General features: G+C 40.9%; 35 protein-coding genes, 1 non-coding gene and 1 pseudogene across 70 annotated transcripts; 17 read left to right on the top strand and 20 right to left on the bottom strand.

The window, feature by feature from the left end:
* Window positions 1–18,304: 18,304 nt before the first annotated feature.
* tle3a (TLE family member 3, transcriptional corepressor a) lies at window positions 18,305–36,200 on the top strand. 2 transcript variants are annotated; one of them, XM_030731118.1, is made up of 21 exons: window positions 18,305–18,694; window positions 19,244–19,409; window positions 19,955–20,055; window positions 20,265–20,328; window positions 21,625–21,669; window positions 25,804–25,866; window positions 26,100–26,174; window positions 29,676–29,880; window positions 30,285–30,292; window positions 31,840–31,962; window positions 32,162–32,212; window positions 32,299–32,451; window positions 32,922–33,054; window positions 33,162–33,337; window positions 33,465–33,538; window positions 33,627–33,876; window positions 34,161–34,408; window positions 34,517–34,664; window positions 34,759–34,909; window positions 35,124–35,200; window positions 35,505–36,200. In XM_030731118.1, exons 2-21 carry the CDS (start codon window positions 19,386–19,388, stop codon window positions 35,610–35,612), a joined length of 2,277 nt encoding a protein of 758 aa, XP_030586978.1. In that variant the 5' UTR covers window positions 18,305–18,694; window positions 19,244–19,385; the 3' UTR covers window positions 35,613–36,200. The 2 variants fall into 2 exon arrangements, with proteins under 2 accessions (XP_030586978.1, XP_030586977.1); XM_030731117.1 differs by having other exon boundaries at window positions 26,100–26,204.
* Window positions 36,201–107,714: 71,514 nt separating this feature from the next.
* Window positions 107,715–120,936, bottom strand: kif23 (kinesin family member 23). 2 transcript variants are annotated; one of them, XM_030731942.1, is made up of 24 exons: window positions 120,812–120,936; window positions 120,499–120,565; window positions 119,069–119,197; window positions 117,962–118,067; window positions 117,617–117,753; window positions 117,399–117,511; window positions 116,703–116,873; window positions 116,467–116,511; window positions 115,810–115,922; window positions 115,428–115,549; window positions 115,223–115,325; window positions 114,305–114,384; window positions 114,105–114,224; window positions 113,841–114,000; window positions 113,358–113,519; window positions 113,087–113,253; window positions 112,832–113,005; window positions 112,412–112,657; window positions 111,449–111,778; window positions 111,006–111,239; window positions 110,456–110,544; window positions 109,689–109,758; window positions 108,166–108,236; window positions 107,715–108,067 (listed from the first exon to the last, which is right to left on the bottom strand). In XM_030731942.1, the coding sequence occupies exons 1-24, from the start codon at window positions 120,823–120,825 to the stop codon at window positions 108,052–108,054; spliced, it is 3,039 nt and encodes a 1,012-aa protein (XP_030587802.1). In that variant the 5' UTR covers window positions 120,826–120,936; the 3' UTR covers window positions 107,715–108,051. The 2 variants fall into 2 exon arrangements, with proteins under 2 accessions (XP_030587802.1, XP_030587803.1); XM_030731943.1 differs by lacking the exon at window positions 111,449–111,778.
* Window positions 115,669–115,765, bottom strand: LOC115782407 (Z30 small nucleolar RNA). Its single transcript, XR_004020145.1, has one exon. It is a non-coding gene; the product is annotated as a Z30 small nucleolar RNA (small nucleolar RNA).
* Window positions 120,937–121,778: 842 nt separating the features above from the next.
* Window positions 121,779–127,003, top strand: ddb2 (damage-specific DNA binding protein 2). Of its 2 annotated transcripts, none has more exons than XM_030731945.1 (11): window positions 121,779–121,975; window positions 122,060–122,198; window positions 122,292–122,401; window positions 122,625–122,816; window positions 122,984–123,129; window positions 124,285–124,384; window positions 124,764–124,941; window positions 125,357–125,502; window positions 126,231–126,386; window positions 126,477–126,522; window positions 126,604–127,003. In XM_030731945.1, the coding sequence occupies exons 2-11, from the start codon at window positions 122,066–122,068 to the stop codon at window positions 126,846–126,848; spliced, it is 1,452 nt and encodes a 483-aa protein (XP_030587805.1). In that variant the 5' UTR covers window positions 121,779–121,975; window positions 122,060–122,065; the 3' UTR covers window positions 126,849–127,003. The 2 variants fall into 2 exon arrangements, with proteins under 2 accessions (XP_030587805.1, XP_030587804.1); XM_030731944.1 differs by lacking the exon at window positions 122,984–123,129 and adding an exon at window positions 123,345–123,511 and having other exon boundaries at window positions 126,604–127,002.
* A 105-nt stretch (window positions 127,004–127,108) lies between these two features.
* LOC115781983 (protein FAM180A) lies at window positions 127,109–127,930 on the bottom strand. The gene is made up of 3 exons (XM_030731946.1): window positions 127,817–127,930; window positions 127,565–127,623; window positions 127,109–127,476 (listed from the first exon to the last, which is right to left on the bottom strand). Exons 1-3 carry the CDS (start codon window positions 127,926–127,928, stop codon window positions 127,129–127,131), a joined length of 519 nt encoding a protein of 172 aa, XP_030587806.1. The 5' UTR covers window positions 127,929–127,930; the 3' UTR covers window positions 127,109–127,128.
* Window positions 127,931–129,614: 1,684 nt separating this feature from the next.
* On the top strand, window positions 129,615–136,996 carry kbtbd4 (kelch repeat and BTB (POZ) domain containing 4). Its single transcript, XM_030730572.1, has 5 exons — window positions 129,615–129,733; window positions 130,821–131,295; window positions 131,378–131,519; window positions 133,562–133,668; window positions 133,771–136,996. The coding sequence occupies exons 2-5, from the start codon at window positions 130,834–130,836 to the stop codon at window positions 134,629–134,631; spliced, it is 1,572 nt and encodes a 523-aa protein (XP_030586432.1). The 5' UTR covers window positions 129,615–129,733; window positions 130,821–130,833; the 3' UTR covers window positions 134,632–136,996.
* Window positions 136,997–137,896: 900 nt separating this feature from the next.
* On the top strand, window positions 137,897–144,086 carry rapsn (receptor-associated protein of the synapse, 43kD). The gene is made up of 8 exons (XM_030732244.1): window positions 137,897–138,507; window positions 139,193–139,531; window positions 140,231–140,389; window positions 140,980–141,078; window positions 141,216–141,338; window positions 141,448–141,501; window positions 141,733–141,932; window positions 142,209–144,086. The coding sequence occupies exons 1-8, from the start codon at window positions 138,283–138,285 to the stop codon at window positions 142,279–142,281; spliced, it is 1,272 nt and encodes a 423-aa protein (XP_030588104.1). The 5' UTR covers window positions 137,897–138,282; the 3' UTR covers window positions 142,282–144,086.
* A 254-nt stretch (window positions 144,087–144,340) lies between these two features.
* Window positions 144,341–148,137, top strand: LOC115782314 (zinc-binding protein A33-like). Its single transcript, XM_030732425.1, has 6 exons — window positions 144,341–144,733; window positions 144,955–145,050; window positions 145,238–145,468; window positions 147,204–147,226; window positions 147,308–147,426; window positions 147,517–148,137. The coding sequence occupies exons 1-6, from the start codon at window positions 144,341–144,343 to the stop codon at window positions 148,065–148,067; spliced, it is 1,413 nt and encodes a 470-aa protein (XP_030588285.1). The 3' UTR covers window positions 148,068–148,137.
* A 4,838-nt stretch (window positions 148,138–152,975) lies between these two features.
* On the top strand, window positions 152,976–156,784 carry LOC115781778 (zinc-binding protein A33-like). The gene is made up of 6 exons (XM_030731633.1): window positions 152,976–153,189; window positions 153,476–153,571; window positions 153,761–153,991; window positions 155,913–155,935; window positions 156,017–156,135; window positions 156,214–156,784. The coding sequence occupies exons 1-6, from the start codon at window positions 153,013–153,015 to the stop codon at window positions 156,762–156,764; spliced, it is 1,197 nt and encodes a 398-aa protein (XP_030587493.1). The 5' UTR covers window positions 152,976–153,012; the 3' UTR covers window positions 156,765–156,784.
* Window positions 156,785–156,903: 119 nt separating this feature from the next.
* ighmbp2 (immunoglobulin mu DNA binding protein 2) lies at window positions 156,904–163,932 on the bottom strand. Of its 3 annotated transcripts, none has more exons than XM_030731631.1 (16): window positions 163,807–163,932; window positions 162,861–162,943; window positions 162,265–162,434; window positions 161,981–162,176; window positions 161,797–161,894; window positions 161,482–161,645; window positions 161,194–161,394; window positions 160,970–161,111; window positions 160,710–160,884; window positions 159,276–159,458; window positions 159,064–159,182; window positions 158,878–158,972; window positions 158,568–158,691; window positions 157,668–158,462; window positions 157,364–157,563; window positions 156,904–157,235 (listed from the first exon to the last, which is right to left on the bottom strand). In XM_030731631.1, exons 2-16 carry the CDS (start codon window positions 162,935–162,937, stop codon window positions 157,038–157,040), a joined length of 2,937 nt encoding a protein of 978 aa, XP_030587491.1. In that variant the 5' UTR covers window positions 162,938–162,943; window positions 163,807–163,932; the 3' UTR covers window positions 156,904–157,037. The 3 variants fall into 3 exon arrangements, with proteins under 3 accessions (XP_030587491.1, XP_030587490.1, XP_030587492.1); XM_030731630.1 differs by having other exon boundaries at window positions 163,711–163,840; XM_030731632.1 differs by lacking the exons at window positions 162,265–162,434; window positions 162,861–162,943; window positions 163,807–163,932 and having other exon boundaries at window positions 161,482–161,574; window positions 161,981–162,119.
* A 43-nt stretch (window positions 163,933–163,975) lies between these two features.
* chid1 (chitinase domain containing 1) lies at window positions 163,976–168,074 on the top strand. The gene is made up of 12 exons (XM_030731203.1): window positions 163,976–164,356; window positions 164,524–164,667; window positions 165,739–165,871; window positions 165,987–166,031; window positions 166,130–166,236; window positions 166,368–166,429; window positions 166,529–166,618; window positions 166,708–166,809; window positions 166,897–167,046; window positions 167,367–167,447; window positions 167,545–167,587; window positions 167,697–168,074. Exons 1-12 carry the CDS (start codon window positions 164,252–164,254, stop codon window positions 167,793–167,795), a joined length of 1,161 nt encoding a protein of 386 aa, XP_030587063.1. The 5' UTR covers window positions 163,976–164,251; the 3' UTR covers window positions 167,796–168,074.
* Window positions 168,016–171,681, bottom strand: gatd1 (glutamine amidotransferase class 1 domain containing 1). The gene is made up of 7 exons (XM_030731206.1): window positions 171,525–171,681; window positions 171,296–171,372; window positions 169,269–169,374; window positions 169,078–169,185; window positions 168,905–168,996; window positions 168,704–168,797; window positions 168,016–168,614 (listed from the first exon to the last, which is right to left on the bottom strand). Exons 1-7 carry the CDS (start codon window positions 171,571–171,573, stop codon window positions 168,499–168,501), a joined length of 642 nt encoding a protein of 213 aa, XP_030587066.1. The 5' UTR covers window positions 171,574–171,681; the 3' UTR covers window positions 168,016–168,498.
* Window positions 171,682–171,729: 48 nt separating this feature from the next.
* On the bottom strand, window positions 171,730–176,460 carry cd151 (CD151 molecule). Of its 2 annotated transcripts, XM_030731204.1 has the most exons (9): window positions 176,315–176,460; window positions 175,353–175,437; window positions 174,703–174,894; window positions 173,936–174,010; window positions 173,538–173,558; window positions 173,144–173,248; window positions 172,808–172,963; window positions 172,644–172,730; window positions 171,730–172,546 (listed from the first exon to the last, which is right to left on the bottom strand). In XM_030731204.1, the coding sequence occupies exons 2-9, from the start codon at window positions 175,434–175,436 to the stop codon at window positions 172,487–172,489; spliced, it is 780 nt and encodes a 259-aa protein (XP_030587064.1). In that variant the 5' UTR covers window position 175,437; window positions 176,315–176,460; the 3' UTR covers window positions 171,730–172,486. The 2 variants fall into 2 exon arrangements, with proteins under 2 accessions (XP_030587064.1, XP_030587065.1); XM_030731205.1 differs by lacking the exon at window positions 173,538–173,558.
* Window positions 176,461–176,698: 238 nt separating this feature from the next.
* On the bottom strand, window positions 176,699–191,529 carry cracr2b (calcium release activated channel regulator 2B). Of its 4 annotated transcripts, none has more exons than XM_030731693.1 (19): window positions 191,163–191,529; window positions 190,895–190,976; window positions 189,202–189,458; window positions 188,791–188,902; window positions 188,555–188,693; window positions 187,119–187,265; window positions 186,926–187,016; window positions 186,741–186,836; window positions 186,474–186,661; window positions 184,943–185,014; window positions 182,944–182,998; window positions 179,979–180,058; window positions 179,762–179,882; window positions 179,417–179,543; window positions 179,212–179,293; window positions 178,998–179,112; window positions 178,655–178,762; window positions 178,483–178,559; window positions 176,699–176,917 (listed from the first exon to the last, which is right to left on the bottom strand). In XM_030731693.1, exons 3-19 carry the CDS (start codon window positions 189,454–189,456, stop codon window positions 176,833–176,835), a joined length of 1,950 nt encoding a protein of 649 aa, XP_030587553.1. In that variant the 5' UTR covers window positions 189,457–189,458; window positions 190,895–190,976; window positions 191,163–191,529; the 3' UTR covers window positions 176,699–176,832. The 4 variants fall into 4 exon arrangements, with proteins under 4 accessions (XP_030587553.1, XP_030587554.1, XP_030587555.1 ...); XM_030731694.1 differs by lacking the exon at window positions 191,163–191,529 and adding an exon at window positions 191,087–191,146; XM_030731695.1 differs by lacking the exon at window positions 190,895–190,976 and having other exon boundaries at window positions 191,199–191,529.
* Window positions 191,490–194,688, top strand: tmem138 (transmembrane protein 138). 3 transcript variants are annotated; one of them, XM_030731697.1, is made up of 6 exons: window positions 191,490–191,630; window positions 191,770–191,892; window positions 192,140–192,649; window positions 193,492–193,663; window positions 193,750–193,825; window positions 193,912–194,688. In XM_030731697.1, exons 3-6 carry the CDS (start codon window positions 192,522–192,524, stop codon window positions 194,022–194,024), a joined length of 489 nt encoding a protein of 162 aa, XP_030587557.1. In that variant the 5' UTR covers window positions 191,490–191,630; window positions 191,770–191,892; window positions 192,140–192,521; the 3' UTR covers window positions 194,025–194,688. The 3 variants fall into 3 exon arrangements, with proteins under 3 accessions (XP_030587557.1, XP_030587558.1, XP_030587556.1); XM_030731698.1 differs by lacking the exon at window positions 191,770–191,892 and having other exon boundaries at window positions 191,498–191,630; XM_030731696.1 differs by having other exon boundaries at window positions 191,505–191,892.
* A 451-nt stretch (window positions 194,689–195,139) lies between these two features.
* tmem258 (transmembrane protein 258) lies at window positions 195,140–197,167 on the bottom strand. The gene is made up of 4 exons (XM_030731700.1): window positions 197,011–197,167; window positions 196,632–196,741; window positions 195,278–195,406; window positions 195,140–195,188 (listed from the first exon to the last, which is right to left on the bottom strand). The coding sequence occupies exons 1-3, from the start codon at window positions 197,011–197,013 to the stop codon at window positions 195,280–195,282; spliced, it is 240 nt and encodes a 79-aa protein (XP_030587560.1). The 5' UTR covers window positions 197,014–197,167; the 3' UTR covers window positions 195,140–195,188; window positions 195,278–195,279.
* A 398-nt stretch (window positions 197,168–197,565) lies between these two features.
* Window positions 197,566–218,465, bottom strand: myrf (myelin regulatory factor). Of its 5 annotated transcripts, none has more exons than XM_030732165.1 (27): window positions 217,953–218,465; window positions 209,860–209,950; window positions 209,455–209,724; window positions 208,946–209,007; window positions 208,212–208,434; window positions 207,997–208,097; window positions 207,716–207,830; window positions 206,844–207,039; window positions 206,668–206,744; window positions 206,469–206,579; window positions 206,282–206,387; window positions 203,937–204,137; window positions 203,655–203,763; window positions 203,359–203,468; window positions 203,107–203,267; window positions 202,921–202,993; window positions 202,741–202,823; window positions 201,903–201,971; window positions 201,715–201,798; window positions 201,429–201,496; window positions 201,236–201,310; window positions 200,922–201,152; window positions 200,659–200,752; window positions 200,500–200,562; window positions 199,982–200,087; window positions 199,719–199,793; window positions 197,566–199,571 (listed from the first exon to the last, which is right to left on the bottom strand). In XM_030732165.1, exons 1-27 carry the CDS (start codon window positions 218,002–218,004, stop codon window positions 199,491–199,493), a joined length of 3,087 nt encoding a protein of 1,028 aa, XP_030588025.1. In that variant the 5' UTR covers window positions 218,005–218,465; the 3' UTR covers window positions 197,566–199,490. The 5 variants fall into 5 exon arrangements, with proteins under 5 accessions (XP_030588025.1, XP_030588027.1, XP_030588029.1 ...); XM_030732167.1 differs by having other exon boundaries at window positions 206,297–206,387; XM_030732169.1 differs by having other exon boundaries at window positions 208,018–208,097.
* Window positions 218,466–221,624: 3,159 nt separating this feature from the next.
* On the top strand, window positions 221,625–226,478 carry LOC115782172 (transmembrane protein 80). Its single transcript, XM_030732224.1, has 6 exons — window positions 221,625–221,661; window positions 221,803–221,819; window positions 221,912–222,005; window positions 222,094–222,186; window positions 225,134–225,335; window positions 226,078–226,478. The coding sequence occupies exons 1-6, from the start codon at window positions 221,643–221,645 to the stop codon at window positions 226,088–226,090; spliced, it is 438 nt and encodes a 145-aa protein (XP_030588084.1). The 5' UTR covers window positions 221,625–221,642; the 3' UTR covers window positions 226,091–226,478.
* Window positions 226,479–227,650: 1,172 nt separating this feature from the next.
* eps8l2 (EPS8 signaling adaptor L2) lies at window positions 227,651–256,414 on the top strand. Of its 4 annotated transcripts, none has more exons than XM_030732446.1 (21): window positions 227,651–227,943; window positions 232,694–232,744; window positions 233,188–233,234; window positions 237,964–238,028; window positions 239,702–239,863; window positions 240,031–240,180; window positions 243,017–243,096; window positions 243,232–243,341; window positions 243,425–243,495; window positions 243,607–243,733; window positions 244,576–244,664; window positions 244,765–244,839; window positions 245,446–245,594; window positions 246,220–246,388; window positions 246,481–246,515; window positions 246,602–246,707; window positions 246,911–247,033; window positions 248,527–248,599; window positions 248,707–248,857; window positions 251,868–252,000; window positions 255,469–256,414. In XM_030732446.1, the coding sequence occupies exons 2-21, from the start codon at window positions 232,710–232,712 to the stop codon at window positions 255,544–255,546; spliced, it is 2,028 nt and encodes a 675-aa protein (XP_030588306.1). In that variant the 5' UTR covers window positions 227,651–227,943; window positions 232,694–232,709; the 3' UTR covers window positions 255,547–256,414. The 4 variants fall into 4 exon arrangements, with proteins under 4 accessions (XP_030588306.1, XP_030588308.1, XP_030588305.1 ...); XM_030732448.1 differs by having other exon boundaries at window positions 227,710–227,806; XM_030732445.1 differs by lacking the exons at window positions 227,651–227,943; window positions 232,694–232,744 and having other exon boundaries at window positions 233,041–233,234.
* Window positions 256,415–256,464: 50 nt separating this feature from the next.
* Window positions 256,465–263,295, bottom strand: LOC115782329 (fatty acid desaturase 2-like). The gene is made up of 13 exons (XM_030732450.1): window positions 263,140–263,295; window positions 262,396–262,663; window positions 261,124–261,234; window positions 260,636–260,833; window positions 260,258–260,359; window positions 260,061–260,186; window positions 259,911–259,971; window positions 259,750–259,826; window positions 258,861–258,958; window positions 258,408–258,504; window positions 257,552–257,631; window positions 257,222–257,347; window positions 256,465–257,102 (listed from the first exon to the last, which is right to left on the bottom strand). The coding sequence occupies exons 2-13, from the start codon at window positions 262,603–262,605 to the stop codon at window positions 257,051–257,053; spliced, it is 1,338 nt and encodes a 445-aa protein (XP_030588310.1). The 5' UTR covers window positions 262,606–262,663; window positions 263,140–263,295; the 3' UTR covers window positions 256,465–257,050.
* Window positions 263,296–264,815: 1,520 nt separating this feature from the next.
* Window positions 264,816–279,788, bottom strand: LOC115782002 (fatty acid desaturase 2-like). Its single transcript, XM_030731973.1, has 13 exons — window positions 279,639–279,788; window positions 278,858–279,135; window positions 273,634–273,744; window positions 272,543–272,740; window positions 270,882–270,983; window positions 270,681–270,806; window positions 270,531–270,591; window positions 270,355–270,431; window positions 270,113–270,210; window positions 269,658–269,754; window positions 269,467–269,546; window positions 265,418–265,543; window positions 264,816–265,314 (listed from the first exon to the last, which is right to left on the bottom strand). The coding sequence occupies exons 2-13, from the start codon at window positions 279,065–279,067 to the stop codon at window positions 265,263–265,265; spliced, it is 1,338 nt and encodes a 445-aa protein (XP_030587833.1). The 5' UTR covers window positions 279,068–279,135; window positions 279,639–279,788; the 3' UTR covers window positions 264,816–265,262.
* A 6,641-nt stretch (window positions 279,789–286,429) lies between these two features.
* On the bottom strand, window positions 286,430–292,210 carry LOC115782001 (fatty acid desaturase 2-like; annotated as a pseudogene).
* Window positions 292,211–297,288: 5,078 nt separating this feature from the next.
* On the top strand, window positions 297,289–298,965 carry lrrc10b (leucine rich repeat containing 10B). The gene is made up of 2 exons (XM_030732486.1): window positions 297,289–297,330; window positions 297,519–298,965. The coding sequence occupies exon 2, from the start codon at window positions 297,733–297,735 to the stop codon at window positions 298,963–298,965; it is 1,233 nt and encodes a 410-aa protein (XP_030588346.1). The 5' UTR covers window positions 297,289–297,330; window positions 297,519–297,732.
* Window positions 298,966–301,375: 2,410 nt separating this feature from the next.
* saxo4 (stabilizer of axonemal microtubules 4) lies at window positions 301,376–306,255 on the bottom strand. Of its 5 annotated transcripts, none has more exons than XM_030732402.1 (12): window positions 306,211–306,255; window positions 305,782–305,962; window positions 305,550–305,670; window positions 304,280–304,439; window positions 304,135–304,180; window positions 303,934–304,019; window positions 302,614–302,679; window positions 302,441–302,527; window positions 302,290–302,361; window positions 302,110–302,204; window positions 301,730–301,834; window positions 301,376–301,449 (listed from the first exon to the last, which is right to left on the bottom strand). In XM_030732402.1, exons 2-12 carry the CDS (start codon window positions 305,888–305,890, stop codon window positions 301,407–301,409), a joined length of 990 nt encoding a protein of 329 aa, XP_030588262.1. In that variant the 5' UTR covers window positions 305,891–305,962; window positions 306,211–306,255; the 3' UTR covers window positions 301,376–301,406. The 5 variants fall into 5 exon arrangements, with proteins under 5 accessions (XP_030588262.1, XP_030588263.1, XP_030588265.1 ...); XM_030732403.1 differs by having other exon boundaries at window positions 305,782–305,959; window positions 306,211–306,233; XM_030732404.1 differs by lacking the exon at window positions 301,376–301,449 and adding an exon at window positions 301,526–301,652.
* Window positions 306,256–313,841: 7,586 nt separating this feature from the next.
* On the bottom strand, window positions 313,842–408,950 carry syt7a (synaptotagmin VIIa). Its single transcript, XM_030731471.1, has 14 exons — window positions 408,837–408,950; window positions 367,782–367,885; window positions 354,762–354,841; window positions 353,223–353,357; window positions 347,263–347,465; window positions 347,049–347,211; window positions 342,017–342,154; window positions 329,981–330,083; window positions 328,186–328,453; window positions 326,874–327,043; window positions 326,351–326,465; window positions 325,489–325,688; window positions 324,411–324,637; window positions 313,842–315,460 (listed from the first exon to the last, which is right to left on the bottom strand). Exons 1-13 carry the CDS (start codon window positions 408,868–408,870, stop codon window positions 324,533–324,535), a joined length of 1,818 nt encoding a protein of 605 aa, XP_030587331.1. The 5' UTR covers window positions 408,871–408,950; the 3' UTR covers window positions 313,842–315,460; window positions 324,411–324,532.
* Window positions 408,951–412,327: 3,377 nt separating this feature from the next.
* slc25a22a (solute carrier family 25 member 22a) lies at window positions 412,328–428,871 on the bottom strand. 4 transcript variants are annotated; one of them, XM_030731472.1, is made up of 11 exons: window positions 428,590–428,871; window positions 420,055–420,224; window positions 419,821–419,946; window positions 419,629–419,684; window positions 418,513–418,603; window positions 417,842–417,896; window positions 417,094–417,154; window positions 416,753–416,897; window positions 416,500–416,654; window positions 416,333–416,408; window positions 412,328–416,211 (listed from the first exon to the last, which is right to left on the bottom strand). In XM_030731472.1, exons 2-11 carry the CDS (start codon window positions 420,072–420,074, stop codon window positions 416,058–416,060), a joined length of 939 nt encoding a protein of 312 aa, XP_030587332.1. In that variant the 5' UTR covers window positions 420,075–420,224; window positions 428,590–428,871; the 3' UTR covers window positions 412,328–416,057. The 4 variants fall into 4 exon arrangements, with proteins under 4 accessions (XP_030587332.1, XP_030587334.1, XP_030587333.1 ...); XM_030731474.1 differs by having other exon boundaries at window positions 428,689–428,871; XM_030731473.1 differs by having other exon boundaries at window positions 428,693–428,871.
* A 228-nt stretch (window positions 428,872–429,099) lies between these two features.
* On the bottom strand, window positions 429,100–440,014 carry pidd1 (p53-induced death domain protein 1). The gene is made up of 15 exons (XM_030731470.1): window positions 439,061–440,014; window positions 438,511–438,924; window positions 438,245–438,397; window positions 438,078–438,129; window positions 437,764–437,965; window positions 436,843–436,992; window positions 436,568–436,741; window positions 436,343–436,490; window positions 436,122–436,257; window positions 435,881–436,031; window positions 435,537–435,660; window positions 434,559–434,674; window positions 431,602–431,709; window positions 431,212–431,408; window positions 429,100–430,067 (listed from the first exon to the last, which is right to left on the bottom strand). The coding sequence occupies exons 1-15, from the start codon at window positions 439,626–439,628 to the stop codon at window positions 429,848–429,850; spliced, it is 2,913 nt and encodes a 970-aa protein (XP_030587330.1). The 5' UTR covers window positions 439,629–440,014; the 3' UTR covers window positions 429,100–429,847.
* A 4,567-nt stretch (window positions 440,015–444,581) lies between these two features.
* pnpla2 (patatin-like phospholipase domain containing 2) lies at window positions 444,582–451,411 on the top strand. Its single transcript, XM_030732059.1, has 9 exons — window positions 444,582–445,052; window positions 445,684–445,916; window positions 446,357–446,422; window positions 447,205–447,414; window positions 447,557–447,617; window positions 448,028–448,231; window positions 449,163–449,295; window positions 449,500–449,622; window positions 450,164–451,411. Exons 1-9 carry the CDS (start codon window positions 444,866–444,868, stop codon window positions 450,477–450,479), a joined length of 1,533 nt encoding a protein of 510 aa, XP_030587919.1. The 5' UTR covers window positions 444,582–444,865; the 3' UTR covers window positions 450,480–451,411.
* A 1,816-nt stretch (window positions 451,412–453,227) lies between these two features.
* LOC115782063 (protein phosphatase 1 regulatory subunit 12A) lies at window positions 453,228–476,618 on the top strand. 3 transcript variants are annotated; one of them, XM_030732052.1, is made up of 25 exons: window positions 453,304–453,735; window positions 458,543–458,673; window positions 459,045–459,163; window positions 460,765–460,921; window positions 461,067–461,208; window positions 461,303–461,377; window positions 461,502–461,581; window positions 462,846–463,039; window positions 463,154–463,263; window positions 463,345–463,542; window positions 463,703–463,785; window positions 463,876–463,965; window positions 464,121–464,222; window positions 464,332–464,433; window positions 464,519–464,609; window positions 464,692–464,829; window positions 464,918–465,020; window positions 465,144–465,247; window positions 467,409–467,465; window positions 467,556–467,578; window positions 467,676–467,739; window positions 467,820–467,924; window positions 468,770–468,820; window positions 469,024–469,074; window positions 475,327–476,618. In XM_030732052.1, exons 1-25 carry the CDS (start codon window positions 453,460–453,462, stop codon window positions 475,411–475,413), a joined length of 2,733 nt encoding a protein of 910 aa, XP_030587912.1. In that variant the 5' UTR covers window positions 453,304–453,459; the 3' UTR covers window positions 475,414–476,618. The 3 variants fall into 3 exon arrangements, with proteins under 3 accessions (XP_030587914.1, XP_030587912.1, XP_030587913.1); XM_030732053.1 differs by having other exon boundaries at window positions 453,460–453,735; window positions 463,348–463,542; XM_030732054.1 differs by lacking the exon at window positions 463,876–463,965 and having other exon boundaries at window positions 453,228–453,735.
* A 3,167-nt stretch (window positions 476,619–479,785) lies between these two features.
* pgghg (protein-glucosylgalactosylhydroxylysine glucosidase) lies at window positions 479,786–486,697 on the top strand. 2 transcript variants are annotated; one of them, XM_030732058.1, is made up of 14 exons: window positions 479,786–479,833; window positions 480,447–480,752; window positions 480,832–481,042; window positions 481,120–481,555; window positions 481,629–481,748; window positions 482,812–482,943; window positions 483,027–483,138; window positions 483,242–483,314; window positions 483,407–483,543; window positions 483,632–483,765; window positions 484,916–485,011; window positions 485,090–485,187; window positions 485,274–485,497; window positions 485,902–486,697. In XM_030732058.1, the coding sequence occupies exons 2-14, from the start codon at window positions 480,509–480,511 to the stop codon at window positions 485,976–485,978; spliced, it is 2,094 nt and encodes a 697-aa protein (XP_030587918.1). In that variant the 5' UTR covers window positions 479,786–479,833; window positions 480,447–480,508; the 3' UTR covers window positions 485,979–486,697. The 2 variants fall into 2 exon arrangements, with proteins under 2 accessions (XP_030587918.1, XP_030587917.1); XM_030732057.1 differs by having other exon boundaries at window positions 479,819–480,041.
* A 1,664-nt stretch (window positions 486,698–488,361) lies between these two features.
* On the top strand, window positions 488,362–501,357 carry incenp (inner centromere protein). Of its 2 annotated transcripts, XM_030732055.1 has the most exons (21): window positions 488,362–488,540; window positions 491,038–491,183; window positions 491,291–491,401; window positions 491,521–492,131; window positions 492,228–492,291; window positions 493,974–494,016; window positions 494,095–494,209; window positions 494,315–494,354; window positions 494,461–494,548; window positions 494,645–494,785; window positions 495,151–495,168; window positions 496,246–496,355; window positions 496,438–496,558; window positions 496,647–496,751; window positions 496,946–497,055; window positions 497,470–497,590; window positions 498,514–498,612; window positions 498,863–498,898; window positions 499,181–499,243; window positions 499,350–499,506; window positions 501,096–501,268. In XM_030732055.1, exons 2-21 carry the CDS (start codon window positions 491,047–491,049, stop codon window positions 501,266–501,268), a joined length of 2,463 nt encoding a protein of 820 aa, XP_030587915.1. In that variant the 5' UTR covers window positions 488,362–488,540; window positions 491,038–491,046. The 2 variants fall into 2 exon arrangements, with proteins under 2 accessions (XP_030587915.1, XP_030587916.1); XM_030732056.1 differs by lacking the exon at window positions 495,151–495,168 and having other exon boundaries at window positions 501,096–501,357.
* Window positions 501,358–502,372: 1,015 nt separating this feature from the next.
* On the top strand, window positions 502,373–506,385 carry fth1b (ferritin, heavy polypeptide 1b). 2 transcript variants are annotated; one of them, XM_030732555.1, is made up of 5 exons: window positions 502,373–502,655; window positions 503,850–503,953; window positions 504,061–504,207; window positions 504,434–504,559; window positions 504,654–506,385. In XM_030732555.1, the coding sequence occupies exons 2-5, from the start codon at window positions 503,852–503,854 to the stop codon at window positions 504,810–504,812; spliced, it is 534 nt and encodes a 177-aa protein (XP_030588415.1). In that variant the 5' UTR covers window positions 502,373–502,655; window positions 503,850–503,851; the 3' UTR covers window positions 504,813–506,385. The 2 variants fall into 2 exon arrangements, with proteins under 2 accessions (XP_030588415.1, XP_030588416.1); XM_030732556.1 differs by lacking the exon at window positions 502,373–502,655 and adding an exon at window positions 502,693–503,307.
* A 134-nt stretch (window positions 506,386–506,519) lies between these two features.
* best1 (bestrophin 1) lies at window positions 506,520–511,020 on the bottom strand. Its single transcript, XM_030732549.1, has 9 exons — window positions 510,781–511,020; window positions 510,002–510,096; window positions 509,689–509,922; window positions 509,290–509,444; window positions 509,125–509,202; window positions 508,658–508,810; window positions 508,139–508,219; window positions 507,889–508,040; window positions 506,520–507,810 (listed from the first exon to the last, which is right to left on the bottom strand). Exons 1-9 carry the CDS (start codon window positions 510,930–510,932, stop codon window positions 506,745–506,747), a joined length of 2,166 nt encoding a protein of 721 aa, XP_030588409.1. The 5' UTR covers window positions 510,933–511,020; the 3' UTR covers window positions 506,520–506,744.
* rab3il1 (RAB3A interacting protein (rabin3)-like 1) lies at window positions 506,814–526,752 on the top strand. Of its 4 annotated transcripts, none has more exons than XM_030732551.1 (12): window positions 506,814–506,842; window positions 512,157–512,401; window positions 519,842–520,010; window positions 520,143–520,238; window positions 521,027–521,104; window positions 521,226–521,453; window positions 523,903–524,031; window positions 524,121–524,233; window positions 524,432–524,455; window positions 524,821–524,920; window positions 525,455–525,521; window positions 525,612–526,752. In XM_030732551.1, exons 2-12 carry the CDS (start codon window positions 512,193–512,195, stop codon window positions 525,695–525,697), a joined length of 1,299 nt encoding a protein of 432 aa, XP_030588411.1. In that variant the 5' UTR covers window positions 506,814–506,842; window positions 512,157–512,192; the 3' UTR covers window positions 525,698–526,752. The 4 variants fall into 4 exon arrangements, with proteins under 4 accessions (XP_030588411.1, XP_030588412.1, XP_030588410.1 ...); XM_030732550.1 differs by lacking the exon at window positions 506,814–506,842 and adding an exon at window positions 511,813–511,869 and having other exon boundaries at window positions 512,076–512,401; XM_030732552.1 differs by lacking the exons at window positions 506,814–506,842; window positions 524,432–524,455 and adding an exon at window positions 511,805–511,869 and having other exon boundaries at window positions 512,076–512,401.
* Window positions 526,753–526,966: 214 nt separating this feature from the next.
* On the bottom strand, window positions 526,967–535,180 carry epx (eosinophil peroxidase). The gene is made up of 17 exons (XM_030731135.1): window positions 535,163–535,180; window positions 534,992–535,084; window positions 534,828–534,910; window positions 534,529–534,704; window positions 533,506–533,638; window positions 533,274–533,403; window positions 532,982–533,188; window positions 531,323–531,689; window positions 531,084–531,244; window positions 530,752–531,010; window positions 530,496–530,666; window positions 529,310–529,547; window positions 529,024–529,235; window positions 528,786–528,950; window positions 527,881–527,964; window positions 527,679–527,775; window positions 526,967–527,465 (listed from the first exon to the last, which is right to left on the bottom strand). Exons 1-17 carry the CDS (start codon window positions 535,178–535,180, stop codon window positions 527,408–527,410), a joined length of 2,652 nt encoding a protein of 883 aa, XP_030586995.1. The 3' UTR covers window positions 526,967–527,407.
* A 2,239-nt stretch (window positions 535,181–537,419) lies between these two features.
* Window positions 537,420–550,973, bottom strand: hps5 (HPS5 biogenesis of lysosomal organelles complex 2 subunit 2). The gene is made up of 23 exons (XM_030731128.1): window positions 550,799–550,973; window positions 548,183–548,312; window positions 547,676–547,786; window positions 547,460–547,524; window positions 546,868–547,060; window positions 546,443–546,573; window positions 545,919–546,137; window positions 545,770–545,841; window positions 545,592–545,680; window positions 545,138–545,316; window positions 544,284–544,442; window positions 544,035–544,194; window positions 542,979–543,096; window positions 542,478–542,624; window positions 542,285–542,353; window positions 541,614–542,197; window positions 540,956–541,076; window positions 540,717–540,866; window positions 540,501–540,620; window positions 539,417–539,530; window positions 539,194–539,300; window positions 538,322–538,613; window positions 537,420–537,809 (listed from the first exon to the last, which is right to left on the bottom strand). The coding sequence occupies exons 2-23, from the start codon at window positions 548,288–548,290 to the stop codon at window positions 537,749–537,751; spliced, it is 3,369 nt and encodes a 1,122-aa protein (XP_030586988.1). The 5' UTR covers window positions 548,291–548,312; window positions 550,799–550,973; the 3' UTR covers window positions 537,420–537,748.
* A 140-nt stretch (window positions 550,974–551,113) lies between these two features.
* Window positions 551,114–564,093, bottom strand: gtf2h1 (general transcription factor IIH, polypeptide 1). Of its 2 annotated transcripts, none has more exons than XM_030731151.1 (15): window positions 563,982–564,093; window positions 563,321–563,489; window positions 563,032–563,224; window positions 558,433–558,598; window positions 558,220–558,313; window positions 557,127–557,276; window positions 556,961–557,040; window positions 556,718–556,851; window positions 556,548–556,635; window positions 556,369–556,457; window positions 554,844–554,961; window positions 553,621–553,711; window positions 553,273–553,388; window positions 552,032–552,124; window positions 551,114–551,948 (listed from the first exon to the last, which is right to left on the bottom strand). In XM_030731151.1, exons 2-15 carry the CDS (start codon window positions 563,472–563,474, stop codon window positions 551,862–551,864), a joined length of 1,653 nt encoding a protein of 550 aa, XP_030587011.1. In that variant the 5' UTR covers window positions 563,475–563,489; window positions 563,982–564,093; the 3' UTR covers window positions 551,114–551,861. The 2 variants fall into 2 exon arrangements, with proteins under 2 accessions (XP_030587011.1, XP_030587010.1); XM_030731150.1 differs by having other exon boundaries at window positions 563,878–564,046.
* Window positions 564,094–566,022: the final 1,929 nt, after the last annotated feature.

Raw genomic sequence — 566,022 nt, 5'->3', positions numbered from 1 at the left:
TTCACAGACTGTGTGATATTGAACCATGTTTAAAATGTTATGGATGAAGATAGCAAGAGGTGGTTTTGTTCTGTTTGCTCTCTACAGGATAAAAGTCAGCGGTTGTCTGTGGTGGCAAATCCTCTAGGAAAGCTGGGTATGAATATTTGATGCAAATCCTCCTTTTTATAACTGACACGACTCAGAGCAGGGGGTCCTCATTGATCTTATGTTATAAACAGATTAAAAGAACTCTCCCCAAACAATTCCCTGATTATAGCACTGTTTATGTGTTCTGTTCATGACCAAGTGAGATTCACATGCAAGTCCTGAAGAACGCCCCTACGCTGTCTTTAACGTGGCTCCCACTGGCTATTGTGAACACCAAGTTTCTTTATCGGCTTCAACTCATGAGCTCCCACACTTGGACTGAATCTAATATGTCATTCTCATGAATCAAATCCACAGAGAGATGAGCATATACAACAGAAATACAAACTGAGAGATACGTTTACCCAGATATTCAACAGTTTTTTTTCCTGTGGATCTTTATGTTGTTTTTTGTTCACGTAGTAGTTTTCATCAGGCAGAAGATACATTGCGTAAATGAGTTTCTCTTTCATGCACAGAGAAATAAGACAGGCTCTTATCTTGCACAAACCAGATTAATATGCATCTAATTACAGTATACATGTTGTCTGCTTTCTCTGAAAGTCCCATTTGACCTTCACTCAGAGTTCTACTGGAATCCCAATCCTGAATGCTGATTGAAGAAACTCGAACACTGCCTGTTCCATTCTGCAAAGACAGATGAATTTCTAAACCGCATGCCAATGGTATTTCAATAGGCTCTTGGCCTTCTGTCAAACGTCCATTTGTGAGTTTAAATGACTGGTGAATTTCATCTTAATTACAACAAAGTTAAGCCAAGCCCAGAGTTCATTTTCATTTTGTTCAGTTTGCCAATTATGGATGTCGCTGGCAACGCGGTGGCTTCCACCTCCCATTTCTCAAACTCGTATTGTCCCTGGAGCAGAGAAGATTGGTACGTGCCTGACGTCCCGCCGCTCTGCTCAAAATGAAGCAGATGAGATTACTCTGTGTGCATGAAGACGGTTTCACCTAATATCAACTATGAGCCTGCCCCATGCATACTAATCATATGGATATGCTGTTTGATATGAACCAGCTCTCACCTTCATTAGTGTATAAAATGAAACATACTTTTTTCACATATTTGATATTCTGGGGAAGTGAGGGACTTCTGAGACCGATAACTGTGACAAAGACTCACTATCTTCTCCTGCTCAGTTCAGTCTGCACTGAAAAAAAAAGAGCTCACTATAGAGCATATTAATACATGAGAAATCAGGACAGAGAGGTATTTTTGCTTGCATTCAGCTGCTTTAAGAGGGACTGCTAATTCATATTTTCCCATATCAGATTAAATTTGCTTTCTTCATGCATGTGCTAAAGATAATCTGTTCCAGAGCTCAGAATTATGATTATCCTGGTGGCAAGGACAGAAACATAGAGAGGCCATAGCAGCCCTAAGTAATTAAATTAGCCCTGAATGGCTAATTGGATCAATTTGGAAGGCAGACACTGTCAAGGATAAGAGTAATCATCTATGCAGTAGCAATCTTTTATTGCTCAGACATGTCTTGTAAAAAGACAAGGTGTGATCCAGAAGGTTAATGTAATTACTGTCCAATTCTCTCACTCACTGTGCACAATAATGCTAATTAATCTAAGATCTCTGGACTATAATGAAGCGCGACAAGCCAGGTAATGCTGATTATAGTTTTAAGGACATGACTAAATGTTCTCTGTTATTTCCTCATCCCAGACTCTGTGATGCTGCTGCAATTACAACCCTTATTTCTCCCACTTTTACAAGACTATTGCCTTCACAAAGAATTTGATCCACTGCAAAAGGAGTATATTTTGTTCTCACCTGGATGGTGTTTAGTATGATAGTCATGCATTTTAGCCCAATAAAGCACTGATTTACATTTCATCCAAGGCAAGCTTTCCCGGCTCAGTGAGGTGTAAAGCAATGTAATGAGAGAAAGACTTGGCTTATGAGCAGAGCATTCATATTCATTAGCAGCTGACATTAACATATGATGCCCGTGACTGATCTGTGATGCATGTTTTATGAATGCAGTTAATAGCATGCTGACAGCACGGTGAGCCATAAAGGACCAGAGCAATCCACCAAATGAAAGCCACAGAGCAGCGGGACGATTATTGATTCTCCCCTGTGTCCTATTGATCTCTGACGTTTTCATCTGGCACAGAGCTGCTAATCTGCTGTGTATCAGAGAGACACCCACAGTGCAGCCCATTGACTCTGCTATCAATAGCCACAAAGCTGGATATCATTAAATCCTCATCACTTTGTTTCCCCCGGCCAGCCGCCACAGACCACTGAGCGCTCTGCGTGACCTCTGAATAACCACTGTCCACTGGCTTGTTTATGGCCTCAGTTTCTGGTGCCTGACATTTACTGCCTCCTTTTTAATAGGCCAGTGTAACAGCTTTGTTGTACACCAAACTGATATTGACCATTGCTGCAGAGTCTGTGACTGGTTTATCCCATCAAGTGAGTACATATACACCTACTAGGTAACCCACAGTTAATGGAAAATAAACTCCGGCTTTGTCAGCAAACAAGGACAATATGTCCCTAAAAGCCATCAAGGCAAGTGTTAAAAACAGCTTACAAGCTTACTGAAAACTAAATACCACATGCTGCAGAACACTGGGTAAATTTACACATTTATAATCCCATACAGCAGTAAAAACAGCTGGATAATGTCTTAAAACTGTTCTCCCGAGAAAATCAGCAGCATCATTTTTCTGACCCAAAATGTGTTTGCTCTCAGTTGTTTCCAGCAGTTGTACAGTTCTCAGTATGGGGAAGAAAAGAGTAAATTTGGTGACACTGTTGTAGGTCCAACGTAGTCTTTGACATGAATTGGTAAATTATAAGTGACAGACTTTAATCATAGACTGTAGATAAAAGAAGGACATAGCATAGCATAACCTGGGACCACTCACTGGTTTGTGGACTCTCTTTTTGAGGCCTCAGTTTTGGCATCTTGGCCATCACCATCTTGGTTTTTGAAATGGATGCTGCACATTCACTCTGTAGGGATTTTTGAGTCTCAAAACATACCCTACTTTATTTTCAATTTTACACCAAGTGTGACCATAATTTATAACATGAACATCATGCTGTTTTAAGTAAGACTTGAAAATAACCGCTGAGATCATAAAATAATCAGGAACGTGTTTACTGAGGTCATAAATGAAGTGAGAAGTTTAGTCACTTTGTCATTGCTTTCTGTACAATCTGGCCTCTTTTTACAACCAGAGGAGGCCAGCCCCCTGCTGGCCTTTAAAAAGAATGCAGGTTTATAGCACTTCCACATTAGCTTCTTTTCAGGCTTAGGGGATCCTGCCATTTTTTATCAACAGTCTATCACTTTTACATAGGAGATAGGTGTTTGTTTCCACTTTCCAACTGGCAGACAGTTTAGTTTCTTTTAATCCCACTCCATAACCCCATGTGTCCATGCAGAGCTTTATTCTGTAGCACACACTCACATGCCAATGGATACACTAGATGACCCAACCAATTATATGTGTGCTGCTGCTGTTTAATTTGGAAGCCTTGTTAGTCTTCCCCAGTATGTGAAAATAACTCTTATGATGTCACAATGACGTCATCACAATCATTAGTTTCTCACAAATTCTCCCTGGATTAGCCATTTAGCTACTAAGATATAAAGAGTAGAATTATGACTCTTTCTTGTTTATGACTCTTACCAGAGGAAGAATATATGATAGGTCTGAGCATGATAATATGCTCATTATTGTTTCCACAGTGCACTATGACAAAATACAGAGTCATCAGCAGGACAACACCAATGAGAAACATTGCAGAGCTGATGGTACAGGAGGAGCCACTCTCCTACAGAGAGTGGGGCAGTAGTGGGACAAGGACGGGTGACATGGGATCGATGATGCCCAAGGTGTAGGGGTGACAAGGACAGGTGCTGAGGAGTGCCCTACCAGGGTCCATTAGAGACGGAGCCTGCCTGCTGAGAGCAGACAGCGTGATAAACAGCTTCAGCTCTGATAATACTCTGGCTGATCAATAGCCTGTCTACGTGCCCTCCCTGAGGGACAAGCAGGAGCAGCAGCCATGACAGCTGACCTCCAGGTCATGTGTCTGTGTGTGTGTTCCTGTGTGTGTGTCAAGGCTCGCACAAGGGAGGTTTGGGATGGTGAATGGAGAAAACTATCACTGAATCAGATGGAGCATCATATTGGCCTCTTGACCTTTCTGCCTAACCTTATCTTCATTGTGTAATAGAATCAACCAAGCATATCCAATTAGGATCTACGTGTCCTTCACTGAAGCTCTAATGGTTTATTCATGGTAGTACATAGAAGACATTTTCACATTCTCCCCTGCCATTCTCACACAGAATACTTTGTTCCAACTGCACTCCTCTTTCCTTTGGAGTATTCATCCTAATGAGGGTGTGCATGCAGGTAGTAGTTACTGTCATCTTTTATAGCTACGTCTGATCTGGTAAGTTGAACCACTAATTAGTTGGTTAAAAAATGATTTTAATTCTTTTTTTTAGGCAAAAATGCCAAACACTCACCAAACATAGCTCCTCGGTTGTGAGGTTTTCCCACTTTTCATTCTTTCATGAATGTAAAATGAAAACTTTACATTTTGTGCTGCTGACTAAAACAAGAAAACAAGAGCTGAAGTTGCTATCTGAGTTCTGTGAAACTTTAATAAATATTTTTTCACAATTTCTTGGTATTTTATAGATAAGATAATCCTTAGGTCACTTTATAGTGAAATAACAGCTGCAGCCCTAATCATAACTGATACATGAAATTGTAGAAGCACTGATGCTAATATTGAGGTGAACTGTAAATAGCACTGCTGTGCTGGCAATATTAAATGATAATTTCTGCACCTGTGAAAACTCATGAGTGTTACAGTTCCTGTACATACTCATATTTATTTCCTGCAGCTTGACATTCTAAATGTTGCACTTTTACTCCACACATTTGCTCAACGGTCATCAGTTTTTATGCAAACAAATTTTTCTGGCTTGCCTAACGTTTCTGTTGTCACAATGAAAAATACCATAAATTGTTCACAAGTGTATAAAGTCATAAAAATCTGCCTGTTTTGGATAAAAGTAGTTAAATGAAAGCAGAAAGAAGAGGAAGTAATAGTGTTTGAGCAAGTAGTTGCTGTGTTGCATCAGTGGGTGGATGTGGAAAAACAACATGAAGTGAGACACACGCACACACATGCACACGCACACGCACACGCACACACACACACACACACACACACACACACACACACACACTGAGGCAAGACCACATATCTGCTCTGAAGTCCTTTCTTCTCAACGTGCCTGTGTTATCGCACAGCTACAGTTGTGGCTTCAATGGCGGTGAGACATCCTGACTTGGAAAGTGAGACTCCATATCTTGAGCAACCCCACAAGCCATAAACCACAGGCAGCAGCTTCTGCAGCCCAGCTTGCTGTGACTTCAAACACTAACAAGCTGGAATAACATTTTGCTTGGGGTGGCTTCCCTTGACAGCTCCCAGCTGCTGGCAAGCTGATGGAAGTAAGACAAGATTTATTACAGGCCTCGTCGCATTTGGATAAAACCTAACCACATCGTATAGAATCTGTGGGATCACAGAATGTGTCATTACAGCTTCTTTCTCTGAAGATCCACACAAGATCCGGGCTGGAATCAATTCACTGGAAAATCAATTTCTGTGTCTGAGCTTGCATCCCGCTGTCAGTGGTTCTTGAAAGCAATGTGTGGAATTAAACTGACATTTTAGGTTAACAGCGAAATGCTTTAAGATTAGCTTCAGTTTGAACAATACACCAAAATCAGAATAAAATACTTCATCATCATTATCATCATCATAAGAAGCTGAAAAAAAATCTTTTCACTGTGAGAAAAACTTTCACCCTACATAGTTTCTACTCTCCTGGTTTGTTAAGGTCTTCTTTTTTTCTGGATTTTGTGTGTCATATTATTTCACAACAGGAAATGTGAGGTGATGATGCATCAGCCGCCCCCCCATAAGCCAGCCCAAAAAAAACCCCAAAACAAATCAAAACTCTCTGTAGGACCACAGGACGGAATTATAAAGTGCACATATTTGGGAGTCTATTTGAAAAATCCATACAGTACATATTGGTCAGAGGACAGCGATGAATCCTCTGCTGAATCACCCACTTAGCAATGACTATCAAATACACAAAAGCAATACTTACTTAACAAGTCTCAGCAGATAGTGCTGTCACAGTTCACAGTGTTACTTCATACCTGTGAGACAAGGAAGTGAAAGCACAATTGAGCAATGCAAGTTTCACCATTAAAAAAAAACAAGAAGTGGGTGGAAAGTATATGAGTAAATTTGCACTCACAAAAGGAGTTTGTGAGCTGTCAGCACTGTTGTTGAAAGGTCAAGTACTGTGTGTGTGTGTCTGTGTGTGTGTGTGAGAGAGAGAGAGAGAGAGAGAGAGTATGCTGTGTCTGCATATGGTAAGACATCAGCGCTGTGAGGCTGCAGAACAAATCTATCACAGATGCTCCGACAGACAAGCTGCTCAGAGCTGGGAGATGACATGTCACTATAACCCTGCTTCTATCTTGCCATATTGTTTTCTAAACTGTTTTGCCTCCTCTCACCTTGACTTCAGTGTGTATTTCAATACTGCAGTGAATCAAATTACATTAGAAGCTGTAGCTGCACATGTCTGGTTTATACAGAGCACGGCTTGTTTGATTTGAGTGAAATTATAATTGGGTGGTTTGTTTAAAACAAAACAATGAGAGCAGATCGTCACAGGATGCGTGCTGTTTGTACTCCTGAGAAATGGACATGAGAAGACGCTGAGACCACCCACCTTGACCTGAATATGAGGCAGGCGGGCCTGTGGCCGCAAAAGCAACGAGCCCTGTCTAACCAGATAAATCTCTGCTTTCATGAACCACATGAGAAGGGTCTACATCTGCAGAACATTTCAGACTACATTTGGACTTAGTGCAACATACAATTTAAACATCAGAGAGCTGTGAAGAGGTGGAAATTAGGGATTTGGGTTTGTATGATGGAAATTTCTGTGGTTACAAAAAACAGGATGAGTGAAGGGTGGCTATTCATCTGAGCTGGGTGGATTACACAGTACACCTGTCTGCCTCAGCAGCTTGCCTTTCCTCTGCATGTCTGCCTGGCTCTGTGCTAGGCTGCAACAATCTTAACAGCTCTGCAGACATATTGTGATGTATGATTTTAGACAGAGCATGTCTTCGCCATCAATAACACGCACCTATGCAGAGTTTGTTGCTGGTGAATCATCATCCGTGTGTCTCCCAGACAGGCTAAATGAAGTTAAGAAATGAAAGTTGATGTCGGTGATATTTTTTCCCACCCTTTCCCACATTATTTTGATTTATAACAGCAAGTCAGATTGTATTGCACTAAAAATAACAAAGGAGCAGAAGACGCACTCGTGGTTCTGTGATTGTATTGATTTTGATAGCTGGCCATTGTGTTTGTGTGGCTTGGGGCGTATTTTATCGAAGGCAGTGAAATAACAAAGGAGATGGGCTGGAAGTTTTCTATGTATACCAATCAGAATTTATAAATTGCTCCATTACCTTTATTTCCCTTGGTTACTCTGGGAACATTAGCAATCATTCTCTCATGGGCTTGGCTCATAAAACTAATAATCTGGTGATTTAGTGCCTCGTGGCACAGCGCACCCAGTCTAGCCCACTCTAATCCATTCATCTTGCCACCTATTAGTTTTATTTTGGAGGGACAAATTGCTTTCCGAGAGAAAATGGGTCAATAGGTGTCCTCTATTAGAAATTGCTAACAATGTAACTGCTTTTTTTTTTTTTTTTTGTCCATGTGTTTGCTATAGTGAGGCTGATTATCATTCTATTTGCATACTGGGAGGTTGCTTCAATTATCTTTCTTGGGCTGCATGACAAATTGCAAATAGCCAAGGTTATATATGCAGTACTTAATTTATTCTGCATTTGCTTCTGTGAACGTGTGTGTGTGTGTATATTGGTCTGTGTGTGGGAAGTGGACTTGTTTTGCTGTATTTGTGGGGCTCAAAAACAAGGCGCTCGCTACACATGCATTTATACGTGTACAGCTGGCCATGCTGCAATATGAAATCAGCATTTTGCTATTTCTTTTGTGATCATAGAGATGGATGTCAGTGCTGTGAGCTGAAAGGACTTCTGCTGCATGGTGGCTCCATCCCACCGTCCCATTAGTAGCTCCCCAGGGAGAGAAAGACCTGGAATCTGGGGAGACAGACCCAGATTAGCTCACAAATCACTGCCCTGGGGACCACTGCAAAACAGTGACTTCATCACTCTGAGACTTTCTGTCCTGTGATCTGGCTGACGATGCATTCCAGCAACAGTCGCTTTCAGCTGATATGAGTTGGCAGCAGACTGTGGTACAACACAGTCCACCCAAAACTGCCAGGGTTGTTCACCATCTGTGTGACTGTAGTAAGTTTGTCATTTCACTTACTTATTCTGCTTATTTAGTCTGCAAACCAGCAGAGTTAAACTTTACTTCATACAGTGAAGTATACACTAAAACATTAGCTACTAGTTATGCTTGTTTGTAACTGAAAGTAGCACTAATTCTTATACTGTCACAGTACAAATCCTGCAGTCCTGTTTCTGCTGCTTGGTGGCTGCCACTGGCTGTGAAGTAGTTGTTTGTGAGGCCCAGTGTGTAGCTGGGTCTGTAATAAGGCCTCTGGATCCCTCCCTTCATCCCTCCCTCAGAGGTCTGTGGTCACACAGCTGGCCCCATCTGGCCAACCACTGCAACCTTGCCACTTCCCCTCTCTGGGTGGGATGACAGTCACAGGGAGCAAGGAGAGAAGGATGGGGGATGGCCTTCCATTGGTCGTCCCCAGATGCGGCCTGTCTGGCTGGCTGGCTGGAATTTGCTGTACATACAGTATACGAATAGAGAGGCTTTTAGACAAACAGGGAGGGTGTGTTTATATATCCTAAAATGAACCCCACACAGTCACATGGCACCTTTGTGGCCTCTGGACCACGGCAGCCCGTCCCACGTCAGCGGTGTGTTCTTCCTCTGTCAGGACACACACCTCCACACAGCTGTAACACAGACGTTTATGAAAAGTGAGGTGTGCTGTCCACTAATATCATTATCACTGCACGCAGTGTGCAGCTGACAGTGAAAACAAAGGCCACAGGGTGAATTTTTGGACCAAAATTGAAGATGACAGTTTTAATTCTGGTTCCTCTGGGGACTCACTTTAACTGGCTGAGAGGAGCCATCTCCCACAGTACACCCTGGTCTTGCTTTGTTAGTCCATGAAGGGTGGAGGGGATGCATTTGTCGCATGAGGGGAGTCATCATGGTCCCCTGGCGGCCGGTCTCTGTCCCCAGCAGGCTCTGCTGATGTAATCTGCCAGACTAAAACTTACATTTACACAGGATGCACAGATGAGATAAGAGGCCCCAAGGCCGACTTATCTGCTGCTATCAGAGGAGAGGAGCCGAGCCAACTTAGATTCTCCTTCTCCCACTGTGTCCTACAGCCCTGTTGCTCTGTCAGACTGCAGCAGATTTGTGTAATGACATCAGAGGGAGACTGAGGCCTGGCGACAGTGGCCCAAAGGCGCCCGAATCATAAACCTAATTGGTGGCTGTCGCAAGTTAACTACATAGCAAATTTCCACATTTTCCCTGCGCTGCTTTATTATTTGAATTGCTGCAAGCTGGGAATAGCTGTCTTAAACAGCTTGTATCATTTGTAAGCAGCTTTTGTATAGAGGTATTTAAGGTTATTTAAGTGTTTTGGTTCAGAAATATCGCTATACCTTTATTTGATTTACAGCCTTTACTCAGCTTGTTTTCTATGGTTAGCTTAGCCTTTTAGTAGGGAAGTTTGGGGAACACGAGGGCAGGTAAGTAGGACATAATGAGGGAAGTGATGTGCACTTTTTTGAAGAATCTTTAGCCTTTTTGCCTAAGGAGCCATTATAATGATGTGTAGGATGTCTTGGTTACACAGCTATAGCCACTGCACGCAAGCATAGTACCTCTGCCGGAGGCATACACTACACCACCACATTCAAAAATACTGTGTTTGGCCCAGCCAATCGGCTGGCTCCAGAGGCCAGGGTTAAGCGGCTTCCCGAACTTAAAGCAGTAGGTCAATGTGGAGAAAAAACATCACACAAGAGCCACAATTGCAGCCCTCAAACATGAAAAGTCTCTTTTTATTTTTGACAGGCTTCCCACTTTTAATGGCCGGGTCTACGTGCTGCATAAACAAACAGTGGAGCTTGGTCTGCACAAGCAGCCAACAGCAGTGGCTTTGGTGGTGAGCTGGATTACAGGCTACGATGGAGCTGTGGTTAAGATGGCACACACTGAGCTCCACTCCGACTCTGCGACAGTCAATCGAGCTTCTCTGCCACTTTCTAACTGCTCAGTGGTGACTGCAACATTTCCAGATGTCAGAGTTGTGGCTTCTGCACTAGCCAGTCCACACTGTAGGTTCTATTGGGTGTAAATTATTTCCTGCATCTGCTGATGATTATAAACACAATTGATTTCTTCAGACATTTTTTTGACTACTGTATATTATGTCTAAATGCTCACAACCTAATATCAGTGTTTTCCTGCAGGAGTAGACATTTTGCTTTTAAAGAAAGAAGCCTCAGTTGAGTTTGAGTCAAAGAGGATTTATTTCATCATATAAAACTTAATGGAAAGTCAGGAGTTCACTATGTGCAACACACTTCTATCAAATCCACCCTGTCACATACTGTATCTGTAGCTACTCTCGGTGTCTGTGTGCATGCTGCTGCTGCTGTGATGGATATGCCAGTGTTTGCTCCTCCTGTTTCTGCTGCAGCACCTCCTTTTTCCAACACTGCTAATGACAGCAAGTTTAATTAGTGCCAGCAGATCCCCCCACTAACTGTAACTTCATTATCCATTGTCAGCAGGCCAAGCAACACTGCACATAAACACAGCTCATTATGACTGTGCTCGATCTTTTGTCTACTCCCTGCTCCAGAATCTCACACTATTCATCTGGATCTATCTCTCTGTGCATATACATACATAAATCTCACAGCATAATGAGGGTCCTCCAGTTGGGATGGATGGGAAGCCATAAGGTCATTTTTCTCTCCCTGCAGAGACTGAAGCCAAAAATAAGCCAAACCCAGGCTTTTGTTTTCCGCTTCCTATTAAAAGCTAGAGACAACTGTGATGTGATGTCTGTTTCATGTACAAAATTGAGTTTGGCAGTTTTTATCCAAACAGTAAATGTGAAGATTAATATCAAATGAGTCTTAATCACGACACTGTTAATTGGAGTCAGTCAGGCTTTTAAACAGATGGTGAAACCATTGTGAACTCTACCTCATCTTGATTTATTCCCTGACCCATAAATCAAATGCATATTGCTGTTACCTTCACCGCTTGCATCAAAATGCAATGATTGACCCAAGATCAATTTTCTAAAATAAAGACCTGCAATGCTCTGTGGAGGTTTATGCATCCCTAACAGTGGTTCTGGCAGCGTAGATGTAACACTGTGCCAGTAAATCCAATCTCAGCCCACAGAGGAGTGATTTATGAGACTGCAGAGGGTAAGCGTTCATGACTTCACTTTCTTTTCTGGAGAGCTTTTGTATGACATGTAAATGTGATCATTTGCCTGGTCAATTATCCTCCATCTTTACTCTATTTGACTGGCTCTGCGCTGCATTTCAGCACTGTTTGGCTGCTGATAGAGAGATAACCTCAAGCCTTGTTAGATTCCTGACAGGCGTGGCTTGTCAGTCTGTGGTACTGAAACCTCCCTAATCAAAAAATCTCTTGGCGTGAGCCAGTGGATTCTGCAGGGGTGAGCGTCATCAAAGCCTTTCATGTTCTCTGACTATAGGGAGTGAGAGGGAAGAGGAGAAAGCTTTAGCAGGTACACTGTGCTCTTTGTTTACCCTTTCTCTTACCAATCTGGTGCACAGATGGCCAACAATTATTTCTCTGTGTGCGTATAGCCGCTGGCGAACCACCAGCTTTTTAGATTGGTGTAATCCTTTATTATTTATGATTGTCTGGGATTTTTTTGGATCAAGATTGAACACAATCTGTTGAATAACTGAGAGGAGCAGAGACAGCAGAGCGAAATGAAATCCAAACAAAGAGTGGGAATGGAGAAGTCCGGGCATCCATAATGAAGATGTGATGCTCACTGTTAGCAGAACTGTTCCTGAATCCAGCACACTTTAATCCCATTAACACTGACTAAATATACCATTTGTTTTAAGCTTGCCAGTGGTGGTGTTTATGCTAATAGCCTGCCTGCTCCAGGCGATTTCAGAAGACTTTTGGAGGGCACTGGCTAATAATTAGATTTAATAAGGAAGTCAATTTCTATCCTCATTTGAAATAAAAATAAGAGGCTTAGCCTCTCATAGGACAGGCATTAATTTGTTGATTTGGTCTCGCTTTGTCTCTCAGGGCTTCTGTCTCCATAATTCTTTAACCCTTTTTTGTCCTTGTTTAGAGGACAAGTTGGAAATAAATAGGCAGACAGGAGTGAAAATCACCCATATCTTTTCTCAACTGGGCAGCTGGAGCCTATCCCAGCTGACACTGGGAGAGAGGAGGGGTACATCCTGGAGACGTTTGCCAGTTCACAGGGCTGACACAGAGAGACAGACAACCATTCACACTCACATCCCCACCTACATCCAGATCAGAATTACTGATCAACCTAACAAGCATACCTTTAGACTTTGACAGGATGCAAGAGCAACCATGAAGACACAGGGAGAACATGCAAGCTTCACACATAAATGCCCAAACTGTCCAGGATGTTTAACCCCAGGACCTTCTTGTTAGGAGGACACAATGCTAACCACTGCCCTACAGGTGTGTTTTGGGAGCCAAAAACATCCAAATCAATGCTTCTTGTTACAAACTATGCAATGATTTGAAAGCTGCTGAAAATATGAACATTAGATAGCATAATGATAGAAATTCTCAAGTAAAGTTCAAAGGCCCTCAGGATTTTTATTATTATTATTGTTTTATTTTTTGCCACCACTAACTGTGATATAGGCTGTATAGGTGCTACTGTTCTGACCTGTCCTGCACTGCAGACCTCATCATCCTGGTCGACTGCTGGGTGCTGCTCTGCTGGACTCATGAGCAGGGGTTCCAGCTGGAGGAGCTCTCTGATCTGCTGTCAGACAGCAGCCTTACTCTCCTCTGTCCTGATAACTTCCTCAGCTCTCTATTATTCTTCTAGACCCAGTTGAGCTTTTTTTTTTCCCTCCCTATCCCCGCACTCGGTCTCCCTTTTTCAACTTAATAATGGAATCAAGCGCCCCTCCAGAGCAAGCAGCAATGCTGGCCCCCGGTGAAGGAATCATTTTCAGCGAGCATGTGTCAGTCAGCAGGTATAGGAGCACTTGTGGAGTCAATTTGGCATGGAGGAGTAGAGCTATAATACTGTGTGCCAGAGAATATGAAAAGCTCCTCAGTGAAGCAGAAGTGGTGAAATGCAGTGTATTATGACAGAAGCTTGCGGTCTCATAAGAAGATTTCTGAGATACTACACAGCTCACATTGTCATTATGGAGCTAGTTAAAGCGGTCTGCTTACTATTCATTACACTCGGTGATAAATTCAGCTCTTCTTCATCCCGTTTCTCACTGCTGAGGTGCTGCCCTGTCTACATCACTGTTTCGTGTAAGTGAATATAATGTTCAGCCCCTTTATGCATGGGCTGTTACCTTGACAACAAATTTTCTTTCAAGACAGTCATGTGAAGTCATTCCCATGCCATGTGAATGTAATCATGAACCATAACTGAATTTAGGCAGTCTCCCCCCCCAAAAAATCTTTTTAATCTCATTAACCATTTAGCAAACTGGATTAGAGTAACAAAATCTTTGTTGCACAGCTCAAGGTCCTCTCAATCAACTGGTACAGCTTGATCCTCTGATCAGTTTAATGTTGACTTTGCCAAGTATGCATGTCTGGATCGTGGTTCACATACAGAAGCAGATTGTCAGTTGGGAATAATTCAATACGTAGACTGGCTCCCTGCAACTAGCTGTAATGTGCAGTTGGTTATGAAAATAGAAATGATGCAGCTAAAAATTTCCTCCGCTCGCTTCAGTCATTCTGATTCTTGATTACACTGAGTCAAGAGTGGGAGTGGGGAAAAAAAAAACTGGTTTAGGAAGGCCACTGTCTGCAAACAGCACCTCTCTGTGAATAGGCCGCTGTGTTTAAGTGGATAAAAATACAGCTGGCAGCCCACCAGCTCCATTCTATGTTGTGGACATAACAACAGGAAAACAACAGCACTGCATACAAGAGGCTGTGAGAGGAAGGAGGTTTCATGTATCAGTGCAGGTTGAACATAGAGTAGGACTTCTGAGGCTTTCCTCTGCTTCAATTCAGGTCCCAGACACACCCAGTGAACGATTGGTGTCCTCTACTTAAACAACATATGACACAACTTTGAAAACTAGCGAGTCATGGTTGCAACTGAGATGAATAGATTAACAAACACCAATAAATTCTCAATACAGACATATTGTTTCCCTCAGGCCTTTTTTTTTAAAAATGCCTTGTGGCTGTCTGGGTGTGAACAATGTGCCATCAATTCACTCAATTAGTTTTCTGACTGTTTGACAAAGCCAAATGAAAACACATAGCTGTGGTTCGGGTTCACTTACTTTTTTTTTTTTTTTTTAATTTAATATGCAGGCTTTAAGCAGTTCAAAACATTAAGGTGTTGTCTAGAGAACAGGTGTCTAGAGCCACGGTAAAATTCAAGGCTCATGTTATGACATCATAATCTTGGCAGATGAACTGCATACATATCATTTAATAATGATAATTATTTGCTCTGCACTATGTCTAATTTTAGCGCGTTAATAACGTGTGACTTTTAAAGAGATTTTCATTAAGTCGTGTTAAAGGAAAAAAAAAAACCTCCAACTGTAAAATATGTTTGGCAATTTCTTTTGAGTTGTCTGCTCCATTAGGAAATTAGTGTGAACCTTATCCTCCAGGAAAAGAGCAATGGTCTTCATGCTACATGGGGATTTGTTATGTTGACCTATCTTTACAGAATATAAGAAAAGCTAGGAGACACATTTACGTTTCCCTAATTACTGAAAAACTTAATTCATTTGTTCACAGATTTGAAAACCCAACAGAAATGAAAGGATACCCTAAAAAGAAAGTGTGTCCTCAGCATTAGTGGGTCCACAGGATAAAACATTTGCTCAGAGACTTTTTAAACAGAGAGTTATGCGTGCATTGTTATTGCTTTGTGTTTATCATTGAGGGTTGTTGATTGCAGGGAATCTTCATTTTAAGAGTATCAGCTGGCTATGTGCCCCTGAGCCGGGGGCTATGTACAGCTCCGGATTCCCGGCAAAAGCCTCTTTTTATTTTGAGACACATTTCATGTCTGCATTTTTCTCCTTTGATAAGGCTTTCATCCTGTTTTCATTGATTACTGTCTGATGAGTCATCCTGACAATATAGTACAGGCAATTCATCTCTCCACCACATACTGTAGGCTCTTTGTTGCATGGAATGCATGTGTGTGTGTTTTTGCGAGTTTCTGCCTCCTGCCTGTGAATGACATAGCTGCGATACACAGCGCGCGTGTTTGTTTGTGAACGTGCGGTATGTAAGTCTGCGTATCTCCATACAAACAGCACGCCAGTACCAAGAAGTGTAAGTCATTGTAATACACACCCACCCTTTGCAGTATCAGGGCCCTCATTTTCTGCTCCATGAACAGGAAAGCGAGCCTCTGTGAGAGAGAAAAATGGCCAAGTCACTTATTAACTGCAAGTCACATTAATGAGCCAAGACTGTGTAATCTACAAATACATCCAATATAGGTTTATGATAAATAGTTCCACCATATTGTCGATCTTTGCCTCATTCTCTGGCTGCAAAAAAAGTGTGATTTCAAACTCTCTGCTCAACCACATTTTCCACAAAAAAAACTACAAGCAGAGTGTGACAGGCATAGCTACCTTTGAACAATATGACCCCAAGGAAATTGTTCTGTGGAAGAAGCATAATATTTGCTCACTGGCTGTATCTGAGCTATGTGGAAAGTGAGTCGCTAGTAAGTTCAAAGTGGCAGAAGCGGGGACAATCACTGCTCTGTCAAGAATTAGAGCCACCTTTGCAAATAGGCCCGTGTGTAATGCCTGAGGGTGGGAGTTTCGCCGAGGCTGGGGTTTCCATGTAAATAAACAGTGTGGGGGTCTCAGTGGGCGCACCCACCCCACGACCCCCTCCCTCCCCCCTTCTCCCTGGGGTTTGAGCCCAGCCTTTTGTTGCCTTTAATCCAAGCACTCTCTATTGAAAAGCATGAGGGGGTGCCTGGCTGAGATTAGCCCGCCAGCTCTTGTGTGTGCTTGAGTTTCTCACAGACTGCCCCCATACTTTTGGAAATAACACAGTTATCCCACATCCTCAAGGAGGCTGACAAGAATGACAAGTAAGACCACTGCTGGGCAATCTCAGACCTTAAGGTGACATAATGACCTCAGCTTTCCCCAATGTGAACCGTGGCTGGTTTTATTTAAGTCACTTTCTGCAGGCCTTACCAGACTTGTTAAAACCATAATTTGAACTCCACTATTATCCATAATTACATCTTGAATATGTGTAAAGATTGCACATGTATCTGTTGCTAATTTAGCAGCTTTGAATGTGGCACTTTAAAAGATCAGAGATAATGCGATTTATTTGCGTCTGTATGCATGTGGTGTGGTTTTATTTTTTGTTTCACAACTGAGAAACACAAACAGTTAGTAGCTCCTTGTGCATCAATTATATACAAAAGCAGTCAAGTGTCATATTTCTGTCTTTTTTTCTTGGTTGTGAAGGCAAAATACATATCTATACAACACAACATTAATATCATGTCTAATGTTAGAACAAGTCGACTGGCCTCTGCGATAAAGGTAAACAAGAGTCTTTTGTCTGCTAGTTACATAGGCCCGTATGTAAAGGAAAACTACAGGTTGTAATGTTACAACTGTTTGCATGCTTCCTTTCTTCCTTTGTTTAATGTAGGCTCTCATTACCACGTGGTGGTAACAGATTGTTTGAACTGGAGAGAAAAGCCATTCGAAGCTAATTAAGCAGCCATTCCAGGCTCTATTCACAGGCAGAGGACCGAGGAGCACAGGCATTTGTCAGCGCTTGACCCCGCGTGGTATTGATTGACAACGGTGCTGCGTGAATGACAGGCTCGACGCCAGCGGGCCAATAGGAAGCCAGTGAGTAAGTGCGCCGCGCAGCCATTGGACGAGAGGCCTTAAAGCCGCAGAGGAGTCCCACGTGGGGGAAGAGCCGAACCTTCAAAACAAGGCGCAGAGGCAGCGCTCAGACATGGCTGATGTTCATATCACACAAAGGCAATCATCTCCTCTTCCCCCGCTGAGCAACTATCACCCAAATACTGCTAGGTAGACGAGCGGGTACGCTGTTCAACAATCACGAAACACTTAAAAAATATATACCGAGACGCTCCTGTGGCTTCAATTTGGTGGATGTCGTCGATCGATTGGTCATTATATTGTGCCCTTCACGCTATGTGTGTGGGTGGTGGTGGGGTTAAACCCGGATATTTCTGGGTTTTGGCCGCTACTTTGTGTATTTCATATTAGTATTTCTTCGTGTTTTGTAGCCATGCTTAGCAAGAAACGCTTCCCTGATCTATTTTTCCTAGTGTGGGGATAAAAATTCAAGAAGGCTTGTTGCACCGTACACCTCCCTCCCTCTCCACCCCTTCCGCCGGTCCCGCTGGTGGTCTTACCCCAAAAAATTCATCATCTTATTTTGGAGGCACATAAAAAAGGAAATACCCTAATGAAGCGCGGATGTGGAATTTGTGCTGTCTCTGTCAAATTTGGATATCATCGTCGGCACATCAATGCCTGCTGTTGTTGTTGTACACGGTGGGACGGACGGATGATGCCTTGTGGATCCGCGGGATGATGTCATGTATCGTTGCACCCCACGTGGGGGCCGTCGCTCTCCGATAGGCAGATGTGGCCGTATTCCTTCCGAGTAATGCGATTGGACAGATAGGCGCTTTCACGGCAGTTCAGCCCTGCTGCCTGTGTGTGGCAACCGGGGTAAGCTGGACAACTGGGGGAAATGCGAGATTGTGGAGAGTACCATGTTACGCTTTTAAAGAATCTCCAACCTCTTCGAGTCGGAAGACAGATTTTGGAAGCATATTAATTTTTTTTCTTTGTGGGATTAACCAGCCGCAGAAGGCGCACATTCCTCGGAGGTTCGCTGCTGAAGAATAAAGTAGTTTAATCGAGCCCGACCGCACTAAAATTTTCTCCCAACTGCTCCCCCAGCCTGGCTGGGTGCGTTCTGGAGAGAGAGAGGACGAGAGAGAGGATGCTTGTCGAAAACTGCGTCCACCAGGCTTACATTAGGAGGGGATTAAACGCATGAATTATAGCCTTCTCAGTATTTTCTTCGGGAGCAGAAGTCGGACGGACGCTTCGGACGGACGCACGGGTACGTATTTACCAGAGCTGTTGATTTCTTTTTCAGTTTTTTTTTTTTTTTTTTTCTTGGGCGTACGCTCAACCCCGCTTCCACGGCTCCGAGCAGGAGTCAAACAGTAGGTGGAAGCCAGCTGCTGTCGGCTGTGGCCTGCCTACAGACGTCCTAGAGAGGGGTTTTGGTCATTTCACGAACCAGTCAGGGTCTTTTTGTTATTTGTTTTTTCTTTAGAAACAAACTGATTAAAATTGCACGGCGGATAAGTGGATTCTCCAATCCATGTGTTTGCATCAGTTTAAATTACACGTTGAGATTTCTTAGGATACGGTGTCTGACCACTGACCGAATAAGGTCATCAAGAAGACAGAAGCGCTCGACTGTTGTGCTGCTTTTTGACACGGCTCGAACTGCTGCGGTCACTGGGACTAGTTTGGTGTTGTGACTACTTACTGATAAACAGTGTGAACTGTCTTTTTTGTTTGTTTGCTTCTTTGGTTGGTTGTTTGCTTGTTTTTGTGTTTTTTACGGTTATAGATTAAACCGCGTCATTTCTCACCACAGGATTTTCACGACCTCCCCCACCTCCCCCCCTCACCCCCCCCCTAGCCCTGTCTGCTGAGACTGGTGTGGCTGTGAGCAAATTTTCAACCATTTTGCCAAAGGACCTGTACACTGGAGGGATAAACAAAGGATACGTTTCAAGATGTATCCACAAGGCCGACATCCGGTAAGACGCGCTTCACCTATACTTAGAGAAGATTACATATTTATTACAAAACAGTGCTGATATATGGTTCCTGCCTGTGCTCATCCACCTTCTGAAACATGCCCCGCAGAGCGTTTTCCGCTCATAATGCAGGTCATCAAATTTCTGTATGGTTTTCATTACAATGCATTTATGCTTCACCGGAATATGCAGTCAGTACTAAATTGATGCAGATTGTTTGTATGCCTGGAGATATTTACTCAGGCAGACACTTACATATGACCGTGCTGAATGTGAAGACAGGTGGTGGTGATTTAAATTTCTTTTTTAAAATTACATTTCATATTTAGTGTGAAAGCTAATGTGTTATTACCCTCTGGAGGTGTGAAGTAGACCCCACCTTGCTTGTGTGGTAATGTCTTAACGGCGGAGGAAATGTTAGCCTGAAAGCCTGAGTCTAATGTGAGAACTATTTTACCTCTTCTCAGCAGGTCAGGACACAATGCAGAAAATGCAGAATAAAACTTTCTACACCCCCCCGCCCCCCCTTCCTTTTTTTTTTTCAGGCTCCACATCAGCCTGGCCAGCCTGGCTTCAAATTCACCGTAGCAGAGTCTTGTGACAGGATTAAAGATGAATTTCAGTTCCTGCAAGCCCAGTATCACAGGTAATGATTATCCTGAAAGAATGACAGTGTCAACATTTACTGCCTATTGGACTGTTGAGGTTGAGGCTAATATTTGGCCGTTGACTTCTGCAGGAATATAAAAACGGCCTCGTTTTTATCCTCTGTACATCTCTGTTAAGTGGTTAAGTGTGAGTAAGTGATTGAAGTGGCAGAGATGCTTGAAAATGACACTTGGTCTTCTATTTTAGTCTTAAGGTGGAGTATGACAAACTGGCCAATGAGAAGACAGAGATGCAGCGCCACTATGTCATGGTAAGATTGTGTTACAATACAAAGCAATTATGGCTCCAAATTGCACGGCTTGTTGAAGATCTAGTTGGGGTGGAGTGAGCCGGGCTATTGTAATCACCTATGTGGTGGTTAGGGCGGGTTGAGTGGCAGGTACAGGCCTGTGAAAGCCCCCAGGGGGGGTTTGATGTAGCAGGTTGTTACAGAGGAGCGCTTCCTGACAGGCCGGCAGCAGTGGGCTGCGGCTCCATTATAGCACGCCCCTGATCTCCAAGGGTCGGCTGCAGTGTTGCCCTCTGTGTGTGCTGATCTGATTATTCTCCTAGGAGACTACACACTCAGACATATGCATGGCCATAAATTAGGTGTGAGCCGAGGGCGGAGGCCCAGAGCAGTGTGTGGGAAAATACACCACAGTAAACAAAATGGAGGACGTGGAGCACTCTGCAGTCTCCTTTATACTCAGTTTCTTTGTAAACCTTAATCATTAGCTTTTATTTTAGCAGCCTTTTAGAAAAACATAGGTGTGCCCCTGACGCGCAAATTAGCTCAGACATGACGCAGTAAGAAGGTTGTCCCAGGTAAACACACCAGGGATGATTTAAACCAATGCATGCAGCCTTAAATTAAACTTCTTTTTTTCTCACAGGAAAACAGCATGTCAGCCTGACAAGGAGGAGGTTAGGTAAACATGTAGGGAAGTATCCCACAGCCAGCGCTGGGTGTCAGGTTACGCTATGGCTGTGGGGCTCTGATCTCAGACAGAATGGCTCTCTTGTTTGAGAGTAATTTTCGAAGAAGCTAATGGACTGAATAATGCATTGGCCTCATCAAATAGACGCTGACTGGAAAGCCATTTCTGCCCTGCCTGCCACTTGTGGGCTCCACGGATTACATTTCAGCCAGACAGACTGACCTGGCTGGAAATAAGAGTGTTGAGCAATCGCGTTACTCTAAGTAAACAAACATCATAGGGATCTGAGGGCTTAAGCTGATCAATAACTAACCCTCTCTTTTCTGCCCACACTGCAAACAGCAAAACATTGATTTATTGGCTATTCACTCTCAGCTGCTCAGAGAAATCCTTTTGTTATCTGATCTCAACTTATCAGCTTTTTCCTGTAAAAAATTTTATGTAGGCTTTATACCGTTCAAACCCTGACCATGATATAATCAGTGTAGTGATAATTACATTGAGGTTACACTGGTTTCATGAGTGTGAGCATAAAAATACTCTGCTCTTTTTACATGTAATAAATATCACATTTTGTAACCGTGCTGATGTCATTAACCCCAATTAAATCTCTGCTTTCATTTCAGTATTACGAGATGTCCTACGGGCTGAACATAGAAATGCACAAGCAGGTACGTATCATAGTGCTGCTCATATTTTTCAGCTCATTGGTTTTTTACAGTGTCAGGGGATGTCAGATCCAGGAGGAGCCACTTACAGGCTGTGAGCTGAACTGAGCATCAGTAATGGGCTGCAAACAGGCAGATCCACTGCACACAAACAAAACAACACAACTGCAAGCTTGTACCACAGCTTGTACAAGTGCTGTGAGCTGTTATTGGATATTTGCATGCGGTGTAAATCCGTGATTTGACTCAGCTTTCTGATAAGATTAAAGGTAGACTTTGGCAGGCTTAGCCTTTTGACTTAATGATTAAACAGAGAGGACTTCTGATAGGTCAGTATTTCTTTTTCAGATGAAGTCATTACAAGAGCAGAGCAAAAGTCCCTTTAGTCCCTTTATTGTGGTCTTATCTTTATCAAAAGATCCTATCTTGTATTGCTTCAAAGATAAAGCACGCTGAAGTGATAAAGATTGTGTGAATGAGTGACATTGCATTGCATGCTGTTCTTAAACCACCAATGTCCCTCCCCCTGCAACTGCCTAGCTTGGTTAATGACAGCTTTGGCGGCATGGCGGGTTGGCGTGGTAGGGCGATCCATCAGTGTCTGTGCTGCGTGTCACACTTCCACATGTCTCTCAGGGCTCAGGCCGCTCTGATAGCTTCTGTCAGGCACTTATCGCCAACCAGAGGAGAGAGGTGGGGGGATGGGATCAGGAGACAAGTTGGAGAATAGAGCTGGAGGCGGGGCAACAGCCCAGCTCTGTGTAAACAGGTTAATCGACTGATCCATTTTAGCGCCTGACTTTTATCAGGAACCTCAACAGAGCTGATGGAAGCGCTTGAATAATTCATCAGTGGGGCCCTAACCTGCTGAACGGCGTGTTTGTGAGCAAACAGTGTGGGCCCCGGCCAGGCAGCTCCCCCAGCTTACATCTCAGGCAGAGGAGGAGGAGAAGGAGGGGAGCGGTTAACAGGCAGGGCTGGGATGGATTATTGGATGCACACAGGCATATTATTTTCCTGCCAGGAGATTTATTCCATGGTGAGGAAATTCATTCCTCTAACTGTGCCTTTTTCATTACAGTGCAGGGACATAATTCACATTTCAGAATGCACACACCGGCACAGCTAAGACTGACGTGGTGGCGTTATCTGATCCCTCTCCATCAGCCATGTCAGTATGTCGATGCAAATGGCTAATTTCTGCTGCATGATGTCAGCCAGTAATTATCTTCATATGGTGCTTGTTTCCAAGAACTGCATGGGGTTTGGGGCTTGTATGATGCTAAGATTCAATCAGATTAGGCTGTTACCTATAGTCATAACGCAGTCATGTCTGCAGGAATCATTTGCTAAGTAGCAAAGTATCTGCCATGCTGAGTGCCAAAGCAAACTTGGTCAGCCAACAGACTGTCTGCAGTCTTCATACAAAAGAGGCGTGCAGTGAAAAGTGGTTGGAGAAACTGTGGCTCTCCAAGCCATCAGTGCTTCCATATCCCCAATCTGTCATGTGGGACTGGACTGCGCTGTAATAATGTCAGGGTGTGAACTGTTGGGTGTCAGTTTCACTTACATAAGCAGAAAAGTTACTGGACCGTGTTTAAGACGTGGCGAAACGAGGAAGGTTATGTTCTTCTGTTGTTTTTGTTAGAATAAGTTTATTGTTTTTAAGACAAGGGTAATCACAGTAATGAGTCATGTATTCATTTATGCAGCCTTTCGGCATTATTCAGATCAATACCAATAACTTTAAGTGCCAATTAGAAATTTATTCTGGACTCACTACACCTCCTTAACAAAGACTCTGAGGCTTTGTGCAACATTTTGGTTTTGTGGAAACATCATTTTGTGCCTAAACAAGCTGCTAGTGCTGGTCTGATTTTTCTTCTTACTCTAAAAATCCGACATCGGGCGGTGCTGTCAAATTGCTGCGCCTCTAAATGTGACTAGTCAAGTATTGTTTATAGATGGATCATGTGACCAGAGCCACCACTTGTTTTCCCTCTACATTTAATACTCATCAGTGTCTCGAGTCCATTTTCCCATTGCTGATAGCAACAGGCGAATACCTCTCTGCACACCATTGACAAGCCAGCCCGAGAGTGCTCTTAAAGTGGTGCTACACAGGTCCGAGTACCTGTAATTGTGTAGCGGCAGTGCAAAGCCGGCCTCTCAAGGGCCAAGCTGTCATCTGCTTAAAGTGACAACAGCCCAATTTTTATCTGCCGGCAGAATAAAAAGAAGAAGAAAAAAAAAAAGAATCCTGCCAGCTCTGCACCGTATCTATTTTGACAGCGCTGCCGAGCTGAGTTGGTGCCTTTTCAATGTATTTGCGTGTTGTGTTGTGAGTGTGTAGAGGCTGCCAGTTGTTTAGGGCAGAGTGGATCATCCACCTCCTGACCTCTCCCAGCCAGCTGTCACAATGACACTAAGCTACAGAGGAATGGGCTGTGCACTCAAGGCCTTTCTACAAATCCTGTCAAATGTCCAACTGCTATTTACATGGCTTATCTGAACAAACATGGATTATACAGGCCCTGTCGCTTTTCAACCCTTTCTGTGGGTCTCCTTCAGCTCTTTCTAGAACATTTACTACATTGCATTAATACTAATGCTCATAAATCATTTATCTTTATTACCTGTAGGTTGCATTTATTGTGTGTCAAAAGAGGCCGCAGTTCAATTTCTTTTTTGTCTGCGGGCAGTAATCAAGTTATAGTCAGTGTTATCTTTTGGACTATTGTACTTCCTGTGACACATGCTGCCCTATATTTGCTTGACATTATTGCGTCTGATCCCAGGCTTCACTTTGCTTCATCTGATATTGCATCTTCAGCTTGTTTGTCCTGCTGGCTTGCCTGGCTAAGTGGCTATCCATGTTGCAGCTTGGGTCAGCAGGTCTCGTTCTGTTGGACATTACTCTCCAATCTCTCTGGCTCTGCACAGAGGTAATATGTCTGGCTGCCAAAACTGCCTGGCATTTCTGCCATGTGTAATAAATAAGCTAGCGGTCTGCAAAGTACATTGTGTGTGCTGCTCCAAATGAAAAATCAGAGAAAATCCCTGTGATGTGTTTGTGTTCTGCAGTGGCCCTGGGTTGAACTGCAGCTCATAAATTCCAAAGATGATGTAGCTTTGGCACTGTTATTTTTCTGCTCCCAGTGCAGAGCTCGAACCTGAAAGTCTCATCTCCTCTCCCTGGAAGGAGAAAGAGGCGGAATGGCTGGCTGTGCAGTGTTTTTACAGGAGGGGGAGGTGGTGGTGGTGGTGGGGTGGATCACAGCCCCCTCTGCACACCTCCTCCCACTGCTCTTTTTATCCACCATTCATTTGGTACGTTCATGTGATCGACAGGCTGAAAATTCAATTTAATGACCTGCCTCCAAGCACGTAATATGATTTTAAAGCCTGTTACGGTCAAGCAGAGGTGCCATTTGCATAATGATCCCAGCAAGATAGGGCTGCAGCCGTTGCCATGGCACTTGGTAGACAAGCAGAAGAATGGAGGCAGGGCGTCGTGGATATTGGGAGGCTATGAGGGTGGTGGGTTGGGCACTTGGTTGCAGTGAGAAACGGCTTGGGCTTTATTCCTGGAAAGCCTCAGCTTTAGCAAACTGCACTTGCAACACAGGCTGGTTGCTTAATGGTATTGATCATAGATTTAAGGTGTCTTCCCTACAATGTTATTATGGTTTCTCTTTGCTCACTCTGCAGTTATGATTGTTAATGTAAATTCCCCACACTGTTACATGTAAGTAAGCAATGCAGTGGGCCTTCCTTCCTGGGGTGTGGTGGTGTGGTTTAACTCTGAGGTTAACTGCAGGACAGTGCATTTGCAGATGAGGGGAAGGAGGGCAGAGTGAGAGAGGATCCTCTCAACACAGCAGCACTCTGCCTGCTCATATCCGTTTAGCATGGAGTGCACTCTTAGCACAGCTGTGCTCCATCCCCCTGGGCTCTCCTAATGTTTTAAATATTTCAAATGTCAATATCACGCTGTTTAGAGGATGTTGAGTCAAGCAGTTCTGATTGCCGCAGTAATTGACTTAATCGGTGTAAACATTAAAGGCGGGGTTATATGAAGTCACTGTCTGTTTCATACTTTACCGTCTCATTTTGCTCCCCTTCTTTGTTTTCCAGACGGAGATTGCCAAACGGCTCAACGCAATTTTAGCTCAAATTATGCCTTTCCTGTCACAAGAGGTGAGTTTTGAACCTGGTTTTCAAATGGTGTCACAGTTTGTTACTCAAGCAGAGTCACTTATTGTTGCCTGTACTCTTAAGATAATACTACTCACATTTTTGAATAATTGTGGTTTAGAGCATTTTCCCTCATGTTTATAATTCCAGTGTTGCTTTGAGAAAAACTGTGTGAAATTCACAGATGAGCAAGTGTGGATGTGTGATAAATGTCTTTTGTAAATGTCTTTCCACAGCACCAACAGCAGGTTGCTCAGGCAGTGGAGAGGGCTAAGCAGGTGACTATGACTGAGCTGAATGCCATCATCGGGGTACGTGGACTTCCCAATCTGCCTCTCACCGTGTGTATACCCCCTTTTATTCCTTTATTTGACCGTGGGTAGGGGCAAACCTTCACATAAAATGTTGTGACTAGTACTTGTTCGTGTACCAAGTAATTTGAACTGTTAAGCGAACACATTGTATATACCACCCAATAAACTTATAGTGCAGATTTGCCACTTTTTAAATCAAATGTGTTAATACCTTTTTTTCAATTTTATAACTTATTTTTCACCATTAAATTCAAACTATATTTGCAAGTGTACCCCTAAAAAAAAACTGATGTATTGCTTTAGCTTTGGCCTTGGTGGCATCTTCAGTGCCTTGTTGTGTGTTGATAAATGCGTGCCTGAGAGCTCTTGAGAGCCCCTTCGCAGCCCGTATTGCTTTAATTGGCTAAGGTTTTAATGAGGAGCCTCATCTCTCACTGTTGACCTGGATTGCTGTGGGAATTAAAAGGCTGAGGGTGAACTAAACACAGCCAGCACTGCAAGCTGAGACAGTACAGACAGTTGTCAGCCATCGCAGCTCCGCTGCACAGTTCTCTTCACACCACAGCAGTGAGCAGTAATCTGTGGTGTTCATCACTGCTTAGAACGCCATCTGCTCCTCGTTGATCAGCTGTACTGACCCTACCAGCTAAAAACTAAAGTGATTGGTTTCACCCCCCATGCAAACTATGCTATCTGTGATCTCATGACTACAGTTGACTGTATAGCATGCACAGAAGACAAACCTAAAGGCTGACTTTATGACTGGAGGCACATATTGGAATTCAATTAAAACGCCCCTTGGTGACCTTTTGTTCCTGGATAATTGCTCCCTAGAATTTGTCTGAGTGGGTGTCTTGAGGTGATGGAGAGCTGTTTGTTTTTCCTCTGTTAGACCAAAGCAGATGCTTTATTAGACTTTCACTCTGGCAGGGCAGCTGCAGTTGTAGCAGCAGTAGTTCCTAAGAAGAGGAGTTTTCATTTGTGTCTTTTTTCTGGTATATATGATTTCATATTTAGAGCAACATAATACTGTACATTTGAATTTGTATTTTTGAGCGTCTGACTGTGCCCTGCTGTTGGGCTTTCTCTAAAAAGCAATATATCATAGCATTAAGAAAACATTTTTGTGAAGTATTTGATGAGCCTACAGTTTTAGGACATGGTCTTATGTGGAACCAGGACTATTTTATGAAACAGTAAGGCTTCCACCCAGGTCACTCGGGTTGCTCACGTCAGAGGAGGTGGAAATGTTGCCACTGGATGTTTTACGAATACCTTTCCATTAGTTATTCATTAAGGAGAAGCTCTGTAGGCATGCCAAAAATCCTCATGTATTTTGTAAAGCAAGGTGAAAGAGCGTGCCAGGTAGACAGGCAGCATCCAGGAGCCAGCTGCATGTCTTATTGATGGAGCTGAGGGCCATTAATAGAATGAAACTAGGGCAGCTGCGTTTGTTCAGATGAACCTGACAAGCAGTGTTTCCTGGTTGATTAGAAAATGTCCACAATATTCAAGTCAAAAGGAGCCAGTTCAAACAAGTCCATATTTCCCCTTGGATAATATCCCAAAAAGTGTTAAATGTTTCTTTTGTTTGAAGGACCATTAACTGTATTATACAGTAATAGCAGAGGCATCTGTGGCAGCTTGAGCCATGACCGCTCTGTTGCCCTTTACGGCAGCAGCAAGCTGCCTATCCTGGTCTCATCCTCAGTGGCATCCACAAATATCTGTCTGTGCTATGCTGCTGTTAATGGATTTGGTGTTTGCACACATCTGGGACTGAAGCGTTTGTGCATGTTGCATGGCACTTTTTCAACCCAAGTGCAATGTGCTTCTATAGTTAGTTTGTTAGCACACCAGAGACTGCTATAATACATTTGCTCAGTTTTGCCTGTATTTTTTTCCTCTTTAGCTACAGTCAGTTAGAGGAAGAAGAGGCAAAGAGTAGGTCTTTATCTTGGAATATTAAATTAGAGGAAATAGGCCAGACTCCTTTCTTTATTTATTATTGTCTTCATTTATGGCCCCTCTAATGAGGGCTGTTGCTGATCAGCCATGCTTATTACCCATCAGTGCCTCATTAAACACAATGAGCAAGGATGGCTCTCCCCTGCCAATGAACTGGCTCCTTAATTTCCCTCATGGACAAGTATTATAACACACTCGCTCTCTTAGGCTCCTTGTTCTCTCTCGCTGTCTGTCCGGGGTACATTTTGTAATTGGATTGACATCTGCCCCATGTAGCAAAGCTCAAGGTTGCAAGTTAAAAAGCAAACTATTAGTCATTCTAGGCCTCTCTACTTCCACAACAGAGAATCCAAAAGGCAAGAAACAATCAAAAAGACCCTCTGAGTTATATTTCTAAGGACATATTTAAGTAGTAATTGTATTCCTGCTACAGAATTTAGAAGGAGTTCCTGCTGAGTTAATGTATTTTTAATTATGTGTTAGGCCTGCCCACCACCACCTATGTGTTGTACTACCTCCCCAGTCATTACAAAGATCCTAATATTCCTGAAATGGCCATAAATGGCCACTGATTGAAATCCATCTTGTAAAAGAGAGAGGAGTATGCTGTAACAGCATCTGAATTATTCAGCTGGCTCGTATACGGGTAATAAATTGCTGATGTTTTTATTGGTGTCTCGGCTAAGTATTATTTAACCTTGCTTTAAACTGCTTACTTCCATGCTGAGTGCCTTTTAACTCCCATCCATTTCCCTGTGCCTTTCAAATATTGATGCTGAATATTGGAGGGTTGACTGAGTGCCAGCATGGGACCCCTGGTCCTGGCTCCCACAGCAGCCTTCCAGACGCACACTCAGAAACACACTCAAAGCCTCAGAGTGAGAGGGATGGCGTGCCAGCTTCTAGCACTTGGTGTTCCCGCAGTCTCTTAAAGTTTGTGTGTGCAAATGATTCATGTTCTGTCAATCCAGGAATGTGACTGTGAGATCAGTTAAAACAGATACTGGTTGTGTTTGAAAAGCAGGTATTGTTTAGCCCACAGACAGAGTTCCACAGAGCTTCATATTCTGTAAGATAATTGCTTAAATCACAGAGGCACAAGAGTTCTGTGGTGCTGCACTAGAATATGTGCTAGTTTACCTTTAAGCATCTCTTAAGATGTGGTTGAATCAGACTTTTTTTTAACATAAAGTAGAATAAAAGTATTTCTGTTGTTTTGTTTCCAGTAATGCACTGCCATCACTGGGTTATTTGGATAGCTTCAGCACTTGTGTCTCATGTGTTAGACGTGCTGAGAAGATAGTCAGTTATAAGTTTTACTCTCCTCAGCACAGATCTAGGGCTTATGCCACCCTGGCCTGGTATGGAAATAGCACTGAGGGGGATTGCTGTGTGTTCCTGACAGTAATAGACGTGTGAATGTGCTAATATCATCTGGGGTTTAGCCTCGTGTTTAGTTTGCGGTTTCTCCTTGCCCTTTCCCTCCAACCCATTTGTTGTCTGTCTGTCTATCTCCCTGTCACCTTGCAGCAGCAGCAGCTCCAGGCACAACACCTCTCCCATGCTGCCCATGGGCCTCCAGTCCAGCTGCCACCTCACCCCTCAGGCCTGCAGCCCCCTGGCATCCCCCCTGTGACAGGCTCTGGATCAGGGCTGCTGGCATTAGGAGCTCTGGGGAGCCAAGCCCACCTCCCAGTAAAGGATGAAAAGAACCACCATGATCTTGAACACCGAGGTGAGAAGAAAAACTCAGTCACATAGCTTTCTTAATCTTTCTTTTTTTTTTGACAATCAAAAAGTTATTAATTTTAGCAGTTTTGAAAAGATGTTAAATGGGCATAAAACAAGATAGTGCTGAGTGTTTTTCACTCCTAGTATCATAGGGCCTTTAAGTGAGGAGCACATCCTGTCTGTTCACATTCTGTCTGGGTAATGAGCTGAGTACATTCCCAGCCCATGACTGCATAAGCTATTCAGCAGCTCCAATACATGACGATAAGAGAGGCCTTGTGCCCTGCAGGTGATTCTCACACGTTCAGCTAGAAGCATCTGTTATGATGTGCTAACTGACTTGTTTTTCTCTTTGCTCCACTTGGTTTCATCTTTACCTCGATTGCCATCGTGATGTCTGCGATACAGAGAGCACGGTAAGTGTCCCAAGCTGCACTTGTTTTTGTTGCAGGGTTTGTTGGTCTTGTAATTCATCACATTTTCATCTCCAGTGCAAGTGTCAAGTAAAGGTTCTCCATAACTGCATGCATGCACTGATTTCATGCACTGTAATCTTTCAATAAAATGATTAATGGAAAATGAGGTCTGGAATATAAGTCTTGTGCGTTTAATCCGGAAGGGAAATGACTGGTATCATGCTGGAGAGATTAGAAGCCTTGTAATTTCATCACAATTAAAGAAGGACTTGGACTTCCCCTTCTTAAAGGATTTATTTGATCCCTTCTACTGTCTCCCTTGTTTACAGCTCTCTCTTTCTTCTCCTTGGCATGTGATGAATATTTATGAACACAAATGGAGTGTTGTTTTGTTTTCTTTTTTCTTTTTTTTTTTTTTTTGCTCCTCCACCTCGTCTGGCAGGGCCCGCTAAAGCGTTATATTTGAAATGCTGTGATCTATGATGGCTTGTGATGGGCCTGTGAGATTGTGTTTCTGTAGGCTGGGCCAGCTGAATGGGTGCAGTCATGTCTGAAGAAATGGAAGTCCTGGGGCGATTAGTGGGCCTGTTTTGTTTCTGTGCTCTCGTCCCTGGTCATCTGATAGTAGAATGGTGACTTTGGTTAATGAGTCACGCTAAGCATCTCTTTAAAGGTCAACCATTATGCAGACAGTGGCTCTTTGCCCAGACTGCTAGTCCATCAGCCATTGTTCACTTCTCTGGGTTGCCGCTGACTTAGTCCATGTTGTTGCTTTGGTCCTCAGATGAGGGACAGAGAGAATCAGGAGAACTTGGCAGTTTACAGGCAAATGGCAAACTCCTGTGAAAGCTGCTGGACACCTGCCTAAAGCCTCCCATTCTTTTGGCGTTTAGAGTGAGCTGTCCCAGCTTGTGTGGGCAGGCTCCATGAAGAAGCACCAGTCAGTCCCACGCTGCCGTGCCCACTGGCAGGATATAGATTCTCTTTCTTTATCTGAGCTCAAAGCCTCAGCTGACATGGTGCCCAAGCGCGCTACGGCAATCAGTGCCCAGCGCCCACAACATATAGTTTCTCTCTCTTTCTCATTCTCTCTCTCTCTCGCTTTCCCTTCATTTTTCTGTCTTCCCCTCTCTCTCTCTCTCACGCTCAGCCTGACTGACTCTGGAGAAAAGGCCCTCTGTTCAGCTACAACACACTGCTCATGTCCCTGTGAGGCTGTTTGTTGTCCAGTTATGAGGAGGAGGGAGCCCAGCTCGGAAAACAAGCCCTCCTCCATTCAGTTCAGATAACAGCCCATTCTGTTATGTGGCCAGGGACAGGCTTGTGTGCGAGATTGGGCTTGGCTGGTGTCAGGGTACTGTTTGGAGCTGGCCTACAGCTGCATTTTAAGAGTCCGCTGTATCCATCATTGTGTGAATAAGGCATTTTTAGTGTTTGGATTGGCACAGTGTGTTCTCTGTGAATTTATAATGGATGAATGACTCGCTGCACTCTCTTACAAAAGAAGACAAAATGGTAATAAAGCATGTTTGGTTTTCCCTTTGCAGAATAACTCAATATCCCCATCAGAAAGCTTACGCACAGCCAGTGAGAAGCATCGCAGCTCCTCTGACTACAGTTTGGATTCTAAGAAACGCAAAGTGGAGGAGAAGGACAGCATGAGTAGATATGTAAGTCACTGAAGGAGTGGTTCAGCATGTCAGAAAAGATGCTTATAAATAGCTATTTTAAAAAATGTCCTCTTAAGTTTACCATTTACCATTTAAAAAAAAATAATGAAATTTAGAATAGCAACATGGAGTCGCTGCTTTTTTGGCTGAAAGTTGCCTTTTTTGATTGCTAATTGCTGATTACTAATTATGATTACAGGACAGTGACGGAGAGAAGAGTGATGACTTGGTGGTGGATGTGTCCAATGAGGTGAGCTGCATAGTAATTGTTCATAGCTCATGTACTGAGATGTGGCTGTTATATAAATATTAAAATCTACTGCTGTGTTACTCCAGGATCCTGCCACTCCACGGGCAAGCCCAGCCCACTCACCACCTGAAAATGGTATTGACAAGCCCCGGCCCCCAAAGAAAGACACACCCAACAGCCCTGCATCAGTGGCATCCTCTGGAAGCACCCCATCCTCCAAGGCCAAGGAGCTCAGTCATGTAAGACATCAAAAGAGTTGTGGACAAACTAGGACAGAAAGGGTTTTAAATGAGAATTGCAGAGAGAGCAAAGGGATATGTGCAAATAGATCTAGGACGTTTTCTGCAGTGGATTAGGAATGGCTGTCTGTGCTTTAAGTGCATGACTAAACGTCAGGGATAATATTGTCCCGCATCAGGATCAGTCAGGTCTTCTCTGTTAATAGCTCAATGTATTTAACTATTCCAGGATTTTTTTTTCCTCTGCCTCACTAAAAGATTAAAGCCAAAGCAGTAAGGGGATAAAAACGGCCCCATCTCCATTGTAACCATAATAGGTTTTAGAATAAATAGCAGTTTATGGCTCTGCAGGACTATGAGGGTTGTCAGAATTAGATTGGATTAAGTTCAGTTTGCTTTCAAATTGTCAGTCTGCACAGTGCCTGGTTTCCGGGATTGTGATTGTGCTTGCTCTCTCGTTCCCTTGACAGAATGACAAATCCTCCACGCCTGGTCTCAAATCCAACACCCCTACCCCCCGAAACGATGCCCCCACCCCTGGCACCAGCTCCACTCCTGGGCTCAGACCCATCCTGGGCAAGCCACCAGGCATGGAAGCTCTCGGTTGGTACCATTCTCGTCACTTCACAGAAACTGAGATAATCTTTTTCCATTCTTTCCCAGAGCTGTTATGTCACAAACCAATCTCCATTTCCTGTCTTTGTCTACAGCAGCGCCAGCTTTGCGCACACCTCTATCCATTGCAGGTTCCTATCCTACCCCCTTTGCTATGATGGGTCATCATGAAATGAACGGAGGCCTGACTAGTCCCGGGGTGTATGCTGGTCTTCACATCTCCCCTCAGATGAGTGCTGCAGCAGCTGCAGCCTATGGACGCACTTCCATGGTAACAACTTTTCCTAACCCTTTTACGTAGCTTTATTTGGGATCACCTAAAAGTCCTGTACAGGGGGATTTTTCTGTGATCACAGGTCAGTCTGTTGGACAAACATTCCCATATTGTTGTCTTTTAGGGATTTGACCCTCACACCCACATGAGAGCCCCGGGCCTCCCAGCGAGCCTCACATCAATTTCTGGCGGCAAACCGTAAGTGTCTCACCAAATATGTTACAGCTTTATTTATATAAAACACAGCTGATATCAAACACTTACAGGCATCTGTCTTTTCCTTCAGAGCTTACTCCTTCCATGTCAGTGCAGACGGACAAATGCAGCCCGTGCCCTTCCCACCCGACGCCCTGATTGGCCCCGGTATTCCCCGCCACGCCCGTCAGATCAACACACTCAGCCACGGCGAGGTGGTCTGTGCTGTTACCATTAGCAACCCCACGCGTCATGTTTACACTGGTGGCAAAGGCTGTGTAAAAATCTGGGATATGAGCCAACCTGGCAGCAAGAGCCCCGTGTCCCAACTGGACTGTTTGGTGAGGACTGCTGAAGATTGACATTTTCACTCATCAGTGTTTTTTTGGTTTGTTTGTTTTACACTAGATGTTTACACGCATCTTATTCCATTAACAGTATAAAACAATTAACAGGCCAAAAACATATTCACTCAGTGCAGATTGGGTTTGAGCTTTAACCCTGGGTTGATTTATTATGACGGGACATTTTTATCCGTTTTTCCCATGATTCTAAACATTTGAAACCTCTCTCTAGCTCCACTGCCTTGAACATGTATTGATTTGCTTTGTCCTGTGTGCAACAGAACAGGGATAACTACATCCGCTCCTGTAAGCTACTGCCTGACGGTCGCACATTGATTGTCGGAGGCGAGGCCAGCACACTGACCATCTGGGATCTGGCCTCTCAGACACCACGCATCAAAGCTGAGCTCACCTCCTCAGCCCCGGCGTGCTATGCCTTGGCCATCAGCCCCGATGCCAAAGTCTGTTTCTCCTGCTGCAGCGATGGAAACATTGCCGTTTGGGACTTGCATAACCAGACTCTCGTTAGGTTGGAAGAAAAAAAACCTTTATTGCTTTGGCCCCCACTTCAGAATTGCAAGTCAATTTAAAAGAGGCTGTCAATACATGTTTGTATGCCTTCTTACTTTGATTTTAGGCAGTTCCAGGGTCATACGGATGGTGCTAGCTGTATTGACATATCCCACGATGGCACTAAGCTGTGGACGGGTGGTCTCGATAACACTGTTCGCTCCTGGGATTTGAGAGAGGGTCGACAGCTGCAGCAGCATGACTTCACTTCACAGGTAAAACCCTGCAGTATGTAGGGGATTAGATGCGAAGGCTAATTTCCTTGTAGCCCAAGAACCGTCTGTAACTATTGTTTTGTTCGATCTCCAGATCTTTTCTTTGGGCTACTGTCCGACTGGCGAGTGGCTTGCTGTGGGAATGGAGAGCAGCAATGTGGAGGTGCTCCACCATTCAAAGCCTGACAAGTATCAGCTCCACCTGCACGAAAGCTGTGTCCTCTCCCTCAAGTTTGCCTACTGTGGTATGAACAAACACATAAAAAGAGCATCAGATAAAGCTGACTGTATTTAACTGCAAAGAAGCCTCTGCTTGTCCTTATTAGTGGCTTTTTTTATAGTTTAAATGCTTGTTGTCATCTCAAGGTTACAGATATATAGCAACTCTTCATTTTTTAGGTACTTTTCTTGCCACTTGTAGTAAAAGGTGTCCTAATGGCACTTTCGTTTTCTTTGCAGGTAAATGGTTTGTAAGCACTGGGAAGGACAATCTGTTGAATGCTTGGAGGACTCCTTATGGTGCCAGCATATTCCAGGTATGCAGATCAATAGATTCTGTCTGTAGCCCGGCCAAACGTATGCACAGGTTTTTCTGAGAGGAAGGGCAAAGAGACCGCTGTCTTACAGGACTACCCTATCAGTGAAAACTGAGCTTGAATTATTGACCTGACAAAGACATATTTTTGAGAGCCATCAGGCCAGAAATTGATGTCAGTGCAATCTAATCTTGCTATGAAGTCAGCTAATTTTTGCCACTTCACTTTAAATATTGCTGAGTATGTCAACTGCCTCCAAGATTAAAATGTTTTTGTTTTTTTTTATTTGCTTTTCTTTAAACAGTCCAAGGAGTCCTCATCTGTCCTTAGCTGTGACATTTCAGCAGACGACAAGTACATTGTGACAGGCTCTGGTGACAAGAAGGCCACTGTGTATGAAGTGATCTATTAGAACAGACTGCTTTGGATCAGAGCATGCTCGTGCTCAGGAACAGTAGACACTTCCTCCATCCTCCTTCCCTCACACAGACAGCATGGATGTTGCCTGCAGCCCTGAGGTGGATGGGCAGGAAGTTTGACAGCACCAGTCTGAAGTGGACGGTGGTGCTGTTGTGGCACTGGATGCTGTGTCCTCCGGCTCTGCCCTTCCTCACTCATACAACTAACACTTGTACAGCGAGTGCAGTCTCCCAAGGCACCGAGAAGAAAATAATGTCTTGCTGTTTTTCTGTTTGTTGGATATTTCTTTTTTTATTCGTCCTTTTTAATGTGGAGATAAAGTTCCGTGACACAAGTAGAAGCGGCGCTTCGCTCTGGAGCTTCTCCTTGGAGGTCCTGTGAAAAGTGTACATAATGGAGTAATAAAAGGCCTTTTATAGATTTATATTTTGGTGTCCAGTTACGCTTGTGATGGTTCTTTCTTGTTCTCTCCGTGATTTTCTGTCCCCTCCGGGGATGGAAATTAGATTAGGACTTTGTAAGAGGATATTCTATTTCAGTTTTTTCCCTCCTTGGCTTTTTTTTTTTTTTTTTTTTTTTTTTTTTTTCATGTTCGTTGTCCAAAATGACCTTTACGGAAATCTAATTTGTATTTTTTTTTTTTTTCTCTCTGACAAAGGCTTTTTTTTTTTCTTCGCTATTTGCTGTATCACAGACATTTGTCCCATGGATTTTTGCAGTCGAGAATTTTGGAAAGGCTTTTTTTTTTTTTTTTTTTCAGATTATAGGAAGAGGAAAATCATGGTTTCCAGTTATGTTTACCCTTTTGGCCCCAATCAGCCGAAATTCTACTTTGAAATGAAGACCTTTCACCAAACCCTGGCTCATCTCTATAACATCAAAATGGATTTATATCAGCTGATGGATTGATGGATTTTATAGAGAAGCAGCTGTGACCTGAGCTCAGTCTGTTGACTCAACCACTGTATGAAAACTTTGCTCCACTCTGCAAAGTTTAGCCATCAGTCTGTAAGAGTTAGCTATTGCCTCTTGTGTTTGCCAGCCTGTGACTGATATGCAAGACTTGGTTATTCATAAAGGAGGCAGGCAAAGCCATTACCACGTTCAACATTTTGGGTGTATTCTTTGCTTTCTCCAGCATTTCCTAATATTCACTACAATCTTCTCATAGACAGGAATGATCTCATCATAAACACAAGTTAGACTGTGTAGCATACATGTGGCATCATCCATAAGGATTGTACAGCTGACAGTTGTTGATAAATCAATAAACTGTTTTATATAAAATTTATCTTGACTGGATTTTTGTAGCGCTGTTGCCTTGCTGCAGTAGGTTTTTAAGGATTAGGTGGAGATTTTGGGGTAATCATTATCTTTCTTGTAAAGAGTTAAAGCAGTGTGTGCCTGAAGATGAAGCTACCATCAGAATCCACCTTAGCATTAAGACTGAACATGAGGAAACGGCTTAACTACCACCAAAAGTAAAGCTCATATTTTATTTAATCTCAACAGGTGTATGTGCCCAAATGTTATTACTGTTATTTGTTTGGTTTGGCTCAGTAATTTCCTTCCTTTTTGCAGTTTTCCCGGCCAAAAATTACATGTGATGACAAGCCTCCAGAAAGTTACTGAGTCCATCCAAGAAATGTTCCAGAACAGTGCCTGGCATAAAACCACGTGTCGTTTTTGCACTTTGGGTTTTGGATTAAACAAACATGGCATAATGTGTTAATTGGTGAGCTTTAAAGGAACTGGTAAACAGATTTTGTTATTGCTAGACTGACTAAGGCTACCTGTTTCTCCCTTGTCTTTGTGCTAAGATAAGCTCACTAGTGGCCTGCTGCCGGTTCAAATTTACCAAACAACCATACAACTCTGGGCGAGAAAGATGTCAAAGTATTTGTTTAAGGCAGGCAGCTTAAAGCCACTGATTTATATTTGTGTTTGCAGTGCAGCCAGCAGTGGGTGTGGTAAAACACCTAAAGCAGTTTCAGCATGTTGAGTGCACCACTAACAGAAGGAAATGCACTGATGTGCCGAATGTCTCTTGGGTTTGCTTTTCTCTTCTGAAAACTAGAAATGTGCCCTCAAAGTCCCCCTTGTCCCGTGTGTTGCAAGTGAGGGATCTCCCTTGCTCTAGCTTGCATCTACACTACATACAAACTTATTCACGAGCTCTTCCTGACAGTAAATGGAAATACATCAGCAAATTGCTGTAAATGCATTCAGATAGGAGCTGACGACTGTCTCAGGAGAACCACAGACATGAGAGAAAAACATTCTGGGTGCTGTTAGAGAGGCTTGCTCGGGACCTTTAGCATTGGTTTTAAATCAGAAAATTACAGAGCTTGCATTAATATTTGAGGGATGAACTTGATGTAACTTTCAAAGTCACTGCGTGCTGCACCAACTGTGGTCACTGCCACGACTAGTACCTTTTTTTAGGTTTGGATTCATGCATGGTGGCAGCGATGAAATCACGCAGCCATCACAGAGTGACACAATAAGGCAGAAGTTTTATGCTGTGCCACTTTAGAAATATGACGTAAACACTGCTCTTGAGTTCCCTTGAGTGGTCTTTTGGTAGTTGAATACTTTTGGGCAGGATGGGGTGAATGGCCCAATCCCTCCACTCCAGAGCAACGCTCTCCTAGGACTCTGTGCTTGAAGCTGTGAGCCCTTCATATGTCTGCCACTTCAAAGATGTTGTTGTTAGATTATAAAAGCGGGGCCGGATGCTTTCAGCATGGAGCCAGCCGCCATGCTCCGCTCTCACGGGCTCATTTGTTAAAGGCTATAGTCTTTCTTTTCCCACATTGCTGAAGTGTGTACTTCCTGTATGCATTTGTAGCTTAAGCTTCTTGCTCAAGTACAGTTTTCTTCCTCACTTAATCAAACAGTGGAATATCTGCAGATGAAAGGTTGTACCTTTGAGTGGCTATTGCTGGACATTGAAGGGGTCATTGTCTCGCCTTCCGCTGATCTACCTCTCAATGGAAGGCTTTCAAGCAGGTTCTCATTCAAGAGCCCATGGTGCTCTGTTCTATTTAGAGAAGGACAACAGTGCAGACTAAGAAACTAGAGTGGCCTAAGTGTTTTACAGCAGCTCCAAACATAAGAACATGGTCCAATTCCCTTCTTCTTGTCAGAGCCAAGACCATACAGAAATTCAAGGGTGGTCTGTAATGCCAATATGTGGATTGTGTGAATGTCTTTTTTTTTTTTTTGTTGTTGCTGTTGTTGTTTTGTTTTTTTACCTTTAACTCCCAGGCACTGATCACAGTCCACCAGATTTCTGGCTGGCTCTTTTGGCTGGCATTCTGTTTTCTACCCTCCCCCATCCATCACACAGAGAATCATGATTTTTTTTTTTTTTCTCAACAGCGAGGGACTGGCACCGTGCTGAAATGCAGAATAATAATCCCCTAATCACCTGAGTATTGCCAGTCCTAGGTTTTATCTGCAATGGACGTGAAAGCCCCCAGTGCCTAGTGATTACAGCATTTGATCTGGGTAATAATGTCTTCACTGTTGCCCTGCCTAGGGCCCGAAGGCAGCACAGCTCTAATCCACAGTGCATTCTAGTGGAATCGCATTACACAAAGACCACCAGGGTTCTCCTCTAGAAGAGGGTGGGGGGGTTAAAGGAGGAGGTTGCCATGGAAACAGACTTCTCTCTCTTTCTCTCACTCTCTCTCTCGCTCTCACAGACACACATGCACACACATAGAGCACGCACACACACACAAACACTCTCCTGGGACAGATAAGCAAAGGACAGGTTCTGTGTTTACTTTCCGCAGACCCTCCAATCCCTGAGCAGGCTGAGCCCTGATAACATGAAGCCTGTACAGCCACCGACCACTGACAGCAGATAAGCACTCCAGCAGAGCAGAGCAGTCATCACCCTCCAACCAGGATGAACAAACCTGGGAGACCCGGATTCATTTGGATTAGTCTGGATTGCTGCTGCCACCGCCGCCACTGCTGCTGCTGCTTTTGCTGTCGCTGGTGTGTTCAGACTACTGATGTTCACAGGACTTTCTACATGAGAACTTGATGCTGCACTTTATCCTGTGGCGTCCCAGAATTTAGTCAGAGGACACAGCCATAGCAGTGGACTGGAAGCTATTTTAGACACTGAGGTCAAAGGACTGTCTGCACTGGGCAGGTTTATGTGCAGCCAGAGGACCCTAGAAAAACCAAATTTCTCCTAATACAACCTGGGGCCAAACATTACACATTATCAGTATTCTACTTCACCATCTTCTCATATCTGCTGTTTTTGTAATGGAGAATGTTGGAGATCTGTGAGGACATTCCTTTAAATTTGTATCCACTAAAATCCAGTAATTCGATACCAGGAGTAATTAGATTTGTATGATAGTAATGCTTCAAGAAAGAAACAACATGCTCTTTGATGTTGTGATCAAGATGGCTACAAGTACTTCTTGATTATGTGCATTATGCTAACATGCTAATTATTTTTCCACACACATTCTTTGATTAAAGCAGAGCTGGAGGTGTATAAGCAACATGACTAATTACAGAGGAAATGGAGGTACTAAGCTAAAGTAGCTGGATTTCCATTTGGCCCCTTCTTCTGACTGTTTACTTCTAATGCATTCTTAATTATTTTGAGAAAACCAGTTACCAGTTTTGACCACTCACTCTGAAGTAATTGAGGGGGGCTGTGAACAAATATAAGGTTCATAGGCCTATATTTCACAAGTAGTTAATATTGATTCAACTCTATGAAATATATGCCGACTGTGGATAGCAGCTTCTGTTTGTTGTTCTCTGTGGGATATGATATAATTGCTTCCAGTAACAGATAACCATGAAATACATTCATGTATTGTAGGAAATATTTATGTAGATAGTATTATTGACGGCTTTGTAGAAAACAAGCAACAAGCAGTCTTTTCTCTAAACTATACAGAACCCTGTGGGCACGGTTGAATTGCACAAGTTCAAATTCTGCAACTTCAAAGTAACGTAGTCCTTTAACCCTTTTACAAAACATCATGTTTTAAATATATTTTTAAAAATATATATTTATAGATAATTAAATCCATATTTAATTAATGTGTGTACATAGCTAAAAGGTCAGTATTTTTTCCAAAACTCCAACAATTTTCACTTAATTTTCACTTCACACGTTTTTTTTTTTTTTTAGAGACACAGCTCTTTGAGATAGGTCGGTGGTATAACTTTGATCAAATCACCTAAGAAGTACGGGTGAACATTCACCAGACACTTTATTAGGTACACCTTGCTAGTTTGATCACTTTTTGGCAGCAGGTGGACCTCATATTGCCTTCAGAATTGCCTGAATTATTCATGGCATAGATTCTGTGCTGGAAACGCCAAATTCTGACCCTACTGTCCAAATGTTGCAGGAGAAAGAGCCTCATCAGACCAGGCAAAGTTCTTCCAATTTTCTTTTGTCCCATTTTGGTAAGCCTGTGATGAGCCTGTTCTTAGCTGAGAGGCATGGCCATCTAAATGTGGTCTTCTGCTGCTTCGCCTGCTTCAAGGTTCAAGTTGTTGTGCTTTCAGGGATGCTCTTCTGCATATCTTGGTTGTAATGAGTAGTTATTTGAGTTACTGTTGCCTTCCTATCGGCTCAAAGCAGTCTGGCCAGTTATCTCTGATATAAGCAAGGCAATTTTACCCAGAGAACTGCCACTCACTGGATATTTTCTCTTTTTTAGATATTCTCTATAATCACTAGTAGACATATTATTTTTGCAGGAAAGAATTTGATTATTTGTTACAAAACTGATAAATAACAGCAAAAATATATTCATTAAATTTTAAAAAATGAGCAGCAGGAATAGTTTATATAGACGCGTTTAGGGAAACCTAATGCAGCTAGCAACATTGTATAGTTGAAGGAAGCAGAATGTGATTTGATTCATTTCTATGTTTGTCCTTCCATCATGAAATGTTGTCACCACTGGTATCATGCAGGACTTTGAGCTGCTGCAAGTAGTGGTGGGCTGATCGATCCAAATATCGATAATATCGATACCAGTGTTGGTACTGATATTGATCAATACCAGTGTAAAGAGATCGATACTTTAGCTTCAGTTTCTCTCCTGTATGCAGTGCTGCGGTTGCATCAAAGATGCGAGCTGACTGTCTGTTTAAGTGCCGCTCCTGTCACAGCACAGTGCAGGCACACTTTGCTCCTCCCCTCCCCACAGTGTTTCGACGTTATACCTTCACGTGACACGTAACATAATTTACTTGGGAAAAAGAGGAATTTGCTTTAAATGTTTTATAATGTTGTGGAGTGATAATTTTGTATAACTTGTTTATTTAAGAAAAAATCCAGAAAATTAGTGAATGAAGGGATATTTTTTATTACATTTTTGTATTATACTTTCTGAACACTCTACCTGAAAAAAAAGTTTTAATTTGTTCTTGAGTAATCATTTTGTGCACTTTATGTAAGAAAAAAAAAAATCCAGACATCAAAATGTATGGGGAAGGGGCACCCAGGTGGCTTAGTGGTGAAGCCAGCAACCACATACAAATGCCGCGTTGCGGCGCAGGTTCAAGTTCTGGTTCAATTTGCCCGTGTGTCTTTGCCTGTATCTTTTCCCCATTTCCTGTCTCTCTCCACTGCTGATAAAAGCCACTGTGGCAAAAAAAAAAGTATGGGGAAAATAGTTTTGTTACTGTTCTATTGTTTCAGAACAAAAACTTTTGCCCAATTCTATCCTGGATTTTAACTAATTAATATTTCAAAGGAAAAAATCGCAAAACATTTAAACTTCATGAAAATTCTTCATAGTTATTAAAAAGTATCAGTATCTGCGATACTGGCCCTGTCTTTACTTGTATCGGATCGATACCAAATCTTGCAGTATCGCACACCACTAGCTGCAAGGATTCAAGCTAACACCAACTGCACCACTATGAAGACAAAACCAAGCCTGTTGAGGGTAAGTGTTCAACAGCTGATGATTTGGTGATACAGTTACATCTCCAAATGTACAATGTAAACTCAAGAGACATGACTGTAACCAGGCAACAATCAAATTAAGTTAATTGGCTAAGGTAACTTAGCCAGTTAACTTAACTTAATAGGGAGTACCTATTTTCTACTGAAAATAGGTACTCCCTATTTTCAGTAGAGTCTGTCAAACAGGTCAGTAACTTATCAGAACTGTTGGACTCAGCAAAGATTTTCAACTTGAATACTTCATTCATCAAGAGCCAAGTGTTAATTGTTTTAATAGGTGGTGGGCCTTAAAATCCAGCATCAATCAAAATCAAGGAAAGCATTAAGGAAAATTATAAAGCCAATGGAAAAACAAAAAAAAAAAGAGCAGTTTATTGAGCTGGAAAGATCTAAAAATAAAAAAAGAGTGAAACTCAAAAAAATGTTATGTAAATGGGACTTTCCACTATCCATCCATTACATTTATTCAATTCATAGTGACAGGGGATAGGCTCCAGGCTATCCCAGCTGCCATGGGGCAAAGCGTGGGGTACACCCTGGACAGGTCACCAGTCTACCACAGGGCTAACACAAAGAGACAAACGACCATTCACACTCACATTCACACCTACATTAACCCAACAAGCCAGTTCATTGAGGTCTGCGAATATTCATTTATGCACAACAAAATCTAACAAAAGCTATTCATGCGGGATGTACCTATGTGTCAGCCAAATATCAGTATTGGTAAACTATTTGAAACATTTGAACTGAAGAATTGTTAATCAGTAAACGTCATCATCAGGAGACAAATCCTGATGATGACTAAGAGTAGTAGATTGACTAGTATGTGGGGACGGAGGGGACTGTATGCAGTCTACGGGTCTTATGTGCTCCAGCACACTACAGTCATCGTCAGAAAGATGCAGGCTTTTTGGAAAGTCACATTTAAAGAGTGAAGTGGCCACAGGATGTCTATGCTGGACATCCAAATGAGACCTGTCCTAATACTTGTAAAGCCCAAGGTGATCTTTCGCTGACAAAGTGGTGCATTTGCTAGTGGATTAAACACAACAACCGGGCCTCAGAAAGGATTAGTATTTTTAAAAAAATCTGAAGTACTGTACAAAATCAATTATCTTTCAGGCTTTTTTGGGTTTCAACTAATTGCTCATTTAGTTGTGAAATGAGAAAAATATTCAGATTAATTTAGCATATGACAGGAAATAAAATCCTTACATTTGAGTAGCTGAAAGCAGGGAATGTCTGTCACCGTTACTTGAAAAAGAACTATAGAGACTGCTTCAAGACCAGAATAATTACTGACAGATTATTATTCACTCTAAGATATAATTAATGGTGATGTGGTGGTGACAGTTTATAAGTTATGAATAAAAGAGAAGGCATGCTTGGTTTTACTCACACATCTGTCTTATTTGCAAACCTCCTGCAGGATATTATCTTTACGCAAACCTAGGGAAAGTTTGACACGGGACTAATGAGATTCACATGATGAAATTGTTAGGGAAACTGAATTTTCTTGTCTTTGCTTCCGGTCTCTGGTGAGATTTTTTTTTTTCTTCCTGGGTAAAACACTTTATTTTTATTCCTGTTTGGTTCATTGAAGCATCTGTCATTCCCAGTGCTCCCACTGTGCCTGACAAAAGCAGAGCCATGTTAGATTGAAAAGACAGAGGGGCAATCTTTCAAATGGATCTCTTTTTGAAAATATATTATGACATAATCATGTTTTCCCCCCTAAAAGCCTGGGGGAGGCCCGTCTGTCAGATTGCAGTCCTCTCTTGGCTGCCTGGCCTGAACAGAAACAGCAGTTGTGTGTTAATAGAACCCAGAGGCACTCTGAAACCTTACCCATTCTGCTTTACGCTCTCAGCCAGGAGATTAAAGTCAGGGAAACATTACAGGAGGCTGGATAATTGCCCCTGTGTCTCCAGCAGACAAAAGGCAACGCTCCGGCAATTCCCTCGGTAAATTGTCAAGAGAGACTCAAGGATCCTTCAAGGCTGCAGCAAATTGTACAGTGCTGTCTAACAAACTACCAATCTCTGGATATTATGAGGCTTCCATATATCCTTGGCCATAATGACAGCTTGCACTGTTATAATGGAGTGCAGGCACAAGATAGCTTTTGTGAGTACACTTCCAATAGAAAAATTACTACTTTGGTTCCCAGTCTGTGCTTTTCTTTTTTCTTTTTTTTTTTCTTTTGTTCCCATTTGAATTTTGATTTATTCTGCTATCATTTTTATTTTTGCTTTCATTCAGGGCTGAGTGCTGGCTGCAGCCACCAACAGATGATTGCAACCTTTACTCCTGAGGACCACTTGATCCCCAGACAGGGGGGGAAAAAAATCTGCAAGCAGTTAATGAGTTGCCATCCTTGCCTAGTGTTAAGGGTATCTACAAATTAACGGAGGCTTTTGTCAGGGCTCTCCTTTGCTCTCTCTCTCTCTCTCTCTCACCCGTTCTTCCTCTTGCCACCACCTTCTCTCCTCATCCTTGTGCCCTCCCCTCCATCACGCCCTTCCTCCTGCTCTTCAATTTTCTCTCTCTACCTGCCTGCTTCACGCTCCAATAGCTCAGTGGCAGGAGCAGCGCTGTCTGGCTTTGGCTTTGAGCAGCATTCATTGTCAGCGCGGTTCATGTTTAGAATTAGCCATTTAATGAGAACAAAAGAAATTAATTGGTGGTTTAAGCCTAATGAGACGTCTGTGAAATTAACAGGCCTCATCAATTGAAACAAATAAAATCCTCCAGCTTGTTGTTGGGGAGCATTATTCTGACAAAGCTTTTGACACAATGATGAATAGCGGGTCAGGAGAGACCATCTGTGCTTTTTTAAACCCCTGCAGGAGGGGGATGGAATGTGGGCTGGCTCTAAGAGATGGTGATAAAAGAGGGAGCGAGGCAAAAAGGGGGAGGGATGAGAGAGAAAAAAAGAGGAGAGGAAAAAAAAAAGCTGAGAAAAAAACAAATTCACCAGCTTTATTCATCGCCCTTTAGCATGATACCGCTGTCTAACCATGGTTACAAAGGAAATAAAAAACACGGGCATTAGCATGTGAAAGGCACTGGGTCTCTGACTATGCGTCCAGAAAGCCAAAGAGCTCTGATTTCGAGGGATATTTAACCTCCATTCAGACAGCAACAAAGGCCTGGCTGTCGCGCTGAGAGCAGTGGTTCAGCCTGATTGGGGCTCAGGGGGAAGGGGGGGGGAGCGGGAGGGGGGGGGACAGACAGGATCACAGACCTCATTTGTTCCCCCTCTTTACTTTAGCCTGTCTCTATTCCCACTGAAGAGCAGCATTTCCTCTCTACGCCCCCTCCTCCTCCGCCTCCTCCTCCTCCTGCTCTCAAAGTTGTAAATGTATGACCTGAGGAATAAATTGGATGGGAAGGAGCTGAGGAGGCAGCACAGAGAGCAGTAATACATCTCTATCATGTTCGGTGACCTTTATTTACTGCGCGTTGAGCAGCATCGTTGCCTGTGTTATGTGTCTTCCTGACTTCCTCTTCTTTTAATGGCCCAGTATGGAAGTTGCGGACGTGATGGAGGTGGTTATCTGCATGTCTTCAGGCCAGCCAGTGTCTCTGCCCTACCCTCATTCCCTGACCACCCAGTGGGGCTGGCCCAGCCCTGGCTGTTTGTGTATCATGGAGAAACTGTTTGCTTTCCTGCGCTGATCAAATAAACAGGCCATGTCTTTTGGGGGCGGGAGGTTGGAGGAGTGGTGTTGTTTAGCTCTCTGGGTGAAGATAAGGAATTGTTTGATGGGGTAGAGAGAAACGAGAGCGATTTAGGTCAGCTAATCTGATTTACACAGAGATGGTCTGGCCATTGCAGGGAGCAGTAATTACATAGAGGGATTAGATGTCCCCCCCCACCCCAGAGCTCCCAACCTAAAGAGAGGAGAGAGGGGTGGAGGCTTAAAGGCCTGAGAACTGCTCGAGTATGGTGCTGCAACAACAACAGCTTGAGCAGTTCTCCGTGCAGATTAAAAATGGCCGAGATTGTGTTCAAAACAAAGGGGGCATTTGGCCAAAATAGTAATACTTGGCTTGTTTACATGCATTTACATCTGCTGCTTTTGATCCCACAATTATCAGAATTTGTTTTCTGTGGCCAAATATCACAGCTGCTTCAGCCAGGGAATCCGGCTATCAGTTCAATCATTCTTCAAAACCTGGAAGGAACCTGTTAACAAAACACACACAACATTAAATCACATGTTACATTCCCCTCATGCTGGATCACCCTCCATTACTACTGCTGCTGTTTTGCATTTCATTGTGCATTTTTGTGTGATGCATAATTTGTGGATTGATCACTTTCAGCCTTGACATTCTGTTCATGTTTAGCTATTTTTCCATCTACGCGGAGCAGATATTCCGAGCCTCTCTCGTTGCCATTTGTCTGTGTATTTAAAATGCACAGCTGAATAATTGCACTGCCAGAGCCATCACTTCATCCACAGGAATGACTTGCACGCTTGGCTGCTGTTTCTAAAGTGTGCTTGGCTAATCCACTCATTGCTTTGTGCATTCAGTGCTGTGAACCATAGGGCACCCGCTTGGATGCCCGTGCATAAATTACTGCCATGGAACATAAAGTGCTGGGAGGATTTTCCTTAACGATCGCCAACGCTTTAAATGCTTCTGCTTCAACAGTCGATACTGCTCAGCCCATTCAATTATTCAGCGGTCCGTCCCTCATTAACAAAATCCTGACCTTGACATGTCTGCCCTATTTCTCTCCCCTGACAGAATCAGCTCTCCAAACGACTCTGTTTGCTCTGATATTGGCTGGGAAATCCATGCATATTGATAAGTTGTTTGCAGTGTAATTGAAAATGTCAGTTATGAGGCCCATGCATACAAAGGTCAGCACCAAGAATAGAAGCTGACAGGCTGCTATTTGCAGAGAATATATAGTATAGGAATGGATGGTGTGGGGGATGTAAGATCACAATAGAATATGTTCTGTGTTACAAACTGTTGAGAAATATATCTTAGTCCTTGTAAGCTCACAATGTGCCAAAAAGACTTGTAGAAAAATGTAAAGTCTTTTTAAGCCTTAGGTAATTACAAGACTCCATTCTTCATTTCATTTTCGTATAGTTTTTTTGAAGTGGTTTGTGGTCACTTGATTGAAATTATAATCAGTTTCCAAAGGTCAAATTGTTCATCATTCATATCTCATGGTCTGGGTAAATAAGATTTATGAATATCAAATTGGTAAGCCATCATCTCTTTAGGAGTGGCAGGTGTCCTGCGGGTGCTGCCTTATCTCAGGGAGATGTTGTACCTTGTGCATCAGTGATGTGATGTGTCAATCAAAAGCTGCCATGCTCTGCATCCCAGAGCACTACCCGCTCACAGTACGACAGTCCTAATCTGCACCACAGGAGTGGAATCCAAGGTTAAAGTGCTGGCCACTATTTCTACATAAACAAAGATTTGAACCTCAATCCCCAGGAGCCTCGGCTGGCTGACAGGCCCCCACCCATGCCAGACGCTGTCCTCCCCACAGGCAGAGAGGCGACTGCCTGCTGGTTCTTTAATCGATTGCTAATGGGTTCAATTCCATCGTTGAGGAGCTGCTTGGAACCTGGCCCTGAGACTGAATGAAGTGGAAATACCATTTGCGGCTTTATGAGCCGTTATACTGCAGTGAGAGACCTCTATTCGGCATGCTTCATAGCACTGCAGAGAGTTTTGCACCACCGCTTGATGGTTTTTCTTATGCCTGCTCCTACTGCTTTCGTCTCAGTGCTTCCCATTTACAGCGTGCCCTAAAGCATTTACATCCACTCAATCTACAACAAAATAGCTTTGCTTTGCTGCTTTTTCACAAGGCTTGATGTGTAGGGTAATTACCATAGTATATTTCTCATATGCACACCGGGGCCCAACATATTCACTCCACCTTTAAGCGATGATATTCATCAGTTTTTATCAGCAGCAGCATGGCCCCGTGTAACTCACAGGCTTTTGGCATCACAGTGTCTTATCACACACAGCGGTGCATGTGCAGGTCAGAAAGTATCGGCAGAGGGTAACTCATGAAGCTGCAGTTGTTTTATATCGCAGTAGCATGTTTTCACCTTCTGCGGATGTTGCAGTGCAAGCGGTTGTGCCTCATGCTCCCTGTTTTACAGATCTGCCCAGGTTTCTGCAGTGCTCTTATGAGCTTGCTCTGGCTGAAATGCAAAGCTAAGCAGCCAACACTGTTCTGCATTTCATAGCCAGTCCCAGCAGACATGTGCTCTTTGAAGCATTCTGGGGCAGGGATACAAGTCTTGTTTGTTCTGTACTTCTAGAGAAAGAGAGAGAGAGAGAGAGGAAAAAAAATGCAAGCTATTTTTTTTCTTTCTTTCACTGCCGTAGAGAGTAACATTCTTTGACGTCTCAACAGCAAGCCTTGTATTACAGCACTTGCTGCCAGATGCCTTGATAGAATCACCCATGTCAAACAGGAAGAGAAATAAATGCTTCATTGAACTAGAGCTTAGCTCAGTGATGGTGGGAGTGAGGGAGAGAAAAGGAGGGGCGAGCAGGCTGCTACGTGGGTGTCTGTTGGTGTCAGTTCACATGGGGAGGGTTATTCTCAACCCCTCCGTATAAGCACTTTCTTAGATGTGGTGTGAATAATTAGTGTGCGTGGCCTAGATAGTCTCATCAATGGCCATTTAATCTTCTGAAGAATGGGGGGAAAAAAGAAAGCCTTAACCAAGGAAGCCGATGATTTTAGCAGGAGACCCGCTGCCAGCAGTTGCAGCAGGATACAGAGCACATGTTTGTATTTGTTCTTTCAGGCTCATCTTCCAGCGCCAAGTAGAGTATGACAGGATTTACATGCAGGCTCCTAATCTCTGTAAGCGAACCTGTTTCGGGATGTAATTCACATGGTATGTCTTTTGATTCGGATTAGTCTAGGCAATCCTCTTACCAGTGGCTCAGTATAACTTATCACTGACAAGGCCGTCTCGTGGAGCAGTGCAAATCCTCATATCCACCCCTCCCAGACTTCGAACTCGTAATTCTAATCTGTCCAAATCTGATCTGAGACTTTAACTTCCAAATACCTCTTGAAAGCCAGAGCTCAAACTGAAGTTCATGCAAGGGCTTTGGATTACATAAATTGAGGTTAGGGATTTCCAGTATGGTCTAATGTTTGAGAATAGAGCACAACTTGGATGTAGGTTGTAGTGACATTTTATCATTTTTTTTTCTCTCTTTAATGTTGAATCTTAAATTAAAGGATCATTACTGAAGTTCTGCCTGACATCCTCTGGTAATTAATATTGAAGCACCAGCATGAATTTCCATAAAGGAAGTTGTGTTCTGTTCCTTTAAGTATGGCATTTATAGCCGTTTTGATATGCAGATCATTTATATTTCAAAATGAATAAATAAATAAATGGATGCAAAAAGTTTTCTAAACATTGCATCCTTTCCTTGACGATGTGCTTTAATGTGAAAATAACGTCAAATATTTAAATGTATGAGTCGCATTCTTGATCCTTTAAGGTTCTTTATAATTCAATAAACAGGATTTAAAGTAGAGCAAGCATGCTCCACTTTTTCTGCCTCAGCCGGAAGGCCACAAACGGGTTCTTATTAAATGTTGCAAGATTATGCCTTAATCTCACTGAACACATGTTGGGTGGAATAAAAGCAATTTTATTTCTGAAACATTACGCCACACAGCTCTCTCTCTCTCTCTCTCTCTCTCTATAATCTTATCCTAGCTACTGCTACAGAATGAAAAGTCTTGTTAGTGTGCCAGAGCTGCTGTGCTTTTTTTTGAAGAAGCTCAGAGATCAAGGTGCTAATTGGGAGTTGTAGCCCATTAACAAAACTGTGTCCAACTTGGACTGCACCTACAGCCCAAAGACAAACTTGGTTCCCAGTCAGAGAGGATTTGGGTGCCGTGTTCTCTGCTCTTGGTGAGACAGTGGTGTGAAGATGACGATAAGCCAAAGCTCTAAATCCCAGACTCAGCTGTCTTATCTGGAGCTGCTGGGCTGTGTGGCATGCTTTAATGGAGGCGGCTCACTGTCTGAGCTTTAGCTACAATCGCATTAAGATTCCCCTTCACCTCAACTAGGCTTGCTTGTTGTCAGTTTTTGATTGAATCTTGTGAATTAAGGTTTCGTCTCAGTTAAAGTCAACCCGCGGTTTAATTCTTCTGACTTCCCAGGAAGAAACAGTCTAATTTAATCTCTTATCATGGATGAAAATGACAGGGATTCTACAACTAATAATGCAACAATATGCTGAAAAATAATCAAACTTTTAATCTAGTGTTAGATGAAAGATTTGCTTTTTTGCCCTCTTTGTTAGCTGCGAAGGAGCAAAACCTTAACTACGAGTACAAAGAAATTATCACACGTTTATTCGCATGAAAGAAAATCACGTTTCAGTTCAAACAATATGCCAGTGCTTTTAGTGTCTGATGGTGGAGAAAAAAATGACAAGTTAAAAGAAAGCTGTTTGAAAATGATGCTGTGCAGTGCAGTCATTTGAGTATTTTCACCTGCAAGAAAGACCAGAAAAAACTTTGCTGTCCAATGTAAGACATTAAAAAGTTCTTTAATGTGGCTCAAAAAGAAAAACTTGATTTGATTTAGTTAGTTTATTATTATTGTCATATACAGGTAACAATGGAACATCACTACCTGCAATGAAATTCTTAGATTTACTCATATATACAGAACTGTGCAAAAGTCTTGGGCCACCAGTCATTTCTATATATTTTGCTTGGAAAATGGGAACTGGGTGCAGTGATTTATCGACACAAGTGCAAACAGGTGTGGAAATAATACAGCACATAAAGCAAAAACAGAGTTTGTACAGTTTTAATGAGCTTGAAAGTCAGTATTTGGCCTGACCACCTTCATTCCTCAACACAGCCTGAATTCTCTTATGTAAGCTTTCTTGTAATTGCTTTCATTTCAGGAATGGTTCTCCAGGCTTCTTGAAGGACATTCAGAGCTTTTCTTTGGATGTTGGCTGCCTTTTGTTCTCTTCTGTTGAGATGATCCCACACTGCTTCAATGATGGTGAGGTTTGTGCTCTGGGGAGGTCAGACCATGTGTGTTTTACTCTCCAGGTATACTTTTTCTGCATTGGCAGTATGTGTGCATGTTTGTTTTCATACTGAAAAATGAAACCGTAGCCAGTCAGAAGCTTTCTAAATGGTATTGCATGGTTCATCAAAATCGAGTGGTACTTTTCTGTGTTCATGATTCCATAAATTTTTGACACTGTTTTACAGATGGCTGCAGAGACTCCCCTGACCTGCTCCATATTTACTGACAATTTGAACCAAAAATGTCTAATTTAGATCACTCCATAAGACCTGTTGCCACTAATTTTCAGTCTTTTCTCCCTCTTTCCCTTCTTTAAGAATGGCTTCTTGACAGCCACCCTTCCACTGAGACTGTTTCTACAGTTTTACAGTTTAAAATTGATTCTTTGCATGTTGTAGATACAACATTGGTTCATCCCTTGAGTTAGGTACCAGGTTAGGTTTATGCTTAAGTAGCTTAGCAAACACACAAAAAAACATTCCTCTGAAAATGGTCCAGTACAAGCACTGGACTGAAACTGAGTGAAAAAGCAGCCAATGTCCAAAGAAAAACTTTGAAAAACCATCAGAAAGTCTAAAGAACTATTACTCAAAACCAGTTTAAAAATAATTAAGAAACTCTGGCTGCTTGAAAACAAAATACAAAAAATTAAGAGGTGGCTCAAGACTTTTCCAAAGTACTCCATAAAGTCTGTATGAATAAAATTTGAGCAATCACAATAAAGTAAAGTTAGATTTAATCAACCATTTAAAAATCATTTGGGAATCAAAGTAATACGGGAAAGGGAAAAGAAACAGTTGGTCACCAAAAAAATGAATTAACAGCTTTAATAAGTGGTTAATGTTATTAATTACAGAAGCATATTTCAAATACGGAGAATATGTTGCTGTTTTTCTCTTAGTGAATAATTGAACTGCCGCACAAACAATTTGTAGGTGTCACTTTGAAAGTGTAATGGAAGTTGCTCAGTAGCATCAGAATAGATGCTGTGTAAAGTTTCTCAGTTGTACAGGGACCAGGTTGGATTGACCTTGATTGTTTAAAATCCTGCTCTGGCAGCACTGCTGGCATTGTTATTCTCACCTCTGTTTACCCCCCCCCCCCCCCCCCCCCCCCCCCCAACCACCATCACCACCACCACCACCCTCCCCCCACCAACACGCGTACACGTGCATGCCGCACACCCATACCCCCGGTGAGTCCCGCTCTGTTTACTCAGGTGCCTGCTCTCTCAGTGCAGTGATGAACTCCTGTGCAGACTTTAACACTCTGCTGCCTCTCAGGCAAATGCCAAAACAAATCTTGTCATAATTAGCAGTAATCCTGCTCATTACCATCTGCTTAATTATCCTATTAATAGCACTTCCTGGGAGAGCTTGTTTGCTACGCAGGCAAATGTTTGTTCCTAAATTAGCAGACAAGAAGACAGCTCCATTGTTCAAACAGCAGCTTTGACAAAGCAGAACAGGCAGGATTAACAGCAGACAGAACAGGCCACGAGCTCATCTCCGCTTGGAGCTGACAGGCAGGGAGGAGGCAGCCTGGGCCAACAACAGCACTCTTATCCTGCAAGCTGCTGTGTAATCTACATAGTCAAGTACGCACAATCAGCACAAGCAACTTGTCATATCAGAGCTGCAGTGTACTATGAAATAAGCATGAGTGACAAGAATAGAACAAGCCACAGGTGCATTAGGGATAATGATAATTGTGCCATTAATATACAGTGAATTTAAATGGATGCAATGACTCTTATTAAATTCCTTATTGCTGTAAATAGGAATAAAGCTGGCATTGTTCTTGACAAAATCCGGTCAGATTCCTCCAAACTAAAAGTCAAAAGCCTCACTAAAGAACCAACCAACCATACTCACTGCACTGCATCTAAAAATGCACTAATGTAGTGCCTACTCTCATTTTTGTAAGGCAATAGGATCATCGTAAAAATGAAGTGGATCTGTCTTATCCATCAAACCTCCCAAGTTTCCAAGACTCCAGAGGAAAGCTTTTAAAGTAAATAAGGCAAGTGCTCAGAGCAAGGTGAAGACCAGCCACACAGAGCTGTGTGCACTAACCTAAGCAGACCCAACACCTCACGCACCAGCAGGCCTATACATTATAAATGATCCTCTCTCTTCCCCCCATGCACCAATCCCCTATACATACACCTCGTGCCATAGCTGGAGTAAGCAGAGCCAGTCTGTGCAGCCTGCAGCACTGTCAGTCCATTGATGTACAACACTCTGCCCTTTGTTCCTTGTACACAAACACACTTTCCACATTAATATTTCACAGGAAATGTACTCCGTGCTTGTGATTTAAAGCCTTTTCTTGTTAACAATGCTGTTTTCTCTATTCTGTTGTGCTGAATTATGAAGGCAACTTGTCAGAATGAAGACATGCCCATGAGATGATAATACATCTGGAGATAAATGATTACTGGCAAGGCACATGTGACTTTATCCGCTGTGCCTCGCTGTGTTCCAGTTTAAACATTTTTCCTGAGGTTGCACTTGCAGCTATTAGTTAAGAGCAGGGAGATGTGTTTAATGTGGTGTGCATCCAGTACGTGTGAATGAGCACCGGTAATGTGTTTACACATTATGCACATATGCAGATTATACATAGCCTTATTGCAAATGCATTTTTCTCAGATCTATTTGTTAGGATGTACAGCCATGTGATGTCGCTTGTTTGTTCTTGTTGTCAGAGAAAAGGCAAGGATCAATGGATTTTCCTTGCAAGAGTGAAACATGACAGACATAACGAAAGCCTTTCATGAGAAATGAATGAATAATTCATAAGCGCTCTCTCGCTGTGCTTTGTTGTGTCTCATACAGATGGGATTACAGAAGGCTAGATCTTGGAAACATATGAAAGATTAATTTGTGATCTGGGACACTGCTTGCTTACAAAAGGACTAAATAATGATTTTACTGAGAGTGGCAGGGATCTGGAGATGGGGTGTGATGTGCACAGGGGGCTGGACACAAAGAGCCTACAGAGAACACAGCACACGGCACTCAGAAAAATGTGGCCTGACAGATTTTCCAAAACTTTGTGCAAAAAGTGAACTTAAGTTCTCAAATTTTTCTCATTACATTGACTGATTTATGTTGTGGTGCATGTCAGAGAAAGCTAAAGCACAAGTTTGTTGCATTGTTAATCTTTTTTTTTTTAATATTTGTATTTAATTTATCCTTTCTCACAGGCAGTTCAGACACTTTGCAGCCATAAAACATCTTCAACAGCTATCAGGGATTTGCTGACTTGCTCAAGACCACATTTCTGTGCAGATGCCTGCTTTTTCTTAAATTTAAGCTTTCCTGCTGAAGGGCCGGCTTCAAAATTAGCAGCACATTGCCCAAAATTTAGCAAAGGTATACCAGGGTCTTCTGTCTTCAGAGTTGCTGAAAACAGTGGTATGGGGTTGCCTGAAAATAACTCGTATCGTTTCAAAAGAGTCCTCCAGTAATTCACTGGGGAATGCAAGAAGCTGTTGTCTGGTTTCCCACAGATGGCATAGACTCCAGGGTGGCACTGCTTGTTGTTTTTGATGAGCTGTGCATATACAAAAGCAAAACATCTGGAGCTGCCATGTGGCCTCTCCATTTGGCCAACCCCATACCTCCCTGTGCCAGATGCACCCAAACAACTGTGAGCTAAACAGCATGAATGATTCATAGAGGAGTGAGAAGCACAGCTCACACCAGAGACCTGCTAGCTACTTTGATTGGGAATCTGAAAAAGCAATGAATATGCAAGAGACATTAAGGCTGGTGGGAGGTGTGGGGGTGTCAAATGGTCTGTGTGGCAAATGTGACCAGTGTGGTGAAAGCTCCTGTGGTTCTTATAATTAGAAAATAAGAATTATAACATCCAATTGCTATGATCATTAAAGGTTTAAGACCTGTAAAGTGCTTAGCAAGGTGTTATGGAAATGTGGATGTGGCTTGGTGTTTGATTGCCTGTGTCATCGATAAGGAGAAGGATTCACACCTGCTCCATAACTCGGTTAAGTCTAACCTAATCAGATCATAAATTGGAGACACTTCTGGTATTAAACCATTTATGCAGGAATTTGTCCGTGGAAATCAAATCAGTCAGAAAAGCGGTTGTGGTGAAATTACATGTGGTCATTAGGCTCAGTACTCAAATGACTAAGCAATTAAAAAATGTAAAGCTATGGCAAATTATGGTGTGTACTTTTCTCATTGGCATCTCTTTTCTGCTTGATATCTAGTGCAAACCATTTTTTTTATTTCATGTCAAATATTTAACTTACTGTCCTGTTTTTCTAAATGCAAGCATAAATATAAAGACTTTCACTGTACATAAAATCTGTACATAAAAGATGGACACAGGCACTGTGATGTCACCAGCTGGTTTGTGTACTACCATTTTGAACACTGACATTTGGCACTTTTACAATCGGCATCTTGGTTCTGTACACAGCCATGTTGGCATGAAAGAGTAGAGCTGGAGAGTTATCAGATAATGCTGGCTATTACTAGTTAGCTTGATAAGCAGGGCGCATTTATAATTTACAGTGTAGCTAACTGGGACACTAATTTTAGCTAGCAAAAGGTATAAAACAAAAATTGAAAAAAAATGTAGTTTTTGCCCCAAAACTGAGCAGCTGATCTCATACTGTGCCTTTGAGTATAATCAAAGAGTGAAGAAGATGAAACGGAGAGTCTTTGGGAATAGTCTGACTTTTGCCAGCCTCGAGTGGCCATTTGAAGCTCTGCAGTTCTAAAGGTTGCTGTTGGGTACAAATCAGTAGCCGTTTACTCGGAGATTAGACTTTAATTTACTATACTGCTGAATGAAGCGGAAAGTTAAAATGCAAGAAGTCTGGTTTAAAAGTCACTGTAAGTGCCCAGCAAAGCACACTAGAGTGAGAACAATGGCTCAGATCAAAAAAAAAAAAAAATCTGCTGTATGAATGTGATACAGGGGTTAAAGTGGGATTTGGCAGGTGGGGGAACACTAAGATGGGGTGCAGTGTTGCAGCGTGAGAGAAAGAATCACATATAAATGAGTCATAATAATTTATATTGTGAGCTTCAGTAGATTTTACTTTGTGTACAGGTTGTGATCAGCTGACCTGACTTCTACTCAGATATTCATTGCTCTTTGTGGATTTAGCCAACTGAATTCAACAAGATATAAGCAGATGTTTCATGCAGTATCACGGCTAATGTCCAACCTTTAGACAGTATAAAGTTAGTATAAAAGTTAAAATTTATTGTGTAAATTTAATCAGCATCATCACCTTAAATATATACATGTCTGCTACCCTTGATACAACCCAACATTAACCACACACACCACAGCCTGCTCTGCATCAGTCCCACATAGTGCATTACCACAATCCTGCAAACGAACCACTTTAGCCTCAATTAAACTGTCCAGTTTTTCATCCTTTGAATGACATACAATTATTATACTTCAGTTTGTTTTGCAAGACTTTTAACAAAAGCACAATTCAGCAACACATCGATCCAATATCCAATTTAAAAACTCTAAAATGTATTAGGATTTTACAAGTAACCAAAATTACTGGTTTATCAGACATCTCTTGCTGAGCAGTTACCTTTGAAGAAGAAAAAAAAAATCACTTATCGTCCTCTCTTGTCTTGTCTTTCTTGCATCTTTGTCCATGTCTGAGAGTGTCACACATTAACATTTTTTTTTCTCTCTGGGAAATACAGCAATTGTACATTTGGCTACTAAGACACAATGTGTTACAAAATGCACAGAAAAAAGTTTATGTTTGCTGAGGTCTGTGAGCAGGTTGAAAAGATGAAAAGATGTTATATCTATGCTGTCAGTTGGAAGCAATGCCAGGCTACAGCAGATGAAAAATAAACTCTCTTTTTATAGTATTATATATTAACCTGCCTATCAGATTAATTACTCACTGACTGGTTCCAGAATGCTCTTCCAGATCATTGCAGCCCACTTTAACCCCAGGGATTATAGTATAAAAGTGCTTTAAGCAGTTAGTAGCACCACTCTAAGGATAATAAGACCAGTTGCTGCTCAGGGAATAAAAGTATCATCTATATGTTTTAAATATCTATATGCCAAGCCCAGCAAAATTACACTGTCAGGTAAAAAGAAAATCACTCAGGTTTCTGTTTTTTGTTTTTGGTTTTTTTACTGTGGACAGAAGGCCTCATGCATACCTTCCCTTGAGAAAAATAAGCTTCTTTCAAAGCTTTGGCTGTTTTGTCCTTGTAAGTGTGCCACAGATGTTTTTATGTCTTCCTGCTGAATCATGACCTATAAAGATTTTGCAGCTCTGACTCCTTTTTTGCTTTGCTCAAAGCATTCACTCCCATCAATAATCTGCTTTTGTAACTGACAGTCTGCTTTACAGATGAGAAAAAATGTAGATCATCCCACATTCAGCTGTATAAAAAGACTGCCTTATTCATTTGACCCCCATTTTGTGATATTTTTTAAATTTATAATGAATATGTGGGCAAAGGTGCCCTTTGAAGCAAAAAAATTACATTTAGACACATCACATGGACCTACTGTAAATCAAACAACACAATCAAGTATCAAGGAGTCAGAGTCAAGCATCAAGGACACGAGCCTCTTAAAAGTGGCCCTCTACAAACCAGTATGATCTTTTTTTATTCTTCTGCATAAGCCGAGTAGTACGGATAGAAGCAAAGACAGTTACAGATGTTTCAAACCTAAGTTCCATGAATTATGGCTGGATATATGCTGCATTATATTTTATTATGTGGTTCCAAACATTTAGAATCCAAAATGAAGAGCTAAAATAAAATTAGGAGCAAAGAAACATGCAGCATCACAGAAAATGTGCCAAAAATGAGACGTCACTTCATTTTGTAAGCTTAGACTTAGAGTAGTGTAGTGTGAAAAGGGGAGGGCTATAATGATGCGTGTCACTGTCTATAAACAGAGCATATAAACACGGAGAGCTGCTGAAGCAGCTATGTGGAGGAATGTGTTATCAGAGCTCTGACAGCATGTTGTAGGCTCAGCACTGATGTCATTCACTGTCTAATTAGATGAGCTCTCGCTGCTAATTAACGTATCCATAAACCGTATTCATCACCACACAAAGCTGAGTGAAAACAGAAGCCGATAAGGACAACAATGTTTAGCACTCCTCAAATTCTCACAGAGGTTTTGCACATATTTCAGATTAGGTATTTGTTAAGCAGTGAAATTATCACTGGGAAGATTTGACACATTCAGTGTTCTGCCTCAGTCACAGTGACGGGATTTATGCTTAAATCTACACTGTAGGTAAATCATAACCACAAACCCCTCTGAAACCCTACACCCTAACCTATGCTGTAACCTGATGCGCACTTTCCTGGAAATGTAACTACACATTGCGCTGACGCAGCCCACAACTATTGTGTTGGCCTCTTCAGTACGGCTGATTCCTCCTATACATTTCAGGCTACTTTTTCAGCAAGAGAATAACAATTATAGCCTCAACATAAGGAATAATAATTGATATAAGGACTCACAGATGTCAGCAAATTCCTGGAGGGAGATAAATGGTTGTGAGAGAATTTACAACGAAGCAGACTTGAGGGACATCTATGTTTGCCTCTGGAAAAACAAGAAAGAAACTAACCACAACAAAGAGTGGGGAACCCAGGAGGGAAAACAAGTCCCAGGATTTTATTTGTTTCTTTTGTGGCTGGCACTACATATAAAACACTGGGACATGACCACAAGGTAATTAACACGTGAAACATCACGCAAAAGCACAAATGCCGGTAACACAATCGGCCACTTAAGTCTACAAAGATTCCCCAAAGAAGTCTAAATGTCTAAATCAACTGTGACACTGACAGTATATGTCAGTATAGGGGCATGAAGTTTATTTTTTATTCTTTTTTTTTTTTTTATTCTCAGTTTCATCTGGGGTTTGTAATACAATGCAAGTTCAAAATACCCAGGATATATTTCCCTCATCTGCATTCACTTACCCTAACATCGACAATCAGGTTAACGGTCACACAAAGGTGCTTATCAGCTTGACAAGTGAGCCAAGGGTTTCCCAATCTAGTTATGAACATGTTCATGTGAAAGAGACGGAGTTGGCAGCATATGACCAATCACCACAAACATGGACAGCATGTACTGACAGCAGAGTGATGATTTTCAAAAGCAATAAACAGGTTAAACAATCAGTAAAAGTCAAATTAAGTGAGGATTTAATAGAAATAAGACTTCTGAACTCGATGTCAGGAAGGTTGTTTGGTAGCAAACACACTAATCGAGCCAAATGTGAGTATTCAGTGGTTCTGTAAAACCACAAAACATGCCCAGTGCTGACTTTTTTTTTTTTTTTTTTCTTTTCAAGTACAGTTGTTGGTGAAATTCTCTCTTGGGGTGCACGGCAGCTCCAGTATGGTTTATATTTAGGGGATTCTAGCCACAGCAAATCAAGTCTTGTTTCTTTTAGGCAGCAAAAACAGCCCCTTGTTAAGGTTGGGGAAAGATTGCGGTTACAGTAACTATGAAAGGATGCAAACTCCAGTCTCTATTAACCTGACCTCCACACCTTCACTCTGAGCCACGCTCATAAATTCTGCCCCCACACGTAAAAGATCAAAAGATCCAGAATTGTTGAGTTGTATGAGCACAACTCTGCGGATATATGTCCTAATGAAGAAACAGAGTTGGTGTTTATTGTTTTTGACGTTTAATTGCATCACAGTTCCTTGACACAAGCACTTACATAACAACCATTGCTTCAGATTCAGTTAATGATGCTCTTCTGATGGCTTTAATGCAATTAAGTTTATCTGGCTGTGGTGTTGACATGACAGTTGCTTTATAATAATTGGATTGTAGTGCACATAAACTAATTGTATGATACAATGTCTTCTGGTACAGTGGTCTGAATTTATTACACAAAGAAGCAACGTTGGACGGTTAACTCATTCAGGATCCCACAGAATCGAGTTTTCTAAAGCAGAGATTTTTTTTCAGCTTGTACAACACTATGCTGCTTTGCAGTGAGGGACGCAGACAAACAGCATTAGTGCCCTTGTATGAGAATTAGATTGTGCCCTTTTGGTTGTATTTGACTGTGGTTTATTGCGCTGATGGCAGCTTTCAATTTTCCTCCATTCCCTTTGGTTTCACAACTAAGCTGCGTAAAAAAGGATTAAGATTATGCTTTGAATGAGTCATCACTTTAAACTACAGATGGAGTTTACAGTTCAAAAGGGATTATAAATATTAAAGAGGGCATTTTTTTTTTCCTTTTCAAATGATTGGGTTTTGCTCCAGTGCATTGCTGAATCACACAGCATACACAAATTCAAAGGATTACGCAAACATAAAACTTCAAGGTCTTTCTTATGATTTGGTCTGCATTTGAATTAGCTCTGAATAATATCCAATTAAATAATGCATTGTTTTTAAGACAAGAAGGCCTGCCTCAGAGGCTCAGTGAAAGCACAGGAGGTGAAAGTCCACAGATGATCTCTTTGCATCGATCAGCAGAAGGCATTATGTGACGAGATGCCGCAGGAGCGTTCTGCAAAGTTTATAAAGACAACCTTGTTTTCTGAAAGAGCAGCACAAGCTCTTTCGTTATTTATACTAAATACTCCTTCAGTACTTTTTAAAGTGTCCATGTAGTGTAAAAAAAAAAAAGGCTCCGACCATCACAGCAGCATCAAAGTGTGAGTACAGTGAGACATGATGAATCTAATTTCTCTAGAATGCACAGGAGCTAGCAGCTCACTCTGAGACTTGCAGTGTACGACTGGCCCCTCATTTGTGTCAAGCCGAAAATAATAAAAGGCTACTTTTGGCTGCTCCCTTATTCACAAAGGGTAGCGCCACATGTTTGATTTGACAGATTTTTATGCCAGACACCCTTCCTGATGCAACCCCAACGGGATTTGTTTCCCTTCACAGGATCAAACCTGGGATCTCTCATTTGTTAGGTAAATGCGTGAACCACTGTACTATGGAGCCACCAGGCAACTTTTTTTCAAGGTTTGCCTGTGTTTAAAAATGCTTTTATGTAAAAAGAGTATTGAGCTGTTTTCTACCATTAAAATGTTTTGTTGCTGTAGAAGCATAGAGTACTTAGCAAAAGCCTGGAGCCACCCCAAGGAGCCAGACTTTCTTGTAATTTTTTTCAAGTTGTTCTTTAGATTTTCTGAAGATCTTTTTTTTTTTTTTTTGGACACTGGCTGCCTTTTCACATATTTTTAGTCCAGATCTTTGACCTGATCATTTTCAGGGGAATATTTTTTGTTTGTTAATCCAACTAATAGTGACCTATGAATCACTAAAGCATTAAAAAGGCACCTAACTCAAGGAATGAACCGGTGTTATGTCATCACATAACAGACAACTTAGCAAAGAATCTGTTGGCACTTTGTCACTGGCAGCCTGTCACACAAAAACATAGTATTTGTTCCCATTTCTTTAATTGAATCTGTGAAAAATGCAAAAGATAATACAGGTCAACAGGCATAAAATTGTATTTTTACACCAACAAGGTGATTCCCAAAGAGCTGAAAATTCTGCATAGTATGGTATGCAATGTGTCCTGAAAAAAATCAGAGGAAAATGGATAGGTGGAGGCTCATAGAAGAAGTGACAGGCCTTAAAAACAATCAACAGCAGATGAACAGTATCTGAAAGTCATGTCCTTAAGAAATAGGGGAAAAAATCCAGAGAAGGCCTGACGCAGGACCTGAGAGATGCATCTGGTCCTTCAGCTGATCAATCTTTGCCAAAGCCTCATCAGAAATGGTCTCATTGGAACTGTGACTGTCAACACAGCCGTGACCTCAACATTATCGAAGCAGTGTGATCGTGGCTTAAATGAATTAAAAGAAAGCTTGTCTAAGAGAGTTCAAACTATGTTGAAGAACAAAACTAGCCAAATATTGACTTTCAAGCTTGTTCGAATTGTATAAACTCATTTTGTCTCATATACTGTATTTCTATGTTTGTTTGCACATATTTCAATAAATCACTGCACCTATTTCCCATTTTTCTAGTAATTAGGGGCGACTCAAAACCTTTGCAAGGTTCTGTAGAATATGTCTTAGTAAATCACTGTACCTTGCAAAATATGAATAACTGTCTTGCAAGTACTGTTTTTTTGTCTTAATAAGTAGACTATTGGTTGAAACCATTTCATTGTAGAAGCTTTAGCTCTGTGACATACAGGTCACCATGAATAGAAGCCTCATATCTCCAATCTGTTTGGCAGCATATCACTGGCCAGGTCGATGACCAGTAAGCACACGAATGGATCAATGACTGAGGGAACAATCTTCACTTAGAATCACAATATATTGACTTTTTCATAACTGCTCATGTTTCAGCAGCACTAATCATTTTACCTACCCTGAAAATGGATCTTTAACTCGCTCTGTGCGCGCGTGTGTGTGTGTGTGTGTGTGTGTGTGTGTGTGTGTGTGTGTGTGTGTGTGTGTGTGTGTGTGTGTGTGTGTGAATTTGTAGTGTGTGTTTGTTGTGCTCCACGTAAAACATGAGCAGTCAAAACAATCAAACAAGACAACCAATTTTCACAGCATTGCTCATAAATAACCGCAGCAGGTCTTTTCTTTAAAATGGTTTTAGATGAAAAATGGGAGCAATGTGACAGGACACTTTGTCTTGTTGGGTCGTATTACCCTTTAAACCTGCCCACCGTTTGCCTGTCCTGATTTACAAGTCTGGAGGTAGAGTGGCCAATACGAGCCATCCTGTACTAACAGACTGCACCCTATGATACAGAATTCATTGCATGTTGTAAAATCTAACATCTTTTTCACACTGAAATTCAGCTGCTGGTCATTTCAGCCATGCTAACGTGTAGCTCTCAGTCAGTCTGACTGGCTCAGACTGAAATAGCAAGAATTAGAAGGACTGAGGTTTTGTACTAGTATTCACAGGGCCTTCACTGAGCAATGCTAATGATGTTGGGGACTTCACTTTTCCACTAGTTCTAACAGCTGTTCATTTTTTTTTTCACTTATCCTGTGTTATTGTCACCAGATGCTTACATTTTTGGCTTTGAATAAAATATTTATGTTGGAACATTTGGAATGATCGCCATAAATTTGAATTCAATTTAATTCACTTTTATTTATATAGTGCCAAATCACAACAAGGCACTTTTTACTGTAGGTAAGGTAAAGACCCTACAATATATTCATGTCACCCTCTGCATGAATAAAAAACACATAGGTTACACCTTGATTTTTTTTCTTAATTAACAGGGTGCCAGCAGCTAAATTTGACCAAATTTATCTATGTGGTGACTTAAGCTCAAATACCTGCAGAGCCATGATACCGTTATCAGCTTCAGCTGTTATTTCTGTTTGGCGGTAATTGGCAAGAGTTCACTAGCTATGACAGTAATCATTACATGACACCTGCTAAACCTGCTAAACATCAGCATTTAATATTGTCACTGTGAGCATGTATGGCGACATTAGCATTTAGCTTAAAGTGTCACTCTGCCTATGAGAACAGCCACTTGTGTGACTGTACGTTCTTTCTGTTGTTTCTAAGTGTATTGCTTTCAGCTTGGCCTTGATTATTCTGGAGAAATGTTTCCAACGTGCACTATTTTTCATAGATAAACTGTCTATCTAGAAATGCTTTTGCACAAAAACCTGATTTAATGAGTTACCATAATCTTTTAGCAGTTCTCTTTTCAGCTGATACCGCTGTTTGTCATTGAGGTTGGCTACATTTTGCGGCTTCACAGTTACCACTAGGATGCTATACCAACAAAAATTGTACGCACGGTTGCTTTGGGTGTTTTTAATTTTTCAACACCCGCACTGATTATTTTTATACTCATGGCTTTCTGCGTGTTATGCTTACAGTTCAATAATTGCAAGCTGTTATTGAAAGCTTTGACATCATTATGTGATGTCAAATTGAGGAAAAAAAAGGCAAATAGATTCACAAAGACAGCTGTATGTTTGAAAAGGTGAATCACTGAATTCAGTTGATTTTGCACTTTTTGCGTGTAACTTGAGGCAACGGTTGTATATGTATGTGAAAAATCTAAACATTTAAATTTCGAATGGGTTACCTCTGTTAGTCTATTCACTTGTTACTGATGGTGTCTCAGCTCAGACGATTAGTGCAACTGATGCAGGTTATTGCAGCGATAAGTCTTTATATTTCATTATGGCAACAACTAAGCCAAATTTAGGCTTTTGGATGAGAAGCTCTTTTCATTTTCTAGACATTAAATTAAATGTTGGCATAAAGTCACGCGTAGGTTTGAAAATACACCATCTAATCTCAATTGCAAATTTGGAGAGTCCTTTTTTTTTCCCCTTTTTGAAAAACCTAATTTCCCTTTCTGTGTTTATCTATAGTGAAAGCATACAACCTTTGTGATATAGAAGGTGTTACACCACTCTACATATTATCTTCTAAATGTCACCCGAATGACAGGCAGATCTGTACATATGGGTGAAAAGCAAATATAACTCTGAGTGCAATTTTCCCTCGGCTACTTGTGTCTGCCTCACTGCAGTATTCAGAGAGAGAAGAGGAGCAAGAGGCCCTATGTTAAGTGTCTTATTAGTGGGAAATGACTGCAGTGTCAGACGAGCCCAAGCTGTCACAGTGCAGCCATCATTAGAATAAGCATGAGAAGCTCTTGTCGTGGATGGAATCACATTTTAATCCCCACCACATTATTACTGTGGTGAGGAAGGTCAGCACTCAGGCACATTTAAGCAGGAATAAACCCCCTTGAGAGCTTATGATAATGTCTTCCCTCAATGGGAGATATTGGTCATATTTTAGTTTCAAGCTTTTTGTAGAATACGGCACGGCTAATGAAGAGCCTAATGTAATGCAGCTGTGCGAGCCGCCATGGTAACCATGAATAATTCAGCCTACTTGTTCTTTGGTTTCCTGGTCTCAGGAGGGTTCTGCCTATATTGTCCATTATGACAGGCCATTATCCAGCCTTCAGCCTGCTAGCTCTCAGATGGTGCGCAGAGCCCATTTGTTACCCCTCTTGCCCCTGGTAACCTTCAACCAGCTGGAGAGAATGATTGAGACTATACTGTTATATAAACATGAGAGCAAGAGGTGCAAGAGGCAAGAAAACGAAGAGACCCCTCCACACCGGGGAATTCAAGGAGGACCTTCCATTTCATTACAAGTGCATATTACATTTCCCTCCAAAGCCATCAGTTACTCTTTGAATACAAATTGCACACCACTGTGACATACTGTATTAATGTGCAATGTGCATGTCCTGTTTTGATGCATGCATATGTTTTACATAAGTATATATATACTCAGTACAAGCAAGTTGAAAGTACAAGTTTCAATACTGCATTTGCAAAACTAAAAGTACTCCCATTATTTGTGATAAAACAGCTCCTGTCAGTGTTAAAGTTATTATATATTACTGATTTCTTAAAAGAATGCTGTAAAGGCAAACAATACAGCACTGTGTATGGGTCTTAGAAAGTAAGTAAATTCCCTCAGGTGATGTCATTTGGGTCACTGTTGGTTGGTCTGAACTTAATCTGGAAGTGTGGAATAAGAAGGAAGCTGCTAGACCTCTGCAGGTTGTTTCTTATCTGACTTCAGGTCAGATAAGCTACGTGCCTAATACACCAGAATTTCTGACCAAACAGTGGGTGGTCAAGTTGGGTAATGTGGGCGACAAATTTTGAGTTGAAATAAGTATCCAGTGACTATAAAAAAAAAAAAAAAGATATAATTTCTGCTTTTCCAGCTTGATTTTATTTTATTTTTATGGTTGCTGAAACAGTGTTTTGTAGGGGAGTCAAATCAGAGTGTTTGTCTAGTTACAGTTCAAGTTGGTATTACAGGGTTTGCTCATATGTTGTGTATATAAAATCTTAATTGGTTTAGCAACAAATATGTATATTTTAATAAAAAGTGCAATAGAGCCAAATTGACTATTTGAATTGTAAATCAGAAAAAAAATTTTTTTTTAAATAATCAGAAACTATTTTGATAATAATTTTTCAAACTTTTCAAGCAAAAATGCAACATTTATCTACTTCTCATTCATGGTAAATTATCAGTCAAATCGCTTTCTTTGGATTAAAGTAAATAAGACACAAATAATACATTTGAGAGTCCAAAAGGGAATTGGTTGTGTGATTGTATTTGATCTGGAACGTAGTTAGTATTGGACCGGCCAGTTGAGGAGGTGTGATGCATTTGATCTAGTCATTAGAACGGGCAGGAAGCTCTGGTCCGTGGTACCTCAGCCATTTCAAATCAATGCCTGTGGCGGGTCTTAAATCAATGAGCGTGTTGCATCTCAGAGGCTCATCAGTGGACAGTCCCCCGAGAGGCTGGATAGCGTTGAAGAATGAGAGAAAGGCCGAGAGAGGGAGATAGACATTGGTAAGAGGAGGAGGAGGAGCCGCACTCTTACCTACTGGCCTCCGTAATTACCCCGTGCGACTGCCTGAATCCAAATGTGATCCGATTGAGATAACTGGCTATTGGAAACACCACTGAACCATACTCCACAGCTCTCAGTGATTTCAACCTGGGCAATCCTGAACCCATGTCTGGCTGTGGCAGAGTTGCTGCTGTAAAGCCCTAATATTTTGCAGAAGAGTGAATTGAGCCTGATGTTTCTGTTTTTGTGATTCCAGCCCAGCTATTGTCCCAAGGGCAGGGCAGTGTAATCAGGGCTGTGATAGCATCTCTTGGGGGGGATGGAAGGGGGGGAGCAGGGCCTGTGGGCTGATCCAGAGGGCAGATATATTTATCTAGGTAATGAGAGCCCAAACACTGTGGCTCTGTTGGGAGGGCTAGGGACATGGCCTAGTGTGCTAAGAGACGCGCTGGTGCCATGGCAGCGCAGTCCCCATGCTGCTCATTAAACTTCCATCAGTGTGTGGTCACCATGTTCCTGCCAGGCCTCCAAAGTGCCCGTTATTAATTCATGAAAGCACACCGCACATGTGATTGAGTCTGGCGAGCAGTGAAGCATTGAGGCACGAGAGATGGGGGAAATATTGTCTGTGTCTGAACACCCAACCATCCACCGAACCCCTCCCACACTTTCCCTCTGGCGGTGTGCCCTTGAAAAAAAAAAACTAAGACAGAGACACAGATACACTATGTTGTGAAACATTAATAGCCATTGCTGCAGTTTGCCTGCAGCTGGAAAAAGAGCAACGCAGGTCATGTGAGCGTGGATGTGTGCGTGGGAGTGTGAGCACATTTATGAATGTATATGCATCTTGATGCGCATGCATGTTTAGAGCCCGTTTGCTTTAGTGTTTTGTAAATGTGGAGGAGGTGGTTGTGCATTGTCAAGACATTCTGTGCGCATATATTATCAACAAATGTGGCGTTGTTTAGGGATGGGATGCTTGTGGTGAGCCAGCCACTTTTATCTTCACTCCACAGACGTGCTCTGTAAAGCTTGTGTTGGGAGGGCTGCCTTTAAAAAGGAGACAGTAAATTGGCCTGGATATGGATTGTTGCAATTGAATTTAAAACATTAGCTTCAGGATAATAAGGGTTGCTATAGAGAAAATCTAGGAAATGCATTTGGTCATTAGAGCATAGAGGGATGGGACTAATGGTGTATGGGGGTGGGCTGGGGAGGAGGCAGAAAACGATGAAAACCATTTTTAGGATGAATGGGTTATTTCGGGGAGAGAGCAAGAGAGAGGGGAAGTGAAATAGAAAGGGGGAGACGAGGGAGACGGCGAGAGAGAGGAGTGCTACATGATTTCAAATTAACCATTATTGTAGGCTGTGACATGTATTATGTCTCCCGAGGCTCCGAATCTTGAGCTCATTTTCACGGAGATGAGGAGAATAGTCCACTGTCACAATTTGAACGTGTACAGCTGGCTTGAGCTCCTCATCTTAGGGCCAATTATAACTCCTCTTCTTCCAAATCCTTAGCCCAGCTCTCCAAAGCAAATCTCACCATGCATAGCTTATTGTTCGCCTCACTCGATGTCCAATTAACAGAATGTTCTTCTCACTTCCTTCCCTTCCCCCTGCTGTGGAAAATAGGACTCTGACCAGTAAAACTGTGTTAAACTGCAGCAGTCCTTATCAATAAGATAACAGCAGTGGGGATATTTAGTTATGATTGCATCTATGCAAGGAAGACCATACGATTATGATACCATAATCGTTTCCCCGATGCATTTTGATCTCAGCTAAGATGTTATTAGCACTCTCCTGCTATATTTGTATCGTAATTAAAACTGCAGATCAGGTGCTATATAATAAATCCATATCTTGTGTCAGCTGAAGCAGTATGTGTGTGCAAATGGCATAGCACCACTTTTGTGTGACTTCTCATAAATCATCAGTTTATATCTGCAGAAGCTGAGCTGTTCTCTGAGGCATGAGCCTCAAGTTATTATTCTACTGTTAAAAGTCATTTCATAATTAGCATTGTGAACTACTAAAGATTACACAGAAAATTAAGTTGACCTCATAGACAGGGGAGACCAAAGACAAATACCCGAAGTAACTGTTATGAGAAAGAGAGGAGGTCTAATATGTTGATTTACTCATCAACGCTCCCCCTTTTGCTTTTTCACATGCGCAATAATCACAAGAATGAAGTACACAAGTATTTTGTATGGGACAAAAAGCTAAAGGGGAAACTTTCATGAGTAAATCATTGTGTGAGACACAGACTTCTCGGACTTTTGAAGGAAGTAGGAATTTTTTTTTTCCCCCAATTTTTTAATTTTTCCATCTGCAGCGGTGGTAACATAATGCTCTCCAGGCCAGGAGCATCTCTGTCAGATTTCATCAGTGTTTAATTAATAAGACAGGCTGAACGAGCGCCTCTCGTATTAATAGCCACATTAAACTGCAGTGTTAATGATATCATTAGGTCAGTATGTGGTGTCACTGTGAGATGGGTGGATAATGTGGCACTAAAATGATACAGAGAGGTTTACGTCTGATGTGAAACAAGCTATAATTATCACATGAAATTCATTAGACCTGATTATCTAGTTCTTGTTGTTCTTGTTGTTGTTTTTTCTGGCATATTAATTAAATTAGGGCGTTTTGTCTCCTGGCTGTTGCAAGCAACATACTACAGGCCTTGATCTTTTTTTTGTCTCGTCAGACATTTATAAGATAATAGGACAATAGGGATGCCAACTGCACTGTGAGTGCAGTTAAATGCCCATATCTCCTGTTTTAGGGCTCATATGACCTTTAAATGTGGAAAAACATATAAAAAGATACCTGGAATAACAAGGGTCACAGTTCTGATGGTCTCTATAAATTTGACAGTGATATATGCTGTAATATCTGGGTGTAAAATCATAGACTGACGTTCTTAGCGGCCATGACATCATCATACATGGTTAGTGATGTTGTCCTCATGACTACAAATGTGTCACAAGCATGTTGGTATTTTACAGTGAAGTGTAAGTGACAGTCATGCGATGGAAGGTATTGTGAATCAGTATCTACAAGCTTTATTATAGTCTTACTAAACTTTTATTGGCAAATTGATCCTCCCTCTCTCAGAGCCATTGACCACACAGCAATCAGAAGCTGCTGCTGTGTGGAAACTGAACACTGCCATGTGGGAAATGTATATTAACCTCCTTTCCACAGTTATTGACCAGTGCATTACTGCGTTAGCTATTTTGAGGTCTTATCCATTCAGTTTTTAGCAGGATTTCCAAAAACTGTGATTTTAAAGCCACCTTGAGGTGACATCATGATATATCCTTTATAAACAAACACTGCTCATAGTTATTAAAAAATGCAAAGTGGCTACAGATAAATAGTCAAAGGTCCGTGTAAGTTGTGTATGAGGTGAAGAAAGGTGGATTTAATTTATACCATTTACTAGCCTTGAAGTGGCAAGATAATTTTCACAAGGTACTGGTCTGGAGCACAGTATATAACATGAAAGAATACATTGAATTTAGGTTTGTGCATATTTCAGTCAGTATTTTCCCTTTAAATGGTCTTTACGTTGCCTTCTCCCAAGTACAAGTCCCTTTAATGGTCAGTTGTGAAAATTAAATAGGTAATTATCCAGATAATTCACAGAGTGCGAGTCAGTGTCCTGCCTTGTACATGCTTGACTCTAAAGCAGTCAGAGTATATACCACTAATAAGAATGCATCGGATACAGAGAACCTCCCTTAACATGGTGCATCTAAGCAAGTGTGACTTTAGTCAAAGTCCCAGCCTCATTCTCCCAACATTATCATAGTGAGAGATGTGCAGTATTAGTTTACATTCACCATATTAGCTGTGCTTGCTGAGAAGCATGGTCTGTGCCAGAAGAGAGAGATTTACCTCAGCCAAATGTGTGCCACCTGTCTGACCTGTCTGTCTGCCACCAGGCCTACAGGCCAAGAAGAGTCATGGTTGACTTCTCTGCCTCTGTCTCAGCTGTCACTGGGCAGCACAGTTAACATTTGCCTGGTCATGTAACACTTCATTTCGCGCACTTTTCCTTTTAGGTTAACAATCATTATGCAGTATAATAAATGATATATGGTATGTTATGATGTATTTGAATAATCTGGGAAAAAACAGAGGTGCCTGAGAGCTTTATATCGGTATTTAAGCTTACCACTAGCCGCCCCAAACACACTGCTAAGACTTTAGGATGCAAGACTTCCAGGGGCAGAAGGACATCTGTGTTATATGTGTCATAAATGTGTTAGCAGTGTAGTTCCATAGTCACGAGGGGCGCTGTGGAGGAACAAGTCCCACTGGGAGACAGATGGCAGTGGCCACAGAAGTACAAGGCGTGTGCTGGCTCTGCACATTCACTGTAGGGCCAGATCTCAACACCTCACCCCTTCCGATTAATCAAGCCTGCCGTGGTTATTTAAGGCCTCCGATTAATCATGCAGGAAAACTGAGATGATAGATTAGGGTTAAAGGAAAGTTTTGGGATTTGAAGATAAAAGGATTTAGTCAGGAGTTAGTCTATTTCTACAACCAAAAACCTGCAGAGTTTTAAGACCTTTTCATTATTTTTGCTTATCTAACACCAAAATAAATTCTTCTTAGTCATCATTAGTAATGTGATATTTCTGCTTACTGTGCTGCATCCATGCTAGCGGTTCACAAACAGAGAGACAAAATTCACTTAGGTAGCTTGTCTTTATGGGTAAAATCAGAATGATAAATGTGATGAGGTCCGAAGGTGTAAATATGAAAAAACACGACGTCTTAAAACTTCCTTAATTTTATTTAAAATCAGATGTAATGTGAGTGTAACTGGTGCAGGGAGAGCTGGAGATCAGTGCTCTTCAGGCTCCTTCACGGGTTATTAAGCTGCTCTATATGAGAGGATATGCATACATCAACACTCAACATGTCAACACTTCTCACTGGCACGGACTGGGGGAATGTGTGAGTGTATGTGTCTTTCTGCAGCTCAGCAGAACCTTGGCATTAAATCTGCGCGAGAAGTCGTCAGAATAATATTTCAGCCCTTTGTGTACAAAATGACTGAGTTAATGGCAAGAGCTGAAAAATCAAGACAGGCAATTACTTGTGTTTTTGAAAACGTGTTTCATGCCTCGTTGTGTGTCAATAAGAGGCTCCTTTCAACAGCAGGTCTATCAGTGTAAGCACAGCATTAGAGTGCACTGAATAAAGTACCTAGTTTTTCCCTCTGCGCTGCAATAACAAGTCCTTGGTCTGCTAATGAGCATCTAAAGTAAGACAGTCTGGTGTGCTGTTAAATGGCAGGGAGAGTTGTGAGGATCTTATTCTAATACTTAAAGCTGACTTGATCTTCCGTCTGTACTCCTGCCAGCTGCTCTTTGCTCCGACAGACACGGGCACATTCCTTGGGAAAGAAGATTCTGTTTGAGCCATTTACCTGCCAATCAAAAGCAAAAGGGTCATGCCCCCACCCCCCCACAGGGATGGCATGCTTTCAAAGCCTCAACTTGTCATGCACTGTGGGTCTTCTAGATGAACCCGGCCGCATGTGTGTTGATGTAGGATCATTTGAGCATGTCAGCATGTAGGCCAGTGACCAGCAGGTACATCATGTCTATAAGGGGCTGCAGTTAAGTTTAAACTAATTAATGGGGCTGAACTTTTCAAGGCAACACATAGCTTTCCGGGCAGCAGGACCCAATTCTATATATAAATCTTAGATGCAGCAGGGTTATTTAGAGCAGGGAACATTATCCAACACCTCATTTTGCTGAATCCAAATGAAAACTGCCACCTGAGTGCAGAGATTAGGAGACTTCAGGGGTGCTTGTTCCCTCCCTTTAGCCAAAATGATTATCACGTAAAAATACAGGAGTGTTGTCAGCATAATACACAGCTGTTAAAAAACACACACAAAAAAACTGAAATAATAAATGATAATAAAAATATAAAGCTGTTTGCTTTGTTTTTAAACAAAATATAAACTGTATTTTAAGGTTGCGGTTATTAATTTTACTTGCGTCCTAATGTTAAGCTGTTGAATCTATTAAATTATTTTTATATTATAACAGAAAAACTGGCAAAAACTGACAAAAACTTTTGACAGCCAGATTATCAACCAATATTAGCATATGTCAGAAGTATTTGTTATTAAGTAACAAGAAACTACCAAACATATGTTTATTTATAAAGAGCGGTATCATTACATAGTGTGTCCATCCCAGCACGTGGGCCGGTCCTTAAGAACCAAATCTGTAATTGTAAAGATGCATTTTATTATTTATCAATTTAAAAGTTATCCAAACTACACATATGGAATTATTTTGTAAACAAAAAAGTGTTAAACCAGAATGTTTTATATTTTAGATCCTTCACAGTAAGCACCTCCTGCTTAGATGACAGTTTTTGCACATCTTGGCATTTTCTCAATAGTCACTTGGAATGGCTTTCAGTTAACAGCTGTGCCTTGTCAAGAGTTAATTTCTTGAATTTCTTGCCCTCTTAATGTGTTCAAGATCATCAGTTGTGTTGTGAAGATGTAGAGTTAGTATACAGTGAATAGCCCTATTTGAGTAATGTTCTAATCCATATTATGGCAAGAACTCCTCAACTAAATAAAGAAAAACAACAGTCCATCATTACTTTACGAAATCAAGGGGTGCCTGGGTGGCTTACCGCATTGCGGCGCGGGTTTGCGTCCCGGCCCGTCGCCATTTTGCCCGTGTCCTCCCCTGTATCTTTCCCCCATTTCCTGTCTCTCTCCACTGTCGATAAAAGTTGCTGTGGCCAAAAATGCAAAAAAAAGAAAAAAAAGAAATGAAGGTCAGTCAATCTGAAAAATTTCAAGAACTTTGAAAGTATCCTCAAGTGCAGTTTCAAAGATCATCAAACATTATGATGAAACTGGCTCTCATCAGGACCTCCCCAGGAAAGGAAGACCAAGAGTTCCCTCTGTTGCACAAGATCAGTTCATCAGAGTTACCAGCCTCAGAAACTGCAAATTAACAGCACCCCAGATAAGAGCCCACCTAAAGTAGCAGACACATCTCATCATCAACTGTTCAGAGAAGACTGCTTTTCAACAGAACAATGACCCCAAACGCACCTCCGGGGTATTTAAGGGCTATTTGACCAAGAAAGAGGGTGATGGAGTGTTGCGTCAGATGACCTGGCTTCCACAATCTTCCTGATGGTTTGGGATGAGCTGGATCTCAGAGTGAAGGCAAAGCAGCCAACAGGTGCTCAGCACCTCTGGGAACTCCTTCAAGACTGTTGGAAAACCATTTCAGGTGATTACCTCATGAAGCTGGTTGAGAGAATGCCTGAGAGAGAATGGTTGAGAGAGTGTGCAAAGCTGTAATCAAATCAAAAGGTGCCTACTTTGAAAAATCTAAAATCTAAGACATATTTTGGTTTGTTTAACACTTTTAGGTTTACTACATGATTCCTTATGTGTTCTTTCATAGTCTTCAATATTAATTTACAATGTAGGGAAAAAAAAGCAACATAAAGCAAAAATAATCCAGTGAAGTGCTACTTTTCTTTTAGGGTATCTTAAAATGTGAAAATGTATTGTTTATATTTGCCTTACTGCTGTTTTAAGGTCATATTTAGGTCTACGAGACAGTTTTTCTTTCTTTTTTTCTCGGTTAAGAAGCGGTTACATTTTGTACAGTACAAGAATAAATGTACTTTGTTATATGTATAAATACGCACATATTTACTCTGTACATACTCTATATGTGCATGAAAACAGAAGGCACATGCATAGAAGGCTACTGTGGCATTTCACAATAGCGCTCTGATCCGAGTTAATGCTCCTAAACAATGTAGCACCTGATTGTTGGCTTATTGTGCGACCTGTGGTGACTGAGGCCTGTCGTCCAGCCTGTACCCTGCTCTTTTGGGACTTCAGTGAAGCACTTCAGCTGGGAGAGGGAAGAGGGAAGTGCCTGCTGAGAGGGGTGGAGTGCACAGCAATGTAGGGGTGCTGAAATTTGTGCTCTCATAATACTCTCTCCCTCTTCTCAGCAGGGCCCTGTTGCCACCTTCTGCTCGGCCTGTCCCCCTCCCCTGTTCCTCCCACATGACAGAGGAGCCGTTGGAGCAGCTGGGGTTAGGGATACTTGTCAGCAGGACGATCATGTGTCCTCCGAGTCTGTCCCCTGACCGTCCCACAGTCATGCCGACTGACAGCCAGCATCAGCTGATTATCGCCACTGTGGCAGTAAAAGAAACCCACTTTGGCAGTGACAGGCTTATGACCTGCAAGACCTGCTTATATTGAATAACCAACACTTCATCCAGGGGCTCAGGCTGTGTTACCCTAGCCTTGAGAACACACTACTGGACAGATAATCTGACACATTAGCAATCTGTTTAAGGTTAAAGGATCAAATCATAGCCACGGTCATAAATTGCATCTGTTACCCGTACAAGATGTTTATGTGTTTGTACGCTGTAATTGAATTTTATTGCTTCTTTGAGCGATTGCACTAGGCTAGATGCAATGCTGGTCATATCTACAAAAACGCGTCTAATAGATCATTAATCCAAACTGTTTACTCATTAAACTGGTACTTTGCTGTGTTTGAATAAGTTATATTGCTGACCGAAGGCAAGTGTGGAAACGACGGTATATGAGCATGACACTCATAAAAGTTATTTTAATCCCTCCTGGCCAGCCGTGCTTGGTGTTTGTGTATTTTGAGAATCTCTGAGAGGTTAACACCCCCTGTGCACAGAGGCTCAGACAGACTACTGGTGTCTGGTATCAAGCTGAATTAAAGCTATGTCAACACATTCAGTCATCCAGGCTTACATTACAGAGGCCCTAGTCGTCTCTTATCTGAGGCACAGACATACAGTCAGCTATGTTACACACACACAAATGATATTCCACTGTTCTCTTATTTTGTGTTAAAATTTAAATGAGTCTTATTGTTGTGTGCCATGAGGACATGTTTGCCTTGTTTACAATTTCTGAAGATTAGAACGCACTGGGTGATTTTATTTGTTGATGGAGTCAAATTAAAAGTGTCTTACTTGTAGAGGAAAAACATCAGGACTGAAAAATAATCGAGAGCATTTTTCAGGGGTTGTGGTGGTGGATGAAGTATTGTTCTGGAGTGGCTAACCTTGTAACTCCTTCCTGACTGAGTATGTTATTGTGTCAACAGCCTCAGGTCCTCATGCTGCAGAATAACAGTAATTGACTAGCTGTTATGTAGAAAAGTCCAGTCTGATGGGAGAGGCGGACTGCTGCCAACCAGCCTGGTAAAATTCAGCATGAATGAGGCAACGTTGATGTTGTCTTCAGACTTCAGTTGTCTGATTGTCTGTGTATGTCGCTTGTTAGGCTGCTGAAAGCTTGTGTTTAGCCCCAGAAATTGTGGCTTGAAGGTGACATCTGTCTGGGAGGCGGAGGGGAGAGGAGAGTGCAGTGCAGCGCCATGCAGCTATAAATACGCAGAGGCCGTGACAGCTCATAGAGGAAACAGCTGAGAAGTGGAGCTTTGCTATGCTGCATACCTCCTAGTGACCCTGTCACTTCCACAGAGGTCTTAATTATTCTGCACTGGCAGCTCACCTCTACTCACTGCTGAAGCTATGACACCCAGGGACCTGTCAGAGGAAAGGGCTGTACGCTGTTCCCTCTAACATACTACATTCACACAACATGTAAACAGCAGCCTGCTTCGGTGTGTATTCACAGCACTCTCTATGCTGTCATTTAGGTTTTAAACTAGTCGACCCTTGTGTAGTCCACCACACATTTTTGCAGTCTGATGCCGTTTATCCTGCAATTACTTTTACTTGCTCTTGAGTCTGGATGTGATTGTGTTATCTTTGTCTCTGCAAATTCAGTAGATCATTTAATATTACAATTTCACATGCAATGCACTCTCTTTTTATTTATACAAAATAAATAATTTATGGTTACACCCATTTCATTTTCTCCTACTGAACTGTGTTTTGCCTCTAGAAATGTCACTGCAGAAATGATTTAGTTAGCACCACAGTTTCTAATCTTATACTCAGGGGTGCAGACCATAAAACAAGTCATATTTTAGCATAGTGTAAATGACCTCTGTTACCCTATGAATGACATTAGTGGCTTTAACAGCCGACACTGGTATGGAGGTACATCTTTATCACCTTTGCAGGCTTAATGGCAACTTATAAATGGGTCTAGAGTTTCTAGGCTCAGATTTCAGTGTGGTCAAGGTCACCGGCTAGTTCCTGTTACATATACAAAAACGCACAAGTGTTATATTGTCTAATATTTTAGGCTCTATTTGTCTGTCTAAAAGCATTTCATAATTGCACTGTTTACATCTTTATATATCACGTAATACCAGCATCTTTGCTGCATTCTCAGTATTGCTTCACAGTGCTGGCAAGATAAGTGCCCACTACTCACCCTGAAATAATTCCTCATGTTGTTCCTGCAGAGCCTTAACTAGCACTCTGCCCTGACAATGACTGATACTGTTGTGTTGCCTTTATCTGGGCCCAATTGTGTACTTATGTGTGAGTGTGCGACACTAACTGGCACTAGTGGATAGATTACCTAATACAGTCCAAGCACGTTATTAGACCCCAGGGCGCTGGCTAAGTCACTCTGAGTTCTGTTTCTGGCCTTTTAATTATTCATCAAGGTATTGCCTGGGATGTAACCTCAATTACTGTGGGCTGCGGGGCCAGGTCACGTGTTGTTAACACTGTGCTGTGATCAGAGCCACCGCAGGGAAGGCTGCCAACGGGAAGAAGTGCTCCGTGGCTTGGCACTCCACCCACCACCACTGATTGGCTCACATTTAGCAGGATGCTGGATGCACTGAGGGCAGGAGGGAGGGGAGGGGCATTCCTCAGATTCCCCATAGCCACAATGGGGACAGGAGGATGGTGTAAATACTGTAAATCAAAGCTTGATGAGTGTGATCGGTGTGGTGCAAGTATAAGGCTGAAGGAGGGAGAGGAGGAAGGAGGGGGAGGAACAGCTAAACCCTTTAATGAGCCCAGAGAAGGGTGAGATGTGAGCTCTCTCTCTTGGGCCCACCTGTAGTGGGCAGGCAGGCTGTGCACCTGCAGTCCTGGAGCCCTCAGCCAACCGAGCAGTTGGGGAGAGAGGAACTGGCAACCCAGCAACACTTGACAGAAGGACACAAGGATGAGAGGCTGGACTGATTTGAGTTGCACTAAGGTGCCAAAACAAAGCCCATTGTCCATCAAATGTCCCCTTGCTTTTAATGTTGTCATGTTGACATGCTAGTATCACCCCACCTTTACTTGTGGTTAAAGAGAAACAAGAAAATAAACTCACTTGAACATTTCTGCCTCTCAATTTGCACCTTAATAAGGCATCTGCATGTCCATTCCTCACTGAAATGAATTTCTGTACTTCTGTCAGATTTGGTGAGAGTGATCAGACAACCCATTACTCGGCTGATTTGTGGCAATCACGTGCGGCTGTCCCCTGTGCCGGCATCGCTCTGACAACCATGCCATGCATATCCAGGTAGCGATAATGAGAGCCGCTGTCATGGCGATCCATGACTAACAGCAGTTTCATGCTGTGTTAAATCAGGGCTGCTGCCTTGTTAGAGTCTACTCCCTCAGGCCACACCTACCCTTACAGTTTCAGACCGAAATTTAGGCTGAAGTACTGCAAAGATAATATATCAAACACATTTTCTAAAAATGTTAGTATAGGCCACATTTGCTACTCTGTTGCACGGCAACAGAAAACAATTGCTATAGTTTTGAAAGCAAGATATTCTCCCATTCTTGCTTGATGTAGGATTCTCAACAGTTGTTTAGCATTAATGGTGCCTTCACTGATGTGCCATGTGCATTAAAGCAAACATGTACAATTCTGGGTGCTGGCTTTTGGACTGTGTGCTGATATGAAATAATATATGGCAGCAGTGACGTGCAGTCAGGGGAGGCAGGTGAGGCACGGCCTCACCTGTCATCGTGGAAATATAAAATTAAAAAATAAATTAAATGGTTATATTCATTCAGTGATTTGTATTTTAAAGTTCTTTTCCATTTAACTACACCATTTTTAGATTAGTTTTTTCAAAATCGCTGAATTTTTGCATTTGCCGGTCAAATACTAAGAGACGAACGGTGAGGCACCAGCCCGGCGAGCCGCACCACGGATTGCGCAATCCGTGGTGCGGCTCAGTATAGTCATTGCCAATGACTACTAACTGTGCTGGCATGCTATGCAGTGAGACCGGATTACTTTCCCTTTGCATGTGGCTATTAAAATGTTCTAACACTTTTACTATATGAACTAAATTTCTATATTTTAGCTGGTGTATATAATGCACATTTTTTTTTGTTGTTTTTTTCATTAACAACTGTATGTGTGTAATGCATTCTTGTGTTGAGCGATCATGAAACTGCTGCGAAGAGACACTAGGTGAGGCACGCAGTTCTCGTGCCTCATGGTAGGGGGCGCTGGTGATCCCAGGGACTCTACGACTCCTCGGCGGCAAGCTACCATAAACAGTTAGCAAGGCCAGTTAGTTTTTCCTGTTGCTTGGCCTTATGTTCAACATGGAAGATTACATAACTCAACTGAAAGAATTTTCTAAACTGGACTTTCAATCGAAGCAGAAGATAATAATTAAAGGAAGACCAACACCGGAGCTAAAAGGTTTGCTTCAGACTATGTTAATGTTAAACAAAACAACTGTTGCCAATCAAATGGTGAATAAGCTATATGTTTGTAAATCTGATGTGATGACGTCAGTGCCTCACCAGTCACGACCCTCACCGCACGTCACTGTATGGCAGTATTTATGTGTTGTTCAGCACAGTTTTCCACATCGCCTCAGGCAGTCTTAAATGAGCTGCGGGCCAAAGTGAGGGCATTGGTATTTCTGGATCTCGTCTATGTGTGTTTTGCTGCTGTTGTTTTACAAAGTGGATCTCGCTTCACTGACAATACCTTTCAAAAATGTTGCTGAGCCCATGCAGTAATCGTGTCTGTTTACAAAGCAGTGCGACCCGAGAGCCATGACAGTTTTTCAGTACTGGATTTTTTTGACTTGTTCCCAGATTAAGCAAATGTGACTGATTTACTGGTTCCAGTTTCCCAAATATGAACTGCTGCTGTCTGTTTCAAATCATTGTAAAATCAGTGCATTTTGTGTCTCAGCAAGAGCATTTCAAGACCTCGTACTAAGCTTTTCTAAGTTGCGATAATCATTTTCACTATTTTTTAACATCTTTCTAAATTAATTCTGTAACACGTGAGCAGTTTGTCACTTGGTATCGATTAGCTTAATTCACTTTCAAGTGATAAACAGCACCACCAACTTTTAGGGTGTTGATTCTAGTGAAGTTAAAGGGAAGCAAATGGACTGTTTTTACACTACAGTCTTTTTTTTTTATGGATTTAAGAAAACAGATGTATTGATTGTCAAGTTTTACAGGAGCTGTTAACGCAGTTACCTTTGAACAGAGCTTTCTGTATGTGAAGCTGGCAAATAAACTTTTTTTTTTCCTGTTGTTTTATTGTTTGGTGTATAAATGTCAAAAAATAGTTTGGAACAAGCCATGTGAAATTTTAATATCTTGCTTCCTCAGATGGCACTGAAAACTGTGAAATAAGACGTAGAGAAAGGCAGCAAATGCTTACAATTAAGGAGCTTGCTCAAAATCAAAAAATTAATTGATTTTTAAAAATGACTAATCCTTTCATCCTGTGATTTAATCATCAATCATGGGTTGTCTCAGCCCTAAATATCATATCAGCATTTCTAAAATAGGCTGCTTTGACTAAACTGTTTAACTCTGCTGTGTGTTTGCGGCTGTGTTGGATTACACTCAGAGGAGAAGAGCAGATGTCACAGAGAAGTGCTGCTACCTTCAGCCGGGCCTCTCTCAGGGGGGCCAGAAGAAAGGAAGCGGCTCCAGATGGGACATCCTCTGTCATAAATTTTATGTGAATTGCACTGACAATAATGGCACATGCCAGTTTCTGCAGTGCTTGCAAGTAACCTTGACCGTGGGTTTACAAGTATGGACATAAATTGTGGTGAGTGATTTAGAGTCAGCAGAAGTATTCAGTGAAATAGGTGGACAATGGTTGGAGTTATGTCCCGTGAGTGACATATTTCATTTTCTTTTCTGGGGCCAATGCTTGCTACAAGACTGTATATTATATGGTAGTATTTGTCAAATTTTCATTATGTTACATGGCTACTTTAAAAACTAGTGTCTATATAAAACAAGGACAAACATATTGATTTACTACCTGACAGTTTTTTCCTCCTTATCAGCTTTTATCTGGTTATCAGGTTTAATTACATCATCTCTCTAAAGGTTTCGATATGTTATAGATTGTAATTAACCAGCTTGCTCTCCCACTTGTGTCTTAGGTCACAATATTGCTTTCTTTGTGTTGATCCAGCAGCTAAGCCAAAGCTCTCTGCTTTCCATTATACTTAAAACCAGAGAATGCTGACGTAAACCTGCAAAATGAATTCGGGGGCAAGAAATGCAGACGCTATGTGAGCCATGTGAGTTGTGTGGATTATCTATTGCTGCAGTCCTGCTGCCTCTCTGGGATAGTGGCTTTTATTATGGAGTGTTTTATTGCTGTTGGAGTAAAGCTGACATGGAAGAGGCAGCTATAAAATGAAGCCTCCCATTCTTGGTCGTCTGCCACCTCCTGTGAAAACTCTGCAGTCTGAATGCGTGAATGTTCCTGTGCACTATATGTGCATACAGGGGGGTTTAAATGAGCTTGTTTGTTTGCACAGTTGGTATAAGATGAGAGGCTGACTCTCTAGAGTGAATAACTCATCAGTGATTACTCATGTGTTACTTTAATCTATGTGGCTCTGATAACTAATCTGCCCTGTACTCCAACTCCAGAGTGCAAACAGTTTATGTGTAAAACAACATTAGGAGGAAGTTTGAGATGTGATTCATTTTAATGTGCTGCCACATCTCTTGCGGGGTTGACAGAGTTTTGGCTAAAATTAAATGTCAAAAAGACTTTTCTACAACTCATTATCAGCTAATGGTTCATAAAACAGCATTTGAGCAGCCCTTAGTGTGTTTGGTTTTAACCTTATATTACTGTTGGTGGAAAACTTCAGCATCAGTACATGCAAATTCCCCAGTGGGCAGCGGGACACACCCAGAGCTTTGCGAGTGTGTCGCAGTGTGTGGATGACCAGGTTCACATGCTTTGCAGCTGGGAGCAGCAGGGATCAGAAGAAGCAAAGCGCTGACAGTTTGACCCATGCCAAAGCCCTCTGTCATTACAGGGATCAAACTGTTCAAGGCCACAGACTTTCACTTTTGCTCCTCCCACAGAAAACATGTCACGCCCGCCTTCCCCATTTACACAAGTACAGTTACACGATCAGGGGGTTTAAGGGCTATATTGGTATAATTTTGGCTTGTTGCCATTATTGTAGATGGTCCATGTCTGTAGCAAATTGTATGTGATGCACTGCCATTCATGTGGAAAACACTCTGTGAGGCTTGGAAGTTGCCCAACATCTACAATTTTACTCTTGTGAAAATTATGTAGATGCCTACTTTTGATGAAATTACTGTATTTTCTCTGCAAAACCCCACTAAGGTTTAGCACATAGATGATAAATCTCTTCCATTTTATGCTTCCAAGAAATGAATATTTTTCCTAACTTTCTCTGGCCAGCTCCCACTGGATGAAAATAAAGATGCACAGTAGTGCACAGTGAAGAGACACAGGAAAGTGGGGAAAGAGATGCCGTGGAAAACACACAGGAAAGGGCCACAAGCTGGATGTGACCCTGGCCCGCCCACACCACAGGCATGTGGCATACATGGATGCCTGCTCATCCACTGAGCCACCCTGGCACACTGTCTTGTAGTTTTTTTTGTTTGTTTGTTTTGTTTTGTTTTTAATGTTTACAATTTTGCCAAACTTACTTAAAAGGAGACATAACGCTACCAGAATAAACCACACCATGACACTGGCTCACAGCAGTTAAGGAAGTGTTGCATTTTTGTAGCGTACAGGTCAGTGAACACTGAGGACTGGGCTTCACCTCTTGCCTTAAGCAGAGCATGTCACTGATTTTAGGCTGCTAAAAAAATGAGGTTTGGTTGAAAACTGCAAAATTATACAGCATGGATCAGATGCTTCATTCTAGACTTGACTTATATATATATATATATTACCGCAGATTGTAAGCCTTTTCAAACCATAGTCAAGTTCTTTGAGTGCCAAAAAATATGCAGTATTTCTCTATAATTGCAGATATTTTGAGGGAAAATGTTTTGGTGGACTTGGCTGATATATCTATTAAAGATGTCTGCTAGTGTTGTAAATTCAGTATACCCTTAATGTCTACCAATCAGCGTGTTTTCACTTAGATGTTTACTTACTAGCTGTCTTTATCTTTGCTTCTTTTGCTTGCATACTGTTGTGTTTCTTGTTGTGTTACTGCCAATTTTGGGTGTAATGCATGCCTAAGAAACACATTACTGTAATTACATTACATTTTTCTGTAACACAGTACATTATTATACTAAATTCAGTCACATTACAGTTACTAATCAAGCAAGCTAGTGTGCTTGTGCAGAACAGTGGTGGAAATTTAGTAATGCTGGGAGTTGGCTTGAAATTCTGATATAGCTAACTTAAGGAAACTATTAAGGTTAGCGGTTTGGCATCAATCATGTGAGAGACAGTATTTTATCTAACAATCATCATAAATAGAAGCTAAAGCTTCTACCCATCCTAGTATTGTGTTACCTTAGGATTCAAACGCACAACAACGTGATTTTAATACATTACCTTACATGTACAGTTATGTGAAAAAAAAAAAAGTCTTGTGAAAAACTAAGTGCACCCCATGATTCTGTAGCTTGTAGAACCACCTTTAGCAGCAACAACTTGAAGTAATGATTTTCTCTATGACTTCATCATTCTCTCACATCATTGTGAATTTTATCCCACTCATCTTTACAACACTGCTGCACAGCTCTCTTGGGGTTCCAACATGGCATTTCAGTTGCGTTGAGGTCTTGACCAGGTCATTGCAACATCTTGCTTCTTTTCTTTTTCAGCCATTCTTTTGTAGATTTGCTGCTGTTCTTGGTATCATTGTCCTGTTGCATGATCCAATTTGGGCCAAGGTTTAGCTGTCAGACAGATGGCCTCACATTTGACTCTAGAATACTTTGGTATACAGAGGAGTTCATGGTGGACTTAATGACTGCAAGGTGCCTAGGTCCTGTAGCTGTGAAACAAGCCCAAATCATCATCCCTCCACTGCTTTGTTTAACATTTGGTATGAGGTGTTTGTGCTGATATGCAGTGTTTGGGTTTCTCCAAACATGGTGCTCTGCATTATGGCTAAATATCTCCACTATGGACAAGTTTTGTGTTTATTTGTTTTGTTTTGTTTTTTCAGATGCAACTTTACAAACCTAAGCCATGCTGTCATGTTCTTTTTACAGAGAAGATGCTTTCTCCTGCAAACCCCCCCGAACAAGTCATACTTGTTCAATCTTTTTCTAATTGTGCTGCCATAAACTTTAATATTTAACATGCTAACCGAGACCTGTAGAGTCTGGCATGTAGTTCTTTTGAGGGTTTTTTTTTTTTTTTCCCACTATCTCTGAGCATTACACAATCTGACCTTGGGGTAAATTTAAGGGACCTCCACTCCTGAGAAGACTGGAATTTTTTTTTTACATACACCTGAATGCTCCAGACCAGCAAACTGCCAAAATGTCCACTTTTATAGGTGCTCACACTTGCTGATGATCAATTATTCAAGTGCATTTGATTATCAGCACCTGACTGGTACTTACAGTACATTCTTAATGCCTGTGCTTAGTTTTTCACAGGACTGCATGGAGTCCTATAAAAAAAAAAAATCTTTTACATATGACTGTACACTAGTAGGATACAAATATAAACTTTTGAATGGGATTTATTGAAGCTGAAGTTTACTTGAGGTGTTTGGGGAGTATATCTGGTGGAGTATATCTGGTGGATGAAAAAAAATGTGAGTTATATGTGTATGTACATGTTTGTGTGTTTACATTTTGTAACAGTAGGGGAAAAGGAAGCTGCTGGTGGTGAGAGAGTGGCTTTTTTTCTCCGTTCCCCTTCTCTGATTACTGCTGTTTTGGCAGCTGACACCCAGTAATGGAGACCTGGCTGTCAGGGAAATTTGTAGCTGTCTGCCGTAGCGCAGCTCTTCATTCCAATCAGCAGCTGTCAGACCAGCCTAGGCTGTTATTAATGACGGCCACTAACTGCCTCACAAATTCTCGGCACTATTTGAGAGCCAGCGTGAAATAAGGTTACACTCTCCCAGTGCGCTGCTGTGGGTTAATGGAGAGATCTCAAATATCAAACAAACTACTTCTAAGCCTTCTCTTTTATTTTAAGGACCGCATGCATCATGCGGAAGGCAAGTTTGTGATTTCTGAACGTGAGCAATGACCAAACAACAAATTAAAGTTTTGTCCTTGAGAATGGTTTAGCTGTCATCACGCTGACGCCTGCCTCATAGCTGGCAGCGTGAGCATTGCTCAAGTAGCCACCCTGTTTGATTGACTTGGATAACTGCATCATAAAAACTTCTTTATATCCTTGTATGGTTGAGGTTGCACTAATAGAATTGTGTGTGACGCCATAAATGCGGCGTGACAGAAAAAGCATGTGTTTGTCAGCTGTTAAACATGGAGCACGGGCATTCAGAACACCACACTGGGGAACAGCTGCCATATAAATCACTCACCTTTGAAATGCTGCAGTGAGCTTTCCACTCTCACCATCACTCCACGGCTGAACACAGAAGCTATTCAGCAGGGAACAACTGACACCCGGGATATGACATCACCTCTAATCTGCCTGGCCAACCATATCTCCTAGAAATTATGTTTATATGCAGCTAATTTGCAACAGTAAACATGTTTTGTAGGAATGTTTTTAATGAACCAATTTGGCAAGTTGCCAAAATGTTGATAACAGAATGTATTTGTTAAATTGTTACACAAACATCATTATTATAATTCACTAAAATTAAAATCAAAACTAATGGAAAACTTTTTTTTTAAAATTACAGTAACTATTATGTCCATCTGATCCTACAGCGCAATATCAGCTTGTAGTGACTGTCTACAGCCTTGATTTTGCTTCTAAACTTAATCTGATCAGCAATTAGGTTTCATCACCACGCCATGCTTAAAAAAAACAATGCAGTAGATAAAAATATATTTTCTCAGAGACGCAGCTCATCTGGCAGGAATGCAGTAGAGAAAACCACTGGTTACCGCTCATCAAGTTTCCTGTTGCTTAAGATTGCTACGCCCTTGCTTTCCGTTCGCTCAAGGCAAAACGGATTGGTGCAGCACCACCCAGAGAAACATAAAGAATTTTACCACAAGCTACCCTGCTGCACTGACTCCCATAGTTTCCCTATCTTTCATCTGCCTGATTACTTATCCACCCTTTTAAGTTGATGAGTTTACACCACAAAGATGACTGGTGCACTCGGCTATTAAAGGCCTTGTAAAAGAGAGAAGATTCCTGCTCTGTGATAGGTAGCAATTAACTCTTAAAAAGGTGTAACAAGGTTCTGGATTATCCTTGTCAGAGGTCATATCAAAAAACAGCACGCCTGCTGTTTGTGAGTTGCTACAAAGGTTTAAGAAGATGCAATAGAGATTGTTGGTTCTTTGTGTGTGTGTGTGTGTGTGTGTGTGTGTGTGTGTGTGTGTGTGTGTGTGTGTGTGTGTGTGTGTGTGTGTGTGTTTGTCTGTGCATGACCTTCACAGGTTCACAGGTAATCCTTATCTCAGAAATCTTGAGCCCATTTCCTACCCTCATTCGCCAGGCTATCTTTCCATCCCTCCCCGCTCTGCACAGGAATGCTCACACCTGTAGCTCTTGACCCAAATGTGAAGCCTGTTGTGGGAATTCAATGGGGCAAACCTTTTGTGAGCACATGCTGATCAGTCCTCTGATAACAAGCTGTTGTTTTGGCAACAGCCAGACATCTGAGAAATGATAGAGAAAAAGGAGGAATGATAATAAGAATAATAGTCACTGTTGTGCGAGGTGCTGGCGCCCTGCAGTCTTGTGGCGGTTTGTGGTTCATTAAGACCTGTACTCCCTCCACTTCAGTGTTCAGCCACATTCCACAGTGTGTTAAGTTGTTTGTTAGTGGCTGTGTTGTGTAGTGAAGGGTGGAGAAGTGTGTGAGTCAACTAACCCCAGTGATCTGGGATCGAGGCTGCATGGCATGTGGCTAACCTCTCCACCACCTGTCAATCCGCACACTATTACCGCCCCACCCTGTAGGCACATCACAGGGAAACTACTGACAAAACAGGATGCTGAAGATACGGTTTCTCTAGTAGGAGGAGCGAAAGGTTTTCTGTGGTGTCAGTGTCAGGTTAATAATTTAAGGGCAGTTGTGTTGGGCTGATGCTCCTCTGTAGAGTCATCTTGCTTTGGTTAAAAAGTGACAAGACAAGAAGTGGCTAGAAGCACAACCGGCAGCTCTAGATTTGAAACAATTTCTCATAGAAACGATTGCAGCAGCTTTGTGGTTTTAGCAACCCTCCCATGTACAAGCCAAGGCAAAATGTTCAAACACCCTGAAGGCATAGTCCACCCACAAAGCAGAAAAAAGTCTTGCATCTAGTTTCAAATACAGCATCAGTTCAACTAGTGCATAAAGTCAGGCCCATAAGTTTTTGGACAATGATAATTTTTTGTGGTTTTGCCTTTATTTACCAGCCTTTCAAGTATTACATCCATTTTTTATACACAGCCCCCAGTCTCAAAAGTAACTGGACTAAGATAATTTTAAATATAATGACTGTTTTTAATGAGTGGACTGTAGGAAGTCTAGAAACCATCAACTTCCCCAAATATTTCTTCTGTCATTAGGTGTCAAACAAATACATGTCAAGTTTTATATATGCCTCTTCCTTTTTGTTTATTTGTAATTACAGTCAGACCTGTGACCTGATGACATGTATGAAAAAAGATGAAAGAGGGACAAAGAGCCTGAGGCAGCAACAGTGGACTTTTTTCCTTTGCTTGTCTTCTCACCTGCATGAGCTGAATTGTAAATTTCTGTTGCACATATTCAAAATAGGCTAAAAAATGTCTTCATAACAATAATATATAATTCTAACTTGTTTAATGTTGAATTTATTTAAACATACTGCAAAGAATCAAACTATGACCACACTGGCTCTGTGAGCCTAATATATTCACTTTATTTTAGCATGTTGGCAGACTGTCTTGTAGATATTTCATAATCAGCCCAAAAAAAAATTAGACAAGGTGTAATTTTGTGGTTGATGAAAGCTTAATGGCCAACTTAGCTTTTTGTGATTGTAGATAAAATGTACGAAGCTGCCGTTTCTCACAACAGAAAATGATTTGTTTATTACATATTCAAACTAGTGGAAGTTCTCTGGTTTAGGTGAGGGAGCTGCCTGGAAAGAGCCTGCAGGAGGCCCAGGCGTAGAATGACTACCTGCACACTGTAAATTTACTGGACTATCACCTACGCTGATCTTGCATAGATGTAATCCATTAAAATCTCACACGCGCCACCATCAGGTAAAACCTCTTCTCCTCGAAGAGGTTGATGCTGCTGAAAATATCAAAAGTAATTCAGCTTTACTGGAAGTAGTAAGTGTAATGAAATGACTGAATTTCAAATTATAATAACTTTACTACTTAACCATAAAAAGTACAGGCATGTGATGACTTGCTGCTTTTTTCTTGTGTTATGCTAAGCTGCCACTGGCACCACATGTATTTTAAAGCAGTAATGTTAAAATAGAGACATTTCCTGCATTTTTTATTTTATTTTTTTTACACTTTTACACACCACAAAGACAAAAGAAAAATAATGAAAAGACGAATCAAATTCATTTTTCATGCACTAAATTATGTCAAAATTGGGCAAAACTATTTCTTCATATATATTGTACTATGGAAAATTATCTCACATGTGTAAGTAAGGCGATATGACCGGATTCACAGACACCCCCGCAGTCCAAGTGATGCTAGGATCTGCTAAATCCATCAGCCTTTGTTAGTGTAACACCAGACTGGGTAAACCTCACTTTTGTGCATGTCACAAAGCTTGATGAACAGCCATAAAACCGCGCAACATTAAAACTTCACTTTTCCCATGATGCACTGCCACGGAGCACAGCGCGTCTGCAGAGCCACAAGACTATAACTCTTGCACGCTCTATAAACTAATCACTTCCAGGGTTTCCTGATTCTCAGGCAAGACTGTTTCATCTGTGTGGCAATGACAAAGCTTGAGGTTGTCAAATTTACTCTCACTGACGTATCAGCTCATTCCAAAACACTCAGTGGGCAGAGAAACATAAAAACGGTTTCATAAAGAGCCGTTACATTCACAGAGTCTCTGTGCTCTGTGCACTTTTATGAATCCAGTTTCAGACCCATGAAATAAGATGCCTCTGTGTGGATAAGATCTAGACGCTGGTACCAGTGGGTGTCAAAATTGAACGTCTGAGTGGGAAGTTGTTTTAGCTCTGGTCTCTGGAGGAAAAGAACCAGTTAAAGTGTCCTTTCTAAAAATAATTAAAAAAAAGACTGGTCTGAATAACAGCTACTTCAATCCTGAGTGGATTTCACATTTCCATGCACTCGCATTTAAATTCTTTGTTTGGATCACTCTGGATGAGAATGTCACAAATTGAAGCTCATAGGCTCATAAGGATGTTTCCGCTGACATCTTTAAGTGGATATATTTGACCATTTCCTAGGGAAAAAAAAAAACTGCAGTATGTTAAATTAGGATAAACAGCACAGTGATTTTGAAAAGTGTGAAGTGGGTGGACTATCTGGTTGTGCATTCACAAGCACAAAGCGGAGGTTATTGATTTATTCAGTCAGGCATTGGATTGTTCACAGCCCATGCATTACATGGATGTGGAAAGTTTGGCATCATAGGGTTCAGTTTCTCATGCTGGTGCACTATTCATGTTCCATTTAGTCCCTTCTGGAGCTTTTCATCATATTCTGACATCGTGGTGAAGCCTGGAACATTTCAAACTGAACTGAGTCACCATGTACAAGAAGAAAAAAATGAAAAAAATGATGGCAATGTGACAGCTGAATCCCTGCCATAGACTGACTGCCACTCAGCCTTAAGCTGAGCAACCAGGGGGCTGACCTGACTCAGAAACCAACAGGGAGCAACTTGTCAATCACAATAGGCTCTGCATAAAGTGCACAATAATTTCTGTGTCCATTTTGACTCCAGATGGAATCATTACTAACCAAATGAGCATAATGTTGCATTTAAGAAGTGAACCTAGCAATTGAGACCATAAACTCATCAGGAAAATGTTGACTTATGGAGAAAATCAGCCAAATTCCCAAAGTTTTCCCATAGACTTCTATACAGTTTGACTTATGCTTGCAGCCCCTGCTGGCCCTTAGAAAGAATGCAGGTTTAAGGGCTTTCTGCACTGGCCTCGCTTTACAAACGTGCAAGATATATATTCATCCTTTTGACCCTTGTGTGATTCACAAGATCGCCTGAAATTGTGCCAGGCTTGTGTTTGAATTCTGCTGGTGTTCATTGATCTGATCAATGGGCATAGATAGTTGTTTCATCCAATCACCTGCCACTTGATTTTTTTGAAAGTTCAGTCTATGCCTTTTGACCACAGCTGGCAAACATTAAAGTGATTTTCAATTACTAATCCACAAACATCAAAAATGTGCGCTTTGTAAGCAGTGTATTACCCTTGCCATATTCCTAATGTTGAAATGCTCTTTCCCCCTCAGATCTTCAGTGGGCTATGGAGCCTGAATTGGCTAATGGATAACTGCCAGATCTTAAAGCCTGTTGTAAAATTAACAGCAATCTGGACTGACGATAATATGGCAGCTAATATGTCTCCTAATCCTCGTTAAAAGTGTGGTTGTGATTAACGTGTTACAGCCAAGTTGTTTCATGGATTAAATCACATTATTACAACCCACATTCCACAGGATGGGTTCCTAAAATGCACTCCGGTTTTAAGAGTCACAGATGCATTTATCATGGCGGGGGGATTTTACGCTGCTTGTAGGCTTTCATGACAGCGTACATGATGGAGTGTCGTGTAGAAACCGGCTTTGTGAAGAGGCACCCGCAAATATAGTGGCTTGTTTCCCTGATGAAGTGCTTTGTGGTGGGTTAAAAAAAAATGGATTGTGTGCATCACAGCAGGCTGACAGAGTGATACCACGGAGCCAAAGAGGAATATCTGCCTCACTGCATCTGTTATACACCGAGAGCGAACACTCAAACTGGGAAAGAAAACCATGGAAATTAACAATTTTGTGGCTAAGCTATTAGTGGCTTTTTGGCTGGCAATGCTAAAGATGGATAGCTTATCTGACTTTAATAGCTGGCACAGCAGCATTAGTGCTGAGCTGGAGCGAGGAGAGGAACAATACGGCACATTAGAGGAACAGCCAGCACACGCCAGAAAACTGCTCCAGACTTCTAATTAGCATTCATTAACAGTAGGGGAAAGAGCGATTATGGTCTTTAAGTAGTGCATTAGCTAATGTTGCTTTTTCTCATGTCAGCAGATTTAAATAGTAGTGTTCTGCCACATCAGAGCTACTGCTTTGTGCTGAGCACAAGGTTTTGGTTGATGTTTGTGATGACCTTAAAGTACACTGCTGCTGTTTGTTTACACTAGTTACTGCCACTAACAAGGCCACAGGCTCGCTCAGACATGACTGACAGTTTGCTACTATCACAGCTGTTCAGCTGAATGTGCGACAGCCGTCACATCATTTTCATGTTGCTGCTTTACACCGGAAATGTTGATTTCTGTGTGATGTATTAGTCTGAATCTGACCATCGGAAATGCTGCTCACGTCTCAGTTTTAAATAATAAGACAGTAGCAGTTGAATTATCAGCACTGTGGTCAGAGGACGCTATTAATCCTGACTTCTTTCTTGAAGATTTTTTGGGGTCATTTAAAGCTACCTTGCAAATTAAGTGTACCTGTTTCAAGTTCAAAAGAAGCATTAATTGTTTTTTTTTTTAAACCACTTAGAGCAGCTGTAAACACAAAAACAAACAGATTATTATGAAAGTGTTTTATCAAATAAAGGCTTAGTTCAGTTTTCACTCTTCTGTAATGGCTCATTCACACTAGAGTAAAAATAGGACAGTAACCTCCTTCCAACAAGGAATTGATTTTTTTTTTTTTTTTTTTTTTTTGCTATCAGAAACCAATTGTGAACAGTTGTAGCGACCGGCTAGTCGCCCAAAGGTTGAACGTGCAAAACCCTCAACCTCTGGTCGACACTTTCAATTGCAAAGCAATTGCATAGGTCGCCTGGTGGGAGGCAATCTGTCTCCAAGCAACTGCGGTCCAGACAGATTGTTGAAGGTCTGCAAATAAATGTTTTATTTATAGAAACAGACAGATAAATAAATTCCAATAAATTGGAATCAATCCGAGTCAGTCTGTGCCAGCTGTAATGCATATCGTTGCAATAGGGGACTTGACTCAACTGGTTGTATTCATATATAAAGATGCTGATTATGCTGATTATTTATGCTGACAGTCACAAACTGATAGCAGACTGACAGCATGCTGGCTCCACCTTATTGGTGTTTTATCATTTTGATGCACCAAAGTTCCTTTGAAGACAGCAGCTGCCAACAGGTGGTCGCACTTTTGTTCCTCGTCTTCAAAGCAACCATTGCACCTGCAAGTTCACTGCAGACAGTAACACTAATTTTGGTCATGCCGCGGTCTCCAAACACTGTTTTCCCTGTTGTGACAGTAACATTAGCTCTGTTTTAATTGGCAGCTAAATGCTCCACCATGTTCACAAGCTAGTTTCCAACTAACTGTACTGAAGTTTACAAAAAGAGTGATTACATGATTATTTCCATTACTGATACAATATTGATATTTAATTTATAATTATTGCTATTATCATTAATACACATTTACCATGACACCTTTACTGCTATATGATGTAATTAGGATCATGTTAAAACATTTCCTGTTTGCAGTGTAATTGACAGAGTCGATGACTCAAAATACTACCCGTGAAACTCTGTGTTAAGTGGAGAAGACCACAGAGGCATGAATCACTGAGGTTTTAAATCAAGTGCTTCATTGTTGTGGTGAAGTCAAAGCTGACCCTATACTGAGATGATATAAGCTGTATACCTGAAATCAGTTTGTTCAGTGCTGTAATCTTTAATTGCTTGAATTTTAATCACTGTATGTTGTTAAATTGGTGAAGATGCTTTCTCAGGAGGCTTGTTTTTTTTTTTTTGTTTTTTTTTTTTTATCTTGTTAAGATGAAAAGCACTGAGCAGAAAAGCATTATTTCAGCTTATTGCTGCAAAAGGTGGTACCAGAAACAATTGAATCATGGGATATTTCACAGTTCTGCTTCTGCATTTAGACATAGTTTCATAGTTTTAAATAAATAATAACATATTGGAATATTTCGTGCTCTGTTGTTTGTCTGAGACTGTGTTTACATCATTTTAGAACCTAATTTATATATGGTAAGCATCAAATAATCTTTTATTATTGTCCTGATATGTGAAACTTTAGAACTGAAAAAGAGTGTACTTTCCTTTTACCGTGACTGTAGGTTACACTTTTTAATATAATGCGATCCAGTTTACTGATTCCAACCCCAAATTCTCAAATAACACCTTTCTGATGTGGATAGCAGTGCTGTTGGCCTCCAGATTGAGAGCAACTGACTCGGTGTAAGACACTGTTATGAAAATTAATGTATTCACTTTACAAATGCATTTAGAATAGAAAAGAGAAATTAACAGGCAGTAATCGGAGTATGTGGCAGATGCAGAAGCTTGATTTTTTTTTTTTTCGCACGTTCTCCTGCTGAATGAATCCTGAACAAACAGAAGGTGCTGATAGCTGATGGGTTTATAATTTCCTCTCACTAAATAACTGCAAATGAGGCACAACTCAAACATTATTTAGCTGCCCTCTGTAATTAAAACTTCTTTCAGCCACAGATATGTTTTATGCCACAACTTGTTTTATGTTGTGAAATGATAGCAATTGGGCATTAGTACTGACTTCACTTAAAGTTTACTCATCCACACCACATTTGTTGAGTGGAAGAATTAATGTGGTAGTTGTGCAATCTGACGCTGACAATATCATAATAAGGCTGTTGATATTGGCATCTGTTTGACCTGAAATAAACTCCAACAAAATCTCTTTCAAGAGTGAGCCAAAGTGCTGATATGTTCATGTAGGTCTGTCAGCAAGTCCAGGCTCGACTAGCTCGAGTGAGGACTGACTGAGGAAGGCTCAGCGCAGGAGCTCTGACGTCTAACAATAACATCGACAAAAGGGTGATAAAAGAAATGTCACTCTTGTCAAACACGGAAGCCACTGATGCAAAAGTAAGCAGAAGTTTACCTTCTTCCTGTTTCTTATTACCTTTATTATTATTGCTGCACCGTGTGGTCAAGGTTCACTGATAGAGCGTGCTTAACAACGTATCCTGTCACATACACACCCACCAGTGTACACACACACACACACACACACACACACACAGACACACACACACACCCCTCCTGTCTCTCCTAACACCGGCCCTGCTCTGTGTGCTCTGCTAATATTGACTCTCCTGACTAACACTGCCTCTATTGAGTCAAACACAGAACTGTTTGACTAGAATTAGAACATCATTGAGATAACAGCCGTGGACCTGTCCAGGCTGGAGCTGCAGTGCTAATGCAAAGCAGAGCAGGAGAGCCACAGCCGAATGAGGTGCAGAGGTGGAGCTCGCAATCTGGTCCCTACGCAAATGTTTTCTCACTCTGACTTTTTTCACCAGTGCACAATAACAGCCACTTGTGAAATGTCTTCCTGTGAAATCACACGCTGCATTTGCACTCCATGTGGGCAGAGCTGTGTTTATGTGTGTGGCACTTCTGTCATTAAGCTCATTGAGTCCATGAAGTTGTAAAACTGGCTCGTCACTGGGGCCATTGTGTGGTTTTTGCATCTCTGAGATGAAAACAAAGTCCTGTCAAACTTGTTGGCAGCAGGAATAAAAGCCTGTATTATGTGCCAAAGCACGTTTTTTTTAATCTGAATGCAGGTATTAAATTCTTATCTTCGGTTACACAATGCAGTCATAATGTTAACAGCTCTACCCAACCATAAAACACACATACACACAAAACACATAGATAAGCAAACCTACTCGACTATTCAGCGCATGCAGGCCTACTCACTTTATCGCTCTCTATCTCTGTCTCTCACATTTCACAGACTTAGGCTGTGTCCGAAATCACTCTCTATTTACTAACTATATTTACACCTTATCATTTTTTTTGTGTCTGTCTGAAGAGACTGTGTGCATTTGTTCACTATAGTGCCCTGAAAAATGTTTACACAACCACGAAAACAGTAGCATTCATGTCACACAATCAATAATGCTGCATTTACAGAAGGGAACTTATGTAGGCTGTTGTATATGGCTGCATATATGATTTTATGCTAAAACGCTGAGGCAAAAATCCCAAAGTCCTAACCAGTCAGCATCTTCATCAAGTAATATTTAATGTCAAACACACAGAAACAGTACTAGTCATGTATTGCAAGGTAGAGCTACAGTAGTCAGTCATAGAATTATAAGTATGAAGAGAAAAGAGTGTTATTTGAGCTTAACATAACCCTGCGAAGCATTATGTCTTATATATACTATTGTATTTTGAAATATTGATGTTATAATAAAGGCTTGACAGCGGATGAACTGTGGCACTGCACCAAGGCCCAGTATAGAAGTTTCTTGTGTGTTGTCATGTGCACATTGCTCAGGAGTTGTGTGCAAAACAACCACTGGATGTGTGGGGAAAAAGTGTATTCCCAGAAGGGTTGGGGATCTTAAAGATCTGGGTCAGAAAAATTAAGCCAATGTTGACGTGCCTTAAACCTGCATTCTATCTGAAAGCCACCAAATGGTGATGGTTGTGGTTGCAAAAAGACTTCCAGTCCTATAGAACCGTGGTCCCCAACCTTTTTTGAGCCGCGGACCGGTTTAGTGTTAGAAAATATTTCCACGGACCGGCTTTTAAGGTGTGGCGAATAAATACGTCAAAATAAATGATACGACCATAACCAAGTGTGATATTTTCTACGTATAATAATAAAAAACGTGAATCCACTTTGTATTCGTATGCAACTCTATCAGCAGCGTTCTTGTAACATCCCGCCTCAACATGAATAACAGGCTCTCTGCCCACAGCGCTCCCTGGTCAGCTGCCTTCAAAATAAGATACACCGCAAAAACAAATACAGTAGAAATCACCTCAGTCGGATTCAAATGGCCCAGTTTGGGGTCTATTATCGAATTTCGCTGCAATGGCTTCTGCTTCATCTATGAATTTGCTTCTGCAAATTTTATAATCTGAAATTTTACTCGTAAGTGCAAGTTTGTAGCTTACACTTGCCACGATTGTCCCCGGTGAAATGAACTGATATAAACACTAAAACAATTTCCAGGCGTTGTTAGTGTGTGTGTAGTTGTGCATGAACGAGCCGATGCATGGAAGTGGGCGGACAGGAGCTGAGGAGGGTTTTAGCGCTAAACTCATCCAGTTTATGCGATCACATTTAACTGGAAATTTATTACAATGGGACCAGATTTTTCATCCGAGGTAGGTGAATATCCGACGGATTTATGTGATGATTTTATTGGAATTAATGTTAGGAAAAATCAGGACCTGCAGATGCCATCCAACTAGAGCGAAAACCCGATTTGTGCGACTTCGACTTAGGTGATTTTTACTGTATAAAGCGCATGAAAAATACAACTCACCATAACACTGAATCAGTGTAAGCCCCCTGAGCTTGTTTCTCTGATACTCATTTTTGCTGGCTTCTGGTTTGACTGGGTTCGGCCGATTTCACATGGAGCGTGGCTGCAGAGCCGCGGTGTCAAGCGCTGGAGAGTCAGTTTGATGGCTGGGTCTACCTCACTGCTATCCCCGGTGTTGATAAATAAAAATGGTAAATGGACTAGTTCTTACATAGCGCTTTTCTACTCTTGTTGAGCACTCAAAAATTTAAAGAAGCGTTCTGTAGGTCAACCAACCGATTTCGTTAGACAGGCCTGAAGCTTCTGGGTTTAATTTTAGCGGTGACGTATCATGTGAGCAGAAACGTCTTGACACGTCAAGAGGAAGTCATGGAGGGAAGTAACGGAGCGAATCCGCCCATTTTTCAAAATAAAATGTAGTTTAGGCGCAGATAACAAGTAAAACGGAAATAATTTAAGTTATTTATTCTTTATGTGCGGCCCGGTACCAAATGTCCCACGGCCCGGTACCGGTCCACGGCCCGGGGGTTGGGGACCTCTGCTATAGAAGACTATGTGAAAACAACTTTCTCTCTTGACTTGTGTAAACACTTTCCTGAAAAGTTTATGCGCTCACTCACTCGTTCTGGGTCACGTTTAATAAATAAAAAAAAAATGAAGTCTATTTTGAAAATCTCGGTCATACTTTGTTTTAAAACTGAAGATTATCTGTGGTATGAAACCACACCATTGGCTAATGACTTGTCAGTCAGTCAGTCAGTAGCAAATAAGTGTGTGTTTTATAGTCAGATGTGTCATCATTACATCTGTTTTTTGCAACTATGATAAGGATGGCAGAAATGCTTATCTTGAGGCTTCAAAATAGGACTTCGGAAACCAGTGGGCAACTTAATGGTAGCTACGTACATCTTTTATACCATCTAAGGTGAAATCAGTCACAAAGAGCATGCTACACACAAAAAAATGTCCTTATGATTGCTTTGGTCACTAGCAGGTTGCTGCAGTTCCCCATTTACACGGAAGACACGACTTCACAGCAAACAATCTCTATTAGCCAAGTGGTAGTAAAACTTTTACTTTTACAAATAAAACTTGAAAGAGAAACTTTTCAAAGGTATTACTTATACATACACCTGCAGGTTTGTTTGGGTTTTTTTTTTATACCAAATCGGTAATGAAGAATGTCCTACAAAATAAAAGTTGTATTCCACATTCTACAGTTTCACTACCGCTCAAAGAGCAATTGGCGAGTGTCTGCAGACAAGCTGGCATCTTCCATATTATGTGCAACTGCAGCAATCTGCCAGTGACCAAAGTCATTACAAGGAGGTTTTCAGCAAACTGGGAATACACATTTTTTCCTAATGAGTGATGGTTGCCAGATGGTTGCCAACCAGTCTCTAAGCCTGTGTGTCTGGGGCCTTATTCACTTCACCCTACAGTGTCACATGTTCAAAATATCAGACACATTAACTTCACCTGGTTAGTGGTCATGTGACTGCAAAATGTCTGTCAATAGGATAAACTGGGATTATTTTGTACTCATGCTAATCTACTCTAATACAGTCCAAGAATAAAAATATAGCATTAAAATGAGCGTAATAGGTACTCTTTAACTGTCTGAAATAAGCATTTTTAGCTCTCTCCCTTTAAGGAACGTTGTGGCTTCTGTAAACAGAAACTGTAGCTTACCACCAACTCTGCTTGCTATTTTTTTTTTGTTTTTATGTCTATGAAAAATGCCTTTAAATAGTGAATTAAGTGGAAAACTCTTAAAAATACTGAAGGCAACATGTAAAATATGCTATCATATGTGACTATAATATCTCGCTTTGCTACACATAAGAGCAGCTCACAGGAGTTGATGTAATGAAAATAATAATAGCTTAGCCAAATTTAGAGCGAAACTTTGGTCACAAGCTCACCATTCTGAGTAGTGAGGCAAACATTTTAGTGATGTAATGTTATTGAAAGTGTGCAGTTCAGACTCCTCAACACTGCCCTTTATAGACAGGCCTATAACAGCTTTAGCCTAGCTGAAAACCCAGGTTCATACTGGGCTCCTTTTGTTGTAGACACTGCTTACTTAAAACATGACCTGTAATCCCTCAAACTACTGCAGTTACGCTAGTAACATCAAGTTACCACGGGAGGTGAGCTAATGGAAATGGACTGGTATTTTCAACGCACTTTCCTAGTCTTAGATACCACTCAAACCCTTAACACTAAAAACCACATTTAGCACTTAAAGCACTTTACCAATCTCCCTTCCACACCTTTCACCAGTTTAGACTCACCAGTTAACCCAACAATATGTTTGCCTTTGCAACATGGGAGAAAACTGGGGCACCCAGAGAAATCTCACACAATCACACAGAGAAGATGTAAAACCAACACAGAAAGGAAACAGCCAAAATATTCTTGCTGTGAGGAGACAGTGCTAGCCACTGCAACAGCTACAGCTTTTATGCACTTGGTTTTTACTCATGCAAACTCATTAAATATCAATATCTCTCCCATAGTCATATGCACACTTCATCAATATGAAGAATCATGACTGGCCAGGCACTAATTTAAGTTGGGCAGTCGCTGCTAGGGGATGTTTAGCAAATGGTCAATTCAGCAATAAATCACCATTCCATAAATCATCGCTTACTGTATTTAACTGATACACATTATTAGTCCAGCCATCTGGGCGAGGGGCAGGCCGTGTTTGTCAACCACATGAAAGGGGAAGAGCTGAATAGCAAGTTGCTGCAGATGGCAATGGAGCAGTGTTTTTTTTTTTTTTTTTTTTTGCTTATGTGGTTTCATTTTATCCCTACAGGCTCTCATGGTATTTTGAATTGCCCTGGGTTATGTATTCACTCGGTCATGTAAGCTAAATGAACCATCCATAATGTAAATGAGAAAGAAAGTGCAGACTGAGAGGGAGACAGGGATGTAAATGCAGTGGTGCCCCTGGTGTTAGGAAGGAAGAGAAAGAGATGTCAGCATTTTCCCACATTTGACTTTCAAATGAGCCTCACATGACTGGAGAGTCAAACCTTCCCATTGCATATTACCAAAAAGCACAATTACTTAACAAAAGATGCAACAATTTAGTCAAAGCCTCACAAATATGTTTTATTCTGCAATTCATAGCAAAGAGCTTCTTATCCTTGTCTTGAATTGCATGGAGAGAGAGAGATGATTCATCACTCTCTGGTCCATCATTGAAAGAGCTGCTGACTCTGAATAGCTGGCACGAGCTGTGTGCTTGTGTTTATTGTGGTTGAACCTCCCCCTCCCTGCTTCTTTTATACCCACAACGTCCCAAATGTACTGTTTTCCCATTTAAGAGAGGCACTTTGTAAATAGTTAATAGCTTCCTGGGGACACAGGTCATGTTTTGAGTGCAGAATAATCACTGTTGGAAATTCTTGTCTGGTGTTTCAAGGCACAACACAAGGTATGCACATTACAACACTGCTGCTGTCTGCACTCTATTTCAATCAGCAATTACCCGACATATTTGCACTTGGCACTGCAAAACATGATGCAAGTTATTTTGTGTCCTCGATGAGAAATATTTCCTGGCATTTCACTGCTTCCAAAATGTTACAGCCAATTTGATATTAGATAAATATTTGAGCTGGCATGCAATGAAGCGTATGTCAGATGAGCAAAAAGCACTGGCACTATGGATGCATTTAGCTGCTCAAAGGGAGAAAAAGACAAGGGAGAGGCCTTGTCTGTTCTCCATTAGAATCCACTCAGTTCTTCTCCAAACAGAGAGGATGCTAGCCAAACAAGCTTATTCAAGGGGGTTCTGTGTGGACGGTGTTAGCTCAGCAAATCCAGCTCCACAAACATGCTTCAAAGAATCCTGCTATCTCCGCAGAGCCTTTGATGTGGGTATTGATCATGCAGCGGTCTGTGAGAAAGCGGGATGCAGTAGAGGTTTAGTATTCTGTTCTGGCTCAGATTGAATAGATAATAGCAAAAACATGCACTCCCATCACGCCGCCCTGTGCTTCAGTTATGACAGCTGCACAACCATCTTCTAGCTCTGAGATGGATGTGATTAAGAGTAAAAGACAAGGGAAGAGCAAATCAGATCATTTGCCCTGAGGACAGGTCACGGCGCATTATGTTTACCACAGAGGAAGGGCCCCAGCAGAATCTGAATAAAGCCAGAACATCATTTGACAGAGAAGAGCGCCATACCTCCAGGTGACAGTAGAAACAGTGAGAGATTTGTCTGTTCACTTCTAAAAACACCCAACACATTCCCATATTGTAAGGTCACCTTATTCTCTGAGGATAAGCAAATACAACAACATTTTTCTTTTTCTCCCCCCCCCCCCTTTTTTTTTATAGGTTTGCTTGTTGCACTAGAGCAGCAAGGAAAGCAGAGCAAACAAAAACAAAACTAACATTTCCAGAATCACACAGTCACGCTGTATGCTATAGAAAGGCAAACAAAGTCTGTTCTTCTTAGCATGGTAAAACAACCACCCACAGCCCTGCTCCTGTCTCACACTGAGACCATTAGTCACAATGATTTCTCTGCCAGCTGTCCTGGTGTTTGCTTAAGCTAGCCTCACAGGCAGTTTGGGCCTCATTTGAATTCTCACTTCACTTTATTAGGCGTGCACTGAATCATTAGCATCCAGTAAGGCCGATGCAGATGCGTTCCTCAGGTAAGGTCTAAATGCAAAGCTGAGTAGCTATTAATCATGTGGCTAAACATACCATGAAAATATCATGGTTTATACAAACCCACAGTCCATCCAGTGTTTTTGCTTTTTACAGCAACTTTCTTGATCCCCTTTGTCAACAGCAGTCATTTCCTGCACTCTAATCTTATTCATGCCCTTGGATGCTATAATCTCAGCCTTTATACTCATTCCTGGCCTTGTGTGATAAAAGTTGGCGCTCTATTAGAATGAATGAACTTTGCAACTTAGCCGTATCCAATGAATTAAATAACAATTCCTTAATGCCTATGTGTAATTGCCTAGCATTTACAAAGTGCAATGTGCAAGGTACTGGATAAGAGCAGCAGTGCGGCAGACTATTTTAAGATAAACAGCTGATGTGTGTGTTCAAAGAGGCTTTTGTGTTTGCTTTTGCGTAGGAGTTTGTGTGGAGGGACCTGACTGAGCTTTATGCAGATATGAAAATCATGTGATGCCATTTCACCCTCCTCCAAATGCCACCTATGATTGTTCACAGATAAGCTAGCTCCAGTGTGAGTAATTTGCATGAAAGCCCAACAAAGGTACGAAATACCGTTCTCCTCTTTTCTGTAGCAAACAAGGACTACAGATATCAGTTAAGTGGGTTAATGCTCATTTATTCTTTCTCCTTACAGAACAGAAGCTGGTTGAATCAGTCTCAAGCGCATCCAAATACCATTTAGTCATCATACATCATCCTGCATTGTACCATTGTCAGTACAACCATTTCTGGCATCTCCTCTCATTTCATCAGCAAACTGCTTGGAGCGCTGCTTAAATAATCAGCCAACTGCACATAAAGCTCGGTTACGCCACGACGTTAACTAGATGAGATCAACCACTTGTAAAAAAGCTTTCTGACTTTTCTGTGAAGGACACGTTGTGGTAATAGTGAAAGTAAGTCAACGGAAATCAGTCATGGCGTACTGTCACCACAGTAAGGACGCAGCCAGCTAAAAATGCAGCCAAGCCACATATACTGGGCAAGGAGAGTACACTCAACTGACAGCTGCAAGCACTTAGTCGGCCGCCAAGAACAAAGACAGAGAGGGAAAAAACTCTGTTCACTCCAATTTCCTATAGTGAGCCAACACAACAATAGCTTCCAATATTTTCAGTAAGAATTCAGTCATGGCTTGAATTATGTTTGTCAGAGGTCAGCTCTCGCTGTGCTCATGTGTAACCACTACAACAAGCACGAGGACAAATAGATTCCTCATAACAACTTGAGCTCTTAATGATAACTCAGACATGGGGAAATATGATAGACAGTGGCAGACATCTGTTCTACTCATCTTTGGAAAACTCGTCAACTGCATAAACTAAGAAATGGGATCAGAGAGATGGCTCATAGTCTGAACAGAGTGGCTAGAAGAGCTAAAAAGCAGAGCTGGAAGAGGAGATGGCAGATGGGATGAGGTGTTCTGAACCACTAACCACATGCACTTAAGGGTCAGAGCAATTCTCAGCCAGTACGACTCTAAACAGCTGAAAAACCAAACTTTACCACCGGGAGTCTCTGTGAGCTTGTGACTCTTAAAGCCATCTGTTTGTCACAGCCGCACCAGCAGAAAAGAGAGCGTGGGAGCTTTTACCTCTTATTAACACCGAGCACGGTGCCTCGTGCCTCCACGGTGCATGTTAGTATGCATTAAGGCAGATGAGTGTGAGGTGAGCAAGCAGTGAAGAGGAGCCCCGTTAAAAAAGCCAGATGAGTCCCGAGTGCCGGGGTGATGGGCTGAATGACAATTGACTGGCTGTCAACACTCATCTGAATTCACGTATCTTTCTGGCCCAACTCATTTAGCTGGCAGACAGCCACGGCCTTGACATATGAAGATGTAGTGTGCCGACCCCGCTCAGAGCTTTGGTTTGCAAACTCTGCTCTCATGAAGTATTTACGTGTGTTTCCCACTAATTGACTTTAATTGTCAGGGATTGTTATCCTTGCCACTAAAAGAAAGCAGAAAGCCGTGTAATGGGTTCTGGTTTGAAGGACAGCTGTGGCTCTGATTGAGTCACTTGCCTCGACATGCCCTTGAAATTAGTAACCGATGGTACATACAGCTTTGGAGGTAAATGTAAACGGCCTTACTTCAGGTGCTCCACACAGTAGGTTACACTTTCATCACACCTATTTAAACTCATGCTCACTTTTCAGTGCCTGATTCAGCACAGCGTGTTAACCATGTAAGCAGAAAGAGGTCATATAAAGAACCCGCTGCTCAAGTCAAGTCACACAAAATAAACTTTACAGCACTGTAAATTATATTTTTATATGACAAACTGGATAAAATGGCAGTGTAAAAAGCGATTCTCATAGTTTTGAACCACAAGTAATGAACTGATTCTGCAGTACTCCTTAGCTTTATGCAACCTTTTGGTTTTCAGGCCAGCAGTGTTGTTGTGCTTTCTGACAGATTCAAAGTCTTTGTTGTTTACTGATTCCTGATCAGGTTTCCATGAAGAAGGACATGGAAACAACACAGCATCAATACAACCGTTTTATTTCTTCTGAGTCTGCACACCAGAAAAAAGGCTTGCACGTGATTCAGGTGCGCAAACGTGCCACTGCCAGGAGTTTATCTGGTTTTGTAGTGCTCAACTGTCAAAAAATACAGTCCAACATTGACAAGAAGCAATGATAATCCCGTTGGATTGGAAAATTTGTTACTGCTTCTCGAATACTGTTCCTTACATTGTGCAGCCTGTTCCATGTCAAACAGCAGTTCAACGCAGTGACCAGAGGCAGGTTTCCATGGAAAAAGACCAAGAACAGAAGAAGAAGAGAGGATTTTTGAACTAATGTGTCATCTGGATGCAAACATGAGTGCTCACGTGTACTGAACACATTAGCATTGTACTGGATGCGTAAACAGGGAACTGTTTGCCAACAAGTTCATCACACAAATGTAAAAGTTGAAACTATGTCACTGTTGTGTTAGCAGCTTGTTTTCTGGCCACAGGTGACCAAAGGCAGGCTCTTGATCTATTAGCCAGTACAATAACATATAATGAAAGTAGAAATTATACACTGATGAACCAAAACATTATGACTAATCTGTCTAACATGGTGTTGGTCTTTCATATGCCACCAAAACAGCTCAGCAAGGCATGCATTCTAAGCAACTGGGGTTTCTGTACCAGGACATTAGCAAGCAGATCCTAATAGTTGGAGTCACCACAGGTCTAGTGATTTACTACTGGTGACTGTAAGCACAAGCCAGAACTGAATATGCACCAAATATCCTATCTCTCTCTCTCTCTCTCTCTCTCTCTCTCTCTCTCTCTCTCTCTCTCTATATATATATATATATATATATATATATATATATATATATATATATATATATATATATATATATATATATATACATCCTAGACTTTGAAATGTCTGTTGTTACAGTCTAATTAACTCCATTTGCTTCATCAGTCATAATGTTTTGGCTCTGCGATGTAGTTTCAATCATATAGGACTTTGGAGGAAATTATTACATGACAGGTAATATAGTGGGCGATGCTATTTTGAATAACTGAAATATGAATAGCCCTCATCAGCATCCTAGATGGCTGTGAAAATTACTTCATCCTCCCTGTGCCAAAAGGCAGCTTAAGACCTCTTTATCAGAGTCATTCAAGCAAAGAGTCAATAAAACACTGCAATTAGGCCTGCTCTTTTAAAATCTGAGACAGTCTAATTGACTGTGTATTCAAGTAGAACACCAGAATTCCCTTCAGCAAGTTTAATAACATTGATAAGCAGCATAATGCATAATCATAAGCTTGAAGCTCTGAAATGCAGAAAGATGGACTCTTACAGTACAGTTGGATGAGGAGCTTTGTCTTTGACAGTCAGTCTGTGTTTATTGCAGGTCTCCGTTTGCAGTTTCATTTATTTCCCTCAAGAGTCTCTTTGAAAACTGGCAATGTTGATCAGGGGCTCAACAGGAGCTTCATAATAACATCTTTATAATGCTCACACCACTTGGTGGTGGAGGGCATGTAGTGTCAGGAGCTGGGGATAATAATGCAGTACAGCACATCAAACAGAGGCTGGTCAAAAAGCAAAGCACTCAGTATCTCATAGGAGTGAATTTAATGGCCACTGGTTGCTCTGGGCTCTTGACCCTCTCCAAGAGGCTCCATGTTAGTCACTCTCCAGCGCTTTCCAATTGAAACACAGCCAGACTGGTAGTAGATGAGTTTTCAACTGTCTACTCAATGCCTGGATGACTGTACCACTAACTTCAGCTGGTCATTACACCAGTGATGCTTGGCTGATAGGAGAGTGAATATATATATATATATATATATATATATATATATATATTTATATGCACTCACACACTCCTGAATGCTTATCATTTATCATTTATATCATATGCTGCCTTTCAGTCACAGCCAAAAGCAGCAAATAGATATATTTACTCAAGTACTGTAATTCAGGAAAGCTTTGAGGTACTTATACTTCACTTGAGTACTGAGGTTTTGTTTCCTGAAGTTCTGCTCTACCACATTTACAGATGTAGTCTAGATATTGCACTTCACCTGCACTGGGCAGATATTTTTCTATTTACCTTCAAGCCATTTTCTCACATTAACTTAAGACAATTTCAGGAAAATCAAACTGGGAATATTTCAACAGTTGCTATTTCTCATACGTGGCACAAAGCAGGAAATCGTCTGCTTTAAAAGCATTCACGCTGCTGGGAATACTGATTGTGGTGAGGAGGCTGCTTGAGTGAAATGTACAGATGGTATAGTGGAAAATTTGTTTTGCCTGATTTAACCTCTATGACTGCTAAGAATTTATTTCCTTGTATAAAGCAAGTGTGATAGAAAGCATCTCATTGTAAGCTACGTTTGAGGTCATGAGGCACGTTGTGTGTCTGTTATCAGGCAGGTCCTGTATAGCCACGGGAAGAAAACTCCCCACAGCTGGAATGCAATCGGTATCAATGCCAATATGAAGACTGTTCATGCTGTATTGATCCCTTTGCAACAGTTTTTTTCAATAAATTTCAGACAGATCAGTTTGGTTTAATTTTTTTTTTCTCTTCCACAACAATGGAAGCACACGATGCACACTCACTAGCAGTGAATGCACCAGAATATTACCTGCATTTGGGCATCAGTTTTTATTAGGGAGGCAGCAGGTTAAAGACCAGCTAGTGTTTGACACAAGTGACATTTGTGTTCGCACAAGCATCCTTCAGGTAAGTCCTAGAAAAATGGTTCAGGCTGCAATGTATATGTGAAAATATATTTAAAATCTATTTGATAATTTACTACTTTTGATATTTAAGGCACATTCAGCTGCTAATTGTATCTACTTAGGTGATATTATGAATGCAGAACTTGCAAATCAGTATTTTAATCGAGTCAAAGGATGTCAGTATCATTTGCACAAACACCAGCATTGTTTCTTCCATTTCCAAACAAATGTACTAACAGTGATAAATAAGCCACCAGACACATTTTCATTCAACTCAGGAGATACTCTGGCTTTTATGAAACCTGGGACAACTAATTTAATGTGAATTTATATCCACAGTGCCTTATTTAACATAATAAATGACTAATTAAGCACAGGAAAGCAAACTGAAATCTGAGTTTATTTATATGACTATTGCACTACTCTGGGCACCCAGCACACTCACTCAACATTAAATCTCTTTTCACGTTTACTGTGAAATGTATGGGTTGTTTCTCCATATGTGACTGTGAGGGATTCTGACAAAAGCTCTGAAATATGATCAGACAAGAACTCTGTTCCTCCGAGTGTATTGTTCTCATGCCTACAGAATAGTGCAATAGGAGAGGGGCCTGCTTGTAGTTGTCCACCCAGTGACTAAAGACTTATAATTGTCTTGCGTTCCTGTGCTGCCATCTAGTGAAGAAAAGTGAGAAAGGTGCAAAAGTGAAGAAAGAAACTCCAAATGAACTTGGTCAAACTCGACTCAGTTTAATTCAGATAAACTGTATACAGGAGACAAAAACCATTATGGCAGGTTCACAATAACATGTGTGCAGAGTAACAAATGTGCAAACAGACTTTTTTTTTTAGCTGTAGGGTCACAGTAACTAAACATGTATGTATCCAAGTAAACAAGGAAAAAAAAGCTTTGGTGACCTATGTATAGTCTCTGTTGCATATATATATATATAAACAAGCATGGAAAGTGTTTAAATATCATCACTAGAATTAAATATAAAAAGACAGACTATTGCACAACAGCCAGATGAGGATAGAGGGGAGTGGTCACTGTTGATCTGCCACCAACTTTTAGGGTTTTCTGCGCCTGTGACAGAAAATACAGTGAATCATAATCTCTAGTTATGTACTCTGCATGAAAACAAAATGCTTTTTCTCAGAGGTGATGCAAAAAAGTTCACTTACTTGGTGACACCATGATGCTCATATCCAGGTCCCATGTTTGACCCAGCCCTCATCTCCACAGCCACAGAGCACTGCAAACAAAGGGCAAAAACACATTAAAAAAGATAAGTTTGTTGGATAAAATCAAAGATTTATTTCAGTACATTTCTCTGTACATAATTTTGATCTCTTACATACATGTTCTGTAAGCCACTTTTGGTTCCAGTTGATTGGTTTTAGTCAATGACAGGATTGTTAATTTGTTTGACAAATACAAATGAACTCTGGTTGAATTTGTATTCTCAAACTCATAACACACAAACGGTTTATGCACAACTGCTACAGCTTTGCATGTCCATAAGAACACAATGTATGATCTGATAGCTCTTGTTGGAAATCTGTTTAGACATTAAGACGTATTTGGCTGTGTTTAGGAACTTTGTCCAAATGTGTTTATTAATGTGAAAAGACAACAACTGAACAACTGTCCTAAACCCAGCCTCAGGGTGTCACAAGCTCCTAGTACTGTTCCCAAACCCCGATAAACGGGAGGGTTGCATCAGTGGCGAAGCTGCAGCACAATGGCTCTCTGTACACAGCAGATGGTGATGGTGGAGAGATTCACTAGTCGCTGTGATAATGTACCTGCTAACATAATTTCCTTAACTTCCTCGTGAGAATTAATCTGATGTTCGACATTTGTTCCACATGACTTTTTTCCCAGGTCGTTCGCTTCCCACCTGTCATGACCCTGTGCGCCACAGGTTGAGAAATGCTGCACTGTTCCGAGTAGTAAACTGGCCTCGATAGAGTAGATTAAACTGGTAGAGACCATCACAGAAGTCTGTGCTTCAGTTTTGGTGAGGGAAATTTTATTGTTTTGTTAATCTGTTACTTAGCATTCATGTGCTTTGCACCCATACAGTTTATGAATCCAGCCTGGTAACCAAGCATGTAAGCTTTAGCCAATAAAATAGCACTCCACCCTTTCATCCATATAAAATAACTTCTGGCTGCAAAAAACAACATGCCAGTAGCCACAATACTAACACTGAAGCTTGGATAAAACAGTACAAGATATTGTGTGACAGACATTTTTTTCCAGATACAAGTGAAACCTAAAAAATACACTCAGCTCTCTGAAACATTAAGGATTAACTATGCATTTATTCATGTCAGGCTAATTTATCCTAAATAATTATGCGAGTCAACATTCAGTGTAGACAGTTTTTAATGAGGGAATTCGAAGCCTGTTTCAAAACTGACTGGGACCAAACTGTGAAAGCCCTTTGGGTTTGCATCAGGAGGGACTTCCAGCATAAAACTCTGCCAAATCAAACACAGAGCTGCCCACTGTGGCAACTCCTTGTGACAAGGGGACAGCCTAAAATATACAGTTACATGTTGAGGACCCACACTCAACACCTTTGTGCAGAAAGAACACTGAAGCTGTTCAGACTTCATCTCCTGTGTTAAACTGGTTTATATACAATTGCAGCCTCAATCGATTGTTTACAGGATAATTTTTTTTTTTATTAGCTTACCTTTTTCGCCACATCAGTCAAATCTCCATCTCCACTGCCTGGGATGCCTTCTGAAGACTTCCTTTTACGTCTTCAGACACCGATTAATAAAAAAAAAAAAAAAAAAAAAAAAAAATCATGAGTAGATCTTCATAAGTTTAGAATCAAATTTAACAACTTAAAGAAAATGTAAGGCTCAGAAGGTAATGTGAGTAAAATTATTAGCAATAAGCTCCAGTCCCCCTGTGACCCTGATTTGGATAAGTGGAAAAAAAATGGATGGATGGATATTAATATGTATATTTTTCCAATACTGGATGTAAAAATTATAGTAGTAGTGAAATATAATAATCAAAATGTCTGATGCCATGTCCTGCTGTTACAAATTACATGTAAGAAAACAAAAAACAAACATCATAAAACCGTACAAATAATATTGGAATGTAGCTGAAATTCTTAATTTGAACAACAGAGTTGTGTAAAATGATAAATATGCTATTCAGTTATTACTGCTCAACTGAGCACCTCAAATTCACCTCAAAGAAAGCAAACCACACATTTTAGGCATCTTTCAATCCTGTTATTACAAAGTTAAATATAATTAAACCTAAGCAACACACTGATTTTCACATTCAATAATAGAAACTTTATTTTTAAGGCTTAGTCTCTATTAGTGCCATAGAAAGTATATAAAAGTATTGGGGTTTTTTTTATAATGCAGCTGCATCCACAAACAAAGTCTCTCAAAACAATGCTAATCTATCATTTTAATAATTACAGTTTGGTACCTTGGGACTGCAGTGAGCTCCTGTTTCAGTGTCTCAATGTCAGTGAACTGCACAGCTTGACCTCCTCCTCTCGTTTTAATGACATCGCCCTAAAAAATTTTTAAAAATATAATAAAGACCCACCATCAGACAACTTTATTATAATTAATATTCAATACAGTCTGAAACCCTTCTCAGCTATAGATGCAGTTTGATAAAGCAAAATATTCAAAAATATAGTTTGAAACAAAATGTAATTCATAACATCACCAGGAGTTTCTCTCTAACAGCAAGCATGGATGGTACTGCAATCACTGAACAGAATCTTGAGCACCAACAGAAATAATCTGAACTCAGTGCTTAAAATTGACAGATTCACTCGAGCAAAGTGAAAAACAAACGGCTACAAAAGAACTTCAACTGAAACTCAAGTGGGCAAATATGATGCTTGTTTGCTGGTGAGTGCATAACTGACAGCTGTTAATATAAATGTAAATGTCAGAGTGAGTAACATCAGGCCATCAGATGAACATTTTTAAATGTGTGTAATATGTACTGCAGCATACTTGACCTTTATAAGTTGTGTCTGTATCTCGCCATCGGAGGCAACTTCTTGGTGTGTTAGCACGTATCTGTCACACTTGGACAGAGCCTTCTCGCTGGGTGCAGACACCTGGATGGCATTGGGGATGACCGGCTGTAAAACTGTGCCCAAGTCCAGGTTTGATGATGGCTTGTGGTCCACCCACTTCTCCCCACCAGCAGAACGGGAACGACGGTGCAGCGGGCGTACCGGTGTGGTCGTCTGAACAGATCAACAGGAAAGCAGTTTAAAAAGGTGAGAAAAAGCCCCAGAGTGACAGAGAAAACATAGCACTTGACAAAGCATTACAAAGCTTGACGAAAGAAATCATGAAATTGATAAACAGGTGGGGATTTATTCCCCCACTTGTAGGGACCAATATTCCTGACACTTTACAACCTCATGCTGCTGCCTTTATCTAACTCACTGACCCTGTAGTTTCTCTCATTAAGGGCTACATCAAATGTAGGGGAGGGGAAGCAGTCTCTCGCCTCCTCACTACTCAAGCATACAGCTCTCCTCCTGGCCCGGCTGACTGAAGACTGGGGTCTTGTGGGTGTACAAGGGGAATTGTAAGCCTGCCTGTTGTCCTGAGTAACCTGCTCCTCATATGCAGAGCTAGAGTTAGCCACAGGCAAAGAGGTACTGCTGCTGGGGAGGGGGCAAATGGGTCTTGGGTTCATCTCATCCTCCTCATCACTAGCGGCACTGCCTGACTGTGACTCTGGCACTGGACTGACTTGAGGGGAATCAACTGGGCACTGGGGAGCGTTAGACAGTTACAGTTAGACAGGAAATGCAAAAATTAGATGTTATAGTGCATTTTATAGGAACTGGAACAGCAACAGACACATTCACAGTCTAATGTAATCAAATACAGCAACAACTATACGTACTTATATAAAGTACATTATGTCTGGTACAAAGAATTTTTTTTTTAATCTCTACCTGTTGAAAAAAATCTACACTGAAATGTGCATTTTACCAAAGCTAAAATGATCAGTTGATGCAAATTTATCTGCAACATAGCTGACAACTGCATCTGCAAACTTTAGTTTGTCTTATTTGTTGTAAATTTAGTATCTTTGATTTTTAAACTGTAGATTTACAAAACAAATTTAGACTAAACTACCAAGCAAACTACAGCATCAAAACAGCTCTTTTATACATTCACCAGAAATATTTCAGAGTGGTAATTAACTGCTGCAGGACTACATTATAATGTGCATGAGGTGTTTATGATAACCTGTCTACTGCTGTGGCACTGGGATTAGTGATGTTAGTAGATTAAGAGAGATGAGCACAGTAGAATTTAACTTTGAATGGACAGAACACCATTTCGCTGTCATAGCCTTTAACAATACACATCAATAAGATTTTTGAACACAACATACGGGGATAGGTGAGGGTGAAATCGATCTCTGTGGCGGTAGGCGATCCTCTTTGGAGGGTCGCTGAGAACGAGGGTTAGGCTGAAGCTGAGGCTGCGGCTGAGGCCGAGTCTGCGCCTGACGTGGTGGAGGGTCAGGACGAAGTGGAGATTTGCTTTCTGTCACGATGGCTTTGAGCTGCTTCAGCTTTTCGTCTTTCACCCACAGCTTATTTTGCATCTCAAGCTGCAGTGCATTAACACGTCTCTCCTGTACAATAAGAGCATTAATGTTCAAATGTGGTAACGCAATCTGAACAAGAAATTATATCAAAGTTTCCACTGGGGGGGGGGGGGGGGGGGGGGCAAAAGTGTTTGGAAAACTATAAAATATAGTTATTGGTTTTTATTAAAAACTAATGTTGAAAAAAGATTTTAAACTCACACATTCTTTCTCCCACTTGAACTGGGTGTCCGAGATCACACCATTCATGCGCTGCTCCATGCGTCTCTTCTCTGACAGCTCCCTCTGCAGCCTCTGCTCTCTGGTTTCCAGCTCCTGCTGCAGTGAGCGCTTGTCATCTTCAAAGATTTTAGTTGTTTTCTGCAGGATGTCAATCTGAAACAGAAGCATGTGAGCCATTTAAAAACAACCCATGGCTACCTTCAGAACTGCAGCTTGAATGCATATGTTTCACACCTTGTGCTCTTGCATCTTTGCTTTCTTCTCCAAACGTTCAATCTCCGCCTTGTTGCTCTGGATGATTTTGTCTTTCTCTAACAGTTTGCCATTTTGTTCCTGAATAAAGTTCTCTTTGGAAATTAGGTTGCCGTCCAGTTCCTGAAGCATGGACTTCATCATGTTCACTGAAATGACATCAAAAGAAATGTGAGGCAAGAGAAAGAAAACGTCAATAAACTGAACTGTCAAAGCCAAAAAGCATCAGCTGAGCTAAAACGAGAGCAGACACCTGTTTTGTTGCATTCCTCAGTCATCATCTGCTTGATCCTCTGCCTGTTCTGCAGGGCTTCAATCAGCCTGGGCAGGGTGAGGTCATCGTGTGGGTCAGTCAGCTCGCAGGAGGGTAGAGGTGGGAGGCTGAGTATCAGGGGGTTTACAGCAGCAGGCATGCCTACAGAAGCAGAAGAACCACAACTCTTTAAAGCTGGAAAAAATGGAAATTATGTTTGCAAGAGTTGAGCTGTCTGACTAAATTTAATGTCTGTTAATTTCCATGTTTTGTGTGTCCAAGGATCTTCTTTGAAAAATGGGAGAATGCCTATAATTAAGGTTTATTTTCCAATTAAATTCAAATTATGCCTTTATATACAGTAAGTTGATGCTGGTAAGAGTTTTATAAAAGTGGGAGTACCTGGCTGAATAATAAAATTGATTTAATTTGGCATAAAAAAAAATAAAATCCTCAAAATTAAGCACAGTCTTTGATCATTACCAGGATCTATGGGGCCGCCGCGTTCCTCCAGCTTGCGAGACAGCTCGTCTTTGAATGCCTGGTTTCTGTAACGACGGCCTGGCGTGAAGCCATAGATTGGTCTGTCCACTGGCCGGGCCACTTCCACCTCTTGGGTCATCTCCGCAAACCGCATCACCAGCTGCACAAACAGAGTGTATGCTTTAAAAAAAATTTTTTTTAAAAAAAAAAGCAACTTACGGGTTCATTAAAAAGTCACAAAGTAAGAATGTGGGGTAAAATTACCAGGGTTTCTTCATAGTCATCAGCCTTTGGATTGACACAGACAACCATTCTGACTTTTCCTTCTCCGTCAAAGTAGTTTTTAAACAGATGGGTTATTTTGGAGTCTCTGTAGGGGACCATCTGTATGAGAAAATGCGCATTACCTACATGCTTCATCAGGAAATGCAATCAGAGTCCAGCTTCAGTTTGCCACAACATACCTTGTTTGTGCCAAACATTTGGTTTTCTCGAAGTACCTCGATGCATGTTCTCAGATTCAGCAAAGACTGATTAATGTTACCTGAAAGGCAAAATGTGGTTAATCTCACATGAGCCTCAACTAAACACAAGTCCATAGACTGTATATAAAAGATGGAGGTGCCTTAAAACTGAATTACAACAGCAAGCAGGCGGTCCCTCATGTGCCTAAATAAATAAGTTCGATTCTCTAAAGCCTATGAGAAAATTGCCACCGTACAGTAATCCCTCACTTATCGCGGGTGTTATGTTCCAGGACCACCCGCGATAAGTGAAAATCCGCGAAGTAGGGACGCTATATTTATTTTAATACTTATACATTATTTTAGTAGTTATACACTATTTTAAGTTTTTATAAACCCTCCCCACACACTTATACACCAAATATATACATTACTGTACAACACGTACTACGCATGTGAAGAACGAGTACCGCAAAACCCCGTGAAACAGCGAAAATATGCGATAAATATTTTAAACTAATATCGATTGAAAACCCGCGAAACAGCGAGTCCGCGAGAAGCGAACCGCAAAGTAGCGAGGGATTACTGTACTACTACTACTACAATTACTACTACTAGATAATGGGCTAATTTGCTAGTTTTAATGTTTTCTTCAATAATTTATTTTGTAACATATCTCCTCCTCTGGATTAATACTGGTGATAAAAGTTAGACACTTTAGGACGCGACTAAGTTGTAACTGACAAAGTCCTTTAAGCAAGTCTCGCCAATCAGTAGCCACCTTTGTAATGTCTACTTGCCGTAAGGTATTTTGAAGTATTACCAGCGCATTGGAAACTTAAGCATACAATCACCAGACATTTCTGATTTAAAATAAGTTTGCCAACATTGCCCCAAATAAGGATTTAAATGTTAAACCTGCTTCACGTATTCGAGTGCCTTCTGCTCCTGTCCTGCCAGTTCGCTCACTTCCTGCCAAGTCCACCAGGCACAGCTGGCTGACACTTATCTGGTTCTTATCCTGACAAACAATATGGGGAGAAGAGAGCTTGACTGTCAATTACAGTTTATCCAAGTAGGTATTACAAAAATCCAGCTTAGCTTGGTTCAACTTTCAGCTGACCTGGAGAACGGTGTCACCATCTGCATCAAGAGGTGCCTGAGCCAGTTTAATAATAAACACACTGTGGGAGCGACTGGACTCTCTGTTCAGTCGAGTGTTCGCAACCTTCCTCTTTTTTTGACCTGGAAAAACATAGAGGCCATTTCTAAAACCAAATTTGTTTACAGACATTTTCATGTACAATTTAAACAAACTAATGCAGGCACAAATCTCATACTGAGCATTCAGATTCAAATGCAACATGCTCAGAGAGAAGATTAACGGAGGTCATCTCCTGGCTAGAGCCGACCCCGAGGCCAGCAATTCCAGGTCAGTCACATCTATGATCATCAGTGCAGCGTACTTTATTTTTTCCCTTTACATTTAAATGAGGACAGCTCACCTCTCCAAAACACTTGAAAAGCCTCCTCAGCAGATTTGACTTCAACCTCCAGACAACCTGCCACATACATGATGTGATTCTGATCCTCTCTGAGGATTTTAGACTGAGGTGGTCTGCATTCAGAAAATAATCACATTAGGGAACTGCATTTCCTTCACTCTGCAAAATGTAAGGTATCAAGAATTTGCAGGAGGTTGAAGGTATTAATGTTGGTCACTTCCAGCCACAGAAAGCAATCAGTTACAGTCAGCAACAAAGCAACAAAAACAGGTATAAGACCATTCAGCTTTGCCATAACAAAGACTAAAAACAGCAAAGGTAATGTAAGGATTTTCAGGGATAAAGTAACACTCATCAGCACTGGAGACATTACCTGACATAGCCTGTTATCAGCAGCTCTGATTTTACATGTTTTACATGTCTTCATATTGAGCCCTATGTTTTGCATAGCTTCTTTGTAAGAACTGATTTTCAATTTGAATTTCTGTACCAAAGCACTCATCTGACTGACAGCAGAAACATCTGTGCAACTTTGGAAATGTCTCCAAATTTGACAAGGTTACATTTGCTGGACGCTACATTTGTGTGCAATAGTTGAAGCTCGGCTAATTCAGGTTGCTACTCTGATATATGTACGAGTATTTACTGGTCACATACATCAACTCAGTGTTCTGGCGCACTGGTGTGCCTCCACCATTCCACCTAGTAAAAAGAAAAGACAACAGTTTTGTCTCCTGGCTACTCTACCATAAAAAATTAATTCTAAACTACTAAACTTGATATTTTACTCTATTAAAGAGATACAACATGATGGGAACTATGCCATCATCTTATCCACATGCATACTGTATATATGAATTGTGCTCCTTTCATTTTACATTTTCTTAACTCACTTTGGCTTGATCACATCTTCCTGAGTTTCTTCCAGGAGATCATAGATGTAGTTGTTGTAGATTTCTACATAGGAGACAAAGACGCTGTAGCTGCTGTCATCGTCCACGCCCTCTAATTTACAGGCCTCTTCCGGCTTAATCATGTCAGCAATTTCAGGATCAACCTTCAGTCTAAAAATCAAAGCAGAAATTTACATGCAGTTGCAGCGCCAATATCTCACCAGACTCAGACCTGAGGCCTGTGCCACGAAGCAAGTTCAACATACCCAGGAGGATATCTTTAAATTATTAACTGGCTCACAGTCTGACTTGGACCGACTGCAATCACTCTCAGAGATTGTTGAAGGTTTGTAAATTTTTGCTATCTAATTTATAAATACAGACAGATTGCCAGCATGTTGTCATCAGTCTGAATGAGTCTATCAATGAACACAACTCGACTTAACTGGCTGCCAGCTGGTTGCGTTCTGGATGTATTCCTATAGAACAGGAAGGTTGCTGAGTGTAAAATAGTTAAATGAGTTTCTGTTAAATGTGAATTTCTGCCTATGTAGACAGCAACATATGTCATTTTCAATGATTTATCACAGTTAAATGCTCTATCACCAGAAACAGATTGCTGACCACTGTTTTCTCAGTAATATCAACTTACATTTCTAGACGGTGCAGAGCTGAACAGTATAAAGGGGCCTTTACCTTGTGGAGGGTGTTTTAGGAACAGATGAATTGTTTTCCCGCCTTTGGCGCTCCAACAAAGCATCAACTTCACTCTGAACCTCCATACCATTTTTATCATCAGTCTTAAAAACCTGAACAAAGAGAGAATGAAATTAGATTAATAACTATAGAGATTGGGCAGAGGATTTAATTAATTCGGTGCCAAACAATTAGCAATTTTTGTGTGCGACTCTTACATATCTTTTGGCCTGGTAAGGACTTATAGTGTTAAAGATCATGTCGAGGGAGCGAGGCAGAAGCCCACCCTGGCCTGGAGAGCCAGTCATGGTGAAAGTCTTTCCACTTCCTGTCACCCCATATGTGAAGAGCAGACCTGATACAAACGGAGAAGAAATCAACTGCTAATCATGAACTCAAAGCTAAACTGCCCTTTGTTCCCAAGCATGTTCAAATGCAGCTGTTAAAAAGGCAAATAGGCCAGTGGCTGTGATTTAGCTGTTTCTGTACATTAAAATAATCATGGCTTATTTATAATGTTGGCCTTTGTCTTTTTTTTTTTTCTTTCTTTTTTTTTTTTTTACCATTTTTTCCCTGGATGAGGTCATCAACAAGAGGTTTAGCCACATGCTCAAAGAGCTCCATCTGTGATACTGAAACGCCGAAGACGTTTTTGAAGGTGTACTGTGTCTGTGAACCAAAAGAGATCGATATTTAAAAAACAACAAAAAACAAACAACTATGCAACCTATAAACCCGTTTCATTACACACAAAAAAGGCCCCTCCCAACACACACACACACACACACACACACACACACACACACACACACACACACACACACACACACACACACACACACACACACACACACACACACACACACACACACACACACACACACACTTTGCTTGCTTGTTCCCAAATCACAAAGACTAAAACCAAAAGCATGTTATTTTGTTTCCAGTACTTTCTAAATTCTTTTCTGGGGCTGCACCTCCACACTGGAGTGTCTGAAAAGAAGCTTTCTACCACTTCATCTAATTCCTTTTGTTGCAGAGGAGGAGAAGTTCTATTTATAGCTCCAGCTCAATATCTAACGTCCACTCTTCAAGGATTGCATCTGGTCTGAAAACAACTCAACTCAACAACCCCACAGCTACAAAAGTTCAGTAGCTTCATAAACAATTCATTGCAGATTTTAGCACAAATTCAAACCGTGCACTTAGGAGATGTGGAGATGCAGCAGGATGATGTGAACTGACAAAGCCAGGATGTAAAATTGAGCATTTCTGGTAGAAGCTGTTTTTATACATGACAATAAGTAAATCAGTCTGCGATATTTTATACAGTAGCCGTTTCCCTACATGTTGTGCACAAAAGGAGAGATTCCACTTTAGATGCATTCTCACTGCTTGAAATACTCTGGATAGGGTGTGCAGGTGGCAAGACATGCAACACCCACTCACCTGCTGTGAATTAATCTGAAGATGCCACATTACTAACCAGTGTTTTTAACAGTCATGGACTTTCATGACACAGGAATAAACTATACTGGAATCCGTCAACTCAGTGTTTGATTGGTTTTGGTTATTGTTGGGTTTTTTGCAGCTTTTCTTGACAATAACAGAAAAACATGGTCTCACCAGCCTTTATTCCATAACTACAACTAGTTTATTAGATTTCCTACCTCTTTGTACTCTCCATTGCGGTTTGTTTTGAACCCCTCAGGGATGTGCATCTGGATGGTGGTACTGCTGATCACCTCAATGCAGCACTCCTCATCCTCAGCACCCAGGGGCCGCACGCGACAGTATACCTGAGAAACAAAATAACACAGTGAACACAGTGAGCTCTTTACTATTGCATAGGGCCTAAAGCAGCTATGAAAAACGGAACCAAAAAATATTTAATGCATGATTTAAAAAAAACAAAACAAAACAAAACACTAGACTATGCAATTTCTGGATGCCGTGGGATTGTTGCTACTGACGTACATCATTTGTTGCACTGCCTATTGTTACTTGGAGTTTAAAGTTTGACATTCTAAAGTGTGCTAAAAAGTGACTGATGTTTCTGTGCATTTTTATGTCTAATATCCTTGTTTATGTTGGTAAATAGGCTGTAGTCAACAGGATGTTATGTCATATTTGTTACAATTTCTGCTGCCCACTTGGTCAGATCTGTGTTAAAAAAAAAAAAAGAAGGCATTTTTTATCTGAATGAATCTTTTTACCTGGATAAATAAAAGACATAACAGTCACTGTGCAAAAAAATAATTGCAGCTTCTACCTTGTGACAGGAGTGTTCTTTCTGGCTCAAAATGACTTGATATCATTCATGAGCAATATTGTTTGAGATGTGTTTCACAGATTATCAGCCATTTACAGCTTTTTGGGTTTTTTTCTCTCTTTTTTTTTTTTGGCACAACACTTAAACATACTTCCATTAAGAAAATGAGGTTTATTGTTGGTCACTGCTAGGGTCTCTATACAGCTGTTGCTAAAAAGTTAGAGGTAAATAGACTGGTGAAAAAAGCTGAGGGGAGACAGCAACCACAGCGGGTCATCTTCATGTCCTTCTTCACTATATCCATGTGGTCTTCCTCTTTTCCTTCTGCCTGGCAGCTCAATATTCAGCACCCTCTGTCAACCCTTTGCCTCTCTAACTTTGTTTCCAAACTGCTCAACCTGAGCTTTCCCTATGCTTATCTTGTCCCAGTCAAAATTGGGAGTGACCAGAATCTTAGAATTTTCAACTCTGCCATGATTTCCAAACCATACATCATAATTCTCACTACCGTCTTAAAGTTGAAAACAGACAACTAAATTAGATGGTACTAATTAGTTAGATGGTAGTTATGGCACTGCTCTCAATAAAATGCCTCCAGATCAAAAAGTCTAAATCTGTTACCTTTTGAGAAAGAAAAAAAATCAAGGCTGTGGAGCGAAAACTGTGGGCTCACTAGAAGTTGAAGCGAAATTTTACTGAGCTATTTTTCTGCCACTGTCGGTTAATTAGTCCTATCCATCTTATAAGACTCCGCCTACTGAAACGAATGTGATTTGCATCTGTGCTGTTTGCCAAGTTGACCTTCTTTAACAATCCAGAAACACTCACCCCAACCGGGTCCGTCTGGGTGCTGGAGGGCTTTTTTGGAGGGGGCCTACGGGGGGTTTTCCCCTTCCTGTATAAGTAAATGAATACAGAGTCATTCACATTTCAAGACACCGTTAGCGTTAGCCATTTATGACGACATGATCACTTAAAGCCACTGGCAAAGCGGCCAATTAGCCCCCGGCTAACGTTAAGGCAGAGCTAGTCAACGCCCGTGGAAAACTACGTAAACTTACATTCAGCATTTAGTGACAGTGTAATAAGCATAAAAAAATGCAGTCTGACTGGAATACATAGAATATAAAACTGTACTTACGCTTGTCTCGTCATCGTAGCGTGCCACCTGTACTGGTTTCACCGTTTTTTGTTTGTCTAATTTTGAATCTTCCCTCCGCCTCAACGCCTCAAATCAACGACCCGCAGCAACCAATAAGATCGCCCAACAACAAACACGTGTTTCCGCCTTCACTTCCGAGTCTTTCCGTGTAAAAAATGTAAAAGTGGGCAAATGCCGTTAATATAAAATATAATATAGAACCTTGTTTTTGTAACTAATTTATTTTATTTTATTTGTTTTTATATTTTTGCAGAACTAAGTCTAAAAATTTGGGTCATTATCTCAAAATTTCGGGTTACTGAGTTATTTCAAAATTTCGACTTAGTAACTCCAAATTCTGATTCTCTAAATTTTTTGATAACTATTTTTTATAATTATGAATAGCAAACAAAAAAATACAATAAGACAATAAATATAGGAGTCTAAGTACCCGAGAAAAAAAATTCACAACGACAATAATAATTCGAAACTTTTCATAATCTTAGCCTTTCATTTTTGCAGTTTTTTTAACATGTTGGTTAGGAAATATATGTCTGTGTAGATTCTCAGTCATCCAGGTCATAGTAGTCTCTGGAGCTTGAAAAAGGCGACTGGACTTCTTTTTGTTTCTTGAAGACGTTTCACCTCTCATCCGAAAGGCTTCTTCAGTTCTCAACCAAATGGTGGAGAGACCCAGGTATTTAAAGAAGTCCAGTCGCCTTTTTCAAGCTCCAGAGGTTAGGAAATATAGCTTCTAAGAAATATGTCCTAACAATAACGCTCACGTCACACATAAAATTATAAGATGATAATAAAATTGTCCTATTTGATCTTTCTTTAAAACACTACTCAAATATTTTTTTTTTTTTACCAGAATGCGTTTAGTTTAATAGTTTATGTGGCAGTTATTTATGTAATGAATTACTTTTTCATTTATATCGCTTGGTGCCGTTACGTCTCTTTGTAGTCCTGCCTGAACACCAAACATGGCGCCCACCGAGTTTCGTGGTGGATCTACAGTGCCACATACCGTTCACCAGCTGTAACACAAACAAGTTACAAAACACGGGCATTTTCAGCATTCACAGTCACGTGTACTGTCCTGTTATGCAAACGGCGAAGTTCCTGTTGTTGAGCTGCATCGTTGAGCACTGAACGTGACAGGTAAGCATCAATATGAGCCTTAGAGGTGCAGACAGGTCGATCATCGTCCGTGTTCCGGAGAGTAACTGTTGCTTTTTTTACAAGGGAGAAATGAAAAGCAAGCCCACTAAGTCAGCTGCAGCTGGATCAAAGAGTAAAGTGAAGAAAAGACCTGAGGGGGACTCCAGTCCAACTCTCTCCAGAAAACTACGAGACAAAAAAAATGTCGAAACGTCCAACTCAGGTGTGAAGCACTGACAACACCGTCAGTTCAATGACAGTACTGCACGGGAAATGTTGTCTTCCTGACATTTGAATGGGTTCGTGTATCTTTCAGGGCCTCCTCTCAAGTCTGCAGGAGTCCAGAAGAGAGTTTGGGATGGGAGCATCCTGCACTATATCTACAAGAGCACTCTGGGCCAGAGTCTGCACTCACAGATGAGACAGGTGAGAGAGCTGGGGCATAAAAGTGCTGCTGGCCCCGGCACTGGCAAAATACTCACACACTGTTGCATCAGTAGTTAAAAAAAAAAAAAAAAAAAAGCTAATACAGGACCATGTATAAGTCCACAAGTCATAGTCCATCTGTAATCTCCTGTTGTTTGCTCTTACTGGATTTATTCCTGCAGTTTGTCAGCTGGTCTGACTCCAGCTCTTTTGTCTCTTTCAGTGTCTCCAGGTGCCTTTTGTCCGCTCTCTGTCGTCCTATCATTTCCACGGTGCCAGCAGCCCCTTTGACCGCAGGATCACCTGCCTGGAGTGGCATCCCACACATCCCACCACTCTGGCTGTGGGGTCCAAGGGTGGAGACATTTATCTGTGGGACTTTGAGGTGTCTGCAAAGAAGACCTTTATTCAAGGGGTGAGTTCCTGTTTTATGGTCTTGGTTTGTTTTATTGTTTTGCTCAACAGTATGAGGTATTCAGCATACTGATTTTAGAGTATGCAGCCTTATTTTACCAGAGGACAGATGTATTTCAGAGTGTAGCTGTAACTGATGAGACACACTGTTATTGGTTCTCTGGTTAGATGGGGGCTGGAGACTCAGTGACAGACATGAAGTTTAACCAGTTAAATCCCACTCAGCTGTTCACCTCATCTATGGGGGGTACGACAGCACTTCGAGATTTCAGTGGGACAACGCTAACAGTGTTTACCAGCACAGACGAACTGAAGTAAGACCAAGTGTCCACTTTTTTTTCCCGTGAGCTAAAATCAAATAGGGTTCGAGGTTTCAGGCCTAGTCTAGCATCAGTCTTCTTACAGAGAGTTTAGTGATCCCTCGAGGGATCACTAATCAGGTGGCCTTTACTGGTTTGAACATTTGTGTAGTAGTTGTAGTAATAACTGCTGCCCGATGATAGGCCTGCATTTGCATTTGTGTGCGCAGAACGGAGCAGGAGACTCTATCGGAGGGATGAAGTTTTGCCCCACGGACTTTTCCAGAGTCTATGTGGCCTCTGGCGAGGGCACACTGACCATGCAGAGCTTTGAGGGCTGCGCACCCACCGTTTTGTCCAGAACTCAAGACTGTGGCCATGATCACCACAATGTTTGGTGAGAAAACTGCAAAGAAGACTGATGCTCGGCATTATAATAAAATAAAATAAAGGTTTTTCACTTGCCTCTACTGTTTCTGCAGGTAGTTTTGGCCATATATAGTTATGGCACTGTTAGTAGTATTCCTGCTGCCACACCGTAGCCACAGGGGGGACAGAGTTTTGTGGTGCTCACAGTATTGAATAAATTCAGTAATGTCTGCATTACTCTGGATAGCTTTGGAACATTCAGTCACCTTCTTGGTAGTTTTTCCAAAATCTTGTCGGCAGACAGAGAAGTGACGCTGAAGGCAGACCCCCACCTTTCTTCTCAGGGAAGAGATGCCGTTTTCTAAATCTAGCTTCTTGTCGCTGTTTTGGGAAAAACGGTCCTACGTGACTTCAGTAGAGAGTTCAATAATCAGTAGATTTCAGATGAAGAGTAACTGGAGCAGGTTCTGCATTTAAATTTTTTTCTTTAATTCTAAATGTAATTAGTCAAAGTTGTGAGCAGCACAAACCAAACTGAATTCCTCTCCACAGAGATGATCTCTCTGCACTCAGGTTTCAAAAAGCATGGCTGTGTGCATAGGTAGACATCAGTAGAGGTGAATGAAAATTTAGAGATAGTGAGAGCACTGTGCAAATAAAATGTCTTTTGTTGATGTGTCATATTAGATTACATCTTATTTTGAATTAAAGCCACATGGAATATATTATTTTGGGTATTATTTTTTTAAAAATCATTCATGTGCCATTTTCCATTTTCAGTATCTTCTTTTTCTTTCGTAGTTTTTGGTACTGCTGCGTTGACGTGTCTGTAAGCCGACAGATGCTCGTGACAGGAGACAACGTGGGACAGCTTTTACTTCTGGGTTTGGATGGCCAAAAGGTGCGTGTGCTTCTTCCTTAATGAAGAGGATCACTTTAGTGCACAAAGAGATATTAATAATTTGACTTTCAATGTTGTTGATTAATTAAAGGATCCGTCATCTTTCTTGTGCGAAGCACAGCATGTTTTTAAAGACCCTTCTTCTTTCAGCTGCTCCCTTTAGGGGTCACCAAACCGGATCATCTGCCTCCATCTCACCCTGTCCCTAGCAACATCCTCCCCTGTCACACCATCCCTATGCATGTCCTCCTTCACTACATCCACGAACCTTCTCTTAAGCTACTCTTTAAGCTTCTGGAAGCTACTCTATTCCAGAAGCTTTGGTAACATCTCCTGAGAAATTTAATGTTAATTGCTTTACTCTGTTTTGATGTTTCAGATTTTCAGCGACAAATTGCACAAAGCCAAAGTGACCCACGCAGAGTTCAACTCCAGATGCGACTGGCTGCTGGCGACGGCCTCGGTTGACCACACGGTAAAGCTTTGGGACCTGAGGAGCATCAAGGACAAGAAAAGCTTCCTCTATGAAATGCCTCACGAGAGAGCCGTCAACTCAGGTAACACTTTCTTATAGACAAACCTCTCATTCTTACTACTTTAAATGTTTTACATTTTTAAAGATTTTCCTAAACAAAATGCAGCAGTGTGCAGGCTTTGGGTCATTTTTATTTGCAACTTGTCCTGACTGTTGATCTTACGTTTTATAACGCTGCTTTTGGCTGCTCCCTGATTCATTAGGGGTCACCACAGAAGGTGGATCCGCATATTTGATTTGGCAGATTTTTTTTTATTTTTTTTATGCTGGATCTCCTCTCTCTTAACCCTCCCAGGGACTCTTACGGGGAATGTTCAGAATGTTAAGTCTGTTCAGTTTTCTAAATGTATATAATGGTTTTTTTTGATAGACTTCTAAGTTCCAAACCTAAAAGATCTGCAAGACATTTTGATGGAGATGTTCTTGTCTCCTCGCAGCCTATTTCAACCCTCTGGACTGCTCCAAGCTGCTCACGACAGATCAGCACGACGAGATCCGCGTCTACTCGTCTTCCGACTGGTCGAAGCCTCAACACATCATTCAGCACCCGCACAGGCAGTTTCAGCACCTCACACCCATCAAGGTTTGGTTTGTCTCTAAGTGTGCGTATCTACAGACATATGCAGTTGTGCTCAAAAGTTTGCATACATTCATCATAGGCGGAAATGTCATGATTGTACAGCATACATCTTTAATGACTTTAGAAAGCAAAGCATTGGTTGCGCGAGTTTGAATTTATTTTGGATTTTCTGTGATTCACACAAGCTCAAAAGTATACATATAGGCTCAAATATATACATACACCTCCACTAATATTTGGTTAAATGTCAATTTGCACCTCCAGACACGTTTAGTAACCATCAACAAACTTCTGCCGTGATTCTGGTTGGATATTTGACCAATTTTCTTGGCAGAATTGGCAGAGTTAATTTAAATTGGTTGGTTTCCTGGTGTGGAACAGACTTTTAAGCATAGCACACAAATTTTCAGTGGAGTTGAGGTCGGGGCTTTGGGAAGGCTATTCCAGAAGCTTTGGTAACATCTCCTGAGAGACTGCAGAAGAAGATGGATAGAAACCTCAATTCATGATTGAACAGGCATCCACTTTACTGCCATTTAATTACCAATCAATAACACTGAAAAATTTCATGACCACGATTTTTCAAAGATCTCTGTAAAAATCAAATGATACATTTAGACCAGCTAAATTCCTAAAAGCGTTTGCCATCTATATCCAAATGGGTGTAAGAATTAGTTTGAGAAATGTTCACATTTTCATGCATAGATTTTTCTGTTTTAATTGTGCTGCAGGCCACATGGCATCCTGTGTATGACTTAATTGTGGCCGGGCGTTACCCCGATGACCGCATCAGCACCGGTGATCTGAGGACCATCGACATCTTTGACTCCAACACAGCAGAGCTCGTGTGTCAGCTGTACGATCCCTCCGCTTCAGGGATCAAATCTGTGAGTATTATTTCATCATAAACATCATAAATGTGAACTTTTTTTTTTTTTATTATTAATTTTTAAAGACCGTGGCTTCTGTTTTTACAGGTCAACAAATTCAACCCGATGGGCGATGCAATTGGATCTGGCATGGGTGAGCGCTCTGAGAAGTACTGTGCATTATTAATAGGAATTTATTTACTTCTCACTAAAGGTGTATCCTGCTCATTCCCAGGTATAACGGTGCTGGTCTGGGACCGGGATGAGTCACTGATGAGTGATCGGCACATGCCGCAGGAGGGAACTTCAACCTCAGTTTTGAGAGGGCTGCGGAGGAGTCAGCCGCACTCCAGCAGGGGCCGGAGGGGTCCTGCTGCGGATGCAAAGCTTAAGAAAAAACTAGCTTCACTGGAAGAAACGGAGAGTAAAACCAAGAGCGGCTGCCCTAAGCAAAAACAATCACAGATGAGGAAGAAGTAAAGTGTAAAAGAGTCAGGGTCTTAAAAATCCTTGTTTATATACTGTATATTCCTTTGATACTGTGTCACCATGTTCAGGGATTGTCTGCATGTTTAAAAATGTCTTATTTTTGTTTTATAAACCTGTTCAAGAGCAGTTTTTTTTTACTCTATGAAAATAAAGATGCTTATTTCATATATGGCTGAGTCAATCTTTGACCACAAATTAATTATGAATACACATTGCAGCAAGATTTAAGGCAAGTGATTAATTGCATGCAACTTTGTTTTATACATGAGCATTAAGTATACATGAAGAAGTAATTCCCTCGCAGTTCATGTACCGTGATGTTTGCCAGCTTAAGGAGAACTCCACCCCAGGCCTCTTGTTCCTCCTTCCTCTCCTGATGCGAAACCTGGTGCGCAGAGTACACCATGCTCAGCACAAGATTTTCAAACTGAAGCTGTGCCAGCGGTCTGCTCCTCTGGCCCTCCAGTGCGTCCACCATCTGCTCCATGGAGCTCAGACTTCTTGGAACGTTGTCATTGATCTGAGACAGAAAAGCTCGCCCCTGCCTCATTGACGCCATTTCTTTGTCGAGCAGGACGATGTTGTTGTCCCGATCGAACTCCACCCCACCCAGCAAAAGCTGCATGGGGGAGAAAACAAATATTCATCGGTTATTCCCAGTGTTCAGGTTACTGAAGTGTAGCCTTAAGAAAAGGAAAGAAAAGTACCTCATACAACAGGTTCGATGAGTCAGTTGTCTCAGTTGGATTTATGCCTGCAGCCACATCTAAACAAGGAAACACTAAAGTTTAACAACAATGTGAACAAAATGAGTCAGTGCTGACAAAAGGTCAGGGTTCACATTAACTCCTGTGATGCCATTTTGATACATACTGCACTGCATGCAGCTTTTAATGGCAACATTAAATTTTTTCTCTTTTCATCGCGGCCATGTCAGCTGACCTTCTGTTTTTACTCACCTCGCAGCACCTGCTCAAAGCAAAGCCACAAAATGACCCGGAGGACGATATTCAGCTGGGAACCCTCGGTCATTCTTCTTTTGATTATTATCGGCAGATAATACACCATCATCTCCTCACCTCCACTCTTCCTACTACTCTTCTGTGACTCCAGACAGACACAGCTTAGACTGAATACCTTGCATTTTTCCAACTTGGAAAAAAGGACCAAAAGCCAGTTGGCTGTGATGCAGAGCAGACAGAAATGGTTAGAAATGCTGGTCCTCCAAAAAGCTTTCAGTTAGCAGAGCTCAGAGAGGCAACTCGTTTTATTGTGCAAATTTTCAGCATAAACATCAAAAAAGGCAATACTTTAACACACAATATTAAAGTATTGCATGGAAAAAGACAAAATATAAAGAAACTGCAATGAAATCAACGCAAGTCAACTCTGTGCATGTAACCAGAATTAATGCACTCATTCACAATCTTTTATGCAGGAATTCACTGGGTGGATGATCTTCATTCAAGATGTCAGAGCTCACCACTTTGTTAAAAAATGCAACTGGATGAAATACACATGCACTGAAAACCTCACCAGTTTGGTAAGCTTAGGCATGATTTAATATTGAGTATATGTGCAAACTCCTCGCAGTAAAACAAACACAGAATACATGTGTGAATGAGAGGGAGATGCGTGTAACAGTGAAACTGCAAGGAGTAGATGTAGTCAGAGTAGATGACTTTAAATACCCGGGGTCAACCATTCAAAACAATGGACCGTGGACAACAGAGGTGAAGAAGAGAGTACAGGCAGGGTGGAGTGGATGGAGATGAGTGTCAGGGGTGATTTGTGAGAGAAGGATAGCAGCAAGAGTGAAAAAGGTTTACAAGATGGTAGTGATACTGACCAGGATGGACAGGATTGGAAATGAGTACATCAGAGGCACAGCTCAGGTTTGGAGATAAAGTTAGCGAGGCATAGCTGATACGGTTTGGACATGTGCAGAAGAGGGAGAGTGGATATACTGGACAAGAGATGTTGAAAATGAAGCTGCCAGGCAGGAGGAAAAGAGGAAGACCATGGAGAAGATTCATGGATGTTGTGAGGGAGAACAGGCAGAAGGTTGGTGTGACAAAGGAGAATGCTAGGGATGGGCTGAGATGGAGGCAGATGACCCACTGTGGCAACCCCTAAAGGGAAGAGGAAGAAGAAAAAGAAGAAATGGACAAACTTCCAAGCTTTGATTCGAGAAGCGTGCCACCCATACGAAGCCAACAGACAGATTCACATCCGGTCCCCTACTCCATGCTGGTGAGAGAGATCTTTATCTCTCACCAGACACAAATTTAAATCCCCAGCAGCATTAACAAAAAAATTATCAGACAAATGAAGAGAAACACATAAACTACACTCACCTGACATTTTATCACGTACACCTTGCTAGTCCCAGGCTGGACACACTTCAGAACTGCCTTATTTCTTCATGGCATAGATTCAACAAGGTCGAGAAAGGCTGTGTGGGAAAATCCCAGCAGATCATCAGTTTCTGGAATACTCGGATCAGCCTGTTTTGGCACCAACAACATACCACCTTCAAAGCCACTTAAATCACCTTTCTTCCTCATTCTGATGCTCAGCAAGATTTGTGTCAACAAGCAGTTGAACAGGTGTAAATCCTGTGGCTTTGTTTTATTAGTTTTAAATACTTTTGAGTCTAAATATTTAATTTGAGTTTTTTTTTTTAATGTTTTGTAACTTGTCTCGCAGGCGTTGGGAAACATCTGATTGGGAGTTGCAGAAACCGCAGTAACACAGCTTCACCACATGGGCGCAGTAGCACCACTTGGTGCCGGTGAATGTGTTACATTTGCTCGCTGAAAAAGTTTATTTACTTCCGGTGAGCAGTTTAGTTGAGTTGAGTAGTGGAGCAAAAGGTAACCGTACGTGTTTATTTGTCACCTTTCAAGCATTGCGTTTATTTTGCCTCACTGCCAGTCATAGTAATAACTCAGCCGACACAATTTTACAGTTGAATTTGTGCTCCAGGCGACAGTAGCCTGCTAGCTACTGTACGTGCTAATGCTAGCTAATCATAATCGTGAACTCAACACAGCTAATATGATTAACGCTGTAACTCAGTAATCTTAGCATCCTGCCATGTGAATGAACTTAAAAATAATGTACCTGAAGCGTTTTATTAGTGCATCATAATAGAGCTTTTGAGCAGCTGGCATGTTATTGGCACTCGTTGATTTTGCTTGTTTGTGAATTAACTCGCTAAATTAATGATGTTCGAGACATTTTAGAAACATTTATCAAATGACGCTTAGTAGTTTGGCGAAAAAGATTTACAGTACAAGCTGGGGGATACAGAAATTAAGGGTAGAGTGCATTTAATGGTTGTGTAAATGCACGGTCGATCTCAAGTGACTGGCAAAATGATTATTACACGCAGGAAAAAATGGTACACAATAAAACAGTCGCGTAATAAACAGCACAATAGATTAAGGCATGAAACATTAAAAAAAAAAGCAAAGACTGAGAGAAAGATGTGTAAATTTTGTTTGTGCCCCTCATTTATTTTTTCCTACATATGACAGCTGCTTAAAATAGTTGGCAAGATTATGTGTAAACACACTGAAAGACTTTTTATTTGTAAGTGTGTATATGGTATTTGTTAAAATAGTTATACATTAAATGTGTTAGAATCATTTACATTCATGTTATCATAAGATTCCTAATAACCAGTCTTGAATTTTATGCCAAAATAATTAAGAGTGCAAGAGTTTTCCCACCAAAATATTCTGCTAATTTTTTATCTATAAATTAGAATTAAAAAAAAAAAGATTGTTGATCTTATCTGTTATATACTCATATAGATTCATTCTCCAGTAACATTCACTGAAAATTGAAGCTTATGGAAGAGAAGATTTATCACACAGTCATATTAGTTTTACCTAGATGTACTAAACATATACTGACATCTGTGTATACATGTTGATCGTTGTTACTTTCAAAAAGGCGAGCAGCAAAGATGGAGTCCAGTGAGGAGGGTGGCCTCAGTGTCGGGGGATCTGTGGGTGAGGAAAACTACTTCCTGGGATACACCTTCACGGACCGCTCCCACTCGAGTCGAGTGGTGAAGAGCATCATGGATCTGTGCCTGGAGGACGGCCTGTTTGCTGATGTCACCATTAACGTTGACGGCAAAGAGTTTAACCTGCACCGCTTGGTGCTCTCGGCGCAGAGCAGCTACTTCCGCTCCATGTTTACCTCCAACCTTAAAGAGTCCCACAACCGCACTATTGAGCTTAAGGATGTCAGCGCTACTGTCTTCCAGCTGCTGATTGACTACATCTACCATGGTACCATTAAATTGAGGGTGGAGGACCTGCAGGACACCTATGAGATGGCAGACATGTACCAACTGACTGCTCTGTTTGAAGAATGCTCACGCTTCCTCTCCCGCACAGTGGAAGTCAAGAACTGCTTACAGGTGACTTGCTGATTTGTTTTATTTTGTTTTAACACAGTGTCTCACAGTTCTTGGAATGCGAGTAATCCCTTTTTTTGTCCAGGTGATGTGGCTTGCAGACAGACACAGTGATCAGGAGTTGTATACTGCAGCGAAGCACTGTGCTAAAATCCACCTGGCACAACTGCACCAGACTGAAGAGTTTCTAAATCTGCCTCTTTGTCTGCTGTTGGACATCATAAAAGGTATCACACTTGGCTTCTCTGTCACCAGGTGCCAGACTAACCAGCATTTTGCACATTTTTAAAAAAATATATAATTAGGATTCTTTTGTTGCACTTCACAAAAAAAAAAAAGATGAATGCATAATAACAAAGGCAAACTAATCAAATAAAAATATGAATAACAGCTGTTGAGAAGGGCTAATTATTTTAAACACAGGTATTAGTATTGGCTTTCAGTTTCACAATTGATAGATCCATATGTAAGATATTCTTGAAGGTAGGTTGTCTTTAATAATAAGTATGTATACACTGTGTCTGATGAACTAATTTTAAAAAAATTCCCCTTGATATTCTTTGGATTAAGGCTGCAGTGATTCATGGAATAACTCAAATAATCTGATTGTGAAAAATCCTGGATTTTTCTGCGGCCGTATGTTCTAGACACTCGGGTGAAGAGAGGAGCTGAGCTGTCAACTGATCACCACCTGGTGGTGAGGTGGTGGGGAGGATGCTGGACAGGCCTGGCGCACTAAACGTATAGTGAGGGAAAGCGCTGGGAAAGCCTGGCAGAAGCCCCAGCCTGGGAGATCTTCAACTCCCACCTCCGGCAGAACTATAGACAGCATTCCGAGGGAGGCTGAGGACATTGAGTCTGAATGGACCATATTCTACACCTCCATTGTTGAGGCTGCTGCTCAGAGCTGTGGCTGCAAGGTGGTTGGTGCCTGATGTAGTGGTAATCCCTGAACCCAGTGGTGGTCACCAGACGTAAAGGGAGCCATCAAGCTTAAGGAGGAGTCCTATCGGGCTTGGTTGGCCTTTGGCCAGTGGGAGGAGTTCGGTGAGGCCATGGAAAAAGATTGTTGGATGGCTTTGAGGTGATTCTAGCAAACCAGCAGGTGACTCAGGAGAGGAGAGCAGTGCTCTACTCACACGGTCTATAGTGTGGGTTGGGCGCTGCTGACTTCTACTGAGGCTATTGTTGGGTGGTGGAAGGAATACTTTGAGGACCTCCTTAATCCCACTGACACCTTCTGTAGTGGAAGCAGAGTCTGGGGATGAGGGGGGCGACTCGCCCATCACTGGGGGTGAGGTCACTGAGGTGGTTAAACATTTCCTTGATGTCAGGGCCCCTGGGGTGGACGAGATTCACGATGAGTTCCTGAAAGGCTCTGGATTTTGTAGGGTTGTCTTGGTTGACACGCCTCTGCAACATCGCGTGGCGATATGGGGGTGCCACTAGATTGGCAGACAGGGGAGGCGGTCCCCATATTTAAGAAGAGGGACCAGAGGGAGTGCTCCACATTGGGAGGAGTCAGTTGAGGTGGTTCAGGCACCTGACTAGGATGCCTCCTTGGCGCCTCTTGGGTGAGGTGTTCCAAGCATGTCCTACCAGGAGGAAGCCCCAGGGCAGAGCCAAGACACGCTGGAGAGATTATATTTCTCGGCTGGCTTGGGAACACCTTGGGGTCGCCCCTGGATGATTGGATGATCTGGAGGTGGGGAGTTCTGGGCTTCTCTGCTTAGGCTGCTGCCCCCGCGACCCGGTTAAGTGGAAGAAAATGGATGGATGGATTTTTTTTTTCCATAGGCCAGTAAAAATATACATGGAGCCAGTAAAACTCTGAGCCATTGACCTGGGGCTGTTATTGAGGTATTATTATCATTAATTATTAACATGAATCGTTAACATGTACACCATCACAATTTTAGGCAGCAGGAAACAGATTTTCTTGTCTTAAGCAGGAAAACCCCAGAGAATGTTGATATGCTCGCTTTTCTTCATGCTTCTTTAAAGGCTTATAAAAACACACCGGCTCTTTCACTAGCACACTTAAACATGCAGATATGTGCACAAAAATACACATGAGCACACCAAATTTATTCATATTTTGCTTCCTACTGATGTAAGAAAGCCTTTTAAGAAGACAGAGTAAAGGCTATTTTATTTTATGCCTTAGTTTAGGTTGTATGAATACCTCATTTTATTTGCGATTACTGTGCTCATGATTATTTATTTTTGCATGTTTAAATTTTTTTTAAAATCCCTTGTTTGTATTCAGATGGCGTTCCAAGCTCTCAGAATCCAACAGTAGCCATTGAGTCATGGATAAATCACAATAAAGTTGAGCGAGAGGAGTTTGCTTGCATCCTCCAAGAAAATCTTAAGGTAATTTTCTCTTATATGGAGTTTTTTGAAACATTTTTTTGCTAATTTTTTTTTTTTTAAAGATTTGTATTGCTGATGTTCCCTTTTCTTCTCCATGTCCAGGAAATTGGTGAGAATGTCCATATTTACCTGATTGGGAAAGAGGAAACGAGGACTCACTCTCTGGCCGTGTCGCTGCACTGTGATGAGGACGATGCGATCAGTGTGAGTGGCCAAAACAGTTTATGTCATCAAATCACCGCAGCCTGCAAACATGGAGGAGACCTATATGTGGTCGGGGGTTCTATCCCCCGACGCATGTGGAAGTGCAATATGCACACTATGGACTGGGAGCGCTGTGCACCACTGCCTAGAGACCGCCTCCACCACACCATGGTCTCTGTCTCCACCGAGGATGCCATCTACTCACTGGGAGGTAAAACGCTGCAGGACACACTCTCTAATGCCGTCATCTATTACACAGTTAGGGACAACATGTGGACAGAGACCAGCCAGCTGGACACCGCAGTGTCAGGGGCTGCTGGGGTTAACCTGGGAGGTACCATCTACCTGCTGGGAGGGGAGGAGAACGACATGGACTTTTTCACAAAGCCTTCCCGTCTTATTCAGTGCTTCGACACCTCCTCCCAAAAGTGCCAGATCAAACCGTACATGCTGCCGTTCGCAGGCTGCATGCATGCAGCGGTCCATATGGATGTGATCTTTATCGTAGGAGAAGGAGACTCACTGGTGTGCTACAACCCTCTGCTGGAGAGCTTCACTCGCCTGCGATTCCCTGAAGTGTGGAGCTGCGTTCCTTCACTGTGGAAGGTGGCCAGTTGTAACGGCTGTATATATGTCTTCAGGGACAAATGTAAGAAAGGAGACGCAAATACGTTAAAGTTTAACCCGGCCACATCTGTTGTCTCCGTAATCAGAGGTATAAAAATCCTCCTCACAAACTGGCAGTTTGTTTTGGCCTAACCTCTCCTCTGGATGTTCACACTGTGGTCAACACACCTGCCACAGAGAATCAGGGAAGACTATTGGTTGACTTACCAAAACTTCACTCATGGAGGCGTCCTGTGAGGAGACCTGTCCCCTAGATGTATTTACTCAGCTGGGACACTTATTCCATTCAGACTTTACCACTGGCCCAGCAACAACAGTTCAGCAGTGTGTCGCTTGTATTACAACGTGTCTTATTGTCGGTCCCTTAGCCGAGAAGTCAATTTGTGGTGATGCTGTAAACAGTGATGAACGAATCTATCGTTTTCTGTGCATTCCTCATTTATTGACATGCATGAAAAGCTTCAGTGTAAAAATGTTAATGAAGAAAAAACGTCCTTCACTATATTGTGATTAAGTGTGTCATGATATTGTAGGTCAAATATCATAAAATGTTTTTAAAGTGCCCAAATTATACTTGTTTCCAGGCTCTACTAGGGCCTAAAGCTCTACTCGAATAAGTTTACATGCTTTAATGTTGAGAAACACATTTTTTTTTTAATATTGCCACTCCACTATCTGAAATGCTCCATTTTAGCACCCTGTCTTTTTAAGGTCCAAAGCCTCTGATTGGCTGGTTAGAATGATGAAAGTGAGGCAAAGTTGGATATGTACATAACCAGTGTGGCCCTTCAAAGGGCTGTCGACTGCTAATGAAAAGCTTAAGAAAATGAAAAGCAAAAGACATTTTGTGACTTCTGACTTTTTTTGAATGACCATTTTTACATGTAAATATGAATTAAACAATAGCTCTGACTTATGTGAATGGTAATTTTGTCACGCAGTGTTGATGTTATCAGGATTTTAGCAGTGAAGAGCAGCAGGCTGCAGAGTGACTTGAAAAGTTTACATTAGTCTCACCGGCTTTTGTGAGAACAGATTTATTGGGAATCTGCTGTGTTACAAAGAAACACAGGAGAGATGCAAACGTGAGCTTGGGCTGATAAGGGTGGGATAAAATATTATTAATACAGCATATATTGTGATTTCCTCTTGTACTACAGTTATTGAAACTCGAGTCCATCTATCTATTTGTTCATTTTCCTAACAGCTTATCCTATTCAGGGTGCCCTGGAACCTTTCCCAGGTGTCATGCAACATAAGGCAGGGGACACAGGCAGAGGGCTGAGACGTAGAGTTAGGCAACCATTCACGTTCACATTCACACCTATGGCCAGGTTAGAATCATCAGTTAACTCACTTATCCAGGGCGGGGGCAGCAGCCTAAGCAGAGAAGCCCAGACCTCCCTCTCCCCAGCTCATCTGGGGGCTCATCAGTTAACCTAATTTGCATATCTTTGGACTGTGGGAGGAAACCAGAGTAGCTAGAGAGAGCCTACACAGACCCAGGGAAAGCATACACACTCCACACAGAAAGAAAGGGAGATTTGAACCATGGAACTTCTCGCATCACTGCATTTTACATTTTATATTTTAACTTTGTGCTGGAGCTAATTTAAGTGTAAGTTACAGAAACTCACAGGGAGCTAAATCATGACATTGAATTATGACATTACTTACTATAATGATCATAGCTTATGTATCTGTGTATGTCTGTAGGTACTCTATCCCCTCCTTAACGGGTGGGCCAATCTCAACAAAACTTTGCATGAACATGATCACATACTGTGATCATTAACAGCTATACATTTTTCAAAAATATTTATTATAAATCCCAATTCTATTGATTTTCCAATCTTCATTCTGAATGTGAGGTTATGTTCTCCATCTGGGTTTGTTTCACGTCACATTCAACGTACCCTATCTTTAAGTAATTTAACAATCACCAAAATTTGTATCTGCAACAGAATTTTGTTTGAGTCACCACTAAATACGGAACAAAGACTTTGAAAAAGCACCACAGGCTAGTAATAATAATAAGATATGCACTGACACCACAGTGCTTAAATACATAATCCATACTCCTTTTTTTTTTTTAACCCCTTTTTAGGTGTTTTTTGTTTTGTTTTTTTAATTATACAGATATTGTAATACTTCAGAGGATTGTCTCACAGTCACTGCATTGTGGGACCATCGTTATAGTATCGTACCAGGAGTTATTCTGTGATTTCCCATGAAATGATGGTGGACTATGGGTGTAATTAAGTCAGCTCCAATAACTTTTTTGAAGGCTAAATTACCCATCAGGCAGGTAATCATGCCTGTGTGTTACATAGTGACATAGATAAGTCACAGAAGAAAAGCCTACGTTACAAATGAGGCATTTCTGGTAGTTTAACCGCCACGTTTTCTGAAGGAGAGAAAAAAACCTCTTTAGGTTTGCAAACCATTTACATGCACTAAATCTGATTAATTGAAGGATAGTGGAAACCATAAAGTATAATAGAGACACTTTAACTTGGTGTGCACTTAGAAATGATGACAAAGGATGTTTTCTAACTTTTCAGATTTTCTTGTCTTAAGATTGTATTTTTTGATGTACACCGTACATGTTCAAGTTAACTGTTATCTGAAATGTTAAATATATTGCTGTAGCTACAAGCTGTGAGTGATTGGTTTGATCTTTATTGCCTTTAATGAATTAACAATCTATTATCATTGATCCATGTGTTTAGATACAGTGATGCACTTACAAATTGTGCCGTGTGGGTACTGGAAACTTTTTTGAGGAAAAGTTTCCAGCCCGTTGGCCCGTTTCTGTCCTTGTGAGAGAAAAGGGGCATCGAAGGAGAGAAAGCTACTACACAGACGCCAAAACTTTGATCCCATTGATGTTTTGCAGGGGGCTATGCAGCTGAAACCCAAGCCCAGTAACATGTCAGACTTTGTGAACTATTCTAAGCATCAGTTGCTGACGATGAGATGAGGGGTGGGGGGTTCTGGGGCCACATGTGAGTCTCCATAAGGACTCCCAATAGGAATTGAAACTAAGAGCACCATAAGACAGACGCTTCTTTAATGTTTGGATAGAAGCTGCTCACAAAACGGTGCTGCAGTTCATAGCTGCATGTGTGAGACTCCCTTAGGATGTTTTTAACTCTACAGAAGTTTGTGATGTCACACTTGTAGTTGGTCCTTGAGTGAGGTTTAGTGTAAAGGTAGATTGCTAGGAGCTGTAGTGACCTTGGGACGGTTTGCCTAGGGCAGAACATAATTCCTGAAGGGACACATGGTCTAGAGTGACAGGGCCATCTGCTGTAGCGCCAGCAGTAGGAGGAAGGTGGAGGGGGTTGGACACAGGGGTGCTGAGAATTCCTCTTGCTGGGGTGTGGAGGGACTAGATATTCTGGGATATCACTGCTATCACACTGCTTGGGAAACATTTTTCTTTGACGTGTTTCAAAAGGAAATCTGAGAGAGAATTTTGCAAACACTTAATGGTGAAGGGGAAACATTGCTCGGGTAAATGGGGATGATATTTCCTTGGTGCTCCAGCTCTCCGTAAAGCGCTTGATAATAATGGTCTTGGTGTGTCGCCGTTTTACTTTGGTGGATCCAGTTTCCTTTCCATCTCAGCACAGCCGGAGCTGATAGAGCGGGATCTGGTAGGCCTTCTGGCACAAACCTCTCAGAGGATCATCTTCAAGGGATCTTCTTTGGAGTTGTACTGTTCATGGCACGGATCTACTTTCTTGCTGCCTCACTGAAATTGCATGGCCTAAACGAATGAATATTTTTATGAGGCGCCTTGCACCAGAGATGGGCCAGGACCAAACCAAGCAGCAGATAGAAAAAGGTCTAAGGTTGTATCAGTCCAATCAGACAGACAAAGCTCTGCATGTGTGGACAAAAGTGTTGGAAAAGACCTCGGATCCCGGAGGAAAGTTTCGGGTGCTGGGGTGCCTGATCACAGCTCACTCAGAAATGGGAAAATACAAAGATATGCTCAAGGTAGGCTACCAAAACCACAACAAGCCACATATAATAGTGTAGGGTAGTATTTCTGTAAAGTAATGTAGTAGAAAGTAGTAAAATATCTCTCAGTGATTGTGGCTTATACTTGTATAGCTCATATTCCAAGTCTAAACAGCTATGCTTTATTTGTATTACTTTTGATAAGAAATTAGTCTTTTTTTCATACTGTATGATTATATTTTCTGTTAAGCAACCAGCAGTAGGTGTGTGTATGCGTGGTTCCTGTTGCAGTTATTGAATGTCACTGAATATCTCATAATTTTAAATGTCATCATGTCTGCTGTGGAGTGCAACAGTTGCAGTTGTAGCATGTTAACATTTCCACAATGTGTCAGTGATTATTTAATGAGAACAGGTCAAAGGTTACCTTCTTGTACCCACAGCGATCTTGAGAAGCATGGGTTAATTTGTGGCTTCCACATGATGCGGAGTAAATAAGTGCCCTGCAACCTAAGTATCAGTGTGGGGTGTCTTGTTGACATAATCATCCTTCCTGAAGCAGCGCCCACTCTCACTAACTCAGCCTTAATGAGGACTTTAAAAAATAGGGTCCTTATATCAGAATGGATTTAACAGATACTTTTTATTTTGTATTTGTGTCTAAGTTAAGTTAAGACTGTGCATGCTCCCTGCAACATTTATCCTCTTACTTCCTCTGCAGTACGCCCTTGAACAAATTGACACAGCCAGAGAAATGGAGGACCCAGACTACCTGACAGAGGGCTACCTGAATTTGGCACGCAGCAACGAAAAGCTGTGCGACTTCCAGAAAACAGTGTCCTACTGTAAGACCTGCTTAAACATGCAGGGTACCACTGTCAGCCTGCAACTCAATGGCCAGGTATGTCTTAGCATGGGCAACGCCTTCCTGGGTCTCAGTGTCTTCCAGAAGGCCCTGGAGAGCTACGAGAAGGCCCTGCGCTATGCACACAACAACGATGACAAGATGCTGGAGTGCAGAGTCTGCTGCAGTCTGGGAAACATCTATGTCCAGCTTAAGGTACTCAAAAAGTTGCTTTTTACTCAACTGATGGGAATTTGGCTGAGTTGAAGTGAACCTTGTTTGATCTGATTCTCTTCTCAGTGTTACTTTTTTACTTAATTTCTCTACAAATGAGACATTACTGACATGAGCACTGAATAAGAAATGTTACATACTTTGGCCGTTCCAAACGTCTCCACTGTGTTATTTGAGTAAATCATTCACTGCACTGCACGTGTGATTGCACAATCAACAATGATTTTGCCAGCGTATTCACAGAGTATGACAACACTGCAGAGCATCTGAACCAACATCATCAATGGCTAGCCTGTGTAGAGCTGGGCATTGTAAAACAAGAGCTGAGTGAGTTGGCTGGCTTGTGTGGAGGTTTTTTTTTGTAGTACCCTTGACATCTGAGATTTGTATATGTAATCCCCTGGCTTCCCAGGGAGGATTGGTTTCAATGGGATAGTGATGAAGTTCTGTTTGAAGAATGCACTCATGTGTCACACTATTTTGTGACACAACAAAAAAATTACATCCTGCATCGCAAAACGGGGACACACACAGGCTAAGAGGCACTAAATCTCTGGTCTTTTTCTAAATACTTTCTCATGTTAAGATAAATATAAACCAAAATGCTAATGTTAGTAATATCTAAAAGGATGCGGCGCCATTTCTGGTGTCACCTAAGTTATCATTCACATCTGCCAACAGGACTTTGAGAAAGCCCTGTTCTTCCCCTGCAAAGCGGCCGAGCTTGTCAATGACTACGGCAAAGGTTGGAGCCTCAAGTATCGAGCCATGAGCCAGTACCACATGTCTGTAGCCTACAGGAAACTGGAGCGCCTGCAAGATGCCATGGAGTGCTGTGAGGTATTGTTTTATAACACATCATTATTGTCTTCCCTCGGAGACAAACTTACATAACTCAGAGCCTCTCACACTTTTTGGCTTCCTCGCTCTCTTCTCCCCCCCCCAATGCCTTTGGTTGCTCCGAGGTTGGAGCTGCACAGACAGTAGATGCTGCACTGCTGACAGGTGCAAGTGGCAGTTGTTCTTTTGCACAAGGCCTTAGACCCTGACAAAAATATGCTCACAGAGGCGCGGTTTAAAGTGTTAATGAAGAGGGTGGCTTTAGTCTTCGCTCTGTTCTAATTATGTACTGGGGTGAAAAATAGCTCGATGTCATTGCCTTGGAGTGTAGAAGTATAGTAACAAGAAAGCAGGATGCATTTCAGATTTATTACATTTAGCCAAACAATTTACATAAATGACATATTCAGAATACCAGGGATAACATCTTTTATTTATCCCATCACTTCTCATGCATAAAATGGATACTGCAATACTGAATAAATCTGTGTAATTGTAGTTTAAGAAGATGCAGCTTAGAGTTTACATTTAGAACTGGTTCAGGATCAGACCTCTGATACCGGTAAATAATCTGTCTTGTGCTCCAACAGGAATCCATGAAGATTGCTCTGCAGCATGGTGATCGGCCTCTTCAGGCTCTGTGCTTGCTAAACTTTGCAGACATTCATCGCTGCAGACACGATGTTGATGTAAGGTGCCGATATCGCATCCATATCAATGTAAAGTTTCAAAATTGGTCACTGAGGATAAAGTTCCGTCTATTATACTTAGATGTGTTTACCAGTGCAGTTAACTTTATTTGGATTTTGACTCTTCATATATTTAGAAAGCATTCCCTCGTTATGAGTCTGCACTGGGTATTATGACTGAGATTGGAAACCGTCTTGGACAAGCACACGTCCATCTGGGAGTCGCAAAGAGTTTTCTTCTGCAGAAAGAATTCGATAAGGTGCCTGCAATTACATACAAGTCCAAATTCTGATATTAAACAGACACAATGTTTTATTAGTACTCAAAATAAATGTGGTATTTATTAAGTGTCCCTGTTTATGTGCCAGGCTCTTGATTCTCTGCAGCGAGCACAGGAATTGGCAGATGGAATGGGAAACAAGGTAACTGAATAGGACAAAAGCTGCAGTGATAGCTAATCCATCACTTAGATGAATTTAGCCATTTCTTATTCTAGAGTCTTTCATTCATCGTTGTAAACCTAACCTTTTGAGTTTGTTGCTGTTGTTTGGACAAAACAAGAAATCCCAATACTTTAAAGACTTTATCACTAGTTTCTGATGTTTTTAAGCTATAAAGCAATGACATTATGATTTTTTTTTGCCTTATGAAAGCTGTGCACACTGAAGGTTCACTGCCTGAGCGAAGGGATTTACCGGAGCCAGGGGCAGCTGAACGAGGTCAGAGAGCAGGTGGTGAAGTTCCTCCAGTGTGTCGAGGAGCTAGAGCTCTACTGTGGCATGTGTGGAGAGTCCATCGGGGACAGGGACCAAAAGCTGCAGGCCTTACCCTGTTCCCACATTTTCCATCTCAAGTGGGTGTCTGCTCAAATCTTGCCTGTTATTAGTCACATGTCATTGCTGAAATAATCCCAGAAAGTTGATTCTTTTTATCTGGATGCAGTGTTTTCAGTGGGAGAAATGCTCCTTTAGTCTCCAGGAGACAAATGATGAAATGTTTCTCGCACTGTTGCAACAAGACTTTGCAGAAAAAGTGTTGATTGTGATTTGGATTTTTTCATATTATATTTCATACACAAATTTAGACATAATTTAATGTGTATGTTACTTTGGGTTTTTTTTCCCTTCAGGTGTCTGCAGACAAATGGGACAAAGGGTTGTCCCAAATGTTTCAAGTCCTCCATGAAGCCGGGATTTGTGTGATTGTGAGACTGCGTTTGTGCGTCGGATCTGCAGACACAGCGTGGTGCCTCACAGGCTCCTGACTGATCTGAGAGAAGCAGGCAGCCTCAGGATGTGCTGAGGAGTAATTTCACTGCTCTGTGCAGAGGATGCTGAAGTGAACCCAGAGGGTCATAGAGTTTGGCTCAGAAGACACGATCGAGGCATCCGTCTTATTTAGACATCAGTCTGAAGCTGACAGAGGAAGTATAACTGACACAGTGTTACAATTCATGATAAGCTGAAGAGCCTACGTCGTCTCAGATGACCGGCCATTTGTTGCAGCATTTAAACAGGAGATGGACCGTCAAAAGAACATTTGCAGCTTAGTGCGTTTGTTATTTTACACGCTGGACTTGTTTAGTAAAAAGTGGGATGAAACGACGTCTCCCCAGACACGGCTTGTTGTTCAGCTTCACTACTGACTTTTTACAGCGCAACACATTGTTCTTTACTCAACGGTCGAGCCTTATTTATTATTGTATCCATGTACATACTATTCTCGTGTTCATTTGTTTTAAAAGTTTGATTTATTTGACGTGTTTTGTAAATCCTGAAACTAACTAAGATCTCTTAACCATTCAAAAACTAGTATGTCTTTACGAAACAGGTACATGCAGCTGTTTTCTTTTGTCCTTATTCACAGAGATCAAGGAGCCAGCCAGATACCTTTTCCTTTCATTTTTGGGAATGTTTTACATTCATTGATTCAAAAGTCATTGAGAGAAAAACCTGCTTGGAAAGGATCTTTGACCAATCACACACTTACACACAGTTATTCGGGGCAAATGCATTCAGTATATTTTAATCTAATGTATTTGTAATATGGCTGAAATGGTAAAATCTCTGTGGTTATATTAAGATAATTTACTTGCAAAGGTATTGAGTAGAGCAGCTGAGATATCATATCAGTGAGTGGTTGCATGTTTTTTTATTTACGATGCTGACACATCAAAATATGCATCCATGTAACTGCCTATGTACCTATTTCTTTACTTTTTTCTTATTTAGTGGTTTTTCTTATTCATATTCCCTAAAAATCATTTCTAAGGAATGATATGGAAAAAGCTGTCATGGCTTGGTGTTTTTCGTATACAGTAGTATTTTTTTTTCTCAAAAACTGATGCTCCTTTTACTAAATTTCCTACTTCATACTTTAGAGCCCTCTCTCTGTACGGTGTTTAAGTATGTTGACAGAGAAGGGTGAGAGCGACACATTAACAGAACTTTTACTGCACAAGCACTTATATTTCTGACTATAAGAGCACCACTTGACCTTGCTTCTAAACAGCATCTGGTTCTTATTTGAGCGCTCTGCATTCAAAATAATGCTGATTCACTGTTTACCTATAGCCAGTCGGTGTAATGCACAGTTATTATCTGCAGTTTATTCTTGTTGTTTTGTCTGGAGTATTAAAAACAACTTTATTGACAGTACAGCCACTCATCTTTAACAATTTAAACTACCTCTGTTTTTGCCTTTGAGGATAAACGCAGTAATACCGCAACATTTAAATACATGTACATTTGTTATGTTTTTTTCTAGACGTCATGTCGATATAACCTTGATTTATTTGATCATGTGTCAGTTATCCAGACATGGATCGAGCCCGGTTCATGGACATCTTTGCTAAAATTTTCTTTCTGTCTGAGATGAGGCTTAATCCATGTCTGAGACGCTAGCTGTTAGAGTCTGACTACGATGCATTGTTAATATATTTATGCATTTAGTCAAACCTCATTATTGTGTTTAATATGGAAACATTTTATGGAGGTAAATAAAACACCCTGAAAGTGACTGTAAGTGTAACTATTTTGTGATAGTTTGCATTTTTGTTGGTAATTTGGTTATTTTCCACAACCACAGCTTCAGTAAGTGCTGTATTTTGTGGTTGACATTCATAATTAACCAGAAATACCAGTTGGGCGGCTTTTACTGAAACTTGGAAGAGTTCTGAGTTACACCGCCTACGGTCACAATACCCGAAGTCTATAAAGGAAGATTTCCTGTAAGCTCACTTGACAGAAACACTTCAACCAGATGGCTGCAAAAAACTCTTCGTCTTACGAGGACATAACTTGCCCTCAATGTACGGACATTTATTGCCTTCCTGTTCTTTTAAAATGTGGCCACAATATTTGTAGAGTTTGCTTATTTAAATTCTGGGAATGGAAAGGATTGCGAGAATGTCCTGTGTGTGGCCATGTGTCTGACACCGGGAGGCCTCCTATTAACCTGGCACTGCACAATGTTGCAAAGGAACACAAAGTGCTTATTATGACCAAGAATCGAGACAAATGTTTTCAACACAGCGAGAATTTGCAGATCTTTTGTCACAATGACGAAGAACTCATCTGTGTTATCTGCCAGCTTTCAAACGAGCATAAAATCCATGACTGCAGCCCAGTAGAAGAAGCTGCCCAACAGAAAAAGGTATGTAAAAATGGAAATGGGTGGAGGGGGAGTTGGATACATACACAACAACAAATCCATTATGCCATTTACTGTATCGTAATAATTCAGTTTGCTAAATCTAAGAAAATAAAAATGTCCACATTTTTTTGTGATATTAAAAAGAAGCACATAAAAAAAAATTATCAGAACTACTCGTGTTTGTTTGAGCTCTAGATTTTTAATTTCTTTGTACATTTCAGGCAGAAATTTCAGCCAGCCTCGAGTCCTTGAAGAGAAAACTCAAATTACTGATTGATACAAAGGAGCAATGGGAGGAAATAAAAACCTATATCCAGGTAAAGGTTTTGGTGTGTTTCACAAGTCTACCTGTGCTTCTCCTTCTAATGCTGGCATTTTAACACTGACTCTTAGTGTGACATTTTCATTTTGCCTCCAGCTTAGATGGAAAAAAAAGAATCACTCAGCATGACAACCACTCAATATGTTTATAAAAAAAATCCCCTACATTACTTAACATTACAGACACAGGCATGTGAAACTGAAACAGCCATTAAGGAAGAGTTTAAGAAGCTCCACCGGTTCCTTCAGGAGGAGGAAAACACCAGACTGCAGGCGCTCAGACTGGAAGAGGAAACCAAGACCCACATCATGTGTAAGAAGCTGGAAAACATCAAAGACCAGATCAACGCTCTCTCCTCCACCATCAGTGATATTGAAACATCCCTCAAAGTACATGATATGCAGCTTTTACAGGTATATGCATTACCATGATTTATTGAAAATTTCCAGGGATGGCAACAAAAAGACACAATAAATATTTTAAAAAAAAATCCATCCATTCAACATCTTATCCCGTTCAGGTTCGAGGGGGGGCTGGAGCCTATCCCAGCTGTCATAGGGCAAGAGTCAGGGTACAGCCTGTACAGGTCGCCGGCCTGTCGCAGGGCTAACACAGAGAGACAGACAACCATCCACACTCACGGGCAATTTAGAGTCACCAATTAACTTAACCCCAGTAACTGCATGCCTTTGGACTTTGGGAAGTAACCGAAGTACCTGGAGAAAACCCACGCAGACACAGGGAGAGCATGCAAACTCCACAAGAATGGCCAAGGTGGAATTGTACCCAGTCCTTCTGGCTGTGAGGCAATACGCCACCGTGCTGCTTTAAAAAATTAGTAAGTAGACAGGTGCTAAATGCTATGCATGGCAAATAAACATTTTTATGAGACATAGCTGTGCACAGTCCTGACGGTAACATTGTACTTTGTTTGTACTGCGTTAATAGAAAAGACTGTATATAAAAGATGGCTAAATCAACGATAATGTAACACATTATTTTGTGAAGTCCTCTTTTGAAGTCTCAGGTTTTTCTCTACAGTTTAAATCATGTTCTTTTGAAACTAGAAGCATCACCTCTAGCTGCCTGCATATGCATTCACCTATCACTCAAAGCAGCTATATTGGTGGTAACATGGGGGTTGCTCATGTGGCTCAAAAGCCTGCTGAGTGGAGAGTTGTTCAAAATGGTTCCTGTCATAGTTCTACTTAACGTGTATGCAATGTTTTGCACTTCTATATTTCAAGTCCTTTGGTCTATATATGTGTCAGAGCTTTCACTATATACTTGTAAAATTGAGGGTCAGAAGGTTTACAGCTCCTGTGTGGTGTCTGATCGATCTTTGTGTTAAACTGTGTGTTAAACTGCATTTATGTATAGGTTTTCTCCTTTAGGATTATGGCCTTGAGTTCAGGGCTGCTTTGATCAGTAAATGGTATGAGAGAGTTTAATCTCTTGTTGCTCTCTCCAAAAAAGAGAATGACCTCACATACATGCAGGAAACAAGCTATACCTGATTTTTCAGAAAATACTATATATGGTGTTTGTACTGCTATGCTAAAATTCTATGTATGCATATGTGGTCTCTTTCCTTAAAGCCTTTGTTGGTTTGTGCAGAAGGGTAACTTGAGATGCAGCACAAAGGAATGCATAGAATGTCTTTGTAGGATCTCTGGCTTGCCATATAAGGTAATGTCCAGATGTCCAGCTATAGGTTAGGAGGCTGGAGCTGTTTTCATAACCATATATGGAAAGGCAGGATGTGGGGGTTTGCCAACATTATGGTATATAACCTCTGTCTCTTCTTTTGTTTAGTGGAGTTAGGAAGATTGGGCCTCCTGTCCCCCGATGGCTTTACAAAGCATCGGTTTTAACATTGTCTTTTTTGTAAATAAAGTCTATGTTATACATTAAGACTGTCGGCGAAGGATTTCTTCAATACACAACATTATGACATCAAGATCAAGAAACTACACCTGTCATCATAGAGGCTATTGCTGATTGCACATATACAGTATGTGTGGTTTTCAACAACTGCACAAGTTTTATACCTTTTATCCATTTCCAATAATGCAACACTACTATAGATGTGATTTTGCAATGCAATGTGTTCCTAATGTACTCTTTCTTCACTTTTTTCAACTCAAGGACTATAAGAAGACAAAGAAAAGGTATGCATAACCCACTATCTGCTAAAATTGACATCACCCTTTTCCATAAGAGAATGCTCTAATAATTTTAGTATGTTTCAGGCTCCAGTGCAACATTCGAGAGCCAGAGGTTGTCAGAGATATCCTGATAAACTCTGCAAAACATCTGGGATTGCTTAGTTTTGGAATTTGGAAGAAGATGGAAGACATTGTCAGATGTGGTGGGTTAATGATAAGTTTCCTGCAAGTTCAAGTCCTGGAAGCCCTAAGTTTTATCATATTTTAATTGAAACAAACTTTATGTTTTCCAGTTCCTGTTGTTCTGGATCCAAACACAGCCCATGCTAACTTAAAGTTCTCTCAAGAACTGACCTGTGTGCACTACAACAGTAAACAGTTCCTACCTGACAACCTTGAACGCCTCACCAACCGTGTTTCTGTGCTGGGAGCCAATGGCTTTACATCTGGAAAGCACAGGTGGATCGTAGATGTAGGAAATGGCCAAGATTGGTACATCGGAGTGGCCCTGGAGTCAATCCAAAGAAAGAATACCATCTTCCTCAGCCCTGCTGAGGGCGTCTGGGTAATTGGCCTGAGCAACGGAAACTCACTGTGGGCTCAGACCACAACTCGCTCCAAGCTCCCGATAAAAGAGAAGCCCCAGAGGATTACTGTTGAGCTGGACTATGAAAAAGGAAAAGTCACTTTCATCAATGCTGCTGATTCTACAAAGATTTACTCGTTCAAAGACAGATTTTCTGAGAGGATTTTCCCCTACTTCGCCCCTGGATTGTGTGAGGACACAAAAAACTCAAGCGTGCTGACAATCTGTCCCCAGATAATCAAAGTTGAAGTAGAATAGATACAGCAGATAGAGGTAAAAGAGAGGTTGCATTATGTTGACCAGGTTTTGCAGATACAGTGATTGACAAGAGAAGATTTAATGAAATAAGACAGTAAACATTTTTAGACACCATTTTCTTTTTTTATGTTGCACAGGTATAGCCACAGAAAAAATGAGGCTCTCTGTCTTCAGGCGCAAAGTGATTTTTTTTGGCTTAGTCTTCAAATATGTTGGCAAAAAAAAAAAAAAAAAAGTCTTAAGTCTTCTCGGTCTGAGAAATATAAATCAGGCTGAATTAAATACCGGGTGGCAATCTGCTAACAACTGTGGCATAGAATATAATCCATAAAGGGGGCTAAAAAATAAAGGCATAACCCCCAACCATGTCAAAAGAATGCACTGAAAAAAATGACAACAGCGCTGGTTCGAGTCCCTGCCCGTCACCAATTTACCCGCGTGTCTTCCCCTGTATCTTTCCCCCATTTCCTGTCTCTCTCCACTGCCCATAAAAGCTGCTGTGGTTAAAAAAAAAAAAAAGTTTTTGCTAATCATGAAGATAATTAGAGCCTGCCCAGTTTATTGGTGGACCTATATTATTGGCCAGTTTTAGCTATTTGTTACTCTATTGATATTGGCATTTATAACAGCTGATAAATTTCAGAATTTTTAAAAGTAAAGAAGAGATGGGATAGACTCCCTTGAGTGTTAATCTTGCATAGTTTGTCCAATAGGGGGCACTCTGCAACTGTTGCCAAAAGGTATTTGAAAATACCACAAACACAACCAGCTGATCTGAGCAGAGTCGGGCAGAGAGTAAACAAGGAAATAAATAAATACACATACCAAATCTTAGAGAAATCTCCTTATGTTTCAGCTGTCTGAAAGGAAATCAAATATTGGCTGACAGAATGTTTTTAACCAAATATCGGTATCAGTATTAGTCACAATAATCCTAAAAATCGGTTGGGGTCCTAAAGATATTAGTACTCAATAAAAGAGAAGCAGGAAAAAACAATTGCTATAAGATAATTCATATTAGCAAAACAAAAAATAAACCTTTAGAAAAAACAAATAACGTCATTACTTTTACTTTTTTCAGCGTTAGACTCGGCTCAAAACATGACTCTCAGATTTAGGGAAAAAATGTTTTCCATACATTTTTAAAAGGAAATGTATTTTTGTGTTAAACACCTTTACGGCCTAAAAGCAAACAAACTGGATACTGCGTGGTTGAGGTGCGCCACCACCCCTGAGATTGTTTGAGCACTCAAAGCACTTTCTGCTACAAGCTTCATTCACCACAGCACTGAGACTGCCCTCGTCAAAGTGTTCAATGATATCCACACAAATACAGACTGCGGAAAAACCACAGTGCTGGTTCTACTGGACCTTAGCACAGCATTTGACACTGTTGACCATGATATATTACTAAAGCGACTGGAGAACTGGGTCGGACCCTCAGACACAGTACTTAACTGGTTCAAATTGTACCTAAAGAACAAGAACTTCTTTGTGTCAATAGGCAACTTCTTTTCAGAGCAGACAGGAGTCACATGTGGAGTACCCCAAGGTTCAATCCTGGGACCCTTTCTATTTAATATCTACATGTTCCCACTAGCTCAGATTATAACAAGTAATAAGATTATTTATCATAACTATGCAGATGATATACAGCTCTATATCACGTTATCACCAGGTGACTCAGAACCTATCCAAGCACTGAACAAATGCTTAGAACAAATCAATGTGTGGATGTGCCAAAACTTTCTTCAGCTGAACAAAAACAAAACTGAAGTTATTATCTTTGGACCTAAAGAGGAACGATCAAGAGTCAGCACGCAGCTTCAGCTACTACAATTAGAAACCTGTGAACAGGCCCGAAATCGGGGTGTAGTAATGGACTCAGACCTAACAGTTACAAAAACAGTTACAAAGTCAGCTTTCTACCACCTGAAGAACATTTCTAGAATTAAAGGACTAATGTCTCTACAAGATCTAGAGAAACTCATCCATGCATTTATCTTTAATCGCATTGATTATTCTAACAGTAGCTTCGCAGGTCTGCCAAAAAAATCAGACAGCTGCTGGTAATCCAAAATGCTGCTGCTCGTGTTCTCGAGACTTTCTCAAGACTAGAAAATAGAGCACATCACCCCAGTTTTAAAGTCCTTACACTGGCTACCTGTAGCTCAGAGAATAGACTTTAAATACTTGTATTAGTTTATAAATCGCTGAACGTTTTAGCACCACAATACATACAGATTTACTATCGTGGTATAACCTTCCAGAACACTCAGGTCTTCTGGTTCCAGTCTACTTGTATCCCCAGAACCAGAACCAAATATGGAGAAGCAGCTTTCAGTTTTTATGCACCTTTAATCTGGAACAAACTCCCAGAAAACTGCAAAACAGCTGAAACACTAAATTCCTTTAAATCAAGACTGAAAACCCACCTGTTTAGAGCTGCCTTTAATTAGTAGTCCACAAACAAATCCGGGTGAAAGCTGCTCTAAACAAAATCTCTTATTACACATTGACCATCTCCCTATAATTGATTGATGTTTTTAATGCTTTTAATGATTTTACTGTACATTTGTTTGATGCTCTTATGATGTAAAGCACTTTGAATTGCCTTGCTGCTGAAATGTGCTATACAAATACATTTTTACTTACTTACTTTACCCATTCACACACATTCATACAAGCACCGAAGCACTTTTAACCTAACACTCACTCACACTGCAATGGATGCACTGGGGGCAACTCAGGGTTGTGAATCTTGCCCAGGGATACTTCAACATGCAGACTAGAGCCGCCAGGGATCAATCCACCAACCTACTGATTAGTAGCTAACCCACTTTACCAAGTGTTAGCACAGACACTTTGAATGGTGTCAGCCTTTGTGGCAGCACTGATGAACGTGTCAGCATCATCATGTGAGGCACCGGCTGCAATGATGTCGCAGGTGCCTGCTGACGCTGACTGTAGACAGGTCAAACAAAACACTTTTATTTGTTTAGGTGTTTCTGACTCAAATTAAGTATTTTACTTGTATTTTGTTTGTTTGTTTTATTTTTAATTGTGTGAGTTTTATTATTATGATTTAGTATTTTGCATACTTTTACTTCCCATATTTAGTTACTTTTACTTCCACTGAGGGTGGCATTAACTAAATGAGACCAATTGTAGCAGTTTTAATGCTGTTATTTAGTTTTGAGTTATACAATTATTCAACTGCCAAACAATTATTATTTGTTGTTATTATTATTATATTTGATTTCTTATTTCTTATGTTTTGGGGAATTTGGGGAAGTTTATTTATTCTCTACTTTTGGTCAGTCTGTGTTGTTCTACTCTGTGTTGAGTATATGAATAACATGACTAGTGTGTGTAGAAGTGGGAATTATAAAATAAGGGCAAAGTATGTCAGCTGGCTCTTTTTTTAACCCCCTTGCTTGGTTTGGTAGATTTGGTTTGTATCATGTTATTTTTCGAAACATGAAACATTACATCCTTCAAAGTACTACAGGGACACACAGGCTAACTAAATTTCTGGTGGTCTGAATATCATTTAACTCATGTACTGTTTTCAGTTTTGGGACTCTCTGGTATCCCTCAGGTCAAATTGACCTGGGACATATTTGGGGTTTTAAAAACTAAAAGAAAATTTTACTTCACTGACCATTAACACCTGTTGTCTCTATCTCAATTTAAAATAGAGAGACCACATACGTTTAATGAATGCAATCAGTCTCTAGAACACAATTAACAATGGAAGTGTGATTTGTTTTTTTGTCATAAGCATAGAACTGATGATAAAAATCCACTACACTCAAGATTCTGGTAGCCACTGAGGCCGTTTTACATATCTAGCATCAATTTTGTCCCCTAGTTTCTTTCAGCAGCTCCTCCTTCTGGCTTCCCTGCAAAAATTAGCCTGTTCCATGCAAAATATTAAATGGCATCACATGCAGCCCAGATTTTGATGCTCGATTTTGAGCACACATGTTATTGAGTTTCAGGCAGAAAAAATTATGCCTATACCATTTTTGTTCTTGTAAAAATTTGAAATTGGTCGATTTGACCTGAATACCATACAAGGGTTAAGTTTGAGTACTCATACAAAGACAATTGCAAACCCAAATGCTAATGTTAGTAATATCTAACAGGATATAGCGCCATGTCTGGTGTCACCAAAGTCATTATTCACATTGGCCAACAGGATTATAAGACACATCATTACTATCCTCTGAGACAAACATACAAAAGACTCTCATGGCTTCCTCACTATCTTGGAGGAGAAGTCTGTCTGGGAGTCAGAAAGTGCTGGGTACTCCAAAACAAATTTGACAAGGTTCCTGTAGGCTAATTATATAGAAAGCTACATTTTTGCATAAACTTGACACTATTGTTTCCTATATTTTGAAGCAGCCCTGTTACCTGGGAATTGGTAGATGGAATGAGGAAGAAGCTACAGTAACTTACCAGGACAAGAGCTGCAATGATTATCAGTAGCTGATCCATTTATAAGATTAATTTAGCCATTTCTCAATCACGATTTTAAATCAACAAACTAAACAGGTACATGCGGCAGTATGGAAATAGAATATGGAAAATTAAGCTCACTGGAAGTAAATGTGATTTTTCTGTGAACCTTAAATTTTTTTTAACTCAAAATAACTGCCATGGTCCACCGCTGCATCTTCAACATCTTTGTTTCTCTCTGGATGACGTGCATGATTACCTAGAAATACTAGCTGGCCAAGTTCTACAGGAAGTTGGAAGCCTTCCCAGTTGCGCCATCAGCAGTCACAACACTTGCATAAAAGGAGTTTTCCTGCAGTCTGAGTTGACAGAAACAGTTTAACCTTCACCCAGTAAAGTGCACCAACATTTGTTGCATTTCTGTTGCTTTGTAATCAGGCCACAATATTTGCAGTGTGGGGCTATTTAAATACTGGGAATGGAAAGGGTCTCGCCAATGCCCATCAAGAGTCAAGGCAAATGTTTTCACCACAATGAGAAGTGGACTATTTTTTGTCACAATGATGAAGAGCTCATTTGTGTTACCTGCCAACTATCAAAGGAGCACAAAATCCATGACTGCCACCCAGTAGAAGAAGCAGCCCAGCAGAAAAAGGTATGTAAAATTAGAGAGAAAAAAATATTGGGGTGAAGTTGTTGGTATACTTAACCCACAAGAAATGGGACTTTAATTAATGATTTCAATTATGAATTCTTAATTATGTTTGTAAAATGTACAATAATAGTAAAATGAGTGGGCCTAATATATGTCAAATAAAAGCCTCAAATACTCAATCTTCATTCACAGTAATATTAAACAACAACACAGAAAACTGATTATCAGGGCTAATCACGTGTTTGCTTGCTGTCTGGATTTTTAAATTCTTCTTTGTACATTTCAGGCAGAAATTTCAGCCAGCCTCGAATCCTTGAGGAAAAAACTCAAAGTACTGATCGAGACAAAGGAGCATTGGGAGGAAATAAAAGCCTATATCCAGGTGAAGGTTTTGGTGTGTTTTTCTATTGCCTCTGATTATGGCCTTTTAATGCTGACTCTTACTGTGACATTTTAATTTTGCTTTCAGCCTAGACAGGAAAAAAAATTTAAAAAAATCACTCAGCATGACAACCATTCTTTCTGTTTGTTTGCATAAAAAAAAAATCCCCCATATTACTCAACATTACAGACACAGGCATGTGAAACTGAGACAGCAATCAAGGAAGAGTTTAAGAAGCTCCACCGGTTCCTTCAGGAGGAGGAAAACACCAGACTGCAGGCGCTCAGACTGGAAGAGGAAACCAAGACCCACATCATGTGTAAGAAGCTGGAAAACATCGAAGACCAGATTGACACTCTCTCCTCCACCATCAGTGATATTGAAACAGCCCTCAAAGTACACAATATGAAGCTTTTACAGGTACATGCTTTACCATTATTTACAGACAGCTGTCATAAAAACAGTCGAGACAGACACAAGTCAAAAACAGTAAAGTCAAAAAGAGTCAGATATTATACATGGAAAAAAATAACCAAAAACACATTAACCAAAATCATATTTTGCACAAAATTTGTTTACATATTTTATTTCATACTCTTTCCAAAATTTCTTGGTTAAACTAAAAATGTGAGACAAACATTTCTGTTAAACCGACTTGTCCACTTGTCAGTATAAAATATAAATGTAACTTCCTGGTCTGAAAAGCCAATGCAGATGTTTTTTTGTTTGTTTGTTTTGTTTTGTTTTTTTATTTAGGAAATAATTTGTTAACAAACACAAAGAGAAAATGAGGAACAGAGCACAGGAAGTGAAATAAAATATGCCAGGCTTCTACAGTAAATACATTGGTACAAAAACAAAAAGCAGATATTACAGAAATTATGATAAATTAAAAACATTCAGTGACTTGCAACATTCATAAGTGTTTACAGCTTGTTTTTTTGTACTCTTATAGTGGATAAGGATGGTTCTATTTCCTTAACCAAAACTGTAAAAAAGGGTGAAGATGATGAAAACTTACATTTGTGGATATGAAATGTGTCAAACATAATTAGATTAATTGTCAGTCTTTTGTTTGCATTTGTATTCTTTCCACAAAAACCAAAAATAATATGCTCACACCTTAGTGAAAATTTAGTATCAATATTATTATTATTACATTCTTTCCAAAATTTTCTTGTGATACAATTCCAGAATAAATGGCCGATTGTTTCTGAATGTTCTTTACAGAACTTACAGTTGGGGTCAATTGTTTTAATATATTTCATCATGTATTGATTAGTGGGATAAATTCTATGTAACAATTTCTCATTTTGTTGTTTATCAAAAGCTTCTGGTGAAGTGTCCATACTTTTTTCCACAGTGTCAATGCAGAAGTGCCTTGAACCTGCATTTTTTTTAATGGTCCCTGTGAGACTTGTGGTGCTGTAGAAGTTGATGTAAACATTGCTTTCTAACTTGACCTCTGTAAACGCTTTCCTGCTGAGTTTGTGGTCTCGGTTGCCTATTTGGATTATACTGAATAAAAAATTGAGTCCCATTCATAAATGTTGCTCATACTATATTTAAGAGGATCACCGGCAAACAATTTGCCATAGAAAAGTTGTGCGTGTAGTTTTACAGTCAGTCTCTGCCCCTCACTCATTACATCCGGTCACAAAAACAGCTTCAAAGACTTCAAAATGGGACTTCAGAAATGACTGGATGGTGTCACTACATCCATCGCTTGCAGTGTCTATGGATGTAGACCATTAGTTTGTGTCCTGTTTTGAAGCCTCAACATTTTCTTTGTGGCTTTTATGTTGTTCTTTTGGAACAAGAAGTGAACACAAGTCTTAACAACATTGTTATCAAATTATGCTTTGTCACACTTACATGTTTCATAGGATCAGGAAGGTTTGGATAACCTTCTCGCATAATAAGTGAGATCACCATTTAAAAACTGCATTTTGGATTTGTCCTCCAAGCCAAAATTCAGGGGATTATGATGCCATTAGGTATCATTGGTGTTACAAGTCTTTAGCAATTATCATGGTGTCACACAAAGTTTCATGGTAATCCTCAGTCCGTGGTAATTGTTTACATTTTCCAGACAGGATCAAAATTGTGGCCATTCATGTGGCTTGATGTATTGCGTCTCTGTATTTCTGGTCCTTGTATCTGTCAGTTTTCACTGTGTACTTCTTAAATTGAGGTTCAGGAGGTTTATGACACCTCATCATAGAGGCTGTTGTTTATACAGCATGTATTATGTTCCAATAATGCAACACTACTATAGATGTGATTTTGTAATGCAATGTGTTCCTAATGTACTCTTTCTTCACTTTTTCTTCAACTCAAGGACTATAAGAAGACAAAGAAAAGGTATGCATAACCCACTATCTGCTAAAATCAGCATCAACCTTTTCCATAAGAGAATGCTCTAATAATTTTAGTATGTTTCAGGCTCCAGTGCAACATTCGAGAGCCAGAGGTTGTCAGAGATATCCTGATAAACTCTGCAAAACATCTGGGATTGCTTAGTTTTGGAATTTGGAAGAAGATGGAAGACATAGTCAGATGTGGTGGGTTAATGAAAAAGTTCAAGTCTGCAAGCTCTAAGGCTATAATATTTTAATTGAACCAAACTTTGTGTTTTCCAGTTCCTGTTGTTCTGGATCCAAACACAGCTCATGCTAACTTAAAGTTCTCTCAAGAACTGACCTGCGTGCAATGTGACAGTAAACAGCTCCTACCTGACAACCTTGAACGCCTCACCAACCGTGTTTCTGTGCTGGGAGCCAATGGCTTTACATCTGGAAAGCACAGGTGGACCGTAGATGTAGGAAACAGCCAAGATTGGTACATTGGAGTGGCCCTGGAGTCAATCCAAAGAAAGAATACCATCTTCCTCAGCCCTGCTGAGGGCGTCTGGGTAATTGGCCTGAGCAACGGAGACTCACTGTGGGCTCAGACCACAACTCGCTCCAAGCTCCCGATTAAAGAGAAGCCCCAGAGGATTACTGTTGAGCTGGACTACGAAAAAGGAAAAGTCACTTTCATCAATGCTGCTCATTCTACAAAGATTTACTCTTTCAAAGACAGATTTTCTGAGAGGATTTTCCCCTACTTCGCCCCTGGATTGTGTGAGGACACACAAAACTCAAGCGTGCTGACAATCTGTCCCCAGATAATCAAAGTTGAAGTAAAATAGTCTCATGTACAGTAAACAAACACATCTCTCCAGGGGTAAAAGACAGGCTCCATTATGTGTCATAGTAGTACCACTAATGTGTTCCTTTAATATTGTGACTGAAAAACAGTGAACAAGTTGTGTAATTAAAACGATTTATTAAATAAATGTTTCACACATGAAACTGAGCGGGAAATTGTAGTGAACCACCAGACTAGTGAGACAAACAATTTCAAACACTCTTTAACCTCTTTGAGAACAAAGTGTTCAGATTTATTTAAATTTAGTTTGACATTAACTATCCTTCTCTTTGGTTTTTGGTTTCCTCTGTGATGCCATGTCCTTTAGTTTAGAGTCCAGTTTTCTTTGCAGATAGGCCTTCTTATTGGCGTCCATAGATTTGTCTTTCTTCCCGCTCCCAGCATAAAGAACGCCCTCTTTACTTATCCTCATTCGGGCATGAGACTTGGCTTTATCTCCACAGCCGTGAACCTAAAAGGTATTTACAAGATGGGAATCAGACTTTTAGGGGAAAAAAAAAAAAATTCCACAGATACTTGGCAGGTGTCATCTTTACACTTAAATTCTCAACAGCTGCTTAGTTAAGGTGTGCCTCTTACCTCTGGTATATGATGACTGAGACAATACTGCCTGTTGCAGAACAGGCAGAGCTGCCCAAGTGTTAGCACAGATGCTTTGCACTTGACAAAACTACAAACACCGTCAGCTTTCATGACAGCACTGATGAGTGTATCAAAGTCATCATCTGGAGCAGAGGCAGCAGCGATGTCGCAGGCCCCTTCCTTGGTTCGATTTTTTCCTGGGGGAGAAAAAAAAAAAAAAGATGCAGAGTTGAACTGTTAAGCAGCTGCTGGGTAAGAAAACATTTTTTAGATCCTTTAATTAGGTGCTTCTGATGCAAACCTTTGGCTTTCTTTGATGACTGGCTCTGAGCTGGGGGAATGTTGTTCTGTTGCTTTTTTTGTTGAGCATTTTCTTCCCTTTTCTGCTGCTCCCTCTTCATCCTCTCCAAATGTAAACTTTTCAGGTCTAAGGAAGGTTGACACAGTGGCTCACTTTGTAAATCTGGGACAGTTTCCTGCTTTCGTGCTTCTTCTTTGGCTGGTGTTGACACCAGAGGCCTTGAGATAGAGATGGACCTCTCACTCCCTTCCCCTTTGCTCTCATGAACGAGCCCCAGCTCCTCAGCGATCTGATGGACCAGGAGGCGATCATGAGAGTTAAACGATGATGGAAACCGTAGCTCACTCTGGTTTAGGTTCTTCATAAAGTTCTCCACCTGCTCTCTGATCTCAGCATATCGGCCTTTATTCTGTTCATGCTCTGCTGATGTGCTGGACTTTGTATGATTCACTAAACCAGCCATATTTTCCTTCCTGCTACTACCAGTGGATTTCTTTTGTCCTTGCTTTGCTTTATTGGAGGGCTGATCCTTGACCTTGTGTTTGATAGATGTTGAGGTGCTGGCAGGAGCAGGCTTCGCATCTTTGTGGTCACGGGTGTAGTTTTGTGGCACAATGTCTTGAATGTACTCGAATGCTGTTCTGACCTCACCAAACTCAGTTATATGATTGATCAGGGACTTCAGAAAAGCGTGATTCTGAACCGTTTGTGTGTCACACACTACAGCGATGTGGCGTCTTGCACGAGTAACTGCAACATTTATCCTTCTGTCCTCTGCTAGAAATCCAACTTCGCCTGAAATAAATGGAATCAGAGCACATTTTTGTGAGCAAACGGATAAACTATTAATGCAGAAAATATCTACAGTGTGGCAGAATTAAAAGGAATGTTAGAAATGACCTTTTCTGTTGGACCGAACTAATGACAACACAACAGCTTCTTTTTCTCTGCCCTGAAATCCATCCACTGACTTTATCTCAAGCTCTGGATGCTTCGCAGAAAGCTTCTGACGTAGGAGATCAACCTGTATGGAGAGAAAAATGTTCAAACTGCATGTCAGTCAGTTGTTTTCAAACAAGTTATATCATGGGCAAGCGGCTGTGGCTCAGGTGGGTTGAGTGGGACGTCTACAAATTGGAAGGTTCATGTGTCAAAGTATCCTTGGGCAAGATGCTGAACCCAAGTTGCCTTTCTCACATTTGTGACTTACTTGCAGATTGTAAGGAGCAATAACAGCTATGTCTTTAGCTTTGAGTCCCGCCTCAGTCAGAGCTTTAATGTGTAAATCGACAATGTCGACCTCACCTGAGAAAACAGTGAACGTGCTGTTAAAATATCATTCCACGCAAACAGTAAAAATAAACGGTTTCTTTACAAGTTAAAAAAAATATATAACCTTGGTTGCCTTTGGACTGCTCATCTGCAACCTCCATTTCACTCAGACCACACCCTGCTGTGTCAATAAGAAGCAGCGGCGTGCTGGTCTCTTCAACACAGGTGACTCCTGCCAGATCTCTGTTTGTAGCAACATTTTTAAATTAATCCAAAGAGTCATCCTTCACTGGAATACAAATATGAGATGCTTTCCATTAATAAGTGGAGTCTCACTTCAGTAAATGTCTCTCCACAGAGGTGTGAGCAGTCAGTCTTCCCTGGTACATTTCCTTGGAGGCCCACTCCATAATGGCACTGTTCATGCGGTACTGAACTGTCAGCATACGAACCACCGAGTCTCCGTACATCTGGATAAGTCTCTCCATAAGACTCAGAGATAAGCCTTTTGATGCAGCCCTGTATGCAAAAGAATATTATCTAGTGCAGTGGTTCCAAAAGTGCCTCCTGGTGGGCCACGAAGGTACTGCAGGGGCCCCGCAATAATAACAGAAATTCAGTTTGAAATTACTCACAAGTATGCATAGTTACATATTTATATAAGTGAATTAAAACTGGTAATAGGAGGTCGTTAGTTTGTAATATTTGTCATTACTCTGACCTAAATATACCGGTCTTATACATATAGCATTAGCACTTTACATATGACTGGCTAGCAGTTAGCAATTTATAGCCAACAGCCTGTGTTATGTTTTTTTTAAATCAAATTTTCAAGGAAAGATGTCACTTTCTCTAGTATTTTGATGAGCGTGCAGACAGGCTTCCACCCAGGACAATTTCACAGGCTGGTGCTATCAAATGACCAGGGGGAGGGTGGGGGGCCCATGGGATTTGCTGGGTTTTAAGCGGGAAGCAGCACTCTTGACTTTGTGAACCACTGATCTAGTGCAACAAAAATTATTTCACAAAGTGACATTTTAGGTCCTGAAAATCGTCTTTTCCACCCAGTTAACTTCTTTGTGTGACTGGTGATTTTATAAATTGATTAAAAGCACATTAGGAAGGGCTCTCTTAAACATGAGCACAGACAGAACAGATGGTTAGAGCGAGTAAAGCCCATTTTAGTATTCCTAAATGCAACAGACTGGAAAACTGTTTAATCTCTCCTTTAACTATGATTGTTGTTTCTGTGATCATAAATCTGCATTTTTCAGAAAATGCTTTAGAAGAATTTCTCAAAGGCAAAGTTAAAATTCTCAGAACTGTTATTAGTAAAACCTAACTAATGTGCAGCCAACTCAGTTTTTGATTTTTTGCCTTTATACTTTGTGTTGGAGTCTATGTTAAACTGGAAAACTGTATTTTTTTGTTTGTTTTTTTTTACCTTATTGATTACTAAAGTCCATTTATTAGCTTATGGGAGCTAGTGTTGCTCACTGTTGAGGAAAGTCGTACTGACACAAGGCTGTCAGGTGTGTGCATAAACATTACACCCATGGGATTTTGTCCTTCACTTATAAACTTCACAGGCTTGCTAAAAACAACTGTGAGAGGCAGAGAAGGTCCCATTTTTCAGGTTATGTTAGAATCCATTCACATACTGGCAAATGCTACATAGCGTTCTTCTAAGTTAAAACAATCACAGTATAACTATCAAATCATGAACATTATGAATGCATAAAAAAAACAAAAGAAAACCTGTATTTTTACGTTTGTGATTTAATCGTAGGTGGTAACTGCTTGTAGTCTCCTGCCAGAATGCACTTGCGTGCTCTAAGCAGGGCGATCCAGCAGCTGCTCTCCAGCGCCTGAGCACACTCGTCTATCACCACCCAGTCGAAATGTTCAGCTGGCAGGAACTTCAGAGGACCGTCATCACAAGCACCTGCGCACACAGACAAGCGCGGTCAGATTCCCCTTTCATCGACACTCCAGCATCTGAGTGACATTTTCTTCAGGCCATTACTCACCTGTGTTGGTGGATAATACAACATCAGCGCTTTTAAGGATCTGAGTGATGGCTGCTGCCTCTCTGTTTCTCAGCTCTTTTCTCAGCTCCCCTATTTCTCGTTTCAAGTTCCCTCGTTCTCCTCTCTCCTTTCTCATTCCCGTCTTGGAACCATCACAAAGTTACAAATCATTCAGGATGGCACTAAAATTACATGCTAGCGGGACCACACACTAAAATACTCACAAAAACTTTATCAATGTCCTTCCGGATGTCAGCAATGATGTTTGCGTTGTCACTCTGAGCCAGGATGGCATCCAGTGAATGTTTCTGTATGGATTCGAGCAGTCTGGCAGGGTGACCCAGCCTCAGGACCTTGGCTTTGCACTGGGCTAACCTCTCCACTAAATTATCCACTGCCACATTTGAGGGAGCACAGCACAGGACCTGCAGAGTTACAAGAACCTGGTTATCAAATTGATCCTGCATTGATATAATTTTGTTGTATACACAAATAAATTCAAATTCCTGCACCTTTTGACCCTGTTTGACAGCTTGCAGGATGATCTCCACCACAGTGGTGGTTTTCCCAGTGCCCGGAGGTCCATGAATCACTGCGAGCTCTCTCTGTGACAGAGCAAAGGATACAGCTTCTTTTTGGGAGTCATCCAAGTTTGAGTTAAAGAATTCAACCTCATCTGATGAAACAAAACAGAGGCAAACACCAATGAACTGAACATTTTTACAGGTAATTAGGTTTTGAAATAAGCAGTATCCTTCATATGCACATGAAAACTTATATTTCAAAAACAAGCACTTGATTAAAAAAGTGAACTAAGATTTACTTACTTGGCTGTGACTGAGAAGATGGTTTTGTGTCTCCGAAGAGAACATTTATCAAATTGGCAGCTGGTCCATTGTTGTATCCATTTAATGCATTCAAAGCACTATGAACAGAAAACACAAGGTGTAAGTTTCAAATATTTATGTATCCACATGCTCTGAGGTATTTTTGATTGTAGATGTTACTCACCGTTTCATTCGTTTGTAGGTGACATCATTTGCTAACTTTAAAAGGTTGTAAAGTGCATCTGCATCAAAACCATGCCCATCCTTTAAATCGTCAAAGGCCACACTTATAGATGCTTGGCTGACCCTTGTCACAATCCCAGTACTGATCTGTGAGGCTGCAGTGCATCCAGTAGTGTCATACAACCCAACTATATCACCTGTAGTGACAGACACACACACCTCACAGTAATCTTAACATACAACCAAAGAATCTCACACTTTAAAAAAGAAAGCCTTCCATCTCACCAGGTCCAAAACTGTTGCTCGGCAGAGACGAGAATCCAAGATGCTTTCTTGGCTCCAAGATGACGACTGTGCGGCCATACAGGCCTGTGGACTGACTTCCTATCTGCAGTTTCAGCAGGCAGACGCCTTTGTTTTGAAGATCCTTGAGAGAAATGTTCTCCTGCCATACCCTGAGGGCACAAAAAGACCCAATAACTACCAACAACTGTTGATAATAATAGTTAGTTTTATATTATTTTGAGGAGAAAACTTTGTGGTTTGGAACAAACTATTTCTTTTAAACCATTTCATGAGCTCTCAGAAGACTAGATAAATTGTACACATAATACTTGTGTCTTGACTCCTCAAGACATTACAGCCTACTTCTTAGGCTGTAAAAGGTCAACAGTTTTATTTCTACAGGGAAATGCAACAGTAGAAACTTTAAGATCCATTATTTTCTGAAGCCTGACTGACAGCTGGGAGTAAACACTCAGTAACTCTCCATCTGCTGCTGTGAGCACTTTTTAAAAAATATATAATTCTGTCTGTTGGAAAGCACAGAAAATAGTGGGGATGCCCGTTTATACGTACAGTGCAGAGGTTACATTACATACCTGGTCTCCTCTATCTCAGCCTCCCGTTCCTCATGCAGAAGCTCGAGTGTCTTGGACACAAACTTTTCCACCGCCATCACTCACTGAAATGGTAACATAATAAAAAGTCTCTAGTACAACATCTTATTTCTCAGCAATATTTCTAGTGATTAACTAGATGTTTTAATATTTATCATGTGCAGCCAGGTTACAGTGAAATCATCTTGACTCTGTGAGGCGCCACTGTAGTGCAGTGGTTAGCACTGTAGGTCCTGGGTTCAAATCCAGTGTGTGAGGTCTGCATGGGTGTACCCTGCCTCTAGCCCTATGACAGCTGGGGTAGGCTCCAGCACCCCCAACCCAACAACTCCGCGTCCATGACTGGACTGTGAAATCACCCATTACATTTAATCCACGTTAATACTACAGTATAAAAATTTTTACTACTAACTTTCCCTTTCATGCTTCTTCTACCTTTAGCTTAACTATTACCAATTTCACTCAATAGATTTCCTAATACAATTCAGAGAGAAATGTTGTACTTTTATACATCACTTGTTTTACTTGTAGTACAAACAAACTGATTTAAAGTTGTACACTGGGTTCATTCTATCTTTTAGCCATATTAAAATATTTTTGTCATGTGGTTTTGGTACCTTTAATCCTAAATAATTTGTCTGCAACTGAATCTAACAGCCTGTGCACCCACTTCAGTTATCACAATTAAAAGTAACGTTTAAAAAAATGAATGATAAACAGGGTGCAGCTAAGTCGTTTGAATGCACCAGCCTGTTAAGCTAAATGCTGACATCTCAACACAGCCACACTCATTTTACTTTAAGCACAGTTAGCAAGCAAGAACAGCACTCACCATTAGCGTCTGAACCATAAAGGCAGGGCAAAAAACAGAAAAGCCAAATTTAAGGATAGTTAATCACGTAGGATAACCTGGAAATCTGACACCTACTCTGGTTGACTTGTTTGGTTCCTGCTGTCTTTCTTGTTTGTGCTAACTGGTTAAGACACTTGCCACACTGCCACCTATTGGCTTGGATAACTTCTCCTCGCTTCAGCCACCAGGGCGGGCCAAGACCACACAAACTTTTATTTTGAAAAACACAAAACCCGGAAGTCCCCCAGCGTCGCTGACGCGTCAGAAACACGTTGCGATAAGTTGTCAGTCAAACAGAAACTAGCCGCCTGACAGCGAAACCTTTCAGTTTGCTTATGGTTAATTCAGGTAATATGTTTTAGCAGAATGAGCCGGGCTGCTCCTGTGCGTGATTTCAGGCCTCCCAGGAGGATATGGTGATTTCTAATCTCCCGCATCTCAGTCAGGAAGGAAGCACTCTGCAGAGCTCAGCTAACCCATCTTTTATTTAACTGCTTTTCTCTTTATTGGGTTTTTGAAAATGAGAACCACGTTAGTCTTCCTTCAGGTCATCTCATGCTGCTGGCTGGTCAGTGCCACACTTTCAAAAACCGATGCAAAGAAGCCGCACAAAGCTGAAGCTGAGGTGAGCAACTTCAGGTTTTTATCTTTAAACTGGTATGAGCTGTGCTTGCTGACAGGTCAAACTAGTCTTCCTGTGTTAGCCTGAAATGTCACTGCACTCCTGTGTTTGTCCTGTCTGGGTCATCTGTTGCTGACATTGGCTCTTTTCTCTTTGATCTCACGGTTTAGACATCTCCAGCAGAGGTATCTGTACTGGAGAGAAACCTTGTTCTGTCAGACCCGCACTGGAAAGACATAGTGAAGGAGGAAAAGAGATACTGTGCACACATCAAGAAAACGTTTCAAGGACCAGTGCTCGGATATATTACGCCTGTAAGTCTGAAATCTACATCGTTCGCATCCCTTCGTTCTCCTGCTGCTGGTCAGAATTTAAAGGTGCTGACAACAGTGTGAGTGATGGGGGGGGGACAATCCCCCAGCCACGTGATCATTTCAGCATGAGTGAATTTACTAAATGAAGTAGGTACCTTCCAAAGTTACAGGTTTTATGTTTTTGCAAGGTTGGTGGATTAATCAGTTGACAGATAGTTAAACAACTGTTCTGGTAATCAAATTGCAATTTACCATAACTACTTTTCCATTTAGAAATGCCAAACATTTGTTGGTTCCATGATCTCCATTATGAGGATTTCGTGCTTCCCCTTGTATGATATGATGTTCATTTGAAGTTTGATAGATCGAACTTGATTAAAACACTACTACTAATAACAGTAAATATACACTCACTGGTCACTTCACTAGTTACACCTGTTCAATTGTGTGTTAATTCAATTAAATTTTATTTATATAGTGCCAAATCGCAACAATCAATCAAATATTTGCAAATATCTAATCAGCGAATCACATAGCAGCAGCCCAGTGCATTTAGGTACGTAGACATGGTCAAGAAGACCTGCAGAAGTTTAAACTGAGGATCAGAATGGGGAAGAAAGGAGATTTTTGGTGCCAGATGGGCTGGTCTGAGTATTTCAGAAATTGCTGATCTACTGGGATTTTCCCCACACAGGCATCTCTAGGGTTTACAGAGAATGGTCCAAAAAAAAAAAAAGACTAACCAGTAAGTGGTAGTTCTCTGGTTGAAAATGTCTTGTTGATGCCAGAGGTCACAGGAGAATGGCCAGACTTCTTCAAGCTCATCTGAAGACAACAGAAATTCAAATAACCACTTGTTAGAACCAAAGTATGCAGAAGACCATCTCTTGCCATAAAAAATATATCCCATGCCTCCATCTCTCACACTGGAGTGGTAACACTTCTGACTCACCTCAGAGAGGTGGAACTCTTTAACATGCTTATTCGCACATGAGAAAATAAAAACCACTGCTTTAATGTTTCATGTGTACATTTTAGCACAAATACACATCTTATTTTCTCGTCCTGCAGTGGAATTCCCATGGCTATGATGTTGCCAAGATGTTTGGCCCCAAGCTGACATCGGTGTCTCCAGTGTGGCTTCAGCTTCGCAGACGAGGACCTGAAACCTTTGATGTTACAGGACTCCATGATCACGATCCAGGCAGATGATCCACATCACTCTCACTCTCTGGTTTATTTAACTCGATCACTTAATAACGTCTCACCTTAAGTAACAAATGCACATGAAGTAAAAAAGGGTCTTTTTATTCTTCCAGGCTGGGTCAAAGCTGTACGCAAGTCTAACAAAAAAGTCAGGATACGTGAGTAGATGCCCTCCTGACTGTCCACAGGGACTCTGATCATACTAGCTGATTCAGATTGGTTCATTTTCTTCTTCTTTTATTTTTTTAACCGTCAGTGCCTCGGCTCTTATTTGATGGCTGGTCCTACCAGGACTACATGGCAGTGCTGGGAAGTGAGGATGAAATTGAGGAGTTGGGAACTGAGCTGGTGGATGTTGCAAAGGTAATTAAGTAGTGTGTGTGTGTGTGTGTGTGTGTGTGTGTGTCTTTAATTCCTGTAAAACAGAACAAGGTTGTTGTTTGTGTTTTTTTATTCACTGTCATGTGTTTAATGTAAATGTGGTGGCTTTGCAGACTGAAGGTTTCGATGGCTTCACCTTGGAGCTGTGGAGCCAGCTGGGAGGTAACAAAAGAAAGTGAGTGATTCTGTTGGCAAACAATGTGGCAAGCTCTGATGATAACTGCCTTTGTCTGAGATCAATCAATAACCAAACATTTCTGATCTTTCCACATAGGGAACTGGTCCACTTGGTGAAGCACATATGTGAGACTTTGAAAGCTAAAAGATTAGACTGCATTCTTGTTATCCCTCCAGCAGTAACAAGGTGAATATACTTATTTTGCATTCAGCAGCTATAAATTCTAAAAACAATCACTGTGCTTGGTTGAAATTTGTTTTTCCTGGAATAATCAGCACAGGCCAGCCGGGCATGTTTGGCAGGGAGGAGTTTGAGCAGTTGGCCCCAGTTGTCGATGGATTCAGCCTCATGACGTATGACTACTCCAGTGGTGCCAGGTGAGTGGATGGGCACAAATGATGCTACGAGAGGATTCAAAATGTCATTAATGCAGTTTTCTGAGTTATGCGTGGCTGCTTTTGTAGGCCAGGCCCTAGCTCTCCACTGCCCTGGATCAGAGACTGTGTCCTCCAGCTTGCACCAAATGCTCAGTGGAGGCAAAAGATTCTGCTTGGACTCAATTTGTATGGCCTTGATTTTGCAAGCCAGGGAACAGAGCCAGTCCTGGGGGCAAGGTAAGCTAAAACTCTTTGACTTATTGCTGCAATACTTTAAATACATTTTAGCAATTGAACTTCTCCATGCATCAGTATTCACAAAGTGGTCTAACAATTTACAATTGCCCTATGAAAGAATCGGGTTCAAAATGGACTGTTTAGTACCCCTGTTCCTTTTTGAAATTCCCATGTTTTTTCTTAAAAACCTGAAATACCAAAGAATTCCTAAAAGAAAAGTGCACTGTGCAAAAGTGCTTTTTTTTCACTCATTTTCAGTTTAAAAGAACTTTGATAAGGACTCAAACACTCTTAACACACTCGCCTGTGGTTTCCTGCAGGTACATCGAGATTCTGCGAGAGCACAGGCCAAAGCTTCTCTGGGATGAATACTCTGCAGAGCATTATTTCACTTACAAGAGGTACTCATGTAACAAAACATTAGGATTTAAGCCATATTTGGCATGTAAACATCCCAAGAGCATCTCTTAATAAAATGTCCTTTGCTTTTCATATTAGGAACAATGCTGTTAAGCATGTGGTGTACTACCCCTCACTGAAGGTAAAACTATTATAGTAAACTATATTCATAGTTAAAAAAAAATAATAGTAGGAGCATTAATTGCTTGCACTAATTTGAGAGATTAACAATATTTTTAACTGTTTTACAGTCAATCTACCTGAGGATCTCTTTAGCTACTGAACTGGGAACAGGAATTTCCTTATGGGAATTGGGACAAGGATTGGATTATTTCTATGATTTGCTATAAAAGCTGGACTTATTGGTGAAGACGAGGGATCTTGGATTATCAAGGAATTTTCTGTCATTGAAGTTGGTGCTGTTTTACTTTTCCTATCTCCACATCTGCAATGAGCCACTGACGGGGTTCAGTTGATGCTCATTTTATTTGAGGGTCATGAATGTATCAAGAAATCTTAAGAATGACACAAGGGTTTATTTTTAAAAAGGCACCTGCAACAAACAAAAGGTACTTCAGTATGTTTTATTTCTTTTCTTTGATGATATGAATAAAAAAAACTTGTACAGATCAGTGCTGTAACATCTCATTCAACAAAAGAAGGTGCATGATAATCAGTATGTATCCAGTTTATTGAAGGAGTTTATTCACATATGGAGGCCTTCAGACATCTGCAGCATCACTTCAACCCCTAAAATCATCTCTGCTCTTGAATCCAGCTGTTTACAAAGATTTATCCATCATCAAGAATACATCTGCTCCTGAAGTTTGTTTTTTTTTAAATATTCAAATCAATACATGAGATTGTGTGGCATTTATTACATTTATAATAACATCATCAGTGATGAAGTGGTATTTTGCAGTTTTGCCAAACATCTATTCTGACCCAGCATTTTTAAAAAAATATTTGTTCAAGATAAATGTTTAATTACATGAATATAAAAGCAGGACAACAAAGCTGCTGAGTGTCCCTGGTGTATTTTCTTTTTCATTTTTATTTGGTATTACAGAGCAGGATTAGATTATTCACAGCGAGCAAGGTTGACTGCATATTCTGTCCAGTTATGAGGTGTCTGTCTATGACTACATGCACGGCATCTTCTTGACTCGCTACAGAAACACAGAGATAAACAGGAGATGGTTTTAGAAATAATTATTAGGTGTTTTACTCTTCTATGATGCAGGTCAGGTCAGCTCACCTGTGTACGATCCACCACTGTCTTTTACAAAGTCTTCTACAATCAAGGGATGGTTGGCAAAATCGGGTTCCCGCACCAATTCAAACACTGAAGGCTTTTAAGAAGAACAGCCAGCGTTACAAAATACAGCAAACACAGGATAGCGGTACAGATATATGGGTTAGCAAATTCAGCTAGCTAGCAAATTCAACAAACACTAACCCCTGTTAAGCTGTAGCCACTGAAAATCCACCTCTGTCCTTCAGTGGCACAACACAGTGCTGACACTCCCTGTCCCACTGCACACACAGGCTCTGCATAGAAGGAAAAAAACCTGCATATGTCTGCGCTCTTACAAAAATACATACAGATTTTAAAACGAGCCCAAAACTCACTTTGTTGAGAGATGAAGTGTGTAAGAATGCGGTGCAGAGAGCCGCTGTGTGCCAGGTCATTCAGCGCTCCGGGGCAGTGTGGGATGAGCAGCGCCTGGTATCGAGCACCTTGAGAGGGTCATCATGACACAACTGAGTAGACCGCAGCAGACATGAAAACAGTCAAACAGCCATGAAATGAATATTCTCACCATCTATGGATTCAAGTTTGGCTGGTGTTGCATAGGGTTTCACTCTGAAGTCCTGCACCCATCTAGCTGTGCTTTCATCGACTCCAACAAAGTCTATTGGCTTCCCCTGCAATCAAAAACACTTCTGTGCAGGGTAACATCACACACCAGGGCCAGAACCACTCAAGAGAACAAGAACTATTTCTAAGAATTTGGTTGCATCTTGAAGTGTATGTCCATGAGCTCACAAATATCTGCGTTCCAGTCAAAATGCTAAGTTGAAAGGAGGATATAAAAGACAGTTATTTCTGGTATATTATTCCATCTCTACAGACGTGGCTCTATTAATGTATCTTTGTTGAGATATTCTTTAAATACTTGAAATTAGTGGTGGATAAACATTTTAAATTCAAGGTTTTGATCATTTGATTGGCCCTGCTAGGATAGGCTACCAGTAGGAGAAAGTGAATTCTGGAAATTTAGCTGTATTGTGCGCAATTTTACAATATTTGATAGTAGGGCTGCAACGATTAGTCGACATTGTCGACAATAATTGACAATAAAAATTGTTGATGACGAATTTAATTGTCGATAATAGTCGTTTTTTATTACTGGTAATTTTTTTTAACGTAGTGAGACATCTTCCTGTCCGTCTATCTCTGGCGAGCTTCACACATGCGCAATAGCATTCAGCGGCATGTTAAGCGGCTATTGGTGAATGAACAGGGCGTGCTTAGACGATCAGGGTGTGCTCACTCACTCCGTTTAAAAAAAACGAAGTGAGTGAGTGTGAAATTGTCCCAAACCTTGGATCCCGTTTTTTTTTTTCCAAATGGAGTGAGACGTCTTTTTGTCCGTCTATCTCTGGCGAGGTTCACACATGGGCAATCCGGTTAAGTGATGACGTAAATTCCATTTCCGGGTCCAAACTGTCACGTGATCAATATGCCGCAATGCTGTGTCCCTAGTTGTTTTAACCGATCTGACACGAAAAAAAACTCAGCTGTCATTTTACCGATGAGAAAGAGAAGCGGAAATGGCTGCAGTTGATAAGGTATATTACAATCATATTTAATAGTGAACAGTCATTGTTTATGCCATTGCTGTTTATTTAGGAGCATTTGGACCCAGAAATGACGTCAGAATTAAAGACCGGCTAGCATTCAGTGGCATGTTTAGTCATGGGGGATACTGGTGAAACTGTGCCAACTTTGTTTTACAGGGAAGAAAAAGTACTATATATTTTTTTATGGTTGAAAAAAAATGGACCGTTAAATTTATATCAGCAGCAAACCTGATTAAAAAATTTTTGAATGAAGTATCCATCTTCCGTGTGTTTACTACCACATTTTAAATAACCTTATGCTAAATGTAAAAGCTGATAGCTAAATAAGCGTCATTTCATAATTATGTGATTCATGATCCGATTAGTCGACTAATCGTTTCAATAGTCGATGACTAATCGACTATCAAAATAGTCGTTAGTTGCAGCCCTAAGCCCAAAAAAAAGTCTATTTATTGAAAATATGAATATAATTTTTCAGGGGTTCTTTCTTCTTCCATTCATCATCCTGGATAATGCCGGTCAGTTTTTTCATCTCAACACAGCCAGATGCATCCCTTTCTAATTTAGCAGTGCTGTATCTCAACTATCCATATCACTGACTAGAAGCAGAACTCTGCAGCCACTTTGACATCTATAGGTGCTTATGTGGGCACTTATTTTGAAGATATCTGAATGAACTTTAATTTCAATGGTCACCAGGACATAAAAACTGCACGAATAGAATTGCCGATAGAATCAGATAAAGCCTGCTTTAAAATGTGCTGAATTTTCCCCAAAATAAACTTGCACCACCATCTAAATATAATGTCTCTGATAATATGTCTGACTGGACTACAGACTTTCATGAATTCAGAGGATTTTATTCATTTTTATTTAACTACACAGTTGACATGGACACCGTACGTACGTAAATACGGAATAACGTGCTGAGGTCACAACTGTTCGTGTAGCTGCTATATTTGTTTGTCAGGTTGAGTCTTACCCCAGGTGTGGCTGTCTGAAGGTTAAAGACCGGACTACAAAGACTGAAGGACTGATGGAAAGATTTTGCTGACACCCCTGAATGAATAAAACATATCAGATAAAACGCTTCAGAGAGCTAACTATAGCTCTGCAACGCTACATCTAGGAAGTCGAAGCTAACAGGCAAATTATTAAGATGAATGATTAAAAACAACCGAGTAACCAAATGTGCAAGCTAACGGGCTCACCTTGAGGAGAAGCACTCGCCACTATCAAACAGGTCGGTTTTGCGGACATTTCAATGATCTTTGCTTTAAATTATAAAATCCTTGCGGGTGAGACGATGCAAAAAGAGGTTGTACGGTCAGCTGACAACAACATCCAATTACAACTTTCAAAATAAAAGTTCAAGGGCAAACGTAGGGAAACGTGATCTGAGAAATTCGCAGGAAATAATAAGCAAGCATCTTTTATTTGCATCTCAACAAAGAAAAATAGTTATTTATATTAATTTTTAAAATATATGTTTGTAAAGACTATACATTAAAAAAAATAACTCAACAGGACCAACACTTGCAGAAGCAGCCACAACATGCTCATATTTCTCTGCTCTGTCAAATGAGTGGTTCATATTTAAAAGAATGACCGATAATTTGCGTGACCTAAACTGGAGGATGCATAAACACATGCAAAGCAGTTTTGCAGGAACAAATGAGCAGTGCTGGCCAGCAGCATGGCAGTGTTTGAAATAACTTTGCAGCATCGTAGTGGGCATAACAATTAAGCAAACATATACAAGTTGTGCCACATTTTGTGATGTTTAAATAAAAAAAAAAAAAAATACAATGACCTCTACAAGGGTGTCATGGCAGTGTGGTGGTTAGCATACAGCAAGAAGGTCCTGGATTCGAATACAGTCTGGGGCCTTTCTGTGTGGAGTTCACATGCTCTGCCTGTGTCTGTGTGGGTTTTCTGCAAGTTTCTGGCTTCCTCCCACAGTTCAAAGGCAGGAGTGGGGTTAGCTTTATTCTAAACTGACCATACGTGTGAATGGTTGTCTGTCTCTATGTAGTAGCCCCTAGGACAGATTGGTGACCTGTCCAGGGAGTACCCTGCCTTTCACCCTGTGACAGCGGGGACAGGCTCAACACCCACCCCAATTCTGAATTGTATAATAGGAAGAAGGTGGATGAAGAAAAAGAGTACAAAATTAGTACAGCTCTTCTTTCAAATTCTGGTAAAGGCAGCATGTGAACATCATCCCCAGAAGCTGAAACAAAACAGACACAAAGACCTTGTTATTTCCAGACTTCATTAAATTAAATGTTCACATTAACCTCTGTTTTGATCAGCAGTATGGGGTTTACCTGTAGAAATGCAATCCCAATGCCAACTGCACCAAGAATATATAAGTGACTCAAGATGAATTCCTCTAACTTCATGATGCAGCCTCCCTGGGAGCACAAGAAAGGGGAAAAAATGTTATAATGTGACAGTTAGCCATGCAGAGTCGATGGAGAGCTTTCCCTACCTCCATTTTGTAGATGTTGGAGGGATGGTCTCTGCGGCCACAGAGTTCACTGGGAGTTTTACAGCAGCTATCGGGAACGAGACGCTCATTTTCTGCTGCCTGGATCCACACGCTGTCACTCCAGTCTGAGAAGTTGTGACTGCCACAACATTTAAACTGAGGAGGAGCCAGTTCAGGGAAGATCAAAAAAAGGAAAATAACAAGAAAATAGTAGTTAACACTGAATTTCATTATTAATCATGTTATGATTAAAGACTTAAAACCGAAGTCCAATTTTGGTGGTGTTACTCGTTTTTATTTGAGCCTTTTCCTGAAACAAATTCTCCTAATCCACACCTCCTGATGTAGTTTATCCACAGCCTGTGTGATGCTCTCCTCTCCTGGCTGCTGGTATTTCTGCTGCATGGTCACTTTCAGGTTCTGTTTGAGCTCCTCATCCAGCTGTGAGACGGGAGAAGCACTTTAGTGCAGGAAGAATATTCTGCAACTTGCATATCACCTCCCATCAACAAAAATAGCTCCTGATCAAGTTTCCTCCTTCCCCCGTAACATTCCAGTCTACCTGAGCAATGACCTCACATAACACAAAATATATGAGCACAGATTCTCTGACCCCATTCCCTGATTCACATGAACACTCTTCAAATAAGTTTGCAAATAAAAATAACCTTAACCTGTCAGAAAAAATACACAAACTGAAAAGAAGGAGAAACACATTGCAGTAGATTACCTGGTAGCAGAAAGGGAAACACTGGAGTAAGAAAAAGGAGGAAGAAAGAAAGGTGTGAGAAAGATGGAAAAACGAGACAAATGAACATGCACAGAAAAGCATGCAACAAATTTCACAAAGGACTGCAGCAATTCAGTGGTTGTTAGACTTGAAATAGAAATGATGGAAAGCAAGAAATGGTATTTGAATGGATAACAGAATGACCAAAATACACACAAAGCAAGCAGAAAGACAAAAAGACAGCTCTGTAATATCTGCAGTGAAATTTAAATGATATAGCTGGATAAAACTATGGAAAAACACAAGAAGCTGTGCAAACTAAATGGAAGATAATCAATCAGTATATGCTTTAGTCAACTATATACCAACACATACAAATAGAAAGTATAGCATCTCACCTCTTGGTAGTTAATATATGCCAGCACACCAGCAATGATTTCCAGCAGGAAAATACAGAACAACAAGATCAGATACTGTAGGCAGAGACATAAAATAAACAGCTATGAATAAAGTGAAATGCCAGCATTTTACAGTGTTTCAGTAAATTTATGGAATCATAAGAAAATCTAGATATAATGTTACTAAACATATCTGTGCATGGCTACAAAAAAATAAACATCATACGCCAGAGAATAAGTGATTAAACTGTGGGAAAGGAAGTTACACACTGCAAAGGTTGTGGGCAGTATGACCAAAGATATGTGACTGAGCTTGAGGGGGTTTGCTTTTGAGTGATAGCCTTACAGACCCTCTGTCTGCCCCCCCTACAGACACACACACCCTCTCTCTCACTCACTCACACACACACACACACACACGCACACTTAAGTCCAAGAAGCAGCTAGTGATGCCCTTCATTCCTCTGGCATGAGCCACACTCTAAATGTAAACTCTTAAAGACACACTCTGCATGACTTTATCTGTTATATCTGACAGGCATGTTTGGCATAATGAGCTGCCACTGAATGCAGACAGAAGGTCACCAAGGATTAACTTTCAATACACAACCCGGACTAGGTGGTGTGAATGTATAAACATGGACTTAAAAGTGTCATGGTTTCTGATGTGTAATTTAAAAAGGGATTTCAGCTTTTGTTGAGTAAAATGACCAAGAAAAATCTGTTTTTCTGTAACAGGCAGTATTTCGTGGGAGCTGTTGCTATACCACAATCAAAAGACTCTTCATCTCGTTCAGTGTGGCACAGCAGCCGATTATCCCAGTCACTATCACGATGACTCCAGCAGCTATCAGGATGTAAGCCGAGGTTGCGTAGAAGCCGGAGTTCAATAAACTGATGTAGTCGCTCTTTTCCACCATAGTCCACACACCCACAGCCAACACAGCCCCACCTGCCAGCTGACAGAACATACCGTTACCAGCTCTACTCAAACCAGATGCTCATCTCAAGAATGCACCACGTAGGTTATGACTTCTCTGCTAAAATGTGATCGTGCTGCATTCAAGACAAAGCCTCATTCTTTCAGTGTAAGCCCACAGAGAGACTTGCAGCTAAATTTGTAAATCTCTGGGTGCATATTTTAGTGTTTCACACAAGAATGTCAGTCTATCTTTAAAGCCTAAAGGAAATTAAAGTAAAAAGTAAAAAAATTAAAAAAATACATGAAACGATTTGTATCTTTTTTGCAGTAGATAATGGTGTCTGTGTACTGAAAGGGTCATCTTAATGTCAATGGCATCTAAAGCAATACACAAATTTAATGTTGCAATTTTAAATTAAGTTCAACTGACTATATTAGTATCACAGCATTTTATAACCTGAAAATTAGTGAATATCTTTGCACTTTTGAACTTACCCAGAAAAGAATATTGAAGAGAAAAAGTAGATACTTAAGACAAATTGTCCCACAGGTGTGTTTTTTTACACGTTGAGCTTCCATTCTTTAGAGAAAAGAAAAGAAAATGTTAACATAACCAAATACTGGACAGCACATTTCAATCCCCCCCCTAAGAGGGTGAGCACGGCAGCAGGCCATAGCTCCCAACACTGTTCTTAAACACAAAAGATTAACACAGCTTTCTGTTCCTATACTTTGATAACAGAAAGCTGTATGTGTCGTGTGTGATTGAATGAGGTAGCGTCAGTCTATTTAAACAGTATATCGTGTTCCTCTTTCAGTCTCCTTTAGTTCCACATTTGGTGTGAGATGGTTGCAGAAAAAAAAGGGCTTTTTGTGACAGCTATTGTTGAGATTGTACCTGAGCACACACAGCAGCCTGAAATGCCGTAGATCTTCAGACTTGCATCGAGGTGGTATAACAAAGCAACGGAAAGAGCTCAGAGATGAAATCAAATATGTTGTGGGGAAAACATACTTAAGGTCTTGTGTCACATATCATCCAGCAGACAGTCATATGTCCCCTGTCTGAGTAACTTAAGCTAATCATGTCACGCTTTGGTGATCTAGTGTTAACTTCATATTCTTTACTTCATCCTCAAGGCAAACTCTGTTATGCTTGCCTGACCTGAACTTTTCTCTTCTTCTATTTTGAGAGAAGTCATGACCCTTAGCATCATGGGAGATTTTTTTTTTTTTTTTTTAAAATATGAGTGAAAATCATTCTTTTCAAACATAAATAAATTAAGAATCGTTAAAAGAATAACATGAGAAACACTGATTAAAATATGCTTTTAAGACAAACTTAATGTGGACATATGACTGAAAACAATATGCCTGTGGTCATATTCAGAGTTATTTATAACTCATTGTGTCATGGAAAAACCGCTCTGTTTTCACACAGACCAAAATACTCCTACCTGGTTTAGATCGTGGACCTCCCAAAGGATGTAGATTATCAGGGTAACGTCTTCCCAGAGTCCTCCAATCTCAGTGTGCAACTGTCTTTGAAGGTTGCAACAGTGTAAGTTCTCAGCTGACAGTCGGACCTGAGCCTCCTACTCTGAGCGTCTGTCCTCTTTTGGCCCAACAGGCAGTGCCCTCCTCCACAAACTGTACAGAGGACTAGTCTGCCCCCAGCTGGTTTCTCATGCATATGAACTCTACTAGCTTCAGAACATGCAGCTTAAAGGTTTAAAGTTATTTGAAGAAAAAAAAAAAACACAACAAAAAGAGGATTCATCAGCAAATATATTTTATTAGACATATCTGAAAACTGCATAATCAAAAGGAAAACATTGTTCTATTCAGTACACCTGTTCATAGAAAAATGCCTAAGTGACATCAGGACTCGATGATCTGTTACAACACTGCTTCACTGAACCATAGACGGGACACCTGGGGGGGTTTCAGTCTTTCCAAAAAGCCTGTCCTCTGTTTATGTACAGCAGCTTCTTTTAGGCGTGGCCTCAGTCAGTAAAAGTACATCTTCACGTTGTCGCTCATGCTGGGTTACCAACATCCTAAAATGTACAGAAACCACAAGAGATGAGAAGAAAAATGTGATCTTTCTGTAATATGAGAGGAAGTTCATTCAGTTGCCAGTTTATTAGGTAATTCGCCAGTCTGGTGTCATGGTTTGAGGAGGATAACCTCACCCTCAACGCAGACAAGACAAAGGAAATGATAGTGGACACGAGGAAGGAGAGGAGATTCCACCGGCCACTGTTCATTCAGGACCTTGAAATGGAGAAGGTGAGCTGCCTTAAATACCTGGGAGTCTACATCAGTGAGTACTTCACTTGGACATTTAACACCACACAGCTGGTTAAGAGGACTCAACAGTGACTGCACTTTCTGAGGAAGTTGGGGAAGTTTGATATGTCGATAAAGATCCTCAGCAACTTCTACAGCTGCATGGTTGACAGCATCTTGAACAGCTGTATCACTGCCTGCAGAGAGTGGTGAAGACTGCTGAAACGATCATTAAAATGCCACTGCCCTCTCTGCACAGCAACTACCACAGGATAGCTGCCTCCATCCTCAAGGACTCTACCCACCCCCAACACAGACTGTTCACACTTCTACCCTCAGGCCGGAGGTATACGTGTGAAATCTAGGACTTGTAGACTAAAGAACTCTCTCTGCCCCACTGCCATTAGACTCCTAAACACCTGACAGGAGTTACACACTCATTGCTGTTTACTGCACATACAGCTGATTTTGTATACTAAATTGCATAAATATGTATACAGCCTATAGCAGATTTTATATATATATATATATATATATATATATATATGTGTGTGTGTGTGTGTGTGTGTGTGTGTGTGTGTGTGTGTGTGTGTGTGTGTGTGTGTGTGTGTGTGTGTGCTGTTTTTAGATTTTTTTAATAATTTTTTTTTTTAATTATCTATTTTAAGTGTGGATTTAGTGTTTGGGGTCTGTTGTGGACAGCAAATAAAGACTTTCATTGTACAGGGAAACATGTTTATCTTTACTGTGCATACAACAAACTTTGAAACTTTAATTTATAGATTTGCAGTAGTGGCCAAATATGAGGAAAAAGTCATGAATTATTATCAAACTATTAAAGCTGAGTTAGAATATATGTTGAGTTCAGCTTTATAAACATGAAGAATCGCTTACTGCTCTGATTCTTTGTCTGTTTGTCAAATAAAACTCTGACCATCCCATATTTAAAATGCCACCTAAGACTCCATCTGAAGATTTCATCTGGAGTGCATTAAACAAACCAAACAAAAAACCTCTGCCTAAAAATAAGTAAGTAAATAAATAAATAATCAACTTTTAATCTTTGGGAAATTTCTTTGTTGATTCTGAAAGGTTTGCTTTCCCCCTTCCTGATTTCTTTTTTGTTTTTTTTCGTATATTTGTCAAACTAACATGTTTCAGATCAAACAAATTATAATATTAGACAAAGATAAAGCAAACAAAGCTACAACAACAGCAACAAAAAAAGAGGGATTATTGGTAATAAAATATAAAAATAGTCTACAGGATTTTCATGATGTGATTCTGTAAAAAAAAAAAAATCATGTGCGGTACAAAAAATGTAATGCAATACCCTGCCAGGTGATTCATCAGCTCCTCCACGTTACATCCGGTCATGGCGCTACACTCATAAAACAAAGCTTGATGTTGCTGTATGAACCAACAAATTAAAAATTAGACTTTTTTTTTATACATTTGTGGCTTTATGATTAAGACAATAGTGTGAATAGTCTACTGTGCCTCACCTCTGCCAGCCTCTGCCCCTCTTCTGTTGTCACTTGTCTGCACTGATTGCCTGCTAAGTCCAGCTTGTTCCCCAGCAGCATCAGCACAGCGCCTTCACACATCTTCTCCTGAGACAAACATTCAGCAGATTATATAAAGGAGAAACACCAGTCGAAAGAAACGCTATTTTACTTTTTTATTTATGCATCACCCCCCAAAATACCTACAAATATAAAAAGAAGAATCAAAGTTAGGACTGAGATTCCTGCATCATCATTACGTCAGTAACTAAATATGTATTCAAATTGGGTTCCACTGTTTTGCATGTTTTTACATCAAACCATAATAGTGCTGCCTACTCACCCTAACAGAGTCCATCCATCCTCTCACTGCGGTGAAGGAGGCGGAGTGAGTTATGTCATACATGGCTAGAATACCGTCAGCCTTTCTGTAGTATTGTTCAGTGATGCTACGAAACCTGGAAAAGAAATTAGATAATAAGCAAAACAAACAAACAACAATAGCTAAAGATTCTCCAGCGTAGATGAGCTTGTGTGCTTCTGTAAACATGTCTGACCTCTCCTGCCCTGCGGTGTCCCAGAGTTGAAGGATGATGGTGGTGGAGTCCAAAATTAAAGTCTTCATTTTAAAATCTATACCTAAAAACAACAAAGCCTCATGGTGTCATACTTCACATGAATATATACATTATATATTTACTTCTACATACACAAGCACCTACAAATCACTGTGAGAAACTTGAAAGTAAGAACAAATCTTACCAACAGTAGTGCTGATTTTACTGTCGACGCATGCTGTGCAGTAATACTGGATGAAGGCACTCTTACCCACCCCTGAGTTACCCAGAAATACGACCTTGAACACTTGCTGAGGACTGACAGTTTTGCTCTAAAATTTAGGTAAAAGGACCAAAGATGATATCACTCTAATATTTCAAAGTTGTTTTTTTTTTGAGAGACAGACCATGTGTTGCCAAAAGACTTAAACCAAAAGCCTCAGAACATTATTCCCATCATTATTGCTCTGTTTTGCTGCTGCATCTGCATTATTAAATAAGTATTTCTCTGAGATATTGTGCGTATTTGTAGATTTCATATTTTCCCTACCTGAGTTTGAGTCTGTTCAACATTTTCACAACTGACTCTACATGATCGTTGGTGTCTCTTGGAGGAATTTGTCAGCTCTGCCTTTTTGTCCTGATCCAACTCATCAGCAGAGCTCAGCTGTCTTCAGAATCAATGAATACACAAAATTAGTGGCTTCCTATGGTCATCTTCTACATCACTGCAAAAATGACAAATGTATGCTTTTATTTATACAAACCTTTTCACTGGTTTGTCTTGCAGTAAGTAGTTACCTATGATTGAACCCCTCTTCTGCAAAGGCTGTGTGACATTTCGAGTCTAAAAGGTTTTTATGAAAAGTGAGGCACAAGAGGTAAGTAGCATTAAGATTTCATAGTTGTACATGGATTTATAGATGATTAAACATACACGGATATAGCCTGGAGTGTATCCACAGTAAATTAATCAATAATACAGTACAGAGGTACATTCTTTCTGCTTCCATAGGAAATAGCAGCCAGGTGCTGCTAATTAAATTCAATTGATTAACTATCATTAAATACTGATCATCAGTGAGTGTGAGCACCTCTATAAAAAGCAAAAGGTTTGGCAGTTTGCTGATCTGGAGCAGTCAGGTGTGTGTTAACACAAATCCAAGAGCAAAGACATCAGCAATGAGAAGTAATTGCTGCTGCCTATCAATCTGGGAAGGGTTATAAGGCCATTTCCAAACAATGTGAAGTTAAACTGGAAGAATTAAAAAAAAAAGAAAAAAGAGCCACAATGCTGTGAAAAAGTATTTGCCCTTTTCCTGGTTTCATATTTCTGCATATTTGTCACACTTAAATGTTTTAGATCAAACAAATTTTAAAAATAGACAAAAAATAACCCAAGTAAATACAAAATGCAGTTTTTAAATCATAGTTTCATTTATTAAGGGGGAAAAAAAATCCAAACATACCTGGCCCTGTGCGACAAAGTTAAGCAGACTAAAAGATCTAAAAAAGCAACACATTTATGCCACAATCTAAAGAAACAGCTAAGAAACAAAGTCACGGAAAGGGTTACAAAGCTATTTCTAAGGCTTTGGGACTCCAGTGAAACACAGTGAGAGTCATCAAAAAGAACACAAAAGCTTGTCTCACATTTGCCAAAAAACATTTTGAGGATCTCCAAGACCTTTGGGAAAATATTCTGTGAACTGATGAGATGGAAGGTTTGAGTCCCGTTCGATCTGGCATAAAAAAAGCCGATCAGACCAGCGGTCAAACACGGTGGTGGTAGTGTGATAGTCTGCTTTGCTGCTTCATGACATGGATGACTTACTGTAATGAATGAATTCTGCTCTCTGCCACATTCTCCTGTAGGAGAATGTCCAGCCATTAGTTTGTACCCTGAAGCTCAAGCTTATTTGGATTATGCAACAGAACAATGAAACACACCAGCAAATCCACGTCTGCATGGCTAAAAAACCCCCAAAATGAACATTTTGGAGTGGCCTGTTCAAAGTCCCTGACTTAAATCAGATTGAGATGGTTTGGCATGACCTTAAACAGACTGCTGATGCTCAAAAACCCTCCATTCTGGCTGAATTAAAATAATTCTGCAAAGATGAATGGACCAAAATTCCTCCATAGTGATGTGAAAGACTCATTGCTAGCTATTGCAAATGCTTGATTGCAGTTCTTGCTGCTAAGCCACAATTAATCGTTAGGTTTAAGGGACAATGACTTTTTCCCACCGGGCCAGATAGGTTTGGACAGCTTTTTTCCCCTTAACAAATTAAATCATGATTCGAAAGCTGTTTTATATTTACTCAGATCATCTTTATCTAACATTAAAGTTTGTTTGATGATCTGAAACATGTAAGTGTGACAAATATTAAAAAAAAAAAAAAAACCCTAATAAATCAGGAAGGGAGCAAATACTTTTTTTTACAGCACTGTACATCTCAGACTCTATATTTCAAAATGTTCCCTAAGGCTTCATCTGAAGTTTTAATCTGGAGTGCATTTAAAAACAAAACAGAGCAAAAAAACTACAATCAACACCTCTCTCTAATAAATAAATAAACAGACTGATAAATAAATACATTAATTAATTAATTAATCTTAATCTTTGTAAAAAAAAAAAAAAATAGGGCCTCAGTTATCATGTTAAGTGCTAAAGTTTATGCCAGTATAACTAGGAAAAGAGACTTCTGGAATAATGTCCTTTAGACAGATGAGATGCAAGTGGAGATGTCTGGCTATAATTCACACTGCCATGTCTGGTGAAAACCAAACACAGTATATCAGCACAGACACCTCATACCAACTGTCAAGCACGGCAGTGGAGGGGTGATGATTTAAGCTTGTTTTGCAGCCACAGGACCTGGGCACCTTGCAATAATTGAAAATGATTACATCAAGTTATTGCTGCTATAGGTAGTTAATTATGGGGCGGACTTGATTTTTCACAGGACTGCAGAGAGTCCTTTGAAAACTCTTTTCACATAACTGTATATTCTCTTCCCACTGGTAAACTATTTGCTGTTTACATTTAAAATTCAGGAATGCAGTCCAAATGTGAAATATTCATTCATTTTCAACTTTGCAATTATTTGTTTATAGTTTAAAAATATATACAAGAAATAAAGAGACATTCTTTCCATTGGGGTTAATACTGTTTTTTAAATAATGAGATTATGAGATTCTTTGTCAAACATATCTACAGTGACCATCTTAGGCAAAAATCCTTTTTGCTGTTTGTTTTCTCAAACAATGATGCTGAGATTAATGGGAACCTGCTGAAAGATGCTAAATTAGATCAGCAGTCATATGAGTCTGATAAAAAGCTTTATTAGAAAAATACTTTAGTTCACCTTCATTTGTACAATGAAATATGATTAACATATGTGTGTCTAAGTGTGTATATAAACATTTTTTACTTCAAGTTGACACGGGACACAGTAAATGTCTAGTCAACAAAATCCTTCAGTTCACTGACCACATCCACAGAAAAAACAACATTGCACATTGCAAAGGCTGTGTCAGCAAAATTAATTATTAACCAAAAAATAACAGCTGTCCATATAAATAATCACAGATGAAGTAAAACATGAATCTATTCCAAGTTTTAGCTTATGGTGGATCAACCTGCTGTGTCCACGGTGTACTAACATCTTCACTAGGTAGGTAATATGTTAAGGGCAGAGGAGGAAGGACAGCATGTCTGTGACTAACCCTCTTCTGAGATTGTTGGGCGTCTTTCTCATCTCGCAGCCTTTTGTTCATATCCCTGACACACATACACACAAAAAAAAAAATCTATTTAATCATTCTCACACTGGGAGGACATCTATGTCTTGAATGGGAAGTTAAATGAAAAATAAGACCATGGGTACGTTCGAATAGTCCATTTTTCTTAGGAAGCTTTTCTAACTGAGAGACATGATGCAGAAGTATCTGCATGGCAGAAATAGTAGGAGCTGTTTGAACTCTCCAAATAAGGAAATGTGCTTCACTGCTTCCTTTATTACCTCCTTTAGCACAGGATATACTGGACCATCCATATGAAAGGAGAGGAGAGAATACCATTCCATAATTCATAGCGCCATCTGAGCATAACAAAGTGGCGCAGATCATGGAAATGTTAATTATGAGTGCATTTTCCATTTCGTGCCATAACCTACTGCTGACGTCAACTGAGGATATAGTTGGGCAATGGAGGGAATACTTCAAAGACCTCCTTAATCCCACTAACTCGTCTTCTGTAGAGGAAGCAGATTCTGGGGATGAGGGGGATAACTCGCCCATCACCAGGGATGAGATCGCTGAGGTAGTTAAACGGTAAATGAGTGTGGTGAATGAGATTTGCCCTGAATTCCTGAAGGCTCTGTTATAAGGCTGTCTTGGTTGACACACCTTTACAATGTCGCTTGGAGATCTGGGGCAGTGCCTCTGGATTGGCAGACTGGGGTGGTGGTTCCCATCTTCGAGAAAGTTGAAGCGCACCCTCCAGTTCCCTATCGGGGGATCACACTCTTCAGCCTCCCTGGAAAGGTCTAAGCCAGGGTGCTGGCAAGGAGAGTCCGTCAGTAAGTCAAACCTCAGAATCAAGAGGAACAACGTGGTTTTCACTGGAGCAGAATGCTGGACCAGCTCTTTATCCTCTCAAAGATATTCTAGGGTGCGTGGGAGTTTGCCCATCCAGGCTACATGTGTGGACTTGGAAAAGGCATTCGACCACATCCGTCGGGGCATGAGGGGTGCTGCCAGAGTATGGGGTGTCTAGCCCATTGTTACAGGCCATTCAGTCCCTGTACAACTGCAGCAAGAGCTTGGTAGGCATTGCTAGCATTAAGTTGGACTCGTTTCTGGTGGGTGCTGGACTCTGCCAGGGCTGCCCTTTGTCATTGATTCTGTTCATAATTTTTAATGGATAGAATTTCTAGGCATAGCCAAGTAGCAGAAGGCTTCGGCCTTGGTAGCCTCAGAAGCCAACAGGATCACATCATGTGATCCTGCTGGCTTCACTGGAGTGGTTTCCAGCTCAGTGTGAAGCAGCCGGTATGAGCACGTAATTAGCACCTCTAAGTCTGAGGTGAGGGGGAAATTGACAGACGGATTGGAGCTATGGCTGCAGTTATGTGAACCCTGCACTGGTCCATTGTGGTAAAGAGAGAGCTGAGTGTAAAAGAGAAGCTGTCGATTTACCGGTTGATCTATGTCCCAACCCTCACCTATGGTCACAAGCTTTGGATAGTGGCCTCTCCTTTAGAGATAGGGTTAAGAGTGCAGTCATTTGAAAGGGGCTCAGGGTAAAGCTGCTTCTCCTCCACACTGAAAGGAGCCAGTTGAGATGGTTCAGGTATCTGACTAGGATGCCTCCTGGGCAACTCTTGGGTGTGGTGTTCCCAGGCATGTCCTACCGAGAGGAGGCCCCGGGATAAATCCAGGACACTCTTGGCTGGCCTGGGAATGCCTTGGTGTTCCCCTAAATAAGCTGGAGAAGATGGCTGGGGAGAGGGAGGTCTGGATTTCTCTGCTTGGGCTGCTGGCCCTGAATAAGTGCCTGACAGGGTTAAGAAGTCTAGTATAAGTGTGGCTGGATTCTCTGTGCACTGCGCTTTTTTCCTTTCTACTCTTGTGCACAGAAGATATTTCTGGACTATTCAAACATACCCATAGTCTATGAATTTGGTATTAACTGAAACAGCAAACAGCACATGTTTAGACTTACCTCAATATCTCCAGTTGTCTCAAAAGACTCTCTTTCTCCTTCTTCATGTTTCTTGACACCTTCATCACATTTCTACAGTGAAGCAAACAAAAGATTTTAAGTCAGGCAGTAATCTATATTTTTCTTATTGTGGACAAATGCCATGAAAAGACAAACCACTTTCTCACATGTACCTCAGCCCAGAATTTTTCTCGAGGTTACCCGATAGAGATATATGTGAGAACAGAAATGTCCCACACAGTCACATTGGACATTAAACAGTCTTTACCCAGAACAAAGTCCGTTTGATGTCTGAATGCACCGATTTGTGTTGAAGTGAGAATAGCAGAGAAAACAATCCAGAGAATTCCCAGCTAGCAAGTAGGAAGGACATTCTAGTTAGTCAGCTACACTTAAGCCACACAGACTATTTCTAGTAATGAGAACATCACTGTTAATTATCTATCAGAATAGCTGTATGTTTTTGTACAGTTCATGGAAAACATTGCCATGCCATGAGTACCACGTGTTAATTGTCCTGTTTTATTTATCTTAAAATAAAAAAAAAAACAACAAAACTTCTTTATCTTTTTAGTGATATAATCTGAAACTGGATTATCATCAATAAAATAATAATGTCTTACTCTAAATCATTCCAATAAGACTGCTCAAAGAAATGTCATCATTAATTAATGCAAAAAAAAAAAAAAATTGAAGAGTTTCAGTCAGGATTCAGAATTCATCACAGTACAGAAACAGCACTAGTGAAGGTTACAAATGATCTTCTTACAGCCTCTGACAGCAGACTCATCTGCGTGCTGTAATGCTAGACCTCAGTGCAGCATTCAGTACCGCTGACCACAATATTTTACTGCAGAGATTAGTGCATGCCATAGGTAATAAAGGAACTGCACTGCAGTGGTTTGAATCATATCCATTTAATAGACTCCAACTTGTTCATGTAAATGGGGAGTCTTCTTTACGCACTAAGGTTAATTATGGAGTTCCACTGGGTTCTGTGCTGGGGCCAGTTCTTTTTACATAATACAATACATGCTTCCCTTAGGTAATATTGTTAGAAAACACTGCATACATTTTCTAGACTAGAAAGAGAGAGAGCATATTTCTCCCATATTAGCTTCTCTTCATTGGCTCCCTGTTAAATCCAGAATTCAACTCAAAATCCTTTTCTTCACATACAGAATCTTGAATAATCGGGCCCCATCTGATCTTTAAGACCTCACAGTACCTTTTTATCTTAATAAATCACTTTGCTCTCAGACCATAAGCTTACTTATGGTTACTTATGGCCTAGAGTTTCTAAAAGTAGAATAGGAGGCAGAAGCTTCAGCCATCAAGCCCCTCTTCTATGGAACCAGTTCCCAGTTTGGATTCAGGAGACAAACACTCTCTCTTCTTTTAAGATTAAAATTTAAAACTTTCCCTTTTGATCAAGCTTATAGTTAGGGCTGGATCAGGTGACCCTGAACCCTCCCTTAGTTATGCTACAACAGGCCTATTAAAAGGGAGTTTGGACCTATTGGTTAATCACCTCTGTTTGTCCACTTGTTCTTGTTCAGCACTGATCTGCAGCATGTTCAGCTGACTCAGTGCAGCCTGCAGCTGCTCTCTGCTGCTGTCCACCTGCTCCTGTAACTGCATGTTGATGCTCTGAAGCTGCTGGTTCTGCTCCCTGATGTTTGCTTGCTCACGGCTCAGCTGCCGCATTCGGGCCTCGAGCTGAGAACAAAGAAAAAACCTGTTAACAATAAACTATGACGCTTTTTAGAAATGACACGAGCAAAGTTTGGATGCCTACCTCTTTCTGTTTTCTCAGTGTATTCTCCAACTCCTGGTCCCGCATCCTCAGCTCCTCCTCAAGTTTTTGCCCGTTCTCCTTCTGTTTAATACTGTCCTTGATTTCACAATAAATTGATAAAATGCTAATTTAAGCAACAACTCCTAAATGGAACAACAGTTGAGCTAACTACCACATATATGTACCTGAGCCAGGAGCTTCTCCTTCTCCTCTCTGATTTGACTTTCCATTTCCTCATATATAGACCGAACAACGTGATCATGCTCGCTCTCTCGTCTAATACGGAAAAAAATAAAAGTTGGGGAAAAATATAAAAACTCAGCACAAACACTCATAGTTAAACTGTTTAGAATTAAAGTATTGGAAGGAAGATGCGACCTGCGCAGAGCTTGTTCCAGATTGTCTCTTTCTTTGATGGTGTCTTGTAAATGGGATACTGCATGGACCAAGATGCCCTCCAGGAAACTCAGCATCTCTGGTCTGTCTCTCTGGAGTTCACACCACAGTGCACAGAGCTCCTGCTGACTGACACACAGCACAATACACAACTGTTAATATGAATGGGAAAAAAAAAAAACTGTCACTGCACAACATCACTCATTTACATTACAAGATGATGATCCCATGATGCACTGAGCACTTTCTTCACTTAACTCTTTTCACTCCCTGTGTGTTTACACACCACTACTATGCTTAATCATTAGTAAATCTAGTTTAAAATGGTTGTTTTTGACAACGCAAACTGATTTACTAATGTTTGCAACACACAATTTACTGCGAATTGCTCTGATATTTAAAACAAACAACCAAAAAGTCTTATTTTTGTGCTTGATATTGAAATGAACTGAAGTTTTTTTCCCGTAGCTAAGAACAGGAAACTGAGACTACAATTCACACAGACTCATCAAAATTGGACAATAGAAGAATGGCACACTTTGGGCCCGTTAGTACCTACCAAGCCTCATTTAAACATCACAGCAGGTATTGTTGCTGACCACGTCCATCTCTTTATGACCACAATGCCCCCATGTCACAAAGCTCAAAATATCTCAAACTTGTTTCTTAAACTTGTTAAGTTCAAATGGGCTCAGCTCTCATCAGATCCAAATGAGCACCTTTGGGATGTGGTATAACATGAGATTTGCAACATGGATCTGCAGCTGATAAATCTACAACAACTACATAATACCATCACATCAATATAGACCAAAATCTCTGAGGAATGCTTCCAGCTCCTTGTTGAATCTATGCCACTAAAAATTACGGCAGTTCTGAAGGCAAAAAGGGGGTTCAACCCAGTACTAGGAAGGTGTACCTAAAAGTATCCAATCGGTATACATACAATCTAACACTTGCCAGTACTACTATCATCCCTGTAGTGATCCATTTATGTAAAACTTTTGGATAAAGTTTAAATTTAATTATACGTTTATTCCTGAAGTTGCTGTTAGTTCAGTTGGAGTACATTATATTCAAAGGTTTTTCATTGTTTAATAAGAAATACCACCCACTTTAATGCTGTGCAGTAAATTTGTTCAAAATATACAGTATACTATATTAAATTTGTACTAAGGTAGCACTAAATTACACTCAAAACCTTAAACTTACCAACACTGTAGAGTGGAGACAGAGTACAGAAAAGTAGAGTAAAAGTAGATAATTATTTAAATCAGTTTGTGAGAACATTGTATATTTTAACATTTGAGGATGAAGATGGTGCGACTGCATATAGTTGCTGCAGTGAAACTGGATGTAGAAATCTTGGACAGTCTAGCTGGACCCTAATGACAGTGATTTAAAGACAGTGTACTTACTCTTTGAAAAGTTTGTCAGCACCAAGCTCCATTAGTATGTTTACAAAACTGACAGCACTGGGGTCCTGGGAACACTCCACCTCGTCCAAATCTTCTTCCACTTCATCCTGATCCATCTCCTCCAGCCCCACCAGCTCACCTACACCACAGAAAATGGAATAGAGGAATTAAATAACGTGCTTATTTATTATTTGCTTTTACCATATTTCTAAAATGACCCAGTGCACCACACTCACCAAGCCCTGTGTTGAACTCCACAGGAGTAAGGTATCCATTGCTCTCTCTGTCCAGACTATCAAACACTGTTTCCAGCTGTTCAGGGGACAGTGGCAACTCCCACTGTAGCCTCTAAAAACACAGTAATAATAGTAATAACACTATAAACTTTATATAAATAGCAACTTTATAATCAGACTTTACAAAGTGCTGTGAGAGATAAATAATCAGAAAGACAAGGTCATTAAAGCCAAAAAAATAAGACAAACTAAAGTTAAAGGTAAGAGATAAAGCAAAAAGAAAAACAGGACCACAAAAATGCAAAACACAATTTGTCACTGTAATTAATAAATGCCAGGAAAATTGAGCCTGTATTCACAAGAGATAAAAAACGATAAAAGGATGGCATCTACCACATTACAGCTGCTCACCTGCATGTCCTGCTTTGTGATGAACCCTTTTCCCTCTTTGTCACACAGCAGAAACAGCTGTTTGGCCTTGCCCATGGTCTTTTCCTGTGGGCTCAGTGGCACTGGCTCCCTATTGCGGGGTGAAGTCAGTGGACTACGCCCATGGCTTGATCTGGGGCTCCCAGGTGGCAGAGTCCGCAATCTGGGGCTCACTTGTACTGCCTCACCACTGCCTTGACCCACCAGCACTTCATCGTCACACAGCCACTTAGACATGACTGAACAGAGACACATGGGTGTGGGTTTGAATGTGTCTATCATTAAGTACCTGCTATGTGAACATACTGATCTTCTAGTGTGTCATATGATATATAACACATGAGCTCTATTTTTAGTCCCAAACACTGCTACTCAAGCACCTATTACTGATTTTTTGGTGCCAACAGGTGTATATTCCAGCTGTGTTAAATGTATTCATCAGTGATTAATGACATTTTTTGTCCATTCTCTTATTGCTGCAAGATATTGCAAGAAACAGGACCTTGACCCTCCCTTGTCAAACAAGAGGTGCAGGAAATCTATCTCCTGACTTTACACATCATGTGATCTCCAGTGGCCAGATGTCAGTCATGTCAGTGCTGCATTTTAGGACTCTTTTAGGAACCCAATGTGACCGCTGTCCTTTACCTTTTTCAAAAAGATAACAATTTAACATATTCCTGTCCAAAATTTTAATCCCTTGAAAGGTCTGATAGAAAGTCCTCATCCAGCTTTCCTCACTGTCTATATAGATTTAAATAAGAAAAATCCAACCTACGAATGTGCACCAGGATGTGTAGAGGGTAAAAAACAGGATGGTGTCATGTGAAAAGAATTACTGCATACTTGAAGGGGAGGGCAGATAGCTTTGGGAGAGGAGATGCAAATTAAACATTTGCAGTTGTTTGCATTGTCAGAACAGCCACAACTGCAAACAAATTTTACTTGCAGGAATTGTTGGGGGAAAAACAGCTTCCCTATCACCGTGAATGTTCATAAAAAACAGTGATTTATGAGGGTTACCAATATCACACACAATCATGCACATAAGATGGCACTGTTATTACACAGGAAGGCTATTTCAGTCTAAACACAACTCCACGTTACTAAACTGATGCGAAAAACTATGTTTTTCTGGCGCTCCTAAATAGCTAATAAAATACTGCCTCTCTTCCTCTCTCCCTGGTCATGCTATGAAGACATACAATCCCAAACACCATGTACTGATTATAGCAGTAAATTATCTTGCTGATTATCTATGAAGCCTTCAAAACTGTGCGTGCGTGCGTGCGTGCGTGTGTGTGTGTGTGTGTGTGAGAGAGAGACATAAAGGATAAACAGCAATTCCAGATAAGAGACCTGGGTAAACATTGTATGTTAAGGATTTTGTATGTCAACTCAGGCTCCCAATAAGCCAAAGGTCAAATGAACTTCTAGGCACTTAAAAATACAACTTAACAAGGTCAGTGTGCGGTGTGCGAATGTAACCAGCCTCAGGCACTGAGACAGCATGCTGCAGGCTACAAAAATAACTGAGTCAAACTTTAAACTAGCAGCATTAGATCATATCCTGTCTGACTGTGCGGCTGAATTTTGAACATATGTTGAACAAGTGAGAGTTTCTCTTGATGAAATGTGACAATTTGTAAAATGCAGTTTAATGTTTGTGACTCACCCAGCCAGGTAACCCACAGTGAATTAAGCTGAGTACATACGCCCCGTTTTAGAGCAATGTCTTAAGAGCAGGAAACTAAAACCTGCGAAAAGAGACGTGTGCATTTATTATTAACTGTAGAAAAAACCCGCACTACAAAAACAGTAGGTTGCCAACCTAACGCAGCACAGACAACGTGACGACAAACGCTACCTTAGCATTCCTAAATGAGTCGCATTACCGCGCTGTTTGACAGCTCTACGAAGTTGAAGAAACTTGGACAACTCACCTGCAGTGCGCTACACTCAAAGTCTCCAGTTATTACCTTTGATCACCTCGCAGTCATTCAAACTCCCTTCCGCCGCTGGGTGGCGGTGACGACCTCGCTGTATTGGAGGTTACCGTAATCTTTAGTGCGGCAGGATGTGAGATTCTTGCAAATTAAAATTGTTATATTTAATCGTTTAATCCGAATAAAACAACCCTTTAAGTTTCAAAGTAGAAATGTTAATGTTCTGCCAAATCAATGGAAAAGATTTACTTTGGGACAGTTTTGTTTTTGCGGAAAACTCAGAGAACACGTATGATCATTATTACGGTAAAAAGATGCGTTACCATGGAATTTACGGAAATGCATCTCTTAGCGCCGAAAATCAGTAGCAGTCGCTTGAATAGCAGGGTTTACGAATAAAAATAGATATTTGTGATTTATTGGTGCTTTTTTTGTTTTCATACTTTACAAGTTTTTTTTTCTCTCGTAAGTATTTGTTGGTTAAATTGTGTTTGTCAACCCCGCTTGCGTAACAGTGAGCAGCAGTGTTAGCGTAGCAAGCGTGTCTGGAGTGGTTTGTTGTGGAAAAAAATACGCATGTGGTAATTCTGTTATCCGTTTCTAGGATTAACTCCAGAGCGGACTAAATAAGGAAAGAAAGATTAGATAGGTAAAAGAAAAAAAAAACACAAAACAACTGGGGGAGTACCTTGAAAACAGCAGCGAAACGAGTGATGTTTCAGTCCACGTAAGTTTACTTGGGTCAAATCTATAATCCTAGTATTGACCTTTCCATGCCTGCCTATGTAACAACACGAGCACGTTGAACTTACGTGCTTAGGTTCACTGCTTATTTGGCCCGTCTGAGACAGAAATTACATCAACCCGTCATTTACAATGGCCAGCGGGCTAAGATAGGAGTTGGATGAGATGGGCATTTTGCATCGCTTTTAAAAATGTCCTTGTTGTTTCGGTGCTTCTCTTCTTTCTTCCAGGTAGAGCAGCATGCAACTTTTGGCAGGATTCAACACATTTCATCTGACATCTTGGACAGGCTGCAAGCATCGCAGAAATATTTTTTCCATCTAGGACAACAAACATGTGTCAGGACAGCGGAACAAACAGGATTGAGGAATATATAAAGCGATATATAATTTACTTTAGAAGCCACCAGTGCTGACTGCAAATGGACTATTGTGACTCATTAATGGCTTGGCCCAGACAAGTGTTTTTGTACTGAAGTATGTAGAGGGGCAGATCTGACCTTAGAGATTCACCATCAAGTATCAAGATCTATAAAGAAAATCCACCAGAAGAAGGGGACTACAAGGAGAACGGACTGCGGAACTCAGTGTTTTGCAGGACCAGCCCCTGAAGATGCTTCAGACTAGCAACTACTCACTGGTGTTGCTGATCCAGCTGACACTGTTGGCCTATGACCTCTTTGTCAACTCCTTCAGTGAACTTCTGAGAGGAGCAGCTGTCATCCAACTTGTGCTTTTCATGTGAGTCAGTGAGCTCCATACTGATGAGATTTATTTCATAACCCGTTACCTAAGTTTGAGACCAACACATGCAGAATTGCTCCATTTTTGTACTAAGTACACAGCATATCTGGTCGTCTTTCATTAAGATCTCTAGAATTTGATAAATGTAGTAACACTGTGTATTTTATGCCCTTTTACATCACGTACTTTTCTTATTTTTAGTGTTTTATAACGAATTTGTTTAACTGCCAAATTTAATAAATACTGAAATGGTAAGTAGTTTTAGTTATGTTGCACATTGCACTTCATTTGCAATGGTTACACTAAATATTTAGTGTTTTCATCTGAAAGTTGAGCCATTGCTTATTAATGATCAAATTCTAATCATCTAAAACCATAAAGAGGACTTTTGAAGCTCAGATTTATGGCGATCAAATATTCGGAGCAATTCTAATATCCAGCTTTTATTCTTGAAAGCTACAGTTTACTCTTCATACCATTTATTTGGATTTGTAAAGTGGATGGTTTTTATTACATAGTCAATTTGTTTGGAGTTAAACATTTTACATTTGTTAGAAGATTTATGGCTCATTTTCAAATGTCCTGGTCATAGTGAACAAACCTTTTTCTGCAGCTGGTAGTTTTTGGGAGTCCATATGTTAAAATTCCTTTTGTTGTCCTTTTTGTTTACAAATTTTGGACTGCATTTGTCACTCTAACTTGGTCACATCTATATTTGTTTGCATGTTGCCGTTGCTGCTTATTGAATCAACATCTCACTTTGATGGCTGATGCCCAATCTGTGTTTGTCACCATGATGTTCACACTGCAAATTAACCATTAAAAAACTGTGTTTGCAGCATCCAGGACATTGCAATCTTGTTCAACGTGATCATCATCCTCCTGATGATGTTCAACACGTACGTGTTCCAGGTCGGCCTGGTGTCGCTGCTTCTGGAGAGGTTCAGGGCTCTGCTGATATTCTCTGCTCTTTACCTGACCCTGAGCATCTGCTTCCACTGCTGGGTGCTGGTACGCTTTCAGTCAGCTGTGTGCAAATTAAGTCATATTTGAAGATGCATCTTCAAAGTGTTTTCTTTTGTCTTTCTTTTTACCAGAACCTAAGATGGCTTAATTCAAACAGTTTTGTTTGGACAGATGGTCTACAAGCTCTTTTTGTTTTTCAGAGAACAGGTAATTGATGGTTTCATTTCAGAGGTAAATTTACTGCCAAAGCTATTCAGCTGTCACTGAGTAACTGTGCTTCTTTCTGTTAACAGCGGCTGTGTTTTATTACTACTTATACAAACGTACAGCAGAGTACATGGGGGACCCGAGGCTGTATGAGGACTCTCTGTGGCTGCGTGATGCCTTTGCCAGAGCTCGTCAGTGAAGCAGAGAGACAGACTGTGGAAAAACATAACTGAGCATCATTAGCTAATCCTAATTCTGGAATTTTTTTTTACCCTTTTTTAGATTTTATATTTGGAAATCCTTGCACCATTAAGCATCTCTAACAAAGTAACACTAATTATTATTATTATTATTTTTTACACATAAAGGGAACTCAATAACTCATCAAGGATGAAGCAAAGTGTCAACCACTGTTTGTGTTTACTGGCTCTTTGAAGCAAAGAGGCTGCAGGTTAAATGGTTTACAACAGCAGGTAAGCCATGTGTGGCTTATGTAGTATTGTATTAATCAGGATTGAGTCTGTTAATCTATGTGGCCTTGTAAATCAGTTCGGGTTGCAGACAGACTGCAACATGCTGAAAGAATGTTTTGAAAAAAAAAAAAATGGTGTAAATGCAGGTTTTGCCTCCTATTGCGTGCTTTTTAAAATCTGTAACAATGGATAGTTTTTAGAACATTGTATGCTCATAGTTTTGTTGGAAAGCAAGTTTTCCCTGCAATGGAAGATCAATTGGTCTGTTTTGCCTTATGTAAAATTAGCACATGCTGTTTACATGATTGATATTTTAATAATTCAATTGTCATGTGAACTCAGTTTTCTTTCATTGGAGATCTTTGAATTGTGTCTCCACTGCTTTTATTAAATAAGCCTTCTCTAATTCGTAATCCTTCATCTCTGGGGTAGTCAGTATTATCCTGGAGACAAGGTGAAAAAGACTGCTCTATTTTTAACACAAAGATTAATAGGGGATTGAGGGTTTTAGGCGCCACTCGTGAAACACACCACGAATAGCCCTCTGTGTCAAAATAACCCTGCATTGTCAAAGTAGTAACAAGTTACATTGCGGTGCATCTCAGATCAAGGCAGGTCTCAACACATCAAAACTTTATATAACTGTTAAATCTGTGATATTATTAAATGTGTTGATCATTGTAAACATTGAAGCTGTCAGGCTGAACAAAGAAAACACACCAAAAGCTGTACAAATCCCCTTTACTTGTGAAACAAAATCCAGAGTCCATGTGTTCCCAAAATATTGTCAGTGCAGTCCAATTAATCCAAAATCCAGTTTGTGTTGTGATGTCCTTTTTTACACTGGAATGTCTCTTTTTTTTTTTTTTTTTTTTTTTTAAGTCAGTCACCTGAAAGAGCAGAAAAAAAAGAGTTAAATGGTTTCAGTAAATATAAATCAAAGCTACTACATTTTCATAGGGAAAGAGTTTGAATGTACCTTCATACATATATGCCAACCCAGAGTAGTAAGAACAGCACACCAAACCCCATGAAGAGTGAAGCCACAAGGGAGATCAACAGCTCTTTGTAGACGTCCCTGGTGTATTTTGTTGATGTCACCTCATAACTGGTGAGACGCTAAGGCTCACTCGAAGATTAAAAACAAACAGCCAATGTCTTTGTTCTATTTTAAGCATAATCTCTTATGCAGCACTTATGAACATACAGTTATGCAACTGGTGTATTATACAAGCGGTTTTCAATATTTTACACCTCAATCTAAGAATTATTCTCAGAATAAGTGGAATGAAATATTCTGCATGAACTGGATGTTCATTTAAAATCAAAAGCTACATCTTCAACAAACCCTTATTTCAGCAACCAAAACAACCAATAACAAAACAGCTTATTTTTTTCTTGTCATAACCCAAAACAGCAAGACAAAATAGCTCAATAAGGTAAAAACTACACAAAAGGAGGCGTGCAATTAAATACAAAATTGTGAATAAATAAAAATCTCTTATGCTTAAAAAAGTAAGCAAATAAATACAAATATTGTGGTATGAGTTGTTATAGAGTTTCTGTATTTGTCCTTGTGGCATTAAAACATATTAGTGTTCTGCTATCTGACCAGTAAGCGGTGCACAGGGTGGTCTGGATCTATTAATTATCCAGATCCACTCACTACAGCCTCAGTCATTTGGATGACCTCTATGTCTGCCGAACTTAAATCAACTTACAAAACAAAAAAGGATTAGTACAACAAGAAACACCATGTTTAGGATCTTTGTTTTATCAGGCTCAGTTCACGTCCTAGAATACTTACTTTTAGCTATATTCCTAACCCCTGTTTGGGAGACAGACACCTGCTTTACTTTTAAACTTTTAGACTTTTTCATAAATTGCATCATTTTGCTGGATTGTGTGACCTTTAAATGGCTGTTATGCTGATACTGACTCAGACTACTGATTACTACTGCGTTTACATCCCACTACTCTGTACCAATAACTTTCATCTTCTCTTTCCCAAAGTTTGCGTTTTTTTCTTGTCTCTCTGAGCTCTCCTCTTTTCCTTCCCCTCACCCACCAACCTTCGCCGGAGATGGCTGCCCCCCCCCCAACCCCAACCCCAACCCCAACCCCAGTTGTCGGAGGTCTCTTTAAAAAACGAGCTCTTCCACCCCACTGTCACTAAGTGCTAACGTGTCTTGAGGAGACTTCAATTTATTTCAGTCTTAGCAAATGTTGTGGTGGGTTCGCTATGATTAAATTAAGCCTTTTTTTTTTTTTTTTTTTTAATTGTTGCACTTAGTTTATTTACAGTACATGGGCTACAACATACAAAAGGATACACGAAGAACCAGGCGGTGAAGAACATGCCGATAGCCAGCAGCACCACCGTGAGGTGGGGGAACACGGCCGGGTTCACCGGGCTGGTGTATCTGGTCATGGCCTCGAGTTCCTGCAGCCACAGCAAAAACAGACACAAACCGGCACAAGAATTTGTTTTAAAAGCGTTTACTCCAATTCAACCTCCTACAAGAACCTGAAGCCCAGTATTGCAAACGGGCTACTATCTCATTTAGCTAATTTAGCTAACATCAACCGTTTTCACTGCTAATACAACTTCGTGTATAAAATACATTCTTTTACGGGTGATATTGACAATAGCGTTCAAAGATAAACAACGATATTTGAGAGTCGAAGTAATATAAATAATATTAAAGGTACCATTTTGTAATGAAGCGGAGCTCCTGCAGCTACCCAGTAAAGGCCACGTACTGACTATCACTTCCTGGGGTCCTGACGCACAGATGACGTTGAAGAAGTAGAATTTTTTTTCTCCTCAGTTTAGTCTCACAGGCGAATCTCTTTCTGCTGGATTGCCATTTTTCAAGCTGATATACCGTGCACGACATGTGCCCAAAGCTTTCATATTTCATTCTGTTAATCATTTGCTGGATCTTTGATGTGTTATTTGGCAGCGGTGGGCACCTGCCACCTAACAGGCTAAATTCAGGGTTTATTGTTATGCACAAAGACTGTCCATAGATCTTCGACTGCCATCTACCGGGCAGAATGAGCAGCTGCAACTTCCACAGTGAGCTGGTTTCCGCCGCGGATTTATTTCGGCTTACTCAGAAATAAGTGAGAAATTCTGGACTTAGTCAATAAGTCGAAATCTTGAGATAATAACTCGAAATTCTGACTTAGCTCTTCTTGCCCCCCTCCAAAAAAATGGACAAAAAAATATGAAAATGTAATAGCAAATTTATTTTTCTGCATGCATTCATAGTATTACAACATATATTTTTTGACAAAAGCTTTGAAAATGTAAAGAAAAGTAGCGATATTAATGTAGTTATTGAGTTTTAGTCTTGTGCTATTTTTTCTTTACAGATGGGGGTTTTAATATATGCATGTTTTCCAATCATTCCTTGGATCCAGTAGCTAAAAGTTAATATATTATTGATATCAAAATCAGCTACAAAAACAATATGATAAAAACACACCAGATAAAAAGGAGCATTGGTAGTAACCAAAATGAAGCTATACAGTTACAAACAATCCAGTTCTACCAAAGTGTCTGACACCAGTCTGAAGCACTGGATACCGCAAAAGGCTTTTATATGTACAGCGCAAAAAAGTGCCACAGTGGTTTCATTATGCTAGCTGGTGAATTATAAATAAGCTAAAATAGTACCATATACCCAGTGAAGGCATGATAATTATAGTGAAAAGCAAGCACAGAATATTCATATTATTACAGAGTCCATAAACTTTATCTGATGGCTTTTCCTATTTAATGTAAATGTGTATTTTTTTTCCTGAATACAGACACATACAAGATTTAACAGGAAATTTCAATAAATGCAACAAAAACCACGGTGTCTGAATTTAAATGGAAATTTCCTTTGAGACAAGAGAATCTAATACAAAAAGAAAACATAATAATATAATTCAGTTATATTAAAAGTGTTATAATTGCATATTCTTAATTGTATAAGCACAGGGAAAAAAATATTTAAAACAACCACAGAAACACAGGAAAGAGTCCAGTGTATACAGTCCAATTTTATCCCCATGTAAATCAACTTCCTTGCAGCTTTAGGATCAAGGCATTAAGAGAGAACCTTTGTGCTGGAGCAGCATCTCAGCTCCAACGTATCATTTTAGAGAAGTGATTGGGCGTGCACAAGAAATGACATATTTCATTGCCTTACCAGCATTGTCCAGTTAGCAAAATACAGTGTAAGCTATTCCAGTGTTTCTTGAAATATTGTCAGCGTTAGACTTATCGAGCTGTCAGCGTATCGTGTTAATTTCCTGTGATTTGTTTATTTGTTTACTTTACAGTTTCAACATATGTTATGTAAGGAATCGGTTACAGTGTGCACGGGTCCGAGGTGTTGAGGTGTATTTGTGCACCTTAAGGAACATGCAATAACTTGGTGTTTAACTCAGTGTCATAACTAAGACAGAAATGCTGCAGAGTCTTTCACTCTGGGGCTGCTTTAGGACACAGTAGGCAGTACAGCGGACTGCTGCAGCCTCAACACAAAGCTCCACTGCAGAGACCCAGGATTTGCCAGTGTGCACTACTGAGGTATCTTTTCAGTGCTAGTTGCAACCATTTACTGAGGCTTTCAAGCAAAAGCCATCGTTCTCCTCTCCAGTGTATAAAGCTACTGAAAAGTATTTTTTTTGTTTGAAAAGTTTTGTTGTACATACAGACTCACAGTGTTACAGAACAATAATGTGTTTGCAGTGTCTTCTATCGTAACATCTTAGCCTGGGCTTCATTTAAAAATCAGAAAATCAAATTCTGCTAAAAGCAAAGTTATGGCTTATATTAGGGATGGAAGACATAGTGATCAGTAAAAAAATTGAGCTATGGACTAATAGCAGTTAACAGCGGTACAACACAGTTTTCAGTTTCAGTCATCAACATTTCCAGTGGCAAAAGAAAAAAAGAGACACATATACAGTGTTTCAAACTCCAGTGATCACAGCAAAAGGAGATGTCTTAATGCATATACACGAAACCGATTACAGAGGTGGTACAGTAGATAATTTGCTCTGTATCAATATCTTTAAAATAATGTACAATAATTAGACAAAGCCCTGTCCCATCATAACAGCATACAAATCGAGCCACAAAGGAGAAATATGCCGTACTGTAAAGGAACCGGGACGCACCGTCTTCTTCCTCACACGCAGCTGCTTTCTATGAGAAAATGGTAGTCAGAGTATGATGCAGATTTTCTTTCAGCGGCACAGCTCACTTCACTCTGTCAACAAGAAGGATGTGGGAAAAAAAACAGCATTTATCACTCACTCCTGACTTTACCCAAGCAACAATAAACAGATTAGAGAATGCAGAGCAGCATCCACAATGACTGAATGGCGTGTGTGTTTTGGAAGACAAGTGTACTCACAGACAGGGCGACACGGAAGTGATAGGTGATGTCCTGGAAAGGCAGCACAGGTACCGACCACAAGTGATGAGTCCCCTTAGAGAGAAGCAGAAAGAACATACAAATATCTAAGCCAGAAAACAAGAAAATTACAGTAATTTTTTTTTTTACAGTTTTTATGTATAAAATTAGTTTTAAATACTTTTGGGCAGCACCAACTGACAAAATAATGAACTATCTTTTGATTATATGAGAGATTAGGAATGTATATGTTAATTAAGTACCTTTGTTGAAGTACTCTGTTCATTATAGGGCTCTGTTTCTGTGTGGTTGGGGCATAAACGTCCCTTGGTAGCTCCACATTGTCGTACCCATATGCTGTTTGTAGACCTGCGGTGGTAAAGCTTTATGTTATCTAGGTCTGTTATTTCCTGACAATCTCTCAGTAATATCTTGAATGTTAAATATATAAATATGCAATTTGGAGCTTAATGTAGAAGCAAAACTTTTTTTTTTTTTTTCATTAAAGCACCTATAGTAAACCCTAAACTAATCTCTAAACCCAAATTAAAAATATATTCTTCAAGCATTTCTTTTTGCCAACAGAATCTGGGATCACACCAGTTAGTAATTATTGGAATTAATTAAATGGAAGTGTATGAGATCTCTCTACTTATTTGTAGCTACTGCCAAATCCCACAGTTCTTTCCAGCAGACCATCTAGAAAGTTATTTTGAATTTAGTGGTGAGTAAATCAGAATTTTACTGTTGTATTTCTGCAGTGAAGTGTTTGTGTACTCACGTCATGTACAGAGTGATTTGTGACATGGAGGAATTTCTTTTTCCATGGAGTGAGACTGTGTAGCTAGAAATGACACAGAGAAAAGGTGCAGCTTTTCCTTAATTTTTTTTTAATGTAGTGCAAATAACTCAAAATTAGAGCAACTTTTTGTGTATTTACCTGCAGCTTTCTATTGTTGCACAGTTTTGCGCATTGATTTCTTGGTTTGTCTCCAAGATATATAAGCTCGTGAGAGAGGGAGCTGACTTTACTCCTGACAAAAAAGGAATAAAATAACATTAGGAGCACTAAACCAGTAGCATTCCCTTGTACAGCATGTACACAATCTTTGTTTGCTGTCATCAAACAAATGGCTTTGCTGTGTTTGCATACTGCATATTATGTGTGTGAAGAAAGTGCCATGGCTGGGCTGTGATTTTTACCCTTTGCGTGCAGGCTGCGTTGTCTGCGTGGCAATGGCTGCTGCCCCCCAGGAAGACGGTTGATGGCTCCCATGCCATCCGTCTCTTCAGAGCTGGGCCTTTTTGACTTGGCAAAGTACATGGGTGCTGAGGTGTGACTCAGGCGGTTTCTACTGTGACCATCTTTGTCCATTAGTCTGGACTTGGCCTTCTTACTAATCGGACCAGGTGTAGGAATCAGGCTGCTAAAGGCTAGACAGGGAAGAATAATAAATCTGCAAATAGGAAGATAGGAAATAGATGATTTTTCTGCACATTTCCAGAGGCTTTTATACCTGGTGTGGATTGGTTGTTATTCATTGTTGAAACAGTAGCTGATTGGTTGTTTATGGCTGTGGTTGAACAGCAAGCTGCAGGAGTTTTGAGAGAAACAGGATGAAATCAGATAAGCAAAACACAGTATGTTCATACTACTCACACTACTACTTAATAGTGAAACATGAGGTCACTTGGTCAGCCTTCACTCACCTGGTGCAGGGGTAGAGGACACTGAAATATATGGACTCTTGCGTGAGGATCCCACTTCAGCTCTTGACCTGCATCAGATTCAGTGGTACAGGAGGAGGGCATGCTTTACTTCAAGTAATGATACACTTAATGTAAAAGCCAATTTTAGAGTGCTTAGATATGTGACTCACAATCTCCTTTCAGACAGAACAAAAGAAACACCCAACTAAACAATCAAAGATAAGACTCAAAGAGCAGATCAGGAAATTTAAGTATGTTGTAATAGGATTGGGAGTTGCTTGTGTACCATGAGCAGAGAGGTGGACAGACAGTTAGAGTGGCAGTGAAGATGGGCATCCAAGAGATGTAGAGAACACAGGAAGGAACATAGCTACAGAAAGCAGGGACAGATTATATAGAAAGGCATTAACAGAGAAGTGAAAATGTATTTATTTCACTCTAAAGTTTTGGTGTTTGTATCTTAAAAACACATACCCATCTTTCTCAGTGACATCTCCTCTGTGGTGAAGAGTGAGTACATAAAGGACAGACATGGAAATGACACTGTGGACAAATAAAGATCCAATAAATCAACACCATCCTGTCACCACTGAGAAAAATGTAGTAGATTTTTATTGGCCCTCTCATAGACAATATAAAAAAAAAAGATGGACATAGCTTCCAGGTCTGAAAATGAAGCCATTCTGCAACTGCTGCAGAAACTTGCATTCTTTATAATAGTCAGCAGGGGGCGATTCCTTTGGTTGAAAAAAGAAATGCAGTTCTATAGAAACTGATGGACAGCACGGTGGCACAGTGGTTAACACAGAAGGTCCTGGGTTCAAATCCACCACCTGTGTGGAGCTTGCATGTTCTCCCCGGGTCCTCTCTGGGTACTCACACAAACACAGTCCAAAGACATGCAGTTAGTGAGGTTAAGTTAATTAGGTGTGAGTGCCCATGGTGAGTGCAAATGGTTGTCTGTTTCTCTGTGTTACCCCACTTCCCACCCAGTGACAGGTGGGAAAAGTTCCACCCCCTGCGACCCTGAACTGTATAAGTGAAAGAAAATGGATGGATGGTGCTATTTAGAGTAAAATCTATGATAAAGCAGAGTTTGCTTCAAGGTGTGGTTTGTTAAGTCACTACTATAAGAGCATGCAGTTTTTCAGAGAGATCCACTAATCACTTGTGATGTTTGAAAAACAGAAAAAACAGCCAAAATGCTCAACCTGAGGCATAAAGATTGTGCTTAAACAAAAGGACAGTGTGATAGTGGCTATGCCCATCTTTTTATATATAGTCTGTGGCCAAACACATTTTCTCCTCTAACCTGAAAGCCATGACCACAACCAGTGCCAGGATGGCTCCCTGCATGAACCTCTGACTGATGCAGCCCTGATCTGGAGGTAAGTTCTGCAATAAGCAGATTACACGTAATTAAAATATCACATTTTACTAAAAAGAACAACAGCAATAACAAAGAAAAAAAACCACTAATATCATTGCACACCTTGCTTCCTGGTTTGACTGTTTTCTTCTTGAGTGGGCCACTTCCTGTCCTGCTAAAATAACTCCCCGATTGGCTACATAAACAAGAAAAACATAGTTATTTATCTTTATAAAAGATGCCCTCTGTGAATGTGTGACAGATTACGTGAAGTGTAAATTTCAGGCAATTTCTATTCATTTTTCTTACCTGACCGTGCCCCCGCTCACTGTGCTCTTCATGCTGTCAAGACGACGCAGTTTAGCCAGTTTGCGACTCCAACGCTCCAACTCATCAATACGAGTCTCCAGGTTGTCTGTCAGCTTACACAGCTCCTTCACTGCTCCCACATTCTCCATAAAGATGCGCTCCTTTGAAATTAGAGGAAGCATTTGGAGCTGATGGCATGTGCATGTAAGCAATGTCTCCGAGCACAATATTGTATGTTTGAGCGTTCATTACCTTGTTGACAACTAACAGGTTGGAAATAGTTTCTCCATTTGCACACACCACATCACCCCCCTCTTTCACTGCTTCAGGCAAAATTTGTTGAACCTCTTGAGCAATGACTCCTGCAGAAGGAAAGTAAGAAGAAGTAAAAACAGAGCAGGAAACGCGAGGCCTCATACATAGATACAGGATATACTTAACAATGGACATATACCAAATGAAGACATTGAGATGATAACATGATGTACTGTACAAACAAATGAGATGCTGAAATGAAAGATTAACATTTTTTTTCATGAAGTTGTTACCAGTCTCTGCAGTGTTCTCTATGCCCACGGTGGCAGCAAACTCAGGCTTGTATTGATAATGGACCAGCCTCATCTGAGAAATCCGTTTTAAATTGTCTGTGGTGTCGACCTACACGCAGACAGAATGTGTAGATGGTATGAAAACACAACACTAATGTTACAGATGAAGTAAACAACATGACATGATTTCGAATGGCATGATTCATGATGGCATGCACGAAACACACAATGACACGCTGAGAGTTTTGAGGCACACATGTACACTGTGAGCGCCGTCCTGACCTCCTGGACATTTTCTTTGGCCCTGATGTCAGATGGGTGCACAAGGGAGCCCATGACCTTCAGGTTGCCGTGGACAACAAGGGCCTCGTCCGGTCTGTCGGTATTGATACCAACTCTCCCGTGATGGTAAACAGAGTCTGGCAGTTGTCCGCGCTGCCACAGCACCTCATTGTCACTTTCAAATTGGCCTGGGTTGGATGCCTGTCTCAGAGAAGCAAAGAAGGAGATGCAAAGAAAATCTGTGATTGAGATCTCAAAAAGCTTATGCTGAAAAAAAAAAAAAAAATAAAATAAAAAAACATGGGTACAATGCTCCAAAAACAGTCTGACAATTAGGAATATGCTTATTTGCTTTCCTGCCAACAAGATAAGAAGATCCAAGCAGCAGTTTCACACGTGACTTCTCTAAAAGCACACATTCACTCCCACATCATGCTGTGATTGTCCAGACGTGTGGAACTGAAAATAAACCAGAGTTTGAAATCATCTCTATTTTTTATTTAGTTCACAGCTATTTATGGAAAATTTTGTGTGTATTTTTAAGGGGCTCGTTATGAAATGTGGCACCACTGATGAATCCATCTAACAGTGGAACTGTTCACAACATCTGTAAACACATTTCCATTGTTTACATGGACAAGCAACACATCATACGAACCACATTTAGAAAAAAATAACCTAGTTGTTTCTCTCAGCTCTCTGTCTTGTTGCTAAGCTAAACTAAGCTAAGCTAAGCTAATTGGTTTTGCAGACATGCGTAATGTTTACTCATCTCACTTTGTGCAAGAAAGCAAACAAGCTTATTTAGTCCTTAATAAGTCATATTGGGTAAAATAAGCAAATGCATATGGCACAGTCAAAAAGCTCTTCTAATATTTACTATTATACATTGTGATCACACGCTTTACACATCTACCCAGATAGTAGACACATTTGGGTCTTATCAAGACTACTTTTGTCACTTGTAGTTCAGTTGTAGCACGGCCAATGTTGTGAAGGGCTGATGTGAAGATCTGGTTCATATACAGTACCGTGCAAAAGTGTTGAGCCACTCCTCATTTCTTTATATTTTTGCTCTGTCACGATTACTGCAGTTTTACTGGCAATGTGTTTGGGATTGTGGGCATCCTAAAAAATTAAGCTGTTGCCATTCAGATACTTTCCAGATGGTATTGCATCATGGATCAAAATTTGAGGGTAGACTTTTGCATTCATAAGTCCATCAATTTTGACAAGATCCTCAACACAACTGGCTGAAATGCAGCCCCAAAACATGACAGAGCCCATACAGTGTTTTTACAGATGGCTGTAGACACTCACTGTTTTTCTCCTGACTTCCTCCATACATACTGATGATGATTTGAACCCAAAATTTCAAATTTGGATTCATCACTCCATAAGGCCTGTTGGTACTGATTTTCAGTTTAGTTCTTGTATAATTTGGTGTACCTCAGCCTTTTCTCCATGTTTCCAGTTGCAGCAGTCTTTTCACTGAGACCACTTCTGATGATTCTTCAGTGAACAGTAGATGGATTAGTAGATTTCTTAAGGACATGACTTTGAGATATTGTTCATCTGTTGCCAATAGCTCTTTGGGAATCACCTTGTTGGTGCAAAAATACAATTTTGTGTGTTTTTGATAGATACAACCTAAGAAATGGGAACAAATGATCTGTTTTGGAGCAAGCTGCTACTGTAGTAACAAAGTGCCTAAAGATACAATATAAAACAACACTGGTTCAGTCCTTCAGTTAGGTGCCTTTTTAATGCTTTATAGGTCAATGTTAAGTGGCTTCACAAACAAAAAATATTCTTCTGAAAAAGATCACTTACAAGAAGGACCAAAAATGAGGGAAAAGCAGCAAATGTTGGAAAAAAAAAAAGACCTTCAGAATGCCCGGAGAGCTATTGCTCTATTTAAAAACTATAAGGAAGTCAAAGCAAAATATAATGAAATGAGAGGCACTCTATAAGGTGTGGCTGATTTGAGGTAGCCACAGTCATCACTGTCAGTAAAGGCCAATGGACCATTAGACAGGCACATTTTGGGCAAATATATATTGCTATCTGAGTAGGTTAAGGACAACATCATCACTGTCCAACAAAAAACAGCAAACAATAAAATGCTTTGTTTCATAATATGAACTCTCCTAAACAAAATGTTCTGAAGTCTAATGAGGACTGCAGGCATGCAGATAAAATGAATGGAGAGAACTGAATAGAGAGAAGACGATGTGAGGGACAGTGATTTTGACATCACTGTGTTGCAGAAAGGTGTGCACAGTAGACAAAGAGTAAGGTGTCACATTCACAAGAGATATGATTGTTGTAGGAAGCAGACAGACATGGCCAGACGTTACCCTGACGATGATCCTCTCAGACACATGGGCGGCCACAGTGTAGCTCTGATTGTGGGACTGTGCGTGTAGCGCCACCACCAGCATGAAATACCTGAAAAGACAGAATAATCCTAATAGTAGAACTTCGGATGTGACCCAATCACGCGGTATGTTTATGCGCCATGGTTTTCACCTCTGATCGGGATTTGGTTTGCCCTTCTTTCTCATGTTATTTGCTGTGGTCTCGCTAAAATGGAGCCGTCCCACTGTGACCTTTGTGACCTGATCTGAAGGCAAGGTGACACTGGAAGAGACAAAAATCAAAAGAATATTTCAAAAAATACTCCCACTATAGCGTTTTACTGTTTCTCAGTTAAAGGCCTCAGACTCACAGGACTGGTTTGAAAGGTCTCTTGCTGCGGTCAGACTGTGACTGCTCCACACTGATGGACTGATTCATGGCTTCCACCTGGCAGTGAAGATTGAAATGACCCATACATTCAATATAGTACAGAGCTAATAATTACTACAGCCAGTCACAATCCTACTGTCTCAATGTTGCCTTCACCTTCACGCCATTGAGTTTGAGATAGAAACAATCAATGGGCTGCAGTCCGTCACTTGTCTTGACATACTTGGGATCGCCGAGCATGCCGATGTACACCGTGACCTGAAAGTGGTTCTTTTTCTGGCAAACAAAAGCATCGTCAGCCAAGGAGAAGTTGAAGCCTTTGTCAGCGTCAACACGGTAGGTTGGCATCGGGCTAAAGCCAGAGAAAGAGAAGGCATGTTAATAATATAAACAGGAAATATATGTGATTTCACATTTGCTATACTTTTATCACCAAGGAGAAACTCATGGTTTTAGTCCAATAAAGAGATGCATGTGGATTTATCTGTCCTTACTGTTAGCTTCAAATCAATGACCCTGTAGCCAAATATCCTTGGTGTCATTGTTTGGGACTCTGAATAAAGCCCCCTGAAAAGCCTCTCTGCTTCCTCTTTCTTCTTTCTTTTACGTAGGCATGGTATTCTAAAGGTTGTGATGGTTAACCAGGTGGTTTTGATAACATATCTGAAAGGTCTCGGGAGTTCATTTTAACCTTCCTCCCTCACTATACTTCTTTTTATTTTGGCACTGGGAATGCATAAGAAGGTGCACGCTAATTTTTCCCTTTACCCCCTCCTTCACGTTGCCTTTCTAAGCCGAAACCCTGTGCTCGTTACTCCCCCGCACGGCTCACCACTGAGGAATTTAGAGGCCTTTGCAACACTCCTATTCCTTTGGCACTCCTGCTATATATTTCATTCACATTATCCCTTTAACCAATTAAGACTCCTTTCATTTTTGAGTCTCTATGGGGCATTTCTGCTCTTTTCTTTCCAAATAAAGATTATAGCATGTTCAGATACAACATGTACAAATTAACTTCCACCCACAGCTCTTTGCAGTTGGCGTCATACAATGGTGTCCACTTGTTCTGCTGGTGAGGTTGCCACTTAATGCACTGATAATTTGGGTCCAGGTAAGCATTGTCTGCATCCTGCATTAAACCTGTGACAAACAGTTTGAAATACCGGCTATTAAAAGGGTGACCAAGAAGTGTTAACAATGTTCACATCTGTTCTGTAAAAGTCTTTATCTGTGTGAGAGTTTAAGGGCAGCTGAGAGAAGGTGAGGTAGAGGAGGTGAGGAAGAGGGAAAAAAGATGCCTGCCTACCTGGTTCTTGTTTGATGATACCTGTGAGGATTTGGGAATTCAGGGTGCTGTTGGGAGAGTCAGAGTGCTTCCTCTTCTTTGCTTGATGAACAGGGATGCTGCTGTGAGTGGAAATAGAAATACAGTCAGAAGCTGTAAAGATTATCCATCATGCTTTCTGTACAACACAACCCCCCCCCCCCCACCCCCACCCCCCCAATTACTTCATTACTCACTCTTGGCCCTGAGGGTGCTGAAGTAACTGATGAAGCATCTGCGTCTGCTGCATGTCTCCACTTCCGCTTGCAGCCGGTCCAATAGGGTACTGTGATATCATGGGCTCAGGTTTCAGGTACATGTCCCGATGCATGCTGGGATAGTGCCCGTGTGGTGGAAGAGGCGGCGTTGGAGTCATGTGGCACATGTTCTCTGGGGTCATGGTCCTGATCATGTGAGGATCTGAAAAACATGTTGGGAAAGGAGAATTACGGTTAGTTTTCATGCTGCTGTATATTCTACTGTCCTACAACCTTGGCTAAAAGTATTTTCCACTGTTTCAAACTGTAGTGGTGCCCATCAGATAACACTGTTCCACACCTTTTTACTAATAGACAAGCCCAACACAGGTGTGTGAGTGGCAGGAAATTTGACTTTGAGCACTGCTGTTATTCAGCTTGTATATTGAACTCAAAACTGCACCTGAAATGAATGCATTCAAAAAATGTATATTATTAAATTTCTGTTTCCATTTCTGTTTGATTTATGGCAGCTACACATTAATAAATACCAGACATCAGCTTCCTTTAGTGTCTTGTTATAGATTGATTTGTTTGGAAATGAACGTGAGTTTCTGCTTGATGACTAGCAGTTACTAACCGACGTTGCTTTAACCAGGGAAAACCTTTCATACTTTCTCCTGATTTCTTTTCAAATCTTTTCTCTTTAAGGAGAGAGGAAAAAAATTACTTACCATTCACCTGCTGGGGAGAGTACGGTTCTGAGCTGGAGTCTGGGGGTGACTCGGGTAGTGTCCTAAAAAAACAAACAACAAAAAAACAAGCTTGTAGATGTTACCTTCACATAGTAACAAGAGCAGGATTTTAAAAATCATAGCTATATTTAAAATAGGACCACGATCCTCATATTTTCTTCTTATTTTCTAACTGGCATTATATCTAAGGGAGAAACTGGGATCACTCTCATGCACACACACAAGATTGTGTGCGTCAGAATTTTTTTTTTGCAGGACGTAACATGACTCTCTTTCTCTCTGTCTGTTATCACTCGCCCTCCCCCTCTTGAGAGTCTAATGCTTTATTTGTTCAAATGAAGCTTGACTAAGCATTGATTGCATAATGGACCTGTAGGTTGTGAGTTGCCAAGAGCATCTAGAATCTAAAACCTTATTCATCAACTCATGTTCTATTTTTTTGTCCACCGCGCACCTCTATCCATCTACCTCCATGCTATTGTGCTCACCCTGGAGCGTAATGGCCCCTGTGCTCAGGCTTGACGTGAGCCTGCTGCTGTTGCTGGTGTTGCTGCTGTCCCAGACAGGGGTAGCTGTGTCGGAGGCCCAGCGATGGACCTGGGGGGTAGGCGTTCTGACAGCTAGGGGGCCCAGGTGGAGGGGCTCCTTGGCGTAGTGGAATAGGGGGGCTCACACCACACACCAACCCTCCAGAGGACACTCCTGCCTGGGGAGATGAATAATTTGGTCCTGGGGTGCTGTGGACCTCTGAGAAACAGCTGGAAGAAAAGAAAAAAAAAAAAAAAAGGGATTAGCCTTATCAGGAAAAACAAATTCCTTTGTAACAACATGATCTGATGTGGTTGGCGCATGTTGTTTTGACGTTGCTGGGTTGGTTCAGAGTCCCTACTGACATGTCTGTACTATCGTCCTCCTTGCTGATGTACTCTTCCAGGATACTGGTGTCGATGTTGGCTGGTTCCAGAGAACTGGTAATATCATGACCTGTGGTGAAGGGAGGGTTGGGAAGATGGAGTGGAGATGGAGAGCATCTGGGGATTAGCAAGAGGAATCTTTCAGCAACTTCACACAGTGCCACAAGAGTTGCGGTTTCAACATAAACCTGTGTTGTAACCATTCCCTATCTAAGAACATAAAAAACATTAAAAATTGTTTTAAAACATATTATAAATTCGGCTTGATTATGGTATTAACATATTAATGTAATAAGATGTCATTATTGTTTCTTGAAGACATAATTAAAAATCATGTAAAAAGAAGCGCTCTGATTGGCTTGTAAACTTTAAACATTAGGGTTTCAGGAGTGACCAACTGGGATCTGGTCGTCCTCATTACATACTTAATGATTCAGTGCCTCTAAGTGGTTACACATATAGTCTGGAATGGTAAATGGGTTGCAACACTTTTCTAGTCTTACTGATCACTCAAAGCAACTGGAATCTTTATGTCACCGTTTCTATCTTATATACAAGCCTCATTTTCCCCGTTTAGAAAAAGAAATGGCACGATTACAAGATTGTATCGTTAGTGTTTTTCCTTCTTTATTTCAATTTTAGTTCATCATAAAAGTGAGTTAGAAAGATATTTTCAATAATTTCCAAATCTTCGCCTTATTTTAACCCTGCTCCTTTTTTACCCTTTGAGAGGCAAAGCTTCACAAATCCCAAACACATGACCCCACTTAATCTTTAAAGCACCAATATGTAGGAAAAGCTCATTTTTTATGTATATATTTAGAAAAGAATAAACCAGTTTATAAAAACTGGCATTTACTGTGGCAAACTGAATATTCATCTGAAGTGTTATAAGATAAAGAGACTTTGACTAAAGCTGTCACTGCAATTGTCCCAAACTGTGCTGGACACAGTGCGACTGTGTGAGAGGGGAGCTGGACACTGGGGGGCTAAGCACGGGGTAAGGACCTGGCATAGTGGGTGGTCAGGCAACCCCCGGTCTTTCTTTCTCTTGCTCATTCTCTCTCTTTCACCCCTCACCCACCCACACCCACCCACACACACACACACACACACACACACACACACACACACACACACACACACACACACACACACACACACACACACACACACACTTACACATACTCGTCCTCTGATAGATTAAGTAGCTATTCGGGAATGCAAGGAATTTTTGTGTTAACATTGGAAAAAAAAAGTTCACTTTCCATTTTTTCTTAAAAATATCTTATACTAACATTGTTTTCTTCACCTGAAACCCAACAGAAAGGCCACTTACTCGTATTTGTGTCACAGTTACTCTAAACCCTCTCCAAGCATTTCTACTCTTCACCACAAATAATTTATTAGGCTGCATTATATTTTGAATGTAACCACCCAAAAGTATATAGCAAAAAAAAAAAAAAAAAAAAAAATTATAAAATTTTAATCATCAAGCCAACAAATCAAACTGCTTGTCTCAAGCTAATTCAATCAAATTTAACAGTTTGACATCATAAATCTTTATGATACACTATTTATGATGTAAACTGTCTTGTTTTCACTGGATAGAAACAGATGGTAACTGTCTCTTAATACATGCCAGTGCAAAGGGAGAAAAGCAGGATGGTTCCCCTCAAATAAGATCCAGATGTGCACCTCACCCAAAGAGGCTGTAAATTTAAGCTGGCAGGACTGATAACAAAAAATTGAGAGATACAGGGAGAGGGGAGGGCAGATAGATGGAGACTAAGGCAAGGGGGGCAAGAAAGAATGCAAGTTTAATGTCTCAGGGATGTAGTAATACAGGAACAAACCTGAGAGGAAAACTGAGGGGAAAATATGAAAGAGAGCAGCAGCCCAGACCATCTTTGTGCCCAAAAGAAGTCAAATTCATTTCAAGAGTGGCACAAGTTCAAGACCTACACTGACAAACAGCAAGTCATTTCCCTTAAGAATCAGCTGTATTTATTCTTTTCTGCTAATATTACTTTATTTCATTCAGGACTAGCCATTGGATAAAAATGTTTTTCTTTCCTTGCCAAAGTCCAGGTACTCCCTTCCAAACACAGATGTGACCTAAATGTATTTATTAAATTGTTACTCTGTGTCCAAAATTACATTTATTGACTTAAATGAGTTAAACCTGGAATAATTACACTTCTTTTACCACTTGCCAGAAATGGATACAAGTTACAAGCACAACAGTTCGATAACATCAGCTTTCAAACCTGTGGGTAACTCATAAAACATTTGTGGCCGTGTGGAAAATGTAAAGCTATTATTTGCTCCGTCTTCTTTCTATTTAGGCCTCTACCGAATCTTTAGTTACGCCACGCTAATAATCTTTATGCTAAAAAAACCCAAAAAAAACAAAACAGCTGTCTGCTCCAGCTGACAGTGACACTATAAGAGTTGCAGCAGTCAATTAAACAGTAAAGCTGTGGCAGAGCAGCTAAACAATGTAGGGTCATAAAGTTAAAGGGAACTGAATTTTCATGGGCTCATGGTAAACCTTATTTGTCTATATGAGCAGCGATTAAAAATGAATGAAAAAACAGTTAGGTACATTGAGTGTTGTAAACAAGATAAGAGTAAAATGTTAGTAACATGCATTTCAAAGCTGATACAATGAATGTCAGATTGCACAAAATGATCGACTGTGACTTAAACAGAGACCGAACACCTTATAGAGACTCGAGTACTATAGCACAGGTTTAAACACTGGGACTGAATCAAGAGTAAAGTCCATTTTCACTTATCATCTGACGAGGATGAGCACCAAGAACAGATCCAGGATCTTTGTTGCAACTTTACATCATCACTTTGTACATTTCTGATAATAAAAAGGCTTCCCCTAAATGTTGTTTGAGTGTTAGTAAGTAGATTAGAATCACAGATTAAGTAACTGTAACCACAATTATTAAATCACTTAAGCTTAACTTGTTGTGAACTGGATGTGTAAATTTCCCTGTCCTCCATGTTTTTCGCTGTCCAGCTGTGTTCAGTGAGGAACAGTGAAGTGATTGTCAGTCCAACTTCGATACAGAATCGCCCTTTGAGAGATTAGGGGCTGAGAAGGGCGTGTGTGTGTGTGTGTGTGTGCCTGTGTAAGTAAGCATACGCGTGCACATGTGAACACGCACTTGTTTTCGTGCTTATGAGTGTGTGCGTGTTTTGCCACCATTTCAATGCCTTGGTTGTAAGACAGAGGACTGAGTGTGCGAGTGCCTATTAATCATGATTTCACCAATAACATTTAGTTAAATCCACAGTTTTGATGATCTTTTCCATTTTTTTTTTTTAACAACAATTCCTCCTGAGCTGCATCTGTATCACTTCCCTTAAGAGTGCAAAGTAAGACAGTGGCCTTGGTTAAGGATGTGTTATCTCAGGTATACACCTGATCCACATGACCTCTTCTGTAAAGGTGTGATGCAGCTCAGGTGTTTTCTGTTTGGCAACACATCAAAGTTACCCAACATCCTCCCAGATCATGGTCTTCATGTTTACAAACTATAAATTTGTCCTCTTGATTGTCGATATTGGGACTCTACTGCATTGTTTTTCCATTGCATGCAACATCTAGATCCTTGAAGAGGGATTCCTCCTCAGTTATTCTTTTTTTTTTTTTGTATCAACAGTTTTTGTATTTTTATTTTGGTCTTAATGTCAAACACTTTGGTACTTTTGGCACTTGCTGTTTTAAACTGCTATATAAATAAAATTGGTTTGGCTTGGCTGTTTTCCTAATTGGAGGGTTTAAAGGTAGCACAGTCTGTACAGATTGTAATTTTCCTCAAGACCAATTTCTGATTGGGGAACACATATCTAAACTATTATCAAGGTTAATGACGGTCAAAAAACTGTTTTGATTTTGAACAGATTTTCTAAATTTTATTGATTTTTGCTTCCAAATGAGATTTGCATGTGCTTGCAGGAACGTGTTAATAATTAAACACTTTCAGAATATCTTAACTAAGAGTGAACAAAGTCCACCTGATTAGCAGTTAGTCTAGAGCGAACTTGGCTGCACGTAAGTACACCAAGAACACAACACACAAGGAAACAACAATAAACACCTTTCAACAAGCATTAAAATTATTCATTGCTATTTGTAAATAAAGAATCTATGTCCTACATCTTCTGGCACTTTTGGATTTCATTCATAACTGAGCCTGATTTAAAAAAATAAATAAAGAAAAAAACAGTTCTCCATTCATCTGTCTCATTTGACCCAGGCCACAAAAAATCAATTAAAAAGAATCTAATATGTCAGTTAGATCCACGTCCACAACCTAACAATAATTCAGCTGCTCTCAATAACGCACCTCAGTCTAGAAACATGGAGATAGCACTTACAGATTACAGTTAATGTGTGAAAAAAGTGTGAAATCATCACTAGAAAGTGTTAGACAAGTTGGAGAAAGCTCTAAGGTTATAGACCTTCTGGATTTGTATACAGGACAGAGTTACTGCTACAAGAATGTGGAGCATCACTATGACACAGATATTATTAAGTGATATGAACGGAAACCCCCTCATAGGGTAGAGACCAACAAGTTGAATCTAGACAGAAACGGAGCGGACAGAGCGGCTCAGAGTACCTGCACGTAGCCAAAGCATGTTGAAGTCCTTGAGTTGAAAACACCTGAAAAAGAAGATGAGAAGAACAATTCCTGTCTATTTTTCACATGTTTCCCTGCCCGGGCTGAAAAACTTTCTTCTGCAGACCCGAGAGCCGTAGATCAGGGTACCAAATGTGTGTGTGTGTGTGTGTGTGTGTGTGTGTCATACTGTGTATGTGTGAGAAAGGCTGTTATAATGAGGATTATTTCCCAGTCATGAGAAAGGGCTGTACCAGGCTACCACACACAGCCCTTGTCGCATACTAGCACTGGTCGCACCGGTGGACCTGGCTCAGGAGATTACAGGAGTAACAAGGCTGGGACTGGGACAGAGAGAGAGAGACAGATGCTGGGAAGGAGTGAAACACTGCAATGGTGAGGGCGAGTTTGAGGGCCAGCACAAGAGCATGGCAAAACAAAGAGGGCGAAGATACTGAGAAAGAAAAAAGAGGAAACGGTAAACTGTCGAGCAACATGCGGCAGATGATGAAATTTTATTACACTTATACTTATGGACAAAGAGTATTAAAGAACAGCTCAGTTATTGCTTACTAATAAAATGCTACCAAAAATATGGAAGATCAGGTTTAAGATGCAGTCAAAGCATCCAGTAACAACCAGATTCTTCACAGCAAATTTGTTTCTGTTAACAGGTTTGTCACCTGCCTCCAAATTATTACTCACAAACACGAACTTAATCTCCCGATGTCGAGTTTAACCGTAAACAACATTCACCACCAGAGGATTAGTCAGCTGGCAGTTTGAAATGAAGGGAGTGGGGCAGGACAATGAAAAATATAACCCACTCGTAAGCACAGTAAGGCTGGCTGCTCAAAAACAATACACTCCTCGACCAGCATTTCACTGCTAAACCCATGAATCAGAGGAGCCATCCAAGTGACAGCCTTCTTATCCATTATTCACAATGACTGTGGGAGTATTGTGGGACTTAGTAACTCAGGTCATGGGTTGCTCTTGAACCGAGAACATAATTAAATCCACCTTTAGACTTGTTAAGTAGTGATGCGCTCAAAGTTTTTTTTTTGCCAAATACAAAAATAACGATATCCTCCATCTGCACAAGTACATTTGAAACAATGGTTTAGCCACATTAGTGACTCTCTCAGACCAGAATGCCACTGGGTGGATTTTACACACATTAATGCCCCACTGGATGAATCCTAACAACTTTGTAGATTAATTCATAGAGAATTTTAAAATATTTGATATTCTAACATCTAGTCCAACAACCAGGTGTTTGCTCAGCTTTGTAACCAAATCCCTGGAAAACCGGTGGCATTCATCAGCAATTTTTTTTATCACTTAAACATTCATGGCATTTATTTATTAGCTTTATTATTTCTTTGTTTTATGTGGCTGTAAACTGGATATTTTGTGACTGGCATTTTCAATAAAAATGAATGAATCCATTAATCAGGAAAATTATTTACAAATGATTTGATAAATAGTTCTTAATCTTCTGTGTAGGTGCAGCCACACAGGCGCACTAACATTGCTGTACACTCAAGCTTTTAACATACATTGGATCAACACTTTTTTTTTTTCCATCATGAAGAGTCTGCTAAAATGTTCATCCACTCATTTTGAGGCTGGAAAATGTCACACAGTGGTTTACTGTTTAATCACCGAGTGTTCGCTTACTCGCAGGAGCATTACTCGAAACCCAGCATGACAGCATCAAACTCTTTGGAGGCTCACACATGGCTCGTGTATGAGTGACCGTCGTGAGTCAGAGAGAAGAAGGTCAAGTTTTGAGGGGGTTGGTGCTTTGGTTGGGTCTCTCTCCGCCCTGAGTCTGCACTATCTCACCTCCTCTCCCTGTCTGCTAACTGTCACTCTAATGGAGTCAGAGAGAGAGAGAGCGGGAGGCCAAATACCCGAGGAGAAACACCAGCCTCACCTCATTGTGTTTAACAGCTACCAGGGCTACGCCAGGAATGTACATTAATGTGAATGTATACACATTTCACTAATACCATTAAAACATTTTACCAGTGCTGAAATCTGTTATTGTCCTCTGTGTGTGTGTGTGTGTGTGCATCTGTTTGAGTGTTTCACACATGACTGAAACACTCAAAAGAGCTGCGCATTTTGAACAGATTAATTACTGCATATATTCAGATTTACAGACATTTGTCTCCACTTAAATTCAGCTCTTGAATGCAAGATCAGACAAATACTTGTGGCATCAAAATCATAAGGAGCAGTTAAGAGAAAGAGGAAAATCAGCACATAGTTTATACTTTTCATGGACAAGTTGACATTTTAGTGGCTGAGATAAAGCCAAAGTAAGAACATCTCTCTTACTCCCAAAGCAAGAATGTAAACACACTAAATTCCTGTCAGAGTGGCGAGAAACCTCCGACAGTCATGGATGGCTGTGTATATTTCAGTCAGCACTAAGTGTGTACTATAATAAAGTGCTAAGTCTCCTCACAGATAACTTGTCATGTAGTACGTGTTTGTATATGTGCACCTGGCTGTGCCTGAAAAAGTCATTTATTGAATGTTTTAAAAAAAAAGAAACTCCAATAGAGAGGGAAACATGTGATGAGAAATGTCAGAGACAGGTTCACAAAGTCAGGTTTATACTCAAATTGTGACTGATTAACAGAACTCAAGTCAGACAGCTCAGCTGGGGACAGAGATATCCCAGGAGAAACCAAACAGTTGTTTTTAGAAAAATGAAAATGCAGGAGATTTTGTCCAAACTCTTACAGTATATTTTTTTGATTTAAATGAAATTTTTTGTTTGCATCCCTCACCGCTGCATCATGTCTCTAACACACAGTTCCCGCAGCACGCTTGCAAAACACATTTATCTTCGCCTGAATTCCTACACCCTTTCAACCCTCAACCCCACGCTCCTCCGACTCATTTTTTTGTTCTTAGGATTCCCAGTTTTACCTGATCTGTTCCCCATCACCAGCACTTTGCCCCCCCCCACCCCCACCCCCAACCACCACCACCCTACCCACTCTCCCCGAACCCGTTAACCCTCCTGAATTTCAGCTGTTTAATTCTATTTAAGGTAAACAGCAAATAGGAAACATTCACCGTGAAAGAGAAACTAAATGTCTGGGAAACTTTCTCTTATGACCGTCCACTCTTGTAAAATCGATGTAGATATTACCTGGTGTTAACCACCTGCCACATCGAGTACATTTTTCAAAAGGTTTTTTTTGGCACTGAGGCTATGCTGACAAGAGCGAACACTGAAAAATAATATTTGGGTTTATTTTCTTCATTAAAACAAACAGTTTAGAAGACAGGGGGATTATAGAAGTTTTAAAAGACCACATTTCTCTTTTTAAAAAACGAACAAAAACTTGTGTACAGTGAGTCTAACACGGGGCGATATCTACAATAATCAGAAAGTCTTACCTTCGAAGAATCTCTGTAACGCTTCTGTTTCATCTACCACGTCCTGGTCCATCCTAGCGGGTCCCACATAAAAAATCCATTAAAGTTTCCCCTTGTCCGAACGAAAGCAATTCGGATGGGGGAAACTTTCACATATACATGGCGGAATCTAAATTACAATTGTCGCGACTTTTTTCTAGTTGCGCTTTAATCCACCGGAGCACTTTCTCCTGTTCACACAATTAAAACTTGGTACTTGATTAATGTTACTTGTGGTCTTTACTGATTCTGCTAGTTTAACCTGAAAGCTTTAGTCTCTGGTGATTTTTAAATATATATATATATATATATATTTAAATGGTCAACAAAAGTCTCTATAAGAAGCTCATTAGAAAGTTCCCCTCTGGCGCGCCTTCACTTCAGCTCCAACAAGCTTCATAGTAATGTTTGGTTTACGTTTTCAAAGCGGATCTGCAGCCCGCGGGCGGGAAATTGCAAAACTCGACGGGTGAATAAGAAGTTAGAAAAGATTAAAAAGTGTTTAAAGTTCCCTCAGCTTGACTCGCTTCCTCCTTTGCCTCTCGCTCTCAGACAGGATGTGCGCAGCAGAGTCGGAGGAGAGGAGCTGAGGCAGGTGAGGGATGTGCGCCAGGCTGCAGCAAACATCCAGGGGAGGGGGGACTTTACATTTTCTGTGAGGACTCTGTGGTACTTAAAAGATATTTTTTCCCCCACACTCCTTTTAATCATCATTAATAAGCTGAAACATTACTAGTAGTTTCGTTAAGAATTTGCTGCTATTATTTCTGATTCATGAAGTGGGGGCAGGAATCTGTGATTGGATTTGTTTTTACAGTTCCTACAAAACAATCATTTAAATCTTATTATTATTATTTTTTAATTTGTTGAATACTCCCAAATAAAACAACTCTGGTAAAATTTGGGCTTAATACAAGTTATGGACAATAACTTCAAACATAGCTGTTGTAATTTTATTTTTGCCACTTTCTTTTCTGTATGCTAGATGTTGTTTTACAGTAGTGAAAGGGTTTCTCTCTTTCTAATAGGGGGTTGGAAAATGCTCGTGAACAGATTATAACTGGTGAAGTAAACGTACAATTTGTGGTTTGGGCGAAACGTAAATAAAACTGACTCAGAGAACACTTTTACTTTTCTTTCCATGATCAAAACAGCACACAGCCTAGAGATGAGCGCTTGATTAGGACAGTGTGAAGTTCACTTTCAGCATTAGGTGATTCATGATCCCCCAAAATAAACATTTTCTTGCTCATTTCATCTAATAAAAACATTTGGGAAACTTTGACCTACAGTAAATTTTGTGGTTTAAAAGACATCTTTTTGAATTCCTGAGCTTAAACAAGCAGCAACAGGAGTGTTTTGTGTCAGAGCTTCCCAAGGGGAGGATTTGAGGGAATGATCCATTTCTCTCAACCTTATCAGCTGCACCCCCCACCCCCCCTTATAACAATGCCACTGTGTGCAGCCCCCGCTGCCTTGACGCCCACCCCCCCTTCACCCACATGTGAGATGCCGTTGTGTTGTCTTGTTCCCCCACAGCTGGACCATCTCCCTCTCCACCCCTTCACCCCTCTGCTTTTCCTCCATTCAACCGAAACAACGCCTCCGTTCTTCCAGCCACACTATGCAGATTGTTTCAGAGGACAAGCAAGAAAGAGAAACAGGGGACAATGAAACAGCTGGCTATGTTAAAGCAGTTCATTTTGGTATTCTGTATGTCTTATCTCATATAGCTCACTAAGTGGATGTGTGTGGATGAGTGTACTGCACACACGCACAAATCTTGCACGTTGTGTAGAAATAAACCCTGCTAACAAAGATATATGGAGACTTTGGGGTGTGGTTAAGTGTAGGTTAAGGTTTCAGGATGATGGATGTCTTCCTGACTTCATGCCTGAATCACACTAATATTATGGCCACCTGACTGAGACCTGTGTTCCAACTGCCATCCGGTCTACTGATGGATTTTTCAGCCACTTGAGACAGATGATAAAATCTTGCAGTCTTAATAGCCAACCAATCATGTGAGCAATGAGGCCTGATTACAAATCCAGCAGAACATATATTTGGTTTCCATTTTGCTCCACTTTGGTCTCCACCTGCTTCTGTGGGAAATATCTGGCTTTTCAGATGCAACATTTTTTCACTAAGCTCACCAGATTAGTTGGTTGGTTAACTTGTTCTTGTGTTTGGTGCTGAGCAGGCAACATTAGTGTGGTTTATCAGTACTGCCTGCTGCTGCAAATATGTTAATGAAAGCAGAGTTTGCAGGTCAGTAAGCAGCAATCCAAAGACTTTGGGGGGAAGAGGTAGTGGGTGCCCTTCCTCTCTTTATTCAATGACATTTCACACTTGCTATACCTTTGTTCCTTGTGAATATATACTGATCAGCCACAACCTTTAAACCACCTGCCTAGGACAGCTCTGAAGTACTAGAGCAAGTACCGGGTGTATCCTGCAAAATAGGGGATATTTTTGGGTGCTGTAGGTGTGAGGTAAGGCCTCAATTAAATTAGCCTTGGATTGGGATTTGGAGTGTGTGAAGGCCAGATCTACACACTCAATAAACATGTATTTGGTTTTTTTTAAAGCTATGGACGAATGTATGACACTGGTGTTTTTCTTGTTTTATATCAGCATGCCTTGTCTATTTTTGAGGTGCAATTTATTATATGCAAGTTGTTGCTAGATGTTGATTTCCATCTAAGCTTGCTAAAACCATTACTAGATGCAGTAGATGTCAGCATTCAGTCCATCCATCCACTTATTAGATGTTAGATTCAACTCATTGTCATTGTGTGCTCAAGGCACACAACGAAATGATCCTTCCAGATCACTCATCCAGAGACAAGCATCTGCGGTCATGCAGCCAGACCGGCGCCACCATTAGGTGGTGTGGTTTAAGGACACAACGCAGCACAGGGACAGGGACTCGAACCAACAACCCTCCAGCTGCAAGGCGAACACCTACCCACTGCGCCACTGCCACATATATCCATTATCCATCCAGTTCAGGGTCACTGTCTGTCTCTCTGTTAGCCCTGCCACAGGGTGTACAGGTCGCCACCCTGTGGCAGGGCTAACAAAGAGACAGATAACCATTCACACTCACATTCACACCTATGGGCAATTTAGAATTAAGCATTCAGTCAGTCAACTAAAAAAAGATGTCATCAGGCCAGTAAACCAAAAGTAATGCAGTTTATACCAGTGGTATCAAACATAGGTTACAGCCTGCAGGCCAAAATCTATGAGCCAAAAGGAGAGCAATATTATTGGACTTTTCGTTGTATTTTGCACCAGGAATTTCCAGTACATCAAATGAATGTGGCAAACTGAGACATGTAGTTGAAACTACAAAATAAGACACGTCAGGCTGTTCATCTTTTATTCTTTTTTTTTTTTCTAAATGGGTGGTTAAACGTGGACAGTTTCAGAGTGCATTTAGACAATATTTTTGAATAAACTTTCTTATTGTTTTCTCTTTTGTGTGTTATACTACAATATTTTTTTCTGGCCCAGCCCACTTGGTCCGCATGTGACTCATAAACAAAACTGAATTTGACACCCCCACCTTCAGACGGACGTCTTAACCGTGGAAGGGTATTTCATCTTCCCACCACTAGGCGGCGACGTCCGTGTTTGTAGTGTGAAGCGAGCAAAAAAATCAAAATGGCGATGGCCGGATCAGGTAGGTGGACGCGTTGCTATGGTTGCTAAACACACGCTTTTGCATTAAACAAGTAATAAAGTTGTTTTTGTTTTTTATTATTAACTTGCTTTACTGTTTACTGTGCCGAGGCTGATTTGCTCTCTGTCTGTGTCTCTGCAGGGAGGCCCGCGTGTATGGTATCCTTCTCGTGTTAAAATGCGCGTGCATGCCAAAATAAGAAAAGTCAGCTCTGGCTCTGATAATGAATGATACTTAACTCTGCGCACAGCTGTCATCTGTTGCTCTGCAAATCCTGCTACACGTGACAGCCGTCTACTTTGTCTTCTATTTCCTTTTTACTCTCGGGTTAATCGTCAAAAAGAGTGAGTGATGAACGTGTCACACTCTCCCGCACCTGTTTTCCAGAGTCTGGTTGTACCTGCGCACAGTAACTGTGTCCGCTGCTCTCAGGTTTGGTGCTGTCTTATCCTGCTGAGGCGCTGCTCTGTGACATCTTGCTGCTCTTCCTCCTGGCTGCTCTGGAGTTTCTCCATTTCTTCAGCGGTGAGAGAACACAGTCACATAACCTGTTGCACCGTTAAAGCTGGAAAAGATGTTGGGAAACATGCTAGACTCTGCATACAGTTCGCATTTACTTTATTATTGCTTACCCTTAACCGCCCTAATAATATCATAGCTTAGTTTTTTGTTGATTTTTTTTTTATGATGAATAAGTTTTGTGCCATTATTTGTAGGTTAATACATAGATTGTGACTGCTTACATGCACTCGTGGCTGTTTCTTACCTTAGATTTGATTTATTCCCACAAAATCCTGGATTCAAAGATTTCAAACATGATTTTAAAAAAGTAAATAAGGTAACTTTATGTTCAAAAGCTCTTATTTAATGGGAAATAGTCATTGCAATTTAAAAAAAAAAATATCACATTTCAGTTTAAATCTTTTAAGTAAGTTCTTGCAAAATGTCTTTATTGCAAAGATTCTGCTGTATATGCAGCAATTAGTTAGTACCTTACAGAGAATCGTCCATAAAAGAGAAAAATATCCAGTGTGGCAGTTCTCTGGGTGAAAATGTCTTCTTGATGCCAGAGAGAGTGACCAGATTGCTTCAAGCTAATAGGAAGGCAACAGGAACTCCAATAACCACTCGTTACATCCATGGTATGAATAAGAGCATCTCTGGGTGCACAACACCTCGAACCTTGAAGCGGATTGGCGACAGCAGAAGAAGACCACACCGGGTGGCCTCCAAATTTTTCCGTCACAGGTTACAATTTTCATTGGCTCATCAAAATTGGACAACAGAAAGAATTAAGGCAGCTCTGAAAGGAAAAGGAGGTCCAACGTCTTACTAGCAAGGTGTACCTAATAAAGTGACCAGTGAGTGTATATGCTCTCTTTTAGAATCATCACCTTGCAGGGCTAATACAGGAACAAAAATTAAAGATAGTCCCTTTACACTCAGTGTGTTTCTTTCATATCCCTCTTATCATCTCATGGATTTTTGACCTTAAGTTGAAAGATGGTGAAAGTCAAAAATTTATGACATCAGGTGATGTGGTGCAATTGCACAAACTGAGAATGGACTCACACTGATGTAGGAGCAGTCTTGTATCCAGTATTTAACTTTTGAAATGACAGATATTTGCATATTCACAGATCCTAAATCATTTTAGTGAGTAAAAGACGAGTGGACATATCATTTTCTGATATTTGTAACCAGGTAATAAAACTTAAAACATGGTTGGTAGTAATTTGAATGTGATGAAATATTGATATGCTTTCAACAATTTATTAACAGCATATCAATATTTCCATATAATATTGTTTACATACAGTCATGGCTGAAAATGTTGGCACCACTGAAAATTTTCCAGACAATGAAGTATTTCGCCCAGAAAATTATTGCAATCACACACGTTTTGCTATGCACATGTTCATTTCCTTTGTGTGTATTGGAAAAACAAAAAAAACAGGGGACAAAAAGCCAAAATCGATATAATATCATGCTAAACTCCAAGAATGGGCCAGACAGAATTGTTGGCACCTTTTTAAAATTGTGGGTAAAAAACTTTGTTTCAAGCATTTGATGCTCGTTTAAACTCGCCTGTGGCAAGTAACAGGTGTGGGCAATATAAAAATCACACCTGAAACCAGATAAAAAGGAGAAGTTGACTCAGTCTTTGCATTGTGTGTCTGTATGTGCCACACTAAAAATGGAGAGCAGAAAGAGCAGAAGAGAACTGTCTGAGGACTTGAGAACCAAAATTGTGGAAAAATATCAACAATCTCAAGGTTACAACAAAATCAAGAAGTTTACAACCCACGGCACTGTAGCTAACCTCCGTGGACATGGACGGAAGAGAAAAACTGATGAAAGGTTGCCGGATGGTGGATAAGCAGCCCCAATCAAGTTCTAAAGAAGTTCAAGCTGTCCTGCAGGCTCAGGGTGCATCAGTGTCAGCGTGAACTATCCGTCGGCATTTGAATGAAAGGAAACGCTATGGCAGGAAACCCAGGAGGACCCCACTGCTGACAAAGAGACATAAAAAAGCTAGACTGCAGTTTGCTGAAATCAAAATCCTCTGGGATAATGTCTTGTGGACAGATGAGACCAAGATAGAGCTTTTTGGTAAAACAGGTCATTCTACTTTTTACGGAAAATATAATGAGGCCTACAAAGAAAAGAACACAGTACCTACAGTCAAATATGGTGGAGGTTCAAAGATGTTTTTGGGGTTGTTTTGCTGCCTCTGGCACCGGATTCCTTGACTGTCCAAGGCATCATGAAATCTGAAGATTACCAAAGGATTTTGGTTCGCAATGTAGGCCACAGTGTCAGAAAGCTAGGTTTGCGTCCAAGGTCATGGGTCTTCCAGCAGGACAATGACCCCAAACATACTTCAGAAAGCACAAAGAAATGGATCAAAACAAAACCCTGGAGAGTTCTGAAGTGGCCAGCAATGAGTCTGGCTCTAAATCCTATTGAACACCTGTGGAGAGATCTTAAAATTGCTGTTGGGAGCAGGCACCCTTCAAATATAAGAGACCTGGAGCAGAAGAAAAGTGGAGCAAGGTGTAAGAAGCTTGTTGATGGTTGTAGCAGGCGGTTGATTTCAGTTATTTTTTTTTCCAAAGGGTTTGTAACCAGATATTAAGGTGAGGGTCCCAGTAATTTTGTCCGGCTCATTTTTTAGAGTGTTGTGTAGAATTATATGAATTTTGGCTTTTTTTTTTTCTGTTTTTTGTGTTGTTCCAATACACACAAAGGAAACAAACATGCATAACAAAAGATGTGTAATTGCAATAATTTTCTGGGAGGAAAAACTTCATTTTCTGTAAAAATTTCAGGGGTGCCAACATTTTTAGCCATGACTGTATTGTAAATAATTGTTCTCATTCCCTAAATACCAGCACTCATGAACATACGCCATCCATCAGCCCAACTTCTTAACCCGTTAGAGTCCCGTTTCTTTTCTCTGTGTCTGCAGGTGTGAAGGGCAACCTGATGGAGAGCGAAACGTATATTTTTGGTAACCTCTTTTTGACTGGGACAATTGCCCTGCTGACGATCTACTTCCTGGTGTGGCAGAGCTACGTGATGAGGGCGGATGTGATCATCAGTACCATCTCACTCGTCCTCTACGGTTTAGATGGAGTGTTGGCTTTCAGCACTTTAACCAGATTTGCCAGGTTTGCTCCACTTTCATCAGTTCATGTCACAAAAGTGAACAAAAAGCTTTTATATTCGAGCTCAAAAGCTTCATTCACGATAAATAAAGAGGCTTTTATTGTATTATCTCAACTAGTCCTCCCTGTTTTTTTTTTTGTTTTGTTTTTTTAATTATTTTGACAAGTCAGCATAATTGACAGAGAGGTTGGTAAATGACAATATCTGATGTCAAGCATAGATAAAGCATTTCATTATGCCAGCGGGAGGCTGGCCTACATTTTAGGCTCCATTTATTTTGATTGATTTGATTTGTGGACATAATTAGCATCTCATAGGTATGTTTTGAAAGGGCCCACAACACCGCGCTTTCTTTCTGTTCGCGCTATTGTTCATGAAACAAATAAGCCCTGGTTCCCTTTAGGACATGCCTGAATTATTGATAATGATGGCATTCTTTCAAGTGATACTGTATACCTTATACAATGTCGTCACATCCTCAAATTTTCCTCCCAAGATAGATGCAAAGACAGTAATCCAGTCTCTTATTCTGATCGGATGGTTGTTTTTTTTTTAATGGGCAGATCTGTGAATAAATCGCTGAGAGTGAAGATTTGTGGAAGAAAAACAAAACATCTAAATTAATAACCCATTTGTTTGCAAGACTGAATGTTGGACAGCTTGTTTTGTGAATGCATCGTGCATATAGTGAAGGTGCAATTATACAGCAACTGATTTGTATATGCCCTCCTTTTTGTCTTCCAGTGTGTACTCTTGAAGAAGTCGTCCCTGGATTGGCGTGTTTGTTACAGCTCGTCTCACAGTGTGTCTGCTGTGCTTTCTTGTAGCACGAAGACGAGCAGAAATCAAAAATCAACATTGTCATTTGGACGGTTTTGTAAAGAATATTTGGACTGTTATGCCTGTTATAAAAGTGGTAGAGCTTAAAATGCCGGGATGGAAAAATATTAATTTGTGCTGTTTGTGGATTTTTTTTTTTTTTTGTTTTCTACATATTAAATATAAAATGTTTAATTTTTTACTAAGTTTTATATTTGTTCCTGCTTTGTACAGCAGAGGGCAGGGTTGTTTTGATAAAGGTTTGAATCTTCACAGATGATTTTTTTTTTAAATATATTTTTGAAATAAATAATACGTAAAGTGTAGTTTGAGAGAACTGAATGCTTTAATAACTGGTATATAAGTCACATTCCTAAGCGCCAATTACAGGTGCAGAGTAGCCTACCAACAGAGCCTAAGGTGACACCTAAAAATATCACATATCAAATATGAATTCTTCATGCTGCCTTCTTAAACTTCAGCTGAACATATCAGATGTCAGATCAAACACTCAGAGCAGCGTCAGTGTTGGTCTTTAAGGCATTTCTGGCTCTCTTCAAACAGGTAAGTTCTCAGCACTGACAGCTGAAGTTAATGATCAAACCCAGCAAAAAGGTTTCCAGAGTAACCACTTCCAAAACAAATCACATTTCAGAGTGCCTGTCCTTGAGCAACAAGCACGCACAAACACTAGCTGTATGTCAATGGCAGTGTGTGCACAAAGATTTTTCTAAGGTGATAGTGGGGAGTCAAAAAAATGTGCGTTTTTTTTTGTTTGTTTAAAACTGCCCTCTCTTCCTGCTGTTTGCCCAGAGTAAGAACTGCATCATCTTAGTGGTTTTCTTTGCAGGGACAGCACAATATACAAAGAGTGGTCATTCTTACCACCTGGTGACACCGAAACCTGGGCAGTGTTCCACACTGTTGCTCCTCTTTCAGTCACCCCACTGAATTCAACCAGTCTGGACCAGTCGCTGTTGCTGCACAAAGAGAAACCTGCAGAATTTAAAAGCTTCCACCAGTGAAGAGCTTTGATAGAAAATGTGTTTCAGTCAATGAATGGAGAATATATATATATATATATATATATATATATATATATATATATATATATATATATATATATATTTTTTTTTTTTTTTTTTTTTTTTTTTTTAATCTTTTTAGTTTTTTGCCCCGTCATTGTTGGGAATGTCACCCAGAGGCATCTCATGTGAGATCCTGTGGAGTTATTTGGGTTTTTCAAACAGTCCTTCCAACCTCTGGGCAAGGATCCCTTCAGAGACCCCAGAATAAATCCGAATTTTTAAATTATTGCGCCCTTTTCGCCTTCAGCCAATAAAAAAATACACGCACACAGACGCCAAACTGGCAGTGAAGCACTTCTTTCAATGATCTCGTGATCAATTCTGCAGCGGATGACTGAACTACATCACTATCAGAATTCATAACAAATTGTGAGAAAAACTCACACAGAGACCGAGCCATTTTCCAAACAAGGTGTCCGCGGAGCTCCTCCCCTGTAAAGTTGGCATACCTGCGGAGTCATCTATCAGTCACCTTCTCAGCGGTGGCGTTTCTGAGAACCGACTAGAAGTCTCTTGTGCTACAGTTGTGCAGTTTGCAGCTTTGGGAGTTCAACAGGTCTGCTAAGGTTAGAGATACTGCGACATTTTCTGCGGACGTTTTTCTTGTAGTCTTCCAGCTGCGGGTTGGAATGGCTGGCTGATGTTTAAGGCGCTGTTTGACCCACGTTTGTCACCTTGAGCATCCAATCCGGAAATCTTCACAGTAAGTTTTAATGATGAGTCATAGATATACTAGTCTACTGTTTGTGTTCATTTCTACTTCTTTAAGCTGTGTGTTCAGTACATTCACACACAGTGGACACAAACTTACATTTTAAAAAAAGGACTTTTTGCTTGATAAATTGCAGATTGGCTGCACCGGAGCTTTGCGGTCGTGTCACACGAGCTTGTACAGTATTGAGAGTTGAACTTTGCTTATTACGTTTTTCTGTTCTAACCTATCATAACGTTTGCTGAGACTGATTCGTTAAACGTTTTCATTTATAAACACTGTGTAAATGTACTTTCGGTACGAATGAGGTTCCTTGGAAGATGCGGTCGGTCGCTGACTTGGAGCAGATGGCAGGATAAAAAACTGGCGCCTGCGTGGTCTTAAGTCTTGTACAATGTAATTTTTATTTATTTATTTATTTTTTTTAACAGGTTTTGTTGAGACTTTTTTATTTAAAATGAAATGCTCGACATTTTTGCAGAGAGGTTGGTTACATAGGCTATATACTAATGAATGAGTATATAGTCTGAGTGCATGTAATACAATAAAAATAGATATGATACTGGAAATTATATAGTATAGTCTATAAGCTTACATAAAGGCATTGTAACCAGCCGAGCTCTATATCACCTGCTGGTGACTAATATAGAACATGATTTAATTTTATTTTTTAAAAAAAAAAAAGATATTGACTCTTTAAGTGTGCAAATGTTCTTTAAACTTGAAGAAAAAACTAAAATTGCAGATTATTTTTTTCTAAACTTTGAAACACTAAGTACTAACTAACTGCATGTTTCATTAAAAATGTATAATTAAATAAAGGCAATTAATACATATTAAATGCTTTGTTACCACTGAAGCATAACTGGCACCCTTACAGTGCATCAGGAACTGTATGTACATGTTTTGCGCGCAACAGCAAAGCACACGCATGCACAAAAACATGCACACGTGTGCAGAAAAGTACATGTTAATTTGCATCTGATTTCATCAACAGTTTTAAATACGCCGTTTAACTCTTTAGTCGAAGGCGTTCGGTTTCATTTCAGATGAATGGCTGTAGGAGTGACCTCCTAACGTGCCGCACGTTAACCACCAACAGGAGATGTGTATTATGAGAATCACAGTCTTTATAAAAGCAACGTCATTTCCAGCAGTCATAACAGCAAGGTTATTTTTTAAGGCCATGGGTCAATGATAACATGACTCATGACAGATCAGTGATGGAGCATTTATTACATGAGCTGTTGTTGGTTTTCTAACTTTGCAGTGTGACAGGGTCAAAAAAGTGTTCTAACTGGACTCAGTTGCTTATATAAGTTACTTATACATGAAGCAGCTAATGAGCACGTGCTGACTATGTCACAAGAATAAGGCTGTGTGCTGTGACTCATTCATGCAGCTTCAGGTGTGTTGTGGGGCCTTTGTTGTGTTGCTTGGAGCTGGACAGCTTTTCATACGTTCATATTACTTGTGTTAGAGCTGCTGTTGAACTTACTGTAAGGACATACTGTGAGCAAAAATATTATGTACATTACTGGAGAAAATACACTATATTGGCAAAAGCATTTGCTCATCTTCACACACATAAGTATTTAAGTGACATCCCATTCTTAATTCTTAATCCCACCCTTTGCAGCTATAACAGCTTTAACTCTTCTAGGAAGGCTTTCCCCAAGGTGTAGGAGTGTGTTTGTGTTTATGGGAATTTTTGACCATTCTTCCAAAAGCACATATACGAGGTCAGAGACTGATGCTGGACAAGAAGTCCTGGATCAGAATTTCTGCTCTAATTCATCCCAAAGGTTTTCTGTCAGTTTGAGGTCAAGACTCTGTGCAGGCCAGTCAAGTTCTTCTACACCAAACTCGCTCATCCATGTCTTTATGGTCCTTGCTTTGTGCACTGGTGTGCAGTAACGTTGGAACAGGAGGGGGTCATCCCCAAATTGTTCCCACAAAGTTGGGAGCATGAAATTGTCCAAAATATCTTGGTATGCTGAAGCATTCAGAGTTCCTTTCAGTGGAGCTAAGGGGCCGAGCCCAACTCCTGAAAAACAACCCCACACCATAATCCCCCCCCTCCACCAAACTTTACACTTGGCACAGTGCAGTCAGACAAGTACTGTTCTCCTGACAACCACCAAACCCAGACTTGTCCACCAGATTGCCAGATGGAGAAGTGTGATTCATCACTCCAGAGAACATGTCTCCACTGCTCTAGTCCAGTGGTGGCGTGCTTTACACCACTTCATTCAATGCTTTGCGTTGTGCCTGGTGATGTAAGGCTTGGATGCAGCTGCTGAGCCGTGGAAACCCATTCTATGAAGCTCTCTGTGCACTGTTCTTGAGCTAATCTGAAGGCCACATTAAGTTTGGAGGTCTGTAGCATTTGACTCTGCAGAAAGTTGGTGACCTCTGCACACTACGCACCTCAGCATCAGCTGACCCCACTCTGTTATTTTATGTGGCCTACCACTTCATGACTGAGTTGCTGTCATTCCCAACTGCTTCCACTATGTTATAGTGCCACTAACTCTGAAATATTTAGTAGTGAGGAAATTTCAGGACTAGACTTGTTACACAATTACCACCGTGCTGGAATTCACTGAGCTCCTGAGAGCGAGCCATTCTTTCACAAATGTTTGTAGCAGCAGTCTGCATGCCTAGGTTCTTGGTTTATACACCTGTGGCCATGGAAGTGATTGGAACACCTGAATTCAATGATTTGGATGGGTGAGTGAATATAGTGTACACTTTTACATATGCATGCATATAGATTTGAGTGGGTTTGTGGATTTCAGTGCTTTTTGTGTCTCAAACTGTTAGATGATAATTTTCAATCCAAAACAAATATACCACAAGCCTGAAATTTGAGATTGTACTATAAGGCAGGACTTTGCTGAGCCGGGACTCACACTCCAATAACTTTTTGCCAAAGAAAGTGATTTGATATCAAACCTAATTCTATTATATTGTCAATACTTTTTTTTTTTTTTAAAGTAGAATTGTAGTGCTCTTTTGAGCAAGCAAGATGAACATCCTGCATCCTCTGCTTCTTTTTTGTAAGCAATTATTATGATTATTCAGTGTAATTTCCTCTGAATAAGGGGTTGCCATTATTCAACAACAAGCACAATAAATATAGGTGGTGTGCAGGCGGCCTCTTGCCACGAGGTTCACAACACTTGACACCCTGCCTGTCCTGCTCTGGCTTCACCTCCCTCCTGAAACCTGGCAGCAGGCCAGAACCATGAACAATAGCATTGATAGAAGATGACCTGAGTGATAAAGGCACAAAGAGGAAGTGTATCTTTGTGCAGACTTACTAAAGTAAATACTGCTTCTTTTTGCTTTCCTTTACTTATATGACACTTTGTTGTGGCAGTCTTCAGATAGAAGGAATGGTGCTACAGGTGGCCCTATCTGAATATATAATAATATTTTAACATATACTAAGTATGGTCATGGTTATCTAAATTGTTTTTGTGATTTGCCCCCTCTTTGTTTCAAAAGATCTGAGGAGATTAGCCTTTAGCAAGATTACGTTTATGAGCTGCCAGCAAGATAAGCTTGGGTGACCGCGCCTGCAACATGTAACTGCTATAGCTTGCACATATGTAGTGTAGTGCACTGCTTATTATGAAAGAAACAAATACAGTCTTAACTTAAGAAAGGAGGTAAGGCATGCCACAAGGAAATGTCACAACAGTTTCTTTAAAAAAAAAAAAAAAAAGATACTGGGATGTTTATACCTACCATGGGAAGCACACCCAGTGTCACAGTGTCAGTTTCCCACAGTTTGGTAGCAAAGTTTAAATGCTTTCTGAATGCTCACCTCTATTTGATAATGCAAGCTGAGCTGGCTGCTTAAAGCGATAGGCGGAGTGAGTCTAAGCCTCACTTGAGTTGATAATTAAATGTTTTTCCAACTCACACTTATTAGTGATTAATGCAGTCATAAAAATCACTCTAAAGGTAACCAAGCATTGCCTTCTCTGTTGTGTTTCATCTCTTTACAGTCTACAGTGCAGCTAGTGTCCTTATGGGTTCTTGCAAAATCTCTAGTGTGATAACGCGTTCAATCCAGCGACTGTAAAAAATCACTTATACAGTCATTGGTTCAACCACAGTGTGCAGTGTGGGTATATTATATAACTTTGGGAGCGCATGCCTTGACAGACAGGTTAAAGTCTCCAGGCTGAAAGGTGTGAGAGAGTTGTTGTCTCTCATTTTCTGCTCCCAGTGATCCCTCAGATTTAGATGCAGTACACATTGCTTTGTCTCCTTTGGGGCCATGCATTTATCAAAAACTTGGTGTGTCTGGATGTGAAAGCCAACCAAGTCAATTAATTGCATCTATGCAGATATAGTCTTCAGCAGAGTGGATCTAATTACACAGAGCATGTCAGCCTGCTGTCTGCCATTGTCCCAGATCAGTCTCCAAACTCCCAGCAGTACAGGCCCAACACCTGGCCCTCCACAGTGGAAGGATAGGGTGTGTAGTACAGTATGCTTCAACTTTGCATACTGGATCTGCAACCTTGAGGATGCTCCTTTATAAGCCTATATTCTCCATGGATTCTATATGAGCTCAAAGTGGAATAAGAGGAAAAGGAAAATGCCTGCTTGGAAAAATATTTGAACTGCTTTTAAGACATAACACATGCTTTTTGTGATGTAAAATATTTTCCTTTCTCCACTAGACACTTTCCTCACTCAGCCTGTCGTTTTCTTTATTCAGGTGGATGCCTTAAATCATGAATCACCAGGGATCTCCGGTGAAGCAAGCCAAGTGAGTGTCACATTCCTGCTGCTTCCCCTCTGGATGTTTACCTTTCTGTGTGTTAGCTAATGCTGGGTTATTGCCACACAGGCATGAGAGAATCACTAACCTAGTGTGTAGAAGGTGGTGTGGGTCAGGGACTTTGGGTACACAGCGGCTCTGTTAAAAGTTGTTTGTTTTGCCTGGGTCTCTGGCTCTAGCCTCCCTCCGCGCCCTACACACTCCCCCCCACTCTCCCTCTCTCTCTTTTCCACTCTCCCTTTCTCGCTCTCCCTGATCCATATGCTCAGAATCTCAGGCTAATCTCATCCAGTGCTGGCCAGTCGGCTCTCTACATATCACGTATTTTTTCTGTGCATGTGAAGGGGTTTGTGACACTTAGTATCCCGGGGTGTGGGTCAGAAGATGAAGGGCATGCTGCGTAACCCTGTACCCTCTTCTTGTCATTGCAGTGGAGTGGCCAGATCAGACAGCAAGCTCAGCGCAAAGGCCCTCTATGGTAAGTGGCTTCATGAAAGTTTATTGAGAGGTTACACTGTTTGTCCCTGAAAGAACACTTTCTTGTTTGCTTGTTTGCAGAACTTTGTTGTGACATGCCCTTTTTCTGTGGCGTGACTCACAGCAGACTAGTTAGAGCTTACAGTTTATAATTTAGGAGTCTGGATACTCTTACCTGTCAGGGAACAGTTTAGTGAGAATTTGCTTACGTGCTTGTAAGAATCTGTTGCTGAAAATAGATCCCAGCAAACGCACTGCTTACTTCTATTTTCACCGATTGCTCGATTCACTTAAAAATGAAAATATATATTTGTGACCCATTTTTAAAGATTAACAGCTTCAGTCTAAACAAAATGAGTGGAATATATAACACCCACTTTCTTCATCTCATACTTCTCCAAACTGTTCATAGTCAATCTGAATGGATTGGCGCTGTTACTGACACAAATCACAACAATATTCAATTTGCTATGCAAATGTCTTTGTCAGGAAACTCACTCTGTGGTATTTTGCTGCAGGTATATAGCCTCACTGGACTGTCACAGCCCTCTCCCCAGAGCACAGACACAGATAAGAGGGGCCCCACTGAGTGGGCACATCATCCTCATCCTGCTGACATTAATGCCAGGCATGGTCATGGGAGGGAGGTTGGGCTCCTGATGGGAACTTGAGTTTGCAGCTCTGTGCCAGGCCTTTACTGCAGGGCGGCATTAGCTGCCTAATGCATCAGCCTTTTTTTGTGTTTGCACTTAATCAGATTCTTTGAATTGAGGGATAAGCTTGTATTATTGTAGTGTTCCATTTGCATTGTTATAACACTGATGTGTCATAAGTGCTATTGAACTCAGTAATGTAGCAGTGGCATGATGTGACATTTTAGGTGTTGCATACTTGCATTAGGGTGTGTGTGACTGAAATTTGCTGTTACACTGCAGGGTGTGGCTGTTTTTTAACGTGTGGTTGGAACAGGGTGGGTCTGCCCATTTCTTGCAGGTAAATAAAAGGCACATTGAAAAGTGGAAAGGAAAAGGCGGACTCTGGCCCTCCGGTCCTCCCCTCGTTGCCTCAGATGTTAGCTCAGTGGTCCCTGCCGACACCTCCTTCCACACTGTCAACACAGAGAAACATTTCACAACGTAACAGGCCCAGATAGAAACCAATGCTGAGGTATAATTGGACAAACCCACTTTCCTGCATAGCTGCACTGGTCTAAATTTAGAATGGTCCAAAATGGCAGATGACGCTATTGTAGGGATGCGTGATGTTCCCAAAACTTCTAACTGTGCACCTTGTTGTCTGTGTAAGATATCTGAACCATAAATCATCCAAAAAGCCACAGGATACTCTCACTCTTGTGATCTTTGTGAAGTATCCCACTGTATGTGTGATGAGCTTGTGCTGTTTGGCAGATGGTCGCCACTACCGTCTCACTGCAGGGTGACAGTGAGCCCATCCTTTCTAACCCTGAGAGGCAAGAGAGTGAACAATATTGAGCTCAACCCATAACAGTGCTAGATATTTGGTAGGTCACTGTAGGATGATTGTTCACACTTTACTGAATGAACACTAACATTAACTAAAGCATAACAATCTCCCATATGCAAACCACCCTACCATTCACACAGTGCAGTCCAGCAGAAAAACTAATGCAAATGATGCACAGGTCCTCCCACTAGATCTGTTATCAGCAGCAGCAGCAGCAGCTTTGGGATAAAGCAGAAAGACGCCCCTTAGGATTCATCATCTTTGGATTTCAAACCACCAGGCAGCTGTATCAAGTTTCTTGGGCAGTTTTGAGTTGAGGATCATGTCTCTGGCAGGTAATTTTTTTTGGGGGGGTGAGATTAAATCAACAGGTTCAAATCAGGAGAACTTTTCCTGCTCTGTCGTTTTTCTTGAATGCCCGTGTTGTTATGTTTTGAGATTGTTGAATCTCTGCAATAGAGTCACTACATTTAGTGTAATTTATTTCAGTCAGTGGTGTCTGTCGGTGGTGAGTCAGGAATGAGATGTGCTGATGTGGTCCTTTCTGGCAACATATGGTCAAATCTTTGTGGGTGCAGCAGGAAACTTCCGTATCTAAAGGGTGGTGTGCATTTAAACAAAAGGTCCTGCGCTGGTCCCAACAAGGTGTTGGTGATCGACTGGATATATCATTCTGATGTTGTAATGCAGGGTTTAAATTCTGTCTCGTATTTTTTTTCTTACTGATTCAAAATGCTTTTTGTGTTCTATGGAACATTGTCATTTTTGTTTGTTTTGGATTGCATCCCATTAAAGATTTTAAATAGTATCCAATATAGGATTTTCTGATTGACCTGGGCCATGTATTGTTTTTATAATCTGCCAGGGAGCCATGTTTATCACTGGTCACTGACTCTACAGACCTCTGAGGATCTGCCCATCTGCCTGCTAAGTGGCTCTTATTGCAAGCTGCCGTGGCACTGTGAATTGATTGGCATAAATGTCAGTCATTAATAAGACATGGGGGGGAGCTTGTGTTTCAGAACGACACCTGACGCTTGTGTTTCACCTGTGAGGAGCCAAGCAGAGAGGAAATGAGGAAGAGGAAAAAGAAATGCTTGCATCATTTGGGCAGCGATTGCATAGATATAAAATTGTCCTCTTTAGAAGTCTTATTTCACAACAGGCAAACATGTAGGACCGTAAGAAGCATCTTCATCAGCACAATGGCTTGGACTATCAAATATTGGAATATGCTTTAAAGCATTTTTAAGCATGTGGCGTGGCTGTGAGGTTGAATTGCTGTGGCTAAGGAGTCAGAGCAGGTCAGGTTGGTGGTTCGATCCCTGACTGCTCCAGTCTGCACACCAAAGTATCCCTGGGCAAGATACTGATCCTCGAGTTGCTCCCGATGCATTCATCGGTGTGTGATCGTTAGGTAGACCTCACTTAGATGTAGAAAGTGTTTGTATGAATGTGTGTGTGAATGGGTGAATGAGACATGCTGTATAAAGTGCTTTGAGTGCTCATGTAGATTAGAAAACACTATATACTATATACACTATAACACAGGCCATTTACCATTAATGCACATATTGTTAAGTGTCAGGCAAACAGAGTGGGGTTTGTGTCACTGTAAAGCACACAAACACAAATATGTCTGTATAAGGAGAAAACCTGCACGACCTCAGTGTATTGATTTTATTGGGTGGGGGACAGAGAGCAACTTGATATCTGGAAATGGAGTTGATAAGAACATGTTCTCATTTAACCGTAATTGTTACCTGCAGACTATTCACCTGGTAAATAGGTCAGTGAGCACACTGGCACACTCATTTGTCATCAGCCTGTTTGAAAAGAAAAGCCTGAGCCAACAGCACGCTCAGTTCCCACAGCACACTGGAACAATGCTGATTTGAGTTTCAGTGTCTGGATGTGCATCTAACTAAAAGTGTCATTCAGACTCCATATTGGTCACTGTATGTTGAACTTAGGGTTTGAAAAGCTGTGATGACATTTTAATTTTTTTTTTTAAAGCTGCCGTAATTTCTATTTTTATCAGTATGCTATTTATAGTGACATTACAAAAACGTGCGTTAGTGTGATGTAAACTATGGAGAGTCATCATCCTAATCTGCAGCTCTCATTGTGTTTACTGAGCTTTACACAGTCTCAAATTGTTTTTACTTGGATCTGATACGTATGTATGAACACAATTTTGCCTTCCACTGTGTGTTTATCTATCCATGTATGCTTTTACTCCACTGGTTTGGGATCATTGTGCTGAAAAATGAAGTCATTGCCAATCGCACGTTTTCCAGATGGAGGAAAACATGTGACGTGGTGACATAGCGGATCAAAATCTGGTGGTACTTTTCTGCGTTCATAATTCCATCAATTTTGTCAAGATCTCCAACACCAGTGGCTGAAATGCAGCCCCAAACCATGACAGAGCCCTTTTCATCCTTGAAAACAAACAAAGAACATTCAACTGAAAATGGTCAGGTACAAGGACTGGACTGAAAATGAGTGAAAAAGCAGCCAATGTCCAAAGAAAAAAAGAAGAGAGAAAGACCTTGAAGAACTATTGCTCACCACTTTGAAAGATTCTAACAAAGTCTGACTCCTTGGAAGCAAAATATAATAAAATGAGGGGCAGCTCAAGACTTTTGCACAGTGTAATATGTTGCTCTTTTAATTTCACCAGTAATGAAAAAAACAAACCATGCAGCTTCATATAGTAATTTCAGCTGTCTCACTACTACAGAACCTTAAGGTGTGGAAACGACTTCATTCTGACTTTTATAACAGCTAAAAGGTAAAGATGGAGAAGTGTGGTGTTGTCACTGATCTTTGACCCTGCAGTAAATCTGTGTCTCTGAATGGTGCACTTATGTTCAGACAGAGACCGCTTTTGTTCTACTCCTTTATCTTAAAATATAATCAAATATCATAAGCCTAAAACCATGATTTTAGTAAGTATGCAATATGTGGGCAAATGGTATAGTTAACATTGGGATTAACAGTTAACCTCTTGGAGAGAATAGAAGGTGCACACATTACGTGTCCCTGTCACTTCCTTATTGCCCTGCTGGTCTTTTCAGCTCACACATTAATGCTTCCTTTCAGCTGCTCACTCTGCTGAAAGGTGCGACTTGTGGAGTTTAGGTCAGTGTTGTTTATATAGCAGCAGTAGGATCGCAGGTGGGACTGAGGAGATTTTTACATTTTGAAATGTAATATTTTTCATCTGTTCTTATCAACAGAGCAGAGGAAAAAATACTCCAACTCCAATTTTATCATGCAGGAGACGTCGCAGTATCATGTGGAGGTAAAATCTTCATTGTTTCATTGCGTTTCGTTCATTTTGATTTAAAATGAAAGCAAAGAAATGTGGACATGGGAAAAACTGGACTAAACAGTTCGAACTCACTCTGTGTATTCATTCATTTATTCAGTGTTATCAGTACATTAACACCCTTTAACTTTACTTCTTATTTAGTTCATAAGGATTTTAGTGCACATTCATGTAAAAAAGTATTTAAATGTTTAAGAACCCTCACTATGAGTGCTCATAGTCGTATTCAGTTGCTTATGGACTTATGTGTTGTTTGTCATTGCTCTGCATTTAAATACAATTTTATTCAACTTTATATACACTGCCGTATAATATAGTAATGTGTTGCTAGATGCGCCTGCAACAAAGATGTAATTTTCAGTGTCCTGTGTTTCTGTCGCATTTATCTGTAAAAAGTGAGAAAAGTTTGGTTTTTTTTGACAGTTTTTAACTTAAAAAGTAAGTAATATCCATATAATGCTGTGAAATTATAGGTTTAAAATACTTGTCAATTAACCTCATGTGCAAAGCCAGATAGCGCTACTATAAAGGTTATGAAGCTTTTATCTCTTTTGCCCAGAGATAAAAGCTGACACACAGGTTCATCGTCTGATTACATTTCACTTACGAGAACTCTGTTATAATAAAATCGGACCTTTGATTGCAGCAGTAGTGAGCTAATCTTGGGAGGACCGAGTCAGAGACGTGCTTTGGGTCAGACATGTTTCTGAACTATGTCCTGTGTCCCTGTGGCTAATATTTCTCCTAATGCCTCCCCATTATCACACATGGGTGCATAATGGTGCAGAAGATAACAATCCTGCTGCCAGCAGCCAGTTAGAGGGTCAAAGTGGCAATAATGCAGTTTTGATCAGATAAAACACAACAGTAACTCATACAGCTAAAAAAAAATACAATGACAGATTTGTATAAAACAAGAGAGTACAGTTAAAGGAATGAGGGCACAGTTTTATTTGTTTTCTTGATGAGAGTTAGATAAGAAGCTCGACTGCCATAACTCTACGTTCTCTATGTAACCAGCTCAGGTTAGCGTGAAGACTGTTGAAAGGGAAGCGGCTCGCCTGGTTAACTGATTAACACGTTATGCTGTACTTCATTATAAAAAAAATAAAGTGTAAAAATAAGCACTGCGGACCCAGACTATTTCTTGGCTGCTCACTTTCATAGGTCTTGTCATTGTGTGTCATTGCATTGTCAGTCAACAGTAAGCAGTTTGCTGCTCCCAGCCAAGAATCACATACTTGGCACATTGTTCTTTTATGACGTTCTAGAAGAGAGATTAAAAAAACAACATATGATGTGTTAATTATCAAACTTTTGAGCTGCTTATAGGCAGAATTTGTTATCCCTTTCTTTCTGTTCTCAGTCCTAATGTTGCAGCCTAAGCCGAGCTAACAGGCTGTAGGGTCCCATTTCATACTGAGCTCACACATTTACAAATTGCATGAATCTTTTCAGCTAACTCTTGTCCCAAGACCAAGTACTGTTCATTGTCTATAGCTAGTTGTCTAGAAGAGTAGATCAAATATATTACAAATTACGACTAAAGACTTTCTTAAGGACACCTTCACTGCTTTCACATACAGCTGCTATTTTTTTTTTAGCTTACTCTCACTCATAGTCATCAACAACTGTTATCTCTGCAGCATCTCTCCACATTTGTTATGGACAAGACAGAGTCCATTGTCACAGTGGACGATGCAATCAAGAAACTGATTCTTCTGGACTCAAAAGATAAAATCTGGACCCAGGAGATGCTCCTCCAGGTCACAGACAAGTCAGTCAGGCTGCTGGATTGTGACACTCAGGTACGACTCCGAGCATCTATCCAAATTTAATTATGCTTTATCGCTCATACAAATCCCTTCGAAGGCTATGTGCATGATTATTTTGTGCTTTTAACTTTATGGGGACTTGCCACACTCAGTGTCTTGCTCTTTCTTTATCTCCACCTCTTTCTGTCTTTCTCCTACAGGAAGAGTTGGAGAACTTCCCTCTCTCCACCATCCACATGTGTCAGCCGGTGCTGAATCAGACCCGTTACCCCTCAGTGCTGCTGCTCGTGTGTCAGGACAAGGACCAGCACAAACCCGACATCCACTTCTTCAACTGCGACGAGGTGGAGGTGGGCATCAGTTTGAATGTTATATGTGTCAACCCCCAAATCAAGCTTTGGGGGTTGACTTTGAACTTAAGGACCATTGTTCCTTCTACAGTAAAGACAATAATTCTACGTTACCTTATTTGATTCATTTCCTGTTATTTCAAGCCATTTAATGGAAAAAGAGGACTACTTTGCTGGTTCAAAAATAAATTTAATTAAAGCCGCAAGCGGCGTTTTACGGCCCTCGCTGCGTGCGCGACCACCAAACCCAGCGCGAGCCGCAAGTGAGCCCCCGCGAACCCCCAGCGAGCCACCTACGAGCTCCGCAAATCTCCAGCCAGCCACCTGCGAGCCCCGCAAACCCCACTGCATGCCGCCTGAGAGCCGCTGCTCCTGCAACCTGCGACCTGCCTTCCCTGCGAACAACGTGCCCTGCAAACAGCCTGCAACCCACCTGCGAGCCACCTGAGATCCCCCTTCAAGCTGTCAGAGAGCCAACTGTTCTGCCAAATGTAATCCCCACTGGCAAAAGATGACAATCTTGGCAAGGATGGACATGATAACACCGTTGAATCTATCTATTTGACTGTGGCGAAGTTTTCTACCTTTTTTCATGCATTTCAGAAAACCTAAATGTGATTCCCACTATCTAATGCTTTTGTTCCATCTGTAGGGGGCACTAGTGCACTTGTTGCTCTGAATCCACAAATCTAAATGAAGTCTTGTACAGTACATAAGGGAAAGGAAAATGCAAGCAAAGTGCAGATAGAGTGCGTGAGTGATTGCGCAATACGTGTGAGAAGGTTGTGGTTTCTCCATAATGATGTCATCTTGACATTGGGGTGGTGGTCACGGCTGCAGCGTGCAAAATAGGGCATAGGTCTGATTGACTTTTCTGATTAGGAGTATCTGACGAACATGTAAAAAAATTTTCATGCATTTCAAAGAAACCAATGCGGTGGACCTCCATACAAAATTTCAGTTTCTTCTGCAGGGGGCGCTATTGCAGCAATCGCCATTGTTTCTCCACGTATGGATTCAGTGTAGGTGTGTTCATAAATTATTCTATTTTGGGGCAGATCGGGCAAAGCACGTGCGATTGATGGCAGGAAAGAGGACGGGAATGTTTGGTCAAACGAACGCCAAATTCAGGGGCCTCATGTGACAAGCCCGTTGAATTGAATACGAAGCCTTCGATAACTTTGGATGCCCTATGTCTCTAGATGATGCAGAGGCATTTTGGTGTTAGCGCGTCAAATGCCCTAGGAGAAGTTCGCGCAAATACGAGGTGTCCAACAGTGCAAAATTGGCAAAAACAGAATTTCAAGCCAAGCTAGCGGATTTCCTGTGGGAATGTGGGCATGGGTCTCATTGACTTTTTTGATCGTGCTGGGGTACAGAATGTTTGTCTCGAATTGCATGCATGTCTGAGAAAGTAAATTGTTGGCTCCCCATATAAACGCAACGCACATTTGCGGTGTGGTGGCGCGTGTGGCGTGCAAAATTGGGCATAGGTCTGATTGCCTTTTCTGACCAGGAGGATCTGAGGATTGTGTACAAAAAGTTTCATGCATACCAGAGAAACTAATTTTGTGGACCCCCATACAAATTTTCATTTTGTTCTGTAGGGGGCGCTATGGCATCAATCGACGTGGTTTCTGCACTTATGGATTCAGTGTAGGTGTGTTCATAAATGATTCCATTTTGGGGCAGATCGGGCAAAGCATGTGCGATTGATGGCAGGAAAGAGGACCAGAATTATTGGTCAAACGAAGGCCAACTTCAGGGGCCTAGTGTGACAAGACAATTGAAATGAATACGAAGCCTTCGATAACTTTAGATGCCCTATGTCTCTAAATGATGCTGAGCCATTTTGGTGTTTGTGGGTCAAATGCTGTAGGAGAAGTTCGCGCAAATACAAGGTGAGCGAAATTGCTGACTCGGCAAAAGCCAAATTTCAAGTGAACCTGGTGGATTTCCTGTGGGTCATGCAGGGGTGCCTCAAGAGGATTTTTTGTTTGTCCTGACATGATCTATGTGTGACGAGAATTTCATGAATCTAGGGCAAACTTGAATTTGGCCTCTCCCATAGGGGCCCGAAAAATGAAATTTCCAGGGGGCGCAGTGGAGCCGTGTTTTTGAGTTAGTTTGTGGCGACATTAAAATACGTAATTTTTCGCCAGACCTGACCACCATACAAAAAATGGTGACTTTTCGCGCATGTTCAGGGGGTCAAATTTAGGTTCAAAGAGAGAGAAAGTATAATAATAATAATAAAGAAAAATAATAATAATAAAGAATAATGGAGAATTCGAGCAAAAACAATTAGGCGTTTTCCCAGTCACCCCGACGCATACCTTTTCGGAAACGTCTCGACCTGACCCACGTCCCTATGAGGTCGGGGGTCACTGGCGACCGCGTCCCATGCGACCGTGGGGATTTTAACGCATTTTGGGGTATGTGGCATAGTGAATCCAATAGGCTCCTCGCCGAGACTTCGTCGGCTCGGGCCTAATTACAATTTTTTAGGCTTCTGTTTTGCTATATCAACTGGTCACAGAGTCAGGACAACTTTCACATCTGTCCTTTACATCTTGAGATATTTCAGATTTGAGTAATGAAAGTTTACAGACACTGACATGCTTTAGAGAGGTGAAACCTGTGTAAAACTTTAAAGATGAGCTTATATGTGTCCTTAAACCCTTCTCGAACTCTTAATGAAGTGTTTACCTGTAAACTTTACTTTTCATTAACAGCTGCATGGCTCGAGTTGACCTACTACACAGGGAGAGAATCTTTAAAGCATTTTCTATTTATGTTGACTTTGATTTTTGTGTCTCTGCCTCACTTTCTTCAGGCTGAGATGGTTCATGCAGACATTGATAGTGCCATTGGAGACATCAAGCATGGGAAGAATATGAGGCTTCAGACTCTGAAGTGAGATTAGTGCTGCTGTTACACACACTCATATGTGTATAAACGCTTCCAGTCAAAGACATATTTATAAAGGTAACTAGTAGTGAGTTCACTTGATGTCAGTGTGATGAAGGTATTCATGCCCCCCTCATTTAGGGTCAACCAGGAGAAAATGAAGCGCCACAGAGAGACTATCCTCCCCCCCTCGGCCCCCAAGGGCCCTCCACCTGCTGCAAGGGGACGAGTGGCAGCCGTGGACACACAGGGTGAGACTTCACACACTGTACATCCTTAACTCACTTTTTATTCTAAATATTTTGTTTAATGGTTTAATGGTCTTTGAATGTAGACCGACGAGCTGTCAGACAGAATGACTCAGAGTCACATGAAAAGCTGGCCCAGCGCATTGAGAAGGATGTGGTGAGTGTTTTTCTTTATCCACTGGGATCAGTGTGATTATACTCCGCTGCTCCTTTCATGTCTCATGTTGCTGTATTCTTCGAAACCTAAATCTCAGCATGTATCCCTCAGCAAATCCTCAACTGTGCCCTGGATGACATAGAGATCTTTGTGGCACAACTGCAGAAGGCAGCAGAGGCCTTTGCTCAGCTCAACCAGCGCAACAAGAGTAAGAAGAATAAGAAGAAAGGACCAGCAGGTCTGTCTCCCTTTCTTCTCATGTGGTGGCACGAATGCAGTGACAATATGTTCATATTGCTCACGTCGCCATGTTTGTCTCTCTTTGTGTCCTGTGGTCAAGGACTCTCATCCACTGATGTATGTGTTGTAGTAGTGGCTAGTTTGGGCTTCTTTTAAGTCATGCAGTTCATATTGTACAATTCTCATAACTGGGGTAATATTATTACTTAAAATCTAGTCCAAATTCTTCCACTTTGAAAGGCTCAAATACCAAAACAAACCAATATTCAGTTTGATTTTATTTGGAGGCTGTGCGAGATCTCAAAGCAATCTGAGCAAAGTAATAATATTACTGTAAATTTTGCTGAGTAATGTTTTACTGCCCAGTGCTTTTATTAATGTGATGCTTTATGTCAACGCACGTGCAGTTAAACATAATGTACGTTTTACATGTGACACTAAAAAAAAAAACAATGTCTTTGTGTGGGCAAACACACAAGCAGGTAAGTTTTCCCACATCATCTGGTAATAACGATGTCTGATGATGGCTGATGTGTGGTCAGGTGTGCTCACAGGCTCTGTTTAGGGAATTTGTTTCTCAATATACCACATTCTCTGTTACTCTCTGGCCAAGGTGAACTTTTTAGCTATCTGCTAACTACCCATTTCTGGATCTCTATCCTTTATTTCATTGAAAACGAAAACAATAAGTTTTCGTCTAGATGAGCAAAAAGCATTCAGGTTTATGACTTTGAACTCTGGCCAGAAAGTGAAAATGGTTTCCCATCTGTATTGTATCTGTGTGGCCAGCGGGTAACTTTGGAGTCTTTGTGTGGTCATTGTTGCTCTGGTTGTTTGCAGAGGGCATGCTGACCCTGCGAGCCAAGCCCCCCACTGAAGCAGAGTTCATTGATAGCCTGCAGAAACTGAAGCTTGCCTTCAACCTCTTGGTGAGATATCACAGCTCCTAACCTCCCTCATTCATCAGCCGCTTTCTCTCTCTCTCCTCATCACCTCATTACTGTGTATCTGTCACTGCGCTCCCTGCAGGCCAAACTGAAGAAACACATTCAGAACCCAAGTGCGTCTGAGCTGGTTCATTTTCTCTTTGGCCCTCTGGAACTGGTAAGAGCTTGTCTGATCTCAGATAAGTGGATTATGATAAAAGTCAACAATATACTATGTACATCCATGTTGCACTGTTACCTTTCCAACTTCAGTGTTTGACTGAGCACAGCCCACAGGCATATCTGATGAGAACACATTAGGCCTTTTTAAAATTCACAGAATGAGAACCGTTCAGCTCTTGCATTTTTTGCCACCAGGCATTCCACTTTTTGCTTTGTAACACACCCACTAAACTCTCACCAGACTGGAGCAACGTGGCTTTCAGCTGTAATACAGGTGCAGTCGCACTTACATAATGTTGGTTTTCCAAACCACAGTGTTCAGCCACACCTTCGATACTGCTGGATGGAAACTCAGAACTGTGACCAAGCTCTATTGATATGGTGCAGTAATCTCTGGACAGATTTGATTTGTTTTATGCAGTTGAGATAAAGTAATCACCTCATATGGCTTGACCGCTAATTGTCCTCTGCAATCAGTCTTTAAACACAGAAGCTCAAAATACCCCGAGTAGCTCCAGATCTGAATTTTAAACATTTATAAAAGCAGAGTTTACTTTTTTGCAAAAAAGAGCTGTAGGTGATACACTGAGTGTATGTACAGGTGCTGCAGAGCTGTGGAGGTCCTGAGCTGCCGCGGTCAGTCATTGCTCCTCACTTGTGTAAAGATGCTGTTGACTTCCTGCGAGGACACCTCACCCCAAAAGAAATGACCATCTTTGAGCTGCTTGGGGAAAGATGGACCAAACCCAGGTATGCGTGCAGTTTATTGATACCTGTGGAAAATGCTGAACTGTGATGATGCTTTTTTACAGTTACAATTAAAGAAACAACAAACAGGTAAATAAAAAGTTGTTTTGCAATGTTTTATTTTTACATGAGTGTTTAATTTGATATATGACAATTAAAAAAATCCTTCCTTTAAGGTGAACTAACCTCAGGAGACTGTCCTGAAACTAAATTAAGTCAAAGCTGACTTATGTCAGGGGAACATATGTACATACAGTACCAGTCTAAAGTTTAGACACACTCACCCATTCATGCATGCAGAACTGCATTGACTTTTGGATTTGTTTTTGAGAGTTAAGAGAGATTTATGAACAATAGGACTGAGGCCTAACTTTTAATTTTTGAATGTGAAGTATGTAAGAATATAAAGTAAAGTAATGGAAAGTATTCCCTATCTTAAGTAGCATTTGTAAGAAACAAAAAAGGAGCTCCAGCTCCCACTGAACATTACAGTGTCCTCATTGACACGAATGGCAATGACCAGTTCAGCACTGGTCAATACTGGTCATTCAGTACTGCTGGCTCTGTCTGCACAGCAGTGTAGCTCGAATGCTAACTTTTGAGCATCCCTTCACTCGTCTTCCTGCAGAGCCGAGTGGCCGAGGGATCAGTGCGCTCCTCCTTATTACCCAAAGTTTCGGAATGGCTGGGAGCCGCCTGCAGAGCTTTTCTTGACGTCTCCATGGGAAACTGAGGGACCCTCGGGCCCCTCAGTTTCCCCGACAAGCCCCAGTTACAGCAAACACGCAACTGAGGATGTAAGGCTTTTATTAAATGGTTACTGTCTATGGGAAAAAAATGCTCGTGGCTGTACAATTATTTATTTATTTTGTGTGGGGTTCTTTTCTAGTTTTACAGGTCTCATTCCTCAAGCTCCTCAAATGGGTAAGTAATGAGATCCTTTGCACACTTTCGTGTTTTTCCTCGAGATATTGAATGATGTCAAACTTTGATATCCTGTGTCTACACAGGTCCTTCAATGGGATACCGCAGCCTCCCAAATATGCCAAAATTCGCTACAGCTTCGTCGCACGGAATGCCAACGAACTGTCAGTGCTGCAGGATGAAATCCTCGAGGTTGCAAAGACATTTTTTTCACCCTTCTTGTGCAGTGTGTAATTTGAACCAATGTGATATTACACTGTAACACCTAGATACACCCTAACCCGAAAACTGTCCAGTGCTGGAACATGAATTGAGCAGCAAAGCAGCTGCACACAGGTTAAGAGTCTCTCACCAGTTCCAGTACAGAGGAGTGATGTGCAAACTGTCTTTTGCAGGTGTTAGAGGATGAAAAACAGTGGTGGAAACTACGGAACAGGAGTGGGCAGGCCGGTTATGTTCCATATAACATCCTGGATGTTGTGACAATAGAAGAGCCAGAGCTCTCCCACCCCTACCAGGTGACCTACATGCTGCCTATCTGCATCTTTCCAAAACTCTTTTTGGTTTTATTTGAAATAATTTAACATTTTACATTTTACTGTTTCTTTAGGAAACCCAAAGTACGTTTAGGATCCTTTCTAGTCATGACACCACAGTTCCAAAGTCCATATGACAACTATAAAGCATTCTTGACAGTTAGATTAGATTGATTTTGATTTGATGGGAAAAATAGTTTATCAAATTTAGGTCAAATTATGAAACAAATTTGACTTGTTGGTCCATCAGGCCCAAAGGCCGATGAGCTCATCAGTCACTCCACAATTCACAAGAATTGCTGCTCCTGTTGGAGTATTTGTCAGCGTTTAGTGAAACATGCACACAGTGATCACCTAATGCCTCGTGCTGAAGTTCAAGGTCAGAGTCATAGGGGTTGTTTTGCGAGCACTTTTCCATTTTCACAAGAATCGCTACTGTTCCTAGAATGCTGGTCAGATTTTAGTGATTAATTTGTCCTGAATATGAATCTTTGTCTCCTTGACTTCTTAGTGGATTTTAATTCTCATTAGTTTGTACAATACAGTCAACCAGTTATGTAGCTTTCTTTCTGTTCTTCAAGCATTGCAGTAAGTTGTTGTTTTGTGTTTAAACTCCAAATATGTAAATTAGTGCATGATGTAATATAGCTACATTGAGTAACTTTTCACATACCTCTGTAGCCTGCTCCTCGTTATTGCTTGTGGCATTAGGACTACCGATATAATTCAGATTAATCCCTGACTAAACTTTCAGCAGTCAGGTTATATTTTGGGCAGTGTGGGCACCAGACTGTGACAAGGAGAAGAGTATGTGTAATAAAAGAAGGTCATTTTAAGAAGGTCATTTTAAGTGTATCTGCTGCATTAAGTTTTAATCTTTCTTTCTTTTCTTTTGGCAAGTATTTGTTAAGATACCAGCTTGTTTGAATGTCAGTAAATACAGAATTTAATGCAGCCACGGGACAGGACAGATAATGTTTTTCACAGTTTTTTCTTCACCTTTGTTTACACTGTACTAAGCCATGTTGTCTTGACTTGCTTTGACTTCAGCTGTAATCTTATCTTCACTGAAAAGCCCAGGCATGTTGCCTAAAAAAGTGTTGTGATGGATTCACACAAGAGCTAATAAGCTCTATAGGTTTAAGAGAAGGGTCAAAGTTTCTTTATCACTGCTTAATGATGAAGTTCTTTATCAGGATGGTACTTCCGGGACAAAAGTGTAATTATCCTTTTATTATGGAGCTGTAATAAAGTTACGTAAATTACAAAAATTCTGCATTCTTATAGATTTCTGCTGCTCGCATAAAGCAATACTTAAGCAGTCACTCATGTGAAAGGCTCCCACCTGTATTTTTCTTTTGGCTACTTGGCAAAGATTAATCAAACAGTATTAAAGACAAACCTTGTTTGTTTTTTTTAAATAGTACCAGCTTTGATTGCTTTCTCATGAACTGTGTTTGTTTTTGAATGTGTAGCAAGGTTATGGCCCGTCCTCTCCTAAGTCTCGGAGCCCTGGAAATAGCTTCAAGGAAAGACCTAAGAGTGAAAGTAAGAGATCAAAAAAGTACTTTGAAATTATAGATTTTTTTTAAGAAAGACCTCCAAGTAACTGCCCTTACTCTGACATTTGTCACCATCATTTTTCTCTGCTGCAGTGATAGAGGAGCTGTTGACTAAAATCAATAACAAGCAGACCCCAAGGAAGCTACATGTGGAACGGCCATCGAGCATTCAAGTGCCGCTCAGTTCTGACTCAAAACCAGAGCAGGTCACCACATGGCTCAGTTCAAAAGGCTTCTCAAAATCGTAAGTCACCAACAATACTCATTGATCCACCCGATCATAATACCTCACCATGCTTTTAAAGCATTGATCTTACAGCCTGTGGGCCAAATCAGGCCCACCATAGGGTGCCAACAAGATTTCTGATTTATTAAGTAGAATTGGGTTAAAGGTTCAAGTTATGTTTGATGTGATATAAGCCTTTTTTAAAAAAAGCAACAAAAGGATTTGCAAATTAAATAATTACAGTAAAAGCCAGTATAATTGTTCCAAGTTAATAGTTAATAAGTCACTTTTTTGAAAATAAATAATTTGAGAGACAGAGGATTTTTAATGTGCATTAACTTTATTTGCTCATTATCTGTCCTAGAAAGCAACTTGAGTATCATTCGCTGAATTTCATGTCTTTGCTGACCTCCAGTGGTTTAATTTGCTACCTCGCCGCAGTGTTGTAGCCTACAGGTGTATTGTGGTGCTCTGCTACTGCTGCAATAAAGCAGTCAGTGGGTGTTGGTGTTGCTATTTAAGTTCTTTTTTACAGAAACAGATATATACAGCGGGGCATGAGGGATGGTAGTGGTCTGCTACTTTACCTAACCATAGAAACATAACCATGAAGCCTGTTAGCATTTAGCTCAAAGCTATGCTGTGTCTAAGTACACCAACACTGAGCCAGTAACATCGCCCAGGTGCTGAAACTGACACACCTTTAAGAAATCTAATGTGAATAATGTTTTTGATGACACCTATTCTTTTCCTGCCGTGACATGTTACACTGCCACAAAAACGTCCTTTTAGCAGTGCATTTTCTTCTAGAAGCAATGTTGCATCAGTGAATACTGTAATTAGGGCCCGAGCACGAACTGTGCGAAGGCCCTATTGTAATTGCTTCGTTTATTATTATTATTATTATTATTATTATTATTTTTTTTTTTTTTATTATTATTCAGGCAAATGAATTGGCTTTTTGGGGGCTTTATCATATTCAAAAACTCATGAAACTTTGCACGCGTGTCACACCTGGTGAAAATTTAAGTATTTTAATGGGCTCGGGCAAGGGCGCGCCCAAATGGCTCGCTAGCGCCCCCTAAACTGGAGCCCCACCGCTGTGTTTCACGTACATGAATGAAACTTCATACACATGTATATCATGTCCAGGCGCACAAAAAATCCTCTTGGAGCCATGCCCTAAACCCAACAGGAAGTCCGCCATTTTGAATTAATTATGCAAATTTGGCGATTTGCAGCCCTCACACTTTTTCTAATAACTCAGAGGTTTTAGACGTTATCATCTTCATATTTGCTTTGTCTAACCTACACCCCCAGGGGAATCTAAATCTCGAAAATGGTGAGTTTTTGCCAAAGGGGAGGGGTCCTTATGCCCCTTTGAACTTTGATCATTCGCCATGAAATTTTGATTGCCTCTCATTCATACCTACATGATCCAATGTGCATCAAACTTCTCCAGTAGGATGAGGGTGCCCCCCTGAACACATACATATGACAATATTTAATATCAGTCGCAGCGCCACCTAGTGGGAACAGGAAATGCCATATTTTACACTTGGAGGTCCAGCTCCAAGGTGGTTTAGCAGAACCATCTCAAATTTCACCTGGAAAGCCTTAAGAAGTTGGACTTACTGTGTTTTCAAAACTGTGACTTTTTGACAAAAGGGCGTGACCCTTATGGGACGGCAAAGTTCGATGATTCGCCATGAACACAAAACTGGCTGTAACTCAAAGCCAACTTGCCCAATCTGGCTCAAACTTCAGTGGTGTGATAAGCATGCTGCCCTGAACACACTCATATGCATAAAATCCATAAACGGTAGAGCGCCGCCTAGTGGCAGCTCGGAATATCTTAAAATAGCAAGTTTTTTGAGTAGCCCCGGAGCTACGTTTTATCTACATGTATGAAAATGTACAGGCTTGTGTAGCATACTAAGACGTACAAAAAAGTCTCTTGGACCCATACCCCAAACCCTACAGGAAGTCGGCCATCTTCAATTGAAGGTGTCAATTTTTGCCATTTCCACGCCTGCTATTTGAACGAACTTGTCCTAGGGCATTTCACCCACTGACACCAAATTGGCTCCAGATCATCTACACAAGTAGCCCATCAAATATTGTGGAAATCTTTACAAAATATTAAACGGCCTTGTCACACCAGGCCATTAAATTTGGCCTTTGTTTTTCTCCCTCACCACCAAAATTGTTTGTGCACTTGTTCGCACATGCTTTGTCTGATCAGGCTGAAAATTTAATCACTCATGTACACACCCAGGCTGAATCCATAACTACAGATTCAAGACTGTAGGCGCAATAGCGCCCCCTACAGAAGCAAATGAAAATTTGTATGACCGTCCACAGAATTAGTTTTGCTCTGAAATACATGAAATATCTTTCACCATTCCTTACAAAATCCTCATCTATTTGATAAGCCTCCTGCCCTGAACACATTGATATGCATAAAGTCCATAAACGTTAGAGCGCCCCCTACTGGCAGCTTTAAATATCATAATATACCATGTTTTTTAGCTAGCCCCTGAGTTACATTTTATCTACAGCTCTGAAATTTTGCACACTCATGTAACATCCTAAGACATACAAAAAAGTCTCTTGGAGCCATACTCCAAACCCTACAGGAAGTCCAGCATCTTCAATTGAAAGTGTCAATTTTTGCCATTTTCAGGCCTGCTATTTGAATGAACTCCTCCTAGGGCATTTCACCCAGTGAGACCAAATTGGCTCCACATCATCTAGACAAACAGCCCATCAAAAAAGTCAATCAGACCCATGCCCTATTTTGCATGCTGGAGCCGTGACCACACCCCCAAATATTCCATTGCGTCTATGCCGAGAGCAAAAGATACCTTTTCCTATAAAAGAATTCAACTTTCTAGAGACCCATCACGATCACAAAACCTCCGAGTGCGGCACGAGTCGACGAGCGCCACAGGTCGACGCGCGCGGAGTGCGAGGGCCCGATATCACCGCTTGCGGTTTTAATTTAATTTGTGCCTGTTTTCTGTAGGACTGTTGACTGTTTGGGGATCCTGACTGGGGCTCAGCTGTTTTCCCTGAACAAAGAAGAATTGAAGGCAGTGTGTGGAGATGAAGGCAGTCGTGTCTTCTCACAGGTCACCGTGCAGAAAGAACTGCTAGAGGTCAGTCACCTTGGCACATAAACTGCTTACACAGGCACATAAACTGCTTACACAGCTGTTTCATTTGTTAGCTGTACATGTTTGCTTTTAATCTGAGACCCTTTAGATACTATAGATACTGTGTGAAAAATACCTGCATTTTAACTTTCAGTATTTATCTGAGCTTGTTAAGACAAGTACATATATGTGAAATCTGGTGTCATGTGTCAGAGTCTTAGTGATTCCCACTTTATACTTAATATAGTTCCAGCCCCAAAAGTGGATATACTCACTGAGACTGGGACAGTACTAAATAGAAAGAATTTGTCAATCTAACGTCTTCTCCACAAAAACAGCTACACAGAAGTAGGAGGAGGGGAGAGAGTAGGGAGGGAGTTGAGTGCCCTGACACTATGAAGCTGGCCCTCAGTTTGCTGGTCCTGGTCCAGAGTATCACACGTGATACTCTGGACTTAGGATGGTCTCGATTGTGCCCCTGTAGGACATGCACATGATGGGGGCTGGGGCTGGGGCTCTGGCTCTTCGCAGCTTGCAGAAAAAGTAGATGATGAACCTTCTTGGCCAGAGAAGTGCTGTTGAGGGTCCAAGAGAGGCTCTCTGTGACATGCACGCCCAGGAACTTGGTGCTGCTCACCCTCTCCTCAGCAGCGCCATTGATGGTCAGAGGGGAATGCTGGGTGTGTACCCTCCTGAAGTCCACAACAATCTCCTTTGTCTTCTTCACATTCAGGGAGATTTTTGTGGCTGCACCACAAGGCCAGGTGGCTCACCTCGTTCCTGTAGTCTGTTTCATCATCATTGAGATGATAGATCTGTGCAGTGGTGTTCAGTCATCAGTAAACAGTGTGAAGAAGAGGAGGCTCAGCACACATCCTTGGGGGCCCCTGTGTTTAGAGTGATGGGGCTGGATGTGTTGCTGCCAACCCAAACTGCCTGTGGTCTCCTAGTCAGGAAGTCCAGCAGACAGTTGCAGAGCGAGGTGTTCAGCTCCAGCCGGTCCAGTTTTAGAATGAGCTGTTGAGGGATGATTGTGTTGAATGCTGAACTGAAATCGGTCGATGACTGGCATTCTGACATAGCAGTCTTTATTGTCCAGATGAGTGAGGGCTGAGTGGAGGGCAGTGGAAATTATGACATTGGTCCAGGGAGGGGGAGAAGACAGTCTTGAGATGTTGCATGATTAGCCGTTCAAAGCACTTCATGAGGATGGGGGTGAGTGTAACTGGATGGTAGTCGTTGAAACAGGTGGGTGACAACTTCTCTGGGACAGGGATGATGGTGGTGGTTTTGAGGCATGTTGGGACATCAGCCTGACTCAGCGAGGTGTTGAAGATGTATGTGAAGATATCAGCGTCCCCTGCACAGTCCCTCAGCACATGACTTGGTATGTTGTCAGGAACAGGACCTTTGTGAACATTGATCCTACTGAATGTTCTCCTCACACTGTCTGGGGACTGCCTCAACACCTGGTGGGGATGGGAACTTCTGAGCAGGCAAGCTGTTTTGTGCCTCAAACCAAGTAAAGAACTGGTTCAGCTTGTTCAGCAGAGAGGTGGAGCTCTTGCAGGTCTGCAGTGAGGGCTTGTAGAGCAAGTCCAATCGTGAAATTTCCTCACTACTAAATATTCCACAGTCAACTTTTAGTGGTATTATAACAAAGTGTTAGTGATTGGAATGACAGCAACTCAGCCACAAAGTGGTAGGCCATGTAAAATGACCGAGCAGGGTCAGCAGATGCTGAGGTGCAGAGGTCACCAACTTTCTGCAGAGTCAATCACTACAGACCTCCAAGCTTCATGTGGCCTTTAGATTAGCTCAAGAACAGTACGTAGAGAGCTTCATGGGACGGGTTTCCACGGCCCAGCAGCTGCATCCAAGCCTTACATCACCAAGCACAATGCAAAGCATTGGATGCAGTGGTGTAAAACATACCACCACTGGACTCTAGAGCAGTGGAGACATGTTCTCTGGAGTGAAGAATCCCACTTCTCTGTCTGGCAATCTGATGGACAAGTCTGGGTTTGGCATTTGCCAGGAGAACAGTACTTGTCTGACTGCATTGTGCCAAGTGTAAAGTTTGGTGGAGGGGGGGATTATGGTGGGGGTTGTTTTTAGGAGTTGGGCACCTTAGTTCCATTGAAAGGAACTCTTAAAGCTTCAGCATATCAAGATATTTTGGACAATTTCATGCTCCCAACTTTGTGGGAACAGTTTGGGGATGATCCCTTCCTGTTCCAATGTGACTGCACACCAGTGCACAAAGGTCTGCAACCTGAAACCTTTGGGATGAACTAGAGCGGAGACTGCGAGCCAGACATTCTCATCCAACATCAGTGTCTGACCTCACAAATGCACTTCTTGGAAGAATGGTCAAAAATTCCCATGAACACACTCCTAAATCTTGTGGAAAGCCTTCCGAGACAAGTTAAAGCTGTTATAGCTGCAAAGGGTGGGCCAACAACATATTAATCCCCGTGGATTAATAATGCACACGACACATATAGGAACTCAAATTCATGTGGGTGTGATGGCAGATGACTGAATACTTTTGGCAAAATAGTTTACATTTTGTGGCTGCTTTGTGTGAGAAGATTGTAAAGCCAACAGACATCAAGCACACATGTGTAGCCATACTGAAGAAATGCAGATTAAACCAAAGTGAAGCTGTGACTCTTGACAAAGTAGTGAGGGATTAAAAAGAAGGAAGGCAAGAAAAAAGTTCAACATTAAGAATCCTTTTAGGTCTTTGAGTCAAACATCTCTAATGGAGTGTGGTATATTGCCGAACTATCCACAGGATCTTGCACGGTGCTTATTCCCTTGTTATAACATGCTCTCCATCAACAACAGTGGAAAATCATTTCGATTCACTGATCTCAGTAGAGTTAATACATTTGTTTGTTCAGATATTCATAACCTTTAATAAAAAATAGTCTTTAAGCCTTTCATTTTATACAATAAAAGGCTTTAAGCCTATTAATTTGTCTTTTTAAGACCCTGCTTCTAAAAAACTCGGGATGCTGGAAAAAATTTAAATAAAAAATGGAAAGCAATGCTTTACAAGTTCAAATGTATTTGAAACTGCTCAGTTGGAGGAATTAAAAAAATAATTTATGGGTTTCAGTGAAAATGGTTAAGTCCCTTCAAATATACACATAATATAAGCACCATCCTAAAATGCCTGTCTGTTCTCCGGGTCTGAGCTCATTTAAAACGTGATGAGGAACAGTGGAACTTTTTTTGACAATGTTCAAAAAACAATAACATTTCTCAATTTAAAACTTTGATATGTTACATACATACCATACCAGCTTTTCTTGGGAACAAGGTTGCGTTTAGATAAGAAAACTAACAATCCTAAACCTGCTGCTGCTTTTGTAAATGCAAGCCTGTCTCACATCTTCTGTAACTCTTAGATGCATTCTGTAAAGAACAATATTTAAAAAGACGTCAACATTTCCTTTCCAGAAGAGCGGTGGAACCTCAGAGCTACAGGAGATCTTGACGCGGAGGCAGGAGAGGATCGACTCCAGCAACAGATACTGAACCTCATTTTCCTCCCCCACAGCTTTCCAAGTGCAGCAGCTTCTTCAATCAATCTACTGTTAATCATGACCTGCAGTAGCAAATACTGAAATACTGTGTATGTTTGTAATTGTGTATTTATTTTGTATCATGCGATGTGTGTTTTCAAGCATTTTCTTAATCGTGTTGCTTTCGTTCTCTTTTGTCTCTCCAAATTTTATTGATAAAGAGATTTCTGCAAAACAAAAAAGTAGCTTATGAATTTATGTACACTTTGGTGTACGTGTGAGCGTGCGTGGGCATGTGTATGCATGGCTTGCATGCAATGTACATATTTGTACAAGCAGCGCAGTTAAATGTTCATGCAGTCAGTGACGAGTCTGTTTACTAAAATACCTTTGGAATAAGTGGATTTTAGCTGTTGTATTTCAAAATCTGTGCCAGAATGATTGACACATTTCCTGATATATGGCCAACTGTTTTCATATAACTGTTTACAGGAGTAAAACGTGCTCTGTGTTACTTCTAGTGGGTATCAGAAGTTTTCTCAGCCTGGTTGATTAATGCTCATCAGCACTAAGTATTAAAACGAACATTCTTGCTAATCATATTTCAGACATTCTGTCAAACTTAGCAGGCAATAATTCTGCATGAAGATTTTGTCAGTAAAAGTGAGATGCTCTCATTAATGTCTTCTCAGCAGCATGGTGTTTTGCGGTGTAAGCGCCAGAAAAACGAGCACGTGCAGTAGATGTGCAGTTTCTGGTAATGAATTAATAAGTGAAGATTTAGAGAAAACATTCAAAGGGCTGTAAATATTTTTTGGGACAGTTTTTAAAAGGATAATGATTAAAAAATAAATAAACTTGGTGAGAATTTTATAAATGTCTTTTGTGAACATAGTTCTTGTGTTTATCATTGGACTAATGTTACCAGATGTCCAGAAATAGTCAACACAGTTTATTTATTGTATACTGAAGAGAAAACCACGAACAGCACTTACAGTAGTTACAATTTTGACACAATATAATGAAATTAACAATTTACAAATTGTGGTTCGTGAGAAACCACAATTTGTAAACGCCAGTGACGCAGTAGCTCATCCAGCTCACAGGAAAAACGTGACCTTGGGTACAATTTGCGTGATGACCCATTAGGCCATCATTGTGTGCAAGTTTGATGAAATTCTTGAGGAATGCTGTAGGAGGAGTAGAGATTCTTCTGAACCTTGAACGGACAGATAAACAGCAGATTCCTTGCAATAGCTTTAGCTCACCTCGCCTTTGGCCAGATGAGCAAAAAATAATCATGTTTTATTTGTCAAATTGACTCAAGATTGAAAAACAACTTCTACTCTTGATCGAAATACTCTAAGGCAATTTAGGAAAACCCCTGACTTAATAACATTAACAATAACCTCATTCCCAGACTAGTGGTTCGATTTTAATAATCAAACAGATACAATTAGTTCTTGATGCAAAAGTGAAAAACACCCCTTTTACATCTGTGAAGGAAATATAGTCCATCATTTATGGAGGTATGCATCAAGCCAGAGGTCCCCTGAGCTTTTCAGTGATCTGAAGACAGAAAGAAAAACAGGCAAATCATCAATTAAGCGCAGACTGACATACTGTATGGTCATGTGTGTGTGTGTGCATTTTCAACATTGTCAACACTCCATTATCATTATACTTACGTTACAATATCAGCGAAGCCTCGCCACAAAGTTTTCACCTGGTAAGGAATACCATGTTTCTCACAGAGTTCGCGGACTTGAGGTGCCACCAGGTGGTAGTTGTGACGCGGCATCGTAGGAAACAAGCTTGAGAGGGGAAAAAAACAAAACAAAACAGGAAGCTTACCGCAGGTATAATTTCTGATTCATGATGTTTCATGGACCTGTGATGCTTGTAGCTGCAGAATGGGTGTTTCTAATTTAATCTCAGCACTCTACTTTGTACAATCAGTAATGCTCTAGTTTGCAACAGCAAGTTGAACATACATTTGCTGCACTCATTTGACTTACTGGTGTTCAATTTGAAAGTTGAGGTGTCCACTGAACCAGTCGTTGAAGAAGGACTGCTCGATGTTACAGGTGGATTGTAACTGAAGTAGAAAATGAATCGAAAGAGTGCAACGAGTTAATAAAAACATGTCCTAGTTAATATAGGGGGTGGTTTTAATCAAAGTGGTGAAGAAAGTGGTGTAACCAGAAAAGTCTAAATAATACCAATATTTGTGATCTGGGACATTCATGAGTATTGGGTGATATGAGTCTGAATACACTGCTAAAAAAATTAATGCTTTTTAATCAGAGTATAGCATCAAGTCAATTAAACTTTTGGGATATTGATCTGGTCAGATAACTATCAGAGAGGGTAGTTTATCAGTTTCAGCTGCTTTGGTGTTAATGCAACCTAAATCCAATGGAACACCTCTGGGACATTATGTTTCAGTCCATCTGATGCTGCAAGGATTCAACTCAGACTGTCCAGGAACTCAGTGACGCACTGGTCCAGATCCCCCAGGACACCATCTGTCATCTCATTAGGAGCATACCCCAAAGTTGTCAGGCATGCATACAAGCACATGGGGGCCACACAAACTACTGAGTTTGAGTTGCTGGAATGAAATTTCCCTTTTATTTTTGGGGTGTCTTTGAATTCAGTCCTCTGTGGGTTGATCATTTTCATTATCATCAAATGATGTGGCACCCTTTCATTCCTAACACATTATCCAGTCCGTATCAGTGTAGCTATCCAGCATGATTTTTTTTCCCCATGATGTGTTTTCACATTTTTGAGCAGTGTATTTGAAGCGTCCAAACCTTTTGCACAACCTTGCATACCAGCACCACCTGCTGGTAAAAATGGTACAAGTACCTGCATGGTCAGCCAGTCCTTGCGCTTTTCATGATCGATGTCCATCGGTATGTGATTCATCTGAGTCACCCACACAAACCAGTGACTCTCCAAAAACCTGTAACATTAAAACTTATATAATACCTTTGATTGAACAAGGTGTTACATAATGTAATGCTAAAGAGTACAAAAAATCACTTCTTAATAAGACATACTTTATTAGGTGTATATTATTAGCTTTAGTAACTGCTAATAAATGCAGGATTTCCCACACATATTCCAGCAAAATGCTGCAAAATTAGGTGCTTCTCAGCTCAAGGACAGCAAACAACAAAAAGAACTGGATCACCTCACGAGTTAATGATTTACAGATCAGTAGAAATTCAAGACAGTTTATCAGCTGTTTATAAGGTATGTCTTATTAGGAAGCGTAATCACAAAATGCATTGGTAAACTCTCTTTCTAAATATTTACCTGACAAAAAAAAAGAGTGCCAACGAGCCAAACACACCATATAGGGGTATGTAACAGGAGAAGTACCGGAGGTAGTATGTCATGGACCAAGCCAGATCCTTCACAAGATAAGAAGGTTTGAATGATTTACATAATTTCTTTCTTAAGAGTCATAATTCATCAAAATCTTATGTATACAGTTAGGTCCATAAGACTGATTTTTAGTCATTTTTCCTCAGTGGATTTTAAATCAAACAGTTAAGATGTGATTGAAATGCAGGCGTTTAACGAAGGTATTGTATTAACTGTTTAGGAATTACACTGTCCCCCATTTTGAGAGGCTCAAAATTAATTGGGCAGACTAACATAAATTTAAGAAATATAAGGATTGTTTTTAATACTTGAAAATCCTGTGCAGTCAATGACTACCTGACGTCTAGCAGAGATGGCCTTTACTGTAGTCACCTTCAGTCGCCGCTTTTCTCTCTGCCTTCAGTTTTGTCTTCAGTAACTGAAAAGCATCCTCTGCTGGGTTGAGATCAGCTGACTGACTTGGTCATTGAGGAATATCACCGAGAATACATTTCAGAATTTTTCCAGCTACTTCTATCAGCAGTCACATCATCTTGATTTAATCTGTACAAAGATTTTCTTTAGAGCTCTGTGGGCTCTATTTGATGTTTTCTGAACATCTAGAATGACAGTGATCACGCCTCACCTGGCCACAATCCTGCTAATTAGTCAATTGTCCAATTACATTTGAGCCTCTGAAAATGGGGGACAAAATGTTTTTCTTTGGCTCTCTAAGCTCAAATTTCCTTTGTTAGGCTAAATTCAACCTGATACATAAAATGGAAAGAACTTTATATAAACTATATAAGACTATAGCATTCATAGACTGACAGCTTACCACCCAGTAACGCCGGGATATCATGGTGTACATTATATTAAAGTTGTAGAAAACTGGGATGAGCAGTGGAGGTCCCACTGAAAGAAAAAAAAAAGACAAGAATTGTTCCAATTAAACTGTCATAGATGTTATTCGTTTTAAATGACTCTGAAGAAACATACAGAGAAAGAAGTACTGGTGTTGGCGATTGTAGGGCATGTGTTTGATCTTCTTTATCCCATACTGTAACACAGAGGTAAACAGAGCGTGATGAGCAGTTGAACCATATGAATGTTTGAAGAAATTAGAAACATTAGTGCTGTGCTACTTGCTTCCACTGGTAGAGTCTGTCCAAGTACAAAGGTGTCTAATGTGTTGATATCAGGGTCCTTAGTGACAATGTTGGGTTTAGCGTGATGCTGGAAGTGTCGATGATTCCACCAGTTTGCCGAAGCTCCCTGAGAAAAACAATCTTTCAATATCTGTGTTCAATTTACATGAAGAGAAAGTTGGAACTGAGGGAGGTTACCTTTAAATGACCAATGACAAACTTGTGCACAGCGTGATTCCAGCGGGATCTTTTGAAGACAGAAAGGTGACCAAAGTCATGCTGCAGCCATCCAGCTTGTGACTAGAGAAGAAGGGAAACAAGCATTATGTGATGTTTTTGCTGGTTTATTCGACTCCAGTACCTGAGCACGATTCACAGGTTTTTAAAAAAATCTTTATTTGGTGCTACATCTCAGTTCATCCTCTTTCCGATGCAGGCTAGGGATTACTTGTAGGTACTTTCATCTCATTATTTGAAACTTTGTGTTTAATCTAACATTCACCTTTATAAAAGCATGTATGTCAGAAAATAAGGAAAAGCATAACAGGTCCCTTTTTAATTTTCTGTCTGAATCACCTGAGCAGTTGCCAGCAATACAGAACACAGAAGTGTCAGTATCCAGCCCGTCCCCCACGTCGAGAGGATAAACCATGCGATGCCTTCCAACAGCAGGATGTGACCAAGGTGGAGGAAGAAAAACAAAGGCTGACTTCGAAGCAGACCCTTTTTCTCCACCCGAGCTCGTAAAGTTTCGAAATCCTGTACGATGGCTGCCTGGGTGCAGAGAAGAAGAAGCAAACAATTCTGTAATTCTGTAAAGCTGAAAGGGTGATACACTAATGTAACATTTGTGAAATCCAGGAAAGTGTTTGCATTTTAGCCGTTTTAGGTTTTGAGTCAGTGAAGCAAGACATTAAGGCCGATAACGAAACCTGAGCATCTAGAATCTCAGCTGTTCCCAACACTCGAAAATGCATGAATAACAGAACAGATCTGTGAATAGGCTGACCTACTTCTGCTCTGCATCTAAATAAGGGCCTTTATTCAGAGAATCAAAGGCTCACATTTTTGTCTTGGTCCTGGCTGGGCTCTGTGGCTGCCAACTCTCCAAGCAGCAGTGGCTTCAGAAACTTTTGCACAAACTTGGAATCGGGATGAAAAGCAGTGAATGCCTCCTGAAAAGCAAGCAGAAAGATATAGAAATGCAAGCTAATGAAAACTGGTGCAAAAAGTTATTAGATCCTAAAATAATAAAAAAAAGTCCTGAATTTACTTATAAAATAGTCAAATTCAAGTTTGTAAAACACCAAAAGTAAGATGATGCTCTCTGTAAGTTTTCTTTTACATGGCATTTTTCATACTTGTGCAATAATTTGAAAGCAGCATTTAAATGCTGTATCTGGTTCAAGTGGAGCTATAGTTTGTACTGTCAGATAGTTCTGAGGTTCCAAATATGGGGACTAGAGAGGGGCTGATTTTATGGCTCCAAGATTAATCTGAGGGGCCAAACATCTGCTAAACACACTCATGCATTTGCCCTCATGTTATGGAGCTGTCTTAGAAACAAGTTTATTAATAAGAATATTTTTGTTCTTGAATCTTTATTCGGATACAATAAAACTACAAAGGGGAAATCTCTTTCTGTTAGAGCTGCAAGTAACTTATAAACATGTGAGGAGTGGCAGGGGGCCCAGACCATAGACTGGTGTATACACTACATTTTGTGAGGTATCATAAGACTTGTTCAAAATAAATATCAATCAAATCAAGTTTATTACAACCATGTTTTATAACGACCAGTGCTGATCAAAGGATTGTATAGGACACTAAATATATGACAGGCAGCATTCATAAATATGTGCAAAAAGCAAAAGAGACAGCAGGATAGAAACTTATAAGACATTAAGACACCATTGGCTTTAGTTTATTTATTCTTACAGCCATGGTTAGGTTAGACCCACTGTTTAATCACCAGGAATGTGTTAGACTTTTTTTTAATAATGTAAAATGTTAAATTCAAAAGAAACTACTAACTACAGTAAGACTAAACAGAGTAAAAAGTCGATTTAAATAAAATGTAGTGGAGTTTAAGTAGCATAGTTGGCCATCTATTATATGCAGCCATCCATCCATGGGTCCAAGTCCGGCTCAGGAGGAGTGTCACATGGTGCCACGAAATGGGGAAAAGTAAACTGTGGGCCAGCTTAAAATTGTAGTTAACCACAATACTTGGGCCATTTTATTTAATTAAAAATAAAATCATGCAAATATAAATGCCCAGACCTATACATTCTTATTTTATTTAGAAGGAAATAGAAAGAAAACCCGTAATATACCGTGGCATCCTCTCCAGCATAGTGGCTGATGACGCGAAACCCTCCTGGATGCCTTTTGGCCCACTGGGTGATGTTATAAACCTTTCGATCGATGACCAGCCATTTATCATTCTTGCTGCTGTGTCTCTGCACCTCCTCCCAGGTGTAAACACCCTTAGTTTTCCCGCTGTCCGGCTCTCCATGGTCCGTCTGCTGGCTTCCTCTTCCCATCTTCACCGCTTTCTCTGGTCTGAATCCACCCGAACTCTAAAGGGCCAAAGTTTCAAACCTGGATGTAAAACAAAAAGATCCCTCTTAACTGTTTATGGAGGAAGAAGTACACACAGGGGAGATTTTGTTTGGAGCGGCTTCTCAAGAAGCTCAATGTAGCAGAAGTGAAACAAAGGAGCGCAACATCCTCGCTAATAATTCATGAAATCCAGCAATCATGACTTGGAGCTGCTGGTGAAGCAGGCCGGCTTTTATCTAAGGCTCCGAGTTTTTACATCGACAGTAAAAAATAATCTAAATGTCACATGCACACCTCAAATAATCAAAAACGGGAAATGCATCAACACTGCGCACATACAATAAGTGTGAATGCGGAAATTGCCCAAAGTATAGTCGCCGTTAGCGTGTAGAAACACGACGCAAAGTGACTAAAGCGCCACCAAAAAGCACTAATCGCCTCATAACTGAATCACTCATCAGCACGGGTGGCTGGCGGTGCAGGCAATAACATGAAGATGACAAATGTTAACTTACAGCATCCAGACTTTAACCACTGTCCCCGGGTTGCAGTCACATCAACAGCCCGGTTAAAGGGTTCAGCTCCGCTTTATGTAGCGATCATTAAGTACAAACTCCAAGCAGATCATTCGACAGTGTCTGGGCCAATCGGCGCGCAGTATATTCTCCCCCGCTGACCAGGGTGGCCTCAATAAGCTGCCTGCACATTTTCTAATTCATTAAGTAGAACCGGTTTAATGGTCCCAGCTTTATTTGATGTGCTATAAGCTTTTTTCAAAACGCAACCAAAGAATTTGCAAATACAATAACTGAAGCGAGATGCATTGTTAATATCTCCCTGTGTCTGATGTTAATCCTTGTTCCAGGTTAATGGATGATAAGTAAGTTGGTTTGAAAAGAAACAACTGGGAGGGATGAGGAGTTCCTGGTTTTTCTTTGATCGTCATGTGCTCTTCCTGGAAAGCAGCTTGAATATCATTCCTTGAATTTCACGTCGGTGCCAGTGTCCTCTAGTGGTTTAATTTGCTATCTTGCTGCAGGGTATCAGTTTTCAGATGTACTCTGATACCCTCTGATAACACTGCTACTGCTGCAGTAAACATTCTGCTAATAAGTGTATCCTGGTGTTAAGTTGCATTTTAAGTTCTGACTGAAATGCAAGAAAGGTGTCCAACCTTTTGTCTGGTACTGTACAGCATCTGTTGGTCTGATACGCTGCCATAAAAGTGTGATCACACTGGCACAAGTGACATATTAGCATTTAAGTAAATGCAGCTGATAAAGTTATTGATGACACCTGTCCTTTTCCTCCCATGACGTGTCACCGTACCATAAAAATGTCCCTTTGTATCTACAGTGTACACTTTCTGCAGGAAGTAGTGTCGCATCAAATAATACTATAATTGATTCTGTAATAGACTGTAAATGATTGGGCCCACTGTATTTTCTACAGGACTGTTCCCTTTTTGGAGATCCTGACTGGAGCCAAATTGTTTTCCCTGAACAAAGAACTGAAAGAAGTGTGCAGAGAAGGCAGTCGTGTCTACTCAAAGGTCACTGTGCAGCAGGAACAGAGGTCAGTCACAAACATCTGTCAAACTGCTTACACAGCTGTTTCATTCATAGATGTGCTTGTTTGCTGAAAATCTGAGAACCCTTAGATACTGTAGATACTGCGTGAATAATTTTCAGTTTATCTGAGAATTTTAAGACAAGTGGATGAACACAGGTATGTAGCTGGTGTCAAGTGTAAGACACCAGCCCCAAAAGCAGGTGTACTCACTGAGACTGGGTCAGTACTAAGTAGAAAGAATTTGTCAGGTTAACATCTTTTCCACAAATACAGCTACATAGATGCATCAATAAGTGATACATTGAAAAGTAGATGAATCACCTTGCAATACAAATGTAAATATACATTTTGTGGCTGCTTTGTGTGAGAACGCTCTAAAGCCACCAATCAGAGATCATCACTGAGCACACACGTGTACCCATACTGAAGGAATGCAGATTGAACCAAGTATTTGCAGTAAATATTTTCTTACTGTATGAATAATTAATTTGAAATTGAAGGAAAATGTTCAAGGGCTTGTAAATATTTGGGGGGTTAAAAAAAACAAAAAAATAAAGTTGGTGAATATTTTCCAAAAAATCTTTTGTGTTGATAATTCTTATGTTTGTCACTGGATTAATGGTCAACGCAGTTTCTTTATTGTATACTGAAAGAGCACAACAAGAACTGTATTTAAAGTAGTTACACAGCTGAAAGAAGATAATGAAAAAAAAATTAAATATAGTTTGTTTGTGTGGAAACAAAAGATCCTATTTAATAATTCAAATAGTCACAAGATAGAAAAAAAAATCATTTTAAATAAGTCACAGGGGCAGGTTTCACAACTGTATTTATAACATCGCATTACTGCTGATCAAGATACTCTTAAGGCGACTTAGGAAAACTCTTTAATCTATAAAAATCAGCAAATCTGAAAACCAAACAAAGACTTAACAGCAACATCAACAATAAGAAAGATCATTCTCACAACTATCGACTTAATTTTAAAACTCAAATGGATACAATCGGTTTTTGATGAAAAAGAGAAAAATCACTTCCTTTACATCAGTGAAGGAAATTCAGTCTGTTATTTATGGAGATATGCATCGAGCCAGAGGTCCCCTGAGCTTTTCAGTGATCTGGATGAGGAAGTTACAAAGAAACAGTCCATCAATCTCTCCATAAAAGAAGCCATATACTGTATCTACAATCTTTTTGATACTCTGCTATCATTGTACTTACGTGACAATATCAGCGAAGCCTCGCCACAGAGTTTTCACCCGATAAGGGATCCCGTGTTTCTCACAGAGTTCGCGGACCTGCGGTGCCACCAGGTGGTAGTTGTGACGCGGCATCGTAGGAAACAAGCTTGAGAGAGAGAACAGAAACCGGAAGTTTCCCTCAGCTGTAACAGCGTCTGACGTGTCTCACAATTTGTGTTTCACTTTGATGTAGGCAAGAAACATCAGCTCCCTCTCCAAATTGAAAGGCTTTTGCTTTTTTTTGACCAAATCTCAATTAATTTTATGTAAAAAAAAATGTAAGAAAAATATTTATTGTCCTAACACTTTTATTTTATAAAAACAACAAACAAAAAAACCCCACTGGAATGGCACAAAAACTGGATTCTGCTGTAGGCCAAATAACAGAACTCACATCTAATAAACTTTGTTATATAACAAACTTTATATGTTATAAAATAAACTTTGTTATATAACAAAGTTTATTTTAAAAAATGTTCTGTAAGAACATTTTTGGTGTAATTACTGTAATTACTATAGCCACCTAATGGGGTCCATCATTGGTTAAGTCTTAGTGTGTTTATTCTTCAGTATATATAATAAAACATAACTCTCAACATTACTAACTTCATTCTGGTTATGCAACAGGACCATTCAGATAGTTTATTGGACCTTTGATGCTTGTACAGTTCCGTGCAAAAGTCTCGAGCCACCCCTCATTTCTTTAGATTTTGCTAGGAAAAAAAGAAAAAGGTGCAGCGATTTATTGAAACATGCAAACATAAATGAAAATACAGTTTATAAGGCAAATAGAGAGATTGGACAGTTCTAATGAGCTTAAAAGTCAATATTTGGTATGATCACCTTTATTATCTGTAAACCTGTTGCTCAAGAACTCCCTTAGGTAAACTTTCTTCAAATTTCTTTAAATAGTCTTCAGGAATAGTTCTCAAGGCTTCTTGGAGGACATTCAAAGCTCTTCTTTGGATGTTGGGCGTCTTCTGTTCTGTTCTCTGTCAAGATGATCCCGCACCGCTTCAATAATGTTGAGGGCCGGGTTCTGGCGGAGACCAATCCACCCGAGCCCAAACACCAGAGTGTTATTTGTTTGTTTTTTTTCTATCCAGGTATGCTTTTACTGCACTGCCAGTATGTTTGGGATCACTGTCATGCTGAAAAACGAACCTGCTGCCAATCAGACACTTTCCAGATGGTATTGCACGGTGGATCAAAATCTGACAGTACTTGTTCATAATTCCATACATTTTGACAAGATCTCCAATGAAATGAAATAAAATGAAGCCCCAAACCATGACAGAGCCTCCGGATGGTACCGTTCCCCTGACCTCATCCAGACATACTGACAGTGATTTGAACCAAATTTTCAAATTTGGATTAATTACTCCATCAGACCTGCTGCCACTGATTTTCAGTCCAGTCTTTGTGTAATTTGGCATATGTCAGCTTTTTCTCCATGTTCCCCTTCCTAAAGAATGGCTTCCTGATAGCCACACTTCCTCCACATGAACAAATTATGTGTTCATGTCTTAAGTTAGGTGCCTTTTTTATACTTGAATGAGTCATAGGCAGTGTTAAGTGTAATGCATTCCAAAGTAACACGTTACTATAAGCGCATTACATTTTTCTGTAATGTAGTAATTCAGTGCACTACCGTACTAAATTTGGTAATCACATTACAGTTACAATTATGTCGTTACTTGCATTACAAAAGTTATCTGTATGATGGGTGGGTAGAATGGAAAAAACATCAAACATGCCTTTTTCTTCCTGCACCTTTGCATTACGATCAGCTGATTTTGGTTCATGTACTGTGAGAAGGAAAATGGTGGCACAGACTACAACTTTTGACGTGTGAAGAAAGGGACATTACTTTAATTTTTATTGCAAGACAGGACAAGATGGTAAAGTGCAAACTATGTCCAGTACAGACACAACTGCATTACACTAACACAATAGATGCTTGCAAAGAGCCATAACACAAAGCTAGCCAAGAACCCATACTGATGTTAAAGCTGAATGTATGCCCAGCAGCCAGAGCCTGAACTTCAAAATGTGGCAAAAACAGTGATGAGCAGTCAGGCTTGCAGCATTGTAGCCTTCATTTCTACCTGTGCATGTTTCTGAAGTAGAATCACTGTGGCGATCGCTTTGAAGTCTCTGTGGGCTGGTTTTCAACTTTGCTTTGTGATGTTGGTTTTGTGTTCAAACATAAACACTAAAAGAAAGTGTAGCCTCAGGTTTATAGTTAACTGATAATTATGTGATGATGTACTTCTGGTCATGTTACGGAATAATGCAAAAGTAATGTAGCAAGTAGTGTAATGAATTACCTTCTCTGACAAGTAATTATGTAATGCACTGCATTAGTTTTAAGAATGTAATGTGTCATACATTACTTTTTTGAGTAACAAGTTTAACACTGCACATAGGTCAGTGTTAAGATTAGATTCAACTTATTGTCATTGCCTGCACAAGGCACACAACGAAATGATTGTTCCAGATCACTCATCCAGAGACGAGCATCTGCATCATGCAGCCAGAGACCGGCGCTACCGTTAGGCAATGTGGTTTAAGTGGCTTGCCCAAGGACACAATGCAGCGCAGGGACAGGGGCTCGAACCTGCAACCTTCCGGCTGCAAGGCGAGCACCTACCCACTGCGCCACTCCCACTTTTTAAGTGGCTTATCAAACAAGAAAATATTTTTCCCACGGTGTATAGTGTGGGATGGGCTCTGCTGACTTCACCTGTGGATATAATCAGGTGGTACTTCAAGGACCTCCTTAATCCCATTGGCATTCCTCTGTAGAGGAAGCAGAGTCTGGGGACGAGGGAGACGCCTCGCCCAGACCTGGGAGTGAGATCACTGAGGCAGTTAAACAACTCATTGGTGGCAGGTCCCCTGGGGTGGATGAGATTCACCCTAAATTCCTGAAGGCTCTGGATGTTGTAGGGCTGCCAATCCAGTGCCTCTGGATTGGCAGACTGGGGTGGTGGTCCCCATCTTCAAGAAGGGAAACTGGAAGGTGTGCTCCAGCTATTGGGGGAGAGTTCATCGGTTGGTCAAACCTCAGATTCAAGAGGAAGAATGCTGTTCTTGTCCTGGTTGTGGAACGCTGGACCAGCTTTTTATTCTTCCAAGGATATTCGACTGTGCATGCGAGTTTGCCCATCCAGTCTACGTGTGTTTTGTGGACCTGGAGAAGGTATTCAACTGTGTTCCTTGGGCCATCCTGTGGGGGGTATTGTGGGAGTATGTGGGAGCATAAAATGGAAGCTGTTGATTTACTGGTTGATCAACATCCCTACCTTCACCTACAGTATGGTCACAAGCTTTGGGTAATGGCCAAAAGAACAAGATCACGGATACAAGCGGCAGAAATGAGCTTCGTCCAAACGGTGGCTGGCCTCTTCCTTAGAGATAGGGTGAGGAGTGCAGCCATTTGAGAGGGGCTCAAAGTAGAGCCGTCACTCCTCCATATCAAAAGGAGCCAGTTGAGTTGGTTTGGGCATCTGACTAGAATGTCTCCTGGATGCCTCTTGGGTGAATTGTTCCGGGCATGTCCTACTGGGAGGAGGGGCAGACCCAGGACACGCTGGAGATATTATGTCTCTTGACTGGCATGGGAATGCCTTGGTGTTCCCCTGGATAAGCTGGAGGAGCTGACTGCAGACATGAAGATCTGGGTTTCTCTGGAAAATGGATGGATGGATGGATGTATGTATGTATGTATGGATGGATGGATGGATGGAAATATGCTTCTGAAAATGGTCAGGTACAAGGACTGGACTGAAAATGAGTGAAAAAGCAGCCAATGTCCAAAGGAAAAAAGACTTGCAGAAAGTCTGTAAACCTATTGTTCAAGATTATTTTTAAAAATTAAAGGAAAGTCTTGCTCCTTGAAGGCAATATATGAAGAAATGAGGGGGTGGCTCAAGACATTTGCACAGTATCTGTAGACCAAGTGTTTCTAATTTAATATTAGTATTCTAGATTGTTGCCTGCATTTGCTGCACTCATTTGACTTACTGGTGTTCGATTTGAAAGTTGAGGTGTCCACTGAACCAGTCGTTGAAGAAGGACTGCTCGATATTACAGGTGGATTGCAACTGAAGAAGAAAATGACAAATGCGTTAATAAACACATGCCTCACAAAATATAAGGAATATTTTAAATCATGAAACGTCTGTAGCACCTGCTGGTAAAAATGGTACAGGTACCTGCATGGTCAACCAGTCCTTGTGCTTTTCATGATCGATGTCCATCGGTATGTGATTCATCTGAGTCACCCACACAAACCAATGACTCTCCAAAAACCTGTAACATTAATAACTTTATAATACTTTGATTGAACAATGCGCTAGGTCATGTAGCTGAGGAGTGCAAAAAACAAGCAAACAAATGGAATCACTTCCTAATGAGGCATACTTTACTAAGTGTGTAGTAGTCAAATGTATTAGCTTTAAAATTTGGTAAGAAATTCAGGGTTCCCCCACATCTTCCAGCAAAATTAGGTTCTTTTGGACGACCTCTTGAGTCAGAGTCTGTTAACTGGTAGCAAATCATTTGTTAATGATTTACAGATCAGTAGTAATTCAAGAAAATTTTCACAAAGTATGCCTTATTAGGAAGAGCAATCACAAAATGCTTTGGTTGATTCTTTATAAATATTTACCTGACAAAAAACATGAGTGCCAGTGAGCCAAACACACCATATAGAGGTATGTAACAGGAGAAGAAACGGAGGTAGTACGACAAAGACCAAGCCAGATCCTTTACAAAACAAGAACATTTATATGATTCATATACTTTCTTCTTTAAAAGACTCTTAATTCATCATATTCTTATTTTTTACATGTGGTTAACACTTATACTTAAATATTTAATCTAAACTAAACCCAGAGGATCACAGCTTACCACCCAGTCACGCCGGGATATCATGGTTTTCATTATCTGCATGTAGAAATAAACTGGAATGAGCAATGGTGGTCCCACTAAAAGAAAAAAAAAAAGACAAAAACTGTTCCTACAAAGTTGCAATGTTATAAAGTTTATAGTTTTAATTCTTTTTAAATGATACAAAAGAAATATACCAAGAAAGAAGTACTGGTGTTGGTGATTGTAGGGCATGTGTTTGATCTTCTTTATCCCATACTGTAACACAGAGGTAAACAAAGCATGATGAATAGTTGGACCGCATAAATGTTTGATGAAATAAGAAATATTAGTGCTGTGCTACTTGCTTCCACTGGTTGAGTTTGTCCGAGTACAAAGATATTCAACATGTTGATATCAGGGTCCTTAGTGAAGATGTTGGGTTTAGCGTGATGCTGGAAATGTCGATGATTCCACCAGTTGGCAGAAGCTCCCTGAGAAAAACAATCTTTGAATATCTGTGTTTAATTTACATAAAGAATAAACCAATTATAACTGAGAGAGGTTACCTTTAAATGACCAATGACAAACTTGTGGACCACGTGATTCCAGCGGGATCTTTTGAAGACAGACAGGTGACCAAAGTCATGCTGCAGCCATCCAGCTTGTGACTAGAGAAAAAGAAAAGAAGCAACTGTTATACTGGACCTTGGGGCTGCACATCAGTTCATGTTCTGTCTGAAACAAGCCTTAAAGCCAACTTTCTTTTCATTGGTTGTAAACAGTCTGTGGGAGGGGCTTCTGTGCTCATAGGAGATCATATTAGGGCACCTTCCATCGTTGTATCATAGAGAGGCAAGAGCAGAAACTGAAACTGAATAGAGCAGTCTGAAGCCTGAGCTTTTGGCTCACAGGGATTGCACATACTCATTATTATCATTATCCAATGTTTAATACTTTGCCTGTACATCCACCTTTGTAAAAGCATATAGGTTGGAAATTAAGGAAATGAAATGGACACTGGGTTTTGTGCCTTCAGTTTGCAGACACAGCTCCACCTCCGTCGCTAACCACCAGACCAGCCTCCTGAACTGCTTCACTTCCTCTGCTGGTCTCCAGGCCAACCCACAAATCTGACCCTCAGCCTTGCTCTCCCTCCGGGTTGGACACCTAAACTGCCACCCTGCTCTGCTTCATCCCCAGCCAGAGCCAGCTTCTCTGCCCATGACTGCTGACACCGGCTCCTACCCAGAGATTGTTGCTCTACCTGGGGCCTACTTTGCTGGCACCATGTGAGTCTGTGCAGGCCACCTCAGAGACTGTGCCTGAGCTGGTGACACTTGTGAACTCTGAACATCCTGTGCTGGTTAACTCTGAGCATCGTAGAGCAAAAGCCATCCTGTCACCCTTCAGCTTAGCCACCTGAGGAATCCAATCTCCCCCTCTGCCAATCACCAGCCAAGCCACCGGAAGGGTCCTGTCTGCATCACCATTAGCCTCCTGCTATGCTTCAGAAGTTGTCCAGTTTCACTGCCAGCCTCCAGCTAAGCCCTATTTCCCAGTTGTTTAGTCTCTGTTACTTGCTGTTTAATTTTGGCCTTTGAGTCTTTTGTCTCTTATTTATTGTGTTTATTTTTTCTATCCCCCCTTTCTCTCTGCCATAGGGGAAGAGGCAGGGAACACCCTGGACAGGTCACCAGCCTGTCACAGGGATAACGCAGAGACTATAGCCATTCACACTCAGGCCCTGTTTACACAAGAATATTTTCAGATGAAAACAGCAAAGTTTTGATGCGTTTCAGCCTCCTGTTTACATGAGAACAGCGTGAAAACGGGCTCCAGAGAGGAGCATTTTCGAAACACTCCAGTCTCAGTTTCCATCTGAACATGTTACTTTTCAAAAACGAAAACAGCAAAACAACACCGTTTCCACTGAAAACATTTTCATGTAAATGGGACTCACATTCACACCAATTAACCTAACCCCATTAACTGCATGTGAAAAAACCCACATAAACACAGGGAGAACATGCAAACTCTGCACACAAAGGTCCCGACCAGATGGTGGATTTGAACCCAGCACATTCTTGCTATGAAGCTAACCACCGCGCCACGATTCTTCCATGTGTGTTCCCGGTAACTGGATTCTGTTTGTTTATTCTGTCCTCATTCACCCACTCATGACAGGAAAACCATAACAGGTCTCATTTAAAGTTTATGTCTGAATCACCTGAGCGGTAGCTAGCAACACTGAGCACAGTAAGGTCAGTATCCAGCCCGTCCCCCACATCCAGACGATCAGCCATGCGAGGGCTTCCAGCAGCACGATGTGAGCGAGGTGAAGGAAGAAAAACGAAGGATGACTTTGAAGCAGACCCTGGTTCTCTACCTGAGCTCGTAAAGTTTTGAAATCCTGTACGATGGCTGCCTGTGTGCAGAGAAGAAAAGATAAGCAATTCCATAAAACTGAAAAGGTGATGCAAACAGTCATTAAGGCGGGTAACAAAACCTGAGCATCTAGATGTTCCCAACACTCCACACTTCATAACTAACAAAGCACATCTGTGAATAGTCTAGCCTACCTCTGTCTCTCATTTATTTGCCTACAACATTCACGTTATCGAAGTGACACTAAGGTGCCGTTTACACGAGACCGTTTTCATTTTGAAACGGCGTCGTTTTGATGCGTTTCGCCCTTCTGTTTACACGACAACAGAGTGAAAACGATGTGTTTCGGAAACGGGGTCCAGAGTGGAGCATTTGAGAAATGCACCAGTTTGCGTTCTCGTGTAAACACTTGAAACTGGGGTGATTTGAAAACGCTCGACTCGCACATGCGCACTATGGTTGCGACGGCCACAGTTTTTCGCGCACGCACAAATTGATAAACAGTACTCGCGGATTCACGAGTGCTTCTTATGCTTTTCTTGTGTTTTTACTGTTTTGTAATTCAGCGTTGTGTGCAGCAGCGATCCAACCTCATCGTCAGTCCACACAAAACCTCTCACAGTGGCCGTTTTGTAAGTAATGAACAATTTGCCGCACTACCTACTGTGTCACTCCACGCATGCGCGTCTTGCATAAACAAACTTTGCAAAGAGAAAACCAACACCAACTTGTGGCCTCGCATGGGAACTACATCGTTTTCATTGTTTCCATCGTTTCACATGTCATCGTGTAAACGCGGATCGTTTCTGAAACGCCATCGTGTAAACGAAAGGCTGAAACGCATCAAAACGACACCGTTTCCAGTGAAAACGGCTTCGTGTAAACGGCACCTAAAGCTGCTATGGAAATAAGGGACATTAATTAAAGGCTCACATTTTTGTCTCGGTCCTGGCTGGGCTCTGTTGCTGCCAACTCTCCAATCAGCAGCGGTTTCAGGAACTTTTGTACAAACTTATAATCAGGATGAAAAGCAGTGAATGCCTCCTGGAAAAAAGAGAAATGATAATAAAAATGAATAAAAAGTTCAGTGGTGGAAAAAAGTGATCAGATCCTGAAAAAAAAAAAAACCTGTTTAATAATAAAGTCTCACGTATAATACTTCTATAAAAGTAAAATTCTCATGTAAAACACCAAAAGTAAAGCTAACCGCTACACATGATGCTCTCTGTAAGTTTAATTAATCTATGAGACATGATATTATTGCATTGTTCAAAGTAATGCAACAGCCTGAAAGCAGCATTTCAGTGCTGTTCACAGGGAGCTTTTTTGTACAGTTAATTTAGGGGTTTCAAACATGGGGGGGGCCACCCTCACTCAAGACACAAGATGAATCTGAGGTGCCTTAAAATGGAAAGCAAACCTCTGCTGCACATCTGTACTTGCATCCAGATTTGTGGAGTTTTCTCAGGAACAAACTTGCTAAGACTAATAGTTTTGTTCTTGCACAGTTATTTAGGTATAGTAAAACATAAGAGGGGAAATTTCTTTCTGTTAGAGCTGCAAGGAACTTATGGACATGTGAGGAGCGGCAAGGGGCGTGAGTGTAGACCATAGACTAGTGCAGACACTACTTTTTGTGAAGAATGGACTAATGAGGTTTTTAGCCATCTCCAAAGGAAAATCCTCTTTCCCCTTCTAGTGCTGCAATAAAATCTATTTATTTTCATTCCAGAGTTCATCTGAGTTAGAGTTACTGAAGCATAACATACTGTTACTGTTACCAAATGGTCAGAACAGGAAATTTGATAAATTTCTGTCAAATAAGTTAAAACATCTTGCAGTGTATGGGGAATTCCTAGGCCCCTAGGATAATCAGCAGTACAGAGAATAGTGGGTGTATTAGTGGGAGGTCCTTAGGTAACAAAAGGCCATGAATCAGGTGTGTAAGGCCTTTGTGTTGCTCACTGAAGGACTCCGATTCAACACGGTCCTCCAAGCTATACATGTGTAATAAATGTAAATAAATCAGCAAGGTATAATTTGAGGCTTTGTCACTACTGGGTGCTTTTGCGCTTGCTATAGGAGGTGCTGGTGTGTTATAGGAAGGCTAAAAAATACTGTCAGCCACCAGTGCTACCCCTCTTAGGTGGCACAAATCCCCTGAAAGCACAAGAGCTAGAACACATAATTAACAAGTCTCAGTAGATCTTAATGGGGTGCATATGAGCCTTAGTGACTTGAAAATGACTAAGTAAGAACCAGGAATAAAATATTCCAAAAACATAATAAAGATAAACCACTGAGAATACTATTACTTTATGTGATTGGCATTATTATGGTAAGAACTAAGTCGTCCAGGATTTTTAGTAGATGCACCTATGGCATTTATTTGAATATCCTAGGTCACATCGTTCTCAAGTTATCGTGTTCACAAAGTTGAACAGTGGGGTGACATTAAAATGATCTCTTCCAGGGTAGATGAGTCACTATAGCTGATTAACTGATAACTTGGGGCTGAATGTTTCCCTCTGAGGTATGTCATACACTTAGTTTAAAAAACAAAACAAACAAACAAAAGCTAATGTTAATGAAGTACCAGTTGACCTATTGCTTCATTTTATTTGTACAGATTCTGTAAACCATTAGTCTAAGAGACATTATTCAAAAAAAGACGGTGCAGCAGGGACTTGAATTTTTTTGGTAATTATATATATATATATATATATATATATATATATATATATATATATATATATATATATAGCTTGGGTCCTCTACCAGAGGCCTGAGAGTCCTGCGCAGTATCTTAGCTGTTCCCAGGACTGCGCTCTTCTGGACGAGATCTCAGATGTCGTTCCTGGAATCTGGGGATTGTTGCCATTAATTCGTACTGCAATGTCTATCACTACAGCTTTCTTTCCTCTGTTTGTCCACCACTACTATGTCCAGTTGGTTAGCCATCACAAGTTTGTCTGTCTGTATCTGGAAGTCTCACAGGATTTTAGCTCTGTTATTCTCGACCACCCTTGGGGTGTATCCCATTTTGACCTGGGGACTTCCAAGTCATACTCCGTCACTTGGTTATGGCGTTCCATGTATGCTCTGCCTGCCTTGTGTGGTAGACAGCAGCCTTTACCAATCTTGTGCTCAGAGCTTGTTCCTGTGCTGCCATGATTAGTGCCTCTGTGTTGCCTGTCAGTCCAGCTTTGTCCAGCCATTGGTAGGATTTTTCTATATCAGTCACTTCTTTTATCTGCTGGTGGTATATGCTGTGCAGAGGCCTGTCCTTCCATGATGGTTCCTGTTGTTGTTCCTCTTCTTTCTCAGGTTTCTTCTGCCTGAGGTATTCACTAAGCACGTGATCACTTGTGGCCATCTTTCTGATGTACTCATGGATCTTTGTTGTTTCATCCTGTATAGAGGGTCTGACACTCACTAGTCCTTGGCCTCCTTCCTTTCCCTTAGCATACAATCTCAGCTGGATTTGGGGTGAAAGGTGATATCTGCTTCTTTCTCCTCCTTTGGCAAGCTTATTATCCCAGCATGGTATCTGATGGCCGGCAGGGCATACGTGTTGATTGCCCAGATCTTGTTCTTCCCATTCAGCTGACTCCTCAGGACTTACCTTACTCTCTGCAGGTACTTGGCAGTTGCAGCTTTCCTAGCAGCCTCTTCATGGTTCCCATTTGCCTGTGGGATTCCAAGGTACTTGTGGTTGCCCTCAGTGTCTGCAATGCTGTCTTCTAGTAATGTGATCCCCTCAGTTCTGACAAACTTCCGTCTCTAAACTTTTCCAGTCCAAATGACATTCCAATGGCATTGCTGTAGATCCTGGTGGTGTGGATCAGTGAATCAATATCCCATTCACTCCTGGCATACAGCTTAATGTCATCCATGTAGAGGACATAGCTGATGTTTATTCCATTCCATAGCCAATATCTGTAGTCAGTCTTTTTAATGATCTAGCTGAGAGGGTTCAGGCCTATGCAGAACAGCAGTGATGACAGAGCATCTCCTTGGTAAATCCTGCACTTCATGGTGACTTGTGCAATTGGCTTGAAGTTGGCCTCTATTGTTGTTCTCCACATCCCCATTGAGTTCCTGACGGAGGCTCTTATAAGGTCCTGTTGATCTTGTGCAGTTCTAGGCATTTCAGGATCCATGTGTGTGTCACTGAGTCATACACTTGTAGTCAATCCAGGCATTGCACTGGTTGGTCAGTCTGGTCTTACAGTCTCAAGTGAGTGCTCTGTCTACCAGTAGCTGGTGTTTTGCTCTTCTGGTGTTACTGCTAATTCTTTTCTGGGTCCCACTCTTGTGTTGAGCCATGTGCCTGTTCATCTTAGCCACTATGATGCCTGACAGGAGCTTCTATGTTGTACTGAGGCAGGTTACTGGCCGGTAGTTGGGACTGGTACCTTCTGGGGCCATCTGGCCTTCGGTCAGCCATTTCAACTGCTGTCAGGCCCTCATGGAGTATAGTCAACTTCTTTAGCCAGTAGGTGTGAATCATGTCAGGACCTGGTGCTGTCCAACTCTTCATATGAGACTCTTTCTTGGATGTCTGCCACTGTGATAGTTACTGGAGCCTGTTCATCTTGTAGGATCAAGGATCACTGTTGCTGTGGTATACATCAGCTGATTGGCTTCAGTGATGGTTGAGCCAGGGCTTGTCCATAGTGCTGCATTCACATGTTGTAGTAGGTTTCAGAGGGCACTTCATGTAGTGTTGGTAATTGGCCACAGAGGGTCCATGATCTTATCTTTCAGATCAGCTGCTCTTGGGGCTTGGTACTATATATATATATATATATATATATATATATATATATATATATATATATATATATATATATATATATATATATATATATATACACGCTGCAATATAGCGCCAGACTGCTTGTCTGTTCATAGTCCAATGTTCACATGCGCCTCAACAAGACCAACTGATTTTATGAATTCCATAATATTATTATTATTATTTTTTTTTTTTAGAATTTTTTGTATAGTAACATCAATAAAATATCAACATACCTGAGACTGGAAAATTTGTTTAATTACAATTATGGGCAATTACGCCTAATGTTGCTATTTTACATCACACCTAAATTAATATCTATTATATGTGCTATATTCAAATTAACAATCTCAAGTTAATTTAGCAGCTGATTGACAGCAAAAACACACATAATTATTTTTTTTAAAATAACTGACCAACCTGTGCACTGCCTGGATTCATTATAAGAAAGACTATGACTCAATGCCACATGCATGGATCCTGGAATGCCTAGAACTGTAACATGTTACATCAAAATGTAAAGAAGTCTAGTTGCCTTTTTACCTTTTACTAATTCTTGAGACTGTTGTGTTCATGCTATGTGTGATTCTAATTGTTCTTTGTTTTGTTTTGAAATTCCAGTCAAGCACCAATTATTATTCTTTTTTTTTAATTATTAATTTAACTGTTTGTACTTTTAATATGTAGCTTTTTGTTCTCCTGTTGTTGTTTTTTAAGATATTGTGCTCCAGGTTTTAATCTTGGTTACCTTTAACCCTTGGTATTGCATTGTGATCACTGAGTTAGGGTGAGTGGTAATTTTAATAGTGCTTCACACTGTGGTGTAACCTCTGTTACACCACAGTGTGTAGGACCAGTGGATTTTTTTTTTAATTATTGATTTACATTTTCTGTATAATCAAAGTATCTGTAAAATCAAAGGATCTGTAAAATCAAAGTATCAATAGAGGAGAACATTTGGTTGCAAGAGGAAGTCTCGTTCGGAGCTGTGGAGCTTCCACCATGAAAGCATGACCTTCCTTATCCACCTTGACTGTTAAATGATGCTTTGAGAATCTGAGAGATCAAAAAGTATAAGAATCAGAGAAGCTTGACAAAAGTTGGGACCACTGTTTCATCCCCAAGAATGTGTTGGACTTCTTTAATCTAATGCTTGTTTTGTTTTTTTGTTTGTTTGTTTGTTTTGTTTGTTTGTTTGTTTTGTTTTCTGAAAAGTGACAGAGAAAGCACAGTATGGACAAAAATAAACAGTGGAAGTGTATTTTATGGTCATGTGATCTCTTTCAAAATAAACTCATGAATATCAATGCACAGACCTATACATTTTTATTTTATTTTGAAAGAAGCGTGACATACCGTGGCATCCTCTCCAGCATAGTGCCCGATGACCCGAAACCCTCCTGGATGTCTTTTGGCCCACTGGGTGATGTTATAAACCTTTCGATCGATGACCAGCCACTGATCATTCTTGCCGCTGTGGCTTTGCACCTCCTCCCAGGTGTAAACACCCTTAGCTTTCCCGCTAGTCGGCTCTCCTGGTTCCGTCTGCTGGCCTCCACCTCCCATCTTCACCGTTTTCTCTCGTCTAAATTCACCTGAACTCTAAAGGGTCAGTCAGCCACAAAGTTTCACACCTGGATGTAAAAAGGGCGGGTTTACGTGAGGACGAAAACTCATAAGGAAGATTTTATTTTATGGTGTTGCTCTCTTTAGTTGAATAAGTTGATTGTAGCACAGGTTAAAACAAAGAGGAGTGCAACATCCTCACTAATAATTCATGATGAAATCCGAATACCATCTATTGAAGCTATGGTGAAGCAGGTCGGTTTTCACCTACTGATTTTGCGTCATTCTTCTGCATCAGTATTAAACCGCAATATAACAGTTAGGTTAGGCGCACATTCTCAAATACTTAGAAACAGGAAATTGAACAATATTGAGCGCACAAGTGCGTTTTATACATGAATGCGCAGACTGGAAAAATGTTTTTGTCGACGTTAACGTGTAAAAACCCGACACAAAACTGACTGAAGCGCCATCTAAAAGCATTAATCGCCTGCGAATTAAATAATTAAGTAATAGCAGCAGATAACGGCTGGCTGGCTGTGCACGCCACATGAAAATAATATTTACTTACAACATCCAGATTGTAACCAGCCTCTCCGGATTTCTGGCACGTTAAGAGATCGTTTCAGAGGCTTCAGGTCCTTTTTATATAACAATCTTCCCAAAACCCATCCTCTCCCTTCCCTAAATGCACACCCTTTCATCCACGCACTCCTTCTGTACAAACTCTGAACAGATCATTCGAGGTGTCTGGGCCAATCGGCGCACAGTGCATTCACGTCTGCTGGCCGGTATGCCATAGGCTCAATAAACTGCTCATCTGAACAGTGCAAAGTCGTGGGAGAATACAGACGAAAAAGAGTCCGCTGGGGGACTACAGCAGACGCGTGAGTCCGGTTTGGTCACGGAAATGGCAATAACTGACTCCGAATTTATTCCGCGATATTTTAATGGTTTAATTTGAAAACCATTACAATGAATGCACTTGTGAAATAACTTTTTAAAAAATTGTTACATAAGAAAAACACGCTATATGCATAAAACAAATATGCAGATCATCAAAGGGTAAAGAAAATGCAGTAACCTTACAAATCAGACATATTGCAGGCATTGAGGTGTCCAATTTAAAGTAATGTTGACATGTTGGCAGTGATCCAGCCAAAGGAGAAAGTTTCCATCTCTAAGGTAATTTTTTTTAATATGCCCTCCTGACCCTGATCGACAAACGACCATAACGTACGCGATAACGTATTTCTACACGATTCTAAGTCGTAAAACAATGAATCATTTAAGAGCGCACTGTTGTAAAATAGGACAATTTGTGCTACTATAGATCCGATAGTTTTGTACTGCCATATCACTTAACATGCAGATACTTTGAAATTAGAAATACTGCCAAAAACAGGTTGTAAGTTAGCTTTTGTGGCCAATAATTTACATCTTCTAAAAATGTGGCTCCACCCAACAACAGACAAATAGCTACAATAAGCACAGGTTGGTGCTTTAATCAAAGTACTTCCTTGTCATTTAAACTCAATGATGATACAGTATCATTAGTCTTATGTTGCTTCTAGTGTTCTCATAAAATATACTGCTAAAAAAAAAAATATTAAAGGAACACTTTGAAAACATGCCAGATCTCAAGCTGAATATACTGATATGGACTGGTAATGTATTAGAAATGAACGGATGCCACATCGGAAATGAAAATATTCAGCTTACAGAGGGCTGAATTCAAAGACACTCAAAAATCAAAGTGAAAAAATGATGTGGCAGGCTAGTCCATTTTGCCGAAATTTCATTACTGCAACTGCAGGTACTCAGTAGTTTGTTTGGCCCCAACATGCTTGTATGTATGCCTGACAACATCGAGGCATACTCCTAATAAGGCTATGGATGGTGTCCTGGCGGGTCTCCTCCCAGATCTGAACCAGGGCATCAGTGAGCTCCTGGACAGTCTGAGGTGCATCCTGGTGGCATCGGACAGACTGAAACATAATGCCCCAGAGGTGTTCTATTGGATTTACGTCAGGCAAGAGTGGGAGCCTAAACATTGATATCAATTCCTTCATCTTTCAGGAACTGCCTACATGCTCTTGTCACATGAAGCTGGGCATTGGGAACCCAGGATCCATTGCACCAGTGTAGGGTCTGACAATGGCAGTCTGGATGCCACTGTCTAGCCTGCAGAGGTCTTTGTGTCCCTCCATGGATATGTCACTGACTCACCACTAAACCAGCCACACTGAACAATGTTACAGGCAGCATAATGTTTTCCACAGCTAGGGCGAACCTGCTCTCATCTGTGAAGAGCACAGGGCACCAGTGATGGACCTGGCATTTCTGGTATTTTATGGCAAATGCCAATCAGTTTCCAAGGTGCCAGGCACAGGCCCCATTAGAGTGCCCTCAGGCACCCTCTTGAAGTCTGTTTCTGATTGGTCAGAGACATTCACCCCAGTAGCCTGCTGGATGTCATTTTGTAGGGCTCTGGCAGTGCTCATCCTGTTTCTTCTTACACAAAGGAGCAGATACCAGTCCTGCTGATGGGTTAAGGACCTTCTATGGCCTTGTCCAGCTCCCCCTGAGTAACTGCCTGTCTCCTGGAATCTCCTCCATGCTCTTAAGACTGTGGTGGGAGACTCATCAAACCTTCTGGCAATGGTACATATTGATCTGCCATTCTAGAGGAGTTGGACTACCTACACACAGGGTCCAGGTATTGCCTCATGCTACCAGTAGTGACACTGACCCTAGCCAAATGCAAAACAAGTGAAAAGAAAAAAGAAAACAGCCAGACAAGATGAAGAGGGAAAAATGTCAGTAAAACCATTCCCGTTTTGGGGGTTGCCCCTCTGATGCACCTGTTGTTAATTCCATTAATAACAAAGTAGCTGAAACTGATTAACAACCCCCTCTGTTACTTAACTGATCAGACATTTAATTGACTTGATGCTATACACCGATTAAAATGTTTTCCTTTCATTTTTTAAAAAATATTTAAATAATCATCTTTCAGTCTACAGAAGTCACATTAATAACATTAATAGTCCATAGCCACAGTGAATGAGAGAACTAGATGCCAATTACGCTCTGTGCACAGATGTGCATTTGATGCCAAAGACATGCAATCTAAAAGAACAAGAAAGTTAACTGAGAGAGCACTGGAGCATAAACTGCAAAGGTTTATTGGAGCCAGATGAATAGTATTAGCCGGTAATAAGAAAGAGCTTGAAAGTTTGATAAGTGTTGTTGATAAGATGCAAAAGGTGCAAGGGTGTATGCATAATGATTTCCCTGCTATAGAGTTTGAAGACCTCACTAGGTAAGTAAGTCTTCTATCTGAAGAAGAAAAGGATGCAGAGCTAAGTACTTGGGTGTTGGTTATTGGACAGTTTAAATAAGAACCAGAAAACTGGATGGATGCTTTGAGTGAAAGCAAAATAAGCAGAGATGACAAAGCAGCTGACAATAATGATAAGCTAGGTGATGTTCATAATGTAAATAATGAGGGCCCTGGAGACAGTGCATCACAAGTGAGAATTGGTAATATCAAACCAGCCAGAAAAGGGGGTTCTATTGAAATCTCATCTGTCAATGTCTGCCAAATCATCAGATTATTTTAATGAAGATGCAAAGGTACCTGGAGTAATACTAGAGCTAGCTAGAAAGGTTGGCTTTAGAAGAAGGAGTATGAAACAGCAGAAGATGACATGAGAAGCTACAGTATGCCCACCTAAATTAGGTATGTGAAGTTCAGTTAAAGGAAGAGGAAAAGAGACATCATCCATCAGGTAACACGTTCAGGTCACTTCATCCAGGTCACTGCAAGGTGTACCCTGTCTCTCTTCGCAAGACAGCTGGGATAGGCCTGAGCCCGATCCTGAATTGGATAAGCAGAAAAAAAATGGATGGATGGATGGATGGATGGATATGCTGTGAAGACTCTCCTGGGCTGGATGGTGTACAGACCTGTGCAGAATTAAAGCATAAATTCTACAGATAAGACAGCTCATTACACATAATACTCCTGAATAAAAAGAAAATTTGTGTGATCTTTGAGTGCACAGCATTGTTTCAGGATGTGTCACTGATTGGTCATTTATGACAGACCTCACCAATACACTTGTTGTCTTGGTATGGCTTTTGGAAGAGCCTGTAGCACTGACTCAGTGTTTATCAGGTGAAATTTCCAGAAGAAAATGTCAGCTTATTGAGATTTTTGCGTGATCTTGAACTTTTAACACCCAACCATTTGCTGCTTATGAAAGTAGAGCCCAAAATGCCACAAGGAACCTTCAACAAGTTGGATCAATATAAACGTGAATAAGCCATTATAAGCCTGAGAATGTGGTGCTAGTCACTGAGAGTTCATCTCCCAGAAGTATGTGATTAATGAGAGGAATATTTCAAACCACTACAGACTCAACTGGAATGGTACATAGACCAAGACCAGCATCACTTATAAATAAACAGTGTTGATGAAAGAAGTACTGTGAACACAAAAAATAAAATGATGAACAAAATGTGCAAAAGAGAGACCGATTACTTATTTTATTAGTCTTATTAAATTATTGTTTTAGATTGATGGCAGCATTTAATTTGTTTAATGGCTTAATCTTCCTGTTTAACCGTTAGGGACCGGATATGATAAGATAAGATAAGATAAGATAGTGTTTATTTGTCACATGCACAGTTATACACAGTACAATGCACAGTGAAATGTATTTTGTACCTGCAACCTTATATACACACACATATAAATAAGAAGAATAAAATAAAAAAAGTAGTTCACACAATACATATTACTCTATATACTATACACTATACACACTTTTTAAATTATAATATTTACACTGTGCAATAATGGTCCAGTTAGGGCTCAGAGTTGAGCAGACGGATGGCTTGTGGGTAAAAACTCTTCTTCAACCTTTCAGTCTTAGCCCTCAGGCAGCGGTAACGCCGGCCTGATGGGAGCAGGGAGAAGAGAGAGTGTCCGGGGTGGCTGGGCTGTTTTAGGATCTTCATGGCCCTCAGCCTGCACTGCTTGGTGTAAATGTCCTGCAGGTTGGGGAGGGTGGTTTCTGATGGTCCGTTCAGCTGAACGAACCACCCCTTTTTAGGGCCATGAAGTCCTGCTTGGTGCAGTTTCCCATCCAGGTGGTGATTGCTCCCACGCATGATGCTCTCAATGGTGCAGGTGTAAAAGTTCCTGAGCACCTTGAGTGGGAGCTTGAACAGCTCCCACTACAGTAAGAGTCACAATGTGAGAAGATGATTTAATTCAATTTTTGTACAAATTTCATTATTAATTTCTATTTCTTGCATAAGAAAAAATGATGTAAAAAAAAGATACATGCATTTGTATGTGACTGTTATCCATGCTTCAATAAAATTTAGTAAGTTACATGATGTGTGGTAGAGTCAACAGAGACTTGCATTACCATGGAAGAATATATTTTTTCTACAGTGTGCAACTATTTAACTTAATAATTACAAAGTAAACGTATTTTAAATGAATTATGTCTCCTGTCATATGCATCAGACACAAGTTATTATGCTCATTAGTGGCTTGCCACCGTTCATTAAGTTGACAGGAGCGCTGCAACATTCAACCCCAGAAGCATCTTGGGTCATGTAGAGGCCAGGCTGAAGAACAGTGCATGTAATAAAGAAGATCATATAGTTGATTCTGCTGAATGGATTTTGATCTTTTTTTTTTTTTGGCAAATTTTTGTTCAGAAACCAGCCTGTTTGTTGACAGTAAACTCAGTAGACAAGGATTAGAAACAGCTGCAGGGCAGTTAATATTTTCAGTTTTCTCTTCAGCTTTGCGTAACTCGTACGTGCCAATGTCACTTTGACATGTTTTGAATTCAGCTGTAATCTTATCTGCTCTGAAAAGCTCGGGGATGTTATCAAGAGGTATCGTACTGGGTTCTGAGAAATGTAGGCCATTACTAACTGAAATACAAGCTAACGAGAAGGGTCAAAGTTTCTTTGTCACTGCTTGGAGACACATTTCTTAATGAGCATGGTTTGCCTCCAGTGAAGAAGTAATCAGATGCTATTTGTCTCCATCATCTTTTTACGCTGCAGCGATAGATAGATGAGTTTCTGAGTACCGGATCATCAGTAGCTCAACCTGGCTCACATCACAGTTCACAGGTTACTGTAATGTGTGAAGTATAGAAAGAAAGGTTTTCTTGTCATTGGTTGGCTGTATTGGTTGGTTAGAAGTCAAGGAGACAACAGTTCTATCCAGGACAAATTAATCTCAGTCATCACCTGATTAAAGTTCAGAAGTATTATAACTGCATGGTCATTTTCATGATTTTTATAGAAATGGTTACAACTGATCAGTTGTAACCATTTCTATAAAAATCATGAACCAGTTGTAACCATTTTATAGAAATGGTTACAACTGATCAGTTGTAACCATTTCTATAAAAATCATGAAAATGTGTGAATGAATCCGCATGTCATAGCATAGGTCATATTACTGATGCTAGTGTAATGGTGACAGGAAGGTCCCAAACATGCCTTTATAATGTGGGAGTCAACCAGTAGGACCACCACACCCTCCAAGTTCATGACTGATAAGATCATAATCGTTACCATAAAACAGGATAAAAGTGGTAAGCAACATTTCAAGATATCACTTCATTTTGTTTTTCATGTAGTTCTTTCTGTATCATTTTGTGCGTGCAAAATGTATCACACAAGTTGGTATTTTGTATTTGTATTATAATCCATATGAAGTGAACAGCTGTAACAGCTGTCCTCCCCACCCTAGTGCTCCCATGTTATATGCCATGTACTTCTTGCACTATTGCAGAGATTTTTGTAACCTTATACTGTGTATGTGTATGTATACAAAGTATCAGATGATTTTTTTCCCTCACTTATCCTTATATGTTTTCAATATTGTTTCCGTCTTTTTAATGGCAGTGCCTCCAGAAGGGGGCACCATGCCCACAGTTCACCTATCTCCCCATGTTTGTTTGTTTTTCTTCTTGGATAGGAGTTCTGTTAACTGTAATTTCCCCATTGTGGGATCAATAACGTATAAAATCAATCAATTTAATAGCAACGAAAAGCAACTGCATTAAACATCCCAATGAGCCATTCATATGTACATGTACAGTACGTGTCGACAGTCTTTCAGTATATTCAAAGGTTGATTTTCTCAGAGAGCTCCTGGCAACTGGTGGAATCACAGAGACTTCCACGCGAAACCCAGCATAGTCACTGAGGACCCTGATATCAACACACCGCATGCTTTTGTACTTGAACAGACTCATCCGGCAAAAACAAGTAGCACAGCACTAATATTTGTCATTTAAACCTTTAGAGTCCAAGAAGGTTTAATTTTGATTTATTTAGCTCAGTGAAATGATTCGTGTAGCTTTTTGCTGTGTAGAAATAAAAAGTTACAAAGTAGTTACATTCATTTAAAGTAGTTACAGATTTCACAGAAGATAACACATTTTTGTTTAGTCATTCAAATGGCACCAAAAGACAGAAGCAACAAACTAATTTTAAATAACTCAGGCAGGTTTCACAGCTGTGTAACATCACACTGCTGTTGATTAAGGTACTCTTAAGGCAATGTAGGAAAACCCAGTGATCACTAAGGATCAGCAAATCTTTAAACCGAACAAAAACTTATCAATAACATCAATGGTAAGGAAGACCATTCCCACACTGTCGACTCAGCTACAATCAATTTTTGCTGAAAAACACTCCTTTTACATCAGCGAAGGAAATGCAGTCTGTTATTTATGGAGATATGCATCGAGCCAGAGGTCCCCTGAGCTTTTCAGTGACCTGAATAAGGAAGTCATGAAGAAAAATGGACAAATCAACAGTTAATTAGCAGTGTATCAGGCAAGCAGCCCATTAATCATGAACAAAAGCATTCAATCAAATGAAGACGTGAGCCACATACTGTATTTGCAACCTTTTTGCTTTTATTGCTATAATACTTACGTGACAATATCAGTGAAGCCTCGCCACAAAGTTTTCACCTGGTAAGGAACCCCATGTTTCTCACAGAGCGCGCGGACCTGCCGGGCCACCAGATGGTAGTTGTGGCGCGGCATCATAGGAAACAAGCTTGTGAAAGAAAAACAGGAAGTTTCCTTTAGCGGCATCATAGGAAACAAGCTTGTGAAAGAAAAACAGGAAGTTCCTTCAAATATAACAGCATCTGACACATCTCAGAATTTGTGTTTTCAGTATCCACTTTGATGTAGGCAAGGACAGCTAGCTTATGCTCCAATTCAACGTAAATGAAGCAGTTTTTTTAATTTCCACTTAACATATGTATGCTCAGGAAGGCATAAAATGTGTAGTTTGCAAATTCACTCAAAGCCCAGAAAATGATCTCTTTAAGATGCAGACAGTCTAGTCTAGTCTGTCTAGTGCCAGTTTTAACTGGAAACAACGGATGTAGAACTCTGGCTTCCCCAAAAAGTTCTGTTACAAAAAGGGTGATAACTGACTGGAGACCCTAATGAAGTTCACCACTAGTTAAGTATTGTAGCTTGAGATTAGTGTGTACTGGCTGAGGCCACACATGGCCACCACTCCCTGAAAATGAATATATTTTTTCAGTCCTCTGACTATGAGTGATGGTATCTTACACAAACACAATTTTCTTAAAAAATCTGTCTGTTTGTTTTTCTTATTTTTCACATGAGATACTTTCTAATTTGGTTTATGGTCATGCAGCAAGAGCATTCAGAGAAGTTTCATGGACCTTTGATGCTTATATCTGCACGGGTGTTTCTAATTTAATATCAATACTCTAGTTTGTACTGTGAGTAGTGATCTAGTTTGCAACAGCACACTGAACATACATTTGCATTATTTGACTTACTGGTGTTCGATTTGAAAGTTGAGGTGTCCACTGAACCAGTCGTTGAAGAAGGACTGCTCGATGTTACAGGTGGATTGTAACTGAAGAAGAGAATGAGTCAAAAAAGAGCACAAAAGAGTTAATAAAAGCATGTCCTGGTTAATATAGGGCATGATTTTAGTCATTAAAGAAAGTGGTGTAACCAGAAAAGCCTAAACAAGACCAACATTCGTGATCTAGGACATTCATGAGTGATGAAGGATGATGGAAGTGATGGTGATGGAGAAATCTAAATATTTAAACTTTCCAAAATATTTGCACAATTTTGCAGCAACAGCTGATAAAAATGGTGCCGGCACCTGCATGGTCAGCCAGTCCTTGTGCTTTTCATGATCGATGTCCATCGGTATGTGACTCATCTGAGTCACCCACACAAACCAGTGACTCTCCAAAAACCTGTAACATTAAAACAATGCAATATTATTCATTTAATAAGGTTATATGGATAAGGGATACAAAAACATTGAATCACTTCTTAATGAGGTGTGCTTTACTAAATATACACTAGTCAAATGTATTAGCATTAATATTTGATAATGAATTCTGGGTTTCCCACATATGTTCCAGCAAAATTAATTACTTTACAGCTCAGGGACAGCAAACCTTCACATGACTGAAATGACTGGACAATACTAAGGGTCAAAGTCTGCTAACTGGTAAAATCATTTGTTTGTGTAATGTTTTGGTTGATCTTGTTTTAAATATTTACCTGACAAAGCTTATAAGCACCAATGAGCCAAACAGGCCATACAGTGGTATATAACAGGAGAAGTAGCGAAGGTAGAATGACAGGAACCAAGCCAGATCCTTCACAAAGACAAGAAGGTTCATATCATTTATATAATTCCCTTCTTAATCATAACAATCATGAATCATCGTGATTTTATTTTTTACACATGCTCCATTCTGTGCTTTTCTGTTTTCACTGTAATGTTTCTCTTAGGCTCAAATATTTCATGTGTTGGCCAAAATTCAGCCTGACACATCAAATGGAGAATCTATATATAACTTGTAATATCCTACACAGAGGCTGACAGCTTACCACCCAGTCACGCCGGGATATCATGGTGTGCATTATATGAATGTTGAAAAAAACTGGAACAATCAGCGGTGGTCCCACTGAAAGGAAAAAAAGGACAAGAACTGTTCTTACAAAGGTGCAATGTTACAAAGTTAGTATATATATATATATATATATATATATATATATATATATATATATATATATATATATATATATATATATTATATATATATATATTGTAATGGCTCTAAACAAACATACCGAGAAAAAAGTACTGGTGTTGGAGATTGTAGGGCATGTGTTTGATCTTCTTTATCCCATACTGTAACAAAGAAGTAAACAAAGCGTGATGAAGAGTTGGACTGTATGAATGGTTAAAAAAAAAAATCATAAATACTAGTTTTGTGCTACTTGCTTCCACTGGTTGAGTCTGGCCAAGTACAAAGAGGTGCATCGTGTTGATATCAGGGTCCTTAACGAAGATGTTGGGTTTAGCGTGATGCCTGAAATGTCGATGATTCCACCAGTTGGAAGAAGCTCCCTGAGAAAAACAATCTTTCAATATTGGTGTTTAATTTACATGAAGAGAAGCTTGTTAACTGAGAGAGGTTACCTTTAAATGACCGATGACAACTTGTGGGCCAAGTGATTCCACCTGGATTTTCTGAAGACAGACAGGTGACCAAAGTCATGCTGCAGCCATCCAGCCTGTGCCTGAAGAAGAGAAGTAGGAGTTTTGATTAGGGGACCTAATTTCTCTAATCTAAGTATCCACCTTTGTAAAGCATATATGTCAGAAAATAAAGCAGGTCCCATTTAAAGTTTGTGCCTGAATCACCTGAGCGGTTGCCAGAAACACAGAGCACAAAAGTGTCACTATCCAGCCCGTCCCCCACGTCCAGACCATCCACCACGCGAGGGCTTCCAGCAGCAGGATGTGACCGAGGTGGAGGAAGAAAAACAAAGGCTGAGTTCGAAACAGACCCTTTTTCTCCACCTGAGCTCGTAAAGTTTCAAAATCCTGTACGATGTCTGCCTGGGTGCAGAGAAGAAGAAACAGACAGTTCTGTAAAGCTGACAGAGCGAATTAGCCTGTTGACGTCACCACATCAGTGAGATCAGGCATTAAGGCAGCTAAAGAAACCTGAACATCCAGAATCTCAGCTGTTCCCAACACTCAGTACATAATTAACAAATTACATCTGTGAATAGTCTAACCTACGTCTGTCAATCACTTATTTGTCTATATTACTCTCATGTTATCAAAGTGACACTAAAGCTGCTTCATAATTATGGGACTTTAAATAAAGGCTCACATTTTTGTCTCGGTCCTGGCTGGGCTCTGTTGCTGCCAACTCTCCAATCAGCAGCGGCTTCAGGAACTTTTGCACAAGCTTAGGATCAGGATGAAAAGCAGTGAATGCCTCCTGAAAAAAGAGAAACAGAAATAAAAATAGATAAAAAAATTAGCGGTGAAACTCAATCAAGTTCATTAGGAGCATGTTTTATAACAATCAAAGGTGATTAGGATGCTACGTATATGACAGGCAGCATTCCTAAATGTATGCCAAAAGCAAGAGAGACAGCAGGATCAAACTCACAAGACCAGCTTCAGTTTTTCACTTGTAAGAGTTTCTTTAAACATTTGAATGCAAGGGAACATCTGATTATAAGAGGAAGTCTCTTTCAGAGCTGTGGAGCTGCCATGTGAAGCATGAGCTCGCTTATCCTCCTTGACTGTCCTGAGAGATCAAGAAGTATTAGAGGCAAAGAGGTTTGACAAAAAGGTTGGAACCACTGTTTCATTCCCCGGAATGTGTCGGACATCTTTAATGTGTTTTCAATGTAAAATGTTTTTCTGAAAAGTGACAGAAGCAGAGTAAACATGAAGTGCCAACCATGCCTCTATCCATTCATCCTTTTCCTACTTTCCTACTGCTTCTTTTTCAGGTTGAGGTCATGGGGACTACTGGTTTTATGAACCGGACCAAATGAAACGTTTAGGGCCATCTCAAAATTGTAGTTAATCATAATCCTCTGAAAAAGATGTATACATCAACACCTCAACTTTAATATAAGTTACATTCTCAGGAAATGCTTTCATGTTATCTCTTTCAAAATAAAATCATGGCTATAAACACACAGACCTATATGTTCATTGTAATTTGAAACAAACATGGCATACCGTGGCATCCTCTCCAGCATAGTAGCTGATGACCTGAAACCCTCCTGGATGTCTTTTGGCCCACTGGGTGATGTTATAAACCTTTCGATCGATGACCAGCCACTGATCATTCCTGCTGGTGTGTCTCTGCACCTCCTCCCAGGTGTAAACACCCTTAGTTTTCCCGCTGGCCGGATCTCCTGACTCCGTCTGCTGGCTTCCACCTCCCATCCTCACTTCTGTCTCTGGTCTGAATCCACCTGAACTCTAACGGGGCAGTCAGTCACAAGGTTTCACACCTGGATGTAGAAAGGGCGGCTGGATGTAAAAAGGACGGTGTGCAGGGAGGAAAGCTTACAAGAAAGATGTTATTTTATGCTGCTGATCTCTTTAGTTGAATAAGTTGATCATGACACAGATAAAACAAAGAGGAGTGCAACATCCTCACTAATAGTTCATGATCAAATCCGACGCTTCTGGTGAAACAGGTCGCTTTCATCTACTGAATTTGATTAATTAGTCTTTATAAGCATTCAAATCAATCTCAAATACTTAAACGTAGAAAACGCATATTGAGCACACAACTGAGTTTTATACATGTAAGCGCAGGCTGGGAAAAGTCTAACGTGTAAAACTCCGACACAAAACTGACCAAACCGCTATCGAAAAGCGTAAATTGCGTGAGGATTAAATAATAGCGGCAGATAACAGGAGGCTGGGTGTGCACGCCACAGTGAAGATGATAAATATTTAGGCCTACCTACAGCATCCAGATTTTAGCTACTCTCCCCGGGTTTCAGGCGCATTAAGAGATCGGTTCAGAGGGTTCAGGTCCTTTTTATATAACAAACATCTCCCAAACCCATCCTCTGCCTACCTTATAGGCTCATTGTCTCATCCACGCACTCATTCGGTACAAACTCCGAGCAGAATCATTCGAGGCTGTCTGGGCCAATCGGCGCACAGCACTCTTTCGTCTGGCGGCCAGAGTTCCATAGGTCATGAGCCATCTGAATGTCGTGTAAGCGCAAAGACCGAAAACAGTCCGCTAGAGGACTGTAAGAGGAGACACGTGAGCCCGGTCCCTTCACAGATGTCAGGCAGCTTCTGATTTGTTAAAAGGATTAAATGGGGGGGAGGTCCTTAAGGGCTCCTTTCAACCCTGCTGCCTTTTTTTTTTTTTTTTTTTGGATACCTTTCATACCCAATGAGTGCTGTAGATGGAAACTGGCATCTAATTTGGTCAAATTTTAAAGTGATTGAAATGAACGGACCTGTCAAATAACTTCTGTTGTTGTTGCTGTTAAAATTAATTGATATAAATGTCGCAGATCATCGGAGTCAATAAAATGCAGGTGATGTTTCTCTCATGATTTTGGTACTGGCAGTGTTTCTATGACAGTAGTAAGTTTCCATCTTCGTGGCCTCTCTTATTTAGCGCCTTTCGACACTGACCGACAAGCAAAATGTCACTGATGATAGTTTTCTATCTGATGCCCCCCCCCCCTGCAGATCCGGCCCAAGTTCAGATGCTTAGTAACTCTGCAAAAGACAAACAAAAAACAAACAATACATCTTGGACTCTACAGGCCTCTGTTAGCATACTAAATGTTAAAGTTCATGCACAATTAGGAAGGTTGGAAGGTTTGCCAGAAAGGCCTCTTCTCTCAAAAAAAAAAAAAAAAAAAAAAAAAAGCTTAAGTTTGCAAAGCTGCATCTGAACAAACTACAAGATGCAAGATTTTCTAGAGCAGTTTCTTTTGGACAGATGAAACCAAAGTGGAGCTGTTTGGTCATAATGCACGTTTGGGGATTGCCAAATACACCATATCAGCACAAACACCTCATACCAACTGTTAATAAGGATGGGTGGTGGAGGGATGAAGGCTTGGGCTTGTTTTGCAGCCACAGGAAGTGGCCTGCTGGAAAAGAAAAGAAGCAAGATGCTGCAATGACCCAATCAAAGTTCAGACCTCAACCAACTGAAATACTGTGGTAGGAACTTAAGAGAGCTATGCATACATTTATATCCACAAACCTCAAAGAACTGAAGCAAGAAGAAGAGTCCATAATGATCTAGTGATGAGAAAACATTAGAAAGTGATTATTTCAAGTCTTTAAAGTGGTTCTACAAACTATTGAATCATGGAGTGTACTTGGTTTTTCACAGGACTACACAGAGTCCTGTGAAAACTTTCTTTTTCACATCACAAACTACAGTAAGCACAAAACTTGTTGCCCTGCTGTCATTCTGTTGTTATACTTAAACTGTTGCCATCATTAAATCACAAATATTTTACTTTACTGCAAATAAGGAGACTTTCTGTGATGTGTCATGATGGCGTTAATATAGCTGCAAATTCTGACGTATCAGCTGCAGTTTCCTCCTTCACCAGCAGACAGTGCAAACGTGCTCCTTTAATCAAACTGCTTCCTTGTCCTCATTTAACCTTAAGATGCAACAGCATGTAAGCCTACCATTACAGTCTTGTGTTGCTTCTCATGTTTTCTAGAAATATATAGAATATTGCAAATGAATCCAAATGAAATACTTAATAATTCGTGATTTTTCTCTTGGGGTCTCTTGAAAAATAACAATCAATAACAGTTTTTTTTAAATGTCCATGTGTTTCTCATGCTAGTAAAGTCATGCAGTGCTTTATCTGCACTCAACACATTCACCTTAACAGTCATATCCACTCACTGCCCAAGGTCTCTGTCTTTCTGTCCCCTGCTTATAGTCCATTGTGTCATTTCAGGGTCATTTCAACACGATACCGAAATTTGCAAATCAGCTCTTTCGGTCCTCAGCATATCAGACAGGATTATCCTCAAGCAGCGTGCGGCCTGTCTCCCTGTTTGTCCGCTTCTTCTGCCATGGCTCATCAAGTTGACAGAAGCCCTGCACATCCGACCCCAGCAGCTTTTATGGGCTTTTCCTCAGTATCACAACCAACAACGTACACTGTCAATCAGAAAACCCGTATGTTACTGTCAGGTTTTTGATGAATCCAGGGGAAAGATTAGGTTTATATTGGTTAATCTAGTGAAAGCTGGAGGTATTGATGGCTTTCCTGAGTGTTTCTGTATTGAAAGAGGGTTCTTACTTTAGCATCACTGCACTTCAGAGGGAACGTGATAGTTTTCCCTCATTACATTTGCAGTATCTGATAGCTGAAGGTTTATTTGCAGATTTAAAGCATACAGGGATCACATCAGTAATGGTCAGTGGCTGCAGATAACACTACCTGTGAGCTTCATTCAAAGCACCATTTGACTCAAAATAACTTTTAACCTGTTAACAGATATGCAACTGTAACAAAAAAAACTTCTTTTTTTTTTACTTAATTCAAATGGACAAATATTTTGGGATGAAATGTACAGTAAAATGATAATGGGAAGAAGAGTGTAACATGTTATTAATGATAACAGCGGGTCAAGATTTTGTCATATTAGGTCAATTTTATTAAAACTATAACCTATAATATACTGCTGGATTGGTTAATCTTCAATAGTGCATGATTTTAAGATGATATTGTATGTAACTTTTAGCCTGCAGTGTAACTAGTTCATTCAAATTAAAGTATAATGTTTAGATTGGATTGAATTCCAAAGTAGCAATACCTACAAACTGTGTTACAGTCTCAGTAATATATTGTAATACTGTGGGATAAACAGTGAAGGGAATATTTCTACACTGAACAAAATTGGTCTCTTCTGTAACTGTTGTTGCCCTTTTATTTAAAACTGCTCTGGGCTCACCCAAATGTTGGAGCTATTTTGAGCCACAGTGTATGAATATATTTTAGTCATGTCACATTCATTTCAATCTGAACTACACTTTAGACCATCTTATCTATCTGACATGGAGAAAAATTAAACTTTGTAAAGCGCTGAGTTGTTTATTGGCTTTATTGGCCGATGATTGTTTTAATTAGCAAAACAATAATCTGAAAAATGAAGTGCAGGAAAGGCTTAATTAAGAATTTAATCAAGATTTTACAGTATTGATTAGCAAAACAATCATTAGAAAAATGTAGTGCAGTCAAGTGTAATTAAGTATTTACAGTAGAGTGGTGCAGTGGTTAGTACTGTTGCCTCACAGCAAGAAGGCTCTGGGTTCAAATCCACTCTGGGGACCTTCTGTACTCCAGCTTCCTCCCACATTCCAAAGGCATGCAGTTAGGTTAGCTGGTGATTCTAAATTGTGAATGGTGTTAGTCCAGTGACAGACTGGTGATCTGCCCAGGGTGTACTCTGCCCCTCACCCTAAGACAGCTGGGATTTCACCCCACCCCAATTACAACTGGATAAGCGGAAGATTAGACCACATAACAGGAAGTATGACAACATTACTTAAACTAAAGAGGCTCCTATTTTGTATTACAAAGTTTTGGCTAATTGATCTGTAGGGTGGATCCAAGAGGTGACCACAGGCAATCTGCTGGCCACCACAAACAATGGCAAAGCCTATCACAGGACTATGCACATATTTACAGAAGTGTAAAACAACAACAATAAAAGAGAATTACTTTGGCAACCATTGCAGAGTTGTTTGATCAGTTCAGTGTTGCATATAAAAATTTACTATATGTGAGTCCTCATACTGTATCTAACAGCCATATCTGCATATAAAAATGATAAGTGTGAGTGACCAAACATTACTTAACCTGCAGTGATTTGGTTAGGAGAAAAAAATAACGATGAGACATGAGTTTTGTGCCTCCCCAATGTCAGTGGTGATCTCAGCATGGCACCTAGCAGCATGGATGGTAAGATGGTAAGTAAACCTCATCTCCCCTTTTCTGTTTATTCTTCTGTTCTATTCTGAGGCAGCCATATTCCTTGTATGCAGTTTTCTGTTATATTTGCACACCTTAATCTAAAAAGTACACATATTAGTACAAACTGTCAAACCATAAAGTGGTTTAAAAATGCAAGTTTACCTCCAAGGTAAAAGTTTAAATATGCATAATATTAAAATATATATTCAAGTTGTACTTGGAAAGTACTTCTGCAAGTTAGTTTTTGGACATAAAATACTAAAAAAAGAAACAAGTTTACAACATGTGCATGCATTAATTCAAAAATAATCCAAAACAGAACAACCTCACATATTTAAAAATATATCGATTTTAAAAAATCAGTGTAGATATATAAATAATGCACATACACATCATAAATATTTTGGAATAGTTCTTTTGGTTACAGGCTCTCTCCTCCCTATTTTGACTGTTGTTAACTGACCAAAAAAACAAAAACAAAAAACAAACAAAACACATAGAAACACACAATAAACAAAATTAAAGATGAATTTGACTATTTACCTTTTTTTTTCTTTTTGTAAATTTATATATACATATATAAATTTACAAAAAAGAACATATTTATCGTAAAGTAAAACATTTTACGAGCAAAATAATCAAGTAACGTTTGTAATAATGTGTTCTCTGTGTTATACTCCCAACATAAAATACCTATAAGAACAAAAACTTAAATTATAAAAACAGCGCTGGTGGTTTTTTAAACCCTAAAAGTGCTGCTGCGCTTTAAAAAGTTCTTTGTTTTTTTTTAAGTCGCCAAGTGGCCTGGGAGTGAGAAGAGAAAGTTTTGTTTGTTTTGTCGCTGTTCTTTTCTAAAATGTATTTATTTTTAAGAGGCTACTTCTGTAATACAGTCGCGCGGAAACACACACACGCGCGAGGACACACTGACCATGTGATGTGAATGCCCCCTGTTCCTGTTACAGGAGGAGGGAGGCAGCAGTTGAATGTAAACCTTCACACTGATGGAGAGAAGCAGCCGATATCAGGAGTTGAGGGAGTCAGTCAGCGCTTCACTTTTCCAATATGTGCAGTTTTTGTTTTTTTTTTCCCTCCAGCGCGGATTATTACTCCGGGACACCTCGGCCTCTAATGGGGAGCAGCCGCATTAACTAGTGTACAGACTTCCATTAACTGTTTTTCTTTGCCGCCAGCTAGGTCACTGAGCTGCGCACATACTGTGGGTTTATCCGCAGGAAGAGGAGCAGCAAGCTCCCTGTTTAGTGGCACTTTTTCCTCTTCTAATAGAGAAACCGGAGCACGTGAACAGGTGGCGTTATCTTTTTTTTTTTTTAGAAGCCCAGAGGAAGTCAGAGAGGAGAGAAGAGGGTAAGGACTGCAAGAATTCAATTTCAGTTCAAAATTGAGTTGGACTTTGCTGAACTCAACTACCAACAACACCATTACTATTATTATTATTACTATTACTATTACTACTACTACTATTACTATTATTACTATCATTACTATTATTCTGCAGTTTGTTAGATCTTTTCCATTGCTGTTTTTCTGATGAGGCTGTAGATGAAGGGACGAAGAGACACTTGACAAACTGCTTAGGTATGGCTGCCAGAGTGCTAATTGGCCCAGATCAGGATGCCATTTGCAGCCAGTGGGTACAACCACGAAACAACAGCAGCTCCCAAGCTGAGGGTTAACTTGTCAAAGACACTTCCTCATCAAATGACTCTGTCCTGACTCACATAGGAGTCAGGGGCTGCGGGCCACAGCATGGGCAACTCCTCCAGGAAGGGAGGGGGAGATGATGAAGAAAAAGAGGAGGGGAAGGATGGTGAGGAGGCAGAAATTTCAGAGAAGAAGAAAGAAGCAGAGCAGGAAGTAGAGGAGGAACTTCCGCTTGGGGTGGAGGAGTTGTTGGAGAGTGGGGATCCCGTATTGGACTTGAGCTACCGTAAATTTAAGCGTTTGCCTTCACGTGTTTATGAACTGATGCATCTGGAGAAGCTTTATGTTTGTGGAAACAGCCTGCGCACTCTGCCAGACAGCATCTCCCAGCTGCAGGGCCTGCGGATACTTGCCCTTGACTTCAACAAAATGGAAGATGTTCCTGTGGCCATCTGTGAGCTCACTAACCTCACCCGCCTCTATCTGGGCAGCAACCGGCTAATGAGCTTTCCACCTGAGCTGAGTAACTTGCAGAATCTGCGCTGCTTGTGGATGGAGAGCAACTACTTCCAGAGATTTCCACGGGTGCTCTATGACCTACCCCACCTCAAGTCCTTACAGATGGGAGACAACCGGCTGAAGACACTGCCTCCTGACTTGTGGCGCATGAAAGCTCTGAGGGGATTATGGCTCTACGGAAACCACTTTGACACCTTCCCAAAAGTCCTGCTTCGAATGGAATCCTTGGAGATATTGGACTTGGACCGCAACAAAATATCAGAATTTCCCCGCTTGAAGCGTCTCCGAGCCCTGCACCTTTTCTCCTATGACCACAACCCAGTTAAGGAACCTCCTATAGTGGGCGAAGATGTCATATTGGTTGGGGAAGGAGCTGCAGAGTTTATGGAGGTGCGGGAGGCCAGGAAGGAGAGATGGCGGAAGGCTGCAGAGAAAGAGGCAGAGGAGTTGGCACTGGCAGGAGAGGAGCCAGTGATTCATGGCATCCTCAAGAACAGCAGCTCAAAGCAAGCAACGAATGAAGCTGTAGTGACCATAGAGGACACGGATGTTAAAGAGGAAGAGTGTCTGGTGACGGAGGAGGAAGGGGAGGAAGAGGAGGAGGGAGGGTATGTGGAGCTGCCGGTCACTGACTGTGGGACGGCTGAGCTTGAATATGATGAAGAGGGGCTTGAATATGAGACAGAAGAGCTCATATGTGAGGGAGAGGGATTTGAGTTTGAGGGAGAGGAACTTGAGTATGAGAGGGCTGAGATGGACTATGAGTATGAGGACGTGGAGGAGCTGGATGACATGGGGGGACAGGATGAAGGAGCATGAAAAGCCCTTCAGACATCCAGATGATCTGCAGGACGAGCTGGACATGAATGGCAGATACTTTTTTCTTTCTTTTTTTTTAGCTCTGCTGCTAATTTAAAATTTGTTGTTTGCTGTGAATATAAATGAACCGGGCATTATGTTTCTATAAATTAACAGCATCTCACACAGCAACATATGAGGACTCAGGTGGTGTGTGTGTGTGTGTGTGTGTGTGTGTGTGTGTGTGTGTGTGTGTGTGTGTGTGTGTGTGTGTGTGTAGTGTTTTACAATAAAATTGTATTTGCAGTGTGCATAAGAGAGCAATTTTTCCATTATTAAATAATGACCTATCTGATTATGTCAGTCACTTGTGGGAATTTATTTCTTAATTGTGGAGCAGTGAAACCATTAGCCACTGCTTGCTTCACTGACACAATTTAATATTTCCATTACATCATCATCGGTGTCTGTTTTATGTGCTTGGCAGTGCACCTCATCTTGGTTCATTGCTATTTTTATAAACCAAGGCCGTCTGCGCATGCAAATGGACGTACTGGATTTGGATTTACAAAATATTTATGACATGCTAAACACCCCCCCCCCAACTCTTGTCAGTGTTGTGTAAGCAGTCCTGTGAGTGTCAGAATGAGGCACAAGCAGGATTAGTAGAGCGATGAATCGCTGGGTGCAATGAATAGCTGGGGTGCCTCACCATAAAAGGTAATAGACTGACAAAAATTTAAGAACCCCCCCCCAAGACACACACACACACACACGCACACAAAAGGTCAGAGACTCAGGTGTGTCATGACCTTTGTATACTCCTTTTTGTCGGTGACTACACCTTTTCGATCTGTCTCTAACATGGAGCAGGCCCGGCCCTTGTTCTCCTCTCATCTCTGCACTCATTATTCATGCGGGGCACATGTGTAATCCAATCCTCTTTCCCTCCACGTATCTTTTTCTCACATCTCATTGAAAGAGTGAAATATTTATCCCAACATTAAAATATTAATGCCTGTACTCATGAGGCAGAGCGTGTCAACTCCTGTGTCTGCACTAGAGCTGCAGAACAGACTCAGACTCATCGCTCTAAATTTATATCTCTTTTTACACAGAAAAACACACATCCACTACATATAATGATATTTCTGGTAATGTAAATGTAGGGCAGCAGTTGGCAGTTATTTTCACTGCTGATTGGCTGTTTTGGTTATTTAAATATTAGAAATATTTGGTTCTAACTTGTTTACTTGAATTTGATTTGTTACTATATGTATCAATTGACATTATATAGCTATTTCAGCTCTTGCTTGGTCACTTTCTTTATTTCTAATAGTAGCAAAACTGTGTGTAACTATGCCATAGCAATTCATTGAGGCCAACTGTCTCACAGTATCATTGCTAATATGCTCATATTTAGAAGGTGTGTTGTTTACACTATTAACACATCTTAGTGCAGCTTTTTGGAATGCTAACATAAATTACAGGCAAAACTAAGAAAATCTAGATTTTGGACAAAGTAAAACTTTGACCTGATGATGGTGCTAAATGAAAAAGGTTAAGGGGTTAAGGGGTCTCCAAAAGCAGTGAAATTCATCCTCTGGGGACAATGAATGTACAAAAACGTCCTTGCATTCCATCCACTCTGTAATTCAGTCCACACTAAACAAGTGGAGAAACCAACTGTTTTTCTATCAGCTGTGAGTATTTTAACATATACACTTAGTGGCTACTTAACCCTAACCCTTACTAGTATCAAGTTGGGCTCCCTTTCCTTTGCATTAATTTGATTTGCAGAGATTCAACAAGGTGCTGGAAATATTCCTCAGAGATTTTGCTCCATATTGACACGATCGCATCACACAGTTGCTGCAGATTTGTTGACCATGTTCAAAATGACTTAAATCACCTTTCTTCCCTGTCCTGATGCTCAGTATGAACCTCAGCAAGTTGTCTTGACTATGTCTACATGCCTAAATGTACTGAGTTGCTGCTATGTGATTGGCTGATTGCAAATTTGCATTAACAATCAGCTGAAGAAGTGTAGCTAACTAAGTGGCCAGTGAGTCTATATTATGGCAGCTAATGCCACATAATCTTTTATACATACTATGCTGGCACCAAAAAACTGCAGTAAAATGTATCTCGCTTTGACACAGTCATGTTGATAATGGAGAATAATTATATTGAAAATGAAATTTAGTTTCCAAGAATTGGCCCAGAGTAGGTGCACAGTATGTAGCTGCACAATGGTGGAATTGCAGTCCTCCTCAGTTTAGGCTCTGCTGCTCATCCAGGCTCTGCCGTGGGTGGCAGAACAGTTTGACACACCACAGATGTCCATGGAAATCAGTGCCATACTCAGCCTGAGTGTAATTATTTTTCTCATTAGTTTACACTCCTCTCATTCTCTGTAGGTCAGTGACAGCGAGGTGGTCAAAGACAATGCATCATCTCCTTCACTCCCTCTTTGGATTTCTACCATTCACACAGGCTTTTCCACTCACAAAAAAAAAAAAGGATTTCATAAAAAGATGGAAATGAACACTTTTTACCTGACAATTAATAGCAATTTATAGTGAAATTTTCAGCATTTTATTATGAGGATATGTCAGACTGCAGAAAGCTCCAATTTATATATTTGTTACAAGTTGCAATTCAGGGAACATCACAGGTGTGAGAAGGTGTTGTCTCTGAGGATGTACCTGTGGAGTAAAAACTGGGTCATGTCAGTCAAAGGAACTGTGTGTACGATGAGACTTCATGATTATAACATATGTACCTGTCCATGTCCCGGCGATTGTAGCCATTTTCCATTTTAGAGCTGACAATCCCTGCACAGGAGTTACCTGATTTCAGCTTTTCCAGATCAGCTCGATGGCCGAAACTGGAAAAATAAAGTGTGCTTTAAACACGAAATACAACTCAGCAGGTAGTCAAATAGTGTCTGATGCACTTATAAGTACATTCACTCATGTTAAGATCTGAGGTACTTTTACTGTGTAATCTGAGGTGCCGTGACACCTCAAGTTACAGGTTCCTTTGCAGACAAAGGTTTTAGAGAAAAAATATGACATAATACAAGTTTTTATGACCACTTTTACTGAAGAACTGCATTTGAATACTTTTTTCACCACCTTTGAAAATGCCCAGTGCACTTACTTGCTTTGATAATGCGTAGTGAAGTTTGAGAAATCAAAAGTTGCATTAGGGAAAACTTGTTTTTTCTGAGCATTTAGAACATGTCCTGTGGGCTCCTAAAACACAATAAAACAGTGGTAAAGAATTTAGATAACCTGCAGAAGAATCAGAGAGAACAACTATTGTTTAAAAATATTCAACCTTTTTTCCAATGGTTGACACAGTTGGTGCCTTGGTGTTAGTCTTGGTAGAAAGTGATGGTAGAAGGGAGCTCTAGATGATTACAGAGAATAGTATTAATTTTGTGGTTCTACAGCAGGAAATTGGGAACGGGGAAGAACTTGGTACTAACTGGGTGGGCCAAGGGAGTGATGTCACCTCGTGTAAATCCTGTTTCTCTACAAGAACGGCTGCACAGGCCTGATTTTGCCTCAGGACCCTGAGATACAAAAGAAACTTCAGTCATACACTAAAATTCCCCTGTGCTCATTTTGTCATGAACAAATTCAGTTTGTGTGGCTCAACCTGTAGCAGGGAGAATGGCATGAAGTCAGTTTTCATCACTGTGCTGGGAGTCTGATGAGGTTCACCCTGAGCATCAAAGTTTTAAAAGAGATCTAAGTAGACATACAGGTAAGCACTAATAAATCCACAGACTGTAGCTGTCAGAAGACCTCCAAAGAGTCCTTTAATTTCCTGTTTAACATACTATAAAGCAAAACTGAAAATATTCCAATTTGATATGTTGTCTTTATACTTTGATTATACACTCACCAGCCACTTTATTAGGTACACATGTTCAGCCACTCAATGTAAATCTCTTAGCCAATCACATGGCAGCAACTCAGAGCATTTAGGCATGTAGACATTGTCAAGACAGCCCGCTGAAGTTCAAATCAAGCATCAGAATGGGGGAAGAAAGGTGATATAAGTCCCTTTGAATGTGGCATGGTTGTTGTGCCAAACAGGCTGATCTGAGTATTTCAGAAACTGCTGATCTACTGGGATTTTCCCACACAACCATCTCTATAATTCAGTCTCACCAAAATTGGACAATAGAAGACTGGGAAATATTTTGTCTGGTCTGATGAGTCTTGATTTCTGCTGACTTGGCATAAACATGAAAGCATGGCTCCATCCTGCCTTGTATCAAGGGTTCAGGCTGGTGCTGGTGTAATGGTGTTTGGGATATTTTCACTAGTACCAACTAAGCATTATTTAAACACTACAGCCTGAGTATTATTGCCATGTCCATCCCTTTATGATCACAGTATGCTCATCTTCTGATGGCTGCTTCTGGCAGGATAACGTGCCATGTCATAAAGTCTCTCTTAAACTGGCTTGTGAACATGACTGAGTTCACTGTACTCAGATGGCCTCCACAGTCATCAAATCTCAATCTAAGAGAGCACCTTGGGGATTTGGTGGAACGGGAGATTTGCATCATGGATGTGCAGTAACTGTGTGATGTTGTCACATCATTATGGAGCAAAATCTGAGGAATGTTTCCAGCATTTTGTTGAATCTGTGCCAAGAATTAAGGCGTTTGAAGCCAAAAGTGGTCCAACCTGGTACTAGTAAGGTGTAACTAATGAATTGGCCAGTGAGTCTATATACACTTTTCATGATTTGCAAATCACTGCATTGTGTTTTTAATTTACATTTTACACAGTATCCCAACTTTAGAAATAACATGTAGTTAACACATAAATCTAAGTCCCTTTGTAAGTATGGTAAAGTTTTTGATGCACAGCACTATTTTTATGTGTATTTAATATTAAGATGGAAAAATATAGAAGTTAATCTATGAGAATAGAATCCTGTACCTTTAAACACAACACTCACCAAAAAGCTGGTGTTAACCTGAAGCTCTGCTGCCTTAGTGAAACCAATCCGTCCTTTAGGACCTACAGTCACATTGTTCTGAGAAACTGGAGCAACAGTGTAATTTTTTTTTTTCCATAATATGGCACTGTGGCATATTAAAGTTTGTCATAAATTAGCACTTCAAGTTCACAAAGTTTTCTGTTGCAGCCTTTATTTTACCTGCTGGTGTAGGATGATGGAACACAAAAATACTTTGATATTCTGTCTGAGGAAACATATTCATGAAATGACAGTTTATGTATTTATTACACGTTCCATCATCTTCAAGTTGTGGTGTTTTTATGTGCTGTCAAACCGACCGTACCTTCTCCTCCACTGACGCAGCTTTTGGCTGAATCCTCAGCTGATGGAAGCCGCTGTGTCTGGGTTTGTTAACGATGTTTGAAGACCCAGAACAATCAGAGTGGATGTGAGGCTGGTAGTGTCGTTTAGTTTGAGACACAAAGCTGTCAGATAACAAGAGTCTGGAAACAAAAACAGCTGAGTCTGAGGCAACACTTCGGCTATTTTTTACTTTCATCACATCAGGAAACTAATTTACACTGAAGTAACTGCTCCCTTAAATTCCTTTGTTTACATCCTTTGAACCTCTGTCAGATTTTCAGTTTACCAAAATTACAAAAACATTTTCTTACTCTCTTCTTACTTATTTCTTACATTTTTAGTGCATATTTTATGTTTGATATCAACCCCAGGAAGACTAGCTGCACTTAGGGCATTGTTAATAGAGATTCTGATAAACAAGAAACAATATCCCTCCTCCACTCTGGAGGAGGTGTAGGTGAAGTGTTTCATCCACTGAGCTTATAGAGCTAATAATAGTTATTCAATAAAGAGAAGAAACCGTGGCTATGATACAAGTGGTTCCTGTGAAAAATATGCACAGCAAGGACTGTACATTATCCTGAGCACTGCTATCAAAACCCTCCTCTGTTTACACCTACTTTTTTCACCTGATATAGCAAAAACATAACATTGTCTATATTCCACTTAGAGGTCCTGGTATTGTGCATGGATGCCCACTGGAGTCACATACTGGGATGGTCAATATTAGCGACCCCAACGTGAATCTTTTCCATTTACTTGTGCTTTTCCTGATGTGAATGACAAAAATGTGACCTCTGAAATGGCTCCTATAAGCATGGAAGCAGAGGCTTTGAAGGAGGACATCTGTACACAGTCATCTAAATCCACAAATGTGACTGTAATCATTCTGGCTGATTAGATTTCACAGAGATATGCAGCTTGATTGGCATTTCTCAGATTCTTCTGTTAGCTTTACCGCACCTGTCAAAGTTGAACAAATATTCTCTCTACAGAGACTTTTCACAGCAGAGAGTTTCACTTGTCATGGAAGGAGAAGCACAGGTTTTACTAACAACATTATCAGCAGGTCTGTTACAGTCCGGTATCCCGATAAGCCACAGCAGTGACAGAGTGACAATACCAGGACTCTGAAATAAAAGCATCTACCTTCAGCCTGTGCAGAGCTCTAATTAGCCAGAAAATTAACACAATTCTGCACAAATTAAACCAAAACAGCAGGTAGAAACTCCTTCTGCCCGAACACTTACCCAAACTGAGGGTTGTCAATGTGGTCCAAACTAGGCCTATAATATATAGCTGGTCTCTGGTTTGATGTAAAGCCTGTCTCACTGGGACGTCTGAGATAAGTGAATCTCATCCTGCCTGAGTCTAAGACAGATATATCAAAATTGTCTCTCAGAACTCAGATTTGAATGCAAATCGGTGTGATTCATGCTGAAACTTCTTGAGAGTTTTCCATCTCACACAAAACACTCTCACCATAAGATGCCACGTAAGTATTGTGGAGTTTGATTGCATTGCTGGTCAACTGTCCCCTCCTGCCAATTGCTCCAGCAGCCGGCATGACGATCCTCCCCTGCTCAGCCATCTGTGACTGCTGTAATGGAAACTGTCACTGACAGTGATGGATACCAAAAATCCTCTGGGTATGTGGACACTGCTGTAACCACAAATAAAAGCAAGTGCAACTTCTTGGTTTTTAGTTTTGACAGCATCCAACCAAACTTAGAGCTTGCTGAATAAGTGACAGTCAGAAAAAAAAATAATGCAACAAGTGCTCCCTTTGTCAACTGCTGTGTGAGTGAGGAGAGCGCTTCACTCCTCCAGTAAAGTCACAGCTATTTTTATTCACCCTGAATATAAATTACCCCACAAAAAAGGAATCTGCCACTTACTCCCAGGACATACCTGCAACTCCAGGTTGTTTGCTCACCTCTCCGTCTTCTGCAGGTTTTGTAGGTAAACAGGTCTCTGTTGCTAGGAGATTCAGCATAAGGGCAGAGCACTGCAGGTGAAAAGTGAAACAGTCTAATCCCTAGATGTGCGGCTCACTTTTGTTGTCTTCTGCAGCCCGAGATGTGTGTAGCCTAAATTTGATTTTAAACTGAATGTTTTGGGGTTAGGGGTTAGGGTTCAGCATGTTTGGTTGTCATTTGGTTAAGTGAAGGTTAAATTTAAATGTGATAGTAAATATTTGAAAAATTATCAGTGTACAAACTGGGGCTCCTTAAATGGAGCTGAGACTGTACTTGGCAAGAATTAGACAAAATTTAATTTCCCATTTTCACAATTTCATCACTTTTTACTTACTCCATTATTTTAGCTCAAATTCTTACAGATTTGTTTTAAAAATAATTTGACAGTTATTTACATTCACGTGTTAGAGAAAGCACACCCTATTACTTATACTTTGGTATACGGAGGAGTTCATGATCGACTCAGTGGCTGCAAGGTACCCAGGTCCCAAGGCTGCAAAAAAAAGTCCACATCACACACCCACCAGCTTGCTTGACAGCTGGTATGAGGTGTTTGTGTTGATATCCTGTGTTTGGTTTTTACCAAATGTGGAGCTGTGCATTATGGGCAAACAGCTCCACGTTGGTCTCATCTTTCTAAAGGACATTGTTCCAGTAGTCTTGTAGTTTGTTCAAATGCAAACTGCAAAGCTAAACATGCTGCATGTTCTTTTTAGAGAGAAGAGGCTTTCTCCATGCAACACTTCCAAAGAAGCCAAACTTATTCAAATTTTTTCATAATGTACTGGCATTTAACATTCATCATGCCAGCTGACCTTGGGGTGAACTTGCTGGTATGTCCATTCCTGGGAAGATTGCCAACTGCCTTGAATGTTTCCACTTGTCAGTAACCTTTATCACTGTAGAACGATGGACTTCATATTGTTTGGCCTTATAACCCTTCCCATATGGGCAGCAGAAATTGCTGTTCTAAGAGCAATGCCGACATCATGCCTCTTCGACATTGTATTAACACACACCTGAATGCTGCAGACCAGCAAATTGCCAAAACTTCTGCTTTTTATAGAGACGCTCACACTCTTGCTGATGATCAGTAATTCAAGTGTTTTGATTAGCGACACCTTGCTTCTACTTTTCACTTTCCACTACTTCCCGCTGCACTTCCTCCCCCCGCTCATCCTCATCATTCCTGTGGAAGCAGTAAGGTTGTACTTAGTTTTTTCCACACACTGCTTCTGCATTTTGACTTAGTGTTTGTTAAATAAATAAGACATGGTGTAAAATATCCTGTGTTGTTGTTCACCTGAGGTTGTATTTACTTCATTTTAAGATATATTAGGCATGAGGTCGTTTGTCTTTGTACATAAAACCTTAGGACTGAAAGAGGTTTCTTTTATTTTCTCAACCATCTAGAAAAGTGGATGTTTTTGCAGTAATATTTTCCACACAATAGACAGTGATACTAGAGTGACTCCCGTGGGTTTCTTTTGTATTCATCAGACAGCCCTGTCATTGTGACAGAGGCTGGATATTTCAGTCATTCATCAGCACCATTTGCTTTATATTTAAACTTCTCTGATTGCATGCTAACTAGTTTTCACACACTCAACAGCAGCAGCAGGTGGTGTTCAGGTGTTACAGCTGACTGGCAAAACTAATTTCTCATCCTATTAGTGTGTTTAATTTATTTCTAAACACAAATGTGTGGGTGCATAATATGCATAATTTCTGTTTTTCAACATTATTACTGCAAAGTCTGTCTATGTACCCACCTTTGACCTAGCTGTTGCACATTCAAGCTACCACTTAGACCAAGACAACTTAACTTTGTACTCAATACTGTTAATGATTTTATTTAATTTTTATTTTATTCAAAGATTAATTAATTAATTTTTTTTTTTTTAAGAGTAGAGAGCATTGTATATTGTAAACTTTCTGCTTTGGAAGGAATAAAAAATGAGTTTGACCTTACATAAAATTTTTGATTCACAGCTCATGTACAGAACCAAACGTCCCCTCCAGCCAGCACAGTTACTCCTCTTGTCCACTGGATGGCATGGTGATGCCACCATGGCTCTGTCTTTACTCTAAGGTTATATAAAAATGATGGATGGCTTGAAATCTGCATGACATCTTGATAAAAATGTCCATCCGAGACAGGGAGTTATCATCCACTGCTGTTAGCTGCAGAAAATGTCTGAACACCATCTCCACATCTGCCCACATACATCTACATGAGCATCTTAATTTAATGCCGGGGATATTCACCCCATGGTGGGGTTTTTTTTTTTAGGACAACTGGAATACATTCTGGGCTGCTCATCAAAGTATTTTTTTTATGGCTGCAGACATGGACACATATTATTACTAATTAAAACTTGATCAGGGTGACATTTCTTTTAAATCCAAAGAGTAAAACTGAATGAATTCTACCCCATGAATTTCACACATCACCTACTTTCTATTACAGATCCCACATACTCATGCAAAACACAGTATGAGCACTTCAAATGGTATTATTTTCTTTAATCTTTCATTGTTGCGTGGTATTCTGAATTTCAGAAGACTGTGAAATCTAACCGGGGTTTTTTCCATGACAAGCTGCTTACCCTTTAAATCACTAAATCTAACGGTGCATAACAGTCACGCCATTTCCACCTCTTTCCTTTAATTCTCACCTCCTATTCCTTCTCTTCTCATCTCATTTCCTTGGTCTCACACTGCTTCCTCACCTCTGCCACATCACTACTTGCTCCTTTTCTTCCCTCCATCTGCCCAACACTGGCAGTCGGCGGAGCCTGTCTTTACCAAGCTGTTGCTTGTATTGCTGTTCCACAGCCTTTCTTGCTTGACATGCTGTCGTGCCAAGCCTGGAACCGTTCATTATCGTCTCCAAAAAATAACTACTGGGAAAAGCCTGCTTCATTGAAAGTGACAGTCTCATTTCCTGCTTCTATTCTCTAAAACACAATGCGCACATTATTGGCATTTCTAATTATAAATTCACATACAGCAGGAATAGACCACACGCCTATTTTCATTCCAGTCAAAGACAAAAACCAGATGATTTCACTTATTTAAACAACTTTGGCCTGAGAGATAAAGAGGAGAAACTGATCAGTGGAAGACCCTGCTTCACTCTCAGCTTTCAACTCTCACAGGACTCTCAGCTCTACCCTGATTTATCATCTCTGTAATACAGCAATTTATGTTTGTTCTCCATCTACAGTACAGAACTCACAGACATAACATGACTGCTTTGTGATGAAGGCTTCTTGATTAAGCTGACAGTACTGGCAGTAAAGAAAAACCCTGCATCTTCTGCAACAGTTTGAACTTGCGATAACACTTGGAATACAGAAGAGGGAATAAAGACAAAAAAAGGTGGATGCAGTTGTTCTAAAAATAGATGAAGGTGATGCAAGCAAGTGTCTCCCGTCGAGATGATGTGCTTGGCTTGCCTGCAGCCGTCTGTTGTAGTTCAGGGAGGGACAAAACCTCGGCCCCTGTCAGCAGGGGCTCGGCTGGCTCCGTGCTTGTCTGTTTTCTGCCCAGCTCTGCTCCTGATACTCTGCTGCTCCAGGAGGAGAATCTCAGCGGTTTCTCTGTCGGTTTAATAACCTGTTTCTATGTCTGCCATAAAAAAGCATGGAATTAATGTTTAGAGACATAAAGAGCCAGCTCAGGCGCTAAGACCCTTCTTTGTGTGGCGGGTCTCAGAGGTGCTCTCTCTGCTTCACTGCCTCACTGTTCTGAGTCTTATCTCATTCTTGCTTCCTTTTCAACTTCTGTACTTAATAGGCAAATCTGGCACACACCATTTGGAGTAAATTGCATCGTCATCTTTTTCCATTTTGAGTTTCAGCCAGCTTTGGTGCATGTAAAGAGGCAAACCGTGACGAGATCAGATGAGATGAGGAGGATTTAGGCATTAAATGAGACATTTAAAGTCAAAACAAGATTTCCTAACGTGTACAAGACAGGCTATTTTGTAACTTGAGGAGGAACGAAATAACTGGAGGGAAAACATATTTTTAGTATCATGTTTATGCTCCAGGAAAATTCCCTTGAATGTTTACGCAATCACGTCTGATAGACTATGAAAGACAGAGCTGTTGGACTGTGGTGCAAAATATCAGAAGCAAAACAAACTATATGAACAATGAAGCCCCTAATTAATGAAAAATCTTTTTGTCATCACTGGAATGGGCTAAAACCCTCCTTCAGACTGCAGCATGTTGCTGTGTGAACCGTTTACCTTCATGCTTAATATTGCGTTGCTCAGAGCAGAAGCTTTCCACTGTACATGTTTAATTGGTCTCAAAGACAAAAACAACCCTTCTAAATTGCCTCCTCTTTAAGCAAATGACACTACGCTACATGCTAAATTGAAATAGTGTCATTTCAGCTTCTAATTATTTATAATACAGTTTAATTAGACTGACTGCATGTTTTTCCAATTTAAATTCAGCACACAAATACACGCCATATGGCGTTAAGTACCAATGTGGACACATATTACTCCTATATTTGTGCATGCAGTTGTGGTTTAGCAGTACACATGACGGAACTGAGTTTGTGCCTGTACTACTGTCAAAAATGACAAAATGTGTGCCATAAAAACATTCAGTCATTCAAAAAACATACACTCAGAAGTGTGCATAAAAGCCAAGAGTCTACAGTCATCTTACCTCCTCACTGAGACTACTGTAAATGTAAGTGACAGCATGCTAAAAAAGGATATAACAGTCAACTAAAAAAACCTAAAATGCACTGAGCATAATAGTTCAGTTATTTCAGTTGAGTTGAAATGAAACAAAAAAGTAGAATTTTTAAAATGATGCAATCTAAGTAAAACATATCAACTTCTGTGGATCTGGGTCCTTTAGCCCACGGTCACAAATTTGGGTGTGAAGATGGATGAGAGTCTCAAGTTGGCAGGTCAGATTACTGCTGTGGTGAAATCCAGTTTCTTTCACCTGAGACAGCTCGCCAAGATTAAAAATATCTTGTCGAAAGATCATTTTGAAGCTGTGATCCATGCCTTTTTTACGACCCAGCTGGATTACTGTAACTCTTTGTATATTGGCGTTAACCAGTCCTCTCTGGCTCGTCTTCAGCTGGTCCAGAATGCCGCTGCGAGGCTTCAGACTGGATTACGTAAGAGGGAGCACATTACCCCTGTTTTATCTTCATTGCACTGGTTACCTGTTTATTTTAGAGTTCATTTTAAAATTCTTTTATTTGTTTTTAAGTCTTTAAATAGCCTTGCTCCATCGTACCTCTCTGAGTTACTGCACCTACACTCCCTTTCCGCTCGCTCAGATCAGCTGACAAACTGCTTTGGATGTGCTGAGGACTAAGCGGAGGCTTAGGGGGACAGAGCCTTTGCTATGGCAGCCCTAAACTGTGGAACTTGCTGCCATTGCACATTAGAAAGGCTTCTTCGCTGAGCACTTTTAAATCTTTTCTTAAGACCCACTTATTTTGCCTGGCGTTTGACCAGGTTTGAGATGTTGATTTTAGTTTTTGTGTACTTATTATTTATTTTTATCTAGTTATTTTATACTATTTTATTATTTGACTTATGATAAACTATGTATTTTATTGTTGCTTTTATCTCAGATGTGACCTTTTTATCTGCACTTTTCTTGTGTACTGTGGTGTCCTGTTTTCTTTGGTCAGCACTTTGATCAGCGCTTGCTGTTTTTAAAGTGCTTTATAATTAAAATTGGTTTGGCTTGGCTTTCTTATAATTTCTTAAACTGGTTTTTCTTTTTTTTTCTTGGACATTGGCTGCTTTTTCACTCATTTTCAGTCCAGTCTTTGTACCTGACCATTTTCAGAGAAATGGTTTTTGTTTGTTTGTTTGTTTGTTTGTTGCATAAAAAAGGCACTTAACTCATGGGGTGAACAGGTATTGTTGGCACATAACAGATAACTCAGCAAAGAACAATTTTAAATTGTATTTGTAGGCACTTTGTTACTAGCAACCTGTTGCAAAAACACATCACCTGTCCCCATTTCTTAATGGGAACAAATTAAAGGAACACTTTGAAAACACTACAGATCTCAGTGGGGAAAACAATCATACAGGATATCTTTTTTTTTTATCTTATCTTATATTGACATGGACTGGACCTGACAGTGTCGGGGCATGCTCCTAATGACACAACAGTTAATCTGGACCCGGGCATCACTGAGCAGCTGGAATGTCTGAGGTGCAATCTGGCAGCATTGGATGGACGGAAACTGTCCAAAGGTGTTCTATTGGATTTATATCAGGTGAGTGAGTGGTGCAGATACCAGTCCTCCTGATGGGTTAAGGACCTTCTGTGGCTCTCCTAGAGTAACTGTCTTTCTCCTCCATGCTCTTGAGACTGTACTAGGAGAATGTATTGAGGCCAGAAGGCAATGGCATGTATTGATGTGCCATCCTAGAGGAGTTGAACTACAGAGTCCAGGTATCACCTCATGCTACCAGTAGTGATACTAACTCTAGCCAAATGCAAAACTAGTGAAAAAGCAGTCAGAAAAGATGAGGAGGGAAAAATGTCAGTGGCCTCCACCTGTAAAACCATTCCTGGGTTGTCTCGTTATTGTTTCATTAACACCAAAGCAGATGAAACTGATTAACAACCCCCTCTGCTACTTAACTGACCAGAACAATATCCCAGAAATTTAACTGACTTGATGCTATACTCTGACTAAAAAGTGAATCTTTTTTTATCTTTTGAGCAGTGTATTTTTGCATCAACAAAGTGATCCCAAAAGTGCTATTACCTGAACATGTGCCATATCTCAGCATGCTGTGTAGTGTGTTCTTAAAAAAATTGGGGAAACTGAACAAGCAGAGGACAAAGAAGTAGTGTCAGCCCTTAAAAAAAAACTATAGACAGTATTTGAAAGTCATACCTACAAAGAAAAACACACAGTGGAACATATCAGTCATAGATTGGCCTCATTACAGCCCAGAGCCTCAACATTATTGAAGCAGTGTGGGATCATCTTGACAGAGGGAAGAAAAAAAGGCAGCAAACATCCAAAAAGAGCTTTGAATGTCCTTCAAGAAGTCTGGAGAACTGTTCCTGAAGACTACTTCAGGAAATTACAACAGCGTTGGCTAAGAGAGTTCAGACTGTATCAAAGAATAAAAGTGGTCAAACCATATATTGGCTTTCAAACTCATTAGAATTTTACAAACTCTGTGTTTGCCTTTTATTCTTATTTTGTAATATGTGTGTAAATCCCTTTTTTTTATGTAATGTAAAACATAAAGCTGAAGCGCTTCCAAAGCTTTTTTCAAATTATTACTCAATTTCTGTAGCAATTTTCATGGCAATCCATTTCACTTCAAGATAAATAAATAGGTGATGTTATTAAAGTAAAGACAGGGGTTCATCCAGCTGTGTAGAACGGTGCCAATCTGAAAGAACTGGTACTCGGAGCTGTTGCAGATAAAACGATCAGTTTTGTTTCAGCTACAGCGGCATGTCAGCTCTTGAAATTATCCTGTAAAATGAAACGCAATAAAGAATACTAATGAATCTCTGGACACAGGTGTAGTAAAAATGATTCTTTAATATGGAACAAAATCAGAGCTCAGCTCCAAGGCTCCATCCACCCAACACACTTTATAACACTGATGGGTGGAAGAGAACGAGAAAATCAACCAGTAAGATCACAGTCCGCTCGGCCAAAAAACAGGAGAGGCTAAAAAAAAAACATGGAACGCAAAACCAAAGTGCTACTGGGCTTCACCTTGAAACGTCCTGGCTTCCTTCCCTCCTGACCCAGGATGTGACCACGTGCACACGCCTTTCTGCTGCCTCCCAGGGCTCTCCCACCTTCTCCCATACTCCACCCACGGGAGGTCAGAGGCTCTTCACAAACGTTGGTGACCCACTGACCTCTCAAGACTGGGTGAGGTCAGCATTGAGGTGGATTAGGAGGAGCAAAGGGGCGTGTGAAGGTCGTTATGCTGAGTATGCTGCAAGTTGTGGGTGTGTAGGTCTCAGAGGGACATGAACAAGGCGTCTTGGTTATTATCATGGCTCCAGTGGAAACGTCTGTGGTTCAGTCCTCCTGCTGCTTTACTCCCGCGCGTGTGAAATCTAATCAGCTTTAAATTGTTGTTCACTACAGATTCAGATGGAATGTTTTGAAGTTTCTGAGGAAATGCGACGAGGACAGGAGGGAGAGGACGTCTGAGGAGACTGCCCAGTAAGAACCCATTACTATACTAATACAGGGACATCAACAGAAGCACTACACAGATATGTACAGAGCAACCAAGCAACACATTGAAATACTGAGTAATAAATCTGGTGTGGGAAAGGGGAGGTAATAATAGTCCACTACAAATGCACATATCCCACTACTTTTTTGTGTAGTTGGTCCGATCTTTAAGGCTATGCTCTTGCTCTTGCTACAAACGGGCAGCAGTGAAGCCACCAAAACATAGATTTAAGTCTGTGCTTGACTTTGAATATGGCTGCTTTATGATTCTATATGCTGAGCTGACAGCTACCCATCGTCTCAGAGTTTAAGAAAAAAATATAAGGGTATGATATTTGGGGTGAGTTGTAAGGATCCCCTCTTTTTTTTTTTTTGTGCTAAATCATTCTCTGGTCCACAGAGCTCTGTAGAAAAACAAGGTCCTCTTCAGGGATGTGGAGGGTGATGAATGAAAGATGCTAATGGTCAAAGGATCACAGATAGATCAGGAAGCATGGATTACTGTGAAATTAGACTCTGGTGGTGTGCGCATTACCAACTGAATGGGAGAGTAAATGAACAATCGAGCAGAGGGAATGGAAATCTATACTTAGCGGAGGATTAAAATGAAGCGTGGTAGAAAAGAAATAGAGTGGATACGAGGAGACACGCAAGGAGAAAGAGACGGGGCAGCTGCCAGCTTCAGAAAACGCAGTCATCCTGCACCTTAACACGCACTGCATCACATGACAAACTACATCAGAGAGAGGAGGGAGGAGGGAGGCACTGCACAGAGACCACTAGCACTACCATGGACGGACGCACAACTAACACACACACACACACACACACGCAAACACACACACATACACACACACACACACACACACACACGCACACACTACTGCACAGGGTCCGAGTCTGCGTTCCACTGCACTCTCCTGGCTGCCAGAACCTCGCTGTGTCTTTGTCAAGAAAAAAACAACAACAGAAGAACCGAATTAACAAACAAACGAACGGAAAGAAGAACGCACACTTTGGATCCCACTGGCTAGAATTAAAAAATAAACCAGAAACGAAACTTAGAATATAAAAAGAGCCAGTGGCACTGGGTTTTACAGAAAGCATTTTTCTCAATAACTGGCTTTTGAACAGCTCTACGCTTTTCTTTTAGTCTACAAGTATATACTATTAACCTTACCAGGCAGCTAAAATCTATACAGTACTGTCATTTTTTCATATATTTATAGATATTTATACACTTTACAAAGTTGGCAAAAATACATAAATAAATACATTAAATTAGATTGTACACATCACAATTGTGTGTTTTAAGTTAGAGCACTCTTGTTGAAGAGTGGGCCATGGCAAGTTGAGAAAGGGAGGTGAAGAAACAGGAGTGTTACCCTCAACATCCCTTAACGCAAGAAGTCACCATAAAACTTGGTCAGTAACATTCGGAGTATGGCATTAGATCAGTTACGTGTATTGCTTATTACCTACCTGATTAAAATGTCCACGTTATGGCGGAGTTAGAGGCTGCTCTAACTGCATCACATCTATTTACACCCAGCAAGGAAAGTAAGATACGGGCTCTCTGACGGATCTGGGTTTAGGGGAAATAGTCTGGATTTATTTTTAGTGTGTCTGTGGGCTTTCTGACCCCGTGGGAGTCCCTCTAAAGGATGGTGTTACAAATGAAGGCAGGACTGTATCCACTGTCCTTCCTGCAGAAGGCTGCTGGGAGTATCTGCTGTACCATATCATGTCTGTGTGGAGACAGTCCTAAAAGTAATGTGAAAGTGATAAGCTCCATGTCTGCACTGTATACAGGCCAAGCCAGATCCATAAGGCTATGGCATATGGAAAACAGGGACGTGGGTTGTACTGACACCTACACTGAGAATAACTGGGCCTGTGCCCTTGGCATTTATTTATATATATGAATTTTTTTAGCTTTTGGATAAAGCAGTAGGCTGAATATGTCTGCCAAGAAGGCACAGGGCAAATTTTTGATCATTTGGAAAAATTCTGTCATTTTTAAATTGTTTTTAATTATTAAAAATGATTTGCCATATGGCAAACCTAATAACTTCTATAGCTTGCTTCTTGTGCTAATCTTCCTGGCTTTTCTTAATAAAAAGAAGAAAGAAAAAAGGAGCATGAGATAGTTATTATGCTTATAATGTGGTAAGTTCACATCAGTCACTTGTGCTTAACCATGAGTCTAACCCCAAATAAGAGGCTGAATCACAAGCACCAAAATTGTCTTTACATTTTCAGGTGGATGGCTTATGTCCTTCTACTAGGAATACACTCTGTCCCCCATACATGCCCAATCCCCATGTTATGGCCTCCAGCAGAGAAAATAATGGACTGCAAATTCAATGAAGAAGGCCATCATCAGTGTCAGTATCAGGGCCAATCCTGCCTAGCACAATGGCATTATAGTAAATCCCCAAGCCTCTAAGCAGACAGGGTGAGATGTGATGCCAAGCAAACCAGGACAGTGACTCCACAGGAGGCGTACAGCCCTCACAAACCAGGGAGCACTGTTTCTGGTGTTTGTAACAGAGACGTAACAAGTTTTATGGCATGAAAATCAAAGGCTACAATTTGCGCCACAAATCCCACAGTCAATTTCCTGGAGGTGTAGGGGAGGGTAAAAGGGTATGTGGCAGTGTTGCTACAGCGGGTCTGGGATGTGTTGGGTATCACTCCTTCCCTTTTTTTTCTCTTGCCCTGACCGCACGACACCTCCAAACAAAAATACAGCAGACATCAAAAGCCCTTGTTCAAGAAGGGCAGGTATAATCAGCTTCGCATCATCAACATCACCACTGTTATTCATGAATATCATTGTTTTCTTCATCATTTCAGGTGACAAATGAAAACTTGGCGTACAACAATGTTAATTTTTCACCAACAATATTTACATAAAGTTTCTCAAAACAAAAGGATTTTCTTCTCGTGGTTTTGTAAAGAAATAAACCCCAACACAAGAACACCAAGCACACACATACAAACACACTGACCGACAGTCAATGTGAACAGAAGAAATAAAAGATATTATTACTCATTATTGTTTTTCACATCCATTTGTTAGTATTCAAATAATGCTTACTTAAACCCTGATTGGGAGAAGTCACATTGGTTTCTCACCAGATTGCTTAAAACAATCGAAGGGTGAGTTAGGGGAAGCGAGGGTCTGTCTGTGCAGGGCAACATATGACAAAGGTGGACCCAGAGGCGTTCTGGGCTTACTCATCTGTCAGAACATGAGTCAGCAAATAAAACATCAACTGCAGATCCTCTAGGATTGAGATTATCACCACCAGCTGCCTAATTTTAATCCGCGCACACACATCTTAAGTTCTCTAAAACATAAAATGGACTGTACCCTTAATCTAATATTGCAAAAAACTACTACAGGCACCTTTCCAATAGAGTGAGTCATTGATGCTCATCTACAGAAAGCCATATCCATCAAGGAAAACTGGTACTCAAGAATAAGGAATGGAGGAGGAGAATATGACAAGGACAAACAATATCACCAGGCTCAGAAGAATATCGTGCTAATCCTTTAGCAAACAGTTGTGACCCTTTCAGCCAATAAAGCTTTAAGTTATTTAGAAAGTAAATAGAGAAGGGAAGGCTGCTGGTGACAATGATAAATTGGGGATGCACAACCAAGAATAAACATCTTAAAGATAGGAGTGCAGGAATGACTCATATGCTTCACTACACCGAGCTGATAACAGGACTGGTGGCAGTGTTCTTGTTTCCGCATCAGCAAGTGTGAGAGGGTCCGAAAGACTCATTAGATGATGGACGTGAGGCTCTGTGCGGGACGTCCACATGCAAATTTGTTGTGACCGAATGGATTTCTCCAAGCCATTCGGCAACCTCCAGAACTGAATCAGTCTTGAGTCTGTGATTGAAGTTAACAGCCTGGTACAAAAAACCGCTTTTGGTCACTAATGCTAATTTGCCCCTTCACAGCAACTGCACTGGGGCTTTTATTAAAAAAAAAGAAAACACACCCCCTTGGAGTTTATTAAAGCTTAAGATAATGGGCATGGCTGTTCTGACTGACAGGTATCCTTGCAACTGGCAACTCATCTTGACTCTGGTAATTTGAGTCACTGAACTGGACAATCTACAGCCAGATTCAGAATCTACAGTACTGTAGATCCTCAGCACTATGAGGATCTCTAGTACTGTGCAACAGTCTTGATCCACCCTTCATTTATTTCTATTTTGCTAGGAAAATGAGAAGTAGGTGCTGCAGTTTACTGAAATGTGCAAACATACACGAAAATACAGTATATAAGGGGAAAACAGATTTTGTACAATTGTAATAAGTTTGAAAGCACCACCTTTATTCTTCAACACAGCCTGAACTCTCTTTCTGAACTCTCTTTGGCAGCTGTCTTATAATTTCTGTAAGTAGTCTTCAAGAACAATTCTCCAGGCTTCTTGAAGGACATTCAAAGCTCCTCTTTGGATGTTTGCTGCCTTTTGTTCTGTTGTCTTTCAAGATGATCCCACACTGCTTCAATAAAGTGCTCTGGGGAGGCCAATCCATGACTGTTATGTTCCATCAATTTTGACAAGATCCCCAACACTACTGGCTGAAATGCAGCCCCAAAACATGACAGAGCCACCGCCATGTTTTACAGATGGCTGTCATCACTCCATCAGACCTGCTGCCACTGATTTTCAACCAGTTTTTGCAAGATTTGGCACACCTCAGCCTTTTCTCCTTGTTTTCCTTCCTTTAAAACGGCTCCTTGACAGCCTCTGAGACCATTTCTGATGAGGCTTCAGCAAACAGTAGATGGATCAACCAAAGGTCCAGATCCATCTCTCAGGTTCTGTTCCAAGTCTATGCTGGATTTATTTTTTCCTATTATGCCAAGTGTTCAGCTAATAGCTCTTTGGGAATACCAAAATACTATTTTATGCACGTCAAACTGTGTTATCTTTGGCATTTTTCATAGATTCAACTGAAGAAATGGGAATAAAGAGCCCAAAGATACAATTTTAGATTGCTTCTACACTGATAAATCAGTGATGTGTCTACACATAGCAGACACAACACTGATTTATCTTTTGAGTTGGGTGCCTTTTTATGCTTGAATAATTAATAGGTAACTGTTAAGATACTTAAACAAAAAAAATATTCCTCCGAAAATGGTCAGGTACCAAGACTGGACTGAAAATGAGTGAAAAAGCAGCCAATGTTGAAAGAAAAACTTTGAAAGACCTTCAGAAAACCTGGAGAACTATTACTCGAAACCACTTTAAAAAATTACAAGAGAGTCTGGCTCCTTGGAAACAAAATATAAAGTTCAGTGGCTCAAGGCTTTTGCACAGTACTGTACCCTGACACAAAATGTTGGCATTAGCATGCTAGCATACTCACATCGATGATACTAGCATGCTGACGGGAAGCAGCCTTGGTAAAATTTACTGCTTACTGTTAAGTGAACCATCAAGTGCCCAGGAAGTACTGATGAGTAGTTTAGCTATCATGCCAGCATTTACTAATTAGTATTAAATATGTACAAGCACAGCTGGTGTTGAGTTTAGTAGGTATTCTGTCATACACCAAAGCACTGAAAAAGTTTTGATGGGGCCAGAGGAGATGTTAAGAGACTAAAAAGGTTCCAATTCATCCTGAAGGCAACTTCAATGTCTGCACAAAAATCCAAGAAGATCCTTCCAACAGTTAACGAGACATTAACTAAAAATATCGCAAAAAAAAAAAAAACATGAGAGAGAAAGAAGAATTTACAAACTACAAAAATCTGCTCTGAGATCCTTTATTCTCTGGCAAACTTGCAGGCAGTGATGGTTGTGTCAGTCATCTTGAATTGAAGCTTTGTAATCAGACACTAATTATCTACACCTGCACCAACCTGTTGGCTCCGCCAGGGAATGAAGAGATGATGAAAGACAGAGCTGAGCCTGAACACAAGGAAAGCAAGAACAGAGAGCGAAGTTGGTCATAAACGAAAAGAAAAAAAAGGAAAAAGTCTCGACTGGGAGCATCTGCAGCACAGCCGTGCTGTATTCATGAGCTCAGGATGTTGAAGGTCATTGCTGACAGTGTTGGCGCCAACAAAAGGCAATAAGTTTAGAGATGTGAGACAGGTGGCAATATAATAAAACTAGGATTTGGAAATTGCTTTCTCCTTTATACTGTTTGGCTCTGAGCTAAGCATCCATTTTAATAGTGCTGCTGTTTGACTGCTGGCAAAGACAACATAATATTCAGGACTCCTGGTTATTTTAATGGAGTGAGCAACTTCCTGGATAGTTAGGATGCTGCTGTGCACAGGCAATATTACAGTCACACCTAGATATTGTTTCCTGCCATTTGTAGAAGTAATGGTTCATTTTATGGACTTTTTGTGACAAAGAATGTAACCTGTTTTAACCTAAACAAATGGGAGATACAGAATACAGAAAGTATTTTTTTTTTTTTTAGTTATTTTAATCTCATCGATGTAGCAGCGTGGGCTGTTGGAGTGCAAAAAAAACCAAAAAAACAAAAGAGGATGTAAAGCCTAAATGACTAAATTGCATTTCTAGCTTTTCACATCTCGGTTAGCTCAGAAACGCATGACCGAAGGATGTATTAAAGTGTCTCTGGCTAATTATTTGCTGACTGACCAACTGAAGCAAAGAGAAATATTATATGCTGGATTTCCATTTAAGAAATAATCTGTATTCAAAAGCTGTAAGTTTTAAAAGCCCGACCCCGTATCCCTTGAGCTTCCAGTCTACCTGCCAGGATCAGAGGCATTACACTGTGCCTCATGTTTCTAAAAATAAAGCCATATCCCCACGTTTACAGGGTCACTGATGACTAAGCTTTGTAAACCCCTGTAGCATAGCAATTTATCACTCTTCGAGCAATGAAGAATCTTGGCAAAAGGAAATAGCAGAGGTGCTGTGTTGACTCATCGCCTGCACGTGTGGTTTTCACAGCTTTAGCAGTGATCACCCACTGATTTCCATTTTTGACTGACGAGCTCTATCCCTGTCCGTCACAAACATGGTTACTAATGAGAGTGTACCACATTTTCTTTTACTCTTAGCGAGTGATACCTCTGCAAATCGTGAGTCCCCCAGGTCCAAGGAAGCAGATATTTTCTCCTTTCTGACCACCTAATGGGAGTGTAATGTGCTGTGACACTGCAGGCAGTGACTGTCAAAACAGTGGGCCCTGTTCCACGACTGGCCAATTGTTCTGAAGGTTGCTGGACTGGATCAGCGCATCACAGCAGCCAGCACCGAGGCTCACACAAAGCACATTGCCCGAAATACACTCAGCACACCGTCCGCTGCCCAAACCAGCTTAGAGAGATACTGGACAAGGAGTAACGCGGTGCTTACACAACTGCAAAATCATTCTGTCAGTCAAGCGTCAAACAGGTTGGCATAACTGAAAATAAGCACCAAAGTACAAGATACTATCAAATTGTTGCATGATAAGAGGAAATAAAAATCCATGATGGAGTCAGAGTTAGTAAAATCTACACACGATGTATTACGGAAGCTGTTACAGCTCAACAAAGAACAAACTGATTATATTTACTCGCTAAGTCTGTGTAACTTGAGAGTTTTTTTAAATGAGGATTTTCATTTAAAAAGCTAAGCCGCTGGAATGAAAGAAAGGAACAGGTGACACGATTCGCTTGTCAAGACTTTATGAATGCAAAAAAAAAGCAGGCTGTAGTAGAGCGAACACTGAGAAAGCAGATTTCTTTTTAAGTAGCTCTTAATGGCTGACAAGCTTTTCCTGTTGCTGCTGCTTTATGACAGTTTTATTTATGTTACAGAAATATCGAGCTGTGTTGAATGTGCAGGGCAAACAGGGCTGTGGTTCTCTCTGGCACTCAGCGAAGAGATAATGTCTAATCTGCTTCTCTATAGTATCTCGCAGTGGTAAATCAGGCCTTTGTCTAATATCACACCTATTATCTGTGATACACGTTTGCTCATATTTCCTGTGAAGCGCAACAAAAACTCTGAATGTTTTTTTTTTGTTTTATTACTTTTCTTCCAGTGTGGAAGCTGGAAAATGCACATCGATCTTCCTGTTTTTAGACGCGTAGCAATTGTTCAACATTATGGGTAGACGCATACAGGTCTCTGATCACGCTCGATTTGATCAACACTTTGTGAAATAGCACTGCTATGCTGGCCTGCCTCCATGTGACAAGAAGAGAAGCCTGATATCTCCATCCTGGCCTGACATTTCAGACACCAGCAGTCTGCCACCAGGAGTCTGGTAGCTGACATACCAACACACACACAATCACGCACATGTAAACATGCACGTACACCAAGGAAAAAATAAGAACAAAAAGAGGATGAGAGCCCTGCATCCTCTATGACCTACATCTCCAAGCCCTGAAATCACAGAGCAGACATCACCTCTCCCCAACTTCTGCTCACCCTTTCAGATACTCCTCCCTTAATTTTCACCATTACTGTAATCATCATCATTATTATTGTTATTACATTTTCAAAAAGTGCAGATAGAACTTCCCCGTGCCCTCGGTCAGAAGGCAGGGCAGTAGAAGATGGGGAAACAATGGCAGTAAGAAGAGCAAGAAGAGCACAACATGAGAAGGAGAAAAGAGAAGATTTCTGCAGAGACTGAACCGCGTTGCTCCTGTGAAAGCAAACACACACCAACAGGCACACACCACCACAGGGCCGCACAAAGAATCCATAGCATCATTAAACAGAGAGAAGTGTGCACACGCAAATCAATGCATGGGCGCAAACTTGCTTTCTGCTTCCGCTCTCGTCTTAACATTGGAAGAAGATTTTAAATTTGTTTCCTCAGTTGGTGATGCTGTGAAAAATGACATCATAGTATCTTGGGGAGGATTTGTTTGCTTGTTTGCGTTTTCATCTTCTTTTTTCTCTCTCCGTGTCGGGGCTTTTTTGTCCGGAAAAATCAGGAGCGTTCCATTTCACAAGTTCATCGTGTCCCTGCTTTCCCAGCTTCGGAAAGTTCAGTTTTTTTTGTTTTTTTTTTAAATATTTTTCATCTCTATTTTGTTGGAGCTACAGCACAGCACCCACAGCACACAGACGACGAGGAGGGGTCCAGAAAGAGGAAAGGGGAGGGGGTTCACTAATATTGTGCCAGAGGAAGAGAAAATGGGAGCAATAAGGGGGGGGGGAATAGAGAAGAAAAAGAGGAGAGAAGAGACAGCGGTATCAACAATTCCATCTTGAGTTCAGCTGGTTTCATTATACACCATATATTCATTGCTTTCAACAACTTCAGCTGGACATTAAACCGCTTTTGAGTAAAAAGGAGGAAGGACTGAAGAGGAGGGAGAATATAGTAGTCTTGTGACAGATGACAAGAAAGAGGCTGCAAATGAAGAAACAGAAGGGACGGGAGACAGCAGGCAACCTATGGATAACATACTGCATACTAATCATTTGTATAGGGGAGTTCTGCCAATCTATACACCTAATCTATTAATATGTATATGTACATACAGTACATACTGTATAGTATTGTATACCTGGAATATTCATACAACAGGATTATATGAGATTAGATCATTACTGACGATTCTCTGTGATCCCACGGGACTGGCACCTTGTATGGGTCAGGGCTGCAGTGCAGTTCAAAACTAAGGGATCGGCAAAGGAACTGATAATCAGACCTCCATAGGCAAAGTGCATAAGGACAGACAGACAGACATACAGACAGTCAGAAACAGGGGAACCATTGGCAAAGTGGTGAGACACAGAAATTAAGACGGGGCTGCATGAGAGGAGGAAAGAGACGGGTCGGAGAGAAAATTGAGATTCTTGAAAGAAAAGATAAAAGGACTTTAAAGGTTTAAGAGAGCAGATGGCTAATTGTACCCGTGTTTGCAGCCTGGCAGCAAGTCAGTCTTGTGCATAAGGACAGGAGTGGGAAGAGGGGAGAGAGAGAAGGAGGGGGATAGGAGACGGGAAGGGGCCATGGAGGAAGCTGGGTGGTGCGATCAGGCCTTGAGAGCGTGCCACTGGGCGACATTAGTGCGTGGCCGAGCGAGCATGTCTTTCCAGTGCTTCACTTCCGCTGGTCCACTCTTCCACGATAGGTAGATCTGAGAGAAGGGAAGAAAAGAACGAGACTTCATAAAGGAAAAAATGCGACGATTCTGGCTTCTCCTCTCTGCTAAAGTAATGTCTTGTTGTCATTCTGACATGCCACTTGGGTTAATGTTTCTTACACCTTTACAGAGAGAGCCACTGTGTGCGCACAGTGTTTGGCATGTGGTGCATACTAGGAGAGCCTGGAAAGCTGCAGTGATTTAGTGTCTCAGGTTTCACACAGGCTGCATAACTGATGAGGGAAAAATGCATTTTGCTGTTGCCTAAACTAGTGAATCTTATTTGTTGCCTGGAACCTGTTACTTTCTCCACTCCACTAAGAAATGAGTCTGGCACATAAATCCACATCAATATGGCATGTAGTTTTTGGACTTCAGTCTGTACGCTAAACTAAACTAACCATCTGGTGGCTGTATTTTCAAAGGACAGACAGGAGAGTGGTAACGATCATCTGTTTACACAGAGAGTAAATTATTACCCAAAATGTCGAACTCTTCCGTTAAGAGCAAAACAGCTACCAATGTGACACGATCCTCACCAGATAATCAAACTCTGAAGCTCCTGTTGCTCCTGGATAATTTCTCCTTATTGATTGGTTTGCTCGTTGCTGGTGAATAATGTATGAGTGTATAATTCATTAATTAATTACTGTATTATCTTCCTTGGTGCGCTCTCTGTCATTGCCGTGGTCACAGGGTAAACTGCAATGACAAGCTGACCTACCTCAGTAGTGACTGGATGTTGTCTGAAAGTAGTTTTAATCAGCTGCATTTTCAGACCTCGTTACAAGGAGATTTGCATGCTGTGAACGGGAGCAAAAACAGACAGCGTTGTGAAACTTTACCTTGCCAATAACATCATTGCGGCTGAGTCTGTCCTTATCCATGACGGTGATGATGATGGTAGTCTCCCTCAGCACATGGGCGGGCACGTCAAAGGGAAAGGACTCATTGAAGATGGGGTTCAGACAGCGCTTCATCACCACTGTCTTCTTCTTCTCTACGCGCTTGTCCTTGTGCATCAGCCACACCTTCACATAGGGATCTGCAGCGCGCGGAAGCAGAGTGCAGCAGTTTATATGAAAGAGACGATGAAGATGCACATGGATGGTGATTTTTAGGGTCAGATTTGCAATTACCCTCTTAATTGTTAAAGTCAGAAAAGGCAGCAGGGAAGCAGATACCTCGTTTGAGCTCAAGGTCAACTTATCCCCTGAGCAAGGAAACATACAAATGAGGAAGTATTTATGGAAATAGGGCCTGGGATTTGTACTACCAGTTCTGGAGCATTATGATATTCTGTCATACTACCAGACACCACTCCTATTACTGCAGAAAGCTGTAACTTTACAAAAAAATATGCCAAAGAGAGTAATTCACAGTGAGACAGGACACTTTAGAAACTAGCAGCAACCAGACTGAGCTGACACAGATTCGGCTATGAGGCTGAAGATCCTCATAGATATACAGAAAGAGAGGACAGGAAAGAGGGAGGTCAAAAGAGAGATGCTTGAAGTAATGTCACCTTGCTGCTGTAGCTATCGATGGTGGCCAGCAACCATCCTGTGCACAGACGAGTCAGGAAGTGTTTGAACTCAGAGACAGAGCCTTGTGTGAAGCACAGAGCTTCCAAAGTCAGGAAGGACTTCCAACTGGTGAGAAAAGCTTAGAAAAAGAAAGACTAAACAAACAAAGAGGAATATATACCTGAGGTGCCCCCGATATCCATGGCTTTGAGATTGCGTGCTTTGATGATGTTCACAGTGATGGTGTTGGCAGTGGGATTATAGCAGAGAGACACCAGCAGGTCTCCTCGTCTCCCCTGAGGAACACACACACACACACACACATACACACACACACACACACACACACACACACACACGCGCGCGCGCACGCGCAAAGAAACACAGCGGAGTATGAATCACCCAGTTTAATATCAGATTTCATCAGGGAATATCAAACTCCAGGCAGCTCACTAGCTTGTTGTGTAATCTTATATCACTGCCCTTTCTGGTCTAACCCCTTGTGCCAAACACAGATGATCCAGTGACCAGGCAGGCACAGGCGAGCATGTTGCTCACCCAAAAATTACGTCAATCAAGCTCACATGCTGAAAGTTGTCAACAAATTTGTCACGCACATTTTAACAAAACCGGAATAACAACACTGAAATGTAAAGAGCGGATGTGTCGCGGCTCGACCTGATGGCCATCCCTCCATTTCTTACACTGCCATCACTGCAGGGCTTGAGCTCCTTCCAGAAGGTCTTTAACTGGCCCAGTTCCACCTTATTAAGGGGGACTGACACCTCTCCAATCGGGTCATTCCTGCTGAAACGGTCATAGTCCAACACCTGGAGGTAGAGAGTGCGCTCTCTCACCTTCTCATAAGGGAAGCCTAAAACAGACACAGAAACAGAAAACACCGTAGTGTGAGCTGGGGAAGACTAAACCACAGAGAGTGAAAAGCAGGCCAGTGAAATCTGCCACGAGCAAAGAAGGATGATTTTGGCTGAGAAGAAATATTAGACTCCAGTTAAAAACACCCATTGTATTCATTTTCCAAGAGCACTGGCTATTGTTCTGATTTTGGAAAAGGTTTTGAACATTATTTTGGCTATTTTACCATTTCATGAGCAATTCAAATCATACATGAATGAGACACTGCCATCTGCATGACTGCTACAAAAACTCTGCAGTTTTCAGGAGCACTGAATCAAAATGCTTTCCATAGTTTCTTAAGCTGGAGCTTTTATCAATGCAAAAAAAATTTGTTCCAGTTTCACACTTTGTGTTTTCACACATCTCCCACAATGCTCTTTTTGTGTTGAGAGACAGCTCTTTGTCACAGATCTGCAATCGCACTGCACAATCTGAATCCTTCACCGTGTACTTTTACTATTTACACACACACACACACACTCTTAGAGCAATAGTTTTATATTTTAAAACTGAGCTTATTAATTTATCTCTTTGTGCCTGTTTTCATTCTCTATCCAAAGCAAAGCAGCTTCTAGCTGTGTAAGTATTAAGTGATTTGAGAGTTGTATCAATCTTCTAGCATTACTCTCAGCAAGAAAGCAAATTACTAAATCTCCCCAAATGTTCAATTATAGATTTAAATGGGTTTATGGAATTCACCCCCCTCAAATGTCATGTTTCCAGGTTGTTGTTGTGGTTTTGAACACTGGATTCTTCATTGGCTTTAATTTCTGTTTGGATTTTATTTCCTTACAGTGTTTATAGTGACCTCAACTTTTGCTTGTTGTCTGACTCAGCTTCTTACAAATGAGTAATATGATTTTGAATAAACACAAAATTAAGAGTGTCATCAAGACTTAATTATTTTTTTCTGTTCTTTCAGGGTATCAAATTGAAAGAAGTGATGCCCCATACTTTGCAGCAAGTTGATCAGCTGACGGCAGAATATTTGATGTCACTAAGGAAACTTTTGCAAAACATGAAAAAATGTAATGAAAAAATATTTAGTAAGAACAATGCGACTTTGAGCAGTTCTTTGATGAATGAGTAAATACAGACCCTCAAACAGGAAGGTTTCGTTCCAGTGGGGGTTGAGGTTCTTCCTCTTGACCTTGGTCTCCAGCTTGTGCTTTTTGTCAGGCAGTAGGTAGATTTTAACAAAGGGGTCGGAGGTGCCGGAGAAATCCTTAGCCGGGAGGTCCTGGCCCCTGAGAACTTTGACGGTGAGGGTCGTGTTCTGAAAACTGTAGCCTATGCTGAACTGGATTCGCCCCAGCTTTTCACTGATAGGCCCTTCCCCATCATCATCCTCTGAACCTGGGGACAGCTGTAGGGCAACAAAAGCAGACAAATAAATATAACACTCACACATTCAGCAGCAGCAGGAAACGTTCAATCCAAGGGCACAGATTTGATGTCACACACACACACACAGACCTTGACAGAGCGAAGCTGTGAGGGGAGGAGATTTTAGACCTGCATTTCTATCACAGCGTACTAAAGCAGCTGCTCAAAGGCAGAGATTGTTCTGACATTAAGAAGACTGAGAGAGTTTAATTTCCTTACTAATGTTCTTAAGAGGCAGGAGGTGCTCAGATTGGAGATAGAGGAGCTTAAGACCACCCATTCTCTCTCACAGCCACTCTGACTGCTTTATCATTGCTGTGCACTAAAAGCCCACTATCTGATAGAAGCAGCGGACAGAGAGGGAAATAGAGAGTAGGAGACAAACAGAACGAGGAGGAGAGAGGGAGCATTGTGTGAGCGGCTTGGAGAGAACAGACAGGAAAGCAAAGCTCAAGGTTGGCATTCTGCACTTGCAGCTGCCTTTACAGTCATTTCGTTTCTCCCTGCAGCTCCACCTTCTGTCGCTGTCCTTTACGTTTTCTGCTCTTTCTCTCTTTCTAACAATAACATAAATTGGAACAAAGAATTCAGAGGACTTTATGTGGCAATAAGCAAACACCAGTTTATTAAAACCACAGTGTGCAACTGTCACCACTGACACTTAAAAAAAAAAAACTGCCCTAAGCAGTGTTATGCCAACAAAGACTCTCTGAGCATTATTTGAAGTTGTTGATTTTTGCTTGAGGCCAGGGCTACAAAGTGACAAAGATTCATTCAGCATTTGTCAATATGGCATTATGGACTATCAAGAAGAACTTGCATGTTTGTTTCATTTGATTGTCACTGTGGGAGCTGCCTGTATGTAGTTCTATTATAGCTCCCTTAATGCCATGCTCTGCTTTAGATGTGGTTTCAGGGAACGTCTTCTATTCATTGCTTTGCACGATATTGGTGAGAATATAATATGACCATCTCAGTCACACAATTCTGACTGTGCGCACAGCAGTCTCACCCATGTGTTGTTCAAACCTTTTGTTTGCATTGGATGGCCAATCAGAAGAAAGTTGGCTTAAAGGGAGAGTGGCCTTAAGAGGGGAGAAGCTAAAACAGCTCATTTCAGGCAGAAAATGATCTGAGTGGCTGTACCAAGGCTTAATAAAATAAATAAGGATTACATTGAACAGTGAACTCATCAAAGATATTTTAGAGGATAAAAATATGAAGCTAGAAATGAGCATAATACATCCGCTTTAAGGGCTAAAGTCTGACAAAATAACTATACTGTAGACTTGGGGTCGTTTTCCAGAAACTGTTGAATAGGCTGCTTTGTTGCACTGCCCAACAAAACATCTGGGCAGTGCAACAAAGTAGCACTGCTTCCTTTCATTGGAAATTAGCAGCCTAAACAGTAAAAAATCAGGTATATACACCAATACACAAATGTGTTACATATGTTAGATATGTATTTCAGACAGCAGGATGGATGTGAAGCAGAACAGTGCCTTACCATCACCATGTCTCCAGTGAGAGAGTTGGCCAGGTCAGTTACAGAAGAGTGGCCATCAGCATCAGGGGGTTGGCCCTTGGGACTGTTGGCTGGCTTGTTGCCTCTGTAAAGAAAAACTCAGGTTGACAGCAGGAAAACAGCGAGGACATGTGAAGCTAATTCATCTACAGAAAGAGAGAATGTCTGAGCACCCAGGGAGTCCAACCTCCACCTGTTTAACGCTTGAAACCTGCCTATCTGAAATAACCGATGTGGTCCAAGTTAACTTTGGATAGATGTCACTTCAAGCTGCTTTCTGTAGCTTTCATGAGCAAAGCCAAATAAAATGTGCCAAAGATTCCAAAGATTAATGGCGGGCGCTAGAACTGAGGACAATTCATGTGGCAAGTGGTGTTTGAGGAAAATTGGAGTCTGAGATGGCTATATATAGAGACCTCCACTGTGGCAAACATCCCCAGCTTTAACAAGAAAGTTACCTCCACCAAAAAAAAAAACTAAAACAAAACAAAACAAACACATTTTCAGACAAAACATAAAACAGAACCGCCAAATTTACTGACAGAATTCAATGAATTATCCTGATAGAGTTTATGCTCAGTCTTTATTCCCACTGATGACGACTGTGACGGGACACACATGTATAATGACATATATATAGCAACATGACGTGACTATTAAAACAGTAGACAGACATATACAGCAACATGAAGAGGACCAGATGTTTAACAGGACAAACACTGGACGGCTTTGTAAAGTATTTGAGTTTGAATTTCTCTCAGTTGCACCAACAACACAAATGATTTATAAAAACAGAGGTGAGAGCAGAGATCTGCCATGGAACAGCTGGTACTCAGGTACAAATGTTAATAGATGTTACAAGTTTAGTTCCTTCTCATGAGTATTGTTTAAAAAAAAAATACATGTGGGAAAAACATTCTGGGAGAAAAATCACTATGTTCATACATCGAGAAAACAAGAATCACAAAGTGCACAAGAAAAGGAAATTAGCACAAGAACACAAAAAACTAAAAGAGAATAAATATTTCAAGATTAAAGAAAGTGTCAACAGATATCACCCAAAAAAAAAAAAGAGGCAAATGCAAAAGTCCTGGCCAATATAACATGACGCATTGGACACACAGCACTCCATAAATGACTAGTCAAGGCACGTGGAGAAGCTGAACACAGAAACACTGTTGAGCGATAAACAAACAGTGAATAGAGAAGAAAAAACAATAACAGAAACACTGAGAAAGAGAAACAGCAATGAGCAGACACAGAGAGGATGCTGAAGTCACAAACACACACACTGGATGGAAATCATAAGGACTGTAGATAAGACAGAAGGTTCAAAAGGGAATGTGAGAAATAGAAAAGCAAGCCGAAAATTATTTATCTGTATTAGAAGAGATAGCAAGTATTAATAGCATGAACAGTAAGAGAAAACCAAAACCAAAAAGAGAGAATGAGATTGTTACAAACACCAGCACATTAAAGAGAAATAGAGAGCTGCAAGAAAAGATAGGGAAGGAAGAAAGGAAGGAAAGCCTGGAAACACAAGAGAGGCTTAGTTTGGTCAGTCTGATAAGTATCAAAGAATAAGAGACAAAAAAAAAAAAAGGCTATGCACACACAAGTTCTTTAACAGGAGACAAAGGGGCAAACATGCTAAAAAGGAGAAAAGGTGCACAGAGAGTAAAAGAAAAAGACAATAAATACAATTGATCTTCGGGAAAAAGAGAGCAAGAACCACTATTCTTTCCACGGAGAGCTCAAAATAATCGATAGAAGAGATATAGTAAGAAAGAGAAATAAGGAGCCAATATACCATACAAAATCATAATACCACCAAAAACACAAAAAGGTACAAATAGTGGGAACAGAGGAAAAGCACATTTAGAGTGTTACAAAAGAGGGTGTTGATAGAAATTAACTACAAATGATAAAAGTTCATTTTAAAGCTAACCTGAATTTCCAACCATTTAGCAACACTCTAAAAGTGGGGACTGGGGACACAGGGGCCAAAGCACAACCTGGCATTGGCTACATGTGCATATATATTATATGCAAGTAGTTGTCACTCAGAGAGTGAAGGCAATGCCTTGAACAGGCAGTAGACAAGGAGCCCATAGAAAGTCTGTCTGTCTGGCCAGCATTCTCTGTCGAGCTTTTCACCGAGAGAATGTATCTTTCAAGGGACGTATTTTTTATTTTATTTTTTATTTTTTTGTTGGACCCACTAAGCTTCAAATTTGGATGAGAATTGATGTTGAATGCAATAATGTGTACATTTTTGCAAAAGACAAGGACAAAAGTAGAGGAAACTATACTGACAAATAGACAGACAGAAAAGGCAAGCAAACGAGACAAGCAAACAATCACTTCAACCAGCAAAGGAACCGGAGTGAGACGGGGGGGAAGGAGGGATGTTAACCATTTCAAAAAGGGAAGGGGATATTCATTAATTGGTGTTAGTTGTATTAGTCGCCAAGGGAGGTATTTGTATTTCCACAGGCCTGATTATTGTTATTATTATTATTATTATTATTATTATGCACCAAATCTAAACTGCAGGCAATGAGTTTGAGAAGAAAACGGCTGCGTAAAACACTAAACCTATAATATGAGCATCAACTCAAAAAGTCTAAAGCAAGGGGAGACTCTTAGGGCTTGAGGTAAAGCAAGGGACCTCCCTCCTCCTCCACCTCCCAACTATCAATGGGGGGGGTGAACGTCTTCAATTATTCATTCTCCTTCATGCTTCATTCAGGGGTTCAGTGCATTCTCAGGTAAGAGCTACTGCTGTCAGGGGAATGGCTGCTCTATAAGCCTTGCTCTACAGCACCTGAGGTGGTCCTCTGCTCCCTGCGCCAGGCTGTTTTAAAGAAACGTCTGGGCCTGCAGATTAGTTAGCACTTCCAGATCATACGTTTGATTGTAGATTGAAGATGATTGATTTCAGTCTATTCAATTTCTAACAAGGCAATATTAAATGTGGCAGATGGTAATACTACAACTGCTACATTTTGGTGCCAATGCTTTTTCTGTCTGACCCCATGGGGGTTGATATGGTTGACATGATTTAAGCCTGCAGTTGTCCACAGTATCCAGTGGGGGGCAGAGTGGACTCAGATCAGATTCTCCCACAGCTAAGACACAGAAAGTGGGCTGTTGGCATAGCAACGACTCTGGAAACACAGACCATACATATGAGGGTTTCGGGTGTGTGTGACAAGAGGATGTTGGGAGTGGCCGCAAGGGAAGGGTGTGTTTAGAGGAGTGCAACAAACAGGCAAACACACTGAGAACAAAGAAGTTAAGGTATAGGATATATGACAGGTACAGGTGAGAGCCTCGCAGACACACACATTCACATACAGACATATGGAGGCAGGCGGGGCCACTTTGGGTTTCACCGTCCTGTGATACTATCCTGTTTTGTTACCTGACCGAGGGCCAGCAGCTCGAAGAGAGGGGGAAGGGGGGCAAAGACACTCCACTTCTAGGCTGGAGAGAGACGCGAAAAAGAGAGCCCAACCCAGCCCCTCTTTTTTTTTTTTTTTTTTTTTTTACACATTCAGACTCCCCACCCCTCTTCAAACATGTCACACTCAAACAAACACGCTCGTCTGAGACCATGAAGTGATGTATTTCAGTGTATATGCTCAATTTCATAGCCACCAGCTAGATCTGTCATTCTTCACAGGTAGGTCATACTTCCCAGGATCAGTCACAGTCAAAACCACAGCAGTGCATTGCTTACAGAACTCATTATCCACATGAAACACAGAAACATTCACACCAGATTCACCCACTCATCCCCTACATGAAAAAGAAAGTCTTTTAAAAACCTATATGCTGCATATTGTCATTTACTCATGAAAGTGGCCACTTTCTTAATTTTCTCGTGCAGCATAATGTTTGCATTGTCCATAGCTAATTCTTGTATTGCATAAGAAAAATGCGAAAAGGTGTGGAGGACCAAAACTGTGAAAATAAAATAAATAAATCAATGGTTCAGTAAATAAACATCCCAATAAATGCACCAAAATACATCAAACATAATTGTAGGCATTCATTTATACAAAATGACAATGTGTTAATTTGCTTCTATATTTATTTTCTTTTTTACAAATTAATTTATTAACATTTCTGTTGTCATGCTGGTGCTGGCAAACCAATAGGGACAGAGCTGGCATACTTTGAACAATAGCCTCTGTATTTGCATGCTTAAGCATGACATAGATAAAGAAATAAAAAATAAAATTACATAAATAAGGTCATCTGGGGAAAGGGGAGAGAAAATGCAAAGGGAAAAAATAAATAAATAACAATAAATAAAATTACATGTGAAAGTAAATAAATAGACAAACTATTACTAAGATAAATAAACACAGAAGCAGATTAAAACAGAATTTTGAATTTATATTACATTTTATAAATTGATTCATGTCTACATTTTTTTAATATATTTTTTATATAATATAATTCCTTTAATCATTTATAGATTTCTAATTTTAGCAGCTTCTGTCCTCCATAAAATGTGATCAGGAAATCATGGTATGAAACATTTAAGACTTAAAAGACATAAAATACACACGAAACTAAAACATTCACTGTAAGTTTGTTCTATTTCTATTCCATATGGGCCCTGCTGCTTCCCTCAAGCTACAACCAAAAAGTCTCATAAATATGGATGCTTTCACTGACGACTAATTACTTCCTGCATGTTGGAACTAGAAATGAGCCTAAAATAGCATCATTTACTGAAATCCCATTTCAGGAATGAGCAACAAGTGAGATGCTAAATACTAAATACTGCCTTCTGCTTATTTCACTGAAATAGAAAAACAACCAAAGCCATTCAGTCACTGCCAAATGTTTATTTTTATTAAGCAAGTACTGTTTTATATCTAGTCTATTTTGCCTTTTTAACATACTACTTCCCCCAGATTCAGCTGGCCTCTTTTTAAAGTTTAATAAAGTGCTGATGGTACTAAAAGAATGGCAAATATGATTATGTTCATATCCAAAGATGAGCCTAGTCTCTAGCCTATGTATAACAGTCCATGGTTCCCTTTATTGCATCCCAAAACTCTCAGCAATTTTAGTATTGGTGCCTCAGAGCTTAATAAAAACAATTAATTTATAATTTCAGGGAATGTCAGCAACACAAAATCATAAAACTGTTTTAAAGGTCCATTAAAACATGAATCCACTGAATGTTTAGAATTCTGATTAACTTGAGAAATTGCTTTTGAGGTGGAGGCTGCTGCATATGTGCCACCTGTTCTGAGGCAGGACGCAAGAGTCCCAGGTTAACACTCATCTCCCCAACCTATCTGAATGAATGAGATGAGCATGTGTACCAGCCTGTACCTGCTGGCTAGAGTGCTGCCTTCAGTACAATAAGTACTCCATCTTACTACTCTCATTGAAGGAAGATGGATTTTCTCTCATCCTCCCTTGACTTGTGGATGGATGGATGGATGGATGGATGGATGGATGGATGGATGGATGGATGGATGGATGGATGGATGGATGAATGGATGGATGGATGGATGGATGAAACCACTTCTCTCTTTGTGACTGCTTTTTTCCTCTGCCTTAGTGCTATCTACTTCCCCCCTCTCTCAGCATGTAACCGAATGCATCTCAACATTCCCCCTGTAATGCGCGAATGAGCACAGTGGCCGCAGGGAGCCAAAGCTTCGGGGACAGTCTTAACCAGAGCCCCCGAAGACTGTGCTGATTAGCCGGGCCTGCAAAGCCCTTGTCACAGGAGGAGCACTGTGTCAGACTAGCAGAGCGCAGCATAATCAATTTACATGTTTACGTATAAACACACATGCAGGTTATATCATCTTGAATCATAATAATATTGTTTTTTTCTAAAAAAACAAGGTCTGAAATAATGACCATTAACATGATAAACTGTGACCTCGGGATAACCTTTCTTACATTAGCCTAAACACACCATCCTCCACCACATAAAGATTTAACTCCTCCTACTCTGGCTAATGTAGTTAGAGGACAAACACACACTCACAGCGTCAAACACACAGGCACTTATATTGATTTGAGGAAATGGTCAAAACCACTGCGTTTGTCTTTCATGTCAAGCTAAGCAATGTAATAAGCTCATAAATGATTAACTATATATATATATATATATATATATATATATATATATATATATATATATATATATATATATATATATATATATATATATATATATATATATAGCCCACTTAGCAGTTAACAGACAGTCATAATCTCACAGAGTGCATCATGTCTTTAAGGCAGAGAAATACACATCTATATCTATTAATATCAGCAAGATGATTTCTGAAAAAAGACACAACTCCACTGGCTTACACAAAATGATGTAACATGCATGGATGAATAATTGAAAGACCACAGGCAAGTGGATTGAATGTTAATGTGGCACAAGGATAAAACCCGCCCCCTTTGTCCTGAACCTCCATCCTCACTGGGCTGAGCAGTTGCTGCTCAGAGTGAGATCTAGATTCAAAGCTCTCTGGGATTGTGCCTTCTCTTTATAGCAACACTGGAAGAGAACCTACAGTATATGTTCACTGAGTCGCAAATGAATTGTGTGAGTGCAGACCAATGAGGCATTAATAAGCCACTCTAACATCCTAATTAAACCTTCTTAGAAGTCCAACATATGGACGCCTGAAACACAAACATCTCAGCATGTGCACCCCCCCGACCCCACCCCCAAATTAAAGCAACACTTAATTTAAAAACCTGTAGCTGCTCTCGCTGCTATTTCATCATATAACCTTTACTTCCTCTCTCTCCCCCTTGCTCTGTAACCTTGGTTTGAAAGTCCATATGACTGACACCAGCTGTGGCGCAGTTCAGTCTGTTCCTGCCACACTTCATAAACAAATGGCCACGGAGAATGCTCTCATCCAGTAATCGCGCACACAAGGTCAGTGAAGAAGCATTAAGAATCTTACGCACTACAACACCTTCTCATGGCCAGTGGGATGTTTGGATTGCCTTCAAGCAGCAATGAACCGTTAACATAGTGCTGATGGTTTAAAGAAAAGCCTCTCTAATGTTCATGCCTTAAGTACTTTAGATACATTTTACCATTACCAAGATTGCTTGGCTAATTGTACTGCAAGACCAGGAGCATTGCTGTTTAAAGTGGTGAACAAAGCACTTGGCCCTTTTACCTAATTCAATATAGCATGTGAGCAATTTGAAAATACTTCATTATAAAAAGAAATAGTTCCTAATTTAAGCTTTTAAAAATACACCATAAAAGTGTTTGCCTATAGTATAAATTCAATAGTGAAGCATAAACAGTTGTAGCTGGCTAATTTGAACTATTTTGTAAAAGGTAAATTAATAATAGTTTTTAAATCTACAGACCAGATCGCTCCAAAGAGTCACACAGTAAAATTAAACAGATGTGACATGATTAAAAAGACCAATTATACTCATTTCCAGTCTGATATTTTTATTCCTGTAGTGTAGTGGAGTAGCTTTGCATGAGTCAGGGTATATTGATTGACTCATGTGATTCACAGCCTTGGCGTATAATCCACTGTGTGAAAAATGCCAATTTAACTTCCTTTCCCATCCCGTTCAAGTCAGTTTTCTTCTAATTGGATGCTGCTTGCAAAACAGAAGGTTTGAACAGTAGGTAGGGCTTCTGTAGTCACAGCCAGATCTGTGTGCCTCAGATGAGCATATGAGGGATATCTAGTCTCACTGATAGACATAATACAAAGCTAAGAGTAGCAAATTCAAATTCAATATTTGGAGGAGTCTGAAGCCTGAGCTTCTGGCTCACAGTCATTACTTGTACATATATTTTCCATTACAGGCCATCTATTATTGTAACAGTATATACAGTCATTAAAAAAAAAAACCTCTAAGCAGTCCTGTGAAAAACTAAGTACACCCTTATTGCTTCCATAGGAATTAAAAGAGTAAGGAACAGCCAGGTGCTGTTAGTTAAATCCAGTTGATTAATTGATCATTAGCAAGTGTGAGCACCCATAAAAGCAGAGTTTTTGTGAGTTTGCTGATCAGGAGCATTCAGGTTTGTGTTGCCACAATCTTCCCAGAAGTGGGAGCCCCAGCAAATTCACCGCAAGGTCAGACTGTGCCAAACACAGCATATCAGCACAAAGACTTCAACTGACAAGCACAGTGGTGGAGGGGTGGTAATAACAGGACCTGGGCACTTGAAGTCATTGAGTTGATCATGACCTCCTCTGCATATCAAAATATCCTAGAGTCAAATGTGAGGCCATTTGTCCAACAGCTAATGCTTGACTAAAATTGGGTCATGCAATGCAACAATGATCACAAACACCAGCAAATCTACAAGAGAATGATCAGAAAAAGAAAAGATTCAAGCTGCTGCAATCACCCAGCCAAAGACCTCAACCTGACTGAAAGGCTGAGACGGGACCTTAAGAGTGCTGTGCATAGACAAATGCCCATAAACCTCAATGAACTGATGTACTGTTGTAAAGAAGAGTGGGCCAACATTTCTCCACAATGATGTGAGAGACTGATAAAGTCACACACAAAACCAGGTTGCTTGGTTGCTGTACAGGCTACTGAATCCTGGGGTGTACTTAGTTTTTCACAGGACTGCACAGAGTCATATGAGAGAAAACAAAGAAAAGACTTTTAACAGGTCTACATAATTCATTTGTTTTAAATTTATGGCTATTTCTCTTTAGACACTCAAGATTCAAGAGGTTTTGATTATCATTCTAAAATATGAGGCTGCACGAGAGGGAACAAAACTAAGTAATGAGGTCCTGGTTAAGCAGCACTAGAACAAGCAAAACAACAAGCAAATTTATTTTAACACAATTAAAATAAAATGAGCTCAAATTAATATCTAAAAAATATTTAATCAGTTGGCCCCATTTGAATCTCGAACAGCTATTAAAATAAAACTATGAGAAAAAGTTTACAGAGGTAATGCGTTATTATTAGAAGTAATAACAAATCATATACGTCTGGCCCCAAGCAGACATTGCTTTTTGTACCAGATGACTTGCCTTAAATAATAGAAAACACTGGTTTAACCTTTTATAGGGTTGTGTATCTACTGTACATTAAAAGTATCAAAAAATAAGATTACTCAAGCAAACAAGTGTCTACAGAATTTAAGTTGTCAGTGAAAGATCATCCGTTGTAAAAATCTACAAAATCAAACACGTGGCGCTACCCGTTGGGTGACCCCCCCCCCTGTGAATAAGGGAGCAGCTGAAAGTAGCTTCATACTTGAGTACATTTATTTACAGTAGCTACTCTCAACCACTGACTGGTTCATTAATGTAGGGCAGCACATATCAGTTGTGCAGACAGCAGCTCTTTTCTGTTCATCAGGAGCAGAAAGAATTCCCTTTGATGTTAACACTGATGCCGTTACCATTTGACAGATATATAAAATATTCACATTAGCTTCAGAGGCTTGATGTTTGGCTGAAACCATTTGCCAGTGACATGTTGTTCAGTTCTTAGGTAAATAAATTCATGCGGTGTGGCGTGAGTAATGCAGGTGAAGATGAGTGATGAGCACAAGCACACGTTTGAATGCACGTCGTGTGATGAAACACCGGGTGTGTAGGGTAAGAGAGACGAATGAAAGCGTGGCTTTGTCTCTGGCTTGAGAGCCCCGTTTAGAGCGAGCAATATGCCAGGAGTGTGATTGATTAAATCACGGTTACTGTGAAGTCAGCACTAACACCACCAGGAATTATACACTCCCAGTAAGCTTGTATGTTGCACTTCTAATAGGCTCTTGAGGTATGTTGGGGTGTTTTTTTTTAGCTTCTAAATTTAGCAGCCAATTAAAGTGTGGTTAAATTCTTCATTAAAATGTGCAATTTGCAATTTTACACGAAACAAACAAAACAATGAGTGTCTCAAGTGGAATTAGATTACATATCAGCAGAAGGCTAGAGAGGAGCTCACTAAAAGGTCAATACTTTTAAAGCTTCAATTACAGTCAAATCATTGATTTATTTATTACTAGTTCTTTGTTGTATACATGCTGTAAGTTGCCAGTCGTTCCGCTTTGAGTGAAACAAATTAAATGCAGAAAATACCACAATAGAGTCCGCTAATAAAGGCGGATCCCATCGGCCACATGCTGGACGGAGCAACAAGCTCGCTGTTTAGTCTATTAGTGGATTTCACAACCCATTTAAAGAGGTGTGAACACAAAAAGCTGGAAAGGCTAGATGCAATGCACACAACAAATTACACAGGAAATCATTCTCCTCTGTGGCTCCATGCATTTCACACTAATTCTGAACAATGGGGAGACTTTTGGTATTCACAAAAGCAGCATTTCTTCTCAAAGACTACTTTGATGGTTGTTTGTAAACTCTGTGGTCACAGAAAACTTATAGCATGGCCAAAAATCAGTCAAAAGAGCCATTAAACAACCAGCTGGTGGCATAGTGTCACTCTAAAAGTAACCTTATGATAAATAAAGGAGCTTATTAGTTAAAGGAGGACTATTTCTCTGATCCCGCAGACACAAGAGGTCCTTCAAATGTCAACAGTTGCATGGTGCACATGTGAATCTCCACACTGGGGCTGTGCAGTCAAGATAAGAAAACAGTTACCATCTGTGTATTAATAGAGCTCTAGTTTTAAATCATGTGTCAAATTGATGAAACACTTGTGAATGAGGAATAATTGGTGTGACGAGTACATCGGAATTTGTCCACCGTCCTCTGCCATTTTGTTTTAAGGTGTGTGTCATCTCCACATTGTCGCCCATTTGTCACAGAATCAAAGTGAGGTTAAAATGGCCTAATTGGACTGCAGAGGAAATTGAGTGTGTCGCATCTGCCTAAAGCTGGACCAAATCAAGGATTTCTCTGTGACACTGTGGCGTGCTGGTGCAAATAATCCAAACTGCCATCCACGGCTGAAAACGATCTGCTTGTTTCACACTGTACTTATTTGTTAGCCTTAAATTGTTTCCTAAAAACAGGTCCAATTCCTAAACAGAATGCAAACCCAATTATTTCAGGAGACAGGGGGATGTGAGCAAGCCTCGTGGATCCTTATAGATGAGTGGAAATATTTTGGCTTCTAGTGTCTAAGTTGGCTGGCAAAGAAAACAGTTATTTTTAGCAGCATGTTTATGTAAGTGACTAACATGTTGTGGAATAATGAGGAGGCTCTCTGGGCCCTCGGTGGAGCTACAGAGACGAGACTCTCAGAGCGGCAGAGGGTGATTGAAGGCAGCTAATGAGCAGGAGGGAAAAAAAGAACACAGGAGCAGAAATGACTTGGATAGTAAAGGCAAAAAAATACAAAGGAAATAAGACAATTACCAATGGGAGGTCTCTGAAAGGCAAGAGTGAGAAGACAGGCAAACAGAGATGAAAATGATGCTGAAAAATGTCATTGCAATACGGAAGATAATTATCATGGTCAGGGAAAAAAAAAAAACACTGGCATGAGAAAGCACTGTTTGATTTGATTGGCTGAAATTTTGCCGCTAAAAGCCAAAAAAAAAAAGACTGGAGTACCAGTGAGCGTCTCACTGCTGTGATTTATGAGCTCATTACTGCTTTCCAGCTAACACCCAAATTGTTTTATCTCCTCACTCATCAAAGCATTACAGTGAAATTTTCTACATTTGGTTTCATAGTTAGCTCTCATTTTTATTTCTGCAGCAGAGTGTTGAGATCTGGTGTTATTTCAGGTGCAGGTCTATGACACAATAGACTTAAGTGCAGTGACTCACCGAAAACACTGACAAACCAAACTACTCTCTTCTACCCAGATTCTGAAAACACCTCTCATTTTTCTTCAATAGCATATCCTTCACATCCTTTCATTTGCAGCCAATTTTCTGTCTTTCTCGCATGTGCGCACACACACACACACACAAACACACACACACGTGTGCACACACACACACACACACACACACACACACACACACGTGCGCACGCGCACACATACACACATCAAGCGCTCTAGTACATTATCTGGTACCTCTTCTCGGGAGGCGGTTCCTGATTGGCTGGTGGTGGTGGTGCTGCCTGCGCTGTTTCCTGCAGGTCAGGGATATTGGCAAAGTCATCTTGCTCTGCCACACCAATGGCCAAAGCCAGGACCACCAGCTTTCCTTCACTGGCTCCCCATAAAAAAAAATTTAAAAAAATACAATAGATAGAAACAGAGGTAGAAAGAGAGGCAAGAAAAGAGAACAGATGCAAAGGATCGAGCATAAAGAAAGTGTGGTGCAGGGAGAGAGAGGGAAAAAGGAGAGGTCATTTTTAGACGACAGCGAGGGGCTGAAAATTGAAAGGTGGACAAAACAACAACAGATCATATGAGAGCAAACAGCAGAAGCATTAACAGAGAAATTGGTCATAAAAGAGAAACTCTGCTACTCCACATAACACCCTGCAAGTAAGCACTTGGTCCAGGGAAGGATATTAAGAAGATACCTTAAAGTGAAAGGCCAAATTGATAAAAAATATAATGATTTTAGCGAGAACAAGTACAGGCTGTCAGACAACAAATAAATCAGGAAACTATGTAATGATTATTAATGGATGTGATATTGCGCGTCAGGAGTTTGCGCGTCAGCTTCCACGCATGTATAAGGTGTCTACAGGTGCACACACACACACACACACACACACTCAGTCATTTATCTAGTTATTTAACCTGCCTTCTACTTTCCCTCCAGATTTACCTTTCCCACTGAACATGCTAGGCGTCTTTCTCCAGAGTTAAGATTTAATTAAGCCTCATTAAGAAGATCTGGACTAATTGTTTCTATTTGAGCGATACAGTATCTTGAGGTGTACGGTGTGTGTCGTTTTCTGGGTCACTGCTCTCTCACTCTCCTCGCTGCACTCTTCTCATTTCATCATCTCTAGTCTGCTACAGTTGTTCACCAAATCCCCCCCCTTTCCTCCCTCACCCCTATCCCCTGCACTTAATTCTCTGACTCCTCATCACTGCCTCCTTCCCTCCTTCCTGTCATCCACACCCACAGTTCTATAGCTTAAGCCTCTCACTGTGTTACAATATCTCGGCTAAGAAAATATGGGGCTGCCAAGCTGGGGAGAGATATCACCCTAAACTTCACAATTTCATCTTTTTCACACACCGTCGAAGGCTTTTCTTGCAGCACCATAAAGTCTGTTTAATAATCTCCCTGTTATGCACCAGTAGTTTCAAAACTTTTATGTCTAGTAACCCTTTTCAGATTAACATGAGTTCCTGACACCATCTGTCATACGTGTGTTCATTTTCAAGTAACTTTATTCATATTCTATTTTATTGCAGTGATTTCAATTCATTTATTAATTACTTCCAACTAAATCCATCATTTACTATCCCAGCAAAATTTTTTTTTAACAATCTTTAATTCTTTTGGCTGCTTCAACCTCTGCTGAGACTCATCTAACGGCCCATGGGCCAAATGATGATTGCTATTGTTTTTTTAATTCACTATATTGAACACAGTGGTCACTCAAGGTGACCCCACATCAGCTGATGCCTGCTCGGATATCCTTCTATGCATCATATTGGCAAATCTTACTTGTGGTGCTCTCAGTTGCTGCAGAACTGCAAGCCATTTTGCATCCCACCTCCTCCTAGATCCTCCTTGTCAAGACAGTCAAGCTTGTCAAGCTTGCTCAGTTCACCGGCTACTTTGTTAGGTACACCTGTTCAGTTGCTCATTAACAGAAATATCTAATCAACCAATCACGTGGCAGCAACTCAATGCATTTAGGCATGCAGATAACCAGCTGAAAGGTCAAACCAAGCATCTGAATGGGACCGGCTGGTCTGAATATTTCAGAAACTGATGATCTACTGGGATCTCTCACACAACCATGTCTATGGTTTAAAAAGGATGATCTGAAAAAGAAAAAATATCTAGCGAGCTCTTTGGGTGAAATGCCCTGTTGATGTCAGAGGTCATAGAAGAATGGCTAGACTGCTTCAAGCTGCTAGGAAAGCAACAGTAACTCAAATAACCAACTGTAGAAGACTGGAAAAGACTGCCTGGTCTGATGAGCCTCGATTTATGTAACATTCTGATAGTAGGGTCAGCATTTAGTGTAAACAACATTAAAGTATGGATCCATCCTGCTTTGTATTGACAGTTTACGCTGCTGCTGCTGCTGGTGGTGTAATGGTGTGGGGGATATTTTGTTGGCACACTTCGAGCCCCTTAGTACCACCTGAGCAATGTTTAAATGCCATTCCCTGCCTGAGTGTCGTTGCTGAACATGTCCATCGGTTTATGACCACAGTGTAACCATCAACTGATGGCTGCTTCCAGCAGGATAACGCACCATGCCACAAAGCTCAAATCATCTCAAACTGGTTCACAGTAACCAGATTTCAATCCAACAGAGCACCTTTGGGATGTGGTAGAATGGGAGATTCACATCATGGAAATATGCAGCTGCAGCAACTGTGTGATGCTATCGTGTCGATTTGGACCAAAATCTCTGACGAATGTTTCCAGCACCTTGTTCAATCTATGCTGTGAAGAATTAAGGTAGCTCTAAAGCCAAAAGGGGGTCCAACCAGTACCAAAAAGGTGTACCTAATAAAATGGCAGTGCACATATTTTTTAAATTAGGATGTATTTCAAAATCACATATTTGTGATCTCAGTATTGACCAACTCCATCTTATCAAGATGTCCCTATCTAACAATCTTCTTTTGTCTATAGTGGTCCTGATAGAAATGTTGTATCCCGAGTATACAAAACTAAGAGTCCCCGTCATACTATTTCAAACTAAATGCAGAATTAAACCCTGGGGAACACGTAGCCCTCATTGAGAGTCACTGGTCTGTACAATATAGGATGGTGTTTGTATTAATACTGTAGATACTGTAGGTATGATGTTTATTGGCTCCCTCTTCTCTCATAACCAGTAAGTATGGACAATATTGTTAAAGACCTCACTTGATCCATTGAACATTAGGAAGGAGAGACAACAGATGGAAAAGACATTATAGACACTGGGATAAATTATTGATTTAAAAGCAAAAAAGCATAGAGACCAATCTCCACTGAGATCCATTTGGTCAAACAGCTCCAAAGGCCAACTATCTATGTCAATGACATCAACACATTCATTCAGAAATGATTCATCAGGATGGGGATTCTGGCCAAGATTGAAATTAACTGGCTTGAACAATGGGTCATGTCTATTACGAGACCGCTCTCTCGTCAATGATAGGAGGTGTTGCTGTTGCAGAAAAGTAGGTACAACAACAATGACCTCAATCTCACATTAGCAATGATGAGTCGTATAGCTGACTATTATGAGCAATATTCTCAGTGACCTTGGTGCTTGCACGTGCTACATTGCTAATGCTCTGTTAGCCAGTGTTGTACTGAAACACCAGAGTGGCTTTATAACATGTTAAAAAAAAAGAAGAAGAAGAAATGAATGATGAAAGGCTATTGTAAAACTGATTCAGTGGACATTAAACACGTTACTTCGGCAGTGTCCTTGCTCACGCCTTCATCATTCCTTTCCTGCTTCATCTGCCCTTCCCCCCGAAGTACCAATATGTTGTAGAGGAAATGGGGCTGGTGACATAAGATCAATGCTTCAGGGTTAACACAAATCTACACACAGCTGCTTAACCCCTGTTCTTATAGTGCCGCAGAGTGACATGTGGGCTGTGTGACGTACACACGGTTGCACACACGTGAGCAGGCCAGCAGCACAACCAGCAGTTATACAGCGATACTGAGAAAAAAAAAAAAGGTGCCATTTTAGCTGCAAAGACTCATGAAACATGGATTAGGCCTACTGGTGTGTCTCCAAAACTAGATATTTAGCAGTTATCCAAAGGGTAGCTCAGAAATAATATCATCTAATTGGGTGAGACAGAGTGAATGTAAAATATACTGTGACTTTTTTATGACACCAAATTCTGAATATTATGAACTAGCACCAGCAGCTCTGTCCCTTAACGACAATTGCAGCAGACAGGCTGAATGCCATCCAAACAGATGTTACTGTTTAGCAGAGCATGCAGTGTAAACATTTAACAATTTTACCACAGAATGGGAGAGAAATGGCCTCCAATATGTCACACCTCCTTGCCATTTTTTTTTCTTTTTTGCACATGGCATTTGTACTAAAATTAGAGAAGCTGTTTTCCAACTGACTGCTCAATAAGAAGCTTTTCATTTATTACAACCAAGTGGCAAAATATTGTGCATACATGCTAAGAAGTCTCATTTTCACCTTTAGTTAAAAGACTCAATTTCATTTGGGATGTGAAAAGGATCATATTATGTTACTATATGCACCCAATAAGCATAATATATATTATATATTTATTTTTGATTATATGTGTGTGATATGTCTTGATAAAGACAAACACTGGTCCATCTCCTGCACAACCACACTGCATACATAATAGCAAAAGAAAAGAAAGAGAAAAAGTGCTATTTACATTCATAAGTGTACCCCTTATTAGCGTTATCAAGAGAGTTTTCATCTAAGCCTCCTCAACAACATCAAGCTTCATTAGCATGATCAGCTATAACAGTGACTGAATTGCTTTTGTAAATGTACATAAAGAGAAATTATTGAAAATCAGATTTCCCAGAAGTTGCAGCAAAAGTAATGATTAAACTCGACTCCAAACACACAGTTTCACACAGATGTGAACACACTTATACATACGCGTATATAGACGTGCACTGTACAAATTTTTGACAGACAGAAGTAATATCCTTCCCTGGATATCAGATGCAGACTGAAAGAAAACACCTGAAGGAAAAGGCAGAGAACAATATTTCATAAAGGTAAAGGTAAAAGCAGATTAAGTTATTACTTATTTACTGTTACATTAAAAACTATTTTATTCTATGACACTAAATCTTACACATCAATGAAAACAAATGCACAAAGTAACTGCAAGACATGGTATTTACTGTGATACACTTGGACAGAGGCCTAAGTAAAATGACACTAGTTTATTGACTTCATAATCACATGAATGAAGAGTTATAGAGACTCACAGGAAGGACTTGACATCCAGCCCACGATTCCGGATCTGATCCATCATGTAATCCCAGCTGCCAGGACTGGCACGCGAGCGCCCTCCTGCTCCACCTCCCCTATAGCGAGAGGCACCTGCTGCCGCTGGGCTGCCCCGCGCACCCCGGGGACCACCTCGTGTACCTGCACCCCCACCCTCACCACTGCTGCCACCTCCCTCTCCTCTCCCAGCACCCCCGCCTCCCCCAGGCTGTCCAGGTGCAGTGTGTAATTGTCCCAAGCTCTGGGATGTGGTGGGGGGGTGGCAGAGACCAGGGCCTGACGGGTGGATGAGAGGCTGCTGAAGACTCTGCTGGCGCAGCAGCGTCCGAGGCCGGGCCGGCCCAGAGGGTACGTGCTCCAAAGTGGAAGCATAGGATAAGACTGGATCCCCAAAGCTGGGAGGGCAGAGGAGCAGGGAGGAAAGAGAGCGTGAAGAAGGCCACGGCCGGCACAGAATAGGATGATGACGAGGGGCAGAGGAGTCAGAGGTAGAAGAGGAATAAGTAGATTTAGAAGGGGAGCCGTGGCAAGAGGAGGTGAGTCGGTCAGAAGTGGTGATGTCAGGAGATGAGATGAAAAAGAAAGGTAAAGAACCATCAGGGATGAGACAAGGTGGCACAGGGCAGTAGGGAGGCACAGCAGAAGTCAGGTTGACATCAGGGTAAATACAGGAAAGTTCATCCAAACAGGAAGTTGATGGTTGACGAATGGAGGAGGAGGAGGAAGGAGGAGGAATAGTGGTATTTGAGGACAAAGTGGAGAAGGAGGAAGAGGGCGGAGTGTTGGGAGGTGGAGACAGGAGGAGGAGGAGAGAGAAAGAGAGCAACGTGAGGCAGCAGCAGTAACAGCAGTAGCAGAAATAGCAGTAGAAGGTGCAGCCTGAGTGATCGCTGTGTGCAGTGTACGGCTCATGGGGCCTCGCCGGGCAGCAGTGTGTAGAGTGTGAGGTAGTCTTGTGCGCCTGCGTCAGATGTGTATGCACCTTGTATGTCCGCGCGGTTTGAGCGTGCTGTTTGCATGAGGGTGTGTTTCGCAGTGCCAGTGGTCGAATGTGCACTGTCCGCACCGGCGTGGACCGGCTCTGTGCCACGTGACCGCGTCGAGGCGTTTGGGTCGTGGTTTTGCAGCTTCCAGGCCTCGCTGATGAGGGTTTTTTGGTCTGATGAGAGAGCCCCATTTCCTCTACTCGTCAGTCAACTTTTTCCATCCCTGACAGACTCTCCTCCTTTCTCTCTCTAAGTCTTTTTCGTCTTTTAAATACGTGGTGGACCTCTAGAGACATCCCAGCAGCCAACCAAGTTCTACAGTATGACTCCCTCCCTCTGCCAGGCCCTCATTTTTCACTCCTCCCCTTAATAAATGCTGTTTAATTGGCTAAGTGCCTTTCTTAAAACGTCACAACAACATAGATATGTGTCACACTTCTTATTTGCATGCCATGAGTTGGTTAAATATACATCATTGCTATGTTTTGTAGGATCTACTGTCACATACATGTCCTCATGTTTTTCATATTTTCTTCTCACTAAATATATCCTCCTCTTTCGCAGATCACGGTGTAACCCAGACTACCAGAATTAGGTCATGAGAGAGAGCTATTCACATCAGTTAGGTGCAGTTTATTCAGCACTGCATTACTTCACCTAACACAGTTTTGCATAAAGCTTTTAATGTGATAAACATCATATTTAACAGTCAGGAATAAAAGGATAAAAAGGTCAAAGAAAGGTGTTGCAGGAGTCAAACATATTGTGGGTAGGACAGAAAAAAGTAGAATAAGTGGAGTGGCTTTACACAGTAAGAGAAAAATGGAGAGAGTGATGGCAACGAAAAGAGAAGAGGGTGACGATGGAGGAGAAAATGGGGTGCGAGACACAAACACAAGAGACATAGACACTTATAGCAGCCTGAAAATAGAATCCAATTATAGACAGGGGCAAAATGAAAGATGAGAAGAGGAGAGAAGGAGGGAACGAGGAGTGAGGAAGTGATGAGCGTAAATGTGTTGTGGAGGAAGAAGTCCCACACATGAAGTGCCAAAGGGAGGTGCAAAAATCACAAAGTACCGAACGTTAACTGCGTCTTTTACAACACACTGAATATAGACCCCCAGTGATGTCATGCGTCACGGCTGTGGATACAGACAGTCAGTGACCAACACAGTTCATATTTCAGCCTCAATTTTAATTAAAAGGGGTGCTGCCAGCATGTGGTGCATTATTTCAGTTAACGTGCAAAAATGAGACTATTTCTGTGCATCCTGCACAAAGCTGTACTGTGCAGCTGGGCTGTGTGTGCCAGCCAAAGGTTTGAGTCAGTGTGATACAGATCGAGGAACTATTGTTATCTTCTCATGATGAGGTTTACATTCCCCAGTGCTCACACCTTGCTCTGTGCCCACACGCTCGCATCACACTGTCAACGAAACTGTACTTTCCTTCCTGCTGAACTTGACCTCGCTCTCCCTGTTTCTATTTTGAATGGACTCATTCAAGGTACAAACTTGGAAGAATAAAATGCGCAAAAATCGAAAGGTGTTTATTCTGCTGCACGGTGACTGAAATGTTTTATTTTCGGCTCGGTTCTGAACTCACTTGCTGGGTCTCAATCCTCCAGACTGCATGTGGCCCTGGACGGTCTGCCACCTCCCGGCCTTCACTCCCTCTGTCACCATGCTCTTCACGCTGTCACTGCGATAAGGACCCCCCCCAGTATCCCCATGGCCAGTTGCTGCCCCCTTCTGACCCCCTGACACTGCCCCACTAAGAGAAAGAGACAGGATGCAAAGGGATCCCATGGCAGATAGAGGATATAGAGGGAGGAGAATAACAACAGGCAGAGGAGAAAAAGACCAAAGAGTGTGAGAAAGACACAGACACATACACACACACACACACACACACACACACACACACACACACGCACACACACACACACACACACACACACACACACAGGGAAATAGATTGAGCAACCACATGGCTGAGGAGGTGAGACAGATCAGTAGAGTGTGTGAAGGGGCAGGCATAGTTTTCCAGGCCAAGTGAGAGGTAGGTGGATAAAAAAGGTTTGGAACCTATTAAGGAGAAAGGCAGGGAATGGGGCAAGGAGAACAGGATGAAGGAGAAGAAGGAGGAGGAGGAGAGGAATTTACTGGGAGCCTGTGGAGGGTGGAAAACCAGCAAAAAGTCCGTCCTTTGGGTCTAGAGGACCAATACTATGACTGGCGGCATTCACCAGAGGCAACACTGTGCAGACACTGGTCATTTAGTTCTCATTTTTTCATTCATTTAGGCATTTGGGGCTTGAGATATCCTACTTTATAAGGCAATTCATTGCAACATCTTAGAGCAAAGGGAGGATTTGTTTGTGTTTGTCTGTTTCATAAACAAATAATCATCTAATCTGGGACATCATCCAAAGTGATATTTAGCTTTTAAAAGTGCATCTGGTCCTGATTACACTGATTTTAATTTTGTAATATTTCATTTTTTATATTTCGGTAACATTACTTGGGAAGTAGTGAAATACTTGAAACCCCACAGTCAAAAGTATTGGGAGGGCAATCAAATCATAATGGCTACAGATACAGTGATTAATCAGTGTTCATATTAAGACGTGTCATGCCTACAGTGAAAGCAATGGCAATCAAAAATAAAGAACATTAGTGCCCTCTGGTGACATGACTACATTTCATTAATATGCAATGTCCTCCTGCTCTTGGAGACACAAAATATGAGGTAATGAAAACACAGTGAGTGCGCGTGGGTTCAGGAGGTGCTAAAGTTGCACTGTGTCTGTTTAAAGGTCACCTTTCACATGAAACTCTGACCAATTGACCTGACAGTGCTGGTGGATAAGTCATCAATCACAACAACAGCATAGATGACACTGCTGGAGCAACGGTCAACACAGGAGACATGAGCCTCATTTATCGAAGCAAGCACAAGGGGAATGTCTTTGGTTTTCATTAAAAGGAGGAAGGCATCGATAAACAAGGTTCTGAATCAGAGTATTCACAGGTGTACAAAGCTTTTCAACATTAATCCTGTTTCTGACTGATATAGTAGAGTGAAAACTGAAGTGATTTATAAAAGAAGTTTAGTCAAACATTATTTGGCAGCTTTTTTTTTTTTAAGCTACCAGATAGATAAAATATAGAGTCTAATTAATATCAGTCCCTAAACTTGACTGCATAAATCTGAAAAATGTCAATCCACTGCAGCCACTTTTTTAATATTATTCTATATTATGGTGGCTGTTGACTGCTCCTGACATAAAATGTATAACAATTTTTTTTTTAAAAATCATAGAATTGAACCTAAAATCCAATAAATCCTTAAGCATGGAGTCTGATCCTGCAGGGTAGGTAACATGTTTGATAAATGAGGCTCAGTGTCATTACAGAGATTGAAAGCTGCTGATCTCAAGAGAATCTCAAACAGGTAATGATTTCCCAGCTGTCTGTTGGCTTTAGAGGGATATTATTGGTTGGAGTCACAAGGTCATCCTGTCCCTCCTTGTGAGAAATAACTTCATAATTTATTCTTATTTTAATTGGGTGTCAGGGTTTTTTTTTAATTTCTTACTGGCTCACACACTGTTAAAAACTGCTTATTGAACCTTGACTGAAGTCAAAAGTTCATCTGTTTATGATATATGAAAGCAAGTTCAACTGAAAAGACAATCAGTGAAAACCTTTATAAGATGAACTTCTAAAGACACAAACATGAGGATCTGGAGTTGGCAATCTAAGATCAGCAGCCATCATCTTAAGGCATTTATCAGACAGAAATCCATGTAGCCACTGTGTTCATAAACACACTGCTGCCTCCTTTCTCCAGGCATTTTAACACACAGTCCTCAATGGCTAGGTCTGGTAAAGATGGCCAGTTATTAAACAGTTTATCAGACATATGCCTGGTAGCAGGATGTCTAAACTGTGAGCCCTCTTAGTGCCCAGAGGGGGATGGCCTTGCTAGTGCTTTATTGGAATCAAGTGCCTAGTGGATGGGAAAAAAAAAAAAAACTTTCATTGCAGCAAGAAAAAGCAGTGTTACTGTGACTTCCAAAAAGATAAACAATAGATGCAGTTCAAGTGTTTCAGTGTTAGTAGCAGTAAACGTTAGATTTTATATCAATGGGAATCAGAAAGAAGCCACAAATGGATGTAAACAACAGGTGAACACTGGTACCACACTGCAACCTGGTGTAACGGTCAACCCTCCACCACAACAACAACAACAACAACCGGCAACTTTAGTTAACACAAGGAAAGGACACGGAGATTACAGAGAAGGTGGGTTAAAGTACACACATCTCTTTTTGGCGAGGAGAACTACGAGGGTTGTCCGTCTCCATGGTTACGCTCCATGGGAGAGAGGTTAGAGGTCAGGAGTTAGTGTGGAGCGGCAGGGCTGTAGGGAGTAGGGGGGCATCTGAACATGCGCCTCTGTGTTCATTTAAAGGTGACAAGATGTGAGGAGAAGCAGCAGCAATTAGCCTGCAGGGATTACATGGCTGTGCCGCAGTAAGAGTCAAATGGCCGTCGTGGCACGCTGTAATGCGCATGTATGGCGTTTCCTACACTCACATTTCCCAGGCAGATTATGAGTAATCATTACTAACCCTTTGTGCCTTTGGGTGTGCTAGCATTGGATGGATTACTATTGATGGTGGAAATTAGATTAAACAACAACAACAAAAAAAAAAACAGGTCTAAAAATGTGCAGCTTGTGTTTTATGCAACACTATGACATTTATGGATTATGGCTTTTTAAAAAAGCCCTTTGGCTACACAATTCCATTTATTCGTAAGAACATGTGGGCCTAAGGAATAGAAACATAATGGAGATTACGAAACTAGGTGAATTTAATAAGCTGTCATGCATGATAACAACCACATCGAGTGGTTCAATTTGATGAGTGGCTAGCAGTGGTGACTACACAACTAGAGAAAGGAAAGGAAAGGAAAGGAAAGGAAAGGAAAGGAAAGGAAAGGAAAGGAAAGGAAAGGAAAGGAAAGGAAAGGAAAGGAAAGGAAAGAAGTGAGAGAAGGAAATAGAAAGGATAAAGGGAGAGTGGCACTGCCCCTGCCTCATTACAGCCCTGCTCAGGGGGAAGTCTCTTACCAGCTTTGGACCAAGACTCACTTGAGCGTGAGGCGCGGATCTCCATATGGGGCATAGGGAGAAATGTTTAGTACGAACTCCTTGGGCGGATAGGAGCTCCACCTCTGCTGCACTGTGCTGTTGTCATTGTTATTCCAAAAGTCTCTGTCTAGATCACTGTGGCCAGAGAGAGAGACAGGTCAGAGCAACACAACTATGGACAGCCTTGGCACCAACCAACCAACTCGCAACAGCCGCTCCTCATTTTGGAGATGATGCAAGGCTTGGTTTGAAGAAGAGGGTTGTTCTTACAGCTGCATTAAATGGGAGTTTGAAACAAAACAAGTCCAGATTCATTTCTATCTTGCTACATGAAGTAAACAAGCCACCACGGTGGTTTGATTGAAAAATTAAAATAAATAAAATAAAACAGCAGCCTGGAGGAAAAAGGCATTCACCAAAGCTTTTCATAGCAATGTACAGTAGCAAAGACACAGAGACATGAAAAGGAGATAGAGCAAGAAAAGAATTATACTCTGATGAATACACACAGCATGTGATTACATTCTGTTCATTAAGCATGGTACCACTGATGAAAGACATTTGAGTAAACATTAAGAAGTCTGGCCCCCCCATCCTTCACGTGAGCAGTGAGAAAGTGTGAACACATGAGACAGAAGGCAGAGAGGTAAACTGCAGACAGTCAAAGTAGGGGAGAAAAAGGTGAGCAGAATCACTGATGTCATACAAGTCACACAGCAGTGGCCAGAGCTGTAGCACAGGGACAGAGCAGGAGAGAAAGGCAATACACAAAGAGAAGGAGTTTGAAGCTGAAATGATCAACAGAGCACAGCAATGCTGCTGGAGCCGGTGAGAAAGAAAATGCAAGAAATTAAGAGTTTGAACAACCCAAGTCGGAAAACATTCACATACGGAAGCCCATTTTTAGTGCTCAAAACCGTTCATACGGAAAATAAAAAACATAGCACACATGGAAAAAATAGCTGGAGCTAAATCAGGCTATAGGAGAAAAGTAGTAGTGATGAGCAGGTTAACAGAGGTATTTTGTGGAATAAAGTAGAATACTCTGAATTATGAATCTGACATTTTCTGGTACTGACCTATGGCCTTGTTTTATCAAGAACAGAAAATGCCTTAATCCTAGTTTGAGCCCTGCAAGAAATGTTAGAGAAAAATCTTCCCAAGCATTGACACGCCAAGCATTTCACCATGAATGCTCAAGTCCCCCTGTTTTACTTGACCCTGAACCATCTTAAGCGATGCAGATGTGCAGCACTTAAAGGAGACCTGTCTTACATCCAATAAGATAAGTGCAGGAGCAGACTCGTCCGGCCAAAAGCTTCACAGGTAAGATAATGCAGATTTAATCTTTACTGATTAAATCACTAACCTTTCATTTAATGTCTTCTGAACATGCTCTTGTAGAGATTGAGCTCTTCAGGATAAAACAACAGGGCTCGTTTTCTTTTTGTGTAGTGTACATCGAGGGACTTGAAGCTGAACCAAATGGAGTTCATTATCACCAGATTTTTCTACCCATACCAGTTACCAGGCACTTACTTGATGGCTTTCTTCTCCCCTCGCCCACGTGCCGAGTCTGGAGTGTCTGCTGTTTCCACTCCTGGCTTATTCCTCTTCCCCTTGAGCCAAGAGCAGGGGATGACAAAGAAATAATAAAAACCAAAGGTTAGCTTAGATTTCTCCTTTTGAAGCTGTATCTTGTTTTTGGTTTGTTTTTCTTTCTGTCCTAAAATGAAATGTAAATGCCGCTCCTGTTATCTCAGGAACACTGTGTCATCAGTCCTTTACCTCACGGTCTCCTGATTACACTAATCAAAGTCAAATCAAATCTGCAGTGAAGAGCCATTTCTGACTATGACTATGAGTCTGGAGTGTCTGTTGTTTCCACTCCTGGCTTATTCCTCTCCCCCTTGAGCCAAGCCGAGGGAGGGGATGACAGAAAGCAGAGAAACAAAAGGTTAGCTTAGATTTGTCCTTTGAAGCTCTGGTTTTGCTGTACTAATTTCAAGTGTGAATGCCTCTCCTGTTATCTCAGGAACATTGTGCCATTGGTCTTTTACCTCTTGGTCTACTGATTACACTAATCAAAGTCAAATCAAATCTGCAGTGAAGAACCATTTCTGACTATGATTATCATTCGCACCACCCTAAAAATTTACATGGCAATTGCCTCTTTAAGGTAATCCGCTGGGTACTGCAGAGAAGCCTCTTGAAAGTCCTGCAAAAGCCTTATTTCAAATAGCTAGAGCATGACCTGCAGTAACCATGGAAATAATGGCAGCTTCAAAAAGTAAGGTCTGCTGTGAGCATTCTTCTGGAAAAGCTCATTACAGTTAAATGTGTTTCACATGTGTCATACTGCGGGTAAGCTCTATTGACACTTTGCTACAAGTGGAATAAAGAGGAAGATCATTCTGAAATGCCCCAACCCCAAAAAATACAACAAATGCAACTCTGAAAGTGATGCTCTGATACACATGGCGGATAGGACGGATAGGATTCTCCATCCCAGGAAATAATCGTGAGGAAAATGCTGAGCTGCTAGCTTGGTTCGGCTTGGCTCAGATCTCAAGGGCAATTTCCATTCGTATAGGTCCGCTTGCTCGGGCTGAGCATGAATCCACAGACTGGAGGTCGTCAAATTAATTCTAGTGTTGTACAGATTTTGCAACACCACTTATTCCAGTTTGCTCCAGTAGCCATGAAAAGCCAGAGATCTGGTAGCCCAGGTTTAGGGCTCAGGTTGGGTTCAAGCATTCCTATCTCAAAATATAACTGATTAAGAAGTCTCTCAGTGTGTCTCATTATATTTATAATTTATATAGCATTTATTTCATTTTCTCCACAGCAAACATTCACAAATCATACAATTAAAAATCTCCCACAATAACTGTCCACAACTCTCAAATATGGAAAACCCCTAAATTAAATATTTAAGGTTTAAGGAAACGTATTCTTTAAAATACACGCACACGTTATGAGGTAAACCTGCTCAAATGTTCATTGATGGAATCAGCCAGTCACATGACAGTAACTCAGTGCATTTAGACATGTACGCAGACGTCCTGCCGGAGTTCAAACAAATCACCAGAATGGAGATAAAAAGTTGATTTAAGTGATTTTGAACATGGCGTAGCTGTTGGTGCGAGACAGGCTGGTCCGATTATTTCAGAAACTGCTGATCTACTGGGATTTTCCCACACAACCATCTCCAGGGTTTACAGAGAATAGTCTGAAAAAGAGAAAATATCCAGTGAGGAGCCGTTCTCTAGATGAAAATGACTTGTCGATGCCAAAGGTCAGAGGAGAATGGCCAGACTGCTTTGAGTTAATAGGAAGGCAACAGTCAGTCAAATAACCACTTGTTACAACCAAGGAGCATCGCTTAATGCACATGTCCAACCTTCAAAGGGATGGGCTACAGCAGCAGGAGACAAACTGTGTGCTGCTCCTGTCAGCTAAGAACAGGAAACTGAGGCTACAATTTTGCACAGGCTCACCAAAACTGGACAATAGAAAACTGGAAAAATATTGCCTGTTCTGATTTCTGCAGCAACATTCAGACAGTAGGGCAGAATTTGGTGCAAACAACATGAAAGCATGGATCTATCCTGCCTTTTATCAATTCTTAGTACTAACTGAGCATCATTTTTCCACAGCCTACCTGAGTATTGTTGCTAACCATATCCATCTGTTTATGACCACAGTGTCTCCATCTGATGGCTGCTTCCAGCAGGAAAATGCACCATGTCACAAACCTCAAATCATTTTCAACAGGTTTCTTGAACATGGCAATGAGTTCAATGTACCCAAATGTCCTCCACAGTCACCATATCTCAATCCAATAGGGAATGGGAGATTTACATTTTGGTTATGCAGCCCACAAATTTGTGTGATGCTATCGTATCAATATGGAGCAAAATCTCTGAGGAACGTTGCCAGCACTTTGTTGAATGTATGCCACAAAGAAATAAGGCAGCTCTGAAGGCACAAGGAGGTCCAGCTCAGTACTACCCAGTAGCTGGTGAGTGTATTTTTCCAAAAACACATTTCAAAAGTCATTTTATAATCACATTAAATAACTATGATCTCAGTATTAACCAAAATAATCATGGTTATGATTTTTTTTTTCCCTATCATCGAGCAGCCTTACTAACAGACAGGCAATCAGCCAGATATTGAGACTGACTCTGGACTGACTCACATCTACATGATCGATTCTCAGACAAAGCAAGACTATATGGAAATGCAAATGTGCCAGAATCTATATAATGAACCCCAACGGGCAAACTGACACTGTGGCTTTGGATCGTGTTGAACCAGTTACAAAGCCAGTGTTGACAATAACAGTGCTGAGAAGAAATGATAAAGCCCACACAGCTGTACTGATAATATCCATTGCACACAGTGAAACAAACCCTCTCGCCTATTGTATAATCAGTGCTAACCTGAATTGGAAAGGTCCCCAAATGAATAAACACTGATCTGACAGGATGACTAGTTAAACAGCTACATACATGAGGTGCATTTATAAATTACACACTGACTTCTGCACAGTCTCTTTATAAACTGACACAGACCTGTACTGAACACATGTCCTCAGCCTATTTGTGATCTGTTAAAGCACATTTTAGCTATGACGTGAGCTAGATACATAAAACCAGCCCTTATAATTTCTTACACAATTCCCCATACAAACCACAGCAAGCAGGGTATTCTTGAATGATAATTTCTGGGAAGGCAGAACTGTCTGTATTTCTGTGAAGCGAGGACAAACTATCAAAGGAAACTCATGCATCATTCAATGCTATCGTGAAATTTTCAGGAAGGTGGGAAGACACAGATGATGAGTGAGAGTCCAGTACAGAAAGAGGGGTGAGGGCTGAAAATAGAAATCAAATTTGAAAAAAAGAAGAGGCTACCAGAAAGGAGCGAAAACAAAGGCACTGCAGAACAGCATGGGAGACAAAGAGATGAGAGGAGGGGGACAGGTGCAAATAGTGAACTGAGTGAAGCAATGAGTGACAGATAGTCCCGAGCGGATTGGATGTGAAAACGAGGAAAGAGTCGAACACTCTGCGGTGGGCACTGTGTCACACATCTTCCTTTCCATGCACATGCACACGCACTTATACACAGCTCAGCTTCAAATCCATCTCCTCTATACACTCTTCCTCCAGCTCATTCACAAGAATGGATCACACACACGCTATGCTTCTGTCTTCATGGGAGGTGTGGAGGCTACAAAAATAGTGATGAATATAACACCACAGACACGAGATGAGAAACAATGAAGAAAATGAAGTCAATACTTCAAATGAGGGCTTAAAAAAAAAGTTTTTTCCCTTGTTGTTTAATGACAGGGAGTTTGCAACAATCATAGTACTTGGTGGCATCTGGCTCTGAGCCATTCCTTCATAATAGTTTCAATGATGAAGCAATTATGTGAGATACCCAAACTGCACTGAGTCTTCACTTAGGGAAAAATAAATAAGTAAACAATCCACTAATACATTTTAGCAAACTGCAGCAGAGCAGGTTACAAATTAAATTATTGAAGTCTCGAAGGGTTGTAGCGCGGGACGTGGTGGAACTAAGAACCCAAGGCTCTCCCAAAAAGAGTAATTACGCAATCAACAAATATGTTTGAAATATTACACAATCAGCATTGTAAGTAAAGTAATACTTTTGGTTAAATAAATAGACAGTTTCTTGTTCTTTATTAATACTGTCTCAATCGGTTTTAGTAATGAGTTCACAAACATTACTGATGGAAACACACGTATAACAACTCTTCTTTAAATGCCAGTAAAAACAGCTCGAGAGTGACAGCAGGTTCTAATCCTGTGTTTAAGTTTAAGTTTTAGTGTGCTGCTTTATGTTGCTGCAGATTACCAAAGCACTTGTCGGTAATTTCCCTCAATTCTGCAAATAAAACATAATTTTGGTGAAGTCATGTTCGGAGGTCTTTTATCAGGGACAAAAGCAGTACATTCTCAGGAGCAAGACAGCAGGTTCTTTCAACTGGGCTAAAATAATGTGTTTAAATTGGAGCGAGTGGGGCAAAAGATGAAGTCAGGTGACATTAGCAAAATACTGGATACATGTCTTTGGACTGTGGGTGGAACATGCAAACTCCACACAGAAAGGCCCTGGTCACCTTGTGGATTCGAACCCAGGACCTTCTTGCTTACAGGCAACACCATGCCACCGTGCAGCTGGTGTTATTTTTCAAAATTGACATCACCTGCTACTGTTATGACTAAAATGGATTTAGCTTTTATTTTGATTTATTCTGTTGCATTAAATATTGTATAATTGCAATTTAAAAGCTTTACAACAGATTTAATAACATCACTGTCACTGGTGCATTGCTCTGAAGCTGTTATTCAATCATCGGTTGGGGATTAAGGATAAGGAAGCTTAAACTATTATCTGTAGCCCTAAGGTTGTTAATTTATTAGTTTTTGAGCTGTCACTTATTAAATTTGGGGATACCTATTCAGAAAAATCAGCAAATATGTAGCTGTGGAATAACTTGACTAGTCATTCATTGCTGATGTCTGTGGCATAATTTCACCATCTGCTCAATGTCCGTCTTCAACATCCCCTGGATGTCCTCATTGATACGAGGAAGTTTGTATACGATACTTTTATATATCATCTTTTTATCATTCAGAACAAATTGAAACAAAAGGTCTTGCTTGTGGAAGAAAGCATTAGAAGATGCCACAGGAAGACTCAAACTCACAAACTCTTTATTTAATTGAAATGGTCTGTGGGAAAACATCGAACAACAGGGTTCATCTCATGAATTATCCAAACAAACTTGCATTAAATCGGCTCAACCAATAAACCATCAAACACTGGACACACTTAGCTTGACAAAGCTGCCTCCTAATTCAGAGCAAGCTCGTGGCTCAGTCACACAAATAGAAATAGGACAGAAACCTCCTTGCTTCTACAAAAAGAATCAGTGGCTGCCTGGTGATTGTATTGAATTTTTTCAGATTCTGCGACCGATGCAAACTTGTGGTGACTAAATGGCTGATTGAACTGGTTGCCTGACGCAACCTTTCTGCAAATAGTTGCAGTCTCATCTGGACTGACTGCAACCACTGAAAAAGTCTTTTGTTTAGCAACACTGAAAAATGTAATCGAAACCAAGTCAGTCATTGCTCTAACACTGTTCTCCAATCTTTATTTTACAGTTTTGTATTTGGAAATAGTAAAATGGTTTGAGCTGGACAGTTTCAAATATTTGCTGCTGCTGTTGTTGCTGCGGGTAAAGAAAAGAAAGAATCCCATGTACCCTTATAATTAGCCCTCATACCCCAAACTGACTTCTGTAATCGAATTGGGAAGACTTTTAAGGTGCTACAGTAAGATGAGATGAGTGTCCATTTTGTCTTATTTTTGTCTAAAACAGAGAGATTTAAGACTCTACATACTATTATAAACACCTCGGCTGTGATTAATGACTTATTAACTCCTACAGTCTTAACTTGCTGATTCTCATTTTTCCTTTTTTGTTCCATCAGATAAATGAGTGTAGACTAGGGAACAAAGGCTTGATGTTGGACTGCCCTGGGTAAAGATAAGGGTTTTCTTGAAGGATCCATACATGAGAGGAGACTGAGTAAAACTACTGCTCTCTCTGTCTCTGCTGGCAGTGCACTGCCTTCCAACACCCAGCTGTGTTTGTTTGCTGTGAATTAGCAGGCAGCAAGAGTCTACATGCTCGCTCAATATTACCCACATCACACCATAATTAGAGAGGAGTGCACTATTAAAATGGTTGTCTGCTGCTAAATCATCAAGTGATCACTGGGTTTTAAGCATCTGTCAAAACATTTTTTACACAGGTATGTGTACCTGTAGTATTTACTGACATGAAGAAGCATTTAATGGTAGAAGAATAAGATACAGAAAGAAGCAGGAATGTTTTCTGTCACTGAACGTGACAGACCAAGAATCCACACATTCATATACTGTGCAGTTACTGTAATTTTCCCGATGATTGTGACAATTCTCCTTTGAAATTCTACAATTATCAATTTTCCCCACCTTCCCCCTTCTCTGATGAACATAATTACTATCATCCCATTAACCACTGTGAACTCCTGACTCCCAGTTAATGCAAGCAAAGTGCTGAATGTTGTTGATACAAGCCCAACAGGGATTGAATCAGGCTGTGACTGTGGTCAGGTCCAATCTCAACCTCACTCACAACTATGTCACGGATCAAACGGCACAGGGCTCACAGGAGCAGGCGGAGAGTTTCTGAATGCCAAACAGCCACTGCTGCCCAAACAGATGTTTGCTGCATCACCTCTGATATTTCAAAATCTCTCCCAACACCTACAACACAAGCCCCCGCTGACAGGCATCAACCCCACAACACAGGAGCTTGTCACTGCATTATTATCTGTATAAAGTACAGAATAATTACTTTAAAATACGAATAAAAAGGCACATATTTTTAAAAAATTAATGGCAACAAGTCTACAAACAGCCATGAGCAAACAGACAGCCTAAGGAGAAGCAGTCAATTTGTAATGCTTCCAGGGGGCTCAAATAACAGAGCTAAGCAAGAAGGAGGCTTCAGGATGACTGCACATGAGGACTTTTTTAATAAAACCCACTGCACTGGTTGCCAGATCTAAAACACCAAAAGCAACACTCGCCCAAAATGTCTTGTCTATTAACCTATGAATCATAACTGAAAGTGGCATGGGCCCACTCGCAACTGACACGTGAAGCTTCAGGCAAACATTTGTTTTTATGAAAGCTGACACTGTCAAAGAGTACACTCAGAAATATCAAAAGTTAGAGTTTTAGACACGGGCTGGCCTGTGGTAGCTTTAGATAAAATGAGCATCAAATACTGTGCACTTTTACCTAATGACAACTTTATGTGAATAGAAAATAAGACTATGTGAATGCATAGCATGCTACATGCGACACGTATTTTAAATAACAGGGCTTAGTTGAAAGTTACTGTGGTAAAGCAAATTATAATGTATACGCACTCAACTCATGCTTTCAGGCAATAAAGTACTGCCACGGAAAAATAACAGAGATAAAGCGCTCCAGCTAAGAGCGGACAAGGAAACCTTTTGTGACACAACTTATGTTAGAACAGATTATTCAGCTGCCAAGCCTTCGTGGTTGTTAGCCACATATATAAAAGAGAAATTCTGAAGATGATAATATAATGTGGGAAAACGATTTTGAACGAGATTAGTAGTTTTTGTGCTTCGTCAAAATCCAGTGTGTTATCAAAAACACGTTGCTCATCAATGGAAATGACCGCCATTCATCTCAGTCACCCTTAATTATTTTGTACATTAAGCAGCTGCGTTTAATGTGGTTTCACACCAGTGGGCGGCTGACATTTTTCTCAAAATAAGTGGTCCAAAGACTACAAAGGCCTTAATTAACATCTTAATGCCACTCTGCATAACCCCCGCCACTGCATACACACAAACACACACACACACACACAGTGATGTAAACAGCGTAAGATGTACAGATAAGAAAAAACATAAGCACGCAAAATAACATCACCAGTGAGATTCTCATCCTGTGTCTGAGGCACGGCTTCTATAGTTAGGTAAAACAGTTCATTTAAAAAAAGAAAATCTGAATTTAAACAATATTGTGTGCTTAGAGAACTGAAAACACAGAGGAAACACATTTATACTTTTAGTTTTTGTCAGTTTGGACAAATTTGTTTGTTGTTTATTTGAGCTTAGGAAGTTTTCATGACGTCTTTCGCTGTTACAAATTAATGCCACTGTATTATAATACCTATTTTTCTTCTTCAATCATGCCATTGGCAAACTATGTTATGTTATGAAAAACTGTTACAGTCCTAGCAGGCCTGGGTTTGTTTTCCTTTCTCCCTCGCTCTCTGTTACCTCTTAGGTGGAGCAGTGGGCTGACTTTTCTGTTTTTCCCGCCTGTGGGCGGGCATTCCAGGTTTCTGGAGTGCCGGCCGTTGCACCTGTTTCTCATCAACTCATCAAGCATGCAGTACTTAAAGACCAGCTCAAGTCTCCACACTCTGCCAGATCGTTGTCTCTTCAGTGGTGGTGGTGGTCGTCAGGCGCTGCTGTGTTTTCTCTCAGTTCTTTGTGCCATGAAATTCTTAGGCTTGCTTTCTTAGCTGGAAACTCCTCTCTGAATCTCGCTGCACTGTGGAAAGTTTCTGGATCATACCTACAAACTCAACTCACCTTTACTCTCAAGCTGGTTGCCACCTGCCAAGGGAAAAGTACTCACCAGTTTCTAATGTACCAGCCCACTCTCCATTGCTGGCCTTTAAGCTCTTTCCTGATTCCTCCAGCCTGCCCACTTCCCTCCTCACAGCCTCCCCGTGAAGCTGCTGTAAGGAAGCAGTTCCTCTCACCCATTCAGAAATCCAGATTCTGTGATTCTTGAGTTTCCTATAGGTAAACTGTTTCTGGACTCTGAATCCTGCGTCTGGCTCTATATTTACTGGCATTAAAGCGCCCTGTGACCCTGCATTGGATAAGCAGAAGAGGGTGGATGGCTGGGTATCACTTGATCAACAAAGGCCATATCAAATACCTGAAATTCTGAATTTGGTAGGAGATATATGCTTACCTTGCAAGTACCTGGTCGGAGCCCGTTTTGTTTTCAGAACTGTTTTAATTCTTCATGGAACAGATTCAACAAGGTGCTGGAAACATTCCTCAGGTCAATATTGCCATGATAGCACCACACAGTTGCTGCAAATCTGGTTGGCTGCATGTCCATGGTGTGAACTTCCCATTCCACCACATCCCAAAGGTGGGCTGTGGTGTTTAAATGATGCTCAGTTTGTACTAAGGGGCCCAAAATGTACCAAGAAAATATCCCCCGTACCATTAAACCACCAGCAGCAGCCTGAACCATTGATACAAGGTAGAATGGACCCATGCTTTCATGCTGTTTACACCAAAATAACCCTGCAGTGACATCCTAATGTTGCTGCAGAAATCGAGACTCATCAGACCAGGCAACATTTTTTTCAATCCTCTATTTTTTTGGTGAGCCAGCCAATGTAGCCTCAGTTTCCTGTTCTTGGATGACAGGAGTGGTCTTCTACTGCTGTAGCCCATCTGCTTGAAGGTTTGATGTGCTTTGGTTTTAGGGATGCTATTCTGTGTACCTTGATTGTAACGAGTGGTTATTTGAGGTACTGTTGCCTTCCTGTCAGCTCAAAGGAGTCTGGCCATTCTCATCTGATGTCTGATATCAACAAGGCATTTTCACCCAGAGAACTGCCACTCATTGGATTTTTCTCTGTAAATCCTAGAGATGGTTTTAGTGGGAAAATGCCTGCAGATCAGCAGTTTCTGAAATACTCAGACCAGACTATCTTGACCATGTCAACGTGCCTCATGAGTTACTGTCATGTGATTAGCAGATCCTCGGGATAACAAGCAGATGAACAGGTATACTATCAAAATGTTTGTTTTTGTTTCTTGGCAATCTATCATTAACCAAATATCAACACAGAAGCCTGATTGTAATACAACAAGGTACCCCCCCCCCCCTTTTTTTTGGAGGGGGGGGGGGGGGGGGGGGGGGGATTAAAACCAGGTCCAGTTAAAATAAGTCAGTGATATTGACTGCCTTCTTCTTTATTCTTCTTATATCTGGAAAGCAAGCCATGCGAGAAGAGAAAGTGTGTGTGTGTGTGTGGGGGGGGGGGGGGGGGTGTTATAGATTAAAATGTCCAACATGAAAACACAATAAATAAGAACTAAAAAAAAAAAACTATATTAACTGTGGTGTGAGGATGTGATTGACAGTTGGCCACACAGGGTCATAAGGCCGAAAGAGTGGCCCACTATCCCAGCCTCCTGCTCCTCTGTGGCTGCTGCACAGCACTATCACAGGATGGAAATAAGATCCATTTACAGCACTGCTCTGGAGAGGACCTCAGGGACTTTCCAAGGTAGTGGCAGCAGAACTACCTCCATCCACAGCAGAAAACTGGGAGTCATTCACTGCTCCATTTACTTTAAAGTGGAATATCAAATATAATGTGATGTTCCACTGAAGCAAACAATGGAAAGCTTGTGTTGTACCTCTGTTGCATTTCACCACAGATCATTTGCCCCCCCTATATGTTGTAATGGCATCAAGAAGTAATCTAGATACAGTCACCTTGCTGGTGATACAAATGATATTATGTATTGAGGCATGTGGTGCTGGGAGCTTGCTGCAGTGCCAAATTCTGCCATCTGTGGACCAATAAGTTTAACAGCAGTGTGATGCTGAGCTCAAATAAGTACAAGTTGGAGCCAACAATAAATTTGAAATAGGTGACCTGTGTTCCTCGGTTGTACAAGCACAGGATGAACCTGAAATCAATTAACTTTAAAGGCATGTGAATCTAAAAAAAGAAAGAAAGAAAAATCAGCCATCTGAAGCGCCACCAGCCCGTAGAGCTCAGTCTGTCTAATGAGTGGTTGCCTCCCTTTAATCAATCACATTTCATACCACATAATCACGATGACATGCCCTCTGTCAGAGGTCAGTCTTTTTGATCTGGTTCTCACCATCAAGTGGACTGGTACTGATCCTGTATCAGCACACTTTACTAATGCTGAGATGTTAACATTTAGGAGATTAATTAGTGCCTTACTACAGCGTTTCCCAACCTTTTTCATCTGATGTACTCACACAGGCTGTCACATGGACTCGGCAATCCTTTCATCAACACCCCCTCATTTGAATTCATTTTAGAGTGGATCTGGATTACTTTCAGCTGTTTGCTTTTAGCGAAACCATTTATGAGATTGTTAGCGAATTGTCTCAACCATTAAATTATAAATACTGGCTAACAATTTCAACCATTTATCCCTTACGTTTTCCATCAGCTAATACTCTATTAGCAGGCACTCATTAATTTAAACAATCACAATTTCTCCACTAGTTTTAGCTCACAGTTTTATTTTTAAACCATACTGACAGCTAATAATTTAACTAGCCAAAATTTAAACAATTTCAAATATTTTCACTTTGTGACATCATTAAATCAATGATCTGTTTCGTTAAATTTTCTGTTCCTTCTCAAAGCTGTTTGGTTCCACTCAATTGTTCCATTAAAAGTATTTTTCTTGTAGTAGATGGCAATATATCTCTTTTATCACCTCGATTCCCTGTTTGGAGAATGACTAAAATGCTGCTTTTTACAGGGAACAGTGTATATTTTATGTGACTATATCATTTGAAATTTATATTGAAATTTTTGTAACTTTGCAGTAACTACTTGCTCTCCATAATAACATTTTATGATAAACACTGCAAACACTGTTTGAGGCTTTCTGGAATTGACCCTTTACAAAAGGAAGGGGCCACGTCATGTTGCAAATGCCTGTTTTTACATAGTAGTTTCCATTACATAACTGTTTGAGTCTAAAATAGAGTCACATTGTTACAAGACCACAAAGATGACTGCAAATATATGAAAGTCTTCATTTTCATTGCTCCATTAGTAACCATCTCATCATCCTCTGATGAACTTCTGGAAAAATCTTAAACCAATATGATAACTGCTGGAGCCCACTACTTAATCATGTTAAAATATTAGATAAAGTAAGCTCTAATGCAGATACAGAAATACAACTACTTACACACTGATTCATTAGCATCATCAACCTAAAAGTGTTGTATATGTTACACAGTTTGGAAAACAAATAAAAAAAAACACTGAGAAAACTGAGGCAACATGATTCAACAGATTTCTGAGTTTTCAGAGTTGTTTACAAGAACTCTGGCAACTCGAATGTTCTTATTCACCTGATTTCAATATTCCAGTAAAATTCTAGCATCAATAGCATGAATTTCTACCTTTAAAAAAACTCAGAAATTCTTCTCGAGTGAACAAAAAACATTCTAGCGCTAGTAATGTAAACTTTGCCTTTACAGCTTTCAGTTCCTCTGTTATTTCCCACAGCATGTTGATCTGCATATATGCTTTGGCACAGATTGTTCTGCCAGATGCAATCCTCCTATTTATCCAGGCTTGGGACCAGCAGGGTTTGTACACTAGCTTGAAAAGTTGGATTTGTGCTTCCTGCAAGTTCTGAATCACAAACCTTTCGCTCTATTTTTAGCTAACTTTCAGCCCCGTCCTCTTCATTATGGTTATTCAGCATTCCTTACATACAATTATAGCAACATAAATATCCTAGGAGTTAGCACTACTACTTGCAAAGCAGTATTTGAATTGTTGCTCCACAATTAATATGTCTTCATAAATAATTGTTGTAAGAGAAATTTCTCAACTGAGCTGGACTGCATGAAATATTTGCACAGATTTTCATAATATTTGCACACATTGTCCTTTTTTGTTGATGCTCTGAAGTTTCTTTTTGTAGCAAACACGCAATGTTAATTTAAGCCTCTGATTACTAAAGCATAATAGGGTGGCAACAAATGTGACTAGAAGCTACAGTCTATCTGTTAGTGAAGCGTGTGTGTGTGTGTGTGTGTGTGTGTGTGTGTGTGTGTGTGTGTGTTTGTGTGTAAACTCACCAGCTTGCGCTGACACCAACCACAGACGCCACAAAGAGCCACCAGCCAAACAGCACACACTGTCACTGCAAGGGAGACCAGGAACACACTGAGGGACACTGAGCCTGTGCACAAAAAGACACACACAGAGGAAGGTGAAAAGAGATTTTAACAAACTGAGTGATGCTTTTTTGCATACATATGGATATTGTCTTCATCATGTGTAAAATAGAAACATGGAGCACATTGTACACCACAGTAAATCATGTTGTCCAAGGATGCAGCCCAAAATAAAGCTGGGCTTTCTCTCACCACATGTAATTGAATAGCCAAGCAGAGCTCCCATTTTTTACACTCATAAAAAGCTAAGAAATACAATCTCATCACTACCCCTTTCATGCCGGAGCATTTCAATACCTTTCCAATATGGAGTGGAGCCAGGCATCACTCAGTTGCACACACATCACTGTCACTGTGTCACAGCTTGTTAAGTGACGGCCCAAAAGTGAAGGGAGGAGGGGGAAAGAGGAGGAGAGGCTCGGCTGACAATACAAGAGAGCTCATGATTAATGGGTATCAGTAGATGCCCAGTGAGAGAGGTGGCTCTGGAAGAGAGTCATAAAAAAAAACATCATCTATTGCTGCTCACATGTGTCTCAGTACGTGTGTGAGACAGAATAGATTCACACATCAACACTCTCAGTTTTCAATTCCACATTCTCCACATTTAAACAATTGGATGGGCTTCACTTTCCAGCATGAGGATAGACAGCCTCATTGAGCTTTCATATCTGCACAGTGGGAAAGATGATAATGTATTCAAATTCAGGATTTCTTTCTAACTGATTCTAAAACATACAGTGATAAATGGATGTCAGAATACATTTTCACACCCATGAGTGATAAACAATGACAAACCAGCAGGCCTTGGCTTTCGGTTACTGGGTTTGCCTTCTTCCCAGCTGCTGTGTTTTTTTCCTTCCTTTGCTTGTCATAAGTGCCCTTTCCATTAGGGATTCACCAATATACCAGCCAGACACCAGGCTGATACAGGCCATAGGCCTACAGGCAAATAAGATGACGTTAAATGATAGTGGTGGTCGATGTTTATCTGTTGTGCTGCATTAATTTTTGTGCTGTCTTAATGGTCAAAGACAGTGTGATGAAGATGTCACGGTACTACAGTTTGGTATTAGAAGTTATATTTGAGTTTGAAGTTTTTGATTGTTAGTTTGGGTTTTTTGATTCCTCCTTTGATTTCATTACTGTTCTAGTCATTTTCAGCATTAGTTCTTGTTGGATTAGCTGTATTGTAATTCATTGTTCACTTGTCTTAACAAACTTCATTGGTACATCTGCAGGTTGTTAAGAACGCCACTGCGAGGTTTCTGACTAATTCTTCTAAGCACTCACATGTCACAGTGTTGCTAATTCAGTTGCACTTGCTCCCCATTAACTCCAGAGTCCACTTTAAGATTCTGGTTTTGACTTTTAGAGCTCGCCATGGACAAACACCAGCACACATCAGTGACCTTTTGCATGCATGCATCCCCAGCAGATCCCTGAGGTCATGTGATCAGGGCCTACTGGCCAAAGGAGACACAGTGCTGTTGACTCGATGTGATCACTTTTTAAAACAAACAAACAAAAAAATGACTTCAAACGACCTCCTTTTAAACTTCCTTTTGGGCTTTTTTTTTTCAGCAATTTACACATTTGCCTAACAAGCAAAAGATCCCCGGTTCAATCCCAGGAGGAGACACAAATCTCTTTGGTTTTGTGTCAGGAAGGGCATCCGGTGTAAAAATCTGCCAAATCCAACATGCGCCACAGCGGAGCTACCCGCTGTGGCGACCCCTTGTAAATAAAGGAGCAGCCAAAAGCAGCTTATGATGTTCTAGCATTTTTGTTGTGAAGCACCTTGAGATATTTATCTTGAAAAGTGCTATATAAATAAAATTTTGCTTTACTTTGTGCTTCATTTTCTAGTTTAGGTTGTCTTACAGTTCTTGTGAAAGTTTTGAATTCTTGAATGGTAGTATTAAGCCTCAGTTCCTATGAGCCTTCTTCTTAACTTGTTTTACTTTAAAGGTTAGGTCCTTATACATATATGTGTGCGTGTGTGTGTGTGTGTGTGTGTGTGTGTGTGTGTGTGTGTGTGTGTCCTGTATTCTGTTTGTGTGTAGTCAAAGTGTCTGTTATGTCTCCCTCTGTGAGGTTGAGTGTCCTTAGCTTTTGACTTTGTTTTCAGCTTCAATAAAAGGCTGCTTTATGTTATTTACATCCTGTGTCCTGCATTTAGGTCAGTCCCTCAGCACTCCACACACAAACCACTTTGTCAGAAGAGTTAAAAGACTCCAAAACAGTTATTTCTTTTTAACAAAGATCTCTTTATGTCCCTGACATAAAATGGGGAAATACAACAACAAAATAAAGAGCCAAAAAGGTATTTTAAACCTTGGCATCAGCCCATAATTTACCATCACTGCATCCTTATTTTTCATCTCATTTCTCTGTCATAAACTATATTTCCAAAAGTATTCACTTGTCTGCCTTCACACACATATGAACTTGAATGACATCCATCCATTCTCTTCCACTTATCCTGTACAGGGTCACAGGGGGGCTGGAGCCTATCCCAGCTGTCATAGGGCAAGAGGCAGGGTACACCCTGTAGAGGTACAGCCTATCACAGACAGACAGACAACCATTCACACCTATGGGCAATTTAGAATAACCAATTAACCTAACCCCAGTAACTGCATGTCTCTGGACTGTAAGAGGAAACCCACACAGACATGGGGAGAACATGCAAACTCTACACAGAAAGGCCTGGGCCAAGGTGGATTTGAACCCAGACCTTTCAATTTGTGTTCTAGTTTTTGCTGCAAGGTAGCAGTGCTAACCACTGTGCCGCTCAACTTGAGTGACATCCCGTTCTTAATCCATAGGTTCTAGTATGATGTCGGCCCACCCTTTCAACTCTTCTGGGAAGGCTTTCCACAAGGTTTAGGAGTGTGTTTATGAGAATTTTTGACCATTCTTCCAGAAGTGCATTGTGAGGTCAGACACTGATTTTGGACGAGAAGGCCTGACTTGCAATCTCATCCCAGAAGTGTTCTGTGGTGTTAAGGTCAGGACTCAGCAGTCCAGTCAAGTTCTTCCACACCAACTATGCTCATCCCTGTCTTTGTACACCAGTTCAGAGAGCAAGGTCCATAGTCATGTTGAAACAGGAAGGGGTCATCCCCAAACTGTTCCCACAAAGTTGGGAGGATGAAATTGTCCAAAATGTCTTGATATGCTGAAGCTTTAAGAGTTCCTTTTGCTGGAGTTAAGGGGCCGAGCCCAACTCCTGACAAACAGCCCCACACCATAATCCCCCTTCCACCAAACCTTACACTTGGCACAATGCAGGCAGACAAGTTCTGTTCTCCTGACAACCACCAAACCTGGACTCATCTATTAGATTGCCAGACAGAGAAGTGTGATACGTCACTCCAAAGAACATGTCTCCACTGCTCTAGAGTCCAGTGGCAGCATGCTTTACACCGCTGCATCCAACACTTTGCATTGTGCTTGGTGATGTAACTCTTGGATGCAGCTGCTCAGCCATGGAAACCAATTCCATGAAGCTCTCTACGCAATGTTCTTGAGCTAATCTGAAGGCCACGTGAAGTTTGGAGGTCTGTGGTGATTGACTCTGCAGAAAGTTAAAATGTCGCACGTCACAAAATGACTCTGTCATTTTACGTGGCCTACCACTTCGTGGCTCAGTCGCTGTTGTTCCCAATCGCATCCACTTTATTATACCACTAACAGTTGACAGTGGAATATTTAGTAGTGATGAAATTTCACAACTGGACTTGTTGCACAGGTGGCATCCTATCACGGTACCATGCTGGAATTCACTGAGCTCTTGAGAGTGACCCCTTCTTTCACAGGTGTTTGTAGAGGCAGTCTGCATGCCTAGGTGCTTGGTTTTATGCCCATGGAAGTGATTGGAACACCTGAATTCAATGATTTGGATGGGTGAGTGAATACTTTTAGCAATTTAGTGTATCTTTTGCCTTTTTTTCCAACTTGCCATCTCCTCTGGGATCTGATGAGACTATAAAGGAGTAATAGCGGCAGGTGATACTTCATATGGAAAGTCTGAATGGGATCTCCATTTTATTCAAGCTTTCCCTCAACCTCAGCTGCTGTTTTCAAGTTACTGAGACACCTGAGGCCACTTCAGAAAAGAGAGCATAAACTCAACCACACAAACAATACCACACGTGGAGCCTTTGTGGAATGAAGGATGGTTATTTTGTGTTATAATGTTTTATTTTGTGGCACAAAAGAATAATTTCGTTTGTGATGGATGGGGAAACATAGGCAATATGGACTGTGAGTCCTCTGTAAAAGACAAGTAACCTTGTTCATTTTATTTCTCTATGAGTCTTTATGCTGACTGTCCTCATTTCAGCCATGCAAATGACTTAAAATGAGAAACAGTGTTGTCAGATCCTTCTTTCACCTGTTAATAACTGGTTTGTGCGATCCACCTTAAATTCTCAATAGCAGCCAACAAATGTCATTTATTACAATTTATATGCTTGTTTGCTGGTTTGTCTGATAATCTCACATCTGATAATCTCACTAGAAACAAGATTCAGCTTACATTCAGTGATTTCTAAACAAAATGTGTGCATCCTTGATTTCTAACAGTAGCATTTCATTCCTCATAGCACCCTATGTAATTACATATATAGTAATAAATAATGTTTTTTTGCTGTCCTGCTACAATTCACGTCAAGTTCATGTCAAGAAAAGCAGAAAACAATGAAGGCACAAAAGTGGCACCCTTTAGCAGCCCTGTGTAGTGAGTTGCTTGCAGAGTTTTCTGTGGATTCTCGAGAAGCGTGTGCATGCTAGGTAGTGCCAGTGGGAACTGAACTTTGCTCTGTGTGGTTGATGGAAACCTATATCACCTACAAGATAAGACTTCTAAACATCTTAAACATTGGGCACGATGTGAGTTTATCTCCCGGTGACAGTTACTGCCCAGACCGGAAAAGGCTCGATCCAGCTAGACTGAGCACGCACTGATTGTAAAGATACAGTAGATATAATCAGCATAATAGTCCTTATCTATCCATCTATCTTTATCAACAGGCACACTACTAACAGTAAAGAGGCACAAACATGCCCCCCTGAGCATAAGAGGGTCAGAGAAACACACCCATATCCTGAATGATGATTATCTCTATTCATAGCGGTTCAAAAATAGATGCCTTATATACTCTGCTACTGTATATTCACAGAGAGGTCAATAAAGTTGAGTCCATTAGATACCATGACATCAATGAAGGCAGCAATGGATCTTAAATAAGGAGAGCTGAACTGGTATCCAGCTACAGCTTGTGGTAGCATCGGAGCTAAGTGGCTCACTGACGGATGTTTTGAACTGTGAAGAGGTTGGAGACTCAGATGGATCTGTGAAAGCCAGGAGCTGATGTAGGGTCCTGTATTCTTTCTGAAGGTCGGAGAGTGTGGGGGTGTGTGCTTTATGAGCTGTGTCAGTCATGAGAGCTAAGGGAGTAAAAAGCTTCCAACTAAAATGCAGTCCAAAGAGGCCATGGTAGTGCTCTCAGTAATGGACAGCTGGCTTCTGCTTTCCACTTCATGGAATATATGCTCCTTTTTAGAAAACACTATATAGAGCTATATGACACAGGTTGAGGGATGAAGAGAAGGAAAAACATTGCTTCTGCAGTATTATGGAGATATGCAAATCTTCAGTGTTATGGCTGCGGAGAAAAAGAGGCATCATTAGAGTAAGAGATGCCCGAACAGCACACAGCTATCACAGCACTCAGGAAATTCAATTTATCTTCCCCCTTGAACACAGCAAAACTTTTAGCTTAAAATACTCTTGCAGGTGATGCATTAGCGAGGTGGACGATAAAAGAGTGTTTGTATGCTGAAGCAGGAATAAGGTTTCCACTTGACATTAAATGAGGGCAGCTAACATACAATGTAATCTTTACCATATGTAACCAAGTAACAAAAGAAAAGACACTTAAATAGTGGATGGTCAAACATGGCACCACTAAAACTGACAAGTGAGCTAAACGAGCCATTGAACCCTTTGATCAGAAGCTTTTAGAAGTCAGAGCACTCTTGAACTTGAAAGTCACTTGTTTGCTTCAGATTTCAGTGGCTATCTCTTTTATACGTACATAAAAGAGAAAATAAATGGCACTACATACTGGTGTGAGTGGTGACAGTGATGTTGTAAATGAGCCTGCAATAAACCCTTTCACAACAACAAAACGCATCATGTAGGAGGTTAAATGTGGGCAACTAACGAGAGCTTGCAGAGAATATCAAAGTGCAGACTCTTTTGCATTTAATATATGGATAGCAGCATTGAGTGCAACGAGCACAGAGTGAAAAAATGCACATAGGTGATTTGGTCCACATGAAGTGAGCTAAGCCAGGCAGAAAGGGACCAATCCTCAGGGGTAGAAGAAATTGCTAATTGGACAGGCGGAACTGGAGCAGCGTCCAGTCAGCAAAGCTGCCACACCTCATCTTTATGTACTGACTGAGGTGGAGAGGACAGTGCCTTGGAAGCTCTAGGTGCAAAGCTCATAGTCTAATTGCCACTTCAAAGTGCCTGCATCTTGTACTTCAGCCTGGGTTCTGCCCTCTTTATATCCCCTGAGCTGCAGGGTAATCCTTAGATGTCACTCAGATGTCTTTTACAGTCTGTCCCCTCTGAGGCAGAATCTGTGTGTAAAAGCAAAAATGGTATTTACCTCCAGGTATATTGTAATACTGAGGATTTCAATTTGCTTCCATCTACCTTCTGGCTTAATTCTGAGCTCATAATTTTCACTGTTTGCAGTTAACGTCGCAAAATAAAAGACTGCATGTCGGTAAACAGGGCATGCACATGAAGGCGCACAATATAAATATTTCACCTTTGCTCAGATGCACAAAATAATTTGTGTGGGAAGAGTCTAAAAAGCGTTCAGCAGGCGAGATGTGGATAAAATGAAAAATGATTGCAGTTCCAGGTAAATAATGCAGTTGATGAGGTGACATTTAACACAGTGAGCGCAGAGCAGGATGCTAGAAATGCTGTGGAATGCTCAAAGAATGACCTGCTGTTTTGGCATGTTTTATCACATTATTGTAAAGCCAGGCAGTCTGGTGAGGCTCAATAGGTATTTGCTCACCAAGGAACGCCACTTCAAACAGGATGGACAGCAGATTATTGACAGTTCTATCCTTTTTTGCAGACAACAATGTGAGCCAGTTGGTGGGTGTAAATTGGTATTTGATTCAGAAACAAAGCGGCTCTTCTGGAAATGTCAAATATGTCCTAATCGTCCCTTTACTGAAAATCTTTTTGGAATTAATTTGCTGCTGCAAAGTCATGTCATTTTATATCTATAGCACTTATATAGCGTTTAAAGAAGTGTTTTCAGAGTGAGGGGAGAATCACACGTACTGTAACGAGCTACAAATGGTTTTAGGTCTTTGACAGCATTCTTTCATGTTGGCTTATTGTTTGTGTTCTTAAGTTTCATTTTCTGATATTATGCTGTACCTTCTGGATGTTTGGCCCTGGACTCCCAATTCACAGTGAAACCTGGAGCCCCATTTGCTGCAATCACTGGGATGTGTAAAGGAACCAGTGAAATTCTGACAGGTGGAGAACACCTGTGGTTAGAGTGTCTCTTGCATCCCCTGTAGGCTACAGGGAGTTGTGCCAGTTTTGCGTCCCTATATGCTCTCGGTGGCTCAGCTGCAACACTGTTGTGCCATGACAGAGCCTGTTTCACAGCGACAGGACAGCCGCCCACGTCTGTCTCAGATGAAGGATAAGCCCAGTGACAATCTGAGCTGGAGTTTGACCAACAAGGCATCACGTGATACACGCCCGCTATCACCTATGATGCCATCGTCACCCTATTAGCACCTCTGACAGTGAACGGATGAATCAACCATAAAATCCAACAAAATCTGGGCAATAGGGATGTAAAATGAAATGAAGCACCAACAAAATTTTTAAATATTTATGAGGGAATGAAATAAAGGTTGATCTTTTTCCTCATTCTGCCACATAACTGTTATATTGTGTATGAAATCTGACTTGAAGTTATACTGTGGCATTTACTTGTGAACAGACTTATGTTTATATTAATTGTTACCAAAACGAATGTGTATATATGATCTGCTTTTTACAGGAATCATACACACTGCACCATTAATTAAATAAACAGAATGTAACGAGCTGAACTAAGCAAAAGGCAAGTTATTTGTGACACATTTAGGACCATGCTCATTGGACATTGTGGCAAACCAGACATCCTGAAAGAATCCTGAAGGTAACCAAGCTTGATTGTCATGACTTTCAGAGTAAAATCAGAAGGAAAACAAGATGCAGAAATTTGTCTTTGGTCTTTAACCTTTTTGTTAAATTGGCAGGCTTTGCATTTAAGACCTCAGTCTCGTGGGCTAGCAAGACCCCCTGATATCTTTATTCCTCAACCAGTTGGTGAGAGGTTGCTGGAAGTTGCTGGAAGCTGCTGGCTGTCACCAGGTGAAATCGGTCACAAAGAGTCTGCTGCACCACGCCAAAAACCTCCTTGTGATTAGAATGGTCGCTAGCAGATTTCCACAGTAGTCCATAGTTTGCATGGAAGATGCCAACTTGTCTGCTGACGACTTGCCAGGCGGTAATCACACTTGAAAAAGTATTGCCCAAACTAGAAACAGAGACCAGTCGCCTTCAGAATACAAGTTTTGCTTCACCACTGCAACCAGCAAATTTCAAAAGGCACTACTTTTATCTTGAAGGTCAACGGTCTCTATCAATTTCTCCTAGCAACTGCCAGCAACCGTTCACCAACTGGTCTGTGGGGAGAACTGTGATTCACGTCATGGATTGTGATTCTACCCCAAAAGTGTGTCCTCCCACATGACCTTACCCCCAGGCATTGTCAACATCCACCTTTATCACACTCACACTGATCAGCTACAGCTCCCTCCGTCAGCAAACTGTCAATCAAAGCAGCCATGCCCCAACTCCAGAATCTAGATACATGAGTTATAAAAGAAAATTCAGCCCTTTTTGAGTTGCAATTAGGAATGAAACTATCTGCAGAGGTCAAAAACAAAAAACAAAAAATGTTTGACGTGCTTTGTGGAGCCAGCCTCAAGCGCCCACCAGGGTTATAATAGTTTTGAATTTTACATTATAGTTTAGTTTTAGTTAGTTTTTACTTTTTTTTCTCTAATTCAGTTAGTTTTAATTAGTTTTCAGAGTGGTTTTGCTCGTTTTTATTAGTTTTTATTTTTGGTTTTATGCTTAGTTTTAGTTAGTTTCAGTATTAGTTTTAGTATTTTCATACTTAATCAGGTACCCTTTAAAGATACCCTTTAAAGAAATAAATTCAGCAACCAACTGTTCACAGACAGCAGAACTACATGCTAAATGTGTGTAATATTAAGGACACACATGAACATCAACAGGGAGAAACTGCTAACAATATGAACTCCAAAACTCGATAAATTCTACAATAAACTCACAATAAAGTTCAGCCTCAGTGCAGCAGATTAACAACAGCTACATGTGGTGTTTGACAAAAACAAACTCCTTGAAGGAGTCAAAGCTCAAATCCAGCTGCATCCTGATGTTCTCTCCACCTGATGCTGCTTCTGTTTTGGAGCTAGCTTGGTTAGATGCTCGCTGATTAGACTTGCAGGGTCTTTGCGGCCTATGTAGCCTACGGAAGTGTCCGACCTCATGTCCGCATTTATGCATGTATAGCTGGATTGCGTGTGTTAATAACCTTGTGGTTGTGTGCTGGGGGTTTTTTGGTCCTCGCTCTTTGTGCTCAGTTTTTAGGGTGCAATTTGCAAACATATTTGTCCCTGTTTTTTCACTTTTTCCATTCCCATAGTTTCAGCAGCTCCCTCCAGGAATTTGCTGACATTTGTGAGTCCTTATATTGATACTTTGATTATTAGTCCTGATTGTTATTATCTGACTGATAAAGTAGCCGGAAACGCACAAGGACTAAACACAACGTTGTGGCTGCGTTGACCCGACGAGTAGTCACGTTTCTCTGGAGGTGCAGGCCGGGTTGCCTTGTAGGATGAGAGCGGTTTCCGTAGCTGCCTTGTGTGCGCTTCTCAGGTCTACTTTGATGTTGGTGTTTTTTTTCCTGACTAAGAAGTGTTCCGTACATCATCCACAACATCATCCACAACAAGACACTCGCTGCTATCTGTGCTATCATAGTAAAAAAAAAAAAAAAAACACCACATGGGACTCTCTGAGGAGCAGCGCGGTGTGCGCACGCACGCACATGCGCACCCATTTGCCCGACGGCGTTCCGAGCTTAAACTCGGAGAGAGGAAAAAATGATTTCATATCAATCCACAAGACTTTTGAAAAAATAACAACATCTATAATTTCAGTTGGTTTTAGTTAGTTTTGTAAACTCACAATTCAGTTTTAGTTAGTTGTCGTTTCTTCCTTTTAATTTTAGTTTTTATTTATTTCAGTTAACGACAATGTTTTTTCAATTTCAGTTTTCGTTATTTCGTTCGTTTTCGTTAACTATAATAACCCTGGCGCCCACTAAAGGAACTGCAGGTTTTGGAATTTGTGCATTAACTTCATTTTTCAGCTCTGAGGTTGCCGATTGATGCATTGCTGCATTTTGTTGACACATTACCAGAATCTATAGATCAGTCCAATAGTGTGACACCTTTGGTAGTACTGTGTATTGCATGAAATGTGCGCTCACATGTGCGTCCACATGAGCATACCCAAGACAAATGGCTCTAAAGGACTCTACTAGAGTCCAGAAATTTCACACAGCACCTTTAAATACAACAGGAGAAAAAAGCACACTAATATCTGCATGTGCCTTTGGCATCTATTTATTTATTTATTCAGTCTTTTTTTTTTATATATTCTATTTTATTTTATATATTTAAGTGTGGGCTTTTCTTCAGTTTGGCACTGAAACTGGAGTGGCCTTCCAATCTCATTGTACATTCTGTATAATGACAAAGGGTTTCTATTCTGTTCTGTTCTAAGTACTGGAAAAAAAATGCATGAGTGCTTAATACACCTGAGGTATTCTTCACAAATACACTCCTGAAAAATACAAATATTTTTCTTATCTACTGTAAATACTCAGAAGTGTCTGTGACAAATAACCAGCAGCCTGCTCGTGGACAGATGCTCACTGAATAGACAAAACAGCTTAACTTCAGTGTGGTAAATATGCCTGTAATAAACTGTCAGAATAACAGCTGAATTTCTTGTATATATAATTTGTTAGTTTGGGTTCCTAGTTGGCAGATTATTGTTTTCTTAGAGCCAACACCACCCTGTAGGAAACAGTGTGAAACCAATAAATTATATATCTCTATTTAAAAAACAAAACAAAAAAACTGTGACGCTCTAGTTTCCAGAAACTCCGCACTAATTTATAACATTTCTACTTTCTCCTTGTTGTTGTGATCTCACCGGGGGGTTAATGAATATTATCTACTTCTAATTTTGATTGAATGAGTGATAAAGCTGACATTCGGCTTACATCCATTTCTTCTGTGTCTTTGATAAGGACTTTATCCTGTCTGCACGGTCTGATCTATCACGTAATCTATCAGTGTGTCTGCCATAATTTTCTCCCCCAGCTCAGCCTCAGAAAGACTGAATTAACTGGTCAGATTGAAATGAACGACTTTCATATGTAAGCTAAAGACCCAAAGATGCTCGCCTTTGCAAGTGTGTCTGCCTTGCAACAAACGCACATTAATAATGGATTACGGCTGTTTGTCAGTGGATGACTGAAAAACGCTGCTTAAAAAGAGGTTAACTCACCTGCCTGCTTGGACATTATTCTAGTGTTGGTATTTATCACTGCAGTTTATCAGTTAATTATTTCATTAATTATTTCATTTACTCATTAATTTACCTCTTTACCTGATGCGCCTCAGGTCAGAATAACCATTGCACCCTCCTCAGACTTGACCTCGCTCCTCTTTTTTAAATGCTCTTCCCACTTTGGCCCTTCTGAGTGTCATGATGGGACAAATAACTGTTCTATACAGACATCCGATCAAGTCGAACGAGCTACTCTTGGCTCTGAAGCTTTAGGATGTTATGGCTCCTTCACACAGTTACAAACAACCTATTATTCACCAGTCCCACTGATGCCCTTGAATCTATTGATTTAAGTCCTCGTGGTGGCTGTTGATACTCTGGAGGTGGACTAGTGTCCATCCCTGTAATGAGTGTCTGAGCTTTAAACTAAGTCAACCATGACTTACCATTATTCCAGGTTGAAGGGCATTAAATTGCCTCTATATACCCTGCGTTATTTGTTCTAAGGAGGGTCAGGGCTCACAATAAACAGATTATTGAATTGTTTGATGCACTTCTCCCCTGGTGTCTCCATCTTCCCTACAAATTTACTTATTACTCAGGCTGAGAACTTGTTAAAGGAGAGCAATTATGTCCATTTCCAACTGTAGAAGAATCTCACTGTTCAACTCTACTAGAGCAGTTTTACCAGGTCTTACATATCCAGTACCAGCCCCTCAGTTTATCCTCTGTTAGAAACATGTTCTTTTTGCTCCTCTCCCTTTAAGGCCACTCTCCCTGTAAGTAAACTTTCTTCTGAATGGCTGCCCCTCCCAAATACATGATTTGAACAGCAGGTGGCTGGTCTTCTCACAGCTAGAGCTGTATGCCTAAGATGACCACATTAGGCCATATTGTTGTATCTGTCGAGGGTTCCATTTATCATAAAAGAATTATATCTGGGAACCCACTAGCTATCGTCCCCTGGCCTGGCCCAGGGGTCACAAACCTGCAGTTCCGAAGCCACATGCGGCTCTCATGCCCAGCTCCAGTGGCTCCCTGTGGGTTTCACAGACAACTATATGAATATGAAATTGAACAATGGTTATTTCTTTAGCATTTTAATTTTTATTTATTATTGCTTTAAGTCACTCTTTGCATTCTCCATTTGTAAAAACGTGCATCATAGCCTGCGTCCATCACCTGGAGCCTTAGCCTCTTAATTTTGCAGACGTCCCCCTAGTTAAGGGATCCAAATCAAAATAAATGAAAGCCACCAAGGAAAATAGAGAATTTAACCATATCTGGACAGGTTTGTTGTTGTTGGTAACAAAAATAATAAAAAGCATTTTATTTGTATAATTTCATAAATACAATAAAAAACAAAGTATTATTATAAGTATCATGTAATGGACAAAAACTGCTCAAAGATCACTGATTTGATAATACAGATTGCTGACCCCTAACCTGGCCTCTGAGAGCAATGGCCAGTTTTGGGGGGCTTCCAGTGTAGCTGATAGATATCCTGTTACATCCATGTGTAGTGTAGATGGCATGGATTCAACAAAGTGTGGGAAACTTTCCTCAGAGATTTTGGTCCATAGTGACACAATAGCATCAAACAGTTGCTGCAGATTTGTCAGCTGCACTTCCATGATGTGAACCTCTTGTTCCACCACATCCTAAAAGTGCTTTATTGGATTGAGATCTGACTGTGGAGGCCATTTGAGTACAGTGAACTCACTGTCATGCTCAAGAAGCCAGTTTGAGATGATTTGAGCTTTATGGCACGTTATCCTGCTGGAAGCAGCCATCAGAAGATGGGTGCACTGTGATCATAAAGGGATGGTAGCAAAAATACTCAGGTAGGCTGTGGGGTTTACTCAGTTGGTACTAAGGGGCCCAAAGCGTGCCAAGCAAATATCCTCCAAACCATTACACCACCAGCAGCACTCTGACCAAGCAGGATTGATGCTTTTATGTTGTTTATGCCAAATTCTGACCCAAACATCCAAATGTTGCAGCAGAAATCGAGATTCATCAGCTCAGGTGATGTTTTTCCAGTCTTCTATTGCTTGATTTTGGTGAGCCTGTGTGAATTGTAACCTCAGGTTCCTTTTTTTAGCTGACAGGAGCAGCACACACGTGTTGCACATACCTCGGTTGTGATGACTTACTGTTGCCTGCCTATCAGCTCGAAGCCGTCTGGCCATTCTGAACTGCTGCTCACTGGATATTTTGTCTTTGTCAGACCATTGTCTGTAAACCCTAGAGATGGCTGTGTGGGAAAATCCCAGGAGATCAGCAGTTTCTGAAAAACTCAGACCAGACCATCTGGCATCAACAGCCATGCCACATTCACAGTCACTTAAATCACCTTTCTTCCCCATTCTGATGCTTGTTTTGAACTTCAACAGGTTATCTTGATGTCTACATGCGTAAATGCAGTGGGTGGCTGCCATGTGGCTGATTAGATATTTATGTTAAAAAGCCATCGAACAGGTATACCTAATAAAGTGGCTGGTGACCGTATGCTTACAGAGATTAGGCTACAGATAATAGGTCCAAGGCAAATATTCAGCATCCTTATTAGCTGATGATCCACAAAGGCCACTAAAATAGAAAATTCTTATTTTTCCTGTATTTACTTTCCCCATATCCTCCTGAGACCTTCTGTCCTCTGTAGTGGTCAGAAAAAAGTTAAATTGAAAAATACTTTTCCCTCAGTTCTCAGGAGGATATTCGTGCCACTGAGAAGCTTTTCATTTTCATTTTCAGTCTTATAATATAGCGTCCAGTTCTCCTTACTGTATTTATCCTGTAATCCCACCAAAAATGTAGCTCCTTCAGTTGGTTAATGTTATGTTTGCATCACAGCCATAAACACTGGTTAATCCATTCCTTATACTTTTATCAGGGCCTTCTTTGGCTTTGGCGAGGCTTAAAAGAGACACCACCCTTCAAAGTCTTTGCATGCTGCGTGCATTACTACAGATATGTTTACATAACGTGGAGAAATGCAAAGCGTGACAGAGCTGCTGTGCCTGGTTACTGCATGGTTGTACACAATCGCTGCCATTGGTACAGCCTATAACAGTTCTTCTTCACATTTTCTCTTATTTTTTTTCCAATAGTCATCCTCATCAAGGCTCAAAATGGTTATAGTCTTTAGTGCCAAATATCTTTCCTGGCTCCTCCGACTTCCTACACCCACTCAATGTTCACTTTTTATCACCTTCTTTTCTATGTGCCTCTCCTGTAACTTCTAATTTATAGCTGCATTGCTTTTACCATCTGTGTTGAAAGTTGTTTTTTTTTTTTTTTTAGGCAAAGCCTTCCTAAAAATGTGTACACGCACATGTGCTCAGAGCTGCACACACCGACACACACGTATTCTTCCACTTGACACAGCTTAAGCACAATGACATGAGTGGGAACGCGTGCACTTTAGGGATGTGAAGAAACCAAGAAAGTGGAGAGAGAACAGTGCAGGAAAAAGCAGAGTGGGAGTGAGGGAAGGGAGACTCAACTGTAATGCTATTGAGAAGCAATTTGTGAAGCTTGTGCATATGCATGCAGGCCTACAGTCCCCATCTGCCCACATCATCAGCTCACTGTTGGTGACATCAACCAAGACAAAGAGCTTTCGGATGCTCCAGATGTATTATGTGGGTGGTATTATAAAATCTAATCCAAGTCAAAGTCAATTGTACTTGCCTAAGGATACCAAGTTGCATGCGTTCATGGTATGCTCGCGCACGTGTGTGTGTGTGTGTGTGTGTGTGTGTGTGTGTGTGTGTGTGTGTGTGTGTGTGTGTGTGTGTGTGTGTGTGTCCACTTTTTTTTTTTTTTAAATCGATGTCTAACTCACTGTCCTACGCGTACATGAAAAATATTAGCCTTAATATTCTCCGTCTTTCAAAAATGGGAAAACAATTATTGAGGGTGTAATTAAAGTATTGGCAGGACAAGTGCAACTTTAATTGAATGACAGCTAAATGACAGCTAAATGACAGTGAAGCGCCCTAGTCTCAGCATATCCGTTATGGTTTATGTAAAATCTCATCAAACTACACAATGAGCTTAGCTTAAGGCGTTTACATGACTATTCTCGTCCCAGACAGTCACACATCTACAGAGCAAAGTTCATATGAAAATGTCAGACAGACTCCATTTGTCATAAAGGAATTAATTTTGATTCATGACCACCTGGAGGGCTCTACCTTTGCCTTCTTCATTCAATTAAAGACTGCTTGTAAAACGCACTTTATTACCTGTCTGGACAGACTTCGCAGTAAAAACCCAGAACCATAGCTTCTAGCTAGAGGTTAGAGCACTGACTCGGCCCCAACCCAGCTGAAGTCATCTCCCTTTAGTCTCCATAAAAAAAAAAAAACACAGACCTTAAGTGACCTGATGCCAGCCTTGTGTGCCTGTCTGTACGTCTGCCTGTATGTATACCTTTCTGCAAGTGGCATTCCCTTCCTCTGGAGTCAAAACCTCACACTGATAACTTCAGCTAGTGTGATGAGTGATCGCCCTGCCTTGCCTGTGACCACAACTTTCTCACCAGCTGGTGTCAGGTGTGTTGACAAGAGAAGGCTGCGCAAGTGTACGACAGCTAAGTGAGAGAGAGTGAAAGGTTAGTTTAGAAAAAAATAAATGGGTCCGGTGTCTTTGTATGTGCAACAGGCGGCCAAGCTGTAATTTACACTGTCATAGGAGTACAAAGGGAGAACAGGCCAACACTACTATAGGATGCATTATATTTGTTCAGTGACTTCTGCTCTCATTTGATGGAACGGCGAATCCCAGGTGACCTTTCTCATCAGAGGGCTGTGCATTAATGGTTAAGCTCTGCTACGGTCGAAGTGATCCTGTTCTCTTCACTGCTGTGAAATGTGCAGAGGCCCAGGGGAAAACGCTGCATTGGCTTCATGTCAGGAGAAGATTTAAATACCCCTCTGCATTTAGATTCCAGCTGGAGTGACACCACAGAAAATAACCCTCATTAGCATCAGGCAATGTCAAAGGAAGGACAAATTAAAGTAATGAAATGTATCCTCTCAACGTCGACTCCTTAATGCTTCTTCCGACTCAAAGCTGCTTTCTTCCAAAAAAAAAAAAAAAACACACATTTGATAATTAATTATATAAATGAGTGAAGTTTCACTTTTTGGAGACAGACAGCTCTGTATAAACATAATTTCTTCTTCATAAGCACGGGGTCATCGAGGAAGGCCCTTCAGCACTGCTGTCTGTTGCTTGACTGCTCATTGATGTGTTTGCTTGTAAAACTGTCAACAATTTACAGCTGGGTAGTACCCAGCAGACTGAGACTTATTGACGACGCCATGCAGCTGCTCGCTTGCAGCAAGATACAGTCGAGCTCATGGGAAATATAGTTTTCCACAGCTTACCGGTCCTTGTTGCCTTCGCTTCTGCAGGGAGCGCTCTGTGATTTTCCTTCCACATTAACTCAATTATACAACACCTGAGGACACTTCAGCCCAGCTCCACATTGTAACAGCTTGTCTCAATTCTTCCTCACTAGCATATTAATAGTGACTGTTGTGACAATGCTTTACACTTACAAGGAGGGGCTGCTGCTGCTGCTGCTGCTGCTGCTGCTGCTGCTGCTGCTGCTGCGGCGGCAGTCAATACCACCTCTGTATTATAGTTTGGGAGTGGCCTTATTACTTGCAGTACAGTCCGTGTCACTATTTGTCATGTCAGCCAATACAGCAAAGTTTTCCATCTAGCTGGCAGGGCAGCGGTGAATTAATGGCAGGCTTGGCTGCCATTAAGCAGAGTCATACGCACCCAGAGCTCTCATATGTACTTGACATTATCACCCTAACATCATGACAAGGATGCCATTTGGCTAACTATTGCTGGCATAGCTGAGGAGGAAAATAATAGAGGGAGTGTGAGTTCAGGCTGGAGAGGAATTAAGAGAGAGAAAGAGAAGAGATTTAAGTTATTACTGGAAATCACAGTAGATGTCTCTTCTGGCAGAGTAATAATGAGCAACATGGTATTTCTGCCTGAAATATATAATTAACTGTGGAAAGCGGCAGCGTGCGGCTTTCCATCACTGTCTCAATTTACTTGAAACCCTCTTGAGGGCGCACAATACTGAGCTGACCACATGTAAACTAAGTTGTCACAAACAATCTAACTGGCACTGCCACGGTTATTTATTGTAATTGGAATGAAAAGCAAAAGCTCTGAACTAACCTGATCCATGGATGATTAATTAAGTCGCTTCAAGGAGCTACAGTTGTCGTCATGCATAATGGGCCAGATGAGGCAAAAAAAAAAAAAACAATGGTATTGTGGCAGCCTCTCAGCCTCTGTGAGGTCTGTTAGATTACTATAAGGACAAACAGGGCAGTTGTGTGATTTGTATGCAACATGACCTTTAAGCCAATCGAGGGGCTCTTGAGAACAGATTCAGAGACAGTCCCAAAACAGTGATTGTCATTACATCAGATTTAGTTGCTCTGAACAGATTTTTGTAGATCATTACTCTGTCTTAAATAAGGAACTCACTCAGCTGTGTTCTTTGCTTAGGAGTGGGTTCGGTTAGAGGACATGTTTAACAATGCTTGTGACATGGTTGTAAGTAAGGCGGTGTCGGTCCCATCTGAGTTTCGGCTCAGATGAAATAGCCACAGAATGGATCTACTGGATGAATTCCAATGAAATTTAGAACAAACATTCATGGTTCCCAGAGGATGAATCTCGGGATGCGTGCCACTTTTTGTCTGACAAAGTGGAAGTACTTACATTTATTTATTTGCACTCAAATGAAGCATCTTTTTCAGATGTTACTGCAGGTTAGTTTGTGAATTAAGGTAATTTTAGCTTCTTTTTGCTTTAATGCATTAAATTAATATTATGCTTATGATATTCATATGAAATTTCGTTTGCGTCATTACAGTTTCCTGTCACCATCTCTGACCTTATACCCAAATACCTCCATTTATTTGTTGGATTTTCACTTATTAACCTCCTGATTGTATTATGTTTACTTTTTAAATGTTGAGCTCTTTTATTTTTATTTCACTTTTTTCTAGTTTCTATTTACATTTGTTCCTTCTTTGGTTTTAAGTTTTACATTACTGAGGTACGTCTTTTGTCCTGTCTCTCCCCCTCACCCCCAACTGGTCGCGGCAGATGACTGCCCCTCCCTGAGCCTGGTTCTGCTGGAGGTTTCTTCCTGTTAAAAAGGAGTTTTTCCTTCCCACTGTCACCAAGTGTTTGCTCATAGGGGGTCATTTTGACTGTTGGGTTTTCTCTGTAATTATTGTAGGGTCTTTACCTTATAATATAAAGCACCTTGAGGTGTTGTTGTTGTGATTTGGTGCTATATAAATAAAATTGAATTGAATTGAATTGAGGTATTTAATTTATTGTATTTATTGAGCTATTCTAAGCTTTGTTGTCATTGGTTGTGATTAATGTTTTGACTGCTGTGATAGACACAACACTGGAATGGCCCAACTTTAGTAATGAATAAATCTTATCTTATCCTATCTTATCTTATCTTATCTTATCTTACCTTAAATTGCAACACAAGCATGTCTGCATGCACACATGTTCACACTTTTGTGTGTGTAGGAAGCAGCTACACTGATCCATCATCAAATGAGAGAAAACAGAAGGAGGGCATTTCTAGCTGCTGGTGTCATTTTTAAATGAGAGCTTTTTGTAACTGTGTTTGTAGCAGTGCTTCAACTTTTTCTCTCAGCACTCACGTGTGTTTGCTGCTTTTACGATACACTGCATGTTTTGTGGCAGAATTTACAGAGCCCCCCAGAACAATCCCGTGTCCTTGGTTAAATTTGAATTGATGTGATGGTATTTTTAACCAGTTAAGAACACGTAAAGCGCTTAGAAAATGTATGAAGGAGTTAAGACAGGGATTTCTCCCCTGCACACATAAATAAAGACATCCTTCAGGAAGACAGCAGTTGTGACTTGTTATACGTTATACTGTAAAATTATTAGCTTAGCTGAAAAAATGAAGACTGGTAAGAAAATCAATTATCCATCCATGTTAAATTAATGAAATAATATAAATAGGTTTGGTGATGGAAGATGCTGCCTTTTACATTTAATAATAATTGTGCTATATTACTTTTGTCTTTATAACTAACATTCAATATATTAAAATAAAGTGAACTTAGAGTAGTTAAATGAATGAATGGACAAGTGAGTACAGAAGTGTAGATTTGGTGATGAATGATGTTTCTTACGTTCTGTCTTTATTGATGCTCCTTTAATTACTTTCATTTTTATACACTGTTATAAACCCTGTTGTTCATAATTGACTGCTCTTGTCTTTTGTGAAATATCTATTACTTGTTACCCACAAAGGAGGATCTGGATGCTGCCATGATCTTGTATTTGATGGTAATGAATCTGCTCTAGGTTTCAGAGATCACACCTCGTGGGACAGAGAGACATTCATACTTCAGCTTGGATGTAGGCTTACGAGAGCTCACATGGCATTTAGAAATTATTCCTGCAAAGATGTTCTTATAACCCACCACAGAAACATAATGTTTACAGATTTCGATCATATTTGCAGATTTTGTGAAATCCCCCATGAGCATGTCATGCAAGATGAAGACTACGCCAATGCTCATCAAGAGGAAAATAAAGACAACACAGACCAGCTTTACAGAGACAATTGGTGCAGACATAATGTAAGGGATGTGCGTGTTTAACACATGAAGTATCTACAGTGAAGGTAAAAAGAAAGAGCAAATTTGAATAACTGGTTCAAATTAAACTGCCATTACTGTGATGCTTTCATTCTTCAGCAGGTAGTTATGTTTGGTGGGCACCAAGGGTTGGATGGCAGCATGTAAACTTGTTCAAATGAGCCACACAAACAAAGCAATGGCACAAGAGTTTGTTTTCATTTAACCAAACCTGCAAAGTGTAAATGCACCTTTCAGTAATATGCGGTGGGACTCAAAGGTCTGTCTGAAGTCGAAGTATGAAGGTATGATGGAAAAAAAGTAAAATAAATATTGAATGAAGCACTTGAAAGCTTTGTGGGTATTTGAAAATCAGTGACTATTCATAAGTTAATGAAAGGGTTTTAGCACAAGTCACTAGTTATCCAATGGAAGTGTTTAAAGTGGCTAGCACAGTAGCACAGTACCTACTCAAAACACTGAATGATGCACAGATGAAATGTGAGGATCAGCGAAGAGCATGGTGTGTGTGTGTGTGTGTGTGTGTGTGTGTGTGTGTGTGTGTGTGTGTGTGTGTGTGTGTGTGTGTGTGTGTGTGTGTGTGTGTGTGTGTGTGTGTGTGTGTGTGTGTGTGTGTGTGTATGTGTCAATGCTTATTTGTGTGATTGCTAGAATGTGGCTGAGCTGTGCCTGTGGATGCAGGGTGATTCACCAGGCTGTTCTGGAGGATTCCTGTGTGGGTTCACCATCACTGAAATAGGATCTGAGACAAGGAAGAATAGGGAAGACAAATACGAGGGAGCACAGCATGCAGTGCAAAGATTTGTGCTTCCCTTTTGGACCATTGCACCGCCAAACCCCACACACCACACCGGTCTGCAACAACTTAGTGAAAGTGCCCCTTCCACAGTGCTTCTAGGTGATGTGTGGTTGAACAGGGAAGTGGTCATAAAACAGATTATGTAACAATATGTAAAGGTTGTGGGGGGAAGGGGGGAGGGTTCCAAAGTGTCACTTCTCCGTGCATCTGGGCTGGAGAGATTGTGCAAACCTCTGCTCAAAAAGCAGCACCCAAAATAGGATTAGACCAGAGCAAGTAAAAAAAAAATGAAACGTAGACAACTGCCAGCATGCCCTACCTCCAGGCTGTGCTAGTTGAGGGCTGGCAGGCTGGAGGCTGCGAAAGGGGAGGGGGAGTGGAGACCATGCATATGGCTGTGGCTATGCTGCCTGACTGACTGGAGGAAGACAGTAAACGAGCATGGGCACGCAGGCCTACAGATGCTCAGGGCTTTTCATTAGCCTGCTTTCCGCTGCAAAGCCAAAAAGGGCCAGGCAGGGCTTAGTTATTACTCCTATTCCTAATCTCATCCCTAAAACAACCCTGAATCTCTTTGCACTTCATTACCCACATGCTGATTGCCAAATGGGTTACCGTTTACAACATAAGTTATTGTCACTCTCCCTCCTGTTTTTCTTCCCTGCTCTTTATTGACTTGGATCCTGTTCTTTATAATGGTGAGCCCATATCGCGTTTTCAAGCTGATAATGGTTCAAAATTCTTCTTGGCCTTATAGTTGTGGCTGGTTGCCCACGAGTCTTTCAAAGAATAACCATTCATGGAAAGAAAAAAAAACTGCACCCAGACTGTGCCTTGAATAAACTGGAAATTACACTTGGCCTGACCACATTGCTTCCTGGCACACATTTAATGTATGTTTATAATGTTGAAAGGAAAAACACATTTTTCCTCGGCCACAGATCTACTGTAGAGACAGGAAATGCTGCTTGGTTCCCTCGTGAATTGTCTTCAAAACACTGTCCATGCCGTTCGCCACAAACAAACAACTTGTCGTACTGTATGCATGTTGTACAAAGTTGTGGATGACCCCACAGCCCTCGCATGCAGTCAGGGAGACACTCGGTTTGACAGTACACTGAATATGCAGTCACACGCATCACTGACCACTGCTGAAGGTTGTTTGAGCTATTTGATTGCAGCAGATCCTGAGAGCTGGTTGAGTCCAGCAACGCCTGTATTAGGAGCTTCATTTTGGATCAAAATGTAAACAGAGCCTCAGTAGTGTGGCTCAGGCATAACAAGCACACACACAGGCCCTTTACAGGTGCGCACTCCCATTACAGCTGAATATCAAGAAAAGAGATGCCAGCAATTCCTATTCCTGTCTGAACAGTAGGTCACCCATATGTATTAACTGCCTAACGAGAATATCTGGCCACTCACTTAAGCATTTTTTAAATTTTATATTATTATTATTATTATTATTATTTTTGTTAATCTGTCCAAGAGAACACCATCATCTGCAATTTATTTTACTAGTGGACTGGCCCCTTGCTTTTATTTTGAAAGTTCAGGTGTTCCTAACAACCTTGTCCCAGTCCTCCCTACCAGCTGGCTCACGTGGCAGTCCTTGACATTATTCAGCTGCTTCTTCCACTGAGAGGATCCAGTGCTAGCTGCAGGGCCACTCAAACCAGAGCCTGCAGTCAATGAACTCGTGTGCCACGCTGAGCTTACCAAGGTTGCAAAGCAAACAGGAACTACTGTGACCAGCTGTAAGTGCAAGATGGTGGAGTCTGTCAGCAGAGTAAGCGACTCAGTGGAGAGGGAGGTCCTTATATTGCTGCATTTTGTTACAAAATACAACCTTCAGCACGATTTAATAATTCATTTAAGACAGCGTCAAGCTGAATGAGTTCGTGTAGAAGTAGTAGCATTCTGGAGTTTATAATGCTGACATCACAGAACACAAGTGGATAACTCATTAAAAACAGGTTCTGGTAATAGTTGTCTGTGTACACAGAGAGGACAGCGTGTAAATGTCTTTTCACAACAATGTACTAACCATATTAGCTGCCATTTTTTTTTTAAATGCAAATGCTTTTAATGCCTTCTTTGCAATAATCTGATCTATTTTTCTCACTCTGTAAAAAACATTCTAACCCAACCTCTATTCTACGTGGAAACGTCAACATCCATTCATCTACGCTTCATTTTCTGGCATCACACCACAACCAGTTTTGACCAGGGAGATGACGCTGGGGTTTCAGTCATGTTTGCTGGGCATGCATGCACCACTTTTTCCATTGCACATGCTCATGTGTAGACATATGTCCATCCACCCACCCTTTCTGCCACAATTAGAATCTAAATCTGCGTGAAAACCAATGTGGCATGCTAAATTGGACGGAGCCTGATCTAGTGAGGCCACACCCTGCAACCCACAGCACCCAAAGGATCCACTGGCAACATCCCTGTGTCAGATACCCCAAGACCTCCCCAGAGGTCCCACGCCAAAATGCATATAAGATGTTTTGGTTGCACAAGTGGGTACTACACAATATTGTGCAGGGAGTTTTAATGTTGTAGCTAATTGGTGTATTTTATATCAAGGCATAAATAAAACAGAGCAATAGATTAAGATGCTTGTCCTAATCAGACACTCGGGCCTCTATTTCTAAATAAGACTACAAGGCTGCATTCAACAAGTGGAGCCATAAATTCATAGCTTAACATCCAGCTTAACATCTAATAGCAATGTCTCAAATCACTGACACACTATATGCTCACATAGTGCTGACCTGAGTATAACCATTCATACATATTAAATCAGGTTACTCTGAAACCACATCACCAAATGATTAAGGAAAGAGCTGTGTTCCACTTTAAAAACAGGACTTCTGTCATTTCCATATGACCACACACATAATCTAACTGAAATGAGATGATATTATCACACAGTGAGAATAAAGCACCATTTTCCTGAGCTATATATTTAAAATTAAACTGCATATACAGCGGAGAATCCAGATTTCCTTTTTTAAGATTTTAAGGTCAGGGGAAATCTTCGACCTTAATTCCAGTCTCTTTGTGCCCATCCTCCTTTCCAATAATTCCTCTCTTCCTCCCTGGTCTACCTAAACTCTACAGACGCCAAATACCTGGGTTTGTGATCTCTTGGTAGATAGGACGCCAACAGGAGGCATTTTATGGTCCACGTTCAGGTTGTCAAATCTGTCTGGAGCCCATTACACAAAGTGCTGCTGCAAACAGTGGGTAATAAACAGTGGGAAACAGAGCACAGCATGCTGCATTTAGAAGCAGAAGAAGAGGAAAATGGAGCAGTCTAAAGGACACGGGATGCATTTTCACTGAACTTCCCGAAGCAATTCTCTGCTCACACTAGACACCATAAACTCCCCTCCTCTCCCAACCATCACCTGCTCCTCTGCCGGTCCAAATCTCTGTCCATCTTGCAAGTTTTAAAATTACAGAGGTAATCTTGAGCAATACTGACCGGCAGTTTATGAGATGCAGATATAACACAGAATTAAATATTTAATACCAACAGCCTATTACATTATATTAATATTTCAGAAGAGTTAAGGAGAGGGGGTGAATGTGGCTCTGAGATCTGGATTGAAACAGAGGTGTGTCAAAAATATCTCTGCACAGAATGGTAATATTCCCACTGCTGCTGAACCAGGGCCCAATGTTTTTTACACCTAATAATCAACATGTAACACAGTCCAAGAGACCAACAGTAAATAACAAAGATATGTCTCATATTCATTCCCCTGTGTGAGCAGTACTGGTAAGAGGTTGTGCAGCACGAAGCCCTATAGATCTATAGGTTCTGCCATATAGCCTCGTGTAATTCATGTTTCATATATGATGCTTCCCTCCTGCAGGCCCACCACCCGCAGGAGGTGTCGTAGGGGTCGGGTGCAGTGTGTGTCGGGCGGTGGCCGAGGGCGGAGGCCCTGGCAGACCGATCCCCGGCTATCGAAACTGGCTGTTGGGACATGGAATGTCACCTCTCTGGTGGGGAAGGAGCCTGAGCTAGTGCGTGAGGTTGAGAGATACCAGCTAGATATAGTTGGGCTCACCTCAACGCATGGCCTGGGCTCTGGAACCAGTCTCCTGGAGAAGGGCTGGACTCTGTTCCAGTCTGGAGTTGCCCTCGGTGAGAGGCGGCGAGCTGGGGTGGGTATTCTTGTATCCCCCCGGCTTGCTGCCTGTACGTCGGAGTTTTCACCGGTGGACGAGAGGGTAGTTTCCCTGCGCCTTCGGGCTGGGGAACGGGTCCTGACTGTTGTTTGCGCTTATGCGCCGAATGACAGTTCAGCGTACCCACCCTTTTTGGAGTTGCTGGGTGGGGTGCTGGAGAGTGCTCCATCTGGTGACTCCATAGTCTTGCTGGGAGACTTCAACGCTCACGTGGGCAATGACAGTGAGACCTGGAGGGGCGTGATTGGGAGGAACGGCCTGCCCGATCTGAACCCGAATGGTGTTTTGTTATTGGACTTCTGTGCAAACCACAGTTTGTCCATAACAAACACCGTGTTCGAACACAAGGATGTCCATAAGTGCACATGGCACCAGGACACCCTAGGTCGCAGGTCGATGATCGATTTTGTAATCGTATCATCAGATCTGCGGCCGTATGTTCTGGACACTCGGGTGAAGAGAGGAGCTGAGCTGTCAACTGATCACCACCTGGTGGTGAGTTGGATCAGGTGGCGGGGGAAGATGCTGGACAGACCTGGCACACCTAAACGTATTGTGAGGGTGCGCTGGGAACGCCTGGCAGAAGCCCCAGTCCGGGAGATCTTCAACTCCCACCTCCGGCAGAACTTCGACAGCATTCCGAGGGAGGCTGAGGACATTGAGTCCGAATGGACCATGTTCCGCACCTCCATTGTTGAGGCTGCTGCTCAGAGCTGTGGCTGCAAGGTGGTTGGTGCCTGTCGTGGTGGTAACCCCCGAACCAGATGGTGGTCACCGGAGGTGAAGGGAGCCATCAAGCTGAAGAAAGAGTCCTATCGGGCTTGGTTAGCCTGTGGGACTCCGGAGGCAGCTGACAGGTATCGACAGGCCAAGCGGAATGCAGCTCGGGTAGTGGCCAAAGCAAAAACTCGGGTGTGGGAGGAGTTCGGTGAGGCTATGGAAAAAGACTTTCGGACGGCATCGAAGCGATTCTGGCAAACCGTCAGGCGACTCAGGAGGGGAAAGCAGTGCTTCACTCACACTGTTTATAGTGCGGGGGGGGTGCTGCTGACTTCAACTGAGGCTATAGTCGGACGGTGGAAGGAATACTTCGAGGACCTTCTGAATCCCACTGACACGCCTTCTGTAGTGGAAGCAGAGTCTGGGGATGACGGGGATGACTTGACCATCACTGGGGGTGAGGTCACTGAGGTAGTTAAACAACTCCTTGGTGGCAGAGCCCCTGGGGTGGACGAGATTCGCCCTGAGTTCCTGAAGGCTCTGGATGTTGTAGGGCTGTCTTGGTTGACACGCCTCTGCAACATCGCGTGGAGATCTGGGGCAGTGCCATTGGATTGGCAGACCGGGGTGGTGGTCCCCATCTTTAAGAAGGGAGACCGGAGGGTGTGCTCCAACTTTCGGGGGATCACACTCCTCAGCCTCCCCGGTAAGGTCTATGCCAGGGTGCTGGAAAGGAGGGTGCGTCCGTTAGTCGAACCTCGGATTCAGGAGGAACAATGCGGTTTTCGTCCTGGTCGTGGAACGCTGGACCAGCTCTTTATCCTCTCAAGGATATTCGAGTGTGCGTGGGAGTTTGCCCAACCAGTCTACATGTGCTTTGTGGACTTGGAGAAGGCATTCGACCGTGTTCCTCGGGGTGTTCTTTGGGAGGTTCTGCGGGAGTATGGGGTGTCTGGCCCATTGTTGCGGGCCATTCAGTCCTTGTACAACCACAGTGAGAGCTTGGTCCGTATAGCCGGTAATAAGTCGGATTTGTTTCCTGTGGGTGTTGGACTCCGTCAGGGCTGCCCTTTGTCACCGATTCTGTTCATAATTTTTATGGACAGAATTTCTAGGCGTAGCCAGGTGGCGGAAGGCTTCTTCCTTGGTGGCCTCAGAGTCTCATCTCTGCTTTTTGCAGATGATGCGGTTCTGTTGGCTTCATCAGGGGGGGGCCTCCAGCTCGCAGTGGAACGGTTCGCAGCCGAGTGTGAAGCGGCTGGCATGAGAATCAGCACCTCTAAGTCTGAGGCCATGGTCCTCAGCCGGAAAAGGGTGGAGTGCCATCTCCGGCTCAGGAACGAGTTCTTGCCTCAAGTGGAGGAGTTTAAGTATCTCGGGGTCTTGTTCACGAGTGATGGGCGAAGGGAACGGGAGATCGACAGGCGGATTGGGGCTGCTTCTGCAGTGATGCGGACGCTGCACCGGTCCGTCGTGGTGAAGAGGGAGCTTAGCGTAAAAGCGAAGCTCTCGATTTACCGGTCGATCTACGTTCCTACCCTCACCTATGGTCACGAGCTTTGGGTAGTGACCGAAAGAATAAGATCGCGAATACAAGCGGCAGAAATGAGTTTCCTTCGAAGGGTGGCTGGCCTCTCCCTTAGAGATAAGGTAAGGAGTGCGGCCATCCGGGAGGGGCTCAGAGTAGAGCCGCTGCTCCTCCACATCGAAAGGAGCCAGTTGAGGTGGCTCGGGCATCTGATTAGGATGCCTCCTGGCCGCCTCCTGGGTGAGGTGTTCCGGGCATGTCCCACCGGGAAGAGGCCCCGTGGTAGACCCAGGACACGCTGGAGAGATTATGTATCTCGGCTGGCCTGGGAACGCCTTGGGGTCCCTCCGGATGAGCTGGAGGAGGTGGCTGGGGAGAGGGAAGCTTGGGCTTCTCTGCTTAGGCTTCTGCCCCCGCGACCCGGCCCCGGATAAGCGGAAGAAAATGGATGGATGGATATATGATGCTTCATCTTAGTGGCCCGTGCATGAATGATGAGGTTTGTCAGGCGCTTTAAGAAGGAGGAAACTTGTCAGAAGAAGCTGGGAGCCACATGCCTGTCAAACCTCAGCCACGTCTGATGTGCAGTCATTGTGTGTTTTCCTCAGAGTCAGAGCGTGCTCAGCGGAGGATCTCAATTTGCAGTGATCACCAAATATTAAGTGTCTTTTTTAAGCAACGCTCCACCAAAAAGTATCCTAATTATGAGCACCCTTGACGTCTGGCGTCTGTTTCTTACAGCTGCTCCCATGCACATATTTTACCTCCTCTAGTTACACGCTAAAGGCTTTTTCTTTCCCATTTCTGCTTTCACTCATTTCTCCCACTTTGTCCTTACCTCCTCCTTCTGTTGCTCTCTAATTAAGCAGTGTTTTGTAGAGGGCAGTGAACTCAGAGACAAGGGAGGAACAGATATACCCCAGGGAAAGATGGTGCGAGAGGCAGATACTGTGACGTCCTATGCATTATCCCACTGATAGCTTATTTACTAAGTGAAGATCTCAATCATCTCATTAAGAGTGTGCTGACTGTCACTGATGAGCAAGCAATTCACCGTCCTTATTGAGGGGAAAATTACATATAAGATAACATATTTTAGCACAATCAGTCTTGTGTACAGTAGCAGCTGACAAACATTACCACCCAGGAAGGACTATCACCACAGGGAGGATGCACTGTAGAGTCAGTACACTGGATGATACCATGACAATTATCATTTAGTGGTTTTAGGCATTCAGGCTTCTTGTTTTGATTATGCAATCAACATGCTTATTTTGGTTGTGAGTGAGCTGAGCTGAATCACAGTGAGCTCTCTGTTTGACCTGCCTGTTTGTTTTTCCGGGCTGTGCAGCGGGATCCTGCTTGTGCCCAAATATCCTGAGCGCATGGAACACACCACGGGACTGGAAAGTCAAGATTTCTCTGTTTACTTGTGCAAATGCGTGTCTGAGGGCATCTGAGCGTGTGCCAACTCTGTGCGCAAATAGACTCCGAGAGTAAGTGACCAAATATTGAAATATCACCCAATGTCAAGACTGTTGGAGTGTATAATTATTTGCCTTTTATGACTCATTAAGGGTATCAGTAGCTCCTCCCAAGTCTGAGAGCCATAATCACCATAAGAAGGGTCTCAGGGTGGTTGGCATTAATCAATGACTGTTGTGAACATGAAATATGATCTGTGGATGTAGAGAAGTGTTTCTATTCTTTAGCGTGAGAGTGAAGAAAAAGGAAAAAAAGGAGAGACACGTGTTTACCAGAGGCACAAAAGGCACATTTCAGCTTTTTAGCCCAGACCAATCAGAAATGTACTGCTTGGACGACTCAGCCCAATCTGGTGCGTCTCAGCTCTGCCGAGTCCGAGGTTGAGCTCTCTCAGCTCACTCCTATGCATGCACAATTGCTTGCATCCAATTCATTGTGCTTTTCCAGCTGCACCAATTCATGCCATTGCCAAAGCAAACATAGGACAATAAGCTTGTGACCGCAAAAAAAAAAATATAAAAAGTTGAATGGCGAGTGGGAAATTGAGTGGGGCAATGAAAACAGTATTCCAGATCATTTTTAGAGACAGAGAAGGATAGAAGGAGAACAAAAACTAGTTTCCCAGCTGATTTTATCAGTAATTTCATCTTTTTGTATTTATAGCAGGTAGCAGTGTAGTTGATCCCAGGCCCCCCGATTATACTGAATCTGCACCCATATGCCTACACACACAAACACACACAGACACATACACACATTTTGCCATTTCCCTAATCAGCCATGTGAATCCACATTTGGGTTTAGAGATGTGGGACTATGTATTTCTTTTGTCTATGTCAGGTTTTCCACATCATCTGTCCCTCCTGCCCAGGCTCATTACTCTCTGTTCTGCCTGCTCCTCTTCCGCCTCCTCTCACCCATGTGCCATCCCTTTCTCTATGAGACATTCATGAGGGCTAGATAAATCTAAAGCAGATGTGAAGTATAATAACCATGTGTCATTTTGCAAAATAATATCCATATATTTTCAAAAAAAAAATAGAAAATAAGGAAAATCTACTAATATAGAGAAGAGAGCAAAGCAAAAACATACTGATAGCTGCTGCTCCAAGTCTGTTTATTAGTTTCAGTAAAAGCACAAGTGTGAAAACAACCCACACAGGGACAATGACTCTGCTGAATCCTATTCGTGACCTAGCCCAGTCCTGCAGAACAATAGCTCTCCATTATTTACAGTATATGTGTGCTTTCCAACGAATCCCGATGCAGCCACAACCTGCTAATGGAGGAGAGTACACAGAGAGTGCTCACTGCCATCCCGCACATTTTAACCTCATGCAGTCAAACGCTACCTCCTTGGTTCGTGCACAGGGGGAGACAGACCGGGACGTCTGATCCAACATTTATTGAAGCTGCAGTTATGGAACAGTGAAGGGACTTAATCCATGGAGCGGGCCTACCTATACAGCTAGATAAGATGAATGAAGGAAAATATCCCTTGCCCTGCTGGTCACCACTGAAGGAACGGGAGATGAGACGAAGGAAGAAGGAACGAGGGAGAAATACTCCACCAGCCAAGCTGAGGAGATGGCACTCATACAGCCCAATCTGTCAGTCTGACTACCTTGCCAGATACAGGGTGGCTCACACAAAATTACACACTTTTTGCTAAATACCAAGAGACAGTGAGGCTACACACACGAATTATGGCTCCAGCACATACACCAAGTTGTGGAACATGCTGTACTGAAGCGAACAGCGTGATGCAGCTTCTATTTAAACACCCATTCTTTAACAAAATGCCAGCATTTTCCTGGTTCAACCTCTCCTCCCATTAGCACACTTGTTTAAGTTTACCGGATGGCAACTTGCAGTGTCATTGATGTAGGAGCCGTTTTACTGACGTGTATGACTGCAGTAGCTCTCTTTGAGGAAGTGTTTGACATTTCGAGAGAAACATTTTACTTGCAGAGATTTAGATGAAGAAGAAAAACGGCACACTGATATCAGTAAATATGACGCTACAGCCAGTAGCCAGTTAGCTTAGGTTTGCATACACTCTGGAAATAGTGGGTGGCAGTTACTCTTAGTTTGTCTAAAGGTAACAAAATCCCACTACCAACCAAGCTCGCTGGTGTGCATGTGTTATTTTGTAATGGATGGGTGGATGCATGGTAAAAAAAAAATAATAATAATAATAATAATTTTGCTGTTTTTTGTGTGACTTTGCCACAGACTCTTTCTTGGGCAGGACCAGCTTGCTAAACAAGCAGCAGAGACTCGAGCAAGTTGTCTTTAATAGTAAATAAATAGTAACAGAAGTTTTATCAGTGATTGACATATTATGCCATCATCATGTTGCCTAGCAACCACCTAGCAAGCTATTGGCCACCTACAGCACCTCAAAAAGGTATCGTATCATTTTAATTTCCCAAAAACAAGCTCTAATTTAGCAACAATTGAATATACACATTTTTGAAATCTCCAAATTGTGATGTTTACAGCATCAATATTACTTTACATCTTTTAACACATTAACTTATGAAGTCAAGTTTGCTGATTGAGGGATTATAGCAAAAATTTAATGTGGGATAAATAACTGTATATATATACATATTTCAAGCCATGTAAATTAGTCCAGCCTACAAAATCACCTTTTTTCCTGTCTGCCATTTTATGCATTTTACATGAGGCTCCAGGGAGTTTATTTACCACTTTCCCACTTCCAGCATGAACAGAAAGTATTCCGATGTGAGTGCACAGACTTGCAGTTCATCGTGCTCACATAGAGCTGGAAGAATTTAAGTAGACAGATATTAAAGCATAACATTTGCATGTTCTTTTTTTTTTCTATTGTAACCAATGTATAAAAAAAACATCTTTAAAAAACGTCTGATGCTTAAGTCTGCTGGGGGGATGCTCAAGCACAATGTATTTGCAGTACACTGACAGAAACCCTGTAGTCAATCGTCCCATTTAACTCTCAGTTACAAAGGGAGTACAGTAATCGTTTTCCCCAAAATGTCAAACTATTGCTTTTATGACTTAGAGCAGTTTTCTTTTAGAGGACACCTTTGTGGATGAGTGGTTCCAGCTGGGGGCTTTTGTTGCATGTCATACCCCTGTCTGTCTTCCTTAGTGTCCTGTCTATATTCATCAGCTGCCCAATATGAAAAATAAATACAAAAGTTCGGGGTCATTTATGCTAGCTCACACTGCAGATCAGTTCGACAGGGTCTGTTTAAGATGAGTAAAATTACAGTCGGTAGCTGGAAAAATGCTTTGAACCCATTATAACAGAAGCTATTACTCTTCATCTGTGTAAAATCATGGTGTGGAAAGACTAATTATGCTCTGGAATGGTAATGATGTCTGTCAACAGGATAATTTGCAAAGAATTCATTGGGAGCCTTAAACTGAATGCGATTGTGCGACCACTGGAGGTTTAATATGAGGATTAGTGGTGGTGATTTAAAACTGACAGAGAGGAAAAAGGGCACATTTTCTAAAAGTAAAACACTACAGAGCATGAATACATTATGGGTGAGACTATCTAAAACAATGAGAGTAAGAGCTCGGAGTGACCTCGAGGGGCTCAGGTGAACTCCTGACCTCCTGTAAACATAGCCATCATATATTATCAACACTCCAGACACGGTTTCTCTGGAGAGATAATCTCATAGAGCACTCGAGCCATCTCAGATCTTTCATATCAGCACCATGGTGCTCTGAAACACTATGGCAACTGCTCACACACGTAATCTCTCCTGGGTGTGAGATGCAAACAGAGCTAATATGTTTGAAGAGACAGCAGTGATCACATTTCCAAGTGACTCTTTGCATCCTTCTCAGATAACCGAATAACGAATATTCTCAGCAAACCACAATCCCACTTTCAAAACACTTGATCCTAAGATGACAAGCACCAGGCTATCCATTATGCAATAGTCTCCTTTTCTCCATCACTAATCAAAAGTAGAGCAACTTCCCTGGATGGGATTAACAGTCGCTCATTCTTTCCTCTTTGCTTTCAGGACAGAGAAAAAGGTGGTAGGACACACTTAACCAAATGCATCATGGCACCTACTGACAGTGGGAGATGCGCTGAGACTGTGGAGGTCATTGTGGTTGTGGTGGGGATAAGGAGAATAAGCAAAAGAGATTGCAAAGAGAACATGAATCGACACCGCGGCACTGGGTGGTTACGCAACAGCATACAGAGAAACATTCACTACACGCACACACACACACACACACACACATAGTAACCACAAACATGACAAATGTCCCACCGCTGCCTCTAAATTTAAGCCCAACATGTTAAAAGTTAGACATTAAACCACTCCAGTCACGAATATAGGACTCAGTTATGAAGTCACTTCTGCCCTTTTCAGGTTTAGCTTTCACTCGTTCTCTCTTCTGCTTTTTTTTTTTTCCTTCCCTATCCCAGACTAAAACTGTCAGCCACCCTTCATTCTTTACTATGCAGGCCTCCCATCCCCACTGCTCTTCCTTCCACACACACGTACATAGACATATACACACAAGGCCTCCTCTCCTCTGTGTGACCTTGACTGGCTAGCACTCCAGGGCTTGTTCTTTGCTTCTCCCTCTCCCTCTGTCTCTCTTGTTCTCTCCATCTTTCAACGCTCATCTCCACTCTATCGTCTGCCTCCCTAGCTCTTGCCTTCTATCACTCTCCTGCCGGCCGGCTGATGCTAACTGGTGCACCCCCCCCCCCCCCCCCCCCTTTTTTTCTCTCTCTCCTCCTAGCCAAGGCACAGAGGAGAAAGGGACAGAAGATGGCAGAGAATGGAGAAGTGAAAGACCTCCCCCTCCTCCGCAATCTAGTCAGCTGGGAGAGTCCACCATAAAAATAACTCCAGCACTAAGAAGCTCTATCAACAAGTCTGCTGTATGGATCCTTATATTAACAGAAAAACTGGACAAATGAATAGCTGGGCAAATACATTACAGCTACCCCTATTTAACATCTATTAGTGCCATATAAGTATTGCAGTTGTGATCAGATTTACATCAGATTTATCAATATATATAACTTCTCATGTGGACACATATGTGGAGACCTATGTATACACACATAGTTAATGTAGTGGTTTACACATTCACCTAACAAGTGAAAGATCCCTGGTTTGATCCCAGGAGGAGAAACACAAATCCTTTTGGGGTTGTGTCAGGAAGGGCATCCAGTGTAAAAAACAAATCAGTCAAATCAAAAGATGTAGCGCTACCCACTGTGGCAACTTCTTGTGAATAAGGGAGCAGCCAAAAGTAGCTTTTATTTGTTAAAAAAAAAAAAGGCAGTGGCAATCATATGAAATGTGTCAGCACAGAAGATGTTACTGTTAAATGCTTAATAGAGAGGGCGCTTTGGATAGTGGGTGAAGTGAGGGGGGATAAAGCAGAAAATAAATAATTAAATGTAATATTTCTTTACATTACATAAGACTGATTCTGTGTGATGTAAGAGTGACGCTCCCAACAAGCTGCAGGTTAATCAATGGGGGGAGAAAAAAAAAATCTATTCTTCACAAACGCGATTTTACTTCTCAGTAGCGCAAATTGCTTGATTCAAAGTGTGATTAGACTTTGCTCCAATCAGTTGATACGGCTTCCTGTTCCACCGGAGAGGATGACGAGCCCTCTCAGTGGAACAGTGAAGCAGCAGGTCCAAATCCGTGTTTCTTTGCAGGTGTTCCTACAAAAGCATCTAATTGCCTGAAACGCAGCCTGTTCTTCTGACTCCAGTGATCCTTGAGATTTTCCCAATGGCTCAGCTCATAACATCCATCTGTATCATAAATTGGAGCAGTTAACTCTTTGACTATCCATTCAAAGCTAAAATAAACGTGAGCTCAGCTGACAGAGCGATCCGCTAAATGTCAAACCAGCTGATTAAGCGCTCTTCAGAATAACACTATTCCCATGCCAGTTTATGTACCTTAAATATCTAAAGCTCTCCGCTGCGGTTGGGTTCACCATTCTGATGCTCACAGACTGAAGCTGATGTGTTTAACTCCAGATTTGCTATAAAATATGACATTTCCATCTACTCTACATATGAAATGAATACAGCAAGCTTGACAGGACTTCAGAACAGCTCCCAGCTGCTTTATGTTTTGAGCAATATTAGGGGAGAAAACAGAGGGTGCCATGAATAAATAAATAAATAAATCTCCAATATTTTTTTCTTTAAAATTTGATCGCCAAAATATAGACTTGTTGAATGCATCTGCTAAGCCAGACAACCCTTTTCTCCCAGCATCCAGCTCTTTTTCAATTCATCTTGCTCTAAGAGGCATGGACATTACAAGACTGCCACAGCAATCCCCCCAAAATAATTTCCCATCCGACATTAGTAAAACAGCCATGAAGTAGAGGGACATCATCAATTTCTACAGGGCAATAATAACAAAGAGGTTAGGAACTCACAGTCTTCTGCTGACACCTACACTTCACACCGTGTTAAAGACACCCCACAAATCTCCTCCGTTTTCCATTTCATTTCCCTCTCACTTAAAATCCTTTGATGCATACTAAGAAAGGTGAGACACTGGCAAAAACCTGGGGCACAATGAGGGCCTTTTCATTCAGCGGTAAGTGATTACAGTAAATCACTCTAACCACAACTTTGATTCCTATATAAGAGCATATTTCAGCCTGTTGCCTGTGGTTTGAAATGTGATGACAAACCAGAACTAAAAAGGAGCTGCAAAGAATCCATACTAGCAATGCTAATAATTTTATCTGCAATCATATAGCAGCTCTTTGAGGTTATACTAAGGCACAGCAATGCTTTTATCTAAAGCTAGTGGCTGTTTGATTTTAACACGTCCACCATCAGGTGACTCATATGCCATAAGTTTTGCATGCTAGAACCTATAAAACAACACTAAATATAAAGCACAGCTGAGGCGGATGGGAATATTATTCATATTGAAGAAATATAGTATAAACAGCTGATGGTTACTCAGTGCATTGCGCCAAAAGCAATCCTTCTTTGCATTTGCCAAAATGTTCAAACATAATTGGTCAATTGCATTCAGACTACAAGTGGACTACAAAACAGAAGCCAGAAAGCTTCCTGTACCAGAAACAGCGTCTCTTGCCTACATAGTCTACATCTCCATATGCAGAATCTGCTTATAAAAAAGAGTCATAAGCCAATGTGCTATACACATATTAAATTGTGACTTGACAATGGTGCTTCATTTAAAAAAAAAAAAAAAATGGGATCATCAAAATTATTACATTTATATTCTGGAAATCATCCAATCCAGTAATTGATGAGATAATTCACAGTCGTGATATTACTCCTCTAAAATGATGCCATTTGCTCACTGCATAACCTTTATAGGCTGCATATTCTATGAAGAAGCCAAAAAAAATACACTCTAGCTGAAGAGCTTTCTTAGTGCAGCTTCTGCATGCCAAGTTTAAGTCATTTAGATTGGTAGCCCTGCTCGGATGTTTGGACTCTAGCCCAAAACCAAAGCCAGCATCAACCTAAATCAATACTGATCCTGACGGTATTACTATACATCATATTCAAGTAGTATGGGGTGCCAGGCAGAGTACGGGACCACACATCAAATATATTTAGGGCAATTTCTACCAGATGGGCAAACTCTTGTTTCCGGAGGTATCATCATAAAAAGGAGAGAGAATAAAATGTCATTTTTAAAGTTTTATGGTGTTCTAAATGTTTGTTTGCTGTAAACTGCGTTAATCACGCACGCGACTGAACTGGACTCTGCTGTACAACGAGGGCAAATGTCCTGCGGTGACATTGCTCTTCCTGAGAAGCCGAAAAGATTATTACTGATTCGCCTCTTGTTGTCAGTAATACAGGGTGAGTGCATAATACAAGAAGTCAGTCAACCACAGGTTCTCTCTCTCCAAGCGTTTCCTCAGTGCAATCTATCAATAAATGTCTGAGTATAGGACCAACAAATCTATTATCAATAGATGAAGCTGGAAAGCTCTTCTCTTGCTTTTCAACAAGCTGAAAACATGCACTTTTTCAACTGGAAACAAAACCTCCGGTCTCTGACTACTGCTGTTCCCCCCGCTGAAGAGGGAGTAGAATTGCAGCACAGACATTTCACAAGTAGAGACGGTCTCCTGGTTATGCATGGGGTAATGATGCCGCCTGCCTCCCAGATTTTTCACACTAGCTGGTGATCGTTATAGAGAAAAAAAACACACACTGCACACAGTGAAGCCGCTCACAGACCCAATCCATTGATAAACAATCACAGTGATGGGAAATAATTCCAGGGGATAATTACCTAAGTACAGATAAATCAATCATCATTTGTATAAAACATTCATTGTTCAAAAAGAACCTAAAGATTGCATTTTAGATGTAAAGATGAAAGTTAAAAGATCAAGTAACAGCCATCTTTTTTGAGCAAAAAAAAAGAAACAGCTGTAAAGCTGCTTTAAACTTCTCAGATATGAAGATTGTTTTTCTTTCAAAGCAGGCTGAATATCTTTGGGGTTTGGACTGCTGGTCATCAAAAAAGGAATCTGAAACTTTAATTTTTAGAGTATAAACTGAGTCAGTCAATCATGAAAGTTTAAACTCACAGAGTGCTCTGCAGCTCAGAAATCCAAAAAAAAAAAAAAGATTATTGTTATTTAAGAACTATTAGTGCCACTGTGCGTGACTTTCCCATTGTTCTGTGCTTAAATAGCAAATGCTTCGATCTCTAGTGTTTCAGTACTGGTCATCCTCTTGCCATGAAACCACGTAACGTGAGTCTGTCTGTCTTTGCATGTGCCATCACGGCAAAGTATGGTGCTGGAGACTGTGCCAAAACAGCCACATGAGTGGTTTTGTGCACTCTGGCAGGTGTGTATATGGTCTGTCTGCAGATGAACCAGTGTGTAGCTGACTAAAATGAAGGCCCAGTTCGAAATGGGTGTGGTTCAAGATGTGAGTGTTGAATACTGAGTAGTAATGAGTACTGGAACATCAACATGCATCAACAATCAAACCCTCCTAGATCTCATACTGCAGCTTTTTTTCTGATCAGTAAGTGGTCTTAATAGTTGCTGAATGCTTTCCAATGAGTATAAATAAGGAACTATTTATCTGTCTGAGTGAGGAGACAGTAACAGGGTGCCACATTATTAGTGCTCACTCCTTTGATAACTGACTTTTTTTCTCCAGTTAGAGCAATCAGAGCACACATTCAGTCCTTTTTCTGGTGTTTATTTGAGAGTAGCCCAGAGTTTGCGTGATTGTCAGGCTCACATATGATCAACCTGTTTGTTTTTCACCCCCCACTTTAATCCTCTGAGGCCATAATCAATATATCCCCGGTAGACCTTTCTCCCTCTCCCTGCCACTCCACCTTGAGACGCCGTGTGAATTTAAAGGCCACAACAGTGCAGTGAGGGGAAACACCGGCTCGTTTGAATCGATTAAAAGCGTCAATCACGAGTTCTTCACTTAGTAGAGTGGCTCCATCACGTTGGGAGTCAGCCCATACTCATAACTTTACTACTTTACTCACAGTCCATTAATCCCTGAAAACATCCCTTTGTCTAACAACAGGTTACAATAACATCCACTTTATAAATCTCGCCTTAGATTACCTCAGCACCTTACACCTGCCCCTGACTTGCACGGCCCCCAAACTACAGAGTCTGTTATGCCCACGAGAGAATGCGTAGGCAGAGGCACAATGGTGCTTTGAGCTCAATTTTAATGTGCTCACAATGACAGTGCCAGCATGCCGATGCTGAGCTGATAATGTTCACCATCTCAGTGTTTAGTGTGCAAGCAGGCGAGCATTTACTCTGCACCAAGCATTACCACAGCAGACTGTGTTATTAATTTCATAGATTTTGATAATAAACCAAAGCATGGCAGCTGACGGTGCCAAGATAGTTGCATTCCGAATAAACAAGTGTTGTATAAAAAATTGTGAGGAAATCAACAGATAGTCAAGGGAACATGAACATGAACCAGTTTTTTATTGCTATGTATCCAGTGGTTGTTGCAATATTTCAGTTTGTACCAAAGTGATCCAATGTGGAGTCCAAACACTGACATTTCCTGAAGCCATGCAGCTAGATTTTAGCCATAGCCACAGCCAAAACTGAACAAAATTAATTAATTAAATTAAATACTGTTTAAAAAGTGGCAGTTTGGCTGTCCATAGCTTTAGAAACTAAACTCATGTCCACTCCAGTTTTGTATGCTTAAGCAACTTCAAACTCAACTGGGAAACCACAAGCTAACGTCAGCAAGAAGAATTAAAAAGAATGAATTGTGTTGTATTAATGTGAATTTTAAAAGGGTGAGATGACTTATATGAATATTACTGCATGTTTTTGTACCCTATTGGGAACGCTTGGACTTTTTGGAGGTCACACTCTTACTGTGATTTCTCAGCATTTCTACATACTGAACAAAAATCACTTTAAAGGTGGTTCAGTCTTCTGTAACATCCCCAAAGTGTCAGTTCTTGAAGCTTTTCTGAGTAGTGGGGGAGGTGTGTGTGTGTGGGGGGGGGGGGGGTAAATCAAGCCCAAATATTTTTGTTGTTGTTTTTTGTTTGTTTTTGTTTCTGACAGCACATTCATTCAATGATCTCACTTGCACCACTGTTTTTAAAGCCAACATCTCCCCACACGCTGCTGCTGCTGCTGCTGCTGCTGCTGATGGTGATGATGCTGATGCTGATGCTGCCGCCACACATCCCCGTACAGTATCGTGTTGTGGTCCGTGTGTGCCGGAGATCACATTATCTCACATCACGGGGAAACGAACAAAAACGGCTCCTCCCACTCTGCCTTTTTGCTCTTTTTTTACACCACCCCTCAGCTCGTCCCGCCACCTCCCCTCCCCGGTTCTCGGTAGCAGCAGGTGTTATTCTCGTATAACCTGAAGATTTAGGTGGTAATTAGAATTACCTCTCGGCCCCGGAGAGTTATATTTATGCTTGTTGGTGACAGCAGGGGACGCGAGTCGAGTATGTTTCTGGGCACCCGATGAGAGAAGAAATCACGCCTCAAAAACACGTGGGAGAGATTACTCAAATATTCCTCCTTTGTACCCTCTTTACCCCTCTAGCGGCTGCACGGTTGTCTCTCCCCGTTAAGCAATAAGCTGCAGCCCATTAGTATATTTGCAAGATGTCAGACACACCATAAATAATAACCTATATGTACACACAGGTTTCACAATAGCTAAGGGCTTTGACCTTGTGTTATGATGCCCTTAAGTAGCTATTGTCCAGAAAAAAAAGAAAAAAAAAACACTAACAACACAATGCAATACACACTGGCAAATTCATGCATATGACAAAGTGGATGTGCCTACAACATGTTCACAACTGGTGGTTCACGGTGCACTGAAATAAATGCAGGATCAGGCTAAAAAGCCTCCTAGGAGGCAATTAACTGCACAGATATTACATAATGACAGCCCACACTTCTCACCAACATCCCCGGTCCATGCCAAAGGATGAGATGAGGCTGTTGAGGAGAATTACGTTAACGAGGAGTGGGGGGGCAGGATGTGTGAGTATAGCCCCCCCATCAGCACCACCACCACCATCACCACCTTTTCATGCCAGTCACCTCAAAGGGAAGCAGCGGGTCAGCAATGAAACACCTTGAAACTGTCAGGATGCTCTTCGCAAAGAGTGGCAAATTCTTGACAGGATCTTACCTTTGCTATTGTCCTCTTCCCTGTTCAGATACATGGCTGTTACTTCACTCCGAGGCAAATGCGATCGCAATTATTTGTTGCTACTCCTCTGGCGTGTTTCGTGAGCTCCGCTGATGTGATTTGTAGTAGTAGCTGTTTATTGTTTTTGTTGCTCCTCAACAGCCTCTCCTCTCCTCCTAGTGGATAGGTAGGCTAACCAGTTTGAGACTCTCACTATCTCCCTCCCTTCTTCTCCCTGCCTCCTTCTCTCTCTCTCTCTCTCTCTCTCTCTCTCTAATAACCACTGTGCGCTGTGGCTCAGAGGACAAAATGGGGAAAGTGACTTTTGCAGCAGTGTAAAGAAGTCTCCACAGCCTGTTTGCTCTGCTGCCACGTGTGATTTTCTTTCTTTTTTTTTTTTTCATTCCGCTTGCTGTGCATCTATTTATCCGTTTTAAAAAAATGCGGCTCTGTGCGTAACGAGGAGCGCAGTTGCAGCCCACTGATGGGGATTTATGCTTGAATCCACGGGTTAATTGGGAAATCTCTGTAGTGGTGGAAGTATGCACATCTTTTAACTGTGTAAACGTACCAAGTTACAAGCAAAATCCTGCAGTGAGCTGAGTCTTAAGCTCTTTTTTTTATGTTTTCCCACAGTGGTTCCAAGATATATATATTTGAATTATTATTCAATTAGAAGATTAATGTATTAAAAAATGATTTTTTTTAATGAGATGGCCATAGATTCTGCACATTCAAATGATAAGCTGATCAAGCAAAGCTGCCAGCTTCTCCAAAAGTTTTTAACCGGTTTTAAATCAACATTAACTGAATGCATTTATTGGTTTCAATAAGCCATCAGAATCATACTGATGGTCATTTGTGACTTGAAAAAATATGATTAGTTGCAAGTATTAAATAATTATCTGAATATCTAATTTAGAGCTAAATAAATGTTGAAGAGCAATATTTAAAAAGGGAGTGGAATTATAAAGAAAAAAATATATATTCAGATACAGTGGCAGTACCTGAAGCAACAGCATACTGTAGTCTGAGTGACACATTTTTTTAATTAATCAATTTGTAAAATCCAGTGCTTTACTATTACCAAACACTGATATGATGCAAGAAAAGTTGGAACCCATCTGGCCCTTTCACTTCACCCCACCTGCCTCATATCCATATCCTCGCTTTACACAGTGTTGCATGCAAGACAGTATCCTGCGCAAGTGTGCTGACCGCGTTATCAGGCCCGGGGCAGACTGAGAGCTTTCATGGAGTCATCAGGTGCTTCCCCTGCCACTTTTTGATGCAAGGTGATGGGACTGGTTTGCAAATACTCTCCCTAAATTAGATGCAGAAATGAGATGTAGATTATTTTACCACTCAGTATTCAGCCTGTCTTACATCACACATTGGCAGCCCAGTAAGTGGAGAAGGAACAATTTGTCCGTGACCTTGACTTAGTCCTGGAAAAAGCCAGTTAGAAAGCAAATTAAAACTATTTCAATTATTTATTTTTTTTTACCCTTCTCAGAGCAAATTTCCAATTTGTGATGGAACTTCCTGTTGCATGAAGCTGGTACATAGAGACATGGAGCATTATAAAATAAATGGGATAAGTCATAACAGTTATTAAAGCTAAATCATAAAGCCCACATCAAAACATTTGCCATTCAGTAGATGTTGTAAAAACAGAAGTAGTTTAATTAATCTGTTATTTATTTATTTTTTTTTAAATCATTAAAATGGGCACTGATCACCAATTCCCTCTGCTCTGAAATCTTAACAGTATCTCCTGTGGTATATTATTGCACTTCACAGCCTTTCAGTGACTCTCAGATTGCTTGAGTAATAAATATGAATGTTTTCCCTGCAAGCCTGCAAAATAGAAAGCAAATATTCTATTCAGTCACGTGGCTCTCTGATATCACAGATTAGAAATTCAATAGGATATGAGAAGAGCTGTACTGTAGATGCAAATGCTGAGTGCATTTGCAATACCTCAACTAACTGTTTGCCTGCGTTTTGTCAATAGAGCTGGGAAGGTCATTTGCTCAAAGCGTCCTGCAGTGATTTCCATTTGATTATATTTTGTTTTGCACTGCGCTCCGTGCTATTTGTTCACGACCGAGAATCTTTTGCCATTTGTTAGGAGAATTCTCCACAGACTAATTTGACCACAGTCTATTCGCAGACCCCGCCCCGCCCCACACCGCAGCCACCCCCACCGCCTGCTCCCAGCAGCATTGTGCCTGTCACTGATGCATCTGTCTCCACTGGTATCTATAAATACCCCCTTCTCTCCCCCTTCAAAAACCTGATTCCCATTGATTTAGTGACCTATATACACATCACCATCATCCCCTCCCTTCCTCCGGCTCTCTGCTCCTTCTGTAGATGATCCTTTACTGTCTCCACCTCTGATTTCCCTTTTGCCTCATCATCCTTTCCCATTAAGCTCAACTTAGACCACCTCTTCCTCCACCATCTCCCGTCCTCTTGCTAGAAAGCAAGAAAGGCTAATAATAGTTCACGGTGGAAGCTTCAGTCATGACATGTGAAAAGGATTGAAGTGAGAAAGAGAACAGTAGCTGGTGCTCATTTCTGTATTTCAAAGTGTTGTCATTGTGGTAAACTGAGCCTTCAGTTAATCTCGTGTGTGAATAAACACTGGAGTGGATAGGAGTCTCACAAAGAGCCAAAATATTCAGTGCAAAATCCAACTCTGGCTGAAATAAGATCAAAGACAAAGACATATAGAAAAGAGAGCAGGGTGTGTATGTTGCAGGGCTGTATGAAGGTGTTATGATGTAATAATGCTGCAGGGTGCTGCAAAATAGCTCCCAGGAAACTAATGCCATGAACAGTAATGTTGAATTCATGGCAAACAGCAGGGGATTAATAATGAATAAGTTCTGCTGAGACAAGCAGGAATCCTAAACCCCAAACATTAGGTCAAATCCCTAAGAAAATGTCCTTATTCTTATCATGCAGGTTCTAAACATATACATATTTAACAGGTAAAAGAGGCACACCTGTGAATGAGGTCTGTCACAGCTGTAAGAGACCAAAACTGGCCAGACTGAGAAAAAGAAAGCTAAAACAGTGAGCGAGATCGGAGCTCGTGATTTTCTTCCACACCACCCCGGCTTAGCATACACCTGTAGTATAAGGCACTGCTCGCTCTCTTCCCACTCTCACTAGAGGACCGCAGCTCCACTGCGACCCCACACTGACACCTGGTGGCTTCATCAGGCAAAAGAACATAACAGTCGCAGCTGCTCCTGTGGCCTGAGGAGCCACAATGTCACCCTTGTAGTCTTCAAAACATAGCCCCACCATTTAGTTTTCACAGAACTGTTACATAGAAAAACGCAGTGTCAGTTCTTCGGTGTTCTGTCGGACAACCGCTGGACCTTGAAAGCAGACACATTTGTGAGCGTTTTTTTTTTTTTTTTTTAAAAAGTGTAATCCTCAGCACAGACCACCACAACAGGCGATTTCAGGACAGTGAGTTTATTTAACAGCAAATTGTGACAGGGAACACAATTTATTTAATTATTTTTCCATTGCATTGTAAACGATGTCTAAGACAATTGTGTCATTCACCACATATTCATAAACACCCTCTATGTCATAGAGAGACTTTGTAGATGGACAGCCGGGGGGAGGGGGTTGAATCCTTGTTTTAAAGTGCTATAATGCACAATTCCTCTTGGAGGAAGAGAACAGAGGCCGTGAAATGAGCTCAGACCCCCAAAAGGCCTCCAAGGTCCCCAGCTGCATTATTCATACACCGTGCTGTTGTGACTGACAGACTGTGTTCAGTGTTTACTTCTTCCTACTGTGTATCTGTGTGTGGCTTTACTTATTGCATATCAGTGAGCTGGTTCATGAATTTTTTCAGTGAATGTGTAAAGCACAAATCTTTAGATTAAAATGTAATAAATTCTTAACTATATTTATAATACATCTCATAATATCTAAGTTACATTCTTATATCAGATTCATTTAGAATATGTATGCGATATACATTTGTGGATAACTGCTGATGGGTAACATAGTGGACGCCATCATGTGGGACCTGCTGTCTCAGCCCTATGGTTCCAGTTTTACAGACATAGATAAACTTACATGTTCATTTAATTCAAGATTTCTGCACAGAAATAAACCAGACTTTAAATCACGTCTGCAAAAGCAGCACATGGATCTCCGAGATTTCGAGCATCCAAAGTGGGTCTCTTGTGCCTAATCATCCTTTGTGCTTTCTTTGATTGTATACACTCTAAGTCATACATTTGGTGTTTTAAAAGTTCCTCTGTGTTAGCCTGCACCCTGGTGACTGATGCTGGATACTTTGGATGGCAGAGGAGGGTCAACAGATAGAAAGAAAGAAGGCGAAAGCGCATGGGACCGACAATCAAGAGAATCGAGAGAAAGATACCGCAGTGTCACGCTAACAACTACACATCAACTACACCACTACACCTTCAGACACGCACGCACATACACACAAAACCTAATGCACGAGGTCGGTTTAAATTCACAGCTGAGTAAAACAAAAATGACTCGCACGACGTTTTCAAAGTTCAAGCAAAAACTGATGAGAACGATCCGAAAACAATGAGGGAGGGGCGAGGGGTGGGGCTAAAAAGAAATCATGACAGTAATCCCAACAAGACAGACGTAGGCATTGTGATCACAATAACAGCAAATACAATATGAACTTGGAATGTCCCAAAAAAAAAATAAAAAATCGCAATTACATATGAGCAGGTGGGCCTTTGTGCCATCTCGTTATCTGCCGTCATGGCTGGAAGTGCCAGATGATGTCCCTCACTGACCTATGGCTTTCAGTTAAGACATTGATAACGCTTAAATTAGTGTGATTCAGTCAGTGTAGCCTTGGTCGTTAGTGCTGCCACTGTCATATTGCAGCTACCGCATGAAAAAAAAAAAAGCACCATTCATAACAGATAGATTTTCTTTACCTCCCGATGCCAGCAGGTATCTGTTGGCTGTACATTTAATTTTCTGAACTCTTAAAGCATCGGCACAAGCCATTCACTTAAAACGAACGACACTTCTATCAGCATTACAGAATGCTTCTTTTGGTCCTAGCTGATGAAACAGGCTGACCCACGGACTTTAAAACAACAGCTCGGGGGAAATGGCACCGCCCAAAAAAATAAAAACAAAATAATAATAATCAAAACTAGTGTTCCCCACTGCAAACATTTAGAGGAAAAGGAAAAATTGCATTTAAGTTCAAATGATGTGTCCGGCATTAATATTCCTTGTATAATATTTGATATGTCCACATCATAAACATAAAAATCACCATAATATGAATTGATGGGGGAGCTGGAGAGGTAGGTGTGCAAATAAGCCATCATTTACAAAACAAACAATAAATCCTAAAACGTCAAGTTCATATCATCTGCATATTTACAATATAGATAAGGTGGACACTTTGACACAGAAAAAAAAAAAACACCACCACACAAATACATAGTGCTATAGTGCCCATAGAAAGGAACATCGATAAATAAAGCTCACTCCCACAAATAAAATACTCTGAAGAGTTGCATCGTGTATCTACAGTGCAACAGTTCAGCTGATGAGCTGCTTGAACAGTGGGAGCGAGGAAGGAATGTGATTGGATAATATACTTCAAAGTCACCTTGATCACCGGTGAGATAAACCAATGGCAGGGCTTCAGTGTTGTGATGCATAACCAAGATACAACAGGGCTGCTTTCTGTCACAGCTTAAAGCAAACAAAACCCTCTAAAGCAAATAGACAGATGTTTGGTTAAAAAATCAGAGAATGCACTGAGAACACACTGATATCGAAAGCATCTTTAGCTCTTTGGGTCCTGCCACTGAATTCAAGTTTGGACAAAAAATTCAAACTGAATATGAAATCATCTGTAAACAAAAATAATCGCATCTGCACCTAATGGGGGATGAAGTGTTCAGGGCTTGCTGGCTCCACAATGGATGACTGTATTCATAAATCTCAGGAGGTGATGTCTGAACATTTGTTAGCATCAATAATTACTAATAATCTGGCTTTCCATTAGAATTACTTTAAGCTCATTAAGTGTTCACAGCTATCGCCTGTGTCTGACTCCACTGTGCATCACGCGTGGCAGAAAGCTGCTGCTGCACCTTAGCTCACAATCCAATCAGTGATGTCACAGCAGGTGTTTTCCATCGCCCGACAAAGGCTAACTAAACCCCTGCTGTGGCATCACTGATTTGGGTGTGGGCAGAAGTACAATGCACCTGACCCAGAAAAAAGCCTGCGGCAGCAGCTATTTTGTCAAAGTTCAAACAAAGGTTGCACATGTCGTTTGTAGCGCTGTGTTGCTTCCCAAATGTTGTACAGTGGTGGTTCAGTTTAGTGTACGTCCATGAAACGGAGATACAGTCCAGCGAGGGAAAACAGTCGAACCATTGTGGTAGCACAAAGCATCAGATGGAACCTGATCTATTTAGAAAGCCCTGGCAATAAAAGTCTGCTCAGAGCTGAATGGCTGGGTTCATTACAACCACTTACAGGAAGGGATGTGGCTTCTCGGGTAAGATCATGGGGATTGTGCTGGTATCACAACACGTTGCCTAGGTCTTTGTCTGAAACGGAGGCATGTGTTACTGTAACTCGTATCTTACTGTTTAAGACGTAAGGTCGAGGGATAGTTGTGTTTTTGTCATTTTTTTCCCTACAGAGCTAATATTCTTCTATCTAAGGAAGGAATGTGCATTTGTTTTTAATTGGATTGAGATACAATTCATAGATTCAAACCAATTGCTAGGATTTGTTCATCATTAAAAAGCTAAAATTTGGGACTGTACGGCTTGCAGAACTGCAGCAACCGAGGGCAGTACATCTACTTTAAAAATTCAACAATCATATTCAAAACTGCAATACAATGTTGTAACCATAAAGCGATATTCCTTTTAAAACTTAAAACAAACTGATATTTGTGGCTTCATATCCAGAGACCTAGCTGAGCCTGCCAACTGGAATTTTTTTTTGTGCCACTGTAGGCAGCTTGGCAAACAAAGGCTCTCTCCTCAACGATTTGAACACATTCAACACAACTAATTTAAAATAATATGTACTAATGGTCATGCTCTGACCCATCAAAAAAAAAAAATTTCTGAATGAGATGAATCCTTGCAAAATTGGTGTAATGCATTATGGGAGGGAAAGGCAGAAAGGAGGTGCTCCTTATTTGTCTTTTTTAGGCAAGAAGCTCAGGATAAATTCACCCACGCCCAGGAAGTAGACCACCTGGGCGATACCAAACAGAGGAGCAATAACCAAGGCTCGACAGTAGGCTCCCTTCAGGAAGGCTGATGGACCCTCGTTACGCAAGATTTTCCTGGGGAACAAATGAAACTCATTACATGAACAGAAAAACACATCCAGCACTAGCAGACATGGCGGTTGACTGTACACGGCGCCTTGCATGTGCTGCCGCAGTAAAGATGTAATTAGGTCACCTGATACAGTCAGTCACTCCACTGTACGTGTCTTCTGTGCTCCCTCGAGTCAGCGACTGCAGTCTAGTCTTTATAACTGTAACACAGTGAGTTCCGGTAAGTATATATATAACATCAAGTCTCAGTGCACAGACTGCTGAAACAGTGTTCACAGTCCCACTGCTCACCATCAACAGGGTTTACAGCCACAGCTGCTGTGCTTCCCGCAAGGCAGCCTGATATAAACGACACATAGAAAGGAGCTGGGCCCTCTTTGCCTCTTTTCCCCAAGTTATTCAAGTTGGCAAAAAGGGGAAAATAGATAATGGAGAATGGAACATCCCTACAAAATCAGAGAACATCAGAGACACAAGACAATAACAGTAAGTTAAGAGTAATTCACTAAAACCGCATAAAACCCAGTTGCCACATCTGTTTTACCTGAGCAGCGTGGCACCAAGGCCTTTATACAGCCCAGCAATGCCCTTTTCCCTCAGTAACTGTCTGGTAATCTGCATGGCTGTCGGGGATTTCATCTCCACCGCACCTGCTGCCACCGTCTCTGGCATCAGCTTCCTTTGAGCAGCTACAAACACAACATTAATTGCAGAGAACGTTAAAAGAATTACCCAATGCTAAGAGCAGATATATGTGGGTTAAAAAAAAAAAAAAAAAGAAAGAAACCAGGATGATAGTGTTGTAATTTCTGACATGACCACATGAGGCCACTGTTTTTACAGAATGTCAGAGACAAGTCTTCCCTATATTACATTTCCTCTTACCAAGCCGTCCAGCATCTTGGAGCTGGATTTTCAACATCTCCATAGGAGTTGTGACAATAACCTACAATTAAAGCAAAATAAAGGTGTCACATACACTGTTCTTATATACAGACTGTGAACAAATGAATCTGAAAGTTTAGTTTAGGACTGATTAGTACTGGGGAAAAAAAACGTGTACAGTGTAAATCTACTATCATCCATTAGTTAAATGTCAGCTCTTGTTTTCCTCTCTAATCCACACAGTAGTAACTAGTTAACTGGATTAAGGGTGAGATGGTCATGTTCTCAGCTGCAATCTTAATCCAAGGTCTGCTACACTTAATCTAATCACATTCCTCAGGCTTGAAGCCTTTGGCCTCATTGACAACAGACATTTCCTTCTGACTCACCCACTCAGCGCACATGGCTGAGCACTCTCACAGCGTCTTATCTGATCACTCACATCTAGCTGCCAAAGTACTGCCCGCTAACAGGACAGCGTTTCAGTGATTAGAAATCATTCACTAAAATGGAACATTACAGGTTATTTCAGATCACAGATAACACTATCTGCACAGAGAAACTCCCAAGTATGTTTTATGACTACCACCTCTCATTTAAATGTGCCTGCAGCTAATCCTAGCTGCAGGCAGAGACAAATGAGGTCCAGTGGTTTGGATGCTATCTGACACTGGCAGCACTAAAGCCGGCTGTTCCAGATGGAGAACAAGAGGATGCAATTAAAGAAGCGCCTCACTCACTCACTCACCTGGCATGTACCTGCACCGCAACCAGCCAGCATCTCTTTGAGCAGAGTAATCTTTCTGGAGAAGCAAAAAGGTAAAAGCAAGATGAGATTAAAGCAGACGCTAGACTGACAATGTGAGAGCCAGACAACTTCACTTCCTTAGTCTTCAAAAAAGGAGCTGTAACCACCGGTGCTGGTGATGCTAATCTTTGTCTTCCATATCAACATGTCAGGCACAAGGTCAGATTAATAATTCACAAAGTGAGCAGGTGGGCCGGACGAGTCAATCATTCATCAGCCTACATGTTTGTCGCCATAGCGATGGAGGCGGATGCCCCAGAGAGCTGCAGGTTCGTCTGCACAGACATTGCTCATGGTGGATAACAGGTACTTGTTTTCAGCAGCACACTGTGATGGTTAGCGCAGTTTGTAATGTGATTCCACTGTGTGCCAATTATATTTCACACATACATGTAACTCTGTATTTATAAACCACACAGTTAACAAGTCAGCGTGAAGTGTTCGGTGCCTCTGAGTAGATGACAGAAAAGCGGAGGATTAGCTGGAGCCTGGGTGACAATACAGACAGCTAATGTGTCAGGTTATATGCTAGTAAACACGCCAGTTAATTACAGTGGGAATTAGAGGAGTGGGCAACTGTCATTCTGCCTGTCAGCACTTTCATTTCTCACCCATCCTTGGAGAGGTGGTGCCTGAAGAAGTCGTTTGCAGCCAATTTGATGGCTTTCTCCGGCGTGACTAGTGTTAAGTTCACTGCAGCTCCTAGGAAAATTAAAATGGCAGAACAAGATAGAAAGACATGAGGAAGAAGAAGAAGAAGAAGAAGAAGAAGAAACAACATAAGAAAGACAATTAGTTCACAGTTTCACTTTGAAGGGGGAGACTGCATTTCTAAACTAAACTGTGGATCCACTGCTTTGATGCGCTCACACTGCTTGTGCTGAAAAGTTGAGAAAGGCTTAACTTTTTAAGCTCCATTACAAACTATTTTTTTTTTCAAATGCCCACAGCCAATCATGGGACGTTATTAAATTATCCTGAGAGAGCAAGATTGTTTATTTCGCAGTTCAGCATCAAGATGTTGGAGAAGTTGTATATGAATAAAGTTGGTAACAAACAGCTAGCCTGGCTCAAGCGTGCCTTCCAAGTGACTATTTAACTATTTGTTGATCTATCCTGAGACCCTGCGTCCACATCTGGGACATGACATTTTGGCTTTGCTGCACCTTATTCTTCATTCTGCTCAACAACATTTTATACTTTATTAAGTCATATTGTTTTTGTTGTGTTATGCTATAAAATAATCCCATTGTCCACATCTGAGGACATATTTTTTTTTTTCCACAAAAGTATGTAACAACAATGTAACAAAATACAACTTCCTGTTCAAAGAGGAAGCTTAGTATATATACATATCAGGTCCATGTAATCACAAATATCTAGGAGAAATTAAAAATGAATTGCAAACAGGAGCTCGGGTCTCAGGAGGTTAAAGGCCGATAAATGAAAGTCAAAAAAGTAAAGATGATTTGGGAGAAACACCTTTTCATCATGTTATGAAGCTCTGTGTTCTGTGTGGATGTCCGTGTTTCTGCAAACTACACTACAAAGCACCAACTATCCAAATGTTCTTCAAGTGGATTCCAAACATGCCTGATAAAAGCATAACAGGAGGGTCTACAAGTGCACAAACCTTAGCAAGGTAGTAAAACAATGACCCTATATTTCAGTGAGCTTACACATTAATTACATGCACCTTAACTAAACGTGAAAAATCTTGACCTTACCTCGGTACATCCCAAAATATCCCTCTGAACGAATGGTCTTAATAAGGCAATCTGACCTGGAACACAAGCACAACAATTGCGCTATGTCAGTCAAAGAGCTTCCTGACAGGCTGAATAACACTACAAATTCATTCTGATTGTGCTAAAGCACCAAGGCTAAAGTAGGTTAAAGGTTAAATAAAAAAATCATACATGCTGGTGTAAAGGCGAGATCCATTTTGCTGGTTTTGCAGGCGAGTCTTGGCCAGGTCAATGGGAAATACACAAGTCACTCCGATTAGGCCAGCGATCCCCCCATTGATCAATTTGGCAGGCAAACTGGATGACGGCAATGACCATAAAAAAAAGGCAAAAACATGACATGAGGTGGATCACTAGATTTAAAAAAAAAAAAGGTAGTTTTGCTCCAAACCTTTGTAACCTTACCTGATCTGCTTGTCAGCCATTTATCTAAAGCCCTGACTGGTCAAAGTTCAACGTGTCTGCTAGCTGGCTGGTTTGCTGTTAGAATAGTGTTCTGCTGTCCAGTTGGGATTATGTAGCAGGGCTGTCTTCTGTCCACTTGACTTCCTACAGCTGTTGTTAGTCCAAGATATCTGTAAAGGAACAGAAAAGGATCCGTTCACGTTTAACGTTGTCATAAAGTCGCTGGTAGGAGACACTTCAATAAATGAGGGAAACAACATATTTCAAAGGCTACCAGGAAACAGCATATATCAAAGGTTACCATGAAGCAATGTTATCTCTATAAATATTACAACAGAGACTTGCTTTGGTAACAAGTTACAGCAAAGAAATACATATATAAATACATATATAAAAAAATACATATATATGCCGCTGTGATCAACTGATCACAGCAGCAACTAATGATTGTTTTACACATGTTAGAACATAGTGCCACTTTACTGAAGTCCAAATAAACAGCTTGTCATGTTAAATGATGTTCATTTGGCAGATGCTTCTGCCCAAAGCGACGTATATTAAATGCTGTGAAAATAAAAATCAGCAAGCGGTCCCATAAACCTGATTAACTAAAAGCATTTTTTTTTAAAGTGAGATGAAAATGGTGAAAATGCCAGCATAGAATCTATATATGTTACCCAAAAAATGGGTTTTCAACCTTTAGTGAAAGCTGGGCAGTGACTCTACAGTCCTGACATCTGTGGATGGTTCATTACACTGTATATCACATAGTTCAACAAAAAACCTAAATAGTTCCCCACTAAGGCAGTTCAACTTTTAAAAAGCAGCTTTTTCTAACAGATCTCTGTCTACACTGTTTTCTCATTTTATCAAACCAAAATGGAGCTATACCAAAATAATCACCTGAAATGCTGTCTGTTTAGGCGGCTTGCTTCCAAGGAGCCAGACATTCTTGTAATTTCATTAAGTAGTCTTGAGCTTTAGTTTTTCAGGCGTTCTGAAGCTTTTTCTTTGAACATCGGCTGCTTTTTCACGCATTTTCAGACCAATCCTTGTACCTGACCGTTTTCAAAGGCATGTTTTTTATTCTATTTTACTTTTTTTAAGCCACGTAACACTGACCTAACTCAAGGGATGAACCAGAGTCGTGTCTACACATAACAGAAAACTTAGCAAAGAACCAATTTTAAATTGTATCCTTAGGCACTTTGTTACTAGCAGAATGTCATGGTACCTGGGTCTGGGGACCCTGGGTTTTGAGTTTGTGGGATATTTAGGTTTTCTCCAGCTTTGTATTATGGTCCTGTAGTGTTGATATTTGGCTTTCTGTTATTTGTTAGGGCTTAGGGGTTTTGATCTTGGGTTTGTGAGTTTGGATTTTTTATCTTTTGTTCCCTAGTGCTCATGAATTTTGTTGCTGTGCCTTAGTCGCTTGCTTAGCTCTTGTTGATTATAGGTTAGTTGGTTCCCTTTTGTATTCCCTTCCTGTTCCCTCAGTCTTGTTTCTGTCAAGTGCACATGCGTGAGTCTGTCAACCGTTACTTCCTGTTTTGTTTTGGGGTTTTTTCTCTTGAGTTTTGCATCTAGTATCTAGTCTGCTTATCTATGATTAGTTTCAGCTGCTCTCCCGTCTGTTCCCTTTTCCCACATTATTCTGTGTACATATATATTGTCTCAGTCCTCATATCCTCGTCCTTTGTCACGTGCTCTCTCATAGCTGTGTCCCTTTGCGGTGTGGCTTCTAGAAGAGTAATAGTTTTTGGTTTCCTTGTTTCTGTTCTGCTATAATTTTGTACTTTGGGGAAAGCTCAGCAGTAAAGCTGCTTTTAAGTTTACCCCTCATTTCTGAGTCCTGCATTTTGGGTCCAACTCCTGCCTGCCACACATCTGACCTTGACACAGCCTGTCACAAAAACACATAAGTTGTTTCCATTTTCTATTAAAAAAAAAAAAGTGTTAAATATAACACAGTTTGACAGACATAAAATTATATTACTTCACCAACAAGGTCCCTGTGAGCTCTTAGCCAAAAATGTGGCCTCCCTCAGCATGGTATGCAGTGTGTCCTTACAAATGTAAGGAAACTGGAGAAGTGGAGGACAGAAGAAGAAAATAAAAAACCCTATCTACAGCAGATGAACATTATCTGAAAGTCACGTCTTTAAGAAATAGGAAAAATTCCAGCAAAGACCTGACACAGGACCTGAAAGATGCACCTGCTCCTTCAGTTGATCCACGTACTGTTCACCCAAGTCTCATCAGAAATGGTCTCAGTGGAAGAGTGGCTGTCAGGAAGCCATTGTTAAAGAAGGAAACAGGGAGAAAAGACTGAGGGATGCCAGATTACACAAGAACTGGACTGAAAATCAGTGGCACCAGGTCATATCAAGTGGCAAATCCAAATTAGACATTTTTGGTTCAAATCATCATCAATATGTACGAAGGAGGTCAGGAGTGTCGGCAGCCATCTGTAACACAGTGGAGGCTCTGTCAGGGTTTGGACCTGCATTTCGGCCAGTGGTGTTGGCGATCTTTTCAAAACTGATGGAATTATGAATGCAGAAAAATACTGTCAGATTTTGATCCAGCATAAAATACTATCTGGAGAGTGTCTGATAGCAGTTTCATTTTTCAGGATGACAACGATCCCAGACACACTGCCAATGCAGTGAAAGCATACCTGGATCAAAAAGCACACAGTGGAACAATATCAGTCATGTATTGGCCTCCCCAGAGCCCAGACCTCAACATTACTGATGCAGTGTGGGATCATGTTGACAGAGAACAGAACAAAAGGCAGCCAACATCCAAAGAAGAGCTTTGAATGTCCTTCAAGAAGCCTGTGGAACTATTCCTGAAGAAAACTTAAAGAAATGACAAGAAAGCGGCCGCAGAGAGTTTAGGCTATGATGAAGAATGAAGGTGGTCATACCAAATATTGACTTTCAAGTCTGTTAGAACTGCAAAAATTCTGTTTTTACCTGATATCCTGTATGTTCACTTATGTTTGCACCTACTTCCCATTTTCCTAGCAAAATATAAAGAAATGAGTGGTGGCTCAAGACTTCTGCACAGTACTATATGTCTTTAGGAAAAGGGAAGGTTTTATAAAATGTCTCCTCAACTTTGGTGGCTGTTTCACTGTACAAAATTTATTTGACTAACTCTTTTCACTGAATGTCATTTATCAGACTCTGTAACATCTAAATTTACATTAGAGCTAAAATAATCACAGCATCACAGGATACATTTCCACAGTGCAGCATGAAAAAGACAGCTCTTAAAATGAGAGATTCAGCCATAACTGTGGACACATTCATTTGTTAAACAAGTCTATCACCATCAAAACATCTGTGCAGCATGTGTGCCCTTGAATACTCATGTTTTATGTAGAAGTGCGTTCATTGTGAACTTGAGGTTATATAGATGTGCAACCCTCTGAAGGCTAAAACAGTAATTAGGAAAAAAGAAACAGATAAAATATGTCGGATGCCGATAAGATGCGTCCTATTTTTGGTACAGATTGCCCTCAGTTTGAAAGGATGCTTCCCATTTCCCCTTTCATTCTCTCCACCCCCTTCATCCACCAATCACAACCTCCCTCTGCATGTGCAATCTGCCGCCTTCTCTCTCTCCCTCTCACTAACCCTCCCCCATCACTTCCCTCAGTCACGAGTCACGACTCTCAAACGCAGCTTTTCTGTCTCAGATCTTTTGCTGACCTGTGGGCTTCTTAGTAAAGTACAAATGCTTACGTGTTGCACAACACCAATATCACTAATTCCTCAAAGCCTCTTTCAGAAACATTTCACAGCATGAGTTGATGTTTCAGTTTACAGTGCAAGTATCTGGGCATGAATGCAGCTGTAGTCTGGTGTGTTTAGTTTGGATGTGGACTTGAGGCCCCTGCTGGCTGCTCCAGAGGTGGAGGGAAGTGGGGGGGGTGTAGAGCAGGTCAGTGAGCTGTCTCTCTGGTGTCTGTTAGCTGGGCGTTCTCCTCTCTGCTCCCTGGAACCAAACACAGGCAACTTCACAACCCACCTCCATCGCTCTCTTACTTTAACTGTTTTCTCAGTGAGCAGTGACACTGCGCCCACATTTCCACTGTGCTGCTTGCTCCTTTTGTTTCCCTCTTTTCTCTCACTGACTTCCTCTAAACACGTTAACACCATGGCCAGGACTTGTGATAAACAGCATTTAAAGAAAATTTCACATTTTCTTAGTAATAAGACTGAAGATTAAATGTGCGGTTTGTCAAGACCATAGCAATGAAACTGACATCTCCCTCCTTCTTGACAGCGCCTGCAGCTTTATTTGTCGACTTCACTTCAGCTACACTCCACAGCTATGTCTGACCTCCAGCCATAGCCTGGCTGCACTGTCTTGTCATGACAATTGGAGTCTGTATGGAAACAACTAGGACCACTGTGCAGTGTCCACAGCAAGAGACACTGCTCATCTGCTAACGTCTTTGCACAGCGTAAGCAGAAAATAACAAACTGGTGTCTCACTTGTAGTTACCATCGGCAGGCTTTTTCTGTGCTCACTGCATGCAAGCGTGTTTAATCCGAAAGAGCTAACAGTAAAAGCAAATAGTCTGTGTGACCTTACCAGAGCATTTTCCTGTTGTTTTTGGCCATTTGAAAAACAAAACTATAATTTAAGCGCGAGTAAATTAAATCCCACTTACAAAAAAACTATTAAAAAAATCACAATCTACAAGATTTCCCTTTGGTGGAAGATCCTCTTTGGTGGGCACCAAAATGTTTTGCAGGCAGGCCTTTGACTTACCTGTCAAGGAGGTGAATTACTTCTGGCAAATGGGTCAAAAGTAAAAATGGGACACAAGTGAAAACTTCAGTCAACCATAAGCAACTTGAAGCATCTCTCTGACGCACACACACATTCACACTCAGGTCATATTTTGAGTTTGGCCTGCTGAAACTGATAAGCACTCATAAGTAAATAATACATGATTATGCAACTTAAGCAGAACCTTGAGCTGAACAACTTAAGCCGGCCCCATAAAACCCCTTGATCCTTGGGGGGTGGTGGTGATGGGGGTCTCCCTGGGTTAATTGGAAGGTGCGGGGGGGACATCAGCCTCAACTGCTGGAGCAACTACTAAGACACTGTTGCTTCTTCAATGGGGCCCCAATTGTGCATGGGCCCCTGGGCACTTGCCCAGTCACCTATTGGATAATCTGGCCTTGACTAGTAGAGAGTCAAGGCTCCAACTGAGACAGATAACAGTTCAGTTTCTGACCCTCATTCCGACTTGAACAATGAGGCACTAAAGGCCACCACTGAGAAACAATAAGACATTAACAACCTATAAGAAATCTGCTGCTAAATGTTACAATTGTGTCCAAAAAATTCACGGACCTGTGTGCAGCTCATGTGCTTCTATCCATTTAATCCTAACAAAGGTGTGGCAGATTCACAAAGCCTTTTTTATCTAATGCAAATATTTCAAATAATAATAAAGCAAGTGCAGAGACAGTCAATAATAACATGATTCTAGAGCATTCTCTCAACCAGAAGAAAAGACATCTGACTATTATGCAAGTAGCATTAGTAAAAGTCCGATAAGTAGATTACAAAAGTTTGTTTCAGTACAGCTGAATGAGAAAAAATCTAAGATTTAAAGTTTATATTCAGAGCAGATGATATTTTGGAACTGTAAAATGTAAGTTAACACTACAAGGACTCACAGACATATCTGTCAAATATTGGCCCTGTTTACTGATATTGCACATCAGCTAATAAGACAGCAATGACCAACCTCAGTGGCCAATATTTATCTGCTGCACTGGCATCGTGTTCAAAAACTGTGCAACGACAAGTTGAAGCACTTTAAAGGTGTTCTTTTTTTAATAAAGATCATTTTAATAAAGATAAGGCAAGTAATGTTTAAAAATCTAGAAAAGACTGATGCACGCAAGTAAGCTTCTTCTTCATAGGTGCCCAAGAAAATTAGATCCAAAAACACAAATCACCATGCACACTGTGTGGGGGTGCTTTACAAAATCTGACAAAACTGGAACATCAGTGGTGTAAATCAGAGAAGACGTGCTGGAGCTAGGTTGTTTGGACTAATTGTCTCTAAGGCATGTCTCGATGCCAAATGAATCAAAGAAAGAAAAAATCTTGTACACGAATACTATGCAAACCTGAATGCAAATAATATTCTATCATTTAAATCAGCCACAGGAATATCATCACAGAGCCTGGCCGCTTCTCCTCTCGCAAGTGGCAGCAGGGTAAAGGTCTTGCTGACTGAGCAAGAGTGACTTTGCTGAAACATAAAAGGAAGTAAGCAGCAAGAGTGTCAAAACACTGTGGTAGTAAGTGCTCAACTAACATAATTATGGCTGGCTGAAAACACAAAAACACACAAACGTTGCACAGAGCATCGTCAATAGCTCAGTGCAGGCTGTTGTTACCAATCCATCTGTCTCACAAGAAATGGTCAGATGCAAACTCTGAGCCGCCCACGGGGGAACTGCACTGAGGACTGTTCCAGACACAAGTGGATTTCTGCAATCCTCTATCAGATGTCGAGTACTTTTTTGAGCTGCAAGAGCACAGAGGTCACATTTAATATAAACTCAATCTGTCCAGTTTTTTTTTTTTTTCTGGGGCCAATATTTTTCTAATTATTAATTTACAAATTCACTTAAATCTACTGCAAGATACTATCATACTACTTATTCTATATTGTTATCTGAGCATATTTGTTGATTGAATTTAAATTCACTTTACACTGATAGTCGTATCGACTCTTTTCACCGTGAAGCATCGGCTGCTATTTATATCTGTTATGCTTCTTTTTGCTATTTTTAGACTAAAGCACGGAAGCAAGGGATGAAATTTGTGGTGCCACAGATAAATATGATTGCTACTCCCTCTTCTCTACAGCATCAGGATTATAAACCTAATACCTACTTATGAAAGCTCTCTCGCAATCTACATTTGCAAAAAGGAGGGGTGGGAGTTATGATCTAGGCATAACAAAGTATCTCTGACAGTGGTGCTCGTTGCAAGCATTAAACTGACACACAGAGCACGCATTGTTGCAAACACCTGCTGGAGATGGGAACTAACAGTCTAGGTTTCAGGCTGCAAAAATACCCCCTTCTTTGCAACCAAATAGTGCCCTTTAGCCCCTCCTCTGACACCAATGGTATCTCTAGTGGCCCAGTTTCCAGTCACACGGGGCTTTTCTCTCCTGTCTCCTCAGTTTTGCCTACATCTCAGCTTTCCTACAGCCTTGATAAAGGAATAATCATTCAATTGTTGGTCCAGAATTCAGGTTTAAAGTATCTACTTAGATTTTACAGAACTGTCCCTCTTCAGCACCACTATACCCCATTCCCATTCAATGCACATTTATATTAGTGACACTTAGAAGTCCTTGCATGGAGATTTTAGCATATTTTCAAGGAAGGCTGCAAACCTGTAGTCCTGCAGACAGCGCTGTTGTTTTCTGAATGAATGTGATGCCAAGTTGTGAGTATTACAGTCACACAGGTGTGACAGTTCCAGTGGAAAGCACAGGATGTCATCCTATACTCAAGAAAGGCTCACCTCATCAATTATTTCAGAGCAGCACAGATCCAGCTGGAAAAATGCAGCTCATTTAAAAAAACAAAAAAAACACGCACTGCTGTTTTGAAGGAGTTTGCGGCCTCAGCATGGAAAGTGAGGAACCACAGGGAAGTGAGTACAATGAGAATGCACTTAATCTTGCTTTTTCTTTCAAAATGCTCGATTTTTCTAGAGGTCATCCTAAGCTAATGTTTAACTAGAGGATGTGTGCCTGTCAAAGGTGAGAAGTTTCACTTTGCTCTGCCAGCAAAAAAAGATAAAAAAGCTATCTAGGTACACTTTGAATGGCTTTACCCTCCACTACTAATATCCCAGCCCACAAGATTATTACACCATCACTAAGGGGCGGAAGCCGGCAGAAGGCAGTCGCCACGGCCCCTTTAGTTTCAGGCGGAGAAACAGGGGCTCTGATCCGGTTCTAGGGATAATAACCAAATATCAAAGAAGCTAATATTTGCATTCAAGGCATTAAAGTTTAAATAAGCCCCCTCATTTTGTCTGCGGCACTCCACGGATACACCTGCGTGTGCGGTTTACTGGCAAAATATGACAAGGCATATTAACGACCACCGGTGTAACGGTTATTGTGCTGTTTCATAACGGTGGGGCCGACACCGTAACGTTAGTCTACAATAGGCCCGGCTATGAACTCAACATCTTTAAACCAGCACAGGATAAAAATGCTCGGCTTGCCACATAACGGAAAATGATTTTCTGCCTTCTCACTCAGCGACAAACTCACATTTCAGCAACAAATACTCACCTCTCCTGCGGCGTTATTAACCGTTTTACAAATTTAATCTCAACATGCCGCCTTTTAACCCATTCCCAGGTGAGATTTTAAGGAATACAGGCACGTTTTCTTAATCAGATATCAGACCGTAAATATCACAAGGCTCTGCCTGCATCCCGTTATGTACGTACCAGACAGAGAGCCGCTTCCACTGTCTCCTCGGTGATACTGCGGTTTGAGCCTTTACTCTGTATTCTGTATCTTTAGTTGAAAGACCGACAGTGGCTTACCTACCGGCGTTACTAGCGCTTCAGTCCGGTGGAGGGAGGTAGAGGAGGTGGGAGTGAAGGCAGGCAGGCGGGGAGGAGGGAGAGCGATGGAGTGAATTTAAAAAAAAAATAAAAAAATCAGAAAGGATGGGATTTTAAAAAGGGGGACCCTCTAGTGGCGTATAGTAGAAATGCAGGTGGTAAAGTTGTACGGATGGGGGATGGGAGGCGACGTCATAGTGACGATTCATTTCATCACGATGACCTTGAAAACCAAAATAGAAAAAAAAAAAGAGATAGAAGCTGAAATAGTGGAGCTGAGGGAGTGAGTCACGACCTGAAAATAATAATAAAAAAAACAGCTGACAAGCACAAAAATTCTATCCCAGTTTTACTTATTAGACACATTAAAAATGTATAGTCATACACTATAAAAAGCTAATGTCCTGATATCATACTGAGATTGTGGTGCATCTAAAGCAATTACTCAGGGACCAAAGGCACACAAGGAGGAAATGTAATCAGCTGTAAAAATAGCTTATGCTTGCACTTTTAGTGCAGTCCCCTGAAACACTCACAGGTCCCGGAGTTGTTTGCTCTGCCTGAACAGGTACCACAGATATCTCTGAAGGCTCCTTTTCACCAGGAAAAAAAATACATGCAATGTTTGGTATCTTTAAAAAATAAATATGGTTTAACATAATTTGATTTTGAATCAAAAACATAAGCTGCAAATTCAAAATTATGATACTCAAACTATGAATAAAAAAGTTTTTTTTGTGCAAATTTAAAGTGCTAAAGGAATAAATGATACAAAGTCAAAGATTTGAGATATGGAGTCAGAGGTTTTACATGCTTTAGAATCTAAAGCATCTAAAGTTTAGATGCTTAGATACTTCTTTTCTTGGTGAACATAGGCGTCTGTACCTCATAAAAAGTGGGAAAACAACGCACAGGCCATCACACAGTAAATCCATTCCACCTGTTTCTCTGTAGGGCTTGTGAAAGGTACCACCAGCATGTAGCTGGCTATCATGACAGCGACAAAGATATTTTTTTTTGTGCACCTGTACAGTTGTTCACAGCAGAACAAGATAATAGTGGCCCACTGTAAACAAACAGGTCACTCAAGTGTAAGTCAGCCATCTGTGTCCAGCATGGGCTCATCTACTGCAGTTGTTCACAGAGAGGAGCCCTCTGTGTCCAGGCCTACTCGCCTCAAGGACTCTGTGTACTTTCTCCTTCCTATATTGACGATGTCCTCGATCTCATCTGCCAGGTCTCTCCTGCCGCTCTCGATCATAGCAGCCACCAGCCGCGACACAGCCCCAGGTCCTTCATTTTTCTGCGCCCTGGCCCAGTGAAACAGCATGTCCAGCACCAAGGCACCCAGGTTGTCCCTGGTGGCAAAGGAGCACACACACACACACATGAAATATATGTTTAAACTCCTAAATAGACCATTTACTCTCATACTATTATACCTGTTATATTCAATGCACTAATTAATATCAAAATGTGAACATATACTTACATCAAAATCCTACCTACAAAACCACCACTAGGACGTGCGTGTGTGTCTGTGTTTGTGTGTGTGTGTGTGTGTGTGTGTGTGTGTGTGTGTGTGTGTGTGTGTGTGTGTGTGTGTGTGTGTGTGTGTGTGTGTGTATGCATTTTTCTTCCACCTACAGGATGCATCAAAAGAGGTTTTGTGAGAACGAGGAGAAGGGGGAGGGCCAGATGAGCATCAGCCTGTGTGTAATCTCCTGCAGTGTCCCAGATGGCTTCGTGATGGCGGTGCAGATTAAAACAATCAAAATTCTCTACCACGTCTCTCCCACTGCAGGTTTTTTCTCCTGTTACATACTATCTCACGCCATCTTGTTCCTGATGAAGCTTTGGCTGAGCCATGATGTGATCACTCACTCAGCAAATGTACCTTTTTCTAAAATATTTTTACCTGAAATCTTAAATGATTTGGTTTAGCAGATTTAAAATTCTGCATTCTGATTATTGGCACCCATTATCATAGAATCAGTAAACTGCAAGTGACTCTTTTTGAAAATGCAAACAGTTTTATTTCTAATTCATAAATGACTGATAACGATACTGACTTTTATTTTGGTTATTAAATTTTTTTTAGAAATGTCAACAACCAAAAAAATGCACATTAAAGCAAATACATGACAGCAAATAATTTAATTAAATGAAAATATAACAATTTAGTGATGAAAAAGCTGTAGACTGAAGCTAGTTTATTAGAGCTGCCCTTTTTGCAGAGCTTAATGTAAATGGCAACAGTGTCACAGATTTCACCAAAAGATCAAAGAAATCATTTAAAATTTTAAAAAAAAATCCTAAATAGGTAAAAGCTGCTGATTTTTTTCACTTGTTGACTGATTTGTGGGCCAGCACCTGCCCTATTTTTTGGTGTGGTTGTGCGTGTCCTGTTTCCTAAATGTTAGATTCAGATTAGGGCAACGTGGTGTCACGAGCCTCACTCGCATAAAGTGATGTTGAGCGACCACGATTGCTCATTCCCACCTGTTCTTGTATTGCATGCGGTCCAGTTCTTGGTAGCTCAAGCCCAGATTGATGCCAATAACACGCCAGTCCTGTGCTATCTGAAGAGAGATGGACAGCAGGTTGGCTTCTGTCAGGTAGCCACTCTCAGGGTCACCCAGGTTCAGCGGAGGATACTCAACCTCCTCCATGATGAAATTGTTCTCTGAGTTTAGAGCCTACCAAAGAACAATAAACAAAGGGGTCCCTTAACAGCATAAAGAGGAAGTGTTCACAGAAATAATGTTTATATACCCTTTGTCTGCAGCAACAAGAGTCTAGTTTAGAAACTAAATAATCATGTATATAGACAGACCATTATAAATGCAATAATAAATATAAAAAAAAATAAGATCAGTCACTTCAACTGACAGGAAGTCTTAGTGGTAATGTTGTAAGCCACTGGCTATCGAGTCCTTTCCTCTTTCTGGTTACTTCGTCTGGCAGATTTGTGGGAATCTCCCCTCTATAAAAGGAAACCTGTAACAGAGTGCAGAGCATATTTTCAATGTGTTGTCCAAAAAATATCAAAGTTTAAAGCATGGGACAAAATAACATGACATGAACTGCTTTTGATATTAGTTTAAAAAGGTTTTCGTCTTTTTTTTTTAACCCATTGGGTATAAAATTCATAAAGCAGAATGGAAAAAAAGTCGCTTTGTTTAAAACACAATGAGACTAATGTATTTACCTTTTTAAAGTATGTACGTCATCAGGACTTAATCTCCTTTTGACCCAAACTTCTCTGCGCAAGAAAGACTATATATCAGCCCCTGAGAACAGTTTTATGTGGCTGTTCTCTCCATGGTTCACGGGGAAAAGGGTTGGATTACACTGTTTCCAGTTTAGAATAACAGTTCTTTAAATTGATAGCCCAGGGTCCATAGTTTATTGCGAGTTGAGCCAATATTGCCCTCTATCTAATAATGAAGCAAGCACACTACAGGGCAAAGAGGAAGAGTTTCTGTATCAGTGAAACCACCACAACTCTTGATTATCATTGTCCATTTTAGATAATCTAACAGGGGTGAAGTGTATAATTCTGCATGTAGCAGACTTACAGTTCCAGGCTGGTTGCCAGTAAAGATTGATTAGGCTACTACGCCGTTCCCACGTGAGTTCCACAGAGTAATACTGACTAGGACCGATCTATGACAATAAACCAGTTCTCCAGTTAGCCTCTGTTAAAGGTGTTATCCTATTCATTATGCAAGGAAGCACAAGTCTGCTCCTTGGATATCTTACTCATAACAGATGCTATCTGGGAATTACAAGCATATAGGAAACCCCAGTGAGTTTACTAAAGGGAACTAAAACGGAACACTTCTTTTTTTCATTTCCAGAGTTTATTTCCCTTCCATAAGAATAACATTACATTCATTAGGACATACTGGGAAAGAGAGAGATCAGCAATATCTAATATTCTGTTCATGTGTAATTGCAACAGATGAGTTATTATTTTGGAATCAGCTGTTTTAGGTATCCTTAGATGGTACAACTGAGCCTTAAAAGAAACACTTTAAAAATAGAGTGCTGTCTTCTAACAAATCTAAGATACCAGGCTCAAATTTGGATTTATAGGCCCAACCAAATGGGTACCTGGCACACAGGACACACAGATAGATAAACAAATCAAGCACACCTCCCCTCCCACGCACATCTGGGGATAACTACTTTCTCGCTGTCTTTGGCTTCTTGTTGCTCTAAAGAAAACATGTGAAAAGAGATTTAATATCTCTCAACTGAGCCATGGGACTTCTGAGAAGTACAGAGAAGATGATATATACCTCGGGACAACATTTATTCTTTTAGTGTTTGCCTTACCTTTGTCTCTCCAAAGGTAAGGCCATAAGTCTACATCACCTTTAACAGAGTGAAGTCCTCTGGGGCCATTAATAGAGAAATTATATTAATTCCCAAGTTCTTTCTCACATTTCCAAATAAACAATTTAAAGGTATGTGTATTAAGAGGGATGAATTCATTCTAAGCTACTGGGACTGTACTTTGTGCTTGTGGTATATTATACTGCGCTGTTTTGAAAGGCGCATCTAATATTTACTCCAGCTCTCCTCTGTATGGGATACAGGCAAAAGAAGAGCTAAAATACAAAACACAAAGAATTCACAGGACTCAATCAACACCAAGTCATCATTTCACAACATTTCACAAAAGGCAGTAAATATTACAGGATTGTTCTGGCCTGGAAAATAGTGTACACACCTGGCCCCATGTAGAATGTGCTGCACAGGTCTGCTAAAAGATGTCACATAGTCCTTATAACGTGTGTCACTATGTACTGTGGAAATGTGAGATACAAGTACTAAAAAGATCCAACAGACCCACAACACGGCTTCTGTACACTCCTGCCATCAGGGCAGCGGTATCGGAGTGTGAAATCAAGAACCACCAGAATGAGGAACAGCTTTTTTTTTGCACAGGCCATTCGACTTGTGAACTGCCACCTCTGACATGAGGACTGACACACACACACACACACACACACACACACACACACACACACACACACACACACACACACACACACACACACACACACACACACAGTGCTCTGCTTTGTATTTTGGACTGCAAATTGCACCATATGCATATGACACTTTACACAAGGCTGTTTACAGTAACAGATTACAATAACAGATTTATTCCAGTTTGACAGGAATAAAATTGTATTTTTGCACCAACAACTAATATCTGGGCATGGTGTGCACTGTGTCCCTAAAAAAATGAGGAAACTGGACAAGTAGAGGACAGAAGAAGAAATGGCAAGCCTAAAAAAACTATCTACAGCAGATGGACAGTATCTGAAAGTCACGTCCTTAAGAAATAAGAAAAAATCAAAGACCTGACACAGGACCTGAGAGATGCATCTGGTCCTTCAGTTGATTCATCTACTGTTCACTGAAGCCTCATCAGAAATGGTCTCAGTGGAAGGGTGGCTATGAAGAAGCCATTCTTAAGGAAGTGAAAGAGGCAGAAAAGCCTGAGGTATGCCAGTTTATACAAGAACCAGACTGAAAATCAGTGGCAACAGGTGAATAATGGAGTGATGAATCCAAATATGATTTTTTTTTTGGTTTAAATCCACATAAATGTGTACAGAGGAGGCCAGCAGAGAGGAACAACAGTGAGTGTCTGCAGCCATCTGTAAAACACGGTGGAGGCTCTGTCATGGTTTGGGGCTGCATTTCAGCCAGTGGTGTTGGAGATCTTGTTAAAAGCTGCCTAAGAGTTCATATTTTAGCAAAATATAAAGAAATGAGGGGTGGCTCAAGACTTTTGCACAGTACTGTAAATTATGGTTATGTTTTACCTGTCCCCTCACTGGTCCCTTCTGACCCTGAGCTGGACAGATATACACCTCCTTCAGATTCTTGAGGCTGGAATAAAACACGAAACAGAGTCTTCCTCCCACGCAGTCTGGTCTGTCTGGAGAAAACAGGGAACTATCAGTGCAAGACAAAAAGTTATGTCAGGGCAATCATTACACAACAGCACATCATAAGACCTTGAAGGGAAAGACAAACAAGCTAAAGTCCTTCTCCTGACATTGATTAAACCCTAAAGACAATAATTTTGATAATCAATTCTCCCTCAAAATGACTTGGATGTAACTGCACCTTTGTCTTGTGCAAATATAGCAGTTAATTTGTAAATCAGGATGTCCAGAACACATGCTGACAGAGACATGCTGTTCCTGTGAAAAAGTACCAAATTAAAAACGAAATAAAAATCTCATCCCAAACAAAACATTTAAAAGGATTTAATACTTGATGGGAATCTTTTGTTGTATAGTATTTACAGTAACATGATGAGTTATTTAAACTTGAGCCAACTGTTCCTCTTCTCCCCTGCTTTGCTCCTATGTCAGTGTTTCACCATAACTTGCAACAAGGGGATCAGATGAGAAGAAGAGAAAACACACAGAGAAGGTGAAACAGAGAGCAGAGGGGCGCCACAAAACAGCAGTCGAGGATGTCAAACTGAGCTGACATAAAACAAGTGCAACACAGAAAACTCGTGCTTGTTGATTTGACTACATAGTCATCTGTGAATGTGCTCCAAATATTAGGTAAATCTTGTTCTCGATTCCCATCTCTGACAACTTAGCCCCTCGCCACCAGATGGCAGGATTTCTTCTTTAAGTTGGTTACCCTGGCTGACAGAAATAAACTATAGTTCAAAGGAGAAAATGCAATCACCGTGTTGTCTGCTTGGTTCACTAACATTATAAAAAATCCATACATTCAAGTTATCAACTTTAAAAAAGGGGTTCTTTATGACTTCACACCTGTATTGATTTCTAAGCCCCTCTCAAAGCCAGCGAAGAACTGCTCTCCTTCCAGCAGGTCACACAGGTCTGACGGCTGGGGTCCATCATAGTGTTCTGACAAAGACTGCACTCTGCTTTCTATCTGTGCAGGAAACACCACAACCACTGTTTAGCACCCATGCAAACAGTTTACACCAGAAACAAAGCAGTTCAAATCATACACTACCGAGGCTAAAACACCACACACAGAGAAAAGACTGGAGATACGAGGACTGTCCAAGACTTATAAGTTGTTCTAACAAACTCCACAGTAACAGCAAAGGAAAAAAAAAAAAACACACACACACACACACACTACAAACCTTGTTAGAAGGTAAGCACTGCACCAGAACCTGTGAAGGATCATTCTTCCTCTGGAGGACGAGGAACTGGACTTTGAACTGTTTTAGCCTCTGATAGACCTTCCTGACCACCCCACTAACACAGCGCTGTGTAGTGTACCAGAGCCAGTACCTGCAGTGATGCAGCCAATTCAACCTTATATTACTACACTGTGAAATATATTTCAAAAGTGCATCATGGTTATATAGAGCAGAACCTTACCAGGAGAAATGTGTAATGTAGAAAATGGCATACAAATGGGTAACATAGAGAGAGACTTGTGATGTGATGTCAGTCCAGGTTTGGGCAGTGGGATCTCCATGGAGCAGATGCAAACAGGACATATCCACTGTATGGCCTACAAAGAAAGCAAGAAACACATTAATACATGCTAATGTAATGTGTTATTATACATGTGTAAGACTTAGCAGAGTGTAATGTACCAGTGACTCCAGATGGCAGGGGGATCTGAACTTTGACTGGCTGCAGAAAATGCATGCTGGGAGTCTGGGAGAGACAAAGGAGGGGGCTGACTTTGGCCTGAGGATCACCGCACAGTGCCTGCACCTCTGACACAGACACCTGCAGCACCTACAAATGAAGACACACCAAAGTCTTAATGATATTAAGTGATGTTAAGTCTATACAGAATACCGCTGCTGGCTGACCTGTAAAGTTATGGTGCGAGTCTCCACTGTGGAATCTGGAGGAAAGTGAAGCTTTACTCCAGGGTCAGAGCTTGACACTAGCAAGGCTCCAGCTGGTGTAACAGAGCAACTGTCCTTTACTGGGCGAGCCACTGCCATAAACCAGGAAAAGTGATTCACTGAGCAGCACGCCAGCTACAGGTACAGAAAGAAGCCAGTTTCACCACTAATATTACAATTTGTACTAGAATTAAATAAGCTTTATAATATCAGCAGTAGCAGATTTTATGGTTTACCCTGGCTGGACGTCCCCCAGGGCGACTGCTATGGCTCTCGCTTCCTCTCCTTAAATTAGTGGGCAGAGTGCTCCATGACTCTCCATCAAACGTCAGCACCACCACCTCCCTTTTTTTTATCCGATGATATGGCACACGTACTTCCACGGGCTGTAAGCATGTCAAAGGTGACATACAAGAAAGAATCAGATATCTGTCAAAAACATTTAGTCAAAAACACTACAAGTGAACTTCTCACATTCATACAGTTTGTGCTCTAATCGTCACAGCTTTGTGTATTTTAAGCCCATCACCGATCTCATATCCAATCTCTGCTGCAGCAGCTGTGTGATGCTACTGCGTCGACATGGACCAAAATCTCCGAAGAATGTTTCCAGCACCTTGTTTAATGCATGCCATGAAGAATTTAAACAGTTCTGATGGCAGAAGGGGTCAAACCTAGTACTAGAAAGGCGTAGCTAGTGACGTGGCCGACAACAGTAGTTTCTCATGTTTATCTGATTACTGTTATTGGTTAAGGTTCTAACCAAACAGCTAAACAGTTGTAAAAGTTGAGGGGTTTATGAAAAGATAAACAATAAAAATGCATGGTTAAAGTCAAGTGCAGCAGAGTCTATAGTGTCCTGATTTTAAATCACTTTAAAAATACTGGGGCCAATTCACAATGTAATTTAATTGGCCATCTTTCCTGTAAATTACTCGATCTCTAATTCTCAACACATTTATTCTGCAGGTATTCTGTTAGGGATTTGTCTCCAAGCCCAAACGGTGATGATATTTTTATAGGGTTATTTCCCTGGACCTGGCAACGTTTCTCCACAGCCCCTGACAACATTCACCCATGCTCACAAATGACAAACTACCAAATATGATAACTAAATAATGGTGGAGTGATCCTATATGATTAACAGGCTTTTATACCTTTAAAAAAGTTACTCCGTGAGGACGAAGTTCCAACGGACGACTAAGTAAGATCTCGTGTTCCTGCAGCTGCACCCACTTTCGCTGTGGCCTTTTCTCAGCCCATTCCAGTTTTGTGGTTGTCACCATGCACCCTGGGGGGAACACCAGCTCAGCCCCCCCTGGGAGAAACACATGACACCCAGCAGACGAAACACAGAAACTAAGGAGCAAAAGAAGCATCAAATCTTTTTCAATCCAGCTTGTAATGATTTAACTAATAGTATTACTTCAAAGAATGACAAAATATCGCCATGCTGAGAGTGAGACTGTACCTGTGCTGATTAAACCCAAGGTGCATTTCTGGGAGTTTTGTTTCTGCTTGATCTGGTGAGAAAGCAGTGACATACAGAGATACAGATACAGAGTTAAATACTGCACGTGATGGATCAAAATAGTTTGTGCTCTAATCAATTTTAACCTTCTCTTTTTCTCTGCTCACCAGGTGTAGGAGAGCGAGGAGGAGGCGTTGGGGGTCGTCCCAAAGGATTGTCACGGACATCTATTTTAAGCAGAGGCAGTTTGTTCAGACAGTGTGGGATCAGACGGAGGTCATTGCTGTAGATGACCAGTTCCCTGAGAGAAAGTAGAGAGCCTGAGCAACAAAAAAAAAAGCCAGGTTTACACTCTTTTAATTGTTCCAGAATCAATTAATCTTACATTAAATAATCTTCCACTAGATACACCCACTCATCCTTACACCCTTACCTATGCTTTCTGGTAGCTGCTTCAGCTTGTTGTGGGATAATTCCAGCTTAACAAGCTCCTCCAGGGAACCAATTTCATCAGGTAGTTCCTGGAGGAGGTTGTTTGACACATCCAGAGTATGCAGTGCTTTCAGTTGGCCCAGACCCGGGGGGAGAGACACCAGCTTATTCCCCAGGAGAGAGAAGTAGGTGAGGGAGGAAAGCTTGCCTATATCAGGGGGCAAAGCCAAGAGGTGGTTGTGACAGAGGAGCAATGAGTCCAACATGGGAAGGCTAAGCAGGCAGGATGGCAAATAGGAGAGCTGGTTGAAGGAGAGATCCAGGTGCACCAGATGGGAAAGTGAGGAAACAGATGCTGGCAAAGTGGTGAGGAGGCCAGGGAGGGGGTCACCTCTTGAGTCATGAAAACAGTGTCCTTCAGTGAGAAAGAAAGGTGCATTTAGAAGAGAGTATTAGAGAGTTTAACTTAACTCAAGCTAAAAACTAACATGCAATAAAACAATCTATGGTAACAAACAGATGGCACTACATAAAACTGATGAAAAAAATACCCCGAAAAGCCAGCGATCGTAGCTCTGTCAGATGGGGTAGGACACCCAGTGCACCATCCAGCCCTGCTTTATCCTCAGAGCCCAGTCTCAGGTACTGGAGGCCCATCAGCTGTCCTGGTATGGACTCCCACAGGAGGGGCAAAGCAGACGCTCCTCCCTGGTACACATCCAGGATCAGTCTTGTATCAGTCAACACAGCTGAGAGCTCCACAGAAGGAGGCAAAGGTGGAGACAGGGACAAAGCAGAGGAAGATGAAGATGATGAAGAAAAGTCAGCGTGACGGCTGGAGGAGTATGAGAAGGAGGGGAGGCTAGATAAAGAGGGGGACACAGAGGGGGCATCCCTCTCTGGTTCAACAACTTCTGTCTGGCCTTTAGACATAGTGGGACCTGTCATCCTCTCCTCATCCTGATTCACATGTCCCCAGAGCCTGTGGGCCAAAATTTCTGCAAGTCCACCTGAAAGGTTGCACGCAGTTGTAACTTCCACCTCTTCATCTTCCAAGCTGGCTACATGGCCTTCACCCTCTTCATCAGGAAGCGCGTCGTTTTCGCTGCCCCTGTCCATTGAACACGCAGTCTGTTAGCTGACCTGCCACTCGTCCGGTACTGTCCCGTCCCGAGATTCTCTCTCTGCATAAGTCACGGCATGTCATTACACCCAGATGGAGCTAAGTGGCTGCCACGAAAAGAACAGTTTATATTTGACATATGTTCCGAATTAGTTCAATGTCACAATTACGTAGCTAAAATTTATTAGCTCGTCATATCTGTGCTGTAGTATTACCATAATGACAAAAATGCAAGTTGAAAAAATATCTGCAAGCTTCCGCTGCAACTTGAGCTCTTGTTGTTCGGTGCTGTTTACAAGCTAATGCAGCGTTATTGACTAACTCATGAATAACAACAAAGTCTGGATTTCTTCACTCTTTATCACTACTTCCGGGAGCCCGATTGTTTTTAAAAGGAAGACTTTGCGTCACTGTTGTTCGTTTGTTTCTGTTTACACCATCTGCCGCCGGAAGATAGGAGTCACATTGTTATTATCCGCTTAATTCTAAAAAAAAAAAAAACCCGCCCCTTCGGTAGTTCTCGTGTGTCATAACGAGCGCCTTAGTGGTGTCGCCGCCAAAGTTTCAACAAAGGGCGGGACAGTTGTGTCAACGTGTGCAGTGATATCCAAAGACAGTCCCTACTCGGCCATCGGGCGGCACTGTTGAGTCCACTTTACTGCTCTATGCGTTATTGTGATGATGTTTTGCATACTGCATTGCACAACAAACACTATTTTCAGATGGCTCACGCTGTAAACAGTTAAAACGCGAATTTAATAATAATAACAACAATCATTATTATTATTATTATTATTATTATTATTATTATTATTATTATTATTATTATTATTATTATTATTATTATTATTATATGATTCATGAAATACTAAAACAATGGCATGTGGAATTAATTTTTAAATGGTAAAATTACCTGTGACTGTGGAGGCCATTTGAGTACAGTGCACTCATTGTAATGTTCAAGACACCAGTTTGAGATGATTTGAACTTTATAACATGTTATAGTGCGTTATCCTGCTGGAAGCAGCCATCAGAAGATGGCTAAACTGTGGTCATAAAGGGATGGACATGGTCAGCAACGATACTCATATAGACTGTGGAGTTTGAACAATGTTCATTTGGTACTAAGGAGCGCATAGAGTGTCAAGAAAATATCCCCTACAACATTAAACCACCAGCAGCCTGAACCGTTAATATTATGCAGGGTGGATCCATGCTTTCATGTTGTTTATGTCAAATTCTGACCCTAAATATTGCAACAAAACGTCTACATGCCTTGATTCACTGAACTCCTGCCATGTGTTAACTGATTATGTATGTGCATTAACTAGCAGTCAACATATGCATATTAATTTATGTATATGTGACAACTGTTACTTTTAACTAATTGGTAAATATTAGTTAAGTAATATTTGCAATCTACAATTATTCTGGCTTACATGGATAACATATGATAATATATGCCAGAGCAGCTGAACTGAAAGATAAGATCATGGCTAAGCTGGAAACCTGAATCCTCAGTGGCCGATTACCAAGACCACGTAAAGTACCCTCTGAAAATCTACTAGAAGATGTGAACAATCCCTACTGCGACTATCAGTGAAACCAACCAGCTGATCTATACCACAGCAACAGTGATCCTTCAGATGTTTGACTATAAGATGAACAACAGACACAAGGATCAGTACCCTCCATGGAAAAAGAAACTTGAGGCCAAGATCAAAGCAGCACAGAGGGAAGTCAGCCAGCTAAGCCTCACAGCCTTGGCTAACCACCTGAAGAAGTATACCAGAGAGATAGAAGCAAGGCAAATAAACCAGTTTGTTCTCCACTGAATCATCTAAGGTGTACTCCCAGTGGCAGGGGAACAATATGGGAATAGCACACCCACCAAGGCTGGAGACAGAGCAACACTGGAAGAGCATAAGGGAGAAGGATGCAACATATAGCACCAATGCTCAGTGGCCAGTGGATCTAAGAGCAGACCACAGCAACCTCTCTGAACTGGCTACAGTAACCATCACACTGGCATACACACAAGAAAGAAACTCACATATGAAGAGGTGGACAGCACCAGGTCCTGACACGATTCACACCTACTGGCTAAAGAAGCTAACTGCACTCCATGAGCACCTGGCAGCACAAATGAACCAGCTACTAATGGATGAAATTCACCCTGAAGGCCAGATAGTCCTAATCCCCAGAAGGAACCAATCCCATCCAACTACCAGCCAATAACCTGCCTAAGTATAACATGGAAACTCCTGTCAGGCATCATAGTGGCTAAGATGAATAGGCACATTGCTGAATAAACGAGCAACCCAGAAAAGAATTGACAGTAACACCAGAAGAGCAAAACACCAGCTACTTACTGGTAGATCAAGCAGTCACTCAAGACTGTAAGACCAAACTGACCTTCTACATATTCTGTAGAAGCTGGTCAATTGGTTTCTTGTATAGAAGAAAGCTTAGGACACAATGCCCCATCCATAGATTCTGGAATGCCTAGAGCTGTACAAGATCAACAGGACCCTAAGAGCCTTCATCAGGAATTCCATGGGGATGTGGAAAACAACACTAAAAGCCAACTTCAAGCCAATTGCATAAGGCATCATCAAGTGTGGGATTTACCAAGGAGATGCTCTGTCCCCACTACTGTTCTGCATAGGCCTGAACTCTGTCAGCCAGATCATTAGCAAGACTGGCTGTGGATACTGACTATGGAATGGAGCAAACATCAGCAACATCCTCTACCTGGATGACATCAAGCCGTATGCCAGGGGTGAACGAGACATCAACTCACTGCTCAACAGTGTTAATTTTGACAGCAAATTTTGATTTAGTTTTAGTCATAATCTTTTGACGAAAATGTAATTTAATTTTAGTCATAATTTAATCATCTGAATAGTTTTAGTTTTAGTCAACTAATTAGCATAAGAATATAGTCGACTAAATCTACAGCCGATTCAGTCAACTAAAATATAAAGGGTGCAAAATGTAAATGCGTTTTCTTCAGTTCCCTTGAATTAGTCATTATACACACTTACACAAAATTAAACATTTATTAAAAGTTATGGAATATTATTAATGCTTGAAAGACCAATACACACAAACATATTGAACAAACAACATCTTTATTTACCTGACCATGTTTATTGAGCATAACAATAAAATATTGATGAGTATGTCTGCTCTGCCTGAAAAATTCACAGGCTAGTGTGGCCTTCCCGGGTTTAGATCAGATTTGTGCAACTGTGCGTTTAATTGGATGTTTTCCTAACTTGTCCCGCCCTGTCACAAAATTAAAATCAGTTCTGATTGGATGTCGTCCCTGCCAAGCATTTTCGTCTCGTTTTCATTCGTTGACGAAAGGGTCAATTAATTTCGTCATCGTTTTTATCCTTTTAGTTAGTTTTTATTTAGTTATCGTCTCGTTTTCGTCATAAAAAATGGGGTTCGTTGACGAAAACTATGACGAAAATAGTTCGTCAACGAAATTAACGCTGGTGCCGAGTTTGTCCTGGAAGTCCCGAGGTCAACATGGAATATGCCCCCAAAGCTGGTTGAGAATGATGAGCTAAAATCTTGCGGGACTTCCAGATACAGACGGACAAACTGGTGATGGTATAACCAACCGTACATAGTAGTGGTGGACAAGCAGAGAAGGAAGGGTGTAGTGATAGATGTAGCAATACCAAGTGACAGTAACACCAGGAAGAAGCAATACGAGAAACTCAAGAACTACCAAGAGCTCAGATAACAGCTATGAAGGTGAAGGTAACAGTGGTTCCCGTGGGTTTTGGTGCCAAAGGTCAAAGGTGGTACAGTTAGAGTAAAATAACATAGTACTCCATCAAAAAACAATGTCACCTCCTGGTTGGACATATTTTACCTTTTTTTTTTTTATTTATTATTTTTTTTAGAGATTTTCTTGGAGCTCAGTCCATTTTTTAGTGAATCCAAGTGGGCCCCTGGAGGTCTGGCCTGCCCACAAACAATCTGTAATCTAGTTATAATTTTTTGAACCCTAGCTCATGTTGGTTTCATAATAGGACAGGCTCCCTGGGGAAATCACGATGTCCCGAACAGAACCTGAATCAGTTCGTACAGAAATGACTATTTACAGCCTATTTCTGTGAAGTGTTGCACAAAAACATTTCAGTGTTATTGCTGGATGTGCTTCAGATGCAAGTGATTTGGGATTTCATTACTATATCTTGTGAAACCCTACTACCATTTATACCCCTACTAATGTTTACTATTTTGTGGCAATGCCATTTTGTGTAAATAAGAGTTTCTCCATTTGTTTTACAGTAGGCATGCAGCTAGTGTGCTGAAAACAAAGTAGCACTAGCTGTTTAAAATATCCTTGTTAGAGTGCAGCTTGACAATGCTTGCTATTACTTTGAGTACTGATTGGCTGAGTGTATGTGTGTGTGTGTGTGTGTGTGTGTGTGTGTGTGTGTGTGTGTGTGTGTGTGTGTGTGTGTGTGTCTGTGTGCATGTGTTTGTGGTGGGTGGGTTAACCATTATCACAAATAAGTTCAAATATGTTTGCACAGACTGATCTGGCTGATCTTGCGAATATTGCATAATAGGAAATCAATACATAGTCTTCCAAGCGGTAACACCTATTATGAGCCAAAATCCCCACAGATCCTACACTGGACATTTTTTTTTTCCTGACAACGAAAATACATAAACAGATAGACAAATATAGAAAATTACAAAACAAAACGTCTTGCTCCGCCTGGGGACGAACTTTTGACAGCTGTCACGGAGATGCGAGTGACCGCTTTGTGACTTTCCGGGTGTTTCAGCGACGCGGCGTACGATTGGTCGCGTTATCATGTATCTTAATTACGATTGGTCGACTTGCCTTGAGGTCTCGTTTATGATTGGATACGTCCTCCTCCCAACACACGTCAGTATCTGTTTTTATGAAATCACAACAAGTCCCCGTGGTTTGCTGCGTATGGTATATTAACCACCGCAGGGCTGATTTTAATTAGAGTTTACTTACTGTTTACCTTCACCGTGAAGGCATTTTAAAACAACGTGAATGTCTCGACGTTGCCTGGAACTTAAAATCTGACTTAGCTTACTTAGCTGACAAGCATTAAATTATGAACAGTGTCCTGACTATTTTGTAGAAGTTCATATCACTGCGTAAACTCCGTCTCATCGTCTTCCAGCGACCTTATCCCCACTGGACGCAGCTGTGGACGGCAGCATGTTTTCCGCGGACTCGTCCTGGAACATCTCTTTCGCAGGCTGCGGCTTTCTCGGCATTTACCACATCGGCGTGGCCAGCTGTCTGCAGGAGCAGGCTCCCTTTCTGGTCCAAAATGCCAGGCACATATACGGTGCATCAGCTGGAGCCCTCACCGCCACTGCTCTGGTCACTGGAGTATGTCTCGGCAAGTACCTTTGGGGACTTAGATTGCTATAAACTCAAGTATTATGTTGGAATTACTGTAGACAGCTTAAAGTTAGTGAGATTAGAGAATGATGTAGTATAAAATGGAAATATAGTGGTAGTTAGACCATAGAAGTCAGTGTTAAAGGACTGCATCTTCACCCTCATCAGCTCATTTTCTTCTGAGGAAGAGTTATGATTAAGAAAAGATTCAAACCTTCATGAATGTTTTGTTACAGGATCACTGTCTGTCCTCTGATTCTTGTTTTAAATGTATAGTTTATTACCAAATCAAATCCCCTTATCTGAATCGTTGGATGTAAAAGCCGGTTTAGTATATTGCATTATTTATTGTTCATGTATGTTTTGTTGTTTATTTGTTTGGCTTTTGTATAATGTATGACTGTCCCAAGGACTATGGATATTTTTAATACATTAAAATGTCCATTAACATGTCCCATTTAATTTTTTTTAAGTTCTTAAAGTACTTGCTTTATTTAGTTATTACTCGCTGTAACCAGAGTATCAGATACTTTCCATTTCTGCTAATTGCCTGTAGTCCACTTGATTATGAGCTCTCATAAAGTACACAACAGTTCACAGGCTCCAATATTTGTTTCCGTGTTTCACAGGAGAGGCTGGTGCGAGCATAATTGAGGTTGCCAAAGAGGCTAGAAAGCGAGTCCTCGGGCCGATGCATCCCTCCTTTAACCTGGTGAAGACTGTGCGATACATGCTGCGACGCACTCTGCCGGCTGATTGTCACCATCATGCCAGTGGGCGACTGGGAATCTCTCTCACCCGAGTTACAGATGGAGAAAACGTCCTGGTGTCCCAATTCAACAACAAGGAGGAGGTGGTGCAGGTATATATCTATCAATACTTTTATCAGCAGGTTTGCTGAAACATAACATTCATCTGCACAACTGTTTTGCTACTTAGACAAAATAAATAATATCAAGATGCTACATTGGACTATGACAGAGCTTTTTCACCATTTTCTGATGTGTTATATTTGAAAATCTGTCCTTCAGGTTATCCTAGTCCTAGCTACAGCCCTAGTTGGTTTTTATTTCAGTTAATGTTATTTAAAAAATGTCCTTAAAGACCAGAAAAACAATGATGTTATTCTAATTTCAAATATTGTAATGTTTATGTGTTGTGAGTACCATTCAGCTGCACTGTTTTTACTCTGGTTGAGTTTATGTAAATCAATCAGAAAAACATCAGCAGCTAAAGAACTCTATTTCCTGTTAGATTATTTTATCAGACTATGTTTCTTAAATAATTTCTTTTCTAAATTAGGCATGTGTCTGCAGTGCGTACATCCCAGTGTACTGTGGCATCATTCCTCCTACACTGCAAGGAGTAGTGAGTAACTTTTACCTCACTTGGCATCCATGCACCTTTCCTCTAATGTCACTTTCCTGCTTTTGAAATAATCAGACCAAATTACCCTAAGAATCTGCATAGATTTTAAATTTTGAACTATTGAAATACAGCATTGATATTTAAAATGTGTCGCGGTGAGTCTACTTTTACACTGTGTTTCCTTTCATTGTGTTTTCCTGTTACTTTTGGCACTTTTTTTCTTCTGTAACCGCGCCCATCAGGGGCCTCCCTTCCTTGAGAATGTGTTCTTTCTGAATGGAAACAATGATAATAAAATTCCTGTGGAGTTAGTGTTTGTCACAGATATCACACTTTTGCTGGACATGTTTCTAGAACAAAGTTTTTTTCTGGGAATGATCATTAAGCAATACCAGCGGTCCCACCCGCTCTCTGTGGCCTTTGTGATGGTTTTTTTGGAGCTTACATGCCCTTGTTTGTATGCAGAGCTTGTGACCAAAATTAGAGAGTGCTAGAGCCAAATGTGATGGTGCAGGCACAGGCTTTAAATTTGCTCTGTTCTCGCTCTCTTACCCTCAGTGGCTCAAGTTCAAAATGCTGATGTCACTCTCATTTTATCTGTTGACACAGCGTGACATGCCTTCTCATCAATAAAAACACTGATTTGTCAATGCATGGGATATGATGTCATTATTATCGGTTCCTGCTTAGAAATTGCTGTATGGCTATGAGTCCGTTTAATTCCAATGACGTAGTATTTTCTGTAGATTTTCTGATGAATTTTGATGTCTTTATTCATGCAGCGATATGTCGATGGAGGAATCTCAGACAACTTGCCCCAGTACGATGTGAAAAACACCATCACGGTGTCTCCATTTTCGGGAGAGAGTGACATCTGCCCCCGAGACACCTCGACCAACATACACGAGCTTCGCTTCACCAACACAAGCATCCAGTTCACTCTCAAAAATGTCTACAGAGTCTCCAGAGCACTTTTCCCTCCAGATCCAATGGTATGTCACTTGATTACAGCCTTCCGGATCCATACGCTTAGAGATACGCACAGCTGCCAACAAATTGATTGGCTCAGTGAATGAACTCAGTGGACTTTTCTGACTCATGTTAGATAACTGGATGTGTTTGTTTTGAGTGCAGGCAATGAAGGCCATGTGTAAACAGGGATACACAGATGCATTGGATTTTTTAAAGAGAAATGGTAAGGATCATTGGTCAGGTCCATTAACTTTCTTCTGATTAAAAAAAAAAAAAACTCATTGGTACTAACAAGTTGTATTGATCTTTTGTTTCCTGGCTCACAAATATGTACAAATATTATCACCCTGATATGCTATCACAGCTTGCGCTTCCTATGACCATGTCATCAAATCAATAGACTGATTTTTCTTCTTCCTGTGATTTGGCTTGTGATAGTCCCTGTTGTTACTTGTTTGTTTTATGCAACCATGTTAAAACAGGTATTTACAAAGGCAACATTTACATGTATTTTGGTTACTACAAACTCATTAAGTAATTTATTTGCTTAAGAAATGACTGAATCCTAAATAAATAATAGACCTATGATCCCACATAAAATCAGTCACTCTAGTGTTTTCCTCTTCTTTTCAGGATTGCTTAATCGCCACCAGATTCATGCAGGCAGACCACTGCTAGCTAACAGAGAAGAAAATGAGGAACTCAATGAAGAGGAGGATGCAAATACAAGTGAAGACAAAGAAAAGTCGCAGGTGGAAGAAAGAGCATTGGAGGTTTATGCCAGCACCTCAGATGAGGAGCAGATCATTGACTACCTTCCTCCCGCTCTGCACAAAGGTAACATGATTGTAGGACCCGAAAGTGCAAAAACAAACAAACAAGTGGTTTCATATGTAGCCTTTGGGCCGTAAATTACGTCTTCTATGTAATGTTAATTTAATGTTAGAGGTTCAGCAAAGTGGGATACAAAAGGATGGGCACCCCTGGTCAAAATATTTGCCACTGTGAATATCTATGCAAGGACCTAATAATTAAAATTGTGCATTTCTTCAACATTTTAAGCTATATTACTTTTTATTTCCATTTCTCACAGTTTCAAAATAAAGTTTTCAGCGCCCTGCACGGATAGTCCATATTAATACTCTTTTGAGGAGAAATCACAGCTTGTGAGCCTTTTTTGTGGCCAGTTGAGTTTTTCAATCCTTCTTAAGCCCTACAAAGCTAATTAAAATCCTGGGACATTAGTAAACATTTTGCCTGGCGCTCTTTTTCCAGAGCAAAAAACAGCTTTATGTTTCTGTGTCTGTACATCCTCCGCCCCATTCTTGTGAATGTGAAATATCTGGAAGACCTGGAGTGAAGTCTTCAAATTGAGCACAAACATTCACTTGGACTCAGGGATAAACTCTCAGTGGTCAAAAGTCACTGTGACCTCACAACTCATTTTTTTTTTTGTGGCAGTAACATTTATGCAAATGTCTTAAAGGATTAAATGGTCTAAGGTCAAGTCTGGACAGATTTGGTTGTGACAAGCATCTTTTTAGAAATCAGCTCATTTTCTACAGACATTTAATATTCACAGTTGCAGAAATTCTGTGTAAGGGTGCTCAAACTTTTACGTCACTGCAAGTCCGTGGGAAAGTGAAAGTACATCATGTTCTCTGAGCTGAAAAATCCCTTTGATATGTCATAAGATACAACTCGTGTACAGTTTGTTTATAGTTTTCCACAGAGGAGGGTAATACCGCGTCTCTGCCTCCCTCTGCAGCTCTGGTTGAAGCCTGCATGGAGAAGAGGAGCCTGGCACAGTCACTAGGCAACCTGCTTCCTGTCAGGATGGCCTCAACCATGATGCTGCCCTACACTCTCACTCTGGAGTCTGCTATGTCCTTGACTCTCAGGTGCTGTAGGACTTAATTACATCTCTTCCTATTCCCTGAAACGCCCTGTGTCTGCTTGAGTTTTGTATATGTAATACCTTTTACTGAACTAATTACCTTTAAACTGTATTTTATTGAGAGTACAGTAAGAAACTGTCTTAGCACCATTTTACTCTTACTGGCTACTATGTCCTTTGACGAATAATCATTTTGTCCCATGTGTAGACTTTTTGAGTGGCTGCCAGATGTGCAGGAAGATGTGGTGTGGATTCAAGAACAGCTACTGAAAATCTTACAGTGTTTTCTTCGCCAGACCTCCAGAAGCTTGTCCCGCAGTGTATCTGCCAGGTAGTTACAAGTTTAACTTAGTTTCAGAAAGATTATGATGCCATATTGACAAACCCAAAAACTGGCTCTGCTTTATACAGTATGTGAACATGGCTGGATTTCAGCCTGGTTAAACTTGCAGTAAATGGTTATTTGATCCTGTTGGGAGCAGAAGAAACAAGTAGGGACTCACACTCACCTTTCTGTCAGATAAATTGAACTTGAACAGTTACAGAGCCACATTATCATTGGGTTCTGTAGCTAACTGCCATGTAGTTTATAGTGTGTAGGCTACAGTGAGGTTTTACAGCTTTTTTTTGTTGCTGAAACCTGCTTCCTGCTGTATATGACAATTTGAGAGTGAAGCAGAACAGTTGAGTAAAGTTGTGGCTGTAAAGCTGGCCAAGGAACTGCAGATTCGCCTTCCTCATTCCCACATTTCTATTTGTCATGAAAATGTTTTTAAAACAAAACCTGATTTAATAGCATTAAATTAAACAGTTACAGTTTACTCCACATTCAATGCTTTTGCACGCTGGTAAATGCTTCTAATATATACTAGGTTGTTCTGCCAACTGGAGCTGCACCACTACAAGTCCATCCCATCCCACTTCAGTTCCCCAAATCTGCTTCCCACTTGGGTGAATGGGAGCAGTTCTTCAGTCAAGGATGTCTTCATGCGTCTTGAAAACTACAAGAGACAGCTGCTCTCAGACGTGCTCTGTATCAACATGGATGTGCAAGGCTCCTTCAAAACCGGAGTGATGTCACGAGATAACAGCCCTCCTTCTGACCTTTCCTCCGACCTTTCCTCTGAAGGTCTCACAATGCACACAGGTTGTCTTAATGGGGGACCAACAGTAGTTCCTGATAACTGATAGAAAAACATCATCAGATTTTAATAGCGGTTTTCTCCCTCGTGATTAGATATTTTAAGCTGCCTCAAGATATTTTGAATATAATCATCCCCATTTTTTAGTGGTTGGAAATGATAATCATTTACCATATTTACACTTAACAGTGTATTAAATACCTTTGGACCAGTGCATGACACTGAGCTGAGTTTTTAACTAAACTATTGTAAGTCCATAGACATATCATGATTGTATGTCTACAGAATGCATTTAAACTTAGCACATGTGCTCAGACTACAGCCTTGAATTACAGGATGTTGGAAGCACTTGAGCACAAATGTGCACTTGAGGGGGGCACGGTTAAAATAGGGGAGTGTTTATGTTTTTAGTGGAGTGCTGTCAGACCAGTAGTTAATCAGAGTTTTCCTTCTGTATCCGGTCATGAGCTTTAACTGTAATACAGAAGGGAAAATAACTGATGAATGAACCAGTCTGTTAAGCACAAGCACCTACTCCATTTATGTGATGCAAGTGTCAGTGCATAGTGTGAACAATTATTTATATGAAAAATACAAGGCTACTTTTCTTTTTCCAAATTGCTTGTGTTTTTGATCATCTTGATTTATTTAGATGTAAGTTGACCCCTTTTTTAAATAATTTTAAATATGTAGTGTTGAATATCGATTGATTTGATTTGTTGCTACATGTTTACTGCATATGTAGTAAATCAAAAATGTGATTTTTTTTTTTAACTAATCAAAGAGTCCCTTCATCTGAATTGCACTTTTTCTTCTTAGCTAATAACCTACCTGTTAAAATTCTGTGTGCTCTATTAAACTGTGTGATCTATCCCCATGTTGTGCCTTAACCTTCAATAAAATAATTGCCAAGTGAATGCAATATGTTGTAAAAATGTTTATTTATGTGATTGTGAAATAAACCAACAGTGGTCAATATTTGTGTCTTTACATTCCTGTTTTTCCTAAATTAAACAGTAAAATGAGAAATTATTCACTTACAGCCCTTGAATTATAATTTTAAAGGACAAAAATGAGTTTTTAATAACCTGCAGGATACAGTTAGCAACAAAAAGGGCAACATAAATGGTGTGTTAGGACAAAAGAAAACCTGGAATGAGTTCCTCATTTGTTGGTGCATATTGACAAACTGAATTTGATTTTATTCATAACATACTGAATTAAAGTAGAAGTATTAACAAGAAAAATATACATTCTGTAAAAATAATAAAAGTTGCAGGAAAGTTGTGAACATTTTTTCACTGTAAAATAAATACGCCCTTACTGCTTCCATAGGAATGAGTGTAGGAGTGTAAGAAGTAGCCATCTGCGTTTGACAAACTGATCATCAACAAGTGTGAGCACCTCTGTGAAAGCACATGTTTTTGGCAGTTTGATAGTCTGGAGCATTCAGGTGTGTGTTAACGCAATAACACAGTCTTCCCAGGAGCGGACATTTTAGCAAATTAACCCCAGCGTCAGACTGTGCAACGCTCAGAGAAACTGCAAAAAAAAAACCCCAAGAGCTACATCTCAGACTCTACAGGCAAAGACATCAATCATACCAACCGTTTAACATGGTGGTGGAGGGGTGATGATTTGTGACTGTTTTGCAAACACAGGACCAGGGGACCTTGCAGTAATGGAGTCAACCATGAACTCCTCTGTACAATAGAGTCAAATGTGAGGCCATCTGTCTGACAGCTAAAGCTTGGCTAAAGCTGGGTCATGCAATGGGACAATGAGGCCGAGCACATTGAAAAAGAAAAGAATCAAGGTGTTGCAATGGCCCACTCAAAGTCCAGACCTCAACCTGACTGAGATCCTGTGGCAGGACCTTAAATGAGCTGTGCATAAATGAATACCCACAAACCTCAAATAACTGAAGTAACAAAGAGTGGACCAAAATTCCTCCACTGACTAAGTCATACAGAAAACAATTACTTCAAGTCTTTGCTGCTAAAAGTGCTCCTGAATCATGGGGTGAACTTGGATTTTCACAGGACTGCATGGAGCCTTTTTTCACCTTACTTTTCACATGACAGTGTTTGTGTTACCTATAAGCATCTGTTACCGTACATCAAGATTTCAGTGCTTGTTATTTTTAATTCATGGTTGTAACAGTTGGATTTATAATGAATCAGATGTAATCTTTCAGATCACCCAATTTTAGGCTTGTTTACAAATTAGATTTCACTGTTGGTATAACATCTGGTAACACACTATATTTCTGTTTCTCGAATTTTACTTTCTATTCTACTCTCCTACTCTTCCACTATCTTAAACTGTACACGAATCTTAGGTTCTTTTCTTCATTATTTGAACTCTGGGTCTGACAGTAACAACAGAAACTAACATAACAACATACACTAATTTTCAAATAAGTTAGACTGTCACAGTATAATAAACTTTTGCATCCGTTTGAAGAGTTTATGTTGTGTTTAGGTTGGAGGACTTTTTGAATATTCCCCTCTTCCTGTTTACATGTAACAGCAAAATTTATCATCCATATTCTCATTTCTGGCCTTTGGTGAAAACAGCTGCACCGGGATTTCCCAGTAAATACCAATTAAAAAAAAAAATGGCGTCGGAAAAAGGAAAACAAACACTAAAAATAGACATTAAAATAATTATAACTACATTTAATTATGGGGTAAAAAAACATAAAATCTATAAAATGTAGTATGAAATGTTATATTTACTCACGTCACCAAAACAGCGGGGAAAAAAATTCAAGAGAATATTTCTATGAAAACAGGAAAATGCACTGTTGGGGGAGTATTTTACGCTTTTCGTCGCTGTAAAGAGAAACGTCCGAGCAGCGCATGAAGGCAGCGTAGACCTGCCACTCAGTCGCAGAACTTCGCAGTAGTGTGTTGACCACCAGGGGGCGCAGTCCGGGAGGGGTGGGGGGTTCAATCCAAACACTGTACTCCGCTTCTCTCCTCGTACCAGGAGCTGAATCTGTCCGGGACAGACCAGGGAAGATGGCGGCCACTGACCATTCTCGGTCCGAAGCTGCCAAACAGCGACGGCAGGATCAGCTGCAGCGATGGCGGGGCTCGGAGACGGATCGGACGGGTTCGGAATCAAGGGAAATCTCGAGCGGTTCCAGGACGCGGCGGGCCAAAGTCCGGTTCGCCCAAGGAGCCGTATTTATGGCCGCTTGCTCCGCCGGAGACCGGGAGGAGGTGGCAGCGCTACTCCGACAGGGAGCTGACATCAACCACGCTAACGTAGACGGACTGACAGCGCTTCACCAGGTGAGAAGTTTTGTTCCTCAAACTGTCAACAGCGAGTTTTTTCTTTCTTTCTTTCTTTCTTTCTCTTTCTGAGCTAATGGCTGAAGTTGCTGCGACTGTCGCTCAACTAATGGCAAGGGCTCAGCTTTGATACCTCAACGATCCTCACAGCTAAGAGGACTTGCAGGTAAAATGTACCACTAACGTTAATCTAACTCACGTACTTTGAGCGCAGCAGCTTCTGCAATTCACTCATTCTGTATGTTTGTTTCATAATGTCCAGGCTGAATTTCTGGCCTGTGTAGGCTGCCAAACTTGGTTTATTAGCCCGCTGGGAGGCAGGCTCATCCGCACTGTTGCATTGAGTAAATTACAGGCTTCTTTTTGTGGCATAAAAAGCGAACGAGCGGGCAGCAGACGGTAAAAGCAGGTCACTCCAGAGCTTGGTGGACCATTTTTAGACAGTTATGGGCAAGGCTTGTGGCAGACAATCCCTACTGAAGAGTCAAGAAAGTAGTGGAAGAGAGTTTTCACCATCCAGGCTACTGGTCTCAAAGCAGCAAGAAAAAAAAAAAAAAGAGACACTTGAGCCTCAGCCTTAAATTTATTATTGCAGTTTGCGTGATTGTTGCGTTTATAAGTCCCAGATAGGCTGGACTTCTTCGGAGCATGTTCAAGTCCTCCTCCTCCTCCTCCTCTCCTTCCTCTTAAGTCATGACACTGAGGCACACTCTGGACACCATCACTGTCACACAGGCCCTCTGTGATGCAGCATTTCCTCCACTTTAATGACACTTTGGGATAAACACACTGCTTGTCTCATCATATAAAGTGAAGATGGCGTCAGATGGGTTTTAACTAGGATGCCTGAGAATATAGAAAAGATGTGCTTTTAATTCTTCTGGCCTGTGTGCTCACACAGATGTGGTTTTCCCTCCTAATTTGAGTCAGTTTAAAGACGTTGCCTCCCCATGACCAATTCGGATGAGCTGTAATCGGATGTCTTCTGGTGGCTCCGCATGTGCGACGGTCACCCAGTGTGGCCTCCCTCCTGCCCTCCATCCCTCTCTCCCCTGTTGCTCATCAGTCGCCTGGCAACTTGAATTAAATATAGGCCCACACTCTCCAAACTTTCCATCCTCTTCATCCAAAGCCTTTTCTGTCTTCTCCACTACAAGCTCCCTCCTCTTCTTCCTCCTCCTCCTCCTTCTTTCTCTTTCTCCTTCCCCTTTGCCAGTTCCCCATGGAGGGGACTTTAGGGATTTCGGATGAAGAAATGGAAAACATGCCTCAAACAGCACAAGCTGCTGTTGTCAAAGGCGATTTTCACAATGAGTCACTTGATGACCCAGTGAAGGAGTCTGCTGGGAGGTTGTGTGTGCACCGTCGTAGCACGCAGGGTGCAAGAAGTACCCTCTGTTCATTCATTCAGCTCGAAACACCCACCCATTCAGCAGGCGACCCCTCTGCTGTGACTGCTGTGGAGCCTCTGACAATGACCACATTTTTTTTTTTACCTGTCTAAAGATCTCATATTATAAAGGGAGGGAGGAGGCTTGCAGCAGCTTTGTGATTAGTTGATTTAGCCTAAAGGAAAAGCCTCTTAGGTGGCTTAAGACAGGCCTGATGGAGATGTTTCTGTATAGGTTACAGACACTTGGTGCTGTGACATCCTGCAGAGGAACTGTGATCATAGTGTCATATTTTTGAGCATGGCCATTTTTTAAGTGAATATTATCTTACCTGCAGATAGCACTTAAATGAGACACCAGAAATGAGTGCAGATTGGACCTGTGCTGCCGTTATGAGAGAACATGGAGAATATAAATCTCCACCTTTGTCACTGACTGAATAGCACTTTGGTCCAGACAGATCTCAGTAGCTACGCAATGGATTCCCATTAAATGTATTATTGTTATAGTAAAATAAACAAAACAATCCCCAGAGGATGAATCCTGTGACCCGCTCGTGATGTTAACCTTTTGGGTTTTTAGTGAAATGTCTCAACAGCCATACAGACCAGTTTTGTTTGCTGTTTTTTTTTTGTTTGTTTGTTTTGTTTTGTTTTTTTTAAACTTTCGTTTTAGTCCAAACTTTTTCAGATGTTTATATGCGTATATGCAAACTCTGCAAAGAGCAAGAGGGTTGGCATTGTTGTTCCTGTTGTATCTAAAATATAAACTCTCACTTTGGGTTTCATTTAGGTCCACTCAGAATTGTTCTCATTTCATCAAAATCCTCTTATAGCTGCCTACATCCAGATAGGGGAAATGAGTGTGCAGCAGTTTGGCCCTGCATGCATGTGCGTATGAAATACAATACACTGGAATAGCTTAGACAAACTAACCAGTTTTTCCAGTGCTGTGTAAAGACGTCCACAGCACTGGAAAAACAGGATGGAAAGTAACATCTTCCATCCTGAGCACGTTAGTATAGATTAAAATACTCTGGGGAATATTACGAACAGGAGGACTTATCTCACTCACCGCCATACTGGGATAACGTTAGCTGAGCAAACTTATCGGCTCAACTGATAAACCATCCAGCACTGCTGGATGTGTGCTGAATTTTTTTCACATTCTGCAACTGATTGGAACTCATCTTCAACATCAGTTTTGATTGCAAGGCGATTGCACAGGTCACCTGACAGGAGGCAACCTTTCTGCAAATACTCGCAGTCTGACTGCAGTCACTCTGAGAAGATTGTCAAAGGACTGCAAATAATTGCTGTCTAATTAATAAATGCAGACAGTTTGCCAACATGTTGCCATCAGTGAACGAGTCTTTGTCAATGAGCGCAACTCGCGGGGAATGGCTCAACTGGTTGCCAGCTGGCTGTATTCTGGTTATAATCCTGTAGATCAGGAAGGTTGCTGAGCACAAATGTAACGGTTAAATGTGAATTTCTGTTTATGTAGACAGCAGCAGATATGTGATTTTTGACAGTTTATCACAGTTAATTGCTGTATTACCAGAAACAGATTGCATGTAATTGCCAACTTGACCCCATTTGATCGCAGACTGATATCAGTCTGATATTATGGTGGGTTTTAGTGACAGTGTTGGTGTGTTTTACAATCTCATTTTGCAGCATTTCTCGCGTGCTTAGTGCTTCAACGATTAGTCAGTGAGTAGAAATTTAATAAACTAGGGATATGTAATTATATAATGTATATACTCCTGCTTGTTTACTGACATTACTAAATGTGAGCTGATACATCGGTGCATCCTCATAATTAATAAAAAAAAATTTCAATTAACAAAAAATTAAGCTGTTCATCAAGCCACTGTGTCAGAAATTCTGAGTTTAGGGCGACATAAAGTTGATGATTTGCTGTTTTTAGTGTTTTTGGAGTTGCAGACAAAACAAGTAATATGACAACATTGAGCTTTGGCAGATTGTCTGCATTAGTTTCCACTCAAAAAATGAAGAATGAACATGTTGGCTTCTGAACATATTGACCGTTATTGAACCAAAAGCTTCAAATTTAGATTCATCACTCCATAAAACCTGTTGCCACTGATTTTCATTCCAACTCTTGTGTAATTTGGCACACCTCAGCCTTTTTCTCCCTGCTTGCCTTCCTTAAAAATGGCTTCTTGCCAGCCACCCATCACTGAAACCATTTCTGATGAGGTTTCAGTGAACAGTAGATGGACCAGCTGAAGGGCCAGATGCATCTTTCAGGTCATGTGTCAGGTCTTTGATGGATTTTTTTTCCCCTATTTCTGAAGGACATGACTTTCAGATACTGTTCATCTGCCATTTTTAAGCCTGATACCTCTTCTTTTGTCCTCCACTTGTGGACACACTGCACACCATGCTGAGAGATGCCACGTTTTGAGCTAATAGCTTTTAGGGAATCAATTTTTTTAGTGCAAAAATACTATTTTTATGCCTGTCAAACTGGGTTATCTTTGGCATTTTTTTTATTGATTCAGTTTGTTTTTGTGAGAGACTGCTGATAGCTAAGTGCCTAAAGACACAATTTAAAATTGGTTCTTTGCTGAGTTATCCCTTGAGTTAGTGGAAAATGTGTGAAAAAGCAGCAAAAAAAACAAACAAACTTGCTGCTCAAGACCACTTTAAAAAAAATACAAGTCTGGCTCCTTGGAAGCAAAATATAAAGTAATGAGGGGTCTCTCAGGACTTTTGCTCAGTGCTTTTGAATTAGTTGCTCATGTATGCTGCCAAAAAAAATTTCCAGTGTTTCTTTTATGATTTTTTTTTTTTTTTTAACTCAGTTAAGTGACTGAAAACATAGGAGCCTTACTCTAGGTCTTTTTTACAAAACAACTATTCCTTGAAAAAAAAGAACAAACAGACCCTACCGTCTGGCTCTTTTTAATAAATATTAGCTTAAATCAAAGTAACATATCATAGCATGATCCCATGAGGTCCTCGTGGGATTTATCTCGGGACTTCCATTTGATCACACTGAGATTTTTGTCGACCTTGCTTCAGGAAAAGCTGCTAAATAGAATCACTGTTTCACGTTTGCCACAAAATGACTGTTTTGGAAAGTACTTGAGGGCTTTTAGCAACCCACTTAGCAGAAAGTCATTACAGCAAGTACACACAGTAGTCATTGTTTTAGCCCTGGTGCTTTGGTTGAGTTTAACACATTTTGGAAGAGTCTGGAGTCTTGCCTTTAGCAACAAACCACGGTGAAGAGGGTCAGAGACATCCTCTACTCCTACTGTACTCAAACTGTGCTCAGACTGACATCTGCTCATTAATGTGCGCAGTGGGGATTCTCAGAGTAAACAGCAAACAATAAACACTTGTACATAGTGATCCATCATGCGGCTGTTTGTCCTCTGGCAGGCCTGCATTGATGAAAATGCTGAGATGGTGCAGTTTCTGGTGGAGAATGGGAGCGACGTCAACAGAGGAGACAATGAGGGCTGGACTCCTCTGCATGCTGCAGCCTCCTGCGGATTCATCCAGATCGCTAAGTGAGTGTCGACCACCATCACTCTGTCACCACCTTAACTGAAGTGCTGTTGAGTGATTAGAAAACAGATATTAACGAATGTCAGATGACATACAATAAACTGACTGCACAGTTGGTCCACATATAGTTCAGGCAAAGAGTCTGTGTTACCTCACTTAATAAAAGGTTTTATGTCATTTTTGGCCATTTGATAAACAAAAATATATTTTAAACTTACTTAACTGAAACCTTCCTGGTGGTTTTCCTTTGGTGGAAGGCCAAAGCCTTTTTGGTGGGGGCCAGAAAAACTCTGCATATTATGCTGCAGTCTGGTTTTAGTGTCAGTGTCTGACAACTGTATTTTTATTCTTATTAATTTATTTTTAAATAAAGGTACCTGATAGAACACGGTGCTCACGTCGGGGCCGTGAACAGCGAGGGAGAGCTTCCTCTGGATGTTGCCACAGAAGACGCAATGGAAAGGCTCCTCAAAGCTGAAATTAAAAAACAAGGTAAAAGAATGTAGGAAACTTCCTCTCTGTGTGCTCACACCAAGTGACCGATACCGTGCAATCACACTAGATTGTTTGACTAGTGTGATTGCTGCACTTGAAGAGGTGAGCCCAGGTGCAGTTCAAATGGACTTGGGCGCAGTACCTATGTACCGCGATTGAAACCCTAGCCCTGAGACGAATAGCGCTTCCTGTCGGTTAAGTAAAGACTAAATTATTAAGGTGCGTGAGAGCATTGTGTGTCACATAAAATCATGAATCTTTAAAAAAAAAAAAAAAAAGCGTGTGTAAGCCTGAAAAAGAAAGCGAGTGCAAGATAGAGAGGAGCCGAGGTGCTGAGACAAATGAAGGCCCAGATCCTTAACTGCAGTTCAAGCACAGGCCAGCAGGGGAGCAGGGGAGTGGGGGAGAGGATTGTGCTCACGCACAGTGCAAGGTAACCGTGCCTTGTACAAGTACACGGGTTTGTTCAGGGTTATCGGTCCTATTGAGATGTAGATATGCATTTGTTCTTTATAATTTATCTACAATATAAACCCTACTTTTGTGTATTAACACAAACGGACAGCAGTCATGCCTGTTAAGCGTTAAATGTATTTTTTTAAGCAAAACATGTATGGTTCTTGTGTTTTGTGGTTTTGGGTAATTGCAAACTGATTAAGCTTATTGCTGACCAAAACAATCATTTTAAGTCGGGCCCTCGGCCAACTATGCTCTGCCATTCCTACTGAACACAGTGGTCATTTTTGTGGCTTGTTGGAAAAAAAAAATTGCACATTTCAGTGTTCAGCCAAACCTTCAATCCTGAAATCAGATTTTTCAGTATGATGACTGATGATGCCAAATTAAAAAAAACTTTATGTACAGTCAGTGATCTCACTGATGTTAGAGGATGAAAACAAACTTCTGAGTGCACGTGTTATCCAAAAGAAGCCGATGACGTTGGGAGTATTTCAAGCAATGTGCACTTGGCTCCACTTACAGTAATCATGAAATCATACAGAGCCCAGGCTTCATTTTTTTCTAAATATGTAGCCTCAGAGCTTCCTTTATTATCTTTGCCTCGTTTTGGAAGGAGTTTAAAAACAGAGCAAAGAAATGAGGAGAGTACCGAACGGTCTATGACCTTAATTGTTCTGGACTCCAGGCTTGTACTTTTATCCCTGTCAAATGTGTGTTTGTTTAGATCAAAATGCAACCGAGATCACAGATGACACACATAAGTTAAATTTATATACAGACTATATTTTTTTTTTAGCTTTTTTCTCCATAGGGAGCTCAAAAGGGAGCTTTTGGGAGGTGACTACACATGTAAGCAAAACTGGCCACAATACATTTAAGGAAATGAGTCTGGGGTACCTTACCCTTACTTATAGATGTCCCTGTATTTTCCTGATATTTCTCGGCATTTGATAAACAAAACTGAATTTTAGGCTTGAGGAAAATAAACTCCTACTTTTAAACAAAAAAGCATCCCAGTTTCTGTTCAGGAATAACTCTGACACCGTGTTGCAGCTTTGGAAGCATTTATTCTGGATCTAATTGGCAGGAAAGTTGCTTTGAGGTGTGTCTTAGCTTAAGTTGGTCACTGCTTGTCACAGGGATAGACGTGGATAAGGCCCGAAAGGAGGAGGAGAGGATCATGCTTCAGGATGCCGTGGCGGTGCTGGCAGGAGGTGGCACCCTCACACCTCACCCAAACACCAAAGCAACGGCTCTACACGTCGCCGCTGCCAAAGGCTACATTGAAGTTCTGAAGTGAGCATCGGTGCACACATGAGAGCAGCCTGTTGGCTTTTGTTTAATTTTGGTACCACACCAAGTCAAGCAGCTTTTATTCTTAGCCTTGTCCTCCTCCACTCCCCCCTCCTTCCTCTCCTTCCACCTTCCTCGCTTCGGTCAGGGTACTGTTACAGGCCAGGCTGGATGTGGACAGCAGGGACATTGACGGGTGGACGCCTCTGCATGCAGCAGCTCACTGGGGGCAGGAGGAGGTTTGCACCCTGTTGGCTGACATGTGCGATATGGGTGCCGTCAACAATGTGGTGAGGACAAGGCAAACAAGCTTTCCTTTGGAATTCAGTCTGTGATTGAACCTTTAGTGTGTGCCATCACTGATCACTGTGGATGCCCTTGTAGGGACAAACACCTTTAGATGTTGCAGATGAGAACCTCATGGACACCCTGGAGGAGCTGCAGAAGAAACAGAATGCTGTGAGTCTGCCTTCACGCATAAGGCGCTACGACTGTCTCACTCAGTTGGACAAACCTGTTATGATTGATAGTGTTCCAACGGAGAGTGCTCCCTGTGTTTATGTCTGTTTATATTCCTCTTCAGTTACGTAGCAAGAAAGAGAAACAGACTCCTGTTAGTGATATCATTTCACATATCTCCATGGTACCAGTCCGCCCACGCAGGTCAGTGCCAGTGTGATGGTGTGTGTATGTGTATGTGTGTGTGTGTGTGTATACACGCTATGCTGTTCCTCAGCTGAATCCCAGTAATCCTTGAACCAGTTGTCTGCATGCAGGTGTGACGTTGACAGTCCCAGCGTTCCCATCCCTTGAACCCTGTTACTTCTGTCCGGTGACACTTGACCTGGGTAGATGTAGCAGTCTGTGTCTCAGTTTCATACTGAATATTAATGCTTTCTGTTTTCGGTATGTAGTGTGCTCACATTGGAGATGTTTTAAATTCTAAATTCAGCCTGTGGCAAACGACAGTTCTATACAAATAATCAAAACCCGCTTCCAAGACTTTTTTTGCCATCAAACACTTCATTATGTACACCAAGGAAGATGTCAAAATAAAGTATAATAAAAGCTTTTTATTTGTGAAGCCTAAAAGTCCCACAGTTTAAGGGCACTTTAAAGGTACTCTTATGCTATTATAATTTTTTAACATTAATTTAAACAGGAAGTGAAACTCTAAAGGTTAAAAGTCCATTTGCGAGTGTCCTAGGCCCAGATGGACATTATTATCCCAGCATGTTTTTTTGTGTGCTAACAGTATACAGTAAACAGCAGAAATAAAGGACTTGTTTAAACCATGCAAAAACCCCAGAAACTAACTAATGGATAAATATTTTTCTATACTTTGAAATGTTAAATTGACAGTGGTGCTCATAAATCACATATAATAAAGCAAGGATTTATACATTTCTGTTAGTACAAATTGATTTCCCTCTAATTGAAGAAATTAAAACACTTGATTTGTGCATTAAAATGATGTATATTATATCTTTGAATGCACGTTTTCAGTGTTTCTCCTTCTAAAGTGACAAGTCAGGTCACAAACATTTTTCAGGGGACGGGTACTTTACTATATGGATTTTTTTGTTTAATAGTGCAAAAGGTGCACTGTGTAAATCATAATATTTACCATTAGTATGTAGTGTGGCATTGAGAGACAGCATTTGTTTTCTCACTTCTGTGGATGCTCTTTTATCTGTGAATTAATTCAAAGTTTCACAGTAAGAAACAACTCTAATTGGTGCAAAATAATTGATTAAAATTACAAACCATGCATAAATTGCAGCACAGAAAGTGACCTACTGTTCCACCTACTGAAGTGATTAGTGCATGCTCGCTCTAATTGGCTGCACATGGAATGATTACCCTCACTGATCAGCTCCCTGCATGCCACCTGTTGTTCCACCCCACCTTGGCCCCGCCCCTGCAGGACTTCTATCTCTCGTATGAGCAGCAAGGACAAGATCTGCCTCCACGAGCGAGAGAAGCACCCTCCTCCTCCTGCCCTGCAGAGCAGTACGGCTGAGGACGAGGAGGAGGAAGGCCAGACGGGACAGAACCAGTCTCAGGGTCAGGCAAAAGCCTCAGATGAAGAGAGCGAGTCAGAGAGTGACGCAGAGTCAGGTGAGAGAGTTTCTGTTTTGAAGCGATCCTTTGTAGTCACTGGATGTGCCTGTAGATCAGTTTTATGACTTTACTATTGATTTATGAATCCTAATGACCTCTGCACTCTTGCAGAGAAAGCAAAAAAACGAGAAATCATAAACAACTTGAACAACAAGCGCAACACCACCAATCTGCTTCCTACCTCCATGTCAACAAGCACCACTGCGAGCCAAGTGAAAAGGGTAATCTGGAGAAAGATTTAGAGAACACGAGATGCATGTGTGACAACAAGGATGAATAATAAAAATGTTGATTCTGTGTAGCAGGAACTAAGCGAACCTCCAGTCACTGAAGTCCCGGGCTCATGGAGAACATCTCTGAGGAAGGCAGGAAGCTCTGTAACTTTGGGCTCAGCTGGGCTGTCTGACCCCAGCCAGGACACCAGCAGACCTCCAGAGTCTGGCCTCGGCATGACCCGCTCTGCCTCTAGCCCCCGCCTCAGCTCTGATGCTGACACCAAGGTACACGGGCGCTCGTGTGATTCGTAGATTTATACGCTCACGAAACTACAGTCGTACTTTTCTATATCTAGCATGACAGGCCAAATAAAAGCTTGTTTACTGTCTCCATTCACTGAGTCGCATAAATAACTGACAAACTGATCTTTCCCCGCACGCTCAGGAGCCAAGGCTTGCTCGAGTACCGCCCAATCCAACACGGAGACTCTTCAGTATTCCAGATAGCACCGCTGACAAGTCCAACAGGTGGGACTCAACTCTCTTATGCTTCTGCACTCGTGAAGCCAGAACCTGAGTCACTGCATATGTGCCCTTGTCACCCTGTGTCTCTCTTAGTTGGCTAAGCCGTAGCTCCTCTTATACCCGGCGCTTCAATAGTCAGTCAGGAAATGATCTCACTAGCTCCACCCCGTCTTTGCTTCACAGGTCAGTCATGCTGCTCACTGCCCGTCTTGCTCTGCTGTTTGTGTGTAATTGTCACAGCTTATTGCTGTCCCCTAACAGCAAATACTAATTTGTGTGTATTTGTGCAGCTGTGAAAGATGCCTTTGTGTTTCCAATGGGTTCTGTCTTGTTTCTAGCTCATCTTATGGAAAGAGACTGGATGACCCTACCGTGACCTCAGCTAGCACAGGAACAAGCTCTGCTGGACTCAGTCGCCTTAATAGTGTCTTAGCTCAGAGGTATTTTTATTTTTACACTGCATGTAACTTTTACTGAATTTCTTTTTTTTTTTTTTTTTTTTTTTTTTTTGACCGATGTGATCATCAACTTTTTTCTTTCTCCCAAAAGACTTCCTCAGGAACAGACGGAAAAGAAGGATCAGTCTGCCATCACCACCTCCGACTCTCAGAGCATCACCACAGGCGAACAGGAGACCAAGCAGAGGCGCAAGTGAGTGATAACTGTGTCTTTGAGAATGTTAAATGGGTCCGGATGGTGCCACTTTGTTGCTAAAGGTGTGTTTCGACACCTGTAGGTCCTATCTGACACCAGTACGGGATAAAGAGGCAGAGACGCAGAGGAAAGCTCGCTCTCGACATGCACGGCAATCCCGCCGCTCCACTCAGGTATGGATACCTGCTCAAATGTTCCCCTAATGAGAGGCTGTGTGTCAGTTTGGCGCTTGATTGTGTTTTCTTTCACATGAAGGGGGTAACACTAACAGATCTGCAGGAGGCAGAGAAGACCATAAAGACCATGAAGACGGACAACAAAGGGAGTGAAAAGAAGGAGGAAGAGGAGAAGGAGAAAGAAAAGGAAGCAAAGCAGAAGAAGGGAGAGGAAGGGGTGAGAGCCATTACTTTAGAGGCCTGTTGACTGCTGCTTTTATATAATGCCATGTGACATCACATAGCAGGGGATGCTGTGTTTACAGGAAGTGACCTGGAGGTCTCGTATTGCCAGCCTGCAGAAGTCAGACCTGCTGGGCCTCACACAACCTGCTGGCACCCCACGACCTCAGACCTCTGACAGGAGAGGTACGCTGCTTCCCTTGTTTGTTTTGTTTGTTTGTTTTTTCTTTTTCATATTTCATAAAACTGTCATTTTTGCTTTCAAAAATGTGTTTGGTCTTAAAAGGCTGCTGTCTGGCTTTATTCCAGATGTTGAGGCCAGCACAGGGGAGAGTGAGACAGAGCGATGGCCCAGGGAGAGCAAGGAGAGGAGACAAGCTCAGGCCAGGAGGAAGGCACAGAGGACCGGGGAGGTAAATTCTGCTTATTAATCTGTAAAATCAATGCAGGGTATGGATGGATATGCTCACAAGAAGAGACTAATTCAGTGGTAGCAAATATAAAGGCGGGAGGTGTACAGTGAGCAGCAATGAAAGAAGAAAACTTGACTTTAGGGTTTTATGGAAAAGGAGCACAACACGTCATATTGAAGGGAAAAACAGTCAGGAGCTCTAATATTCACTAGAGGGCTAAAACTCTTAAAATGCCTTTAGGTGGCCAAAAACCTTTAGATCTCACTAAGTCCGTTTATTTTTTTTGGCCATCTGTTTATTTATCTGGTAAAAATCTAATGTTAGCTTGTGTTAGTAAGTTATTGTAGTTGGCTAAACAACTTGCATAGTAACTTTAACCCTGGCTTTGTGAATCATTCACATTCAAGTCTAATAAAAACTGCATACTATCAAAATGATTTAGCTTAATTCACAGAAATATAGTAACTGCAAATTTACATTTGGTTATTGGCCCCATCGGTGACAAAATGTTTGCGCCACAGGTAGACATACAGTACTGTGCAAAAGTCTTGAGCCACCCCTACTTTTTTTGTTTGTTTGTTTTTAATGTTTTGCTTCCAGGGAGCCAGAGAGCCTGAAGAAGGGAGCCTTCTTCAGAGGAATGTTTTTTGTTTTTTATTTTTTAGACATAATACTGTCCTGTGACTCATTCAAGCATAAAAAGGTACCTAACACAAGGGATGAAGCAGTGTTATGTCTACACATACCAGACAGCTCAGCAAAGAACCTATTTTAAATAGTATTTTTAGGCACCTTGTTACAAGCAGCCTGTTCCAAAAACACATTTCAATTTCTTTAGTTTAATTTGTGAAAAATGCCAAAGATAACACAGCTTGACAGGCATAAAATAGTATTTTTGCACCAACAAGATGATTCTCAAAGAGGTATTAGCTGAAAACTTGGTATATCTCATCATGGTGTGCAGTGTGTCCTTAAAAAATCTGAAGAAACTAGAGATGTGGAGGGGAAAAAAGAAATGATAGGCCTAAAACACTGGGGACAGCAGATGAACAGTATCTGAAAGTCATGTTCTCACGAAATAGGAAAAAAAATCCAGCAAAGGCCTGACACAGGACCTGAGAGATGCATCTGGTCCTTCAATCGATCTTCTACTGTTCACTGAAGCCTCAGAAATTCCTAAGGAAAAGAAACAGGGAGTAAAGACTGAGGGAGTGTATGCCAAACAGGTCTTTTTAGGGGTGGATCCAAATTTGAAATTTTTGGTTCCAATCGTCATCAGTATGTATGGAGGAAGTCAGGAGAGAGGAGCAACAGTGAGTGTCTGCAGCCATCTGTAAAACACGGTGGAGACTCTGCCATGATTTGGGGCTGTATTTCAGCCAGTGGTGTTGGAGATCGTGTCTAAACTGATGGAATAATGAACACATTATATATACCGTCAGATTTTGAGCCACCATGCAACACCATCTGGAAAGCATCTCATTGGCAACAGCTTAATTTTTCCACATGACGATGATCCTAAACACACTGCCAGTGCATTAAAAGCATACCTGGATTTAAAAAAATTATTGAAGCAGTGTGGGATAATTGTGATGGCGAACAGAACAAAAGGCAGCCAACACCCAAAAAAGAGCCTGAGAGAGTTCAGGCTGTGTTGAAGAATAAAGGTGGTCGCACCAAATACTGACTTTCAAGCTTGTTGGAATTGTACAAACTCTGTTTTTTGTGTAGTATACTGTTTCCATTTATGTTTGCACCTGTTTCAAAAATATTTCTGCACTTATTCCCCATTTTCCAACAAAATATAAAGAAATGAGGGTTGGCTTAAGACTTTTGCACAGCACTGTACTTGTTGGGCTCTCACGGTTTACACATTATTTCTGCTCATGCTTCACATCTTAGCCTGACTGGAGTTAAAAGTGGTTCTGTCTTTGCTTCGAGAGCTTATATAAGCTTAGTTCTGTGTCCTAGTAGTGTGTCCTGCCACACTGCAGCTTTTCTTTTTTCTTTTTTTTTTTCCTGACAAGCGAATTGAAAATGAGGTACCCTTTACAGTTTTATGGAGACAGAGTGCAACACAAAGTTAGTGGAATGCTGTGGGCAAGACTTGAATGTGCTCAGTCTCTATAAAAACATATTGTACTGTGCGTGTCGTCTGCAGGGTGAAGACAATGATCCCAGTGGAGAGGAGTTCTCCAGCAGAGGGCTCGATCCACAGGTCTGTGTCTAACCTTGTTTTAGATCTCATTAGACTGAACCTAAGACAGGAGCTATAAGTTATTTGCTTTTTTTCCCCTCTTGTCTACAGACAGACCAACGCTTGAGTTCCAGGTATGAATCCAGCCTTTGATTGTGCTGAGCTTACTCCATTCACACAGTGTGGATGATGGCAGCCTCGCTGACCTTTTTGTTCTCTTCATGTAATCAGGTTGGACTCTTCTTATAACAACCGTACCCAGGGAGGAGAATCTGAGACAAAGGATTTTAAGAAGGTCAGTAGGCAGGTATTAATATCGAGGCCGTGCGATGTGTTCGCCTTATTTGTCCTAATTCTTCATTGCTTGTGTGTCAGCTGTTTGAGGAGGTGTCCCGAGAAAACAGCCAGCTCCAGTCACAGCTGCAGGATACCCAGAGGAGTGTCACTCAGACCAGGTTGGACCTGGAAAAGGCCACACAGGTGATGAGGAAGACACACAATAAGTTAAACAGAAACTGTAACTGTCATCTTGCACCACACAGACAAAGCAAGCGTCATAAAGTGGTAGAACTAGTAGGGCAGGTTCTTTGTTAGTGGTTTTCTTTCCGTCCTCATTTCAAATACTATTTCTGAATATAGAAACATGTATAATACACCCTTTGTTTTAAGCGTTTGACTACATTTGAATCTTGGTTTCATATCTTCAGCATTTTTTTTTGTGTGTGTATTCGCTAATGGGCCTTATTACTTATACAAGAAATGAAGCCACAGTACATCATAAAAAAAGTACATTCAGTGGTGCATAAGTGACTTTTCAAAACTTTTCAAAGAGGGAAAATTGAGACAGCTACCAGGTTAAGGAATGTATGTCTGAATTATTTTTTTCTAATTCATATTTATCTATGTAGCACCAGTTCACAGCAGTTGTTTTTGATTGTAAGGTAAAGACCCTAAAATGTTAGCGAGAGAACCCCCATTGAGATGATCCCCTATGAGCAAGAACTTGGTGATAGTGGGATTGCAGAACTTCCTTTTAACAGGAAGAGATGGTTTTCTGCCTCCCGTGGGAATCTCACATAAGCCTACACTGTGAGAGTAAAGTGCTCTGTTGGCATAATATGTTATTGGGCCTGATCATTCAGGCCTTGTGAGGAAACTGATTTTAAAATGCGGTTCTGAAGTGCCACTACCAGCAGTGAACTCCCTGTTTCATGTTTAGACTTGTTGTAGGTTATCTTTTGATGTTGCTCCGCATACGGGCATTCATGTGATCGTGTAAAACTAGTCTTGCAGGTTATGTAATCTTGGCTTATTTTATTCAACAGAGACAGGAGCGCTTGACTGACTGTTCAGCCCTGCTGGAGCGGGAGAGGAAGGTAATGCATCCTTGCGGATGATGTTACTTATTGTTGTAGCTTCATCTGCCTCACTAAAGCCACTCCTGCTGTCTGTTGTTGCTTTCTCTTCTCTACCCACTCAACCCACTTCCTCACTTGTTTTCACTCAACACTTTCTTCTCCTTCTACATCACTCTCTCTCTGCGCCCCCCCCCTCCACATCGTATTTTCCCCGGCACCAGGAGCGAAGGACTTTGGAGCGGCGAATGGCCGAGCTGGAGGAGGAGCTAAAGGTGAGGAGATGTCCATCTTATCATGGCCACAGACACTATGCATGCTTCTGCTCGATTAGCTTGGCTTTAGCTTGTGCTGTCCAGCAGTGTGGTGAAGGCACACTGTAGAGAGCTGTGTTACACTGTGTTCAGGTGGTGTGATAAGGGTGGTGTCTACTGGAGCTAATTTGTTCATTTGGTTGTTTAGCAACTTGATGCATCTGATCTCTGTGCAGCCATGACTGTGAACAAATGGAATGAGTTGTTTCGTTTTCTCAAAAGATAAGAAACTTATTTGTAACAGCAGAAACACCATAAAACACAACTTTTAACAAAATAGTTCAATAGATGAATAAAATGCAAAATGTTTTAATAAGGTAAAAACTACCCAAAAGAATTGAGTTTAATTAAATAAAAAAAATTGCCAGCAGCTTAGCTAAGCTTGAAGAATGCAAATGAGAACAGGCTAATGTCCAGCAATAATTTCCTAGGGTCCCAGCTGTCAGTAGCTCTGTGCCAACAAAAAGCTCATGTGTAGTCATGTGTAATATAGACAAAAGTGCCTGCAGGAGCCACTCTCCCATGGAAACCAATGGCACGAAGCTCCCGGCACACAGTTTGGTGCTGATGTTAATGACAGAGGATGTTTGGAACTCTCCAATTACTGAATCAGCAAAGTGTTGGTGGCTTTTATGCACTCAGAGACTCTGGAACCAGGGTTATTATAGTTAACGAAAACGAACGAAATAACGAAAACTGAAATTGAAAAAACATTGTCGTTAACTGAAATAAATAAAAACTATAATTAAAAGGAAAAAACGATAACTAATTAAAACTGAATTGTGAGTTTACAAAACTAACTAAAACTAACTGAAATTATCGATAAACTGACTTTCATTTACTTGTTTGTTTTTTTTTCTTTTTTAAGCCTTGTGGATTGATATGAAATCATTGTTTCCGCTCTCCGAGTTTAAGCTGGGAGCGCCACAGGACAACTGTGTGAGTGCGCATGTGCGTGCGCTCACCGCGCTGTAATGGCTGCGGTCTGCCGAGAAAGCGGCAGAGTCCCGTATGGAGGTTCTTTGAGTACAAGAGCACAGATAGAATCGAAAGTCTTGTTGTGGATGATGAAAAATGTGCGGAACATTTCTCAGTCAGGAAAAACCAGCAACATCAAAGTCCACCTCAAACTGTTGCGTCCTTGTGCGTTTCCGGCTACTTTATCAGTGAGAATATAACAATCAGGAATAATAATCAAAGCATCAATATAAGGACTCACAACTGTCAGCAAATTCCTGGTAGGAGACTGTTGAAACTATCAGGATGGACGTGAAGGAATGAAGAAAGTGAAAAAAACAGGGACAAATATGTTTGCAGCCAAAAAACTGAGCACAAAGAGCGAAGACCAAAAAAGAAGTCCCAGCCTGCACCGCATATAAAACCCCTGCACACGACCACAAGGTAATTAACACACACACCAGCTACACAAGCATAAATGTGGACATGAGGTCGGACACTTCCGTAGGTTGTGTACAAAGACCCTGCAAGTTTAATTAGCAGCATCTAACCAAGCTAGCTCCAAAACAGAAGCAGCTTCAGGTGGTGAGAACATCAGGATGCAGCTGGATTTGAGCTTTGACTCCTTCAAAGAGTTTGTTTTTGTCAAACACCACATGTAGGTGCTGTTAATCTACTTCACTGATGCTGAAGTTTATTGTGGAGTTTATTGTAGAATTTATTGAGTTTGGGAATTCATGTTTTTCTTTGTTTCTCCCTGTTGATGTTCATGTGTGTCCTTAATATTACACACATTTAGCATGTCTTGTGAACTGTTGGGTGTTGAATATATTTCTTTAAACGGTATCTTTTGTCAAGTTTTCATTACACAATAGTCACTTTTGCGCCTTGAGTCTTGCACCTGATTAGGTATGAAAATACTAAAACTAATACTGAAACTAACTGAAACTAAGCATGAAACCAAAAATAAAAACTAATAAAAACGAGAAAAAACCACTCTGAAAACTAATTAAAACTAACTGAATTAGAGAAAAAGAAGTAAAAACTAACTAAAACTAAACTATAATGTAAAATCCAAAACTATTATAACCCTGTCTGGAACTTTGTGGTCTTCCACTTTATGGCTGAGTGGCTGTGGTACCTTTTAATGATTCCACTTTGTAATTATCAGAGGTGGCAAAAGTACTGACATTCTGTACTTAAGTAGAAGTACAAGTACTTGTGTTAAAAAATACTTTAGTAAAAGTCGAAGTACTGGTTCAACTTCTCTACTTAAGTAAAAGTAAAAAAGTACAGGCTCTGAAATGTACTCAAAGTAAGAAAGTAAAAGTAGTTCTTTGGAGGATGTTTCTACCAACTATTTTTCTGTAAAGCTAATTGACCCTCATTATATGCCTTTCGCCCTATGAGCCCTCTGCATGGGGAGAAGAATCACAACTTTCTATTGTGAGCTGCAGTAAATGATGTTGGTGTGCAGGCTGTGATCAGCTGACCTGCTGCTGCTCTGAGGTTTACTGCTCTGTGTGGATGAACTGAATTCACAAAGATGTAACCCAGTATTTCACAGCTATCTGAGCTGATCTCCATCCCCTACACTGACAGCATACAGGCTGTAGAAATGTTGGATTCAGTGAATGAATCTCAGCATCAGCAGCTTTGATTCAAACTCATCTCTGCTGCACTGATGTAACCTGTAACTCTGACCATGAACACAGCCTCTGTGCACCAACACTGAGCTTTACTGTAAATACAGTACAACAAGCTATCCTGTTTATTACATACTAAACTGCAGTATTTTTATACAATCTTTGAATAACACAAACTCAGCATACCTCAGTTTGTTTTACAGTCCTTATTTTTTATTCTAACCTCTCTTCCTCTCCTGTCCTCTTTCTCCATCTCTGAGTGAATTTCTCTCTCTTTGCTCTCCCTGAAATGCAGCAGCTCTTCTTTTAGCTAGCAGACACACTGTGTGACAAACTGCACACACTTTCTGTGTTTGCTGATATTTGTTGAGCATTTAGAAACATTGCATTTACCTGCCGCACGTTACTCCCTTTATGCTCGCTCCTCTTCAGTAGCGCTATCTAAGCTGTTTATGTGCCGCGAGCACAACTTGCAGACTCGGTCCGGCCCGCTGTAACCCCTGATTATAGTGCTAGAAACGATACATTAATTATATGGGTTTGTGTATTTCATTCCTTTGTACCAGATAAGCCCCGATGATGGAGGATACACCAGTACGATTGTCTCTTATGTTATTATTCCTCCGTTTCTGCTCAGATCGTTTGACGGCGCACTGACCGGAAAAGCAAACTTCTCTCTGACGTGTTAAAAAGTAACGAGTCTGTTTTGAAAATGTAAGAAGTAGAAAGTACAGATACTTGTGTAAAAATGTAGGGAGTAAAAGTAAAAAGTATTCAGAAAGATAAATACTCAAAGTACAGATACCTAAAAAAATCTACTTAAGTACAGTAACGAAGTATTTGTACTTCATTACTTCCCACCTCTGGTAATTATAATTTTCTAGTTCTCTGCCATCATGTTACCTCAAGTACAACATGGTTTATTAGACTGATATCTGTATCCCTGATGCTCTGTAGAATGTGTAACATGATCACTATTATCATCATCATCATCATGTACAGCGCTGTGAAAAAGTATTTGCCTCCTTCCTGATTTCTTAGCTTTTTGCATATTTGTCATACTTACTTGTTTCAGATCATCAAACTAATTTTAATATGAGATTTTAAATGATTTCATTTATTAAGGGTTTGGTCCATTCTTTGCAGAATTGTTTTAATTCAGCCACATTGGAGGGTTTTTGAGCATGAGCAACCTGTTTAAGGTCATGTCAAATCATCTCAATCAGATTTAAATCCAGACTTTGACTAGGCAACTCCAAAACCTTCATTTTGTTTTTTGTTTTTTTGAGCCATCCAGAGGTGGACTTGCTGGTGTGTTTCAGATCATTGTCCCGCTGCATAATCCGAGTGTGCTTGAGCTTCAGGGCACAAACTGATGGGTGGACATTCTCATTCAGGATTTTCTGGTAGAGAGCAGAATTCGTGGTTCCATCAATTGTGGCAAGTCATCCAGGTCCCAAAGCAGCCGCAGACCATCACACTACCACCACCATGTTTGACTGATGTTCTTTTTATGAAATGCTGTGTAAGGTTTATGCCAGATGTAACGGGACTCAAACCTTCCAAAAAAGTTGAACTTTTGTCTCATCAGTCCACAGAATATTTTCCCAAAAGTCATCAAGATATTTTTTTGGCAAATGTGAGATGAGCTTTTGTGTTCTTTTTGGTTAGCAGTGTTTTTTTTTTTTTTCTCCTTAGAACTCTCCCATGGATGCCATTTTTGCCCAGTTTTTTTCTTAGTGTTGAATCATGAAAACTGACCTTAACTGAGGCAAGTGAGGCCTGCAGTTCTTTTGTGACCTCCTAGATGAGTCATCGATGCGCTCTTGGAGTAATTTTGGTAGGCCAGCCACTCCTGTAAAGGTTCACCACCAAGTTTTCTCCATTTCTGGATAATCACTGTGGTTCGCTGAAGTCTCAAAGCCTTAGAAATGGCTTTGTAACCCTTTCCAGACTGATAGATGTCCATACTTTATTTCAGATGTTGTGGTTGTGGAATGACGTGTTGCTTTTAGCTTGCTTCACTTTTGTCAGACAGGTTTTATTTAAGCAATTTCTTGATTGGACAGGTCTGGCGGTAATAAGGCCTGAGTGTGGCTGGTGACACAATTAATCACAGTTAATTCATGATTTAACATGGGGGCAATTACTCTTTCACACAAGGCCAGGCCTAAATCGTCATTTAAAAACTGCAGTTTGTATTTACTCAGGTTATTTTCTATCCAAAGAAGATAATAAAATCTGATTGATCTGAAACATGTAAGTGTGACAAATATGCAAAAAAAAAAACAAATCAGAAAGGGGGCAAAGACTTTTTCATGGCATTGTATGTGCTTTGTTTATCCATACTTAATAAAAAATATCACACATCTGATGGCTTGTAGTGTTGCGTACTTAAAGTTTGGAGGCTATGGCAGCAATTTATAACCAACCTTCTGGTTTTAAAGGAGCTGCGGACTTACTAATAGCCCAGCTGTCAACATGACATAAATTCTGTACATTAATCTAAAGGTAGAAATACTAAAAAGCATTATTATTTATATCAGCATTTGTGTTGCCCCAATAGTTTATCAGTTTCTACCTGTTTTAAAAAAGTGTAGCACAGTACATTGATAACTGCTGCTTTAGTTTAGAAATGGTTTACATTGAACTAGCTGAGTTACAAGTTAATGGAAAAATCATTGGCGATCTGTTTAGTTTCATTTCAGTGTGTCACTGTGCCTGCTGGAAAAACTGCAAAAGGAGCAAAACTATACTTGATTAAAATTTGGCCCATCTCCTCTTCAAGGTCGCTGTATTGTGTACCATATTATGGGAAGAGGATGAATCTGCAGAAAGCAAAATCTGGCGAGTTGGGCTGGTTGTGTTGGTGTAGCCAACAAAAACAAACCTTCATTACACTGTGAGCTGGCACACAAGGACACGTGCTACATACATGTGCAACAAATGTCCTCCCTCCACACCTCAGGATGTTACAGTAGAACAGTCTGACCCTGGGGGACAAATTCACAGTTCAGCCTACAAATTACAAAAATAAACAACTAGCATTCTTCTGCCTGACCTCGGGCATTGCCTTTGGACTTCTGAGCCAGAGACCCAGTTCTGATGCTTAACATGAAAGTGACGTCAGTTTGACTTCCACTGGGCAATGTAAAAATAGCAGGACTGAGAGATGGAGATGACCTTGTAGGGGAGACTGGACAAATTTATATTATGCATGGCTTTTGGCTCCATAGTGTAGATTAACACATTCGACTAATGCGTGAAAGATCCCTGGTTCAAGACTGGGAGAAGACACAATTCCCTGCGAGGGTCACGTCAAGAAGGGCATCTGATGTAAAATCTGTGCCAAATCAAAAGATGCAGACCTTTCTGCTGCTGCGACTCCTTTTGAATAAGTGAGCAGTCGAAAGCAGCTTTATGATTTTTTGCTTTATTTAAGGGCAGAGTCACAAACCTGTTTATTGTACTACATATCCAATACCTCATTAATCCAGTAATGTGACAACAAGAAATGTACTAAATCCAATTAAAACTGCATTTATTATTGTGTAAAGGTTTTGTTTTGTTTGTTTGTTTTTTTTAAAGTGAGTTTATTCTTTACCAACAGGTACTGGTTGACCTGAAGGCAGACAACCAGCGTCTTAAAGATGAAAATGGAGCATTGATCCGTGTCATCAGCAAACTCTCCAAATAGATGTGGAGGGAGTGAAAGAGAGACATTGAGAGCAGGGATTCCCTCCTCTCTCCCTCCCTCCACCCAACCATCCATTCCTCCACCCAACCATCCATTCCTCCCTCCTGCCATACATTCCTCCCAGTGCCAAAGAGCAAGAGAGAAGAGGAGAGAATCAGCAGAATGTCCTTCGTACATGAGCACTACAGCATGACTTGGATTGTGGTGCTTCTCTGTGAACAGCTGGAGTGTCTTTTGTGTGCCTTAATGCCGGATAGTCACAGCAGAGACCCGTGGCTATGGCCAGAGGCTCCCACAGTACCATCATGAGACCCGACAACAGCCAGAACACTTATGTCTGGTGCAACACACAAAACTGTCATGGGAACGCGAACATGTGTGTGCGCACGTGCACACACACACACACCCTTATGCATAGATCCAGAATTCCTTGTTGCACACAAGACAATTCAGGCCTTAAAGCTCCCACCTAGTATTTATTTTTGTGAACACATCTCACATCACACATTCACAATTTTTTTTTTTTTTTTTTTTTTTCCGCACTCACAGTCCAATTCTATTGTGTTGTCAGGCAGGAATGATTTTGGTGCATTCTTCTTTTTCATTTAGTTTTTTTTTTTGTTTTTTTAAGAGACTCAAATGTGAAATGCATTTCCAGCTCTGCCTTTTTACATTTAGCAACGCCCTGACAACGGGAGTCATCCATGAAGGTCTGTTGGGTTGTTTTCTTTCCACATGCAAGTGTTTGAAGCCACCTACCTCTCCACCTGTGCACTTCCCCACATCATTTTATATTTTTGTGACCACAGACACACTCCATGCTCTTCTAAACTGACCTCTGAACCAGGTCAGCTGACGGCAGCACTTTATTCTCTGCGAAGCGATAAAGATCTGCGAGGCTTTGCCCGTCCTCCAGACAGCACCTTCTCACGACTTGCCTTTTAAGCAAGTAGAGTTAGAAGTTACCAGTAGGTGAAGATCAAAGTCATTGCACATCCTATTATGCTACGAATGGTTTTGGTTATCATTGGAAGAAATATTTTCATAGGTTTTCATCATCATCAATTCCTCTCACAAAGGAGCATGGTTATGTACAGTTTGTGTATAAATGTTAGCCTTGAACAATAGTCTTTTGAAGTAAAATTCCATGTAGCCTTGCTTCACATATTGGTTTTCTAATATATTAAATGGATGTCTGCACCCTAATAAAAGTGTGTGTGTAGCAACTGCTTGATTATTATCCACCTCAGTTCAAGCAAAGAAAGTCTAACTAAATGCTTATCAGTGTACACAACAGTCAGTTCCCAGATGGATTCCTGCCTGCTTTGTAACTCTAGTCATTGAGTGGCTCACTTTTATGTTTTGTGGTCACCTGTTCGTTTGCTTCTAGCTCATTTTTCCCACACTATACTGTATCATCCATGTGTACAGTGCCTGTTAGTCTTTCTGCTGGTAGCCAGATGTCCTCCATCACTGGGGAGAGAGGGGGGAAAAAAAAAAAAAAATGAACAGCTGTAGCACACCAAGAGGCCTAAAAGAGGAAACGGTCCAACATAGATGTATTTAAAGCATGCTTGTGCTGTTGCGTTAATCTGCTTCTGCTCCCAGGTGGACAGTACATCACAAGCTACTTGACGTGATAGAAATTCGTGTCATTACATATGCTGGAGTGCTCAGGCATATGGGGGAAAGCTGTGTGAGTCCTGGTGTTCGAGCTCCTTTCCATTTGCGCTAAAGTGTAGTTAACGAGCGCTATCCATCTGTTTGTCTCATCTGAGAGCAGAAAGATGGACCACTGTCCTGCGGGCTAGAAGCACTGACAAGCTGAGCTCCTAATAAGGAAGGGCAGGCTGGCCGAGGCACTCTCTCTAAATATCCCTCAGGTCTGAGAAAGCAAGAGGAAGGGAGCTGGAGAGGAAGAGGGAAGCGGATGGATTGCAGCCTTATATGGACAAAGCACTGCTTTTCCCAGGGTTTGTGGCTCTGACCCCCGGCATGATGCCAGATGCTACACCAGCAGCTCCCTTGCGCCACAGAGAGGTGCAAGTAATGCAATGCTACATTTGAGCTGACGGTCAGGAATTGGTTATATTTTTTGATAACTTGTTTTCAGGACTATTTGCAATAAAAACAAACCTGAGACAATGCTCTTGTAATCAGGGAAGTAAAGTCAAGATCGACATCAGACAAAGCAGGCAAGATTTACAGCCCCTCAAAAAGTTTGTTTGATTGTGTGGCCATTTCCTTGCAGTAATTGGTTAATTGGACATTTTGGTAGTATGCACTGTAAGACAACAGAATTGTTAACAGCTTAAGGTGGCTCTGGTATTGCAAATCTTACTGTTCTGTGTCCAAGCTTGTAACAGACTCCTCTATATATGGAGAAAAACATGTTTCTCACTAAAGATTTTCTCCTTGATGGACTCGTTGATTTACAGTCACATTTCCATAAACCTGGGTCTCACAAAACACACTGGGTCAAAAATCAGTAGATGTGGAGACATCCTGACTTTCAGTCCTAAAATTCTCCTAGTGGAGCTTGTAGAAACAGAGCAGACCTCTGGTACAACTTCACCTTTTGTAAAGTGCACAGAGAGAAGAATAAAGTCTGTAGAGGTTAAAGCTCCCACAGCACTTGTAGTACAGAGAAGAACTTTGTTTGACCAGCATGGGTCAGCTTGTGGCATTTGTCCCCCATGAAGGCCAGAAGTTGAAGCTGTTTTATACTGCTCAAAAAATTTAAGGGACCACTTGATCATCACAGTATAACACAAAATCGGTTAAACCTTAGGGATTGCAATAAGCATAAACCGTGGTGAATCTTATTTCAGCTGCTTTGGTGCAAATGAAAGCAATAACAGGTGCAATGGAGAGGCAACAATAAGACAATTCCCAAAAAGGGACTTGTTTTACAGGTGGAGGCCACAGACAGTTGCTATCTCCATATCCCTCCCTCCTGACTTTCTTTTCTCTAGTTTTGCTTTTTGCTAGTGTCCTTGTCTCTGCTGGCAGCATGATATTCAGGTTGCACATGTAGTCCGGCTCCTCTAGGATGGCCAATGGGAGCACTGCCAGAGCCCTGCAAAATTACTTCCACTTTACAAACTCAAAAACAGAGGCCATGAGGGTGGTATGTGGGCCTGACATCCTTTGGTGGGAGTGGCATTTTGGTGTACTGTTAGTTTTTGGGATTGTGAGGCATTTTATTAAGTTGACTTTAGGTCCCTTTTGCCTTTATCTAAGAAACTAATGTTATGTTTCCATTCAGTGATTGTACAAAGTGAAATTTTATGGATTAGTGAATACAGTGAAGCCAACAGCAGGATGTGAATCAAGTTGCCCACTTGCTCAGATGTCCTTGAGTGCTCACACAATACAAAAAACACAAAGAGACAGGGACACTCTCATAAAAGCTTTGTCCCAGAGGTAGCAATCAAAAACTCCACAGGATACTTTTTATGTAGCCTTACCTTGAACTCATCTAATAGCGTGTATGTGGCTGGCTCTGGCACTTTTTTAGCCTTACTGACTAAACAAATGCACTTTACTCCATACATTTATCTACCTCACAAACAAACATGTATGTCTTTGGTCTGTGGGAGAAATCTCACGCAGGCACAGCAGGGTCCCAGCTGACGAGGACATTAAGGCCAGGAACCTTCTTGTTGTCAGGCAACACTGCTAACCAACTGTACCACTGCGCTCCATCTAGGGGTGTTGGTGCCTCTTAAGCATTTTTGCCCACAGTCCACAGAAGGACAGGTGCAGCCCTGGAAACCTTCATAAAAAAAATAAATAAATAAATTTTGAAAAATACAATGGTGATGTTTATTTGTAAAGAAGTTTTGTTTTGTTTTTATGTTTTTTGAAAACTGGTTTCAAGGCTTTTTTTTATAAAATAAAAATAATAATAATATAAAATGAACTAGGACAAAATACTACAAATGAGCCTGACTGGTATAGCAAAGCGCATGAGAGTCAAAAGAGAAACCTTTTAGTGCGACTGTGGAGCCGATGGGAAAATGACATGATTTAATTTGGAGAAAGTGACGTGATACTTCTGTGTTTACAGCCAGAATGTAAACGCTCTCACTGCGACCTGAAGAGTATTTTTGGCTGCCTCAGCCAAGCGGTGGATTAATTGTACGTGTGCAAGCATAAGATAGCAGACATATAAGCCTGTGATGAAACTGGTCTCATCAGACTATCCACATTTAAATAAAGTTTAAATTAATCTTCTTTTTTGGGGGGGGGGGGGGGGGGGGGTGCGCACAATATCATGATGACATTGTAACATTGCATCTGAGTAGATACAAAATGCAATGGCACAGTGAATCCATGCCATGTTTTACATCGGTCCAAAACTAAATCCAGGTTTTCTGTGCTGCACAAAAGAGGCCCTCCTCCTACAAATGAGATGGTACTTCTAACTTAGATCAACTTTACCAACAACTTTCACAGTCTTTTGCGCTCACTAGATAAGAACTCTGAAACACATTAGAGCACATAAACAATTTTTTTATGGGTTTATGAGAACGAGCGGTTTAGGATCTTGTCCGGGTCTTGCCTGCACTTTGGTTTTCCTGCATTCCTCTTTGTTGCAGAAACAGATGCTTCTTCCTGTTCACGTGAGAATAAAACATTCCCACTGAAGTAATGCGTTAAGGACTTTTGTTAGCTGTTTGTGCAGGCTGATGGCAGCAGTAATTGAGCTTTAACTGATCACTGCGTGAATGTATTTGGAATAATGAATTTATTTGGTCGGTAATTAAAGAGTTTGTTTTTGCTGCTGCTGTTGTTTTTGCTTTGTTAGGCTGTGTGCATGACACATTTATGGTTATCTTTAGACATGTCTTGTGACACAAAAGCGTCAAAGTCCACAGTCTGCAAATAGCCTTACTCACATGAACCTGTGAAAAATCGAAGGTGCAGGTCTACAATAAGAAAAACAAAAAAGTGCTGATCTGCTGTTGCATTGTTAAGGTCTCTTATTTAATATTTTTTTCACTCCTAATTAAAAATTATTTCATTAGTTGACGACTTCCTGACTTCATGGTTTGATTTGAGCCCTTAAAGTGAAGGTCACTTCCTCATCATGTCCTTTGACTCGGACCCTTACATCTTCACCACCGACACTCTCCCCAGTGACCACCGCTTCCTCCCTCCACTGGCAAACGGGTCCCTGGGCTGGAGGGTGTACAATAATATCATGCATATGGGCGGTGTTTACAATGGGGAGGGTGGACGCTGCCACAGAGCAGATGTCCCCTGTCCTCTAGCTGTTAGAGTGGAGCTAGAGGAACCTGCCCAACACACCTACACCCTGGATACCCACAAAGGTAGCCTCTGCGAAGCAGGAGATTTTTCTTGAGTTGTTGCTGGTCTGGTCTCATCCTTCCCTCTCCTCTTCTCGTCCAGGTATTTTTACTCACACTCTGAACTCGGCTAACATAACTGCCACACATTCTTTGTACTCTCACCGACACTACTCCAACCTGATGGTGATGGAGATCCTGCTGGTTCGTCAAGAGACCTCAAATGAGCCTGTCACGGTTAAGCTGGTCAGCTCATTCACACCTCAGAGCAAAGACATCATTTTTGAGTCTGGTCCTGATTACAGAGGAGGAAGGTGAGGCTAAAAACATTTGCTTGCGTTTGTAGTAAAAGGAACAAATATTGCCCACTCTAAATTCCTCTTTTCCTCAGCCACATCCAAGGACACACGACCACAGCTGAATACCCAGGAGGTTCTTGTCCCACAGTGCACATCATCTGGACCCCCATACCCCTGACTCTGACGCTCCCTCCGGAGCACAGCCAAGCTCGCTGGGGCTTCATCTTGGTTGTGGCTGGCACTTTAAACTCCGCTGAGGCTAGTTTTGATGAAGGCCTGAATCTGATGGCAACTGGGAGCCTGCGTCCATCTCACGAGAAGGCCTGGCAAGAGCTGTGGCTGCAGAGCAAAGTGGAGGTAACAGGGTCTGAGAGCCTCTGCAAGGCGCTGATTGGCTGCATGTTCTACCTCCTCAGTGCTTTCCCTTCCATACATAACACCTCCAGCTCTTTTGGTGGAGTCAGTCCAGGAGGGCTTTCTAATGGAGGAGAGGGCCAGGACTACTGGGGCCATGTTTTCTGGGACCAGGTGAGGCTAGATGCAGCTGATGGCTGGATGATTATATGATATGTCACACAATGATTCTTCCATCCTGTGACAGGACATCTGGATGTACCCTGGGATAGCCCTTTTCTACCCCAAGCTAGCCCGAGCTGTGCTGGAGTACAGGGTGGGGACTATAGATGGTGCTAAAGACAACGCCCAAAAGCAAGGCTACAAGGTATAAGATGATCAGTGGAATGCTCTCTCTGGCTCTCTCAGAGTGGTATTAATATTTAAAGTAAAGTGCATAGGCACGTTTTTCAAATGCTGAACTATTTCTTGAAGATAAAATGTAAAAGACAAAGGTAAAATGCACATTAAGACCAAGAATAATTGAACAGTTGCCTGGAAAGATGTTGTATAAGCAATAATCTGTAATTCAATTAAATTTTCAATTCAATTCAATTTTATTTATATAGCGCCAAATCACAACAAACAGTCGCCTCAAGGCGCTTTGTATTGTGGGTAAAGACCCTACTATAATACAGAGAAAACCCAACATATCATATCAATAACTACTTAGAACCAGAGCAAATCTTAATGATATTTTGAGTTTCTCAGGAAGTTCATCCTCACAGATCTATTTCAGCTAAAGAACTCATTGTTAGATTGTGAAAAAATAAGCTGCAGGTACAGCAGTGAAGCAGGGCCTTTCAGAAATGACTAATGCAACCGTATAATCAGATATACTGTGGAAGATAAACAGGAGGACTTTGTTGAATCCTGTTATCCTTTCTTCGCTTACTTGGAAAGAGATTATGATCTTAATAGCTGTTGCGTGTCCTGGTGCATTCACAGTGCCTGGTTTTTAGTGGTAGAACTAATGTTCTCTTCTATTAATGGTGTTGATTTTTTTTTCTTTCTTGGGGTTTTCCTTTGTTGTTTAACAGCTGGGCTATAATAATAAAAATACAGATGAGAGTGCTAGAATAAAGATTAACTTGTTGGCACAAGACTGATCCAGAGAATTTTGAACATAGAATTCCTCAAAATTGATAATAAATAAACTGCATTTTTTTTTCTTTCTTTTTCGTTTTTTTTTTTTTCGCATTTCATATTTTCATGAGAACACAGTTGCATGAACACCTGACAAACTGGCAGTTGTAATATTTTCTGTACATCTGCACCATTACTGGTCGTTAGTAGCTGCTGAATACTGGTGTAGAAGTATATATTTTAGACTGACAGAATCAATGAAAACAGTGTCTGAGCCCTCAAAGGAAAATATACTGTCTTTACAGGGACTGAAGTTCCCATGGGAGAGTGCTGTGTCAGGGAGAGAGGTGTGTCCAGAAGACATTTATGGACAACAAGAGATTCACATCAATGGAGATGTCACACTGGCCTTCCAGCACTATCTCTACCTCTCTGAGGTACCTCTCCGAACGAAGAACGCTCGTTCATCCCCGCTCACTGTCCCTCTGTCTGGCTTCATTAACTGAGCTCTTTGTTGCAGGATCTCTCCATGTTCAGAGAGGGACGGGGCAGCGAGGTCATCTATGGTGTGGCTGATTATTGGGTTTCAAGGGTAACCTGGAACCCTGAGGACCAGACATATCACCTCCTGGGTAAAAACCATTAGTAGGAAGATGGTACTGAATTCATTTAGCGTGACGAGGTTATCAGTTTATTGCTTGGCTAAAAGCATCTGACTCACACTTTTTCATTCAGGTGTCATGCCACCTGATGAATATTACTACAATGTCAATAACTCTGTGTACACAAACTCAGTGGCCAAACTCAGGTACTTGTATTAATGTTTAAACCTATAACTATATTACACCATATGATTTGTCTTATGAGTACCAATAATAATAGAAATATCTTATTTGTCAGTCTCCAGTTTGCTGTAGAACTGGCTGAACTCCTGCAACACCCTGCACCCAAGGAATGGCAAGCAGTGGCCGAATACATTAAGATACCTTTTGACCAAGAGCACCAGTACCATCCTGAGTATGACGGCTACATTAAAGGTTAATATTTTGCCTTTCTGACACCAACAAGATGAGAACATCAAATATAAATAACTTGATGCATGAATATCCTCTGGGTGCCACACAGGTCATCCCGTGAAGCAGGCGGACACAGTGTTGTTGGGCTATCCTCTTGGACTGCCGATGTCCCCAGAGGTTAGAAGGAATGACCTTGACGCTTACGAGCCAGTGACAGACCCTCACGGTCCAGCCATGACATGGGTAGGAAAGACCTGGCATCTTCTGTGATCACACAAAACTGCTGAATTGACTAAATTTACAGTTTTCCTTTTATAAATGTAAGTAATAAACTGGGCAAGTGGGCCACTTCTGTCAGCTAAGAACAGGAAACGGAGGCTGCAGTTTGCACAGGCTCGTCAAAATTGAACAACAGAAAACTGGAAAAATGTAGCCTGATTTGATAAGTCTTGATTTCTGCTGCGACATTCAGATGGTAGGGTCAGAATGAAAGCGTGGATCCATCCTGCCTTGTATCAGTGGTTCAGGTTATTGGTGGTGGTGTAATGGTGTGGGGGATATTTTCTTGGCACACGTTGGGCTCATTAGTACCAACCGAGCATTGTTTAAATGACACAGCCTACCTGAGTATTGCTGTTGATCATGTCCATCCCTTTCTGACCACAGCTCGCACATCTTCTGATGGCCGCGTCCAGCAGGATAACACACCATACCACAAAGCTCAGATCATCTCAAACTGCTTTTTTTGAACATCACTATAAGTTCACTGTACTTAAATAACCTCCACAGTCTATCAGATATCAATCCAATAGAGCATCTTTGAGATGTGGTGGGAGGTTCACATCGTGAATGTGCAGCTGACAAATCTGCGTGTATATTTGTAAATTACCTTACTGGATAAACTGAACTTCTATGCTTTTGTCTTTTTGTGCAGTTCAGTACTATCCACAACCCTAGCAGTGCATAACTATAAGACATAATTCATTCTAAAAGGGTTATTCATATAACCCTCTTATAGCTGCTGCAAAGGGAGAAATAAACTAGAGACCAGAAACTATTTTTGTACCAGGCTATATACATGTTTATTTCTGCTGTAAAACTGGGCATTTTCACATTAAAGTCTATGAATCAGCCTCAAGTGGCCAGTGTTTGGTAACTAAGGTTCCTGGATAAATGTAATGAAGAAAAAAAATACTTATCAAAGATGGCAAAGTACCAGCGATATGTGACATGCAACAAATGGCATCAGAATGGGAAACTTATACAGTTTCGATTATTTAAATATAGGCATTAAAAAATATAGTGGCCTGCTTAGCATCTACTTGACAGTGTGGTACAGTGACTGACTTTTGGGTTCATATTTGAATCAAAGCCTTTTTCTTTCCATTTTCAGGGTATGTTTGCAATCGGCTGGCTCGAGCTCGGGGAGGCTGAGAAAGCTCAGCTTTTACTTGAAAAGTGCTTCAAAAACATCCAGGGCCCGTTCCAGGTATGTCTTGGCTCCCACACCCACATAAACACACACCTAACATTTATTCAGTGAAAGAGTGATTGCCTTTCCACACAGGTATGGAGTGAATCATCTGATGGCTCTGGCACAGTCAACTTTCTCACAGGTATGGGAGGATTTCTGCAAGCTGTGCTCTTTGGCTACACTGGTTTCAGGTCAGTTAGTATTCCTACCGCTGAGCACTGTAAATAAAGACCTCAGTATGTTCAGTCTGCAGCTTCACACACTTGTTTTATTCTAGAATTCAGAAGGACTGCCTGGCATTCTCCCCGCTTCTTCCCAAAGACGTCTCTGAGCTTTGTGTCCGTGGTGTGAACTACCTGGGCAGCCAGATGGACTGGTTGCTGAGGAAAGGGGAAGTCTGCATCATACTGAGGGAGCAGGCAGGCAGTGCAGGCAACACTAAGCCCTGTAATCTACAAGTTGTCCTGAAGGCATCGGGAACTAAAATCCCTCTCACACCAGGTAAAACACAAGCTCAAACATGCAATTATAGGAGCTGGGTACTGTTCTGCAGAGCAAGTTTTATTCATGAAAAAAAACTGGCAGTTTCAATGCTAATAACAAGCGAGAACATGTGTCACCTCCCCCACAGTACAACAAAGAGAAATGATCATTTAATTATTGATACAGTGCAGACAAGAACATGATAGAAGCAGAAAATATTTGAGTGTCATAATCAGGAAAATGAGTCTTAAACTTCAGGAGAGTAACCTTCTCCAACTTATTCAGGGTGAAAATTGTGTAAAATAATGTGTGGGGCACAAACTCTTCATGCTTCTGAAATTTGGCCTGCCAGAAAAGGTTTGAGAAGCACTGTGCAATCCTGAACCTGATCCAAGCTTACCTGTATACGTCTGTATTTTCAGGGCAGCCAGTAACTTTCCCTCGAGAGCCCGGATATGTTTCCAAACTGACCTCAACTGCTTCCTGCTGGCCTTTCTGAAACGGGAGCGTCGATCCTCCGAATCATTTCAAATACAGATTATTTATTTTTATTATGCTTTGCTTGATTTACCAAACTTATTCAATTCAATAAAGAAGGGCAGTGTTAAGTGAAGTCTGAGCAGGACTTTTTGAGTTAATAAAGAAAAATGCAGAGGGTTGAGTTATTGAGGGTTTTTTTTTTATGTTTTATAGAATATCATGTAGATTCATGTGTGTGAAGGGAAAAGTAAAATCTAAAAGGAAAAGATTTCAATGCATGGCAATTTGGCTTATTTATATTTGGATGTCAAAAGAAATGTGGTTAGCAGAGTTATTATAATTCTGTATGTTTAATTAGTCTTTCTTTTTAGTTTTGGATGTTTTCAGTTTGGTTCTAGTTTCCCGAGTGACTTTGACATTTCAGTTGAATGAATTTTCATTCATTTCTGTGTTTGTTTATATTGTAACGGCTGGCATTTGTCAGGGCGTAGAGGTGGGAAATACCACCCCATGATATGATATTATTGTGATTTTTAACATTTTGTGATGTGTTGAGTATTGCAATAACATATATTGTGATTTATCACCTTTTTTTTTTCCAACTGCAAATTATATCCTCAAAGTTAAACTTTGTCAATATCTGTTTTATCCAGTAAGATAAAATTGTCTCACTTCAGTTATTTTGTAAAGTGCATACCAACACTGTAACTAAAACCTGCCATAAATGTTGCCAATAAGACATGCTATCTGTTTCTCATAATACAGTACTTGGCTGTGATGAATCATCAAAAATCATATATGTTGCTGTCTACATAGACAGAAATTCACATTGATCTGTTACATATGTGCTGAGCAACCTTCCTGTTTTACAGGAATATAACCAGAATGCAACCAGCTGGCAGCCAGTTGAGCCCCTCGACTTGTGCTCATTGACAAAAGCTCATTCAGACTGATGGCCACACGTTGGCAGTCTGTCTGCATTTATTAATTAGATAGCAATTATTTACGAACCTTCGACAATCTCTCTGAGAGTGATTGCAGTCAGTCCAAGTTAGACTGCAGCTGTTTGCAGAAAGGTTGCCTCCTGTCAGGTGACCTGTTCAATCGCCTTGCAATCAAATGCGTCTTTATCAAGCTAAGTGTATCCAGTGTCGAATGGTTTTTCGGTTGAGCTGATTTAATCTCAGGATGGTGGTATATAAGATGAGCCCTATTCCCAGAGTATTTTAATTTACTTAATAAAATACCAATATTTGGTGTCCCTGTGTCAATACAGTATCACCATGCAAAATATTGCAATACCATGCTGTATTGCTTCCCCCCACCCCTGCTCATGGGAAAGATTTAAGAATTGTACAGTATATTGAAACAATGCAAGAAAAAGTTCAGTCCCAGACATCCCTCTCTCAATAAATATTTCCCCCAATCGTCCTCAAATTTGACTACATTAAAATAAGACTAATATACTACTTTAATTTGAGTAATCTAAAATATTTTATTAGTTTTAGTTATCTATATTAACGGTGGTGGTTAGACAATATGCCATTACCCCCCCCCCCCCCCCCCCCCCCCCCCCCCCCCAAAAAAAAACAACAACAAAACAAAACAAAACAAAAAAAACACTTATAATCCACTTTTATATATATAAGACTGGAAGGGCGAAGGCACAAAAGGTCATGTACACAATTCATTTGTTTACCTTCGCTTGACCTTTGTGAGATTTATGACTTCAAACATCCTGTAGCTTTGCTTCCTGAAAGGAGAAAGCAACAATTCCAGTTTGCAGTAGACACTGGAAAAAAAAAATCAGAAAGGTCATCACTTTTTCACTTTAATTTGAAATAACAGGTAAAATTCCCTCTTCTTCTTCTTCTTCTTCTTGATTTAGGGTTCAGGCTTAATTTTTAAGTGGTATATTGCTACCCTCTACCATTTAATCATAAAATCCCCTGTAATAAATTACTGTTTATATAATCCAACACCATGTTTCCTGCATGCGTTTGCCTGGCACTGTGCACATCCACGCTTTACATCCAGATGTTTACCAATCAAAGCCAGCCGATTTCTAAGCCCACAGATTTCAAGTCTGGTTATAAATAAAAATAATATAATAAAAATATATAATAAAATACATTTTTTAAATTGGCCCATTTTGATTTTCGCTGTCCTGTTTGAGTGAAGGACGGTCGGGAGCGTGATAAATCCCCGATTGGTTGATTTAAATCTGAGCACCGCCGTAACTCCGCCCTGGACTTCTACTTGGGTTCGCACGTTTTAAATTCACATGTCACGAGTTCTCGCACTGGGCCCCACCGCTAGCTATTGTATCCAAGGTGAGCTCCGCCCATCCAAATATTCCAGTCCACAAATCGAACACCTCCCGTCGCCAGAGCGCTTCAGGATTGGCTGGTGCGGTTTGAACAAGTTATAAACGGTTTCAGCGGGACTCTTGTGTTGTGGGACAGTCATTAAAGTGGGAAGCCCCTTGTTTTACCAAATTTATTTTTTTGCGCAAGTATGCGATTGATGTAGCTTTTAAAATTAGCGGAACAACGAGCATCATAAACTCGGAACATCCAAGGTAAATATTTTGACACTAGCTGTTAGCTGCGGTGATTAACGTTAGCTGGCTAACGTGATACTTTTAGGACAGCAGAGCAAGCTGTAAATAAATGCTATAAAGTTGTGTTAAATTATGCGGATGTGTCTTAAAATTACTGTCGCCACAGACTTAGAGTAGTATTTAAATATCCGTGGCACTGTCGTGAGTGTTTTGTATGCGCTAAGCTACCTTGCTCATGTGGAAACCTTAGTCTGCCAGGGTTATCTTTGTTCACTTCAGTACGTTATTCAGTGCTTTTGCAGTATTTAGTTAATGTAACCCAGCGTGTCAGTTGCCTGCAATAAGCTATAAATGTAAATATTTCTTGGTCGCCAACATTGTTAAATACCCACCTTAATTCTCATATGGTGTAGTCGCGGAAGTGAAAGATAATGTATGCAGAAACTGAACAGTGCAGTCTGGAAATGCAGCACAGTAGTTAGCCTAATAGTGCCTTTGGTCTACATAGCTGTCCAAAATTTAAAGTCATGCCATAAAAACATTTTAATCTAGAAAATATGATATGAACTTGAAATATTATAGTGTTTATTATGTTAGATTAAGATTAAGATAGTGTTTATTCGTCACATGCACAGTTATACACAGTACAATGCACAGTGAAATGTATTTTGTACCTGCAACCATATATACACACACATATATAAATAAGAAGAATAAAAATAAAAAAGTAATTCACACTATACACTATACTCTATATACTATACACTATACACACTTTTACGTGGAATTATAGATTATAAATTATAATATTTACATTGTGCAATAATGGTCCAGTTAGGGCTCAGAGTTGAGCAGACGGATGGCTTGTGGGTAAAAACTCTTCTTCAACCTTTCAGTCTTAGCCCTCAGGCAGCGGTAACGCCGGCCTGAAGGAGCAGGGAGAAGAGAGAGTGTCCGGAGTGGCTGGGCTGTTTTAGGATCTTCATGGCCCTCAGCCTGCACTGCTTGGTGTAAATGTCCTGCAGGTTGGGGAGGGTGGTTCTGATGGTCTGTTCAGCTGAACGAACCACCCTTTTTAGGGCCTGCTTGGTGCAGTTTCCCATCCAGGTGGTGATGCTCCCACGCACGATGCTCTCGATGGTGCAGGTGTAAAAGTTCCTGAGCACCTTGAGTGGGAGCTTGAAGTCTCTCAGCCGCCTGAGGAGGTAGAGACGCTGTCTGGCCTTCTTCACAGTGATGTTTCTGTGATGAGTCCAGGACAGGTCCTGTGAGATGGTCACTCCCAGTTAAAAGATGTTAAAAGACGGTTAACTTTTCAATAAGTTAAATGAAGCTGCAGGGTCCCTTTTTTTTTTTTTTTTTTTCTTTTTTCAAGCCCATTTGATGCTGATATTACATGTGTAATACATACACGCACTGGCTCGCTTTATTAGGTATACCTTGCCAGTACCAGGTTGAACCCCCTTTTGCATTCAGAACTGCCTTAATTCTTCTTGACATACATTGAACAAGGTGTTGGAAACATTCCTCAGAGATTTTGGTCCATATTGACATGATAGCATCACACAGTTGGTGGCGATTTGTCGGCTGGACTTCCATGAGGCAAATCTCCTGTTCTGCCATCACATCCCAAAGATGTTCTATTAGACACATTACACCACCACCAGCCTGAACAATTTTTACAAGGCAGCACGGATCTGACCCTACCATCCGAATGTTGCAGTAAAAACTGAGCCATACCAGGCAACATTTTTCTAATCTTCTATTGTCCCCTTCTGATGAGCCGGTGGAAACTGTAGTCTTAGTGTCCTATTGTTAACTGTTGAAGCCCATCTACTTCAGTGTTGGATGTGTGCGCTCAGAGGTGCTCTTCTGCATACTTTGATTGTAAGGAGTGGTTATTTGAGTTATTCTTTATTTTCTATCAGCTCAAAGCAGTGTGGCTATTCTCTGACCTCTGGCATCAACAAGATATTTTTCCGCTAAGTGAACTGCCGCTCCTATTATCTACCATCCTTTGTAAACCCTAAAAATGGCCAATATATTGTGGGGCGTACATTATGACCAATATAGACCTACTATTAATTGTCAGTGTTGCCCCATATGCACTGATACAGAACTTATTGTTTTAACAGGCTGTAATTCTTGGGAGGTCTGTTTGTTAACAGCAAAAATCATAATTGGGATTATTTTGTTCAATATTGACATTTATTATAATAAACCTTATTTATTAATGTGTCATAGAAAGCAATTCAAAATATGTAATCACATTATTTAATATTAAAAAAATATGTAAAAGGACAAAGAAAAATGCAAAAAACATTACAGCTCTTTTTAAATGCCTGTCTCATTTTCTAATTAGAAAATGAGACAGGCATTTAAAAAGAGCTGTTTAAAATTTTTTTATTTATTTGTTGTTTTTTTTTAATATATGCAGGAAATCCCTCTAATTGGGTCTTAACAGTCTTACTTGTACCAACTTGTTCTAATTTGAATTTTCAATTTTCTGTTTCAGGTCGTCACCATGAACGCCTTATTATCAGTGAGATCACTGATGCAGATGTTTGATGGCAAAGTACAAGATTTCATTGGTGAAATCGATAATGTCCACAAGGTTTGGCTTGAGGAGATCCAACAAGAAGCCAATCGTATGTTCTCAAGGTAAGCTAGAAATGTGTTCTTCCATGTAGCTCCATGCTATAATTGTATTTAATGTTTTTTAATAAGGCTGCTGCTTTTTTTTTTTTTTTTTCTTTTGTTCGTTTCAGAGATTTTAATACCGAACCAGAGTTAATGCCAAGAACGCCATCACAGAAGAAAAACAGTCGCAGGAAGCGTGTCTCTTTGGGCCGTCAAGAGGAAAATCAAGCAAACCGAAGGTTTTTTTTTCTTAGTTACTGTCTTAATGAAGGCTAAAAATTATTTTTCTTTTTTCTAATTGAAGCACTTTGAAACATGCCGTGCCTGACGTAATTATAAGTTTTGCTTTCTTGTCTAGATTCTCAAAGGGAAGGCGCAGTAACCTTCGTGGCTCCTCTGTTAAAACGCTGCACTTCATTGCTGAAGAGGAACCGGTTTCTGAGAGCTCCACCTCTGAAGCCAGCTGCACCACACAGCCCAAACGCACCACTCGCAGGAAAAAACTGACAAACCCTGAAGTGGTGGATGATGTGAGCCAGTCACCTCATGGCAGCAATCAAGCTGAGGAGGCAGAGCTGATGGAGAAAGAAGAGGTGATCAAAACTAAAGAGGTGAATGACGCTGAAGTTGAATCGAATGACGTAGGTGGCAACGCTCAGCCTCCTGAGTCATGTAAGATACACTTACCTGAAGTTGTTGTCAGCGTCTCTCACGCAGAACGCTTGTCTGCTGAGCTTGCTAAAGAGCGAGAGCCCTCTCCGGGCCGTACAGCTGCTAAGATTGCAATAGCTGAAACTTCTCAAAGCTCACGGCGTAGCTCTGTGCGGTGCTCCCTGAAGCTACGTCATTCACTCGCTGGTCTGCGGCACAGTATGACCCAGGAATCTGTCCGCCGTGCCTCACGGCGCTCCATGCTTAAGAGGAAAGGTGCTCGCACGGGCAACTCCACATGTAGCAGCAAAGTTAGTGGTAAGAAAATAATTTAGTAGTTTGTTTCTAATTATTTAATCTTCCTCACGGCGTATTGAAGGACTGTTCATAATTTTTGACTTTTTATTATTGTAGAGGACTCTTGCATGGAGGAGGAGGAGGAGGAGGAAATGGAGAAGGAAAAAGAAAACAGAGAAGTGTGAGTAAAATGATTTCTTTTATGGTGTCATTAAAATGGACATCATAATGATGTGGTTTTGTAACAACGCGTCTTAAAAATGTTCTGAGCCGTATTTATTTACCCCAACAAGCAAAGAAACCCAGCAGTAATCTTTGACTCAGGTTTAATTTTGTGGGGTCTGCCACTAAATCAGCCTTTTACAGTTATTGTCTAAAAACTTATTAACCTTTTTTTCCTAATTTTGCACAGTTGACTATTAAATCAAACAAAATGGGATTTTAAGTGCAGACGTTCACCTTTAATTCGAGGGGTTTTTACAAAAAATGTTGCATAAGTGGTTTAGGGATTACAGCGATGCCTCAACTATCGCAGAGGTTATGTTCCAGAGGTGTTATATATATTTTTTTATTTATATATATTTTAAAGCTCTATAAACCTTTCCTACTCTCTTACTACAAATTGAATGATGAAGACAACGAATTATGTAGCCGTGCAGTACTGATGGTGATGAGACAAATGTACAGTACTGCACAGCCAAGAAGAGTGTTCGCTTCTGAAGGCAGCACTTGGCCCAGTATCTTGGCCCTCGAGCATTACTTCTATTTCCATTAAAGGTGTAGGTGTAATTGATCTCTTAGTCCGAGTGATGAACATAGTTACAGGGAGTTATATTTATACCTATATACCACTAAATTGTTTACAACAAGATGCAAACCACAGATTACACTAAAGAACAGGAAGACCAGATTAGATTTAGCCAGAAATGATCTGAAAGAGCCTGCACAGCTCTGAAATTAAAAAAAAAAAAAAAATCTTTGTACACATGAAAACAAGATGAACTTGTACCAGAATGATGTGGAGGGAAAAGTATGGAGAAGGAGAGAAACGGCTCATGGTCTGAAGCACATCACATTGTCTGTTAAGCATGGTGGAGGCAGTGTTGTGTTGTGGGCATATATGGCTGCCAGTGGAACTAGGTCCCAGCAGGATGAATTGTGCAGGGCTATACTCTGCTCGGATTTCTCCAAATGTTGCAAAACGGCTCAAACAGCACTTCACGTTGCAAGTTGATAGTAACCTGAAGCAACCCAAGAGTTTCACAAGCCAAAGAATGGGATATTCTTCAGTGGCCAAGTTAGTCATCTGATCTCAACCCAGCAGAGCATGCTTTGCAGTTCTTAAATACAGTATTTTGTTAACCCCCTTAAATCAGAACTGAGTCTGAACTTCAATCACATCTTGATTTTTATTTTTATTTATTTTTTTTTTTTTTCTTAAATATATATTTTTTAAATCTACTGTGGTGATGTACAGAGGCAAAACTACAAAACATGTGCCATTTTTCCTAATTCTTATGTACCTAAGTGTATTACTTTAAAAATATTAAACTGACCTTTCACTCTGAGGCACTCTAAGAAACTGATGAGCAGGCTTGACTACTGTGAGGCTCTGCTGTCTGGTCTACCTGAAAACCTTTGAAATCCACTACAGTTAATCCTGCTGCTAGACTTCTTATTGGAACCAGAATAAGACACATTAAACCCATTTTAAAGTCCCTGCACTGGGCGCGTGTCTGCTTCTGTTTAAAATCCTGTTCTTCGTTTTCAAAGCACTTCGTGGTCTGCTCCACTTTGAACTCCACTAATCTGCATGAAAGGTGCTAATGAAGTTTGATGTTTGTTTTTTATTCACTGCTATAGAGCGTCAGAAGCTGCGCCTGAAAAATCTCAGGGAACTCCAGAGGTATGTACATATTGCTTTAATTATTAAAGGGCTCTGACTTTGAAATTAAGTTGTTATTGATCCACATTTGATCACCAGGGTGTTCAACCATCTCTTGTGCGCGTTACTCGTTCTGTGGCTGCAAACTCGCCCAAACTGGCGCCCCCGTCATTGTTTATTAGTGCGATGAAAGTGAGCACTCTTAACAGAGCAAGTATGGGAACTCTCTATTTATTCATTTTTCAGTTATTAGTTCACATATTTTTTGGTCATTTTGTTTGCAACTTATTTGCGCTGAATACATTGTGTTTTCTTTCAGTTGTCGCTAAGAAACAACAGACTTCCCTGTCAGCTCTGAGGTGGGTGCTGTATGAGTGTTGGGATAAAGAGCATATCAACATCTGTGTGAAAAAGTAAATAAATTCCATGCTTTTTAAAACTTTTTTTTTTTTTTTTTTTAAAAAGGTCAAGCCGCAGCACTAAACGTAAAGCACCTGATACTACAGATGAAAGTCCCACAAAGAGGTTCTCTCCTCCCAAGAAAAGTCAGAGTGTAAGAAGCTGTAAATATGAGGGATATATGTTTCATTGTCATATTATAAGTGGGTTTCTTAAGGTTTGACACTTTCTGTTTGCTCTTGATGAGCAGGCAATCAAACCCCACATGAAATCTTTCCTGCACACCGTCCATAAGAATCAGATGCTGATGATGACTCCAAATTCAGTCGGCCGGACTGCTGTGATCAAGTCCTTCATCAAACACAACACTCCTCTGAGGATTGATCCTAAGGTGAGCTGTGTACACTGGTTGCAACATTATAATAAATTTCCTAAGCCTGAATTTAAATGCTTATAACTGGTGTTCATTATTTAATACTTAGAGCTACTCTGCACAGGCTCAGTATAGTAACAGTGTTGCAGTGAATTTAAAATGATACTCTTAATATGATTACTATGAAAAGTTTTTCATCAGTGAGTATCCTTTAAACCTGGATTTGAGAACCTTATGGGAGCTTTGAAAAGCACAAGTGAACACAAAGGATTATTTATTTTATTTTATTTATTTTTTTGATAATTTCAGAAATGTTGTGGGTCATATTTTGGTTGCGTTATGAATCCCGTAGTCCTTATTTGGATATGTTTTCTCCTCCTCAGCTCAACACTAGTATAGTGGTAAGTGTAATGTCAAACATTGAAGCACTGTATGCTTGTGGGCATTTGCTGGTGTTTAATATTCCCATTGTGCGACCTCATTAAACGTCTACTCATTTCGCACTTTCTCCAGCCAAGCCTCTTTCCCACTGGTGTAACATTTAGGGTTTTTTTTTTTTTTTTTTTTTTGTATATTTGTTTTAAAGGTGCTAAATGTACAGTTGGACTCTGTGCTACACTTTTTTATGTGCATGAGGTCAGCCTGCATGTAAACAACCTGAAGCACATCGAGTGCATTTTTCCCGCGGTGTGTGTGTGTGTGTGTGTGTGTGTGTGTGTGTGTGTGTGTGGAAGGGGCTGCTGTAAACATTTCACCAACCTAACTTAGTTACTTTATGGTCTTTGCTCATTTGTTGTGTATTTGTTAATCTAACAACACACCTAAAATAGCTTTGGTAACCTTGACTTACTGAGGGGGAGTAGATCACACTAGGGGCTAAGTTATTGTTCTCTTTATGGGAACTGCATTGTGCCTAATAATAACTTGTAATCCTGTTGAGCTTCTCGTGGTATTTGTACACTGTTTGTGCACTGAGGGTCCTCTTTTGGTTTTTCTTCATTTTGTGTTGAACTTTTCATATTTAAGATCATATCTTGAGCAGTTGTTGAGCCGTGCTTATTTGAAGACACAGCAACTGTACAGGAAAAAGTCTGAGACTGTAGGAGGTGGCTGTTAATTAATCTCTGTGTGCCCAAAAATATTCATCTTGTGTAATATGAAGAGATTTCCCAGATTTAGCGTGTGGGTCATTTCCATTTTCAGTCCTTCCCCGGGCACTTACAGAACACTTAAAGCTAATACATTGTTAGATTTCTTGTTTTAATCTGTACATTTGATTTGAGTGAACTTTTAAAGACCATCAAAATGACACAAGGTCAGTGTGGATGGATTTGTGCTTTATTTTTTGAAGGGGCTTCTTCCCCACTTTGGATTATTTGCCACCTTTTACATTACAGCATCTTTATTAAATTTGCTTTCTTAAGGCACGAGTTTTGTAAATCTGTTTAACTTGTAACCTTTGTCTTCTGTTTTCTCAGACAAAAGAGCGCAACAAACTGGAAGCTCTTAAAAAGAAGCAGGAACAAGAAGAGGAAAGGATGAGGAAGATGGAGGAAGATAAGAAGAAGAAACAGGAGGAACTTAAAAGGTTAATGGTTCACACATTTCAGAGTCAAAGACAAACAAAACTTTCATTTCTCTTTTAATTGACTCCTAACATTGTCTTTTAGGAAGAGGGATGAGAGGTTAAGGAGAGTATTAGAGGCCAAAGTAAAAGAAGAGCAGAGGGAGGAAGAAAAGAAGAAGAAGATTGAGCAAAAGATGGCTCAGATTGATGAGAAAAATGATAAGGTATATGACAGCTTTGGTAGGTCTGAATCTGTGTATTCAGCTTAAAAGAAACTGAATTGTTTGGTCTTTGCTGTTGTGCCTTTTCAAGCGTCTAGCGGAGGAGAAGGCCAAGAAAAAGGTGGCCCTGAAGCGTCAAGAGGAGCTGGAACAAAAGAGGAAAATGGAAGAGGATGCCAGAAAGAAGATTCAGCAGGTAGAGAGACAATACTCTTCTGTTTTTTTGTTTTTGTGGAGTCCTGACACTGCAGCTGTTTTTCTTTGTCATTGGTGTGTTTATGCATAGGGTTAGTGGCATGAAAACTCTGGCAGAGCAGGTATTTAATAACAGTTTCCCATTACATATTGCAAATGAATATTTTCTTCTGGTGTGTGCGTTTAAACCATCAGGAGGAAGAAAAGCGGCAGCAGGAGTTGCTGGCTAAGAAGAAGGCTGAGGAAGAGGCTCGGAAAGCACTCGAGCTGGAGAGAGAGAGGGAACGCCAAGCTGCTGCTGAAAGGTCATGTGATGTTTTTAATACTAATAGCGGGGATGAATACAGAAAAATAATGTGATTTAGTCCTGATTAAAAAGGAGCATTTTCAGCCTTTTCATTTTCCCCAGTATAATCATCCACTAACACTAATGGTCTTAAGTGTTGCATGATTGAGTTTATTTTTCTTCTCTCAAATATTTTGCCGGCAAGGCCTCTTTAAATTGCCTCAGCGGCCTGTAGTATAGTGTAAATAAAATGCCATACATAATAAATGGATTGAAAATAAAGTATTATAATTATCTAAATGGGGTGTGGGGACTGAACCATGCATTGTTGAAGTCTTTATAAAAAAAAAAAAAAGATGTGAGTTTACCCCAGAGTTTTTTTATTTTATTTATTTTTTTTATTGATGTGATGTCTCTGCATGTTTCTTTGCAGGGAGCGAGTGGAGAAAGAAAAAGCTCTCGCTCTGCAGCGTGAACTGGAGAGAGCAGCGAGGGAGAAAGAGATGAGGGAACTGGAGGAGAAGAGGAAGGCTCTTGAGGAAAAAAGAAAACTGGTTAGAAACAGAAATTTTTTAGCATTCAAAATATTTTAATTTTTAGTGCATTTATCAGTGTATTGAATCTAATTCCTTACTTTAGGTGTTTTGGAGTTGTCCTTTATGAAGGGGGGGGGGACTGGGACTAAAGTACAGCCTGGTCAGTAATTTAGAAATGTGGGCATAAACACCCTCAAATTAAAGCTGGCAGTCTGCACTTCATTATATTACTGTAATTTGATTATGCATAGGGTAATTTTAACATAACAAATTGAACCAATTAAAGCTTAAACTTCCAGGGTTCAGTCCTAATATGAACCTACATGTTTATATACTTTAGTGCATGTATATCGAGGAGGGTGCAACAATGTGTACCTGGATGGATTTCCCAGCACAATAGTGAGATGTAGCATCATAGTCTCACTGGTCACTGCTTTCAGTGTTGTGGTTCGTAAGTGTATACATGGTGGAGAAAATGAAGCATGATTTTTTTGCTGTCGTGGTCAGCGAAGTATATATACAGACTGCAGCAGCACGGTCTCCACTGTTCACGCGAGAGCTTCTCCTTCATTGTTAGACAGCCACGTCAACAGACGTTAATTAGCAGGACTATTTAAGAAAACAATTAGGGGTTAGCACTATTTTACTATGTTTCCACTGCTGAGGTGTCGGTGCTCGTGCCAGTGCTGGTGTCGGTTTCAATGAACCGGTGAAGCGCTTAAGAACGGGCCTGCGCTTGTGAACTGATCCTTTACGTATGGGTATGGGCGGGTCCTCATCTGGATGCGGAAGCCAAAGGGCACAAACTTGGGAGAACACGCTGTTGTGCTGCACACATTTTATGGTCCAAACTAAACTACTGTTTATATCTGTGAAATGAACTGATTGGAATTTCTTTCAGCTGCTGTTTGTGATGCTAGCTGCCTCTTTTCTTCCACTAGGAGGAGCAGCAAAGGCTGGCAGCAAAAGAGAGAGCTGCTAAAGAGCTGGAAGCTGCTAAGAAGAGGGAGGCTGCTGCTCAAGAGGCTGCTAAGACACAGGTACAAGAATGGAAAATTAAACAGTTTTTAACATTGAGCTGACACCCAAAGTACCAAAATATTGGCTTTGTTTCTGTTATTTCTGATCATTTGATGATCAAAAATGTTTAAAATGCTACCTTTTTAGGGGTGGCAGAAATTCCTCTATGTAGAAGAAAACCCTGAATATGAAATGATTGATTTATAGTGTACCTTTTTAAGAACCTTAATAAATAAGTGACTTTCCCCCAACTCTCCCCATGCAATGAAGACGGCTGCTGGCCTAAATGTGACTGTGGATATTGAGGTAAAAACCAGACATTCATACTGCCACTTTTCACTTGAAGCCTTAAATCTGTGAAAACAGTGAAAGTGCTCTGTGTGTGTGTGTGTGTGTGTGTGTGTGTGTGTGTGTGTGTGTGTGTGTGTGTGTGTGTGTGTGTGTGTGTGTGTGTGTGTGGTTATAGATTGGTTTTAACTTATTACACTATCAGTAGGAAATATCTATAAATCTTAGGGTGAAAACACAAATTAGTTATCTAAATGTTTAAAGGGCCTTAATGTGTCCCAATTTTCTTGAACTTTTCAGCGCTCTGTAATCAGCACACCTGTAGGAAAAGGTGGTGGCCTCAATGTGACTGTGGATATTGAGGTAATTTTTATTTATTTTTTGTTTTCTTGGTGCACCTATATCAATTCCAAACTTGGACCAAATAAGTTTTAATTTTTAAATCTGTTTTTTTCTCCTCTTCCTGCAGCACTCCTCACCACAGTCATACGCCATCACACCAAAGGGTGGCGATAAGCCTTTGATTTTGTCCAAAAGTTCAGATGATTACGGGATGGACCAAAACAGTGATGACTCTACTGATGACGAGTCTGCACCAAGGAAGCCCATTCCATCCTGGGCAGAAGGTATGTAAAGATCTCCAGACTCTTCAGTATACCCAAAGTGCTGTAGCATTACTTAATCCAGGCCTAACAGTCAGTTGTAATTTGTCTCAAATTGTTATGGTGTGTTCACACAAAGCTCAAAGTCAAGTTTCACCTTGTGTTGCTCATGCAAATTCAGTTGTGATGAAAACTTGCAAACTTTCGCCCCTAACAGTCAGCAATACAGGACTATGATCGATAGCTGGAAACAACTTACAGTAACGTTTTTAAAATTTACCGTGAAGTTCTACAATTTCTCTCTGTTCTCAAAGCCCTCTCCTTTTTGCTGTCTCTATATAAAACTGAAGTTGAGCCATACAGATCAGCAATCAATGAGCTTGTCTTCCATTTCTGTTTGTCGCACCTGGAGAGAATCCACAGTCTGAGAAACCCAGCTCCATTGGTTTTCTTTTGTTTGTTTTTGGTGATGCCAATTGTACTTTAAGTTTTAACCAAAGAAATATTTTAACTTCCATGAACTTGTATTTGCCTCGATCCACTTTTCATCTGTACAGAAAGTCTAAACATTTTTGGGGACAGAGGAAACTGGCAAGATGGTGAGGCTGTGAACTGAAGCCACTGTTAAACACGAATCAGAAAGTTTCAGAGCACTCTCATTGACCAAGAGCATTATTTTCCTTATTCCCATCAAATCTCAAATTAAATTCCACTCAGTATGTTGCTGTATAATCCATCATATACCCCCACCTCCAGAGCCAGGAGAGGTCCAGACTGGATGATACTGACACTTGAGGTTGATGGGAAGAGTTAGCAGGATTCCAGGAAATCCAGCTGCTGTTCCTAGATTTTTAGCATGAGAATACACTGAATCCTTCTCACCTCAGAATAACAAGGGCAGCTGATTAAATGATAGGATAGGTTACAACCTGGGATAACCTCAAACAGCATTAAAGAATTTAAGAACAGAGACACGCTGGTTTTTAATAGCTTATAATGGTGTGAAGAAATGACTGAGCACAAGATGGTTTTTAAGTTTCTGTGTAAAATTGCTGCAGTGAACATGGCTACTGCCAGGCAAACCTGAGAGCAGTGGTGGAAATGCAGTGTGTCCCCTCCAGTCTCACTTGGCAAAAAAGCATTGAAAATTTACAGTCTGGTTGATATTGCATGGTTTGGCCACCAGAGGGCGTTCTGCAACTTAAGTTATTTGTGTTCTTCAACCACAACAACCGGCTGATACAAGTAGAGTTGCACAGAGAATGAATGAGTAAACTACCAAAAGAGACCTACATAGGTCGGAGTCTGTGAGCAAGCACTTGGCAACGGTGGAGAAAAGCCTCTTGACAGGAAGTGCCAGACTCAGGGAGGGACGGGGAATTACTGCGATCTGTTGGATCCCTGATCATCACCATTATTTCTTCCCACTTCACTTGTTGACTGAGTGACCAGCTTTCCCCACACTAGCGCGCTTTACCTCACAGTATAGGAAGACTGAACCATGATATAAAATTGGGGACATTTATATCACAATTTCAGTCTGTGTGGCAGAATTTACACCCCCTATTTAAAGCTCCTGAAACAGACCAGTTTGTATGTTCTCTCTCTTCCAGGTCCCAATCTGCAGCAGATAATAATGAAGCAGTACTTCAGCCCTCCTGATCTGGACTCTTTCTTTGGAACAATTGAGCCACCACGACTGGAAAACATCTTTTACAAGACCAAGCCCAGATATTTTAAACGCACCAGCTCTGCGGTGTGGCACTCGCCTCCAGGTGGAAAGTAACATCTGTGTACTCATACAGATGTTTACACTGCTGTATAAAGTTAAAATTCTGAAAGTCTGTTTCAAATAAAGTCATGTTTTGTTTTGTTTTTTTCTGAATGTTTCTTTTTAAATGTATATTTGTTCCATATCTTTATGTTTCCAGTAGACTTTTATTTCTGTGATATTTGTTTTCTTTAGCTTTTAGAGATTTTGGCTTGTAAATCAGAAGCAGGTCAAACCAATTACTGGTGGTGATGGTTCATTTTGTTTGACAATAAAGCAGAAACTGGCCATTTCTAATATTTATGGATGCACTGTTCACTCTGGTATGTTAAACCTGAAATATTAAAGGTCTGTGCTTTAAAGGCTTTTGTCACTCAGCAGCTCAAAGTAATGACTTTCAATTCAAAATGTAGCACTCTGTTGAAAGCTTGTGGTAATTTAAAGCTCGGAGAAATAACATTTTGGGGAAATCCTTCTTTCCTAAGAAGTCAGCTGTGGTTGAAAGCTGCAGAGTTTTGCCAAGGCTGCGGGGGTTAAATTTCTACTTTAGTGTGTTTATTTCAAAGTAAAACTTGGCCTGACTTAAGTGACTTAATTTTGCATTTGATCTGGATCACACATGGGTGAAATTCAGCCTGAGTTATAGCTCTTTTTTTTTTTTTTTTTTTTAGTTTAAAAACTTGTTTTTAATTCAGTTTAGTTTCAGACCACGACTGAAGATGATTCCTGCATATTTTAATGTAATTTTTTTTCTAAGTACACAGTATCCCGTTATTTTTTTATTTCAAAAGTCCAATTTTTTTCTTTATTTTGCTTGACTTTTTTTTTTTTTAAGTTGTAGTTAATGAGCTATAAAAATCTATGTATGGCCCCCAGATTATTTAAGTCTGGCCCATGACGTGCTAAAAGAAAAATGACCCCAAATAATAAAATAAATAAAATAAAAGGCAGCTTTATGTGTGGTTTCCAATGCAGTTTATCATAGGTGCATATCAGACAGTTGGCAGGATCTGGGCTAGTTTAACTTGATTTACAGTTTAGGGTTTTTATATTTATATTTTCATTGTAAGCTGAGACATTTTGGATCTTTATATTGAATGTCAAATTCAGAACGGGACAAGTTGACACATCTGGATCCAGCTGTGGGGGGAATGTTTAGTCTTCGGAAGTATGCCAGAGTCCTTAGTCTTTAATTTCAGGGTTTATCAGAACATTAAAACCAATGTACAGTGATTAAACAGTATTTTAGACAGTCTCTGTTAGGGATGGTGTCCCCCATCCCGCACCTTTAACGGCTAACGTCAACGCCGTTGCAGCCTCTGTTATTGCGATTGCGCGTCTGCGAAAAGCGTCACACGCGCAAACAGCTGACAGCAACAACTAGAGAAAATCGTCGAAGAAGGTACGTTATTCTAACAGCTTTTCCCACGCACTCTAGCTGGGTTTTAAATGCCCCACCTGTCGTTTCTGTTTGTGAGATGAACTGACGGAGATTTGGTTGCTAGCAGAGCTAAGCAACGTTGGATAATTCTGGCAACGCAACTGTTTAGTCCGTGCGGCCATCGATATCTGCGAGGTGCCAGAGCTTTAAATTGGATTGAATTTAACCATCAAGTTCGCATTATTTATGCTACTACTTTAACTTAACGTTTCTCGTAGCTGTTAAGCAAAACCTCCACTTGGGTCGCGAAAGCCGTCAAGGTTGGTTTACGTGTATAAACTAAACATTACGGTAGGACCGTGTAACAAGTAATTTCAAAATAAGAGCGATTCTAGTGAACACATTTCCATATTACTTAAAAAAATACATTATAACTGCATAACATGAATAATTAACGAAAAATTTTTTACTGCCTCCAGCATTAGTTGTGTGTAAAGATTATTTTTTAGTGAGAGAGGGAAAACAATTTCACCAAAAGTACAGGTGCTTTTATAATGAAAGCAGTGCGTACCGTAATTCTTAGTTTATACACGTACCCCACCACCGACAAACAACAACAACAACATTTGAGCTGGAAGCAGGCTTGAGTGCCGCCGTTTCTTTGCATAAGCAGGTAAACCATGTTTGTGTCTCGTCTTATCACAGTTACAGTTTTCAGTGACTCTAAACACTGATTCATAGGTAGATAGAAATTTAAGAGAAGTTGAGTGTGCTGGGTTACCAGTAACTTTGACCAATAGCTGCTCTAAATATGGGGTTTACCTTTTTAGTCACAAGGTCATTTGTCTGGATAAATATGAATGCAGTTGGCACTGGAGTGTACACTTAGTTCTTTATAACTAAGGACTTTGCTTTTCATTTTTTATGTAGATGTCTATTTTCATGCAGGCAAACAAGGAAATTATTTTTGAATTTTTTTTTAAATTTCGTCCACTTCTAATCAAGGAATTGCTTGTGTGTATATGAGTAGATAAAACTTGGTAAAGTGTGGAAAATGTTTTTGTATTTAGGAGGTGGTGACATTTATGTGTTCATTTATATGCATACTTTTATTGAGTGTTGGTGGGCAGATAATGTTTTAACATACTGCATTAACTCCAGTTATGTACTAACTTACATTTGATCAACATTTACTTATTGCTATAATCTTTACAGAAATGACTTCGCAAATCCGTCAAAACTTCCATCAGGACTGCGAGGCTGCCATTAACAGACAGATAAACCTGGAACTGTATGCCTCTTATGTTTATCTCTCTATGGTAAGAAATACTCATGAGTCACTGGTGTCATGTATCATAGCTCTGTGTTGGTTCAAAGGGATTAAAAGGGGTTTTGAATTTTTTTGTCCACCTCTCCTGGCTTTTAGGCATACTATTTTGAGAGGGATGATAAATGCCTGCCAAATTTTGCAAAGTTCTTTCACACGCAGTCCAAAGAAGAGTGCGAGCATGCCGAGAAGCTGATGACTTTTCAGAACAAGCGGGGAGGCAGAATTTTTCTGCAGGACATCAGGGTATGCATTTTTCACTAATAAGAGAAAAAATGGATTAATTTTTATTTTCTATGTTAAAAAACAAAACAAATCTTTTTTTCCCCCAATCGAGACTTGACAGTACTTTGAAAATATTACCAAATGCTAAAAAATGGATGGACTGTAACATGTTTAAATTGCTATAAATATTGAACATTTTGCATGAAGCTGATCAGTGCTGAATCATCCTGAATTATTTATGTGTTAGAAACCTGATAGAGATGAGTGGGGGAGTGGCGTGGAGGCCTTGGAGTGTGCCCTGCAGCTGGAGAAAAGCGTAAACCAATCTCTGCTGGACCTGCAGAAAATGGCCACCGAGCACAACGACCCTCATGTAAGAAGCAGGCCCAGAGGACGTACAGTTTCTGCCGTTTGGATATGACCGTCTATTAAGATGAAGCATTTTGTCCCTTTCCCCCCCCCAACAGATGTGTGACTTCATAGAAACACATTTTCTGGATGAGCAGGTAAAGTCCATCAAACAGCTCGCCAACTGGGTCTCAAACCTGCGTCACATGGGAGCCCCTCAGAACGGCATGGCTGAGTACCTCTTTGATAAACACACCATGGCTGAAGAGGGCAGTTAAACTACGACGCCAATGATCATTGTGCTGCATGCCTGCCACGTACAGTACGTACGGCATCTGTTACAAAGAACGCTGCTTTCCTTATGTTTGTTAGCTTTTTGCAAAGGCCGTAGCTCTCCAAACTGGAGTGGTGTAACATTCACCTGGCATTACCTGCAGGATGTAGAAATAAAGACTATGCAGACCTTTGAATCAGGTGACTTGTGGATTCAGATTTCCTTACGTGTCAGGTGTAAATAGTGTTAGAAGGCTGGAGTGTGCCACTGAAACATTTGAGGCTTTTATAATTTGCATGTTTAAAATTAATTATTCAGCTTTTTTATTTGTGAATATGTGAAGAAAAGAGAAAATATGTATCTATTATACCAGTGGTTTTCAAGCTTTTTTGTGATTTCACTGTAAGGTAAAGGATCTTTTGACAGCAGTTGGACTCAGCATGTGTGTCACCACTATACTAGCACACACTTCATATCTCTTATCCGGTACTTTAACTCCAACCATCTTGCTGCTCTTGTGAGGTGAGTCACATTTTTCTCAGAAGCATTTCTTTGGCTTTTTAAGCACCATGCTGGCATTAAGCAGCACACGCTCAGGCTGAGGCCTTTTGAAATCCCCGGTCCAGCAGAAGCCACAAGCTTCTGTGTACTGATGACACTACTTTCAGGCGCTCCCTTATTCACAAGGGGTCGCCAGAGCAGGTGTCTCTGCATGTTTGATTTGGCAGATTTTTATACCGGACGCCCTTCCTGACACAACCCAAAAGGGATTTGTGCCTCCTCCCCTGCGTACTGATACAGTAAATCAATTAATTATTGATTTTTGGTACAGCTGTATATTGCAATAACAGATTGTGGTTGTCACAAAATCCTGCAGCTCACCAGTGTGTCTCACCACACTAATTAGGAACCGCAGTATAATATTTTCAGGATTTATTATTTAGTTTTTTTCTGGCTTCTACTATTGTTTACTTTTTTCCTTTATGTCTCTCACCGTCCACACACAAAAGCCATAACCTGCAGCTGGAGGGTCAGAGGAAGTTAAGGTGTCAGTCATGAGTAGATAAATGGAATTGCAGGCCAAATAAGTCAGGAACCACGTTCATAGACCGCTCCAAGATATTCTTGTTACACTGTGTAGTTGCTGAAAACACTGCATTATTAATGTAATTGTATTTATTATTTTATGGTTAACAGCTGCTGTTTCTTCTCCCCACACTGGGCATTTTAATGTAAGTTTGGCACACTGACTGTGCCTTTAAAGAGTGTGATGTTTGAATTGAAATGACAATAAATTAAACAAACAAAATCAGTTTATAGACAACATAAATGGAATTTATTGTCCAAATAATTCTAACTGAATAGCTTTGTACATTTTTCTCATTTTGATTATTTATGTTCCATAAAATCTTTTGTCTTATTTTTGACAGTTGACAAACATGTATAAGCAGTGAGACCTATGAAAATGTTTCCTCAGCGTATTTTATTTGGACAGATTGACTTTATACCTGCAGAAAGAAACAAATTGTAGATACAGTATGCTTGTATAATAAAACAATAAACTAGTAATGTACAAATAAATTAAGGTTTTCATTTTATTTGGAAAAAAAACTTTTAACAGTGATAAAAGAAGCACAATACGTGATAATATTTATTAACGAGGACACTGATGCTACCACTACCACAGACTACACATTTTGGCTGCTGCTGAGTTTCTGAGGAAACTCAAGTATGTTGCAAACTGGAATTTTTCCACAACACAGTGACTGTTAAATCTCACAAGGTGCTTTTTACATTACAAGTAGGTTAATTCTTCTGAGAGTTCATCAGGAAGTAAATAATTTTCAGCGACTCCAGATGATGTAGTCCAGTGCCTGTTTTTGTGAAATATTTGGCACGTGATTAAAAAAAAAACAGCGAGTCACACCTTCTTTTCTCAGTCCTGCTCCCTCCCTCCTGCTGCCTTGTTCACCCCCCCATCCACCAGAACGCCCAGCAGGTCCCCTTCAGCCAGTGAGATTCCTGAATCATTGGGTGAGTTTTGCTGATTGGTTTCTTGTTGTGATGGCGTCAGTGTGGAAACTGTGTTCATGTTATTGCTCAACCCACCGCTGGTGCCCCCATTGCTTGCCCTCATGTTGCCGCTGAAGTTCCCATGGTTACTAAAATTACTGTGACCTGTGCCGTTGCACAGACTTCCCGTTGTGCCCGCGCTGTTGGTACTTGTTGCATTAATGCTGCTAGAGCTGCTGTTGGGATTACTGGGATTTGCTGCCGTTGTACGAGACGGGGGAGTGAACGAGAACACCCTTTCTCCTCCGCCTCCTGTGGCCCGAGCACTCGCTGGTCCAGGCTGACTGTCAGCGGATGGTAGGGTGTCCAGGGTGAGGCGAGGAGGAGGAGGGCGGCGAGACAGCAGGCCGTGTCCCAGTCTGAGTTTAGATATAGGGCAGAGTTCAGGTGGAGGGTCAGGGAAGGAGAAGGTAGGGGCGCTCTGCATGTCACCATCCTCACTCAGCCAGGGGAAAGCAGAGGAGGGCGGAGGGGGGATGTGGTTAGGGGTGTCAGGAGGCAGCAGCTGGGAGCCCACCGTTGGAGGAGCTAGAGAACTGCAGCTGCGATCCAACTCATTTTGGGTTCTCCTGGGAGGTCGAGGACGGGGCACCGCAGGGGGCACGCAGTGAATGGGGGTTTGGGGGCAGCTGTAGAAACCTGGTCTTTCATACAAGGGCGTGGTGGAGAACGCATAGTCTGGGTCTCCCTCCTGGCGTGCTTGACCTTGACTCAAAGGTGCTTCTGAGTGCAAGTAAAGGGGGAAGCGGCTCAGTGGAGCTCCAGGGCGGCGGCGGAGCAGAGAGACCCGAGAGGAGCGAGGGAAGTTCGGGGAGTGGACACCGAGAAGACGACCGAGGCCTCCAAGCAGAGGAGTGGAGTAGTTGGCTTCTTCATTTTCTTTGATCTGCTCCAGATTGGACTGAAACTCCATCTCCTCCTTAGGAACACTGAAAACCAAACAGAAGGTTAGCTATATATTAAGTAGGGTTATTAAGAGTTGTCTAGAAGAAAAACAAACAAAAAACCTGATATCCAGCGCTGAGCCCATGAAGGAGGGCTTACGGTGTTCAGCACTGGCTGTAGTATAAGGAGGCTGTGGTTCAGACTCATTCCAGTACATGTCCCTCTCAACCAGGGGCAGGTTGTCATACATCTCATCCACAGACAGCAAGGACACCTGGAACACAGTGAAAACCACCGCAAGTCAAACAGTACAGCCACTGTTTAGGATCAGTTTTTAAAAAAGATGGCAAGTAGTTTGGTTTAGATTCTCACCTGCAAATTGCGGTCCACGAGCCAGTTGGTTTCAAAGTCATCATCATCTTCACCAAATGGATTTATGAGCTGCTCAGCCACCTGAGACCGTGAAAATAAACACAGCACCCCAATGAAACCCAATGACAAATTAACAAGGCAAAGTAAGCAATCAGTATAATTCAGGATTTAAAATAAACCTCACAAATTACTTGTTTTTTGTTATGTGAGTGCTGGCAAGTTGATGTTTTATATTGATAATTTAAAAAATTTGTGCTTATTTATATTTTTTAAAGATTGATGGTTGTTTCGTTTCTTGACACCAGCTGTGTTTGTCAATTTCCTGAACTTTAATCTGTTCAATTAAAGAAAAATGTTTCTCAAGTCTGCTTTGTTATCACATAGCACGAACTGTACAGTAGTTCATTACATCGCTCTTTTTCATGCTTGAAGTTCACATAAAATGTTACACAAGGGCCACCTCTGGCCTGCAGGCTTCAACTTCAACAAGAACCCTGGACACCATCAGCTGTCTCTCACCTTCAGCCACCCAACATAGAAGAAAAACTGCAGCAGGGTAAAAACAGGGAGGTAGAAGTCCATTTCATGACCAGGGTATCCCTGAGTCGGATCCAAGAACTGACGACCAATCAGACACGCCAGGAAGAAGCTGTAGACCGCAACTGTCGCCACCTAATTAAAAAATAAATTAGCCATGTTAGACATTATTTTACAGCATCCTCAGAGAAACAGTTTATCATGAGTTATGGTTCTTTTTATTGTTGATCAAATGCATTTTGATTAGGGAGAGTTAATGATTTAAGGTACACAAAGATTATTTTGCAAGCAAAGCTTTATATTTTTAGTACCTAATATTAGATCATTGTCATTATGTTTTATTAGTTTTTGGAAATGATTAAAAACAGCTAAGTCTTTTTGCTCTTCTGCTATCAGCTATTTATTTATTATTTTTTTAGTTTCCACACTGAATGCAATATGAACAAAACCTGAGTATAGACAAGAGGCAGGCTGATCCAGTCATAACCGTAAAGCTTCATACACTTCGCCCGTAAACTATTCAACTCCTAAACAGGAAACAGTAAAGTCACTAAAAACCAGAAAATGTTCCCAAACCAAGAGGCTTTGATTTACAGATGCACACGAAGACCTACAGCGAGGATGGCAGTGAGCGCCACGTCATTGTTGATGCGACCCTCAGTCCGCGCCCTCAGAGCCAAGCTGACAAACCACATGCAGGGCACCCAGAACTTGTTGTGAGGAGAGGGCAAATCCTCCAAGTGCCTCCGCTCTTCTGACGTCATCAAACCTGAGATGGAAAAACACATCGTGGAGATAAGAGCAGCCAAGGGGTGTTTGTTTTTGTGTGCATAGTCTTAGTGAGCAGCCAGAACTTGGCTCATAATCTCAGGCATTATGTCACCAAGTTGTAACAGTGAAATAGTTCAGCTGCATGAGAAGAAGACAGTGAGTCTGGACACTGCACAGTTTTGATACAGCGTTTGCATTCTCTGCAATGAAACAGGCAAGACTAAGAGCAGCAAACACCGTACCTGCCTGCACCAGATGCTCCATGGTGGGAAACCTCTTGTAGACTGCTGTGCTGACAGAGCGGTAGATGAGCGCACCAGAGAGGTTGGCGTATCTCATCAGTGTTCTACGGGTCAGCCGGGAGGCCTCGTCGGCTCCTCGAACATGACCTCCCACTAATGCCGCCAAACGGTCTGGCCAGGGTACATTCTCAAACTGTCCCCACCAACGGGACACGACCAAGGTCACATAGAAGCCTGGTTAAGAAAAATGAATTTAAACTTCCAGTGATGGACTCCAAGCTTAAAAGTAGGAAAGCAGTCAGCCGCAACTCACCCAACACAAATGACACAGGGATGAGCTCTGCATAGCGGTCGCAGTACAGCGACAGCTTCTCAAACAGCCTCTTCTGGTCATCGTTTAACACAAACCTGGTGAGGGAAACATCAAAAGAACCTTTAATTCAATACAAAAGCACTGAAGTTAGCTCTGTTTTACTTGCCTAAGTCACGGATGGGTTTTAAAACTGAGGGTTTGGACACCAAAAAAAGATTATTACAAGGTTATTATTTTTGTTAAGACCCGTCTTGTGAAATACAGGTAATTTTCATCTCGCAGAACCCTTAAAACTATTTTAAGAACTGTTCAGGGGGTCACAGATACCATTGTGTAGCATGTTTATAAACAGACACACAACCATCTGCTGATAAGTAAAAATGAACATTTGAGATATTTGTGCCTTTTCATATTGGTAGATAACACTAAATGGTACAATGAAAAGAAAAGGAAAGGATGTACAGGCCTTAACAAATTCATTAGACCACCTATCATTAAAACAAAAAAAAACAAACAAATATTTTAGAAATCTGTCAAAAACTTAGAAGTGTATTGTTATTTATTTGGCAAAAAAACAAACTGAATTCACGTTTTTATACCCAAATGTGAGTCAGCACACTGGACTTCTCTGAAGTCCGAAATTAATCAAGTTTGGGGACTAAAATTCATAAACGCAATGAAAAAAATGTCATTATTAAAGCTGGTATTGGGTTATAAGAGTAAAACTCATCCCTCTATCCATGGATTGCTGAAATATTGGAGCAGAAGGAGTTTCCTACCTGTAAACAACACTGAAGAAGTAGTAGAGCAGAGTGAAGATGATGAGTTCCCTGTAGAGCAGTTTATAGATGCTGCCCCTCCATCGCAGGAGGAGGTGAAAGAAGGTCCCCAAACCTGCATCAGCAACTCGGCGGGAGTACGTCACTGTCATTGCTGCTGCTGCTCGTTGGCCAACGTGCTGGCTGACTGTGGCCTGACATGAAGGAAACCAGCGTGGTGTTGTTCTCTGTGTTTCGTCTGAGCTCAGGTTCAGCGATCAGCCTCTTAACGCTAGCGTGGTCGCAGATCTGAAACGATAGAGGTAAAACAGAACGGGGATTTTCAGCTCAGATTTGCTGATTTGTGGTCCTCATTTAACTGACTGGTAAAAGACACTCTGAAATCTGAAGTGATTTAGATTTAGAGGTCACAGCAGGTGAAATGTGTCCACTTACTTAAAGAAAATGAAAACAGCCATCATACTCTCTGTGGTTGAAGATGTGTGGTGGCAGCGTCCGGGGAGAATGTTGGAGAAAAGAAAGCAGGAAAGAAAAAGAGAGCAAGGGCCTCCTACACCTCCGGTCACTTGATGTGTTAATCTTTTTCTGCAACAAAGCTGCATTGTGAGGCCAGCTCCTGTTAATCTGAACAAATCTGAGGGCAGCGGAGAACCCACACTGCCACAAATAGGCTGGTTACAAGTGTAAAAGTTGAGTATGTGGGTTTAGGTTGAAAAGATGACTCTATGAACCAAACCGCAGCAAAGCCTGATTCATCTTTTTGTAATTTAACATTCTCCACATTTTCTTGCATCAATCACACACCTCTGAACAGATTCTCACGTCTCGATTTCAGTTAACCTTTTTTTCCCCATCTATGGCAGTATTTGATCATGGTAAACTCCTGGTCAGGTGAGAATGTGTGTGACCCCCCTCTGCTGGAAAAAATGCATACAGCTGAATCGCTACTGGTCAGCCTGTGTTAGTGATTAACCCTTCCTGTATAATAAGGAGGACCAACAGCAAGGCGAAGTGCAGGGAGTTTGGTTTTTGCTGTTTTTTGCAGATTGTGTGCTGGCAACATGTGAAAATCTATTTTGCTTATTTTTGGTGAGTATATCCTCTCTGTTCTTTCTCCTTAATTCATCCTAGAAGTGCAGTTTAACACACTCAGCACGATCAGCCTGCAAAGAAAAGAAATGCGGTATTCAGAGAGGGGGAAAAATGTTTAACATAGTTCAAACACTGCAGATGTCATTGCTTGATTGCGCTGAGTTTAAGTTGCAGTGTGTAACTGTCTTTTCTGTATCTTACAGTAGGTGCTTAATACCTGCAGACATCAGAGTCATCCTTACAGCACTCTCACAAACTAAATCTTTCTCGGACATATCTAACAGCAGTTGATGAATCCCTGCACACCCTGAGAGACACTCATGGATGCTTTTGAGGGAATTCACAGAGTCCAGATTTCCTCTTCTCCACCTTCTTCAACTTCATCGAGCCCTGGATATGAAGTCCTCAAGGCGGGGATATCTGGGATAGCAGTATACTCCTCTGCAGTCTTCTTTGGGACACCAAATGTGCCTACAGTCAGGCACAAGTCAAGCAAGGTCACTGAGGAGGACGGCTGTGTTGTAGGACGGTAAGTGTTAAATCTTGAAGCACTGGAGCAAAAAAAGATAAAGCTGATCAAACAAAGTTTTATGTTTAATTAAAAAGGCAGCTTGGAAGGTCTGCTGTGCTATTTATCTTTATGAAAAGTTTACCATCTTTACTCAGTAGAAAAGAATATTACCATAACACATGACGGTTGTGGGCTATATGCAAAGAGAGAACTTTGTCCAAATCCTCCGGAAATATTTGCTCAATTTTGCACATTATCTCATTAATTATCTTGAGAGATCTGATTAAAATATTCAGTTTTATGAAATCGGGTTCAAAATGTATCAAAAAGCAGCACAGCCAGTGAGTTATGTGCTGCTTTGTCACAATCCCTGCTCGACGTGAGGCATGTTCCTTCTTTGTGATTGTCGCCGCTTGCACCTGTAACAAGGTGGCCGAGTTAAATGATACAGTATGCAATCTTGCAAACAAAGGTTGGTGTTTAGTTTTAGTGTAACTCCAGCAATGATCAGCATCCGTTCTGCTGTTCAGCCACCATGCCAATCATAAACCTTGCAGGTGTTGGCCCGTAGCAGGTGTGTGTGTGTGTGTGTGTGTGTGCACGCGTGCGCTCATGTGTGTGTGTGTGTAAGAAACTTAATCCACACAAAATGCTGAGTTTTGGCATCTGAAACCCTGCAATCAGCAGTGTGCCTAATGCTTTATTACTGACAAATTTATTGGCGCTGACATGTTAGAGATTTAAAAAAGGAAAGAAAAACTATTCAGTGCTCTGATTGTTAAGCGGAAACTGTGTGTTAATAGGTGATCAGTTTCTTACAATACGATCTTGGCATTCACACTGATGTTAGCTCCTTTGACATGCTCCAGTCACCTGATCATAGTTGCATACCAGGTAGACAGTAAAAGCAAACAAAGTGTACAGAGGCTGTGATAAATTAGGCGTTTTCTTAATCGCTTATACAACTTTGTGTCTCAGGCAGGTCTAGAGCCTATCCCAGCTGTTACAGGCCAAGAGGCAGGGTTACACATTACAAAGAAGTGCAAAGAGAGACAGAGAACCACTCCCATAGCCACTTTCGGAATACCAATTAACATAAGTCTATGAGCTGGGAGGTACCTGGAGTACCTGGAGAGAACCATGAAGGCACAAACTCCATGCAGAAAGGCTCCAGCCGGCATGGCAGGTTTGAATCCAACTGCTGTAAAGGCGACAGTGCTAAACACTGCAACATCATGATGCCCAATTAGGGATCAACAGAATCAAGGAAGTCAAAGAAGTTATTGACCTGAGGTCCCCAAGCAGGTCAAGGCCAGTCATGACACTGTTAGTATTTTTACTATTCTTATTCTGGATGTTCAATTAAAAAATATTCCTTACATATCTCATACTGGACCTTGAAGTAGCCACTCAATTCATCCTCTGAAGCAAACTATTTAACTCCCTACTCCGTTGCCAACTTTCTTCTGATTGGCTGCCCCTCGTAAACTAACAGTCTCACAGCAGTGTGTGAAATTATGTATTCCTGGACATGATTTCCTCCCACCTACCACAATATTTTTGTTTGCCTGAACACAGTTTTTTTTAAAATCATACTGGTCTTCCATCTACTGATTTGTGGATTCCTCCTAATGGCCAGAAGGAGGGCATCTCCTCTGGTTACAAGCAGACTTCTGTTTATCTGAAAACATCTTTCTGTTCCCTAGCTCTGTAACCTCAGTAAACACATTTGATTTTATGGGCTCAGTCACTACTTTTAGGTTCTACTGAATAAAATGATTAGGGTTAATATAGAGTCAGAAAGGAGGATTGTCTGGGATATGCTCATTGGCTAATGACTTGCCAGTTACAAGCCATTAGCCAAATAAGTGAGCAGTGTTCTTGGTTTTACAATCAGATCCACTCCTCGCTCATTACACTAGCTTTCAAAATACCTAGACAGACCTAGCTCAGTTCAATGATTCATAAATGGGCTTCACAAACTACTTAGTGGCTATATCCTTCATTTGTACTATCCACGGTCGGGGTGTCAAAGTAAGGCCAGAACTGGCCTGGTGAGGACTCCAATCCAGCCCCCTGGACAGCTTTGGAAAATGTGAAGGAGAGCATAAATTTTGGACTTTTAACTGTATTCTCATGAGTTTTGCAGCTTTTCCTAATATAAACACTTCCCCCATAGCCATTCATACTACACCAAAGTAATTAAGTAATAGACAAACTATTAAATGACAGAAACGTTTCTGTTTTTTAATGTCTGCTTTAGAAATTTCTGGGGTTTTTTGTTTGTTTGTTTGTTTTTACAGTGGAGCCATAGTTTTTTTGTTTTTTTTAAGGATATTTTCTGTGAATCAACTTTCAGTTTTTTAATTACATGACAGTCTGTGCTATGAGCCACCAGAAGTTTTTCTGTAATTTTACGCATATATTTCTTACAATTTAAGTCCAGAGATATGTCTGTGTAGATTCTCAGTTATCCAGGTCATAGTAGTCTCTGGAGCTTGAAAAAGGCGACTGGACTTCTTTTTTTTTTTGTTTCTTGAAGACGTTTCACCTCTCATCCGAAAGGCTTCTTCAGTTCTCAACCAAATGGTGGAGAGACCCAGGTATTTAAACCCCTGTGGGCGTAGTCCCCTGGAGGTGGTTATGACCCTCTATTGATCATGTGCTTGAACACATGTGCCCAGGTGTGAAGGGGGCGTGGGTCATATTTAATCAGTGGTTTCAGTTGAAACCAATTTAGGACTCCGCTCCATTGTTTCCTGTGGCCTATTGAGGTCACTGGAACAAAGGTGTGAATGGGGGTTGAGACGTCTGGGAAGGGAGCTCAGGACAGCACTGTAAGCGGGGGAAAGTTGGTGACGTAATCCACCTCCTCTGTTCAATGATGGTTGTTCACAGTGGACATAGATGGTTTCTTTCACTCCTCTTTCAAACCATCTGTTTTCCCTGTCCAAAATGTGGACATTGGCATCCTCAAAAGAGTGCCCTTTTTCCTTCAGATGCAGATGTACTGCTGAATCTTGTCCTGTCGAGGTGGCTCTTCTATGTTGTGCCATTCGTTTGTGAAGAGGCTGTTTGGTTTCACCAATGTAGAGGTCCGAGCATTCTTCACTGCACTGAACAGCATACACTACATCGCTGATCTTGTGTTTGGCGGGTTTGTCCTTGGGATGAACCAGTTTTTGTCTTAGGGTGTGACTTGGTTTGAAGTATACTGAGATGTCATGCTTGGAGAAAATTCTTCTGAGTTTCTCTGACAAGCCTGACACATATGGGATGACAATGTTGTTCCTCTTGTCCTTCCCATTCTCTGTAGTTTGTGTTTGGCCTTCATTCCTGTGCATCTTAGCTGATTTGATGAAGGCCCAGTTGGGGTAACCGCATGTTTTGAGGGCTTTCTTAATGTGTGTGTGTTCCTTATGCTTCCCTTCTGCCTTAGAGGGAACACTTTCCGCACGGTGTTGTAGGGTCCTGATCACCCCAAGTTTGTGTTCCAGAGGGTGGTGGGAGTCAAAGAGGAGATACTGGTCTGTGTGTGTGGGCTTCCGGTAAACTTCAATGTTGAGGCTTCCATCTTCCTCGATAAGCACCGCACAGTCCAGGAATGGTAACTTGTTATCTCTGGTGTCCTCCCTGGTAAAACGTATGTATTTATCCACTGAGTTAATGTGACGAGTGAAGGCTTCTACTTCTTGGGTTTTGATTTTGACCCAGGTGTCATCTACATATCTGTACCAGTGGCTAGGTGCCTTCCCTTTGAAAGAACCAAGAGCTTTACTTTCCACTTCCTCCATGTAAAGGTTGGCTACAATGGGAGACACTGGGGAGCCCATGGCACATCCATGGTTCTGTCTGTAGAATCCATCATTGTATTTAAAATATGTTGTGGTAAGGCAGAGATCTAAAAGTGCACAAATCTGATCTGGGGTGAAGCTGGTTCTGTTCAGTAAGGAATCGTCTTCCTGTAGTCGTCTTCTGACGGTCTCCACTGCCTCAGTTGTGGGTATGCAAGTGAAAAGTGAAACCACATCAAAGGACACCATGGTTTCATCTGGATCCAGTACAAGATTCTGGACCTTGTTAGTAAAATCTGTAGAGTTTTCAATGTGGTGGGGTGTGATGCCAACAAGCGGTGATAAGATGGTGGCGAGGTGTTTGGAAATGTTGTAGGTGACCGAGTTTATACTGCTGATAATGGGTCGAAGTGGGACTCCTTCTTTGTGGATCTTTGGGAGTCCATAAATGCATGGAGTGGCTTCTCCAGGGTACAGGCGGTAGTAAGTGGGGCGGTCAATGGCTTTTTCCTTTTCAAGTTGTTGCAGGCAGCAAACAACTTTTTTCTTGTAGTTGCTTGTGGGATCACGTCTCAAGACCTCATAAGTATTGTTGTCACTGAGGAGTGTAGTAATTTTGTTGTGGTAATCCGATGAATTCAGCACAACCGTGCACCTCCCCTTGTCGGCTGGCAGTATGGTGATGTTTTGATCCTTGCTTAGGGCTGTGATGGCCTTCTTCTCCTGAATGGTGAGGTTGGATGGAGGAAGTCTTGCACTGGAGAGAGTGGCTGAAACTTTCATCCTGATCTGTTCTGCTACAGGATGAGAAAGTTTGTTATTTCTTATAGCGGTTTCTGTTGCTGTGATGAGGTCTACTATAGGAAGCTGTTGTGGGGCTATGGCAAAGTTGAGTCCTTTGGCTAGCACATTTTCTTCTGGTTTGGTGAGGACCCTGTCTGATAGGTTCTTCACCCACTTTCCTTGGTTTCCATTGCTTATCGTGTCGTCCTGTTTGTTAACAGATGAATGGTATGCCTTGGTTTGCAGAGTTTGAAATTTACGTAGTTGTCTTTCCTTGCCTTTGATGTGTTGTGCGAGCTGGGCTTTGTCCACAAATGTAGAAACTTCTTCTGCGATGGTGTGAGGTAAGAGTGATGAGAGTTTCTGCTGAGTCTGGTGGATTTTGTTCTGGAGTGCATCTATGGTGAAATGGACCTGTCTTATCCTTTCACTTAAAAGGTGGTTCTGTGCTCTCCATAGAATTTGGTCAGCTCTATGTCCTTTTACTGTGGACCCAAGGTGCAAACTCTTGGGAACCAGTCTGGACTGTCTGCATCTCAAGTTGAAACGAAGGTGGTTCCTGTAGTCCGCTAGCTTTCTTGAGTCCCTTTCATACTCCCGCACCAATTGAAGGGTGTTCCTCCCAAAGTGCAAGGCAATATGGCAATATTAAGTCCAGAGAGTTGTGCTGACAGATGTTTTTAATTTACTCCAGCAGCATTTCTGCATCATGTAGAAAAACAGAGAAGTACTGTTGAAATTGCACTTCTTTTTCTTTATGAATATATCTCAGGGATTAAGTTAAACTCCTTTACACTGACAGAAAAGGGAGATCATAGTGGGCTGTATGTGGCCCACAATGTAAAATGAGTTTGACCCTGAAGAGCAGGTGGGTAGGGCTTCTGTGCTCACAGTCAAAAGTGTCGGCCTGAGATGACCATATTGGGATATATGGGATAAAGTTATTCTGTTGGTGGGATAAACACCAACAGAATAAACAAACAAACAAAAACTAAGAGCACTGATGCTGATGATGAAAAACCATAATAGGTTGTCTTTAAAAATGAACATTAAAGTTCAGGACTCTAGAGGCAATAATTTAGGATAGGTTCTCACTGCCTCAAAATTATTTTTTGGTACAATTACCTTAGCAAGTTTACAGGTGAGGGTGCAAACTAAATTGCTAAAGTTAGTTTGTACCTTAATATTACAATTTTTCCAAGTCAGAGCAAAGGACATGAGGGTGGGTTGAAATTTGTCACTTTTGAAGTGGCCTTGTGTTTTCCAGCTTAACTTCTGTGTATCATAACTACCCACCCATATGCATTTAGAGGTCCTGTAACCTGGGCAGTTTTCTTACAGTGAAGGAAAATAATTTGCCTAGGTTCATTATGTATGCTAAAGTTATAGTATACATACATACATAAAACTCGATGGAGTCATCCTATAATTTCCGGCGTGTCTGGGCGGCCACGCAAAACAAAAAACATGCACATGAAGTAGGTAGATCTGTGACACCTTGTTGGTCCACGTACAGGACGTGCCGGTTGGGCAGTCCGGTGGATGTCATCATGTGACCTATGAGCGAAGAAGAAGAAGAAAAAAGAAGAAGGCAGGTATAAGGAGAGACACTCGTTTTCCTGCCTTGGCAGAAAAAAAAGAAAAAGAAGAGGAAGAAGAAAGCACTGAGGGTTATTTCTGGGAAGTGCAAACCAGAGCTGGCGTTACTCTTGATTTTCGTCTTGTTTCTGACTGGTATTGTTGCTGCTGCTGCTGCTGCTGCTGCAGGGGCGGTGGACCGTCTGCGCAGGCGTCCGCATTCCTCAGCTGTGATTTAAAACGACTGGGATTAGTTTCACTGAAACTCGCTCGGACATTAGCTCAGTTTATGCAGTATTTCTTAATTAATAGCAGCAGCAGCCGCCGAAGGAAAGTGGAGGGGAGCAGCTGACAGATACGCAGACGGGCTGGGAGGTTAATCAACTGTCCCGGACACTGACAGAGAGGGTAAGGGCGGATACTAAAGAGGGACCTCTGCGAAGTAAAAAGTTGTAAGTTTAAGCTAACTAGCTAGTTAGCTCAAGATCTGCTAAGTAGTTAGCTGCTTTGAGGACCGACTTTAGCTGCAACTTGGGGATAAAAGTAACTTAGGGTTCATTTAGATTTAAATTTTGGGATTGCTAATGCTGTATCAGAGGTTTCCAAGCTGAGGTGCGGGGTACCCCTCGGGGTCTTGAAGTGAGCATGCTGCTGTAACTGAGAGAGATATTTTGATGTTGTTTTTAGATTATATTGACATATTAAAACGGGAAAAGTAAATAAATGAAAGTAAATAAAGGTAAATAAATGAATCCCATTTAGACCTTGCACTTCAAGGTCCTGTAATTAATTACACTGACTCTAAAGTTTATAAGTTTGTATTTTCAAATCATTTTTTTTTTTGTTTTTTTTGTTTTTACAAATTAGTATAGTATTTATATAAATTGATTTGCTCATTTCAGCTAACTTTTATTCAAGTTTTAGTTTATTTAGCATTAGTGTTACATTTAGTCTTTTTAAATTATTATAAAATATGTATAACACTTCATGTTAGTGTCAGTAAAAACTGAGTATTCAGATTGTACGCTTAGCCAAGCTGATGTGCAAATGTAATTTGTATCAAACATATAGATGTCAGCATCCAGTGCTCTTTTCATCCAAACTGTTACCTGAAAAACTTCAATGTAGAAATACTGAGACCAAAATTGGATCTTGAGATCCTTTTTTTTTTAAATCAAGCTACGTTTAATACAGTAATTTCTATCAAGTATTTTCTTTTGTCAGTGAATTTTCTCGGTTTTAAATGTTAAAATACTCTGGTTTTAGTAATTTGACACCTGTTTATGTCTTTGGTCTTGTAAAGGTTGGTAGATCTGGATCCAGAGCCAGAGACCAGAATGGAGGGAGGAGGCCAGGTTGGGCCCACCTCAATCAGAGGCCATGGCCAGCTCTCCCGGCTCCGCAGCTCCTCCCTGGAGATCAGAGAAAAGGGGTCAGAGATCCTCAGGGAACAGCTAGATGATGCAAAGAAGGTATGGTAACCTGCTTTATGCTTGCACATACAGACACAAAAGAGAGTGTGACCAGGAAAACAAAGTGCTGACAATGCAAATGTTCTTCTCTGTTTTAAATACGGCTGTGTCCTTTTCTCCTGCACATCTCAGGAACTGAAACTAAAAGACAAGGAGTGCGAGCGTCTGTCGCAAGTCAGGAATCAGCTGGAGCAGGAGCTGGAGGAGCTGACAGCCAGTCTATTTGAGGTCAGCAGTAATCATCACTCTCTGCTGAGTGCACTGAAATTCTGACAGCTGGTGACGCAGAAGGTGGCTGGTGTGATGCCACAAAAGTCCTTAAATCAGCAGTTTGTATCTTCTACAGAGGCATCGCTTCCTTAGTTTGATATATGATTTTAAGCAGCATTATAATTTTGTTGGAAATTGCTTAATCTGTAAACTTAGTACCCACTGCTGTTTTTATTCTATTTTGGTGTCCCCAACTCTTCAGGATAATTTCCATCTCTTTGTTAAGAGCCAGACTAATAAGTTAGTTCTGAGGTTTAGCTACTAAAATACATTAATTTAAAAACAGACACAGCTAGTTAATTTCAGTAATGAATAGTAACCTTAGAGCAGTGGAGTAGTGGTTCAAAACATGCAGAGCCAATAGGCAGCAAGTAATCTATTAAACAATCTATGCATAACTTTTATACATGTGTTTCTCTCCAGAAACAGGATGAAAATTCAGACTGAGTGGCAGCTGAAGTACAATCGATATGTTTTTGATATAAGGGGAAACTCTTGTGTTGGTCAGGACTGTGTGTGGATAATATGTGTGATCTCTGAATTGATCCGATAGCTCAGGTCAAGTCTTTCTGTTGCACAATTGACAGCACACTTCTTATCAACTGTTGGTTTTTAATTCCACAAGAATCAATGTGTATCTGGCCCTATATGTTCTGCAGTGTTGACCAGCCAGTCACTTCTTTGTCTAGTTGAGCATTGAGTGTACAGTTTGAAATTTTAATCAGTCTCAATCTGCTTTTTAACAGGAAGCTCACAAGATGGTGCGTGAAGCTAATGTGAAACAAGCAGGTGCAGAGAAACAGCTGACAGAGGCTCAGGGGAAGGTGTGTGTGAGGTTTATGAACTGTTTCTGACTTTTTCAAAAAAAAAAAAAAGTTAATTTTCTTTCACACAATTAAAGGTTATTAATTAGCCCCAAATTCTCACATTGTAACTGGATTGCAGATTGATGTTCTACAAGCAGAGGTGACGGCGCTCAAGACTCTGGTGTTGACGTCCACACCTTCTTCACCAAACCGCCAGCTGCATCCGCAGCTGCAGTCTTCAGGTACCAGGGGATCACACAAATCGCACATCCGCAACAAGAGCGCCAGCGGTGCCTTTCCACCCTCACCTGCAAAAAAAGAAGTTTCCTCCATTTCCATTCAGCCTGTGGCCAAAGAGGACAGAGAGGTAACTGAATGAAGTTTGTACATTTGTCTCTCCTTCCATATTCATATTTCTTGTCTCCCATTTCCTTTTCCAGTCACGTTTATCACTTGCTTTGAGCCAGATTCTCTTTGCTTTTTCCTCTCTTTCTGCTAACCTTTCTGACTTGTTCTTGCTGTCTTTATTTGGCGTCTCTTCCCCTCTCAGCCTGCTGCTCCTGCCCTCCTTTCTCTGATCCTCTGTCTGATACCTGGCCAGTCTATCAATATGACCTGTGACCCTCATTGGCAGGAGCAGGGGGAGGGGCTAGGCACTGATGGCAGACAGGTAACTTTAACTTTCCTCTTAAATCTTTCAAATTTAGCTGCTGGCAGTGTTTTCTGTAATTATGTGAAGTTGACGGCAGCTTTGTGATTCTTGACTGTAATATCTGTGGAGTCAAGAGTATGATGAGTCTAGTCTGAAAGCATCTTTCTTTAGTTACACTGTACAGTCAGTGAAATTTGTCAGTGTGCATGTAAGATAGACAGGAACTTCTTGAGCTGTTTCTATACTGGCCAGCTATCTCTGTTAAATGTCCATTAGTGAAACACAAAGTTTATACCCAGTTCCTGACTGATAATCAGACATATCAGCTAATATCAGGTTATTACAGATATTTTTTTAAAGTTACCAAGTATGACACATTCACTCCAACTAAAACAGAAGGTGCCAGTTTATGTTGGAATAATTTCTGTTTCATCAAATATTTTAGATACTGGTTCGATAACACCAGTGCCTCTGGCTCATTGCTAAAGTGGTGGTAAGGTCAAGGAGATGTAATGTATTGTCCCAGGTGTCTATTATCCAACCCAAGGTTAAAACTCAAGGAAGTGTCCATTCAGCTACAAACACTTTGCTGCATGTATACGTGTGTATACATTAGAGCAGCCGTGCCCAATACGTCGATCGCAAGAGGCGTGCAGGTGGATCGCACGGAACCGCCAGTGGAGTTGGGGGGGAAAATGTAGATTGCACGGCATTAAAAGAAGTAGAAGATGATTGATGAGCTGTCATCCATCTGTTTCGTTACCACCCTACACATGCGCATTTAACCATGCTAGCTTTGCTTGTAGCTCGCGAGCTGAAAAAGTGTGGGCACCCCTGCGTTAGAGCCACTGAAAGTGTTCCTGTCAAATTCAGTGTGAAAATCCACTACAGTCTTTTTGTGTGTCCTCCCTTAAATGTGCATCCAGACCTCATCTGTGTTTTTAAAGATGCTTCCTGTATTTTTTATAATCAAGTTTTTTGGTGTTAAATGTGTGTAATCATATGTTTGTAGGTTTATTGACAAATTCCAGTGATTTAGTAAATACTTGTCAAGCTGCTGGGAATCTCCATAAAGGTAACAAACCAGTGATGGTGCAGCTCTCTTCCCTCTCACTAACTACTTGCACTACAGCCTGAGCTTATCTACACACTTTCTGGCTGACTAAATCAATGTGATGGCATTCACTGTACTGTTTCTCCTCTCACACTGTGGGTATGCCTTCCTACAACGAACACTCTAACTTTGAATGCAGTCAAATAGCCACTTTTGCTTAGGAAGGGTCCTAACTGAGCGACGTGACCTGGAAGGATCTGCGTGGCAGCCATAATAAGAGTTTGAAATAATAAGGATATTTGCTTCAAGGCTTCCTTTAATCCCTCCTTTGGCAGAGGGTGCACTGGACCATCCTTATGAAAGGAGAGGAGATAATTACATTCCATAATTCATAAGAGATCGACCCATCTGACTGTTGATAAAAATAATAAACAAAGCTGACAAAATAGCACAGATTAAGCAAATGATAAATTTAACCATAATGATACAGTATGTTTGAATTTTCAGCAACTGCCTATTAAACCCATAGCTGAACTATGAACACTATTTTGCTTGAATAAAATCTCCTTCTTGCCTTGTATGAAGATTGTGCATTTATATAAACTCTCTAAATCCAGATTATGAGCTATATTAATTGATCAAAGTGTGCTTGAGGTTTGCTACAGTTCAGTTTCTTTTGGTAATTTCTGTTGTATTTCCAGATCTTAGGATTATCATGAATTTATTTTCACATCTGCGTTAGCTGTGATAAGTTTTCTTCAGGGAGGAATTAAGATTTATAAGCTTCATTTTATGGGCTTTATGTTACTTTTCTTTATAATATCTAACTTTGTAATGAAGTGATGTTTTCACGGCTGATTGATGGGAATACTTTTGGCCACAGTATTCATTTCAAAATCTGATAATGTGACAGCCTCAGTTCTCTGACTACACCATTTTAGTTGCCAGGGTTTAAACACTGTTGTCAAGCAGAGACTTGTTTTGGTTCATTTTTTTTTTTTTATTGTTGATCACTGGTCTTTTAAGAATGAATGCATCTCTAATCTAGATAGCTGTTAGAGAAACAGTTTTATCAGTAGTGTGAGTGAAGGTTTGTTTTTCTCACTGCAGATGGACTCAGTTTTGTTTGCAGAGTTTTTGATGTGGAAGGAACATCCGAGTCTGGACCGTTCCTCCGCCTTCCTGAGTCGCATTTACAGAGAAGACATCGGGCCGTGCCTCTCCTTCACAAGATCGGAGGTCAAACTCTCATTGCTTTTTTACCATGCTGCTGCGTTTGTATTTTAATGTGAAGTTATGTTGAAGTTGGTAATTCCTGTCCTCCACAGCTGTCCCAGCTGGTTCAGAGGGCAGTGGAAAACAACTCTCTGACCATCGAGCCTGTAGCCATGTCAGCAGTACCGATGGTTAAAGCCTCAGCTATAGAGTGTGGAGGTCCTAAGTGAGTTACACTCTGTCATGACTCGTGTCCCGTGTTTCACCACTCACCGCTAAACAACACTGCACATTTAGTCTCATTTGGTTTGGTTTTTCCACTAATGGTTTATGATCAAAGCCTTTTAGCTATCTGGTTTAGCTGGTTTAATCAGTGGGCACATCTCTAATCACTGATCTAAAATCTTTTTTTTTTTTTTTCCAGTGGATTTAGGGCTGCAGTAGAGACGTAAGTCCTCTCAGGAGCCAATCATCCTTTCAGCTTTTCACTAACTCTGATAACTAGCATGAAATAAAACTTGTCACCCCACATGTGTGAAAAGATTTAAACAAATCTGTAAATGAATGAACCGGACGGGGGTCCCACCTGGAACCATTTCCTCTTTTCTTGTCTTTCTGTGCCTAACTTTGTCTTGCTGTGCACCTCTTTCACTCTTGAAGTGTCTTCTCAAAGTTAAGTTTTATGTTTTACTGCAGAATGTGCTGAAAATCCTGTAGCTCATGTTCAGTGTATGCTGTCCTAAAACAGATGACTTGTGTGTGTCCACGTGTTGTTGTATAAAGTTGTTGACACTTTGTTTTCTCTTCTCGTAGAAAATGTGCGTTAAGTGGACTGTCACAGCTCTGCAGACATCGCATTAAACTCGGAGACAAAGAGAGCTACTATTACATCTCACCCTCCAGCCGAGCGCGGGTAAATATCACTTCTTCTATGCCAGTGGTTTTCAAACTTTGTGCTAACACAAGGAAGTGCATGTTCTTTCTGCAAGTGGTTCAGGTCCCCAGCTCTTTTACTTTAGGCAAAGTTTCTCTCTGAAGTAATGTTTGGTTTCTGTGTGCCTCGCCCTAAGCTTGCTTTGCACTATATTAGCATATTAGCTAACTCCTCCCAGCAAATGATGCTCTCACACGGAAGGCTTTTTGACATCCCCTGTCCGGCTGAAGCGGGCAGCTTTTGCAGCTTTTTTTGAATTTTTTCTTTTGTTTGTTTTTATGTGGTTCAGTTTTACCTCACAAATATTCTCTTTTGAGACCTTTAATGTGTCATTGGGGAATTTCATATTTGCAAATACAGTGAAGTTTAAATATCATTTATTCCTTTTTTGTGCAGTCACAGTAATGATGTTTGGTTGACACAAAATTCCAAAGCACACCACTGTTAGAACCATTTGTATAGCCACTGTTTAGAGGTGCTACATGTGACCTTGTTACATATTTGCCTTTCTAGATCACAGCCGTCTGCAATTTCTTCACTTATATCCGGTACATCCAGCAAGGCCTGGTGAGACATGATGGTAAGTTAACACATTCAGATGTGAAAAGTTTGGTTTTAACTTTGCCAGCAACTCACATCTATTTATTTATTTTTTTTAATCTATGTTCAGCGGAGCAGATGTTCTGGGAAGTGATGCGCCTTCGCAGAGAGATGAACCTGGCCAAATTAGGTTTCTACCTCACTGACCAGGGCTAGGCCAGTCCCTGGAACACCCAACATGAACTAATGGCATGAACCCAGTGCCTTGATTACACTCAGCCTAGGATAACCGTGGCAATGCGCACATCTTTGATCAGGCTGAGCTGTGTTCGTGCTGCAGCAGAGGTCACCAACAAGGGAAGCAAAACATGTTTAAAGTGTCACTTTTGGATATGCAATTAAACTATTAGAATCAAACCAGCACTACAGGAATGACATTCAGTTACATGTTTTTAAAAGTTGTTGTTATTCCCGATAGGTTTTTCTGTTATACCACATGCCAGGAAACTAACTACTGTCCTCCACTGAGTGTGGAGAAGTTTTTTTTTTTTGTTTTTTTTTTTTATCCTGAGAGCTTCTCTGAATCCCTCCCCAGAGAACACAAAACTTCTCCATGTTAATACAATAGACTGTGCCATGTTTAAGGCTGCAAAATAATGAGCACAATCTTAACCTCAAGTATTACAACTATGCAGTGTAATAGTTCTATTATTTCCACAGAGCAATGATTCAGTTTTTTATTTGTGCTTTATCAGCTCAAACACCACAGCCAAGACCTTCAGTCTGAGCATGGCCTTAATTTTGTTGATGGGACTTCCTGCTCTGCTTTGTATAAAGACATAAAGTAGTCACCTTCAGCTTCTTGGTAGTCCTGTACCTTTATAATCAGATGTGTTGTTAATTATTACACATCCACACTCGGAATAGTGAGAGCGTTACAATGCAGACAGAAAATAAACAAGCTTTAAGATGTGATTAAGTTTTGCACATCTGTAGTAAACAGTATGAGCATAAAATAAAAGCCATAAATTACTTTGCATGAATGCAGAACATAGCCATATTAAACAATGTATATAGGTTGTACCTCATATTATAGATTCATTATTGTCTCTTTTTTTTTTTTTTAAAAACAAAATCTTTTGATGGTAACAATGAAGAATAGTGTGTCAGAAAGTGCAATAACTGCTTCTTAGCCTTATGAGGGGCTTCGTGGTTCTGAGTGTGCTCATAATCCGCTGTGTAAAAACTCCATTAAACATGAGGCATTGTACCCTGACTATAACTTTTGTACTGTGTCTCTATTGTTTGAAACCTTATCAAGAGATCAGTGAAAGAGCTGGTTTAACTCTGAAGTTGGCACTGTCGTTCAGGAAAGATGACTCATCACTTCAGCTAATTTCAACCCAGTACAACCAGATGACCAATAGGTGATTCTCACTCTGAGCGTGCCACAGATTTGGTCTTGGGATAAGGTCATTGCTGGAAACTGCCCAACCTAACACCCACATATGCCTAACAGGTTCATAAGTGGGAATGCTGAGGAAATGCTGAGACCATGTCACGTTCAGAGGGGCTTTATGAAGCTGACATTCCAGTAAGATTTGAATTTCCGGATTGGAAAGACCTCTGAGCTGCTGTTTTCATGACCTCTGTACAGATTACAGTAGACCTTAATAAGTACTTTGACTTGTTGTTTATCAGTGGGCACAGTCACACTGGCTACTTTTGTAATGTGTAGGGGAAACTATGCCTTTTTTAAAAGGTAATTTCTTGTAAGCGGAACCTATCCTCAACAATATTAAACAGACTTGATGTATATAACAAAAAAAAAAAAACTGCAGCTAGTCAACTAAACACAGAAAAACATTTAGATCATTGAACAGGAAAATTACAACAAAAATCAACCAAACTTGTGCAAAGGTTTGATTAACTTTTCTCTTGGCAACATCCAGCATTGACCAACTCGTCTCTCTTGGGGAAATATCTGCAAGGAACAAGTTTGGTTATTCATATTTTTAATATTTTTCAGGGATGGATGAACAGTTTATACAATATTTAGTTCACTGAGTTTGTATAGCTCTAGTAATAATAATTACATTTGTGTTAGTTTCTGCTCCAATTTGTTGAAACTAGCCAGCTAGAAGTTGTGTAAAAAGATAAATCTGCATGCGGATGACTTCCACCTTGAGTAACTCACCTTCGAAAACAAATCATGCTCATCACCAGCATGGCCACACCTCCAAACACCACTATCACTGCAGTGACGATGGAGACAGCAGACAGCGTGGAGGGCTCTGGGTCACATGAAGAGATGTTCCGGATCAGAAGAAGACATATTACATGCTGAACAATCTCTTAAATATTCCCTAATGTGAATTTCAAGGTGATCTGAAACCAACCTGAGCACATAAAGGAACCTTGTATGTTCAGGCACTCCAGATGTTGTGGACAAACAGAGGTCAGTTCCTCACATTCATCGATATCTGCAGCAGTCAGCCCAAAAAAACAACAAAAAACCAAACAAAACAAATGATGCGGCTAGAAGGGAGTGGAGTTGATTACAGAAGTTTTGTTGAAATCGCATAATGATGCAGACCAGCCATTCCCAAACTCCAGAGTGCCACAGCCTGTTCTGAACAAACCAGAATGTCTTCTGCAGTCCACTCAAGCATTTAATTTAATTTTCTGCTGAGTTCCTTGCTGAGGTTGATTCTCGATTAAGCAGCCACTGCTGCTTGTTTTAATCCCATTGCTTGGTTTCATTTGTTTTTATTAGGTTTCCAAATTTAATGGAATATTTCAGGCTTATTAAAAAAAAAAGTAAAGTTTTTTTCCTTTTTAATTTTTTTTACTGAAAATGACTCATTGAAGCCCACCTGCAGTACCTTCCTAGTCCACCAGGGACTACAGCCCAGACATTGGGAATAATTGATCTAGACAATAAAACTGACCAAATTGCTGATTATAAGTTAAAACTGGTGCAAAATGTATTCAAAATATACACTAACAAGTTGGTTTGGCTGCTGTTTCTGAAGCTTTTGAGTTACATAATCATTTCCCTGTTGGGTTTTCCTGGTTAAAATTTCTCATGAAGAACTTCCTGGACTTCCTGGAAGCTGTCATTTCAATTCATCCTTGAGCTTAAATGGAAATTGTGCTGTGAAGTCTTCAAGATTAAGAAAGAGCTTTAATGCTCAATTTTTAAGCATTAAATTCCTTAAACTTACAAATCTAAACATAATGTGGAACACAAGAAAATATCAACATGCCATCAGGTCTCGACTGGACAGTTTAGTCTCCCTACCCTGACACGTTGGAGGTGTCGAGCTCCATTGCTGGCTGTTTGGATCACAAGTGATAGATGAAGAGCCCAGTAGCTTGAAACCAGAATGACACTGATAGAGGATCACAGAGTTACAGAGTAGGGAGTAGCCAGACTGAATCCTGGGTACTGGACCGCAGCGGGTATCTGTGAGAGTTCAGTGAAAAAATTAAGTCGACCCCAGCTTCATACTCTACATTATGTTTTTCCACATCCTCACCTGTGTCCTGTTCTTTCCAGGGGCTGAGGTCAAGTTGAGGGATGAGGGGGTCAGAACAGGGCAGCATATCCTCCGGTCTCTCGGTGCGGGAGAACGGGTTGGCAGGTACGTGTGTGATGTGGCTGTTGTCACAAATGATGCGGGACAGAGAGACTGAGCGCAGGTGCTTCCTCTGGGCGTTGGTGAACACTCCTTCCCTCTCCCACCAAAACCTTGAAAGACAAACATATTTAGATTTCACTTTTTGCATCATGTTCTTAATAACTGAATGTTAGTTGTAGGTTACCTGTCCCCGTCTCTCAGTGCTCTGAACTGTCTGCCGAGCAGGCAGGACAGGAGCGCTCCAACTCGGCCTCCAGGCAGAGCTGGCTCAGAGATGGCCCCCACCCACACATCGATGTTGTGTGGTGTCCCGTATAAGAGTCGGAATTTGTGAGCCAGTGTGAAGTTACCCAAAATTTCAGCAAGGTCCAATGTGGAGTTGGGAACAGAAAGTCCACAGAACTTTCGCCAGGAGCTGTATCCTGATGGACGAAATGAACCAGATTAAAGGTGGACTGAAGAAAGTGAGATGAGCAAAAAGGAGTATTAAATACAAGGAGCTCCTCTGCTAGCGAACCTAGCAAACTGAACTGATTTCACCAAATGCTTTACAGTAAGACAGAAATGTAGAACTAATAAGGGGGAATATGAACCTTCAAACTTCAGTGTAAATATATGAACACAGATTCTCTAAGATTTTGTGCGGGGCTGTTGCAGTCTATGAGAGTAACAGCCAAAGCATCACGGATAACATGCATTATGATCTAGGCATCTTAGCGCCATGATAAGTCACACCCTGAGGGAAATTTCTGAGGGCCAATATTCGCTCTTACTTAATTAACAAGCAACACAAATAACTATTAGAGGACTAGAGGCCACCTGGCAGGCTAATTAACACGTTGCAAAAGCACATAATCTCATACATAAGCTCATAAGGAAGGCAGACATGGAGAAAAAGCTGAGGGAAGAACTGAACTGAAAATCAGTGGCAGCAGGTCTTATGGAGTGATGAATCCAAATTTGAAAGAGGAGATCACGAGAAGGGCACATCAGTAAGTGCCTACAGCCATCTGTACATGCTCTGTGGGGAGTGTTATGGTTTGGGGGTGCATTTCAGCCAGTGTTGCTGTGGATCTTGTGAAATTTGATGGAATTAAGAACACAGAAAAGCCAGTCACAAGAAAGTTTGTTTAAAGGGAAAGGTGCTAAAAATGCTTGTTTTAGACAGAAGATGAAATGAGAGACTGTACCAAGGCTCAGTAAAGGATATTGTACATATGGATTAGTTTTACCTGTGAGTCATGCAAAACTACTCTGACTTCAAAAATGAAATGAAAAACCACGGAGTTGGAAATGAGAATAATGGGACAGTCAGAAGAGTGAAGTGACAGAGCATTTATCTGTGCCAGAGGCTGCATAGTCATAGTTACCAGGCAGGCCGTGGTCTCGGCCTCGCTGGAGGTTAAGGGCTCCGAGGTCCAGAGGCATCCCACCCTGTGCCTGAAAGAGCCTCTCTGTCAGCTCCTCCACCATCATCTGGCCTGGAGTCTGCAGCTTGGCTGGAGACAGCAGCAAACCGCGCAGCACTGGGTCAATACCACCTGAAACACCGGAGGGATTAAAGAGAAATAGAAATGCTGAGTGCCACACACATAATCAAATTAAAATGACAACATTGTTCTTTACCTTCCTGCACAATCCTCCAAGAGGCAAACAGTGAGTGATGCAGTGGCAGAGAGGGATACTGGGAGTTAGTGGTATATCCTTCCCCCAGTCTGGTCACCACTGGCTGCACGGTGACGTGAGCAAAACGAAATGCAGCGGTTGCAAAAACGTTAGCAATGCTGGGATCCACATCGGGATCATAACCCTGATAAGGAGGCATCAAATGAGACATGGCACTCTCACCAAGGACCCGTGGCAGGTAGTGCTCCCATGTTAGGATCTTAAAGGATTAAGAACACCAGTCAAAATGTCGAGAACAGGTAGATACAGGTAGTACAAACTGCTGCAGATACCTGGTGAATGGCTCCTATGATCTTGCGGGCCTCCTGATAGAGGGTGTCAGGGCTCCAGTGAAGATTGAGCAGGTGCAGCTCTTTGACCAGTCGGTTGTGCTCTCTCAGGAAGAGCGTGTGCAGTGCGATCAATCCCAGATGCTCATTGGCTCTTGAATCACCTGTGAAGCATTAGTCATGAACAGAAGCCACACTGAAGCCTGCAGAGAGTGGATGATTTACTAAATTCACCCACTCACCAGCTTGAAAGCAGGATGTGGTGTTCTGTCGGTGAGCAGATCTGTCTGACGTTTCTGAGGTGGTGGAGTTGCGAGGGGCGCAGGGGTCCAGGTGAGGCTGCAGTCGAGGAAGGAAGGGCATGTAGGCGAGCTCCTGGTCTGAGTGCTGGGAATTGATGGCCATTGAGCCAAGAGGAGAAGACTGATTTCTGAGAGCAGAGGCCAGACCAGTGGAGCTGCCGTATACCATACTGGCATCGACAAAGGAAGTGATGGCGTTGAGCTGCTCACGGTGACGATGAGGCAGAACTCCGGCACCACAGCTGGGAGCAGAGCGGAAGAAAGGCATACAACTCTGGATGCCGTTACGAGGATCAGACAGTGGGATCTGGGAAAGGAAGTTGTCTTTAAACTGTTGCAGATAGTAAAAAAAAAAAAAAAAAGGTAGACTGACATTTTTTCTATAGCAATACTGTGAGAAAATAAAAAACCTTGATGACAGTCTAGCCTAAATAACTGTAAGGTCCAAATCGTCACCCATCAATCATCAGAGGCTTTCCCCTGGCAACCTTTCCAAAGAAGCCATACTTGTCCAGTCTTTTTCTAACTGTACTGCCATCAACTTGAACATTTAACATGCTAACTGGGGCCAGTAGGGTCTGAGATGCAGCTCTTGGGTTTTTGCAGTTTCTCTGAGCATTGCACGGTCTCACCTCGGGGTGAATTTGTTGGGACCCCCACTCCTGGGAAGATTGTGCCATTGCATCAAGACACCTGAATGCTCCAGACCAGCAAACTGCCAAAACTTTTGCTTTTATAAAGGTGCGCACATAGGTAGCACGGTGGCGCAGTGGTTAGCACTGCTGCCTCACAGTTAGAATAACATCTGGAAGGCCTGGGTTCGATTCCAGCTTGGCCCTCTGCCTGTGCTTGTGTGGGTTTCCTCCGGCTACTCCGGTTTCTTCCCACATTCATGCACTTACTGGGGTTAGGTTAATTGGCTACTCTAAATTGCCCATAGGTGTGAATGTGAGTGTGAAAGGTTGTTCGTCTCTCTGTGTTGGCCCTGCGACCTGCTCAAGGTGTACCCTGCCTCTCGCCCTATGACAGCTGGGATAGGCTCCAGCCCCCCCACAACCCTGAACAGGATAAGCGAATGGATGGATGGAAGGTGCGCACGTTTGCACCTGGGTGCTACTTACCCTCGTAATTAATGTGAGGTGTGGTTACAGACCATGGACAATACAATAATTGTCCAATTACTTTTAGACATGGATACTATACATAACTGTAATTTCTAAATGGTTAAGGTAATACTTTTGTTAAATCACTTGATTTGCAGGTGAGAGTTTGCACTGCAACCACATCTTAATTTTCTAATGTAAATAGAATGTGGCGGTGTACAGAGGCAAAAATTACAGAAAATGTGTCAATGTCCCAACACACATGGACATAACTTTAAACACTCACTGCCAATAGGTCACATCACATCTTCAAAGGCATTTTTACAAACAGGCAAACAGGCACTGTTTCAGGTAATATTCACAGCTTTGTTTTACTGTGTGTTGTAGAGTAAATAATAGCGTACATAAATATTTGAGTTAAAAAATAAATTCAAAGAAAGGGGAGATGGAAGCAGAAAATCAGAGCCTCCTGAGAGCAGCAGCTAGTGTAGCACACCTGTATGGGAAAGCAGGGTGAGTCTCGGCTGCAGGTGTGGGTGCAGTCAGCTCCAGTCTTGAAGGCGGCCGTACTGGGGCTCTGAGGCGTCAGCACCAGATCGTGGTCTATCCACTGACCCCAATCCACCAGTAGGTGGGACAGGGTGGAGTCTGCAGATATGTTGTCATTGCGAGTGAACAGCACTTCCTGTGACACCAGCCGCACCTGGAACATGCAAGATGAGGAGGAGTGACGGGGTTACGCAGCTGGCAGGACAGAGGATGACTGAGAGCTGCTGCAGGACTCTTACTGGAGGCAGGCTGACATTGTGGTAAGTGTGTTTTGGTTCCCAGCCCCTGGGCATCCCCCACACATCCTCGTACTCTGGAGGCAACCAGCGGGAATACGGGATATTTGCAGCCCCCCATCTCGGATGTTGTCTGAACAACAACAGAACACAGAGAGATGGTTACCTAAAGACAACTACGTCTGTTAAGAACAGCACCACGCTGCCAAACACTGATTTTGATGTTAGCTCTGACCTGTTGTTGCACTCGCCTGTGATGGATCTGTAGCGCTCAGACAGACAGTCAGTCTGACAGCTGGGCGTCTGCAGCTCGGCGGAGCAGCCTGTCACCTGCAGCAGATTCTCCACATCATCTTCACTCAGCAGCTCTGAGGGAATGTAAAGTAAACACAGCAAAACCTAAGTTAGTATCACTGCAACATAAAGAACATTATCAGAGAGATCAGATCAGTTATTTTGTCCTTTCCTGACAAAAACAGGTATTATCTGTACAATATACTCCTGAAATTTGGTTTTGCATGTGTATTATATCCTCAGACGAGCTTGGTTATGTTCCAGTGGCCTCTTTGAACCATCTTTCCTATTGTAGGGTTGAATTTTCCTGGCACATTAAGAACAATGTGTAAACTGTAACCGAAAACTGCAAATTCATAACAATACCGTACAAATACTGTACAAAAGAAATGCAGAATACAGAGGGGAGGGAAGTGCCAGTATGTGGAAACTACAGAAGTAAGTTTGGACTGGCAGATCATTTACAGTTTATTTAAAGGATGATGGAGTTCAGTGTAGTTCCAACACAGTGCAGCACACGGAGCTTGTAGCTATGCTTCTACACATGCAAAATATGATTAAAATTTACTTTGATTGATGGCAGTGGTTTTTGAAAAGATAAATTGGATAATTATCTTTAAATTTGCCTTTACTGCATGAAAGTTATATTGTGTGGCTTTTATTGTATTTTTTGTATCCGTGGCTTCAACAGTATCTGCTCTCCTCAAAAGGGAGATTTTTTTTAATCACAATGATAATCTTACCTGGTTAAATGAAGCACATAAAACAAGTGACAGAGCTACAGAAGAGATAAATTGTCTGAATTCAATTACAACCTGAAACAAACTGAAACAAAGTGCACTGAAAGTATGATCTAGATTAAAGTATCTGTTTAATATTTCATCAGATTAAATTCATTAAAGAATCATCTCACCTACAGGTGCAAAATCATGGGTTTATGTTGTGTCCTGGTGCTGTTTAGTACCGTAAGCATTGGGTTGCATCATAGTGTTAGTGTAGACCATCTCTCTGATCAGCTCCACTGTGTTGGCCAGCAGCTCAGCAGCCCGGATCTGGGACCTGGTTCTGGTTTCAATCTGTTTAAACTGAGCCAGCAGGTCACTGGGTCTCAGAGCGCCTTCAGACAGCGACTTCTTCACCCTGGAAATATTCAGAGCTTTGTCTTTATTCCCTCGAAGAGGTAAAATGAGTTTTTTCTTCTGTGTGTCAGCCCACTGTGAGATATTTCCAGATATATTTTAGACTAAAATAAAGAATTTCTACCTTTCACTTGTGTGGGCGTAAGCAGCATCAGTCAGCTCCAGTGCCCTCTGAAGAGCCTGATCAACATATGCAGCCCCCAGATACTCATTTCCTGAGATTACCACATAGCAGAACAGTCAGAAAGGCTTCAAAGTACCTTCTTTTTTTCAGCAATAATCAGAAACCCTACCTGAGGTGTTACCAAATACTTTGGTCAGTGAAGCATGACCAGGGATGAGGAGCAGGACGAGAACCAGTCGAAGCAGAGATGCAGCCACCTGAAATGAAAATACATTTAACTTGAAGTCTAAAAACTTCTGCATGAACTTCATTTGAACACAAAAGCAGAAACTCACCATGAGTGCTGTATCCATGGATATTCTGTAAACTGTTCAGTCTGGGCAAAGAAGACTCACTTCAGGTTCAGAGGATGAATCGGAGGATCTTTAAGCTGCACTCACTTTGACTCATCTTGAGTGCGAGCAAGTGTAAGTGTGTGTTTGGCTCCAAGTGTCAAGGGTGCTATGTATACACTGAGAGCGGGGCCAAGAGGTATGCGCAGAATCCCCTTATCTATCCTTCTGGTGACAGAAACGCAACATCAAACACTGGACTCGCTGCCTTGACCTAATAACTGCTCAAATCAAATTTACGCCAGTGAGCTCACACATGATGAAAAGCCTACGTCAAATCAGCATTTCAAATAAATGAAATAATCCTGCCCTTCTCTTGACTGAGCAGGGAGTGTATGACTTTACTGTAGTGGAGCACTCAACCAAACAAAGAGGCAGCTGAAATATTAGAAGTCAAAGTAACTTTAGTAGCAGATTAAAAAAAGCAGTTAAAGAGACTTCACAGTGACAGGGTAAGTTTAGTATTTGGGGATTTTTATTTTTTTTTTTTATTAAAAAGGGTGACTGTGTCTTTGCCACATGCCAAACATTTCAATCTGATGGTCCCCGTGCCAGTGACACAGACAGGTGGGCGAGCTGGAAGTGGGGATTCTGGGAAATGACGATGAGCCGAGCGCAAGGATGAGACAGAAAGGTCTCAAAGAGTGTTTCTGTCCGGTGTGAGGCTTAAAAACTCTAATGTGTAGCTTTTCCCCCTTTGATGCTCCAGGTGTGTGATACCATCAAATGGATCACCAGTCCCATTTCATTACACTGTTATTAATATTATCACTGTTGACCGACCATCTACTGCATGTGCCAGGAGAAGAGCAGATGTAGAAATTGTCAATCGGCAAAAGTACGACCAAATATTTGGCACACAGGCAGATCAAGTGTCAGTTGACCCACATTTCCTCACTTATAAATAATGAGTTCTAGTCAAGGAGGTTCCTTCAGATGATTCTTTCTGATATTAAAACAAAACTGTGCGTAGAGTCATGTAAAAAGGAACGTACACCCTCTTTTAATTCTAAGGTTTTACATCTCAGGGCATAATTTAAAAAAAAAATCAACTGGTCTTAACAAATGAACAAAAATGCAGAAGTAGTAAATGCCGAAAACTAAGTACACCTCATAATTCAGTAGCTTGTAGAACCACCTTTAACAGCAATAACATGAAGTAACTGTTTTCTGCATGACTTTATAAAGTGATGAGTGGTGGAGGAATTTTGACCCACTGTTGCTTCAGTTCATTGAGGTTCTTCTCTTTTTCAGCCATGATCCAGTTTGCTGTCAGATCGATGGCTTCACATCTGACTCTAGAATACTTTGGCATACTGAGCTCATGTTTGACACAGTGCCTGCAAGGTGCATATACTGTTATGAAATTTAAAATTTAACATGCTAACCGAGCCCTTTAGAGTCTGAGATGTCGCCTTGCGATGAATTTGCTGGGATGTCCACTCCTGGGAAAGACTGGTATGTCTTGAATATTGATTATTTTCCACGTGAATAATTTTTCTCACTGTAGAATGATGGGCTTCAGATTGTTTGGAAATGACCTTATAATCTTTCCCAGACTCATGGGCAGCTTCTCTAAGATCACTGCTAATGTGTTTCCTCCTTCTCATTGTGTTAAAACACACCTGAATGCTCCAGACCAGCAAACTGCCAAAACATCTGCTCTCACAGAGGTGTTCACACTTGTTGATGATGTTACTTAAGTGCACTTGGTTATTAGCAAGTGAGGGTGTATTTAGTTTTTCACACACTGCTCCCATATAGGGGCTTAGTTTTTGTTAAATAAATAATGACACAGTGTTGCCATGTGTTGTTGTTGTTCATCAAGACCAAAGACATGATTATCAAATTTAGAAAGACAAGGACAGCTACATGACCCATTACTTTACTGGGTATCCACACAAACTGAATATTATTATTCTTTCATCACAATTCCAACTGCTGTAAGAAAGACTAAAGTGTTTCTCACCATCACCTCTTTTTGGTGCGCAGCAGTAAACAAAAGCAGATCATTTATTAATCTGCAGGTTGGATCACAGCCACCTTTGTGTTTGGTGCTTTTTTGGATTTGTCCATACTGGATCTGGCATGGATTCACAGGGGGGGGGGGGGGGGGACTTCTGATCTTAAAAACAAACAATGAAAACATTAAAAGGTTTCATGCAGATGATTTTTATTAACACAGTTACATTACACGGTCAGTTTTTTTGGTCACAGCAGGAAAAAAAAAATTACTGATTTATTTGTCATTCAAATGTCTGACTGCTGGTACATGCAAAAAGCATTTACCTGAATTATTATTATTAAAAACAACAACAAAAATCAACCAGCACACATGTGAATATTAACAAAATTGCCAAGTAAACACAATTAAGACACATCATACTGTTTTCACTCTAGGATAAATACTTTCATCTAAACTTTGACAAATATCACAGTGTATAAATTAAGTCACAGCTTTAACAGCAGTTAGTGGGAAGACGTACATCAAGTGTTAGCTATACATGTTGTCTGGTTTCAGATCTGGAGTCAGGCGTGCTGAGACCACAGGAAACGATCGCACCGCTCGAGCATCGTTTGGATCATGGCTCTGAAAAATAAAATATTTGTTTATAGTGTTTTTAATGAAAAAGAAATTTATTATCCTGCACTGACTTTTTGTTTGAGAAAGCACAATCAACAAACAAACGATCGATCACGTTAAGTGCAAAAAATAATGTACTGTAATAATGTAATGTCTAACAGGGATTTCAGTGTTTGCAAAATAGTAAACTACTCTAAACTATGAACTTCTATAGTGACTTTATGAATGAGGAAATGAATCAGTGTCAGTCAGCTGGTTCAGGTGCAGCAGGAGGGGAGGAGTCAGAGACAAACTGAAGTTTATTATAGACACATGCAAACATGACGCAGTTTTGTTTCAGAGATTGTTTTAAAATCTTAAAAAAAAATCTCACATTAGTCAGGAATGACAGCAAACCCGAATATTTCAGTTTTAGCTGAATTTTATTTTTTGCAGCGTCTAAATATACATAAATGCTGCTTCCAATTGTCATGAGCTTATAAACATTTGACAGCACAGTAATGAGCAGCCTGACCCACCTCTGCCGCTTCTCAGCGACTCTCAGCACCTCACAGACCAGTTTGGAGTGGGGTGACAGAACCAGCTGGACTCCACAATCCTCCAGGATCGCCAGAGCTCGGTCAGGCCCAGCTGTCCGAGCCAGCATAAGAGTGAGGTTCTCCGGGTTGATCTTTCCTCTGCTGTCTGCTGAGCTGTCGGAGCAGCCGCTCCCGTTCACGCCTGTGACCTGCTCTGAGTCGACTGCACCGTTGCACCGCTGAGACAGCTGGATCAAGAGCTTCCACTCGTCCAAGGTCTGGGGCCTAACACCTGGCAGAGAGAGAAGAAACACGTTACTTTGTGATAGTGGTTTAATCTGTCAGCTTTACATCTGGGTGGTTGCCAGTTAGTGCAGACAGTATCACCAAGGTAAATAATTAATTACAGAGACATTTCTTGTGTATGAATCACTCACTTATATTTTCAGGTTGGAGTTGCAGTTTAACAAGATTATTGATAATGATTAATTGTTAGATGATTATTAACTGCTCTTCATACAAGAACAGCTGATCACAGACTGTGTACTTATTTTAACTGTACTCACTTTTACTTACTTACAAATGCATAGACCTAGTTGAGTTGAGTTGTTTTTGTATGTACTTCTACAGCCAAAACAGAGCAATCTGCCATTTCTTGTAATGAGGATAAAATGTCTAGTTGTTGTAAAGTTGCAGGATTGTTTCTATATTATATAAAGATTTTAGTTTTTTTTTTTTTTTTTTTAAACAAGCGTCATCCTGCAACGCCTGACTCATTTACAGTAACTGAATCTCCTCACAGCCCACTGAAGATTTCCTTTATCTAATTCTTAATAAGTGTGAGAGAGAGTGCTTTAGAGGCTCAGCTTTACCATCAGATTCATCCAGCAGGCTGATGTCATCTAGCTGGCAGATGGCAGTGAAAGCGTCTGTGTGAAGTTGGAGCTCGCTGCAAAGGTAGAGGTATCCGGTCCAGTACCTTCATGTACACATTACACAAAGGTTATGATGCATGTACGTAAAATCACTCGCTACCAAATACCAACAACACCAAATGATTTTTTTTTTTTTTTTAAGTAGGAAAACTAATTATACCCATGACTTCGGCAAGTCTCTAACATTTTCTGCTTAGAGGACGAGTCTGCGGGAATTCGAATCAGCAGAGACAGAAGACGTCCATAGCCCCAAGTGAAACAATGTGAATGCCACCTGAAGCAGAAGACACAAAAAGTTGGTTATATTTATTTTTGTTCTTCATTCTCACTTCAGTATCTTACTTAAACATACTTAACACAAAAATTAAGGAAATTTGTGTCTGCTCGATTATTTCTTTGTTGTAACAATGCTTCTCGGCAATAAATCTTATACTGCTGGAACGCCTGCTTATTCCCCTTCAGTGGCGCCACATTTGTAAGGAAAATGCATTTTTGGGTTGAGCAGCAGAGTTGAGTATTTTTAATGGATGCATTGCATCCATTAAAAACTTCTCTTGTAATTATTTATGGTTTTCTGTCATTTTTATGCACCAAACATAAAATGTATGAACAATTAGACAATCAAGGCCTGTTACTTCTTATAAAACAAATTCTGTCTCAGGAAGACTGGAAAAAATATTTAAACTTGAGGTTTGTTCGAGTGAATATGCATAAAATAATTATTTTATCACCAAAATATACAGTAGTGTGCAAAAGTCTTTCTTATGCTTGAATGATTCATAGGTCAGTGATAAGTGGCTTTAAAAAAAAAAAAACATCATCTGCTTTCATAATTAAATCTAAACAAATATCTTGTTTGTATTTGTCTGATATTTAAAATATGTTGAGTGTTTCTGCACAAAATATTTTAGGTTAAAAAAAAAATCTGTTTTTTTGTAACATTAGAATGTCTAAATATGCAATAATTACCAGCAAGTTACAAATTACATTAAAATTAAAGTGTATATTGTTAAAAACAGATATATTTCACACACAGCTTTTCATTATCTTTTTCATCTCCTGTAAAAATTTATGAAAAGTTATAGGATGAGTAGGCTAATAAGTTCATTGTAGGAAACATTTAAAAATATCACGACACATCTAAATGTAAGGCCGGGGTTATAAATGATCTCAATTCATCACTTGAAAGTTAAAGAAACAAAAAGGTGTTACTTTGCAGTTTTTACTTATTAATATTATCAGACCTGGGCTGTCCATCAGTGGTCAGGGTATCACAACATTGAGGAGCATCATGGGTAAGTGCCAGCTCCAGCCAATCCTGTCTCAGTGACTCTGGATCAAGAAGGGACTGCAAAAATGACAGCCTAAAAAAAAAAAAAAAAAAAAGAATATGAAATTCTGCAACAAGGGGAGCTCAGTGTTTTTATTTATTTAACAAAAAAGTTAAGCTGAAGAAGTACCTGTGCTCCTCAGTTTGTGATTGTACCAGATTATCCAGGTATGCCAGGAAGTGGCTTTTCTGAGCCATGGTCATTACGTCAGCAGGAGTTATGGTAGGATAGAACTGGGAAAACGAGCGCACAGCTGCCTCACCGTGCTTCTCGTACAGCCTGGATAAAAACAGAGTAAACTTAGCTCACAAGGTCTAACGCTGCTTTTTTTTCTCCATAGTTTAAACTCAGGATACACAGATGCTGACCTGTGCAAGTGAGCGAGGAGATGAGTTGGACTCCAGGGCTGCAGCTCTCTCAGACTTCGCAGAGATCTCTGCAAATCGCCTCTCTGAAAAACCTCCACTATCTTGTCAGATTGAGTTAACTCTACAGAAAAAAAGCAGAATATTTGGTGAAGATGAAAACACTAAAGAATCAATGGCATTTAAAAAGGGGATAACCAGTTAAAGAGCTTAAATAATCTCAAAGCAGAATGAGCAAGGTCTATACATCATTAATATATCACAATTGTAAATTTCTCATCAGTTTTAGTCCTCTGTTATACAGGATTAGTTGCAGAATGTTTATATAATTTTCTAACCAAACCAGATAGGAGTTTTTGGTTTGACCATCAACAAACATAAATTTTGGAAATGCTTCGTTCCCATTCGAACAACTGGCAACTACCCCGATATGTTTCAACAGCAAAAAGGGAGTTTTTTGGATGTTTGATTCCAAGAAAATATATGAAATGTAAGTCAAAATCAAATGTATTAAAATTATTTTTTCGTATATTTTTGATTTCCTTTATTTGAATGTGTATGTTGTCTTTATTTTCTCTGTTTGTTCTTTCTTGATTTGTGAAATTGTATCTGAAAATATATATTATAAATAACGTTGAGGATTTAAGGATAATTCTCTGACCTAGCATGGCCTCGGTGAAGGAGCTCATTATCTCGGGCTGCTCCTGATAGCGCAGCAGACACATTCTTCTCACGCGCTCTTGGTCCAGCAGAAAGAAGTAGCGGCGCAGGAAAGTTGTGCACGCCAGCTCTTGTTCGTTCTGTTTTCTGAAGCAGCTCAGCTCTGTGTACAGTGTGGCCACCTCGGTGAGATTAACTAGCAGATCTGATGGTACAGGTTTAGGAGACACCACACGGATGGGCTCTGGAGGGCTCCCATTTGAAGCACCGTTTTTAGTGGAGTCTAACATCAGCTGGTTCTCACATTGTCCCTCTTTTTCTTCAGGCTTAGGGGCATCTTTCTTCTCTGTAACATCTGTCGGTTCCTCTGACGAAGAGGTAGGCCCCTCTTGTTGATCTGAGCAAGTGCTCAGATAATCCGTCTCCCATCTCTCCTCTCCTGGTCCATCCATATTTGAATCACTAGCAGCAGCTGACTTGAGCTCCACAGGCCCGAGTATTCGCTCCAACACCTGTAACCACTCCAGCAGAGCTTGTCCCAGGGAGATTGGATCTAGTAGCACCAAAGGATCTTGTGTCTGGGAGCTGGTGTTGGGAACATATTTGGCAACATTTTAATACAAGTAGTTACCGGATCTTGCAGTCATGAATCTAACAAAATGCAGTACTTACATAGCTTGCTCTGTTCCTGACTGAAGCTCCTGCATTTCAGCCTCTGTGTTAGCCATATCATCACTAACACTGTGACAGGTAGATGCCAAAATGAAAAAGACAACAAGGTGGATTTATCTCTTTTTTCATGGCAACTGTTACAACACCACACATTGTTTTAAATACTCTGAGACAGGGTTGCAACAGTACTTACTCATTCTCCATGTCCTCGGAGTACAGATTTGTGGCGGCTGAGATTTCTGCCGGTCCGCCTTCTCTGAATTCAGGTCTCTGCCAGAGCTCAGAGTTCATCTGGAGTGTGTTGATCTTCTCTGTTGTCTTCTTAACAAAACTAGAAACACTGAAAACAAGAAAGTGCAAAATAAAGATGTTTTGTTACGCTATTCAGCAAAATAACAAGCAGAAAAGTAAGCAGTGCAAAGACAAACAATGAACTGACTTGGAATGAAAGTGTGAGGCCTAAAAATCAAAAATGTCACATGTGCCTCCACATGAATAATGAAATATAGATGTGGCTCTTCAGCGGAAAGGGGAAGTAAGCCATGTGAAAGCACAGCTGCAGCTGAGTGAAAGAAAACTGACAAAATAAGAACATACGTCACTGTTAAAATATAGCTCAAAGCTGCATGTCTGTACAGCATGAACTGCGGTGACAGGCACATTTGTAGTTAAAGCTTCTTTGTTTCTCATTCACCTGTCTTTGACGGCCTGCAGTGCGATGCGGGGGGGTTTGGGACGGAATGAGAGTGGGAGGTGAAACTGCAGGCCCTGGTCAGATCGTTCAGCCTCCATGCGCTCACTGATCTGTGGATCTGAGTAAAGATGGGGGCAAGATTCGGAGGAAAAACACAGATGGATGGAGTACCAGAAAGGAATGATGAGAGGCAGTGGACATAATGCAAGCAGATGAAGCAAATGTGGCAGACACTAATGTAGAGGGAACATGTATCAAATGCTACACGATACAAAAATTAACCAAAATGGTGATATGTGTGGGTGATATGATGGAAAAGATAAGAAACTTGATATTAACAGTGTGGCAAAGTGAAGATTATATTTGTAAAGCAAGTCAATATCCACAGTGATCACTCAGCACTCACAGCAAATCCTAGAATGCAGCAGCAGAGAAACATTTTTGATTAAATGATTTAATTAAAAAATAATCAGGTCGGAAAACACATTCACTGCAGTGGAGGGGAAAAAAAAACACAGTTGAGTATTAAAAATATGTACGATCATTACAACAGAAAGAGTCAAATTATTATCAGTCATTTTACACAGATACATCTCTCAGCAGCTCGAAATGGTCCAGTTAGTTGGGTTTTTCCCTTTTCTTAGGTATTTCAATAGAGCGTTAAACTGAAAATAATTTTACTCTCTCTTAACACTGAAATCAGAAGATGCAGAAAATAAATTTGCTCCTGCACATAAATCATATCATATATATAGGGAGAGAGAGAGAGCGAGAGAGAAAACACAAAGAGATGGAACCGGAGTAAAAGAATAAGTGACGAAAGAAAAAAAGAAATGTGAGTTAGGTGTTTGTATATTTCTGGTTTGCTGTGAACACTGTTTTAGTATTAGTGAGCCTAGTTTTCATGAATTTAATCTGCTCTGCTGATAATTTTAAAGAAGGAATTACTTTGTTTACTACTAAATAATAATAACTTTGTATGCATCATTTAAGACAGAAATTTAGCATCAGTGTTTATGACTAGCTGATGGCACTGGGTAAAAATCAGTATCCTACCATGATCCACCTGATCCTCATCTTGCACAAAGCTGAATTCCTTGAGCCGCTCCTCCTCTGACACAGAGTGATTAAGCAGGGAGCTCGTCTCCTCATCTGACTGGCTTCCTCTGCGGCTGATAACTCGATAGATCCCACAGTCCAGGACATTGAAACTCTCCTTTAAAAACCATGCATCTAATATCACTATACTTATTCATAACAGAATAACTGTGAACTACTGAAGATAAAAAGATAACTCATTCCTACGTGTGAAGAGATGCTACTCCTCCGGCTGCTGGAAGCAGAGTCAAGAGGCTCCACCTTTGTGATGACCTCTTCCAGCTGCCCGATCAGCTCCAGATGTGTGCTGGAACTGAGCTGAGACTTCAGGTGCTCCAGGCGGTCGATGGGAATTGATTTCCTGGCCTGAATTAAATAAATTCAGATCTTGATGAACATAGTCAAGATAAATAATTAAAAAAAAGCTTAAAGTATTTAAACTTTAATCTGCAGCTGAATATCTGAATATCGACTAATGTTTTGTCACTAGTGCCAGATTCATTTCAGAGGTCTGGACCAGAAGTTGAACAGCTGCTACACTTCCACACAATAGTTTGCAGTATAGATCTAATGTGGAAGGAGCACGATGGAAAATAGAATTTGATGAGATTAAAATTCAATTCAATTAAGGTTTATTTATATAGCACCAAATAACAACAACAGTTGCTTCAAAGCGAGTTATACTGTAAGATAAAGATCCTACAGTTTTCTGGAGAAAACACCAACAATCCAGGAACCCCCTATGAGCAAGCACAGTGGGAAGGAAAAAATCCCTTTTAACAGGAAGAAACCTCCAGAAGGGGCAGCCATCAGACAAATGAGAAAAATGAGAGAAGAGAGCATAGGGAGACACTAAAGGTATGCTAAAGACAGCCTTTCTTAATCACGAGTCTTATCCTGTCACCCCTACATGTTTCTTTTAAGTGAACAGGAATATTCTCTGCTTTATTCCTAGTTAAGCAGGCGTCTGAGAATTCAAATGAACAGCTTAGGTCAGACAGGGCAGGAATCACTGAACACTGAGGTGAGATCACTTAGTATGACAGTAGTAACTATCTTACCCTGCTGGTGGTGATTGCATGTTGGAACATACAGCAGACGGCAGCAGCTAGAAGCCAGGACTCCCTGCGTAGCAGACGCTCAATACAGCGCTCCGCAGATAACAATGAGAGGTGGGACAGACGCCCGCTTCCATGGAGGCAGAAGAGCTCACTCCGATAGACCGCCACATCAACCAAACCTACAAAACCAGGAAACAAGCTGGGAATCATTTATAATCAATTATATAAGAACAGCCATGCTCTGCATGATCATTGCAAACTATCATGATTTTTGCAAACACTATCTTGATAGTTGCAATTTTAATAAATTGCAACTATCAAGATAGTTGCAATTTATTAAAAACTGAAACATAATATTGTTACAGTAAACTAATAAAAAATGGCAAAGTTTGTGTTTATGGACTAAATGCTTGCTGGTATTTTGGAGGGGGGGGTGGGGGAAGCAGGAACGCACCTTTAATTTCAGTCCATAGGAGTACCTGTCCATTCTGAGGTGTAAAGATATAAATGGCAGAATCAGTCCAGGTCAGCAGGTTTTGGTCTCTACACACAAAAGCAAAGTGTACCGTTAGTCATGTGATCTGCAGTTATTGTTTAAAAAAATTATGCCATGTCTTTGGAGATGTTCTTACCCCAAATAAAGCAGTTTAGGGAAGGCGACAGACTGTGGAGTCTTCTGCACTGGATTGTAATTTGGCTCATTTCTGCAACAGAGGTAGAAAACATAGCTCAGGAGTCTGGCCTTTTAAAAAGCAGGCCCCTAAGTGGGAGCACACATTACCTAAAAGTGATGAGAGGTAGTGGAGGACATGCCAGAAGCTGTTTGAACTGATGAGTGCTCAGAACCTCGCCATTAAAACTGGCCTCCCATATTCGAGACCCCGGCCGGGCACAATACAGCAGCGGGGGCTGACCCAATAATAATCCCCTGTTCTGAGGGAAAAAGCAAGCTCCATACTCGCCGTCACGCTCCTTATTTCCAACTCGCCAGAACTTCTCCCTGAAGAGAGACAGAAGCCAAAAAACACATAACCTCTGTGAGGGGTTCAACAGAAAGATAGGGACCAATCTGAGAGGTAAACAAAAATGCCAATAAAAAGAAAAGTTTGACCAAACATTCTTTGCAACCCAGACACTGTGGAATACAATTTTAAGGAAACGGTTAAAAAGAAAATAAATGTTACTTTCATACAACACTATATACACTATAGCAAGTCCAGCACAGCAAGGCTTTCTCTCAGAGAGTCTCTCCCACAAGACAGAATATTAAAGACACAAGACAGATGGAGCGATGGTGGTACTCACTTCTCTGTGTCACAGAGATAGCAGCGAGTCAGGGAAGACACAAGCAGTCGCCCGTCTTGGTACCCAAGCTGAACCACTTTAGAGTCCACAGTGGTGACAGTCTGAACTGGGAATATAACAAATGCTGACCCCTATAGGGAAAAAAAAAAATTATATATCATAGGGAAGGATGAAGGTTACATATACTAAATGTAGAGGGTTGAATGACAGGACGCAGAAGCAACATTGCTCATCTGCTGGAAGAAAGAGAACCATGAAAAACAAAATTACAAAACACCCATTTATTACAAGTATAGACAGACAACTGCTGTACACGAGAAAGAAAAATAATCAAGCCACCTTCACGTTCGCACCATTCACATATGTTTAACCACTAAACCACAAATTAGTGAAAAAGTCTTTCACTGTTGATCAGCAGTCACTACCTTGCCCAGTTTAGAAGATCCTGCACGGAGAAAAGACACCTTGCCTCCAGAGTCCCCGACAAAAACTTTCAGCACGCTTGTATCCCAGCAGAGTGCAGTGACCGTCTGACCTCTGTGCTCCCAGGACATGCTGACTCTCTCTGGACGACCCCGCCGCTCCAACTGCAGCTCCCACACTACCACCAGACCCTGACTGGAAGAGCATCATGCGCAGTAAACAATACAGAAAACACATGGAAGCTCTTTACCACTAGGGGGCAGACTTTTACCAGTGGGTGCACTGACACCCATTTCCTCAAGATGCCTTCCCATTTGTAAACAAGAGTGTGGTCTTTCCTGGTTAAATAAAGATTACAATGACCCGGTGCACCACCTTGTGCTACAAATTGGGATTACACAAATGCACAGCTTGGCTCTAGCTTAGCTTCATTTGATATCACTTCAAAACAATACATAAACCTTTTGGCCATTTAGGTAGTTGTTTATTAACATTCTGTTAATTTCAAAAGGTTGTAATTAATTTTTAAACACATGATTTTAAACCAATGAGAGGTACAAAACATTTTCTTTATTTTCTTGAATAAACTCTAACCTTGTTGCAACTGCAATAAAGTCTTCATCATGAGGGCAGCATGCCACCTGAGTGATGGATCCCTCCTGGGAAAAACACACACATTGGAAAAAGAGTCGGTGGACAAATGGAAAATTAACACGGCATTACGGTTTATGTTTAACTCTACCACTCATCAGCAGAAGAATCAGTATTAGTGAGGCCAGTGAACAGCACAGGGTTACAGTCATGCATTACCTTGTGAGTGAGGATGAGCCTTTGTTTCCAGCCCTCCCTCTGAATCAAGTGCACACCCCCTGCTGATGTTCCCAATGCGAGCCACTTTCTCGACACTGCCAAACAGGTACACTACAGCATAAAGTAACACAAAAAAAACGTCAGGGATAATTTTATTCTGGTTTTCCTATTTTTCTTACAGTGTAGTTGCAAGAAATTAAATCTATATGGTATTTTTTTAATATTCTTTAGTCATTTTAAAGCCAGGCTTCCCAAAGTGTGGCTAACAGGGTAATGGCAGCCCTTAGTAATTCTTTATGTAGCATGAAGGAAGTTTATTTCATCCACGTTAAAATATAAACACTTCAAAAATGATAATTACCCACATTACCAACCCTCTTAAATGATGCATTACAACCACTAACAGGGCTTTGAGAAGCTCTGCTTTAAAGATATTTAGGAATATCGAATGGCTGCTTGATTATAAATACAAAACAGGCTCAGAGTTGATCAGATGCAAAAACCTACCTTTAGCCTGCCGGAGTCTAAACGCAAGGCAGCGAGAAGCGGATCGAGGCAGTCAAACTCTGCCAGGACATGACTGTGGTTTTCTGGAACAACTGGTATTAGAGGCATCTTCACTGGTGGTCCAAAACAACTGAGTGACAAAGAGTGAGTCAGGAAAGTATGAAAGTAAATGCGAGGGACTTCATACCATGGCCCTCAGCCCTGTGGCTTCACATGACTTTCAGCAGTGTACCTACCCTCTTTAATTGACCAGTCATGACTCCACTCTACACCGCCTCCAGCCTGGAAAAACCTCCTCTTCAGACTTTAACTCGTGTAAAAGGGTTTTGTGCACATAGCACTTCCAAAGACTTTTGTTCTAATTCAGTAAGATTTTACTTATTGCTAGCATGAAGAAAGTGCCACCACCAAATAAATAAGGATGAAACCTCATCCTGGGATGAGTTTTATGAGTAAGAAAAAAAAAATGTTACCTTTAATGTAGCATCACTGTTATACCTTTTGAGAACAACACTCAAGTTTAATGCTTCTATATAAGGAAGCAGAAGGAAAACTAACATTCTGAATCGTTAGAGCAGCCGTGCAGTTTACTACAGGACATATGCTGTGATCTGAATTCATTAAGAATGCTTTAAAACTGTTGGCATGTAAATGCTTCCCAGCATAATAGCAGCTGACACAAGCACTTCAGAAGAAGGTGAGAACCAGCACTCAAGTCTGATCTCAGTCCTACGATCTTTTAGCATAGTAGTGTAACAGGGGGTGTATCTCTGTGTGTGGGTGTGCACTAATCTGGGTGCAACAGTGGTATATTTAACTGCTAGATGGACTGAAAATGTAGATTTGGCCACTACTGCAGGCCTCAGTGCTGCACAATAACACTTTTACACTTAATCACTTTACAAGTCAACAGACATATTTAAGGATAAAGGAGTTGAGGAGGATTTTCATGTCTCCTGTTGGGTACATTGAACCCTAACAGTTGTACCAAAAGGTTTGGCTTTTATTTAGTTTTGGACGGCAGCCTTTTCATCAGCAGTGGTAAGAGTTTTAAGAGTTAAGAGTTTTGCAATAAATTTTTTTTGCTTTAGTTGCAGAAAAATTTGCTGCTACTGTGAATAGAACTCCCACTGACTACAGTCACTGGTTACAACTACACTGTAAATCAGAGCCCCCATGCCTCACACTTGGTGACCTTACATGAAGTAAGTTTGCATTATGAATTATGTTTTTATATTTACTCTTTACTTGCTCTGAGATCATTAAATACGACATGCTGCAGCTGAGAGAATACATCTCGCAAACATTAATATAAAACACTGTCCAAGTCCAATTTTTAATTAAAGAGCAGCGATACTGGCAAGTCTATTAACTTACACAGTGAGCATTTTTAGCAGCTTTCTGTCCTGTGTAAACTTTAATAATACAGCAGCACTACTCCAGTCTTATTGAACAAATGCTACACTTTCCCCCACAGACACACACACAGCTGCTTTGTCTGTATGTTGCTTTCAGTCTGTATTAAGTGTTTAACCACATATGTATTTAATATTATATAGTTTCATCTCTCTTTTAAAACTCTGTCACTCTGCTCTCAGTACACCCATCCGTGTTTGTTATTGCTCATATGGCAACACCACCATTTCATATTAGCGTGTCTGTAGCTAATTATATGTCCAGTTATACATTTTTCGTAATTCTATTTATTTCATTTTTAAAGATAAACGAACAAACAAATACAAACAATGCTACAGAGCTGCTGCTAAACTGGTACATAGATAAGAGAGGTTGTGCCATGAGTAATGAATCCATTCATGAAATCATCCTGAATATAACAAATACATATAGTAATGACATTTTATTTATTTCACAGTTTATTTGTAAGGGACGAGTACCGGAACACTTTGGCTACGTCTGTTATATTGTGAATGAAACAAAAACTCCCCGGCTGACATATGGTCAGATGCAGATGTGTCACAAGTTAACCTGGTTGTGGACTGTCTCACATTGCCACACAGGTAGCACAAGTAGACTCGCATCCCCTTGATCTTGGTGTAGATTACTCTATTTGGAGGACTGACAATCCTCAAATCACATCGGAGTAATAACGATATATAGGAAAATACAATAAACCGTTTAATTAATGCCTGTTATGACCAGGCATTAGTGTAGCCACCTATATTTGTTCATTGCCTTTGCTGCAGGAGGCTCACGCATGGCAGTCATCATTTAAAACCGAAAGCGTTTTTTGTTGTTGTTGTTGTTGCCCGAAATAATGTAATTTAAAGACAATATTCGCAATGTTTACATCTTTTTTTGTCGGTAAAGGGTCCTGAGAAGCCGCGCCTACCGTCACGAGTTAATCCAAGAACATAATCTGGTACACCGGCCCAAAAACATTGCGGCTAACATTTGCGTCAAAACTCACTGGAACTACACAGGAATAATTGAACATTTAATATTCATTTCAAACATTTCATCGTCATATTATATTACATTTAACAGTAACCTGTCCACCTCGCTCCTCCCACTGTTTGCAGTGGGAGCAACTATGCAACCACGGTAGTTTAAACGCTGACATTCCCATTCACCTCCAGTTTCATAACTTAAACTCACCAGCTATTCCGAGCGACAGTCTAGGATGCGATACGGCAACAAAGCGCTTTCTTACATCCCAGATTTATTGCGTTTTTTCCCCCTCGTGTTGGAGAAAGTCCGCGGTCAGCAGACCCGTGACAGCCCCTCTCACTCACTCAGCTGATCAGGGCACTTCCTGAAAGCGGCGTGTGGGCTTCCTCACAGTCGCTCCGTTTGTCAAACAAACTCAAATCGAAACCGTCTCCATTTATTACTAAACTCAGCTGTGCATTTAAAAAGGCAAAATATATATATATATACACACGCAGCTCTGGATATTGCAGCTGATAGTCCTTCTGAGGTAAAGATTGAACAAGTGATCACATTATTAGAACTAAACCAAACCAAAGCAAAACAAGCTGCAGACTTTCATGAAATACTGCAGTCTGAACAGGCAGTGGGATGAACAAAAGCCTTATGCCTCACTTTAATTCAGAGTTACATTTCTGTCTTCAGTGCAGACATTACAAACCAGTGACAATGTGATTTGAGCCACACATACTAATGCACTCGCACGTGAAATGTCTTAACAGTATTGCTATAATCACATCCCCTCTTGCTCAAAATTTTCTGGAGCATCGTTCCACAAATCTATTGCGTTCGGAGGGGCTCTTTATAGGCCAAAATGCATTTTCTTTGTCCTGTGCACTGATGAAACACATTGTCAGTCCTCTGCTTCCATCTCACACTGTTGTCCTGAGAGCCGTTTAAGTTTCATTCATTTCCATCTGTGACTTGGTCATATTAAACCCTTTTTAAAAGTCCTGCTTTAACCATTGCAGGCACCAATCTCTCAACCACTAAGAAAAGACAAAGAAAAGAGAAAGAAACTAATTACAGTTATCTGTGACTGAGATGCACTTAGTCTCTGTTGAACATTTGGGGTTGTAGCAGCATCCCTCTATATCCTCCTCGTTAAGCCCTTGTGAACTGTGTTCCATTAGGCTGTAGTCTGCTCACAGCAGTCTAGAGGACCTCCACAAGTCATTTGTCCAAGTACTTTACTGTCTTTCTTGGCTTCGCTTTGAAAAACTGTGAGAGATCAAGTTTTCCTCATCATCCGCCGGGTCTGCCAGATGTGGAACTTGCTATAGGCCGTCTGCAACATCTCCTCCAAGTGCCCTGTGAGCTGTGGGAACAAAGAGAATTTAACACAGGATCTACCTGGTGAAAGAAAACCTTTGCAACACTGTCAGTACCTCGGAGACTTACATTTGTACTCAAGTACTGACGTTGAATTTTCTCCTTAAAAGGATGAAGCTTGGTCATTTGAAATCTCTCGAGGTTTGACTTCATTTTTATCACCTGTTAAAAAATACAAGATGTCCCAAATAGGAAAAAAAAAAAAAAAGTTAACTCTGTGCAGACAAAATCACAGTAAAATAATCAGCTGATGTTTACAGAAGTTTCAGCTTTGTGGTAGTAAGCATGTCAACTTACAATACTTGTGTTTGTTAAGTGCACTGGTGGGATAAGTCAGAGATGTTCATCATTCTGAACCAAGCTGTTAATGAAGTCATAATGTTGCCCAAGTGTGCAAGCGGAAATTTGAAGTAGCTGTTTAATTCATTTATACAGTAATTTTTAACCTGAAATAATGGCCCAGTGGAGAGACCTGCTTCTAGGATGTGTGTCAATATTGCTGAGTAGTAGGTATGACTTCAATGTGCAAAAATACTAATACTACTAAATACTAGTGATGACTCCAAATTTGAAACATTCGGTTCAAATTGTCATCAATATTTACGGAGGTCAGGAGAGAGGGACCAACTGTAAACCATGTTGGAGACGCTGTCATGGTTTGGGGGTGCATTTCATCCAGTGGTGTTGGGGATCTTGTCAAACTTGATGGAATTATGAACGTAGAAAACTACCATCAAATTTTGTTCCTCCATGCAATACCATCTGGAAAGCATCTGATTGGCAAACACTTCATTTTTCAGCATGACAATGATCCCAAACACACTGCCAGTGCTGTAAAAGCATAACTGGATAATAATGGAACACTATCAGTCACAGAATGGCCTTCCCAGATCCCGAACCTCAACATTACTGAAGCAGTTTTGGATCAACTTGACACACAGGGGAACAAAAAGCAGCCAACATCCAAAGAAGAGCTTTAAAATGTCCTTCAAGAAGCCTGGAGAACTCTTCCCGAAGACTACTTAAGGCTGTGTTGAAAAAGGAAGGTGGTCACACCAAATATTGTCTTTCAAAGGCGTTACAATGTTGCCTTATATACTATATTTCCATGTGTTTGCACGTTTCAATAAATTACTGCACCTATTTCTCATTTTCCTATCAAAATATAAATAAATGAGTTGTGGCGCAAGACTTTTCCATGGTGCTTATATTAATGTTAACACAATGTTAATGTGATTACTGCCAAAAAATGTATAACTGTCCAGGCAGGCATTCTCAGGGATTAAGGAAACTAACTGCATATCAGTCACCTTCTCCTCCAAAAATGGTGTGTTTACAGGAAAACACGACCAGAAGTGTCTCAATAACTCTCCAGCAGCTACATAAAGATGCTTCAACTCCCCCCGAACCTCAGTGGGTACCATTTCTGAAAGGAAAAAAGGAAAAGCTGAATTAATATCAAAGCTGTTGGGTACAACCTGTTGCAATAAGACTGACACAACAATAGATAATTTTTGTAGTGGCAATCACACACATTTCAAGGATATAAAAATAATTTTTTAAAAACCTGACATTTAACATGTTGCTCAGCAGCATTTTAGCTCAGCATTAGTTGACAACATTTTTTTTTTTTTAGTAAATATGTACAACATACTTACGATTTATGGCTTGCTGTGCACCTGCCTGCATGAGGACACCACCTGGAGAAAGTGCTGCAATGGCAGAAGTAGCTGCTGTGCTGGACAACACCTGCAAAAAGGCATTCCTGCAGTTAAAACTCTGTCATGGCTAAAATTTGTTAAAGCTGTAACAGTCAGGGGCGCCTGGGTGGCTTAGTGGTGAAGCCGGCGACCACATACACCATGTTGCGGTGCGGGCGGCGCGGGTTCAAGTCCCGGCCCGTCGCCAGCTTGCCCGCATGTCTTCCCCTGTAACTTTCCCCCATTTCCTGTCTCTCTCCACTGTCGCTGTGGCCAAAAATGCAAAAAAATAAATAAATCTACTTAATAAATAAAAAATAAAAAGCTGTAACAGTCAGTAGACTTAAGTAATCACAGTGATATTAACAGTTAAATTAAATGTCGAGGATTTTAAATTGAATTTTTAGGTCTGAGAATTTTGATTATCGGTGATGTATCTATAACAATTTAAAGACTGAAGTATGATGATCTAAATCTTCTTCTACTGAAAAACAAATTAATTAAAAAACTGACTCATTTATTAAACATCATTTGAAGTTGATCCACATCATCTTGTAACTGCAGTCTGGGAGACTTAAAGGTCTCCCATTCCACTCATAATGGAACCACTGAACAGGACTGAATATTTGAAACATCACATCTCTGAGTGAAAGGACTCATAAATAATGGAGGTCTGCCAAGTTTTTCCCCAGTAAATGACAGGGCTGGTTTATGATAGGTTTAAGCAATAAAACTCCAGGGTTATATCACCATTAAAATCAACTTGTACACAACATTAACTGTGTGTAAAAAAGCTTTTCAGCCTTGGCTTTCTGACAGGAAATACTGAAGGCAAACATTCTAAACCTGACCCCAGATTACTGATTACTAATTGTAAGAAAACCACCATCACAGGGGCATCAGACTGTATACTGTTCAACTCCTGGACATGTGTCCTTCTGATCTTAACCTAAAATCTTGTTACTGAACTTGAGAGCTGTGTATAAATGGCTCCAAAGGTCAGTGACCACAACAGAGGCTCCTCATTAGTGTGCATGCATCTAATTATAGTCTGGATGAGCATGTGAATGCAGGACGAGATAAAAGCACCTGGTGAAGATCTGATGACAGTGATTTCCACATCAGCTTTAAGCAAATGAATACCTGATAAAGTAACAGAAATGCAAAGTGTAGACTCTAACCCGAGTGAGGTTGGGTTTGTAATTGGCCATCTCATGCCGGATGTAGTTGACAGAGTTGATGATATCCTGGCTAGTTGTGTACTGCTGGGATTGAAGTGGCACAGGTCCATGAGCATACCTTATTAAAAGAAAAAAAGGAAAAGTGGAATGAGACACATTATTTGGAATCTGACTAAAGGCTGACTAAAATGTAGCTGATAAATCAGTACTGCAAAACAGAAGCATCTTGTTCTCATTACAAAGAAACAGTATAAATGACCTTTTATTACATCATATGTATTATGAAACACTAAAAGCGTGAGTCTTGTCCAAATGAAGTAAGACTCAGCACCAACTAACCCTCTTCCCACTCTTTGCTTGGCTGATTTTTGGCTGTAGAGTTCTAAAAATTATTCAGGCTGTACAAACTTTTACAAAGCTGACAACTAATCAGCACCTAATGCAGCAGTTCTGTGAGCTGTGAGCCACTACAGGGGAAACTAAGTAAAACTAAGTTTAACCCATATAATTTCTGCTGGGAAAATAACCTTTATTTGACTAAAAATCTTCAGGGCCTGGGTGGTAAACTTTTGGCTTCTAACAAGAAGGGTTACATGTATGAAAACTTTTGAGAACCACTAAGCTAAGTGCCATTTATTGTTTTTCACTTTATCAGTTAAACACAAACTAAAGTTTGATTTGAACCGAATTTTCGATCAATTACAGAGTACAATTAGAAAATGCGTGTTTGTCTGACATTCTGAAATGTGAAAGAGAAAAAATACTTCTCCATGTTTCTCTATTTGTGACAAAGAACAGGAAAGACGCAGACCCAGAATCTCAGCTGGGAACACAAAAACCACCGAGCAATGACAGAATCAAGAACCACCGGGGTTTCCAATATTTCCAGTGTTTATCTTAACATCACCCTCTGCTGCTATTTCTCACTATGTCTGGAGTTTATTGAACAGTTTCTGACACATAAACTCCAAATAAACTGTACTATTTTGCCCTAAATCCTCTTTGAGCAATCCTCTCAGCTACAAGGGCAAATCAGCATAACCACACAAACCTAGGTGTGCAACCTCGCCAATCAGCCAGTGAAATTTGCCCCTTAGTGATACTGGCCACTTTTTTATCTTTAGCCTGTGATGATCAAGCTGTGGACTGTGATCCGTTGACAGTGGAGTTAATATCAGAATTAAAACATTTACAAATATGCTACATGTCACATTTATCTTATTTGCTACCGTTACTAAACCAAAACAATCCAAAAAACAGACAGTTTAAAAGTCAAGTTAAAGTTAATCTAGAAGTTAATCTAGAAGTTTTGAAATTTTAGGAAAAAAAAAAAAAAAAAAAGAAAAATTTAGGACTTCAGCCTCATCTTCACATGCTATGACATATATTATACATTTATTAGCTAATAATAATTTTACAGGCATAATCCCAACTGTTAAGAGATGATGTTAATAGGTTTAAAAATAAAAATTAAGTCATCCATAAACGAATAAAAAATAAATAATAAAAAGTGGAGAAACAGTACCTGTCAGACTTCTTCAGGTTTAATGGGACTGTTTTTGGTCTGTTTTCCCTTTGCAGATCCTCATATTCTATGGCTTCCTGTAGTTTAACCTAAGAAAGTTTACCCACCGAATAGAGTTAGTCAAACTGCTACAGAGAGACAGCTATATTGTGAAAACACAAAGCTATGGAGCCTTGTACCTTCTTAACAGGAGGTTGAAAGAAGTCAGAATCCCTTGAGTTTCCATCTGTACTGCTCGTCTCACTGACTTGGTCAGATGGTAACTCCCTTTAAAAACAGGAGATTTTTAGGAGAAAGATAAAAAACACTGAGAAGTTTGCACTCAATTATTAGTAAAACCTTTCTTTACCCTTTCCGTGAGCCTGCCGCCAGGACCATGGCACTGTGATGGTTGAACCGCTTTATAATAGCAGAGTTACTGCTCTCCTTCACCGTCTTGTTCGCACTGGATGTTGAGGGCTGTGTTGTGCAAATTCCATAACCCTGTGTCACAAAAAAATACCAAGTTTTGAGGTTCAAATAGGAAAAGGAGAAAAAAGTCAATGATTAAAAATAGTTGTCAAATATTACTGAGGCTGGGTAATCATCTCACCTCATCTAATGTTTTATCCTCCAATGACTGGAGGTCAACCAAAGGATTCTTCACTCCTTGAGTCACCAGAGACTTTAACCCTGCATGGATCGGATTTTAAAAACAAGACTACATCAATGACTTTCTACATGTGCTGACAGTCCTAGAAAGGAGTCAGATTGCCTACCCTTCTCATCCTGCTTTGCACACTCAGAGAAGATATCCTGTGTTCCTGTGTTAATGCGGTCTCTGTGAAAATAATGGGACTGGAAAAAGCGGGTCCAGAACTCCTTCTCCGTCAGGTTGTGAGGCACATTTTCACTATACTTCTGCTTCACTGAAGTAAAATGCAAAGTCACAAAATTACATTTCTACATGTGATGAGGAACACCGGTTGCATATTTCATATGACGATGAAAAACATTTAGTACACTATGCAGTTTTCTTCCCAGCAAAACACAATTGATTTCAAGTATTGCTTCCTTTCTGACTTATTGTGTGCCAGTTAGTAAAATCACTGTCGTAGGCTTTTGCACAAATAAAAATCTGACCATGTAGTACCATATTTTGCGGACCATAAGGCGCACTATCAATGAACGGGTCTATTTTTATACATAAGGAGCACCGGGTTATAAGGCGCATCATAAAACATATGTAGAACGAAACAAAAGCATCAGGTAAGTTGAACTTTATTCAACTCATTCAAAATAACTCAGAACATTGTTCAGTTGTAACAAATACAGAAAAATACACTCACATTTTAAATCATTCATCTTCCACAAATCCACCAAATTCCTCATCTTCAGTGTCTGAGTTGAACAGTTGGGTGATTTCCCATCAAGCATGCCGGGTTCCCTCTCGTCATTATCTGAGTCAGTCTCATTGTTGTTACTGTTTTGTTTTGGTTGCGGCACACAGCAACCATTTAATTGTTAATAAAAGGGCAACTTTGGCAACTGTGCCACACTCACAGCTTGTTCCCGTCTATAATCATCAATAGAGTCATTTTGTGAATTGATGCTGGCCTATTTTAGAGAATTCAAAGAGGCCTTTGAACTGATCTGCCAGACCAGAGGACATATCGCTGTAGACCACGCAATGGTGCAGTGATGTGGATGCGGTCAGACGGCAGTGCTCAACTATTTGAAAAGCGTTCGCTGCCGATTTTTGAGAAAATTTAAGGATTTTAAGTGCGCCTTATAGTCCGAAAAATACGGTAATCGTTTTCTGGTCCTCTTAGAGTTGATGAAATAATTTACAATCAAGACATAATTGTTTACCTGCGGGATATGTTCTGAAGATGGATTCAATGATGTCAGCTGTCAGGTTATATCTCAGTCCATTGCAGCCATCTGTTTGAGGTCTAATGTCGGCCTGTGGAGCACAAAAATGAAGTCTGTTAAACTTTAGTGAACAGAATTACCTACAGCCAAAGAGCGGATTTCAGATTAGGAAATGTTGAAGTCCAATTATGCCAGGCTACATGAACTCACCAGAAATGCTCCGGATATGCCGACATCCTGTTTGTTGTTGTAAGGTGAGGGGTCTGAGTTATTAATGCCTCCTAACCGGTTGGCCCAGAATTCCTCAGCACTGATCACTTGGCTCACCACAAGGTCTTTATATAGCTGGAAAAGCACCGGATCTTCTTGAAGCAACCTGCAGGAGAAAAGACAAAAATAAAATAAAAGTGTGTTCACTCATACAAATGCAAAGCAGCTGTGAGCATCTTTATTTACTTTACTCTGTTTCTGTCAGCTCATTAAAGAGGAACATGTAAACTGACAATTCAGTCTCTGACTTAATACTTGTATTGACAACTGATACAATTTTGTTTACTCTTATTGAATCATATACACTAAAAAAATCAATTTGGTTTTAGTGTTCTTATTTTTAAAAAGTGCAGCCTAATTATTATATTTACACACACCATCCAGATCATTTTAGGACCCTTTAAGCTGGGAATGCTTCTAGTCTGGTTTTAGCTGAAAATTCTGCATCTGTATTTTAGTCTGGATGGGCAGAAAAGAGACATTTGAAAACAAGGATGTTGGCATCCACGTTTGTTCACTGGCTGGGTCTTATCAGACACAAAATTTAAGAAAACACATTACAGCTAGTTCACACAGTTTTTTTGCAATTTCATTCTTCATATGTGGGTACTCCTTTCTAAATGCCAGGACTTCTTAAAACAATGCTGGATTATGCTCCTAAATGTATTTTCCTTTTGTGCTAACTTCCAAACTGTTTTCTACTACTGTGGTTGCTTTATACTCATTTGTTTCTTTGAGAAGCAGTTCTGCTTCATTGCTGATTCTCCATAGTATTTTTCTACAAATTTCCTTATGCTTCCTGTTTCCACTAGTACATGCATGCCCAGCATGCCCATGCATGCGACTGTAATTGGTCCCAAGCGTGAAAGCTGCCAATAGCTTAAATTGTGTCCTGAAAAGAGCAGGTAAATAATGAATGAATAATGTTTCCTGCTCTGTCGCTTCTGCCAGTTTCCCAACTGCACTAAAAATGCATCTCAGACTAAATATCTCTTATTACTAAAATCAGAATAAAGTCAAATATAAAACAATGCAAAATCAAATAATAAACACAATTAAAGAGAATCATGTCTGATGCTATTCTTCATATACTAATCGGTCATCAAACACACTCAGAGCTAATAATTACACTCCTATTTACACAGAGATTTGTGGGACAATCACTCATGGTTTGGATTGTGTTTGCAGAATATTTGTATAGTGGAAAATCCTGTGGCAGAGCCAATCAGATTATCATTATACTAAATAAATATGAACAATTCTTAAAATAAATAAATAAATATGAACAAACACCATTACAGCCTTAAATTTAGAGAAAAACAACTAAAGCAAATGTGGTGGGTAAAGGTAGCTTGCAGTATCTTAGCAGTATTTCTATATTACATGTCAAGGCAAAAAACAAATACACATCCTGAAAAGGCAAACTACTCAATACAATTTACTTCTACTTGATACGGCAAATATATGGACCGCATGAATGATTTTATTCATTACTAACCAGAATGAAAGATACAGTGGGTACGGAAAGTATTCAGATCCTTTTAATTTTTACACTCTTTGTTTCATTGCAGCCATTTGCTAAAATTAAAAAAGTTCATTTTATTTCTTATTAATGTCCATTAAGCACCCCATCTTGACAGAAAAAAACAGAAATGTAGAAATTTTTGCTAATTTATTAAAAAATAAAAACTGAAATATCACATGGTCATAAGTATTCAGACCCTTTGCTCAGTATTGAGTAGAAGCACCCTTCTGAGCTCGTACAGCCATGAGTCTTTTGGGAATGTTGCAACAAGTTTTCCACACCTGAATTTGGGGATCCTCTGCCATTCTCCCTTGCAGATCCTCTCCAGTTCCGTCAGGTTGGATGGTGAATGTTGGTGGACAGCCATTTTCAGGTCTCTCCAGAGATGCTCAATTGGGTTTAGGTCAGGACTCTGGCTGGTCAGTCAAGAATGGTCACAGAGTTGTTCCGAAGCCACTCCATTGTTATTTTAGCTGTGTGCTTAGGGTCATTGTCTTGTTGGAAGGTGAACCTTCGTCCCAGTCGGAGGTCCTGAGCACTCTGGAAGAGGTTTTCTTCCAGGATATCTCTGTACTTGGCTGCATTCATCTTTCCTTCAATTGCAACCAGTCGTCCTGTCCCTGCAGCTGAAAAACACCCCCATAGCATGATGCTGCCACCACCATGTTTCACTGTTGGGATTGTAGTGGGCGGGTGATGAGCAGTGTCAGGTTTTCTCCATATGTACCGCTTAGAATTAATGCCAAAAAGTTCAATCTTCGTCTCATCAGACCAGAAAATGTTATTTCTCATAGTCTGGGTAAAACCTTATCTCCCACAGCAGGACCTGGAAAAAGTTATTCATGCTTTTATTACTTCCCGCCTGGACTACTGTAATTCTCTGTACTTTGGCATAGATCAATCATCTGTGCGCCGCCTGCAGGTAGTCCAGAATGCGGCAGCTCGTCTTTTAACCGGTTTAAAAAAGCATGAACACATTACCCCAGTCCTGTCATCCCTTCACTGGCTCCCTGTCCGTTTTAGAATCGATTTTAAGATTTTATTGCTTACTTTTAAAGCCTTAAACGGACTGGCACCTTTGTATCTGTCTGAGCTGCTTCACTGTCACACCCCTGTAAGAGCTCTGAGGTCATCGAACCAGCTGCTCTTACAGAGGCCTAAAACTAGACTAAAACAGAGAGGTGATCGAGCTTTTGCAGCAGCAGCACCAAAGCTATGGAACGATCTACCTCTCCATATTCGCACAGCTCAGACGATACACACATTTAAATCTCTATTAAAAACACATTTCTTTTCCTTGGCATTTGGCTGCAGTGCTACCTCCTTTTAGATGATTGTTTTATGGTATTTTATGGTACTTGTTTTAAACGTTTTAATTTTTAATTTTCTTATGTTATTTATTGTTCTTAATGTTTTTATTTATTTATTTCTATTTTATTATTTTATTTATTTATTTATATATTTTTATTTTTATTTAGTATAGTCCTTGGGGTTACAGATCTTGTACAGCACTTTGGTCAACGTCGTTGTTTTAAATGTGCTTTATAAATAAACTTGACTTGACTTGACTTGGGAGTCCTTCATATGTTTTTTGGCAAACTCTATGCGAGCTTTCATATGTCTTGCACTGAGGGGAGGCTTAAAGCCCCATAAATCCCTGACTGGTGGAGGGCTGCAGTGATAGTTGACTTTGAGGAACTTTCTCCCATCTCCCTACTGCATCTCTGGAGCTCAGCCACAGTGATCTTTGGGTTCTTCTTTACGTCTCTCACCAAGGCTCTTCTCCCACGATTACTCGGTTTGGCTGGACGGCCAGGTCTAGGAAGAGTTCTGGTTGTCTCAAGCTTCTTCCATTTAAGAATTATGGAGGCCACTGTGCTCTTAGGAACCTTGAGTGCTGCAGAAATTCTTTTGTGACCTTGGCCAGATCTGTGCCTTGCTCCTTGGGCAGTTCCTTCGACCTCATGATTCTCATTTGCACTAACATGAAGTGTGAGATGTGAGGTCTTATATAGACAGGTGTGTGCCTTTCCTAATCAAAATAAATTTGCAAATATTTCTACGTTTCTGTTTTTTTCTGTCAAGATGGGGTGCTGAGTGTACATTAATGAGAAATAAAATGAACTTTTTTGATTTTAGCAAATGGCTCCAATGAAACAAAGAGTGAAAAATTTAAAGGGGTCTGAATACTTTCTGTACCCACTGTAAATGATGACATCACCAACACTGTATTTCCCTTTCTAGCTTCTGCAAATCTGAAGATGAGAGTTAACACCAGTGAGAAGTCAGAAATCCAGAGTTCCCAGTCTGTCTTTTCAACTGCAATGTCCTCGCAAGATGCCTTCCCAGTTGTAAAGTCATACCAATCCGATAAACATAGGTAAAACTGTAGAACTTGTAAGCTGTACTACCACTGCTGTGCATTTGTGACTCACTAAATAAGGTATACTCAGAGAACTGACCAAGCTCTATTTGTGAATGTGCTGCAGCAGTAGGCAATGTGTTGTACTCCAGGTATAGCTACAGAGGGCTGAATGACAGCCTTTTTTTAAAAAAACCTACACTTTTAACCAGTCTTTATTTATTTCTATTACAACTGGATCACAGTCAACTCAAGTATGACAACTCTAACATCCAACGTCTGAAGAAAAAAGAATGCAGCATCTCAGTAGAACAGGGTGTCCCATTGTAGCATTACTTGGAATCTAACTCTACTCAAGATCTTTCACAGAATTATAAACTTAAGTTCCTTAATAAACAAAACTACACATTAACATGCAAAACGAAGTCACATACAGTGTATCACAAAAGTGAGCACACCCCTCACATGTCTGCAAATATTTAAGTATATCTTTTCATGGGACAACACTGACACAATGACACTTTGACACAATGAAAAGTAGTGATACACTGTAATGTGACCACACAGATATGCACGAGCAGGTTAGTATAGACTGAGATTACTTATGAAGCTTTGCTAAAGGCAGATGCATGTGTTTATTTTAAAGCTTTACCTGTTTTTCTCCTCCAGCTCCTTGTTGGCTTTCTTTTTGAACTTGGGCAGTAGCTGCTGCAGCAGTTCCTTGGTAGCATCTCGGTCTTTGAGCGCAGTGCTCTCGTTGGCAAAGTGGAATGTGGTGCTCTCGCCCGTGTGAAGGACCAGCTGGAGCTGAACTTTGGCTTTTCCATCAGGGCTGATCTTCTGACCTGTACAGAGCAGAAACAAAGCGCTGCTTGAGAACATTCCCTACAGATAACTATCTTAGCATCTCTGCTTGCACTTTAATGGCATCCAGTACTTACAGCGGATATCTGCATATAAGTGGCTGACTGTGAAGCGGTCTTTGCCTTCTGGACCCCAGGCTATACGCTCAGCCATCAGATAGAGTGTGCCATCCTGCTTCTTCTGACGGACCTTTTTCACCACCAGCAGCACCTCCTCTGATAGTGATGCCATGGCTCAAACAAGTGACTGAGAAAACAGATAAACTACGGCTGATTATCAGTATTAACAATGCCCTAATGTGATCACACAGTACATAACGGAGATGAGTATCAAATATGTGTTAGCGGTATGAAAAATGCGACTAACAGGAGCTCAAATAAAGCGAACAGTTTATTTAGTAAGTGCTCTGAACGAGCTTCAAGCAAGAAATTTGTAAGCTCACTCCACTATACTGTTATAAATGTATGTTCTCCTTCCTAGGAAGCCTCTCCTAGAAAACAGTAATAGGATTTAACCATACACAAAGTCACTGTCGCGTTGACCGTTTTCTCATTTATACTCAGCTAAGCAGCCTGACGTTAGCTAACAGTGGAAAAAGAGAAACGCTTCAGGGTGAAGTCGGCAGTAAACTTACTTTGCCTCAAAATAAATTAACACTGCAACAAAACCTTCGCTTCCCCTCAACACATATTCTCGACACGCTTTATTCTTCAGCATAAAAACTGCAGAATGAGTTACATTAGCGAATTTTTCACGACTCCAACGGAGAACGATACGACTTCAGCGCCGACATGACTGCTGAGCGGTGCGTTACACTATAATAGTTCCGGTGGGGTAAGGCGAAGAAGACCATCGTTCCACCAAGGACCTGGAAGGTACACATACTATTTAATTTACATTTTAGCCACATTAACAGATCTGCTACTAGTATGATGCTGTTAAGGATATTAAACACAACTGTGGTGGCACAATTAATTACATTTTGATTTAGTAAACAAACATTTCAAATATTAGGCTAAGTATGTAATCCATACATACATACATATTATATAATAATGGTGTATATATGTAATCTATCTATACTATATTGCCAGAAGTATTAGCTCATCTGCCACACATATGAACTTGGGTAATTCAATTCAATTCAATTTTATTTATATAGCGCCAAATCACAACAAACTGTGGCCTCAAGGCACTTTGTATTGTGGGTAAAGACCCTACAATAATACAGAGAAAACCCAACAGTCAAAACGACCCCCTATGAGCAAGCACTTGGCGACAGTGGAAAGGAAAAACTCCCTTTTAACAGGAAGAAACCTCCAGCAGAACCAACCATTAAATGAAACAGGTTGGGAAAAGAAGCAGCTGTCTACAACACATGTGTTTACAGTCAGGAAGGAACTGAAGTGAAAATAAATGCGGGTCCTCAGATGAAAACAGATTGTTCAGCTGTTTTTACAAAAACAGAAACTTGTTCCAACACGTGTCCATTTTCAAACACACATAGCAGGAATAATGATGCAAACAGACAGCGATGCATAAACTACAGATACACAACAGAAAAAAAACAAAACAGCTAAACTCTCAAATCACTGATCAGATTATGTTGTGGTTTCCAAACATTACAAAAACAATCTCCTATTAATTTATCACTAACAGTTTTTACCCTTTAATCTGAAAACATAGGTAGTTCTTCAAAAGTCAAAGTCAGTCTGTCTAGTTTCATTATTACTTGATTTGTATGTATTTTTTATATCTGTAAATTGTCCCTCAAATATAAACAGTTAATCAGAGCAAAGTAAATGATTAACAAAGGAGGTTAAAATAACCCACAGAAGCAAAGATGTTTTGTACTTTGACCTTGAAGGCCAAAATGAACACAATCAGCATCAAAGTGTTTGCCATTTCTTTGTGCTGGTGTTCAGTATTTAGAGTTTGTGTTTATGACTAAAGCCTAATGATAGTGGACAAATCTGTGAACAGAGGAATAAATCTCAACATGGAGAGAAGCTGCGCAAAAGGAGGTGCCAAATAAAAATAGAGAAGCAAATCAAGAAGGTGAGAAAAAACAAAACAAAGCAAAACAAAAATGACAAAAATGCTAATTAGGGCAACAGCAGCAACATGTCACTATTTTGGATCAGCTGAAGGCTTTTCAGGGAGCTTTTAGGACAGCCTGATACAGTCCCGTTGCCAGATCTCAGTCTTAAGGGGGGCTTATGAAATCCAACAGGGGGGCACCACTATTATTAGCTTGATTAGTGATCTGGCTTGGGTGAGCGGGCCAGGGCGGGCCCAAGCGTATCAGTGGGCAGGCACGGCCCCCTAGGGCCCGCCCATAGCGACGGGTCTGTCCTGATAATAATGAATTGCAATAGTCCAGCCTAGAAGTAATAAATGCATGAATTAGCTTTTCAGCATCACTCTGAGAAAGGATGTTTCTAATTTTAGAAATAATGCGCAAATGCAAAAAAGCGGTCCTACATATTTGTTTAATATGTGCATTGAAGGACATATCCTGGTCAAAAATGACTCCAAGATTTCTCACAGTGTTACTGGAGGCCAAAGTAATGCCATCCAGAGTAAGTATCTGGTTAGACACCATGTTTCTAAGATTTGTGGGGCCGAGAACAAGAATTTCAGTTTTATCTGAATTTAGAAGCAGGAAATTAGAGGTCATCCAGGCCTTAATATCTTTAAGACATTCCTGCTGTTTAACTAATTGATGTGTGTCATCTGGCTTCATTGATAGGTAAAGCTGAGTATCATCTGCATAACA

The sequence above is a fragment of the Archocentrus centrarchus genome, chromosome 6 (assembly GCF_007364275.1).
Source record: "Archocentrus centrarchus isolate MPI-CPG fArcCen1 chromosome 6, fArcCen1, whole genome shotgun sequence".
Taxonomy (NCBI): Eukaryota; Metazoa; Chordata; class Actinopteri; order Cichliformes; family Cichlidae; genus Archocentrus; species Archocentrus centrarchus.
The sequence above is the reverse complement of the archived record's forward strand: the minus strand, read 5'-3'. Positions and strand labels throughout refer to the sequence as shown.

Bases quoted from the DNA above. Each gene is read 5' to 3' on its own strand.
- incenp (XM_030732055.1), top strand. From the start codon at position 491,047: ATGAACGCCTTATTATCAGTGAGATCACTGATGCAGATGTTTGATGGC. The intron at 494,355-494,460 runs GTGGGTGCTGTA...TTTTTTAAAAAG, and splicing joins ACTTCCCTGTCAGCTCTGAG to GTCAAGCCGCAGCACTAAAC. The intron at 497,591-498,513 runs GTTAGAAACAGA...TTCTTCCACTAG, and splicing joins TTGAGGAAAAAAGAAAACTG to GAGGAGCAGCAAAGGCTGGC.
- ighmbp2 (XM_030731631.1), bottom strand. From the start codon at position 162,937: ATGGCGGTGGAAAAGTTTGTGTCCAAGACACTCGAGCTTCTGCATGAG. The intron at 161,895-161,980 runs GTGAGTAACATC...TTCTGTTCATAG, and splicing joins ACCTACAAACGAATGAAACG to TGCTTTGAATGCATTAAATG. The intron at 159,459-160,709 runs GTAAAAATACAG...TTTTGCATACAG, and splicing joins CCTACGATTAAATCACAAAC to GGCTGCATCAAAAGGCTTAT.
- myrf (XM_030732165.1), bottom strand. From the start codon at position 218,004: ATGGACCAGGACGTGGTAGATGAAACAGAAGCGTTACAGAGATTCTTC. The intron at 204,138-206,281 runs GTCTGTCTGCTT...TCTCTGAGACAG, and splicing joins TCAGGGTAACGTCTGGCCAT to GCATCCAACCCAGGCCAATT. The intron at 201,311-201,428 runs GTGAGTGAAGGC...AAACTCCTGCAG, and splicing joins GTCCTCTACCCCTGCACCAG to CTTGCTGTTCAACCACAGCC.
- pnpla2 (XM_030732059.1), top strand. From the start codon at position 444,866: ATGTTTTCCGCGGACTCGTCCTGGAACATCTCTTTCGCAGGCTGCGGC. The intron at 445,053-445,683 runs GCAAGTACCTTT...CGTGTTTCACAG, and splicing joins GGTCACTGGAGTATGTCTCG to GAGAGGCTGGTGCGAGCATA. The intron at 449,296-449,499 runs GTGCTGTAGGAC...TCCCATGTGTAG, and splicing joins GCTATGTCCTTGACTCTCAG to ACTTTTTGAGTGGCTGCCAG.
- cd151 (XM_030731204.1), bottom strand. From the start codon at position 175,436: ATGGAAGCTCAACGTGTAAAAAAACACACCTGTGGGACAATTTGTCTT. The intron at 172,964-173,143 runs GTGTGGATTAGG...GCTCCTCCTCAG, and splicing joins TGGATAAACTACATCAGGAG to TTTAAATGTTGTGGCAGTCA. The intron at 172,731-172,807 runs GTAGGGAAAGCT...TTGTGCTCCCAG, and splicing joins CCAACATCTACAAAATGGAG to GGAGGCTGCATCATGAAGTT.
- kif23 (XM_030731942.1), bottom strand. The intron at 111,779-112,411 runs GTATGTTGTGTT...AACGCTCCCCAG, and splicing joins TTTCACCCTCACCTATCCCC to TGCCCAGTTGATTCCCCTCA. The intron at 109,759-110,455 runs GTACCAAACTGT...CGGTGTCTGAAG, and splicing joins GAGCTCACTGCAGTCCCAAG to ACGTAAAAGGAAGTCTTCAG.
- fth1b (XM_030732555.1), top strand. From the start codon at position 503,852: ATGACTTCGCAAATCCGTCAAAACTTCCATCAGGACTGCGAGGCTGCC. The intron at 504,208-504,433 runs GTATGCATTTTT...TTTATGTGTTAG, and splicing joins TTTTTCTGCAGGACATCAGG to AAACCTGATAGAGATGAGTG. The intron at 504,560-504,653 runs GTAAGAAGCAGG...CCCCCCCAACAG, and splicing joins CCGAGCACAACGACCCTCAT to ATGTGTGACTTCATAGAAAC.
- LOC115781983 (XM_030731946.1), bottom strand. From the start codon at position 127,928: ATGATGGTGTATTATCTGCCGATAATAATCAAAAGAAGAATGACCGAG. The intron at 127,624-127,816 runs GTGAGTAAAAAC...TTCCTTGTTTAG, and splicing joins CTTTGAGCAGGTGCTGCGAG to ATGTGGCTGCAGGCATAAAT. The intron at 127,477-127,564 runs GTACTTTTCTTT...TCCCCCATGCAG, and splicing joins CATCGAACCTGTTGTATGAG to CTTTTGCTGGGTGGGGTGGA.
- rapsn (XM_030732244.1), top strand. From the start codon at position 138,283: ATGAATATTTTTATGAGGCGCCTTGCACCAGAGATGGGCCAGGACCAA. The intron at 141,079-141,215 runs GTAAGGTGCCGA...TCATATATTTAG, and splicing joins GCTGCAGACACGATGTTGAT to AAAGCATTCCCTCGTTATGA. The intron at 141,933-142,208 runs GTGGGTGTCTGC...TTTTCCCTTCAG, and splicing joins TCCCACATTTTCCATCTCAA to GTGTCTGCAGACAAATGGGA.
- LOC115782172 (XM_030732224.1), top strand. The intron at 222,006-222,093 runs GTGAGTGATGAA...CGCTGCTCTCAG, and splicing joins CGGGTTAATCGTCAAAAAGA to GTTTGGTGCTGTCTTATCCT. The intron at 222,187-225,133 runs GTGAGAGAACAC...CTGTGTCTGCAG, and splicing joins GTTTCTCCATTTCTTCAGCG to GTGTGAAGGGCAACCTGATG.
- eps8l2 (XM_030732445.1), top strand. From the start codon at position 233,141: ATGAAGGGCATGCTGCGTAACCCTGTACCCTCTTCTTGTCATTGCAGT. The intron at 244,665-244,764 runs GTGAGATATCAC...CGCTCCCTGCAG, and splicing joins AGCTTGCCTTCAACCTCTTG to GCCAAACTGAAGAAACACAT. The intron at 246,516-246,601 runs GTAAGTAATGAG...GTGTCTACACAG, and splicing joins TCCTCAAGCTCCTCAAATGG to GTCCTTCAATGGGATACCGC.
- LOC115781778 (XM_030731633.1), top strand. From the start codon at position 153,013: ATGGAAAGGGTCTCGCCAATGCCCATCAAGAGTCAAGGCAAATGTTTT. The intron at 153,190-153,475 runs GTATGTAAAATT...TGTACATTTCAG, and splicing joins AAGCAGCCCAGCAGAAAAAG to GCAGAAATTTCAGCCAGCCT. The intron at 153,992-155,912 runs GTACATGCTTTA...CTTCAACTCAAG, and splicing joins ACAATATGAAGCTTTTACAG to GACTATAAGAAGACAAAGAA.
- pgghg (XM_030732058.1), top strand. From the start codon at position 480,509: ATGTCCTTTGACTCGGACCCTTACATCTTCACCACCGACACTCTCCCC. The intron at 480,753-480,831 runs GTAGCCTCTGCG...CTTCTCGTCCAG, and splicing joins CACCCTGGATACCCACAAAG to GTATTTTTACTCACACTCTG. The intron at 483,766-484,915 runs GTAGGAAAGACC...TTCCATTTTCAG, and splicing joins ACGGTCCAGCCATGACATGG to GGTATGTTTGCAATCGGCTG.
- LOC115782002 (XM_030731973.1), bottom strand. From the start codon at position 279,067: ATGGGAGGTGGAGGCCAGCAGACGGAACCAGGAGAGCCGACTAGCGGG. The intron at 272,741-273,633 runs GTGAGCCTTTAA...CTCTGCACACAG, and splicing joins GCCAGGACCGAGACAAAAAT to GCAGCCATCGTACAGGATTT. The intron at 270,432-270,530 runs GTATATTTCTTT...TTTTTCTTTTAG, and splicing joins ACACCAGTACTTCTTTCTTG to TGGGACCACCATTGCTCATT.
- slc25a22a (XM_030731472.1), bottom strand. From the start codon at position 420,074: ATGGCTGACAAGCAGATCAG. The intron at 419,685-419,820 runs GTATGATTTTTT...CTTGTGTTCCAG, and splicing joins TCTCGCCTTTACACCAGCAT to GTCAGATTGCCTTATTAAGA. The intron at 417,155-417,841 runs GTGAGTGAGTGA...CTTTAATTGTAG, and splicing joins GCGGTGCAGGTACATGCCAG to GTTATTGTCACAACTCCTAT.
- tle3a (XM_030731117.1), top strand. From the start codon at position 19,386: ATGTATCCACAAGGCCGACATCCG. The intron at 21,670-25,803 runs GTACGTATCATA...TTTGTTTTCCAG, and splicing joins ACATAGAAATGCACAAGCAG to ACGGAGATTGCCAAACGGCT. The intron at 34,665-34,758 runs GTAAAACCCTGC...TTCGATCTCCAG, and splicing joins AGCATGACTTCACTTCACAG to ATCTTTTCTTTGGGCTACTG.
- saxo4 (XM_030732402.1), bottom strand. From the start codon at position 305,890: ATGGCTGAGCAGGGGAGGATCGTCATGCCGGCTGCTGGAGCAATTGGC. The intron at 304,020-304,134 runs GTAAAATAAAGG...CTGTTGCTCCAG, and splicing joins CCATCATCCTACACCAGCAG to TTTCTCAGAACAATGTGACT. The intron at 302,680-303,933 runs GTGAGTGTTGTG...TTTGATGCTCAG, and splicing joins AGGTTAACACCAGCTTTTTG to GGTGAACCTCATCAGACTCC.
- ddb2 (XM_030731944.1), top strand. From the start codon at position 122,066: ATGAAAAGCAAGCCCACTAAGTCAGCTGCAGCTGGATCAAAGAGTAAA. The intron at 126,387-126,476 runs GTGAGTATTATT...CTGTTTTTACAG, and splicing joins CCGCTTCAGGGATCAAATCT to GTCAACAAATTCAACCCGAT. The intron at 126,523-126,603 runs GTGAGCGCTCTG...GCTCATTCCCAG, and splicing joins TGCAATTGGATCTGGCATGG to GTATAACGGTGCTGGTCTGG.
- tmem258 (XM_030731700.1), bottom strand. The intron at 195,407-196,631 runs GTATCCTTTTGT...GCGTCTCACCAG, and splicing joins TTCACCGCCTGGTTCTTCGT to TTATGAGGTGACATCAACAA.
- epx (XM_030731135.1), bottom strand. The intron at 534,911-534,991 runs GTTTCTGATTAT...TCAGGAAATGAG, and splicing joins TTGGTAACACCTCAGGTAGG to TATCTGGGGGCTGCATATGT. The intron at 533,189-533,273 runs GTAAGAGTCCTG...TGCATGTTCCAG, and splicing joins ACAATGTCAGCCTGCCTCCA to GTGCGGCTGGTGTCACAGGA.
- cracr2b (XM_030731693.1), bottom strand. From the start codon at position 189,456: ATGTCTAAGTGGCTGTGTGACGATGAAGTGCTGGTGGGTCAAGGCAGT. The intron at 179,883-179,978 runs GTTTGTATAAAT...TTGATTCTGAAG, and splicing joins CAAGACAAACCAGTGAAAAG to ACAGCTGAGCTCTGCTGATG. The intron at 179,544-179,761 runs GTAGGGAAAATA...CCTAAATTTTAG, and splicing joins TTGAACAGACTCAAACTCAG to AGCAAAACTGTCAGTCCTCA.
- tmem138 (XM_030731697.1), top strand. From the start codon at position 192,522: ATGCTTCAGACTAGCAACTACTCACTGGTGTTGCTGATCCAGCTGACA. The intron at 192,650-193,491 runs GTGAGTCAGTGA...CTGTGTTTGCAG, and splicing joins ATCCAACTTGTGCTTTTCAT to CATCCAGGACATTGCAATCT. The intron at 193,664-193,749 runs GTACGCTTTCAG...TCTTTTTACCAG, and splicing joins GCTTCCACTGCTGGGTGCTG to AACCTAAGATGGCTTAATTC.
- lrrc10b (XM_030732486.1), top strand. From the start codon at position 297,733: ATGGGCAACTCCTCCAGGAAGGGAGGGGGAGATGATGAAGAAAAAGAG.
- LOC115782329 (XM_030732450.1), bottom strand. From the start codon at position 262,605: ATGGGAAGAGGAAGCCAGCAGACGGACCATGGAGAGCCGGACAGCGGG. The intron at 258,959-259,749 runs GTAAGCTGTCAG...TATCTTGTGAAG, and splicing joins TATCCCGGCGTTACTGGGTG to GATCTGGCTTGGTCCATGAC. The intron at 257,632-258,407 runs GTACTTGTACCA...TTTCTACTTCAG, and splicing joins AGGACTGGCTGACCATGCAG to TTACAATCCACCTGTAACAT.
- hps5 (XM_030731128.1), bottom strand. From the start codon at position 548,290: ATGCCTCTAATACCAGTTGTTCCAGAAAACCACAGTCATGTCCTGGCA. The intron at 540,867-540,955 runs GTCAGCATCTGT...GTTTTTATCCAG, and splicing joins CTCCTCGCTCACTTGCACAG to GCTGTACGAGAAGCACGGTG. The intron at 538,614-539,193 runs GTAAAGCTGAGC...TCTCTCTGCCAG, and splicing joins CCTGCTGGATGAATCTGATG to GTGTTAGGCCCCAGACCTTG.
- chid1 (XM_030731203.1), top strand. From the start codon at position 164,252: ATGAGAACCACGTTAGTCTTCCTTCAGGTCATCTCATGCTGCTGGCTG. The intron at 166,810-166,896 runs GTGAGTGGATGG...CTGCTTTTGTAG, and splicing joins GACTACTCCAGTGGTGCCAG to GCCAGGCCCTAGCTCTCCAC. The intron at 167,047-167,366 runs GTAAGCTAAAAC...GGTTTCCTGCAG, and splicing joins GAGCCAGTCCTGGGGGCAAG to GTACATCGAGATTCTGCGAG.
- LOC115782063 (XM_030732052.1), top strand. From the start codon at position 453,460: ATGGCGGCCACTGACCATTCTCGGTCCGAAGCTGCCAAACAGCGACGG. The intron at 463,040-463,153 runs GTGAGAGAGTTT...GCACTCTTGCAG, and splicing joins AGAGAGTGACGCAGAGTCAG to AGAAAGCAAAAAAACGAGAA. The intron at 469,075-475,326 runs GTGAGGAGATGT...CTTTACCAACAG, and splicing joins AGCTGGAGGAGGAGCTAAAG to GTACTGGTTGACCTGAAGGC.
- syt7a (XM_030731471.1), bottom strand. From the start codon at position 408,870: ATGTATCTGAACAGGGAAGAGGACAATAGCAAAG. The intron at 347,466-353,222 runs GTGAGTCTTGGT...CTGCCCTCCCAG, and splicing joins GATCCGCGCCTCACGCTCAA to CTTTGGGGATCCAGTCTTAT. The intron at 347,212-347,262 runs GTGCTGGGAGAG...GTGGGGGTGCAG, and splicing joins ACAGCCTGGGGGAGGCGGGG to GTACACGAGGTGGTCCCCGG.
- gtf2h1 (XM_030731151.1), bottom strand. From the start codon at position 563,474: ATGGCATCACTATCAGAGGAGGTGCTGCTGGTGGTGAAAAAGGTCCGT. The intron at 558,314-558,432 runs GTGAGTTCATGT...TGTGCTCCACAG, and splicing joins GCATATCCGGAGCATTTCTG to GCCGACATTAGACCTCAAAC. The intron at 557,277-558,219 runs GTAAACAATTAT...ATTTTACTTCAG, and splicing joins CTTCAGAACATATCCCGCAG to TGAAGCAGAAGTATAGTGAA.
- kbtbd4 (XM_030730572.1), top strand. From the start codon at position 130,834: ATGGAGTCCAGTGAGGAGGGTGGCCTCAGTGTCGGGGGATCTGTGGGT. The intron at 131,296-131,377 runs GTGACTTGCTGA...TTTTTTGTCCAG, and splicing joins AAGTCAAGAACTGCTTACAG to GTGATGTGGCTTGCAGACAG. The intron at 133,669-133,770 runs GTAATTTTCTCT...CTCCATGTCCAG, and splicing joins TCCTCCAAGAAAATCTTAAG to GAAATTGGTGAGAATGTCCA.
- gatd1 (XM_030731206.1), bottom strand. From the start codon at position 171,573: ATGTCCGCAAAACCGACCTGTTTGATAGTGGCGAGTGCTTCTCCTCAA. The intron at 169,375-171,295 runs GTAAGACTCAAC...TTTTGATTGCAG, and splicing joins TTCAGACAGCCACACCTGGG to GGGAAGCCAATAGACTTTGT. The intron at 168,798-168,904 runs GTTAGTGTTTGT...TCTTCTTAAAAG, and splicing joins GTGGCTACAGCTTAACAGGG to CCTTCAGTGTTTGAATTGGT.
- pidd1 (XM_030731470.1), bottom strand. From the start codon at position 439,628: ATGGACAGGGGCAGCGAAAACGACGCGCTTCCTGATGAAGAGGGTGAA. The intron at 437,966-438,077 runs GTACAGTCTCAC...TTTGCTCCTTAG, and splicing joins CTTGGGTTTAATCAGCACAG to TTTCTGTGTTTCGTCTGCTG. The intron at 436,032-436,121 runs GTAAGGTTCTGC...GCATCACTGCAG, and splicing joins TACATTACACATTTCTCCTG to GTACTGGCTCTGGTACACTA.
- best1 (XM_030732549.1), bottom strand. From the start codon at position 510,932: ATGACAGTGACGTACTCCCGCCGAGTTGCTGATGCAGGTTTGGGGACC. The intron at 508,811-509,124 runs GTTTTGTTCATA...TTTTTTAATTAG, and splicing joins TGCCTCTTGTCTATACTCAG to GTGGCGACAGTTGCGGTCTA. The intron at 508,041-508,138 runs GTGAGAATCTAA...ACTGTGTTCCAG, and splicing joins TCGTGGACCGCAATTTGCAG to GTGTCCTTGCTGTCTGTGGA.
- rab3il1 (XM_030732551.1), top strand. From the start codon at position 512,193: ATGGATGCTTTTGAGGGAATTCACAGAGTCCAGATTTCCTCTTCTCCA. The intron at 512,402-519,841 runs GTAAGTGTTAAA...GGTCTTGTAAAG, and splicing joins GACGGCTGTGTTGTAGGACG to GTTGGTAGATCTGGATCCAG. The intron at 524,921-525,454 runs GTAAATATCACT...TTGCCTTTCTAG, and splicing joins CACCCTCCAGCCGAGCGCGG to ATCACAGCCGTCTGCAATTT.
- LOC115782314 (XM_030732425.1), top strand. From the start codon at position 144,341: ATGGCTGCAAAAAACTCTTCGTCTTACGAGGACATAACTTGCCCTCAA. The intron at 144,734-144,954 runs GTATGTAAAAAT...TGTACATTTCAG, and splicing joins AAGCTGCCCAACAGAAAAAG to GCAGAAATTTCAGCCAGCCT. The intron at 147,427-147,516 runs GTGGGTTAATGA...TATGTTTTCCAG, and splicing joins GGAAGACATTGTCAGATGTG to TTCCTGTTGTTCTGGATCCA.